The sequence below is a fragment of the Halichoerus grypus genome, chromosome 2 (genome assembly GCF_964656455.1).
Source record: "Halichoerus grypus chromosome 2, mHalGry1.hap1.1, whole genome shotgun sequence".
Lineage (NCBI taxonomy): Eukaryota > Metazoa > Chordata > Mammalia > Carnivora > Phocidae > Halichoerus > Halichoerus grypus.
The window spans coordinates 37802626-38379341 of NC_135713.1; the positions used below are offsets into that span (position 1 = coordinate 37802626).

At 37.9% G+C, this 576716-nt stretch overlaps 4 protein-coding genes, 2 long non-coding RNA genes and 2 pseudogenes across 11 annotated transcripts; 4 read left to right on the plus strand and 4 right to left on the minus strand.

Moving 5' to 3' along the window:
- Positions 1-107477: 107477 nt before the first annotated feature.
- On the minus strand, positions 107478-108290 carry LOC118541959 (small ribosomal subunit protein uS3 pseudogene; annotated as a pseudogene).
- A 21669-nt stretch (positions 108291-129959) lies between these two features.
- On the plus strand, positions 129960-313161 carry ITGA1 (integrin subunit alpha 1). 2 transcript variants are annotated; one of them, XM_078066707.1, is made up of 29 exons: positions 129960-130679; positions 193714-193834; positions 206242-206354; positions 208774-208862; positions 208969-209080; positions 209701-209828; positions 225634-225782; positions 229342-229492; positions 241934-242099; positions 247623-247696; positions 248359-248503; positions 253676-253818; positions 257455-257598; positions 259008-259265; positions 261470-261600; positions 265176-265342; positions 267184-267320; positions 269331-269441; positions 271252-271461; positions 273438-273518; positions 286553-286629; positions 288231-288320; positions 289677-289779; positions 295362-295475; positions 297700-297804; positions 297967-298071; positions 299610-299702; positions 301816-301932; positions 307135-313161. In XM_078066707.1, exons 1-29 carry the CDS (start codon positions 130619-130621, stop codon positions 307177-307179), a joined length of 3540 nt encoding a protein of 1179 aa, XP_077922833.1. In that variant the 5' UTR covers positions 129960-130618; the 3' UTR covers positions 307180-313161. The 2 variants fall into 2 exon arrangements, with proteins under 2 accessions (XP_077922833.1, XP_077922834.1); XM_078066708.1 differs by lacking the exon at positions 297967-298071.
- LOC144381074 (uncharacterized) lies at positions 135876-141430 on the minus strand. The gene is made up of 2 exons (XR_013445542.1): positions 141322-141430; positions 135876-136228 (listed from the first exon to the last, which is right to left on the minus strand). It is a non-coding gene; the product is annotated as an uncharacterized LOC144381074 (long non-coding RNA).
- Positions 141609-143550, plus strand: PELO (pelota mRNA surveillance and ribosome rescue factor). Its single transcript, XM_036101836.2, has 2 exons — positions 141609-142643; positions 142937-143550. The coding sequence occupies exons 1-2, from the start codon at positions 141918-141920 to the stop codon at positions 143366-143368; spliced, it is 1158 nt and encodes a 385-aa protein (XP_035957729.1). The 5' UTR covers positions 141609-141917; the 3' UTR covers positions 143369-143550.
- Positions 170217-181925, minus strand: LOC118549852 (uncharacterized). 2 transcript variants are annotated; one of them, XR_004924267.2, is made up of 2 exons: positions 181809-181925; positions 170217-170507 (listed from the first exon to the last, which is right to left on the minus strand). It is a non-coding gene; the product is annotated as an uncharacterized LOC118549852 (long non-coding RNA). The 2 variants fall into 2 exon arrangements; XR_013445541.1 differs by lacking the exon at positions 170217-170507 and adding an exon at positions 174983-176748.
- Positions 313162-325378: 12217 nt separating the features above from the next.
- Positions 325379-332370, plus strand: LOC118549861 (MICOS complex subunit MIC13 pseudogene; annotated as a pseudogene).
- Positions 332371-334560: 2190 nt separating this feature from the next.
- ITGA2 (integrin subunit alpha 2) lies at positions 334561-443404 on the plus strand. Its single transcript, XM_036114461.2, has 30 exons — positions 334561-334713; positions 361505-361625; positions 376656-376765; positions 377720-377811; positions 380830-380944; positions 381117-381244; positions 384072-384220; positions 388883-389033; positions 389316-389481; positions 391489-391565; positions 393488-393626; positions 395078-395223; positions 396776-396919; positions 412543-412746; positions 413671-413807; positions 416293-416432; positions 419440-419591; positions 421337-421447; positions 422022-422104; positions 422532-422673; positions 423820-423912; positions 424516-424592; positions 424680-424763; positions 428204-428306; positions 430222-430332; positions 431286-431390; positions 433464-433577; positions 436562-436651; positions 439103-439219; positions 439756-443404. The coding sequence occupies exons 1-30, from the start codon at positions 334656-334658 to the stop codon at positions 439834-439836; spliced, it is 3540 nt and encodes a 1179-aa protein (XP_035970354.2). The 5' UTR covers positions 334561-334655; the 3' UTR covers positions 439837-443404.
- MOCS2 (molybdenum cofactor synthesis 2) lies at positions 438164-455442 on the minus strand. 4 transcript variants are annotated; one of them, XR_004924268.2, is made up of 8 exons: positions 455321-455442; positions 453606-453750; positions 450880-451007; positions 449920-450070; positions 448920-449043; positions 445874-445979; positions 443971-444196; positions 438164-438424 (listed from the first exon to the last, which is right to left on the minus strand). XR_004924268.2 is itself a non-coding variant. In XM_036114462.2 (6 exons), the coding sequence occupies exons 2-6, from the start codon at positions 453701-453703 to the stop codon at positions 445911-445913; spliced, it is 570 nt and encodes a 189-aa protein (XP_035970355.1). In that variant the 5' UTR covers positions 453704-453750; positions 455321-455442; the 3' UTR covers positions 445856-445910. The 4 variants fall into 4 exon arrangements, 1 of the variants encoding a protein (XP_035970355.1); XR_013445544.1 differs by having other exon boundaries at positions 438164-438860; XR_013445543.1 differs by having other exon boundaries at positions 438164-438863.
- Between the last annotated feature and the right edge of the window lie 121274 nt (positions 455443-576716).

The window sequence follows — 576716 nt, forward strand, 5'->3', positions numbered from 1 at the left end:
TCAGTAGACAAAAGAACATGGTGGATCTCCTCATTAATCTGTAATTCCTCATTGATAGTGGTTCTTCTGGCCTCATAAATAACACAGAACAGAAAGAACTTGAGTTCTTTACATTTTAGCATATATTTTATGACTCATTTGGAAATATATATTGTCAGAATACTAAAATGCTTCATGTCAGGTTATGTTTTTAATGGAATTGCTGCATTTTTAGTTATGATCTGATTATCTCTCACAGAACTTTAATTGAATGTTGCAAGAAAAATTAAAGAAAATGAACTGACAAAATTATAATTCAAATCCCAGAATTCTATCTGTAGAAAGTATTTCAATAATGAGTGTAACTAGTATGTTAAATAAGTATGCTGTGGAACTGCCATCAAAATGCCTCTAATTCTTTCTCTAATCATTTCTTTAAACTTTCCTCTGTCCCTGTAAGAAAACTTGTCAAGATCTGTAAATTTTCTATTCACTCTTAGGTAATAGACAATCCTATAATTGATTTAGGTTGCAAATAAACTCAAGTCAGAAATTAGATTTTTCATCTCTCTGCAAAAATAAAAAAACCTAACCTCAACTTGAACCTTCTCTTCTCCTGAAGGTTGAAACTTGAAGTGTGAAGGGGATTCCTGGTTGCCTTCTTCTCTCATCTCCCTGCTTGCTATCTTACCCTTGCTTCCCACTACTTTTGTACTCCTTCGAGGATGAAAAGTGGAAAATTTTGGAGAGATAAGGATAGCACAGGTCATACTGGGCTTGATAAATTCTTTCTTTCCAGTTTGGAAGATATTTAGAGTTAAGCAAATGTAATGGAGCTTTCAAGTCTTCTTGGAGGTTCCCTGTTAAAACTCTCTTCCATTCCCTTTGACTAAGATCCTTAGATCCTGGGCATCCAGGAAATCCAGCCTCCTTATGCTGAGACTTCCATGCCTCTTGCAGACTTTATGGAAGAGAGTCCAAGTTGATTTCTTTATGGTTGTCTATGTAGTATGGCCCATATCTGCGTGGGGAACACCCATGCATTCTTTTACCCAACAAACTCTTAGACTATTCTCAATACTACACCAAGTGACTGTCCTGGTTCTTTCCAACAAAGCAGCTAAGTCAACCCTTCCCTTGCTTTTGAATTTCCCCAGGAAGACATCATCCTCTGTGTTTCCCAGTTTTCAGGAGGCCCCTCAAAGCCCTTCTCTCTAAGGTCAGAGTTAGTATAACTACACCCTACCCATTTCCAAAGATGGGTCAGGAGTCTCACAATACCAGAACTGCTCTCACCAAATATATATATATATATATATATATATATATATATATATATATATATATACATACATACATATATACTTACTAGTATCCCTTTTCACAAAATCCTCTGTCTGGCCTCCCTTTGAAAAACGTTTGATCTTGCTAAGAGTCTAAGAGTTATGGAACAGAATCTCTCTTCATTCCCTTTGTAAACTCTGCATATGTGGGTGGTGGGTAGAAGGGGTTCTTGTCTCACAACACTTTGGTATCTTGATGTCTGTTACATAGTAACCTAAAATGAAACTGAAGTTACTCCATATTGTGAGTTATGGTAGTAGCTTAGTTACGCCATACATGGGCAAATGGAAGAAAATAAACACGAAAATAATAAACTCTCCTGTGTTTATTAAACAACTGGAGCTGAGTGCAGTTGCCCAGTTTAGACAGGGCATGGATTTTCAGTTTGCCGCAGTTGCCACCACTCCCTCTTCTCTCCCGGAGGCTGTGGCTGAAAATCATTTCTATACTTGTGCTATTTTTCCCACACTAAACCTGTTTCAGGCTCTTAAGCACAAACCTGTCCTCTAAAAATTTGAAATTTGCAACCTGTGGTATAAAATATCCCCAGATGAAGATACATCTGTATCGGTTGTCAGGCATTTTTCTGTGGAAGGATTCTTTAGAACCTAGACTTCTAGTGTGAGCAGGGACTTTGATTATGAGCCTTTGCTCACTGCTTTAGCTACTAGATTGTGCAATTTTAGTCAGCAAATACCAGGCCCATGTATGAATTAATTCCTATGTGCCAGGAATTATGTGACTCTAGAATATCTGTGTCAACAAAATTCTATCCATGAAGACTTTGATAGTGCTCTAGAAATGGCAGTTTGGGGCTGGGTAACAATAAGAATTTAGCCTTTCCTTCCTCATACAGTTTGCTTATCAACCTGAGCCTCTTCCCATCTTTTGTTGAAGATTGCCACAAGAGTAGAAAGGTCTCTAAAACGCTTCGGAAAATACACCTTGCAGTATATACTTACCTTTATCTTAATTTGAGATTGGATCACTTCTATATTGTAAAAGACAAAATCCATGTCCTTTGGGCAGACTCTATACAAAAGCCCTTTTAAGCCTTTGCAGACTTTGAAAGATCAGGCTGGACTGATCGGTTTGCAATGCAAAACCTCAAGCTTACCAGGGATAAAATTTCATAGATGAAAACCAAATCAAATCAATTTTTACCTGTTCCTTGCTAATCTTGCTAATAGCAAGTTTTTCAAACTCTTTCAACTCCCTCAGTTACTTTTGAGATTTTGCATACCAAAGGAGAAGAAAAGTAAAAACAATTCCATAATCAATAATAATCAAATAATTCAAAATGAAGGCCATTTCCTCCGCAACATGAGAAAAGAGGTTGGGGGAGATGGAAGGAGAGCAGTGAAAATGCAACATGTTGGGATAACTGGATGCAATATAATTAGTTTTTCAAGAACTTACCAAGTTATCATCAAAGGAACAATGTTTCCCCTCCTTTTGTGTGAACATTGGATAATACTTAAAATGGTGTACACATTATATAAGTTACAAAGTTTTCCAGATGGTAGCAATAGTTAGAACCAAAAGACTTAGCACAAAGTTTATGATGAAGTAAGACAGTTGTCTAAATGTACTATTTTAATGATTTGTATATCTTGTTCTTCAACTGGTGGAGAAAATATTAGTCTCATAACTTGATAGCATAGGTAAAAAAAACTGAGAGTTTTAAAACCACTGAAAGCGTTTCTGACTTCATCAATATTCCTTTAACCTTTGCTGGGAAAGCTACATGATTCATCACAATCTAGAGAGTTTCCATTACAATCAGCCTTTATCTTGAGACTTCAGACTCCTGGAATGTACCAGACTTTCTCTCCTATTAATTTGAAATAAACTTTGCTGATAAGAAAGATAATAAAGAGAATCTGTATTTGCTGTTGTAATCAAAAATTCATCTTGGCCTATAAATTCCTGACTCAAATATCAACTGTTCACAGTATCCTTCCATTGGTCAAGCTATCACTGTGTTAATTTTAATTACTCTGTATGTCTACAAATACAAAATATATGTTCAGCCCCCATCTTAAAAAAAAAAAAAAACAGTAAATAGATATTAATCTGTAGTTAATGGTGTATGTGCAGAAGTACTTAAGGGTGAAGTCTGAAACTTACTTTTAAGAACATCAAAAAATAAGGTGAATTGATGGATGGCTGGAGGGATAATGGATATATGTGTGATAAAGCAAATACAGCAGTAACTGCAGAATCTAGTTAGTGGGTGTATAGATGTACAATGTATTATTCTTTAAACATTCTGTATATTTAAAATTATCATAATAAAAAAGATTATATTGACATGATATTAAAATATTTAACAACTGGAGCAGTATGGGGATTGACCAATCTGAACGAATGCTGGCATTTTAAACTGGCAGGGACAGGCCAGTTATCTGCATCAAATCACTATTTGCTCTGAAAAACAAGAACAGTGAAGGATACAATGGATAGAAGATGCTGGGCCCTGACCTCTGAGAGCTGACATTTTTATGGAGTCTGAAGGTTTATACAGTAGCATGGTCAAAAATAAAATTAGCACAACATGAATATATTAGTCAGGGTTCTCCAGAGAGACAGAACCAATAGGATTTATATAGAGATATATTTATATGAGGAGATTTATTATAGAAATTAGCTCATGAGATAATGGAGCCCAAGAAGTCCCATAATCTGTCGTCTGCAAGCTAAAGAACTAGGAAAGCCAGCGGTGTAATTCAGTCCAACTCCAAAGGCCTAAGAATCAAGGGGCTAATGGTGTTAAGTCTGACTTGAATCCAAAAGCTGAGAACCAGGGGCACTGATGTCCAAAAACAGGAAGGGTTGGATGCCCCACCTCCCTTCCTCCGCCTTTTTTTTTTTTTTTTAAAGATTTTATGTAATCACTTGACAGAGAGAGAGAGACGTGAAAGAGGGAACACAAACAGGGGGAGTGGGAGAGGGAGAAGCAGGCTTCCCGCTGAGCGGGGAGCCCAACATTGGGCTCGATCCCAGGACTCTGGGATCATGACCTGAGCCGAAGGCAGATGCTTAACGACTGAGCCACCCAGGTACCCCTCCACCTTTTTGTTCTACTCAGGTTCTCAACAATTGGATAATGCCCACCTGCATTGTTGAAGGTGATCTTCTTTCCTCAGTCTATTGATTCAAATGCTAATCTCTTCCAGAGACATCTTCATGGACATACCCATAAACAATATTTTACCAGATATTGGGCATCCTTTAAATCAATCAAGTTAACACATAAAATTAACCCATCATAATGAGAAAATAAAATTATTTTGTTTTTAATTAATTTGTCTTTCCTCCTGAGCCCTGAGTTATTGGTAGCAGAATAGAAACAACTTCTGTCAGGTTTTTAACTTTATTGTGATCTGATTATTTAAATGGTTCCTTTAGAATGGTAAAGACTTTTCTTCAAAAAAACAATGTTTTGTCTCAGATTTCTCAGTCTTCTCTCCATCTCTCTGGCTCCTCTACAAAATTACATCTGAATGTATATGCCAAAGAGAAGGAAGTGTGTGTTTCCTACCACCTCACAGCAGAGAGAATAAGGAAGGTAGTCTGCTCTGAGCACTGCCCTCTGGCACTCTGTCCCTCTAGCCTCCAAAGCAATGCTGCCTGCTTTATTTGCATTTACATCTGAATTCCACAACTATGACAGCTCATAATCTCTGCCTTGTTTGTTTAGGGCTCCAAAAAGTTTCCTGTGACAATGAGCCCCATGTTGGCTTTCAGCTGCCCCTCAAACCCTGCAGTAGAGCTTGAAATCCTTGGTTTCACCTATGCACATAGGAACCAACCACTGCCCAGCAAAATTCAACTTCAGGGCCTCCTCTTTCCTAAGCAAATGACACTGCTAAGTTGCCTTTACCAAGAGATAATGCACTGCCAACCCAGTTGGTAGAATACACTGTGCAGAGACCTCCTTCCAGGGGTCCTCCCTTTTCCAGCACATGTCCCCTTCTAAAGTCTTCAGCCTCTGAGGACTTGGGAGGGTGAGGAAGATGGGTATAGGAGCTGTATGCTTTATTACTTCCTTCAATTTTGTTTTCTTCCAGCAATCGAATTATACAAATTTCCTATCACTACTGTAACAGATTATCCCAAACCTAGTGGCTTAAACCAATACCCATTAATTATTTCACAGTTACATAGATCAAAAGTCTGGGCACAGTGTGGCTCAGTGGGGCGTTCTGCTTAGAGTCTTACAAGTGCTAGATCAAGGTTTCTTTCTGGAGACCTAGAGAAAAATTTACTTCTAAGCTCTTTCAGGTCATTGAACAAATTCAGCTCCTTGTTGTTGTTAAGACTGAGGTCCTCATTTCCTTGCTGGCTGTCAGCAGGGACAGGTCTTTGCTTCTACAGGCTGCCTATGTTCCTACTCATGTGTTCCATGTGACCTCCCTTCAGCAACAACAGTGTGAGTTTCTCTCTCGCTTCACATCTCTTCCCCTTCTGCTGCATTTTTCCACCTTCCTCTTTTTCTAGTCAGGGAAAGTTCTCTGCCTTTAAAGGTTCATGTGATGAAATTGAACCCACTTGGATAATCCAGGATAATCTCCTTATTTTCAGGTCTGCACATATTCACTTTTCCAGAGATTAGTGTTTTTATGTCTTTGTCAGGGGAGAGTATTCCGCCTACTACAGAGGGTTATTAGTGAGTCTCCTCTTCCTGTATGAACCTATCCTAGGTAAAACACTTTGATCTAATTAAGTAAGCCTACAATTGATATATTACATGAAAGCCAAACAAATTGGTATAACAGGTTTGACCTATTGTACAGAGAAGAAAGTTGAGGCTCACAGAATTTGATTGCCCTGCTTTCACACTCTGAATATTTACAGTGTACAGTCCGTGATGAGTCACATAAACAATATACAGGCTTCCCCCCCACCGACATTCTCCCTTCTTTTTTTTTTTTTTTTTTTTTTTTAGTTCTGATGACATTCCAGAGAGAGTCCCTAGGAACCAGTGATATCTATTTTTAACACCAAGATCAATTTAATTAAACAACATGGGCTTATGGCAGGCACTGACTTTTCAGGCTCCCCCTTCACCTGTGGCCTTAAGATATTTAGGGACCCAGAAGATTTCTGTCTATGATAGGCATAAAGATCAAAAAGTAAAGAGAAGTAAAAAGAGTCTTTATAATGAAGGCAGGAACGTTTGTCACAAATCCAACTAACTGCTTCCTGAGTTTCCTCTTTCTTTTAGAGAGAGGTGTACTATCAAGCAAGAGGCTGAATTCTGGAGCATTCATCTCCTAACCTATTTTACAATATTAGAGGAGTCAGGCAATATGTAGAAAAATGTGACCAATTTAGACAGTATAGCAAAACATGCCATTTAGTCTCATTTATCATAATAGGGATTTAAAAGATACTCATGAGCCATTTAGAACCTATGAGTTAGTTGAGCTGAAAAAGTGGTTTTGCATAAAATCTACCCTTAAATCATTTAGTGCCTTGAGGCATCATTAAAAGCATTTTTTAACTGCAAGAGTCATAACAATTAACTTCTCAGAAAAACAATTTCACCACTTCTTAAACAGCTTGCAAGGGTCAAGAGGACCACCTTTATTCTAAGTCCCAATCCCTTTGAAACACCTCAGTGCAATTTTCTCCTGTCTATGTAACAGGAAAATGGAATCTGCTTGGCCACCTCCCACTTCCTTTGTAACAGTCTCCAGCTATAGTGTATTAACGGACTCTAGTACTCTGTCCAGCAGAAGAGAAGAGCCTGCAACCAATTCTGAGAAAAGAACACTGAAGACAGAGCAAGAACAGAAGACAGAGCAAGAACAAAAGAGAGCAGTGGGCTGGTCCACACACTTGGACATACTGGAACCAGATCTGGCCTCCAGCTCACAAACACTGTGCCCTTTCTTGGAAGTATACAATGGAAAGGGATTCACATCTCCCACATACTGCCCAGTTGACATCAGACTGAGATCTCTTAGTGGGTCATGAAACAGTGTTCTGTGAGCATGGGAGACTGACACCCAGAGTGAACAGACTGTTCTGAACACCAAGCACAGTCTGCCAGACTGCTCCTAAAAGGCAGAGACCAGAGACCCTACCAATGGAACTTCTCAAACCAATAAAGACAGTGCCAACATCCTACTTCAGGATCCATGTGCTCATATTATGAACCAGGGGTACAGAAGATACTGATGGTACTTGAGAATTTTCACTGGAGTACATCATCACAGCTATCAAAACATCATTTTTGCTGACTGCTATTGCTTGTCACAATATCTTAAAGGGGTGCCTGGGTGGCTCAGTTGGTTAAGTGACTGCCTTCAGCTCAGGTCATGATCCTGGAGTCCTGGGATCGAGTCCCGCATCAGGCTCCCTGCTCAGCAGGGAGTCTGCTTCTCCCTCTGACCCTCCCCCCTTCATGCTCTCTCTCTCTCATTCTCTCTCTCTCAAATAAATAAATAAAATCTTTTAAAAAAAACAATATATTAAAATTATCTACTTTGGGGTGGCTGGGTGGCTCAGTTGTTAAGCATCTGCCTTCGGCTCAGGTCATGATCCTGGGGTTCTGGGATCGAGCCCTGCATCCAGCTCCCTGCTCCACAGGAAGCCTACTTCTCCCTCTCCCACTCCCCCTGCTTGTGTTCTCTCTCTCACTGTCTCTCTCTCTGTCAAATAAATAAAATCTTTTAAAAAAATAAAATTATCTACTTAAATATAACTGTAATAAGTTAAGCTTTGTATGTGTTATCTCAGTTGGTCCATATAGTAGCCTGAAGAAGGAGATGCCGTGATTGTCCTATGTTATAGATGAAGAAACTGAGCGGAGGTGAGATTAGGTCATTCCCCCTAGATCACACAGCAGCTGCTAACCCAGTCTGACTCCAGAGCCTCGCCCTTGAATCCTATGCCAATACTCCATGCAATGGCCTGCCTTACCTGCTCAACAACAAGCTCCCTGAGGGCATAGGCTGCTTATTATGCATCCCTGTATTTCCTGATGACTAAAATACATCAGCTGCTTAGAAAATGATAAATAAATGCCACATTTAGTCCACATCTTGTCCAATACACTCTACTGATACTTCTGGCTAAAACATATTTTATTTAGGGTCATGGACAAAGACTCATTCACAGAAAAACAGATTAAGGATAGGTAGGTGGAATCTGTTCAAGTGGTGTGTAACACTCCTTGAATTGGCTATAGTACTGGTTACTTGTCCTTATTAAGTTATTGGAGACCATGCTGACAAACTCATTTGTCAAGTTTCTTTGACTCAATATTATTCTATTATATATATCATAAAAGTTATTAAACTATAATTTATTCACTTTTATACTAAAACAGATAAGACCTACATAATCATTGTCTAACAAGTATTACTGTTTTCTTTATTACCCAACCAGGAGATGAATTTTGAAAAAAAAAATCAAATTTAGAAGTATATACAGGAAATGATCAAATCCCCCATACAGTCTCTCAACTGGGTTTTCCTCCCAGAGGTAATTACTGTAAACAATTGAATATGTATCTTGCTTTGCATTTGTATACAACTTTTCTCCCAAATTAATGATACTGGGTAAACTGTTCTTGATCTGGTACACTAAAACTAGATTAAGCCCTGTAACAAAATAAGAAAAATGATGGAGGCCAGCAAAAGATGCCTGTAGAGTAAGTGGGTGGGTCTTTGGGTCTTATCCTCCCACCTACCATCTTCATCATTTATTTCCTATCCTATGAGATTCCCCATTTCCCATAAATTTTGGGGATCTCCAGGGTTTGTGTAAGCTTCTATTAGGAAATTAAGAGCAGATTCACTGATATGCTCAATCTCTGGTGCATCCTCCATAGTGCTCAGTTGTTGCTTGGGTAGTAAAAGTGAGAATAATTTTGAGTAAATCCACAAATTCAGAACTCAGACCAATCCTTGTGGACTGCCTTACCTCGGGAATCACATGGTACTTGTTTTTTAAACCAAGTAAATCTTGGACATCTTTTTCTACTTTTTTTTAAGTTTTTAATTTTAATTCCATTAGTTAACATACAGTGTTATATTAGTTTTGGGTGTACAATATAGTGATTCAACACTTCCATACATGGTCTTGGACACCTTTCCATTCTTCTTAACAATAGACTAGTATTTTCTGATAAGACTGTTCCATACTACAGTTAGCTATTTCCCTTTTGATGAAGGAGATTTAGGCTCGTCCTGTTCTTTTTTTTTTTTTTAATTTTATTATGTTATGTTAGTCACCATACAATACATCATTAGTTTTTGATGTGGTGATCCACGATCCATTGTTTTCATATAACACCCAGTGCTCCATGCAGTACATGCCCTGCTTAATACCCATCACCAGACTAACCCATCCCCCCAAACCCCTCCCCTCTAAAACCCTGTTTTTTTATCAGAGTCCATAGTCTCTCATGGTTCATCTCTCCCTCCGATTTCCCCCCCTTCATTTTTCCCTTCCTTCTCCTAATGTCCTCCAAGCTATTCCTTATGTTCCACAAGTAAGTAAAACCATATGATAATTGACTTTCTCTGCTTGACTTATTTCACTTAGCATAATCTCCTCCAGTCCCATCCATGTTGATGTAGAAGTTAGGTATTCATCCTTTCTGATGGCTTAGTAATATTCCATTGTATATATGACCACATCTTCTTTATCCATTCATCTGTTCTTTTGCTATTAGAAACACTACTGCAATACATTTTCTATACAGGTAGCTGGACTTAATACAGAAAAAAGGTGTAAAGTGTGTATAAAAATATCCCCAAAATGTAACTGTGATGGGTTGCGTAGTTGCCTTCCCCAAAAAAATCGTATGTTGAAACCAGATGAGATGGTGTTAGGAGATGAGGCCTTTGGGAGCTAAATAAGTTAAGATGAGGTCATGAAGGTAGAGCCCCCCATGATGGTATTGGTGTCCTTATAAGAAAGAAATAAACTAGAGCTCTCTCTCTCTCCAATATATGAGGATACAACAAGAAAGCATTCTTCTGCAAACCAGGAAGAGAGCTTTTGCCAGGAACCAAATGGACGGGCACCTTGATCTTGGCCTTTCCAGAACTGTGAGGAAAAATTTCTGTTGTTTAAGTCACTCAGTGTATGGTATTTTAGTTTTAGCAGTCTGAACTAAGAAATGAATCCCTCCTTAAAAAGATAATCTCTGATACTATTTTGAAATGTTTACTTATTTTGAATAATTTTCCCAAGTGTATAAAATATTATATATGTTTGGCTAATGCCATATATTTCATTGTGTTTCCTGCTTTGTATTACACTTAATCTTATATCATAATATTATCTCAATCCATTACTTTTTAAAAAATGATTTTAAAGGTTGTCTACTGCATCACATGTATATACCAAAATTTGTTTACATATTCCTCTATTTTGGCCATTTACATGGTTTCAAATTTTCAGTTATAAATGATCAAATGAATATTATAAAAAATACATTAATGAAGTACGTAATGTTATAATGAAGATTTTACAGTTAGAGACCTTGAGCCACAGGAAGGCTAAGAAGCTTGCTAAACAGAAGTATACAGAATAAAGAAAAAAAGGAAAGAACAGTAATTGTTGTTTCACACATTATTTACCCTCTCTGCTTCAATTATCTTACTTCCTTACCTTAACACCTTAACACTATAACAGTTATTAGGATCAAATAAAAAAAAATGTTGAAATTACTTTGAAAAAATATTATCATGCAAATAAAAGGGGTACTTATAATATCCAGATATTAAGTCCAAAATGCAGGTGAAACTCTACTCTGGGATAAGAGTCAATTATAATGTAACTGTTACTTAACCAATTTCTATTTTGTGGGAGTTTGCCACACAAAAACTTATATTGGATAGTCAGAAAATTGTTCTTACTCTAATTTTATACTCCTTGGTAATTCTTTTTTTTTGCATTTGAGTTGATGGAAAAATTGTGTTCTAGAGCTCTTATTAATTGTTTACTTTTAAAAGTAAAATTCATATTTATATCAGTGTCAATGAGCTCTGTAATTTTATAGCTATTTGAATCATTTATGAAAGATAAGTCTAAGGCTGTGTTCATATCGAACTTAGATATGAGAACACGAACCACCAAAAACATGCTTCTTGTAAATAAAAAAGAAATTAATATACAATGAAATTTCTTGCCCCATACTAATAGTAATACTAGGTAATACCTGTGGCTGCCATCCATGGGCACTATTGTTTGGTAAATTAAAGTAAACAGAATAAAAAGAAAAAGGAAGGAGAAAAACATAAGTATAAGAAAATGAACACTCAGTGAGGAGGATTAAGGAGGTAAATACATGAAAGATATTGCAAAAAAAAAAAAAAATTGCCACAAGTAACATTCAATGTAACAAGGATTATATGTTACCTATGTTTTTCAGTAAAGATTTTAAGAAATACGTCATTTTGGGTTCAAAATTATAAAGCGTCATAATAAACTGTATCATATCTCTATAAGAAGTAAGCCATGATCCATAGTAGATCTTACAGACATTTTATAATCAATATCTCAACCCCACCTACCATAGCCATGATAGATCTTTCCTCGATTCTAAGGGTCTTTAGTAGGAAAAGGAGTCGGCTTAAAAGTGGTTAACTCCTACCCATTCCTCAAAATGGTGGTGTAGTCAGTTCTCCCTCTGAGACCAAACATTCTAACTCCCTATCCCAATTTCCACCCCATCTCAACCATCATTTTCCAAATCAGAAAATTATAAGAAATCAAAGCATTTCTGATGCCTTCAGAAATCTTTACCTATAAGATTTTTTTTTTAGTTCCAAGGTGTAGAAATTCCCAAACTAGCTTAGAACTGTAATAGGTAATAATTGGCTCATGTAACTGAAAATCCAAAGGTAGTTCTCAATCCACAAGAGTCTTGATCCAGCAGTTCCAAGAAGATCACGAAAACTCAGTTCTTCTCTTTTTCTTTGCTCTGCTCTCCATGGTATTCACTTCATCCTCAGACTCTCCAAAGAGTCGTCGCAGTAGTTTGGGGCTCTGCTCTGGTGATAACAGGTGACATACCAGTTCCAAACCATGCATCCTCGCACCATATCAACCGTGGGAAGAGGGAAAACATCTGTGTTCCAGAACATCAGTAAATATTTCCTTTTATCTCATGAACTCTGATTGGGTTGTTGCCAGCCTTTGAACTGGCCAGAAGAATGGGATTTGTCGACTGAGTTCCGTCACTTAGACCCAAATCTGTAACTTGGAGCAGAGTGGGCACTACTCAAAACAGGTGGCTGTTCCTAGGAGACATTCAGTATCCCAAGCCAAAATTGGGCTATTATTACATAAGAGGGGGGTTGGAAACCAGGCAATAATAGTAGCAACGATACCACGAATGCCTGTTATATCTATTGTGCATGATGTTTTAGAAGAGGGAAGATGGGCAGGAGATGAAAGGTAATAACAGGATGGCACATAAGATCCAGAAATTGTAAGGTCTGTAAAACAGAACAGGATCCAGAAAGAGTTCATTCATACTACCTCAAACATCAACAAATATAACCTCAGGAGAAGTATCCTAACTTTTATTTTCTGGGTTGCATATACATATGAGAAATGTATAATGCCATTTTCCTCATCATTACTGAAGTTAATTGTGGAAGAACACTTATTAAAAGTTACAAAAATTGGAAGAAAGATACTATCTTCAGAAAACATTTCAAACATTAATATAGCAACAAATCTCGTAAAAAGCAGATAGTAATACATAATGTAGACATTCTTAGTCTTTGAAGCATGAAGGGAAAAAACATTCAGACCCACTCTAAATGGAATATGAATTTATTGTAGGAGGCAGGCTTTAACACTACTTTGAGTGAGCTGTTAGAGTCTATTATGTCAGCTCTCACACCCCCCATAGCGCAGCTTTGTCACTGCACAGCCATTCAAAATATGAAAAATAACAGACCTCAAAATGTTTAGAGATCTATGGTTTGTTGGCAGTGCATTAGAAGAAAACATATTTAATAAGATCAGAAAATCCAACAAAAGTCAGTAATTCTCTGAATCAGGAAACTGCAGTGCTTTCCCTGCAGGTAGTGAGAGAGAGGTTGGCATCTCACCAATCAACCCTTAGGCTTAGGTGCCCCCAGGAATTGACTTACAACCGTTTCTATCTATTACACTGCTCAGTTTTTTTCCTATCTTACAAACTGGCAATCTAACCCAAGGGCCTAAACGGTTCATGACACAAGTGTATAGGACTCAGCCTGCTGCCTCAGGGCATGTTGACACAAGAGATTATGGGCTAAAAAATATGTGACATTGACTGAAAAAGATATTTCAACTTATTCAATTATCTAATAGACAATTACTAAATATATTTTTGTGCCACAAATTGTGATACGAATGTAAACCATAGGTAATAAAGTTTAGGGAATAAGGTGACAAACCCACTCTACGATGCAGTTAAGGTTTGCAATTGAGAATTGAGATGTGGGCTCAGTCTACTGGATCACAGAAAAAGAAGCCAGTCGAGAATGGCCAGGTCTAGGATCAAAGAGAGAAAGAAGTGCAAAGAATGAGGGAGACTGGAAAATACATCATTATGAGCACAAACTCAAGTTGAATACTTAAAGCATGTGTATTCAAGACTCTTTGTAACTAGTTAATGTAAATAGGTATTTCCTAAAAGTGCATTTTCAAATCTTTATTCAAATAATCAAAAACTATTAGGGATCTTATCTGGGGCAATCATTTGTCCTAGTTGGCCTGAAACAGTACTGATATACACCTGCTATTATATAGCATATTATGAATGGCACCCCTTTCCATCCTCAAAATGGTAACTTGTATAGCAACTTATTCTAACAAAATATCAGTGGGATCTTTTGTTACTCAATGATTTCAGTTAATTTGACTAGAAGTCTCTGCCTTCCCTCACAGTCCTGGACTTTGGAAGTCCAAATTGCTCCCTGAAATTTTGACAAATTCCAGGGTCTTACATTAACCCAAATTTCTGGGCTCCCATCATCCGGCATTCTCTCTCTGGGCTATCCTCATGGCCCTGGGCAAAAAGCTCATCCCTTCAAATTCCAGAAGAAATATACTTCCACAATTAACATTGATATTCTTTCTTAGGCACTACAAGTGGACAACAGAATAGAGATGTGCAATACTCATTGCCCAGAAAACTAATTTGATCTGTGAAGTGTCTCTCTGTCTTCTAATGGAAATGTTTCAGGAGTTTCCTTCTTACCTCTTCCCCCAGGTAATGTCCAATCTCACATTTTTTCCAAATCATCTCCTTCCCATTTCCCCCTTTCCTGTTTTTTACCTTTTCCCTTCTTCCAAGGAGTCAATTTAACCATTTTTCCCTTTATCTTATATACCTTCAACATGATGTCTTGAAATCTGCTAATACCTATTCTTCCCTACCACAAGAGGACAAAGGCATTTCTCTCTAATTATAGTTCTAGTGCTGGTGGAAATAGAGGCATAAGAATGGGGGAAATGAAAAGAAAATTAGAGATAATATGTCTTGGCAATGACTGGGACAAGAGATAGCACAGAGACCCAGAGAAACATGCAGGTCCTATTCTTTTAGGCTCTTTTAAAAATAATTATCATAAATATCCACCTAAAATTCTTCTGCTCTTGGTTTTTCTTTCCAAATATGTTTCCTTATTGGAAAATTTTCTATTTTCTTCCCATTGCTGATTATTAAATTGTGTTTTTTTTACATAAAATATCATTGTATAAGCTTGAGTAGCAGGATACAGTCTTTCTTAAGATCTGATTATTTTATGTGTATTTACTTACATGAATCTATTATTTTGAAAAAAAAATCCATGACAACTTCTCAAAAAACAAACAACGAGATAAAATATGCAGAAGGGAACTACAGAGGAAGGAAAAAGGTTTGATTAGTATGTTTTTTTAAAAAAAATGCATTTAATGAACATATCTATATGTACTAGTTGGGCTGCAAATTTGATTCAGTGCTTCCTAGAAATAAAAGCAAAGCAAACAATGAAATAAAACAGTGAAAAAAATTCATAATATCCATAGGAATTAAGACAACAACAACAACAACAACAAACCGTCAGAAACAGATGACTTTCTTGTCACTAAGTCATAAAAAGAACTCTCATGAATTTTCATTAGAAGGATACTCTAAGATGTAATGAACCACTTCCTCTGCAATGTCCCTTTGAGAACTTTATGTAAGTTTCCTTTATTCCCTGCAAGTTAATGGCATATGCCCAATGTCATTGATTGAAAACATTTTTAGAAGAGGCTAACACTGCATGGTAAAAATATGTAACATTCTGATGGCTTGATACAAATTTTTTTAAACCATCTACAGCATTTGATGGTTTGCATAGCTTTCAGTCAATTCTCCTTGATTATAATTTCTCAAAACCAAGATTTTGATATGGATTGAACAGCAAAGAGTTCGAAATTATATTCCTTAGATAGAACTTAGAGTGTAGATATTGTGTCCTGCTGATTAAAGGCAAATCTATGTTCTTTGACACTCTGCTGAGCAGGTTTCTATGGCAATTAAATAGCCTAATCAAGACTTGTTACTGAATAGATGGCTTCCCTATCTACAAATACAGGTGGGTCAAGAAAGCCCTATTGACAGAGCAAAGAATTCCTCAAAACACAGTTCTGGGTCTGCTCCAGCAATCTGAAAATATACAATCAAGACCCAAGAATTCCGTGCCATAGAGCATGGAATAATATAGCACCAATAGAAGTCTTTTTTAATCTTTTTTAAATTAATTTATTTTTTTTATTATGTTATGTTATGATAGTCACATCATTTGTTTTTGATGTAGTGTTCCATGATTCATTGTTTGCATATAACACCCAGTGCTCCATGCAGTACGTGCCCTCCTTAATGCCCATCACCAGGCTAACCTATCCCCCCACCCCCCTCCCCACTAAAACCCTCAGTTTGTTTTTCGGAGTCCATAGTCTCTCATGGTTCGTCTCCCCCTCCGATTGAAGTCTTACTTGAGCAATGTATCTCCCCACTATATTCTAGTTCTAGTTTGCAAAATGTTCTGTATGGTATTTGATCTGCTGAATAGAATTTGGTGGTCGCAAGCTATTAAATATTAGGTGACATTTGCTGAAAACAGTAATTTGGGTTTTGAAACAGATTATCTTGAACCATTCTCTCTAACAATGTAACAACAACTAGTTAACAGAACCTTCTTGAAGCTATGCATTACTCAGTACAGAAGATTTAGTTTCTATTTTCTCATAATGCCACGAGAGAAAAAAAGATATTTTTTGATAGGCTGAACAATACCTTAAAGAAGTGGGAGATCCATTCTTGAAATGCAGGGAGGTATCAGTTCTATTCCACTGGAGTCATGCACAGTAGGAGAGGAACAGAGCCACAACCTAGAGGCAAGGATCTGGGTTTTGGTTGGAGTTCTGGTTGGCGTTCTATTGTTTACATGGTGTGATTTCAGTCCATCTCTTAACCTCTTTGAATCTTTGTTCTTCTTCTATAAAATGAAGAGGAGGGAAGACCCAGGTAAGTGGTTCTCAAGTATTTTAAGGTATAGAATTTCTTCAAATAAAAACTTATCACTCCATTATGAAATATAGGTGTTTGCATCAGTTTACCTATATCAGAATTTTGTAGCAGTTTTTCTTCTCCAAAATTATTCTGTCTTCACCAATTTAGAGTAATTAATATGCATAGTATACCTTCATCAAAAGAGAGCAGTGAGGAACTGTAGAGAAAATGTATAATATTCTCACTCATATGCACAATACACCAACAAAATATATTTTTTTCATTCATTAGTTGTATATACAGTCTGTGGAATTTTATGGATATGAGGAAAGCTACCAAAATGGAGTTTCTAGGTTCTCAATAGGGGAAAATGTCAATCCAGAGTTCCTTCATTTATACATCTTTATTTTAATGAGAATCATTTTCTTCAGTGTTGTCTATGAATGGAACACTACATCAAAAACTAATGATGTAATGTATGGTGATTAACATAACATAATAAAAGAAAAGAAAAAACTTAATTGTAAAACACCTGCATTATTTTAGTGCCACACAGATCAATTTGTACATAAAACCTTTCACAGGAAACAAAAGTTGAGCTTACTTTTCATTAACATTGATATATGCTAGCCAGTAATGCTATGTATTCATGTGACTCCCACATATTTCGTTGGCAAATGTTTCCCTCTGAACCAAAGTGGATCCTTCAAATGCAATGGAATCTGCCATAGGCAAAGAGTCTATTTAAATAATTCAGCAATTCTAATTCTTTTTAGTAATAGCTGACATTCCCATGTTAATCCTATTTGAATCAAGTATTTCTGTTATGCACAGTCATAAGAAAGCACACTTTCCCCATTCAATGCACATTTATAGATTTCAAAAGGCTTTGAAGTAGATTTCCCCTTTCACAACTCTTTAAGATTATATTTTCTAGCTAGTTAGCCTTCATTTCATAAAAAATAAAATTCTTATTTAAAAAATCAACCCAAGTTTTAGACTGCAATATTCTATTCAATTTATGCCCAGTATTTCACTATCTGAAGTGCAAATTTTAAAATTTTATTTCTCACTTTTATTCTCATAAATATGAAGGCCGAAGGCAAATCTATTACCTAGAGAAGCGTCTTGTCCACATAGAAAAGAATCAAAACAGATTCAGAAATTTTCAGAAAAAAAAAAAAAAACATACTGTTAGGTGATAAATTTACCAAGATATGTGACCTTTACCAGCATTAAAATTGGTTTATGTTAAACAGATATGTGGCAAAACTGCTCATTTTAGGTGAAAAAAGATCATTTATTCTGCAAGGAAGTAGCAAAAGCAAAACAATTCCTTCAGCAGGAATTAAGAAAGGAAAAAGAAAAAAACTTAACTATAAAGGTAAATACTCCCATCTTGTGGCTGCTGTTGAAATAACATGTTTTAAATGAACATTGGTTACTGTAGGGCATTTCATTTAAGAAATCAAAATCATCACTGCTATTTATTGATCCTTCCTAAGTACCAGGCACGTATTAGGTACTCTATGTAAACTATTTTATTTTATTTTATTTTTTATTTTATTATGTTATGTTAGTCACCATACAATACATCATTAGTTTTTGATGTGGTGATCCACGATCCATTGTTTTCGTGTAATACCCAGTGCTCCATGCAGTACATGCCCTCCTTAATACCCATCACCAGGCTAACCAATCCCCCCTCCCCTCTCCCCTCTAAAGCCCTGTTTGTTTCTCAGGTCCATAGTCTCTCATGGTTCATCCCTCCTTCCAATATCCACCCCCCTTCATTTTTCCCTTCCTTCTCCTAATGTCCTCCATGCTATTCCTTATGTTCCACAAATAAGTGAAACCATATGATAATTGACTTTCTCTGCTTGACTTATTTCACTTAGCATAATCTCCTCCAGTCCCATCCATGTTGATGTAAAAGTTGGGTATTCATCCTTTCTGATGGCTGAGTAATATTCCATTGTATATATGGACCACATCTTCTTTATCCATTCATCTGTTGAAGGGCATCTCAGCTCTTTGCACAGTTTGGCTATTGCGGACATTGCTGATATGAACATTGGGGTGCATATGGCCCTTCTTTTCACTACATCTGTGTCTTTGGGGGTAAATACCCAGGAGTGCAATTGCTTGGTCATAGGGTAGCTCTATTTTTAATTTTTTGAGGAACCTCCACACTGTTTTCCAAAGTGGCTGTACCAACTTGCATTCCCACCAACAGTGTAAGAGGGTTCCCCTTTCTCCACAACCTCTCCAACATTTGTTGTTTCTTTCCCTGTCCATTTTTGCCATTCTAACTGGTGTAAGGTGATATCTCAATGTGGTTTTGATTTGAATTTCCCTGATGGCTAATGATGATGAACATTTTTTCATGTGTCTGTTAGCCATTTGTATGTCTTCTTCAGAGAAGTGTCTGTTCATGTCTTCTGCCCATTTTTTGACTTGATTATTTGTTTTTTGGGTGTTGAGTTTGAGAAGTTCTTTATAGATCTTGGATACCAGCCCTTTATCTGTAGTGTCATTTGCAAATATCTTCTCCCATTCTGTGGATTGCCTCTTTGTTTTGTTGACTGTTTCCTTTGTTGTGCAGAAGCTTCCTCTTTGACATTGGCCACAGCAACTTCTTTCAAGATACATCTCCAAAAGATAGTGAAACAAAAGCAAAAATGAACTTTTGGGACTCTATGTAAACTATCTTAATTAATATTCACAACAACATAAAATTGAATGTTCCGTTTACATTTTGCAATAAATCATGTAACTTTGTAATATGAAAGTTATTTAGTGCTCCTACAATTTTACTTTTTTATTTCACTGATAAGAACAATTCATAGCCATTGATTAGTCATTTATCCTAACAAAGCTTAGACCTCTGGGTTCAAAGTGGTGTACTAAAATACCCCATTCCCTCTTGCATTATGTTATTCTCAGTCAAATGTGAATGGAAAACACAGACAGACCTCAAACTTAAAACCATAGTCATCATAATCTTCAAGTTCTTTTTTTATCAAAATAAAGAATATGAATCTCTTTTTTTCTCATAGTTAGATATAGAGTTAAAATTGATCTCTTATGGGGGAAAAGGGTGTTACTTTTAATGACCTAATCCTGGATCAGGTCAAAATACTTCTTGTGATTGGTCAAAGGCCACTGAAGAACTTCCAGAAGAAAAAACAAGTACAGTTGGTCGGTCTTCAGACAAATGACAGAAGTAAGAACATTATGTGAAATTCTATGACTAAAAATGTAGCTTATTAACAAACTAATTTTATAAATGGGATTATCAAATCTCCATGACATGGAGCCCACTTTACTGTATCATCTAATTCTAGCAAAACCAATGAGAGACAGGGAAAGACAGAGACAGAGAGAGACAGAGAGACAAAGAAAAATGGAGAGAGACAGAGATACTCATTATATCCACGTCTTTGAAAAAGAAAGTAACATTTTCTTGAACTGTTCCTTAATGAATATTTGTTAGATTTAATCTACAGGCTTCCCAGTTGATGTAGGGGACTGAAAACAAAGTTAGAAGTTATCCATTTTGGAGAATCTACTTTTTGGTTACTGGTTTGGAGACCTCTGCCTTAGACAGTGGCAGTGAGCAAGCTTGAATAAGGATTTTCATTTTTAAGAGCTTTCTTAAGCTTGGAAAAGATAAGATTGGTCAGATAAAGCCATGTATTACAATCACTATTGTTTGGTTATTTTCAGCCAGTTAACAATGTGCAGATTTTATTTTGTGTAAGCAGTGGGGAACAGTTGCTCTCCCCCACCTTGTGCCCCATCCCCACAGTCTTCTGATACAAATTTTCAGATCTATGGAAACTGAAGAGAACTTTATTCTGTAAGCTGACACAGGCAGGAAGGATGGAGCTCTCTGATCTATTTTTATATTAGTGGAAATACATATCTTTTCTTATTTTAACTAATTTGAATAAGGTAAAATAAACATTTAAGTTGATTAGGAAACTGATAGGACCTCATGTTCTTACTAAAAAAAGAGCAAGAATTATATTAATGTCACATACTAAGTCTTATGTGGTAAGATTTGGTTTTTAAGTTAATTTAGTGTTAAAAATTATACCTTAAATGTTTTTAATTCTAAAAAAAATTTATCTAAATATAGCTTAATCTTTTTATATTAAAAACACTTTCAGAGTGGTGGAGTGGGAATAAAAAACACTTTAAACATCAGGGCAGAGTTTTTCAGCAAAATATGGTCTTGTTCTTTAAATGTAATGCAATATTATATCCCATACCAAAATAAATAATCCATCTTCATATTTTTAAAATAAGTCCAATGTTTAAAGTGATCTTTTATTCTTCCATATTTTAAATGTGTAACAAAATCAATAACTATTCAGACTATATACACTATATACATGTTACATATATAGACTATAATATAGTCTTCTGTGTTACAGCCCCCCAAAATTACCATTTATGACTTCTGAAACAAGTTATATCTAGAGACTAGCATTGCAAGTTGAAAGCTTGCCTTAGGAATTGTGTGTATTCTGCCCCTCTTAGCCAATAAGCAGAAGATCATGTGTTCTGTATAAATTAGCTGCTCACTGGAGGGAGGAGCGTCTCAGTAACAAAGTACACTAGGTATAATAGCCTTCACAGCCTGAAGGAGCCCCTGAGGTCATATCTTCAACATCTGTATGCATGATTTAGCACTTGAGCTACTGTTAAAATTGAGATACAAGCTGGGATATGTACAATGACCAAATTAGCGCACCACTGCTTCTTGCTACTGTCAAATTCCACAAGGCTTTCTTTCTCCTGAATTATGTCATTAACTCCTTCCACCTAAGAATAGCAATCGAATAAAATGGAAACATAAGCAGATGGTATCAAATCAGCAAGTACCGTCTAAATAAAGTTCTCTAAAATAATAGGATACTTATAGAATAGTTTGAAATAGTATGTGGAGAGTGGTCAAGATTAGCTTTATAGAGGATGTATCCATTAGTAAAACCTGTGGATTCTTGCCCACCCTCAGAAGAGAAAGAGAATGCCCCTTAATTCCCAATTTTTCCTACACTTTGGAAGAAGAATGAGAGGAAGAAAAGATGTAATAACTCTCTTAAGGCATCCCTCAGGGACCTTCCTCTAAAGAACACTACTCTTTCCAGTTTAATATAAACTCTACACACCCAGCCCCTATAATCCTGACAGTGCTTGGTGCAGGCTGCAAGCAAAGGAGGAGAGATATCACAGCACATATAGGACAAGAATAGCCACGATGGAATATGTGGCTGCACATACAGTCTGATTTGCAGAACACCAAAGTGTCCTCAGAAGTATGATGCTTTCTCTTTGAAGGCACTGAATTGTCAGCATTCTAGATTCATTCCTTTAATTGAAAAGCCAGTACTTCTTGACTTCCAGGAGTCCTTATTAAAAGGCAGATATCCTCGTGCAAGGTAAAACCCCTCCACAGTTAACACTTAAGTAAGAATTAGTTGACCCTTTGCTGAAAAAAAGTTGAAGGAGAAGATAGATAGTTGATGGTTACTTAGCAGGAAAGAGATAGCAAGTGAGAAAGCTTGAGTTTCATAAAAACACAACTGGTCTAGAATTTAATTTTTCCTAGGGTTGATAGACACCCTGCTCTAACCCAAAATATCTGCTTTTGATGGCTTATTCGGGAGTAAATAGCTAGGATTTGTCCCTCTCAAAATAAACACGAAGGCTGGGAAATATCTCACATCCTTCCTAATTCACAGGCACAGGATCTGTTTTGCATTTGGAAAAACCTATATTCTGATCTCTATCACTGAGATTTCTACTAACCTGGTTCTCAGGAATAGCACGTAACACAGATGTTTTATTACAAAAGGGAAGTGCATCAAAAAGCAAGGGAGAAGTTACTGACAGATGTGGATCTCTTGATTCCTACTATACAACTCTTTGCCTCCATTTTATTAAGAAATATTTCTTAAATATTTATATTTTCATTCATTGGTAAACCTTTGTTCTCTACGATTAATATGTCACAAGACGTAGTCTAGTTGTCTGCATTCTGGTCAACTTATCTGTCTTCTATAAATGTGGGAAGAGATCATTTGAAGTAATAGAAAAATACCAATCTGGTAAAGTTGCACTTGAAAGAAGCTAAGACGTCACTATAGATTCTCTGTCTCCAAGGCTCAGCTTCTAGGTTTGCCTTAGCTCCCAGTGACAGCATAGTTTCACTGTCCTTAAAGTTGTACCCTCTAGGAAAAACCTGACATTCAGCCACTTTCAAGGAGATAATCTACCAGTCCTAATCAGGGCCCATAATCCTCTCTTTGAGCCTCAAAGTGAGAACAACCATTGGTGAAGTCAATACTTTTAATATGAGGAAGAAAAGTGCTTTCGTTGATTGGAGTATAAACTTCTTTAGCTATTAGCACCTTTGCTATCTTACTGTTGGAAGTCACATTTCTCTCTTCTCATAAAACTACAAAATTGATTTTAACATATCAACTTCCTTCATCTGATGCAAGTAATAAATATATATATATATATGTATATATACATATATATATATATATACACTCGTAAAGTATTTCTTTCTTTTCCACTTCAGATTAAAATAGTTCTACTCTGTTTTCAACAGACTGAACCAGTTTTTTACTGTCCCTTTTGGTTGCAATAAATCCTGGACTATATTCTTTAAGTTAAGAATGAAGGCCATAGATATACATAGTGCACAATAAGGCCATAGATGTACATTGTATACAGTGTGTTAAATTTCTGAAACATTTTTAATAAGAGGCTGTTCAGATTACAGAAAAAATGCTATACACTTCAAAGTCCAGTGTTTTGTAGATTCTTTCTGAAAAATAAACCAGAAAATAAGAAACAGATATTGAACATTAGAGTGAATTGATAAATATTTCTTCAATTAGTATAAAAAGTATTTATCAAATTCTTTTCACCCTAGCTGTGTGATGCTAAACTTGCTACATTTGAAGTTGTGGGTTCCTCCTTACAAAAGCAACCCTCCAGGCTTTGGTGCTCATTTTTGTTTACATTTGGCAAATGGTGTCTTCCTGCTTTTAGGAAAAGAAGGCTTAAGGAGGCTTATGACCACCTACACATCAAATAGTTGCTACAGACATCTTCCTTCTTAAATACAAGTTAGATATGTATGTAATAATTAGAAAGTTGAACTAAAATGGTCAGAACAAAATACAGGAGACCAGTCCAATCGACTTACCTATTTGAAAGCTCTCTTGAAGTGTTCATGAAATCAAAACTATGGCTGAATTACCACTTCCTTCCCATAAAGCCATGTTGGCTATAAAAACTTGGCTTATCTCCAAAAGAGGTTGTTTAGTGGACCAGTCCCAGAAAAACATAGTGAGCAAGCACTGAACTTCATTCTCAAAGATTCCTGAAAGCCAGAGAGCAATCAAATGAGACTTCTTAAAGATTAAAATGATTTTAATGGTTAAAAATGTATATAGATTCATAATAAACATTTAAATTACAATTATATATACATATAAGCATTATATGGAAGTAATTCCTTATAAAGTTTGGTAACAACTCTATGCTTAAAATATGTTAAAACATTTAATCCTTTGATCTTCTGCTCTTTAGTTCAATTCACTCTTTAAATATCTCATAGCTAATAGGTGGTTTCTAAGAGAAAATCCAAGACCTAACACTTATCTACCTAGATCTATTGGGTCTCCATGGATAAGTGTTCTATAAAAAGGAAAACAAATGAAATAAGACACTGTTATGGACCAATAAGCCATCTAGGTCTAAGGAAGAAGGCTGCCACCAGACTTTTACCTTTCTTTTAAATGATAAGATTGCAATCATTCAAATCCTGCACCAAGATCCTTTTTAAAACGAAACCAGAAAATTATGCCTGTGGGAATTTCAGACATTTCCATCAATCCTGACAGAAAAAACAGGTCTAAGAAAATCTGAATAAATGAAAAAAAAACTCAATCAAGCATGAGTCTAAGAAGCTCTGCGCATAGTGGCAGAATTCCAGAAAGGTCAGTACCAACATCTAAAATCTCTATTCTCAATCAAAGAATTCATCCTATACCAATTTAATGAATTCCAAAACCTACAGTTATTTGGACTCAGCCTTAAGATGAAAAACTATCATGCAAAAAAAAAAGGTGTTTTTCTCATTAATCTCACAGCAGAACATCAAACACAGCAATCTAAAATGGACTAATTCCAATCCATCTGGAGTGATCAGACCATAGGAAGGGTTTCAATAATACAGTGAAGACCAGAAATGAAAGCTGTATCAAAAAATGTAGTCGTATCGTGAGAGGAAGGAAGCCTCCTTCCTCCATACCCCTCCCTTCCACCCACTATCTTACCCCATGACCTCAAATAATCCCCAAATCTGGGAAACATTAGTAGAGCTTCTCCAGCTGACCCCCCAACCCCCACTGTCCCCAGTAAGTAAAGATAGTGTCTGAGGTAGCAAATGTCAAGGTTTAGTGAGAAGAGTAATATTTATTTTTAATCACAGAGATATTCCATATGAAATAAAGAGACCATTGATGGAGTCCTGTATAAATGTCTTAAAAGCAAAGAACAATATCCTGGGTGAGGAAGTGATAAATAATAAGGCATTCTGACCACACCTGCTACTCGTTAAGAGACAGAAGCCTCTTGGACACCATTAATACTTTCAGCATCTGCCAGAGGAAATAGAGGGCTTTGTAAAGGACAAGATGTTTTTTAAAGGTGGCAGTAGGACTGAGCAGATGTGTATCTAGTCACTGATTATACTACAGTGAAATTTAGTGAATAAAGGTTTAATAATTAAAACTCAGGCATAAACAACATACATCAATCACAATTTATCTAAGAAACTGAAGAGATTCAATTCAACTCAGAGAGACTTTGTTCCAGTACCCACTCTTCAATTAACACTGTAATTAAAAGTTATTTCTTAACCATTGGGACAGCCTTCAGAGTTTCTATAAAATGAGACTTCTTATAGTTTTCAGAATTTTGGATTAAGGGGAAAAATGAACACTATAAATAGTCATTCCTTCCTTCACAAGATGGGAAGTAAGCTTCCTGAAGGATTTATAGTAGTGACATAGAATGACCTTTGGCACTTTTGCAAGGCTCCGTGTCTCAGGGGACAAGAGCAGCAGCATGGGGACAAGTCCCTGAACTTCCTCAGACCTAATAAGTTGCCCCAGGAATGGTCTCACAGTGCTTATAAATGGGGGGTAAGGGAATCAGCAAAACTGTGAACCTCTGGAAACACTAAAAATTGTATTTTTTCTATTCTTACCTCTCTCTTCCTATCAGAAATGACTGCTAGACCCAAAATAAAGCATTGCACTGGAAAACATGCACAAAACTGGGGTTCTTCCATCGTCGTAAGCCAGCACCTACAGAGTCCAACTCTAACCCTGGTTTGAGTATGAAAAGGAAAAGAAAATCTAGTATACCTGCAGTGAATTAATTTCTTCATTAGAAAATCATTTGGTTTGAGTCCTCAGAGTCCAAGTTTCTGGGAGAAAATTAGTAGGAGCTTTAATTCTTTAGGACTACTAAGGGATAATTTAAACCATTACTGCTCAGATGCTGTCTTGCTCTGGATCCATCCCTAGTGACTTTGTAGTATGACGGACTTCTTTCCAGAATCTGGCTGGACACTGAGGGAAGGTGATTTGATAACTACTGAAATTTTTTGATTAAGATCAAGTGTTCTTTCAGGGTACTTAGCCCTCTCTCAGTGATCTAATTTTTGTTTTTCCTATCTCAAAAGCTAAGCTTGAAGTATAACTCTTGAATATAGCTTTGCTATTTCAATTAGCAACCACAAGATAGCAGAATAACTTAATTTGAGCTCCATCTGGTTAGGTAATAGATTCCTAACTGATTAAAGCAAATCAGGAAACATGTGAGGAAAATGATTATGATGTGGTACAGAACAATATAAAATTAAAATAAACTTAACTGTTTTTAAAATAATTTTAAGAATTGAATGCATAAATATATTATTTCTAATAGTCAATCAAAAAGGAATATTATATAGAACTATATAAATTGCACAAAGCGAATACTTATAAATATAATAATGGTCATTAATATTAGACCCCCACTTTCAAGTCACTAGAGATGAAAATGATACATGTATATATGTAAATCTGTGGGTTTCTAAATGATTCCCAGCCCTTATTATTTTGAATGTCTCTAAAATTTATAGTTTAATTATAGAATGAACAACAACAACAAAAAAAAAAGGAAGAGAATATTGTGTTAGGGTTTTTTTATTAACTACTTCAGCAATAAAATATTTTCTAAGAATATTTAAATAGAATAAAATGTCTCATCTTAATAGTCATGGATGATTCTTCACAGAGCTGCACTATAAACATGTCTCAAGAATCCTAGCCAGTCCCTGGAGATGCACAGAGCTTCCTTCACATCTCTCCAAGAGCAGAGCCTGAGAAAACAGATGGGTCTATCTCTATGGCCCTGAGGCCAGCAGTCCCAGCCTCTGGGAATAGTCAGGGGAAGAGTTTCAGGACCAAGGGCCCTTCTCAAAAATCTCAGAAAATCTCCTGCTGCTTCCTTTTACCCAGAATTCGAAGTGAGGCTATAATTCATGCATCATTGGATATGTTGCCTCTCAATAAATTACAAATTAAATTTAAAAGTAGTTCAGAACTGAGTTAAATTATATAAATGTTTTGATTTTTAAGTCATTGTTCTAGATATTGGGGGTTACAAATACAAATAAACAATGTTCTACACTTAGGATCTAATGGAAGTCTCAAGATATATATGTAAATAAAAATATAGCAAGATAGGAAGCAATAGTGCTGTGAGAAATCAAGGTAAGACAATATATTTTTTTTTTCTAAAAACAGGATAGAAAGATTTCATGGGGAAGAGAAAATGGATGTGGGGAATTAAGAGAGTCATGAGGCCAAAATCCAGACTAAAGTTCACCAGTTTTCATTAGAATGAGTCAGGTTCCTCAAAGTTTTATAAGCATGAAAATGAATGTTCAGAGCAAGGCTTCAAAATGATTAATTTGATAGCAATAAGTAGGAGAAATTGAATCAATGAAAGTTGGATACAGAGAGGCCATTTAGAGAATAACAGTAATATTCCAGACAAACTGTTCTGAGGGACTTGATATTTGAATCCCAGAAATGGAGTTGCAGGTGGAAAAACAAAGAAGTGGGAATAAACTTGGGATGTTTGCAAGACAGGATCAATGAAACTTAGAAAATTATTTCATTCAGGGCCAAATAAAAGAGATACTCACCCAGGAACAATTAGAAGTTTTAAATCTGAAAAAATTGAAAGCACAGTGGTACCATTAATAGAAACAGGGAATACATGAAGAAGAACTTTGAAAAGGAGAATTACTTCTGTTTCTGTCACATACTTGGAGACAGTGGTACACCAAGAAAGGATGTTTAGTAGGCAACTGGAAAGCTGTCTAAAAAGTCAGAGAAAGATTGTGACTGAAAGTACAATTTGTTCTTTCATCTAAGGAAGATATTTAAAGACACAAGAATGGGGGCACCTGGGTGGCTCAGTCGTTAAGCGTCTGCCTTCGGCTCAGGTCATGATCCCGGGGTCCTGGGATCGAGCCCCACATCGGGCTCCCTGCTCCGCGGGAAGCCTCCTTCTACTTTTCCCACTCCCCCTGCTTGTGTTCCCTCTCTCGCTGTGTCTCTTTCTGTCAAATAAATAAATAAATAAATAAATCTTTATAAAGACACAAAAATGAGTACTAATGTGAAGGGATAAAATGTAGGGAAAAAAGAGGTTGAGAAAGAAAGTTGGGGACAACTTACATACAGGAAACTGGAGGAAGAAAAGAACCCAGAAGAGGAGAAAACAAAACAATCATGGCATCATGATCATTGAAATGGAGGAAAAGCAAGGTATAAATAAAAGAAGCTATTGACAAGCTCTAATGATATTGAGTTACTGAAGTTGTGCTATCCAATAAGATAGCCATTAGCTACTTATGCCTATTTACATTTAAATTAAATTAAATTTAAAATGTAGTTTCTCGGTTGCATTGGTCACATTTCAAGTGTTTAACACCCTATGTGGCAAGGGGCTTCCATTAAAAAAAAATAGTGCAAATATAGAACAAACCCATCATGGCAGAAAATTCTTTTAGACAGTGTTGGTTGAAGAATATGAAGACTGAAAGAGGGGTGCCTGGATGGCTCAGTTGGTTAAGCATCTGCCTTCGGCTCAGGTCATGATCCCAGGGTCCTGGGATAGAGTCCCATATCGGGCTCCCTGCTCAGAGAGCCTGCTTCTCCCTCTGCCTGCTGCTCCCCCTGCTTGTGCTGCTCTCTCTCTCTCTCACTCTCACTCTTGCTCTATCTCAAATAAATAAATAAAATCTTAAAAGAGAAAAAAAGACTGAAAGAAAAGTCTACATGAAAGTGGTCTTTGAAGGCATTTAAGGGCATTGGCTTTATAGTTAGATCAGGGTTAATTGCACCCTATTCCATTTACTATCTGTGTGGCCTTACATAAATCACTTAATCTCTTTATACCCAGTTCCCAGCACTTACCCCGAGAGTTCTTTTCTAAGGGACTACATGGTACTATACGTGTATTTTACCACAATTCCTGGACCACAGTTAGTCCTCAATAAAGGAGAAATAGCAACAGCAACAGCAACAGTAGAGATCAGAAGGGACAGAAGAAGCCAGACTGCTGAGGATTATAAAAAATATAGGTGGTCTCATATATGGCTGCAGCAGGCCTAGACCAGACCTTAATAAGACAGAAAGGTAGGAAGGCAGATTATGCAAGTAACATTTTGGGAGGCATTATTTAAAAATAAGTGCCCTAGAGGATGCATGAGCATAAGGGATGACATAGAGAATACATGAAGAGGGAACAGATAGGCAGAAAGCTGGAAGGTTGTGTAAGCACTGAATTATACTTTCTAATTGTTGAAGGAGTTGTTGTATTGTCTATCAGAGATAATCTCACAAAGCAGTGTGGAGATTGACTAGAGGAACTTTTATTGGGGAAAGGCAAGAAGAAATCAAAATAGAAGCTGAAGGTGTGTCCCATTGTCCCTGTTTTGGGAGCAAGGGTTGGTTTTATTTCTAAACTCCGAGTTCATTGATAGTTTCTGCCTGAGGTCCTATTTTGAAAAGATTCTGAAGCTGTATCTGAACTCACTGGGAAAGAGTGCATGAATAAAGAGCACTTCTTTTTTTTTTTTTTTTTTTTAAAGATTTTATTTATTTGAGAGAGAGAGAATGAGAGACAGAGAACATGAGAGGGAGGAGGGTCAGAGGGAGAAGCAGAGTCCCTACTGAGCAGGGAGCCCGATGCGGGACTTGATCCCGGGACTCCAGGATCATGACCTGAGCCGAAGGCAGTCGCTTAACCAACTGAGCCACCCAGGCGCCCAAGAGCACTTCTGCATGGACGCAGAAATGTCACCTGAAAGTCAACTCTACATGTGAACCTGGTACAGTTGGTTTCAGGGAACTAAATGGTCACAGCCAAGAAAAAACTGCCCTTGGCTTTTCTACCCCTGAAGTTCTCCTGCTTCCGGAACACATGGACTAGAAGGGCTTAGATTCTACCCCTGGAGAACTGTGCTCTAGTGTTCCACATCCATGTAACTGACAGGCCATGCCCTATTCCTTCCTTCACTAAATACAGGGTAAGTTCCCCAAGTGCTCACTCCCCACACTTTCAGATGAGATCTTCCCGATGGTCTCAATGCAAAATGAATCCCCATTTGCTCTCTAAGTCCCCCGAGGCACCTCCGGCCCCACCCTGGTGAATGTTGACATTCTTTCCACATACCATTCACAGCCACTTGAACTTTGAAAGGCAGAGAGCAGGTACAGGCCCCACACACTATGCATTTCTGTATGAACTTCGAGTATCTACCAATCATCAGCCAATGTATTTGACACTGGTGATAAAATGATGAACAAAATGTCATTCCTAACTTTAAGGCAGTTAAGGTCTTGCACATAGTAGGCACACAGTGATTTCTTTAGTTTCTAAGTGAATTGAGAAAAATAATGAGGGTTTTGACTATATAAAAGGGATGTTAATTTCATTGTCATTATGCACTCTTTTACATATATTATACCTAAAAACTTCCTAGAACAACAGTGATTATGCTCATTATTAAATATGTCCAAATATCTTAGTTGTGAGATGTATTTTGATTAGATAAAATGTATGAATTTTGCAGATTCCCTTAATACTTTTTTAATCATAGTCCAGTAGCCTCCATACTTGGGAAAAAAAAAAAAGGAGAATTTTGCTCAAGCCTTACTTCTCAGTCAATTAAAATTCCGGTATAGTTGTTCATGTTCTATACCCTTCTTTCCCTCCCCAACAAAAATATTCAATTTTGGAAGAGAAGCAAATTCCTGGATTAGGTCAAGTTTTGCCAAAAATATAGTGGCCAGACGTTACCACATGTTTAGCTGTTCAGCTTTAATATTTTTCTTCCTTAAATTGAATCATTTATGACAGGTTTATGGAGAACTCAGAGAAAAATGGGAAAATCTGTTTGAATGATCCTGTTCAGTAGAAAAAAGAACTGGAATGAGACCTTTTCACCTTTTACCTGAAGTATGACTAATCCTTAAGGTTTTATTCTCCATGATCAAATGACTGAAAAATTAAAGAGTTTGGGAAGTGAAACAAGGAGTGTTTAAGCTAAAACAGAGACCTCTCAGAAGTTCATTGAGCCATTCCAAAAAAATAGGGCAATGCGAAGTTGAAAGAAGCCTTGCTCTTGAAATCTCAGTGTGTACAGGACCTGGGAGGCTATTGGAGTCCAGTGGAGCCTTTCATTTCTTGCTGAAGCAAAATGTTTCTATGTAGATACAAGAGCTCTATAAATCAACCAAGCCTTCCAAATCAGTGCCTCAACCCTCTCTGTTCATATACACTAAGCATATGCTTCCTGTGACCACTTCAAAAGAAATATAACTTTCTTAAATATTATTTAACTGCAGTTGCATGGCTGTGAAAGAGAGAAAGTATAACTAACTTTGAATCTTTTACTACATGGGTGGAGAAAGAAGGAAGGAGTGATTGAAATGTTACTCTGACCAGTCTAGGAAATGGGTAATAACTTGTGATTAAATGCAGATGTTAACCTGAAAAATTCAGTCAATCACAGATATTAAACATGCCTGGAAGCTATAAAAAAAGCCGAGAGTAAGCCAATGAATAACCTTTCATTGAAGTACTGTAGTGACACACAATTCACACTGGAAAAAAAATGGTCTAAATTTAGATTACTTCAACTTTTCCATCTTGTATAAATGTTTATGTACAAATGAACAGACCATTACATGCACTAGTAACCAGGGAACACTGGCAAATTGAATAAATCAAAATCAGAATAGAAAGAGCCATGAATGACAGGTGTATAAGTAGCACTTGGAAAGGAACAAGCTGAAAAATATTCCATTTGACTAAGCATAAACCACACTAGAAACATTATAGATAGGTTTTAAAATCCAGAATGCCTGTTATATCTAAAGGCAATACAATAGTATAGAAAGCAGATTATAATTTGCCGTAAGTGGCATTTCATAGCTAATGAACTAGGCATTTCATAGCTAATACTCCTCAGCCTAGCCCTGGACTTGGCACATAACTGACACTCAATAAATGTTAGTTCTGATTTATTGTTAGTAGTGTTCCTCAAAATAAAAAATCCACATGTTATAATAATAAGAGAACTTCAAATAGAATTCAAATAAGTAAGCATAATTGTAATTATTATATATACATATACACACACATATATATATATATATATATATATATATATATATATATATACATTTTACCAGCAGTCACAACTTTATGCCATGTCCAGTACCAATCTAATATTGTTGAAAAGCACCTATATTTCAAGGAGCTCCAGTGAGTCTCTCATTCGTCATTTTCAACTGCTGATTTATCACTTTTAGCAGCTGGTTCTTCAAAGCCCAGTTGTAAATGCAGTCAGGAGTTAGGTGATAGGATAGAATAACCACAGGTTACAAAGTGGCTTTTTTGAAAACACAACTAAACTATTTCCTACCATATTTGCTTTCTTTCCAAAGCAGCTTACAAGATGCACTCTAGCAAAATGTGGGAATGTCCCATATCCATATGACAACACCAAAAAATGTGTCCTGAGAGTCACAATGATGATCAAATCCCATTAGGAAGACTGGGAGAGAATTGCATAGTTTTAAATAGTAAACAAGCAAAATGAAAAATTTTGGTGTTAAATCACTGAGACTGAAAACTGAATTCCTGGTGCCACTGATCCAATTGTTTATATGTTTTTCTCCACCAGATTAAAGGATTGACACAGTGTTGTTGGTCTATAGGAAGAGTCTTGTTGAAAGACACAGTAAAGTGTTAGGGTTAAGGTCAGGGTTAGGATGGAATTGGTGAAAAAACAAACAAGCAAACAACTGACTGACCATGTAATCCAATATAGAAAACAAAGAAAGTAGGCCTATGGGAGGTTTGTAAATGGAATAAAATGGAGTGAAAGGGGTAAGAGTCTTGAGGTCCAAGAGCAGTGGTTGTGCAAGGTAGAGCTTGTCAGCTCAGATTTTTTTACCATGCGCCATGTTAAGCATGAACCACTAGTCTACAGAGTCTTTCTGTGGTAGAAAGAGAGAGAGAGAATATGGAAGTTGAGAAGTCACATCAAGTCTCATACTTACAATCCTTAATAGTAATCAAAGAGGAAAATTCCAATGAATGAAGCACATAAAGAGTCTATCAAATGCCATTTCTTGACCATATTAGTTTCCACAAAATCCCAAATTTTGATGGGCCAGCGTTTGCAGGGATAGTAATGTTATCACTGTTTTTACAGATCAGTTTTCCTTATCGCAGGGAAAATGCTCTACAAAACAGAGGCCGAAAAACACCTAGAAAACAAATCCCACAGGAAATGCCCTGTGTTGAACTGGGAAAATAAGAATACCAAAGAGCAGAGAGAGCCACATCACAACTGGAGCCATACTACAAATTTTGAAGTTTTATTTTCTCACTCAGTGATATATATCCATAAACACAGAAATATAAGTAAATGTGTTCAATTAGAGAGAGACTGTTTTCATAGTTTTCTTCCTTTTTATTTCCCCTGGAAACTTCAAAATAAAAATAAAATTAAACCTATCTCCTGTAATCCAATTTAAGTTCAAAATATGGTTGAATATATCCAGGGATGAAATAATGAGCCTATTTGAGGCTAAAAACAGTCTGTGTAATCTCTTAAGAATTTAGTGAAATTCCATCTCTTGTCAATTGTGGTTTACCCAAGCATCTTTGCCTGAAGATCTCTATTTGATGAGGTGAGTCATTTTGTTTATCACAAATAGGCCTTTTCAAATGAAACACTTTTCTTGGTTGGTTAATATTCTGTCTCCATCACAAGATAGATTTCCATGTTCCTTCAATTTCTGAAACTTTGTGGGTTTTGATGCTTATTTTTAATCTTGAGAGTTCTTTACCTGAAAAAAATGATTCTGTTTGAAAGAATGCACTTGGATGCATCATAGCATAAATTAAGACAATACCAATGAAGCAGCCTGTGAATATATACAAACTAGACTACAAATTCAACAGATCTTTTTATACCACAAATGCTTTTCATTCAGGAAAATAAACATAATTAAAGCCAGGAAAAAAATCATTGCTTATAATTCTAGGGTGCCTGGTTCATAAAGGTGGTCAGTAAAGATTTATTGACCAACAGAGTGAATAGGTGAATGACTGAAAAATAACTTAGGATTTATAAGTGAATTCAGCTGAAGGATCAAAATGCATATAACATTTAATTTGCTGCACTCAAAAACAGGAGGTGGGTGCAGTGAAGGTGCTAGGTGATGATTTGTAGTCTTTTCCAAGATTACTAACTCAGTAGAAGATACAAAGTAAAACTCAAAACACTCAATTATGTTTATACTTTTATGTCTTTTTAAAAACTTTTCATTTTGAAATAATTTTAGACTCACAAGCAGTTGTAAGATAATACACAGAGATTCTGTGGACCCTTTACACAGTGTCCTCCAGTGCTTACATCTTGCATAGCTATAGTACAAAATTACAACCAAGAAAGTTATACTAATACAACCCATCAGCCTTAAAAATATATGCACCGACAAAACTATGCACTGATTTGTATGTGTATTTAGTTCTATGCAGTTTTATTGCATATGTAGATTTATATGATCTGCTTAGATGTCTTTTATTATTTTTAATTCAGTTTTATTTTATTTCAAAGAAATTTCTGTCAGAGAATAGATGAAGTGGGCCTTAAGTGGAAGGGAAATGACTGAAATCAGGGAATCTACTGCAGGATCTAGATATATGAGTAAACATAAAAGAAAAAACTAGGCTAGACTGTCTACAACAGTATAAGTTGAGGGAAATGCAAACAGGAGGAAATCTCTGTGCCTGGAATTACATACATAAATAAGAAGCTAGTAAGGGTCACATGAAGGAATCAAATAAATTGCAGAATACAAAAGAGAACACAAAAATTTAATATGAAAAAGGTGAGAGAGATAGGAATATATCCAGATGTTAATCAAAATGGGAAGATATACAGGGAAAGATTTTAGGACAATAGAAGAAACATATATACGTTTTTATTTCTATTTTCCAAGGTTATCATCTTCCTTATCCTAATAGTCCCTACTAATTTCACACCACATTCATTATTAAAGACCTGCTCAGCAAAACCAGTGAGCATATTAAAATAACTAAGCATAGCATTTTATAACTATGCAAGGTATGAGTTCTTTTTTAAAGTTATTCTTTGTGTGCGCTAGTGCACACACACACACACACAAATTTGGAATTGACATCTATTCTTACAGGTAGAAAAATAAACATATCATGTTAATGTCCTAAAATTATTGATGTCTTTTTTTAGGTTTTTATTTTAATTCCAGTTAGTTAACATGTTAACCAGTGTTATTAGTTTCAGGTGTACAATATAGTAATTCAACACTCCCATAGATCATTCTGTGCTCATCATGGCAAGTGCACTCCTCAATCCCCATCACCTGTTTAACCCAACAACCAACCCCCTCCCCTCTGGTAACCATCAGTTTGTTTTCTATAATTAATTAATAATTAATTAAGAATCTATTCCTCTGTCTCTCTATTTTCCCTTTGTTTTGTTTCTTAAACTCCACATATGAGTGAATCATATAGTATTTGTCTTTGACTTACTTCACTTAGTATTATAATCTCTAGCTCCATTCCACATCATTGCAAATGGCAAGATTTCATTCTTTTTTTGACTGAATAATATTCCAGTGTGTGTGTATGTGTGTGTATGTGTGTGTGTGTATCACATCTTCTTTATCCATTCATTAATTGGTGGGCATTTGCTGCTTGGCTATTGTAAATATTGCTGCTATAAACATAGGATTGCATGTATCCCTTTGAATTAGTGTTTTTGTAGTTTTTGAGTAAATAACCTATAGTGCAATTGCTGGATCATAAGGTAGTTCTATTTTTAACTTTTTGAGGAACCCTCATACTGTTTTCCACAGTGGCTGCACCAGTTTGCATTCCCAACAGTGCATGAATTTTCCTTTTCTCCACATCCTCACCAACGCTTGTTGTTTCTTGTGTTGTTGATTTTAGCCATTCTGACAGATATCTTATTGTAGTTTTGATTTACTTTTTCTTGCTGATAAGTGATGATGAGCACCTTTTCATGTGTCTGTTGGCCTTCTATAGGTCTTCTTTGGAGAAATGTTTGTTCATGTCTTCTACCCATTTTTAATTAGATTATTTGGTTTTTGGATGTTGAGTTTTATAAATTCTTTATGTATTTTGGAGACTAACCCTTTATCAGATATGTTATTTGCAAATATCTTCTCCCATTCCTTAGTTTGCCTTTTATTTTTGTTGATTGTTTCCTTTGCTCTGAAGAAGCTTTTTATTTTGATGTAGTCCCAATAGTTTATTTTTGCTTTTGTTTCCCTGGCCTCAGGAGACATATCTAGAAAGATGTTACTATGGCCAACAACAAGAAGTTACAGTCTGTGTTCTCTTCTAGGATTTTTGTGGTTTCAGGTCTCACATTTAGGCCTTTAATCCATTTTGAATTTGTTTTTGTGTATGGTGTAATAAAGTGGTCCAGTTTCATTCTTCTGCATGTTGCTGTCTAGTCTTCCCAACACCATTTGCTGAAGTGACTATCTTTTTCCCATTGGATATTCTTTCCCGCTTTGTCAAAGATTAATTGACCATATAATTGTGGCTTTATTTCTAGATTTTTCTATTCTGTCCCATAGATCTATGCATCCATTTTTGTGCCAGTACCATACTGTTTTGATTACTAAGTCTTATTATGTCTCTTTATTTTCACATGCTCAGTAACCCATAAAAAGGCTACAAGAATTGGAAAAGGGGGGGGCGCCTGGGTGGCTCAGTCGTTAAGCGTCTGCCTTCGGCTCAGGTCATGGTCCCAGGGTCCTGGGATCGAGCCCCGCATCAGGCTCTCCACTCTGCGGGAAGCCTGCTTCTCCCTTCCCCACTCCCCCTGCTTGTGTTTCCTCTCTCACTGTGTCTCTCTCTCTCTGTCAAATAAATAAATAAAATCTTTAAAAAAAAAAAAAGAATTGGAAAAGGGGTATGTTTACAGAAAAACTCTCCAAAATATACCTGTTCCCCATACTTACACTGAATGTAAATAGTAGTGATACCTTCTAAATCTTAGCAAAAATAAACATTTGCTCATTTGTTCTATATTTTTCTTCTTTATAAAGCTATAGATTTATCTCTAAAGTTTTACCTATATTTTTGGGCACTTAAAATCTTGAAGCCATGCCATTCCCTAGAGTTTTTGTAATGTTTAGATATCCTGACTTCCTCTTCAATCTTGCATATTTGTTGTATAAGAACTTTGATATCGCTTCCTGGGAAATCTATTCACTTTCTGCCCATACACCATCTTCCATGGCAACTGATACAAAGCATTTATTAACATTTTATCAATTTCTGCATTTTTTCTTTAACTTTCCTTCCTTTTTTTATTTTTATTTTTTTCTTCCTTTTTTTTAAATAGCTCTATAAATTCATACTTCTGATCTTCAACCATATTTATAATTAACTATTCACATTCTTGAGGGATTAGGCATACAGATTCTTTGGAAGCTAGTACATAGTGCTCTCTTTATATTCCTAATTGAGCTATGAATAAAGAATTCTTATAAAAACAAGATTTGGCCCTGAGTTTGGAAGAACCCAAGATAGACAAAATGGCATTCAAAGAGAGAGCTCACTAATTATAGTAATAATAATAATAATAATATATTGATATTCTCTTAATAATTTTGGCTTTCCTGATCGTACACACAAAGGAATTGCACCTATGTATGTATAACATTAAACTTTCAACAAATAAGGAAAAGGGGGGGAAGTTGACACTGAAACAAGACGTCATTCAGATAATACAGGAGAAATCAAAGCAGATTTCTCATATAATCATAAAAATTGATTTAAAAGTATACTGGACTCCTAATGTAAATAAGTGCTTCTATGGTTTAAGACAGGTGAACCCAGAATAAAATGGCTTTGTAGCAGAGTTATCTCAGTACATTAAACATTAAAACACTCTGTTTAAGCATGGAAGAAGGTGAAAAGATCTTACATACTCTTTCCCACTTTCACTGAACCTATGCAGCAAAGATTAAGAAAGGCTTTAAATGCCACTCATTAGCCTAGAAAAGTAATCAAAATGTCTGCTGAAACCCAGAGCAGTAAAGAGGAGAAAGATTTTAATAAAACAATATCAGAACTTCAATCTTATTTTCTACATGGATTTAAAATTTAATTCACATCAGGCAGAAATTTTACTATACAAACTGGTCCATAATCAGAAAAACTCCTGGGGATCTAATGTAGATAAATTTAAATCTACCTTTTAAAAATGTTTGTACAGCCCGGGGTACCAGCACTATGGAATCAGTTGGCGTTAGACCTAAGCCCCACAGAGCAAAAACAGAGGTTCACCATGAATCACATTTGTTAGCATAAACTCTCTGATCAAATTGGTAGTGTGTGGCCAGCACCCCAAGCATACAAAAAAAAATGCTCTTATCAGGAAGAATAGTCCAAGGATTCAGAGCTCAACTTTCAGGAGCTGTCCAAAGGCCAATTCTGAAACAGGACATTCTTGGAAATATGGAGGGTTTGAGCAACTCACACCTGAAGAGTTAACCCTTTCCTGCACACATTTATAAAATTTAAAAATATCAGTGAGTGAGTTGAACACAAGAAGAGACACAAAGAAAATATAAATCAATACATTGAAAAACTAATTCGAGGAAATCACCAGGAATTTAGTACAAAGTGACAAAGATAAATGTAAGTACACGAAAGATAGAATGGGAAGGTCCAGTGGCCCACTAGGAAGAGTTACAGAAGGAAGAAATAGAATTAAAGGCTTTCATTCAAAAATTGTGTTATCTCAGGGTGCCTGTTTGGTTCAGTCGGTAAGCGACTGCCTTTGGCTCAGGTCATGATCCCAGGGCCCTGGGATCAAGCCCCATGTCGGGCTCTCTGCTCTGCAGGTATTCTGTTTCTCCCTCTCCTTCTGCCCCTTTGCCCACTTCTGCTTTCTCTCTCTCTGTCTCAAATAAATAAGTAAAAAAATCTTCAAAACAATGTAGAATCTCAAAGCAGCCCCTCAAGTCACCAGCTGGATAAGAAAATAAAATCTATACCCAGACCTATCTAAATGCACTTGCAGACTATCAAATAAAAATCTTTAAACTTAACCAAAAAGAGAGAGAGAGAGAGATTCATTATCCAAGAGAGCAAACAATTAGACAACATATTTTTCATCAGTGGATGTCAGCTAAGGACATCCTTTTTAGAGAAGCAGTTATTTTACCTTCAAATTATATTTTCCATTGCCTCTGGCATTCACTATTGGTAGCTTTTAAGAATTTCCCAGTCTAAGAAATTTATTTATCCAATCAGTGACTCAGATTACTCATTTACAAAATGAAAGTAAAAAACAATAACACTTACTTTATAAAATAAAATCCAGATACTTTCAAACATACATACATAAAGAGCTTATGTTTGGTAGGCCTTTGTTAAAAGAAATACTGAAACAGGTGATTTAACAAGAAAGAAATTGAAACCAGAAGGAAAGAATGCAGGGAATTAAAACTATTTTTGTTTGTTGGTAAATATGCAAGTATTGGCTATATAATATGTTAATAATGAAATGTGAGGCAATGTTAAAACATGTTAGAATTAAAATACCAGATAAGAATAATATGGGATAATTCAGAGTAAATAGTTTTGAGATCCTTGTATTTTATAGAAATTATATCAAAGTGGGAAGGGGTAAGGATTCAGTTAAATATACAAGGTAAAATTTAAGATAAGCCATTATTTTAAAAGTTAAATGAAATTGATAGCCTATAAACCAGTAGACAACAGGAAAAGAAAGAAATTCTGTCAATCAAAAAGAAAACAAGAAAAGGAGTAAAGTAAGGGGGAAAAATAAAGAGGGGAAGAAGTGTTAAAGAATTATACAATTCAATAAATTATATTGAAAATATCCAAATATAAAAAAAGTGTGGTACGTATATCAATGTACTATTACTCAGCCATCAGAAAGAATAAATACCCACAGTTTGCGTCAACATGGATGAAACTGGAGGGGATTATGCTAAGTGAAATAAGTCAAGCAGAGAAAGACAATTATCATATGGTTTCACGCATATGTGGAACATAAGGAATAGTGTGGAGGACCACGGGGGAAGGGAGGGAAAACTGAATGGGAAGAAATCAGAGAGGAAGACAAACCATGAGAGACTCTGGACTCCAGGAAGTAAACAGAGGGTTACAGAAGGGAGGAGAGTGGGGGATGGGGTAAACCGGTGATGGGTATTAAGGAGGGCACGTGCTATGATGAGCACTGGGTGTTGTACGCAACTAATGAATCGTTGAACACTACATCAAAAACTAATGATGTACTATATGCTGGCTAACTGAACAAAATTTTAAAAATTAAAAAAAAAAACCTTCCAGATGGATTGGAAGTGGAATGTGAGAAAAAGAAAAAAAAAAAAAAGAAAAAGAAAAAAGAAAATATCCAAATAAAGAAATATCCAAATAAATATCCAAAAAGGCAATAATTACAGACTATGAATTAATTACATCCACTCTAAAAATAGAATATCAAATTTGATTACAAATAAAATCCAGTTATATGCTGCTAATGAGTGAGTTTACATGACCCAGTTTGCTTTGAAAAGACTAATAAACCACAAAAACATGTGAAAGACTAATCCAGAAATGGGACACACACATGTATACACACACACACACACACACACACACACATTCTTATGTGTGTTTGTATGGATTAAGTTTCTTTATCCTTTAAAAGGAGAAGGTTCAGGGGCACCTGGGTGGCTCAGTCGTTAAGCGTCTGCCTTCGGCTCAGGTCATGATCCCAGGGTTCTGGGATCAAGCTCCGCATCAGGCTCCCTGCTCGCCGGGAAGCCTGCTTCTCCCTCTCCCACTCCCCCTGCTTGTGTTCCTGCTCTCTCTGTCTCTCTCTCTGTCAAATAAATAAAATCTTTAAAAAAATAAAATAAAAGGAGAAGATTCAATAAATTGTGGTATATTAATAGGATGGAATAATACACAGAAAACTGAGTAAATGGTTTAGATCTGTAAATATCATGAGTAGATCTTCATAACATAATGAAAAGAACAAATTGCACAATGTTATCTATGACATGGTATTAAGTAAATATAAAAAACATAAAACTATTGTTTATCAATCCATATATATGCAATAAAAGTATAACCGCATATATTGACTACACACCTAATTCATAATAATACTTTCCCTGGAGAAAGAAGGAGAGAGAGAGAAGAAAAGAGATTTCAGAGTAGGAAAAAGAGAGCTTCCACTTATTTATAGTGTTCTGTTTCTTTTGTTTTAAAAAATCTGGGACAAATAGGACAATCCTCTTTTTTTGTTGTTGTTATCTTTTACATTATGGGTGGTAGCTCAGTTTGTAAGGTATTAAGTTTCCTGTCTAGAATTCAAATACTTCTTCATCAGCTCTCCTGGTAAGGAAATATTATCAGAAATCTGGGAACCAGATATATTCTGAGATAATATGTTGATATTGGGTATCTCCAATATTCCCTAAACTAACTTTGCAGGTTCTCATCAATCTCCTACAACAGTGGTTCTCATTTCTATTAGACCCAACATTTCACCATCTTTTAAAAAAATAATTGAGTAATAAGCTATCCTAAAATAAAATTGGTAAAAAACATAGCCAGTTTTTTTTAAATCAACGTAAAGCCCAAACTATAAACTGAAGAATAAATAAAAATAATTTAAAATGAAACAATATGTATTTAAATATTTAAATGCTCAGGCACTATTATACGTGAAGAGGTAAGGAAGTATTCAGTTAAGTAAACCAATTAAGCTATAAAATAGACAGACATACATGCACACCAATATAACTGTAGATGTTATATAATACCATCTAATAACATATGTAGTGTGATTTTTTAAAATGATTAACATCTCTTGGTAAAGGCCTGAACAAGGTATTAGACAATCTTCTCTCAATGTATACAGCATTGACATTCTTTGGAAATTGGGTGTATACCATAAACTTTGAGTTCTAAACTTTCAGCAATTCTCAAATGTTAATATGCAATAGAAGTCTTGATAACACACAGATTTCTTTTTCCCACCCCTGAAAGTTTTATCAGTAGTCTAGAGTGGGGCCCAAAAATATGCATTTAAAACAAGTTATCAGATGATACTAGTGCTGTTGGTCTGGAGGCCAAATTTCAAGAACCATGATTTAGAAAATTTTAAATGTGCTTTTTCACATACATGAATGCCTTATAGGACATTTAAAAGACATGTGTAACCATTTTCTGTTTGGCATAACCACGCCATTACTGCAGGAGGTCTAGCATCCCTGGCACCCATTCACTAAATGCCAGGGTAGTTAGCTTTCTCACATGATAGCTCAGGGTTCCAAGCACAAGTGTTTAAAGAGAGAGCACATGGAAGCGATCATTCTCTTTTTGAGACTCAGTAATTCCACATCAGTGCCCTAATCAGTATATTGCAAACCTATCTCAAACCGATGTAGCCTCTCTGTGATTCTGATTTAGGGAATTGAGACACAAGGCAATAACCTAAAGTATGAATATTCTGTGTCCTTTTGTGGCAAAGCTTCTTTTTTTTTTTTACATCTAGAAGAATTCAGCTGAATCACACTTGTGGTCCACAAACACAAACATAGGAAAAATAATTGGTGATTTTAAATCAGTTAGATGTGTAGAGAACTGTCTGTCTGTTCTTTGAACAAAGAAAATCCTTTGGTTTTCTGCTGTATACCTTTAATCATGTTCTAAGCAATCCCAAGTATGAGTTTGTCACTCATGAACACAAAACTATGATGGCAGATCTTAGATTTTGGGGGGTCTTGTGAACTAACCAATAGATTAATAACTGCTTGAAAAATGGAATGTTAAAACATCTCTACTTTTTTTGGTAAAACAGCAGATTAATTTTTAAGCCAAACCCAAATGAGGCATCTTCCAGAATGTCACAAACTGTAATTATAATTTTATAATGGAATTTTATCTGTGCCAATTGGAGCTTGGAAGGAAATGGTGTAGAGTTACTTGTCTCTTTGTGCAGATCATGTTACAATGCTTCTCAAAGACTAATCCAATATTCAGTATGTGTTGTACAATAACATCTATAGTGAGAAAGGGGGAAGAAAAGCTGAGCTGGTCAAATGTAATGTCCTCTTTCATGAGGTCAGCCAATCGGAATTATAACAGTTAATATACTAGACAGTGGGAATGCAGTAAAGGGTTTTTTCTCTTCTTTCCCAGGAGAAAAAATAAATATAAAGGCAGTCGTTTTGAAATCTAGAAATATCACAGCTGGAAACCCAAAATAAACCATCCTTAGTCCTCAGATTCTGTCAGTTGATCCATGATCTCCTTGAGACTACAGCTAAAGTAGGACATTAACTTCACAGGGGGTGGCATTCTGATTTGCACCAGGGAATCCCAATTAGAGGTAACTTGCTGTTTGGATTAAGATTATTGTACACCTTTAAAGTTTAGTATCACTTTGAACTATTTAATATAAATGATTCCTATCCATATACATCCTCTTTCAACAACCTGAGTTTTATCATCTTCTTTATCTTATCAAATAAATCTTTGTGAAGTATAACCTGGGTGCTTTCCCGAATTATAGATTTCACTCCTTTACACACCCAGCATGTATGTGTCAGTTCACTTTTTTTTCCCCTACTTAAGAAGGCTCCACTCCAACTCTCATCCTCTTGCCTGATGAAGTGGGAATGAGATGTATGTAGGCTTCTTCAAAATCATTGCACAATCAACCAACTTGATTGATTGATTACTCTTCACAAGCTGTGTCAACTGCCCTTGTTGCCTTATTCCTATTTGGAAGCAAAAGGACAACAAAGAAAACGAGGGACCAAAAGATGCGTATGTCCAGGCTTTCATATTACTACCAGCCTCATAATAACTGATTATGCATTTTATTCATACGAATGTTGGCCATATATTGTGTCCAGTGATCTTCTACTCTACTGTAATTATCTTGCTAATTAGAATAAATTCTGACCCTTGTTGAGGCCTTCTTGGCTAGGTTCTTCTTCCAACTGCCGTGCTGTGTGATGAAGCCCAGGGGCCATGCTCCCTCCCCCATTCAGACAAAAATCTTTGAAGCTCTCTCTCCATTTCCTTTAGCAGCAGTTTCCCACACTGGCCCGCTGAAGTCACATCTTGGCTCCATACTAACAGTTTTCAATTCTTCAGATTCTTTTGTCTTTTTTTTTTTTTCTCATATCCTCAGACTTCCACTTTAAAAGTGATCTTTGCTCTCAGGATCTTTCCATATACTTCCTTCCTGTTAGTTTTCTCTTCCCTGTGCTGAATCTCACTTTATCCTCTCACCATGCTTTCAAATACATAAAATGGACACTAAAACTCTCTTTATTCCAGCTTTTTACTTCAGCTTTTACTTTTAAGATTAAGGCTATAAACCCAATGAATATTTCATGTAGAACACTTCTCATCCTTTATTTGCTGAGGTAGATGTAATAACCAGCAAAAAAGCTGTAATAAAATAAACTCAATAAAGATAACTAGACAGAACATATTAAGAGATCCAAATTTATGACTGCTTGGTGAGTCAGAATGTTCTAGAAGATTTGCAAGTTCCCTTTTTATCTCACTTTCCTTAATCTCTTTTCTCAGTGCTGGTTAGTATCATTCTTTGCAACTAACCTATGCTGGCTTCCTTTTATAAAATAAATGAGCATTTCTTTTTTTTTTTTTAGGCATTTTATTTTTATTTATTTATTTTTTAATGTTTTATTTATTTATTCATGAAAGTCAGAGAGAGAGAGAGGCAGAGGCAGAGGGAGAAGCAGGCTCCCTGTCTAGCGGGGAGCCCGATGTGGGACTCGATCCCAGGACCCTGGGATCATGACCTGAACTGAAGGCAGACGCTTAACCATCTGAGCCACCCAGGCACCCAAATGAGCATTTCTTATGCTCTATTCTAAAGACTTTCCTTTCACTTTTATTGATTGTAGAATAGACTGAAAGTGGTGATTCACTGTGTCCCTTTTAGAGGTTTCTAAATATCACAACCTTGGCCCCATTTTATGCACCAGATCTGCTTCTTTTCATTTCTTATTTTGCCTACCATTCTAGCCTAAGAATAGCTGGAAAATCCCTATAACACATGGCCTCCTTTCAATGCATAGACCAGAGTTCTGTTTGGCAAGTTTGACTTAATCCTGTTGCCTTCTTCTTTTCGTCAACCCAACCATTCACTAAGGAGATGCCAAATGTGGATTTGTGAGGTGTCATGGGTGACAGATAGCAATGAGCTCGTATTCACTCCTTTGAAAAAAGCCACATCAGCCTACCTAATGCTATCTGGCTCATCTGTCTTCTCATTTCTAATTTAACCATCTTTTTCTATTTTCTCAATGTTTTAATGTAGTTTCCAACCTTTCTCTGTTTGTATCTGTGCCTCTTATCTATTGATGTTTCTGCTAAATTAGCTCCTCATCATAGGCTGTGAGTTAGCATCTTGTAGATGATTATTTTTAAGGAATTTTTCCATGCTATGACTTAAAAATTCAAAATCTTCTGAATTTCACTCCATGCTTTTTGTTCTTTTTCTCTTTCATTGGAGGACTGAAACATGTACATCTTTATCTATCTATCATCTATCATCAATCTATCTATCTGCCTATCTCCCTATAATACACAGACACAAATATATATGAGGGGGCAAGGACTGAGGGAACCTAAAAGCAGACTATCTTCAAGATAATGCCTGTTGTCATTGGTAGCTGTGAGCCTTTCCAATAGGTAGTAGTTCTGTCAATGTTCTTTAAACTCTTAAATGTATTTCTTCACTAGTAGGCGATTTAAATTACTTAGAAAAGTCTGGATAATATTGGTAAAGTAAATTTCTAAGATCCAGAGATTAGGGGTGCCTAGGTAGCTCAGTCATTAAGCGTCTGCCTTCAGCTCAGGTCATGATCCCAGGGTCCTGGGATCGAGCCCCACATCGGGCTCTCTGTGTGCAGCGGGAAGCCTGCTTCTCCCTCTCCCACTCCCCCTGCTTATGTTCCCTCTCTTGCTGTGTTTCTCTCTGTCAAATAAATAAATAAAATCTTTAAAAAAAAAAAGATCCAGAGATTAATTTCCCAAGTTTACTAGTCTTCCTCAGAGGTTTTATAAAAGGCACTACTCCTAAGACACAGCTATTGTTAAATATATTCCTTCTATCTATGTGGCACCGAAATTGTGGGCAATAGAGAAGAGCAATAAAACAGGAAATCCCAAGGTGTTCCAGGAAAAAATTCCAGGTAGGAAATCATAGCATTTACATAGCTGAATGTAGGAAAAATGCCATTTTTTTATTTCCCAAATACTATGTTATCTAGCACAGAGCTGGATACACAAGAGAATATGCAAAAATAAGCAATAACTTGTTAAATGTCAACAATGATATTTCAAGCAAAATGGGTATTTATGACAAGGTCAGTGTCTAATCAGTTAAGTTGTGATCTTAATATAGAATCATAGAATTACTTACAAGTTAAAAAGAAGTACATTTGAGGTCATTACTCAGTCACTGAAAACTTTAATCAACAAAACAGGAGAGCCCTTGCTTTTAAAGAAATCTTAGAAGATAAAAACAAAGTTTCCAGGCTGAAGAATGGGTGAGAGGGTGAGAGACTCACTCTCTAAGTCACCCCATCCTACCCATCCCTGTGGAGACTTGTTTGAAAATTTCTGATCTAGTTCAATATGTTTATTTTTAAGCGAGGACACTAAGCGTAAACAGGACACTAAGCGTAAACAGGCTAAATATCTTACCCAAGGATGCAGAACTCACTAGTAATACAGCATATATAAGAACTATAGTCTCCCAACTTCTGACCTAAAGGGCTCTACAGCATGTCATGATGTCTCCTCCTTAAAAGAGGTCCATTTTAAAAGTCATACTTTGACTACAAAAGTGGCAGTAGTGGAACATCTTGAGATGATGCTCAAAATTGTGAAGTGTACATTCCAAGAAAAGTAGACAGGGCTCATCATTGTATCTGCATGTGTCCTGTGAGTTCTGTACTCTTGCACTTACATCTTTGTATCATTAACAAATAGGCTGTACAGCACCTTTTAGCTGAGAACTTTGTGGTTTCATATATATGGAAACCTATGACTATAGGTATGATGGCAAGGATAGGATTATATAAACACTTGTTATGGAACCATTCAGCTGTATTAAAATTTAGGAAAGCTTCAATAAGTTTGAGTGATATTTTCAGATATATTCTATAATGACTGCTACCATATAGCTATAAGTCAGCCAGTGATGGGAGTCAGCAACAAATAAACAAATTTCTATGAACTGGATCTTTCTTGGGAGTGAAATATCACAAAGCTTCAGGAATACATCAATGGGACAAAATACATTTTAAAAGGCTATGAAAACTCGTGTATCATTCATAATGATTAAAAGAGTAATCTAATTAATCTGAACCCCATTGAATTCAGAACTCATGATACTTCTAATCAATATACATTTTCTTAGCTCAGGCCGCTAAGAAATCAATACCATTGACTGGGTGGTTTAAACAACAAAAATGTATTTTCTCACAGTTCTGGAGGCTGGAAGTCGAAGGTCAGTATGCCAGCATGATAAGGCTTATTTAGGTGAAATCTCTCTTCTTGGCTTTGCAGACACTGCCTCTTGTTGTATCCTCACATGGCAGAGAGAAAGAGAGAGAGAGCAAGAGGGAGCACTCTTTGGTGTCTCTTCTTACAGGGACAGTAATCCTATTGGATAAGGGCCCCATCTTTATAAAAGCCTATAACAAAATGTGGTCACATTGGACATTAGGACTTCAACATAACAACTTGGGAGAAACAAATTCAGACCATAGTATGCATGATTCTCATTTAATATAAAACTTAGAATGAATGCCATAACATGGGCCTTTGATATTTATAGCATATATTATAAAATATTTTATTTATAACATAATTATACTGACATCCATATTACATCCATATTTAAAATTGTGCAATACAGGAGGAAAGTCATTTTTCAAACATCATGTGGGAATAAATTATTTAATACATATGAATTTTCCAGACCTTCCAGAGTATGTTCACAAATCTCCCTCTTATAAACAGCATATTTTTAAAATAATTCAAAAATATTTTCTTTCCAATGCAAGGACATCATTTGGAAGATCAAGTTTTATACTCTATTAGTGAAGAATATAAAGTGTGCAAAACTGTTTCCTGTGCTATTAAGGGACCCCAGATTTAACACTTCATACTAAAAGGAAAACAAACCCAGAAACACACAATTCCAGATATTCCAGATAACAGATCTTCTATTGTACTGCTTTACTCTGTTCTTTATTGGATAATCTAGTATATCAGATTGCAAAGTTTCTTCTTAACATTCAATTCTGAACCAGTCGAACGTGGCCTAAGCACTTGAAGTTTCATCCCTGGGAAGAGTGTGAACTTTGTAACTTTTAAGTTTGTCCCTACATGTCCCTTAATAATTTATGTGTGTTTGTGTGGGCGTGTGCATGTGTGTTTATCTCAAGGATCAAAGTTACTAAAAGTCCAGTGATGTGTAGATTCACTATTTTAAAGTAATAAAACTGCATTTAATTTAAATATTCTACAATTCAGGCTTTTCACCAAATGTACTGTATTTGTAAGTATACATTTGGATTAACTTAGCATTAAAGAAATGAATAGGAAACATTATATGACTGTGATGATTACTACTGGAATATAATCATATAAATATTCCTCCATTCCATTGGGATTAGCCTAAGTACTATTTTTAATGTATGTACTTCCTTTTCTCATAGACTCTACATATTTAAATAATTTAAACTAAATAAAAACAAATGTTTTTTGTACAGTCACAAAAATTTGACTAAGCTTTCTCATTACAACAATGCCATTTTATACATTTTCAATCTTTATTCCATTTCTACTAAGCTGACTTATGATTTTACTAACAATTTTTAAAGTTATTTTGATAGATTTTTATTACTATTGGTGAAACTAAGCCCTAAATTGTATTTTGCATATACAATATTTATTTCTTAAGTAACATTCAAGTATATATTAAAATATATTATGCCTATGCACCTTGGGAGTTGGAGACCATTTGTTCTTTTTCAAAATTCAATATGTACAATTCCAAGAGGACACAAATTAAAATAAAAACTATTGGTCATTAATATTAATGAAAAGATAAGTTCTAGATAAGTAAGGATTTTTTTTTTAAAGAGATTTGGCTAATAGTCTATATTGAGATTTGACTACAACTTCAGATTTCTATTAAGAATTATACTAGTGCTTCACTAAAATGTTACTCTTGTTGAACAGACTTTGGCCTTATTTTTCACTCTGCAAACCCAAACCTGGTAGGTAAGGTACCTACATTCCAGGAAGATGACAAAGTACGCTGTTACATAAATTTCATGGACCGTGATTTAATAATAAAATAGTTCTTTTAGATTCTTTCATCATCACAATCATTGGCAGAAGCAATGTGGTATAGAAAGTTTTAAACTTAGAGTCAGATGTTTTATTTCAAAGAAATTTGGGAGTATCAAGTAACTAAACTATTCATATCCTTTGACTTTGTATTTTTCTCTTAGGACCCTATTTTTAAATATTAAAATACTAAGTAATATTAAAACTAAACTCTTTGCACAAAGATAGCCATTGGCATATTATTTACATTATAAGCATCTGCAAAAATTGAAGTGATATGGCAAAATATTATGTTGTCCTAAAATGTGATGTAAGGCCTAAAATTAAGGTCCAGTATTATGTACTCTCTTGACATTTGGTGAAACCAGGAGGATCTCAAATGGCCTAACAACAAGTTCCCCTTCCCACTCTGCTCCCACCGATAAGGTGTCCTAGCCAAACAACCCTCTTCATCAAGGGAACAAGGCCAGTTCCTGCTTAGCCCCAAGTAGTGGGTTTCAGTTCCCTGCCCTCCCAAAGAATTATTCAAACAAGCCAGCCACATCCTTCCTTCTGCAAAAATAAGAAGGCACCTGCCCTCTTAATACTACAAAGCCTGGGACGCCTGGGTGGCTCGGTTGTTAAGCATCTGCCTTCGGCTCAGGTCATGATCCCAGGGTCCTGGGATCAAGCCCTGCATCAGGCTCCCTGCTCCGCGGGAAGCCTGCTTCTCCCTCTCCCACTCCCCCTGCTTGTGTTCCCTCTCTCACTGTGTCTCTCCCTGTCAAATAAATAAATAAAATCTTAAAAAAAATAAAAAATAAAAAATAAAGGCTCCTGGGTGGCTCAGATGGTTAAGTGTCTGCCTTTAGCTCAGGTCACAATCCCAGGGTCCTGGGATTGAGCCCCGTGCTGGGCTCCCTGCTCCGCGGGAAGCCTGCTTGTCCCTCTCCCACTCCCCCTGCTTGTGTTCCCTCTCTCACTGTGTCTCTCTCTGTCAAATAAATAAATAAAATCTTAAAAAAAAAAAAAATACTACAAAGCCTGTCTCTCATAGCTCCTGGTTGTTCATTCCTGTTCTTGATTGAAACCCTCAGATGGCCTTGTGTGATGCAGTATCCCCTTCCATCAGGCTGTGAGTTTAAGTGACTAAGAAACATCATCAATCTCATCTCTCCAATGTTGAGGATCATGTGTTCAACCATCCCTATAACCCTAGGGTGGGACTCTCTCCTTTACCAGGGATGAATAAGAAGGGATCAAAACAAAAATATTACATACACAAAGAATTTGTAGTTACATGGGGAAAAGAACATGTAATAATAATACATGGGAATGCAACACCAAAAATGTATACAAAATATAAACCTAACTTCATTATAAAAAAAATTTTTAAAGGACCAGAAGGAAATAACTAACATATTAATAGTAGTTTCCTTTCCATAGTGAAATTCTGTATTTTTTTCTTCTTTTCTACTAGTTTTATTTATCATTATCTAGCATTTAATATATAAAACATTTTAAATTAAGAAGTCCTATTTTTCCTTAGCTATAAAAACTTGAACAAATGGTTAAACTTTCTTTATTCCCCATTTTGTTCCACAATGAGGAGTATAATAGCACCTTCTAGAGTCATTGCTAGACTCAATTCAGAATATTTTGAGACTACCTTATAAATTCTAATTTATAATAAATATAGGGGCTCAGTCGGTTGAGTGACTGCCTGCAGCTCGGGTCGTGATCCCCGAGTCCTGGGATTAAGTCCCAAGTCGGGCTCCCTGCCAAGCAGGGAGCCTGCTTCTCCCTCTCCTTCTGCCTCTGCCACTCTGCCTGCTTGTGCTCTCTGGCCCTCTCTCTCTGTCAAATAAATTAATTAATTAATTAATTAACTAATTAAATATCTTTAAAAAATATGATCTCACTGATATGAGGAATTCTTAATCTTAGGAAACAAACTGAGGGTTTCTGGAGTGGTGGGGGGTGAGAGGGATGGGGTGACTGGCTGATAGACATTGGGGAGGGTATGTGCTATGGTGAGCACTGTGAATTGTATAAGACTGATGAATCACAGACCTGTACCTCTGAAACAAATAATACTTTATATGTTAAAAAAAAAAAAAAGATCGTAGGAAGGGAAAAATAAAGGGAGGGAAATTGGAGGGGGAGACGAACCATGAGAGACTATGGACTCTGAGAAACAAACTGAGGGTTCTAGAGGGGAGGGGGTGGGGGAATGGGTTAGCCTGGTGATGGGTATTAAAGAGGGCACGTATTGAATGGAGCACTGGGTGTTATATGCAAACAATGAATCATGGAACATTACATCAAAAACTGATGATGTGATGTATGGTGATTAATGTAACATAATAAAATTTTTTTAAAAAGTATGATCCAAAAATAAATAAATAAATAAATAAAATTCAATGGTCATGTTATTAAGTACAAAAAAATAGTAGATACAGATTTCTATCTAGATTATGTTAGATAACAGAAGGCCTTTTTGTTGATAATTATCATAGTAATAAACCAAGTTCTTTCCTTTAACACAGCTAGAGTTGCTAACTACACAGAGACAACTTCCTGTCTTTAGGCTCTGCTAGCTCTACAAAAAATCCCATAGTTAGGTAAGCTGAATTCAGCATTCCTCTCTCTCCCAACTCTTCAGTTTTATGAGGTCCTCCAGATCTCTCTCAGACAAACCACAAAGAGCCTCTCTCAATGATGTGGTTATTTTTTTCTCTCTTTTCCTATCCCTTGACAAAATGTGAATTTTTTTCAAGTCTCAGTACATACTCCTTTCTGTTTTTCAGGATAACAATTGGAAAACTGTCTAAACCATCTTCATAGTGGGTTAAAATCTGTCAATGGTTTGTCTATCTCTGGCAAGGTATGTGTATTTCAACAACGCCTTCTTATAACTTTAACCCAAAGAAGAGGGTCAAATGGGAGTAATTTATTTTATTCATTTATTTGTCATTCTATATGTTCCTGATTACCTAATGTGAGGGATATATGGCGCCAAAGTGATCAATACGGCAAATAATTAAAGGTAGCAGGAAACTCCTATCTTGTTCCTGGCCAATGTATTAACAAAGCTTCTCCAGGAGAAAATCCGGATGAAAGTCTGAAAGGGTGTGTCCAGGGTTGGCCCACAACAGGCCTGGCTGTGAAGTAAGGAGCTAAAGTGGTCAGACTTTTGCGCAAACAATGAATCACGGAACACAACATCAAAAACTAATGATGTAATGTATGGTGATTAACATAACATAATAAAATAAAATTTAAAAAAATAAAAATTTAAAAATAAATAAATAAAGTGGTCAGACTTTTAAAATTAATAGGTTATGTTTGCCAAGTAAATTTAGGAAAACATACTAGGGACGAGAGTTAAAAACAAAAACAAAAACCTTCTATGTGAATTTAGTCATATACAAAAATGTACCCTTATAAATAAATGTAATTTCTATTCTCATTTTCATTCTTGTTATGCCTTCATCTTGATGGCTGTTTGAAAGCCACATTTTTCAGGGAAGTTGCAATTGCTTCAGAACCCAAGCATACGCTGTGATTACACACTACAAGGTCGACAGCTAAAGCACTGAAAGCCCTTTTGAATGTTATCAGCAATACTATTTCTCCCTTTTGTGACCAGAATTCTGGTGCTTGTATTCTGCCATAATTATTACTTGACATTTGGAACGGGCTGGGGTTTATTTTTTTTAACTACTGATCATCAAAAGACTGCATCAATGATAATTTTGAACATCTTAGGAGGCCTGTTTCCATCTAAACTGTTTGATCTTATGTAATTATAGGTTAATACTCTATTTCTAAAGGCCTTGGCAACTATCATTCAAGGCATTCACAGATGTACGTGATGCATCATACAGGATAGCTTAGTTCTGGAAAAGCAAGGTTAATGATAAATAGTAGACCAGAATATAGTTTGAGCAATAATAAGGTACAGAGTGAAATTAAGTGAGTCAGGTGAAACAAACAAACAAACAACTTCTGGAAACTATTCTGAAGTAAGCTACCACTAAACTGTTTTCTTCACTTAAAAAAAAAAAAACTTAAAAAATAAAAAGACATCTCAGAACTGAGGGCCATACTTGCTATCCGATATAAATTCTTTTCTGATTTTCTCTCTTGAGTGGGTGTTTGCTTTCATCCAGAGCTTAGAAATTAGCTCCTTTCTGTCATTATAGCTGTGGGCTGGGAATAGAGTCTCTCTTTGCCACATGAACACCACCTACTATCCCATACATAGGCAAAGAATCCAGTGATATTTTTAAGAATATTTTGGCTGATTTTCTTTTGTAAAATATTAGGGGGAAATATCAAAATCCACAGAAGCAATTTTGGAAGGCATGCAAATATTTAACTCTGACTTAAAAACAGCTCCCAGGAATACAGCCAATCTCAAGAGGACCTATGTAATCTGATTAATAGGGTACCAGGCAGTTCTCCTGCCTCTTCATTTTCTGGTTCAAAACACCAAACTCACCACTTTGCTCTCCACGAAAAGGCTTTCTACAGTTGTGTCCCAAATATTAGTGACATAAAGTTTTATCAACAGATGCTTTGGGCAGAATTATAAGAGGTAATGAGTTGAGTGGGACTTTCAACTTAAAATAGAAGTTTAGGAGGAAGGAGAGAGGCCGGATAAGGAAAAGGATTGGGGTCCTATGGGTGAAAGAAATTTACTTTATCATTTACTTTGCAAAGATATCGATGTCTTTTGTACAAGTTCAGAAATACACATTAAACCACACACACCCAAACACAGGCAAACATTTTTGACATTAATTAAAGAGATACTTCTTCACTAAGATCATCTCTCTTGAATCAGATCAGCCTCTAATTATGGACTCACATTAGAATCCAGCTCTAGGCACAACACTTACTAAGGCACAAACACCTGTTACTCTTTCTCAGTCTCAGAAACTGAGACTAATGTTAAAATTTTATCAGAGCCAGAAATCAGTCAACTTAGACTCATGCATTAAACAAACCAACCAATAAAATTGAACATTTTTTCCTTTTTTTTTCCCCTTCATTTTCTTAGACCTGCAATAGTATTGGGATTTGTTTTTGCTTCATTAGGCGTATACAGATGCATCTAGCTGAGTATTTCTTGAGGAAACTATGGTAACATCCTTTTGCTACAACATCACTTCTTAAATATTCTTATAAAAATTATCAGTAGTGCCATATATTTTTGAGGTGGACAAGCCCTAGAGAAACCTTAAATCTCTGCACACATGAACTTATTAGTTTCTATTAAATTATTTAAATTCCCATTTATTCAGATGACAGAGCAACTAACTAAATCTAGAGGAGAAGCCGTCAATGGAACCACATGTAAAATTTGAGTATTAATGGCAAAGTCCAAACTTTACACAAATCTCAAATAATAACTCTAGCTCGTGCTCATTATGGAAATCCTACATTTTTCTCACACCTCTGCACTTTGAGTTATCTTTAAGACTGAACATAGAAATGCTCAAATACCAAAGGCATGACGCTTTCATGTTATTTATGACCTGACCAGGGCAGGAAGTATCAGAAACCTCATGAGGATTCCCTCTCTGGTGTTATTTTCAGCATCATGTTTCATGTTTTTAGAGGTCAACATAGTTTGGAGGTCTTTCTCAAAAGCAAATGAACCTGAATCTTTTTCAAAAGCAAGTCCTAACAGTCTCCATAGTTGTATTCTCTAAATTTTGTAGGAGCTAGAAGGAATGTATCCCAGAAAGCTATTCCCTGACCTGTAAATTAAAGTCAATAAAAAGCAAGAGGTTCCCATATATTTGAAAGGTTTAATCTAAATCTTACTCAAAATAATCACACAATTATCTTATCTGTGAATAAGCCCAAGGATCCAAGTTGGATACAGAGCATACCAATTCAGTATTCTAATCCCTATTCCTATCTGGCTAATTGCAGGTTTCTTTGATTTCATTAAAAATAGCAAATCATAAACTTTCTAGTAAACGGAGTCTATGGAAGAGTAGTACCAAGTTTTACCATCCAAAATCATAAAGGAACAACAGTAACTTAGCAAAAGGATAATAAAATACAGTAATTCTAACCAAGACCACCTCTAGCATATGTCTCCCCCTCTGGAGGGATGTAATGGAAAAGGCATCTCTACCAGGAAAGATACATTGGGGAAAGGATGCCCTGCCTATAGGAAAAGGTATTTACATCTAGGGCACATGATATGGTGGATGTAATACAGGCTGCAGAATTCTACCCCACCTCCCTCTCTGACACTGCCTTCATACCCAACTGTATAACCATAAAGCAGTCTTTGCATTTTATACACAGCCCTGACTACTGTCATGGTTCACATGCCCAGAGCCTAAAACAAGTCAGCAGGAGCTGGATTTAAATATTACTATCATTTTAAATCTTCCATTTTATGTTTACTGGGAGGTCAGAAACTCTAAAAGTGTTTTCTACTGGTCTGAGCAGTATACTCTTATTCTTCTAAAGTAGGAAGCAATAGAAAGGAGAAAAGTAGGAAAGAAATAGAATAACTCTTGTGTATGTAGTATTAGTGGAGACTGCATGAATTTTATGTGCCGAATACACTTTTCCAGGCATATTAAATTTCATAAACTATATACAAGTCTGATAAACAAAAATAATCTCTCACAAAATGACCTGGTATTTGTCAGAACTTAGGATGCATGGCTTTCTTAAAAAATGGAGACAAATATTTTTGCCATGTACATTATTGATAACAGAATCCCACTGAATTATGTAAGAATTCCATACAGTTGTAGTCCAGCAAGAGTTACCATTCTCTTTGTTCTGTTCTCTGTTCTAATGGAGGTCACTGGCTGGTAGTTAGACAACTATTGAATGTCGAAAGGTGTGTAAGAAATCATGTCAAATCTCTCCAATAACAGGTTGACAGATGCAGTGGTTCGCTAAATTAGAGAATACATTATTTTATGACCAGAATGCACCTGGAAAAGATTTAAAGCAACTCCTAGCATACTATGCTCTTAGCTTGCCTTTGGGTTGGGCTATTGTTGTTTATGTTTAGAGGGAAAATAATGCCTAACACAACAATGCTACAGAAAAATTTGGAGACACATTTTTTCATATACTTCATCTCTAATATCAGTATACCTTAAGAGGAATAAACCTCAATTCTAGACCTAGGTTTAGCAAATGATAGCCCGCAGTCAAAATTAAGCCCATAGCCTATTTATGTTAATAAAACTTTATTAGCCACATTCATGTACATAATCTATATGCCTGTTTTCCCACTGCAACAATCAAACTGGGTTCAGAGACAATATGGGCCACAAATGCCAAAATATTTACTGGCTCTTTACCAAAAGATCCCTGTTTTAGATGCAGTATGTTATTTATTATATCTGTGTGATTTTTAGCAAGCCAACTGACCTACCTAATTTCTCCAGAAAATTAAAGCTACTGACTCCATTCAGCTTTTGTGTGGGTTATATGAGACAAAGCCAATGAAGCACTTATCCCAAGACTGGATGTGTAGTGAACTAGTATTACAAAGGTGATGAAGAATCAATCTTGACTCTTTCAACATGTTGTTGAACTCCATCTGAGAAGCTTTAGACATTTTGCATAGCAGCTACTGGCAATTAAATAAGAGAGATGAAGAAGAATTTTTAAAATCTTTGATGTGTTTAGTCAGGAGGCAAAAGGCAGGAGCAGATGGGACGTATGGGAACAGAGGTGTGTGTGGTGCTAGACTGACATTTTTTTTTGTTCTTCTTGAGTCTACAGACTGATCCCTGTGACTTTTATTGTTACAAGGCATCCTGAACAACAGAGTACCAAGAGAGTTCCCCAAACCACCCATTTAAGAGTGTTTGTGAAGCTTTACTGGTACAGATCATGTGTTCATTACTGATGCCACTATTAAGTAGGAGACAGTGGACAAATACTAGAAAGACACAGTTGTTTTATGATGGAAAGGATATATAGAGATTTTTTTTTTATCTTAAAACAAAAACTACCACCCTAAACCAAAAACCACCTTTTGATACAAATAGGAATTGCTCAACAAACCCTCCTACACAAACAAATAGCTCTCTGTGGTTCTCAGATAGATTTTTCCCCACCCCTACCCCCAGCCACCAGGGGACATTTGGCAAAGTCTGGAGAAAATTTTGGTTGTCACAACTGGGTGGGTGGGAGATGTTACTGGTGTCTAGTTGGTAGAAGCTAGGGATGCTGCTAAACATCCTACAACACCCCCCACCCCTCCCCATACACACACACACATACACAACAAAGAATTATCCAGTCACAAATGTCATTAGTGCCAAGGTTGAGAAAAACTACTCTAACTAAAGTCGTATAAAAAATCAGAAACAGAAGCAGAAAGCTCATAGCAAAATAACCAGTCTGTAACACCTGGGCAATCCTCTTAGAATGGACTCAAGGTGGCTTGATTAAATTTAAAATAACTATTCTTACTCCTGATCTTAAAGCACTGATATAAGTATGGTCAATTCACTCATTACATCTCTCTTTAGTGACTGGTTTCTATGTGTTAGGCAATGTGATAAATAACAAGGATAAAATAGACATGGTTCCTGCACTCATAAAGCCTACACTATATAGCAGGGGACATTATTTATAAACTCAGTGACTAGAGTTATAGTTACACTTCTGGTTTTCATTCTTTACTGTGTGTCTTTGTTTTGGACTCACCATATCCTAGATAGTGGACTGAATGCTGCTAAGGAAAATGTAGAAGGTACATTCTCTATGGAGCTTATTAATAACTTATATGACATGATAAGTGTTACAAGATGCTTTAGTGACACAAGAAATTAATCTTAGTCTCGGAGAATTGAGGGAGGTTTCCCAGAAGATGTGATATCTAAGTAAGAACTGAAGAATGCATACAAATTGGACAGGCAAGAAAAGTGGAGAATCAGGCAAGGTGGGAGTGTCTTGGGTAACACAGTGTGCTTGAAGCATTAAGAGGTGAGCCTGGCAAGTAAGGAGGGTCATGTCATAACAAAATTTATATCACATGTTTATATTTGAACTTTATTCCAAGGACATTTAGAGCTATTGACAGGTGTTGAAGAAAGAGAGATGATTTGGTGTGCACTCTGGCAAAGTCACTCTGAAAAAGAATAAAAGGGAAAAAAAAAAAAAGAAACAATGGACACTATAGATAAAGGTAAAATGTGTAATCCTAAATACAAGCAGTTGCATTAAAGCGGTTGAACAAAGATTGTGACCTAGAGTAAGGTGATGAGAGAGGAGGGTGGAGATCACTAGTTTTGGGGGGTGTTTATGTAGTAAAATGGATAAGAATTGATGATTGCCTTAGATATAGTGAGTGAGGGCAGAATTCAAGGATAATGTCTTTTTTTTTTTTTTTTTTTTTGCGTAAGGAAGCGAGTAAATGGTTGCACAAGATCATGAGTATAATGGTGGGCATATTTTGAAGTCACTGTAAGACAGCTGTTTGACAGGAGGTTGATTGAATATATGTGTCCTGTCCCCCTGCTCTTCTCTCCCATCAGTTCAAGTCCAAATCTATCCCTCTCCATTAGTATTTAACTATTTGGCATAGATGAGAAGTGGAAAAAGAGAGCGAGCTAATTTACACACTACAAATGCATCCTATTCAATCTTTGCCTCATGCCTAGCCCAGAAGTAGGATCAAGCTACATAGAACCAGGAAAAATGAGAAGGAGCTATGAAACTGGCTCAAGAAAAACATCTGTTGTAACAGGAGCTCTTTTATTATTCAGGGAGAAAAAATTATGCAAATAGGTGTTTATTGTTTACATTTATATATGATATTTAATTATACATAGCATGCCATATGGCATTCCATTGGCTGGTTGCAGAATACCATTTCAGCTCATATAATTTAGAAAGTTCCCAGGATTATGTTCCAGGACATTTTGCCCAAGGTAGAGGTAAATTCTGAGACTTATAGTTCACTACTTCAGAACTTCCTCTAGACAGATTAATATTGATCCACTAATGCCTTTTTTAAAGAAAAGTGAATGAGGTGCCTGGGTGGCTCAGTCAGTTAAACGTCGGACTCTTGATTTCGACTCAGGTTGTGATCTCAGGGGTCGTGAGATGGAGCCCTGTGGGCTCTGCGCTTAGCATGGAGTCTGCCTAAGATTCTCTCTCCCTCTCCCTCTGCAACCCCCCCCCCACACACACACACACGCATCTGCTCTTTCTCTCGAAGGAAGGAAGGAAGGAAGGAAAGGAAAGAAAAAAAGGTGACTAACCAATTACAAATGCCCTAAAAATAACAACAGCTCATAGTTAGGGACAAGGATAGCATGACACATTCTTAATATCCTTCCTCCAAAACAAGAGGTACAATGGCAGTGCCATCCTCTTAATATCCAGTAATAGTGCTCTATCAAATAAAGGAAGTGAGGTTTATTTAGCATGATTTAGTTTCTGCTGAAACTATGGGCTTTATGATAATTAACGTTTTGCTTTTGGAGTGTGTCCAAAGCCTTAGTTTATCGGTCTGTCTAGGATTTTGTCTTGGACTGTCTTGTTATTTTCTCACATCTAGCAAAGTGATTTTTTCCCAGTGGCTGATTATCTGCTAGTAACTCAGCATCATTTTCTCCCTTGTATATTTTCAACTTTTTTTTTTTGAAGTTTAAATTCAATTAATTAACATACTGTGTATTATTAGTTTCAGAGGTAGTGTTTAGTGATTCATCAGTTGCATATAATACCCAGTGCTCATTACATCAAGTGCTCTCCTTAATGTCCATCACCCAATTAACCTATCCCCCCACCCCCTTCTCTCCAGCAACCCTCAGTTTGTTTCCTATTGTAAGAGTCTCTTTTGGTTGGTCTCCCTCTCTGATTTTGTCTTATTTTATTTTTCCCTCCCTTCCCCTATAAGCCTTTGTTTTGTTTCTTAAATTCCACATATGAGTGAAATCATATGATAATTGTCTTTCTCTGGTTGACTTATTTTGCTTAGCATAATACCTTAATCAGAAGACCCAGAAACCTAGGAACTGTATTTCCCACAATCCCTGCCAAGAGTTTCCACCTTAGACAAGAGGCACTCATGTGGAATTTAGGAGGGAAAAAAAGGGAAGCAGAAGCCATATTTTTGGTCCTCAGGAGGCTGGAGTATAAAACCCAGGGACTTCAACAGACATGAGATTATAGCAGTCTCTACTTATTTCCCTGAAAACCACCCTTTTTGGTGATAGAGACAGCTGTGATCATTGTCAGCAAGTGCCTGCAATTTCTTCAATTTCCTGACATCCTAAAAGCATCAAACCTGAAGTAACCTCTCCTCCTGCCCTTATAAGCACTTGATTTCTATTTTGAATTCTTTAATGCTTGAAATTCGCAGAGCGATTTCTGTTTTCCTGACTAATAAATTTCCTATTTAAAACAATGGGAGAGACAGTATAGCATGGTGATTAACAGCCTGGGCTGGCTTGCTTGCTTTGCTTGCTTTCTCTCTCTCTCTCTCTCTCTTTCTTTCAGAGTTTTTCCATCAGAAACTTTGTTTTGTAGTGAATCAAAAGACATTTAGGACTGGTCAAGAGTAGGTGAGAGTGGCTATTTATATAAGGAGGAAATGTCACAAACTAATTTTATTAGCAGTCATGGTGAAGATATTCAGTCTTTCACAGGCAAACAGAAACATGACATTTAAGAAAAGTCACTTTTTCTTACAACATGGACATTTTTGACGCAGATATAGGTGAATTACTGCCAGATTCTACTTAAAATGCCAAGAACACCCAGAGAATTGTTAGCTGGGTATTTCAGTGTCACTCCTATGCAAGTAACATTCTTCTCTGGTGTGTTAGACTTAAGTCTTCATTCAGTGCTTGGAAAAACAAAAATTACAGGAAGTTTCAGAGGAATTGGGACAGACAACATGATGATTCTCTGTCATTTAATTTTACTTTCCATTCTCAAATTCCCATTCTAAAAAGCAAAACATAAGTGAGACTTTGTGTCCCCCTCCAACATTTATCATCTTTGCACATTAAGAAAAGAAAAACTGCAAAATGTGAAGGCAAATGGCTTACAAAGAGAACTGAACAAAATAACTTATTTAAAAAGACCATGGTGCATTTGGTGGTTTGGGTTTGCTAGTGTTCATTTCCTCCCTAAACATCATTTTCTACTAATCTTCTTGCATATTCTATAAAGGAATTTTCTTTTCAAAAAAGAAAATGAATATTAAGAATCAAAACACCAAGAAGTAAACTTTTTTTTAATTGAAGTATAATTGACATACAATATCCTGTTAGTTTCAGGTGTATACCATAATGATTTGATATATTTATACATTATAAAATAATCCCCACAATAAGTCTAGTTACCATCTGTCACCATACAAAGTTATTACAATATTATTGCCTATATTTCCTGTGCTATACAGTATATCACCATGACTTAGTCTTCTTATAACTGGAAGTTTGTGCCTCTTAATCTCCTTTACCTCTTTCACTCACCCACCCCACACACCCCTCTCCACTCTGGTAACAGTTTACTTCCTGTATCTATGAGCTTTTTTCTGAAGCAGCAAACTATATTTCTTGCTATTTGGTTATTTATTTTTATTCTTCTCTCAAATTAAATGAAAGATAACCTAGCATATTAGATTTGCCTGCCTTTTTTTTTCTTTTCCTTTTTCTTTTTTTTTTTTTTTTTTTTTAAGTAGGCTCCATGCCCAGCGTGGGGCTTGAACTCACAACCCTGAGATCAAGAGTCACACACTCTACTGCCTGAGCCAGCCAGGCTCCCCTGCCTGATTATTTTTAAATAAAAATTGTAGTTGTTGAATTTTATACTTGTTTGGACTAAGAGGCATGATATATGTTTTGTGTCCATTGTTCCTAAAATAGCCTTGTAGAAGAATCACACTTACTTAACTTGTAACAGATATTTATTACCTACCTACAAGATTCAAGAAATGGTTATGGTTACAGCTTCTGGGTTGGATACAAATATGAATAAGCCATAATTCTAGAGCTCCAGAAGCTCAGAATTTGTCAATCTAGGCATGTCCCATGTTTCCTGTGACTTTTCTTCAGCAGTCTGGAGCAAAAGATTATACCTAAGGATGAGAAATAAATCTTTGGCCTAAAGTTGCATATATGTAAAGAAAGAGAACAAAAAAGCATTGGGCCCTTCAAAACATTAGAAGTTTCCCACAAAATTTGTTCTGTTTGATGCAGCAGCAAGAATGACTTAATAGATGTAGTTAGCAAAACACTGGACATCCTGTCAGATCTTTCTTATTGGCGGAGTTCACTACAAACCTCACAAGAATGCATACTATTTATTCAAGAGATGTCTGGTATTTTCCTGGGAGTCACTGATTGGTCTGAAATGTTCATTTCCTCCTGCTACATGAGCCAGAAGCAGATGCCCTATTCTTCCCACATAGTTCACCTGGGAGGATGCAGCAGCCAAGGACTTTGGCCTTCAAGACTGATGAACAATTCCAGGACTGAACACTGCCCTTCTCATTTTTATTTTCACGTTTTACTTAATCCATTACCTTCAGGCCCATTAAAGTACATACTATGGGTTAAAATAGCAACTTGTACTGCTCTCGGGGGTTTCTCCAAGGTTCCTCAAGCATTTCCATGCAAAGCATGGAAAGCAAAAAATTCTAATTTACCTGGATCAAAGGGAGGCCTGCCACCTTTCAAATACTGCCTTTCGATGGGACTTTTCCTGCATCCCAACTTAAAGCTGCTCCCCCAGCATCTCCCATCTCCCTTTTTGCTCTAGTTTATTTTCCTTTATAATATTTATTGCTTTCTAACAGGTTATATGTCCTTTTTGTTATTGACTGTTTCTCTCCACTAGAAGTAAGTGGGACACGGATGTCTGTGTCTGTTCTATTTCTTTCTGTATCCTCAGCACCGGGACCAGTGCCTGCCTGTAAGAGTGCTCAGTGAGTATTTGTTCAAGGACTCTTATAAATAATCTTATACTGAAAACCACTGTGCATGTATAACATATGTTCATAAACCTGAAAGAGTAAATAACACTGTGCACCTCTTTCAAGAACACATTTGTTGGAGCAGTGGTGTGGTGTAATTGTTAACCACATGGCCTATGACTCAGACTGTTGAGTTCAAGTTCCAGTTGTATGACTACTCGCTATGTTACCTTATCTAAACTTCTGTTTTCTTTCTGTGAAATGATGATGAGGATGGTATGAGGGCTTCCCCTGTCGGGTTGTTGGAAAGATTAAATGAAATACAGTTGACTCCTGAACAACATGGGTGTTTAGGGTGCAAACCCCCATGCAGTCAAAAATCCACATAAAATTTTGACTCCCCTGAAATTTAATTACTAATAGCCTACTATTGGCTAGAAGCCTTATGCATAACATAGTCAGTCGATTAACACCTATTTTGTTTGATATATGTATTATATACTGTATTCTTACAGTAAAGGAAGTTAGAGAAAAGATCACGTTATTAAGAAAATCATAAGAAAAAGAAAATACATTTACTGTACTATACTGTACTTACTGAAAAAAATCCGCTTATAGGCAGGCCAGGCCTGGCCCCAGGATGGTGATGTTCTGTAGCCAGTTGGCCTTGGCTTCCCAGACGCAGCCGCTGGACAGGCCCACAGGTGGGAACAATGGATTGGAGGCACAATGCAGCTGGAGGTGTACCACCAAACAATGGTGATTGGCAGCTGCAGCTCCACATGAGTGCAGCCTAGGGGCCAGGGCATGGCCACAGGGAGGGGTCTGACCCGGTGCAGCCCCAAGGCCCACAGATGCCTGAGGCTGGGGCATGCTGTTGGCGTGCAGGGGGCCACAGAGCCCCTTGCACAGCACCATCCTTGCCCTTTCCACTTCAGCCCAGTCTCCTGCACACCAGTCCTGGGTGCTGGACCCAAGGGCACAAGCCTAACCTGCAGCTCTGACCTATTCCAGGGCCCCCAGGTGAACCACCCCAAGTACTCAGATGGCAGCAGCATGACCCCTGTGCCAATCACCTTCAGTTAAGTCCAGTGGAGACTGGGGTGAGCAGTTGTAAATGAATGCTTTGTGGCTTTTGCTGTCAACTCTTAAAACATACAAAAATTGTGTATAATTGGACCCACACAGTTCAAACAGATGTTGGTCAAGGGTTAACTGTACACATTGTGTGTATGACGGGGTGTTGCTACCATTTCTACTTATTTCTACTTAATGCAGTCTCAGTATGTGGCCAGGATGTATTTACAATAGCTTCTTTCATTCTGTAGGGCAAGTATTTTACTAGGTAATCTGCGAATCGTCACAGTGAGTGACAGCCTCCTATTCCTCATGTTTACCTCAACTGCCATACTAACCTGTACATTCTGGGATCAATGATCAAACAGGAGGCCTCTTTCATGGTGTCCTTTATAGATTCAGAAAAGACTATACTTTCTTTCTAGTAATGACCTATCCCAAACCACCCCATCCCCCAAAGAAAAACAAAACAAAATCTAGAGTTATAGAATCTCACAGACAAAAGAAAGTCCTTTTAGGAATGAAACCTTTTAGGTTTCATTGAGAGCTTCTCTCTCATCAACTACTGCTCTTCCCACTCCCACCCCCAAACTGGATCCCTTCCAAAATCTCTCTGGAAAGGTGGTCATGCAACTTCTGTTTCATCTCTTGCAGCTGCCCTCCAGCTCTTTACAAAAGAGTGCATCTTATATATGCCCAGATTGTGTTGTTAGAAGGCTCTTGCTCACACTGAATTAAATCTAGCCACTGTCTTAGTTCTGACCTCCAGAATTACCCAGAGTAAGATAGCTCCACTTAATATTCATGCTCATATTTGAGGACAGCCTAGATTTCTCTTCCCTGATGAAACATCCCTGGTCTTTGTGGCCATTCCTCATATGGCCAAGTTTCCAGGTCCCTCTTCCTCTTGTCCACTTCCTTTAATTTTTTTCATTCCAATTATGATCCCCATGACATCCCCCCCAAACTGTAAATATGGCATGACCTGTACTGTGCCCTGGAATTCTACCATCCAGGATATGAAAAATCAACATCTCTAAAGGGTATATGGGCTTACACAGACAGTTTTAGAAACTACATCACACTCTTGTCTCAGAACAAGGTTGTCGTCAAGTAAAATCCGCAAGTCTGTTTTGTGTGAGCTGCTATTAAGTCAGGTTTCTGGCTTCTTTATAAACAGGTCAGTACTCTGTTTCCTTCTGGTGGTCCAGAGATGTGCTGGACTCACGTTTGATTTTCTTCTGACAAACTGTGTACTAAGCTCCAACCACAAGATTGTTTATTAGAAGCCCAAGCCATAGGTTTGGTGTCAGGAAGAGACAAACCTGAGATAAATCTGAAGGAACTAAAAGGAAAGGTCTAAGTTAGCACAAAGAACTTATTAAGAATTGTTCATGATCCTACAGTAATTTTACAAATTCTTTCATTTAGAAATATAAAGTTCAAAACCTGTTATGTCTGGTCGTTCTTACCCTCAAGCGCATGAATGTACTTCAGGAAGCCAATGACCTTTTTCAAAGCCATACAAAATTTAGTGCAAATATGTGTTATTGATGTTTTCTGGGGAGAGTATCCATAGATTTCATCACACTCATAAAAAGGGGCCCAAAACCAAAAAGAGATTAAGAACCACTATCAACCCCCTTTATTTTAGAAAGGGCATATTTGAGCCCTGGAGGTGTTAAGAAAATTGTCCAAGGTCACATAACTAATAGGTAGTAGAGTCTGAACTACAGTCAAGGTCCTTCGAATCCCTTCTCAAGCTCCTTTCATTTGTCACATGCAATTGCAGAAAAGCATTACTAAATAGAAGAAAAAAATATGTATGTGTATTTGTATATATATGTATGTATGTATGTAAATGAATATGTGTATTTAATACATAGTGTTTTACATGTCTTAAAACATACTGCTCTATTATATTACTTTATATGTATATTCAAATATCATTGAAAAGATCTTAAGCATTGCTAATTGACCACAGACACAGCTGAAAACATGGCAACTGACACAGGGTAGGAAATAATGTCTTCTCATAGATGTCATGTAATAGCCTTCTTTGTGCTTTGCAACTGATGGCTTGGACATTGCAAACTTCAAAGTAAAATCTGTACTTCAGAAGATCAAAGGAATTCATACCAAAAGAGTATAAAAATAATCAGCTCTGTTTCACTTATGTATATGGCAGACAGGGCTGGGAACTATGAAAATAGATGTCACATTGTTCTAAGTCAAGGGCGGGTGCCTTTTCTACTGGGGAGGAATGAATAACAATCCACTTGTATTTGCAATTTGCTAATTTAACAAGTGCTATTCAACAAGAGGGTAAATTTTATATTTTTTAGTTTTATTTTCATGCTGGTTTCAGTTTTTAAATAATGTATCAGGTTCCATTGTAAACCTCATGTTTCTGTTACCCATTTTGAAAAGCGTAAGCACCAGTAATAGTCTCTCATGGTAACTCAAGACATGTTGGACTTCAAAATACTAAGTTATAATATCACCCAATTTACAAAGGTTACAATGAAAATTAATATCAACAAAAATATGGAAAACCTGATTGAAGCCCAGAAATATAATTCTAACAATGGTAGCCTTTGTCTTTCAGGGTATACCTGAAACAATGTATAGATAGAAATAATAATATCGTTGGCATTTATCTTATCTTAGTCTATTTTTATTTCAGTGAGGTCAGAATTATCCAAGTCCTCAAAATGGGTTTCATTTTCAAAGGGATATTTACCACAAATAGTTATTTTTTTAGTCCTTTTGATGCTGACTTGCACATATGTTCTAAGTTTCGGAAATATGAATGATCTTAGATCATATGGAGAATCACAGATTATCAGCAATGGAAAGAATGTTAGAGATTGATCATCCAAACCAAGGGCTTCCATTTTTACAGATGTGGCAGTTGAAATGCCAAGCAATTGCAGTTACAGTAGAAGTGACTTAAAGTCACAATAGGAGTGCCTCTCTCACTTAACTATCACTTCCAGTAATTTGTTTGGAGAATCTGTGCTTCTTGTCCCTTTAACCTAGTCTCTATAGAAAAAGCTTCATCAAAATTTAAACTACAGCTGCCCCCGGTCACTCGTACTCCAGGTTTCAGGACACAGCAGGCAAGGAAATAAGTCATCATCCTGCAGGGGTATTTTATCCTAATCAGCAAGAGCTGCTGTTACACAATGAGGGCAGGAAAGAATGTGTTTGTCACCCAGCCATCCTGGTCATCTCTTAATATTCTTTAGTGCAATTGTGATGATAACTGGGCAAGTGTATCAGCAATAGCCTGCAAGAAGCATGGTGACCTGGGGTTCAGACCTTTCAGGGAGGAGAGTCTGGGTCACCCTACCAGTTAATCCACCGAGACCAGCAGAGAGGCAAGCCAAGGATAAGAGGAATCTAGAATGAATAGTAGAAAGGGAAAAGATAGCAGTTGGATCCACTGCAATGGCAGAGACATCAATCAGAATCTCAAAGGAGGTAGTCTCAAAATTCGTATGAACCAGGTGTATCTGAATAGTTCAAGGGATGGACTATGATGAAATACCTAGATCATTCTTCAGGACTGAAGCACCTGTTTCTCCAATTTCTGCCACTGCAAGCCAGGTCTTCTCCAGAGATTGCCCTTAAGGGAGGACACCCAACTTGCTCAATGTAAGCCCTCCTTCTCAAAAGCAGCACACATTCAACAAGTGGTTTGCAGAGCAGTATAAAGACCCGGTCGCCCCTTACTCAAGTCAGAACTGCTCTGCAGAATCATCCCAGGTTACGTGCCCCAGTGGATTGGCTGAGGCCTTTGTTGAAACTTCACTGCAGTCCAATTTCTTCCTCTTCCCTGCACTACGTCATTTATTTCTGCTGATTCTGACTCCACTCCTCACTAAATCTCCTTTCTGAGGAAACTAACTTTCAAAAGTCACCAACCTGGTTAGTACTAGAAAAGCACTAAATACAGGTTTTCTGATGCCCAGGCAAGTCAATATAAAGCCCCTTTCCCTTTATAATGTCTCCAAATTGAATTTGAAATCTGGAGTTTTGTGCTCATGCATACAAAATTATACATTGTATAATTTTATCGGAAGTCTAAGTAACCTGAATATCTCAGACATATGTATGCTTAATACACAGTTGACCACTCCTAATGGAAAAAAAAAGAGTGCAGTAGAGGATCCTATGCACTGAAGATGAGATGCTGTTGGGAGAGAAGCGAGGAGTTAAGGAATCTGCATGGAGCCAAATGACCATAACTAGATTTAAATAATCTCCACTTGAATGATGGAAATTTGATTGAAGTTGACAAAGTCAAAGGATCTAGTTTTGAGTAAATTTATCTGAAAACTTTCAGGTAGAGTGCTTAATTTCCTAATGAATGTGTTTATGCCTATGTTCAGTTAAAATACATATATGCATGCACACACAAGCACACACTACACAGCTAAATGTCTCAAGTATTTGTTTCATTTATTCTAAACAACAAAAATTTGTCTTAATCTAACACAGGAATCAAGGTATCTGAGATGTTAGAGGTTCATCTTTTTTAAGCATTTCCTGTCATAAATTTCCTCTACCTAGTATTTTAAAGCATTTATATTCGATACTTAGTCAAGCAGGGTTCTTCAAGAGTTTTGATAGTATGGTGACCACTTCCAATAAATGATTGATCTTGTCTTATTTCTTTTAATGATATATAAGGAAAAAGTGGGATTTTTTTAATAAACAATAATAATTTCAACCCCTCTGGTTAAAAACGTTCCACTTCTTCATCCTATATTTTTTACACTTAATGGTAAGACCCTGGTCACACTGGACAATTAATAAGTGAGAACTTATTTAGAAATGATTGATGTTTCTTTTTTTCCCACATTTTCTCTTGCAAATAGATCCATCAAGTTTAAGCAGATGAACTGGGTGAAATTTAGAGATGAATGTAGAGAAAAATTAAGCTATTAGTTCTTTTTAAGATGGGAAATTAAAACAGAATTTAAATATTTTCTCCTTCATTCACAGAACAAGTCAGGATTATGAGGGTCCCAAACACAGTAGCACACAGATGGAGACAAGATACAGAAGACTGAAAAAGCCAAACATTTTAATCCTGTACATCAGTCCATACAGACACATGCTGCTTCTCCTGCATGGGTAGGTCTCTTGCCCCTGACCAAAATCACTATAAATTGAGGAGTTAAACTAGGAGAGAGGCTGGTAATATGCAGGAGTGAGAGGAAAAGGGATAGAATGAAGTCTATGTTACAATATAAATATGCAGCCTGAAATACTTTTAAGTTTTAATGTAAGTCAATGGAGCTCATCATCAACTGCATAATATGAATACCTGAATAAGAATATTACAGAAAGATAAATAGAACTTTTCAACTTAGTGCTTCTTCAGGATAGAAATGTGAGCAAAGTATCTGTCTTATATGCATGTATGTTTGGGACAGAGGGGTAGTTTATCAGCAGGAAATGGAATGGGAAGGCTGAAGAAAAAAGTACAAGTATAAACAACAAAGCCACTTAAAGAATTGACTGAGTGCAATGGTTAATTTTATTTGTCAGTTTGGTCCACACTGTACCAGATATTTGGTTAAACATTATTCTAGGTGTGTCTGTGAGGGTATTTACAGATGAGATTAACACTTGAATTGGTGGACTGAGTAGAGCAGATTTCCCTTACCAAAGTGGGTGGGCATCATACAATCTGTTGGGAGACCTGAATAGAGCAAAAGGAGTAAGGGAGCATTTACTCTCTGTCTCACTGTTTTTGAGCTGAGAATTTGGCCTTCTGCCCTTGGACTCAGACTCAGACCAGAAATTACGCCATTGGCTTTTTTGCTTCTCAGGGCTTTGAACTGAGACTGGAACTATACCATTAGCTCTCCTGTGTCTCATCTGGACTTTTCAGCCTCCATAATTACATGAACCACAAATTCCTTACAATAAATCTATGTATCTCTCTATATATCCATATACACATACATAAATATGTAGAGCTAGAACTGCTCATGAATGTATATATACATATCTAATTGTTATATATGTGTATGTAAATTATACAGATAATTTACATATATATAAAATGTATTAAATGTCTAATTATATTTACCCTATTGGCTCTGTCTCTATGGAGAACCTGACTAAGACACTGAAGGAACAGGAAGGAGAAAAGAGGTGATCCAGGATAGAGGGTCTGAAATACAAGAGGTAGGGAACCTGTTAGAATAAAGGCCAAGTACCCAAGAGTCAGATCACAGGCACTTCAGCAAACTGGTGAGCAGGTGCAGCTGAGCTTATAAGAATATAACCCTACCAAAACCCAAATCCATGTGGTCCAGGCCAAGAGAGGTGTTGTCTTCAAATAAGTATGAGTGAAATGGGAGTTCCATTTACTTACATCTTTACTTGCATCTCTCAAAAGCACTTAAAGAATTCTAGAGCATTGTATACTCACAGCTGTTTCTATTAAAGTCTGGTCCTCAAATTTGTTTAGTCCTCAGAAACTCTCAGCTACTTTACATTCTTCCTTCCCAGGCAAATTCTTACTACCCAATTACCAATCACTTCTGACCAGAATCTTCCTCCATAAAATATTCATCCACACCAGGAGTTATTTTTCTTGAGAGAAGCTACTGACTTTTTATGTGTGTGTCCTTTCTCTCCTCAAATCTAGTTATGTAAGGGGGATAGAGAGTGTTGTTAATCTTCTAATCATTAGTAATGTGGTCTACTACTAGTTTTGACCAAGTTGTAGTAGGGACTCAGAAGATAAGACCTTATTCCTTTTGAGAAATCCTCATCAACCAAGGTCAGTTAAGCTCTAATGGCCTAAGGCATCCATTGTATATGATGAATTAAGTTATCTCCTATGCATTAGGAATGGTACCAACAACTTCCATCCTTGGAAGAATTACAAAAATCATCACTCAAATCATTGTCTGTACAGCTTAATTCTCTTATGGAACTGGTTGAGAAAGACTGCTTTATAGAGCAGATTAAGGTTAAAAGCAATAACTTCTCTATAAGTTCCATATCATCAGGAGTTATGACTATCAAGTTCTCCCAATCCTGAGTACCGGACACAGTGCACAGCATTCTGTAAAAACTTGTTGCACAGATGAATGAATGATTCAGAAATGGTGGTCCTATCCAGATAAACCTAAGCCCTAAGAGTCAGGGTCTTAAAGTAAATGAACAGCAGAGAGCACCTGACAAAAATTCATTTGTACTTTAACCTGTGCCTAGCAATTTATTAGTAACACCTTGCTTGTATTAAACCATGACTACATTGTACTCCATTATTCCTTCTAAGAGAGGTTTAGTTGTGTACCTGAATAGTATGAGCTGAAAAAGGTTTGCTTTCGATATATACATGTCCTGTTTTTATCCTGGAACCTATAACACTGTGGTGGAAACAAGGTCAATGCTTAGCATTGTAACATTTCTAGACCACTCACTGCTTGCTGTTTAACCCCAGCTATCAACAGCTTCCAGCAAAACTTCCTGTTGTTTAATTTGTCAGATGCAGTCTGATAAGAGCAAGGTGAAAATCAGGGTGGGCCATGCTCTGCTTCTCATTTCTCATAAATAGTGATCCATCTGCATACAGCATGCAGTGGTATGTAAAACAAACTGTCAAGGAGTTGTGGCAATCTTTTAACCTTCTGTATTTTGCAAAGTTCTCTCACCATATTTTGGAGTCAAGACAATATTCTTTCCTTCTTCCTCTACTCCTATGTTCCAACTAGCCTGTAGATCTTGGACCTTTAAGATAACATGGGCCTGCAAAGGTAGCACACCTGGGTTCTTGATTAGATTCAACAACATCTGTAATTGTAGAAATAGAACATTAAATAAAAGGAAGGTCATAAACAATGGGATCCTGGAAGGCAGCCAGGCCCTCAGTCTTGAAAAAAGTACTTACCACAGCATAATGCTGGACACAGGTGGAGGACAAAAGGCCCAAGTTACCCAGCCATCCTGAAAGTTCAAGTAGGGGGATGTATTCAGACTTTCCAGAAAGTTCTGCATCTGTGTGGAAAAAAACCACTTATTCTTTTCAAAAAGCACAATAGACTACAGCTTAACAAATGAGTTCCAGCTGTTTAAAATTAGACTACTAAAATAATTCCAGGGGCGCCTGGGTGGCTCAGATGGTTAAGCATCTGCCTTCGGCTCAGATCATGATCCCAGAGTCCTGGGATCGAGTACCACATTGGGCTCCCTGACGGGGAGCCTGTTTCTCCCTCTCCCTCTACTGCTCCCCCTGCTTGTGCTCTCTTGCTCTCTCTGTCAAATAAATAAATAAAATATTTTTAAAAAATAAAAATAAATAAAAAATAAAATAATTCCATATAAGAATATTCTCTAGGAATATATCATTTTCATTAAGTTGGGACCTGAATGATTCATTCATTTAAGGTACCAGTCTCCAAATTGAAGCCTAAGATAATTAATAAGTGTTAATAAGTATACTGTTTGTAACAATCCTATCTCCATTACTTAAATTGCCCCTAACACTTAAAGTTGTATATTTTTTAAAAAACAAAATGCTTGAACCACTACCCAGAAGACACTAATCACACTAAAACTATTTAACTTATGGGAAAGCAACAGAGTATAAACTGGAAGAATTCTGCACAAGGATGCAGGAAACCTGTGTGATGATCTCTGTTTTACCACTTGTCAGTCACATGAACTTGGGCAACTCTTTACCTCAGTTGTCCAACTATGATATGGAGATGATGTATATGATGATAAAACATCATGGTTGCTAAAAAACAAGCAAACAAAAATATCATGTTGCTTGAAGTCCATTCTAGCTAAGTAATTCCATGACTTTTCTGCTATAAATTGTATTTTTAATATATGTCTAAAAATTTTATTTTTAATATATTCCTAAAAATCAAACATAGGCACATGTAACTTGGTCCCTTAAATTGGTGGGGGTTTTCTCCATCATGTGCCTTATACTTCTTCCTAGGCCTTCTTAATCCTGCTTAATGTGATGAAGTAACAAGGTCTTTTCTGGTTTTTCTTTTCCTGATCTTAGGGTCTGTTCTTATGGAGATATTGGTCCCTTTTAATTACTAAACCCACCACTCTTGTTTCTTTCTTTCATGTATCAGTTCATATTATGATAATTCATGTGAATTTAGAGGGGTATTCAAACAAAGGAATATTTTGTAAGTTCTAATTATTTGTCAGATAGTTTAAAAATGATGCAAATATATGTTAAGTACTAGTAGTTAGACATTCATTACATAAAAACACCATAAAATATGTACAATGCACATAGCCCCTCCTGAGCAGAGTGACTAAAAGCAATTTCTTCTTTAAAAAAAAATGTCATTGTCAAATAACTTAGGACGCTACAACCTAGAGACCCTAAACTCTAGAACAACTCCATACATAGGTCCTCTGTGGTTCTTTTTTGGTTTGTTTTGTTTTGTTTTGGTTTGGTTTTTTTTGTCCCTGTTTATCCTAGAAAGCAAACAAACAAATTAAAAAAACCATCCACCATGTAAGACCATGTTTCTTAAATAGTAATAAACAGAAAAGCACCATAGGTACATGTTAAGAAATAAAGGGTGATCCAAGCCAAATAATAAGCCTGATGCATTTTCCTGGAACATCTGTTTGAAGATTGAAATAAAAGTTTGTATGATTTTCTAAAATAACAGAACACAGAATCATTCTCAAATTTCCTATATGCTGCTTGAGAATATACTCCCAAAGCCAGCTCCCCTATAGACTGAAGATATTCATTCTTACTCCTCTCCCATTTAGGAACACTTCAGTGGAAACATTTGAGGTGAATAGACCTAAGGAAATCTAAAAATATCTCTTCTTTGAAAACAAAATGACCAATGTAGTAGAAAATACACATACCATTTTCTTCAACAATATAGATAACTTGCATTCTAAGTTGGTGTCTAAGCATATATTCTGAAATCCTTGGAGGTCTTTTCACCATCAAGCATGTCACTTCTGCAGGTAGAGATAGTTTCCAGAGGGAAGAGAATAAGAAAAATATCACAAGGAATTTGGCCCTCTTCCTCACTATCTGTCTTCTCATACAAGGACTAGCTTTCTCTAAAAAATATTTTGTTCACAAATGCCATAGAAGGTCTGGTTTCCCTTTCACTTTTCTCTTCCATATCAATAAAGCTTAGGTCACAGACTTTACATGTCCTGTTCTTTGTTTGGAAAACAATTCTGGAACACTAGGTGTAGAAAGCAAAGAGGATTCCAGAGACCAGAGCCAGCTTCACTTTGGGTCAGAGACTGAGGAAAAGACTGGGAAAAAGAGCTGGCCTCCAGGACCTTCCTGATCTGACTGCTCTTCCAAGCCACTCCTTTATCCCTGCAGGAAGGAGCGGGCTGAGCCCTGTTGCCACCAGAGAAGATCAACCACAAGCCCTTTGGGCCAGGACAGCCACATACCCTACCTTGCCAAGACAAAGGATGGATTTCAAAGGGACAGATACGGCAAGTCACCAACAAATGAATCTACATGTTGTTTTTTACAGGGAAAATAGCTTAATTTTTTTTAATTAAAAAACTACCACATGCTTATTATACAAAATTCAGACATCTAAAAGCAAAAAGAAGAAAGGATAAGAAAACCATGTGAAATAAGTATATAATTTTTTGAGAATCTGTTTGCCTAGCATTGTATAATATGCCGATAGTACTAACAAAGACACATAGGTTGCTCTCAGGGAATTTATAACCTTGTACAAACATGGCATTTGAGGCAGTCTCAAATGGGATGGCAGAAGAGATCACTGGATGTACGTATTTTAGCACCCAGGGTGTTTGTTGGGTCCATAGAGGGTTGGCTGAATGCCAGTGAAGAGGGGACACTCCGGGCAGTTTCTCTTATTTGTCTCCAGGAGGCCAAAGATTTGTAGAAGACCATGCTGAGAAGAGAGGGCACACTAGGCCCTCCCAATCTACCTTTTTTTTTTTTTAATGACAATGAGGAAGCACTGACTCTGAATTCAAATAATAGCTCTGCCACACATAGCAATGCAACTCTAGTCAACCCTCTTAAAATGTTTTAGCTGATTTTTTAAAACAAGCATAATAATCTCCACCTCAACATTGTGACAACACGTTAAGCCATTTAATCCTCATAACAGTTCTATGAAGTAGCTACTTGATTGACACCATTCTGTGTAGGAGGAAACTGAGGACACAGAAAATCTGTGTAACTGGCCCAAGATCACATACACAGTAAGTGGTAGAGCCAGGATTTGAACTCAGGCAGCCAAGCTCCAGAGTGCATGCTCTAGACTCTGTAGTAGTTAGTCACTTCTGCATTTTTCATCTCCCCTGAGTTAAGTGAAAGCCCAATAGCTGCCATTTAAATAATAGTCTGGTGAAGAGAGAGGGAATGATTTTTTAGAGCCTGGGGAACTGGCACCAAAGCCCACACTTTGTAAAATCTTAAACAGAATAATAATAATAATAATAATAATAGCTGATGGGTTTATCAGCTGAAAAGCATTATAGCAAGTAATGAGAGACAGAGAGGGTATGTGGGTGTATAAATGATCTCATTTAATCCTCACCAATAATCTGTCAGTTATGACTTGTTCTCATCATTCTACAGATGTGGCAGCTGGGGCTCTGAGGGCTTAAGCAACTTTTGAAATCACAAAGCTAGTATATTGTAATGCTGAAATTAGGATTGAGATCTGTCTGACCAGACACTCAACTCTTGAAATGAATTTGTTGAGTCAAAATGGTATGTAGGTACTATGAAAAAGAGAACAAATACAGAAAATAAATGAAAAATCATAGATCTTCTCCCCTACAGTGTGAAGTAGTGTGACTGAGTGACACCAGCATGCCTGGGTGCTGAGCCTAAGTCAGCCACTAATGCATGAACTTCATAGCATATCACTCAGTGCCTGCGCCTGGCTTCTCCCATCAATCAAATGAGCAGGGTGTAATAGGTTACTGGTTCTTAATCTCTTAATATGATCATAAACTGCTTTCATGCATTCAGTGAGCTCTCCCTCCAGAAAAAAATGTATGTATGAACATAAGGCAGAAAGCTCTGCATTCAGTTCGGTAGTGACATCATATTATGTTTAAGTATCAGACTTTCCCACTGAAATGTAATATCCATGAGGGCAAGGGACTAGTCTTTTTCATGTCTATATCCCCAGTTACTATAACAGTACTTGGCACATCATAAGCTCTCCCAAACTATCAATTGAATATATAAATAGATGAGGGTTCCTGGTCTCCTTGAAGTCAACCCATATTAACCACAGACTAAGAACCTTGGATTGAATTATTTACCACACGATGAAACCCAGGCAAGTAGATAAATGTGTAGTATTTCCTGCTTCTTGTAAACTGACTGTGAATGCAAACAGAGCCCATATCTGTTTTAGGTACAATAATTTTATTCCTTAATTTGTAGTTTCTCCTTAAATTACATTATTTGAAATTTATCAGCACTGATACAGTTCCAAATGCTTCCTTAATGAGGTAGCAACTAAACAGGTTAAAACTGGACTTATTATAAATAAGTCAGACTTCTCAAATAATTGTTAAAACAAGAAAACAGTGTGTTCAACCAGAAACAAAGCTTTTAAAAATGCTTGCCAAGTGAGCGAAATAAGTCAATCAGAGAAAGACATGTATCATATGATCTCACTGATATGAGGAATTCTTAATCTCAGGAAACAAACTGAGGGTTGCTGGAGTGGTGGGGGGTGGGAGGGATGGGGTGGCTGAGTGATAGACATTGGGGAGGGTATGTGCTATGGTGAGCGCTGTGAATTGTGTAAGACTGATGAATCACAGACCTGTACCTCTGAAACAAATAATATATGTTAAAAAAAAAAGAAGATAGTAGGAAGGGAAAAATGAAGGGGGGGAAATCGGAGGGGGAGACGAACCATGAGAGACTATGGACTCTGAGAAACAAACTGAGGGTTCTAGAGAGGATGGGGGTGGAGGATGGGTTAGCCTGGTGATGGGTATTAAAGAGGGCACGTACTGAATGGAGCACTGGGTGTTATACGCAAACAATGAATCGTGGAACACTACGTCAAAAACTAATGATGTAATAATGTATGGTGATTAACATAATAAAATAAAATAAAAAATGCTTGCCAAGTATAATCTTTGGGTTGGTTAAAGTGAAAAATAGCTATTTCATTGTGCGACTTCTGTATTTGATCATAAAACATCCCGGCTAGCATTTATTCAGCATTAACAGGTATCCTTTAACATCTAGTGTCCACTATTCAAGCATTGTGCTTATGAATTTTTAAAAGCCTCTAGAAATACCCTACTGTTGAAGACTCTTAGTATTAAAATTTTTTTAAAAAATCACTGGAACAAATAGAATACACTTTTATGAGTTAACTTGATGCAGCTTAACTACTGTGCCAATATTTCTAAAATATGCTATGCATATGTTGCTTAATTCAGTCTTAACTATTACATACAATGGCAATGGTAATTTATTTAGATTTGTGAGAAAAATGAAATGACCGTATATGGAGGTTCTGTTGTGTGCTAAGACCACTCCTGCCTCTTCTTAACCATAAAGATTTAATGAGTGATATTTCAATGAGACTTCTACCCGTCTTCAGCTAAGCTGCCTCTTTTTCTTCTCTAAAAGAATGTTTCCATTAAGATGGGTTGGGGCACCTGAGTGGCTCAATCAGTTAAGCATCTGCCTTGGGCTCAGGTAATGATCCCAGAGGATCAAGCCCTGCATTGGGCTCTCTGCTCAGCAGGGAGGCTGCTTCTCCCTCTACCCCTCACCCCACTCATGCTCTCTCTCTTTCTCTCTCTCTTTAAAGAAAAAAAAAAAGATGGGTTGAGGTCAGGTCAGGTAGAATTAAGATTAAAAAAATGAACCAGAAAAACTTCCTGTGGAAAGGGTGAAAACTCAGAGAAGTCCAGTACATGGCAATGTGTGTCAAATACAAAGGGAACAGAAATAATGTGATATAATTATTATGACGTTCAGTATGTATTTCCCTAAGCCATTCCTGCTGTCAGCTGTACTTGTTAGGAAGTCCAAAGTGGGGGAAAAAAATAAGTAAAAGTTTTTTTTTGTCTTACTTTACTAGTTGCATTTTTTAAATATTTGGCTTGCTCGTTGCTAGTTGGAGGTGTCAAAAAAATGATAGAACTGGATGAAAGAAATGAATATCTGAATCCTAAAGCAACTCAAATTCCTGAATGGGGTGGGTGTGTGTGTGTGGAAGAGAGGAGATATAAAGCAAAAGCAAAAAAGTAGGCAAAAAATTAAAATTAAATACATTGATTCCTCAGTTGAACTAGTAATAATGAAATTAACACTTTAGAAAAGGTGTTTAATAAAAAGGAAAAGAAAACCAAAGAGATTGACTCATCTAACCAAGAATTGCCAAACTTTGCAGTCCTTTAATTCTCTAGAGATGCTCTCCTTTCATTGAGTCATGGGGAAGCAAACCTGAATCTATGTTCTAGAAAATGGATTTTGCCAACAGTCCACATAACTCTTCAAGGTAACTCTTATTGAAAATAATATCACCATATAGACTCAAGCATCCATACTCAGGGAACTTTTAGAGAGAATAAGATGATCAGGGGGAAAAAAAGATGAAAATCAAATCTACTTGTGAACTATACTCGTAGGAAAAACAGTAAGGAGAAACTTGAAACTATTGACTATGATAAAAATTTGAGAATTCTTTGTTAATTTTAATTATTCTATGTTTATTCCCTTTTTTCATTGATGAAATAGTTGTCTATAGTAAAGGTAAATCCAAGTATTATGTTCAGAATTTATTGCTGTATTTCCCCAAGGAAATGTCTTTCGTAGTAAAAAGTAGAGTTTAGATTATCAAATTATTTACTTCTTCTATGGGGTTTGTGTTACTCGGTGTTTAGAAAACAAGTGGCACAGGATTCCTTTCTAACTTCTACTGCTTCTCTCTGATCTCCTTTGAAAATTCTGGAGAAACATAACAAAATTAATTATTTTCTTTTTGAGCATAGTAACTTTGAAAAAATAAAAAAGAGAAGAAGGAAGAGAAGAGCAGGAGATAGATTTCTTTTCTCCTCTTGGAGAAAACCACAAAAACCATGGAGTTCTGCTTTTCTGAGGTTTTGTGTGAGAAGGGAAAGAATGTGCAAAAATCCAACAATTGCAGAATCAAAAGCCAGAGCCAGAACCCATCTGAGTGATGTCCCTCCTCATTATCTTATCTCCAGTGTGAAAAGAAGCAGAAATGAAGGCCAGAGTCCTTTCCTAATCAGTAGCCAGAAAACCAGATATAAAGGAAAAAAGACACAATTACCCGGAAGGAAGATTTTTTAAAAGATACTACATTGAGAGAAAGGTTACTGATCAGTACTCTTACTTACAGTTTACATTAAAAAAGAAAAGTCGCAAAAGTAGCAAAGAAAGCAAGAAGGAAGAGAAAGGGGTACTAAAACATAAGCAGCAACCACATGGGCAAAATATGTTCATTCAGTTGAACTAATAAAATGTGAAATTACAAAAAGGTACTAAATAAAAGGGAAAAGAAAACACAGAAATACAAAAATAAAAACAGAAAGAACCATTAAGTCTTTGCTTCACAGCCAGATAGGGAAAAAACTATAAAAAGGAAAACTATAAGGTCTCAAAACAATGAAACAGCAACATAATCTTCAACTTGAAACTGCAAAACTCCATCAAAGAGAGCATCTCAGATCATACTAGAAGGGCATCTTCACTGGTTGGCTGCAGTTGTTCCAGGCTCAGCTTTCCTTAAGGACTTAGAGGAAAATTTTGCTTCTTTCCCCCAGATCCATGATAATCAAGGAAAGCAAAGTATTTGTCAAGAGTGAGCAAAAGAGCCACTAACAGAAGCTTTCCAATTTAGAGTGCATTAGAGTCACCTGGGGAGCTGGTTGGGAATTTTGATTCCCATGATCCTCCACTAGGGACACTATTTCATTATCTGAGAATGAGGCCCAGGGATCCACATTTTTAATTAGCATGTAGGGTGACTCCAAAACACGTGGCCCTAAATCTCACCTTGAGAAGCACTGCATTAAAAATTGCTATAGAAATTCCTCTGTTCATATGCTGTCTGTGTAGTTTGTCATGGTGAATGTGAAACATCTTGGTTGCCTCTCCCCACGAAAAAAGGGACAAGCACAAGTCTTGTTGCTTGTGCTTAGAAAAAGGATAAAATTCGAGGTGTTTCCAGCAACTGGTGCAACTACCAGCAAGCCTTCTCCTTGTTAAAGCCAGAAATTTTGCTAAATTCATCAGACTATTGCCTTCAAAGATCCAAAGAAATGCTGTACTTTGAAAACCATTTTCAGATTATTTCTTAAGATTCTAGAAAAAAAAAAAAAAAACAATCTATGTAAGAATACATTTTTAGTAAGTACATGTTTTAGAGAGGAAATATATGCTACTTGTTCAAATTACCAGATTGGATTTTAAATACATTTATTGACTTAATTTGAATGGAAATTTTTAGAAATAGGATTTTTAAAGTTATCTTCAAATAATTAAGATCACACACACACAAAAAAATTGAAAATCCTGTATCTCATTTCTGATAGCTCTCATCTTTCTAAATTTTCTTACTGCTCTACAACCTCAGAGTTGGCTAGTAAAATTCCCCTGAAATACAATGGGCTGCTTACATGCAGTTATATTTGTGAGAATCTAAGTACATTATTGACTATAAATCAATGCCCCCCCCCCCAGAAAACCATCTTGCTTTACTGCTTAGAATAGATTGTCCCTTTCAAAATGGGCCTCATGATTTACTTTGTTCCTCCAGCAGAGTTACAATGTATTAATTTGCCTCAAGCAAATCTACATTTTTAGGGATCAGAAGTGACTTTATTATAATCACTCTTCCATATATGTTTAATTGTGAATCTTACTGGGTTTTTTTTTTTTTATTTTACTGTTGAGTACTCAGAGATAGATATTCTCTATAAAATAAAATATAAAGTATTACTAGACTGGGGCACCTGGGTGGCTCAGTCGGTTAAGAGTCTGCCTTCAGCTCAGGTCATGGTCCCAGGGTCCTGGGATCGAGTCCCACATCGGGCTCCCTGCTCAGTGGAGAGTCTGCTTCTCCCCCTCCCTCTGCCCCTCCTCCCTGCTCGTGTTCTCTCTCTCTCTCAAATAAAAAAAAAAAAAAAAAAAACTTTTTAAAAAAAAAAGTATTACTAGGCTAATAAAGTCTATTTTTTTATGTCCACAATGGCCTACCCAAGATTTCAGTCTTGGTATAATATAAGATTTGTAACATTTTTTTATGTTGTTGTTGGAGCCTGAATCACATTAATCACTTTTGTGGGAAACTGAAGCTTATATTTATAATTCTTTATGCTATGTAAAATCACTCTTTCTCTCTCTCTCTCTTTTTCCAATTCAGAGTAACTATAGCAACTGTTTGGCCTGAATATTCTGAGATAGTCCTAATATTAAATATTGCTGTTGTCAGAATCTATATCATAATGCTAACCCACCAAAGACCAATTTTTCTTTGGAAAATATAATTACAAAGTTAATATGTGCTTTAAAAATGACTGATTTAATTTGAGCATCTCAAAGGGACCTTCTGCCCCACCTACCCCCTCTCCCACTCTTGGGATCTATTAGGATGGTGACTTGTTGAGGATGGCATTGGTGTTAGCCCTAAAGGCCTTGGGATGTTCTTACTCTGTAAATTATACCATCTGTTTCCTGCTTCAGCAAGAAAAGAGATTTCCTGCTGAATAAACTATCCCTTTGTTTCAAAGCTTTCTTATCTCTTGGGTATGTGTCTGCTGTTGTTCTCCCAGTAATTTTTCTAACTGTGACCTAGTGTTGACCTCTGGTTTTCACCTATTCTCTTGTTCCTCTTCTCAGCTACAATCTCCTGGTTTTGATCATCAGTTGTGTCTAACCCCATTATTCTGTCTCTGCTAGTCCAAGCTTTCAGTCTTAAATCCCTATAGCATCCTTACCTATAACACAGCCCCACCACCTGCTTTCAAATTCTCCTCTACCCTGACCCCCATCCAGACTTTTTCATGCCTCTCTTTTCAGCTTACAATATCCATTCCTCTCTTTACAGGTCCAACTCTAAACTTGGGTTTTTTTCTCCCCTGTCACATTCCCAATATTGCCCTGATAAATTGACCCCCTGACCATTGAAACTACTAGTAACAGAAGCAGAGATCCACTAAGATATGAGTCTTTTAAGAGAAATATATGTAAACCTGGCAGGAATGTTGACAGTGAACTTTGAGAAAAATTAGAGTTTAGCTTCAAAAACCGGGGGTTACACACATGAATAAATTGAGGGTTTTTTTCTTTACATAAACCAGTTTAACTGTTTGATTTATTCTTTAGGAAAAAGAAATATCAAGTTAGTAAAAAGACAGTAAAGTTAATTATTTAATTGACTTGTGGGGTTCTTTTTAATCAATTTCTTGCAGGCAATTTGATTAAAATAGTCATAAACATGGGTGGAGTTAGGAGTAAGCATTTATTAACATCCCTGTGGTGATCGGATATTTTGAAATTTTTGGACAACATAAAGAACTAAAAATAAATATTCTTGAATTTTATGGATCTTTTTATATGCTCTGCGGATACCACCTCCCACACACACAACACTGTACTGTGTTCTTAGCTGTACGTAGATGTTTAATGGTCTTAGCCCTTAGTAAAATTATAATATGGTTAAAACATATCCCTGGCACTTTAGAAATATGGAACTGAAACTACTTGGAAGCCATTTCATCTAAAATATTAATTTTATAGATGAGGAAACTAAGTATCGACAATATGAAACAATATCTCAAATCTCACACTGACCATTCCTTCCTCAATCCCTGTGACATTTTCTTGTTGATGACAAGAAGCAGCTGTCTTTTGGGATTTTCCCCAAGGTAAAGGCTACATCTGCATGTGATTTGTATATGTTCCTCTAAGCTGAAGTGCTGGCCTATTTTAAAGTACAGATTTGGTTTTCATAATGGCAAATGCCAAAGGTTTACATTTTCCTCCTGAATGTAGCAGCATTTGCCATTTATTGGCATTAAATGTACGAGGCATTGGGCTAGGTACTTGATTCATATCATCTCATTTCATCCTTACCACAATCTTGTATATTGGGTATTGTTTTACAAGAAAATGAAGCTGAGAATGCCCCTGATAATACACTGAGTAGATAATAAAATCAAGATTTAAACCCAGGTCCATCTGATTACCAAGCTTTTTCTGTGCTTCTTCCATCACTGGATTCTATTACCAGGGTACAGGAATAATAGAGAGGAAGCAGAAAGCCAAAGAAAGTCAGAGTCATTACACAGAGTGCTCAAGGAGGAAACACTATAGGAGCCAACCTGGCACTGCTGCATGGTGGGTTTTCACTGTTAGGAGAATGATAGGTAATGCTATACCAGCACTAGTAAACAAGTCCTTGATGGGAAAGAATGGAAAAACACTACAGTAATCTCTCATGATATAATCACCAGATTCAATTTTACCAGAGAAGAGTTCAGTGGCCTACTTACTTCATCAGTGTGATGAGTTGAACAGAATATCCTGCCACAAAATTCCTCTGGTGATCCTGAAAAAGAATAAATATCAATTTGGGATATTGCCTTATTGAAATTATATATCCTAATTTAGGTATTAAATCCAGCATGGATTTTTGTAACAAATTTCAAACCCCACAAGATTAGGAAATGTTATCCATAAGTTGTTGGGGACAGCTGGAAATAAATGACATTTTGGACTTGAACAACTTCTTTGATATGACCTGACTGCCAGGAGTCTTGAGAAATGGATTCCACCTTAATAAATACCAGTTGTCAATTTTACACAGAATCTGGAAAGTAATTAAAAATAGCCAGGATCAGATCCAAGGAGTTATTTTAGTTTTGGTAGGAGTTATGAATTTCAGTTTGCCAATATTCAAAAATATACCTTAGAATATGACCAAGTGAAAGGAATAATATATGCCCCTCTGCCTTAACACTGAATTCAAGAATCCAAATCTCTGTGAGAACATCATGCCAGCTGATGTGCTAAGTTCTGTCACTCTCTCACTTAGAACCCTTCAATAGTTGCCCATGGCATTTAGAATAAAACTCAAACTCTTAAATGCAAATTTTATGCCTCTTTCTTATTGCCTCCTCTTCTTTATTTTTAGTCACTCCACTCATTCTACTGTCTAGTCATTGTCAATTTCTTTCCAAATTCTGGCTCTTCTCCAAGCCTTGGCTCATGCTATTCCCTCTTGCTGGAACAGTCCCTGCTTCAATGTTCCCCTTCCCCCATATTCTCTCTATTACCCACACAGCCACCACTGGCTGGCTACATTCCACTTCTCAGTTCTCACTCTGACATCACTTTCTTTAGAGCTCCTCACTGACTCCCCAAATCTGGTTTAAGTGCTGCCCATAAAGCCCCCATTTTCCTCTGTACTTAAAATATTTGATTATAATTTCTTGTTATATGCTTTCTTTTCCCAACTGGACTGTAAATTCTATGATGGCAAAGACACATTGCCAATTATCAGATACTTGTTGAGTGTCCATTCTATGTTAGACATTTGGGATACTGTGGCAAACTATATGTGTAAGTTTGTATGTCTGCCTTGCCCAACATTGCATGCCAGTGTAAGAACATGCTTTTTCTCTCAGAAAAGATGTATTTACAACAGAAATTACTTGTGGAAATGTCATGGATCTTTTCATTCCCTGCATATATATGAGGCAGGGCAACTTCTAAATGATGAAATCTTGCTCTTTTAGAAGGTAGAATCAGAGTGGTCCAGAAGGCAACTATTAGAGACTGCCTCCTGCCTGGGCTATGTCAGCCAATAGTGGAATACTTCGGGGAATCTTTGGAATACTCTCAAACCCTGTGTTAAAAATAAGAAAGATATTGTCCTTGTCCTCCTAAAGCCAACATGTATCAAAATACTCAGAGCATGAATTCTAGTGGTCTTGATGGCATTTCTTTTTCCATGAATAATGAAATTATTAACCAACACTATTTTATCACTAGATTATTTTCCTGTATGTTAGCTAATATACTTAACAGAACACTGGTATGGGATATACATGCCAAGCAATCAATTACATTACAAATGAAGCAGTCTAGGAATATCAAGTACAGAAGTCTGCCATTTCTACCAATAAGCTTAAATTTTGCTGAAGATTCCTAATTTAGGCTCCATCTAGTCTTATAGCACCTGGACTAAAGTAGGCATCTCATTTAATTATTCAAATATATTGATATGTAATTCAGGCCATTAGTGAGAATGAAGTGAGATGATAAATTAATTCCTCAACATTCTGAACTTTGAAAAGCCCTTTCTCTCCCTGGTATAATTTCTGCTGCTTTATCAATTCAGAAAATATTTCATTTGTCATAGATGTATTGAGGTGAGGAAAGTTATTACCACATAGATGATTGACTCTCTAATTTTTCATTGAAGTAAGTGCAATTCATACATGTAAGAATATTTACCCATTGAACACATTATACCATTTGACATTTTCCCCTTAATCAAAAGGCCACTGGTAAAATGGAAGAGATTAGGAGAGAAGGAGAGTTACAGAGAAGGTGAAGAAAGAAAATAGTGGACTATTATATCAGATGCTTGAGATGAGAATGAATGAGCCTACCTTGGGGGTAACTTGGGGAAAGATGCCTGTTAGTCTTGAGTCCACAAGAGAGAAATATGTAATTTATTAAGAGAGGAATTTTGGACTTCTAAATATAGATTGTTAAGTTTCTTTTCTTTCCCAAGTCTTTTAAAAATTATAAGGTAGGGGGCACCTGGGTGGCTCAGTCCATTAAGCATCAGACTCTTGGTTTTGGCTCAGGTCCTGATCTCCTAGGTTGTTGAGATCAAGCCAGGGTGTTGGCCTCCACACTCAGCGGGGGTCCACTTGGATATCTTCTGCCTCTGCCCCTCCCCCCACTCGCTCTCCGTCTTTCTCTCTAAAATGATTAAATAAATCTTTAAAAAAATTATAATGTAGAAGTATTGATGCTACCAGGTAGATAGGTATAATCCTGGTTACTGACTGAATAGAGCAGAGGACATGACAAACTAAGTATCTGCAAGAGGGAAGGCTCAAAGAAAGTGAGTCAGGTCACTCTTCAGAACCTTTGAGGGTTCAGGGGTAGGGCCAGTGGGCATCAGGGAATGCAAGGCCCTTGGAAAGACACCAGGCTGAAAACAAGGGGATTATTCAAAGTTTATACACTAAACAGAGGGATCTTTCAAATAAGCAATTATTAATTATAGGAAAAGCCAAAAGTTGTCTGAGAAAGGAACTTAGAATAGCAATGGTTATTATTTACATAATCACAGCAATGTTAACATGCCTGTTTACTAAAGTGTGTGGTAAAACTGTATTAGGAGGCTGAACAGGAAGTCAATAAACCATACATAAAACTGATATGTCAGTTAGATATAGAAGAAATAGTGGGAGAAAAAAGTATTCCAGAAGTAAATCTTATTCTATGAAGTACTGAGGTATCCCAGAAATGTCTCAGCACTTGATTTTCTTTAAATTTAATTAATTTGAACTTGGAATACCTACCTGTATGGGCTGATGTGAAAGTTAATATTAGTTTTTATTGGAGATTTCTTCTCATACCATTCCCTACTGCCTATCACAATCAAATGTGAACTTAGAAATCCTATATGCAATCCTATTTGTAGTTGAAAGTTGTTGCTTCTGGAGCATGGGGTAGAGTGAGTAGGGTAAGAGAAAGGATTACAGCTTTTCAACAAGAAACTTTTAACTTTATATGATTTCTTAAACTATGTGCACTTATTACTTGGGTTGCCAGGATATCAGAGATATTCACCTGGAGGAAACCTTGATTCCACATTTTTGTATACCCAGGATGCCAGGATCCCCTTGGTATGCATATAGGAGATATGTAATTATGTAATCATGTCTGGGTCAGGGCATCATTAAAGTAGCCATGGTAACTTTACAGCGAAAGAAGATAGTACAAAAATTCAGGACACAAAGTATTATACTTTAATTCTTGCCAACCTCCACACAATGCCAAAGGGTTCTTTACAAGTACTGTTCCTGTCTTGTTGGCTGTTCTATATCCAGTGCCTAGCGTGGTGCCTGGTTAACATGGGTTCCTTATGAGTAGTTGAAAATATACAGGAAAATGTACTGAGACTGCAGAAATGGTAGTTAATAAGCTATAGCTGAATTAATTGGAGGGAATGGGGAGGAGAAAGGAAGGAAGTTATAAGAAAGACTCAGCTTGCAAAAAGCAAAATATAACTGGCATCCATGCCAAATTTTCTCCCTTTTAAGGAATCCAAACCAGGGTAAAGTCAAGGTCAAACCACTAATAAAGGGAAATGAAAATAAAGTTAGTTCAAGGTGATATTTCCGTGAATTTAATTTGTTTGGCAAATACTTTGTGTATGGTGGGGGTGGAGCTTATGAACTGTGAGGGCAATTCCATGTATATGTCATTCTCGTTGCTCTTTCAAAAGACGGAAAAGTAGTAAAGTTTTCATCATCCAAATTGGATATTTGAAAAAATGTATAAAAATCTCTGTCACATAAGACACAGCCAATCAAGTTCAAAATATAATTCTGAAAAAGAGCAGTGGTCTTTTAAGTAAGAATACAGATTTCACATTTAAGAACATATATTAGTTTGCTGGGGCTGCCATTACAAACCTCCACAAAATGGGGGGTTTAAACAACAGAAATTTATTGCTCCACACCCCAGAAGATGGTGTGGGGCCTTAGGTACCAAAACTAGTAGAGCAAGTATCTTTTATCTTGAAAGCATTAAAACCTAGGAAAAACGTGAAATTTTGAATCAAGTGAATTGAGAAAAGAAAAGAGTCCAATAGCAGAGGATTCAGCTCACACAGTCAAATATCACAAAAATCAAAGAGGAGGGCCAAAAACTGATACATGGGACAAAATTAAAAAGCTAAAGCATTGAAGATCCGGTGAGAAGAGAACAGAACACAATAGGATGAGCAAGCAAGTCAGAGATGCTAGGAAGAAACACCTTAGTGTTAGTCCATTACCTGCTGTTGTCCTTTATGTGCTGTGGCGTGAGGTATGGACAGATAACATTGATTTACAAGGCTAAGATTAAGGGGCATAACAATAATAATTTTTCTATTCAACTATGAGATTTATTCATATCAGTGTAATATTTGAAGAGTTTACTATAAAACTGTATCTGAAGTTAACTTATGCCTTGAGTGATAAAAAGAAGGAAGAAAGAATCACAATTTACATGTTCTGGGTCCCAGAAAAACTTTGTATGGTTCCAGGTAGGAGGAAAGCCAGACCTAAAGGCATCATGACCCTTATTCATCAGCATCTCTCAAATTGCACCACACACTAAACTACATGTAATCCTGTCCCCACATGAACACAGATTTATGATGCACTGATGAAAAGTTATATCCAAATGAAGGTTGCACTTCAAAGCCATCCTCTGAAGGAGCTGTTTTATTTCACAGTAGTTCAGTATAGTTGAGGAGATCCTACTTTGTTACTTATATCAAAAGTAGTATTCCAGGGGTAAATCTTATTCTATGAAGTACTCAGGTATCCCAGAAATGTCTCAGCACTTGATTTTCTATAAATTTAATTAATTTGAACTTGGAATACCTACCTGTATGGGCTGATGTGAAAATTAATATTAGTTTTTATTGAGGGTTTACTCTCATACCATTCCTACTGCCTTCCACAATCATATGTGAACTTAGAAATCCTACATGCAACCCTATTTGTAGGCTTTCTCAGTTCTTTGGTACACCCTGATAACCATAATACTATCCTTGTTGAAACACTCAAGGTCTCTTAATACTCAAGTCAACTCACTGAATGGGAGAAAATAATTATAAATCATATATATGATATGGGACTAGTATCCAAATATATAAAGAATCTTACAACTCAACGGCAAAAAAGATAACTCAATTTTAAAATGGGCCAAAGAATTAAGTAGACATTTCTCCAAAAAAGATATACAAAGGACCAATAAGCACATGATAATGTGTTCACCATTATTCGTCATTAAGAAATCATAAATCAAAACCATAATGAGGGGCGCCTGAGTGGCTCAGTCATTAAGCATCTGCCTTTGGCTCAGGTCATTGTCCCAGGGTCCTGGGATCGAGCCCCACATCGGGCTCCCTGCTCAGCGGGAAGCCTGCTTCTCCCTCTCCACTCCCCCTGCTTGTGTTCCCACTCTCGCAGTGTCTCTCTCTGTCAAATAAATAAATAAAAATCTTTAAAAAAAAAAACATAATGAGATACTACTTTATGCCCAGTAGGATGGCTATAATCAAAACAGATAATAGTAAAAATTAATATTTTGGGGAGTTTATCAAGACTTTTAGGTGTCCAGATAAAAACAGATTCAGAAGATAATAAATAAAGAAACAAAGGATCTCTGCATCATCATTAGTCTTACAAAGAACCCTTAGAACATTCCAAGACCAGGACTTTGTAACTAGACATAAAAGTGTGAACCATGCATTCTGTTAGCCTGTTTGTGGCTGCTATAGTTCCCAGCTTTGGGTTGTGCAGCCAGTGAAGCAGCTGCCTAGAGAAGCACTTGACAGATGATCACTAGGAAAGGATCATGAGGCAAAATCCAAAGTACAACTTCTATCTTTAACCTCATTTTAGAAAAGGAAGAGGGTGAAGTTGCAATGTATGGAAAGAATCTTGCCTCTGTATGGATTGCACTCAATGTACTTAATTTCAATGTAAAGAAACGAACTATTATCTATGTAGAGTCCATTCTCTGATCATTTTTATGTTATAATATTTTAAAATGTACAAGATCAGGAAATCATAGAAGACATTTAACATTGCCTTATCATTCTCTTATTTATTCCAAAATGTTTGCTATAGTTGTTTGGCTATTTTTGCTCTCCTCATTACAATATTTATTTCATCAAATAGATGTTCATCACTTTCCATTCTCTGAAAGGCACTAGTGTAGTTTGTGCTCTTATGCTGTGACCTTTGAAATAATTCATAATTGAACTAGTGAATGCTGTTTCCTCATTTTCCAACCTCAAAGCTAGCAAGTAAGCGCTAGAATAGTCCATGACCTATAAGAAAGAATGCTAAAAAGCTTATAATTATTAGAGAATGGTACTGTTTTCTGCAAAGCAACTAGACACTGAGCATCTTGTTTTAGAGAAAATAAAAAATGATCCTTTATAAATTTTCCTATAATCCATGACTAAATTTACACTTTAACTCAATCAGAAAATAGTTCATCATTTTTCATATTTAATACATTCCTACTATTTGCTAGTTAATCTGCACAATACAGAAATTCAGAAATTAGTAAGCACCTCACAGCTTAGTGGTGAAGAGAGATATATAAACAAATACATTTAAATTCATTTTAATCACTGTAACAATGAAACCATGCACACAATATGGGGAAGGGAGTGTTTAATTCTGTAGAAAAGTCAAGGAAATCTCTACAATGTCAAATTTCTCAATGACAGGCTCACATGGTACCACAAGTCTACCTTTCATAGCAAGTATAGCACAATGCAAATTTCCATTTATTCAGTGATCATTTGATTAATGCCTATCTCCTCCATTAATATGTAAGTTCCGTTTGGGCACAGAGCATATTCGTTCTTACCCACTCTTAAATTCTCAACATCCAGGATACTATGTACAAAAGGCTATCAATTAGTATCTCTTAAATGTTGAGTATACACAGAAAAAGTATTCCTAAAGGAATACATTAGGATACCTGACTTGGCCATCAGAAGCAGATTAGGAGTTTTACAGGAGAACTAGGCAGAGAGAAGACATTGGAGGCAAAGGTACAGCAGCATGTGCAAAGAGATGAAAGCATGCGTGCTTGGTGCTGAGGTGTAAAATGTGAGATGGGGTTTGGAGGAACATGTCAGAGAGGGCAAAAGAAGGAAGAGTGTACATAACATGACAAATATCATGCTAAGCAATTGCAGCTTTTATCTCAGAGATAAGAGATAGGGAGTCTCTAAAGCATTTTAGGTAAATAAGAAACACGACTGGACTATCCTTCAAATGTTAGAAAGACCAGTTTTGTACAGTTTCATGTTCATTAGGATTTTTAGGATGCAAAGAACAGAAGTTTATTAGGATTACATAGGAGAGTGTATTACAAGAATAAGCATGAAAGTAAAAGAACTTTCTGTCACCAATTAAACATAATATAGAGAAATACTGGATGTCTTCCATGACTTTGGTAAGAGCAATTCCACTGATGTCGTGGAAACAGACACCTGATTATGAGTAGAGGACTTAAGTGGTGAGGAAGAAGTGGAGAAACTGAAAATGGACTACTTTTCTAAGTAGCTCGAAAAAAGAAGGAGGCTTCCAAGCCAACATGATTCTGAGAATTTATGCTTCAAAAAACACCTTCTTCCTAACGTGTAGCAAAGAGGGGTAAAATATTACACATACATACACACACACAGAGAGACACATATACTTACACATACATATATACACATACCACAACTGTACTCAAATTTGAGATAGACATTTATGTGGATGAAAAACAGAACAGAAACAAGAAATGGTGAATGGAGGCCGAGCTCACAGTTTTCTGGGTTTTATAATTGTGGCAAATAATTCAGCACTGCTGGACCAAAGGTCGTTAAAAATAGTCCTCTGATTGTAAGGGAGGACTTAAGTTTTACTTACTGCTTAGAGGCATGGATTTGGTGAACCGCCCCAAGTGCAAAAAGAAATAGGGGGAATGTAAGATCTAGTGACTTGCTGAATAGAGCTAAAGGTATATAGAAATTGTGGGTTTCCGGGGGCATGGAGAGGAACAGTTTCATTCTCTAAAACTGAGTCAAGCTGCCTTCAGTCTAGATTCCTCCTACTCCCAACCAGCCCATAGAGGCATTAACTTTAAACTGTGATTGTAAAATCTAGCCCTAAAATGGAGATTCAAAGTGTGCAGAGGCAACTACAAAGCTCATAGACCAAGAGAGATGAGCAATGTGTGTGTGCAGGTGGGAGGTGGGGGTGCATGTATGTGAATGAGGTGTGTGTGTATATGTGTGTGTGTGTGTAAGACAGAGACAGAGAGATGGAGACAAGGAGAGGGAGAAATAAACCAGCATACAAAAATTTCAAAAGATATGAAAAAAATCTAATGCCAACATGATCAACAAAATCAATAACAGCTTAGTGGAACTTTTCTATATATTTATTTTGTAAAAAGTCTGACAAAAACTATTAAAAATGGTGAGATCTGAGATAACTAAAATAATTTTCATTTAAATAGCATAGAAAAAATTGTATTGGTACAGCCCACTGTGGAAAACAGATGGAGGTTCCTCAAAAAATTAAAAATAGAATTATCATATGACCCAATAATTCCACTACTAGGTATTTACCTAAATAAAATGAAAACACTAATTTGAAAAGATAAGTATACCCTTATGTTTATTGCAGCAGTATTTACAATAACCAAGATATGGAAGCAACCCAAGTGTCCATTAATAGGTAAATGGATAAAGAAGTGGTATATATACACAATGGAATATTACTCAACCATAAAAAGAATGAAATCTTGCTATTTGTTCTTCTTTTTTTTTAAAGATTTTATTTATTTGACAGAGAGAGACATAGTAAGAGAGGGAACACAAGCAGGGGGAGTGAGAGAGGGAGAAGCAGGCTTCCCGCGGAGCAGGGAGCCCGATGCGGGGCTCGATCCCAGGACCCTGGGATCATGACCTGAGCCGAAGGCAGACGCTTAACGACTGAGCCACCCAGGTGCCCCGAAATCTTGCTATTTGTAACAAATGGATGGAGCTAGATGTTATAATGCTAAGTGAAATGAGTCAGTCAGAGAAAGATAAATACCATATGACTTCACTCATATGTGGAATTTAAGAAACAAAGCAAAGGAAAAAAAAAAGAGAAATAAACAAAAAACAGACTCTTAAATATAAAGAACAAACAGTTGCCAGAGGGGAGGTTATGGAGAGATAGGTGAGATAAAGGGGATTAAGAGTACATTTATTGTGGGGTGCCTGGTTGGCTCAGTCGGTTAAGCATCTGACTCTTGATTTCAACTCAGGTCATGATCTCAGGGTTGTGAGATCAAGCCCTGCATTGGGCTCTGTGCTGAGCATGGAGTCTGCTTAAGATTCTCTCCCTCCCTCTTCCTCTGCCCCTCCCCCACCTCTCTTTGTCTCTCTCTCTCTTTCTCTCTCTCTCTCTTCCCTCCCTCCCTCTCTAAAAAAAAAACAAAAACCAAAAAAACACTAACACAACAAAATCAGAGATGATAGATGATAGATGATAGATAGATAGACAGACAGACATGCCAATTATAAATCTTGGAAATCAAAAATATAGTAATGAATTTTAAAATGCAATTATGGGATAATTTCTAGACAAAACAACCTAATAAATGAAATAAGACATAGATCTGAAGAATTCTAGCATGAAGAGACAAAGATAAATAGGAAAACAGTTAAGAAGCTAGACTGAGAGGCATTTACAAAATAAGAATTCTTGAAGAAAGAAGAGAATAGTGGAGATGCAATATTTAAAGAAATAATTATTGAGAAGTTCCAGAATTGCAGAAGGACTAGGTTCTCAGGTTTAAGAGACTCTAAGAAGCAAGGGGACTAAATAAAAATAAATCTATACTTGAACACATTGAAATAAGCCAGCAAGAGTTTATCTTAATAGCTAGTAGAGTAAAAAGAGTAATTACTTACGGGTAAGGAAAGTAAATGTAGCAGTATTTATCAACATAAAAAAGACCAGAAGAAATTAGGTAACATTTTCAAGTAGGCAAGGGAAAATAAATGCTAATCCATAATTTTAAACCCAGCCTAAAAGTCATGCAAGACTGAGAGCAAAATAAAGATATTTTCACATACTCTACCCACATACTCACACACATACCCACTAAACTTACATAACCCAGTCACACATAGTCACACTCATATATACCCTCACATGCACTTATAAACATACTTACATAACATAGTTTTTATTCAAGATGTGTTTTAGCTAACAATGAGTGAATCTAGAAGAAAGGCAAAAAATAGGAAAAACTGATCATATATGTAAGTCAAATTAGTTAGCTATTGACTATCAAAACAATTTAAAAACTTTTTTTAAAAGCACAAAATTAAAATTCCAAATAACAATAATGAGGTGATAGAGGTGGAGGGATATTTAATGAATAATTAAGGACCCCTTATGATAGAGAGGATAGAAATACTGCAGAGTAACAAACTTTTTTAGATTGTTTTATAATTAAATATGCATAAATATCCTCAAATTATAAGTGTAAAGTAATTTGATATAAATTCAATCATGAACCAGAAGAGATTTGGCTGAGATGGACCATTATCGCTGACCAAGTTTTTTCTAGGTGGTTATGAGCTTTCTCAAGGACAAAGTAGTGGTTGGAGCATCGTTAATGAAATACTGGACTACCGCTAGAGTGACAGTTGTTTTTGTCAGAAGATAACAAGCTTCAGGGGAGTGAATTTCTGTCTTCACCAGTGAATATATCCTTGGAAGTTGGCCCTTGAGTGCTGTAATTGACACTGGATTCTTTGCAAGAGCTGCCACTGCAGATGCTAGTGTGGAATCTTTTATACAGGTTTCTTCAGGAAATTGGAATTCTCCTCTAGGCCCAAAGTTCACAGCTCTTGAGTCCTCTTTCAAAGCCATCTATCAGGGCACAGGTCAGCCCTTAGAATCCTAGATCAGGACTGGACCACCTGCCACTGCACTAAGGTTCCCTCCCATTATCCTGAAATTTCTTCAGTGAAGTCAGACCAAAATGGGTCTATCTACAGCTCTCTCACCCCCGGACTCTCATATCAACTGACCTAATATTTCTCTTATTGAAACCTCTCTTCAGTGATGCCAGGGTGACATTCTATCCCTGCCTATGCTGTGCTACAGAGGGAAGAAAAGCACAAGCTAATCTTTATCCAGACTCAGGGAGACCCTCCTGATGGCACTGCTGGCTTCATCTCATCCCAGACAATGGAGGGAAACTTTGAGCATTTTGAAGGAAGCATTCTAAAGCATGGGTTCTCTGAGGCCCAGGGCTCCCTCTTTCCCAAGTCTAAAGGCAGTACTCTGCAATGGAGACTGTGCAACAAGAATAATATTTAGGAATGAATTCAATCCAAGTTCCCAATTCTGGTTGGGCTGAATGCCCCCAAGGCTCAGATTTCAGGTTGGCAGGGACTGTAGTCAATATGTTCCTCCTTATACCACCTCACACCAGTCAGAAAGGCTAAAATTAACAAGTCAGGAAATGACAGATGTTGGCGGGGATGCGGAGAAAGGGGAACCCTCCTACACTGTTGGTGGGAATGCAAGCTGGTGCAGCCACTCTGGAAAACAGTATGGAGGTTCCTCAAAAAGTTGAAAATAGAGCTACCATATGATCCAGCAATTGCACCACTGGGTATTTACCCCAAAGATACAAAAGTAGGGATCCGAAAGGGTACGTGCACCCCGATGTTTATAGCAGCAATGTCCACAATAGCCAAACTGTGGAAAGAGCCAAGATGTCCATCGACAGATGAATGGATAAAGAAGATGTGGTATATATATACAATGGAATATTATGCAGCCATCAAAAGGAATGAGATCTTGCCATTTGCAACGACATGGATGGAACTGGAGGGTATTATGCTGAGCGAAATAAGTCAAACAGAGAAACACATGTATCATATGACCTCACTGATATGAGGAATTCTTAATCTCAGGAAACAAACTGAGGGTTGCTGGAGTGGGGGGTGGGGTGGGAGGGATGGGGTGACTGGGTGATAGACACTGGGGAGGGTATGTGCTCTGGTAAGCGCTGTGAATTGTGCAAGACTGTTGAATCTCAGATCTGTACCTCTGAAACAAATAATGCAATATATGTTAAGAAAAAAAAAAAAGAAGAAGGTAGCAGGAGGGGAAGAATGAAGGGGGGGAAATCGGAGGGGTAGACGAACCATGAGAGACGATGGACCCTGAAAAACAAACTGAGGGTTCTAGAGGGGAGGGGGGTGGGAGGATGGGTTAGCCTGGTGATGGGTATTGAGGAGGGCACGTTCTGTATGGAGCACTGGGTGTTATGCACAAACAATGAATCATGGAACACTACATCTAAAACTAATGATGTAATGTATGGGGATTAACATAACAATAAAAAAATTAAAAAAAAAAAATATGTTCCTCCTTGACTCCCAGTGATATGAAATGGCATACAAGGCTGAGGGTTGGTTATAAAAAGAAAAAGAAGAAACTTCTCCATCAAATTCATTGTTCCTATTTTGCATTATCACAGGATGTTGATTATTTCAGTATTCATGTCCAAGACTCAACTGAATATAAAATAATTATTACCACATTAATAGCTACTTTTTACTTTGCCATCAAAAAATTTACAGGAAGATTTAATTAAGTAAGAAGACTTGACAAGGCAATATATTTCTAAGAAGCTGTAGCATGCTACAAATGGCAACAGGAGGTCAAATGTCAATGATTTTATCCTCAAATGAACTATAATAACTTCCCTGAAGTGCATTCCTTGGAATTTGCAATTGTTACGAAATGGAATTTATCATTAGGGAAAGAAACTAACACTGTTTGTTGGACTAGGATAAAAATCAAAAAACTCCAACTTATTTTTAAGTGCAAATAAATAAATACAAAGAAGGTAATAGAAGAGAGCTAACATCCTAAACTCTGTTTAGACCTTACTACAGATCAGACAGTGTTTTATACAATTTTACTTTGAGCATTTAAGTTAGAACTCACAATGGTACAATGAAGGATGATCATTAAACAGGTAGGAGATTTCAGTTTTAAAGGCCCAGCAGCAATATTCCCCAGGGAATGGATTTATCAAAAGGGGATGCAGAGATAAACAACAACAAATACTTTCAATGGTGCTATGGCCAGACATACTGGAGGACATATCCAAGATACTGCTATGTATCTACAACCAGGCCTTACGATGACTAAAACTCTTCCAGCTACCCTATTAGCTTTTCCACCCCCACGTGATGACTCAGATATACCTCATCTCTCTCTCCTTTGCTATTATCCAAATAACACTTTCTATAGGTTTTAAATTCAAACTCAAAGAAAAAGGAGAGAACAGTATAATCTATTAAAAAGAGATCTGGCATTGGAGTCAGAAAATTCTGTGATCCTGCTTCTAAGCATTATTTCCAGTAAACTGAGCTTCAGTTTACTCAACTAAAAATGGGTATATTAATCTTTATCATGAAGAGTTGTTATACACATTAAGTATAACCTTGTTAAACTTTTGCCATAGTACTTGGTGTGAGTCAAGATCACAATGTATAGTGCCACTTATTTTTATTACTGTTTTTTGGATCTGGTATTCTTGGCCCAATATCATCTAGTACAAGGGGTGAGTGCTATATGCCTGGATATCTCACAGATTATTAGCCAACTTTTGGCCTGATGTAGGCCTATCAACTGTGGCCAGAGTCTTCGGGTAATGAGATGCACTGTGCTAGCCATGACTATCTAACTGGGCTACTTAACAAAGTTCTGGAAGGTTTCAGATGTTATCCTAAAGTGGGTTGGCACTGGTTTGCAGTTTCATCAGTTCAGTACAGCATCTCCAAAAAGACAACTGGCAGCAGGTTTGCCCAGTTCCACTTACTCCTTTGTAAAGGGTCTCAACAGTGTGTATGGTTTTCAGTTTGCTTTATAATTCACAATTAAATGTTTTTAATGTAAATCATCCAAACCTGCCCTTTATCTTTTGAAAATAATTCATTAATAGACTAAGTCCCATGAATGAAAGAACATCTCTTGCCAAGTTTGACACCCACTCTGAATCAATAAATCTGAGCTTTGAAGGCAAACTAAAACATTTGAGATTTTGTGATCATTTACCCATGACCAAATCTAACTTCCTATTTTGGAGGGAAAAATTAATACTAATCCTCATTTGAAAATCCCCAAAGATTTTTCAGACACAAGTCCTCTCCAAACCAGAAGCTGGAAAAACAAACATAAACAAACGAAAACATGTGGGATTCCATTTCCTTTAAAATGTACATTAACTTTTTAAGTTCAAGCAAAGGTCATTTGAAAAATTCTAAGAATTGCCCAGGCCAAAAACTTGTACTTCACGTACAAATACCTCAAAGGTTTGTGGTAAGAGGTTCTTGATTTCCAGGGTAAACATATGCATACAATATTGTAACTGTACTCATTGCCTCTAAAAGATGTATCAAGGAACAAAAGTAATCTGAAAACCCTTAGAGCCCTAGGGTATAGTCATTAGTATAAACAATCCCCAAATATTTCCAAGTAGGTTAGCAAGGACAATTCACCTATGGTGTAACTCATCTGGATGGTATAGTGACGTCCTACCCACTTCCTCTCCTCTGTAATCAGTAGTAAGATAGGAAGCATTCTCTAAAACTGTACTCACCAATAGAACTGTCTACAGTAATGTAAATTTCCCCATTCTGCAGTGTCCAATACAATAGTAACTAGCCACACAAAGAGTAATTTAAATATGGCTGGGACTGAGGAACTGGATTTTTAATTTTATTTAATTTTAATTAACTTTAATTTAAATTTACAGAGCTACATGTAAATGAACAGTGGCTACCACAATGAACAGTGCAGGCATACAGAACAGGAATATACTACTCTTTGAATAAATATCTATAATAATAATAGCAATTAGTAACAATAATAATAAATACCTAACATTGTTAAGCACTTAGCACCTGTTCATTTCTCACAGAGCCAATTCCCACCATCACCCGTGCCCTGGGTGTTGGTAGACTTGCTCTCGATAAGATGCTGTCCTAATAACTAAAAGCAATGACTCAGTGACAAATAGAATGACAAGCATTGGACCCAGGAGCATAAAGCATACCAGTTGGTAGAAGTACTGATGGATGAGCTCAGTGGACCATATGGAAAATCCTATGCAAGGACAGTACAAAGCAGAGAGAATATTATGGACCAAATGAGGGTAGTGGGCTTATAAGATACAGTAGCCCCCTTGCAAGACAACAGGTTATAGATGATCTTGATGTGGGTCCCAGTCCTGGCTTTAATGATCTTGTCATCCTCTGAAAGGAGGGAAGAAAATTAACAGTTGACAATAAACTTTAAGGAATGTACTGTATTTTAATCACAAGCTGTTGGGTTTTAGATAGGAATATTTGCAAGTAAGGAAGAACTTGTCTTTGATGACTTTGGAGTCATACTAGACTCCTCTCTTTGTCTCACAGTACACATCTGATGCTATTGGCCCTATCTTTAAAACATACCCAGAATCTCACCATCTCTCATCACCTCCGTATTAGTCAGAGCCACCATTCTCTCAGCCAGATTATTGCAGTTGCCTGGTTACCACTCATTTCCCTTTCACTCTTGCCCTGTTTTACTCTTATCTCAGAAAAGCGTATATTTAAAAAATAAGTCAGATGATGCCACCGTACTCAAAATCCTCTACTGGCTTTCCATCTCTGAATAAAAGCCAAATTTTCTAAATGGCCTGTAAGTCCTTACATTACTTGATCTCATCTTTTACTGCCCTGTCTCGGTCAGTCCACTCCAAACAGACTGGATTTCTGAACATGACAGGGATGCTCCTTGCTCAGGGCCCTGTACACTAACTTTCTTACCATGGATTCTCGCACATACCTTCTTCCCATCTTTGCTCAAAAGTCATCTGCACAGTGAAGCCTTTTCTGATTACCTTAACTTAAATTTGCTCCACCCACTACAGCTCCTACTATGCACTTTTTTCTCTATTTATGCTTCCTTTTTCTCCATAAAACTTATCACTGACTAATATACTATTTTTAGCATTTATTTATTTCATATTTCTTTCCATTAATGTAGCTTCCTTAAGACAGGAATTTTCTTCAGTTTTGTTCATTGCTATATCCCCAGCATGTAGAAAATGTCCTAGTAGGCAGTAGCCACTGAAATAAATTAATAAAATGAATTAATGGAGCTTTCTGGATGGAGATTTGATTAAAGACAAATTTGACAAACCCCTAAAAGTTTATTGTTGGAACACAGTTTGCATGCATTTAAACTATTTCACTTGTCCTCAAATGTCTGTTTTCTCAGTTTCAATTAGCAGAAAGTAGCCCACAGCTATATTTCATTTTTAAAAAAATTTCTCTCCAACTAAGATCTTACTTGGCCACATTTGAAAAATGTAAATGCATGGAATGTTACAGCTGGAAGGGGCCTTAGGGAACCTACTCTAGTGTCCTAAAGTATGTTCCCACAATGGCTAGAACAAGATTTCCCACCATAAAATTGAATAATGCAGTATTTTTTCCCAATTTGCAGAAACAGAAAGTTGATAGAGATAATATTCTTAATTAAATTTTTTCTTATGATTTCTCTTAAGATATTGGCCCCACAGTCACTTATCAACTAACAAGTACCAGCAGATGTCAAAAGTCAATAAGCAAGAAGCAAATAGATAAAAATATAAAAACCCAGAAATCGTCATTGCAACAGCTTGATTTATCATGCCACATGCAAATGGTTGTGATTATATTTTGCTTCTATCTAATGATATTTTCCACTAGTACAATCTCTCCTAGTTTGATAAATTAAAAATCAACCGGAATTTTAATTGCAAATTCTCTAATGTCAAACAAGTTTGAGAACTTGTGATCCAGTCTAGCACTTTAATTCCACAGATTCAATAATTTACGCACAAGAGAAATGACTTGCCCAAAGGCACATAGTTAGTGACAAAAATAGATATTGGATAAATCTTTTCTGCTTATCTCTTTCTTCTTTATTCCGGCTCTCAAGGATTCAAACCACTTTTTTTTTAAAGTTCTCAAAATTTACTTTATTATGTGGGGAATATCTACCCAAAAATCTGTTTGTTGAGTAGGGCGGAGGTCCCCTGGCACCCAGCTCCCTTTCTATCTCCAAACAAGCCCATTTTTCTAATCATTATTTTTTTTAAAAAAAGAGAGAAAGTTACTAAACTACTTGAAAATAGAAAGAAAAGGAAATTTTTACCTCATCTTCTTCCAGACATGGTAATAAGCTGGAGACTGTGGATGTTTTCCAGCTCCCAAATAGGTTTTCCATGAAAAATTCCACTGAAGAATTGGAAGGGGGAGAGGGGGAAGCCAACATATAAAAATTAAATGATTTCTGATATTTAAATATTCTGAATTTCTGACTTCTTTTAAAACACTGGAAGATATTGCTACACTAAGCCCATATTCTTGAATAACAATAATGAAATCTACATAGCATGAATCCCTTTATACACACTAGAGTTTCCTGTTCACCCCAAATCTCTGCACCCTTTCACCAACACATGTCAGTTTTCATTTATCATCTAATTCGATCTGCATTTTTATTTTATCATAGCTAAATATTTCTGTCCCCATGTCACCATCAAAAATGAGAACAATAATGAGATGTAATGAATTCAAGGAAAAAAATCAGAAGAATCACATTTATTTTGAGGAAATGAAGAATATTCCTATATGTTTTAAAATGCACATGATGTGTATCTGTGGGAAAACAACTGAAGATGGATTTCTTTCATACTCCAGTCCATGGCCTTCTTTGAGTTTGTGACTTCTGTTTTATAGTCATGACTACTAACTCACTTCATAGATAGTAACTGAAACCCACTAGCTTCCTGTTTGTTTTTTCTTCTGAAGAATATTTATTACTAAGACTGCTAACCCATAGTAGACATATGTGTCATGCCTAATGTCTCAGAAATTTCCTTGGTCACCACTAACCCACCTCATAAACACACACAAACATCCATAAACTGCATGTTCAATAAAATAGCTCTAAGCTGTCCTTTGCAGAGAAGTAGTCATTCTTGGGGACATTCCTGGGTACTTAGCCCAAGAGCACTGCAATGTGGATTAGCTTCTGAGCCATGAAGTAGTCTGGCTTTTCACTAAAACAACCAGACGTGCTCTCTTTCAGATGTTTGGTTTTTAAAAGATTTTTAATTTTATATTTGTAAAATTCAATTTCTAACTTTTTATGAGTTTGGCCAGATAATAATGAGAATAGAAGAGACAGCCAGAGAGAAACAGAGAGGTAAGATGAGACCATGTGGGCCCTTAAGAAAAGGTATTAGTATTCCCTAAGTCTGCCTCTCTGGTTAGGTGATTGTTTTCTTTCTGAATATAAGCATTAGCCCAAATTAGATTATGTTGTTATAATCAAAAGAGCCTCATTTACTTTTTTTACATCTTAGGGAACTGTCTTATGCCAAGCAACTCCTCCTACTCAGTGGCCCCTTGTTCCAGTTTTCTATAGCAGGTCCTATGACCAGAAATCCACAGGAGTGGGCTTCATGAGTCCTTTAATGATAACAGTGTTAAAATATAACCCAATAAATGAGCAAAACAAGCCAAAGTAACCAGAAATGGTTTAATAAATTTCTTAAATACAAAAGGTTTTTTCTTAATTGACCCAGTGCTACTAGTCAATTTTAACCAAGTAGTGAGAACACAGTGTTGGCATTTAAAGAATGGTTAAAGAACTTTTTTGGGGGGACTCATCCCAATTCTAAATCTAGGTTAACATCATCCCTGGTGATTTTCAGATGTATTTTGATAGTTTATGCTGTGTTTGCCCAGTTTGGTCACAGAGCTAAATATTTTACTAGTTTTATTTTATTTTTTTAATTTTACTAGTTTTAAGATTTATGTACACATCTCCAGAATTCTAGGATTTGTGTGTCAACTTGTTGAGAGAAAGTCACTTACAGTTTCATCAGTTACTTTGGATATTGAGGCATGTAAGTACACCAGATTTGTGATTATCTAGAAAGACCTTGAGGTTTATCTTCCAAGGATTTCTCCCAAAACTTAAAGTGTGTTTCATATTATTGTAAATACTTAAGAACTTCCTCTGGAATTGGACCTTCATTTACACCAACGTATCTGTAACTCTGGGCAATCTATGACTCTAGGAAACTTAGGGCAGGTTAAAAAAAAAAGAAATTAATCTCCATTTACTCAACTCACAAGTCTGGTTTGAGTCTGAATATTTTACTTCCTTAAAGAAAGATTTGTCTTTATCTTGTTTGGTGTTTCCTTATGATTAAGTTCAATTTATGTTGTTATCTTCTAATATCAGTTAAGAAACTACTGGTAATACCGTGATCCCTGAAGGGTCTGACAAGTTGGTTCTTACAAATCTCCTTAACTCCAAAAATTCCATGATATCAATATAGTTTAAATTCTCTTCAACACATTTTCACCTCCTATCCAGCTGACTGCACAAAAAATAAGCAAATTGTCTATATTTTGCTTGTAATTCCTGCATACACTCTAAAGGTATGGTCAGGAGTATAAAAACTATAACATTGGTTATTTCCTTTGTCATGTTATGACATGAACCCAACTTGGAAAACTCACAGCAATACTTGCCTGATGAATGTGGACACTAGGCATACTAACGTGCTTTTGAAACATGAATAAACCTATGAAAGCTTCTTTGGTCTCTTTCATCACATCTTTTCATCATCTCTTTTCATCCCCATCATCTCTTTGATCAAGGCTGTCAGCTTTTTACTAGCAAATATTTATTTCATTATCCTCTTCTTAAAATATTGCTAAAATTTTCATTCTACACAGGGAGTCAGGTGGCCACAGTTGATCTGCCTTAGAATATTTCTTTGCAGCATCTAGCTCCTCTTACTTCCCACAAGCTTTTGTGGACCAGTTTCTTGCATCCTGAAATTCTTATTTGCCACAGTATAATGTCACCACCTAACCTCACCCAAAATGGAAGCAACAGACAAAAGCGATACCTCATATGCTGGCAATTTCCTATAACCTATACAAAGCCGGATGATAAAATCCTAAGCAACCAAAAATAAACAAATAATACAATTTTGCCCACAAACCCAACTTGATTCATGACTAAAGTGACAGCAGAAACACTATTTTAAAACTAGCTCAACTGGTATGTTGCTATGTGTGATCTAGGAATTCTGATTTCTCTGTATTTTCTCTGGCTCATGACATGGCTGTCTCCACAACTGTGTAATAATGTAGAAATTTATCTTCTATGTTGGATCCTTACTTAATCTTTACTATTTTTCCTGTCTTTAGCTTAAATCATAATGTTTAGTTTTCATCTTGTGAGTTTCTTTACTATTTTATCTTTTGTCTTTACTATTCCTTGGGTTCTCCTAACCACTGGGCCCAGCTCAAGGGGCATAGTTTTTAATTCCTATAATCCACAGTCATTTCTTGAGGCTCTGTGGAGAAGACTTGGGAATGGACTTTAAGATTCTAAAGAGCAAAGATGAGGTAAATGTCAATTGACTTTTCTGTTTTTAAGGTACCCCAAATCTGCAGGGTTCCTGGGCTGATAAAAAGTGATCTCATTTATCACCTCTAAGGCTAATTTTGTCAGCCATGGAACAGATATCTGACCAGTTTCCTGGTAGGGCTTTATAGGCATTGATTCCACAAATGAAGTATAATCCTTATTCATTAATGATGAACTTGTTATGCCTTAGTAAATGAGACTATTCTCATATATGGGACTCCAGAAAATGCAAGAAATTTGGTTGTATAATCGGTTTGTTCAGTTATATCCTAAGAAAAGGAAGACCATTTATATTGTACCTATACAAATAACTACATTGTTATTAATATGGCTTAGAGAGAGAGAGAAAAAAAGAGAGAAAAGAGTAAAATAACTTATTGCTGAATTCTGAAGGACAGGGAGAACAAGAAAGCATTTAAAGAATGTTCTACTAATTTAATGATTAAAGAATATTAAGAATAAAGCGAAAGCATATTCAACCTAGGTTGTATCTTTCTTCATCACTTACAGATGATTTTCTCAGGTTTCAGCGTTTATATGTCAGCTTAGAGGTTTAAGCTTCTGAGAAGTTTTCACTGACCTTCTAGACTGGGTTGAGCCTCCATCATGTGTACTTTTATTGCACTGCTTACCCCTGATTAGGTCCATTAGAACATTATTTTTAATAACAAAAATTGAAAATAACTTAAGTGACTAATGGAAGAGGATGTGTATTTCATTTCAGGCAATAAAATGTAGTAATTTTTAAAGATTTTATTTATTTATTTTAGAGAGCAAGAGAGAGCAGGGGGAGGAGCAGAGGGAGAGGGAGAGAATTAAGCAGACTCTGCGCTGAGCGAGGAACCTGACACTGGACTCGATCTCACGACCCTGAGATCATGACCTGAGCAAAAATCAAAAGTTGGACACTTATCCCACTGAACCACCCAGGCGCCCCTAAAATATAGTAATTAAAAGTGATGATTTCAGTATATTCAATGGTGTGAAAATATGTTCATAAAAAATAGATTACATAGAGAAATTACATAAGGAAAAATAGATTATAAGAATATGGTATGCATAACATGGTCACAGTTTTATAAATATCCATGTGTATACATAGGCATCAAAATCTGTTTTAAAGGCTCTAAACATTACTAACAGGTTATCACTTAATGACAAGACTATTGTTTTTATTTTTATTTACTGTCTAATTTGTATAACTTACTTGTCTAATTTTTATGAGATTTATTTATTGTCTAATTTGCATAGATTTATTTTTTCAAAAAGGGGCACAATAAAGATTATTAAAGTAAATATTTCCTGAAAACAGATTGGTAACTTCAACAACAAAACATGATGACATTCAATAAAAACACACCAAGATGCTCTGCTACCTATCACTCTCAGTGTAGCACAGTCTTGAAATCTTGTATCACAAGATTTGTTTTTTCTGTTCAAGATAATGCAGTATCTTTCGCTTCCCCCTTTCTTCTAGGAAAGGCTAGATTAAAGGTAATCCTCATAAACAGACATTTTAAATTGAACCCACACATTCTCAAAATATTAATGAATTCCACACTCCCATTTCTAAAGACCAGACATATTTTTGTGTGTGAACACTTCACATTAGTGTTTTGAATTCTCTCTGGTGTGATGCTGAACTCTGAGCACAACCCAACTTTACCTGGTTAATTTTTCTGCAACTTCAGTTTATGTACCACAAACAAGAAATTGGAAACAAGTTGGTTCATAGATTTTAATTGAGTCTTAGGCATTCCATGTAATAATCAAATTTGTTCACACAATTTTATCTTGTCCAATTATAAAGAGCCATTTAGATACAAATCTGAGATAAAAAATGCATCCTTACAAGGCTTGGGACTCCACATTTAGACTCATACAAAAGATAGAGAAGCCACAGTTTGAAAAAGAAACTGGTATTTTCATATAAGTACTAATACTCCCCCCCCAAAAACAATAATCTATTATGAAGGGAGTCAGGATATATATAACTAGATTGTTGCTATTCTTGTGGTTTAAAGATTGTTTAACTCTTAGATACACGTAATTATTTTGATCTTTTAAAGTTACTTTTTTTTTCTTTCTTTCTCAAAGATTTTATTAAAGGTCTTTACAGATTAAAATCCAGTCTCCGGATCCAGCTGCCAAAGAGACCCTGTTACGCTGTGGGTACCGGCTGCCACACAGCAGGCGGCTCTGGCTTCCCACCTCTCTGTTCGAGATGGGGGTGGTGGGCAGTATCCCGTCTTCGGGTTCCACGATGCTCCCATGATCCGGCAGGGGGCCTCTTAGGGCCAGTCTTACCACTTGGGTCCCAGGGAAGCATGACCTTCACTCTGATGCCCAGCACACCCTGTCTGAGCAGAACATGGCGCACAGCAGTGTCAACGTGGTAGTTAACAGGGTCCCCACTGAATCATCAGGCCATCCACAGACTCCACGGATTTAGCCCCCGTCCTCGGAGTTTCCCGGACACCACGACCTCACAGCCTTCGGCCCCACTCTCCGTGATGAGCCGCAGCGCACCAGAGCGGGCGCTCCGCGCAGCAAGGCGGCCTAGGAGTCTGTAGCGCAGGGATTCTGCCCGGGCAACAGCACACACACCTCCTGTGGCCACCTTTTCGGCACAAAGCGCTACACCGCCTCAGGGAAACCAAACCTCTTCTGGACCACGGCAGTCAATTCTCGGATCCGCCGGCCCTTCTCACCAAGAACATTCTGCGTCCTGGTGGCCAAGATGATGATTTCTGTCCTGGTTGGTGTAACTCCGACCTCAGCCCCGGAGTAGCCACCTTCAGCCAGCTCCCGAGTGAAGAACTCATTCAGTTCAGCTCTGAAGACGCCATCAGCGACAAACTTCTTCTTGGAAATTTGCACCGCCATTTTGCCGCCACGCGCCCCGGAAAGAAAAAAAGGCTAAAGTTACTTTTTTATAATGTAAAATGTAGTCTTAGATTCTAAGTGATGCTACTAATCATGGATGCAAATGACTTGAATCTCTCAGCAGTCCCCTCCTCTCCCTACACAGATAGCCCATGGTACTCAGGGCATCCTTTTGCTGATCCTTTATATCTCTAGGCCCAATAGGTAGAGAGGTGGAAAATAAAAGGAAATTGCTGTTTAATTTTCTTGTTGTTCCCATGTTCTCCTTTCTACAACCTCCATGTTTTCATGCCGTGGCTCATTCTTTATATCCACCTCTGCAAATAACTCACCTGTAATGCAACTTACTTCTGGGTGTATTTTTTCCAATATCATTTTTGTTCCTTATCTGCACACATTCACCAGAGGTGTGTATATTGACCAAAGGTGTGTATATTCATGCAGGAATGGAAAAGGAAAAATTTGTGGCTCAAAAAGATTTTATTTGATTTAAGTTTACTTTTTGACTTTGCGTTTCATATAAAGTTAGATGATACCTATGTGAACTTCGCAAGGCTGCCTTCATTCAAAAAACACATTAAATGCGTTTTCTCAGACAGGTCTTTTCTGACTATCCAAATGAAAAGTAGCCACTCTATCATAATTATCTGTGTAATATTTATTACTATATGACATGTTTTCTTATTTATCCATTTATTGTTTCTTGCTTATCTCCTCCCAACAAATGATAAGCTTCATGGTGACAGAGACTGTATCTATCTTATTTACTACCTAAAAATGAGTTGGGATATAGTAGGTGCTCAATAAATTCTGAAGGTTAAATGAATGAATGAATGGATGGATATGTGTACAAACCTTCCTACCTGAGAATAGCAGTCACTTAGCTAATAGAATAGTGTTCAATGAATATAGCACATAAAGTTAAATAATCCTAAATCTGTACCCAAACCTGCCCTACAATTGTGGACTCAGTCAAAACAGGAGAATAGATATGATTAAATATTTTTGATAACTTATGGTCCAAAAAACAAAAGTCCATCATAACACATAATACAGTAGATATGTTCACCAACAGCATGTAAAATCTTGGTTCCAAATACAAAATTCTGTAAAATAACAACCAAATGTGACTTGAGTAAGCTATTAGGTTAAAATGTATTGTTGCACTCCCACTAAGTCATCAACAAACCTGAAGAAGGTCCACTGTTAAATGACAGCTCATAGCAGAACTTATGTTAAGAGGCAATGATTAAATAAAACAGAATCATGGGTCTTAATTCTGATTCATAGAAAGTGATTAACTATGCACCTAGACTATGAATACAGAATTTTTTAAAAATAAAGCCATCCTTGACATGCATGAAATATTAGTCTCCATGCCTAAATAGTTTAATAACAAAAACTTAATTGTATTTATTATTTGATAGCAATACAGCATATCTATTAAAAGCTATTGGATTTCCTGTAAATGTAGCTCTATAGAGTGATCCAAGTAATAAGCAACACAGTCAGTAACTGCCAGTTATTTAGTGTCACACTGCATTTCAACAAAAGCCATTATATCCTGTGTGACAGGAAAATGGGTGGAGGACCTTATAAATCAAACTTCCAGAAATCCTTGTTTACGAGGCTGACTTTTTGTGTTACTGTGTGGCTGTCCAAAAATTTTTCAGCAAGTCATGGCTTTTTTCTAGAAAATTTATCTTTATAAAACACATTGATAAGTCTTTCCATTTTTATAAACAAAACATCTAAAACATACACACACACACACACACACAGCATGAGAGACTCTTATCCAATTAAATGTTCTGGAATACAGAAAAAATATATTAAGTGACAAATATTTTATAGTGGTTTATAATGCTTTGCATGTAGTAGGTGCTTTGTAAGTATTTATTAAACCACTGAATCAAGAAATTAAAGCAAATCTTCTCATATACTCTCTGCTAATTTCTGAAGACTTCTTGTAAGTTTCTGAATAATAAATATCTTTTTTAACAGATGTGACAGGTCCTACTGATAAACAGATTATTGAGATGTATAATCAGGTTAAATTGTAGTTGCAAACTAAATTTAAATAAAGAAAGCCTCTCTCTGTCACCAGATTTCTGCCCCGACCCTCTGACCTGCTGTGTTCTTCTATTGGTAATTTAGCTTTTTATCAACATCCTCAAAATAAAACAAAAGCACAGATTTTTATTCTCTTTGTCCACCCCCAGATTTTTCACAATTGAAACAGTAGCCCCAGATTCCTATTCCTGCATGTGAACATTTCATGACTGCGCTTGTTCAGCTGCTTAGAAAACATACTCATTTTTTTCTCCAGTATTTTGTGCTATGAGAGAGCAGGTTGTGGGGCCGTTAGGTAGCACCGATCGCTCTCACTTCCCTTGATTTGTCTGCTAACCAACCAGATCTCCCCCTAACATGTCCCCTCCCTTACTCTCTATGTCCCCAACCCTTTCCCTACTCCAGCACTTAAAAGAAGGCCTCTCAGTTTGTGTTGAGAAATGAGCCGAAAATAAAAATCTGAATTTAAAAACAAGAGGGTTTCAGCTGAGATTCTGTGATCCTTCCCTATGTGAATCTTGATAGACCAGATCACTTTTGAGCAGCAGAATCTCAAGGGTGGCTTATTCAATAGCAGAACAATCTAATATCCTTATTCCCTTTATTTGTAAGTTTCAAATTTTCTTTTAAAGCATTCTCCTCTTGTATTTTCCTCTTCAACTTTATCACTGTATTTTTGACATAAGGGAAAGACTACAGAAGGACATTTTTGCAGTAATAGCAATCATAGTATTGGTCATAATTGTCTTCATATTTTGAAACTATTTAATTCTTCTAGAGTCTCTTTGGATTAATGGTGTCATTCAGTGGAATGTATCAGTTAATTCCATGTGTTGGCCACAATTTTCTCCCTGACCTCCTAGAGAAGTGACTTTAAACAACCTTTAAAACATGGGGAAATAAGGGGCGCCTGGGTGGCTCAGTTGGTTAAGCGACTGCCTTCGGCTCAGGTCATGATCCTGGAGTCCCTGGATCGAGTCCCGCATTGGGCTCCCTGCTCGGCAGGGAGTCTGCTTCTCCCTCTGACCCTCCCCCCTCTCATTTGCTGTCTCTCTCATTCTCTCTCTCTCAAATAAATAAATAAAATCTTTAAAAAAAAAAAAATGGGGAAATAAGATTCATTAATAATTTTTAGTTATCTTCATACTAGTTCATGTTTACGTGATATCAAACAGATGCATTTTTAAGGGTGATTCCAGTGCCTTTTTGCAAGAAGTTTTCTTTCCTAAAATTAGAACCAGAGCTGCACACAAACGTAACACAGGAAAGTTTATTTCAAATATATTATTTTCACAAGATTGAGGAGTGTATATGGTCTGAACCTCCAGTGTTAAACAAGACTGAATATTGAGTTTGGTTTCAAAACATTTTTATTTTATAGAAACAATATTTCAGAGTTTTGGACAAGGGTCCTTCTAGTCTCTATATTTTTATCTAACTGGAATATGCCTTCTGGTGCTTTGAGCACAACCAAAGTCCCTGGGAACTTCTGAGGAACTGCTATCAGTCTCGAGGTACGGGCCAATGTGATAAATCAAAGTCCTAATCTACTTGAAATTACCTGAGAGGGCTATAGCTCATCAGAGAAAATCAAACTCTGTATAAGAGCCCCCTGCTTCAAGGTTATGGCCCTGACTTTGATCCGTCCTCATAAATTAACTCTGAGGCATGGAAAGCCTAAAATTAGAGGGACCTATTAGAAAATTCATTACCCCAAAGCACCACCACCAATAATTTGGAGCCTAGGGCTTGAGAGCAGGGGCAAAGGGAGGCCTTGCCTCCTACAGTCAGGTGGCCCCACAGATAATTCATTGCACCAGCCTTTGTGGAAGAAATGCTTACTTAAGTAAGAGCACAAAGTTGTGAGAGGTCAGTTCACCTAGCAAGTTAGGCAGCCAGACTAATAAAATGAAACACTGGAGATGGTGGTTGGTTATTCTCCATTTGCTACCCATCCCCAGATCCATTCTTTGCCCTTTTCCACTTTTCTGTGTGTCCCAGGGGAGACTGACGCCTATGGATGGCACTACCTATGTCCCCTTGCCCTCTAGAGGGTTAGGCCAATAGGAGCCTCAGGCAGGATGTTGGAGAAAGCACAAGAAAGGAGAAGGTAGATGTCTCCTGCTGCCCTTCCTGGCTATCTCTCATCCTAGGCTCTCTCCTCACCCCCACTCCACCCTACTGGCTGCCTCCTTCTACAAAAACAGCTTCTATTGGACACCCACTCCCCTCCAAGACTCTTGAAAATGTCATCTCCTGGTAATGCCATCTCCTTCCTTTGTACCTGGAGGCCTAAGAGTGGGAATAGTCCATGGTTCCACATTCCTTGCTGGTTCCCCCAGCCATAACTGCATCTCTGTAAACAGCCCCTCTAATGAATTGTATTTGAACTCCAGCTGGCTCTAACTTCTATTATCTGCTGACAGAGTTGGAGATAAATACATGCATACACATACATACATACATACATACATACATATATTTATATATGTGACCAGAGAGGCCTCATTCCTAGTGAGAGACCCTTGATTTCTACAGAAAATAACCAGACTACAGAAACTTCCCTTGAACGAAGTAAGAAATTGAAGTAAGGGAGAGGAAAGGAGAAAGAGGCAATTTCTTCTTTGCCTTAGTACAATTTTTTTTTTTAGTTCTTGATGTCTGATGTATGTTTAAATAATAGATTTTACTTCAAATAAGGCAAAGTTAGATACTTTTTCTCATCAAAGAAATTCTAATTCTCAAATCACTTATATTTTTAAGGTCTAAACTAAGATTCATTAATATAGCAAATTAAGAACCAAGGCAAACTATAATAAATTCTTTTCCACATCAAAAGTTAGTAACCTGCCCAAAATATGACTATTTAAAAGCTTTCTAACTATTTAGGTAAAAATATGTTCTGGTGCTTCAACCACCTGTGTTACCTAAAAGATAGAATAATATGTATTATACATAGGTATCAACTTGTGACAACATCATAGAATTAACAAAAGCATTTAAGAAATGTTAGCATGTTTAAAAATCACTGAGTTCTTTCTTGAAACTCTTTATCGCTCTTGGTTTCAAGATTTATCATTTCAAGGTTTATTTTCTAACTGAATATGTTCTAAAGTTTGCTTTATTTTATAAAAAGCTTTTGAGATAAATAATCAGTTCCCACATTATCAGTAAGAGCCGAAAAACATCATCATTGCTGCTATTGTCATTTCTTGAGGTTTTTAAATACCACTTTTCATTCCAAAAGCTTATAACATGATGTGCACAATGAGCAGGAAACAGATGTGTCCCAGAGATTTATTTGAATATTTTGTGTGTATTTACTACAAACAGACAAGAATTAAAATACCAGCTTAACATAAATTCTCTAAAAATTCTTTTAAAAGTGTTCCCAGATTGTGGATACACAGAATTAAAAAAAAAACAAAAAAACCCTCCAGGGTTAGGTATCACTTTTGTCAATTCCATTCATTGTATGGCTCTGAATTTCTGAAAAATAAAGTAAAATAGAGACACCTACCCAGCCTTCCTAATGGGGAAATCATGAAAATCAAATATAATAAATAAATGGAACAATTCTCAATAATTATAAAATGTCATATAAATGACACTTGAGATCTTTTTTTGTGAATGTTTATGACAGGTCATAACTCCTTAAATTTATTTTTTTTTTTGAGATTTATTTATTTGAGAGACACCTGGGTGGCTCAGTTGGTTAAGCATCTGCCTTCAGCTCAGGTCATGATCCCAGAGTCCTGGGATCGAGTTCAGCGTCGGGCTCCCTGCTCAGCGGAGAGCCTGCTTCTCCCTCTGCCGGCCGCTCTCCCTGCTTGGGCTCTCTCTCTCTTCCTCTCTCTCTGACAAATAAATAAAAATCTTCAAAAAAAATTTATTTATTTGAGAGAGAGAGAGACAGTGTGGGGGAGAGGGGCAGAGGGAGAGAGAGAGAGTGAGAGAGAATCTCAGGCAGACTCCCTGTTGAACATGGAGCCTGTGATCATGACCCTGTGATCATGACCTGAGACTAAAACTTTGCAAACAATGGTGAAAGATAATATTTCTTAGATGCCTATGAATCTACAATGTAAAGTCAATAAAAGAAGCAAAAAGATAAAATAATGCAAAGAGTCACATATAATGAAGTAGGTGAGCATTCTTAACCTTAGTTTGTCTGTCTGCATAGACCGGTGTCATATTGTGAATGATTTGCTAGAATGTGTGTGTGTCTACATGTGTGTGCTTACATGTACATTCATAATTATACATGTGTTTTAAACATTAGGATACAACTAGACTTGCTTCATTTACTGACTTGATTAGTTTTTGAATGAAGAACAGTCAAGACTTCCTTTTTTTTTTTAACCATTGTAAGAAAATCCCTTAAAACTCTTATAGAATACAGAGTCAGTTCAAGTCTATTTCATTTTGTCAACTTTGAATTCCATCTAATGTTTTATAAATAAGAGTTGGAATAAATCTTAAAATAAGCAACAGGAGTTAATTAGAGATCACTAGAAGTTGCTTACTTGTTGGGATTTTATTGCTAGTATTTCTTCCTGTTTTCAATTTTAGAACATCTAACTTTATTAAGATAGTTAACGAGCACAGATTCAATGACAGGGCTGAGAGCAAATGGAGAGAACATTTCTCTGTAATGCTCAACTTGCCCACGGTCTTGTGTTCATATCTAGAGATCTTTCTCACTGAATATACTCTGTACTGTTTGTTTTCTTGTCTACTTCATACAAGTGCCTTAAAATTTTGTGATCAACAGATAATCTGGGTCAATTTTATATTGCTTAATACATTGTTCTAATTAATAGATATTATTGAATCAGCACCTCAACCAAATAAAGCAACTACTAACATTTAAACGAACAGTATTTATTTTGAAGAAGGCTGGTAGTTTGTTTTTTCTGTTTGTAATCATTGTCAACATAGTAATTCATGTAGCTCTCTAGAACTTTTATATGCAACAAGTTGAGAATTAAGAAAGAACGTATTATTTTTCATGTCTTGCATCTACATGCATTGCAGCCAAATTGCTGCAGAATATTTTAGACTACAGTTTACAATCAAGATATTCTGCTCTAAAATCTCTACACATTACTGGAAAGCATAACAAGCAGTGATTGTGAATCACTGATTATTCTTCATACTCCAATATAGATACATAGCCTAATTCGTTTTACCAAAAGTTAAAGAAAAAACTACTCTTCATTAATTCTACTACTGTGCATGTAGACTAGGCTTCTTGATCTCAACCCATCTGTTGTTTATTTGCACAGTATTATTTTTTTAATAATACCTTTATTATGAAAACATACAATTCACCCTTTTAAAGTATACAATTCATGTGGTTTCTAATATATTCACAGAGTTGTGCACCCACCACCACTATCTAATTTTAGAACATTTTCATCATCCTAAAAAAAAAAAAAAATCCCCTTACATATTAGCAATCATTTTTGATTCTTCTATCCCTCCAGGCCCTGGCAACTACTCATCTACTTTTCCTTTTTTATATATTTGCCTATTTTAGACATCTCAATATAAATGGAATCACACAATATGTGGCCTTTTGTGTCTAAATTCTTTCAGTTAGAGTGTTCTCAAGATTTACTCATGTTGAATCATGTGTTAGTAGTTTATTCCTTTTTATGGCTAAATAATATCCCCATATATGGATATAGCACATTTTATTTATCCATTTATCAATTGGTGGACATTTGAGTTGTTTGTATTGTTTGATTATTCTGAATAGTGCTACTATGAACATTTGTGTACAAGTTTTTGTGTGGTTATATGTTTTCAGTTCTCTTGAGTACACCACATACACACACATACACACACACACACACACACCCCAAGAAGTGGGCATTGCTGAGTCACATGGTAACTCTATGTTTAACTTTTTTGAAGAAATACCTATTTTCTAAACTGGCTTCACCATTTTACAATCTATGAGAGTATTAATTTTTCCATATCCTTGCTAAAACTTGTGACTGTCGTAATCATCCTAATCTGAAGCAATCTTTTTTTCAATTATGTAACATGTCACTTTATTGACATTGATTAATTCCAACAGATTTTATTTTATTTAAATTCAATTAGCCAAGGTATAGTACATCATTAGTTTTTGATATAATGTTCAGTGACTCATCAGTTCAGTATAACACCCAGTGCTCATCACATCACGTGCCTTCCTTAATGCCCATCACCCAGTTATCCCATCCCCTCACCCACCTCCCTTTCCACAACCCTCAGTTTGTTTCCTGGAGTCAAGAGTCTCATATGGTTTGTCTCCCCCTCTGATTTCTTCCCATTCAGTTTCCCCCCCACCCCTATTGTCCTCTGCACTATTCCTTATGTTCCACATATGAGTGAAACCATATGATAATTGTGTTTCTCTGCTTGACTTATTTCACTTAGCATAATACCCTCCAGTTCCATCCATGTTGGTGTAAATGGTAGATATTCACCCTTTCTGATGGCTGAGTAATATTCCATTGTATATATGAACCACATCTTTATCCATTCATCCGTTGAAGGACATCTCAGCTCCTTCCACAGTTTGACTATCGTGGACGTTGCTGCTATGAACATTGGGGTGCATGTGCTCCTTCTTTTCACTACATCTGTATCTTCGGGGTAAATACCCAGTAGCGCAATTGCTGAGTCATAGGATAGTTCTATTTTAATGTCCTGAGGAAACTCCATACTGTTTTCCAGAGTGGATACACCAGCTTTCATTCCCACCCACAATGTAAGAGGGTTCTCCTTTCTCCACATCCTTAAAATGCCCAACATTGGCAGTATATCTTTAATGTTTACGTATCTACTCTATGGTGTCCAGTTGGAGTATCTGAAAGTTCTTTGGGCATCATGATAGTGGTTTCATTTTCATCTTCTTCAAATTTCAAAAGAATCACCAAAGATTATTCTTCTAGATTATTTGTACTCTTTGGTCAGAAATAAATGTCCAATCTTCCACCTTTATTTTACTAGTGCATATAATTATATTTATTGATAATAAATAATAATAAATTTCCTTAAAGTAAGCATTGCATAAAAATTCAGGGAATAGAAGATTCACACTATGCCTCATGGCTTTAATATATTTCATTTCCTCTACTACAAAAATTAGAGTAAATCACACCACTTCAGGAAACATATGAGAGGAAAAAACTAATACAGAGTAAAAAACATGTTTGCATATGTAATTCAGAACTATGAAAATATTCTATTCCTTTTTTTAATTTAATTTTATTATGTTATGTTAATCACCATACATTACATGATTAGTTTTTGATGTAGAGTTCCATGATTCATTGTTTGCGTATAACACCCAGTGCTCCATTCAATATGTGCCCTCTTTAATACCCATCACCAGGCTAACCCATCCCCCAACCCCCTCCCCTCTAGAACCCTCAGTTTGTTTCTCAGAGTCCATAGTCTCTCATGGTTTGTCTCCACCTCCAAATGCACCCCCCCGGCTTCATTTTTCCCCTCCTACTATCTTCTTTTTATTTTTTTAAACATATAATGTATTATTTGTTTCAGAGGTGCAGGTCTGTGATTCAACAGTCTTACACAATTCACAGCACTCACCATAGCACATACCCTCCCCAAAGTCTATCACCCAGCCACCCCAACCCTCCCACCCCCCACCACTCCAGCAACCCTCAGTTTGTTTCCTAATATTAATTCCTCATATCGGTGAGATCATATGATACTTGTCTTTCTCTGATTGACTTATTTCGCTTAGCATAATAACCTCTAGTTCCAACCACATCATTACAAATGGCAAGATTTTGGGGTTTTTTTGATGGCTGCATAATATTCCATTGTATATATATATACCACATCTTCTTTATCCATTCATCTGTTGATGGACATCTTGGCTCTTTCCATACTTTGGCTATTGTGGACATTGCTGCTATAAACATTGGGGTGCACGTACCCCTTTGGATCACTACATTTGTATCTTTGGAGTAAATACCCAGTAGTGCAATTGCTGGATCATATGGTAGCTCTATTTTCAACTTTTTGAGGAACCTCCATACTGTTTTCCAGAGTGGCTGCACCAGCTTGCATTCCCACCAACAGTGTAGGAGGGTTCCCTTTCTCCTCATCCTCGCCAACATCTGTCACATCCTGACTTGTTAATTTTAGCCATTCTGACTGGTGTGAGGTGGTATCTCATTGAGGTTTTGATTTGGATTTCCCTGATGCTGAGCGATGTTGAGCACTTTTTCATGTGTCTGTTGGCCATTTGGATGTCTTCTTTGCAGAAATGTCTGTTCATGTCTTCTGCCCATTTCTTAATTGGATTATTTGTTCCTTGGGTGTTGAGTTTGATAAGTTCTTTAAAGATTTTGGATACTAGCCCTTTATCTGATATGTCATTTGCAAATATCTTCTCCCATTCTGTCAGTTGTCTTTTGGTTTTGTTGACTGTTTCCTTTGCTGTGCAAAAGCTTTTTATCTTGATGAAGTCCCAATAGTTCATTTTTGCCCTTGCTTCCTTTGCCTTTGGCAATGTTTCTAGGAAGAAGTTGCTGCGGCTGAGGTTGAAGAGGTTGCTGCCTGTGTTCTCCTCTAGATTTTGATGGACTCCTGTCTCACATTTAGGTCTTTCAACCATTTTGAGACTGTTTTTGTGTGTGGTGTAAGGAAATGGTCCAGTTTCATTCTTCTACATGTGGCTGTCCAATTTTCCCAACACCATTTGTTGAAGAGGACTGTCTTTTTTCCATTGGACATTCTTTCCTGCTTTGTCGAAGATGAGTTGACCATAGAGTTGAGGGTCCATTTCTGGGGTCTCTATTCCATTCCATTGATCTATGTGTCTGTTTTTGTGCCAGTACCATACTGTCTTGATGATACGGCTTTGTAATTAGAGCTTGAAGTCCAGAATTGTGATGCCACCAGCTTTGCTTTTCTTTTTCAACATCCCTCTGGCTATTTGGGGTCTTTTCTGGTTCCATGTAAATTTTAGGATTATTTGTTCCATTTCTTTGAAAAAAGTGGATGGTATTTTGATAGGGATTGCATTAAATGTGTAGATTGCTCTAGGTAGCATTGACATCTTCACAATATTTGTTCTTCCAATCCATGAGCATGGAACGTTTTTCCATTTCTTTGTGTCTTCCTCAATTTCTTTCATGAGTATTTTATAGTTTTCTGAGTACAGATCCTTTGCCTCTTTGGTTAGATTTATTCCTAGATATCTTATGGTTTGGGGTGCAATTGTAAATGGGATCAACTCCTTAATTTCTCTTTCTTCTATCTTGTTGTTGGTGTATAGAAATGCCACTAATTTCTGTGCATTGATTTTATATCCTGCCACTTTACTGAATTCCTGTATGAGTTCTAGCAGTTTTGGGGTAGAGTCTTTTGGGTTTTCCACATAAAGTATCATATCATCTGCAAAGAGTGAGAGTTTGACTTGTCTTTGCAGATTTGGATGCCTTTTATTTCTTTTTGCTGTCTGATTGCTGTGGCTAGGACTTCTAGTACTATGTTGAATAGCAGTGGTGATAGTGGACATCCTTGCCTTGTTCCTGACCTTAGGGGGAAAGCTCTCCGTTTTTTCCCATTGAGAATGATGTTCGCTGTGGGTTTTTCATAGATGGCTTTTAAGGTATTGAGGTACGTACCCTCTATCCCTATACTCTGAAGAGTTTTGATCAAGAAAGGATGCTGTACTTTGTCAAATGCTTTTTCTGCATCTATTGAGAGGATCATATGGTTCTTGTTCTTTCTTTTATTAATGTATTGTATCACACTGATTGATTTGCGGATGTTGAACCAACCTTGCAGCCCAGGAATAAATCCCACTTGGTCGTGGTGAATAATCCTTTTAATGTACTGTTGGATCCTATTGGCTAGTATTTTGGTGAGAATTTTTGCATCCATGTTCATCAGGGATATTGGTCTGTAATTCTCCTTTTTGATGGGGTCTTTGTCTGGTTTGGGGATCAAGGTAATGCTGGCCTCATCAAATGAGTTTGGAAGTTTTCCTTCAATTTCTTTTTTTTTGGAACAGTTTTAGAAGAATAGGTATTAATTCTTCTTTAAATGTTTGGTACAATTCCCCTGGGAAGCCATCTGGCCCTGGGCTCTTGTTTTTTGGGAGACTTTTGATTACTGCTTCAATTTCCTTAGTGGTTATAGGTCTGTTCAGGTTTTCTATTTCTTCCTGGTTCAGTTTTGGTAGTTGATACATCTCTAGGAATGCATCCATTTCTTCCAGATTGTCTAATTTGCTGGCATAGAGTTGCTCGTAATATGTTCTTATAATTGTATTTCTCTGGTGTTGGTTGTGATCTCTCCTCTTTCATTCGTGATTTTATTTATTTGGGTCCTTTCTCTTTTCTTTTTGATAAGTCTGGCCAAGGGTTCATTAATAATCTTATTAATCCTTTCAAAGAACCAGCTCCTAGTTTCTTTGATCTGTTCTACTGTTCTTTTGGTTTCTATTTCATTGATTTCTGCTCTGATCTTTATTATTTCTCTTCTCCTGCTGGGTTTAGGCTTTAGTTGCTGTTCTTTCTCCAGCTCCCCTAAGTGTAGGGTTAGGTTGTGTATTTGAGACCTTTCTTGTTTCTTGAGAAAGGCTTGTATTGCTATGTGCTTTCCTCTTAGGACGGCCTTTGCTGCACCCCAAAGGTTTTGAACAGTTGTGTTTTCATTTTCATTTGTTTCCATGAATTTTTTTTTAAATCTTCTTTAATTTCCTGGTTGACCCATTCATTCTTCAGTAGGATGCTCTCTAGCCTCCATGTATTTGAGTTCTTTCTGACTTTCCTCTTGTGATTGAGTTCTAGTTTCAAAGCATTGTGGTCAGAAAATATGCAGGGAATGATCTCAATCTTTTGGTACCAGCTGAGACCTGATTTGTGACCTAGGATGTGATCTATTCTGGAGAATGTTCCATGAACACTAAAGAAGAATGTGTATTCTGATGCTTTGGGATAGAATGTTCTGAATATATCTGTGAAGTCCATTTGGTCCAGTGTGTCATTTAAAGTCTTTATTTCTTTGCTGATCTTTTGCTTAGATGATCTGTCCATTTCAGTGAGGGGGGTGTTAAAGTCCCCTACTATTATTGTATTGTTGTCCATGTGTTTCTTTGATTTTGTTATTAATTGGCTTATATAATTGGCTGTTCCCATGCTAGGGCCATAGATATTTCAAATGTTAGATCTTCTTGTTAGATCCTTTAAGTATGATATGGTGTCCTTCTTCATCTCTTATTATAGTCTTTGGTTTAAAATCTAATTTGGCTGATATAGGATTGCCACCCTAGCTTTCTTTTGGTGTCCTTTAGCATGGTAAATGGTTTTCTACCCCCTCACTTTCAATCTGGAGGTGTCTTTGGGTCTAAAATGAGTCTCTTGCAAGCAGCATATCAATGGGTCTTGTTTTTTTATCCAATCTGATACCCTGTGTCTTTTGATTGGGGCATTTAGCCCATTTACATTCAGGGTAACTATTGAAAGATATGAATTTAGTGCCATTGTTTTGCCTGTAAGGTGACTGCTACTGTATATTGTCTCTGTTCCTTTCTGGTCTATGTTACTTTTAGGCTCTCTCTTTGCTTCGAGGACCCCTTTCAATATTTCTTGTAGGGCTGGTTTTGTGTTTGTAAATTCCTTTAGTTTTGTTTGTCCTGGAAGCATTTTATCTCTCCTTCTATTTTCAATGACAGCCTAGCTGGATCTAGTATTCTTGGCTGCATATTTTTCTCATTTAGTGCTCTGAATATATCATGCCAGTCCTTTCTGGCCTGCCAGGTCTCTGGGGATAGGTCTGTTGCCCATCTAATGTTTCTACTATTGTAGGTTACAGACCCCTTGTCCCCAGATGCTTTCAGGATTTTCTCTTTGTCTCTGAGACTCGTAAGTTTTACTATTAGATGCCAGGGTGTTGACCTATTTTTATTGATTTTGAGAGGGGTTCTCTGTGCCTCCTGGATTTTGATGCCTTTTTCCTTCCCCAAATTAGGTTAGTTCTCTGCTATAATTTGCTCCAGTATACCTTCTGCCCCTCTCTCTCTCTTTCTTCTTCTTCTGGGATCCCAATTATTCTAATATTGTTTCATCTTATGGTATTGCTTATCTCTCGAATTCTGCCCTCGTGATCCAGTAGTTGTTTCTCTCTCTTTTTCTCGGCTTCTTTATTTTCCATCATTTGGTCTTCTATAGCACTAATTCTCTCTTCTGCCTCATTTATCCTAGCAGTTAGAGGCTCCATTTTTGATTGCACCTCATTAATAGCCTTTTTGATTTTGACTTGGGTTAGATTTTAGTTCTCTTATTTCTCCAGAAAGGGTTTCTCTAGTATTTTCCTTGTCATTTTGTCCAGAGGAGAATAGATGAATGAGAGAACAAAATGCTAACAGGGTAACACTGACCCGAGAAAAATATACACTAAACAAATCAGAAAAGACCTGAAACCAGGGGAAAAGAAAGGGAAAGAAAGAAAAAAGAAAAACAAAGAAAAAGATAAAAAAAAAGAATATGATCAAATATGATCAGGCTCGTGAATAGATCAGTGCCACACACTAAATTTGGGGCATATTTTGGTCTATTAGAAGAAACTGCCTCCTAAAATTTTAAAGAAAGAAAAACTTATATATGTACAAAAATAAGGGTAAATACAATGAAGGGATGAAACATGACTGTAAGGATGAAAATTATAAAAGATTTTATAAAAGGAATTGATAAGATAAGAAGTTGGTTGAAAAAAGAAAGAAGAGAAATTAAAAAAAAAAAAGGGAGAGAATGTGATTAGGCAGGAGACTAGAACAAAACCATACACTAGAGATTTAGGGTATATTTTGGTCTGTTAGAAGCAACTGTATCCCAGGGCGCCTGGGTGGCTCAGATGGTTAAGCGTCTGCTTTCGGCTCAGGTCATGATCCCAGGGTCCTGGGATCGAGTCCCACATCGGGCTCCCTGCTCAGCGGGGAGCCTGCTTCTCCCTCTGCCTCTCTCTCTCTCTCTCTCTCTCTCCCTGTCTCTCATGAATAAATAAATAAAATCTTTAAAAAAAAAAAAAAAAGAAGCAACTGTATCCCAAAATTTTAAAGAGAGAACAACTTATATATATATATATATATACCAAAAATAAGGTTAACTACTATGAAGGGATAGAATATGACTCTATAAATGAAAAATAAAAAAGATTTTTAAAAAAGGGATTGATAAGATGCTGGTTGAAAAAGGGAAAAAGAAAAATTCAAAAAAAATAGAAAAAGAAAAAAAGAAAATTACTAAAGAATCATGGGGAAAAAGCCATGAATTCTATGTGCAGTATTCCCCTAGTGCTGGAGTTCTGCCGTTCTCATTGATCGGTAAACTTGGTCTTGGCTGGCTGTTCTTGCTGATCTTCTGGGGGAGGGGCCTGTTGCCGTGGTTCCCAAATGTCTTTGCCAGAGGCGGAATTGCCCCGCCCTTGCCTGGTCCCGGCTAAGTAACCTGCTCGGGTTTGCTCTCGGGAGCTTTTGTTCCCTGCAAGCTTTCCGTGCAGCCCTGGAGGACGAGATGAAAATGGCGGCTTCCCAATCTCCACCCCAGAGGAGCTGAGAACTCGGGGCCCTGCTCCTCAGTGAGCCCCCAGAGAAAAGCAGTCAATCACTCCTGTCTCCCAGGTCTCCGGCCACAGTCCGTGCTCACCCGGCCTGTGAGCAAGCATTTCTATCTCTGGCACCCGGCCCCATGTGGAGTCTCCAAACCCAGCAGATCCCTGAGGTGAGCTCCTGCGCCACTCCTCCCTGGGGAGGAAGGGGAGTCTCCCCGGATCTGCCACTTGTTGGGTCCCTGCTGGAGGAACAGTGGCCCGACTGTGCCACGGATCACGGTTTTTGGCAACCCCAAGCTGAGAGCCCACTCCTCGGCTCTGTCTCTGCAGCCGGCTTCCCCGCTCTGATACCTGGGAGCTCTGCCGCACTCAGGCACCCCCGGTCTTTCTGTGACCCCGAGGGTCCTGAGACCACACTGTCCCAGCGAGGGTTCCACCCCCCACTTAACCAGTGGAGCGACGTCCCTCAGCGGAGCAGACTTCTAAAAGTTCCGATTTTGTGCTCCGCGGCTCTATCACTTGCCAGAAGCGGCCAAGGGAGGCCCCCTCCCCTGCCGTCTCTCCGCCCGAATATCGCCCCGGATTCACTTCTCCGCACATCCTACCTTCCAGAAAGTGGTCGGTTTCTGTTCAGAGAGTTGCTGCTATTCTTTTCTTTGATCTCCTGTTGAGTTCATAGGTGTTCAGAATGTTTTGATCTGATCCCTATCCAGCTGAATTCCTGGGACCAGATGAAATTTAGGTCTCCTACTCCTCTGCCATCTTGCTCCTCCTCTGAAAATATTCTATTCTTATAAGAAGTCCAAATTCCTTGGCATCCTTTTAAGATCCTTTCAAATCTGGTCAGAAGTTCACTTGCCTTTCCTAACTTTTATTCCATTGTATTCATCCATTTCATGCTGTCTTTGCCTAGAATGCCCATTATCCTTTTCCTCCACCCCTGAAACCCTCTCCTCATTTACTGCAAGACCACATTTCAGTGCCATCATCTCTATGAAACCCTGTCTTTTTCTTCCTGTTGACTTTATACTCTGTTCTAGGGCTCATCAGACACAATTAGGAAGATCATTTTGTGCATATCTCTAGGTATCTTGTGAGTGTTCTTGAGAATAGTGCCAAGCATTTCAACATCTCTGAATCCTGGGGGCCAGAAGACTTCCTCCTGCACAGAGGTAACACCATAAATGTTTGAATGTTTGAGTGAATGAATTACATAGGGGCAGATGCTGCAGGCAATAAAAATGAATAATTGACTGTCTTGGTATAGATTATGGTCTAGTAGAGCAGATGAAAAATAGCCACATAATTTGTAAAACAAGCAATTTAAGTATTATTATTTCAGAGCCAAATAATAGACTCCCTTTCTCTTGATGTATTTATTTTTTATTAACTACAAGAGTATTTCTCCCACATATATAGTGACCCACTCCTATTACAAGAAATATCAGTCTTCTTGGTTTAATACTAACAATTTATTTGTTTCAGTCCTGAAATTTTAGAGCCCACCTACCTGCTTTAACTCTTTATAAACTGGTGAAAGGAAAATAAATTAATTAAATCAACCTGCTCAAATAGTCCAAGAATTACCTAATAGCTTAAAAAATAATTAACTCACATTGCAAATTAAGGAATCCAGCATTGCAGCAAAAATGTTACTGCTCATCAGTGATGGTTATTGTGATTCAAGTGTGCCATGACTTAAATATTCTTGCCAGGGCACCACCCTGGTACTCCCTCCCCCAGTACAGCCCTAGTGTGTCACTCAGGTTGAAGTCTGCTAATAAGTTTTAGGAGTTTTTTACAGTGTTTAGAACTGTCCTTCAGCAGGATTCTAAATTCAAATTTTTTTCCTAAGTACCAGTTGCCCAAATTTCTTTGGACCAAGTTTCTGGCATAGACTTGTTCAGGAAATAGGGTGGGAGGAACACCTATTTTATATTTTAAGTGAAACAACATTCACACAAGAACATTATGCAATAACAAAAAAAAAAGTTTAGTTGGTGGTGAAGTTTAAGCTCTACATCATTGTGACTTTGTTTTGATCATAGAAGAAGCAATCATGGGTTCTCAAGTTGAAGTAACAACACTAATATGGTAATTCCACTAGACTGCTTAATTTAACAGGCTTAAAATGAAACATGTCAATGTTATAATTGAGAACAAAACTGCTTGTTTTTTTGTCCCTAGTTCCAAGTGAAAAAAATTAATGGACAGCAGATTTTCAGTAGAAAAACAAGTGTTCTACCCATTTTTGCCTCTGCAGAACATGGCCCTGGAGTCCAGTACACAGCAGGAACTTAAAAATTATTCAGCTCTGGCGTTTGGGTGGCTCAGTTGGTTAAGCCTCCGACTCTTGACTTTGGCTCAGGTCATGATCTCAGGGTCATGAGGTGGAGGCCCATGTTGGGCTCCATGCTCAGCAGGGAGTCTGCTTGAGGTTTTCCCTCTTCCTCTGCCCCTCCCCCACCCACACTCTCTCACTCTCTCTCAAATGAATAAAATCTTTAAAATAAATAAATAAAAATAATAAATAAATAAATAAATAAAAATTATTCAACTAAACTAAGTTGGCCATATGAGTTAGCTCTGTGAGTTAGCATCACTGTCTTGGAGAGCAACTCGCTGAATATACACATAGTAAAATTTAAAAATCTGAATCTTTATGAAATCTTAATAGAAGCAGCTCTAGACAATACTACCTACCCTTAACACCTCAGAGTTGAGGAGGGGGGAAGAAAGCACAATTTGATGCTATACTAAAATGTATTTTAAACCTCATATTTAACTTTTTTTAAACATCATTTTACATTTTTCTTATAAAAATCTGTTACTTTAACATAAAAAAAATTAAAAAGTATTTATTTACTATTGAATAAAACTGATACCACCCTTCTACCCAGGTTGGAGTGCCTCATTTATCCTGTGGCTTTGAGAACCCATGATCTAACTACCAAAGAACCCTGGCCTTCACCAGCAGCAGAACTCTAGACCCTCTCCTATTCCCAACCCCTTAGTGAAATGTTCTTTTCTTGTTAAAAAAAAAAAATCCCCTTGACATCTAGCTAATTTGAAAAGTAAGTCCTTGTTAATGTCATAATGGGTTCTGATGTCTTAATGTATACCCATTTTATTGGGATATTTTCAAGATAATTCCCTAATACAAAGTAAGGATTCCAGGTGAGGATTCCAGAAATAATAACAAGAGTTGATAGAGATGATTTTGGCCAAACACTAACATTCTCTTTTGATGCCCATCAAATGACATCACTTCCTATGGCCTACCACACACAGACCCTGCCCTATATTCCCACTGTCTAATTCTAATTCTCCTAAAACTGGGAAGAAGAAGAATTCATTTCTATTTACTTTAATCCAAGCATTTTGCTAAATGCTTCATTGGTTTGTCTCATTTAATCCTCACAATAATCTTCAGAGAGAGGCAGTATTTTTATCCCCATTTTATGTTTGAGAAAACTGAGACTCACAGAAGCTATATAACGTTTCCTAGATCACACAGCTACCACATGGTGGTTCCTGGGCATGAATCCAAGAAATTTAACTCAAGAACCTACTTACTCCAGTAATTATACTCACAATATATTAGATTACCTCTATGGAGAATACTTGAGTATGAAATGTATGTTTTTATTTTTGAGATATTAACCAGTAATCCCAAATACTTTTGCCTCATTTTATAGACTCCATATTCTAAATCCTTAATCAGTTCAGTCTCTAACCTCTCAAGGTACTTCTGATTTTCACCCATATTTCCAAACTGTCAGAGAAGTCTGATCAGATTAGATCTCATTTAAAATAGAAGAGTACATCATACAAAGTCTAGAGTTTAACATTTGCTGTCAAGTGACCCCATGTAATTAATGACTAGTTTGTGACCCTAGTTTTTACCTTTCTAAGCCTCAGTTTACTCAATAACATGTCTTCCTGTCAGGATAAAATTGGTTAAGAGAATATCTTGGCTGACATTGGTTTATGTTTAGATTTATTGAAGTTCAGAAAATGAGCACTGATTCTAAATTTAATTCTCCAGCAATAGCTATTTTCTTAGTCTCTATATTTGCATTGAAGTAAAATGAGGAAGATTAATAAATATAGCCATAAGATTCATAACACATATAGAAGTTAACTTTAACCACTACTGCTAGTGCTGGTTATCACCATTAGTTTGCAAGTCCTAGAGAAGATTTTCAAAAATTTAAATTCAAAGTATTTATTAACCCCCAAAAAGAAAGCTAAAGTTCCCAATAATTATAACCTTGGTCATATAATAAGTATGTTTTAACCATACTTTATTTCACTAAGATATAATTTTATAATTTCTCTCTTCATTTCTTTCTAATTCAGTAATACTGTAATTTTCTAGAACCCCATTTATGCATATGTATATATGTATGTACACATATATATACACATATACACATATGTTTACATATATACACACACTATTATATGTTTATGAAAACACTGGGCAATTTGAAGAGATATTTTGAAGAAAGTATTTATCATGATTTTTAAATGTCTAAGCATTAATCAATTTATCAGTATTTGATTATTGTTCAAAGCCCCATGGGCCGTACTGAGAGACGTAAGACATAACTGAGACTATAGACAGGGAGATGAAATGTACAGATTACTTATCAAGGCTTTCCCAGGAAAGGAACAGCAGGAGGCAGGGTGATAATACAGATTAATTAAGATGGGTTGGAAAGCGAAACTGGGATATGAGACCACTGAATGCAGGCATAGGAGCATAAGTAATGTCTGATGGGTTTGAACTGTGATCCAACATGAGATTTTTCTAGAAATTTATTTGTGCAATTTTGAAAATAGGACTAAGAAATGAAAATATGAAAGCTGGAAACAGGGGAAAAAGTGTTTTAAATATATTTATTAGGTAGTTAATCATTTCACACATAAATTAGAAGAGGAATTCCTTAGCTCTGATGGGTCATGTTACTGAGATTTGATGGCCTTGAACCTCTCAGGGCTGCCCACCCTATTTTTGATCTTCATTACATTTCTTTACCTTTTATCTTTTCCAAACTTTGGCTCCTGCAATCTTCTATTTGGTGGCAATCTATTCAGTCATCCCTGTGGGCTTCTCCCTTCCCTTCTCTTGGGTTACCTATACTATGTCACCTGTATTGTGTTCTAGGCAGAGTCCTCCTTTGGGTGGCAGTCTTGTCCTGCCTAGCCCTAGTCCTGCTAGATAGAGATAATTAGTTGTTACTTTTGAATTGAACTGAATTGAATAGATTTGATTTCCTCCACCACCTGTAAACACAAATCCACTCATCCACTCCTCTTTCTTTGAAGTTCTCAAAACCATTAAGACACAGCTGCTTTAAACAAAAAACAGCAAGTGAAGCTAACATGTGAATGTGGCTCTTGACTCAGGGAGGTTGTACAACTCATTCAACAAGGAAGGGAAGCACTGCAAATTCTTAAGCGCCTTTTCTGGCCTGGGTCTCCCCGGGTGGGGTAACAATCTCCAACATTTTGACCTATCAACTTAACTTCCCAATCTTCAGTTCCCTAGAGAGTGGGAGTGGGAGAGGAAGGAGTAACATGAACATGATTTAATGCACTCTTACTTATAAAAGTCTATAACAAGAAGAAATAAAACAGTGCCCTGAGTTCTTTATTAGATTCAATTCCCAGTGTACAAACATCTTAATTCAACTTAAACAAAATAGTCCACACACATAACCATTTCTAAGGAGACTGTTTTCCTCCCTTCATTAACCTCCCTCTTCCCTCTTGCATTTATCATTCTTCCTTTCTTTTTTTTCTTTTCTCCCCCTCTTGTTTTTCTTCTTCTCTCCCACTTACAGTCTCCCCAAAGAAAAGTTTAAGGGCAACCACCGTTCAACCACAAATCACCATAAATGAAGCAAACTCGCCATAAGCGAAAGCAAAACCCTCTGTGGGGGCGTGTCTGAGTGGACGCCCCCTCTTCTCTCTCTCTCTCTCTCTCTCAGGGCCAGACAACAGCACAGCGAAGTTCAAGTGTCCGCAGGAGAGGGAGGTGGTGCTCACTTTCAGAGACAGTCTAATTCCTTCTGCGCAATTTGACCCCAGGAAAGCAGCCTCCCCTTAAGGGCCAAGGAGCCAGGGCACTTTGAAAGTGCCCTCCCTGCCCCGACCCAGGGAGAGGTAAGGGGTGTGAAGGCGGGGCCACTGGGCTGGCGACACTCTCCCGAAGGTCCAGCCCTAGCCCGCCTTCCTACCACCTTAGGGAGCTGGCACAGAGAGCGGGATCACCCTCTCAATGAAAGGCAGATGTCCCTTTAAGGTTTGCTTTGCAGCCCGTGGACTTTAGCCTAAACACGAACCCGCGAAGCTGGCTTTATTTGTCCATGTCTCGGACAGAGCCTGGGAGGCTGCCAGTGGGATTTCAGAGACCGAGCGCGCGAAGGGGCGGGCGATGGGGCAGTAAGTCTGGGATATGAAAAGCGTGGAGAGGACCTAGAGGCATTCGTCGAAAACACAGGAAATTCACTCTTCGGCTTCTCGGCGCCGCGACTGACCGGGGCCGGAGACTGAGACCTGCGTCGTCAGAGTGGCCCAGAGCGCGCGGCTCCCGTGCCCAGTCCTGCCGCGTCTTGCCCTCCCATCCAGCGCGTCCCCCGGGCTCTGCGGGCTCCCCGGCCATGGCCCCCCGACGCCAGGCCAGCCCAGGGGTCGCTGTCGCCTGCTGCTGGCTCCTCACCGGTGAGCGACCTTGTTTTTTTCTGAGCATCTGCGTGCGGGGCTCCGGGCTACTTGTGGGTAGGGAGATAGAGAGAGCTCTGTCTGGCCCAGAGAGGTGGAGGGAGCGCTGGTTCACTTTGGGACGCTCTCCAGGTAGTCTAGGCAGGTCCGAGTACAGAAAGGAGTGTCTGCGTTTTGTTTTTGATACTAGTTTTGATGTGTTTCAAAACCTTCCCCCGCAATGGTAGGAGGGAGACAGTGCTGAAAACTTTACAAGCTAGAAATGACTTTACAATTAAAGTTGTTTTGACAGTTTACATTGTATTTTAGGACTTTGCTGAATGTCGTTCCCCGCCTTTATTTATTTATTTACTTTTTTTTTTTTTTTTTTTTTTGGAGGAAGGAAACGAGAGGGCACCGGATTTATATGCAAAGTTCCTACCTTCAGGTTACTCAAGAGTGAGCATTATTGCATTTTCTTGCTGTCAAGTATTCAAGATCTTTTCTACTACAGAAGGAGGAAAGAAAGGAAAGCAAGGCAAAATTGTTTCTTGTCCTGAAATGATGTTTCTATATAAGGAGGAGGAACACTTTGAAATTGAGAAAGGGATAGTCTCAGAGCAGACTATTTTTTTAAATGCAAAATATAGTATTGTTACTTGTGTATAAAAGGTATTTTTAAGGAAGGACTTTAAAAAAAACACTGGAAATGCAAAGTTATATCCAGTTTAGAAAAAGGTTGAATCATAGCATTTTCTAAGATTTTCCAAATCACTAACCCATGGTCAGATTTTACCATATACTGAGGGGGGATAGTTGCAATGGTGAAAGAAAAAGGCAGACTGGTGAAGCTTTGTGTGAAAGAAAGTGACCTGATTAATGGTTAGGTTAATGGTTGGGTTTAGCATATCATCAGTATTCAATGTTCAGTGTCTTTACTGCTGGCATGCTTATTGGTATTAGTTAATTTAACATTTTTCCATTAAAAAGAGGGGTGATCAGGCCCGTTACTCTGATTTAGATGCCCAAGCATTATTAAGTCTTATGAAGATCACTGAGAAATGGATTATTCGCAAACAAAACATTTTTTCATGGTGAGGTGGTATTAAGAGAGTTAATTATGAGCTATTGACTTTTCATCCAAATATTTTCCACTACTCAGGACGTGTCCAGTAATCCAAACAGTAGTAACTTCTGAACAGCTTTACAGCCAGTGAATGGTTTAACTTACTAGCTACTGTCACTGCCCTTTGCACTTATTTGACCTATGATGCCTCTTCAGCTCAAACTTTTTGGAGGTTGTTTGCATTTTGTTGTCGTTGTACAAAATCTGAAGTTTTCTAGCTACTCAAGTTGTACCTTTTTCATTTTACCAAATAAGCGGTCACTAGTGCAGAAACGATCAAATGCAGTTTGCACATCTCCTCTAAAAAGACAAGAATGAAACTTAAAAAAATAGAGGTTAATAAGTTACAATTTCACATATGTATATATGAAATATATGTATATATATACAATTTTATATATTATATAATTGAAGATTTTTTAGGTTTAACTATTTACTCATGCCTAAAACAGTCACAGTTGCATACTGTGGGTTTTCTGCAATTGTTGGGATAATATGCCTTGCTAAATGCAGAAAAGGACTTAAAGAATAATGCATAGATATTTCTAAATTATAATATTTAATTTCCTTTTGTGTGTGTATGTGTGTGTGTATTACTCATACTAAAATTTAAAATTTATTGCATCAGAATCAGTATGTTCCTCATATATGCTATATTTATGCCCATTTCACAACACAAGGATCTGAAATTTGACTTCTTCCTCTCCTTTGCTGGTTTTCCAATCAGTCATCATATTGTCAGCTTTCCTGGAAACTTCTCAATTCATAGAATCCACAACCAACCTGTGGTCTCATCACCATACTTCCCCATGCACACTACTGTAGAGAGCTCTTTTTGTTGCAAATCTGTACCCAACCTCTAATCTATCTTCTTAATAAGTAATTTTCATTATATCTTAGTCTTTTTAGTAAAACAAACAAACAAAAACACTTTCGTGGTTCTTTATTGTCTTCAGATGAAATCCAGAATTCTCCACTGACCACTCGGGGTTTGCCCTAATCTAGCACCCTCTCTCTCTTACTATACCTGTATCGGTTTCCTATTTCTGTTGTATCAAACTACTATAGATTTATTGGCTTAAAAGAAAACAAATATGTTACAGTTCTGTAAGTTAGAAGTATCACTGGGCTAAAATCAAGGTGTGGGCCGAGCTGTGTGTCTTCTGAAGGCTATATCAGGGAGAATCCAGTTCCTTGCCTTTTCCAGCTCCTAGAGGCCACCTGCATTCCTTAGCTTGTGGCTCCACCCTCCATCTTCAAAGCCAGCAGAATAGCATTTTCACATCTTTCCTCTGACTCTGCTTCATCGTCCATTTCCTTCTCTGACTCTGACCCTATTGCCTCTTTCTAATAAGGATCCTTCTAATTACAATGGACCCACTTGGATAATCCAGAATAATCTCCTCATCTTGAGATCCTTAATTTAATCACATGTGCTGAGTCCCTTTTGCCATATAAGGTAACATATTAACAGGTTCTAGGGATTAGGACATGAACATCTTTGGGACACCATTATCCTGCCTACCAAAACCCTGAAATGTAAACTTCCCATGAAAGCCAGTCACATTTCCTTACTTTCTACACAGTCCTCATGCTCATTTTGCTACTGTGGCTATGATCTTGTTGTTTTATATATCTAGAAAAGAACTCCACCCTTCCTTCCCACCACCCCCTGCCATCTAAACAAACTCTCTCCAGCCTTCAAAGCTGCCATCTAAAGGAACCCTCTCTAGCCTTCAAAGCTGGGTTTATATCACGACAACAAACCACCATCCCAATAAACTTCCCATTGGATTAAGAATTGTCTTGTATTAGCTTTTAACAGTATTTTAAAATGACTTGTCAACAAAGATTATTATTTTATGTAAGTCAAAGTCCCAGCAAAAAACTAGTGACACTAACTATATTTAGTTAAATATAATATATTTAGTTAATTAACTAAAGAAAGTTTAATAAAGGACTGTTTACAGAGGCATTTAAAGAACTGACAAAAGATGGCGGAGCACCTAAGGACAAACAATAGTGAGAAGAAAGCCTCTGAAGCCACAGTGGGAAGAGAAGCCATTACCACTCTTAGGCCTGAGGAGGTAGCAGGGTCAGGCTGACTGTGAACTCTAGCTATGGGAGAAGGGCTGTTGGACAGGAGCTGGGGCATAGGAAGAGGAGTGCAGCTAGAGCCACAGCTGAAGCCCAGCCAGGAGGGAGCAGGAGAAATAAATACCCCCTTCTTTTCCTCCCACCCTCTAATGTCTTGCCCAACCCTCTCATTGGCCAAGTCCAAATGGCAGAATTAAACCTCCTGGGGAATAGGGTCAGGACATACAATAACAGAGAACAACTAACACAATGCTGAAAGGCACATATTTATTGGGAACATATTATGTGTGAGGCCTTGTGCCAAAAACTTTACATGTATTATTTCACTTTAATCTCAAAAAAAGGAAAATTTTAGAATATTATCCATATATTAGAGATGAAGAAACCAAAATGGTAAGAGATTAATTTGTCCAAAGTCCCATGACTAGTAAATGGCAAAGCCTGTGCTCAGCTTACTCTCTGATCTCAAATCTCATGCTGTGAAATAATATGCCATATAGACTATCAAAATTCAAGTCCATTTCCTTCTTGCTCAACCCTCTGAATGTTAAAGCCAAGCATAACTGTCTAAAAGACTTTGAAAAGGACCTAATTAATGATGTGTATCTGATATTTTCTTGACTTTTAGGTATATCATGAAATTAGATGATGTCCCACCCTATATTAATTATAACTCAAATAAGACTATCCCTGGATATTCAGAATATAGAGAATGACCCCTATTTGAGTTATATGTCTCTCCTCACTAGAAACATTTTAGTTAGCCTAAGAGCAAGGAGTCTGCCTTTGTGACTTTTTTCAGTTAAGATTTTCTATTCAAAATGAAGTCCAGTGAGGTGATGGCTGAATATGGAAATCAAATACTTACCCATAACAAAGAAATGACCTCCAGCGGCACACAATGGACTGTCAGGAATTATTGAAGATGGTGAAACTCTTTAGTCATTATGATGTCTGTAAAGGTAGCAGTAAATTCATAGGATGTTTGTTTAATAAATAGGCATTGAGAGTAGCAATGAAATATATATGTTTAACTAGTTTGCCTATTTTTCGTCCCTGCTGTTGTGATGCTGTTTTGATGCATAAACTCTTGGGCCACAGCTTATAACTGTTGATTTTACTTCCTTAGATGGATGCTCTTCTGCCTATGTTTTTCCACCTCCAACCCAAGAAACTTCCCATTAGGTTTAGAACTTGCTGGATTTTCATATGCCTCTTAAAATATTTTGTAGAGTAGCTAGCTCGTGTTTAAAACATATTCAGAAAATTAGGGATCAAAATGCTATTCTTTACCTACACAATCCTTCTGTTGTATGAAACACAAAATAGTGTATTTGAATTCATGTTAAAAATTGAGATGAAAGATATTTGGAATTGTTGCCACAATGCTAAAATCAAAATACATTGCCTATCCGGAGTGGTCTGTGACTGGAGAATTGTATTCACTCTCAAAGCAAGTACAGAAGAATATCAAGAGATGTAAATGAGCTGAATATATTCCTGTCAAGATTACTTAGTTTCTTTTAGCTCTTCTGTTGTGCCAGCTCCTCTGAGGTCTCCAGGCCTTTGCATAAGCAGTTGCTCACACTGCTTGCTTACCCTCAAGTCCCCACATGAACGTCATTTCCAAGAAACCCACTGGGGTAAATTGGTCCTCCTTCCCCAGAAACATGTAAGCCTCTAGCGTCTTTGCTTCTATACTGTACCACATGATATGGTTAGTTAAATATCTGTCTGTCTTCCCAGCTTGCTATATGCTCTGTGAGGGTAGAGTTTATTATCCTTAGCATCTAAGAATAATAGGCACTTGAAAATTTGTTATTGAATGAATCTCAAAAGATAGACAAAAGACAAACTCATAAATACTTAAGAGATCAGATTGTCTCTTCTAACTGTATTCTCACCTGGAATATATATATATATGTGTGTATATACACATATATATATACACACACACCCATATTTATATCTGATTGAATGAAAGACACCATCAATTGAATAATGCATCATTATTTTATTCACTATGAAGAAAAAAAAGTGCTGCCAATCCAATTATAATTATTAGACTGTTAGAGATGTTGAAAGATGGGAAAAGGTGCATCTGAAAATTACAAACATAACATACAGTAAATCTACATAGGAATTTTCTATCACATTTCTTTGTATTTTTAAAAACTGCATCATAAAATTGCAAACATACTCCTGGATATAAATGACATTCTTTCTTGATACAATGATATGAACTTTGTCCCTCTTCTTAGTTTTTTTCTATATGATACAGGGGATAATTGTTCCTCTGTCATCAGCAGCCTCACCAAATCCCAAGAATGAGCTTCGTCTGAATATTCTGCTTCAGGAGAAATGTGACAATAAAGTAATCAAAAATGTTCCAGTTGCACAAGATCAATGACTAGTTTTGGCAAACCCTAAATTTCTGTCATAAATGGACTAGTGCTAGGGCTATACGCATATGAAGGGACCTAATTTTTATCTAAAGTCTTCTATAATTTAAAAGGAAGATTAAAAAGTCAACTAAGTCTTAAAAGGAGGTTAGAATATATGCACTGGTTGGTATTAAGAATTCACTTTATGTGCAAAAACATTAATATTGTTTTATCCAAACAGTAGATCTCTGTAAAAAAAACAAAAACTTTCCCTTTTCCCCTTTTGCCTGAATTAGCTGAATACTTCTCCCAGCTGTCCACTTAGCTTTGCTTGTGGAGGGCACATGGGCATCTTTGAACAACCTGAGGTTAGCACATTCTCTTTACATAACTGATTGCATTTATTATTAGATATTCATAATCAGAGCTCTGGCTTATTCTGCAAAGACCATTTTCTAAACAGGCATAATAAAATTGTCATTATACATTATTTGCAACATTTTAAGATCCTTTCCTCAGTAAGATGTGTTTAAGATAATCATTTTCTTATCTAAGCACGGGTATCTCAAAAATTGAAATAGGTTTTTAGAAACTTACCTTAAGAGTAATCTTCTCTTTAAAATTTTAGTAACATTATAAAACAGAATGTTTTCCTAATTTTAAGATGCCAGGGGTAGACAAGTTAAAAATTCTGCATTAAAGGAGAACTCACAATTATGCATCCTTTCATATAATGACTACGTTCATATGACAATTGCTGTGCTGGGTTTCAGGAACACAAACAAATAAAAGGTAGGCTCACAGTCTGAAAAAGGCAATAGACAAGCAAGGAAGCAATGATGGGAGGAGCCTCTAAGGTGCTCTAAGCAAAGGAAGGAAAAGATAAGTATGTGTTGCAAGAAAGTTAAGTCTTGCAAAAAAATATACTAGAAACAGGAACATTTATACAGCCTTACCGTGCTAAGCCCAGGGTATTCAAACAAGATTTCCATTCTTCAGGAGCTCAGAATCCCTGATGCTGTCATACAAACCATTTCTAACATACCATTATAATAGGAAGGAGAATTGTAATCCAATTCACCAATGAGGTACATGAACTCATGCACTAGGGCTGACCTAAGGTTTCCCTGGAGAAGAGATACTAGTATAAATTAATGGTACCCAACAGATTATCCAGCAGTCAACTTTACTGAACCAGTTATTTTTCTAAGGCTGAATAATTATGATCATGTTTAAGTGAGCCCTTGCCCCTTGCTTTGTCTGATCCAGATTTCTAGCTTCAGGTCAGGCATTCTTAGAGATATACCACAGTATCTCACGTGTTTGTAGAACTCTACAAAGTATCATAATCTCAATAGAACCTTATAAGGGTTATCAAGAGAGAGAGGCAGGACAAATAATCTGATTTACAATTTAGAATGAAAAGTTCAGGCTTGTAGATGTTAGGGGACTTAATCTAAAGTTGCTATAATCTAGCTAGAAAGATCATGACTCATGTCTGCTGACTCTTGCTGTGCAAGTATTAAACTTGGTATTGATCTTTTGCTACTGCAATGGACCTTAGGAAGAATAAAATTCAAAAGGTACTATGCAAAATTGAAAATAAATATGATAGGGTGAGATTATGAGTAGTGTTTTTCTTTTTTTAAAGATTTTTGCAGCATAATCTTTATAATTAAGACAATTTTAATTATTGATTTCAATGCCCTCAATTCTTAAGTAAAAGAAATGGAGTTTCTAAGAGACTAAGGTCTGCCAACAGAGTAAAAACAATTGACAGGGTAAAAATTACAATCCAGGACATTTGACTTCTAGTCCAGTTCTCTTTTTGAGACTGGAATTATATCAAAAACAACAAATTGAAAACTTTTAATTCTAGAGAGATTAATATAAATAAAATAGAAAAAATAGATATAAAGTTACTGATATAAAGGTTTCTATTTTCAAAAAGCCAGTAAGTAAATATAAAATTATAATTTAAAGTAACAAAGCTAAATCATGTTTTTTTCTCATGATTTTGTGTATTTTGGTAAAGAATGAAAATGTCATATACTGCTATCTATTACATAACTGCTATAACTACAGCAGTTTTACAATAAGAGGAATTACTTTTTATATACCATTATTAAGTGAACTATAGCTGGTAACAATATCATGCCTTAAGAACTGTCTGTGATAATACTCATATAGCTGCCACACTTTACATCTGATCTACTCAGCTTATCGTCAATATATAAGTGCCTACTATGTGCAAGGGACTTTTCAAGGGTCAGTGGGGGAATAAAAGGACGAATCCACTCAGAGTTCGATAAGAAAGAAAAGTATTCCAATTAATATAATGAATGGTTTCAAATGTGAGATAACATTTAAGCAGGTGCTTAAAAAGAAGTGGGATTTATGGAGACAGGAGTGAGAGGCAGCGACATTTTAAAGAAAGAGAACGGCATGAGTTAAGGGCAGCAAGTAGACAGTTCCCAGGATGTATGGGGAACAAAGATTATTCCTTTAGAATATAGGGTGCTAGAGGGCGGCAAGTAGAAAATAAAGCTGTAAGGCCAAATCATGAAGGCCTTGAATGCTAGGGAATTGGATTTTAATTAGTAGGGAATGAGAACTCTAAATAACTCAAAATAGAAATGCAATTAGTCTGGAAATATTAAGTTACCACACAAAATCTGGGAGAAACATCAGATCACTCAACAGTAAGCTCCAGTTTCTAAAAAATAGTTCCATTTCAGATCAAATAGTAATTCTATGAAAAATTTTGTAGTATGTTCAATCACCAAAGCACATCTACGTTTAAAAAGACAGCCAATGGGGCACCTGGGTGGCTCAGTTGGTTAAGCATCTGCCTTCAGCTCAGGTCATGATCCCAGGGTCCTGGGATCGAGCCCCACATGGGGCTCTCTGCTCAGCAGAGAGTTTGCTTCTCCCTCTCCCTCTGCCGCCCTCTGCCTCCCACTGCCTGCCACTCTGCCTGCTTGTGCTCTCTCTCTCTCTGTCAAATAAATAACATCTTAAACAATAAAATAAAATAAAATAAAAAATAAAAAGACAGCCCAAAGTAGTTAGGCCCATAATTTAAATAAACTTTTTAAAAGAACCACAGAATTAACAGTCAGTGTGGATTTCCCACAGGTTTTAAGTGTAGAAATATATGCATATTTTTCTAAAGTATAATATTAGATTTTTCTAAAGGATTATAATGGTGTGACCTAGGCTGGGCAGAAGGAAAACTATGTTGAATGGATGAATATAAAGATTTTTAAAACTAATAAAATCAAGGAAGGGACTGGTGCCTTTCAGATGCTCTCAGTTAGTTCCTAAGCTGTGGGTCTTGAATTCGTAAAGGTGACAATAAAGGGGAAGTGGCAGTGGATGACAGCACATAATTTGTGGTTGCAGAGATGATTTCGAGCATCTATAATATAGCCTGCACCACTGAACAGAGGAGAGGGTGTCAAGTTAAGCAGGTCTGAATTTAAAAGCTGGTTTTGTGATCTTGAATACATTTATTTTTCTGTAATTCATTTTCTTAATCTACAAAATGAGGATAACAAATATTTACAGAAGAGGATTAGAAGAGTATAGGAAAGTACCTGATGAATATTCAATAAATGATAGCTCTTAAAGAAAAATTTAACACTTACTAAGATCCTACTGTATGCCTGCCACTGTGATTCTGTGGTTTTTAATCTTTGTCAGACTTTGGAGAGAAGTAAATTCTACTTAGAAAGGTGATCAAGGAGCAACTCAAAGTATTTCTCTCTCCCAGTTAGGAAATGTCCTTTGGAGAGGCAAGCCATCTTCACAGTTTAGTGCAATCAGTTCCTTACTCAAAGTTGCTGGGTTTTCTTGGAAGTGGAAGAAGGCAGTCTGAGTTAAAAACTTTATAAGGGCACTCAGTATGACAGGAAGGTGTGGAAGGAAGAGGAAAAGGAGGGAGAGAAACCACAAAACAAACAATGCCTCTAATTTGTACTAGAGCTTTAGAAGGGATTTTTGTGTCCCCTGAGAATCTCTGAGGAAGATAATTGAGGCATCAGTATCAAGACTTGTGCCAAAATCAGATTCCTCCCTTTCATCCTGGTCTCACCAGTTCCCAGTGGTAAGATTCCCTTTCAGTGCCATATACAAGATAAGAAAGAGAATGAGAAGATATGTAGGTAGGACTACTCTGTTCACCTCCTCTATTCTCTTTTCTCTTTTTTTTTTTTTTTTAAGATTTTATTTATTTGAAAAAGAGCAAGAGATCGAGCGCATGAGTATGAGCGGAGGGGGAGGGGAAAAGGGAGAGATAGACGCACGCAGAGCGTGGAGCATGTGGGGGCTCAATCCCAGGACGCTAGAGATTATGACTTGAGCTGAAGTCAGATGCTTAACCCCTGAGCCACCCAGGCACCCCTCTCCATCTCATCTTAACTCTCAGGGAAACTCTGGTGAGCTTTTTATATTTACTGATCTTGTTAAGAGGCAATCCTCACTTCTCAACCCCCCACCACCATAAAAATGCTAAGTGACTTAAGGATTTTCTTTAAAATCAATTTTGTAGCCATTCAGTCGGGTTGGTCCTAGTAAATCAGATTTTCTCTACTTCCAATATCCTCAGCTCAATTTAGGCAGTGAAGATCCGGCCCTAAATTTTGGCGACCCAACCCCCAACCTTAACATTTCACAGGCTACAGAGCTGCGTAAAGCGGAGACTGCCAATTTTGGATTCTGGGATTTCCAGGACATCAGGGAAAACAACTGAGAGGTCCACCCAGGGGTGAATTCCACAGATAGTTTCTTCTCTCTCTGGGGTCAGTGCTTTAACATCTGGGTAGTCAGATCGTGCAGACACGGTAACTAAGCACAGAAAACAGCTGGGCACGTTGCTCTGAGCCCAGACCGACCGTGACCAGTAGTTCTTTGAAACCGTTTCTGGAAATACCAACTCCAACAGGCACGCAGCGTTTGAGTGCTGATAAGGCAAGCTGAATTTAGAACTTTGGGGCCAAGTCTCACTTTTGCGAATTCCTTTTACTTTTGGTTAAGTTTTTAACATTGGATTTACCCGGGGTAGAGAAGGTATACGGTGGCAACGTCACGCAGCTGGAAAAATAATTGCACTCACATACTCCCCAGATTCTGCACAAACAGGTTTGGAAGAGAAAACTTAGGAAGTCCAAGTTCAGCATTAAAATAAATGACTCGCCACCAAAGATTAACGAGCACTTCCCTCTCGGTTTACTCTTCGGACGCACCTCGCGCTTAGCGCGCCTGCGCCCGCCAAACTACAACCCCGCCTCCTCTGTGGGGACGTAAAACGTGCGCCGAGAGGCGGGACGCGGGCTGAGCATGCGCCCTCATTGCATCAGCCGCTGGGTCTGTGCTGGCGGCTGGTACGTCGGAGAAGATTGTGTTTGCTGCAGTGTCCCTCGCGGGGGTCTGGCGCGGTGTGCCGGGAGACTAAGAAAAGAAGCGCTAGAGTAAGTGTTCCCCTTGGCCGCTTGAGTCAGAGCTTGAGTATTTCCTTCCTGCCAGGCAAGTGCCCGTAGGAACCGCACCCCGCCCCCTTCCCGGCCTAGACTCTCTTTCCCCTCCCTGTCCCTTTCCCACTGGGGATCTTTTCGTTTCCTCTTGTTCTGCCTGCGAACCCCCGCCGAGGTCATGAAGCTCGTGAGAAAGGACATTGAGAAAGACAATGCGGGCCAGGTGACTCTAGTCCCCGAAGAACCTGAGGATATGTGGCACACCTACAATCTAGTGCAGGTGGGCGACAGCTTGCGTGCCTCCACCATCCGCAAGGTACAGACCGAGTCCTCCACGGGCAGCGTAGGAAGCAACCGGGTCCGCACTACTCTCACTCTCTGCGTGGAGGCCATCGATTTTGACTCTCAAGCCTGCCAGCTGCGGGTTAAGGGGACCAACATCCAAGAGAATGAGTATGTCAAGATGGGGGCTTACCACACCATTGAGCTGGAGCCCAACCGCCAGTTCACTTTGGCCAAGAAACAGTGGGACAGTGTGGTTCTGGAGCGCATCGAGCAGGCCTGTGACCCAGCCTGGAGTGCAGATGTGGCGGCTGTGGTGATGCAGGAAGGCCTCGCCCATATCTGCTTAGTCACTCCCAGCATGACCCTCACTCGGGCCAAGGTGGAGGTGAACATCCCTAGAAAACGGAGAGGCAACTGTTCCCAACATGATCGGGCTTTGGAGCGGTTCTACGAACAGGTGGTCCAGGCTATCCAGCGCCACATAAACTTTGATGTTGTGAAGTGCGTCCTGGTGGCCAGCCCAGGATTTGTGAGGGAGCAGTTCTGCGACTACATGTTTCAACAAGCAGTGAAGACCGACAACAAAGTGCTCCTGGAAAACCGGTCCAAGTTTCTTCAGGTAAAAGTCTTCTCCAAGGATAATTAAGATTGGGCAGAGGGATTTGTATAAACTACTCTTAAATTTTGGAACCGGGAAAAGTACGAGGGGAGAAAGTGTTCACTGGACTGTGATTGTAAGTGAGATAATGAAATGAAAAGAGAGTTGTTAAATAGACTGTTTACATAGTAAACTTTGCTTAAGTCCTCAAACATATAAAGCCTTATTTGTGCTTTTGGCTTTAGGTCACTGCAGGCTGATTAATGGGTACTCTAAGAGATTCTTTTGTCTAACTTTCATAATTATGATTCTAGGTACATGCCTCCTCTGGACACAAGTACTCCCTGAAAGAGGCCCTTTGTGACCCTTCTGTAGCTAGCCGCCTTTCAGACACTAAAGCTGCTGGGGAAGTAAAAGCCTTGGATGACTTCTATAAAATGTTACAACATGAACCTGACCGAGCGTTCTATGGACTCAAGCAGGTGGAGAAGGCCAATGAGGCTATGGCAATTGACACACTGCTTATCAGCGATGAGCTTTTCAGGCACCAGGATGTCGCTACACGAAGCCGGTATGTGAAGCTGGTGGACAGTGTGAAAGAGAATGCAGGCACGGTTAGGATATTCTCTAGTCTTCATGTATCAGGGGAACAGCTCAGTCAGTTGACTGGAGTAGCTGCCATTCTCCGCTTCCCTGTCCCTGAACTCTCTGACCAAGAGGATGATTCCAGTTCTGAAGAAGATTAATGATTGGACCTTATAACTGATAAAAGCTGTGTCTCCATTGTTACATTTGCTTAGCATCCTGACAGAAAGCTGCAAGGCACCTTGTGATTCTTACAGGGATTTCTCATGTATTTGGCCACACTAGGTATTTTGTGATTGGCAGGACATGTGTTCAAACTAAGCAATAAATTAAAAGGAAAGAATCGCCATGTACTACCATTTTTATTAATTAGAATAATTTATGTAGAAATTATGAGTTACTTGCAGTACTTAAAAACACTTTGTATATATAAGAATGCCTATATATTCTTTGGGATAGATCATAAAATCCCAGTGTCATACTTTGAAATAAGTTTTCCTTAGGAAAAGCTATTTAATATTTCATTATCCTCAGTTTACATTGTTTATTTTAATTATGCGTAGTGTTCTTGTACGGGATTTAATGATCCCTTTCCTCCATTTCCTCTACACTTTTTTTTTTAATTTGCTATTTTAAGTGATGGCCAAATAATTTGTAGACTTTTCTAGAAGACAAATTTAGAATGGTATTTTTCTTAAGAGACTTGTTAAGTCAATCATGTTACAAGTAAACTCTTGGTGGGTTTTTGCTTGTTTCGCCTTGTTTTACAGTTAATCATACTTGCTTTGGAGGACCACTTCATCGGTTATTTTTAGATCATAAGAGTTTTCATCTGCTAGGGATTCTCAAGATAAGTTATTTGAGGTATCTTTATTTTTTTTTAATGTGATTTGCTTGTTATGTGGCTAATTAGTGCTAAAGCTGAAAAGTAGTCCCTGCTCTGGGCTCCATTTCTTTGCACTGCCACACTATTTATGTATTTATTTGGCTTATCCTAGATATATGTAGTGCTGTCTTATATTTCTATGTGGCATTAGTCTGTGCTTGCACATTCTTATTGGACTCTCTCTACATCCTATTTTAGGGGGTGAGAAGGCCTGTTCAGAAACTTTGATTAAGTCACATCATTAGTAGTATGTGGTAGTTGACTTGTACTCCAGTACTCTACTGTAATGAGGGAGTTTCTGCTAATACCTGAGAGTTTAAAATATTTTCATTAAGTATTTTGGATGTGCATTTTAAGAGTTTGGGAGGGATCCTTGGAATGGAATTGCATCCTGACCTTTTACAAACCTCAATTTAGCAAAATAATTAGGAAAGGCATTATGAAGAAAGAGTGGTAATTAAGTTTGTAACACATTGGTACCTACTTCAAATACAGATACTAAGTAAACTTTTGCTGTCCTTTCTGTGTCTGGGCTTTTCTCCTGGGACAAGTGCCAGGTCTGGGGATTATTTTTTTATAAACTTCTAACTAAGCTGAGTTTATTTTAATCTATAATTAGGAATAGACACTTCCTGCGCGCCTGGGTGGCTCAGTTGTTAAGCATCTGCCTTCAGCTCGAGTCATGGTCCCAGGGTCCTGGGATCGAGCCCCGCATCGGGCTCCCTGCTTGGCGGGAAGCCTGCTTCTCCCTCTCCCACTCCCCCTGCTTGTGTTCCCTCTCTTGCTGTGTCTCTTTCTGTCAAATAAATAAATAAAATCTTTAAAAAAAAAAAAAGGAATAGACACTTGCATATACTTTAAAATCCCATTTCTACATATCTACCTCCTAATCTAAAAATAATTTAGATTGTCATTTTATTGTAAGTCCATAGATATTTAAAATACTATGAAAAGCATGTTATTAAATCATTTGGTAGGAGGATAGAAATGAAACTGCTAAGATTCTTAACGTTAGAACCTGATTGATAATGACTCATATTATCAGTAAGAATTTGGAGACTTGGGGCATATAGTACTCTCATAATCTCTGCAGTACCGGTCAATCCTAGTCTGTTACCTACTGTATTAGAAACAAGGAGAAATGAAACCTACCCATAAATCTGACCAATACATTTTAGGTCATAGGTTCTCAAATTTAGCTGCTTATTAGCCTGAACTTGGGAGCTTTTAAACTCGTTACCATGACTGGATCCCAGACTCAATAACCTTTCATCCCTGGAAATGGTTTTTTATAGCTCTCCAGGTGATTCCATTAGGTATCAAGACTTAGAACCACTGATTCAGGCCTTGCTGTTCAGAAGTGTGGTCCATGGATAACCAGCAGACTATGGACCAAGACCCTGAGAGCTTGTTAGAAACGAGAATCCTGGACCTTCTGAGTTTCAGTCTGTATTTTAACAACATCTCCAGTTGATTACTATGCATAATAAAAACTGATAAACATAGGCAATAGTTTATTCTCCCTGTACCAGTAAAAATCTCTGGCTGGGGTTGCCAGCCATAGAGAAGAACATTTGAGTCTCAAGGTTGATTTCAAGAGCGTTAATTGGCCAGTATTCAGCTTAACTATCTATAAAACTTCTCGAAATAAAAGCGTATTTTTTTTTGGTCTATAAAGTACTTAAAATATCTTCAAGAATTCCTATTTTTAAAAAGTTATATTCTGGGGTGCCTGGGTGGCTCAGCTCAGGTTTTGAGATGGAGCCCTGCACTGGGCATGGAGCCTGCTTAAGATTTTAAAGTTTAAAGTTTAAAAGTTTTAAAAGATTTAAAGTTACATTCTGTACCATTGTCAAGAGCATTAATCTTCATATATGTATAGGGTGAAATACCAAAATAGTGATAGCATATAAAATTTAAAAATTAATTTTTTTTTACTATTCTCTAAAAATCAAAATGAACCATAAGTCTTTGGAAATCATATTCAGTAATCTAATTCATTAATATGAATGTCTAATTCAACTTCTATTCATTAATAAGGAACAGTTTGGTTACAAATGGAAACACCTCTCAAGGCAATGTTGTACTGTAAATGTCCATTTACCATGAGATACTTGTAAACAAAGATTTGCTACCCTCCCCCGCCCCTGCAGTATAATAAATGAGAAGCTGACAGATTGTTTCATTTTACTCTAGGTATGAAATATATCAAGTTTATTTTGCTAATAGGTCCCCCATTTATATGTTAAGTATTTTGCTAGCTTTATGTCTGGATTGTTGATTCTGGATTTCATTTTCATTTCACTCTTCTATACAAATTGGATCTTTTTCCACCCAGGTGCCACTATAGTAGCTTTGTAAAACTAATTTTCCTTTATCTCTATCTATTTTCTGTCATTAACTTTATTTTCCTTTTTTAATCCCTGTGACCAGTTCTCCTAACCTCAAAATATCTTTAACAGAAGTGATTCATATTTTTTGCAATTCATGTATTCTGGAACTGAAATTTCCTTCATTGCTAAAAATAAAAGTACACAGATGAATGGTGTATATGTGAGTTCCCCAAAGTAAAAGCTGTTACTGGGGAAAGGAGTATTGTGCTTTTAAATCAGATAGTTTTCCAAGCAAATAAGATTGGATATTTGTGTTCAGTATCAGAATATGTTGAATTGCATGTTGAATAGGTGTTTCTAAGGTGATTCTGAGTGTTTGAGTAGAAAGAAATCCTTTGCCTGTGTCCAGATCCTAGAAATGGGGCATCTATATTTATATTATACCCATTATTAAAGGTGATACATTTAGTTTTATCCATTTGGTTTTTAGTGCCTACTTTGATCCAAGCACTGAGCTGGGTTTAGGAAAGACAAACATGTAAACAAATCACTGTTAAAAAAGCAACTTGTAGAAAGTGTAAGAGAGCACAGTGTTGGAAGGGGTCACTTTTAGGAGGAACTTGATAGAGCTGGAGCCAGTAAATTTACCTAAAATGGTGAGAAGAACCCCAGAGAGGTTTTTGGGAAAAGGAGAGGGGCAGGGTAAGTATGCTAATCATTAGACCCTCCATGCCACAATAAAGAGTGGTTTGACAGTAATGAGAAACTACTCAAAGTTTAAGCAGGAGAATGGCATGTTTGCATTTCACAAATATAACTGTTCAGCAGTATCAAGGATGAATTGGAGGAGGCAAGAAGACTGGTTAAGAGAATGCATATTAGAAAAACCCTGGGGAAAAGCAATGTTGGCTTGAACAAGGGTAATAACAATAATCCTTGCAACGAGAATAAAAAGAAGTCAATAAGCAATATGAAGAGATAGGATCAAAAGAACATAGGCTGCAGATTGTTGTTCAGTTAAAGAGTAGACCATAGGGGTAAGTCTCAGATTTTTTTTTTTAATGTGGGAGAGATGATGGCACAATTCAAAAAGCAAAACAAAATAAATCCAGGAAATATAGGATGAGAAGCTGGCTTGCAAGGAAAAACAGTAAGTTCAGTTTTGAATCTTTAAGGGCATCTGGGTGGCTCAGTCAGTTAAGCATCCGACTCTTGATTTTGGCTCAGTCATGATCTCAGGTTGTGAGATTGAACTCCAAGTCCAACTCCATACTAGGCATGGAGCCTGCTTAAGATTCTTTCTCCCCCTCTGCCCTTCCCTGCCCCCCTCCGAACACTCTCTCTCAAAAAAACTGAGGATGCCTGTAGGACATCTGAAATGCTCTTCCACCAGATTTCTATATGCTCACTTACTCTCTTAAGGTTTTTGCTAAAAGTTCACCTCAGTAAGTTCTAAGCCAGTCTTAAAAAAAGATAACTTCTCCAAGATTTCTTTCCAAGCCCTTCTTTGTCTTAGTTTTCTCTATAATGCTTATTTCATTTAGTTGTTTTGCTTATCATCTGTCTAGAATGTAAACTCCATGAGGGCAGACTATTGTATGTTAGGTTCATTGCTATATCCTTAATGCTAAGAACACTGGCACACAGTAGATGCTCAAAATATTGGGGGGGGGAGGGTAATGAATGAATGAGTGAATTCATTCAGTCCCTTAGTTAAGAAGGTCCCTTAGTTAATTGAGCACACAGGCCTGACGTTCAAGAAAAAGCAGTTGGCTGAGGTTAATGATACAAGAATTGTCAGCATATAAGTAAACCTGAAATCGGAGAGAGAAAGAAAGGGAAAAAAAAATGGCCTAGCAAGAATTAGTAAAGCTAGGGAAAAAGGCCAGGCACAGAAGCATAGGGAAACAGATAATCTCTTTAAATGTTCCTTGACTCCATTACCAAAGTCCTTTAAAGTAGAGATATTTCTATATTTCAATAATTAATATGGTCAGATAATTACTTTTTCCCCTACAGAGCTCTTTAATGTTCTAGAGATATACAAGTAGAAGAGCCAAAGTGCCAAAGTGTTGATTACATAGAAGTTGAGTTTTAAAAGTTCCTAAGATAAAAAATTTCTAAATTTGAGGGCAAAAGCCAAATTACTTTTGTATGTGGGTTTTTTTTTATTTTTTTATTGTTATGTTAATCCCCATACATTACATCATTAGTTTTAGATATAGTGTTCCATGATTCATTGTTTGTGCATAACACCCAGTGCTCCATGCAGAACGTGCCCTCCTCAATACCCATCACCAGGCTAACCCATCCTCCCACCCCCTCCCCTCTAGAACCCTCAGTTTGTTTTTCAGAGTCCATCATCTCTCATGGTTCATCTACCCCTCCGATTTCCCCCCCTTCATTCTTCCCCTCCTGCTACATTCTTCTTTTTTTTTCTTTCTTAACATATATTGCATTATTTGTTTCAGAGGTACAGATCTGAGATTCAACAGTCTTGCACAATTCACAGCACTTACCAGAGCACATACCCTCCCCAGTGTCCATCACCCAGTCACCCCATCCCTCCCACCCCACCCCCCACTCCAGCAACCCTCAGTTTGTTTCCTGAGATTAAGAATTCCTCATATCAGTGAGGTCATATGATACATGTCTTTCTCTGTTTGACTTATTTCGCTCAGCATAATACCCTCCAGTTCCATCCACCTCGTTGCAAATGGCAAGATCTCATTCCTTTTGATGGCTGCATAATATTCCATCATATATATGTACCACATCTTCTTTATCCATTCATCTGTTGATGGACATCTTGGCTCTTTCCACAGTTTGGCTATTGTGGACATTGCTGCTATAAACATCGGGGTGCACGTACCCTTTCGGATCCACACTTTTGTATCTTTGGGGTAAATACCCAGTAGTGCAATTGCTGGGTCATACGGTAGCTCTATTGTCAACTTTTTGAGGAACCTCCATACTGTTTTCCAGAGTGGCTGCACCAGCTTGCATTCCCACCAACAGTGTAGGAGGGTTCCCCTTTCTCCGCATCCCCGCCAACATCTGACATTTTCTGACTTGTTAATTTTAGCCATTCTGACTGGTGTGAGGTGGTATCTCATTGAGGTTTTGATTTGGATTTCCCTAATGCCGAGCGATGTTGAGCACTTTTTCATGTGTCTGTTGGCCATTTGGATGTCTTCTTTGGAAAAATGTCTGTTCATGTCTTCTGCCCATTTCTTGATTGGATCATTTGTTCTTTGGGTGTTGAGTTTGATGAGTTCTTTATAGATTTTGGATACTAGCCCTTTATCTGATATGTCATTTGCAAATATCTTCTCGCATTCTGTCGGTTGTCTTTTGGTTTTGTTGACTGTTTCCTTTGCTGTGCAAAAGCTTTTTATCTTGATGAAGTCCCAATAGTTCATTTTTGCCCTTGCTTCCCTTGCCTTTGGTGATGTTTCTAGGAAGAAGTTGCTGCGGCTGAGGTCAAATAGGTTGCTGCCTGTGTTCTCCTTTAGGATTTTGATGGACTCCTGTCTCACATTGAGGTCTTTCAACCATTTGGAGTCTATTTTTGTGTGTGGTGTAAGGAAATGGTCCAGTTTCATTCTTCTGCATGTGGCTGTCCAGTTTTCCCAACACCATTTGTTGAAGAGACTGTCTTTTTTCCATTGGACATTCTTTCCTGCTTTGTCAAAGATTAGTTGACCATATAGTTGAGGGTCCATTTCTGGGCTCTCTATTCTGTTCCATTGATCTATGTGCCTGTTTTTGTGCCAGTACCATACTGTCTTGATGATGACAGCTTTGTAATAGAGCTGGAAGTCCGGAATTATGATGCCGCCAGCTTTGCTTTTCTTTTTCAACATTCCTCTGGCTATGCGGGGTCTTTTCTGGTTCCATACAAATTTTAGGATTATTTGTTCCATTTCTTTGAAAAAGTGGACGGTATTTTGATAGGGATTGCATTGAATGTGTAGATTGCTCTAGGTAGCATTGACATCTTCACAATATTTGTTCTTCCGATCCATGAGCATGGAACGTTTTTCCATTTCTTTGTGTCTTCCTCAATTTCTTTCATGAGTATTTTATAGTTTTCTGAGTACAGATCCTTTGCCTCTTTGGTTAGATTTATTCCTAGGTATCTTATGGTTTTGGGTGCAATTGTAAATGGGATCGACTCCTTAATTTCTCTTTCTTCTGTCTTGTTGTTGGTGTATAGGAATGCCACTGACTTCTGTGCATTGATTTTATATCCTGCCACTTTACTGAATTCCTGTATGAGTTCTAGCAGTTTTGGAGCGGAGTCTTTGGGATTTTCCACATAAAGTATCATATCATCTGCAAAGAGTGAGAGTTTGACTTCCTCTTTGCCGATTTGGATGCCTTTTATTTTTTTTTGTTGTCTGATTGCTGTGGCTAGGACTTCCAATACTATGTTGAATAGCAGTGGTGATAGTGGACATCCCTGCCGCGTTCCTGACCTTAGGGGGAAAGCTCTCAGTTTTTCCCCATTGAGAATGATATTCGCTGTAGGTTTTTCATAGATGGCTTTTAAGGTATTGAGGTATGTACCCTCTATGCCTATACTCTGAAGAGTTTTGATCAAGAAAGGATGCTGTACTTTGTCAAATGCTTTTTCTGCATCTATTGAGAGGATCATATGATTCTTGTTCTTTCTTTTGTTAATGTATTGTATCATGCTGATTGATTTGCGGATGTTGAACCAACCTTGCAGCCCAGGGATAAATCCCACTTGATCGTGGTGAATAATCCTTTTAATGTACTGTTGGATCCTATTGGCTAGTATTTTGGTGAGAATTTTTGCATCCATGTTCATCAGGGATATTGGTCTGTAATTCTCCTTTTTGATGGGGTCTTTGTCTGGTTTTGGGATCAAGGTAATGCTGGCCTCATAAAATGAGTTTGGAAGTTTTCCTTCCATTTCTATTTTTTGGAACAGTTTCAGAAGAATAGGTATTAATTCTTCTTTAAATGTTTGGTAGAATTCCCCTGGGAAGCCATCTGGCCCTGGGCTTTTGTGTTTTGGGAGATTTTTGATGACTGCTTCTATTTCCTTAGTGGTTATAGGTCTGTTCAGGTTTTCTATTTCTTCCTAGTTCAGTTTTGGTAGTTTGTACATCTCTAGGAATGCATCCATTTCTTCCAGATTATCTAATTTGCTGGCATAGAGTTGCTCATAATATGTTCTTATAATTGTTTGTATTTCTTTGGTGTTGGTTGTGATCTCTCCTCTTTCATTCATGATTTTGTTGATTTGGGTCATTTCTCTTTTCTTTTTGATAAGTCTGGCCAGGGGTTTATCAATCTTGTTAATTCTTTCAAAGAACCAGCTCCTTGTTTTGTTGATCCATTCTACTGTTCTTTTAGTTTCTATTTCATTGATTTCTGCTCTGATCTTTATTATTTCTCTTCTCCTGCTGGGTTTAGGCTTTAGTTGCTGTTCTTTCTCCAGCTCTTTTAGGTGTAGGGTTAGGTTGTGTACTTGAGACCTTTCTTGTTTCTTGAGAAAGGCTTGTATTGCTATATACTTTCCTCTTAGGACTGCCTTTGTTGCATCCCAAAGATTTTGAATAGTTGTGTTTTCATTTTCATTGGTTTCCATGAATTTTTTTAATTCTTCTTTAATTTCCTGGTTGACCCATTCATTCTTCAGTAGGATGCTCTTTAGCCTCCATGTATTTGAGTTCTTTCCAACTTTCCTCTTGTGATTGAGTTCTAGTTTCAAAGCATTGTGGTCTGAAAATAGGCAGGGAATGATCCCAATCTTCTGGTACCAGTTGCGACCTGATTTGTGACCTAGGATGTGATCTATTCTGGAGAATGTTCCATGGGCACTAGAGAAGAATGTGTATTCTGTTGCTTTGGGATGGAATGTTCTGAATATGTCTGTGAAGTCCATTTGGTCCAGTGTGTCATTTAAAGTCTTTATTTCCTTGTTGATCTTTTGCTTAGACGATCTGTCTATTTCAGTGAGGGGGGTGTTAAAGTCCCCCACTATTATTGTATTGTCTCGATGTGTTTCTTTGCTTTTGTTATTAATTGCCTTATATAATTGGCTGCTCCCATGTTAGGGGCATAGATATTTACAATTGTTAGATCTTCTTGTTGGATAGACCCTTTAAGTAGGATATAGTGTCCTTCCTCATCTCTTATTACAGTCTTTGGTTTAAAATCTAATTTGTCTGATATAAGGATTGCCACCCCAGCTTTCTTTTGGTGTCCATTAGCATGGTAAATAGTTTTCCACCCCCTCACTTTAAATCTGGGGGTGTCTTTGGATCTAAAATGAGTCTCTTGCAAGCAGCATATCGATGGGTCTTGTTTTTTAATCCAATCTGATAGCCTGTGTCTTTTGATTGGGGCATTTAGCCCATTTACATTCAGGGTAACTATTGAAAGATATGAATTTAGTGCCATTGTATTGCCTGTAAGGTGACTGTTACTATATATTGTCTGTGTTCCTTTCTGGTCTGTGTTGCTTTTAGGCTCTCTCTTTGCTTAGAGGACCCCTTTCAAGATTTCTTGTAGGGCTGGTTTTGTGTTTGCAAATTCCTTTAGTTTTTGTTTGTCCTGGAAGCTTTTTATCTCTCCTTCAATTTTCAATGACAGCCTAGCTGGATATAGTATTCTTGGCTGCGTATTTTTCTCATTTAGTGCTCTCAATATGTCCTGCCAGTCCTTTCTGGCCTGCCAGGTCTCTGCGGATAGATCTGTTGCCAATCTAATGTTTCTACCATTGTAGGTTACATATCTCTTCTCCCGAGCTGCTTTCAGGATTTTCTCTTTGTCTCTGAGACTCGTAAGTTTTACTATTAGATGTCGGGGTGTTGATCTATTATTATTGATTTTGAGAGGGGTTCTCTGTGCTTCCTGGATTTTGATGCCTGTTTCCTTCCCCACATTAGAAGTTCTCTGCTATAATTTGCTCCATTATACCTTCTGCCCCTCTCTCTCTTTCTTCTTCTTCTGGGATCCCAATTATTCTAATGTTGTTTCATCTTATGGTATCGTTTATCTCTCGAATTCTGCCCTCGTGATCCAGTAGTTGTTTATCTCTCTTTTTCTCAGCTTCTTTATTTTCCATCATTTGGTCTTCTCTCTCACTGATTCTTTCTTCTGCCTCATTTATCCTAGCAGTTAGCGCCCCCATATTTGATTGCACCTCATTAATAGCCTTTTTGATTTCTACTTGGTTAGATTTTAGTTCTTTTACTTCTCCAGAAAGGGTTTCTCTAATAACTTCCATGCTTTTTTCAAGCCCAGCTAGTATCTTTAAAGTGATGATTCTGAACTCTAGATCTGACATCGTACTAATGTCCGTATCGAGTAGGTCCCTGGCAGTCGGTACTACCTCTTCTTCTTTTTGTTGAGGTGATTTTTTCCGTCTTGTCATTTTGTGCAGAGGAGAATAGATTAATGAGAGAACAAAATGTTAGCAGGGTAACAACGTCCCCAGAAAATATACTCTAAACAAATCAGAAAAGACCTGAAGCAGTGGGAAAAGAAAGGGAAAGAGAGAAAAAAAGAAAAAGAAAAAAAAAAAAAGAAAAAGATAAAGATAAAAACAAACAAAAACAGAACAAAACAAAACAAAACAAAAACAGAATGTGATCAAATATGATCAGGCTGGTTTATAGATCAGTGCCACACACTAGATTTTGGGTGTATTTTGGTCTGTTAAAAGAAAGTGCCTCCCAAAATTTTAAAGAAAGAAAAACTTATATATGTACAAAAATAAGGGTTGATATGATGAAGGGATGGAATATGACTGTAAAGATGGAAATTATAAAAAAATTTTGTAAAAGGAATTGATAAGTTGTTTGAAAAAAGAAAGAAGAGGATTTAAAAAAAAAAGGGAGAGAATGTGATCAGGCAGGGGAGTAGAAAAAAACCATACACTAGAGATTTAGAGTATATTTGATCTGTTAGAAGAAAGTATCTCAAAATTTTAAAGAGAGAACAACTTATATATATATGCCAAAAATACGGTAACTACTATGAAGGGATAGAATATGACTCTAAAAATGAAAAATAAAAATGTTTTTTAAAAAAGGGATTGATAAGATGTTGGTTGAAAAAGGGAAAAAGAAACATTCAAAAAAAAAAAAAAGAAAAAAGAAAAAAAGACAGTTAAAAAAAATAATTAACTTTGAAAGACTAAAGAATCATGGTAAAAAAGCCATGGATTCTATGTGCAGTATTCCCCTAGCGCTGGAGTTCTGCCGTTCTCATTGATCGGTAAACTTGGTCTTGGCTGGCTGTTCTCGCTGATCTTCTGGGGGAGGGGCCTGTTGCCGTGGTTCCCAAATGTCTTTGCCGGAGGCGGAATTGCCCCGCCCTTGCCGGTCCGGGCTAAGTAATCTGCTCGGGTTTGCTCTCGGGAGCTTTTGTTCCCTGCAAGCTTTCCGTACAGCTTTGGAGGCGGAGAGTGAAAATGGCAGCCTCCCAATCTCCGACCCGGAGGAGCCGAGAACTCGGGCGCTGCTCCTCAGCGAGCCCCCAGAGAAAAGCAGTCAGTCACTCCCGTCTCCCCCGTCTCCGGCCGCACTCTGTGCTCACCCGGCCTGTGACAGCGCGTTTCTATCTCTGGCACCTGACCCCGGGGGGAGTCTCCAAACCCAGCAGATCCCTGCGGTGCGCTCCTGCGCCGCTCCTCGGGGGGAGGAAGGTGAGTCTCCCCGGATCTGCCGCTCGTTGGGTCCCTGCTGGAGGAGCAGTGGCCTGACTGTGCCGTGGATCACGGTTTATGACAACCCCGAGCTGAGAGCCCGCGCCTGGGCTCCGTCTCTGCAGCCAGCTTCCCTGTTCCGATACCTGGGAGCTCTGCCGCACTCAGGCACCCCCGGTCTTTCTGTGACCCCGAGGGTCCTGAGACCACACTGTCCCGCGAGGGTTCCACCCCCCACTTAGCCACCAGAGTGACGTCCCTCAGCGGAGCAGACTTCTAAAAGTTCCGATTTTGTGCTCCGTGGCTCTATCACTTGCCAGAAGCGGCCGATGGAGGCCCCTCCCCCGCCGTCTATCCTCCCGAATATCGCCTCGGATTCACTTCTCCGCATGTCCTACCTTCCAGAAAGTGGTCGCTTTTCTGTTCAGAGAGTTGTTGCTATTCTTTTCTTCGATCTCCTGTTGAGTTTGTAGGTGTTCAGAATGGTTTGATCCCTATCCAGCTGAATTCCTGAGAGGAGATGAAATCCAGGTCTCCTACTCCTCCGCCATCTTGCCAAACCTGTATATGGGTTTTAAGTGAGTCTTAATATGCATATATATTTGCAAATTTAGTATATGAAAGTTCCAATTAAAAAAAGGATATAGTAGGGGGTGATAATTGAACTTATTAAGAGACTTTTTCAGGATTTCCATAGCACAGGAATTATTAGCAAGTTCTGTGTCATTCAGGCCAGGTTTATAGCAGTATTACTGCAATTGGACCCTTAACTCTTGGGCTCCCTGTCCGTGGCATCTTTGATTTCCCTCAGCACACTTCTACTCCCTGCAGAACCACAAGTGTCACAACTGTGGCATGGATTTTGCAATGTTTTATTTATATTTATTTAAAAAATTGATTTTGGTCAGCCCATAATTTTGTTTATACACATTTTTTGGTAAATGAATTTCCAAGTAGCAATTTTAGTGAGGACTTAAAAAGAATCACAACTTCAGATAAAGTTTTCAAAACCTCTAAATAGTTGTCTTCATACTGATGTGTCAGCATCTTTAAGGTTTATGCAGAGGTTCAGTTTATGTATTCTAGGAGATGTAGTATTTTAGACAAGCGCTAGTCAAGATTTTCTTAATGCATTATGTGCACTGCTGATCAACTGGCAGTTTAGTAGAAGTTTAGCACAGAAATGTTACTGAAAAGTCCTAGTGATTTCTAAGGGAGTTTGAGATGGGAATATAATACTTGTGTGTATTAATGATGCCTTATTTAGAAAAGATTCAAAAGTCAACAATGCAGTTGGTTAAGATATTGGGCAGTAAGATCCATAATAATGGTCTTGGAATTTAGCAAGAACAATCGGAGTAGTTACTTAATGTAGTCATCAAGTAACAGGTAAATTTCACTAAAAATGAAAAATAAATTGGCCAAATTCAATAAGGAGCTAGTTAGATTAGGAAAACTATAAAAAGCATTGACAAAAGATACTTGTTAAGCTGAAGTAGAGATGATAAAATCTCATTTGTCCTTTTTCTTTATATAGCAAGAATTCTTCCTTTCTAGGGAGTGTTTGATTTAGTATCACCATCTGTATTCTCATCCCTATTTTAGAGTGTTCTTTATAGATTTCTGAGTGTAATAATTTGTAAGATAACCCATTTACATTGCAGTATTTAATTTCTATATTTTAAGAAACATGTCAGTATATTCTATTGTGATAACTCTGGGAAAGAAACTGGGATATTGTGAATTTGTTCATTTAAATTGAGGTGAAACTAATGCATTTACTCAAGGAAAATCCACTCTTGTGGGCAATACTTTAGCTGCAAAAAAAATTGAGGCTATCATTTTTGCTCTTGACAGTGAATATTTTAATTCTGTAATAAGCAGCATCAATATGGGAAAGGTCTTACTTCCAGGTGCCAGTCACTAAAGTTTGTGACATTTATGATAAATTGTGGGGACTCGGAGTACTGCCTTCTTTTAAGTTCCTTTCTTCAGCCCTTAACATTCCCCACCTTAAAATCCCATTATTTAGAATACTAGTATAATGGAACTGTGCCTGTTTTCCATATTGAAAGAGAGTTAAAGGACTTAGAGCTTATTTCAGTGTAGGGTGCCACATTTGGTTCAGAACTATCTGGCAAGCTATAAGCACAAGAGAAAAATGTCTTTGCAGACAACAGTGCCTGGCCATTCACAGGGTTGGCTCCACTGTCCCAAATCCGGGAATGGACAACATATCACAGTATAGGTAACTACATACTTATTGAGGGCCAGGTCTATGGTAAAGTACTTTAGAATGAATTTTTTAATTCTTTGAAGAGTCCTGCGAGAAAGATTTTGTCATTACTATCTTCAGATCAGAAAACAAATTAGAAGAGGTTAAATCATTTGCCCCAAATCACATAGCTAGTGGGTGTGATGATGTGCCTACTCAAGCTATAATCTAAAAAATGTAGGAATGCCAGTTCATTCCTTAGTTTTCTGTTTGGAGTAGGTCACATGTGCCTAGAAATAGAAGAATTATTCAATAACACTAAATTTTATATAATCAGCCAAAGTTTAAGCAATCATTTTATAAGTTTTTTATTTACCTACTGCTATTATTTTTCATCTCTATATGAGTCTCAGGAGCTCAAACCTATGGCATTCTATCTAGCATATGAGAATTAGAAAGTGTATGGAAACTGTTGCAAGACTATGTATTAAACCAATCCCCTCAAGCCTTTAGTTAGCCTCTATTATTATTTCACACCCAGTTTTAGCAAGCTTGTTTAAAAAAAAAAAAATTTAAACCTACTATGTTAATTCATGCATTATTTCACCAAACACATATTTACTAAAGTGTCCAAAGTAGCAGGAACTATGCTGCTCTTGGGTATGCAAAAATGAATTAAGAATTTTTTCCCTACCTTTCATCAGCAAATTAAATATTGGGAGAGGTGATCACAAGTGGCCAAGCTGACGGAGGTTCAAAAGAAGAAAGTCTAGGGCTGAGACTATTTCACTGGGGTCTGAGGACATTACTGTATTATAGTAACTGATGTTCATATTGAGGAAAAGATTGAATTACATTCAGTGTATTCTGTTAAAAAATCAAGGAAATATAATGTCTTTCAAAAGTATTTTCTTCCAAAATTATTAAAAGATAGTGGTACTTAAATCTTTAGCTATCTGTCATACCTAGAATGACAGTTCCATATAGCCAGAGTTTTACTAAACCATAAGATCTCAATAATAAAACAGAAATAATTGTTGAAAGATAAATTCTCATTAAGGAAAAAACTCCAGTAGATTTTAGTTATAAATTTATCAGACAGAGATGGGAGGTCCTGTGAGTTCAAGTCTATGTTCCAGAAGTTTTATGTCTGGAATTTTTCATCAAGTCCTAGTGTAAACATTGACAAGTACTTTTTGTTTGACACTGTTATGAAAAATTGCTCTGTGAATATAAAACATATTTTAATCTTTTATTTCACCTCATTGATCCTGGGACCATAATTTGTAGTTTTTTCTTCCTCTGCAAGTGTACTGTTGATAATGGTAGGAGTCAGTTTTTTCTAGGGGGAGGGGTTTGAGGTGGAGGAGAGGGAGATTGAAAATACATTGCCGTACATGCCTGTGAATCATTTGGAATCATGAAAGGTTAATGCTGTAAGGAACCTTATATGTCATCTGGCCTACTCACTTCATGATATAGATGTAAACTTGAGGCCCAGAGAGAGTTGGTAACTTGTTCAAAGTCACATGAATAGGAGTTTTTCATAGGGTTCACATTCCTGTTTGATCCATCCTGTTCGAATTTCTTACCCATTTTCTTGTCACCAGTGCATATTGGGAGATGGTTAGGTTTGAGAAACAAGGAAATTAGGATCTTAGAATGCTTTAAACCCTCATTTACCAAATAATTTATCTTGTGGCAAAGCAGTTTCTCTTTCAGCAGCATCACTGAGACCCAAACTTAGCTTTGAATTTCAGTTGTTCATTCCTTGGAGGAGTATTTATCTTCTGCTAGAAAAAGATCCTGCCTCCTACCTTTCTTTTTCTGAGAAGCATTTCATTCTTCTGACAACCATTTACTAAGTGCCTACTATGTGCCAGGCACTTTGCCAGCCCCCAGCAATATAAGGTGAGTAGAAAAGATTGCAGTCCCTTCCTTACAGGGAAAGCCAGTCTAGGATGGGGAACAGACAGTAAGCAAGCTATCATGGCACTGCAATTGGTACAGGAATAAGAAATGTGGTAGAAGACACATCACCAAAGGCCAGGGAAGCAAGGGCAAAAATGAACTATTGGGACTTCATCAAGATAAAAAGTTTTTGCACAGCAAAGGAAACAGTCGACAAAACCAAAAGACAACCGACAGAATGGGAGAAGATTTTTGCAAATGACATATCAGATAAAGGGCTAGTATCCAAAATCTACAAAGAACTTATCAAATTCAACACCCAAGGAGCAAATAATCCAATTAAGAAATGGGCAGAAGACATGAACAGACATTGCTGCAAAGAAGACATCCAAATGGCCAACAGACACATGAAAAAGTGCTCAACATCGCTTGGCATCAGGGAAATAACAAATCAAAACCACAATGAGGTACCACCTCACACTAGTCAGAATGGCTAAAATTAACAAGTCAGGAAACGACAGATGTTGGCGAGGATGTGGAGAAAGGGGAACCCTCCTACACTGTTGGTGGGAATGCAAGCTGGTGCAGCCACTCTGGAAAACAGTATGGAGGTTCCTCAAAAAGTTGAAAATAGAGCTACCCTACGAACCAGCAGTTGCACTCCTGGGTATTTACCCCAAAAATATAAATGTAGTGATCTGAAGGGACACCGGCAACCCAGTGTTTATAGCAGCAATGTCCACAATAGCCAAACTATAGAAAGAGACCAGATGTCCATCAACAGATGAATGGATAAAGAAGATGTGGTGTATATATATATACATATATATATGTACACACACACACACACACACACACACACACACACACACACACACACACTGGAATATTATGCAGCCATCAAAAATGAAATCTTACCATTTGCAATGACGTGGATGGAACTAGAAGGTATTATGCTCAGCAAAATAAGTCATTCAGAGAAAGACAATTATCATATGATCTCACTGATATGTGGAATTTGAGAAACAAGGCAGAGGATTATAGGGGAAGAGAGGAAAAAATGAAACAAGAAGAAACCAGGGAGGGAGACAAACCATAAGAGACTCTTAATCTCAGGAAACAAACTGAGGATTGCTGGAGTGGAGCGGGGTGGGAGGGATGGGGTAACTGGGTGATGGACATTGGGGAGGGTATGTGTTTTGGTGAGCGCTGTATATTCGGTAAGACTGATGAATCACAGACCTGTACCCCTGAAACAAATAATACATTCTATGTTAATAAAATAATAATTAAAAAAAAGAAATGTAGTAGAATGTAGGAGCTCAGATGGTGCTCTTAATTCAGACTGGCTTCACTGAAGAGGTGCTATCAGAGCTAAACTGATCAATTCCAGAAGCCCACATTGATCTTCCATTGTTTTCCAGAGAGATAAGGCAAAGAGAACTGAGGACATTTACCTTTTAAAGCCCCTCAAGTTTATTTGGTACCTTTTTCTTCTATGTAGGGTCACTGTAATCCCTAAGCTCTCTAGATGTTAAATATTTACAGTAAAGAGTCAACAAACCTAAGAAGAAGAAACATCATGGAGGAAGGAGATTACATCACCTCCTGCCCTCAAAACTGAGTGGAAAAGGTACAAGTGGAATGAGAAGTACGGATCAGGGACCATGACTGAAATGACTTTGAGATTCTGGAACCTTTATATTTTCCACGTTTTTGTTTTCTCCTGTTCCTCTGTCATGACTAACAGCAAAACAGTTAATCCAGAAAGGACAGCAAAGAAGGAGATGGTGAGAGGGAGAGCATGGGACATTATGTCCTACTCCATAGCCATTCTTGGAAGAGAGGAAGTCCAAAAGAGAGGGGCTGATGGCAGCTACCTCAGGGCAAGGAAAGCAGACTGCTGGCCAGCTGTCAAGAAAGAAGTGACAGGGTACTCGCTTAGGTCCGGGGAGGGGGCCACGGGGGGAAGGCCCAGAGGCTGGACAGTAGAAGGACCTGTTAGAGTCTTTCCTCTTTCTTTATTCAGCATTTTATCTTCAGTGTGAAATTCAGGGAAACACCCTTAATAAAAAGGAATGACTTCTCTCTTAAGTAGTATGTTTCACTAACTGGCCCACATGGATGGGGTATGGTGGAAGGAAAGGAAATTTTCTGCAGAAGAGAGAAAAGAACAATATAAAAGAAGGAATGACTCTGGGAACAGCTCTCTGACCCTTTGTGTCTCTTGGTATTCTTAACTGAGTGAAAAGACATGGAATACATGTGGAATGGTGGGGAAGTAGGAAGAGCTGAAGTAAAATTATCTGCCTCATTAAATGTAGTCATATATTTTTTGTAAAAAAATTAATCTGTTATCACTAAAACTCAGATACTAAATTTCTCACTCTGGGCCTAACTCCTTGCCTAGAACTTAAGAGAGCTTAATCTTATCTTTCTGGAAATCATCTTCACCCTATCTGACTCCTCTACTTGCCCTAAGTCACAGTAAAATATAGTGGGAAATGGGGTGAGTAGACAGGAAATACAGAGAAAGACAAGACCTTTTGATAATGGTTTGTTATGGATTTACTCTTAGATTTGCATTTGATGCATGTGTTCACATATATTCTTCTGGATGACATAGAAACTCTAATTGTCAGAATCAAGAGTATAGTACTTGAGACTGTGGAAAGGATGTTACATACCAAAAATTACAATGTAATTTGAATGCTATTTGCCACAGTTACCAAAGATCATATATAAGCATTTGCAAAAACATTGCGTTTGTGAACAACCAAAATGAATCACAGCAGAAGAAATCATTTGGCCATTTTCAGAGGACTCTGTGGCTGTGGCAGGGCAAACATGAAAACTGGCCTGTGAGTCAGGAGATCAGGATGTACCCAGGCCCTACCATTAGGTTGTGTGACTTGAGGAAATCACTTCATTCTTTTGAGCCTCTGTTTTTTCATCAATAGAATGAGGAAAAGACCGGTGGCCCTTGATTTCATAGTTGCTCTTGCAGATCTCTGATTCTACTTGGTACAGTAGCAATAACTGCTTGTTATTTTTAAAAGTTGTATCTTTCCAGCAAAATAAATCTTCAGTGATTCTCAGGTTTAAAAAGAATCTATTTTTCACCATATTCCAAAAGCTGCCAAATTTTGGGCTTGGCTGACTGCTAAAGAGAGCAGCCTGCTAGGAGCAAATTCCAGAGCTGAGGGTCATTTATTTGGAATGCTTTGCCAAATACTCCCATATTTTCAAAGTTGTTGGGGCCTTTAAACTTGAACATTAGAGGAGAAACAGTTGTTTAAGACACTTTTTCAATAGGTGCACAAAAATTTTGAAGTTTACAGATATTTTTTAATCATTTGCGACATCCCAATGGCATGCCAAGTTGCATAGTCCTGCCACTTTCCTCCTTGTTATTTTCCTTCCCTATCAACTGATTGCTGTCCCAAAGAACCGGACATGAGAAAAACACAGGTCTTTATTTATTCTGGAATGTTCTTTCAGTTTGACCAGTGGTTCTCAAACCAGGCTGCACATTAAAATCAACGAGGGAGTTTTAATATCACACTGCTGACTGGGTTCCACCCCAAGACAATTAAGTCAGAATACTTGGAAGAAGAGCCCAGGCATGTGTACATTTAAAAAAGTTCCCCAGGTGTTTCTTATCTGCAGCCCCATTAAACCATGGCAGGTCATCACTAGGTAAGCTGGTTGGCTTTAATATGTTCTGCGGCCACAATGCCAGTCAGCTGCCTAGCTAAGAAAAGGAGATGGAGCATAGAAAAAAAATGTGGAATTGTAGATTAATTATCTCCACTAGTGAAAAGGCAACTTCAAAAATTGATGAGGGGAATTTATTTCTTTAGCTTTAGTGCCTCAGTATGGGATTTGTCTGTATCTTTGTGTATTGACTTGCTATAATAAATTCACAATTAGGACTAATGTTGACCAATTTGTGAATATTTATTGATGCCTCTTACATGTGCATATGTTACTAGGTACAGTGGGGAAGGATACAAAAAAGTAGAGAAACTGATTCCCACTTCTTGAAGGATGGAGCATATAAATCTTGGGCTGCAAGAATTATGTAAGACAGAACCAAGACAGCAAAATCATATATTGTACAGAGAGTAAAAGCTAAAATTGTTGATAAGAGGATAATATCAAATTGGCTAGACTCTCTTGGGTAGATGGTATTTTAAGTATGAGCCGCCTTTTTTTTTTTTAATTTTAAGATTTATTTATTTATCTGAGAGAGAGAGAGAGAGTGAGCAGTGGGAGGGGTAGAGGGAGGGGGAGACAAGCAGAGTCCCCGCTGAGTGGGGAGCCCAACACAGGTCTCGATCCTAGGACCCTGAGATCATGACCTGAGATGAAATCAAATCAGTTGTTTAACTGAGCCAGAGTATAGGCCACCTTCTAAATGTCTTCTTTCACTCAGGTGGCAGGCAGCAGTGATAAAAACATTGACCCTGAACTAGAAAATCTTAACTCTACCACAGATGAGCTCCATGACCGTGGGCAAGTCATGTTATCTTTATGATCCTCAAATTTAGATTTATGAGCTTCAACCTGCAAAATGGGAAAAATGATTAAACTTGCCCTATAGAGTTGCAAGGCATAAATGATATGATTTAAACAAAATACCTGAAAATTATTAAGAGATGTATTTAACTTAGTTTAATTCCTCCTTCCTTTTGTATCTTTTTTTACCATATGTACCACCTGGGCACCAGATCAACTGTGGAGGTATGATGCAAAAGAAATACTTCATGTCCTTTCCTATCATAAATTCCTACCATCTGCCAAAGAGGTGTTAAAAACAGAAAAAGTGGACCCACTCCCTCCAGAGTTACCTTCAGTGAGAGATGGGTTAGCCAGACCATGCTTGGCATTTATAACATTTTCATTTCTTCATATTCAGATACATATTCATATCCTACCTCATTGCATAAATAATGGAGGTGAAAAACTCACTCTTATAACTGTTATAAGCCAATAAAGAGGAACACAGAAGAGCACATTACACTTTTGAAGTTCATGCCAGGAATAGTAACTCCTCAAGGTGACCACTGTGCACACACAGAGAACACTAACCACCCAACTAAGTAGTCCTGGCTCAATCTGCAGGAACCATAGAAACTCACACAGCCCCATGATGCTGAGGCTGGTTCTATATCAGCCATGACCCATCATTAAACTCCCAATCAAGTTAAATTTATGTTAATTCTTAGGTTAAACAATAAACTTTTCCTCCTTAATTTTCACCTTAATTCCTATGGTACCTATTAATTATTTGAATATCATTCCTCAACTGCTCAGCTTTCTTTATCTGGGGATTCCAGCCATGCATAAGTTATAAACAAATCACAGTTCTCTTACTATTTCTAAGTCAGTTGCAAACAACAGAAAGTAGCTTTGATAATGTAAGTAATAATGGAATATTTTGGATGATGAGGAGGCTCAGGGAGAGAGGAAGCCACTGTGCTACAGAAATTATCTGTGTATGACAATGCAGCTGATAAAATTGCCACCCCAGACAGTTACTGGACTTAAAACTCAACCAGAGCTTCTGAGAACAATCTCTAGTGGACAGGAATAACAGATGGGTTGTCCAGAGGTCCCATGTCCACAATCCGTGGACCAGAAGGCAGGATAAAGGGCTATTGTTTATTTCCATCCCCATCTCCTATGTACTCTGGAATTCCACCCCATTCCCCAACTAGGAAGACTGTGTGGAGAGCCAAAACAACAACAAAATAGCCACTAACCATTGCAGAACAGTGGAAATAAGAGAACAAACATTTACTAAGTCCTTTACCAAGGCAGCCACTATACTGGTGGTAGGGATCCAGGCCCTGCAGCCAGACTGGCATTGTTCAAATCCTAGCTCAACCACTTGCTGGAAGAAGCAGCCACTTGCTGGTGCTGAGCCCATGCTGGAACCCATGTCAGTCTGACTTCAGGGCCTGAGGCCCCATCACTAGGTCACTCAGTTTAGTCAGACAGTTTTTAACCCTTATGTTCCTCATCAGAGCAAAGATGCCAATTTTTTTGGAAAATCTTAGCATCCTTTTCAGGCTTCATATCTGCTTGGAAAAAAATCACCTAATCATATAAATTAGTTGTATAATTGACACATTTTCTTTCCCTTTACCTATCTTTTTTTCTTAAAAAAAAAAAATTACCTTAAATCTTGACTTCAGTTTTCTCCTGAGCTCCTGAATGGATATCTGATTCACCAACAAACACTTAAAAACCAGCCTTATTGATAGATTTAAAATGGTGAATCATTTAAATACTCAAAATCAATGTCTCTAAATTTTCAGCCTGGGAAATTCTCAACAAGAGATTCAGTATTAATCCTGAGGCATGATAGAAGTGCAAGAGATTCAGAGGATGCTTGGCTTCTACATTCTCAGGTCTTCTTGGGGTTGCCTCAGGCCACTTACACCTCTTTGTTTTTCCCTGGCTAATATTCAGTTCTGGAAGGAAATGAAAGTCAGGAAAGAGAAAGGTGATGTTTTACCTCCCCGCTCCCTACACACACTTGGCCTTAGCCTAAACATTGTTTTTCAACTCAGCTATCAAAATTCAAGCATGGAAGAAGAGGAGTTAGCAAATACATCCAGATTTCATGTTGGGTACCAAATGCTAAGGAGATTAGGCCACAAAAATTTAAAAGAACATGGTCCATCAGGTTTTTTACTCACCTACAGTTAAATCTAAATTTGGAGGTGAGCCAAAATTAAAAATATAAAGCATGCAGCAAGTGCTTATCTTCCACTTTCTAAGGTTTCCAGATTTCAGGGATAGGCAGAACAGTGAATGGTACATACTTAACCTAAAAAGTTATTCATTCTTTGTCCGAAATTCAAACTTAACTGGGTGTCCAACAACCCTATACTCTCTTTAGCACTGCTGACCATGATTGGCTTGGGTAGGAGAGTTCTTTGTTTGGGTGGATGTTGGGAGAAGCACTGGTGAGTGTATTCCTATCCAGGACTGGTTTTGGCTCTAATTTTAGAGCCTTTGTTGGAAGAATGGAGAAGGACTGATCTCTTCTGTGTTTGGAAAACACTGATCGAAGGCTTTCAACAATAGCTTTGAATGTAAATAAATGTCTACTTAGCAGTCATCTTTTCCAGATGATTCTTATATTCTAAAATAACAAGATCATCACTTTTCTCAATTCAGTCACCTGAGACCGTTACTCCAAGGAGATACCTCAATGCAAGGCATCTTTACAGTAGTAATGTTAATGATGCAATCTGATAATGTGAGGTTCTCCTACAAAATAAAACTACTAATTACAAATGGGCTTATACTCTTGACAAATTAAGGAGGATTAACTTAAAATTTATCACTAAACAGATACTAACTCACAAAAACTTTGTAAAAGCAGGAACAACATATAATAGGGAGACAGTATTAGGCAGTGGTTAAGGATAAAAGCTCCAAAGTTTAACATCTCTAATACTGACTACTTCAGTGACTGACTTCAGTTTCCACACCTGCAAACTAAGTGCCAACCTAATAGGGTTTTTTGGAAATTAAGTGAGATTATTGACACTTTTTATAATGCTTGGTCCAGAGCAAATGTTTAAGATATTTTACCTGTTTTATATGGTATATCTAAAATTTATCTCCTTGGGATTCAATAAATATCCGTGAACACTGAGCACAATCTCAGTTCCAAAAAGAAATCAATCTGCCAGCAGAAACAAGAATAGATATGCTTGTTTTCAAGCAGAGACAATTTCTTTATAGGAAAATTGAAAATTAATGACGTCTTACAGACAGTTAAACAAATCAGCCACTCTTAGGTGGGAGCTTAAACCATGAAGTTAGTGTTTGTTTCTATTAATCTAAAAGAATTTTTCTTGAACCATGGCATAAAGTTTTTATGTTGCCTCCCACCCCACATAAACAGATTAGAAACTGTCATTTAGGGGCACCTGGGTGGCTCAGTCGTTAAGCGTCTGCCTTCGGCTCAGGTCATGATCCCAGGGTCCTGGGATCGAGCCCCGAGTTGGGCTCCCTGCCCAGTGGGAAGCCTGCTTCTCCCTCTACTGGTCCCTCTGCTTGTGTTCCCTCTCTTGCTATGTCTCTCTCTGTCAAATAAATAAATAAAATCTTAAAAAAAAAAAAAAACTGTCGTTCATAGGGAGAGATAGAGAATGGGGGCAGGAGAGGGGGAGCTACTGAATGAACTGTTCCATGAATTAGGTAAGCAATTAAGAGCTGAAGAGAGTTCATCATCATCAGCCACCCTGCCATTCTTCTCTTAGGGACCAGGGTCCTGGTTATGGAGCAAGAAAGGACCATGTGGCCATGCTCAGAGTGGAGGAGCAGGTCTCAGAACCTATTGCCTTGTATATATATGACCAACTAGTCTTAAAGGTATAACACTCCAGGAGAGATAGCAAAGCTCTTTTCTAATACTCCATATTTCTGAAAAATGTTTACTTGCTCACAGGTCTTCTCACATTTATTCTGAATCACAGGAAAAAATAATAGTAGTAAATATCTGTATTATCACTGGCTACAGCAGATGGGGGTTTTCTTCAAAGTAATGTTTTCTTTTTTTTTAATTTTATTCTATTATGTTATGTTAATCACCATACATTACATCATTAGTTTTTGATGTCGTGTTCCATGATTTCATGCTTTTGCACAGCAAAGTAATGTTTTCAAGTAATGTCACCTAGCAGCTAGATTCCTTTCTCTAGACGGAATTGGCACCCTAAAAGCATAAAGAAATTAGAAGTACTTGAGGTGAGGGGCACCTGGGTGGCTCAGTGGGTTAAATGTCCAACTCTTGATTTTGGCTCAGGTCGTGATCTCAGGGTCATGCCCCTGCGTGGGGCTCCGTGCTCAATGCAGTCTGCTTGAGTTTCTCTTCCTCCCTCTCCCTCTGCCCCTACACCCAGCTCACGAGCTCTTTCTCTCTCTAAATAAATAAAATCTTTAAAAAAAAAAAAGTGCTTGGGTGATAAACTTGTGTCAGTTTGGAATCAGTTTAGAACAGTTTATAATCTCTCTCAAAGCTAACACATTCTAAAGCTTTAAATACTACCCACTAACAAATCATGTCTGTGGAATTTTTTCCATTAAACATTTAGTCTGATTCAAACCTAATAAGATACTAATCTTTGCAAAACTTGTTTTCCCTTATTTGGCTTTCTTACTTTTTGTAAAAGTCAATCAGAGTTTAATACACCAGAATTGCTGAATAGGGGTGGGGAGGTTAAAATTGCTGCGGGCTTGGTTTCAGGAGAACTAGGTCCAAACCTGGATTCCGCAACCAAGTGATTTTGTGCTCTTGGGCATCACTAAGCTATTGTGAGCCTCACCTATAAAGTGAGGATAATACCACCTGGAAATGTGGGGACAATTAAATTATGGAAACTTTATGTAAGCACTCAGCTCACATAGAAGGTGTTCGATAAATGTTAAATCTGTGGCCTATTATAAGGGGATTGAGTCACAAGCTTTGTTAGAGCTTCTTCTTTAATTAAATACAAAATGAGTGTTAAAGTTTTTATGTCCTGACCAAATAGAGGTTATCTTCCTCTCAAAGAAACTAAACTTTTCTTAAGTTTCTGGTTTGAGAAAGCAGATATCATTCTAGGTTAATAATAGAAATCTGCAGAAATACGCAATTGTGCTTTAATGCACTAAAGATTAATAGTAATGCAAAGACAGAAAAACATTTATTTCATTTGCCAGAATTTTATCCTGTTTCTTGCCTTTGATTTGTTTAACTATAGGAGATTAAATTGGTACAAACATGAATATCTAAAATATTTGTAAATATGTATTTTTGCATATGCAAATTATAATATATGTATTATAAAATGTTGTTTCAGCTTTATTTGTAGCAGAGGTCAGCAGCCTTTTTTTCTGTAAGGGATCAAGATAGTAAATTTTTTCAGCTTTGCAGGAAACACAGTCTCTTTAGTGATTACTTAACTCTGCCATTGTAGTACAAAAGCAGCCGTAAATAATAGTAAACTAAAGGGCATGGCTGTATTCCAATAAAACTTTATTTACAAATATGACGTGTGGCATTTGGCTCATAGGACAGTTTGCTGACCCCTAGCCTGGAGCATGATATAGAGTATATTTTCTAATTAGGCATAATTAAGATAACTGGATGGGAAAAATTTATGAATATATATCCATAAGTTATTAATCAGCAATTGTATAAAAATAACCTTAGTATATGCACTTATTCCTTTAGCATCATAATTTGCTAAGTTTAAAAAAAATAGTGTGGTTTTCCAAGTATATTCAATTGAGATGCTAGTAGGTAAATCACATTGTAATCATCGTGCATTTCACTGGTACTTTTTGAAGTTCTAACCCGGAGCCATGTGTATATGCATAATAGGCTTTATTGTTTTTCTATGTTAGGCAAGTTTCAATATTGGACTCAAATCCATTATTACGTGAATGTCCAGGACAGGATTTCCTTCTGCTGCACAAGAATATTTTGTGAATTTCCTGGGAAGTGTATTCAAGGGTGGCTTACCTGACTGCATCTGAGCCATTGTGTTCTAAGGAATTTCCTGCAGGGATTAAACCTGTTTGGTTTAGACCTTGGTGTTTTATAACTGTTTCCCACAATCACCTTAAACAATGTCTTTTAAGAATGTTTTTGTGTGATTCCTTCCTCCAGGAAGAAATTGAAAGTAATGAAATGCCTAGAGCATTAGAGAATTTTGAGAATTAGAGAAGGCCACTGCATCTCTTTTTGCCATAATAATATAAGAACCCAACTCAATCCTCAGTGCCTTAACAAAGCATCGAGCATTTACATGTACATTAGAAGGGCATCTAATCTCTCACCATTTAGAGATTCTAATTTTATAAATTCTAATTCTATTGTATTTTGAGAATATCTGGAAATCAGAAGCTTCATGCAAGAGTAATAACAGGGTAAACACAATTAATCGTCAAAAGACCCCAAATATCGTTAGCTTAGCACTGACTTTATTTCTTCCATATATCTCAGTCCAGTGTGGGTTGGATGGTCCTACTCCATCTTGTACTCTGCCATCAGGAACACATACCTCTAAGATCACAGCAGAAGGGAAGAGAGAGGTGTAGGTAGGAAACAGCACTGCCTTGGCTGGAGGGGACACATTATCACTTCTGCTCAGCATTCGTTGACCAGAAATGGCCCACATGGCTCCCACCTAAGTGCAAGGGAGGCTGGCAAATATGGAGGAGCACATGGATGTCTGGTGATAATTGGTGAGCCCTGCCAGAGAAAAACATTCAAAGCATTGGGTTTTAAGCTGAGTCCAAAAATCAATCAGATAAGAACTAATAAGAAACCTATAGTATTATCTCAGTTTTCATTCGCTTGGTTGTGACAAGAACATATGTTGATAGAATACTCGCTGCATTCTTCTTGTTTCCCTTGTTTAAGGTGGCTGTGTTTAAAATTGTCTGCCCTTTAACTTAATGGACCGATGAAACTCTTGTCTAACTATATAATCCTTAATATCTATATCATGAAATACACCTTTGGATTGATAGCCTACTTACTAAGTGTGTGCGTGTCTTGTTTCTCCAATTACAGTCACTACAGGAAAATAATTATATCTCAATGTGTACTGAATAAGTGTTGGATGATAAACTCTATACACACTGGTATACACTGGTGAATTTGAAGACTCGTGTTCAGTAAACTTTGATAGCATTCAGTAGCATGAAGACTACAAGTGACTGCCTTTACTTTGCATTTCTAGACTGCTTAGGGATTTTGGTTTGGATCAGTGTTCTTCAAAGTATGTCCAATGGACTAAACTGGAAAGTCTGTTGTGGGGTCCAGGAGCCTATATTCAAAAAGTTCTGTGTTTAGGTTGCTCTTCCCCCACTCCCATTCTGAGTGAAAATGGCCTTTTTGAAACTCTTAAAAGAAGAATAAGGTTATTCTGTTCAGGTATGTACGTGTTGCTATAATCAAATTAGCTCATACATAGTTGGCAAATAGGGCAATGATGTCACTATAACACATGTCACTATAATGCAGTTTCCCCACCAAGTACCAGCACCTGAATGGTTTTTTTTTTATTATTATTATGTTATGTTAGTCACCATACATTACATCATTAGTTTTTGATGTAGTGTTCCATGATTCATTGTTTGCGTATAACACCCAGTGCTCCATTCAATACGTGTCCTCCTTAATACCCATCACTGGGCTAACCCATCCCCCGCCCCCCTCCCCTCTAAAACCTTCAGTTTGTTTCTCAGAGTCCATAGTCTCTCATGGTTCGTCTCCCCCTCCAATTTCACCCCCTTCATTTTTCCCTTCCTACTATCTTCTTTTTTTTTTTTTTTTTAACGTATAATGTATTATTTGTTTCAAGGGTACAGATCTGTGATCCATCAGTCTTACACAATTCACAGTGCTCACCATAGCACATACCCTCCCCAATGCCCATCACTCAGCCACCCCATCCCTCCTACCCCCCACCACTCCAGCAACCCTGTTAGTTTCCTGAGATTAAGAATTCCTCATATCAGTGAGATCATATGATACTTGTCTTTCTCTGATTGACTTATTTCGCTTAGCATAATACCCTCTAGTTCCATCCACGTCATTGCAAATGGCAAGATTTCAGGTTTTTTGATGGCTGCATAATATTCCATTGTATGTATATACCACATCTTCTTTATCCATTCATCTGTTAATGGACATCTAGGCTCTTTCCATAGTTTGGCTATTGTGGAAATGCATTGCACCAGCACCTGAATGTTAATTCCACCAAGTACCAGCACCTGAATGCCAAGTACACTAAGAGTTGGACACAGCAAGTATGGACTAATACAGTCTGTGTACAATGTCCATTCTCCTCCATTCTTTTTCTTGGCTTACTTTTGCCATATGTGTGATTTCTTGGAAGGGCTTATTAATGGTCAACCCCACACTCAGTTCATTTTCCCCTTGTCCCCATAACTCTACAACCTCAACATTTTCTTACTCCCCTCCACTGAAGCCCTTGTATTTAGCATAGCATTTATTTGTGAGGAATTTAACATGCCTTTAAAATCATGCTAGTATTTTTATTTGGGTTGTTAGTGGTTTTGTTTGTATTTTGGCTAAAATGTTGTGTAGGTTTTGAGTAGGCTACTCCAAATCTATTTTTACCACAATCTGTATTATTTTGACATGAGACTGTAGAAAACATGAGGCTGCTTTTAGGAATGGTTATATCACATTGTAATAGACATGCCTGTATTCTTACAACTTCGATTGCATACGTTTTGTGGAATAGAAAAATGTCAATAACAAAATTTGCTCTGGGTCTATTTGAGAAGTTTCCATATGGAGGCAGTTTTCCTTTTTTTTATCCTTTATATTTCAAAGTGCTTTAGAGTTCCCAAATGGTGTTCACATACAGAATCTTATTTCAATCCCAGAACAATACCACAAGGATCATTATTGGCATTTCTACTTGACAAACTTGGAAATTGAGGCTCAGAGAAAGAGAAATGTTTTGCCTAAGGTAGACTGGTCACAAAATTCTGGCTCTAATTAGTCATTCTATTCAAATAAACATATTTTGAGCACCTATTTTATGCAAGGCACTGGAGATACAGAGATAAATAAGATGAAATCTAACCCTCCTCCAGCTGCTTTCTCTCCTCTTCCTCCCATTGATGTAGGGACTCTTTTCAGCTTGGGCTGGGTGGGACCAGGTAATTTACTCCATCCCAGAAAGGCAACAGCCTTCTAGTTTCCTAGAATAGCTGGCACTCAGGACCCTGGTTGCTCTAGACAGGCTGAGGGATACTCAAGACAGGCTCCTGACCAATAGGCCTCAGCCTGTTGCCGACTGGAAGTCTGTCCCTTGATTGTGCTCCCTCTCCAGACCCTCCCCTATTCTAGCCTCTAACCACGACATTGTTTTACCCAGTGGAAACACAGTTGCAGACTGAAGAAGGCCTGCTTCCTCTAATCTTTCTGCCTTGTGTGAGCTGTAATTATATCCCAGGGTTGCATAGTGAAGATGGCTTATCATTGCTTCATGTGCTCCATAGTGTGGGATATAGAGCTGTGAACTCAATGAAGAGCAAGAAATTGTCATCTCTGGGTTCCCTCAGTAAACTAGCCATGGTGTCTTATGCAAGATATTTCAACTGCTTGGGCCTCAGTGTTCCCTCATCATTTAAGGACACTGGCTGATTAGGTGATCTAAATAAGGCTTTTTTCCAGCTCTGGCCTTCTGAGATTCCTCAAGGGCATACTTGGGTTTATTCAATGTGTGCTCAAAGGAGGGCTCCAAGGATCCAGGTCCAAAGAGCTTTATTACGGTAAGGGAGGTCTCTCAGTGGTGCTTTCCTGAGATCCTTCTGAATCTTAGATACACCTTAGAGCTAAATACAGACCAAATGATCAAAATGAAAGCACCTGATTTGCATGGAGTGTTTAAGCATTTTATTTTATTATTTTTTATTAAGGTATAATTGGCATACAACGTTATATTAGTTTCAGATGTACAACATAATATTTTGATATTTTTAAGCATTTTAAATAATCACAAATTTTAAAAAACATTAAAAAAAACTATTACAGAAAGTACAGAGTTATTTAAAATACACAGACATTGGGCCCCTCGGTGGCTCAGTAAGTTAAGCATCTGCTTTAAGCTCAGATCATGATTCCAGGGTCCTGGGATCAACACAGGTCAGGCTCCCTGCTCAGCAGGAAGTCTGCTTCTTCCTCTCCATCTGCCTCCTCCCCCAGCTTCTGCTCTCTCCCTCACTCTCTCTCTCAAATAAATAAATAAAATCTTAAAAAAAAAGAAGGCAGTACCTTTAAAAAAATAGAAAAATAAAATACAGAGATATTAATAAAGAAGATACATATTTTTGAGACTAGTTCAAATTATTTTTGATCAATAAAATATTAGAGAAGACAATCATTTTCAAAATTAATGAAAGGCCTATATGTAATATTCAAAATACTATCAATTTCATTACTGGATTAAAAATATCTAATCACAAAATTTTAAATGTATGCCTTAATAGTGAGTGACACTGAAAGCTATTTTATTCTCTCTGACACCCGTCTTTTCCTGCTGTAGGAAAACAGAGCTCACGTATCTCTAGAGATCTCTTCTACTTGTAGTTTTGATCCCATGATCCTGCTTAGGCAGAACCCACAACCGGTTAAATGTTTATTTATTTGGTCAATGTTTAGCCTGTGGTTGGGCATTTATATCCCAATGGGGACTGAGAAAGCAATACAGAGTGGTGAAATAAGGCAAAGGAAGAAAAATAATTGGAAACCAGGAGAAAACATGAGAAAAGGAAGGGGAAAGGACGAATAGTGCTTTTACCATTTCTTTTTCATGTCTCTTGAATGCTTAGAAAATAGAATACATTTTCATATGCCTGTAGTGGCTTTACAAAAAAATTAGACATATCAGCACTTACTGATTTATTTCACAAGTATACAAAATATCATTAACATGTTCTATACTTCCCAGATAGATGGTATGTCAGATGTTCGCAGAGTTATAGCTTGAAGAAAATGTACCCAACCTTAAGTGCTGTATTTGTTTTATATTTTCATACTCAATGGTCTGTGACCTAATTTCTTTCAGCCCTGACCATGCCTTGTTTTATGGGTTAAAAAAATACATGCACACACAACTATAAATCACATATCAAAATACATTTGAATATGTACCTGAAGCATCAAAATTTTAATATCTACCCTTATTTGTGTTTCCTTTTGTCTGCTATTAAAGATAAAATAGCTGGGAAGGTTGTTCTCTCTTAATGGGCTGATTAGTAACCAAGTAAAACATAATGTACTTTTACCTAATGCAATGGCAGGAAGCCCAATTTGCAGAATGTCCAATTATATAATCCTGTATTAGCCACCAAAGAAAGGTATTTATATCTTATTGTTTTAAATAGGAAAAATAAGGATGGAAGATTCTTTAAAAAGCAAACTGAGTAAAAGGTACACAGGAACTCTACGTATTGTTACAATGGCATGTGAATCTCCAAGTACTTCAAAATAAAAAGTTTAATTTAAAAAGCATATTGTTTCATTCTTCTGTATATAGCTGTCCAATTTTCCCAGCACCATTTATTGAAGAGACTGTCTTTTTTCCATTGCATATTTTTTCCTGCTTTGTGGAAGATTATTTGACCATAGAGTTAAGGGTCCATATCTGGGCTCTCTATTCTGTTCCATTGGTCTGTATGTCTGTTTTTGTGCCAGTACCATGCTGTCTTGGTAATCACTGCTTTGTAATATAGCTTGAAATCGGGCAACATGATGCCCCCAGCTTTGTTTTTCTTTTTCAACATTTCCTTGGTGATTCGGGGTCTTTTCTGATTCCATACAAATTTTAGGATTGTTTGTTCCAGCACTTTGAAAAATGTCATTGGAATTTTGATCGGGATGGCATTGAAGGTATAGATTGCTCTGGAAAGCATAGACATTTAAACAATGTTTTTTCTTCCGATCCATGTGCATGGAATATTTTTCCATCTTTTTGTGTCTTCTTCAATTTCTTTCATGAGTGTTCTGTAGTTCCTAGAGTATAGATCCTTTACCTCTTTGGTTAGGTTTATTCCAAGGTATCTTATGGTTTTTGATGCTATTGTAAATGGAATCATTTCTCTAATTTCTCTTTCTACAGTTGCATTGTTAGTGTATAAGAAAGCAATTGATTTCTGTGCATTGATTTTGTATCCTGCCACATTACTGAATTGCTGTATGAGTTCTAGTAATTTGGGGATGGAGTCTTTTGGATTTTCCACTTAAAGTATCATATCTGCGAAGAGAGAGAGTTTGACTTCTTCTTTGCCAATTTGAATACTTTTATTTCTTTTTGTTGTCTGTTTGCTGTGCCTAGGACTTCTAGTAGTATGTTGAATAATAGTGGCAAGAGTGGGTATCCTTGATGTGTTCCTGATCTTAAGGGAAAGGCTCTCAGCTTTTCCCCATTGAGGATGATATTTGCTGTGGGTTTTTCATAGATGGATTTTATGAACTTGAGGAATGTTCCCTCTATCCCCATACTCTGAAGAGTTTTAATCAGGAAAGGATGCTATATTTTGTCAAATGCTTTTTCTGCATCAATTGAGACGACCATATGGTTCTTCTCTCTCCTCTTATTAATGTGTTCTATCACATTGATTGATTTGCGAATGTTGAACCACCCTTGCATCCCGGGGATAAATCCCACTTAGTCGTGGTGCATGATCCTTTTAATGTATTGTTGGATCCTATTAGCTAGGATTTTGTTGAGGATTTTGGAATCCATATTCATCAGGCATATCAGTCTGAAATTCTCCTTTTTGATGGGTTCTTTGCCATTCTCTAACACCATACACAAAGATAAACTCAAAATGGATGAAAGATCTCAATGTGAGACAGGAATCCATCAAAATCCTAGAGGAGAACATAGGCAGTAACCTCTTTGACATTGGCCACAGCAACATCTTTCAAGATTCATCTCCAAAGGCTAGTGAAACAAGAGCAAAAATGAACTTTTGGGACTTCATCAAGATAAAAAACTTCTGCACAGCAAAGGAGTCAACAAAACAAAGAGGCAACCCACAGAATGGGAGAAGATATTTGCAAATGACACTACAGACAAAGCGCTGATTTCTAAGATCTATAAAGAACTTCTCAAACTCAATACCCAAAAAACAAATAATCAAGTCAAAAAATGGGCAGAAGACATAAACAGACACTTCTCCAAAGACAACATACAAATAAATGGCTAACAGACACATGAAAAAATGTTCATCATCATTAGCCATCAGGGAAATTCAAATCAAAACCACATTGAGATACCACCTTACACCAGTTAGAATGGCAAAAATTGACAAGGCAAGAAACAACAAATGTTGGAGAGGTTGTGGAGAAAGGGGAACCCTCTTACACTGTTGGTGGGAGTGCAAGTTGGTACAGCCACTTTGGAAAACAGTGTGGAGGTTCCTCAGAAAATTAAAAATAGAGCTACCGTATGACCCAGCAATTGCACTACTGGGTATTTACCCCAAAGACACAGATGTAGTGAAAAGAAGAGCCATATGCACCCCAATGTTCATAGCAGCAATGTCCGCCAATAGCCAAACTGTGGAAAGAGCCAAGATGCCCTTCAACAGATGAATGGATAAAGAAGATGGGGTTCATATAGACAATGGAATATTACTCAGCCATCAGAAAGGATGAATACCCACCTTTTACATCAACATGGCTGGGACTGGAGGAGATTATGCTAAGTGAAATAAGTCAAGCAGAGAAAGTCAATTATCATATGGTTTCACTTATTTGTGGAACATAAGGAATAGCATGGAGGACATTAGGAGAAGGAAGGGAAAAATGAAGTGGGGGAAATCGGAGGGAGAGATGAACCATGAGAGACTATGGACTCTAAGAAACAAATTGAGGGTTTTAGAGGGGAGGGAGGTGGGGGATTGGTTAGCCCGTGATGGGTATTAAGGAGGGCATGTACTGCATGGAGCACTGGGTATTATACGAAAACAATGAATCGTGGAACACTACATCAAAAACCAATGATGTATTGTATGGTGACTAACCTAACATAATAAAATAAAATAAAATAAAAAACTAAAAACCATATTGTTGTATGTTTAGGGTGAGTAATTGAGATGCTTTGTATTTTGTTTCTTGTGGTAAAGTATATATAAAATAAAATTTACCACTTAACCATTTTATTTTTTTTAAGAATTTATTTGAGAGACAACACGAGCGGGCATAGAGGGGCAGAGGGAGAGGGAGAGCAAACTCCCCCTTGAGTGCAGAACCTGATCCAGGCTCCATCCCAGGACCCTGAGATAATGACCTGAGCCAAAGTTAGACGCTTAACTGACTGAGCCACCAAGGTGCCCCTGCTATTTAAGCATTTTAAAGTTATAATTCAGTGGCATTAAGTGCATTTGCAATGTTGTGCAACTGTTACCACTATCTATCCAGTTCCAGAGCTTTCTCACCACTCCAAATAGAAACCCCATATCCATGAAGCAATCACTCCCATTTCTCCCTCCTCTGAGGCCCTGAAAACCACAAATCTGGTTGATTCATGTTGTAGTGTGTATCAGTACTTCATTCCTTTTTATAGCTGAATAATATTCTATTAAATGGATATATCACATTTTGCTTATCCATTCATCAGTTGATAGACATTTGGGTTGTTTCCACTTTTTGGCTGTATGAATAATACTGCTATGAACAATCGTGTACAAGTTTTTATGTGAACCTATCTTTGGTGTATTAAACTTGGAGGTGGAATTGTTGGGTCACATGGTAACTCAATGTTTAATTTTTCAAGGAATCACCAAACTATCTTCCACAGGAGCTACATGATGTTATATTTCCATCAGCAATATATGAGGGTTCTAATACTACAAATAATTACTAGTAATTACTTTTGCCCATTTTTTAATTGGGTTGTTTGCCTCTTTGTTGTTGAGTTGCTTCGTAGTTTTAAAGGAAATGGACCCCAAAAGGGCTTCAGTTGTGCCGAAAATGTTCCTTTTCCAGATTTGGGTGGCAGTTACATGAGTGTGTTACTTTGTGCCCTTATGTACATTTGTAAAAAATGAGGATATGTGCCCTTTTCTGAAGGTATTTGTTTCCTAGGGCTGCTGTAACAAATTACCACAAGCACAGTGGCTTAAAGAAACAGAAATCTGGGCTAGTATCAAAAAGACAAGAGATAATAAATGCTGGTGAGAGATGGAGAAAAGGGAACCCTTGTGCACTATTGGTGGGAATGTAAATTGGTATAGTCAGTATGGAAAACAGTATGGAGATTCCTTAAGAAATTAAAAACAGAACTACCATATGATCCAGTAATTCTACATCTGGGACTATAGCCTGAGAAAGTGAAAACACTATGTCAGAGATATCTGCACCTCCATGCTCATAGCAGCATTATCTATAATAGCCAAGACATGGAAACAAATTAAGTGTCCATTGACAGAGGAATGGATAAAGATGTGATACACACACACACACACACACACACACACACACAGGAATATTATTTAGCTATTAAAAAAGAAGAAAATTCTGCCATTTTTGACAACATGTATGAACCCTGAAGGCATTCGGAAATAAGTGAAATAAGTGAAATAAGTCAGACTGAGGAAGACAAACGCTGTAGGCACTCACTTACATATGGAGTATTAAAAAAAAAAACTAAACAAAACCTAACTCATAGAAAAAGAGATCAGATTTGTGGTTACTAGAGGTAGGGAGTAGGGAGAGAGAGGATTGGATGAATATGGTCAAAAAGTACAAACTTCCACTTATAAGATGAATAAGTACTGGGGATGTAATGTACAACATGATGTCTACAGCTAACACTTCTGTATGGTATATATGAAAGTTGTTAAGAGAGTAAATCAAAAACTAATGATGTATTTTATGGTGACATAACATAATAAAATAAAATTTAAAAAAAAGAGAGTAAATCAAATCCTATGAGTTCTCATCACAACAAAAACATTTTTGTCTCTTTCTGTGTGTGTGTATGTATATATACATATATATATATAATGAATGTTAACTAAACTTGTACTCATTTCATGACATATATAAGTCAAATCATTATGCTATGCAGCTTAAACTTACATAGTGCTGTATGTCAGTCATATGTCAATAAAACTGGAAAGGAAAAAAAAACAAAAACCCAGAAATTTATTCTCTCACAGGTCTGGAGGCTGGCAGTCCAAAATCAAGCTATGTTCCCTCTGAAGGATTTAGGGAAGAATCTTTCCTTGTCTTCTCTAGTTTCTGGTAGTTCCTAGAATTTCTTGGCATTTCATGGCTTGCAAACACATTTCTTTAGTCTCTACCTGTCTTCACATGTCTTCTCCTCTGTGTTTTTAGTTCTAATCCCAAATCTCCCTCTCCCTTTTTATGAGGCTAGCAATGAGTGAATTTTGGGCCCACTCTAAATGCAAGATGATCTCATCCCAAGACCCTTAACTTAATTACATCTGCAAAGATCCTCCTTCCAAATAAGGTCACATTCACAGACACCAGAGGTTGGGACTTTGGACATATTTTTGAGGGGACACAATTTATCACCCTATACTGAATATATGTTATGCTTTAATATTTTTTTTAAAAAAAGTCTTTAAGAAAAGAAATGGTAAATTTTTTTTTTTAATGTGGTAATCAGAGTTTTTGTGACAAAAGATCTATAGGTTAGGGAGAGAAAGAAAATTGTGTAAACTTGCCACCCTATAAAGGAGAAATTCTTAATCAGTTTTTGAAAAATGTCTTCAATAATTATGATTGTGAAAAGAACTTTTCAAATAAGGCTTTCAAAGGCCATTTATGTGGGGTTTCTTTTTCTTTTTTTGAGAGGAAACTAATGAGAACAGTACCATATTCACATACATAGAAAATACCTTTTAGGATACTAAAGGATTTGGCGGTTTTTTGGTATTGCCAAAAGCAGGACTCCATTAAAATGTCCAGAAAGCATATTTGTGTGTGTGTGTTCACACTGTTACACATGATACACTCTTGTTTTTTGTTGTTGTTGTTGTTTGTTTTTGTTTTTGTCAATTATGAATAATTAAATCATTGTTATTGTTAAGACTTGGGCCTTTGACCACTGTGATCCTCAACTTTGGTATGGTTTGCAATTGGCTGAGGATTCAGGTCATAAAGGCATACTATCCTAACACTTAAGCCACAGCACCTTTGTATTTTAGTGTGACATGTAGCTTATGACCAATTTTGTTGGGGTCTCATTTCATGCATCAGTTAAATAAATATGTAAATGAAGTAATCCTTTCTTCTTAAGAATGACATTTGACCTAATATATTGAAAGTTATTTGAGTTCCCAAATATAAAAAAAAGCTAATAAGTGTTAGTAGTTCTGTGAAAAGTTGTTTTAGTATGAGAACATACAAAGTTAAGAATTTGGACAATAGCCTTATTCAGAAAACTAAAAGCTTCTTAGAAGCCAATTTTCTGGACCCTAATGCAATTCTGCAATGTTTCTTTTTTTTCTTTTTTTCTCAGTGCAATCTCTTAAGAAATAGATGACAAAGCTTTGATTCATCACCTTCTCAAATTGTCCCCATTATATGTCTTCAAAGATAAATTTTGGAAGCTCTTATGTGCCCAATTGTTTTGAGTAAGTCCTAAGTATTCACCAGGGAGTATATCTTTAAAAAAACAAAAACAAATTTTTTTTCTGTGCTTTCTTTGACAGGCATTAAAAAAAAATAACAGTCATTTTTAAGTTGAGTGGAGTTCATCCAGAAAATCATCACTTGCTGGTAAAAAGTTAAAAATTAAGGAAATCCAATTTTTGAAATTTTTCAAAAAGTTCTTTTTATACTTTTAAAGTAATAGAAGGCCAAGTATTTTATAAAGTGTCCACACAAATTATATTACTGATCTTTCATCATAGTACGGAATAGTAGTTGCACTCAAGACATGAAGGAAAAATATACTTCAAAAAAAAAAAGAAAAGTATGCTTCAGGGTTTAGCTGGGAAATAACTGACATACAACAGAATCACTCACCCTCGTTTTTCACTGTAGTTTTTCGCTGTAGGCGCCAGGCAGGGTGTCAGTCTGTGGAGGGGCAAGCTGGTGCCTCATTCAGCTCTGCCCTCCTAATAAGATCAGCCTGCCACAAAGCAGCAATTATTCTGTAGTGACATCACCACCATCCTGCCCTTTTGCCTGTATTTAAATGAATTATTCTTATGTTGCATAATGGAAGATTTCAACTTTAAATCTGACCGGGCAATGAAAGTCAGTGTGAGTTCTGTGTCATGTTTTCATCTGGCTTTATTTTTAACTCATGGTGATGCCTCGAGTACAGACCTAAAGTACTGAAAGCATTTTCTAATGTGAAATGTAGAGTCTTCCCAGGGAAATTTTGCATATTTAATCACCTGCCTAGTCAACTAAAAAGGTGTCACACTTTTTCATAGTACATAAAGGACTACCCAAATTAAGTCCCAAGATATCTATTTCCTATTCTCTTTTAGATAGCACAGACCTGGGGTGCCTGGGTGGCTCAGTCAGTTAAGCGTCCGACTCTTGATTTTGGTTCAGGTCATGATCTCACGGTCATGAGATCGAGCCCTGCATTGGGCTCTGCATTCAGCACAGAGTCTGCTTGTCCTTCTCCCTCTGCTCCTCCATCCGCCACCCTCACATAAATAAATAAATAAAATCTTAGATAGCACAGACCTTTTCAATGACTAAATAGGAAAGAAAGAAAAACAAAACTAGGATTAAGATTTATAAAATTGGCATCCAAATTACAGGAGTCACATTACAGCAATCACTTATGGCCCCTGGGATTTTTTTTTCTTTTTTAACCTCATATGGTTAATTATTTGATTATGCCTTATGTCTCACAAATAACTAAAGCTCTTTGAGGGCATGGCTAATGTTTATTTTGCCTTTTAATCACTCATAGCTCTTCCACACTACCTTGCACATGATAGGTGTTTATTAGTGTGTGCTGAATGAATATAACACATGCAGAATGTTGTTACATACAGACATTTATTTACATACTTGTAATCTATATACAGAGCAGGCCAGTCTCTTTTTCTCTCTTACTCTGTCTTTTTAAAGTTTTTAATGGCCTTTGGGGGAAGTAAGAAGGAAGCACTGAGTCAGGTCATGGTAGCCATCTGTTTTTCTTAGCTACCCTGCCTCGTTCTTCTTTCCCATCCTTCCCCCAGCCACAGTGGAGCAATGAAACTGAAGGGGGACCACTAACTGGACTAGACAATATCTCACTTCCCTTCTGTATCTTAGAATTCTCTCTTTCCCTCATCTGGCTTTTACTCTCACACCATTAAATACCTTCTTGGCAAGAATGAAGCCTGTGTCTATTCCTGAGTGTCCTGTTCCATGATCTTCACCACCAGACAAGAGTCTACACAAGTTGCCAACCTGATATAAGAGAGTTGAATACTTGGATTGGCTGCCTTAGAGTTAATCAACTGTGGCCAGGAGGGTGAGATACCAGATGGTTCATTTTAAATCTGATGCTCATTCTTGAGCCAGTCAGCTATAGTCTGGATCCCCCAGTGTCACTTAAAAACATGGCAGCACCCTCTGAAACCCTTGGTTGGAATAAGGTGGTTGCCATAAGACGGTAGTTGCTGACTTCTGGTGAAATGGAATGGCCAACTTAAGTAATAGGTAAGGTGTCTCATATCTACCAACTATAATATTTTATGATTTATCACTATAGAAGTCATATATTAGGAAGTCATAATTAATTCTTTGCAGTTTCCCCTAAACTCAACAGTTTGATCAAGGATCAAACAGATTTTTCTTGCAGGATATAAAACATATAACCACTTACTACCTACACTATGTTAGAATAGAGAACGAACACTATCACTAGAAACCTGAAAGCATATTTAAATACTGACAACAAATATTCTAGGTATTGAGAAGACCCTTTTTATCCTAACAGAAATATCTAAATCCATATATATTTTTTCATCCCTGATTCCCCCCGATCCCATTGCTCAAAGAGTTTAATTTTGTTTGGTTGTTTTTAGTTGTTTTTCTCAAACTTTTTGTTTTGGTAAGCCATCAAAAACTTTAAAATTGGAGTGTTAACCTTGGTGTAGTATCACTAGATGGAAAAGATGTCCTTTCAAAATCTTTGAAAAGATAGTAAAATGGCCTTTCATGAAGATAAGCTACTATATAGAACCCTCAGGATCCTGACTACTCCCTCATAAAAAAAGTATATCCAGTCTAATGCCACTTAATTATCTTTACATTTTTATAAGATACAAATTTTCTTTAACTCTAAGGTCTTAAAAATTCTCATGTAACATTCTGTAATATATCATGGGCTCCCTTCTGGGAGGAAATGTGGTACTAGATTCCATTGATGTCAATGGAATGTAGTCTTTGTGGTTGCTATTGATTTGGTTGTGCTAATTTCTGCCTCTTTAAAGATCCAAATAATAATTTAAGATTAGAGAGTTGCAAGAATACATGGAATGATTAGAAACAATGAAGTCAGCAAGCTTTCTAAAGTTGCAATACTTAAGGAAAATTGTCAAATACGCATGCTCATTCATCTGCCATAATCCTGCTCTATCCTGTTTAACCTTGCTGGTAAGTGTACAACTCCTTGGCATTTTTCCTTCCATCTTTATATGTTTATATTCTCAGAAGTAATGTTCAGTACACCTCTGGCATGCTGGACAGTTCTAAATTGAGTGATGACCTGTTTCTTTTACATCTTCCCTGAGTGCCTAGTGTTTGTGAAATAAAGATGGCCAGTGGAAAATCAGTAAGTGTTACTTGACTTACTTCCATATTTTTTAAACTTCTCCCAGAGTAAGGAATTATGAGTTCCTGGAGCATCACATTTGTCTCTTTCTTAATATAACTCTCAGTTCCATGATTTGGATCGTCTTCAGTTCTCTGAAGAGGCAGACACAGCCATATAAATAGCACAGTCCAAGAAACTAGACTGTGGACAAGGACTGGAAAAGAAATAGTGAAAATTCTAGCAGTCAGTTCCTTTTCAGACCAGTGTATTTGTTAAGCAAATTGGAAACTTTGGCTAATCATAGTATTAATCTCATTCCTAAAATCTTGATTTTTTTGGCCCCCAGCAATATCCACCAGAGTGTGAGTATAAGATGCAGCTGCCATAGCAAACCATCCTTGGTCAGATCTCCACATGCCCTTGTTCACCTTGCCTGCCTCTGAAATATCGTATCTCCCCCTTATCCTAATCATGCCTCCTTATATCTTCTTCTACGGACCCCCCACCCCTTACTCTCAATGTCATTGATAGTGAAGGGATTGTAGAAAATAAGAAATGGGTAAAGATAATTAAGATGATACATTCAAATTATTTTATTTTGTGTCTCCTTGCAGCTCCTAGAAACAAGAATAGCATTGTGTTTGTTCTAATTCTGTGTTGAGATACAAAATTTTAAAAATTAATAAAATTAAAAAGAATTAGAGAAGATATATCATGTCAACATATCTTTAAACATAATAATAATCATACAAAAAATATTTAGAAGTTTTTTTTCTCATGAAATTCTTTAGACTAATAAGAAAATTAAAGGCTTAGAGGAGAGGGGGGTGGGGGGATAGGTTACCCCGAAAAAAAAACCAAAAAGTCATTGTAATTATAAAGCAGGCTTCATTTCATATTCCAGTAAATAGAGAAACCAATAACCTCTTTTAAATATATGAAAGAAATATTTCTGAAAATAACACAAAGTATTATTTTTTCAGAGGAGAATCTTATATGGTTGATTTGGTATAATGGCATTAAACTTTTCTCAAAATGAAAAAAAAAAAAAGAAAGAAAATTAAAGGAATAACAATAAACATAAATGTGCCCAGTGCCCAGATTTGCAAAATCTAAACATTGTCCCATAATTATTTATTTTTCATGAGAAATAAAACACTATTAGGATTTTTTAGAAAGCCCAATAATGAGCAAATCTCTTTGACATTGAAGCTAAAACTGATTGGGAAATGACCAAGAATCAGAATGGAGCATGGCTGATGAATGAAATTTCCACTATTAACCCTTAGACAAAGCTGACTTACCCTCCACCCCCAACTCAGAGTCTGATACAGGGGAAATAGAACAAAGCATTATTTTGTTTTTGTTTTTGTTTTTTCTGTAGGCAGGCTCACTTCTAAGAGAAAACAAGTAAGAAAAGACTGAGCTACCCGTACAGCTTCTCTTTCCAAACTCACCAATCATTTAAGTGTGAAAGGAGACAGGCATAGATACAGACAAGGAGGGTTACAGCTCACAGAGCTCCCTTCCATGAAGAAAGGGAAGTAAGCATTTTCCTCTAAAAATATATAAAGTTAAAACCACATTTTTATTTCCTTTTGGATCCTATTCTCTTCCTTCTCTTGCCCCCAGTCCACAGATAACCTCTACTCGAATTTCAAGATCCTTGTATATAACAAGTACTTGGTCACCAGGATTGTGATTCTAAGTACCAGTATGCTTCCATTTAAGGAAAATATTGGCTGCCAGTTCTTGGGGATTTTGATTATAACATCTGTATTTACTTCAATTACCAGATACTCTAGGAGACGAATGGAAAGAATGTAAAAGATGATGCTGCTAGATAGGAAGAGAGTTTGAATCCAAGGATATTACTGCTCAACTAATGTTCTATGCTGAAAGATCATCATAGTCTTAGCAACAACAATTATAGCTAAGAAAACAAAATTGGAGCTATCTCAAAACAGAAAAGAAAGCATCATTAAGTTATCTATTTCCTCTGAAAAGAAAACAAGCATTCTACTGACCCTTGCCTTCTGAAATATTTCAACATTCCAGGCTACTGAGATTTTTCTTCATCTTTTATAAACAAACCCATGTCCTTTAAAATACTTTCTGATTTATTTTCCTTTTTTTTTCAGACGAACCACAAGTTATATGCATTTGACTTCCATTATTTTCTCTTGATAAACTGAACAAGTTTTAAATCGAACAGAGGTACCAAAAGACTATTGAATGAAGAGAAGGTTTGGTAATGAATGATAAAATGAAAACTAGCTATAATAATTAGCTAGGAAGGGAGGGAAATATTATAAAGAACCATTTTAGTCTAAGTGCTAGTATATTAGGGACATCTAGAAAAATTAGCCATTACATGGTATATGAGAATCAATAAGGCATCTCTTAATCTATGCAATTTGAAATTGCCAATTAAAACTACTGGGTAACTCTAGGATGAGCAATTGTTTTCTTATAGACTTTGTTTTTGATTTGGGATATACTGGGGATTGCACAGTATTTTATTTTGTTACTTAGCTTCATGAAGCTCTTAATTTATTAATGTTAATGATTGACCACTTTTGTGTTAAACCAGAAAGTATTTAGATAACCTTATTTCATCAAAAGAGGAATGTTATAAATCTGTATACTTTGCCTCCTGCTTCTGAGCATTATGGAAAATAAAAAAATATGAAAGGTTAAGGCAAGTTAAAGCTAATACCCCTTTGTGGTCATGGCAAAATAAAATATAGGTAGATCATTTTATATGTTGATTGTGTTCCTAAAACCTTGCATAAAAATCAAGACATTTAAAAAAGTCCAGGCATACTCAATCCTTGAAAAAATATTATAGTTGATTCAAAATGCCAGTAATTACTTTCCAGTCTAAATAATCACAACTTAATTTAACTGATTTTTTCACATGTTGGAATTTTTCCATTCATTTCTATTTTGTGTTACACATAAGTGTGTTTTCACTTAAACAATTTTAGTTCCTAACTACAAATTGTACAATTAAGAGAGAATGGCTTTTGGCTCTTTTTTTTTTTTAAGATTTATGTATTTATTTTAGGTGGAGGAGGAGCAGAGGGAGAGGGAGAAAAAGTTTTAAGCAGACTCCACACGAAACCCCATGTGGGGCTCCATCTTAAGACCCTGAGATCATGATCTGAGCCAAAACCAAGAGTCAGATGCTTAACTGACTGCACCACCCAGGTGCCCCACTTTTGGCTCTTTTTATACCATTTGTACATTAGATAACTGAATAATCTTTTGCATGTTTTTGAGATGCTTTTGTTTCAATCTCAGAGTCACATCTTACCCAGGTACCATATGCATTGTGCCCGTAAATGCCTGAGAAGAAAAATCTGATTAAAAAATTCTGCCTTTATTTACAGATTTTTTCAATGAATTATGTTACTTTACATATAATTTCTTCTCCATGATATATATGAGCCAGTAACACATTGCCAATCCTGTTATTTTTGCTAATGTGCACAAGAGGTGGTTTCATGGATCAGGAAAGCAAAGAGGGAGTATACACAGTGATATGAATTATTTTAAATTTCCTAATTTCTATTGGAGTTATTAAACACACAAACAAAAAAGAAGTAGAATTCACTCTCCCCAGTGAAGCAATAGAAGTATCTGAAGTAGTAAACATGTGTCACACACTCCGACATGTGTATGGACTTCAAAAGCCAGTACCCAAGCCATCCAGAAAAATTGTCCTATTGAATCTGTAGGAGAATCAATAATACAACCTGTTAGTGCCTGGAACCATTTATTTTACAGTTCATACTACCTCTTTGCTTTCCTGGGCCTCAAAAGTACCTGTTATATGCATGCTAAGAAAAATAAACTTACTGACAATGTCTTACTGTCTCACTGAGAAGATATTATATGTAAATTAATAAAATCTACTGAAAATTTTTCATTAACAAAAGTACAAATTTCATTCATACTTTTACACATCCAAAGACTTTGTATCTCACATTTCAGTGTAAATTCTTGAATAGGATGCAACCCTGCTCTGTTCTAAAGTGTAATACGCCTTTCCCCATGCAGTGCTCCATGCTGTGTAGTCACAGAAATTAATGAGTTCAGCTCCCAGGATGCCAGGGCAGCTGGAGAACAGAGTTCTGTGCTCACATTGCTTGCACAAACACGCAAGTCATGTTTCCCACAATGGGGTCCAGGGACTCCTGAGGTTCTGCAGCTTTTTTATCCTGTAAAAAACAGAGCCAGAAGATGATGGTGATAGGGTGGAGGTGTTGGGAAACTGAGACTGTTTAAGAATTTCAAGAGAAGGGACAGTCTGAGAAGAGCTGGCAGAGTAGGCAATTATTTGTGGTGGAAGGATATGGGAAAAGAGCAGATGTCTGTAGATACTACAAAGGAAAATAAACACTGTGAAAGAACAAACTTATGTAGAAAAATTTAAAAGGGGGATTTTTAACAAAGGATGTTTGGGAAACACTCCATTGGAGTTTAATATTCTGGGCAGCATTTACAAAAGGGTACAAGTTCTTACAGCCAGAATGACCTTTATATGAGAAGTGTTCATTTCTGTGTTTATTCCATCCTGTTTCATTTAACAAACTTGTATTAAACACCTACTATGTGCCAAGAATTAGGCCTCCTTGCCTCCTTTCCACCAGCCAGATACAGATACACACATAAACACACACTCACTTTGAAGTTCAAATACCATATGTATTAATTGGAGGCCCACAGGACGTTAACACTAAAGTCAAAACAATTCACCCACTACAGCAAGCTGAAGTTAAAAAGCAACCTCCCAGGATGAAACTTGGAAAATGCTTGAACATCGAGGTGTTTATTTGGATTGGCTTTTCTGGACTTGCTGATAGAGGTAGATATCATGCTGACATATTACATCATTTCTGATGAAAGAACTCTGAATGGTGGGATTGATTGAGCCAGACTTTCTTCTTACATAATTGTATAGGGAAGTTTCAATTGCTTGGAGACAGTGAGTTGGGTACGGTATTTTTTCCAGAAAATATGTATTCCTGTATTTGAAACTATGATACCATTTCCAAATACTTGTGTTGATTCTACATCAAGGCTCAAGGCTCTAATGTTTTTTTATTCTATTTTTATTTTCTGTTGTCTTCACCACGGATTTCTTTGTCTCATCCTTCTCAAGATTGCAATGCTGTAAAAATAATCACTTCAGATATCAGATCAACTAGAATTATGTAGTACTATATTTTTGGATAGATCCAGTTACACTATCAAACTTTGTCTTGTTTAAAAAGATTTTTCTTTATTTATTTTAGAGAGAGAGAAAGAGAGAGCACACACAAGCAGGGGGAGGGGCAGAGGGAGAGGAAGAGGGAGAGAAGCAGGCTCCCCGCTGAGCACAGCGGGGTTCAATCCCACGATCCAGAGATCATGACCTGAGCCGAAACCAAGAGTTGGATGCTCAACCGAGCCACCCAGGTATCTCTCAAATTTTATCTTTTAAGGTAATCATGTACACCAAAATTAAGATCCAACTCACTTAGCCATCAAGAGTAATTGAACTAATTAAAATTTCAGATTTATAGCACTGATATTATAAAGATGTTTCATTATACATTGCAAGTGAGGAAAAGGGCTTTCAATACCAACAATCTCATCTTCCTCTCAGTTTTTAGCCCTTAAATATATAACACATATAATCATATTTGAAAGAGAGCAAGCCTTTCCATTTCTTTTCTACCTGAACATGAATGTTTTGGCTGAAATATCTCATGATGCTTTATCTAGAGCTCTGCAGGCATGACTTCTCTCCTTACTCCAGTCATCCCCCTCATCCCCATTTTCTTAGCCATGGCCACTGTAGAAGGCCTCTTTCCCAATTTTGCTTCTCAGAAGATGTAATTACATGGACTAATAGTAACGTTGCCTTCTACTAGCCCTTTTCAGTTTTAGCGATAAGATGTAGAAATCAAATTAATGTGAATTTTAGGAATCCTGGGGAAATGTGGGCAAATTTCTCTGCTATCCTGAGCCTCCTTCTCTTCATTTGCATAGCAGTGATAATAACACTAACTGTAAGGTTGTGGGAAAATTATATGAGAAGGAGCATGTGAAGAATAACACATAGTAATTATGTTGTTATTATTAAGGGAAAAAAAATTCCTCTTTTGCTGGTACATGTGAAATCAGAACTTAATTTTGACATCTGACTATTGTCTATGTCTTATTTCCCATCATTTTCACCCTATATGGCTCCTTAAGCCCCCTCAGCTTTGTTTTTGTTTTTTGACTTTGACGAAGAATAAGTATGATTTTTACTTTACCTCTGGTACATAAAGTTCCAAGACAACTTAGTATAACAAAATGAGCATCAAACTCAAAAATACAAGAAGCTGCTTTCACTGTTTGTGCACTTCTTTAAATCAAAAGAACAAGATGTAAACTATTTTTTTTGTCATCTCCTGTGCTTCAGTCTCTTTGGTGCCTTAGCAAACATGAAAGAGACTGATTTACAATCACTTTGGGCAAATTGCCTGTAGAATTCTGAAGACAGGAAATGAAAAAAAAAAAAAAGTGCAGCACACCCCCCTCCCCCCGGACATGCCACACAACATGTGGAATAAACAGGCCTAAAAAGGAAACCAAAAGCTCTTGGTCTTATATTGAGGAGTATCATGAATGGCCTTTGGGAGAACATATATTAAAGACAATAAAGTGCTGGAAAAATATTTCAAGAGCAGGTGAACTTGAATCTGACTAATGATAATCCTTTCCCCGTTTGGTCTAAAAGATGGTGAGTACTTTTCATTTAGGTAAATTATGTTACCTGCATCAACATTATGAAAGAGGGTTACCATATTACAGGCTTACACCTCTCAAAGCTTAACAGGAATTGAACTTCCTGGGGATCTTGTTGGGATGGAGATACTGGTTCAGGAAATCCGAGTGGAACCTGAGATTCTGGATCCCTCACAAGCTCCGGGTGATGCAGATGCGGCTGGTCTGCAGGCCAGTTGTTTTTCCATCATCTTCAACAAAATCATTGGTGGTGGTGTTCTGGTCCTTATCTATAGAATGGTCATTTTCAACTTGGGCAATTTTGGTCCCCGGAGAATTTGTCAGTGTCTGGAGACATTTTTGATCTCCATAACTCAGGGAGTACTACTGGCATCATGTGGACAGGGACCACAGATGCTGCTACAACATACAGTATAGAATTTCATAATAAATCATTTTCTGACTCAAAATGTCAATAACACTAAAGTTGAGAAATCCTGTTGTAGACGTACTACTTTGTGTCTCTCTCATATCAAAGATAATCTGTTGCAAGTTTTCAAAAAAATAAACCTGTGAGAGAAGGGTAGGAGCATGTACTATTTAGTTTGGAGTAGAGCAAACCGTGTTTAAAACTGTCTTCAAATATGTGAAAGGCAATTATGCAGAAGATGGTAACCAGCTGTTCTCCATCACACTTGAAGTAGGAGCAGGAAATGTACATAAATGGACCTATGCTAGCCTTCCATTCTTTTTCTGCATCTTCCACGCGAGCCAGGCAAATCTCTCTATGATTTTGCAACCATATTTGTCCCCTTCTATGTCTTATTACTTGTAGAGACCCTCCCAAATCCTTGGGGCATATTTTCTTCTCACTGCCAAGTTGAATCTCTCCCTCCCTTTAAAAATCTAACTTGAAAATTTCCATCTCCATTAAGTCTTTCTTAGCTAAAATGAAATAGTTGTCAGTTCACCTCTAACTTCAACCGGTACACTTTCTCCTTCAATGTGTTTATTCTACAAATATGTTATTGCCCATCTGTGTACAAGGAGTTAGGCTAGATTTTGAGAAGGGATAAGAAAGATAAGGAAGAGAGTCCCTGCTTTTAAGAATTTTCCAAACTAGGGGGGGAGAAATCACACAGAGATAATTACAATGTAAATAAAATAGTATTTAATAATTATTTCTATGAGAGATATTCAAAAAACGAAAGAGGAGGATTTAGTAATTAAAAAGATCAAGGAAGACTTTATAAATAGGTATACATAAATATCTTTTTTTAAGAACAAAATTTTCTCTAAATTAGTACAATCCTGTGCAACAAAGAAACAATAATGTTAAAATTGAAGATTATGAATTAGAGCATAGAACGAATTCGAGTTTGGATTTAGGGTTTATAATGAATAAGGAAAGAGAATTTTCCAAGATGTGTGTAGCTGTATCATGGTTTTAATAAAGAACAGTGAATTTAATTACCTCTGAATGTGCCTTATGGTGCTTGTAATTTTATAAGGGAGTGCTCTTTGGGAAGAATTCTCAGTTGCATCTAGGAGAGGAATGTTTTGTAACTTCACAAGTATACTTTAAAAAGCAGTACCAAACATGGAATTTGGCACCATCCATTTGACAGAATTTGGCACCATCCAGAACCCTTTCAGGAGAGAGTCTCACTTGTAAAGGGTTTTCGTTACCTGAACTTTAAGGAAATTGAAGAGAATTTTACTCTCATTGATTATCTAGTGTGTGTCAAGCACTGAGTAAGCTCTTTAGATATGTCATGTGATTTAGATATATCATGGACAGCAACCTGTGAGGTTATCACCACCAACACTATACAGAGGTTCTAGTGTATTAGGATAAGCTTTCTGTCCACTGCTTGATTGAGAGGGAAGCAGAGCAAATCTCAGGCCTGCTTAGGAAGCCATTTCTGGGTGGAGGCAATCAGCTTGCATTGCCTTCGGAAGCAGCAAGGAGAAAGCTTCCTCTCCTGAGGATTTAAAGGGTGATTCTTGCATCCTTCATAATGAAAACAGGAAAATGAAGGTGTTTACATTTCATTGGTGACCATGATTCACTGTAGGGCTCACTACCGGAAAGGTATCTGTAACCACATTAGGCATATACAAACATGAGTTTTTGCCAGCTCGCTCATATTCTGAAGTCATTAGCTCTGGGAATGGTACAGCTACTAAATTTCTATAGGATTTTGTTTGAATATTAGTACTTGTATTCTTTAGTTGTTATTTTCAGTCAGTAATACAATTAATGCTGTAGACCTTTCTTGCAGTTCTCATTTTTTGAGCATCATTGCTCTTTTTAACATGCCTTTCATAATTCAAAACATTATGGAATCTTAGTTAACTCTGTGTAACTGGACTTTGTTTTCTCTCTTAAAGTTGTTCTAGGCTTCTGCGTATCATTCAACGTTGATGTGAAAAATTCAATGACCTTCAGTGGCCCCGTGGAGGACATGTTTGGATATACTGTTCAACAATATGAAAATGAAGAAGGAAAATGGTAAGCCGGTCAATTTTGTTGTGTTGTTGTTTAGTTTTTTTTACAAGGTAATGGAAAATATTGTTTGGTTTCAGTTTGTTTTATGAATGATACTTCAACAGAATGAATCATGCATGATAGAAATTGCAGTCTAATCATTTGGTAATGGAAACTGACACAGTAAAAAAAAAGGAAAATTCCTTGGCAGTACTAAAGGAAGTGGTTAGTGATTTCTGTTGAAACCGTGTTGACCTCAAGGAAGGTCCTTGTGCAAAATAGTCATTGTTCTGTAATTGTTATTCTGGCAAGGGTTCTTTAATTGTTCTCATTCTAGAGAACAATTCAGCTGGAAGGATTGAGAGGTAGATGAGAAGCTATCTTGAAAGGGTTAATATCACTTCCATAAGATATTATTGAGCTTATATTTTTGGTGATGTACTAACCTACTGAGTTTGGTTTACTGTTTACAATGAACCTTACTGAATTTCTTTTATATGCTTTTAAGCCCATTAGTAATGATTCAGTTCACTTCAGGTATGATTTTTAAAGTATATTTAACCTGTTGAAAATTACACAAAATTAATATTAAAGCTCTTTTACTTTATATTTAACATAATTTTTAGTGCCTCTTGTTTTTTTGGGAAAAAAAAGAACAAGAATTTGTTAAACTTTGCTTCAGTTTAATAAGTTAAACTATTCTAGTAACAAAAAGAATAATCAAAAAGAGATCTATGCCTCTTAGGAAACAGTAATCTATCACTCTACTATATTTCACAAATGAAAAAATATGGATTTTTTGACATTTCACTTTATCTTTTAGACTTCATTTGATCATAAGCCCCCCAAAATGATCAATAGTAAGAATCTGAGTTCTCACATTTTCTGCATACAAATATTATATCCTAGGTACAAACTAGAATTTGTGGAGGTGTTTCACTCTCTACTCTCCTTACAAATATCTTAGATGAGACATCTAATAATAGAGTATGAGTTTTGTATTCTTTGTCCTTCCAACCTATACTCTCACTTACCACCACACCCCCACCCCATTTAAGGTTAGACAGGTAAAATCATGTCTCTAGACACCAGTTTTATTCTTTTAGGCATTATGCCTGCAATTCAGGGAGCTCTGCCTCTCAGAGAATAATGTGAGTGGGCCAAGTATAAGCTACAATAAACTGAAACTCAGTTGGGCACCTGGGTAGCTCAGTCAGTTAAGCATCCAACTATTGATTTCGTCTCAGGTCATGATCTCAGGGTTGTGGGATCAAGCCCCGTGTGGAGCCCTGAATCGGGCTCCGCAATGGGCCTGGAGGCTGCTAGGGATTCTCTCTCCCTCTGCTTCTCCCCACCTATCTCCCTATGCTCCTCCCCATATGTCCATCGACTGATGAATGGATAAAGAAGATGTCGGGGTGTGTATATGTACACACACACATAATGAAGTATTACTCAGCCATCAAAAGAATGAAAAAGAATGAAATCTTGCCATTTGCAACAACGTGAATAGAACTAGAGTATATTATGCTAAGCGAAATAAGTCAGTCAGAGAAAGGCAAATACCATATGATTTCACTTATATGTGGAATTTAAGAAACAAAACAGATGAACATAAGTGAAAAAAAAAAAGAGATAGAGAGGGGCAAACCATAAGAGCCTCTTAACTATAGCAAACAAACTGAGAGTTGCTGGAAAGGAAGTGGACAGGGAATGGGCTAAATGAGTGATGGGCATTAAGGAGGGCACTTGTGATAAGCCCTGGTTGTTATATGTAAGTGATGAATCACTAAATTCTACTCCTGAAACTAATGTTATGCTATATGTTAACTAACTAAAATTTAAATAAAAACTTGAAATATTAAAAAAAAACAATTGTGCTAATCAGTATAATATACACTATAAATTCAATAGGATTTAAGAGAAGGAGGAATTGATTCTTGACTCTTGAGCTGAGTCTTGAAAGATGATTTAATTTTTAATAAGAAAAGAAGCAATGCCACTCCAGTCTGGGAAGCGACATAAGCAAGGGCATAGATTTGAGAAATGGGTGTGTTGGTAAGCAAAAGGGACTGACACAGGGATGATAGAGGAGAAAGGGTAGTGGCAGACCTTAGAAGCCAGACAAAGGAACTTGGACCTAAGCAATGGGCACTGAGAACCATTGTAGGTGGTTTTTATGAACCTTAGTTTAGGAAATTATGTAAAGATTGGATTGGAGAAAAAAGTGCCTAAAAGCTGGGGAATCTATAGGTAAGCAAAAATAGCAATCTGGTGCTTAAGAGATGAGGTCCAAGGCTAGATTAGGGAGAACTGGAATGAAAGAAAAGTGTATCCAAGATAAATTTAGATGAATCATTGGTCGAAGTTTGGAAATGTCAAATGGAGATGTAGGAGGAGTCAAACATATTCCAGAATTTCTACACTGGATCATTGGAAATAGGTAGCCATTTAGAGACAAATATACAGGAAAGAAAAATAAGTTTTATCAGGAAGTTGGTAAGTATGGTTTTAAACAGCTTGAGTATGTCTGGATAGTTGGAAACCTGAAATGGAATACAGATAAGAGGGAGAAGTTAATATATTAGAGGAAATATTTAGAGAACAAAGACTGGTTTTGGTTCCCACTTGCAATCCTGTGCATTGCCCAGCATTTAGCACCAGACCTTAAACATAATATACATTCAATGATTATTTGTTGGCTGAAAAAATGAATTTAGTTTCACTCCCTGTTATCATTAATGAAAAAACAAGCACACACACACAAGTAATGTTAAAAATGGCTCTCCTGTGACTATTATCAAAAACACAAAAGATAAGTGTTGGCAAGGATGTGGAAAAAAGGAAACGTTTGTGCACTGTTGGTGGGAATGAAAATTGGTGCAATCACTATGGAAAATAGTATAGAGGTTCCTCAAAAAATTAAAACTAGAACCACCATATGATCTAGCATCCCACATCTGGGTAAATATTCAAAATAATTGGAATCAGGATCTTGAAGAGGTATCTGCATTCCCATGTTCATTGCAACATTATTCGCAACAACCAAGATTTGAAAGCAATCTAATGTCCATTGATGGATGAATAGATTTTAAAAATGTGTCATATACATACAATTGAATATTATTCAGCCTGAAAAAAAGAAGGAAATCGTGCCTTTTGAGACATGGAGGAACCTGGAGTACATTTTGCTAAGTGAGATAAGCCAGACACAGGACAAATACTACATGATCTCACTTATATAAGGAGTCTAAAAGAGTCAAAGTCATAGAAGCAGCATGTAGAATGGTGGCTACCAGGAGCTGGGAGGAGGGAAAACAAGGAAGTATTAGTCAAAGGACATAAAGTTGTAGTTATGCAAGATGAATGAGTACTACAGATCTACTGTATAGCATATTGCCTATAGTTAACAATACTGTATTGTATACTTAAAAATGTATTAAGAGGGGCGCCTGGGTGGCTCAGTCTGTTAAGCGGCTGCCTTCGGCTCAGGTCACGATCCCAGGGTCCTGGGATCGAGCCCCACGTCGGGCTCCTTGCTCAGTGGAGAGCCTGCTTCTCCCTCTCCCTCTGCCTGCTGCTCCCCCTCCCTCTGCCTGCTGCTCCCCCTGCTTGTGCTATCTCTCCCTCTGTGTCAAATAGATAAAATCTAAAAAAAAAAAAAAAAATGTATTAAGAAGGTAGATCTTATTCAAGTAATTATGCCTATATAATAAAGCCCTAATAAAAACTCAGGACACTGAAGCTTGAGTGAGCTTCCTGTGCACTGATGGGCTGCAAGGGAAAAGGCAGGAAGCCAACGTATTTCTGAGGACACAGAAACTTCACATTGGGGACCCTCCCAGACCTTGTACTATGGTCTCTTTTGGAGGACTCGTCTTAATTTGTATCCAATTATAATAAACTATAATCAGAAGTATTAAAAAAAAGAAGGTAGATCTTATGTTAAGTGTTCTTATCATGAAATAATAATAATAGTAACTAAAGAGCATTGGAGGAAACTTGTAGAAGCGATAGATATGTTTATGGCATAGACTGTGGTGATGGTTTTACAGGTGTATACTTGTCTCCAAACTCATCAAGTTGTATACATTAGCATGTACAACTTTTAATATGTCAATCATATTTCAATAAAGTATTTGTTTTTTTGTTTTTTGTAAGTGACTTCTGTCACTACTTAGCGCCAGAGCTGAAAATAGAACTCACGTCTCTCCACTCCCAGTCTGGTGCTTTTTTCTTTATTAGAACTATATTAAAAAGTAAATGCTGATAATAACTATCTTCACAGTTTCAGACTTTACATGTTAACATACATGTGAGAATTTGTGAGCATTTGAATGTATAAGGATGTCATATTTAATTCCATTTTGTCATTCCATATTTACAATGGTTTTATATAAGAGGTGTGAAAAATCAGAATAACAAAAGCAGTGTGGCCAACTGAATTTAAAAGTGAGCAAACTACAAAAATCTAAATGTCCAAACCTTTAAGGATTGCATGATAGCAGCATATTGTTCTAAAGAGATCCAGGCACTGGTACCGTAAAATAAATTTTAGAAACATGTCTGGATATTCTGTGTTTATAAAATCAGATAGGATGCAGACTTACTTTAAGAAATGGCCTATGGAATAATTGACATACTTGGGAGAACGTGGATTTTGTTACTCAGTTTTTCTCCAGAGGTGGGTACCTTTATAAATCATATTTACTACTCAGGTTTTGGAAGCTCATCAACCTCAGATTTTTAAAAAATCGCCCTGACCCATATTGCATCTTGGCTGAAGTTTGCCTGAAGAAGTGGGGGTGGGAGGGATGGGGTGGCTGGGTGATAGACATTGGGGAGGGTATGTACTATGGTGAGCACTTTGAATTGTGTAAGACTGTTGAATCATAGACCTGTACCTCTGAAACAAATAATACATTATATGTTAAAAAAAAAAAAAAAAAAAGGAGATAGCAGGAAGGGAAAAATGAAGGGGGGGGGGAATCGGAGCGGGAGACAAACCATGAGAGACTATGGACTCTGAGAAACAAACTGAGGGTTCTAGAGGGCACGTACTGAATGGAGCACTGGGTGTTATACACAAACAATGAATCATGGAACACTACATCAAAAACTAATGATGTAATGTATGGTGATTAATATAACATAATAAAATAAAATAAAAAGAAGTAGTACTTGTTGGTCCATTACAAGTGCAGTCTGTGCATTTGAAAAGCATTACTTTAATTCTTTGGAAAGAATTAAAAGTTAACAAAAAAGGGCAGCCTTATGCCCCCTTTACCTTTCAAAAGTTTACTGTGAAGTGTAATTTACTTTATATATTTGGCTCAGAAACCACATGTTTTCTCAGTAGCAGAACACATTATACCTCTGATTAAGATCAGCCATTGTTCATTATGGCTAGCATGAGTTGAAACATCCAAGTAATTGCAATGTGGTTCAGAAAAATTCACAAACACAATTAGTTTAATAATTTTGCTTTGAAGAGAAGAAACTAAAATGTGCTCAGCATTGCACAAACTTTCCAGATTTAGTGGTAATCACCAGTATGGCAAAGTTTCCACCAAATGGGGAAATATGAGGTATTGTCTCAGGGCTTTCCACTCTGTGGCTCCTTTGCTTCATTCCTTTTAATATGTGCATCAACCCTTTTAACTGCTGATCAAGCAACCATTCTTGGGGTTCAGTGACTTCAGTGGGCCTGCCTCTCAAAGTAGGTTTCATGATGCAGATACCTCCCTAGTCAATCCTCCACCCAATATATATCAAAATACGTTGGCTTCCTGCCTTTTCCCTAGAGGACCCTGCTTTATGCCAAGTAAGGTTTACCAGTGAACTCATGTGATTGATGCTCTATTTCCAATGTATGTATGTTTTAAGTAAGGCCTATTCAAGCTTGGGGTAAAAAGATTTTTCAAAGGTTCTATCACATTTTCTCTTACAATTTTAATATAGTATTTATTTTCCATTGTTTATAATATCTTTTGAAGTTTAAATTTCCTCCTTGCTAAACTTGTCATTTCTTTGGCTCACCTCATTTCCACCCCTATACCTTTCATTACTGAAAGTACTGCAGCTAATGGGACTACTATGTAACTTCATTTTCCAAGATGACCAAACACTCGATTCATTAAAAAAAAGGGGGGGCTGGCTGGTGGGGGTACTTGGCACTCTGATGGTGACTTTGGCTTGGACATCAAAAAAGAGGTGAAAAGAGTGTTCATGAGATAATGTAAATATGAGACAAAAATCTCTAGAAAAGTATCTTTTACAGAGGAAAAAACATAAATATGAAGAAGAGGAGTCACAGAATAGCTACTCTTCAAATAAGTAAAATAATGGTCACAATGACAAGAATGACTATTATGAATAGCAAACATTTCTCAGGTTACTAAATTTTATTATGACTGGAGCTTTTTCATAGAGGAGAACAGAGTATAAGATGAACTTTTAGAATGAGTGAATGAGAATCAGAATTAGTTATTTTAGAATGAGTATAGAGAGAGTTAGAATTAGTCATTATAGAATGGGTGTAGAAAAAATTGTTTCTCTCATTTTGATGATCTTTGAGTTCATCAGGTGTTTCTCTAGAGATCAATAATGAGATCCAGAACATTCTTTAATCCTCTTAATCTGCACACACATCATTGCAATAGTGCCATAGAAAAAGCAAAAATCTAATAGAAATAAAATGTAATGAGTTAAAGCAAACTTGCATTAAAATTTGAAATAACAATATCCATAGTTCATGACACAATGTGTCTTGGGTCTTCACACAGTGACCCTATGGGTTTGAGCAGTTATCATTGTTACCATCCTCATTTTCTAGACAGGAAACTGGGACTCAGAGAATGACCTGCCAAGGGTTTAATATAGTGAGTATGTATCAGGGCCAGGACATGGAACACCAGCCTTCTGACTTTCAGCCAATTCTGTCCTGTGACCACAAGGATTCTCTGGAACCTGGACCTGTGGAAATGCCTCCTGTGTCATGCCAAAGTCATATATGGCATTCTGCTTAAACAAAAATGCCTCTAAAATGGAAAAGAAGACTTCACAATTAGGACCTCTTAGCTGGTCACATGAGTCACAAATTCCCAGGTCTGTCTTATTCAGATTCTTAGAGCATTTGATACAACCATTAATTCATTCACTTAGTAAATACTTACTGAATGCCTAGTTTGTTTCTGGCACTGTTATAAGCCTTAAGGGTATATGAGTGAACAAAATAGATGAAAATTCCTGCTATTGTGAAGGTTGTATTCTACTGGGGAAGGAGGGAACAAAAAATAAATAATAAATGTAATAAACAGGTAGGTTATATCATGTCAGAATGTAGTAAGTATTTGAGAAAAAAGAGCAAGATAATGGGGATTGAGAATACTGGAGATCCCTGAAATTCCATAAAGACTATGCTGATACTTTTCTAGGATCTTGTTATTTTTATGCAGCTTGGAAAAAGTGAGACTTACTTCAGATTAAGTAGTCCTGGCCTACTATACTACTACTTTCTGAGCTCTCAGACCTCAGGGCTTACTTCTCCAGAATCCAGAATCGGCCATGGCTCCAATTGCTATTTCGGGTCATTTCCAGTGATCACCATACTGTAGGGGCTTTCTATTGCCCTAGAAATCAAATGTAAACTACAGAGCCTTTCCTTTAAAGTCGGAGGCATGCCACTCTCAACCTCCCTGCTCCAGTGTATACGGAAGCTCTCCACTGTGTTCCCACCACCTGGACCTCCTCATCACCCTCATTTTCAGCCCTTGCTCTCTTGTTTTCAACTTTTGCCTGGGCTGCAAATCTCTCTTCTCTCCTGTTTTAAAATTCACAATAACTTTACTATTAACATGCCATTCAGCACTCACTTTTCATCAATTATCCCAGATTTTCCCCAGCTAATGGTACGTTTCCTAAACTAATCACTACTCTTCTACACACATAATTTGTCTATTTGGATCATGGAATCTTAGCATTGGAAGGGTCTTTGGAGGCCTATCTTACATCTACAGTAGAAACAACTTCCAAAACATCCCTGACCTCATTTTGGCCTGAGGGCTGCCTAACTGGTCTACATAGGCCCTGTCAGTTTAAATCTAAATTAAATCTCTGCAAGCCCCCCACCCAATTACCTCTCTCTCTAAATCTCATGAAATGGCAATTGCTACTGTTTTCAAAGAAAGAAGGAAGGAAGTTAAGGAAAGAAAGAAGGAAAGAAGGGAGGGAGGGGCTCTAGATTAAAACTTTATCCTCCCTTCCTGTTTCAGTTATCTCTTGGTATATAACAAATCATCTCAAAACTTTGTGAGCTCAAACAATATTTTTTATTATTTCTCAAGATTTTGAGGATTGCATAGGTGTTCCCCTGCTACCTGGGAACTGCATGAATGCTCATCTGGTACCTCACTTGGGGCTGGAGGGTCTAAGATGATTTAACTCACATGCCTGGCAGTTCATGCTGTTGGCTCAAGCACATGTGACCTCTCATCCTCCATTAGGCTAGACTGGGCTTCTTCACAGCATGTGATCTCAGATTTCCAAAAGAGTGAAGTAGAATCTGTAATGCATTTTTTTTTAATTATTGAAATATAGTTGACATACAGTGTTACATTAGCTTCAGGTGTACAATGTATTGATTTGACAATTCTATACACTACTCAAGCCTCAGGAGTCACAGTGCCGTTTTTGCTGCCTTCTATTTATCAAGTAATCCCAGTTTGACAGGAGGAAAAAACAGATTCTGCCTTAGTGAAGGACAGTGAAGGACAATGTCACATTAAAAGAATCCAAAAAATTTCCAAGCCATCTACTACAGTTTCAAACCTCTGGATACTGGGGCAACCAAATCCCTGCCTAGGGAATCAGTGGCCTTTCCTCATGTCTAAGACAAATTTGTCCTTCTGGATCCACCCCTTCTACCAGCTCAGGGGCTCTCTCTTCTGTAATATTAGCCTTTCTCTTGTTACTAGCTCTTTCTCAACATCATTTATCAATATATGGATGCCTTCCATAATAAAATTAATCTCACCTCAAACCCTTGATGGTTTGCCTGGGAAAAAAAAGCCCACACATATTGACATGGCCCATCTCCCTCATTTTTAGCCAAACATCTTGAAATGAGGTCTGCTCTTTACTCATGGCTCCCATTTTTTACATTCTTTCCTCTTTGTCTTTTGAGATACCACTGTTTCCTGATTCTCTCTCTCCTTCTCTGGACACTCCTACCAGTTTTCTTCCTTTGCTCATTAAAATCTTAGGTGTTATTTTTTCCTTCAGCTCTCTTCTTACTTTGTACTCTCATAAGGCAGTAGTATTTACTCTTAGGGCCTCAACCATGCTCAGAACATGCTCATATATGTTCCACGTGGTTTCTGAGATGCTCACCAGCAAGACTGAGCCCAGAGGCCTGCAGAAGTAAACCATTATCAATGCACTCTATTGGCCTTTCTTCCCTCTATCATTTTCCCACCTCCACATTTGTGTGTGCTTGGAGTTGCCTCCCCAAAATATACTGGCAAAGTCCTTGTCTAGGGTCTGCTTTTGGGGAAACCTAGAGTAAGATAACTTATATTCTATTTGTAGAAATTGTTCTCCCTTCCTCTCCACTTCCTAAATTCAGATCCTTCTTTCTTGTCTGGGTCTAGAAACTCTTACCTTCACTCTCTGAGTCTAATTTTCCCCTTTCCCAATTTATTCATGACACTGCAAGCAAATAAGCTCTGTAAAGCATTTGATCATGTCACATCCCTCTTTAAAAGCATTGGTGGTTCCCAACTCTCCCCTCCATATAATAAATCCAAATTCCTTAAACTGGACTATAGGAATGTTCGTGATCTGGACACTCTTTAGCTTGACAGGCTCAACTTCTACTCCAGCTACGATGAGCTACTTGAACTTACCAAAAGAGCTGTTTCTTCTTGCTTCTAAGACCTTGCTGAAATTGCACCAAGTTCTGACCTATTCAGTATTATAATAGTTCATTTATAGTTCTGCTTCCCCCCCTAAGTTTTAAGCAACCTAAAAAAAATGTGTTTTATTAATTTCATATCCCCAGGGCCTAGTGTACATGCTGGGCTTGTAGACTGTTCTTAATAAACATTATTCAATCCATCTAGCCTCAACTTAAATATTTTCCATAATAGTAGGCTCACTACTTTCCTCTAAACTGTCTTAACTGTAAAACTAATCAATCACATTAAAAAAAAGCTTTGAAAATATTGGGGAAAGAACACTAACCATAACTTCCTTAATATAATTTGTTTTTTGAGGAACTCCCTTTTAATCTATGTTTTACATAGATGTAGTAGTTCCATTTTACAGATGAAGAAACTAAGGCACATAGCCTAAGTGACTTGTCCTAAATCATGCAACTAACTAAGTGACAAAGCTATGATTTGAATGCATGAAGTCTGGCACCAAAGTTCATGCTGTATTTAATGGAGAGGATTAAATTACTTAGTATATGGAAAGCACTTAGAACAGTATATGGCACAAGGTATAGATTTAGTAAGTGCCAGCTATTATTGTCATTGCTATTATGATGAGTACACTTAATATGACATTTGTCATCCACTTTGAATTGTCATAGGTTTTCACTAAATGAGGTAGATTTTTACTTGAATTAGATCATAAATGATTTTAATACCACCATACAATCTTATTAACTATTATTTTTTATGACTGCAATATTCTATAGAATGACCCTACAATAATTAATTAGTTCTTGCTATTGACTATATTTTTTTCATCTTGTATATTGTATATAACACTATGAGCATTATTTTTTATGCATTAAGCTTTTTCCCTTAATTTAGGCCATTTTTTTAGGATAGATTGTCAGAAGTAAGAATTACACATTAAAAGGTTTAAACATTTTTATGGTTATTTATGCATATAAAAAATGGCTTTACAAAGGCATTATATCATAGGTATGTTTTAGGGAGTCTGTTCAACAATTCAATATTTGCATGTTATAAAACATTTTCATTAATACTAGCTTTATCCAAAGAATTTACACAAAATAAATCCCATTTCTTTTCAATATGAAAGACTTTCAAATATTTAGATTTTTTTTTTTAATATATGCCTTCAGCACCTACACTCCTATGGAACCTCTCAACTCTCCTTCAGATATTTTTTTTTTTTTATGCTAAATATCCCCAACTTTCCCTCAAGCATCTCTGGTCTGACAAAATTACCAGGTGCTTAACCATCTGAGTCATAACTCCCAAATACATTCCATTGTGCCTATGTCCCTTTTAATTTGGAGATTACAGACATGGTCTGACAGTCCAGAGCACAGAGGGGTGATCACTTTCCTTGACCAGGGCATCTATTTCCAGCAATGCAGCCTAAGGTCACATTAGCATTTTTGATACTAAGATACACTGTTGGCTCATGTTTACTTGCTATCAACAAACCCCCCTGTCGTTTTTACATGAACTCCTATTAAGTCAAGTTGCCCACATCCTGTATTGATGTAGATAAAAGTATGCAGCTAAGTGGAGTTATTTACATAGGTTCATATTAAATTTTAACTAGTTTATTAAGTTTCTAGTTCCAGAATTTTGAGACACTTCTGATTGCCCAAATAGATATACTGATTTACTTGATACATAACTTTATGCTTTCTGTATCTTCTCAAAAGTCATAAACAAAGATACAGGCTAAGACAACCCAAGTACATTCTTATGGCACATAATTAAAGTCCTTTGGTTGATAGTAATCAGCATCTTAGTATATAGCTTTTCAGCCAGCAATGAATCAGCAGCTGTGAATCCACCCAAGTGCCTTAACACTCAACCACATTCATCCACCCTATTCCTGAAGATATCACAGGAAAACTTGTTAAATGGCTTCCTAGGACTAAAATAAATCATGATTATATTTTTTCATTAATTATTATTAAAGTGATTCTGTAATTCTGTCTAAAAAGACAGTAAGTGATTTTAACCTGGGTCTCATAACTATCCTTATTTTCTAAATGCTTACAAACTAGTATATACTAATACTAAATCTTATGATAATCAAATGTTTATATTTGCTAACTTCTCTATGAAATTATCAACTCCTCATAGGAAAAAGTCATTTATACTTCCATGTATGCTTTGTAAACTAACACAGCAGCAGGCTTAACCACTATTTATTATTTCAGCCCCCAAATAAAATATATAATAAAGAAATATATAATACAATAAATAAAATATACTGAAATCTCTCCTCTATATATTTTATAGTTTTTTAATACAAGTCAACCTGCAATTTGAAGACACTCAGCTTATTTTGAATAACATTACATTACTAACAGAGGGTAACTATCTGATTATGTCTATGAGACTGTCATTGTCTTAGAACTAGTCATAAAATAACTAAAATAAAATGTTTCCTTTTATTCAAAAATGCTAATTGAGTTATTTAACTTCCAGGGTGCTTATTGGTTCTCCTCTAGTTGGTCAACCCAAGAACAGAACTGGAGATGTCTATAAGTGTCCAGTTGGGAGAGGCAAACCATTACCTTGCATAAAGTTGGATCTACCAGGTATGTAAAGTCAAAACATTAAAGCCTGATCCTAAATTATACCCAGTATTCTCATTAAAAATAAATTTTAACTCAAGAAAAGATTACAAGAATCTATAAATATTCTTCAGTTCTTATCACTCAGATTCACATAAAATGACATTTTGATTCTGTCTGCCCTTCATTTGCTTTAGAATTCATGATAGAATATCCATAGATTTAGAAATAAAAGACCTTTCCAAGTAACCCCACCCATTACATTGCCTCCACAAAATTTAACTGTTTCTTTTTTAAAAGAAAATAGCACAGGACTTGTAATACATAAATTCTTTTAAAGAGAATAGTACAAGGTAAATTTATATAGAAATGGGTATGTTTGATAGAAATATCACTGTAATTAGAACATGACTAGGAACTTCCTACTGGAACTATCCAAGAATTAGAATCCTATCAGTGTTCTATACAGTATTAAATACCATTAAATTAGTATATATTTTGTAGGTTTAACTTCAAATATTTTATTTTTCAGTTCTCTTTTTTCAATTTTGTTTGTTTATTATGAACATTTTTCCTTTACATTTATGAGCATAGTTATAATAGCTGCTTTAAAAATCTTGTCTGATAATTAGAACATCTGGAATATCTCAACATCACTTTCTATTTATTACCTGTCTCTTGAGCTTGAGTCACATTTTCCTGTTTTATCTTGTGTTTAGTAATTTTGGATTATATCCTGGATTATACTTTTGAGTTATAAGTGTGGAGCTTCTAGATCTTTTATGTGTTTTTGAATAGTCTTAACTTTTTGTTTTAGCAGACAGTTTACTTGGCTGAACTCAGTTTCCAAACTGCAGTGGGAAGCAGTTAAAATCTCTATTCAGTTCTCCTAATTGTAGCTGAGCTGTTTGAACTTTGCCCTGCACATATACAGTTCAAGTCCTTCAGATATTTGGACAGAATATACATGTATATGTTGGAACTCTCTTTTTGTGGTTCTATTTTCCAAGATATACCCCTTCACTTTGCAGTTGCTGTCATTACCCCAATTTCTGTCCTCTGTTTCTTCAAAACAGTAAGACTTTGAGCTTTATTTGAGGTTTAGCCACTGACAAGAGCCTTCCCTTAGGGGAAAACAAACACATAAACAGGAAACTCACCCAGTGCTAATCTTTTCTTACAAGTACATACTTGCCTCCAGTTTCTGTCTGCTTTTGGTTGCTTTCCAGTGCCTTCAGATGGTTTTTTCTTTTTTTTTTTTTCTCCTTTTCCTAGAGTTATAGTTGTTATTTGCAAAGGACTTGTTCTGATAGGAGCTATTCTTTCATTACTGGAAACTGTAATAGAGTTTTAACATTAGCATGGAGATTTTAACTACATCAACAACAGTGGACAAGTTCCTGCTATAGTCCCTAATGTCCCAAGAATGTTCATCCAGTGTCAACCCTAGTGTAAAAAACTCTAATCCAGATTATTTAAGACCCATGTAGATAATAGCCCAGTTCCAAGTACTTTCAAGGCAAACCAGACTAAACTCTGGGACAAAGACCACTATCAGATTAGGAAGACAGTGTGACCATTCAGGAATCTCTGCTTCCATTCCCTCACTTTAAACTGTATATGGTCTTAAGGTAGGAAAAACTTCTGGGCATTAACAGTGAGATAAATCTTTCTTGAACCTGAGTTTTGCCACTTTCAAATATTTCAGCACTCTGCTAAGCAGGGTTTAGAAGATTTTTATTTTCCTGTCCAATCTTTTTTTTTTCTTTTTTTCAATATGAGTAACTGGAACTTCTTGCCAATTTTGCTAGGTTGGCATGCTTCAAGACCCAACATTCCTATCTCGAATGTCAAATGGCATTCTTTCATTGTGTTTCTTTTCTCCAAATGTCCTGAACACTGCTCAGTCTTGCTCCAGTTTTGTTTGTTACCTTCATGATGTCCCCATGATGGTGAAATTAATGGTCATAAACTTATATTTGATATTTGAGGGTTTTTTTTTTTTCTGCTCTACTACTCATTTTCCCTCTTGTCAGAAATCATGTTTTATCATTGGTTATTTATAACATATAGATATAACATGCAAGGTAGGTGTGTAAGTTTACATTATGTCTATAATATTATGAGGTTAAATATTTTATTTGTTTTAATTAGCAAAAATGTGTGAAAGGCTATCCCACATTCTCTCATTGCCCCAATAGTTCTGCATTCTTTTATAGTTCAGCAAAACTATTTGAGACAGCTATCCAGACAAAGTTTCTGGGACATAAGCCAGGTTTTTGGCCTTAGCTTGTTCATTATATTCCTTAATAATACTTTGAAGACTAGTTGAATCAGACAAAGAAAGTGCTATGATATGAGCAAAGCAAATAGAATGTCTTAATGAGAAGACACTTAATTATACTTTGTTTTCCACCCTCATAAAATTTTGTTTTATTTTTAGTTAATACATCAATTCCCAATGTCACAGAAGTAAAGGAGAACATGACTTTTGGATCAACTTTAGTCACCAACCCAAACGGAGGGTTTCTGGTAAGATAGCAAAGAGTTGGTTAATGAACCAGGAATGCTGTTATTCTAAGACTTTATCAAATCTGTTACATAATTTTTAATCTTATGGTTTTTAATTTTTTAAAAGGCATGTGGCCCCTTATATGCCTATAGATGTGGACATTTGCATTACACAACTGGAATCTGTTCTGATGTCAGCCCCACATTTCAAGTCATGAACTCCATTGCTCCTGTACGAGGTACACATTTTATGCAATGTTCTTACATGTTTGAAAAGTGTAAGCAATGAATGAGACATATGTATACACAGGAGCATACCAAAAAGCTTGAAGTATTTTCTCAGCTACCAGCATTACCAATTTAGGTAAATGTTTGCTTTGCCAATTTATAACCAAACCTCACTGCTATTTTTGGAGCTGATTATTAGTGTAAATAACCTTTAACAGAGTCTTGTTTAAAACATCATAACTAAAGCTGTCACATTGTTTTTATTTAAAGAGTGAGTCTCTTTGAAGAAAGTAATCTCATTTGAAATACACAGAAAGAGAACAGTTATATAAAAAATTCATATTGAGAAAATTTCCAAAGATAACTCATACAATGTTGATTAAAATTAAGTAGAGATGAGTTTTACTGGATAAGAATCCCAAACCAATTGCTATTGAATGCAGTAGTATTTATCACCTTTACTTTTCCTAAAACTATTTTTTCTGATTTTAAAACCCAATGTATCCACTATGTAAACTATCAGCTTATCTTTTAAAATGAGCTTATTTCAGCTATGAAAACACTCCATACACCTTCATACTATCTAAAAAGACAAACTCCAAATTTGCACGGTTGACTCTTTTTATTACAGAATGCAGCACCCAACTGGACATAGTCATAGTGCTGGATGGCTCCAATAGTATTTACCCCTGGGAGAGTGTTACAGCTTTTTTAAATGACCTTCTTGAAAGAATGGATATTGGTCCTAAACAGACACAGGTATGTGACTACGCATTTTGACTTCTGTTGTTCTAAAGATAAAAATGTATAGATTTTTAATAATACAAAATACTCCGAAAATAAATAAATCAATAAAGCTAATATTCAGGATGAATTTTATATTCTATATGTCTGACCCTGTTATTTTCTAAACAAAATATTATGAAAACTGCCATTTCTAATGCTCTTAGAAAATATCCCCTATAAATCTCTGTAAAATCATGATTGTATTCTTACTTATAAGGCAAGTGCAGCCACCTTTGGTAATATCAAAGCAGGGTTTCAGAATTTGTGGAAACTAATCTAACATCCTAAAGATGTTAAAAAAAAAATGTTAAAAAAAAAGATGTTAAAAAAAAAAACACATCACATTACAATCTCCTTTCTCATATCATACAAGTAAATTCATAAGTGACCACAGGATCGCTTAAGGTCCATTTTTTCTCATATTTAATAATTTCTTAAGCAAAAAGCACAGGCTCCATGTTTTAGCTACAGTTAAGTTTAATAGTTTTTTTTTTTTTAATTTCTCCCCATGGGTATCTGTTTCTAAACACATCCCCTTTATTGTCATTAAATGAAGTGAAACCTATCATGTGGCTCTCCCACTTCAGACACTGAGTTTGGGTTTAACTAATCTAATGTTTATTAAACTGAGGGTTCTAGAGGGGAGGGGGGTGGGGGGATGGGTTAGCCTGGTGATGGGTATTAAGGAGGGCACGTACTGAATGGAGCACTGGGTGTTATACGCAAACAATGAATCATGGAACACTACATCAAAAACTAATGATGTAATGTATGGTGATTAACATAACATAATAAAATTAAAAAAAACTTATATGGCTGTATGGCTTAAAATATGGAGATGACAGTGAATAAAAGGCAAATTAAATGTCAGGGTGAAGTCAGTGCCTTGAGAGCAGAAATTAGTACGGGAGTCAGAGTCAAAATGGTTGTTGCATGGTTTGGGGACTGCAGGAGAGCACAGGACACTTTAGGACTGCACAAGCAGACCAATGTCTTTCCTTTTCTTTCTGAGAGCTCGACTTTTGGAGAAATTTCTGAGGCACTGAAAAAGTGGTCTGACTGCATTAATATTTGGCACACCCACACATAGTGTGGGGCATAAATACACACGGATGTGTGTATGTGTGTGTGTGTGTGTGTGTATGATATGCTTGTATATATTTCTGTATATGTATACCTATAAATATAAATTTGTATACACATATATATAAAATGAATTTTCCCAAAAGGATAGTAGTTGAAGATTGCAAAGTAGATGCAAACCTCAAAGTGAAATGTCATATGGCCACGTTCCAAGGCTGAAGAGGTGAGAGCTAGGTAAGGGGCAAGGCTGTGTATATCCTACTGTACAATAAAGAACATCTTGAAATCAGTGTAAAATATTTAAAGAAAATGAACTTTTTATGCATCATAAAATGTAAATTTTCCTGGATGCAAGTTTCTCATTTGCAGTTAATCTTCCCAGGTGAATTACCAGAGGTTTGGAGGGGATATTATATCTCTTCTTGCTACAGGGCATTAGGCAGCCTGCATCCTTTAAAAGACCACTCCAGAATGTGACTTGCTCCTCCATTTTTTTTCCCTTCTAAGGACCTCTCTCTTCCTTCTTCCTCTCTTTTCCTATCCTTTCTCTCTTTGGTCAATAAAATTTCATGGAGCTATAAAATTAAAGCTGGGCAGAATTGTGGGGGTCATTTAGCCCCAAATCTCAATTTATGGAGGGGATGGAAGAGTCTAAGTAACTTGTTCAAGGTTACTTCCTTATTGATGACAGATCAGAAACCATAGCTTTTCCAACTGCAGTCGGGCTCTCTGTCCTTGCGGAGACCTCTACTTCTGGAGAAGTTTCAGAGCTGGTCCTAAATGTTAGGTCTCTAGTCCTTTTCATTTCATCATGACTGTCTCTGTCCTTCTGTGGCCAGCCCCGTGGCACTCTCTTCCCTGACCCCTGACACACCTGCCATGAAATGGCTGGACCGCAGCTCTGTCCTCTCTCACTGCCTTCCCCAGGATGTGCTTTCTTCACTTCCACCTGTTTTGCCCACCCCATTTGCTTCCTTATCCAGTCCTTTCTTTCCAAAGTCAAGAATAGTCTTGGAATATTTTTTTTAATTTCAAGTATTTTTTATTCATCTGGAAATTTTATTTTATTTTTAAATTCATTTATCTGTTTCACTGTAAAAAATGTATTTATCTGTAGCTATTTGCAGACAATAGTGCAGCAGTGACATGTTTGAAGTTGCTCCACAACTTCAAGAAGGAAATCTACAAGGCTCTCTTAGAAAAATAATCACCGCCTCAGTGGGAATCTGTGCCAGTGACTCTGTTTTGTAAAGAAATAGATAATAATCCGTTGCTTATATGCTCAACCCACCCTGCTGCAATTTTAATGTTTCTATCCACTAGAACCGTAATTAATTTTATATTTCTATAGTGAAAGTCCTAATAAAGGAGCTATTCTGCCAGCCACCAGTGGAATTCCAGCCTGCCAGTGTGGGCTCTATGGAATCCTATGTCTTTCCTTGGGGGGAACAATCACTCTATTCAGAGGAATAGGGGCCAGGCCTTAAGGGTTCAGATGCTACCAGTGAATGGGAGGGAAATGAACATACTCTGGGGCAGAAGAGTCAGGTCACATTTACTCAGTTCTAGAACCCCATTCCACAGAGGGGAAAATTTCAAAATGCAACCCTGTGCACCGAGTCAGTTGTGATATCTGCTGATTTCACCCAAGGAAACCTTCTTCCTAAGGAGAGAGGAGCTTCTTAAATGGCTAAATTTTTATGTCACATTTTGCTTGTATAATTCATTGTGGAGTTTAGCCATACTCCTTCATTCATTTACTCAAATGTTTTTCCTGAGGGTTTACAGTGTACTGGGCTCTGGGCTAGGGCTTGGATAATTGTGGAGAATAAGAGAGACACAGCAACTGCCCTCATAGGGCTTCTGTATAATGCAGTGTTTCTCCAAAAGTGGCTCATAGAATTTCTTTTTCCAAATCCGTGAGGTCCTTGGGCTGTACCCCAGATTTTCAGAATTGGAGTCTCTCAGGGTGGGGCTCTAGAGCCTGCATTTTAAGTAAGCAAGCGACATGATCCTTAAACATGGTAAAGTTTGAGAAACACAGGACTAACGCATTATTATATATTATGTACATGTGTCTGCTGCATCTCTAGATACAGACTTTATATCACCTTTTAATCCTTTTCAGTGGCAGCCGGTGCTTTGCTGTGATATAGTGGGCCCTTAATGAGACTCTGTTGAATACATGTGTATATCATAATTAATGCTTTTAAAAATTTTTCTCTGATAGGTGGACATTTAATGAGACACTTTTTCTATAACTGGCATTTTAATATTCTTTTAAGTATATTACTTTATACTTTGGGCTTTAGCGTTTATACTTTAGTATTTTCTAATCTTTTTCTATTTTGGCTTAAGTTGTATTGATGACTAGTTTCATAAGCAATTCTCTAAATGAAATGGATTGAAAAGGACATATTTACTAAGCCATCAATTTTGCTAAACTGTATTTAATAAGGTTTTAAGTGTAACACATTTAAGCTCCCTTTAAAATTTGACCTTCCTTCAGTGGATTCAGAAAAGAAATTTGTTCATAGAAATTTTGGAAAAATACTTGCTCTTCAAAGAAATGCGTACTGAAAAGTATGGTTATCTTTCATGTGGTCTTATAGTAATTCTCTCCAAAAACATAATTTATTTTAACAACCATTTTTTTCCCTGACTGATGGTAACATAATTTAAATAAGTTTGGATTGTTTTGTCTTTTGTTTTTGTTTTTGTTTGTTTTCAATTAAAGCACCCAATTCTGCCCGAAGATTGACAGAATTTGCTTCTGGAATTTTTCCTCCCAAGTACTTACCCTCCGCCGGGCGCGGTGGCACGTGCCTGTAGCCCCAGCTACTCGGGAGGATGAGGCAGGAGGATCGCTTGAGCCCAGGAGTTCTGGGCTGTAGTGCGCTATGCTGATGGGGTGCGCGCACCAAGTTGGGCATCAATATGGCGACCTCCTCCCGGGAGCCGGGGACCAGCAGGTTGCCTAAGGAGGGGTGAACCAGCCCAGCTCAGAAACGGAGCAGGTCAATTACTTATCCTCCCGCCTTCATTCCTGAAAGGGGAAGATATAAAAATAAATTGTGAGAGAGACTACAGATAGAAAGCTAAGAGCTGGATGGTGAATTCTTAGACTCCTCACCCACCTCAAAGGTATAAAGGAATTAAGAATGGAGTTGAGGGGATTTGTGAAGAGCCTAGTGAGAAAGGCTTCAGTGGGATCGTACAGTGAGCTTGGTGTGTCCACTAAAGTTGGGACACAACTTGACTAGTGCCTGACCTTTGCCTGAAATACCTAACGGGCGACAGAGCAGCTGACCAGCTCCTGACAGGCAATCAGATGAGAGGTAGCCGCGGTGGAATTGGCCTGCAGGCCCCGCGTCTGTCGGTACAAAGAATGTGTGTATTTATGAATCATTGTGGAATCGTGCTAGGTCCTGTCCATAGACTCTCCTGGAGGTGAGCACAGAAAAGCAGAAGACATCCCTGATGTCTAGGACTGCAGTAGGGAAATATATTCACTCAGACAAGGATGTAAGTAAAGGGAAATCTGGAGAGAACCCACAAGAAGGCTGTTATCACCTGGTAGCACCTGATCTATCTCAGGATAGCACCAGTCAAGTAAGAATTCCTGTATCCTTTATACATCTCCCCTACCCCTGTCCCTGGAGAGGTCAGAAACTATAGTTAACGACCTAAGGGAAGATGAGTAAAGAAACAAAGAAACAGCCAGTCGTGCCCCTTTCTCAACTACATGCTTCTCACTCCCTGTAAGCCTTAGTAAGGGGAGGAGAGAAAATTTAACTATAAATCAACTTTGATATTTTGTCTTCTTGAGTTTGTTTTAATTTAGGTTGAACCATATGAAATTGTTGCTATTTGATCATTTTCTACCTACAAATACAGCAATTTCATGTGGTACAACTAAATTAAAATACAGTTGACCCTAGAACAATGTGAAGGTTAGGGGCACTGACTCCCTGCATAGTTAAAAGTCTGCATGTAACTTTTGACTCCCTGAGAACTTAACTGCTAATAGCCCACTGTTGACTGGAAGCCCTACCAATAACACAAGGAATGGATGAACACATATTGTATATGTTATACATATTATATACTGTATTCTTACAATAAAATAAGCTAGAGAAAAGAAAATGTGATTAAGAAAATCATAAGGCAGAGAAAACACATTTACAGTACTACACTGTATTTACCAAAAAAAAAAAGTCATGTATCAGTGGACCCACACAGTTCAAACCTGTGTTGCTTACTGGTCAGATTGTATAGGTCTTTTTTTTTTTAACAGCTATTTTAAAACAAAGAATAAGACATTTATCTTTCTATCCAGGGATAATGGAAGAACTTCACCCTAGATAAGTTTTAAAGGGATAATGAGCCAAAAAAATTTACATTCTGACTCTACATCATAGTTCTTGTTTATTATATTGGTTACAGTCATACATTTAGTACAACAGGTAAAGATGAAATATGATAGCCTATTCTCTACAGTCATAGATTTGTCATTTAGTAATTACATGTATTGAAAGATAGTTGCAAAGATGTGCAAGTAATTATCAACACAACAAAGAAAAAAGCAAAGATAGGAAGGAAGGGAGGAAGGAAGGAAAACAAATAAAAAAGCTTGCATTAAGGAGTGCACTTGTGATGAGCACAGAATGATGTATGGAAATGTTGAATCACACCATATTGTACACCTGAAACTAATATAACATAACTTGTATGTTAACTAAGTGGAATTAAAATAAAAAACTTAAAAAAATAAAGTTTCTATATGACAATTAGTATACATTAGTAGAATGCAGCATAATGACAAAAAGATCAACTCCAAATAGTTACTCAAAATTTCTTCCATGTTTCTGTGTGGTCCCATTAAGACTTTTGCAAACACAGTGAAGGAAATTTTGTAAACCAATTTTTTATCCAAGACAGAGTAAAGGCTATAAAATTGCCTTTTAAAAAACCACCTATAAAAACAAACCTGAAACACTCTGAGCTTGCCATAAAAGATATGATGGTATAAACATTATGGAGGTCTTACTGATCCTCAATACCTAAACATAACATTGCTTTTAATAATAAATGAGAATGATATAAATATGCCAAATGCGAGTGCATTACCCTAAATAAAACCAGTAAATTGTGAGGCTTGATATAAAAGTGAAATATACTAATGGAACAATGTCTAGATTGTTGCTATCAAGAGTATAGCATAGCATTAAACCAGGCAAAATGAAAGAGAGAAATTAATTAAATTTTAGGAATATTATTTATCTTTCTTTTTACTGCGCATTTTATGGCCATTTCCCTAGAAGCCTTAAATATGAGGCCTGATTCATTGTTTTGAAGTCTGAAAAGAAGCCTGACTGCGCCTTGCATCCATGTCCTTGTCAATCAGCTATACTTTCTGACAGTGGTGCTGTGAATGAGGTGAATCTTCTCTATCACTAACCACCCAGTCTCCATTTTCTCCTACCTCCATCCATAACTCACCTGAGTTATCTTTCCAGATCTTTTCAGATTATAGCATTTCCCTGGATAAAAAATCGCCTATCTTCACCTGCTAAATAATATCCAAGCTCTCCAGTGGATTATATGGCATCTGTCACCTGGCACCAGTCATTCCTGCTGCCCCCTGCCTCCCTGGTGTCTTTTTGCCTCCCTTCTTGCTCTGCAGCCACGTCCACCCCCCGGCCATCCCTGAACACATCATCAGTGTCCCCCAGAGTGCCCTTCTCCACCCCAGGCCCTAGGTGCTAGGTAAACTTCATAGACTCAGTTCCAATGTCACTTGCTCTGTCACTTTCCATGATCTTTCCGCCCCTGCTTCCCATGAACAATTCTTTCTCCTCCCATGTTCCCGTACCTTGTGCTCACCCTTCACTTATTGCTCTCATCAGTTGGTAGCACTACTTTTCCTTCATGTGTCTGTCTCTCCTGGCAGACTGTGAATTCCACTTTGACAGCATCGTGCCTTAAACCTTTTATTTATGGACTACAATTTGGAGTTTTATGTGTTGCCAAGCACATAGGAGATAAATCATTTGGGTTGGAAAAATGTCATTGCTGGAATTTCTCTCCTTGTGTTAAAAACCATTGCTGTAATGACCTCTTTCTCTCACTTCACGTCATGAAGTCATCGAGCTAGAAGTACTTGTTTGTGGGGACTCCCCCAGACATCCCTTTACATTAGATTTCAGGCTTTTCTTTGCAGGTGTTCCCTCCCCAGCCCCATTCACCTCTCATCCTGATTTCTGCCACAGTCTTCTCTCTCCTCGGAACTTTACTTTTACTCTCCTATCTTTGCATTTTTGAACTTGGATGAGTTTCATTGCAACAGCATTCAAGAGGGCAGCTAAAGACACCCTTTTCCTAGAACTTATATCTATCATCTATCAATTTTATGCTTCTGAGAACTCATTTCATCTCCTTAGGAACCAGTCTCATTTATGTCCCTCTCCATAGTGACAAGAGGTTAAGCCTAGTTTCAGCTAAAATAGCCTCAGAATGGTCCATGATGATGGTTCACTCGGACTACAATCTGTATTATTACCACATCATACTCTGACTTGATTACATTAGAAGCATATTATAGGGCAGGGCTTTTGTACCATAGTTTGGTAAAAGGAAATATAAAATTGGCCAGACACAAAGCCTGAGGTCTTTTCATGTTAAGCAATTGTGCATCTTACACTGAAAACTCCATTGTTTTACCCTATCATTATTCCCCTAAAGAAGCCATTGAGTTGATAATGTTAATTGTTGAATGAAAGCCCAGAAACTTAGTTTGTGCTAGAAATTAAAATTTAGGTACTGCTGATAGAACATTGACTTAACAATACAAAGTAATAATACAACTCTAAATGAGAAAATAATTCCATTCCTTCATAGCTCTTTGACTTAATACACTTAATAGCTATTTTACACACTTCTCTTTCTTAAACTTCTTTGTCATTCTGTTGTGACTTGAAGTTTCATGAAAGAAAAATCAGAAGGCCTTCCTTACAGTGATTTCTTTTATATTTCTCACATTCATTTTCCTCCTCTTTCTTCTCTACCCCCCAAAAGAAATGAAGCCACTTAGATAATTAATTCATTGTAATTTGGCAGATATATATGAAGTATCTTATTGATCAAATATTATGCTAGCTGTCATGGGCAGTTTAAAAAATTTAAAAAAAAAAACAAAAAACTAAAACTTTGTCCCTGAACCCAAAAGACTTCCAACTTAGAAATGAGATAAAATCTTCTATTTGCGTAACTGCACTACATGATATTGTATCATGAATATAACAGAGGTGAATGAGGCAGAACAATTAATTGATCTTTACAAGTAGGTAACTCAGTATTGTAAAGAAATGTTTTCCAAACTATGTTGCTTGACATGAGGTATTGAATATGTTTCTCCCAAAAATATTCCCTTAAATAAGAATAAAATATACCAGGTCTTCCAATTCATGATTCACAATTCATGTTTTCATATTAGAGATTCTGAGAGCACTTTCATTTTTTTTAAAGAATTATTTATTTATTATTTTAGAGAGGAGGGCAGGGGTGGAGGGAGAGAGATAATCTCAAGCAGACTCCCAGCTAAGCATGGAGCCCAATGCGGGGCTCAGTCTCACAACCGTGAGATCAAGACCCCAACTGAAACCAAGAGTCAGTCACCCAACTGACTGAGCCACCCAGGCCCCTCTCTGAGAGCACTTTCTTTTTTTTATTTTTTTATTTTTTTTATTTTTAAAGATTTTTATTTATTTATTTGAGAGAGAGAGCATGAGACAGAGCACATGAGAGGGGTTAGGGTCAGAGAGAGAAGCAGACTCCCCGCTGAGCAGGGAGCCCGATGCGGGACTCGATCCAGGGACTCCAGGATCATGACCTGAGCCAAAGGCAGCCGCCCAACCAACTGAGCCACCCAGACACCCTCTGAGAGCACTTTCAAAAGAATTTGCTTATGAGTCAGAGTAGAGCAACTGGGGACAGGAGTAAGAGAAAGTCTTGGTCTTTTGCATTCGAAATTTGTGGATTTTTGTTTTTTTTAGTTAATATAAATAGCAAAGGGAGAAAGAGAGGCAGACAAAAGAGATAAAAACAGAGAGACAGAGAGGATGTAGAAGGGGGTCCTGCTGTAAAGATACATGTTAACTTTGTGTTACCCTTGGTTTTCCAAGTTTACTTGACCATGGAACTCTTTAAATATCATACCTAGTAACATACAAAAGGATGCTAGCACTCCCTAGGAAAGGGGTAAGGGAATATTAGTTCATGGCTTAGCTGAAGAAGGATTATAAATCTCATGTTTAAGTGGAGGGTTTGAATCAGTGTTACAAACCTCTGGTTCATGTAACAGAATCCTCAGCCATTGTGTGCCTGATTTATTCTCTAGCCTGAATCTTAGTTCTCTTTGCCCTTAGATTATAATTACATACCTATATCTTTTGTTCTACTTAATCAGGAAGTTCAAACTGTATCTCCCTAGGAAGTAAAGGCTTCCTTTCCAGGTGTCTCTGAAAGCAATCGTTCTACTTGGGATTCATCCACTCCTTATGAGTGTTGTTACTATTTTCCTGTACTCTTACTGAGGTCATAAGCTACTTTTTTCTCCATTTTCTCTTAAAGTTCACATCGAACCTATTGCTTCTTTTAGCTGCTATCCCTGCTTACTTATTTCCATTTAGCAAACATGCCTAGAATCTTTTCATCCCCATTACTCTTCAACAGTGTTCTACTTAACTTCTACCCTCTGATTCTTGTATCATTCCAACAACTGAAGCAACTGACTGCTTCAAGTCAAATATGATGATTATTGGCTGTTTTACTTTTCTCCATTTCTAGAATGATTTCAGTTCTTCATCATTTCTGACATATTTTCCAAGCTCCAGACAGCTTTGCTTTCTCCCATTCTACATTCATAACCCATTGTCTGTTCTTCACCTGGGGTTCTCACTTAGGAGGCTACATCTTCTTCCCTCCATGAGGCCTTTCAATGCAAGACAGTAAATGTGCTTGTGCTTCTCTCCTCCAGCCTCCTTCAGGGTGTGTTCATCACTTGGCTCACTTTTTATCTTGCTATTTAATCATGACCTTTATTTGATTCTGTTGCATATGCATATATACACAGGGTGCTAGTATGAATCTGTTTTACCTGCCTTCAATTATACGCTAAGCTGGGACTGAAACTGTTTTTATTCACTGAGTCTCATCAATACTCAGCAAAGCATTAGTTATGTTAGTTTTGTGATTTGACCATTTTCCTGTGATCAAAATCAATAAATGGAACTCTTTTTATGGGGAAGGCACAGCAGGTCTTACTCTGCCTGGTTCCTAAGGAAATACACAGCCCAGTATCAGCCAGGGACCTACACTGGGTCATTTCCCTGAGATTTGAGTTTCTACTGCCCAGTCTTCTCATTCCCACACTTCTTTTTGCTCTCTTCTTCTGCTTATCATTATTTCCCTGCTATCTCAATTTTCTACTTGCTTATGTGAAATGTTACAGTCATCTAGTAAGAATGTATGCGGGTCAACTGTAAGCAAAGCAAAGCAGTGGCATGGGATAAGAGAATACCAAAAGCTGTGACATAGTCCATGCTCTTTACCCCTCCTTGCCCCTCTCGAACATATAATGTAGTTGGGGAGATAAAGCACACATACAAAGCAGTTGAGAAGAATGCTGTACTCACACAAGCAAAACAGACAAGTTTGCCTCAGGGCTCAGAGAAGAGGAAGATCAGTATTATCTAGATTGGTGATTAGGTGGGGAAAGTTTTGCAGAGAAAGTGAAACTTGAATTGAATCTTCCAGAATGGGTAGTAAAAATTTAGGTTTATGGGAGGGATGAGAAAGGGTAGGGACAGCACTCGGACTGGGGAATCCTAGAGTTGAGGGGGAACAAAGAAGGTGCAGTCAGGCTGTTGAGTGACTGCGGGTCAGGGAAAGAAAACTGAATTTTACCCTACAGGTCTAGTATTTCAAGGAGCACCTTGAAGTTTTATCTGTTTTCCATCTTAAGTAGAATAAAAATTCTCTTTTAAAGTATATTTCAAAGTCATTGATGTAGTAGGCAATGGAGAGTTATTAGAGATTTTTGAAGAAGGAAGTTATGTGATAAAAGCAGAATTTCAAGACAGTTAATCTTCCATGAATATGTATATGGAGCTGAGGAGAATGGAAATCTGAGGGAGAGCAAGAGCAGAGAGACCAACAATTGCCACAGTCCAGGTTCAAGGCAGTGAGGTCTGATCTGGGCCAATGAAGAAATTCAGAAACAGGGATAATAGCTCACAGGAAAAGAGGTAGAATTTATGCCAATTAAACAAGGCTGCTTTGTGCCATAATATTTGACATTTGCAACATACTTTGCATATCTTATAAAACTTTCTGTGAACTATTGGATTATCTGGACACCAGGAATAGCAGAAAAATTTTAGCCCCTTGGTAAGTCAGAAATCAGTGCTTTATATCCTCTCTCCCTCCCTTAGGTCTGGTTTCCCAGACACAAACCCTGAGAAAATGAGCCAAGTGACAGTGATTTACTAAGGGAGTGCTTTTAAAAGAAAATAGTAAGAGATTTGGGGGAGCGAAACAGTAGCAACTGAGGACAACCAAGGGTGTGATTTCAGGTGAAATCAAGACCTCAGGCTGATCTGGAAGGGGAGCTCCAAGTTGAGTCAAGGGACTGATCTTTCCCTGCCTGGACTCAGACATCGTCTATGGAGCAGGGCGAGGGGTGAGGAGGGAGAAAATTTCCAGGCACTTCTGGCTCTTTGAGCCTCTGGGGCAAAGCAGCTCTAGCAGTCCAAGGGCAGTCAGCCATTTGAAGAGACCCTCAGGTGGAGTTGTTAGAAGCAAAGTATAAAGAAAAGGTGAGGCAACTGGCAGTTATAAGTTCTCTAAAGAATAAACTTATGGAATTGAGATATATGTTAAGTCGGTAGAGAAAGAGAGAGAGGGAAAAGATATAAAGCACTGATTTCTGACTTAACAAGGGGCTAAAATTTTTCTTCTATTCCTGGTGTCCAGATAATCCAATAGTTCATAGAAGGTTTTATAAGATATGTAAAGTATGTTGCAAATGTCAAATATTATGGCACAAAGCAGCCTTGTTTAATTGGCATAAATTATATCTCTTTTCATGTGACCTCCTCCCCATGTATCAGTGTGATACTCTCTTTTTCCTGAGCAGTTAATAGCTTATGACTAGAATTCGATTGAACTCAATAAATGGGAGCAAAGTGCACTCATTAGTACAAAGGAGTAGGACTGTTGGGCAGTGTTATGTGCAACCACATTAGAGATTCATGGCCATAACTTTAAAGTGAGACCAGTCTATAAATTGTGTGATTTCTGTCTAGAAACATTTAGTGTCACAGAAGCTCGCAAAGAAAAGAAGATATTTGGACTTAACCAGAGTTGGAAGTTAGCCAAGTGAGTTAATGGAGGGGAAAAAAGGTTAAAGGAGTTAAAGTTTGCAAGTAAATGATTGTGGTGATGGACCATGAAATCTATGCTAAGTTAAAAAAAAAAAAAAAGTACGATCTCTGAATTAATTGAAAGTCTTGATGTGGTGAAGGAATTGATGAATTAGATATACTAGGTAAATGAGCTGAAATTAATGGTCAGACAGACGAACACTTGAAATTGAGATGGAGGTACTGCAGTTTTTCCTGTTGAGAAGGTCAAGGATAAGACCTTGAGAGTGGACAACATAGGTGACCTAGAGGAAAAAATTACTGAAGATGAGGAAGTCAAAGAAATAAGAGACTAGGCTATTCAATAGATTATCCAAATGAGAGATTAGGGTGTTCAGTAGATTCACCCAAGTAGTAAAATATCCAAGAATAATGACAGGAATGACGGTTTTCAGAGTTCTTTGGTCTCCTGCTTAATCAAATAAAAACAAAGGGAAAGAAAAACAAAGCAACTCTGTAAGATGTCCTGAATGGGTGAGCAATTAACTTCCACAGTAGCATTTATTCATTTTGATACCCAAAAACAGGCATAATGATTATCTAAGTAGCAAAATCATTTTACCTTTATTTACATTGAATATTTATATATGCAAAGACAATGTCAAGCCTTCATGGTTTCCCTTAATAATTATTCAGTTTCTCCCTGAATTATTAATTAAAAGCTATAAAGGTTATTGGGATAATATTTTTAAATCTTTGTGGAGAGTAATAGAGAACTATCCATAACATTTAATTCAGAGAAATAACCTGAATTGGAGTTATGGGTGTGTCCTCATTCATTTTATTATTTTTTGCATAATTAGTTGGTTGTAGCCTACTTTATTTCCAAAGGGACTTCTCGTCATCTTTATTCCAATTATAATAGCACATAATCTTGGAATAGATAGTGAAAGATATGTTCATAGAAGAGCAGGGTTATCCTGGACATGAATTGAGCAGATTGCATGTTCACTCCGCCTATTATGTACTTTATCTTACACTTGAATATGCTTTCTCGTTATTTCTTATTTATCCTATACCCAACTAAGCAACTCTAAGGAAGGATTAATATGTTCTATTTTTAAAATATGATCTGTTTGTTTGTTTGCTTTGCTTTATTATATTCTCCAGTGCATCTCAATTAGGTAGCTAGCTCGTTAAATTCATCAAGTATCAATGATATGATAGCAGCATTTAGTAGAAACTGGCAGGATGATGTGACAGAGAATGCAGGCACTTTAGGGAGGTGTATTTTTGTAGAGAGGAAGTAGAGTGATGGAAAAAGCCCTGGGAGAAGGGACTCACATCTTAGACTAGACCCTTCTCTGCCCCTTCACCATGAGGAATATTTTAAACTTAAATTCCTCATTTATAAAATGTGGTACTAATTTCTGTTACTATAATCTGAATAAATTGGGGAAAATTTTTTTAAAAAGCATTAAAAATATACGATACTACTCTTATTTAAGTATAGTGGCCTTAATTGGTCCACAATGTCTAAAGTACTCTAGAAGGTAGCTCAAAGATGATAAAGATTATTTTAAATTGGAAGGTTCTCCTATTGGTTTCTGAAAATGCCAGAGTATACTTCTGGTTTCCAAGAAGAAAGACACAACTGTGGAAATGTATCTTTAAATCAGACACATAATTAAGCCTGAAGATTTCTGAAAACAGTGACATCTGCAAGGGAGGCTGGAAGGTAGATGCCAATCCCCTCTGCCACTTAGAAATAGGATCAGGGTGCCTGGGTGGCTCAGTTGGTTAAGCGACTGCCTTCAGCTCAGGTCATGATCCTGGAGTCCCGGGATCGAGTCCCGCATCAGGCTCCCTGCTCGGCGGGGAGTCTGCTTCTCCCTCTGACCCTCCCCCCTCTCATGCTCTCTCTCTGTCTCATTCTTTCTCTCTCAAATAAATAAAATCTTTAAAAAATAAAAAAATAAAAAAATAATAAAAAAAAAGAAATAGGATCAGACTTGGAAATAGGATGGGTCTGAAGCAAACATGAGGCAACTTTATCAATGGACAAACTACACAATTGCCTGGGAAAGAAGGCAACCTTGTCTCAAATCGCTTCCCCAACCCAAGAAATGTAGTGCCCAGATTTCTACATTAAAAAGACATTCCTTTGGGTATAGAATTCTCTGAATCTCGAATTTTGAGTAGAGAAAATTAAACAAAAAGTTATCTCCAGTCACAATTCTTGATATAGATTAGTCTATTGGTTCACATCAACATTTAAGGAAAGGTATAGAAAAAGGATAAGAAAAATGGGCATCTCTAGGGGAGAGGGGAGGTATATGGAGCAAGGGAAATCAAATCTGGGGACACTTTACCCTCTATATCATTTTACTCTATGGTGGCTTTGCAGTTAGCTGCCCAAATTATCCAGTCTGTGCAAAGGACAGAGTGAAAGGGAAAGTCAGAAAGAAAGGGAAGACAGATAACATGAAAAGGGATGGTGGGGAGAAGGGCTGGCGTGAGAGAAATGAAGCTACGCCTGAACTAGATAAAGCCTGAAGTGCATATGTGCCCTCCCCAGATACATGCCCCGCTTATTACTCACCCAGCCTCATCTTGTTTCACTTACCCTCACAGCCTGGTCCAGGCTCACTGACTTCCTTTCGGTTCTCAGGACGTCCCTTGCTTTTTGCTCATCTCATCTTCTTTACATACAGATTCCCCTCGTGTGGACCCCATCCTCCCACTCAGCCTCCATTCAGGACAGGTCTCCACCCTCCTTGCACCTTCCAGTCTTAACTTGATTATCACTTCTAAGAGGCTTTCCCTGAGCCTCTTCTGAAGTAGGGCCTTAGGTTCTACTTGCTAAACAGCATTATAGCCCTCTCCACAGTTGAACATGCACTGGAATGATCATGTGTTGAATCTCTCTCTCTCTCTCTCTAGTTTAGAAACTCTGTGAAGGCAGAGAGCATGTCAGTGTGTAGCACCTTCTACCCACCAAGGCCTGCCAGAGTCATCCAGTAGAAACTATTGAAGATATAAACCAATTGTTTGGGAAGTTTAATAGTAGCACTATCATTCTTGTTCTTTGGGCTGTGAATATCCACAAGTGGCAATGGTTATTGCTGTCAAAATAGAAGGATTTGTGTACTGATGAATTTTTAAACTCATCTGAAAGACAAAAAAGTATATCTGATCTACATGTTTAAACTAAAGAAAATTGAAAACGGAACATTGCTAGATGGATAACTCACAGTGGCTTGGTATTTCAGGTTGGAATTGTACAGTATGGAGAAAATGTAACCCATGAGTTCAACCTCAATAAGTATTCATCAACAGAAGAGGTACTTGTTGCAGCAAATAAAATAATCCAGAGAGGTGGCCGCCAGACTATGACAGCCCTTGGAATAGACACAGCCAGGTATGTGGATTAAAAAATAAACCAAAGTAAAAGACTGTGCAAAAATAACTGCTCACAATCAAGCCCTGGAGTGTCGACTGAACATTTACCTTGGCAATATTTAAAGCCATCTTTTTTTTTAAAACTAGATCCCACTGATTAACTAATAGTTATAGGATCAAGTTTTTCTACAATATAGTCTCCCCACCCTTCATATCTTTCCTCTTATTCCAAAGGTTGAAATGATGGAAAAATCAGAAAATTACTGTAGTCTGCTGCATCATGTTCTTGGGTACTAAGACATAATATTAGTGAATATCTTTTCCCTTTGTTCTTTGTCTACAGCTTCTAGGAATCTCATTTAAAAAAAAGGATTAATATTCATTCACTTCTACTCAATATATATTTATATCCTAGTATGTCCATAATTTTACAGTACCTGATTTAGGGTTATTGAAGCTCTCACGTAAGAGTCTTTAAGAGGTCAAATTCAATATTGCTGTATTTGAAATCATTTTCAGTGAAAAGATTAAAAGAAGTTGCAAGAACTTCATCATTTGTGCATTCTTTCTTTCTTCCTTTCTCCAAATTCCCTCTAATTTACATCCCTTCCTTTCTCCTATACCTCCATGGAGAACACATAATCTACTCTGTTTGAACTTCATTCTATGAGAAGCTACAGAACTGTCCTTTGATTACAATGTGAAACAGTTTTTCTATATTTTTCCCAACTACATTCAACTCTTATCTCTTGCTATTTTCTTCCTAAGTTACCTTTAAAGCTAGTAAGGTTCTGAACAAAAACTAAACAATACCAAAATCACAGGAAATCTAATAAATAGTTTGACTAATATTAAGGATCCTTCTGTTAAGTGTCTTCAACTTCTGGACTCTCATCTGATTTTAAAGAGCTAATTAGCCATGCTCTCATTTCACCTGCCTGCTAAGATCAGTATTTTAAGGGGGTTAAAATAGTTAACATGGATATTCCAAAAAATGGGTTGGACATTCAAAAATTTAAAATTTCATGTGCAGCCTTAGACTTGTAAGTGTTAGAGAAGCATGTGGTTCTAGTTATATGGGGCTCAAGAGAAAATAATCACAAACAGATGGGGTAATTTTACATTTACCTGCCTATAGGATCACCAATTTGCATGCACAAAGAGTGCACATGTTGAGGTGTACTGAATGCACCCTCTTAAATAATTGACTAAATGTGACTGCACATTCAAAGTAAATCAAAGTGTTCTTTGAAAGCTCTGAGCCTGTAGGGAGCTGTGTTTTCCAAAGGCAACCACTTAAGAATGAATATTCATCTTTGAAAACTAACTGAAGAAGTATTCTGGCTGCTTTGCTCCTGCATAAATACACTCTAAATTCCATGACCCTATATGGTTTTTGCCTACATGTTTCACAAAGGGTCTAGCTGTCAGACACATAGTTTATTGAGTTTTGTATATAAATAAAACTCAATAATGGTATTACTAAGTATCCTTCTTGTACATTAGTTTTTCACACTGAAGCATATTTTTAATTGTTCTTTATTCCTTTTAAGCAGGGCCAGTTGCAAAAAAATATTTTTCATTTTTTAGAATCCTTTACTTCTATTTTCATTGGATGGTAGTATTTGGGAGTAAAGGGCAATTTGCTGAAGATATTTGAAACAGAAAGAGTGTACTCAAGAGTTCTGCCAGTGGCTACTCTTACATTATATAAAACCAACCCCTGTTTAGATTTACCAGATTTTCTTTAAGAAATGTCTTTTAATCATCTCCATTGGTTGAGGTTCATTCAGTAATGGCCTGGATCTTCAAGAGAATTGGGAAGTCTTGGTGATCCTCTAAGGAGTTAGGACTGCAAAAAGGATAGAATCTTATATGATATCCATGTCTGAACTTCATTTAAAGACTAGCCTTTGGGGCACCTCGGTGGCTCAGTCAGTTGGGCATCTGCCTTTGGCTCAGGTCATGATCCCAGGGTCCTGGGATCGAGTCCCACATTGGGCGCCCTGCTTGGACAGGGAGCCTGCTTCTCCCTCTCCCTCTGTTGCTCCTCCTGCTTGTTCTCTCTCTCTCTCTCAAATAAATAAATAAAATCTTTAAAAAATATATATAATAAAAAAATAAAGACTAGCCTTTAACATCTGTTTTCACCTTTGTTTGTGCATATAAAGTCAGAAAATCTATCTGTGTAGTGTAGAGGGCAGAGATACACAGTTCCCTAGTGGCCAACTTTTTTAAATAGTTTCTTTATTTTGCAAATTGTAAGAAAAATTAAAAATGTAAAAAATAGTACAACAAAATCCTATGTACTCACCAAACAAATCAACAATTGTTAACATCTTGTCGTATTGACATTTAGCACTTTTAAAGGAAAATAAACAGAGATAAAATCCCTTTGCCCACATCACCAGGATCTTTTAGCCTGCTCACAAGATACCCACCATTGTGTATATTTATTGTGTATCTACAGTCAAACTAATGTGTATTGTGCAAACCCTTTGGGAGGTTAGTTTAAGAGAAATGTTTTTTTGGCATATCCCAAACTGCAGCTGTTTGTCCTCATGACCAAAGAAAAATATTGAAATAGACCATTCAGTATAATTATTGCTGCATTTTATACCAAGATCTAAAAAATATTATATGAAATCCTTTCATTGTTTCATTCCTAAGTAAAATGTACTTGACTCCAGAAAGGAAAGTGAGCAAGGGAAAGAACATAATAGAGGGAAAATATGCCTCTGTGTGTGTGTGTGTGTGTGTAGAAGCACAAAACAACAAAAATTGTTAATTTCCCCTCTCTTACATTGCTTTCCATAAATGTTTTTTGAATTAAATAAAAAATTCCTTTCTTTGCAGTTAGGTTATAGCATTTTCCCTTTCTCTCTGTGCCGCTTTCTTCCATCCTACCCCCAGCAGCCTGTGTCCTAAAACCTAGTTCAGACCAAATCTTTCATAGCTACTCCATCCGCTCTTGCCCCCCATAGCCCTGCTCTATCACTGACTCAGACCACAGCCATCAGCAGTCTTTTATTACTATGTCCAATTTTTCCCCCATATCCAAGAGCACTCTCAAGCATTCCAGCCATACAAAATTCTGTTTTCTCCCAGCTCCCCTCCTCAGCTCAGAGGATTTCCATACTGTTCTATAAATGTCAGAATAGATGTGGTGGAAGTGAGGACAAAGCAAAAGCCTCTGCCAAAAGCAGAAGAAAAGAGGAGTGTTTATAGAGAAAGGAGTGGCTGAGCAAGTATTTAAGATCTGACCTTCTCCAGATCTGATGTGTGCTCCAGTCACACCTTCCCTGAGAAGTTTCCAAAGAATGAAATAGTGCTGCCCTTTGTATATGGGATATGTGATGATTAGTAAAATGGTGACCTCTTCATCATCTGGGAGAAATCTAAGACTATTACAAATAATGATCTTCATGCCTCCCAGCTTGAACAGTGGTTGTGAATGTTGACCGTGGAAGGACAGCACTGTTCTAACTAGAGTTGTCAGTGTTTTTCTTTTGTTTATCACTTTGCCTAACCTTGAGGTGGTATTTTATTTGCTTCTCTTTCTTCTGTGATCACTTCAGGAAGGAGGCTTTCACTGAAGCCCGGGGTGCCCGAAGGGGAGTTAAAAAAGTCATGGTAATTGTGACTGATGGGGAATCTCATGACAACCATCGACTGAATAAGGTCATCCAAGACTGTGAGGATGAAAACATTCAGCGGTTTTCCATAGCTGTAAGTACATGGCTAGAGATAGCTTTCAAACTCTGGTGTGAAGACAAGAGGTGTATACATATGATTATTTTATGCAAGTTACACAAATAAGGTTGTAAAGGAGAAATGTCTCCATTTGAAGGTAAACTCTGTGAGGGCAGAATTGGGTCTTGCTCCCTTTGTGTCCTAGGGAAGGAAGGACAAGAGAAAGAAAGAGACAGAAATAAGAAAGAAAAAAGAAGAGCAGAAAAAGAGGAGAAGAGCACCCCCCAGCAGGGGGAAGAATGCTGGAAGGATGGAGGGAGGAATGGAGGAAGGGCAGAAGAGAGGGAGGGAAGGAAGGAGAAAGGAGAAGGTAAGAAGAAAAAAGGAAGGGAGGAAAGAAAGGAAATTGAGGATGTGCTAGTAATAAATTCATTGCCTGGAGAATAGTCCAAGATGGTGGAAGAGTAGGAGACCTTATTTTCATCTGGTCCCAGGAATTCAGCTAGATAGCTATCAAATCATTCTGAACACCGACGAACTCAACCAAATATCTAAGAAAAGAATAGCTGCAACTCTACAAATAGAAAAGTGACCACTTTCTGCAAGAATGACAAGATAGAAAAACTCACCTCAAAAAAGAGAACAAGAGGCAGTGCTGACTGCCAGGGACCTAATCAGTATGGATATAAGTAAGATGTCAGAACTAGAGTTCAGAATAATGATTATAAAGATATCAGATATTAGCTGGGCTTGAAAAAAGTATAGAAGACACTAGAGAATCCCTTTCTGGAGAAATAAAAGAACTAAAATCTAATCAAGTCGAAATCAAAAAGGCTATAATGAGATGCAATAAAAAATGGAGGCTCTAACTGCTAGGATAAATGAGCAAAAGAAAGACTTAGTGATATAGGAGACAAAGTGATGGAGAATAAAGAAGCTGAGAAAAAGAAACAACTACTGGATCACAAGGGGAGAATCTGAGAGATAAGTGATACCATAAAATGAAACAATATTAGAATAATTGGGATCCCAGAAGAAGAGGAAAGAGAGTTGGGGTTTGGGGGGCAGAAGGTATATTGAAGCAAATTATAGCAGAGAACTTCCCTAATCTGGGGAAGGAAACAGGCATTCAAGTCCAGGAGGTACAGAGAACCCCCCTCAAAATGAATAAAAATAGGTCAACACCTCAACATATAATAATGAAACTTGCAAATCTCAGAGACAAGCAGCTCAGGGACAAGAGGTCCATAATCTACAAGGGTAGAAACATCAGACTGGTAGCAGACCTAACCACAAAGGCCTGGGGGCTAGAAGGGACTGGCATGATATATTCAAGTTGCTAAATGAGAAAAATATGCAGCCAAGAATACTGTATCCAGCTAAGCTGTCAATCAAAATAGGAGAGATAAAAAGCTTTCAGGAGAAACAGAAACTAAAAGGATTTGTGATCACTAAACCAGCCCTGCAGGAAATATTAAAGGGGATCCTTTAAGCAAAGAGAGTAACACAGACCAGAAAGGAACAGAGACAGTCTACAGAAACAGGGACTTTACAGGTAATACAATGGCACTAAATTCATATCTTTCAATAGTTACTCTGAATGTAAATGAGCTAAATGTCCCAATCAAAAGACACAGGGTATCAGATTGGATAAAAAAAAATAAGACCCATCAATATGCTGTCTGCAAGAGACTCATTTTATTTTTTATTTTTTTAAAGATTTTATTTATTCATTTGACAGAGAGAGATAGCAAAAGCAGGAACACAAGCAGGGGGAGTGGGAGGGGGAGAAGCAGGCCTCCCGCCGAGCAGGGAGCCTGATGTGGGGCTCGATCCCAGGACCCTGGGATCATGACCTGAGCTGAAGGCAGATGCTTAATGACTGAGCCACACAGGCGGCCCTGCAAGAGACTCATTTTAGACCCAAAGACACCTCCAGACTGAAAGTGAAGGAGTGGAAAACCATTTATCATGCTAATGGACATCAAAAGAAAGCTGGGGTGGCAATCCTTATAGCAGACAAATTAGATTTTAAACTAAAGACTGTAATAAAAGTTGAGGAAGGACACTATATCATAATTAAAGCATCTATCCAACAAGATCTAACAATTGTAAATATTTATGTCCCTAACATGCAAGCAGCCAATTATATAAACCAATTAATAACAAAATTAAAGAAACACATCGATAATAATACAATAATAGTAGGGGACTTTAACACCCCACTCACTGCAATGGACAGATCATCTAAGCAGATCAACAAGGAAACAAGGGCTTTGAATGACACACTGGACTGGATGGACTTCACAGATATATTCACAGCATTCCATCCTAAAGCAACAGAATAGACATTCTTTTTGAGTGCACATGGAACATTCTCCAGAATAGATCACATACTGGGTCACAAATCAGTTCTCAACCAGTACCAAAAGATTGGGATAATTTCCTGCATACTCTCAGACCACAATGCTTTGAAACTAGAACTCAATCACAAGAGGAAAGAACTCAAATACAAGGAGGCTAAGGAGCATCCTTCTAAAGAATGAATGGGTCAACCAGGAAATTAAAGAAGAATTTTAAAAACTCATGGAAACAAATGAAAATGAAAACACAACTGTTCAAAACTTTTGGGATGCAGCAAAGAAGGTCCTAAGAGGGAAGTATATAGTAATACAAGCCTTTCTCTAGAAACAAGAAAGGTCTCAAATACACAACCTAGCCTTACACCTAAAGGAGCTAGAGAAAGAAGAGCAAATAAAGCTTAAATCCAGCAGGAGAAGAGAATTAATAAAGATTAGACCAGAAATCAATGAAATAGTAACCAAAAGAACAGTAGAACAGATCAGATCAACAAAACTAGGAGCTGGTTCTTTGAAAGAATTAATAAGATTGATAAATCCCTGGCCAGACTTATCAAAAAGAAAAGAGAAAGGACCCAAATAAATAAAATCATGAATGAAAGAGAAGATATCACAACCAACACTGAAGAAATATGAACAATTATAAGAACATATTATGAGCAACTATATGCCAACAAATTAGGCAATCTGGAAGAAATAGATGCATTCCTAGAGATATATAAACTACCAAAACTGAAACAGGAAAAAGAGAAAACCTGAACAAACCCATAACCAGCAAGGAAATTGAAGTAGTAATCAAAAATCTCCCAACAAACAAGAGCCCAGGGCCAGATGGCTTCCCAGGGGAATTCTACGAAACATTTAAAGAATTAATACCTATTCTTCTGAAGCAGTTCCAAAAAATAGAAATGGAAGGAAAACTTCCAAACTCTCTCAATGAGGCCAGCATTACCTTTATTCCAAAACCAGACAAGGACCCCACCAAAAAGGAGAATTACAGACCAATATCCCTGATAGACATTGATGCCAAAATCCTCACCTAGATACTAGCCAATAGGATCCAACAGTACATTAAAAGGATTATTCACCATGACCGAGTGGGATTTATTCCTGGGCTGCAAGGTTGGATCAACATCTGCAAATCAATCAACATGATACACTACATGAATAAAAGAAAGGACAAGAGCCATATGATCTTCTCAATAGATGCAGAAAGAGCATTTGACAAAGTACAGTATCCTTTCTTGATTAAAACTCTTCACAGTGTAGGGATAGAGGGAACATGCCTCAATATCATAAAAGCCATATACAAAAAGCCCACAGCAAATATCATTCTCAATGGGGAAAAACTGAGAGCTTTTCCCCTAAGGTCAGGAACATGGCAGGGATGCCCACTCTCCAACATAGTACTAGAAGTCCTAGCCCAAGCAATCAGACAACAAAAAGAAATAAAAGGCATCTAAATCGGCAAAGAAGAAGTCAAACTCTCTTCACAGATGACATGATATTCTATGTGGAAAACCCAAAAGATTCCACCCCCAAATTGCTAGAACTCATGCAGGAATTCAGCAAAGTGGCAGGATATAAAATCAATGCCCAATAATCAGTTGCATTTCTATACACCAACAATGAGACAGAAGAAAGAGAAATTAAGGAGTCGATCCCATTTACAATTGCATCAAAAACCATAAGATACCTAGAAATAAACCTAACCAAAGAGGCAAAGGATCTGTACTGAGAAAACTATAAAATACTCATGAAAGAAATTGAGGAAGACACAAAGAAATGGAAAAACATTCCATGCTCGTGGGTTGGAAGAATAAATATTGTTAAAATATCTATGCTACCTAGAGCAATCTACACATTCAATGCAATCCCTATCAAAATGCCATCAACTTTTTTCACAGAGCTGGAACAAATAATCCTAAAACTTGTATGGAACGAGAAAAGACCCGAATAGCCAGAGGAATGTAGAAAAAGAAAACCAAAGCTGGTGGCATCACAAAGCCGGACTTTCCATTTCCTCCCTACTTCATAGCCCCTAACTGTGCAGCCAGCAGCTCTAAAATGTTTTCTGTAATTGTATTTAAGCTGGACAAGAAGGGAAAAAGGATCAGAGAAGAAATTTCATTTAGTTCCAAGGAAAAGCCTAGCCTGCTATTGATGATATAGAAGATATTACATATAAAGTACTTCAGCTCTTTGTGCGCAAATCTGTATCAATATAAAAGCAATCCATTATTAATAACATTTGTCTCTCAAGATGCAAAAAAAAAAAAAAAATAGAGACAGAGTGCTTTTTACCTCTTAATAGTGATTTGTCTTTTCTAAATCAACTTCTAATAGTTCCATGAACTGAGGTGACTCAATTTCATGGTGCCACCCCATGAAGAGGGACATTTAGAAAAGGAGAAGTAAAAATTCCACCTTTCAAATGGAAATATGGAAAATAATTTAAATTATCATGCATATAGCACTCTGTAACCTACCATAGTCTTTTTTTTTTTTTTCTGTGTCCTAGATACCTTTCTTTGTCCTTTGTGGCACCCCAAAGAGAGCAGGACAACTTTCCTTTTCCCATTTTATGAATGAGGAAGCCAAGGGACACCAGGTTTCATGGCTGTAGGCCACATGACCAAGTCTCCAGATACCCCTTTACTGACCATCTGTACCACTGCCCTGGGCTGTTTTTCCCCAGTTCCCAGTCTCTCTTGCTGCAGCAGATCTCTGGAAGGTGCTGCAGGACTGTCCTAACCTGTTTTCACTCACTTCCCCAGACTTCCAAAGAGCACCACAGTCCTCTCCAGCCCTTGTACCAGAGCAAAAAGACCCAGCACAGAGACACTAAGCGTGTCCCATAATGTCATAATCTTAAACAACAACAAACCCATGGACATTTTCCAAAAGTGAGAAGAAGGGGGAGAGGGTAGAGAAGAGTATATTTTGGAGCTAGAAAGACCTTTGTTCAATTTCTGCCTTTGTGACAGTGGATAAGTCACTTAGTACTCCAAGCTTCAGCTTCTTTATCTGTAAAGATAAAGGGTAAATATTGTTTCTTTCTCTTTCTCTCAGATAAAGAATCAGTGAGATAATGACTGAAAACATCTAGCACCTATTTATTGGTAGACGAGGCAACCAATAAATACTATTTTTCTTAAGGATATTTAACTAGAGGAGTTTACAACCATGAAATAATAAGATCATGGTGCTTTAGAGCTAGAAGGAATCTTAGAGATAAACTGTGTTGCCCCCTTGCACAGAAACCTTCAGAGATTCCCCCATGGACTATCAAACTTTATTTCAGCCTCACTAACAACTGTGTACAGCCTTCATTTCACTCTCAATTCCATAGCATGTGCCCTCTGCCTAGGAGGAGGGTGTCTTCTTAATATAAATTGATTTTTTAAACAAGTCAGGAAGCAAAACTTTCAGAACTGTAAGAGTTTAGCCTAAATTGTTTTTCGACAAAACCTCTTTTATTTACTGTAAGTAAGAATCAGATATTACACATAATGGTTTTTCAGTATTTCATCAGTGAGATTTCCTCCTTTCCTTTCAAAAGTATGATCAGTGAAAGACATCCCACCCCGTTGTAGGAAGGAAAGAAGAGTGATTCATCCCTGATAAACTCCCAGAACACAAAATCGATTCACTGCCTCCCAGGGGCAAGGTGACTGTACTTATTTTATAACCAAGATGACTTGCTTATAAACAAGGCAACTTCTGATTGCAACAATATCCTTTTTTTTCTTCCTTTTCAAATTTTTATTTAAATTCTAGTTAGTTAACATACAGTGCAATGTTGGTTTTAGGAGTAGAATTCAGTGATTCATCACTTACATATAACACCCAGTGCTCATCACAAAGTGCCCTCCTTAATCCCCATCACCCATCTAGCCCATCCCCCACCTACCTCCCTCCATAACCCCTCAATTTGTTCTCTATCTTTAAAAGTCCCTTATGGTTTGTTTCCCTCTCTCTCCCCACCCCATATGTTCATCTGTTTTGTTTCTTAAATTTCACATATGAGTGAAATCATGTAGTATTTGTCTTTCTCGACCTGACCTATTTCACTTAACATAATACACTCTAGCTCCATCCACATTGTTGCAGATGGCAAGATTTCATTCTTTTTGATGGCTGAGTAATATTCCTTTGTGTGTGTGTGTGCCTCATCTTCTTTATCCATTCTGATAAAGTCTTATATCCAAAATCTATAAAGAACTTATCAAACTCAGCACCCAAAACACAAATAATCCCGTTAAGAAATGGCAAAAGACATGAATAGACACTTTTCCAAAGAAGACATCCAGATGGCTAACAGACACATGAAAAGATGTTCAATATCACTCATCATCAGGGAAATACAAATCAAAACCATGATGAGATATCACCACACCACAGAATGGCTAAAATTAACAACACAAGAAACAACAGCTGTTGGTGAGGATGCAGAGAAAGGGGAACCCCTTTGCACTATTGGTGGGAATGCAAACTGATACAGCCACTCTGGAGAACAGTATGGAGGTTCCTCAAAAAGTTAAAAATAGAACTACCCTATAATCCCACAATTGCACTACTAGGTATTTACCCAAAGGATACAAAAATATAGGTTCAAAGTGGTACATACACCCTGATGTTTATAGCAGCATTATCAACAATAGCCAAACTATGGAGAGAGCCCAATGTCCCACAATGTTCTTTTTTATTTGGGATACAGATGTGAAAAATTAAAACACCTCTTATTTCTCTTTTCCCTTGTTGTTACTTCTATAAGTTACCTTTTGCCAATTACTATCAATCCATTATTACCTCTCATTATAATAGTTACTGTAACTATTTTGATCTCTTCTGTGGTTGAGAATAATTCCATAGATCCAGCCTTTACTCGGTGATACTGGCCACAGTTAGAGTCTATGGCTGGTCTTTTCAGTATGCAAAGCCAATATATGCCCAGTTTGTCCCAGACAACTGGATATCAGAAGTGCTATCATTCGTTCAGCTTCCCCACAGAGAATATAGCCTGGCTTTCCAGGTATCACTGTAGCAGGCAATGATCTGAGTAAACCATCAGCAGCATTAACAACGTTAAAAAAACTTCACTGGAAAGCAGATACTGTACTATCAATGAATGACTTCTTAATTTTAAGTGAAGCTTACATCACTTTTACAGGGTATCTGGCTACATATACAGTATTTCTTGTCCTTAAGTCACTATGTTTCCCTTGGTTGGATCCCTAGTTGGTAATTCATACTTTGCCTCCCAACTGGTCAAAAAGGGTTCTCATAATTCCATTAATTTTCCTAGAGAATCATAAAATTATGAGTTCTTTTCCTGTTTTAATCAATGAATTATTGTCAAATTGCTCTTCACATTTTTATAAATAATGTATAGGAAAATTTTACTTCAGCAAGAATTATTTTCCCAATTCATATTTCTTTTCCCCAGTGAAACTTGTATTTTTTAGTTTGCACCGAACTAGGAAATAAGACAGTTATTTTATTTCCTCTCCTTGTGCATTCACACAGAAAGGTTTTAGGCATTTCTGAAGCTCCATTCATGCTTCACATGGATCAAATATACCTGGGGGTCTGCCCCTATTGCCACCTGGGCTGTTCCTCCTACTCAATTTTTTTTTTTACTCACCATTTGATCCTGAACACCACAAAGATGTGTTTTGGGGGAGACAATACCCCAAACTAACTGAGTATTGAAAATTTAAGCACTCTATGATAAAACTGCAAACATGACCCATTAAACTCTCAGACTTGGTGAGGGTCCTAAACTGGTATGTATTCTACATGGTCTGTATTCTGTCACTTGAGGATACTAGACATTGCCAGCAGGAGCCTGTTTTACATTCATATTCTAATCTTAGATGATAATGGCTGGGATTATAATGACTGTGAAATGTGTATCATTTACAGCATTCAAATGAAAATAAGAGAAATTAGAAAGTATCTTAGCATTTCATTCATTTGCACACAAAAGGCACTATAGTACATGTAAATGAATTGTACACTTTACATTTGACACATCTGCCTCAAGGGAACTTCAATTCTGGATGTCTACTTGAGGTAAATATTAACAGAATACCAAATGCCTGGGCTTGACATATTTATATAAAGTGAAACAGAAGTAATTTACAAATGTTATTTTGTATTTCTTCTCACTCATAGAAAATGATGTTTCTGCAAGCACCAGATCCTTGGGTGAAGGATCAGAATACATTTCTGTTTTCATTTTTTATTCTTTAATACAAAATAGTTCAAACTGGATACAAGTCACAGTACTTCCTGGGAATTTTTTCCTTCTTATATTTTCTTCTAAATATATACTCTCATGTTCCATTTATGTTTTATTTTTATTATTTATGTAGTCACTTGGACATTTTCCCCATTGAACTTTATCCAATTGTCTCTGTCTGTCACATAGAGCACTAAATACCTGATAACGTTTACATCACAACTAAGAACCTCAACCGTGCATGGTCCAAACATCTTTACAATTTTTATGTGTATTTTCAAATTCATCACTTTATAAGTGAAATGGAAGTTAACATGTCAATGCAATAGTGAATCTAGAATATGTTCAATAGGGACTAAGGGGGAAAGATGGTGACTTTCCATCCAAAGATATCATATAACTTATAGGATAAATTAGGTAAAATAGTGGGGACTCAGAGGGCTTCACATGATGTAGAATTTGTATGAATCTAAAAGAAATCCATACGTAGCAAAACTGCTGACCAAAAGGAACCTAACAGTGTGTGAGAAGAATACCAGGTATAGAGTGAGGTGTGGAGCAAGACCCCAGTGATCCCGAAACGGACACACAGGTGTGATGGAGGCTCTGGAGGCTGGAGACTCTCTCCCACCTTTTCCATGCTTTCTTTGGGGCATGTCCATCTAGATGTGGGGAAATACTCAACTATAAGAAGATCATCTTAATTGTTTTTAAGTACAAGAGAGAATTTGTTCAAGGCAATAAAAGCAAGTGGCCCTTGGATTTTCCCTCCCTTATCTGGACAATTCTCTACATTCATTTCCATTAATTCTCTTCCACCATCAAGTAGCTAAAGTGGGAAAAGCACCAGTGGTCTCTGTTCAAATATAAACCATTTCTGATGGTTGACATTTGCTTTTCAGCCAAGTAGACAGGATCTGAGTTTTTGTGTTCTCGTGCAATTCTGCAAACTCCTGGTATTGACCTTCTTACCGGTATCTGGACAAGTAGTAGAGAGTTAGTTTCAAAAATCAAAAAGCTACCGAAATAGTGTACCGATTTCCTAAATTGTTCACTTTTTCAAAGTAACACAAAGTTCTTCATAAACATTAGGGCATGTGCCTCATGAACACATTTTATAGGTAGACACAGAGCTAAACGAGAGACAAGGGCCTCGATGAAGACCTGTGTGTGCAGATAGGTGGTATTGCTCGGGACTCCTCCCAGGTATTCTGTGGGAATGGGGTGGGTGTGAGTGAAGCAAGGGGAAGGAACAGGAGTCAATCCCCCAGCACCTTGACACTAGGAAGGAAAACTCCAAGGCTGCCATCTGCACTGCCTGCCTGACTAGCTGGCATACAACTCCTATGCTCACATTAACGTTTAGTGTACGTTTTAATGACTCAGTTACTAATCTAAACCCTCATACATTTTATAATACAAATGAACAAGTATATGGTAGATCCTAAATAGCAATACCTAAAACAGTAATTGCAGCTTTTTTCTAACTATAAGTAAAAATTGTACCCTTCTTAATAAAAATATCAGTTTTAAAATCTACCATTTTGAATCTGACATTTAAAAAATGCATGCAGATGCCTAGAACAGGCAGCTGAAGGAGAGTGGGCCCGAGATGGGTGCTCAGAGAAGGAGAGGCAGGGGTGCGTGGCCAGAAGACCCAGTGAGGATGAGGACCAGGACTGCCTGGCACCTCCACCTGTGCCGGCCCACCCATGTGTCCAGGATCCACCCAGTCCACAATGCTGAACTGCATCTGGGGACTATGGCAGGTCTATGTTGCAATGGGACTTTGAAGGCACCCTAGAGTCTCAGTTTAACGATGCTAGACAAATCTATGTCTATGATTTAGAAATGGAAAGGGAAGCTAGAAATTTCTGGTATCTTCATGGTCACTGGAGGTCATGATTTTTCTTGTCCCCAAGGAGTAGGATATTCTAAAAATCAAGCAATAGCACAGAGCTCAAAATCTTACCTTTGTTTTTTTGGATTCCAGGAGCATAGAATTGAATTAATCGTGATCCTTGGTTTAGGAGACTTCATCATTTGTGAAAGCATGGCCCACTTTATAGGTTTCTATGTTTATTATTGTACCTCTATACATATTTTAAGTATCCAGTATAAGCATCTATGGGCCTGACCACATTCACCACCTGGAGTCCTCTACCTGATAACCATCAGCCCAAATCCTATACTCATCTCTTGCTCTCTTTTTCTAATCTCTTGGTAGCTATACGTATCTTTAAAAAATTCTAAAAGTCTTCCTTTTATTTAACTTTATAAAAAGGGTGTCGTGCTGTATATAGTATTTTGAAACTTTTAAAATTAATATTGCTAAGATTCATCCATATTATTACAAGCCATCATAGTTCATTTTTTTAATTAAAGTAACACATACAGTGAAATGCAAAATTTCAGTGTGAAAATTGTGTACAAAGTGAACAAACTGATGAGTTTAGATAATTGCATACACCCATGTAACTGATACGTCAATCAAGATATAGAACATTTCCATCACCCCCAGAAAGTTCCCTATACTTTCATTTTTTTAATACTCACTTCTGTAGTAACTGCTGGTGTGACTTACACCACCACAGCTTAAGTTGCCTATTCTATTTTATGTAAATGAAATCATATAATATATACTCTTTTGTGTCTAACTTTTCACTCAACATAATGATTGGCCATGATATATTGTGCATCAGTCATTCATTCTCTTATTATACATTGTATGCATCTACCACAATTTGTTCCATACTTTACATGGACATTTGGATTGTTTCCAGTTTGGGTGCATCTATCCAATGGAATCCTACTAGCAATAAAAAAAGACTGAACTTCTGATACATGGGGCAACATGAATGACTCTCAGAAGCATTATGCAAATGAAAGGAGTCAGACACAAAAGGCTACATGCTATATGAATTCATAAATATGGGCGCCTGGGTGGCTCAGTTGGTTAAGCGACTGCCTTCGGCTCAGGTCATGATCCTGGAGTTCCGGGATTGAGTCCCGCATCGGGCTCCCTGCTCAGCGGGGAGTCTGCTTCTCCCTCTGACCCTCCTCCCTCTCATGCTCTCTGTCTCTCATTCTCTGTCTCTCAAATAAATAAATAAAATCTTTAAAAAAAAAAAAAAAGAATTGTATACCTAGAAAGGGTGAGTTTTACTGTATATAAATTAAATCTCAATAAACCTTACCTTAAAATATAAAATAGATGTTTGAGAAAACCTGCTAATACATCTAAATAATTATGGTGAACTATAACAGATAATTCCTGCCTCTCTCTCTACTCTATAAAAAAGGGTGGGTAGGGGGTGTCCCTGTCTTGAGCATTTGGTTTCAAACAGGAAGGTCCCAATTGTTTATTTTCTAGATTGCCAAGTTAGATTACCATTTAGTTTAATATCTGTTTAAAAAATATATATGTGGGACTGGCTCTTGGTAAGATTATCAGGAAGAACTGCCTATTCAAGATCAAGTAACTCACTTGCTAATTGTTTTTGCCAGCAAATGGGGGTGGCATGGGCTGGAATAATAGCAGAGACATTCAGAAACTATAACTTACTTTTGAACTGTCAGACTTTAAAGATAGAGCTGTTCATAAACAGGGACACAGGAATGCAAGAGAAGAAACTTTCACAAACATACAAGATTGCCCTTTATATTTTCCTACACCAATTACAGTATATAACAGTTAATATTAGGGAATCTACATATACTGAAGATTGTTCTTCCAAGAATGTGGAAGTACATAAAAATTGCATTGAATTAATATACTATATACCTCTCTTGTTTATTGACAAAATGCTTGGGATCCTTATTTAACACATAGAATTTAAAATATATTCTTGCCATTTTGTCGTGTCTTAGATTCTTGGGAGCTATAACAGAGGAAATTTAAGCACTGAAAAATTTGTGGAAGAAATAAAATCAATTGCAAGTGAACCCACTGAAAAGCATTTCTTCAACGTCTCTGATGAATTGGCTCTAGTCACTATTGTTGAAGCTCTGGGAGAAAGAATATTTGCCTTGGAAGGTATGACTAGTTCTTGTAATCCTGTATGTTCTGTCTACAATGCAAAGTCAATGTAATGGGTTTTTGGTATTTATTCCTACTACTACATGGGTCGTGCACTTTTACTGTGTACAATAGCCAGCATGGAACAGTGCCCTTTTATGTAAATCTTTCCCTGAGATGGCTATCTCACATAGCACCGCGTCTGTCGGCAGCTCTCTTTGTAAGGATGTGGGGGTTGAAGGAAGGCAATGGTCAGTGTACACTCACCAGAACAAAAATGTGCCTCCGTGTGTTAGTCCTTTTCTGTGACACGGGTTTAGAAAATGGAGACACTAGCTCAACTTTTCCTTTTTAATTTGTTTATGTTATTTTGGGCTTCTATGGAACTGTTCTTGTTTGCAATAACTTCGTTGTTCATTTATTTTCTCCTATTTTGCTTCTTGCCCACTTTAAAGGTTTTTATGGAACTCTGTCTCAACTCCCATGACAGTAAAACATTGGTTCACTATATTTGTCTAAGTCATAATTCTTTTTTGTAGATTTTTTTTCTTTGATTTTGCAATGACGATTGGCTACTGAGGATAATGAGTCATGGCATTCCTTCCTCTGCCTTTGGTAGATGTCAAGTAACAAATTACTTTGAAACTAGCCTTTGCCTGACAAAAAAAAATAAGTCTTTGGAATTGTTATGCCAGGAAAACTGAAAAAAAGCCTCTTTCTTCATGTTCTCTGATAACTGGAGCCTAAGAGAGCATGCCTCTTTCCCTTTTTCCAGAGAGTTCTACTCTTATGCCTCATCCGAACCCAATGGACCCTGTCCTTGTGAGGACACACGGAAGGACTGTTGTTTTGCGTCTTAAACACAGAAATTTAAAAGCACATTCTCAGTCACCCTGATATGACCTGATAATGGGAAACAGAAAGATAAAATGAGAAAGAGACATAAATAAAGCAAAGTAGACCACTTTGAGCATCAAATGACCAGGAAAATGCAAAAAAGTGACTAATGACAGAATATTAAAATGTATAGAAAGGAAAGAGTCACGAGGCATAGCATATTTATTATCATGGGTCACTAAAGGGGAATAAAATAGGCCACCCCAAAATATGTCACTTTGGCATGTAGATTATTTTGAGCTGAAGGCAATCAAGACCCAGCAGACTCAGGAAAAACTTTAACTTCTTCCTTAACTACCTAAAAGAATTTATACAGGGGGCCTGGCCGAGAAAAAGAGCTATAACCAAGGATAACTTTTTAATCTGAAAGACCTGTCTGCATGGCAGGGCAAACTTCTAATTACCAAACATCTGTTCTTCTTATGTCCATTGAACTGCCCTCCTCCCTTTGCAGCCCCTGGCTCCTCTCCCAATCCTTAGGTCAGGATGGCATATAAGCTTCAATTGCCCTCACTTGACCTTCAGTCTCATATTTTGGGGGGTCCCATATGAAATTAAATTTGTTTTTCTCCTGATAATCTGTTTTAGGTCAAGTTAATTATTAAACCAGCCAAGGAACCTGGAAGGGAGGAAGGGAAAATTTTTCCACTCCTGCATGACCCAGTGCACATGCTAATATGTAGAAAAATCAAACAGAATTTCACAAAATTACTCTTATTATGTATAAAGCATTCTGATAGTTTCTCATTTTCGTTCTCTCTTCTTTTTCAATTAAAAAAATGCTGGTGGTGACTCACCCTGATGATTTCATGACCCATAAGTGACAGATCTGGTTTAGATTTGATGAGCAGCTACAGCCCATGCAGACTTCATTTCTCTGCTTCCCTTTTGCCGTAGCCGCCCTGTGCCTTTAGAAACAGAACACTTGAATTACTTATCCATCTGAAGTCGCAGCTGCTTCTAGAGAACTTGGCTATCCTGCATTCTGTACGCAAGTCACTTTTAAGTGGCTTTGGTCTCACAGTAGCTATCCCAGTGTCATTTACTAATAGGCCAGACCATAAGCTTCACTGGCCTCAAGGAAATATACAAAGTTTTCCAAGTCATTGTGTACTTTTAATTTTTAATAATGTGATAAGTCAATAATGTGATCTATGATATGATAAAACAATCTGTAAAGACCATTTAAATGAAAATGACTTAGTTACATTAGATAAGCACAATACAGTTTCAATTTTAAACCTCATCTTAAGCAAGCAAATAAATATAACCTTACAAAACTTGTAGAATGAAGCCTGTATCAGTGGTTGTGGGAAGAGGAGCCCAGTTTGCCTTAAATGACATTTTTGTGTTGCTTCTAAACTATCTACACCATTAGTTAAAGATTACACGTTGGAATGCCCCGAAACTATAAGAAGTCTGTATATTTAAAAGCAAAATTATTTTTTAAATGTCCTCAGATTAAAATGTCTCCCGCATCTTTATTGCTACACTTTGAGGCCTAACCAAACGCAGTGTTTTGACTAGCCTATTTAGGATTTTCTTCATAATGACAGCAGAAAGGCCTTCATTTCCTTGTTACTTGAGAAGTTTCCACTTCCTATCAACATTTATCTTTAGATGGTAAATAGCAGCGATTATGAAATTCCTGTTTGCCACGGACTGCGCCACCTAGTGATGAGAACACGCCACCAACTTGCCCAATCAAAGATCAGAAAACCGTCTGTCTCCCTTTCCCAGCATGTTGGGGAAAATGCTGAAATTCCTAACCAGACGCCAAGCAGTGGGGAGAGTGGTTATCTCAGTACTCATGAAGAGTCCTGGGAGAAGTTGACAGCAAGAAGTTCAGAGATGTGCAAAGGGCTATTACCATGAGGACAGTTCAGCAGGTGGAATGTCACATAACTCCCTTCCCTCTGTTCTCCGCTGTAAGCAGAACAGCAGGAAGAGAAAGTACTGGAAATATGCAGGGTTTTGCTGCTGCGCTCTTACAGTTGGCCTTGAAAAGATAAATAAAAAGACACCATAAAGCATTGTGGACTTAAAAACTTAAAGTGTACTTCAGTCATTTAAATTAGAGGATAATTCATACGTGAAATTAAAATGATACATTTGAATTCTTGATTGATATCCCCATTTAACCTAGTCCTAAAAAAAGGCAATCACTGATGTATTTGTTAACAAATTTATGACAGCAAATAGCTAGTAAATAAGTGTGATTTCACAAGTTTAATTATTCTCATGCCTCAATGAGAGGGCAGACTGACTCTTAAAATTATGCACTATTTTTAACTTATTTGCAAAACCAGATAAATCAGTAACTCCCTACTTAAAGTAAATGAATCAACATTCCCGCAATCCCCTTAGGAGGTTGTGGCTTTGGGTTGGTGAATATTTTGAGAGTAGCACATTTTCCATGGAATGCTCTGGATTATCTCTGTATTTCAGTAAAGAGCCTAAAAATGGGTATAGAATCTTGCCCATAGAAATCCTCGTTAAAAAATTTTCAGATTCAGGGAGCTCTTAGAAAGATAAAAAGACCTGATGCTTGCTACTGAACCTCATTACAGACCATTGACTTAAAAAAATGGGTACAGATTCTTTTTTTTATTTAATTTTATTATGTTATGTTAATCACCATACATTACATCATTAGTTTTTGATGTAGTGTTCCATGATTCATTGTTTGCGTATAACACCTAGTGCTCCATTCAGTACGTGCCCTCTTTAATACCCATCACAGGGCTATCACCACCAATCCCCCCACCCCCCTCCCCTCTAGAACCCTCAGTTTGTTTCTCAGAGTCCGTAGTCTCTCATGGTTCGTCTCCCCCTCCGATTTCCCCCCCTTCATTTTTCCCTTCCTACTATCTTCTTTTTTTTTTTTTAACATATAATGTATTATTTGTCTCAGAGGTACAGGTCTATGATTCAACAGTCTTACACAATTCACAGCGCTCACCATAGCACATACCCTCTCCAATGTCTATCACCCAGCCACCCCATCCCTCCCACCCCCCACCACTCCAGCAACCCTCACTTTGTTTCCTGAGATTAAGAATTCCTCATATCAGTGAGATCATATGATACATGTCTTTCTCTGATTGACTTATTTCGCTTAGCATAATACCCTCTGGTTCCATCCATGTCATTGAAAATGGCAAGATTTGGGTTTTTTTTAATGGCTGCATAATATTCCATTGTATATATATACCACATCTTCTTTATCCATTCATCTGTTGATGGACATCTTGGCTCTTTCCATAGTTTGGCTATTGTGGACATTGCTGCTATAAACATTGGGGTGCACATACGCCTTTGGATCACTACATTTGTATCTTTGGGGTAAATACCTAGTAGGGCAATTGCTGGGTTGCACGGTAGCTCTATTGTCAACTTTTTGAGGAACCTCCATACTGTTTTCCAGAGTGGCTGCACCAGCTTGCATTCCCACCAACAGTGTAGGAGGGTTCCCTTTTCTCCGCATCCTCGCCAACATCTGTTGTTTCCTGACTTGTTAATTTTAGCCATTCTGACTGGTGTGAGGTGGTATCTCATTGAGGTTTTGATTTGGATTTCCCTGATGCCAAGCGATGTTGAGCACTTTTTCATGTGTCTGTTGGCCATTTGGATGTCTTCTTTGGAAAAATGTCTGTTCATGTCTTCTGCCCATTTCTTGATTGGATTATTTGTTCTTTGGGTGTTGAGTTTGATAAGTTCTTTATAAATTTTGGATTATAGCCCCTTATCTGATATGTCATTTACAAATATCTTCTCCCTTTCTGTCGGTTGTCTTTTGGTTTTGTTGACTGTTTCCTTTGCTGTGCAAAAGCTTTTTATCTTGATTAAATCCCAATAGTTCATTTTTGCCCTTGCTTCCCTTGTCTTTGGCGATGTTTCTAGGAAGAAGTTGCTGTGGCTGAGGTTGAAGAGGTTGCTGCCTGTGTTCTCCTCTAGGATTTTGATGGACTCCTGTCTCACATTTAGGTCTTTCAAAAAATGGGTACAGATTCTTAAAAAAATATGTGATTTTATGGCATGTGACCTAGAGCCCGTCAAAAAGTTCCTCCCAATTTGTGAGTGATACCTACCACCAGAAATTAGAGCAAATACAAACCCAGAACCCCTCACCCTTTATCAAATAATGGAATTCTGAGAGGATCTATAGCTGGAAATACAGGTGGGGCTGGTAGAGTCAAGAAACCTCTTTAGATATGTGAATAAAATTATTTCAGCCCTCTAACATAGCAGGTAAGTTTAGCCTAATGTCTGAGCAGGATTCCCATGGTGTGAGGGGAAGACAGAGATTTTCAACCTCAGTACTTTCAACTTTAACCCCCTGGATCCAAAGTGCCATATCATCCACAGGCATCCACAGTGTAAGAACAGAAGCATGAATGGAGATTTCTCAACTTCTCCAGCAAGGGTGGGGAAGCCATCAGTCAAGAATTTAGACATGGCCCTTCTGCTAACCTTCTCTGTCCTCCACCCAGCCCTACCTAGGAATTTTGGGTTGAGAAATGTGTGGCTGAACATACTCAAAAGATGTTGGAAATTCTGGTTGGTAAAGAGCCCAGACTGTAATTGGCCTCTGTCTTCTCCAAATCAACAGTGTGCTAACAGGCATTTATGTTTCTGTTATAGCTACAGCTGACCAGTCAGCAGCTTCATTTGAAATGGAAATGTCTCAGACTGGCTTCAGTGCTCATTATTCACAGGTACATTGACCACTTGGTAGAAAATGAAGTATCTTTTTTTTTTTAAGGTTTCCACTCCCAAAAGCAATGCCCAGGCATCGGCATTATAAGTGCAACTAGCAGTTCATGGCTTGAGCAGTTATTCCAACCGTGATGATGTTCCTAATCCAAATAGGAAAATGACATTTCACAAACTTGCTAGGAAAATAATTTCTTCCACACAGTTCACTACACTGTACTAATAATTGTGAATCAAACATTTTGAGGTCTGCCTTATGTAATTATACATCTGGCTAAATGAAATACTTAACTTAAAATGGTTTCTAATGATATGGAATGTATCTTTTTCTCAGTTTCAGTGTATTCAATCAAAGATCTTACTAGAATTCCATGTTCAAGACCTAGGATTTTTGAATTAACGGAATTAAACAGAAAGGCAAGATTAGGAAATGTATCATTTGTAGTTGAGGAAAGTCCATGCAAAGGAATATTAACATTGCAATGGGCAATTGTACTATACAACTTAGGGCAAGTTACTTACTCTGCCAAGTTACTATCATGTTATTGTGAAAATTATATGAGTTAATATATGTAAAGCACTTTGACCGGAACCTATCACATTGTTAATGCTGTGTTCTTATTATTTTGTTAAATATCATTTGTTTTCTCTATTTGGATATAAGGACTGGGTCATGCTTGGAGCAGTAGGAGCCTATGATTGGAATGGAACAGTCGTCATGCAGAAGGCTAATCAAATCATAATCCCCCAAAACACGACCTTTAACGTTGAGTCTACCAAAAAGAATGAACCTCTTGCTTCTTACTTAGGTAAAGTTTGGATGTAATTGAGAGAAAATTATTATGTTTTATTTTTGGTTTTGTTTTTATTTTTAGCATTATTTGCTTATATTTATATAGGCTTACTTATAACCATGTAAGACAAATCACTTCCAAGAGTTAGACCTTTTATAGGACCCATGAAAATTCCAAAGCAGCCTTAGTTTCTGAGCAGTAGTCAGAATAAAAGAACATGGAGGTCACGCTCTCTCGAAAGTGCAGGAATGATTTAGGCTGTTATGTGCACTTTTTGAGGTCTCCCTGTGTTTGGTATTCTCATTAAATTCAAGAGCTTTGCACCTGGTGGACAGGAAATTACAATAAAAAAGAGAAACCTTGATTCAGCTAATATCCTGAAGATCAGACTCCCATTTTCTCTAAAATATCCTATATCATTGGTTTCTTTCTATGGGTCCAAATTTTGGAAAAGAAAATGTTAATTTGTCTTGATATATAGCTTCTTCTTTAATAACTCTATTAAATAAGACAAATATTGAGATGTAATATCATCTTATTTTTCAAAGACTTTTCTGGAATGAGGAGGTATATGTCAGGAATCACCTTATTCTAGATCTGTACCAAGCTGCCTAGGAGATACCAGGGAACTATTCTAGCACTAAATGATCTCAGTAAACAATTAGGAGGGCCTAGGATGAAAAAAAATACTCAGGGTATGGTTTCCCAACTCTTTACTCACTCAACAAATATTTGACCGGTACCTATTTTGCCCCAGGCATTGCTCTTGGTGCTGGGGGTCCAGTGGTAAAGAAAACAAATATCTTTCACTGTTCAGTTTTACTATGTTAGCATTCCTCTCTGGGATCTTTCTGTCCTGGAAGCAAGTCTTTTTCTCTCTCTATTCCAGTTTATTTCTATTTTACAAGGAAGGTAGGAGGAGGTCTTTACTGGTAGATCCATACATCTCCTTATTCAAGGACACATCTTAAAACTGTAGAGGCAACAAGACTTAAGAAAAATGAAAGGCCTGAGGATTTAAGATAATTAAAAATATGGCAGTAAGCAGCAAATATAATGTGAGTCCTCAAACCCCTTAACACATGTTGAACTGCATTCATGAAAGTCTAGTTTATTTCTCATAAAAATCCTATTACATTCTGCCCTGGTCAGACATTACACATAACAAAAGAAAATGCCAAACTAGGTTGTGCTGATTAAAAGATTATCTAAAGGATACTGATCTGGAAACAATTCCTTTCTCTCCTTCCCCACCCTCGACAAAATTTGAAGAAATTGATGGTTAGGAAACAAAATGTACACTGCATATCTTTTAAGTATTTGGAGGATTGTGCTATAACATAAAGAGGTTGGGCTCAAAATTCATATACATTAAAAGAGATCTTAGAGAGCATATGGTAAACATCCAACTTTCCAAATTAAGTTATTAAGGAATAGAAAAATGATGTCACAGCTACCTATGACAGATCTGAACTAGAATCTAGGTCTCTTGATTCTATTCCAGTGTTCATTTCAAAATTAAAGACATTTACAAAATTAAAGATATGGCATGAAATCCACAAAGATGTGTGTGACATCTTAAGAAGTTCACACATTTTGGGGCACCTGGGTGGCTCAGTTGTTTAAGCATCTGACTCTTGGTATTAGCTCAGGTCATGATCTCACATTCCTGGGATTGAGCCCTGAGTTGGGCTCCATGCTCAGTGCAGAGTCTGCTTCAGATTCTCTCTCTCTCCCTCCCTTTCTCTCCCTCCCTCCCTTGCATGCACATGTGCACTCTCTCTCTAAAATAAATAAATAAAATCTTTAAAAAAAAAAGCTCACACATTTTAATAACACTAGTTTTTTTTTATATTCTGAGTTATTATTATGTGATAAAATTCCTTAAAACCGAATAGTCTTAAGAATCCTAAATCTATTATTCCCAGAAAGCTTAGATTCAACGTTGCTTAAAGCAGGCTTAGAGAATTCAAGACTTAAGGATATCACTGTGAGCAAGAGAAAAGCTAAGAGAACCTTCATTCGTAACCACAGTATTTGTAACATATGATTTCTTTCTGCCCAGAAAAGGAAATTTGGGAATATGTTGTCCACAATGTGCTTAGATGATTTTATATCTTAGAAATCATTTCATTAGCTTAATCACAAGTTAGCACATAAGATATTTTGCCAACATAAAGTTTAAGATATATAAGATTTCTTTTAAAATAGAAAAACACCCAGAAAGGGGACAGGGAAGAAAAATACCTTTGTACCCACAAACATTATTCTAAATCTAAAATGGAACTTTCAAAATGTCTGCTTGTGTGGGTTACAAATTAAGAAGAGTTTGAATGTGTTGGTCTGAAATCTGTGTGGATTGCAAGTTGTTAGGCTGTGGAAAATCTCATGGAGGAAACAAAGTGAGAGGTAGATGCTCTATAAAAAAAAAAAAATCTCATAGTAATCAATAATAACCAGAAAAAAGTAGGAACAGAAACCGTTGAACCTCTCTCAGGGTATAGTCACTCACTCATCTTTCCACAACCCAGGAATTGCCTTAGGCCAATATGCACTTAGCAAGTGGTTTTGATGGTGAGAATACAGTGGAAATCTCATTCCCTGCCTCCTCTATCCACGGTCTGCCGCTTTCTAATCATGCCAGACAAATTCAAGAAAAAAAGTAAAAATGTGAGGCAAATGCATGAAACCAAAGCAGAACATACCTGTTTCCCATTATCTCACCAGATCCTAGCACTTTTCCCAAGGAGTGAATTATGAGAGCTGACAGGATCTATTTCTTGTAAATCCATGCAGCAGGCTATGCAATGAATTTTCCTTTCTCTTCAATTTTCTGCTTTTTTTCTCTTCAGAAAGCAACATTAAGCTTAGATGTTTATAATTATTTTCCTTTCAAGAAAATTAGACTTTACCTGGCTTTCTTTCTCTCTCCCTCCTTATTGTCTTTAAACACTTGAGCTTCAACCAGTAACGACCTAACCAGTAGAATACTGTCGTTGTGAAGACTTCAGTTAATAGATGTAGCTATCAAGAGCAAATTATCAAAATTAATTAACCAAATAATCACACAACTCCAAGCCTCAAACATAATTTTTTAACTTTTTTTTAAATGTTCTTTTATCAGTTGGCCTTCATAGCTCTGTAAGTTAAAAAAAAAAAAAATCAAAGTGTACTAACACTCTTAGGCCAATCCCTTCTTAATATTTCTTAGTAGAGTGATATGAAATAAAACAGTCTTTGTTTTGCACATTCTTCTTTTTTATTTTATTTGTGTATAAACATGACCTTAAAGTTTTTATTTTTTAAGCAATACTGTGGTTAGTAACATAAGTACTTGTTTAGTAACATTACTTGTTTGAAAAAGAATAGTTTACAAGTTATTATGCATAGTTTTTTTAGAAGCTCAAAGAAAGATGAAGAAATAAGAATGTGAGAAAAATATTCATGAAGGAAAAATGCCTGAGGAATTGTGTTCCTTTAGCACTTGTGAGATTAAACATGTTTTAGTACAAAAAAACCTCTGTTCCTTTACAGAAATGTTGTAAGAAAGTGAAACTATTACCTTATAGTAAAACACTTGGAAAATAAATTTTCCATATAATCTTTCTCTTAGTAAGAAATACTATTCTGTGGCATTTGGAAAAATAATCTGCCCTCTTCTCCTCTGCTGATGGGCAGATCTGGTTATAAGAATATTTCTTCCTTCTGTAGAGTTGAAATGTGCACATAGTAATTTTTATTCATTGATTTAGCTCTGTACTCTAACGACACAAAGAATAAATTTAATTCTTCACTCAAAAATTGAATTGTCTGCCTCAAAGACACACAAAAACTGAAAGCCCAATTAAAAAGAGGAATGTCAAAGCTCACTTTTTAAATTTAAATTCCAGTTAGTTAACACAGTGTAATATTAGTTTCAGGTGTACAATATTGTGATTCAGCACGTCCATGCAACAGCTGGTGCTCATCACAACAAGTGCACTCCTTCATCCCCATCCCCTATTTCACCCATCCCCCCCACCCACCTCCTTTTAATCAAACAAATGCAAATTAAAATCACAGCAAAGTATTATTGTTAGATTATGTTTAACATCTATTAGAACATTCACAAATTTAAATAATAGTAATGATACCCAATGTTTGTGAGAGTTTGATAAATCTAGTTTGTGCTTTGGCTGTTCATGGAATAAATTAGTAAAAATGTTCTGGAAACAATTTGCCAGACACTGAAAGAATTGAAAATTTGATCCAGTAATCTATTCCTTAAAATTTGTCACCAAAAACCCAAAAGAAGAAAAAAATTTAAATGTTCAAGGATGTCTTTGCAGCCTTAAGTATAATATCAAAAAATTAAAAACCACCTAAAAATTCTACCGTTCTAGTGGGAATGATCCTGTGGTAGAAATGTAATCCCTTTATGCCTTAACTCAGAGAAATAAACATCAACTACTTAAAATTACTACTTAAAAATCTACAGCAGCGAGGGCACCTGGGTGGCTCAGTCGGTTAAGCATCTGACTCTCGATTTCAGCTCAGATCATGATCTCAGGGTCCTGAGATTGAGCCCTGCGTGGGGCTCCGTGATGGCCATGGCGCCTGCTTAAGATTCTCTCCCTCTACCTCTGCTCCTCCCCCCACCTCCTATGCACACACGCACCCTCTCTCTCTAAAAAACAAATAAATAAACATAAATAAAAATCTACAACAGCGACACAGAAAAGGCTTGCATTTACTATGATTCCAGCTGTGTAAAATTATTAATTTTATAAAATAATAAAAAATAAAATAATAAAATAAAAGTAATAATTATTAAAATTATTAGGTTCTATAAAATATGTCCAGATGAAGTACAACTGATTTATTACAAAGTCGTGAATTGGGATTATGAGGGATTTTTTATGGGTTTTGTTTTTCTTCTTCTGTCATCATTGTTATATCATTTGTGCCTTTAAACAATGAAAAACCGAGGTGGGGGTGGACAAAGCAGTCACAGTAATCAGAGAGCATGCTAAAAGTTTCTACAGACACAAACTTCCCTGCATTAAAAAATATTTTCAAAAAAAGAGAAATCTATATAAACATATAAAAATGATTCTCCCAACCATTTAAAATGGATCTTAATTTATTCTGTGCAGACTTTAAGGGGTCAGATAGTATATTAGACATCTGGCGTCGCTCTTTTGTTAGGTTACACAGTGAATTCCGCCACTGTTTCTGGAGATGTGCTGTACATTGCTGGACAGCCACGGTACAATCATACGGGCCAAGTTGTCATCTACAGGATGGAAGATGGAGACATCAAGATTCTCCAGACACTCAGTGGAGAACAGGTAAGCTTAAAAATTATTGTTTTAGGGGCGCCTGGGTGGCTCAGTTGGTTAAGCGACTGCCTTCGGCTCAGGTCATGATCCTGGAGTCCCTGGATCGAGTCCCACATCGGGCTCCCTGCTCGGCAGGGAGTCTGCTTCTCCCTCTGACCCTCCCCCCTCTCATGTGCTCTCTCTCTCTCATTCTCTCTGTCTCAAATAAATAAATAAAATCTTTAAAAAAAAAAAAAAATTATTGTTTTAATTTAATCCATGTATACTCTATGTAAATCTAAATTAACCATCAATTGTCCTAAACTCTAAAAAGAAAAAGTACTGGGGCACCTGGGTGGCTCAGTCAGTTGAGTGTCTGCCTTCGGCTCAGGTCATGATCCCAGGGTCCTGGGATCGAGCCCCACATCGAGCCCCACATCGGGCTCCCTGCTCAGCAAGGAACCTGCTTCTCCCTCTCCCTCTGCCCTCCCCCTACTTGTGCTCTCTCTCTGTCAAATGAATAAATAAAATCTTTAAAAAATAATAATAAAAAAAGAAAAAGAAAAAGTACTGTCATAGTCAACATCAACCTTAAACAAGGCTCCATGTTAGCTTCCTTGTAGAGATGTAAAATGCCTGCATCTTTGGCCTCAGGAATATTTCAGTTGCATGGAAATGGAGGTAAGATGGATAGATGATGTAGATACACATGTACAAATATATACATATAAGAAAAAAATTCTAAAACATTAAGCCTGAAAATGCCAATGGCACAGACAGTAAATGCAGAAGATGGAAAGATTGTTTTAAGCTAGGATTGGTGCCAAAGGTCTTACTACGGAATAAGATTTGTGCTAGTTTAGAAGGAAAGATAGACCGTAAATAGGTAGAAAGAGCAGAAGAGCCAGTTAAAAAGATAACGCGGACCCCAACTGTGTGAGGCTTTTGAATGGCAAACTAAAGAATTTGGATTTTCTCCTGGAAGTATTGGGAAGTTATGTAAAATCAAAAAATTCTCATTAGATGATATTGAATATTAAAAGTAGTTTAAGAAATTATACATGGAATATGCAAACATAAATATACGTAAATATTTTTTAACCAAAACATCTATGTTATTGGTTAGTATTGCATTGCAATCATTTGGGCTTCACTAAATATCCCAACTCACCAGACTGCCCCTCGACCTTCCTCTCATCACCAGCTACTCCACAAGGCTAGGCAGCATCAGCCTTCCTCCCCTGCAGGTGTACTCACAAATGCCCAGCACAGCAGAACAGCTTAGGTCAGAGGACACAGACACGTCAGGCAAGGACAGAGCTGCCCTCTCCTTAACACCCCACAGGAGCCAATATCTTTTAGAATGACACCATAAACATAGCTTTCAGGGCTCTAGCTAAGGGCGTGCAGTTGTCAGAGTCATCTTGGGAAGCCCAAACTATGTTAGCTCCCATCAGGTATTTATAGATCCCCACAGCCTAAATGTAATGTCCCAACCAGAGATTATTTTGACCAATCTCAATATTGCTTAGTAGTATAACTGAACTCCTTTCCCCCACAGATGTCCAGGGGAACAGAGTTAGAGTGAACCAAAAGTAAGAGTCTCATGTATAAAGATTCTCATATATATAAAATAATAAAACCTGGTGAAAGGGTTTTATTAGCCCTTTGCCCACATTTGTAATCAGAAAATGCTTCAACAATCTAAAAACAGGCTAAGGTGAAGAGAGCCTAAAATGATGTATCACCAATAAAAATGGAAAAGGAAGGAATGTAGTAGACATAAATAAGGAGGAACTGACAGGATTGTAAAACGAAGCATTTTCTATGACATCTTAGGTCTGATATCACTCTATTAATTGTCTACAAGACAGGAAGTGAAAATTTTGTGAAAAATTACTCATGAAAGTTACAAATGATTTAAATTATGAATGATTTAAGTTTCAAGCCTGGGAATCTGAGAGAAAGGTAGCACCATTATTAGAATGTCAGTAACTCAAGCATTTTTTTTAAAATGGTATTTGGTTTTACATATTTCCTGTAACAGTGAGTACAAATTCAAATGGTTGTGGGTGTCAGGAAGGTAAAGTAAATAAATAAAGCTACTACACAGAAGACAGCAGGAAATGGTGGAAACCATGGACTGGACAGCTCATGAGCCTTCTAAACATTAAGCTCCCACTCAACTCCAGATGGCTATTGTCATGGGGGAATGAAGACCCGAGGTTGCTAGATCTTACAGCATTTTATTTATGTTTGTAATTAATTCAACTTAAAAAAAAAACAAAAAACCTTTTCAACCCTTCATAACCTATGAGGAAAGGACATTTGAAAGCCAATGTCTAGCAGTTGTCTGAGTGTCTAGCAATGTCTAGGAATGCAGAACTGGAGCCTTGAGCGGAAGATAGAATGAAATTTGCAATTTTCAGTAATAGAAATGTTTGGAAGGATTGGTCACCTAGGAGAAGAGAATGGTGGAAAAATGCAGGTCTTAGCTTAGGGGAGGCCAAAATCTATGGCATGGGAGGAGGAAAAGGAACCAGCAAAGATGAAAACAAAGGGTGGCCTGTGATATCGTGGCAGAATCAAGAGAGCAAAATTAAAATCATGGAAGCCAAGACAGGAAGTTTCAATAAGACAGCTATCAAGAGCATCAAATATTAAACACAGGTCAATATTTGGGAAGGTTATTGCATTTAGATAATGAAGTGTAAATCTCCTGCATTTCCCTAAAATACATCCATATCTTTAAAAGAAAAAACATTGCTGCAAGGGGATGGTCCCCCTGCAATCCTTTTATATTTTTCTATCTTCCGCAAGTGCTAGGACAAGACTTAGCCATTTTGTTGAGTAAACAGTCTTCTTTTTTTAAGATTTTATTTATTTATTTATTTATTTATTTATTTGAGAGAAAGAGAGAGCATGAGTGGGGAAGGGGAGAGGGAGAGAGAGAAGCAGGCTCCCCACTGTGCAGGGAGCCCAACGCGGGGTTCCATCCCAGGACCCTGAGATCATGACCTGAGCTGAAGGCAGACGCTTAACCGACCAAGCCACCCAGGAGCCCCAGTCTTCTTTTTTTTTTTAATTTAATTTCAATTAGCCAATTTATAGTACATCATTAGTTTCAGATGCAGTGTTCAATAATTTATCAGATGCGTGAGCGAACAATCTTCTAAGTCTACAAGGTGAAATTCCCTGCACCGGTATTCCAAGACATTCAGTTCTTCCTATTGTATTTTATTTCATATTTTTATATTAACTGTGTATAAAGATATATTGAAGCCATCCCAGAATGCCTTTTATTGTTTAATCTCATTTTATTTCCTTAAAGAAAATCATGGTGGCATTACTTACCTTTTCTGCTTTTTGGAGAAGAAAGAGACATTAGGATGAAATCTAAAGGAAGCCGTTTCTCTTACTCTCAGGCTGCAAAATCTATGACAGGGGCTCATCCTCAAGGGTGGGTCTGCCTATTTATTAGCCCCCGACAAGAGCCAGTAAAGAGCTCTCAGGTAGAATCCATTTCTATACTTTATTTCTATCTCCGTATCTATCTGAATCTCAAATACTCTTCTAGATGAGGATAAGTAAAAGAAATTCAGGCTTTTAGCTATCTTGAGAATTTTTGATGTTCATCAGACTGTTTTGTTTTGTTTTGTACCCTAGATTGGTTCCTACTTTGGCAGTGTTTTAACAACAATTGACATTGATAAAGATTCTAATACCGACATTCTTCTGGTTGGGGCTCCCACGTACATGGGAACAGAGAAAGAAGAACAAGGGAAAGTATATGTGTATGCTCTGAATCAGGTAATGCTACCTCTGAGTTTGGCAGAATTTCAGGAATATCTCTTCCTTTCTTTCAATTTCAAATAAGTAATGCAGTTCCAATTTTGTACTCACTTTAGAAGAAGGAGCGAAGAATCTTTCAGGGCCTCTTTACCCCCACCAACTCCTCAGTTTCTAAATGAACATTTTAGAATTCTAATAAGGTAGTTCAAACCATTAGATGTTTTCTGCTCGGAAATGTGAACTATTCTTTTTTAGCAGAAAATATAGAATAAAGATAAATATAAATCTTATTAAACTGCTAAATAAACTCACAGGGCAGCCATTCATGGCTCTGGCCTCGAGGTGTTGGAAACATTAGCAGTTAAAACTGCATTCGCTGTCAAAACAGTTAAAGCTAGAGAAGCAGAGAGACTGTGGAGTAGTGAATTTTAAGGCAGTGACCGGTTTCAGCAAACTACTATGGTCTTTGGAATACCTCACTGGGCTGGACTGAGATTTTGTTGGCCACTCCTGACTTTAGACACCATTTGTTAGGTGAAATAATTCTCGATTTCTTCATTAGAAGAATTTTTTGTTTTGTTTTGTTTTGTTTTGTTTTGCTGTTTACAGAAAAGTCCAGTATTCATCCATTTAGCTTTTTAAATTCTTAGAGTCTCTCCAATTAATTTTTTAATTCATAAATTGTATATCTTTCTTCCTATCGTTTTGTTTGCTTCCTCCATCAATTTTTTTTTTTTTTTTTTTTTTTGGTCCTGTGCTGTTTTTTCCCTTTTTTCCTAGAACGTGTGTTCCTGTCCATCATTACTAGTACTTTCTTTACTGAATTTTTCAGGGGTTTTTGTTTTGTTTTGTTTTGTTTTGTTTTGTTTTGCTTTAGATAGCTTTGGGAAAAGTTTGCTTTTTGAACAGAGTAATTTCCTCTTTGCCCTACAGAGGAGACTCTACAGAGACTTTTCGAAGAAGCAAATTTTGGATGAAGGAGGGATAAAGGCCTGAATTGAGGATTTAAAAATTCAGTTCTTTGGCTTTAAAAACACTCTGTGAGTTATATACTCACTATGTTGCATTAAAAAGAGAATCCATTAAAATCCTCAATATGCCTTCTTCCCTACACTTCTACAATCTGTTCTTTAAAATCTTTACATGGCTCTCAGATAAGCACCCTTTTTTTTTTTTTAATGTTTTATTTATTTATTCATGAGAGTGAGAGACAGAGAGAGAGGCAGAGGGAGAAGCAGGCTTCCCGCCTAGCAGGGAACCGCATGCAGGACTCGATCCAGATAAGCACCCTTTTTAAGAAATTTTACAAACTTTACCGTTGATGTACAAATGGTTTTTAACAGCGCTGATTTAGCATGTACTTAAAAACTTCACTATGCTGTAGTAATGATAGAAATCCATAAGTATCCTGTTTATCGTTCTTCCAGACAAGGTTTGAATATCAAATGAGCCTGGAGCCCATTAAGCAGACTTGCTGCTCATCTCTGAAGCACAATTCATGCACAAAAGAAAACAAAAATGAGCCATGCGGGGCTCGTTTTGGAACAGCTATCGCTGCTGTGAGAGACCTCAATCTTGATGGATTTGATGACATTGTGATAGGAGCTCCCCTGGAAGATGATCATGGGGGAGCCGTGTATATTTATCATGGGAGTGGCAAGACTATAAGGAAAGAGTACGCACAAGTAAGAAGTTAAACGTACACATTCCCACCCTTAAACGATAAGTGGGTTCAATGCTAGGCTTGCTTCTTGTCTTGCTTCATGAGTTACTTGATTTTTTTTTTTCTTCTGACTCTATTGGGAAACTAGATTTACTTCTCTTTTCTTTACAGAAGCATTATTTTGTATTTTATCCGTTTATCTAGGTTTGTTTTTTTTTTTTTCTGTTGTTATTTGTCATGTCTCCATGATCTGAGCTCTCGGAATAGTAAAACACAAACAAACAAACAAAAAAAAGTGAACACTTTTTAACGATGCGATTTAACAGTTGCAGTGTGCCTGATCCTAAACAGAGGAAACCACTTTCTGAGTAAGAGAACAATAATGATATAATTTAGCCAATAAAGATGAGATTATTGTTTTTATATTCAATATCTGTGTTGTTATAATGAAATTGCATTACATTTATATTTATGACTTAAATTGGTATATTTTTGTCAAATGAATTTGGGTTCCTGAAGGTTTACAATTTCCTCACAAGTAATCCCTCTTGGAAAAAAATATGAATAATTAAGCTTAACCTGCAGGGGATTTCTGTTGTTCTTGTTTTAAGTTTATTGTCAGTTAATGGTTCTAATCCATAAATGTAATTTTTTCTACATAAGAAAAATATCAATTTGCAGAAGTATTTAATGCACTATAAAAGTAGGAGAGTTTAAAGGACTTCTTCTAATGTAATTGTCTGTTTTAAGTAACCATAAGTAGTTAGGCATTGAACTACTTATATAACATGAAAAGAAGATCAGAACATCAATTATTTCTTTTTATAGTTGTTCTTTTTGTACTATAGTCAACAGAATTCTCAAAATCCATTCATGTGAAGTTGTGCTTAATTTTTCGTAAAGTGATAATGACATTAGTGAAACAATAAAGTAAAGGGCATATTTCAGTAACAACACTTCCATCCACTTAGTAAATTATTTGTTTTCAAATAATTCAAAATTCTTCATGGTATTACTTAACTGAAAACAGGCAGTATTAACCATGGGAGCATGATGGAATGAGGAGCTGCAGGAAGGCATTTCTTTCTTGTGTTCTACCACTTTATTCCTTCACTATTAATCCTGAAAACTTAGTGAAATGACATTTGCAGTAGAAAAAAAGAGGATATTTAAATCATTAATAATACGATAGATTGTCATAAGAAATCTATTTTGTAAAATGGCGGTAACTCAAGATGCAGCTTTAAATAACAAGAAAAAAGAATAGTAGAGTTGAGTTTGCTTAATTATTGGCAAAATGCTTTCCCAGGGATAGGTGAGGATGTGTTCACTTGTTTCCATGGTAACCAGAGGTGCTGTTTCTGTATGTGATAATCCAGAATCAAACTGAATGAACTCCTCCAGAACCAATGAGGCAGATGTCTCTGGTTTGTTTGCTGAAAAAATAAGGAAATACTTCCCAATGAACCACAAACATTTCAGCATGAAAAGTGTTTCCATTTGGTTTGCCTTATTTGCCTTCTTAATTTATGGTTTTTAAGAAGACCTCAAGTTTAGGGAGGGTCTGTCAGTCCTGTCTCCTTGCCATCGGGTTCTATTAAAATGTTATCAGCTTGAACCAAAGCTAAATCAGGAAGTATGAATATTAAACACATTGTGTGTGGGTATGTGCACAAATCGGTCCTCGAGAACTCCACATTCATTTGTACCTATTGAGTTTATAGTGCCCTTGACTTTTAGCAAAGAAAATCATACACTGGAAAATGTATTTGATGGAATGTGCTATTTATATCCATCCCCCAAATTTCGTGAACCCCAAACTGACCCCTAGGACAAACTTCTACTTCCTCTCTTGCTTGTATGATGTGTTTTCAAGGTTCCAGTATCTTTAAATATCTCTGTGGTATGGGATTGAGTGGGAACTAGAAAGGAGAGCCAATTACTCACAATGTTTTCCTTGAGAATTAGACAAGATGACGTTATAAAATTTTTTTCCCTCTCTCTGGTGTCAGTAACCCTGGATTATTTTGTCTGTGCTATAAAAAGAATAACCTTTGGTAACATCTGAGTAATTCAACTTGTCTCCACATGAGGGGCTTCTTAGGCAGGTTTCCAAAAGATCTGCAATTTTTATTTTTTGTTAACCAATCCAAGTTCTCAGATTTATTTAAAACTGCTTTTGAAGAGACACTCTGGCATAAAAACTCTCTGTTGGTACTTTCACAGCGTATTCCATCAGGTGGAGATGGCAAGACACTAAAATTTTTTGGCCAGTCTATCCACGGAGAAATGGATTTAAATGGCGACGGTCTGACTGATGTGACTATTGGGGGCCTTGGTGGTGCTGCCCTCTTCTGGTATGTATTTTAATAACATCCAATTCATCCGATGATACTGCACAAATAGTTCCAGAGCTCAGAGTATGATTGGAGCTCCTGTCATACCAAATATCTGTTTTCTTTTGTACCCCATTATTTAGATAAACGCTATTTAGTTAAAGAAGCTGGGGGAGTCAATAAATCTTAAAAATAGAGAAACCATATTAAAGGAACAAGTAGAACCAATTCTTAATTTAGGGTATTTATTATGTGCTTGCCACTAAGGTAGGTATTCTGTTTTAGGGGGCAGCACAGGGAAGAAGAGGGCCTCGTAGGGAATTATATAAACAATATGCTTAATTTTGAGTTGTTCCCAAACTTTTCGGGGTAATTGACTCTTCATTCATTACCTAATATGTATAATTAGACAATTGTGCATCATGGTCTGTGTTTATATTATATTTCTATTACATATATTTTATATTTATATATTATATTTATACCATACCATACATAGATGGTAACTGCAAATATTGTGGTGAGCATAGCATAATGAATACAATTATTGAATCACTGTGTTACACACCTGAAACTAATATAATATTATATGTCAACTATACTTCAACTTAAAAATTTGAAGAAAAAATTTAAAAATTAAAAATAGAGATAATGTCTAAGAACTTATGGTCAAATAAAAATTGTACACTAAACTGTACACGGATAATAACCATTATGTTAAAAAATGTTTTAACTGTACAGTAGGGGGAAAAGAAATTGTAAGGTGGTGCCTAGGAAAGGAGAAGGCTGGGTAGCAAGTAGCGGTGACTTTGGGGAGGGCTCACCCGGAAGCAGGACTCCAAACCAGAAGTCACCAGTATCAGCAACAAAGGGTACAGTTAGTCTCTGTTTAAATGGTTAATCCTGGATTAAATTATTTTGGTAACCTTAACTCAAAAAATATTTAGTGTATTCACTCTTATCAAAAATACATACATTATAAGGGCAATTTTTACTCTCCAGTTTTGTTTCAAAGGTTTCTTACAAAGCTCTGAAGACTTACTTTTATGGCCTCTTTTACTCCCAGTCAGTGCTTTATCATTGATGGGCCAAAATGACAGAGTTGGACCCCTATCATTGCCCAGACAAACAGACTGGGACAGGAAGACCAAGATTTACAATGCTGAAGGAGGGATTTAGAGTGGATATAGGTGGCAGGCAATAAACAGAAGTCCATCCCAATCAGGGACTTCCAGGAGCAGATATTGAACGCCCCATCATGTGGAATAAATTGTGCTATAACCCTTTTAAAGACCTTGTTGGGGCAGATGGGTATGCGGTGGGAAGTGGTCAAGGCAGCCTCATTCCTGAAGGATCCAAACTACTAAGCAGGGAACTAGACATACTTGTTCATTGCTGGTGAAAGAGTAAACTGGTTAAAACACATTAGAAGGTATTTGCCAATAACTGTTAAAAAGCCTTAAAATATTCATACTTTTTAACAAGGAATTTGCTTCCTAAAAATTTTTAAAGATTTAGTCTACATCTAAGATATATAATCTTTAGAGTGATCACAGCACTGGGCTAGTCACTATTTTTTAAAAAACAAATTAAGGGGCACCTGGGTGGCTCAGTCGTTAAGCGTCTGCCTTCGGCTCAGGTCATGATTCCAGGTCCTGGGATCAAGGCCCGCATCGGGCTCCCTGCTCAGTGGGAAGCCTGCTTCTCCCTCTCCCACTCCCCCCTGCTTGTGTTCCCTCTCTCGCTGTGTCTCTTTCTGTCAAATAAATAAATAAAATCTTTAAAAAAAAAAATTAAGACAAATGTCCAATAAGAAAGGACTGAGTAAACAGATTACAATACATACATATGTTGGAATAGTATATTGTCATTAAAAATAATGTTCCCAGAAAAATACAAATATTGGAAATCTGTTCATTATATTATGATGTTTTAAAAGTATGTATGGATGTATATGCATGTGTGTATATGTCTCTCTCTATATACACACACACATATCTATATGTATAGATACATGTTCTTCAAAGAAAAAGAAGCATATCCAATATTAATGGTGATTATTGCTGAGTGGTAGAATTACAAGTGATTTCTGTGTTCTTTGTTTCCTTTTTTATGTTTTCATGTTTTCTATGGGTAAGATGTTTTAAAAGAAAAATACAGTTTTTTAATACAAAAGCAAATCAAAGACCTGTGTATTCACAAGATAACTAGCTATAGTACTTGTACTTGTCTGTACAAGTATTATAGTGCACACAAGTTGTCCATGGGCCTTTGGACTCTTTCCAGATTGGGAACAAATTCAAAGATTCCCAAAATCTGGTTTTGGTTCTGAGGTTGCATCTGAGCACTTGATTCCATCTTCCTTCCATCACAGGCAAAACAGATTTTTGTCTTGTGAACTGTAAGGAATGAAAAATAATCTTCCTTCTAGCCTTCTGAGTTCTTGGCTGGTACCCTTGTAATAAAAGATTAACAAGAGAAAAACAAAGAGAAATTTATTAACATGTATACCCCATGTATACGTGGGAGATACCCAGAGAAAAATGAGTAATTCTTTGAGGTGGCTTAGAATTCAGACTGAAATACCATCTTAATAGAGAAAAGGAAGAAGGTATGTAGGCCTCTATAAGGAGAGTAAATACTTTTTAAGGAAGTTAAATGGACCTAGGAAAGACCAGATGGGTGATATGATAGTTTGTGACAAAGCTCATCTCCTGTGGTGTCTCCTGTCCTATGATAGGAGCCAATCCTTCCTGGTCGATGAACTCCAGTGAAGTTCCTTTCGGAGTGTCTGTCTTTGGGTACAAGGAAAGTTCGCAGAAGCCTCTTCCTGCATTTGCTGTTTGTCAAGTGCCTACAGCTCAAAATAATCAATATACCAAAGTGATATGTTTTGGAATGACATGGCCTGAACTCCTGTAGTCACATTTTGAGGTAGTATACTCCGCTACCACTCAGAACCAAAGCCTAAGATAGTCCCAAAATAACCTGGGTGTCCCAGAACATCAGATACCATCTCTTCTGTATCAAAAATTCACCAAAGAGGGACGCCTGGGTGGCTCAGTTGGTTAAGCACCCGACTTTTGGTTTCGGCTCAGGTCATGGCCTCAGGATCCTGGGATCAAGCTCAGCGCAGAGTAGCCTTGAGGTTCTCCCTCTCTCCCTATCCCCTGCTCACACATGCTCTCTCTCTCTCCCTCAAGTAAATAAATAGGGGCGCCTGGGTGGCTCAGTAGGTTAAGCATCTGCCTTTGGCTCAGGTCATGATCTCAGGGTCCTGGGATCAAGCCCTGAGGCGGGCTCCCTGCTCAGTGGGGAATCTGCTTCTCCCTCTCCCTCTGCCTCTCCCCTCTGCTCATGCACAAGCTCTCTTGCTCTCTCTCTCTATCTCTTAGATAAATAAAATCTTTAAAAATAATAAAAAATAAAATACAATAAATAAGTATTTTTTAAAAATCACCAAAGAAATGGAATCCTGAGAGCCCAACTATACACAAAAAAGTATCCCCATCAGTGCATTCATATTGCATTCCCATAATGATGGCATTCATTAAATGTGAAAATGTGTGAATAATCATCATTGTTTATGTTTGTAGGTCCCGAGATGTGGCTGTTGTTAAAGTGACCATGAATTTTGAACCCAATAAAGTGAATATCCAAAAGAAAAACTGCCATATGGAAGGAAAGGAAACAGTATGCATAAATGCCACAGTGTGTTTTGATGTGAAATTAAAGTCCAAAGAAGACACAATTTTTGTAGCTGGTAAGTGTCATATGTATACCAAGTACTTTGGGGCAGGAGGACAATACATTTGGTCCCGCATGATGAAATCCAGTAAGATATTGTATTTTACCCCATGAGAGGGATCTGCTTATCACGTTTGCCCCTGTGAATATGTTGAACCTTGAAAAAAAAATCTACTGAAGAAAGACTATGTTATGGAACCCAATAAAATCTGGAGCAGAAACTATATGCTTACGTGCAATGGTCTCCACAGTCCATAGTTCCCCTCTGGCTCTCCCATGTACCACAAACAACCAGGTGCTAAAAACAACAATAATAATACCATTTCAGAAGTAGAGTTTGGAGATTGGGCCAAGGAGCCCAGTTTTCCTTCTTGTGGGTTTTCACAAACCCTCTCTTCCTTCTCCTGCCCTCTCTTTGGTAAGACTGGTATTACAAAGCACTTGAATACTTTGCCACCCCCACTTCCTGAGATCTCTTTGCTCCACTTAGAAGGTGACCCTGGTTTTTGAGAATCAGACATGTTCCATGTGTGTGTTCTCAGGCACAGTCTAGGTATGTCCTCCTCCCTACATGTACACTTCCTAAGGTGGCTTTTTAATGATATTGAAATATGTTGGAGTCAAAATTGTGGAGGCCATAGGCTGCAAAAGAGTAGTTTACTCTATAAACCAAATGTAAGTAGAATATGAAAAATCATTAATCCTTAAAATCTATTTTTCATAATTATACTCTGCAATAGCCCTCTGACTAGAAGATAAATGAGGTAAAACTGCAAAATATGATTTACATTTTCATATACAACATTATTTGAGTCTCATTTAATTTTTATAGAGTAACTAAGCAATCAAATAAGTAGGATTGTTGCCTTTTTAGAAAGCATAAGTTTAACTTGTTTTTTATTTTGGCATGACTATTTTATTAAACTTATTTATTAAGCTTCTTTTATTATGTTCTTTGAACAGTCTGAAGTGACTTTTTCATAAAATAGATAAGAATTCATTAGTGTATATATTTTTTATCTATTGAAATAAAATCAGGGGCGCCTGGGTGGCTCAGTTGTTAAGCATCTGCCTTTGGCTCAGGTCATGATCCTGGGGTCCTGGGATCGAGCCCCGCATGGGGCTCCTTGCTCGGCAGGAAGCCTGCTTCTCCCTCTCCCACTCCCCCTCCTTGTGTTCCCTCTCTCGCTGTGTCTCTTTGGGTCAAATAGATGGATAAAATCTTTAAAAAAATAATAATAATAAAATCAATATTCTAAACAGGGCTTCAACATTGCTAAACTAAAAAAAAATAATTTAAATGAAAACCCAATAAACACATGCATGGTCAGAAAATTAGTTCATGGGTGCCTGGGTGGCTCAGTCGTTAAGCGTCTGCCTTCGGCTCAGGTCATGATCCCGGGATCCTGGGATCGAGTCCCGCATCAGGCTCCCTGCTCAGCAGGAAGCCTGCTTCTCCCTCTCCCATTCTCCCTGCTTGTGTTCCTTCTCTGTCCGTGTCTCTCTCTGTCAAATAAATAAAATCTCCAAAAAAAATTAAAAAAAAAAAAAAGAAAATTAGTTTATATGTTGGTGTACATGTGTATGAGTGTGTGGGTGTGCATATGTACATATATGTTATAAAATAAGTGTGATTAAACATCAAAGGCATAGTGAACTCAGAGAGTGGTTCTGTAGAGTTCTTGAAGGTTATCTTCATGACTGGGACCACCATTGTACTACAGTAGTGTGGATAAGCTGAGTAATAGAAATTTTTTGTTGACTGATTGTTCAGGAGATTTTTCTATAATGTTAATTTAATGAACTAGGCCATATAAAAATTACCCCAAGAAAATATTTCTGTCATTTTGTTTCCAGATATGCAGTACCGTGTCACACTAGATTCACTAAGACAGATATCACGAAGTTTTTTCTCTGGAACTCAAGAAAGAAAGATTCAAAGAAACATCACAGTTGAAGAATCAGAATGCACTAAGCTTTCCTTCTACATGTTGGCAAGTAAATCATATGTTATAACTGCTTTATTCCAAATCAAGAATAAAGCATAGATGTCTTATTTCAAGTCAATCTTATGGATTTCATTTCAAAGTGCACATGATGAAGTAAACTTCATTTTATTTGGTCACTTTTATCAGAAAATCACAGGTCTGATTTTCAGATTCCAAGTGCATTTCATAAAACTATCTTTCCTCTTCCCTGTGTGTGTTATCAGTCATCCTTATATTATGGAATAGTAGAAGGCACGGTGCACTAGTTGATAAGAAACCTTCTGCCTTCATTCATTCATTCATTCATTTTTTTATATTCATTCATTTATTCTTTCAAACTGAAATCATCATTTAACTTTTGTGGGCCTCATCTGTCACATGTGGATAAGTGATTACATGCCCTGAGGAGAAATGTTGGGCCATAGGCTTTCTGGGGTCCCTTCTTGTCCACAGAACTACGTATTTCACTCTTTGACTTTAAATTAAAGGGAAAAAATCTGGCATTTTCTATTATCCATAGGCTTTGTGCTACCTAAGTTTCTTTCTGTTACAGTAATAAGGGAGCCTTGGAAAGCAAATTATTAATCTCCGTCGATGGCTAGGAAGCCAGTTTGAACCATTTAAAATGCATTTTATTTAGTCACTATGTAAATGTGAAATGTTCCCAATAAGGGCAGGAGTTTCTTAACATTTTCTTATAACGTACATGATACTTAAAGAAAAAAAAAGAGGGAAGAATGGGTGTAATGAGAAAACACTGATTTTAGTGACTGAGACAGACTTGGGACTTATACATGATCCTGGAATTTTAAAGGAAAACAGGCCAAATTCCCCCCACCTCTGATTTATTTCTGTATTCTTGATGTATTCATACTCTATATTTTTAAAATATTATAGTCAGGGTAAGGAAGTGACAGAAAACATGCCTGTTGGTGTACTGTATTTTTTTTCAGTAATTTTCAAGTCAATATTCCCCATAGAATATATATCAAAATTAACTTATCTGTCAACACTAAGATCAATCTATAATCAGAAAAAAAAACTGGAGTTACCCCATATTTACTGAATCAGAACTGAACATTTAGGAGTTAGAACTTGTATAAATTTGAAAGGGTGTGAAACCAGATGTGCCCCGGCCTTCAACCTGCTGGAAATCACTGTCGTGTATATTCGTCCAAACTGTAGAATCTAGCTATGTGTAGGCACTTGGTATTAAAAGGAACGGACTAGTTTCAAAATTTCTAAAATTCTTTTGGGTTTTAATAGACACATTAACATTTGTTCTGGAGTCAGCCAGGATGGAATTTGTCTCAAAGCTTCTCTACATTCCAAGTGATTTTGACCAAGTTGTTTAGTCTCTTAGAGGCCCAGTTTTTCATTTGTAAAATAATGACTATAATAGTTATTCATCTTGGAGGACTGTTGAAATACTTCTCAATAAACTGTGTAAAGCTCATAATTCCGGACATGCCATAAATGATGGGTGTTACTCATGATAGTATAAAACGATATTGATTGCATTCCTATTACTTACATATCATTTTACATTATAAAATTCTTGCAACTTGAGGCATATGTTATACTAATGAAATTCAATTCAATTTAAAGAAAGTTTGCTCATTTGAACTTGGGAGACTTTCCTAGAAGTATTACATGACAGTTTTTAGCTCAAGATCTCAAGAGAAAAGATATTCTTATACAAGCAGCCCAGAGTAGTATATCTTGACATGGCAAAGTATGGCACATCCTATTACTCCAGCAGGGCCCCCGAGAAGCTGGCGGTGAATCAACTGGTCATATTCTGAAGCCTCTGCATTCAGCAGTGTCCCTTATCAAGGCAGAAGGCAGTCTCTCTCCAATGAAACAAAAGCCTGATGAGATCATATGTCAGATCAGGTGCACAAGAATGTTCCAGCAAGCATGACCCACAGGGGCAGAAGAAGGAAGCCATAAGAAGGTCAGAACATTCAGCAAATATGATACCAATGATAAAATATGTTATGCTTCAACCTGTAGGACAAGCATGACTTTCGGGACTCTGTAAGGATAACTTTGGATTTTAATCTTACCGATCCAGAAAATGGGCCTGTTCTTGATGATTCCCTACCAAATTCAGTACATGAATATGTAAGTCATATTTTTTTTTAAATTCAGAATGCCTATATGTGAACATATTGGGGGAAAAAAAACTGAAACACATAGACACACATACACAACCCTACATCAATTTTTTAAAAAAAGAATGAGACTTTTCTAGACTTTTCTCAACTCTTCTATTTCCTATTGTTGGAGGGAACTTACAAACAGCACCTCTTTTAATCTCTGCTAAATTTAGGACCAGTTGAAAGAACGACATGGTTTAGCCTCCTGGAACTCCCTTTATTACTAATGAACACTGGGTTGCATACATGGTTTAGGCATATTGGGTGTCCTCCTACTGAACAAGGTTTAGACCACAAATAACCAAGTACGTCATCAGAGTGCTCATTAATCTCAGGCCTCTTTCAAGGGGGCCCACCTCATAAAACTTGCAGAATGGAAATATAGAGCAAGAATGTATGCTTCCCATGGGCACACCACTGCCCCAAGAGCAGAAGAGGTAGAAAGGGACTGAGCTGTGTTCACCCTGCTCCTGCTTCCAAATTCACAAAGTCCAATGTCTCACACCTGAGAAAGAGTGAGTGAGCAAGAAGAAAGATGGGGTGGCACCAATGGAGGAAACATTAGGGATGGGGAATTAGTTTTCCCCATACCCATATCTTTCACTTTCCCTTTCCCTTTTTTCCTTTCTAATATATTTATTGGGTATCTTATCCATAACAGGCTTCAGAGTTTAGTATAACCTAAGAAACAGGTATTAGGTAGGAATTAAAGCATGTGCTCTGGAGAACGTAATTGTTTTATGGGAACTTCTGCCTACATAGAAAGTCAGGGTGCACACTCCTGAAGTTTTGACATTTAAATTGAGACCTGAAGCATAGGAAGATTTTCCATCCTATTCACAGGAGTGGAGGGAGCTATGTTTCATGCACAGAGATATGTGTAAAATTTCTGAGGCATAAAGGAACTACACTAAACTCTCTAATGTGGCTGAAGCTGAAGAGCAAGGGGGGAAGGTGATAGGGATGAGGAGGGAGGCATAGGCAGGAACCAGATCATTCTGGACTTTGTGCTACTGCACAGATATCTTGAAGAGCAAATGGAATGCTATTGACTGGTTTTAGTTGGTTCAGTGATAGTACTGGATTTATATATTTTTAAGGATTACTCCAACTGCAATGTAGAGAATGATTGGAGGAACAGTGACTGGAACAAGAATGGGTGCAGGAGACCACTTAGGAAGCTGTTGCATTAGTTCAGGGAGGAAATAAGGATGGCTAGACTAGAGGTGATGGTGGAAATGGAGAGTTTGGAGATACTTAGAATGAGAGGTAGAATGGACAGATCTTAGCAAAGGTTTAGATAAGAGGGTGGGGCTTAATGGGAAGACGAGTCAAGGAAAGCTCCTAGTTATGTGGCTTGACCATTTTCTACCTCTGAGCTCTATTACATTCCTAAGTATTTGATTCTTTTCAATAGAAAATCTCGTAATTGGGGTTGCGTGTTAAAGTGTTCTCTCATAGATTTAGATCTTAGAGTACTTGACTTGATTTTTTTGAAACTCTTCTACTCTGGCAGACTAAAAGTGAAAAGCATCTGTGAAAAACTGTGCATTCTTTAAAGGACTGGAAGAATTTATATCCAGGAGTTTATTATTTTTCCCTGTAAATTATAGGAATAAATCTAAAATTCCTTATGATTTCTGCAGTGGAATCTGTTCTTTTTATGAGTTGCTTAACTTAGTTTGGCAATATGTCATTTCACTAAGCAGGTTAATAAGCAATTTTCAGTCATGCTTAACTAAATGTTGAAAAACACTTTCCTGTGACCATTTCAGATTCCCTTTGCTAAAGATTGTGGAAACAAGGAAAAATGTATCTCGGACCTCGCCCTGAAAGTATCCACCACAGAAAAGGGCCTGCTTATTGTCAGGTCCCACAACGATAAGTTCAATGTTAGTCTCACAGTCAAAAATAAGAAGGACAGTGCCTATAACACCAGAACCATAGTGCACTATTCTCCAAATCTAATTTTTTCAGGAATTGAGGTAAACTTTTAGTTTTATATTTGTTTATTCTTGTAATAATCATTTATTGAGCCTACTTTTTCTGCTACTGAACTAATTGTTTTTATTGGGTTTAGAAGAATAGAGAACATTTTGTACAAATTATTAGTACTCACTAATGGTGAAAGTACCAAACTTTTTTTTAAAAGTTTTGTTTTGATGAATGTCTTTAGAGATTTATGACTTTTCTTAGATTCAGTATGAGGAAAGTATCACTGATGTATCAAAATCATACCTTTCATAGAGGCATTACATAGCTGAAATTGAGACAAAGTCAAAGAAAAATATAAACATAACAAAGTCAAGAAAGTTAAACAGAGGTGCAGTAATGCATGTATGGAACAAAAAAAATGCTTACATAAAGAAAAATCAAGATACCGTTTCTCATTTTCTATGTAAAATCCTTACATTGGCAAGAGAGGTGTTAAATTACAATGTCTCATTGTCGTAACAGAATTTTTTTTTATCTTGGCAATAACATAGCTGCATAAGATGCTGTGTCAGGAATAATTAGTACTTCCACATTTGAACTTTGCTTTTAATTCTGATCTCTGAATGAATCCCCCTTATTTACAATTCTATCTATATAGATATGAATTAGTAATATGTATGATTCATATTAAAAACAATACCCTTATTAATTATAGTATTAAAACTCTATTGTCTAGTTTCTGTAAATTCAGACTTTCACTGATATTTCTCTCTATTTATTAGGATATCACTTAAAAACATGATGACTAACAGAGGCTTAAAAAAATGTCCTCCGGGCTCCTGGGTGGCTCAGTTGGTTGGGCGACTGCCTTCGGCTCGGGTCATGGTCCTGGAGTCCCGGGATCAAGTCCTGCATCGGGCTCCCTCCTCAGCGGGGAGTCTGCTTCTCCCTCTGACCCTCCCCCCTCTCATGCTCTCTCTATCTCATTCTCTCTCTCAAATAAATAAATAAAATCTTTAAAGAAAAATGTCCTCCATTACTACCACATATTTTAGATTCAGTAAAGAATGTTAATTATAAATCCAAATGCGCAAAGTGATGCTGGAAAAATATTACCACTGAATTTTTCTCTGGAAAGGGGACTATATTAAAAATCATTGCCAGTATCCTCTTCAACTAACTTCATAGCCTTGGTAGAGAGGGAGAACTATAAAAATCAATAATGCATCTCCTCTACTTCTATTAATGGTAAAAACAGTAATAATAATGACAGTCTTTTCCTCAGTCACATTATGTTCCAGGCACTGTTCTAAGCATTCCACTTATTCAATTCTCATTAAGTAAATAGGTATTATTGTACTACAGAGATTCTAAGATAAACCCTTTCTGTCACATTTTAACTTTGCTGTAACTGCATTTTACAGTTGATATGTTTACTTAACTGGCAGTATTTTCCCCCTCTTATTGGTATGCAAAATAATGGTGAGTCTCCTATTCAGTGGCATTTTCAATTTGATGAAATAGAGTATGACTAACCTCACTTGACAGAAAATCAGGCTCAGAGAAGTGAGGAATCTTGACTAGGAGAAAGCTAATAATGATGGAGTCAGAATTTAACTCCTGGTGGTCTCAGGTCAGAACCGGTGCTCTTAGCACTGAGTGAAGCTCTTCTCATGACAACCACTCACTGTGGGCTTCCATGTGGCAGTCTAGTATGTGTGGATTATTTCGTCCAGCCACCTAATCACCCTATGCGGCACATGCTGTTAGTACGTCTATTGTGCAGTGGGACACCTAGACAAGATATGTGATGTGCTCTGTCCTTCAGTCTCCCATATATAATGTTTTCAGATTTTCCATGGATGGTGAGACAGGTGATCTCAGAATGCTGTGACTCTCCCAACTAAATTGAGAGACAAATCTTAGCAAGGCAGAGTCCAAGGCACAACTGGGAAAATTCTGGAAAACCAAGCTCAAGTATTTCACCTATGTGTCTGCTCTAATTCTGTTTACTTTTTCTTCCAAGGCTATCCAAAAAGACAGTTGTGAATCCAATCATAATCTCACATGTAAAGTTGGATATCCTTTCCTGAGAAGAGGAGAAGAGGTAAGCAGATTATAAAACATACATGTGGCAATTGGATATGAAAAATATTATGCTCAAAGTTAAATATATAAGTCCCTCTAATGGTATTTTAGGGTGATGTAGATGAAGAAGGTTGAGTTCAAAATTTTGAGATATTGGAATCAAAAGCCAATTATTGCATGAGTCAAACTCAAATGTTAAGACAAAATTAAAAATTTATACTTGATAATTTATCTGATAGTAGTAGGCTTTTCTGGCCCGTACACCAAAACAAGTTTTTCAAGCAGATTCGCTTAGAACTTTGTATAGAAACTCTTTTTTCATTCTCTGTCTCTTTTTAATAATATCCTCATTGAGCTATAATCTACATACCATAAAATTCACTTATTTAAACTGTACGATTCAATGGGTTTTTGTATATTCACCAAATAGTGAATTGTGCAGCCATCACCTCAATCAATCTTAGAACATTTTCACATCCCCTAAAGAAACTCTGTACACATTACCAGTTACTTCTCTTTTTTCTCCTCCAGTCCCTCCCCCAACCTCAGGCAATCTACTTTCTTTCTTTATGGATCTATCTATTCTGGGCATTTCATATAAATGAAATCATACAATCTGTGGACTTTTATAACTGGTTTTTTTCACTTAGCATAATGTTTTCAAGGTTCATCCATGTATCAGTAGTTCCTTTTTATTTCCAAATAAATTCCATTTTGTGGATGTATCATATTTTATTTATTCATCTATCAGGCGATGAGCTTTTGTGTTGTTTCCACTTTTTGGTTACTATGAATAATACCATGAATATCTGTGTACAGGTTTTGGTGTGGGCATGTTTTCCATTTTCTTAGGGTGGAATTCCTGGGTTATATGATAACTATGTGTAACATGTTGGGAAGCTGAAAAACTGTTTTCCAAATTGACTGCACCATTTTTCATTCCTACCATAAGCAATGTACATCTTTCTTCACATTGTTACTGCCCTTTTTTTTATTATAACCATCCTAGTGGGTGTGAAATAGTATCTCATTGTGATTTTGATTTGCATTTCCTTAATGGCTAATGATGTTGAGCATCTTTCCATGTGCTTACTGACCATGTGTATATCTTTGGAGAAATGTCTATTCAGATCCTTTACCTATTTTTTAATTGGGATGTCTTTTTTTATTATTGAGTTGTGAGAGCTCTTCATATATTCTGCTTTCAAGTCACTTATCAGATATATGATTTGCAAATATTTCCCCCATTCTGTCTTTTCACTTTCTTGATGGTGCCCTTTGAAACATAAAAGTGTTTACTTTGATGAAGTCTAATTAATCTATTTATTATTTTGTCATTCATGCTTTGCTAACCCAAGATCACAAAGATTCACTCCTATGTTTTCTTCCAAGAACTGTATAATTTTAGCTGTTACCTTTAGGTCTGTGATCCATTTTGATGAACTTTTGTGTATTGTGTAAGAAGGAGAGGGTCCAGTCTTTGTCTATGGATATCAAATTGCCCCACACCATCTGTTGAAAAGGTTATTCATTCCTCCATTGAATTGTCTTGGCACTTTTATTGAAAGTCAGTTGACCATAAACATATGGGTTTATTTCTTGATTCTTAATTGTACTCCATTGATCTATATGTCTGTCTTTATGTTGGTACACTGTTTTGATTACTGAACTTTTTTGTAAGTTTTGCAATCTGAAAATGTAAGTCTTTCAGCTATGTTTTCTTTTTCAAAATTGTTTAGCTCTTCCAGGTCCCCTGTATTTTCACTTGTACCTTAGGATCAGCTTGTCATTTTCTACTAAAAAAGCCAGCTGGGAGTTTGATAGGGATTATATTGAATCTGCAGATCAATTTGGGGAGTATTACCATCTTAAAGATATTAAGTCTTTGATCTGTGACCATGGGATGTCTTTCTATTTATTTAGATCTTCTTTAATTATTTTCAAAAATGTTTTGTATTCTACAGAATACAAGTTTTACACTTCCTTTGTTAAATGTATTCCTAATCATTTATTCTTTTTTAATGCTATTTTTTTTAAAGTTGGGGGGGCAGATGGAGAGGGAGAGAGAAAATCTTAGGTAGGCTTCACACTCAGAGCAGAGCCCAATGTGGGGCTCGATCTCTGGCACTGAGATCATGACCTGAACTGAAATCAAGAGTCAGATGCTTAACCAACTGAGCCACCCAGGTGCCCCTTTTAATGCTAATTTAGATGAAATTCTTTTCTTAAATTTATCTTCAGATTGTTTATTGCTAATATATAGAAATACAAATGATTTTTGAATATTGATCTTTTATCCTGAAACCTTGCTGAAATTATTTATTAGTTCTAATAGTTCCTTAAAGGATTCCTTAGGATATTCCATATACAAGATCATGTCATCTGCACGTAGAGGCATCCTTCCCAAGCCAGTGCCTTTTATTTCTTTTTCTTGCCTAAATGCCCTAGCTAAAACCTACAGTAGTACTTGAATAGAAGTGAGGAGAGTGCTTTCATGTCTTTTTAAAAACAATATTTGTTTCCATGAAAAACAGAGAATAGTTATCTCACTTAATGATAAACAACATATTTGCATATGTTTTCACTGAAGGTTGCTTTTCAGTATGAATATTTGCTCCTCTATTCATATTGAGTTAATGAGGGAAATACTTAATCAGAGTGATGAGATAAGAAGATACTTTACTTACTTGACTTAGTCTTTAAGAGAAAGATAGAAATACTATCCCAAATATTTATTTCAATTTCTTTATATTATAATATTTTGTAATATAAGACTTCAAAATAGATCTTTGTCATCTTTATCACATATCCTAAAAAGTTGACAAACACTGAGTTGGACATCTGGAAATGGCAGAGTCACATACCTATAATGAAGTCTTTTAGCTTCTCTTTTTGCAAATGAGAATTCAGAAAGACCTTTTCCCTTAACATATATGGCATGGCTACTAGTGATTGAAGAAACTACAAATGATAGTAATTATCATTGAATTCAATAAACCATTTTATCTATGAAACTAACTAGATGTACCAATTTACTTTTGGAACCTCATTATCAAGCCCATTTCTTGACTATCTCAAATGAAATTTATTGTGAAATTGCATTTCTTCCCTAAAAATCTATAAAACATATCATATTTGAAAAATACATCCATAATTCCTCTATTTTGATATGGAAATAGTGAATTTCAACTCATGTCTACACCTTCCTCTGAACACTTTAATTAACCATGGAATTATATCCATTTCTTAAAGAATAATGATATAGTCTGTGTTACATTTCAGCCATTTAAAGATACTAATTGCAATCTTAATTATTTTTCAACCACTTTTTTCTTTCTTTAGCATTTCCTTGCTACTTAGGGTAAAAGCTTATATCAAAGCATCTCATGCCATCAATAGAGAGATGGGAAGATAATTTGCGAGGGATTTTTGCATGGGCTCTACACTTAGAATATACTCTGACTTCAAGATCTAGATTTATAGTTTAAGAATTTCAGGATCAGGTCAGTATGGAATAAGCATCGTCTTCAACCCCACTTCTCTGCTAGTATCTTCCCGAGGTCTGAAGACTCATCAGAAATGCCAAGACTTATATGTCCAGGCCAGTCAGGGGACTAAGGAAAGGCAGGAAAAAATGAGCACACTGAGAGACTGGCAATTTGACCCTCTGTAAAGTATTGTAGCTCAAACCCACCCAATAAATCTCCTATTAGAATTATGATTACTATTTCAAAGCAAGAAGCACACTGCAGACCTGTAGATTCTTAAGAAAAAAAAATTTTTAATGTAACTCAAAATATATGTGGGAAAAGAAAATACAAAAGAAAACTTCACACATAATATGGTTCAACCATGAAATCTTGTGACACCTGAATTTTAATCATCCCTTCTGTGAATGGTCCTAAATTGATTAAAAGAGCTTTAAATATCAAACTCTGTCCTGTCTGGCACTTAATCACAAAGGTAAAATTTTAGGTAGTTTCTATCAACTGTGCATTTTGAGCCATCTATTTAGCTGGCCAAATTCCAAAACACCCTAGTTAGCACAAACCAAGATTAGTTTTCAGGATAGGAAATACAGCTTTATAAAGATTATCATGAGGAGTCTTGCACTAGAACTTTGCTGAGGACCTATTTCTTCAAATAAGTAATCCAGTTTCTGGCCTGCCTGTCAGTGTTTATGAAGAGTCTTGAATTATATAGTTTATATGTTCAGGCATAGTTTTTAAAAATAAGTTACCTGTATCAGAGTGTTAGTGTAACAAAAACATTTTCCAGTTTTTCTTAGGTATTATTTTAACTATGCAATTTGTAAATAAAACTTACTGCATTACTATTATTATTATTATAGTTTACTTTATTATAAATAAGCCTTTTATTTTTCATTTTGTTTTTATTCCTTAAAAGTCCAAAACTTTTTTATACTATCAGATTAATGGAACCAAGTAGGTTTTCCCCTATTTTATAATGAACATGTGTAGATGGTTACTGATGCTTGAAGTTTACATATTAAGGAGGCTTTTAGGGACGCCTGGGTGGCTCAGTCGTTAAGCGTCTGCCTTCGGCTCAGGTCATGATTCCAGGTCCTGGGATCAAGCCCCGCATCGGGCTCCCTGCTCCGCGGGAAGCCTGCTTCTCCCTCTCCCACTCCCCCTGCTTGTGTTCCCTCTCTCGCTGTGTCTCTCTCTCTGTCAAATAAATAAATAAAATCTTAAAAAAAAAAAAAAGGAGGCTTTTATTATGACCATTTCATAATTATATTGTTTATGATTGTGATCTGATAAACTATGCTAATATAATACATAGAATGTACCTTCATGGTAATAGTTGATGTAGTATAAATTATTTCTATTAATATAATTTGAATAAAATATTTAAATTCAATATTAATATACAAAGCATATTACATATTTACATTTATTTTTTTAAGTTTGTATTTTTTTTATTTTTTATTATTATGTTATGTTAATCACCATACATTACATCATTAGTTTTGATGTAGTGTTCCATGATTCATTGTTTGCATATAACACCCAGTGCTCCATGCAGAACGTGCCCTCTTTAATACCCATCACCAGGCTAACCCATCCTCCCACCCCCCTCCCCTCTAGAACCCTCAGTTTGTTTTTCAGAGTCCATCATCTCTCATGGTTCGTCTCCCCCTCCGATTCCCCCCCTTCATTCTTCCCCTGCTGCTATCTTCTTTTTCTACTTTTTTTTTTTAACATATAATGTATTATTTGTTTCAGAGGTACAAGTCTGTGATTCAACAGTCTTACACAATTCACAGCGCTCACCATAGCACATACCCTCCCCAATGTCTATCACCCAGCCACCCCATCCCTCCCACCCCCCACCACTCCAGCAACCCTCAGTTTGTTTCCTGAGATTAAGAATTCCTCATATCAGTGAGGTCATATGATACATGTCTTTCTCTGATTGACTTATTTCGCTCAGCATAACACCCTCCAGTTCCATCCACATCGTTGCAAATGGCAAGATTATCGGGGGGTTTTCTTGATGGCTGCATAATATTCCATTGTATATACATACACACCACATCTTCTTTATCCATTCATCTGTTGATGGACATCTTGGCTCTTTCCATAGTTTGGCTATTGTAGACATTGCTGCTATAAACATTAGGGTGCACGTACCCCTTTGGATCACTACATTTGTATCTTTGGGGTAAATACCCAGTAGTGCAATTCCTGGGTCATACGGTAGCTCTATTGTCAACTTTTTGAGGAACCTCCATTCTGTTTTCCGGAGTGGCTGCACCAGCTTGCATTCCCACCAACAGTGTAGGAGGGTTCCCCTTTCTCCTCATCCCTGCCAACATCTATCGTTTCCTGACTTGTTAATTTTAGCCATTCTGACTGGTGTGAGGTGACATCTCATTGAGGTTTTGATTTGGATTTCCCTGATGCCAAGCGATGTTGAGCACTTTTTCATGTGTCTGTTGGCCATTTGGATGTCTTCTTTGGAAAAATCTCTGTTCATGTCTTCTGCCCATTTCTTAATTGGATCATTTGTTCTTTGGGTGTTGAGTTTGGTAAGTTCACTATATATTTTGGATACTAGCCCTTTATCTGATATGTCATTTGCAAATATCTTCTCCCTTTCTGTCGGTTGTCTTTTGGTTTTGTTGACTGTTTCCTTTGCTGTGCAAAAGCTTTTTATCTTGATGAAGTCCCAATAGTTCATTTTTGCCCTTGCTTCCCTTGCCTTTGGCAATGTTTCTAAGAAGAAGTTGCTGCGGCTGAGGTCGAAGAGTTTGCTGCCTGTGTTCTCCTTTAGGATTTTGATGGACTCCTGTCTCACATTTAGGTCTTTCAACCATTTTGAGTCTATTTTTGTGTGTGGTGTAAGGAAATGGTCCAGTTTCATTCTTCTGCATGTGGCTGTCCAATTTTCCCAACATCATTTGTTGAAGAGACTGTCTTTTTTCCATTGGACATTCTTTCCTGCTTTGTTGAAGATGAGTTGACCATAGAGTTGAGGGTCCATTTCTGGGCTCTCTATTCTGTTCCATTGATCTATGTGTCTGTTTTTGTGCCAATACCATACTGTCTTGATGATGAGAGCTTTGTAATAGAGCTTGAAGTCCAGAATTGTGATGCCGCCAGCTTTGCTTTTCTTTTTCAACATTCCTCTGGCTATTCGAGGTCTTTTCTGGTTCCATACAAATTTTAGGATTATTTGTTCCATTTCTTTGAAAAGAGTTGATGGTATTTTGATGGGGATTGCACTGAATGTGTAGATTGCTCTAGGTAGCATTGACATCTTCACAATATTTGTTTTTCCAATCCATGAGCATGGAACGTTTTTCCATTTCTTTGTGTCTTCCTCAATTTCTTTCATGAGTATTTTATAGTTTTCTGAGTACAGATACTTTGCCTCTTTGGTTAGATTTATTCCTAGGTATCTTATGGTTTTGGTGCAATTGTAAATGGAATAGACTCCTTAATTTCTCTTTCTTCTGTCTTGTTGGTGTATAGGAATGCCACTCATTTCTGTGTATTGATTTTATATCCTGCCACTTTACTGAATTCCTGTATGAGTTCTAGCTGTTTTGGGGTGGAGTCTTTTGGGTTTTCCACATAAAGTATCATATCATCTTCACAGAGTGAGAGTTTGACTTCTTCTTTGCCGATTTGGATGCCTTTTATTTCTCTTTGTAGTCTGATTGCTGTGGCTAGGACTTCTAATACTATGTTGAATAGCAGTGGTGATAGTGGACATCCCTGCCGTGTTCCTGACCTTAGGGGGAAAGCTCTCAGTTTTTCCCCATTGAGAATGATATTGCTGTGGGTTTTTCATAGATGGCTTTTATGATATTGAGGTATGTACCCTCTATCCCTATACTCTGAAGAGTTTTGATCAAGAAAGGATGCTGTACTTTGTCAAATGCTTTTTCTGCATCTATTGAGAGGATCATATGGTTCTTGTTCTTTCTTTTATTAATGTATTATATCACATTGATTGATTTGTGGATGTTGAACCAACCTTGCAGCCCAGGGATAAATCCCACTTGGTCGTGGTGAATAATCCTTTTAATGTTGGATCCTATTGGCTAATATTTTGGTGAGCATTTTTACATCCATGTTCATCAGGGATATTGGTCTGTAATTCTCCTTTTTGATGGGGTCTTTGTCTGGTTTAGGGATCAAGGTAATGCTGGCCTAATAAAATGAGTTTGGAAGTTTTCCTTCAATTTCTTTTTTTTTGAACAGTTTCAGAAGAATAGGTATTAATTCTTCTTTAAATGTTTGGTACAATTCCCCTGGGAAGCCATCTGGCCCTGGGCTTTTTTTGGGGGGGGAGATTTTTGATGACTGCTTCAATTTCCTTAGTGGTTATAGGTCTGTTCAGGTTTTCTATTTCTTCCTGGTTCAGTTTTGGTAGTTGATACATCTCTAGGAATGCATCCATTTCTTCCAGATTATCTAATTTGCTGGCATAGAGTTGCTCATAATATGTTCTTATAATTGTTTGTATTTCTTTGGTGTTGGCTGTGATCTCTCCTCTTTCATTCATGATTTTATTTATTTGGGTCCTTTCTCTTTTCTTTTTGATAAGTCTGGCCAGGGGTTTATCCATCTTGTTAATTCTTTCAAAGAACCAGCTCCTAGTTTCGTTGATCTGTTCTACTCTTCTTTGGTTTCTATTTCATTGATTTCTGCTCTGATCTTTATTATTTCTCTTCTCCTGCTGGGTTTAGGCTTTAGTTGCTGTTCTTTCTCCAGCTCCTTTAGGTGTAGGGTTAGGTTGTGTATTTGAGACCTTTCTTGTTTCTTGAGAAAGGCTTGTATTGTTATATACTTTCCTCTTAGGACTGCCTTTGCTCTATCCCAAAGATTTTGAACAGTTGTGTTTTCATTTTCATTTGTTTCCATGAATTTTTTTAATTCTTCTTTAATTTCCTGGTTGACCCATTCATTCTTTAGTAAGATGCTCTTTAGCCTCCACGTATTTGAGTTCATTCCGACTTTCCTCTTGTGATTGAGTTGTAGTTTCAAAGCACTGTGGTCTGAAAATATGCAGGGAACGATCCCAGTCTTTTGGTACCAGTTGAGACCTGATTTGTGACCTAGGATGTGATCTATTCTGGAGAATGTTCCATGGGCACTAGAGAAGAATGTGTTCTGTTGCTTTGGGATGGAATGTTCTGAATATATCTGTGAAGTCCATTTGGTTCAGTGTGTCATTTAAAGTCTTTATGTCCTTGTTGATCTTTTGCTTAGATGATCTGTCCATTTCAGTGAAGGGTGTGTTAAAGTCCCCCACTATTATTGTATTGTTGTCGATGTGTTTCTTTGCTTTTGTTATTAATTGGCTTATATAATTGGCTGCTCCCATGTTAGGGGCATAGATATTTACAATTGTTAGATCTTCTTGTTAGATAGACCCTTTAAGTATGATATAGTGTCCTTCCTCATCTCTTATTACAGTCTTTGGTTTAAAATCTAATTTGGGGCTCCTGGGTGGCTCAGTCATTAAGCGTCTGCCTTCGGCTCAGGTCATGATCCCAGGGTCCTGGGATCGAGCCCTGCATCGGGCTCCCTGCTCTGCAGGAAGCCTGCTTCTCTCTCTCTCACTCCCCCTGCTTGTGTTCCCTCTCTCGCTGTGTCTCTCTCTGTCAAATAAATAAAATCTTTAAAAATAAATAAATAAATAAATAAAAAATAAAATCTAATTTGTCTGATATAAGGATTGCCACCCTAGCTTTCTTTTGGTGTCCATTAGCATGGTAAATGGTTTTCCACCCCTTCACTTTCAATCTGGGGGTGTCTTTGGATCTAAAATGAATCTCTTATAAACAGTATATCAATGGGTCTTGTTTTTGTATCCAATCTGATATTTTGTGTCTTTTGATTGGGGCATTTAGCCCATTTACATTCAGGGTAACTACTGAAAGATATGAATTTAGTGCCATTGTATTGCCTGTAAGGTGACTGTTACTGTATATTGTCTGTGTTCCCTTCTGGTCTATGTTGCTTTTAGGCTCTCTCTTTGCTTAGAGGACCCCTTTCAAGATTTCTTGTAGGGCTGGTTTTGTGTTTGCAAATTCCTTTAGTTTTTGTTTGTCCTGGAAGCTTTTTCTCTCTCCTCCTATTTTCAGTGACAGCCTAGCTAGATCTAGTATTCTTGGCTGCATATTTTTCTCATTTAGTGCTCTGAATATATCATGTCAGTCCTTTCTGGCCTGCCAGGTCTCTGTGGATAGGTCTGTTGCCAATCTAATGTTTCTACCATTGTAGGTTACATATCTCTTGTCCCGAGCTGCTTTCAGGATTTTCTTTGTCTCTGAGACTTGTGAGTTTTACTATTAGATGTCGGGATGTTGACCTATTTTTATTGATTTTGAGGGGGCTTCTCTGTGCCTCCTGGATTTTGATGCCTGTTTCCTTCCCCAAATTAGGGAAGTTCTCTGCTATAATTTGCTCCAATATACCTTCTGCCCCTCTCTCTCTTTCTTCTTCTTCTGGGATCCCAATTATTCTAATGTTGTTTCGTCTTATGGTATCGCTTATCTCTCAAATTCTGTCCTCGTGATCCAGTAGTTGTTTATCTCTCTTTTTCTCAGCTTCTTTATTTTCCATCATTTGGTCTTCTATAGCACTAATTCTCTCTTCTGCCTCATTTATCCTAGCAGTTAGAGCCTCCATTTTTTTTTTTTTTACGGCTTATCAGGCAAGATTACTTTGTGATTCTTTTTTTTTTTTATTTTATTATGTTATGTTAGTCACCATACAATACATCATTAGTTTTTGATGTAGTGATCCACGATCCATTGTTTTCGTATAACACCTAGTGCTCCATGCAGTACGTGCCCTCCTTAATACCCATCACTGGGCTAACCAATCCCCCCACCCCCCTCCCCTCTAAAACCCTGTTTGTTTCTCAGGTCCATAGTCTCTCATGATTCATCTCTCCCTCCAATTCCCCCCACCCATTTTTCCCTTCCTTCTCCTAATGTCCTCCATGTTATTCCTTATGTTCCACAAATAAGTGAAACCATATGATAATTGACTTTCTCTGCTTGACTTATTTCACTTCACATAATCTCCTCCAGTCCCATCCATGTTGATGTAAAAGTTGGGTATTCATTTTTTCTGATGGCTGAGTAATATTCCATTGTATATACGGACCACATCTTCTTTATCCATTCATCTGGTGAAGGGCATCTCTAGAGCCTCCAATTTTTATTGCACCTCATTAATAGCCTTTTTGATTTTGACTTGGTTAGATTTTAGTTCTTTTATTTCTCCAGAAAAGGTTTCTCTAATAACTTTCATACTTTTTTCAATCCCAGCTAGCATCTTTAAAATCATCATTCTGAACTCTAGTTCCAACATCTTACTAAGGTCCATATTGATTAGGTCCCTGGCAGTTGGTCCTGCCTCTTGTTCTTTTTGTTGAGGTGATTTTTTCCATCTTGTCATTTTGTCTAGAGGAGAATAGATGAATGAGAGAACAAAATGCTAACAGGGTAACAATGACCCGAGAAAAATATACACTAAACAAATCAGAAAAGACCTGAAACCAGGAGAAAAGAAAGGGAAAGAAAGAAAAAGAAAAGGAAAAAAAAAAAGATAAAAAAAAAACCAGAATATGATCAAATATGATCAGGCTGGTGCATAGATCAGTGCCACACATTTGATTTTTGGGCATATTTTGGTCTGTTAGAAGAAAGTGCCTCCCAAAATTTTAAAGAAAGAAAAACTTATATATGTACAAAAATAAGGGTTAATACAATGAAGGGATGGAATATGACTGTAAAGATGAAAATTTTAAAAGAATTTATAAAAGGAATTGGTAAGATAAGAAGTTGGTTGAAAAAAGAAAGAAGAGGATTTAAAAAAAAGGGGGAGAGAATGTGATCAGGCAGGAGACTAGAACAAAGCCATATACTAGAGATTTAGGGTATATTTTGATCTGTTAGAAGAAACTGTATCTCAAAATTTTAAAGAGAGAACAACTTATATATATATATATATATATATATATATATACCAAAAATAAGGGTAACTACTATGAAGGGATAGAATATGACTCTAAAAATGAAAAACAAAAAAATATTTTTTAAAAAAGGGATTGATAAGATGTTGGTTGAAAAAGGGAAAAAGAAAAATTAAAAAAAAAAAGTTAAAAAAAATTAACTTGGAAAGACTGAAGAATCATGGTAAAAAAAGCCATGGATTCTATATGCAGTATTCCCCTAGTGCTGGAGTTCTGCCGTTCTCATTGATCCGTAAACTTAGTCTTGGCTGGCTGTTCTTGCTGATCTTGTGGGGGAGGGACCTGTTGCCATGGTTCCCAAATGTCTTTGCCAGAGGCGGAATTGCCCCGCCCTTGCCTGGTCTGGGCTAAGTAATCTGCTCGGGTTTGCTCTCGGGAGCTTTTGTTCTCTGCAAGCTTTCCGTACAGCTTTGGAGGACAAGAGTGAAAATGGCAGCCTCCCAATCTCCGCCCCGGAGGAGCCAAGAACTCGGGGCCCTGCTCCTCAGTGAGCCCCCAGAGAAAAGCAGTCAGTCACTCCCGTCTCCCCAGTCTCCGGCTGCACTCCGTGCCCACCCGGCCTGTGACCGAGCATTTCTCTCTGGCACACGACCCCGTCTGGAGTCTCCAAACCCAGCAGTTCCCTGCGGTAGGCTCCTGCACCGCTCCCCCCGGGGGAGGAAGGGGAGTCTCCCCGATCTGCTGCTTTTTGTGTCCCTGCTGGAAGAGCAGTGGCCCGACTGTGCCGCGGATCACAGTTTATGGCAACCCTGAGCTGAGAGCCCGCTCCTTGGCTCCGTCTCTGCAGCTGGCTTTCCTGCTCTGATACCTGGGGGAGCTCTGCCACACTCAGGCACCCCCGTCTTTCTGTGACCCCGAGGGTCCTGAGACCACACTGTCCCAAGGAGGGTTCCACCCCCCGCATAACCACTGGAGCGAGGTCCCTCAGCGGAGCCGACTTCTAAAAGTTCCAATTTTGTGCTCCGCAGCTCTATCACTTGCCAGAAGAGGCCTATGGAGGCCCCCTCCCCCGCCATCTAGCCTCCCGAATATCGCCTCGGATTCACTTCTCTGCACGTCCTACCTTCCAGGAAGTGGTCGCTTTTCTGTTCAGAGAGTTGTTGCTATTTCTTTCTTTGATCTCCTGTTGAGTTCGTAGGTGTTCAGAATGGTTTGATCCCTATCCAGCTGAAGTCCTGGGACCAGATAAAATCCAGGTCTCCTACTCCTCCACAGTCTTGCTCCGCCCCCAAGATTTATATTTTTCTGAAAAGTTAAAAACATATTTAATTTTTTTTTTTTTTAGTTTTTGATGTAATGTTCCATGATTCATTGTTTGCATAACATATTTACATTTAAAAGTACGTTTATGTTATATCTTGTTCTATTTTTGAGATGTGATTAGGTTTTATTGTCTAAGGTCATACTTCTTAAATAACTTTGCAATTTCAGTATAGGTAATATCATTAATGTAATTAAACATTTTGATCAAAGTAAACATTTTACTTCTTTATCTGTTACTAAACTAAAAATATTTTTATTTCATAGGTTACTTTCAAAATATTATTTCAGTTTAACACATCTTATCTCATGGAAAATGTGATCATTCATTTAAGTGCAACAAGGTTGGTTGATATGTATGCATAAGTGTATGTGTATGTAAGTGTGTAAGTATATAATTTTATGTATTTAGAATATTTTGCTCTATAGACTCACTGGAACTTCTTACAGTTTTTATGAGATCAGTAAAAGCAGAAGGCAGTGAACCCCTGTACTTCACAAAAACATCCTTATTATTAACTAAAAATAAATTTTTATTTAATAGAATTAATGCACCTACCAAGATTAAACCATTGGTTCTATGAGCTGTAAAACATGTTGTAATCACACATCACTTATATCTGCCAAATTGCATTTAAATTTATTTAAAATTTTATGGGAATGCTAATTTAACTTTTACTGCCATCAAGGTCAACTGAATCATCAGATGGACTTAAAGTTTTATGATGCCCTTTTGTAGTTTAATACATTTCATCCAAATCAGTTAGAGCTTCTGAAAGATATCATAGAATACCCAGACTAAAAATAACAAAAGGCTAATAAGGAAATTGAAATAATGTCTTAACTTTCTTCTAAGTGTAATCATCCACTGGACCATAAACTCCTTGAGATAAGGTTCTATCTCTGGTTGCTTTATTCCCCAGTAGCTAGTGTGGTGCCTCACATCTAATAATCACTGAATAAATGTAGAATGAATGAATAAATGAGAAAATAAATTAATGGGTAAATGAATTCTGTATGTTCAATTTAATCCAGCTCAACAAATATTTATTTGATATCTACTACAGACAAGATATTGAATTAGTCACTATAGGGAATATAAAAATTAATAAGGACATGAACTTCATGGAGTAAACATTATAGTTGGAGGCTAAGAAGACTAATATATAAATTATTATAATATAGGGTACAACAAGGAAAATTCGTTAAAGAAATATAAACTGTGTATCAGAGACTTAATAGAGGTTGAAATTATATCTACTTGGCAATGAGACGCCAAGAAAACTTTATCAAGGAGATTATAATTGAGAAGGACCTTAAAGGGTGAGTAGCAATTCATAGAAAGGTTGGTAAATAGAATTAGGTGGAGCATTTTAGGAAAAATATACAGCTTGAGCAAAAACTCAATGGTGGACCACTAGGTCTACTGAGGGAATATCAGGTAATCCATTTTAGCTCAAATATAGGGAATACATAAAGGAGTAATGAAGATAAACAGGGGGTGTGCATCCTACCATATTATGGTGAGTACTGAATGTCAGAATGAGACATGTTTTCTTAACTGAGCAAACCATAAAGAGCCAGAAAAGTTTTTGAGGGGTGAAGTGTACATACAGAGCTAGCTGTTTCTTAGGAAGATGCAAGGTTACTTTATCCATAATCCTCATAGAAGTTTGAGAAACCTTGGACTATATCAGTGTGGTTTTCACCCTAGCTACAATTCAGAATCAACTTGGGAAATTTAATAATACCCATTTCTGACCTCCCTCCCCACCCTGATTGAAAAACAACCACAATAACAAAACAAACAAAAAACACAAAAACAAGAATTCTACTCTTTTATGCTTTTATTTAGTTGCCAAGATAAGCTTCCCTTTCAAATGCTCAGAAATGTTCTCTAGTCAATAGTTTCATGATTTGTCTGAACATGCTATGTATTCTCTAGTGACAGTGAAGAACCTCCTGAAGCCCTTTCTGATAATGAAGTAAACATTTCTATCCCAGTAAAATATGAAGTTGGACTTCAGTTTTACAGGTAGGAGGAAAATGCATTTTATGTTGATGCCTTTCTACAAACCCAGTGGTTTTCAAAGTGTGGTCCCTGGCCAAGGACATCAGAAGCACCTGGGAACTTAGGCAAATTCTTGGCCTCACCCCAATATACTGAATCAGAAACTCTGGGGCCCAGAAATCGGTGTTAAACAGGCCCTCTGGGTAATTTTCATGCACTCTAAAGTCTGAGACCCAGCATGCTAAATAATCTTAGATGTGAGGTGCTAATGATGCTGGATTGCATTAGCAGTCCAGTCTAAACTCATTAGCAATCCAGTCTAAACTCTGAAGACCTAGAAGTACTTTACAAATGGCAGTGTTCTTAGAGGTCACCAGCATATTTCTTAGCTATCATTTCTCATTGTGAGGGATCTGATCAGCCTGCCCATTCTGGACACACAAGATTAAATCATTTCTTATTAACGAGGCTGTTTATTTCTTGCATTATTCATAAATTGCTCTTTCCCCTAAGAACTTTCAACCTATCCAAACACAAATCATATTGGCAACGTTTCTCACTATAAATTCCCTTGCTTAAGCAAGACTCCAAGCTTTTGCTAAAAAAATATGTGCAATGTATATAAAAAATACAAGAATCAGAGACAAGCTTAGTCTAAAAGTCTTATCATTTTATTAATTTATTTTCTATGGAACTTTGCTTTTTCTGATAACAAACTTGAGAGGATAATAGGATATACACATAGATTTGTATATATTACTTAGCCTCCAAATTCTATTTGCTGTTTTCTATCTTGCTGTTATCCACTTCTCTTGGTACAATGACTTTTTTCCAAGAATTTTTCATTTTATTAAAATCAAATTTTGGCAAACACCTATATATTTTTATTATACTTCATTCCACCAAGTTCATTCAAAGAACATGGAGAACTTGTACAGGAAAGATTGAATTTTTAAGTTTAGCAGTAAATATAGGCCTTTAATGTGAAAAGGTTAACAATTTTTTTAAATCTATTTAAAATTCAGCACTACTAAAAATACTAAATTTTAACCTCATTATTTACAAAATGTAAATGATATTAGTGAATTAATGGAAACTTTTCACTCGGTAACAATGAAACTTTTATTTTAAAAATTGTACATATTTTGGCATTTTAAGGCCAAATAAGCATCAGTAACTTATTGAGCTAAATTATATCATCTTTCTCACCCTCCTCAAAGATTTAATTGTAGGTTTCAGGGTAAAAGAATTTGCCTCTGATTTGAAATTTCTACAAGTACTTTTTGTGGGATTACCTGGTATAAAGAAAGAAAAAGAGTAAGGTCAAATAAAAGTTAAACTTTGTTGTGTTTTGTTTTTCTTCTTCCAATTAATTCTAAGCTCTGCAAGCGAATACCATATTTCAATTGCAGCCAATGAGACTGTCCCTGAAGTTATTAATTCTACTGAGGACATTGGAGATGAAATTAATATCTTCTATTTGGTAAGAAACTACCTCTAAATTATTATTGTCAAGGAGTAATTTATAAGTTTATAAATTAAACGAAAGTATTAACAGACACGTAGAAACATGTTGATTCAACAGTTAATCTTTATATTCCAGAATATTTTTTTATAATTTCACTATTTTGAAGTAATTTTATTTAAAGAATTATTGATAATTATACTTTGAAGCAATTTTAAAAACCTAAGTCTCTAATTTCCTCCTAACACATGCTTAGAATGACTTCCTAGAAAAAACAAACTTATAAAACCAAAGAGACACTACCTATAAGCCTATAGACTTTATTTACATTATGTTTTCAGTATGAGTGAGCAAAGCACTTTTAAAAAAATAATTATGACTATTTCAGAAGTTGACTACTTCAAATGTCTTCGTAATATTTTACTTTACTCAACAAATAAATATGTATCTCATTCTGCTCATTGCAACATTCCATAGGTATCATACTATAACTTATGTTCCTCCTACCACATCCTTAAGTGATGTTTTCTACTATAAATTTATTTTTCTCTTTGAATTCCTCATAATGAACTTTTCCTAACCATTATAGCAAACAATTATGAAGTTAAACCAGACTTTCATTTTAGGTAATGCCTACTTACAGACACAGACTCAAGTTAATATTACTCAAGTAAAAGAGGGTCCAATTCAAATGATGGATTTAAATATGTGTTCAGAAGTATGAAATAATGCAACAGTATTATAGGTGAAAATGGTCTCAATCTCTTTGCGAATTGCCAATAGTGGAAAGGGAAGTTCTCTTACAAAGTGAAATAAATGTATGCTCTCAAGATTCATTCCATTGTTTTCTTTCTGTGCTCTTTGCTAAAATTTCTATGACAAGCTATATCCTGGAAATTAGCATGAATGCAGATCACCTTATTATTGAGATTAATTTTTGAAATTTTGGCTGCCAAGTTCTTCTAGCCCCATTTGCTTTTCCCAGATTAAAGAATTCAACAAAAAGGAAGGAAGGAAGGAAGGAAGGAAGGAAGGAAGGAAGGAAGGAAGGAAGGAATTTTGAATATTATAGCTATTCATATGTTGTTACTAGGATCCAAACTTGAAATAGGTACTCTCAAACTATTATAAATAATGTTGATATAAATAACGTTGTTAAGAATATCCCTGACCGATGTCCACTATCACCACTGCTATTCAGCATTGTACTAGAAGTCCTAGCCACAACAATCAGACAACAAAAAGAAGTAAAAGACATCCGAATCGGCAAAGAAGAAGTCAAACTCTCACTCTTTGCAGATGATATGATACTTTATGTGGGAAGCCCAAAAGACTCCACCCCAAAACAGCTAGAACTCATACAGGAATTCAGTAAAGTGGCAGGATATAAAATCAATGCACAGAAGTCAGTGGCATTCCTATACACCAACAACAAGATAGAAGAAAGAGAAATTAAGGAGTCTATTCCATTTACAATTGCACCAAAACCATAAGATACCTAGGAATAAATCTAATCAAAGAGGCAAAGAATCTGTACTCAGAAAACTATAAAATACTCATGAAAGAAATTGAGGAAGACACAAAGAAATGGAAAAATGTTCCATGCTCATGGATTGGAAAAACAAATATTGTGAAGATGTCAATGCTACCTAGAGCAATCTACACATTCAGTGCAATCCCCATCAAAATACCATCAACTCTTTTCAAAGAAATGGAACAAATAATCCTAAAATTTGTATGGAACCAGAAAAGACCCTGAATAACCAGAGGAATGTTGAAAAAGAAAAGCAAAGCCAGTGGCATCACAATTCCAGACTTCCAGCTCTACTACAAAGCTGTCATCATCAAGACAGTGTGGTACTGGCACAAAAACAGACACATACATCAATGGAACAGAATAGAGAGCCCAGAAATGGACCCTCAACTCTATGGTCAACTCATCTTCGACAAAGCAGGAAAGAATGTCCTATGGAAAAAAGACAGTCTCTTCAACAAATGATGTTGGGAAAATTGGACAGCCACATGCAGAAGAATGAAACTGGGCCATTTCCTTACACCACACACAAAAATAGACTCAAAATGGTTGAAAGACCTAAATGTGAGACAGGAGTCCATCAAAATCCTAAAGGAGAACACAGGCAGCAAACTCTTCGACCTCAGCCGCAGCAACTTCTTCTTAGAAACATTGCCAAAGGCAAGGGAAGCAAGGGCAAAAATGAACTATTGGGACTTCATCAAGATAAAAAGCTTTTGCACAGCAAAGGAAACAGTCAACAAAACCAAAAGACAACCAACAGAATGGGAGAAGATATTTGCAAATGACATATCAGATAAAGGGCTAGTATCCAAAATCTATAAAGAACTTATCAAACTCAACACCCAAAGAACAACTAATCCAATCAAGAAATGGACAGAAAACCTGAACAGACATTTCTGCAAAGAAGACATCTAAATGGCCAACAGACACATGAAAACTTGCTTGACATCACTCGGCATCAGGGAAATCCATATCAAAACCTCAATGAGATACCAACTCACACCAGTCAGAATGGCTAAAATTAACAAGTCAGGAAACAACAGATGTTGGCAAGGAAGCAGAGAAAGGGGAACCCTCCTACACTGTTGGTGGGAATGCAAGCTGGTGCAGCCACTCCGGAAAACAGTACAGAGGTTCCTCAAAAAGTTGAAAATAGAGCTACTGTACGACCCAGCAATTGCACTACTGGGTATTTACCCCAAAGATACAAATGTAGTGATCCGAAGGGGTACGGGCACCCCAGTGTTTATAGCAGCAATGTCCACAATAGCCAAACTATAGAAAGAGCCAAGATGTCCTTCAACAGATGAATGGATAAAGAAGATGTGGTGTATATATATGCAATGGAATATTATGCAGCCATCAAAAAAATGAAATCTTGCCATTTGCAACAACATGGGTGGAACCAGAGGGTATTATGCTAAGCGAAATAAGTCAATCAGAGAAAGACAAGTATCATATGATCTCACTGATATGAGCAATTCTTAATCTCAGGAAACAAAGTGAGGGTTGCCGGAGTGGTGGGGGGTGGGAGGGATGGGGTGGCTGGGTGATAGACATTGGGGAGGGTATGTGCTATGGTGAACGCTGTGAATTGTGTAAGACTGAGGAATCACAGACCTGTACCTCTGAAACAAATAATACATTATATGTTAAAAAAAAAAAAGAAGAAGAAGAAGAAGAGAGTAGGAAGGGAAAAATGAAGGGGGGAAATCAGAAGGGGGGATGAACCATGAGAGACTATGGACTCTGAGAAACAAACTGAAGGTTCTAGAGGGGAGGGGGTTAGGGGATGGGTTAGCCTGGTGATGGGTATTAAAGAGGGCACATATTGAATGGAGCACTGGGTGTTATACGCAAATAATGAATCATGGAACACTACATCAAAAGCTAATGACGTAATGCATGGTGATTAACATAACATAATAAAATTAAATTAAAAAAGAAAAAGAATACCCCTGACCATAATCCTTTGTACCTTATTATTTTGCTGAGATAAAATAAAAAATTGGAGTAATAGAATTGAAAAATAATATGAACATTTTCTTAGGTGAGACCCAGTGAATGAATTTATTGCTTAAAATGTACCATAGAAAATTACTGGTGATACAAAGATTTATTCTCAGAGATACTCTTTTATTTATTTTTGTACTTACTTATTTATTTATTTATTTTTAAGTAATCTCTACACCCAGCATGGGGCTCAAAATCATGACCCCAAGATCAAGAGTCACATGCTCTTCTGACTGAGCCAGCCAGGCACCCCTGGGAGATACTGTTATTAGTGTCATTTATAGTTTAAAAATTGAAACCTGGACACAATCTAAAAGTTTAACCACATATAATTGCTTAAATAAATTATCAGATAGTTATTCAATGGAAAGACAGCTAAAGAGGACACATTTTAGATTTTTAAAAAAAGTTAATTCTGCTATTTACTAGCTCTGTGATTTTGGAAGTTCTTCATTCTCATTCTAACCTTGTTTCCTTATAGGTAAAATAGGGATATTAAGAGAATCTACCTCATAAGGCTGTTAACAGGGTTAAAGGCAATAATGCAAGTAAGAAAATTAGCACAGTGTCTAGAATATAAATAAATGTTGAACATAAATAAATATTGATATTGTGGTTATTATTAAGCAGCTAATGAAAGTCATATTCTCAAAGAATCTCTAAGTTTATGGGAAAACACCATGACAATACATTTTATAAGTGGGGTGCCAAATCTTGTATTTTATATGATACATATTTTATAATATATATGTATATAATATATACATATATGATAGACAGGTAAGTTGTACACTAAAGTGTTACCAATGTAGTAGAATTATAGAAAACTTACTTCCTGTTTATTTTCAATATTTTCCAATGTTTCTGTAAATAACATTGTTTTTAATCAGAAAAAAATAAATGTTAATTACAGATTACATGATTTTTTATTCTTTAGCAGAAAACAGATGGAATTAGAGTGGGAGACCATGGCAGGCAATTTTAAGACATATTACAATAAGAAGGGGCAAGAGTCAAGGAGCATGATTAAGAGGCCAGGCACAGCTGGTCAGAAATTCGTAGAATTCCAAGATTAAGGGGTGCATTTAGTTTTAGGCAAACACAGGGAATTGCTTACTGTGTAACTCCCAGTCCAGAAGGCTCAATTAGATAGATCAGTTGGATTTTCTGGCATCTGTCAATTAAGGAGCTCCCTACTCACCTAAGAATTCAGCCTAGGGAGGGTGTGAAGAAGGTGTAGGTCCTGGAAATTATGCTTGAGTGGGAAGAAGGGAGGGCCATAGCACCTGGTTGCTCCAATTCCATTGCACCTCTTCTACTTGTGAGGACTTTTGAATAGCAAATTCAGCTTTCTGCTGAATTTCATCCTGCCTGGCTTTCCTTCCCTATGAGCTACACTCACCATTGGCAGCATGATGTGATATTAAGCAGGAATTGTAGTTTAGTGGATAAAAACAGATGGGCATTGAAAGCAGAATCAATGTGACTCTCATCCAACTGGATTAACAATCATTATTGACACAGTAGCCTTAGCTGGAGGTAAAATAGTGACGGGAAGCGTATGGGTATCTGGTTTGCCTGTGCAGTGGTGGCAGATCCCATGTGGCTGGGCTAAGAAATGATTTGTAGGTTTAAGGAGTTACGGCAAGCTGGTTGAGGCATCCAAAATATGCTCACCTGTTCTGAGTGGATCAAGTAAATGTTCTCCCTCCTTCCCACCTCCAAAAAGACCAGTATGTCCAAAAAGATGATGAGCATAAAGAAATTTAATTCTGATTTTCCTTAATCCCAGTCCTACTTTGGGAGTGGGAGGATGAAGGAACAATATACATTATAGCTGATGCATACGGCCACTATTAAACATCCCTATTTTTTGCTTGTTTAATTATGCCAGTTCTCTATCCAGTGACGTAAATTGCCTGCATTCACTTTCAGATTCAAAATATTACACAACTTAATTCATCAATTAAGAACAGATGTTCTACCTAATACAGAAAGGATGCTGTTGGAAGAGGAAGAGAGGTTACATTTTTATTTTTCTTTCTTGTAGATTAGAAAGAGTGGACATTTTCCAATGCCAGAACTTAAACTGTCAATTTCGTTTCCCAACTTGACATCAGATGGTTATCCTGTGCTATACCCAAGTGGATGGTCGTCTTCTAATGTAAGTAATGTGTGCCTTGGAATTACATCATAATTATTATCTTTTTCAATTTGTATTTAAACCCTTTTGTTCTGCATGCCAGTTGTGATAAAGAGCTTTACAAAAGCGACATGGAGAAGCATTTAGAAAATTTTAAATAATAATAACAATTTCCACTGGCTACTTAGTAGATGTATTAGTTTCCTACAACTGCTGTGGTAATAAATTACCCAACTGGGTGGCTAGAAACAACAGAAATTTATTCTTTCACAGTCCTGGAGGCCAGAGTCTACAATCAAGGTGTCAACAATGTTCGTTCCCTGTGGAGGCTCACAGGGAGAATCTGTTCCATGCCTCTCTCTTAGCTTCTGGGGGCTGCTGTCAACCCTTGGCATGCCTTAGCTTGTGGCAGCAGAACTGCATGCAGTCTCTGCCTCTGTCTTCGCATGCCTGTCTTCCTTGAGTTTCTGGGTCTTTGCCTCTTCTGTCTCATATAGCACACTCATCAGTGAATTTAGAGCCCATCCTAAATAGAAGGACCTCATCTGGAGATCCTTAATTACATCTGCAATGACACTGTTTCCTTTTTCCTTTTTTTTTTTTTTTAAGATTTTGTTTATTTATCTGAGAGGGAGGGAGAGAGAGAGAGAGCACTAGCAGGGGGAGCGGCGGAGGGAGGAGCAGACTCCCCACTGAACAGGGAGCCCCACACTGGGCTGGATCCCAGGACCTGGAGATCATGACCTGAGCTGAAGGCAGACACTTAGCCAACTGAGCCACCCAGGTGCCCCAAAATCACCCTTTTTCCACATAAGGTCACATTCACAGGTTCCAGGTGCTAGGACTTGGGCATGTCTTTTTGAAATACTATCCAATCCACTGGAGTAGATTTTAGATAACTACTTGTTGACTTGTGCCTTAAAATGTTTGTTACAGCTTTAATTTGTTTGAGATGATCAAACAGCTCTATAAAGAGACTTTTTAATTGCTCCTAAGCGAACACACAGCTGCACATAAAACAGTACAGTACTCTTTACTCACTTATCCCAAACAATAGCAATATCACTTTGTACCTATAGCTTTGAATGAGTCAATGTGGTAAATTGTTATGGTTCAGTCTCTAAGACATAGAAAATCACAATAAATGTTGAAGTAATGCATGCATATTATCAGCATTTGACAATCTGTCTTCTCTTCAGAGATTTTTTTTAAGTTAAAATACTCTCAAAAATCAAGAAGTAGAAAGAGTGATAGTTGGATTATAATCTTTAAATGTTTCCCTAAAGGCAAGGAAAAATTAAACCTCTACCATTTCTCTCTAATCCAAAAAAGCAGGTTTGTGAAGATGTAGGAAGACTAAAATTGTACTTTTCTTATTACTTATGAACTTTATCCTTATTACCTTTTATCAAGGATGTAGAGAGTCTTGATGAACGAAAGGTTTATTAGAGTAAGTCTAGTAAAACAATCCAAGAACGAGCTGTCTTACAAACATGGCATCTTAACATTTATAGGGCTGCTTACTTACATCTTCTTTCCACATAGACCAATTATCTTACCCTTGGTGTTTAGAGACTCCTAAAATATTATTGGATGAATACACAAATACAGATGAAAGCCCCTCTCTTTTTTTTATTTGTTTCACAAACCATCGTATGAGCCAACATAATGAATAACAAATGCTAACCTTTTTTTTTAGTATAGTTTTAATTTCTTTTCTCTCTCTGTATTATGGGAATTAACAACTAATGTTTGATGAAAACAATAAATTAATGAGTTATGTTATGCAATAGTAAGTTCCACTAGCATCCTTCCTTTTTGTTTTGTTTTTTTAAAGATTTTATTTATTTATTTGACAGAGAGACACAGCGAGAGAGGGAACACAAGCAGGGGAAGTGGGAGAGGGAGAAGCAGGCTTCCTGCGGAGCATGGAGCCGGATGCGGGGCTCGATCCCAGGACCCTGGGATCATGACCTGAGCCGAAGGCAGACGCTCAACGCCTGAGCCACCCAGGCGCCCCACATCCTTCCTTTTTGATAACAACCTCCCTGATATCTATTACAATTCAAAAGTAGCATTCTAACAGTATGGATGCTCCAGAACAGCTTCTTCCATATTGCACACTCCTGAAGATGGATCTTTCCTCTGTGACAATGGCTGTCGGATTCTTCACCTTATTGTACCGAGTCATTTTTCCCTCTGACACCTGGCATTGTCTGATAAAAGAAATATTTTCACTTTTTAGAATGCAAACTGCAGACCCAGTAGCCTTCAGGACCCTCTTGGTGTCAACTCTGGGAAGAAAACGATTATATCCAAACCTGAAGATCTCAAACGAGGCACAATTCCGGTAAATTCAGATAACCAAGACAAGTGCTAGTTTTATCTCATGCTTTTTAAGTGAATAAATTCAATATCAACCTAAAAATAGCTATCTTATAGAATACTTTAATATGGTATCTTTTTGTCAAATGGCAAAGATACTAATATATACCTCTGAACATTTAAACAGGACTGCAGTACGTGTAAATTTGCTACCATTACGTGTACTTTGATTCCTTCTGACATAAGCCAAGTGAATGTTTCACTTATCTTATGGAAACCAACTTTTATAAAAGTAAGTGACTGCATTGTTCTCTGTAATTATTGAATTATGTTAACAAATATTTGCTCATTACTTAGTATATGCAAAGCAGAGTGCTTCTGTAGGAAGAACTGGAAGCGTAAAAAAATGTGGTCCAAGCCCCAGCTCTACTTAACCAACTATTCGGGTCTCATTTTCCTTGTTTATTAGTAACGAAGTTATCTCCAAGGTCTCCTTCCAGATGATACTTTTTTTTCAGGCTCTCTTATTCTTTTTTTTTTTTTTTTTGTACCTCTAGAAATAAACACCTATACAGTATCAAAGTTTGCATTTATCTTAATGCTGTAGAACTCAGTTAAGGGACAAAGAATTATAGAGAGACAGTGCTTGACTCCTTGACACCATTAACAATAGAGCTAACATGTATTATGGACTCACTGTATTAGATCAGATTTTACATATATATATATATGTATATGACACACATTTATGTATACTATGTATATAAACACATTTATATATACTATATATATATGCACACATATATATGTATATATATAAAATAGGAGGACATTTTTTAGCTCCTAATAGTCAAATCTGTCTGACAACAAGCTACTTTAAAACTTAATCCATTGTAACAAACTGAGGGTTGCTGGAGTGGGGGTTGGGGTGGGAGGGATGGGGTGGCTGGGTGATAGACACTGGGGAGGGTATGTGCTGTGATGAGCGCTGTGAATTGTGCAAGACTGTTGAATCACAGATCTGTACCTCTGAAACAAATAATACATTATATGTTAAGAAAAAAAAAAAGAAGAAGATAGCAGGAGGGGAAGAATGAAAGGGGGGAAATTGGAGGGGGAGATGAACCATGAGAGATGATGGACTCTGAAAAACAAACTGAGGGTTCTAGAGGGGAGGGGGGTGGGAGGATGGGTTAGCCTGGTGATGGGTATTAAAGAGGGCATGTTCTGCATGGAGCACTGGGTGTTATGCACAAACAATGAATCATGGAACACTACTTCAAAAACTAATGATGTAATGTATGGTGATTAACATAACAATAAAAAATTTTAAAAAAACTTAATCCATTGTATTTTGTATGATTTCTTTCTCTCTTAGAAGTGTTTAGTTAATTATATGAAATTTCCAATTTTTAGGTTCGATCATATTAAGTTACAATTTTTATAAATCACAAACTGTTGGATGTTGGCAATTTCATGTTTAATCCTGCACGAACTCCTATATAAACTTCATTACCAGAGTGTAGCTATTTCATACCTAGCTATATGAAAGGGGGGCAGGGTTTGAGATTTGTTTTTGCTAAGGATAAATCTGGAGAAAATGATATAGAATTGTTTCATTCTATAACAAGGACCTAAGTGACAATTTGAGTGGAGAGAAGAGGGATGGGTCATCATTTGAAACCACCAGTTCCATTTGGATGTTAACAAAACCAGTGTTTTTAAATCTCTCGGGAAAATCTATATTTTAAAAATTGCACTACTCAAACATGACTAGCTCTCACTGTGATTAGCATAATATATTGAAAATAAATCCTGTTTGCTTTTCAGGCACGTTTTTCCAGCTTAAATCTTACTGTAAGGGCAGACCTTCAGAGTGAAAATACATCACTGATTTTAAGTACTGGCAATCAAAAAAGAGAGGTAAGAGCAACTCTAAGTTTTGAAAACATTATACATTTCACTCTGAATTTTGTGACATAATGTTTTATAATTGCTTATAGAACCTAAAGCAGTGACTAGCTAGTCACTAAGTAACAGACACTTTTTGCTTCAAATTATACTTAATTAGCTTCAAGTATGATTTCAGTCTTCTTTGTAAGAAACTGGGAAAAACCATGATATTTACAATTAACATGCCATGTTTGACTTTACCGCTTGTAACTATCACAATAAATTGGTGTTTTTACTTTCACCTTGAAAACGAATGATGCATTTGTGATTTTCCTCCTTAAAAACTTACATTATAAAATGCAGTTGACATCTGAAGAGCAGACTTGAAAAACACTTTACAAAGTGTACACTGTACAGAAATAAATGTAAATTTTGAAAGGTTTTCTTCATTTAGTCATTGGGAAATCTGAAGCAAAAATGAAATATTATTCCCTCATACAAATTCACACTTCAGTCCTTGGTAAAAATAAAATGGTTTGATGTTTTTCCTCCTGTTTTATTATAAAATAAGGCCAGAATACTTATTACAGAAGTGGATATGTAAGCATTTCTCCTCTTATCATGGGAGAGTTTAAATGTCCCATGTGGATAGTATGAGTCATATAATTTTATTTGGAAGCTATGTAACATTCAGATGTTGTTTAAAAATTTCTTATTTCAAATTAATACTTATCTCAAATAATTCCAGTGTCAATGACCCCTGGTAAGTATTCACCTTTAAAGAACATATGCATATAATGTTTACTTACATTATAAAGAACACTGATAAATGCAAAGTTGTTCCACATGCAGAGAAGCCAAAATTTTACCAGTAGCACCGCCCCCCCCAAAACTGAGTATAAATTATATTGGAAAAGAGTACTTTTGATTCCTGGATATGTTTTGTTGAAATTTTATAACTAGCTTTATTTCCCCTAAATGTTAGCTTAAAATTCCCCACGGAACTATTATTCAACATCTTATCCTAAAAGAAAATTATACCTACATCGTTAAAATTACTAGAAGTGATCATTTTGTAATTGTGTGATCTTAGAGAAGTCACTGATCCCATCCAGAGTTCAGCTTCTGTATCTATCAGTTCAGGCAATTGTTTTAGATGTATTTGAAATCTGTCTTCTAAGATCTTATTCTGTACATATGTACATTCGTGCCGGCTCTGTGTCCCCAAAGCATCAGCAGTGACCCACCCGTCGCCATCTGAGGAGTTTGTCCAGCAGCCAATATATATAAATATCTCCCCTGTTCTCTTTTTTACCTCCAGTCTTCCCTCTAGCTTTAGGAATTGAGATGTTCCCTCCAACAAGCAAACACAGAAACTTGAGCTATCATTAGTCATTGAGATCTACACTGAATTAGTTTTTTTCTCAGAAACCTTGGGATGAGACCCAGCGCAGACAAGTCTCGCTGCGGTTTGGGTGCCGCATTGAGTAGCTGCAACACTAATAGCTGTTTACCTCAAAGTTTTCCTTCAGTTTAAGACCTAATATATAGACTGAAGAGAAGTCGACTGGCAGAGACAGTGCAGTCTAATAAAAATACATAGGGGTGAATATATGTGCAAAAATTCATGTTATCTGTCTACTTGAGATTTGTGCATTTTATCATATGAAAATTATATGTAAATTTGTAGACAAAAAATAAAACACATGAAAATTAGAATTAGAAGACGACCTACTCAGGTTGATTATGTCGACAACCTGTGGTAACGCTCCAGCCTAGACTTTTACCATCATGATAATGCACTAAAGTCAATCAATAAATCCTTAAAATATGTAATACTTTTGGTTCTCACTGAGTTAAATTTACCTCTGCTCCCTCACATTCTGATTCATGGACAGTTTACTCTTTATGTGTACATTTCTAAAGCATAAGATTATAAATATTTTGGGTAATAATAAATTTGACATGCTTAGAGATTTTTAATAGATGGACATTTTTAAATGTAAACTCAAGGTTTTCTCTGTATGTAGTAATCAGATTAAGTACATTGTTTGGTAGAAAATTATAGCCTGCAAGAACTCAATGTACCAAGAGTTATAACAGGTGTTTATCAATGTTAACAGTCTTGTTTAATAAATTTCAGTTTGCTATTCAAATATCCAAAGATGGACTGCCAGGCAGAGTGCCATTATGGGTCATCCTATTGAGTGCTTTTGCTGGATTATTGCTATTAATGCTGCTCATATTAGCACTGTGGAAGGTAAGCACCAAAGTTCCTTTGACTTTCTATTTCAACTATCAACAGCAAATTGGTGAAATAAATTATTATTTATCCATGCTGTGTAATATGGTATTATACGACCATTAAAAATATTGAGGTGATGACCAAGACAAAAGAAAAAAATGTATATCCCAAACACTGCGCACAACTCGATCCCAGTTTTGTAAAAGAAAAAAATAAATAAACAAATCCAAAAATCATGATGGATCTCTCTGGAGATTGGGATTGTAAAAGACCTTTATATGTCTATAACATTGAGAATTGTAAATTAAGTATGCATTACTTTTATAAATAAAGAAGAATGAAAACTCTCTTTTATAAAAAAAGAACAAAATGAATTCTTATATCAGTTTAAGAATATATAAACAATAGAATGGTTAAGATGAGCCTTGTCCAAATACATATCTCTATGTATCTTAAAAACTAAGATTTCTTTAATATATGAAGAAATATGCCACATTTTATGCAATAGCTGTGTGCCTGAGTGAGAGAGGATAAATTTATTACTTAGTTGATGAAAGAGAAATCTTACTGTTTTACTGACTCCTATTTCAAATCCTCTTGTAAAACTATTACTATTGGATAAATCCATATATTTACATAGATATTTTGCTTATACTGAGGTGTGTGAGATTTTTCAAACTCTTAGCTGTATCACTTTCAAATTAAGCAGAACTGAGATGACAGAATTTACACTAAATTTAATAGAGAACAAAATCCTATCAAAAAGTTGAATTTAATGTTTTTTTCCAATGAAACATCAAATTGGTATTAATTCTAACATAATACCACCCTATATTTTACCAAATTGCTTTATTAAATAACTAAACTCTGTTAAAAATACAGGTTGTGGTTACATATTCGTTTTTTTCTAATACCTGAGCAGCAGAATTCTCTTTAATCAAGTAGTTTAAATAATAAATTTCTGTCCCACCAAATTGCCAACAGTTCTACCCTTTTGACTCGCTTACAATGCCTAACTTCCTCTTTTGGGGGGATTGCACTCAGAGAGGATGATAAACAAAGCCATGTTAAAGGTGTAGGTCAGTAACATTTAGTTCAGTAAATAGAAACCATAGCTTTTCTCTCGCGAAGTCTCTAAGAATTCCTGGCTCTCTCAAACCTGCAGCTCCTTCTACGCTGCAGGGTCGTCAGTGCTCTGTCTGTAATACCCAGCTTTGCCACACCGTGGTCCCCAAGACCTGTCTTAGTGGTGTCGAGGTTGTGTTTGAAACAAAGAATGTGGTTTCTTCACTTAGATGCACCTCTATTCCAGAGAGCATTTTACGGATTTCTTTCAGTGTGCTTTTCTATTCTGAGCACTGCACTTGCCCATGTAGTTTTAGGAGACAGCTGACAAGAGAAAAGGAAAGCCAGAGCTGATATTTGGATAGATTTTCTCTGGTGGCGTATCTCTGCTTAAAACAATTAAGTTTTATTCATCTAGTTTTTTTGGTCACCGGTCTGAAGAAGCGTAAAGGTAAAAATAAACACATTCTTCCATCCAGTAAATGTTTTGTTAATACGTTCTGCTGGCTTCTTGGATCCCTTTAGGCCCAGGAAGGAAGATCATTTAGCAACCTTTGGACTGTTCTGACCAGTAGGTGCAGTTAGTTCAACCACTTCAGTGGGAGATCCAGTGATCAGATCCGTGACTCCACAGGGAGGGGGAAGAGAAGAGAATTTGGGAGGGAAGAGAATTAGGACATACCGAATGCTTTCTACATGCCAGGAACTGTTTTAAACTTTTCCGCTTTAATGTTAACATCAGCCCTCTGAGAAAGACACGACTATGAACCTCATTTTATTAATGAGATGCTGGGACGTACAAGAGTTAAATATGTTCCCCAAGGCCACATGGTTTATCAGATTCAGAGTAAGGACCTAAATCCGGACCATTTTACTTCCTTGCCAACACTGTTAACCCCTTGCTTTGTGTTCCCTCTTGCTTTTATTCACTCTGTTGTGCTTACAACCTTTTCAACAAAGTATATTAACTACATGTTATATTTGAGGACATTAAAGCAAAGAGAAGTTAAGTAACTCTCCCAAGATTACCAGCTAGTAAAGGACTGGATGCAAGCAAAGATCTATCAGCAAAGCCCATCCCTTTCCAGTATCTCTCACTGCTAGAAACCTCTAGGCAGGGCTCTTTATTCTGGAGCTCCAGGAATTGGGTTTTGTTCAAGAGGGTCATGAACTCTCTGAAATGTATAAAAACATTTTGTTTTGGAATGAGAGTCCCTAGTTGGATTCAGACTTTCGGCAGCTCCATTATACTAAAAAGATTAATTGCCCCTCCACCTGCTTAAAGCCATATGGAACTTCCCTGAAGCATGTATTTGGTCTGCAGAAGACTCAGAAGAGCTACCCAGGGACTTTTTTTATACTTACTAGACCTGGAGCAGAAACCTCAGGACTATCCCTTCTTCCTCCTTCTTCCAAATCTGACCACTCTGGGGCACCTGGGTGGCTCAGTCGGTTAAGCGTCTGCTTTCGGCTCAGGTCATGATCCCAGAGTCCTGGGATCAAGCCCTGCATGAGGGATCAAGCCCCACATCAGGCCCCCTACTGGACGGGGAGCCTGCTTCTCCCTCCTCCCCTGCTCGTGCTCTCTCTCTCTCTCGCTATCTTTCTCTCAAATAAATAAATAAAACTTAAAAATTAAAATAACAACAACAACAACAAAATCTGACCGCTCTGGAAATTCATTGGAACTCCCAGGGTCCATACAGGGAACAGGCCAAAGATTCTTCCTGGAGCTGTGACTCTATTTCAAAAAGCACTGTCTTTATATAATTTATCCTTGCAGTACACATGGTAGAAATTAAAGTTTTTCAAAATGTTAGTAGTAGCTTGTTATACTTAATATTGAAGAGAGAAGGCTTTTAGGGGGCACAGGTTTAAATAGATTGAGAAACACGTTCCGGAATATAGTACCACACATTGAGGGAGAAGCCCAGTCAGGCCAATATAACCAATAGATTGAAATGAGACTCAGCCCACAGAGAAGCCCTAAGAAAGCAGAACGTTTTTCTCTCTTAACTTGATTTCATACTAATGCCTGAAGTTCCATCACTGACGATTTATTTACTAATCCGAAAGCTTTATTCCTCATCCAATATACATATCCTTGGTGGATGTGGACGGGGAATAGCGCCACCATTTTTTAGTCTTTTATATATTAGTTAAATTTATTCATTCAACATTTATTCCATATTATAGTCAGTAAGCCCGTAATTTCTACCAGGTACTGTTGAATCTGACCCTTTGCCATAGGGTTTTGAACTAGGGATAAGCATAAATAAGATCTAGCACTTACTGATAAGTAAATATGGAAAGGCAAAGAAGGAAAGTGAAAGTTGTAAGTCTGGGCACTGAAAACAAACTTAACTCATTTTTAATTTTAACTAGTATTGGCCCCAGCCAGTTTGAAGCTATGTACTGCATTCACCTAGTCTCCATTCTTATGACCCAACTTCCGCTAACAACCCATGTTAATAGAATTAGTTGAGTGGAAAAGTTCAGATAACACAATTTAGTTTTAAAATAGAGCACTTAGGGGTGCCTGAGTGGCTCAGTCGGTTGAGCGTCCAACTCTTGATTTCAGCTTAGGTCATGATCTCAGGGTTGTGAGATGGAGCCATGCATGGGACTCCATGCTCAGCAGGGAATCTGCTTGGGATTCTCTCTCTCCCCCTCCCTCTGCCCCTCTCCCCCACCCCTACTACTCGCTCGCTCTCTCTCTCTCAAATAAATAAGTCTTAAAAATAAAAAATAAAATAAAATAGAACATTTAGTATGTGAAAGCAAAGGAAGTTTGAAAAGATGCAAAAAGACTTGAGAGGGAAAGGACAAGAGAGAGAGCAGGACAGGACAGGAGAGAGAAAAGTCTTACATTCACCACCTGTTCCTGTGAAAGCCTTGTTGGATTTATTTTCAACTCAGGACCTGCAGGCACAAGGTAAGGAGACTGATAGTTTGTGAATCCAGAACTTTTATTGTTGGCTCAAAGAAAAAATCCTGAGACATAGAATTGCCACTCGAAGCAGGACAAATTTATTGTTTTTTCACATTTATTTCTCTGTTGTCACCTTTTCCTCATCTACCACCAACTAGATTCTGACATAATGGAAGACATAAAGCTCTGTCATGGTGAAAGACATAAAGAAGTTACCTTCTGTAGCTTAAAACTGCATTTTGATCATTTATCCCATCTAAGCTCTCAATTATTCAATAATGATTTTTTAAAAATATACCATTCTCTTGCATAATTCACCATAACTTCATTATTAAAATGATATGGAGGTACTATACTTTCAAAGAATTAACTCATTGTCTGCTTGAACTATTATAATCCACTCTCAAATAAAAAAAAAAATACACAGACTTAAAAAAACACTTCTCTAGGATGCTTAATTTCCTTTTATTTAAAATACCCACATTTTAGATGAGATTATTACAAAGATCCCTTCCAGCCCCTATACTTATTTTTATTATAATGTACAATAGGAAATAAATAAAGCACTTATAATTTTTATAATGACCCAAATTACAAAGTATAATGAAAAGTAACCCACATTCACCCCTTCATGAAATTTCTTCTATGTTCAGTGAGTTCCTTTTCATATCCAAATGATACAGCATGTTTTCAAGAGGCACTTCCTGTCAAGCCTATAAAGGCAGATGTTCTAACACATTTAAAGTTAATCCAGACAACTCAAATCTCCCCCACCCTCAGCCATGGTGCATGTGCCAGTTTCCCTCCCCCAGCTCTAATGACCTCAATTTATGACCATCAGTTATTTGATGGAATTTCTCTGCCACATCCCTGAGAAAAAAGATGATGGCAAAGTGCCATTTAATGCCAGCTAACTGTAGTTTATATGTCTTTCCAAATATTTTCCCTAGTACTAGTAAAAACCACATGTACTAGTTTTTACTAGGAGACATGATATATTTAACCAACAAAAAAGTTTTTAAAATGAAATAGCAATTTGATAAATGTCATTTCTTGACAGTCAATATTACTTAATAGGTCAATGAAAAAAAATCTCAATTATATTAATTATTTGAGTGCCCAGAATCACTAACATAGTATTAAATTTTATCCAAGGAAATTAGTACTTATTATCTAAATTCAAATAATTAATTGTGTTATGTTTGGTATTTTCTCAACAGATTGGATTCTTCAAAAGACCACTAAAGAAGAAAATGGAGAAATGACATATTTTACAGGAGGAAGGAAAAAAATAACAATTATTCGATGATCTATCCTCAGGTTTGCCTCAAATATGTGACAAGAAATTTATTATTACAGTTAAAGATATAGTCACATAACTATATGTAATCCATCAGGGATTAATCATTTGGAAAATGACAGATCAAGGAAGATCCAAAAACAATACCATAAAGATATATTTTGTAAAATGATGAAAAATATTTTTAAATAATTACTCATTTGTGTTATTTAAGTAAAATTACAAAGTGTTTTGAAGATGAAGAATAACTTGTACAAATATGTTTATATATTAAATCAGCATCCAGAGTATTTAAGGAATGCATAAAAAGATTTTTATGATCATTGATAAATTAAACTTTTTCCATTGGTTCCTGATGGATATCCACATTCAGCATGATAGTCAACATTTGTAAATGACAAGAAAGGAATTAACTGAAAAAGATCACTTCTCCCTATTTAAATGAGAAAATTTCCTGGATAGAGTATATATAAAATATGGACTGAAAATAGAATTAAGTCACAGAGAATGCATTCAGCATCTTTGTGTTCGGTTCTGTACTTGGAGTTTTTTGGTTTTTGGTTTTTGTTTTCAAAGTGTTTAGAAACAATTGAGCTGATGGAAAACGAAGATAGACTTGTTTAAAGGCAACTCACTGGAAGGATTAATTTAAGCTTTCACAGAACATGCTTAATTTTGACATAAGCCCTAAAACTCAAAACTTTTATGCTGAAAACAACACTTCACAGCAGTTTTGTGGGGCATACCAGTGATTTGTCATGAAAAGCCGTGTTGTGCGTGGGATATGCTAAGATGGCTTCTGAATGGAACATGCAGATGCCGCGGAAATGCCCAGCTGGGCAGCTTTTGAACGTTAGCGGTCCCAGGATGTAACCCAAAGTAGGAGCTTTCTCAGCTCCTTGGCACATGGTTCATTTAAACCCTCAAGCTGTGAGAGTATGTTTGTTTTTAATTTTTTAAAAGGTATTTAAATTTCCAAACACATTTCTTATTTTTATGAAAGTCAGTATTCCATTTCAGTATTGCGCTTTACCAAGAAGCCACTGCTTTTTTAGTGTGGCATATCCATATTTAAATAGAACTCTGGAAATGTATTTTAAAGAATCTGAGGTTTGAACTTGCACCAACAGAAAGATATCACACCTCTGTATGAGCTTCTTTGCTCCTGAAGTGATCATTGTGGTGCATCGGACTCTACTGTAGATAAGCTCGTAGGTTGCTCCGTTTCTTAGGAAAATAACAGGGGATGAATGTATTATAGCCGCATGTGTGAACTACTGCTGTAAAATTTGCTGATACTTCTGTAACAGCTCCATCTCTCCACCGGGCTGACCATCACAAGACCAGCACCTGTCCAGCAACTTATCCAGGAAGTCCTGGACTCTACTATTCTCAAAAAGCATCAAATCAAGGGAGAAATTAAATGACATAGGTTTAATTTTTAAAACTAATTTCCAAGGAATTTCCAAGGCCGACTCAGAGTCGGCCTCCCTCGTAGCTCTCCACATCTATGTCTAAGATCCCGACGATCAAAGTCATGCACCTGGGAAGTGCTGAGGTCATCAATACTAGAAGAAAAGCTCAATCTTTCCAGAGATTTGATATCCTCCTGCTGGTCATTGTTCAGAAATATCCACTTCGGGAGTTTCCTTCACTCCCACTACCTATCTCCAGGTTCAGAAGTCATTCTTCCCACCTGTTCTTTCTTTGCCCAATAGAACTCAGGTCTCTCTTATTCAGAGTCGCCACATTGCACAGCCTGCTCAGCAGCTCAGCTCCAATCTCAGCACATTCTTAGAAGTAAATTGAACAGGTAAACTTAAATTCACACTTGGCCTCTATGACTGCTAGGCAAAGCATTCACTGAAGCAGGAATGTGCACATTTCAACCAAATACGATATTAACCCAGAGGGGAAAGATGGAAACAATGGCATTTTGAAGTTGTTAGGAAAGACAGGAAGAACCATTTGGACAGATCAAATAGCTACTTATAAGCCTGGCACAGTTCTTAACATAAGTTGTTCCCAGTTTTCAAATAGAATGTTTAATGAACCAATATCCCTTTTCCCTAATACTATTATTTGTTGAGCTTTATGTGTGTATATGTGTGAGCATCTGTATGTGTGTGTAAACACACATGTACACACACACGAATGGACAAACACAAATCAAATACGAAATACCTCAATAATACCAAATGACGGGGTTTGACAAAAACGACAAAAAAATAAACACAAAAGCTACACCAACAAGAAAAGTTTGATTCATCCATTTTCATTAATTCATTCATTCATTTTCATTAATATTTAACTTTAGTGCACAGTTCTGCAACTATCTAAAAGATGTAAATGTGGAAGCTTTGATTAAAATAATAAGTCAACAGTACAAATGTTCTAAAACATAATCAATGATTAAGAAATATACTAAACTATCATTTTATTCTAAAACACTTAATAAGAAAAGTGAGTGCTATTTAAGAATATGAGTTTATGCCAAAAACTTTTTTTTAACTTTGGTATTTTACAAAATTGATTATTTCTTCCATTGTGAACTAAAATATGTATGAAGTCCCTTTCCAGACCAAACTTAGAATGGTATATTGGTAAATTATTCAACAACTGGCTCTTCAGAAGGAAAAAAAATCCCTGATTTGTATAACTTGCCAATTTCCATGATTTAAATAGGCTTGCCATGGCCATTTTCAAGCTACCAATATAACCCTAACCAGCTTGCAAAACTCCTGAAAATTGATCTGTCAACTCTCATGAACCAGTATAAGCTGGCTTCAGCACACCATTGAAATAGATTAGATGACAATAATAGACAATAGATAGATGATAGATAGATAGTTAGATAATAGATACAGAGATATAACATGTTAAATATATATACATACATAAATACACACCATATAATCATATTTCAAATTATGCTTTAAATGCTCATCTCAAGCCCAGCAGACAATGCTATCCCTCATTCTTCAATTTCAATTTCTAGAATTATAGCTTTCCTTTAATATTAATAAAATGATACAAACTTTCAGGCGAAGCAAGGAGTTGAAAGCAAGAAAATACAAAGGGTGACACAATGAAAATCAGACCTTCATAGGCACAAAGAAGCTGTCTTACTTTCTCGAGGAATCCAGAACCCTGAAACGATACTGTGAAAGTTCATCCTTTGCAAATATTTGTAATTTCTATGATCCAATTTGAAATTCAGTGGTCCAATTTATTCAGTTATTTTCTTTGAGCCTTAAAGTCATGGGCAATTTAATCTCTGAATATTTCCATGTCATCAGTATGCTTAAAATGAGGCTTATAGAGGGAGATATTTTTGTAAAATTTGATGCTTACTCAACCATAATAAATGTACCTACACTTGCAAATACCTATTAATACCTATAAATATATATATTCTCTTTTCCTTTTACAAAACCAATATCTAGACTCAATTGGAAAACAAATATCTGTACCAAAAGCAAAAGGTGGTTGCACGTGTTTGACTCAAGCTGGGTTGTAGCGGCCGTGAAAAGCTGTGCCCACGTTCTCCCCAGGCATCCCCTGCAAGGGCCACAGCTTGTAGGGTGAATGGCCGCGCCTCCAGCTCCAGGCAGTGTGCTTTCATAGAGGATAATGCCTTTGTCAAACGTGGTAATATGCTCTGTGCGAATTAACTGTCTTGCTTGGCACAACACTGAGAAAACTAGGGAAGACCCAGGTTTAGAGCATGATTCATGTGCTTAGTGCAGTCACGTTATTGTTAAAGTAAGGAGGCTTCTGGCAAATCCTTTTTTAGAAAATAATACCCTCTGCATCCTTCGTTTATTTTCAACACCTCTCAAGTCCTCTGCATTAGTGATCACCCCTCCCCCCACCACCACCAAGGGAGATTTTCAAGAAGACTACTGGAGGAAAATCTGTTTATATGTGCTCTCTGTTTGCTGTGAATACCAGCTTCAGTGAACTGATCATTTATACAGGATTTCAGGCCTCAGTTCTTCTGTGACACTCTAAAGGCATAACATGATATAGGCATAGTGTAATAGGGACAAAATGCCCTGTATTTCAGAGAAGTAATATCTTTAACAGATTTACCAACCTTTGTGGGACGCTGTCAGCAACTATGCCAAGGGTAGGATGTAGCCACCAGCACCCTACAATCTCCATCCTCACCCATGGACATAATAATCCAAAAAATTAAAAGAGGGCTCTAAAATCTTCAGACTGATACTATTTTTTAACGTAATTTAATTGTAAACAGCAGAAATTTTTTAATGCAAACACAGCTTCAAGATGAGTCCACTCGGCAACCCCTTAATATCAAACTGCTGTCCCTAAACCTCTCCTACACAGAACTTCTGAAATCACTCCTAGATGTTAACTCTGTAGTACATTACAAAAGGCTCAATTCTGCTGTTACCCAAATGGAAGCACTATTGTGCAACATCTTATCTAAAACAATAAAAATAGAGCTAACATCTAACATTGTAATCTGGTGAACAAGTCAGTATCTTTGATCATCATATTAAAATTTAACCTTGAATTTAAAAATTCCAAGTAACAGCCTTTAACCATCTACCTTGAGGAAACCTGAAGGAGCTCCTAAGCCCCATCGTTCCCTGCGACATCTGGCACCAGGAGGTCCAGGTCTTAAGCAATGGGGATGGATACCTCTGCCTCTAGAAAAGGCCTGACCTTAACTCCTGAATTCACTGCACCCCAGATCAGCCTGGCCCCACTCCATATCAGATATACACATAAGCACTTCTTGCTGAAAATTTACCATACTGAAAAATATGCAAGGGTGAGTTATCACTTCAAATGTACTCTGCTTTGAGGTCAGCTTTTTTTTTTTTTTTTTTTTTTTTTTGCCTTTTTAAATATATCAGAACCTTTCCCCCATAACTAATGAGTGCTGAACTTTACCTAAGACTTCCTTGCATTTGCCTCCTGCTGCGGGCTGGAGAATTTCCGTGCCATGAGGACCGGACAGCAGGAGCTAGAGCCCATCTGCAGGATCTTTCTGCCTTCTGCCTTCTGCCTTTCAGTTGGTCTCTTCTCTTCTCAAGTGCACACTAGGGATGGTTTGTTTTGATTTGGAATTTCCTTGGCAAGGCCATTATAAACTTCGTGCCCCTTGCAGGACCTTGCATGGTTGCATGTTTTTTCTGGTGAGTTGAGACTTGGAAATCCTTTAATTATCTGACACACCACAGAAACCCTGGCCGTAAACTAGGGACCAGTGACACTCCGAACTATGATGATATTTGATTTTACTGTATTTCAAGTCACATCGTTAGGGGGAAAAAAAAGACTAAGTGGAATTTTAGAAACTCTTCTGCAAAAGACTGAGACTGGCAGTCTTCCTGTCATGCCCCCAAGGCTTCTTGCATCTTGAGAGACAGAAAAAAAAAATGGAGGGGGGTTGGGGAGAGGAAATAAAGCTATTTATCTTTTATATATACACCCTTCTTTCTCAAAATACCGCAAGCTTCCTTAGACCACATCGTACCCACATGCTATACTAACACATGTACTTTGCACAAGTAAATTGTTGATCAAATAAAAATATATTCTTCCTTGCTTATTAGCTGGGACTAATTTCCTGGAGTTTAGTACACTTTGTCTCAAGTAAAAACAATCATTTGAAGCAGCAACATATCAGATCTTCTTCATACTGGAATCATTTCATACAGGACATCCTGATACTTCGCATTTAATTCTGACATCTCTTGGCCTTATTGCAGGATGCAACAGCTGTCTTCATTAGGAAACATTGGCCTGTGAAGAGAATGGTGTACTGTGTATTACTACTGTGAGGGTGTAAAATTGTTAACAGTGTGAAGAATTGTATCCATTTGATTAAAAAGAAAAATATTGTATATAATAACTACTGCCCTGAAACGTGTATCATATCCAATAAAGTTTTCAACATGGTCTGACATAAGGTGTATTGCATTGTGTATTTTTTTATTTACCTCAGAATAAACTTATTAAAATGAATAACTTAAGGGTATGTGCATTTCTGTAAGACTTTTATTGGACAAACTCATTAGAAGAAAATGTTTTCATCTCCTCAAGAACAAAGAAGCACAACCTTTGTTGACTCTAGTAATTTATTAGATGCCTAACTTAAAACCATTTTTAAAAATCAGTTATCAGGTAACAGTCATTAAAGTGACAGAGTTAGAAATAGCTGAGAGAGTAAAAGAGTATTTTGAATATCCAATATATGGTGTATCCCGTACAGTGATTTGAGGTCAGAGGTTTGGTATTTTTGGAATAATTCTTTCTTATCTTGTGCATCAGCTGTGCATCTTACGTCAAGGTAAAGGAGCATCCTGTCTTATCTAGGAATTTTTTTTAAATGATTCAAAGAAGAATGTGATTGCTGTGATTTTAAGTACATAAATTTTATCCAAGATTAGTATTTCTTCCAAAGCTCCAGCTTTTTTTTTTTTAAGCTCCTTAGTAGGTTTTCACTTTGATGGTCTAAAAGGAAAAAACAAAAGCAAATTAAGTGTGTCTGTGCTGTTTCCTGTACACAATATAGCAATGTGATTAGTCTTTTGCAAACTTGACACAAAAGCCACAGAATCCGTATTACTACATATCTTCTTCTAATGGGATGTTTTAATAATAAATTATCTGTTGTATAACAATAGATTGGACCACATGGTGAGAAACAAAAAAAAAACTAAGAAATGAAAAAAAGTTATTTTCTTTATTTAATCTATAATTCAAAGAAATATAATTATTTAATATATAAGGACTGGAAGAAAATATAGGAAGGAGTTTTAGCAGTAATTACACAGGTTCATCTTGTCACTGTTTTCATCCTCAACCCAGGCTGAAGGATGACTGAGGTACTTTCACAGAAGAAATGGGCTGACTTAGGAAGTTATTTACAAAGTCTTGTACTAATTTGTGTTAGCACATGTCTCCAATGCCCTGTCTTTTCTCTCCACTGTGAGATAAGTAGTTTTTCTGCCATATCACCCTTCGCCCAGGATGAGAATACACAGTGGAGGTACTAGGAAAAAATCTAGATATATCCACTATAAAATAAATGGCATACATCAGAACTTATTATTTGTAAGGCCTAGGGCATAGGCACAACATTTGCTTTCCTGTCCTTTGTGGTGTCTTTTTCACTTTTATAAAATTAATGTAATAATCCACAGGCTGATGTCAGGAAGAATTTTCACCGAAGAGAAGTGATCAATGAGGACTAGGGGTGACTTCTATTTTCTTCTTTAGAATAGTTATATTATTTGACTTGTTTTTAAATAAATGAGTATCCATTTTTAAATCAGGAAAGAATTAGGGTAAAAGGGAATATATACACATTGTAGGATATCTGAAAAACAGAAAAATAATTTAAAAAGAGTCATAACACCAGAAATTGCTAACATCCTATTGTCCTTCTTCTGGGCATACATGCTTATTTTTTACATATTTCTACTTTGATATGCTTGATATCACAGAGAACATGGTACCCTGTACCTTCTAAAAATCTTACATTCTCGGGGCGCCTGGGTGGCTCAGTTGTTAAGCATCTGCCTTCGGCTCAGGTCATGATCCCAGGGTCCTGGGATCGAGTCCCACATCGGGCTCCCTGCTCCGCGGGAAGCCCACTTCTCCCTCTCCCACTCCCCCTGCTTGTGTTCCTGCTCTCACTATGTCTCTCTCTGTCAAATAAATAAATAAAATCTTTAAAAAAAAAATAAATAAAAATCTTACATTCTCTTTTTAATTTTTTTTTCGTATTAAAATGGTGATAGCCATCAAATTCTTTCCCTCACTCTGGAGCTGACAACAAGAAGAAAAACTACCCCTCTCACATTCTCTCTAAGTTAATAATTATTATACACACATATATATGCTATACTAGAATTCTCCATAGTCCAGATGTCAAATAATTACTTTTTTTACCTACTTCTTCAAACAGGGGTGGGATGGGCCAGACACCAAGGAGTGGATATGGAAAGATGGGAAAGGTGGTCTCACTAAGTATAATAGCAAGTGTGGCCCCACTGATTATGCAAAATCAACTGGGTTATTTTATTAACAATCCTTGAAAAAGAAAGAATTTTTGCCAGAAACAAGAGCTGTCATCATTACATTACAAGCATTACAAACAAATGAAGACAGTGAAGGGGAAACAGAGGAACAAACAAAACACGAGGCATATAGAAAACACAGCAACATAGCTAATGTTACTCCAACCATATCAATAATTATGTTAAAGGTAAATGGTCTAAACACTCAAATCAAAAAGCAGAGATGGTCAGTCTGATAAAAGAATAAGGTCCATTTATATGCCCTCTAGAAGAGACAGACTTTAGATTCAAAGGCACAAATCAGTTGAAAGGAAAATGATGGGGGGAAAAAAATATGTCATGCCAAGAGGTACCATAAGAAAGCCAGAGGTGGCTGTATGAATATCAGACAAAATGAACTATAAGATGTGTACAATTCCAGACTTGGGAAGAGTCTAATTTTGTGAGAGAGAAGGAGATCCCTGGAATTCCTCAGTACACAGAAATCCAAGTTTATACTTGAGCTGAATTTGATGTCTTGCGGATTTTCAAGGACTCATTGGTGGCTGAAATGAAAATTTCTGTGTGGATTAGAGCAGAATCATGGAGTCATTCCACTCTGAGAGTTGAGTCTTAAATTAGTGTGTAGAGTCCCTGACCTGCACAAATTCCAGTTACAATGGTCCAATTCCTCCCTTATGGCAGGAATAATAGAAGGAGCACCATTGTGTGTAGGCACCCAGGCTGCCAGCCCCTTCACAGATGAATGCAGTTTGGTCATGGGCCGGTGTCCCAGTTAGTACTTGACTGGCAAGAACTGGCTTGAATTAATAAAAGCAGCATTGAAACATCTGCAGGTTTGGTCTTTAGCTTCCACTTTGCTCAGCTATTTTTTTTATTTTTGTAGTATCTTTCAACCGAGCATGTGTGGCAGGAATTCATTTAGATACTACAATCCCAAATGACATTCCAAAAGCAAGAGTGGAAATGCCTCAACCTGGTAAATAAAGGATAGTATCCAGAATTGGTCATCAGACTATAATTAGTGGAGCTGGAAATTAGCCATGCTGGAGACTCTAACCGTCCTCGATGAAATGCCCAGGGCTCTTTAGTTTCACATGCTGAGTCTCTCATTTTGTATTTTCTTCCTTCCTTTACTCTCAGACTTTTATATTCTATTAGCACCCAAGTACCATCTGCTATTCCTTTTCATTCACTTTTCAAACCCTTCTTTCATTCCTACCCATTCTGCATGCCTCATCATTATAAGGTGGGTAATTCGGCAAAGATTCCAATTAGTGTATTATTTGACAGCACAGCAGTTTTTCACCTTTTAAGATGGACCATATCTTCATGAATGAAGATTGTATGTTTAAATGAAAAGTCATTTGTATTCTGTAAGAGCTATAAGAATTGGCACATGTGAAGCAGGTAGTTTTGAATGGAACTGATGGGGCTGGGTGAAGTCTCCCATTTTTCTACAAGCAGAGGAAAAAAGGGAAGAAAATCAACATTTATTGCCTACATCTCACATGCCAGGCAATTTTCTAACATGTTATTTCATCTTATCACTAACACTGTGGTGATATTATTATTATTTTTGTTTTACAGGTGATGTAACTGAGACTCACAGGAGTTAAAGGGCTACTTCTAGGTTATAAAGCTAGTAAGTGGTAATGTTGAAATAAAAACCAAGTTCTATCTGGTTCCAAAATCATTTCCCCCAACAGCAAGGATTTCAGAGGTCATGGGAAGAGAAATGAAAACACAGAGAGATGCAAAAGAACACACATCTATCTTTGTAATTACTGGCGCATAGTAGGTACTCAGAAAATATTTGTTTATTATTGAATGAATGCCAGAATTGATAATCTGAGTAAAGTTTTATTTATCTGTATCTCTTTGGGAGGAAAACTGTGAACATATAATATGGTCATTAGTCATAGACTCGTAGATTTGAAGGCAATTTAAAAGTCATCCAGTACTGGAAATTTCTCTACAACATCCTGATAGTATGACCCAGCCTATTTCAGGCTCTTCCAAGAGTGAGGTTTTCACCACTCCAGCTGGAAATCCTGCTCTGCTTTTGAGAAACACTAATTGTTTGAAAGCATGCTCTTGTATCTCAAATTCTAATATTAACTCTGTATTAACCAAAGTGTTAGTCCGTTTATCTAAATCTTATTTAACCTATTAATTGTATCTTAGAGTATTACATCCCATAAACTTACTACTTCTTGTGCAAAGTAACACTTAGTTTAATTTTTCTGTCTCCATATTATTTTAATATCTAAAATTGCCGCTCAAGTTAATGTCTGTCAATTTATTTTCCTTCTACCAACTGTCAAGACTCTCAGACGAGTGTTTTAACTTACCCAAAAAAAAAAAAATTCAATGTCTGTCAATTTATTTTCCTTCTACCAACTGTCAAGACTCTCAGATGAATGTTGTAACTTATCCAAAAAAAAAAAAAAACAACAAAATTGGAGATTAAGATATTAAGATCATTACAATATGATAAACTATTTTAAAAATCAAGACAACATATGACAGTGCAAACATAAAATACAACACAGCTATGATGCATTTTGCATCTAACAATCTTTTTTCATAGTGACAAGATAGAATTATGAGAGTTTATAAAATGAAAGAACGCATTTTACAAAGAATATATTAGCTCATGTATGGCACTTCCATAGGTGGAGAAATTAGTACCACTTATTTAAGATCTTAGATACAATGGTCAGCTCTTAGAAATCCTGATTCTCTTGGCCTTTTTGCTGGCCTTTGTCACAAGCCAGTTTGTTGCCCCTTCCAGAATGATATCTGTGTCCCAAGCTTGAAGAAGTTAGGTAGAAAGCCAATCCTTCTTTCTAAAAAATCAGAATTGTAAAACATTTCCGAGAAGTCCTTCCTCCCAGCAGACTTCCACTTATACCTTGCATAATAGTGTTACATGACCATTCCACATTGCAAGGGAAATAGAATATTTCACTTCCAGTGTCTATAACAGAAGTAGGAGATGAGTTGGGTGAGTGCTCGCTTCAGCAGCACATATACTAGAGATGAGTTGGGTGGGATTTGGTATTAAGTGATTAAACTCATAATGTCCACTTAAATGGTATTTCAGATATAATCAACATGATTACTATCAAGTTTATTCTTATATGAATGGAACTTCAGACGAGGAAGGATCTCTGAAAGCCTTTTCAACTCCAAAACTCTATGGAAGTACAAAGGAAAAATTAAAAATATTTTTCACAATGATTTAACACATGTTCCTCATATCATGAATCTATATAGCATCTTTGTAAGGCTCATCTAACATTTAAAATTCTAGAACCATAATATTATTTTAAAATATTTAAGACTTTATTCATTTATAAAAATATTAATTTAACAGACATTTATTAAGTATCTACTGTATGCAAGTAATTTTATACCTGAAAACTGAGGAGCAGTCACCATTCCCCTAAAGAGATATCAAAAGATGGTTTTTATCTGAGGGTAATCTTTTCTGACAATTCTTTGGAAAATGCTTTTGGCAGAGTTTTGAGTTAAATGTGTTGACTCTCAAGCTCCAGTCTCTCTTTCTCAAGGAAGTCCTACCGAATGGCACACTATGATTTCTCTCTTCTCTAAATTCCTATGGTCTGTCCCAGTCCATATGGCACTAAATGACATTTTAGTTTTATACATACACATTTACGCATCTATACCTATTCCAGTCCCTTCTGAAGATAAAACTGGGCTCACATTAACAGTTACAAATATCCTTGGATGTATCCAACCCTTTGTTCTTTGACCTGCAGTCTACCTATTCCTGGTCCTTAAAAATATACCCCCTCCAATTCTTTCTGGAATTCCCAAAGGGCTGTCTTATGTTCATGAGCACAACTTCTTGGTTATCAAGTGGTGTCTGCCATTTTCTTCCTCTAGTTCTTGCCAGTGGCATCTTTTGCTGATGGCATCCTCAATACAAAGGTACTGTACTGTCTTCTCTTCTAAAATGGGGATGAGAATACCTTCCTTCTGCCTATATTTCTCTCTGATACACTTGTGGTCCCAATCCTTAAAAAAAGAAAGAAAGAAAGAAAAGACACACTTTCTATCTTAACCAACCAACAGAAGCCAAGACAGACACTTTTCTGTAATCAAAGTTGTCCTCTTTTCAGATGCCAGACCTTGTTTTATCTAGCTCCTCCATTAGGGTAACTCCAATTATAAAGCTCCTCAAACTGAAAGCAGACTGACTCCCAGTGAATTCTCCCTTCGGTCCTCCAGACCTACACAGGCAAAGTCCAGGCAGGGGCCCTTGTTGCCTGAGCACGCCCTACCCTACAAGTCTCCTGTCAGCTTCCTGAGGGCAGGATGCTTTGTACTTCTGTTTTGCTCTGCGTCTGCTTTCTGTGCAGTACTTAGCCACAATAGGTACTCTGTAAACATGTGCTGGATTGAATGTGACCAGACCTATTTAGCATGAAGAGAGTAACTTTTCTTGCTGCACAGAATTCAGAAGTTAGCTGAGGCAAAAATGAAAATGAATACAAGATTTTCCCAGAAATGTTGATGGAATTGCATTTGATGGCATTGTCAGGAAGACATCCCGAACTGATAGAAATAAGAGAGGAAGAGGGGACTGCTCAGACATCCTAGGGCTACCTACTTCTCCAATGAGGCATTTGCATTATGTTTAAGTATTACTCCCACTGACTATAAAAGGAAACAACCATTCTCTTTAATCAATTTTTAAGGTCAAGTCAGGCAAATGTGCTTACATTGAAAGTGCCTTTTAAAGATGTAATTAAATATGAAGAATTAGTCTCTCTTCTTTCCTTTCCTAGACATTGTGGCATAAACATTGGCATTTTGTTTCCTTAACTCACTTCCTAAGTTCACTTCCCTCCGAGCTCTTTCCCCAGATGGCGTTTCTGTAGCCCAGACTTTACCCCACCTATCTCTCTTTCTATAAACATATTCTCTTTTTACTTTGGATTTTAGAAGTTTTTAAATCATGATGATTCAGATATTTACATACAGTAGTTTATCCTTTTCAAATCAGCAGTTCTACAGGTTGTGAAAAATGCACAAAAGCATGTAACCACCACCACAATCAAGATATAAAATGTTTCTATTGCCCTAAAAGTTTCCACATGCTCATTTTAGTCACTTTTCTCTCCTCGTCCCAGCCTTCTCAATGGGTCTGATTCCTGTCCATTTAGTTTTGCTTTTTCCAGAAGGTCGTATCAGAGGGTTCATAAAGTATCTGCCTTTTGTATCTGCCTTTTCTCATTCAACATAACGTGTTTGTGATTTATCCACGTTCCTTATATATGTGTTTTCCCTTTTTACTGCTGAAAAGTATTCCATTGTATGGATGTATTTTGTGATTATGATATATTTATTAGTTAGTTTTTATTGTCTTTGAAACTTACAGGGTGGTGGCAGGAGGGGATTGTGATTATATTATAATTGGCTATTTTTGTTTTGTATTTCCTGTGAGACAATATGGCTTTGAAAGACCATCATGCCTAGTACTCAACATAGTTATATGCCTTGTATTGCCTGAGTTGAAATGTACTCAGATTTTATAAGCTGCATGAACAACCTGATAAATGTATTTGATGCTTTCCTTATAAAGCAGTTTTGAAATATTGTATCTCAAAGTGTAATTTGGCCACCTAATAAAGAGAATGAACTTTGGAATAGGGGAGACTTGGGTCCACATGCCCACTCTGGCACTGAGAGCTGCACTTGCTTGGACAAGTGTCCTGACCTTGGCTTTCTAAGAATGAGCTTCACTCACACAGTAGAGAACATAATACCAGCCCATAAGTTGTGATGAAAAGCCAAAATCAAATAAATTTGGAATAATAATACATGTGGCATTCTTAGCACTTGGTATACAGTAAATAGTTATCTTACTCCCCTCTTCTCGGCTCCCTATCCTGAGTAGTCTCTTTGGTATATATGGATTTTTAATTTCTGTAATAATTTAGGGCAACAATTTAGGGCTTTTCCTTTAAATTTCAAATGACTTATTTAAACTATTTTAAATGGCTTGTTGTAATTCTCACTGTGGATGGCAATAACAAATGATTATTTTTTAGTCAAAAATATGCACATTTTCTTTTTTTTTTTAAGATTTTATTTATTTATTTGACAGAGACAGAGATAGCAAGAGCAGGAACACAAGCAGCGGGAGTGGGAGAGGGAGAAGCAGGCTTCCCCTCAAGGAGGGAGCCCGATGTGCGACTCGATACCAGGACCCTGGGATCATGACCTGAGCCGAAGGCAGACGCTTAACGACTGAGCCACCCAGGTGCCCTGCACATTTTCTTTTTGCCCCAGTTTATAGAACATACATTTATATTCTAACCATGTAAAAGAGCAACAGCTGGTGTTTGTTTTGGTTCAAATTAAGTTATATATTAATGTACAGAAACTGACTATGGAACTGGTTGATCTAATCTTTTCTGATCAGCCTTGATGTTTGTCACTTATCTTCTTCATCCACATATTCACTCTGCAACCTACAACCCAAAGATGATAAATACAGGAAGTTCTGCTGCTTTGCTGCAAATATGGAAAGCCAGTAAGAGGAGCATATAAAGTAACCCTAATTTGGGAGGTGGGATGGAAACAGACTATAATCAAAAATGAAAGGCAACTTATACACAGTAATGTATAATGTACCAAGCAGATGTGTATGTATCTTAGATTCTCAGCCTGAGGCATTCAGTAGTTAGCTTATAGTATTACAATAACATTTCTTTGACTCAAGTCCTACTTAGAGATGTGTAGGAACCTCAGGCCTAAATCTTTCCTTCTGATCTTCTGTGGGTTACTAGACTGTATATCTCGCACATACCAATTAGCAGCAAAAGTGTCCTCTTGTCATCCTTTTCCTTGGCTCCTCTAACTACCATAATGGTCCCAACTTTCAACCTGGACTGCATGGCATGGTGTCCCGGTCATTGTGGTCTTCTCCTGCTCTTAGTGTTGATCACTTGTACATGCTTAGTGGTTTGAGGAAGGAAAAAACTTTTCCCTCTACTCTCCTAGGTGTTCTGGCTAGGGCCCTATGACTTATATGGACAAAGAACAGATTAACGAGAAAAACAAAACAAGTTTATTAACATGTCCATCAAGCATACATATGGGAAAATCAGTGATGGTAACTCAAAGGGGTGGTTAGAATGTGGGGATTATATAGCATCTTAACAAAGAACAACAATTTTGTAGACAGATTACAAGACAAAGGAAAAGTTAGGCTTTTGGGGCAGCAAATAATGGAAAGATAAATATATGGAGAAACTCATGAAAGTTAAGAGCTAGTGGATAAGGTTTGTTATGTAGATTTCTCTGGTGCCCTCTCCAGGCCAGTAAGAGTCTAGAGTTGTCCCTGGTGATGAAGAATTGTCCTGACCTTCCTGGTAGAAAGGAAAAGGCAGAGAGATTTTCTTGTGCCTGTTTATTCTCTATTGCCTTTACTCAAAATAATCCTTATGTCAAAGTGGCATATTTTGGGGGGTGTACTCTGAACCCTTTCAGGGGCTTCTAACTTATAATCATTTCCTCCTCTGGTCCATGGTCCAGTAATGTTTCTATTGAAATGAGAATATTTACCACTCCATTCATGTTATAACTTAGCCAAAAATGTCTCACTATCTTTTACTCTATCACTGGAATGTTAGTACCATTTTTACCATTTTGCTTTGTAATCCTTTTAATATCTACCCCCCACTCCAGGATTTAGAATGGACACCTTGTTTGACTCAAATTAATCTTGCCCCTTAAAAACCTCTTGTTTCTTGGATCAATGTTTTACACCTTACCCTCCCCTAGGGGTAGTTCTTTTCCTGGAAGTCTCATAGCTCAAATGGATATATGGGTCTGCCAGACTAACCCTCAGTCTCTGTCTGGGTCCTCAAGTTAGCTTGCCTTCTCTGAGTACCTCCCCTGGGCCCTCTAGTTGAAGGACACACAGATATGCATGCATACATGAGTACACATACACACACCCCTACACAACTGCATGTATTTTTAAAAACCTTTTAATATTATTTAAAAGTGTACTAAGACATAAATATGTAATGCCAAGACATCAAATTGAACAACTTAAACATGTACAATTTATTGTATATCAGTTATACCTCAATGCAGCTGTTAAAATACAAATATAATCACTTAAAATCTTATACTTAAAAAAATATATATAAACATATGGAAGGAGTTTGTGCTAGGGCTGGAGCTGAGTTTTAGTCATATATGTCATGTGGAATTAGGTAGTTGGGGAAGGAGAAAGCAGAGAATGGAAAAGAACAGAAGCCAAATTGCAAGGAAATATGGTGGAAAAAATTTCTGAGCCAGACTCAAAAACAGAGCCAAAGGTCAAGAGGAAATAGTGTTTCTGGATAAATGTGGTAACTTGTTTGAACACTTTGTGACCCAGCTATTCTGGACCCAGCTATGCATCCTGGGGGGATTGGGGAGGAAAGAATGGCCACAGGTAAATCTGACTGGATCTTGTAATGCACTGGGGCATAAGAAAGCCTTCTGGGGATTCCATCTAAGAGAATGTCAGTCCAAGGGGAGGTAGCAGCCGCCTCATTTTAAGGCAGAGTCCCAAGCAAACCTGGCAACATGAAGCCTGAAGTCATCATAAGTTGCTGAAATGGAAAAGGATCTATGCCCATTTAGTGGTGAGGGAGAGCACGGGCCTCAAACAGCGGGGGCCAACAGCAACTAGCACTGATCTCCCAGTGCAGGTGTGGAAGTCATAACCCACGGACATAAGAAATAGTTTATGAGTTGAGAGCCCTAGTTATAAAAGTGGGAACAGTGAAAGGAGGACACTTGGGGGCATTTGCCTGAATGGGATCTCATCTGCACCCAGAGACTTGCAAGGCTGATGAGTTTCCGTTTTTCACTGTGTGAAAGCCACTACCTCTATGTCTATGTCATGGGCCACAACTCTAAGAAGAAAATGAACTACATTACCATACTATACCATGTGAAAATGTATGGTTTTATAGACTTGAAAAATGTTAGTGCTCCATGAATTTAAGCCTTGAAACATCTTCATTTACCTTTAGATCTAGAGGTTTTTGATAGAAGAAACTACTTTCCACATAACTGTACTTTTATAAAGGTTCATACGGAGAATCTAAAGAAAATGTGCCTAAATATTCTTTCATTACATTAAATGGCATAAACCGGACCAAACTTCCGTATTCTCTGCTTATATATCTCATATGATTTCATCTATAGCAAGACTCTGGAGATAATATTAAATAATGAGATTTCAAGCTCATAGAGGATAGCCAGGTAACATATTGGTTCCTACCACAGTGCTTAGACTATTATTTTGCACATGGTAGGTATGTGTTAAGTAAATGAATAAATGACAAAAGTGATGTTTTTGCAAGATTCTCAACTTAATCCAAGTGAAGGATCATGTTAGAAATTATAAAAATGTAAGAGGGAAAGAGAGGTAAGAAGTCTGGAGGAGAATTATGCAAAAAACTTAAAAACAAATACTAGAAGACCATAAGATGGACGAAAGTTTGTGAGCCAGGAATAAAAGTTTTGCTTTCTTATATAGCATAATAGAAGACGTAGAAGCAGAAAAGATTTAATGATTAAGACTAAGATGCCTGGCAAAACTTAAATTCCTAATCTTCTGAGGCTCTCCCATCTTCACTGATTTCATTCTTTTGATGTGTAAACAAAGCTCATTAACCTGACAGTCAAATAAATCCTAATGGCAAAATTGGCTCTGTTTGACTTTTTGATGTTAAACATTTGAAATGTGTTTCCATCTAAAAGGACAGACTCCAATCTAACTGGCACAATCAAAATTACTTCAACTAAAACAAGAGTTACCGTGATTCATAGGAGGCACTCAATGTTAAATTGCAAAATGGTTGAGAAAGGAGGGGTCTCGGCTTCAGAAAAGAGTAAAAGCTACCTGCAGAATCAAAGATTGTGTATTCTTGGCAGAGGACTTAAGAAAAAAAAAAATTGTCATTGTGAGTGGTCTTATAAATGTGTCAAACTGAAGAAGACCATGTACTGAGTTAAAATTAGGTCTCATAGAATCAAGGCTACAGACATGCCATGGAAACTAAAGGCACTCGCAGTTTGAAGACAGAGGGCCATGGAAGTGATGAAGAGTTAAAGAGGAAGTAAGTCCACAGTGAGGAGAATGGAGCAGGTACAGGCAGGGAGGCAAAGCCAACAACTCACACCATTGCTCAAAGTTGTATAAAATGATCTGTACTCTTGCCTTTTCCAGTCTCCATTTTAGGTCCCTGAGGCCAGGCTGTAATTAATTCACATCTTTGGGTTCTTTGAAATTTCCTCATATCCTTTCAATTCTTTGACTTAGGCTAGTTTAAGTAAGATTGCATTTTCCTCCTTGAAAAATACAGTCATTTCTGGGGCGCCTGGGTGGCTCAGTCGTTAAGCGTCTGCCTTCGGCTCAGGTCATGATCCCAGCGTCCTGGGATCGAGCCCCACATCGGGCTCTCTGCTCCGCGGGAAGCCTGCTTCTCCTTCTCCCACTCCCCCTGCTTGTGTTCCCTCTCTCGCTGTGTCTCTCTCTGTCAAATAAATAAATAAAATCTTTAAAAAAAAAAAAAAAGAAAAATACAGTCATTTCTTTCTATATCTCTAACTGAAACATCCAAGTTTTCCACAGACAGCAGAGTAACAAATAACCATACAGCTGGCTTGATCCATCATATGACACATTTCTTAAAAAAAAAAAAAAAGCAACAACAATAAAAAACAAAATAAAAAAATCCTGAAGTTCATGTGAACGTGTTCCCTTCATTGAGCTTTTCCATGTTCTAAGAGATAAACTTCCTAACTTCTCCTTTTCTCTGGTTCATCTTAATAATTAGGTGTTAGTTGAATAAATGTGTTTATTCATTAATGGAAGAAATATTTACTGACCACCAACTAGGTGTCAGGCCCTGTTTTGGGGACTGTGAGTAAAGTTAATGAGACATGGTCACTGTCCTCAAGGATGTTCAATAGGAAAAATAAAAAGAAAATATTAAGAAGACACCAGGGAATTTCATGGAATGAGCAGTCAGATCTCTCAAATCACTAGAAACAGAAAACAGAAAGAGAAAATGAACTAAAGCAATCTCTCTCACTCTTTCCTTCTCTCTCTCTCTCTAATTTATTCATGCCTCAGTGTCTTGGTCTCTCCTTTCTGTTTTCTATGAAAAGTTACTAATTGGCTTTTTCTATGCTCATTTAAAAAATGGCTGCCCCAAGTGAACCTGAATTCCTAGTCCATGTGGCCAGCAAAGACCCTCTAGAATCTCTGTACCCTGAATACAACTCCCTAGGGTCAGGTGTCTCTCCGTATCCCTAGGAGGCAGGGTGACTCCCAGAGGGAAATCATGGCAAACTCAGAGAGCAACCTGTGGGCAGAGCTGGCTGATTGTGTTGCATGTCTGCCACACACATGAAAACAAATAAGGACAGTTAATCCTAGTAGTGCTAGAATGGAAGTATGAATAAAATGCATAGATGAATTGATGGCTCCAGGGACCTGAGGAACATAGAACTATTTTAGTTTTGTTTACTTGTTTTGTTTTTAAGTTGGAAGTGTCTGGACATCATGCAACTCAACAGGTGCCGGGAGACCTGTGGGTGAGTCAAACGCAATGGATTCTGAACTTTACTCAGTCTTGTCATGGATTTACTGGGTAACATTTGAGGAGTCATTGGTTATTTCATTGCAAATTTTCCAGGAGTAACATAGAATTTCACATTCCTTACCCTTTTTAGGTCTAGGGAGAAGAATGTAGAACTCTTCAGAAATTCAATGTAGTAATTATTTTTAGGAACTATTTGCCAGGTACAGGACTAGACACTTGTGATGTAAACATGTAAGATTTCAGAGATCCAACATTTAAGTGAGAAGGTGGAGTATATACACGTTACTAAATTCAAGTCATATCATAATACATACAAAAGAAAGAGTTTTGGTAAGAGAGATAGCAGAGGCAGGTTGAGGTTCAACTGGGACCTTAAACACTAAGGTGCTTGAACTTCATCCTGTAGACTTCCAAAGATTTTCAGCAAATCAATCCTGCATTTTGGGAAGAGAACTTTGATGGTATAGAGTGGATCAGAGACAGGAGAGGAGAAAGCACAGAGAGATTGCATAGGAGACTGACATTGTGAGGAAAGACCAAAAGGGCTTGAACTAAAGAGAGTAGCAATACACACAAAAAGTAGAAGATGGAAATGTTAGGGATAAGGACAAATTTTTTTTTAAATTTTATTTTATTGTGTTACGTTAGTCACCATAAAGTATATCATTAGTTTTTGATGTAGTGTTCCATGATTCATTGTTTGCGTATAACACCGAGTGCTCCATTCAATACGTGCCCTCTTTAATACCCATCACCGGGCTAATCAGTCCCCCCACCCCCCTCCCTTCTAAAACCCTCAGTTTGTTTCTCAGAGTCCATAGTCTCTCATGGTTCATCTCCCCCTCCGATTTCCCCCCTTCATTTTTCCCTTCCTACTATCTTCTTTCTTCTTCTTTTTTTAACATATAATGTATTATTTGTTTCAGAGGTACAGGTCTGTGATTCCTCAGTCTTACACAATTCACAGCGTTCACCATAGCACATACCCTCCCCAATGTCTATCACCCAGCCACCCCATCCCTCCCACCCCCCACCACTCCAGCAACCCTCACTTTGTTTCCTGAGATTAAGAATTCCTCATATCAGTGAGATCATATGATACTTGTCTTTCTCTGATTGACTTATTTCGCTTAGCATAATACCCTCTGGTTCCATCCATGTCATTGCAAATGGCAAGATTTTGGGTTTTTTGATGGCTGCATAATATTCCATTGTATATATATACCACATCTTCTTTATCCATTCATCTGTTGATGGACATCTTGGCTCTTTCTATAGTTTGGCTATTGTGGACATTGCTGCTATAAACATTGGGGTGCACGTGCCCCTTCGGATCATTACATTTGTATCTTTGGGATAAATACCCAGTAGTGCAATTGCTGGATCATAGGGTAGCTCTATTTTCAACTTTTTGAGGAACCTCCATACTGTTTTCCAGAGTGGCTGCACCAGATTGCATTCCCACCAACAGTGGGAGGGTTCCCCTTTCTCTGCTTCCTTACCAACATCTGTTGTTTCCTGACTTGTTAATTTTAGCCATTCTGACTGGTATGAGGCAGTATCTCATGAGGTTTTGATTTGGATTTCCCTGCTGCCAAGCGATGTTGAGCACTTTTTCATGTGTCTGTTGGCCATTTGGATGTCTTCTTTGTAGAAATGTCTGTTCATGTCTTCTGCCCATTTCTTGATTAGATTAGTTATTCTTTGGGTGTTGAGTTTGTTAAGTTCTTTATAGATTTTGGATACTAGCCCCTTATCTGATATGTCATTTGCAAATATCTTCTCCCATTCTGTTGGTTGTCTTTTGGTTTTGTTGACTGTTTCCTTTGCTGTGCAAAAGCTTTTTATCTTGATGAGGTCCCAATAGTTCATTTTGCCCTTGCTTCCCTTGCCTTTGGCGATGTTTCTAGGAAGAAGTTGCTGCGGCTGAGGTCAAAGAGGTTGCTGCTTGTGTTCTGCTCTGGGATTTTGATGGATTCCTGTCTCACATTTAGGTCTTTCACCCATCTTGAGTCTATTTTTGTGTGTGGTGTAAGGAAATGGTCCAGTTTCATTCTTCTGCATGTGGCTGTCCAATTTTCCCAGCACCATTTGTTGAAGAGACTGTCTTTTTTCCATTGGACATTCTTTCCTGCTTTGTCGAAGATTAGTTGACCATAGAGTTGAGGGTCCATTTCTGGGCTCTCTATTCTGTTGGGATAAGGACAAAATTGATATGGTGTGGTGGCGGGGGGGGCCTGGTGGTAGCCCTGAGGATGGAAAGCAGAGGATCCTAGTTTAGGTGATTGTACATGGGGGAATGAGATAAACAAAGAGCTGGATTTAAAGATACAAAGAGGTCAGAGAGAACGCTGGGGAAAATTCATCTGAGCCTCCTACCTAAAAAACTCCAGCCTAGAGTTAGAAAGAGAAGAATGGAGAGGCCTCACTCCATCCCATAGTAATTCTCAGAATGTGGCCCCTGGGTGTTTCAAGATCCTTTTGGTGGTTGGTAGATCAAAAATATTTTCATACTAATGTTGAGACATTATTTGCATTTTTCACTGTGTTTGCATTTGCTCTATGGTGCAAGAACAATGATCAGTAAGAGTAATCACTGCATTCGTCACCACTGGGCACTCATAGAGAAAAAATGAGAAGGAGAGGGCAAGGGGAGCAGTGGAGAGAAAGGAAGGAGGAAGTATGGGAGAAGAGGACAGAGGAGGGGAGGGGAGGAGGGAGGGAGAGAAGAAACCAGGAAGGAGGAAAGAAGGAGGGAGGAAGGGAGGGAGGGAGGAGAAAGATAGTTTTACTTAAGAATGTCCTTGACAGGGCACCTGGGAGGCTCAGTCAGTTAAGCGTCCAACTCTTGAGTTTGGCTCAGGTCATGATCTCAGGGTCATGAGATCACACCCCACATTGGGCTCCATGCTGAGCTTGGAGCCTGCTTGGGATTCTCTCTCTCCTTCTCCCTCTGCCCTGAACCACACTCCCCCCAATTTGTGCTCTCACGCACTCTCTCTCTGTCAAATCTCTTAAAAAGAGAGAGAGAGAGAATGTCCTTGACAAAGCAGGAAAAATTAACTACCTTTATTAAATCTCAACTCTTCAGTACATGTCTTTTAAATATTTTTCATGAGTAAACCTGGTAATACACATAAAGCATTTGTGTTGCACACTGAAATAGGATGGTTGTCTCAAGGATCTGTAAACTGAACTAGCCACATTTTTCATGGAACACCAGTTTTACTTGAAAGAACAATTGATAGACAAACTATGATTATTCAGTCTTGGGTATTGTATAGACATTTCTCAAAAATGAATGAAGTGGGCCTTTCATTTCACATAGAACAACTGATAGTATGTGCTGCCAATGATAAAATTCAAGTTTTCAAATTAAAATTGAAATTTTGGAAAATGTGTATATGCCAGCATGAGCTTGACAGCTTCTCAATATATAAAGACTTTTCTGATGAGATAGGTGATGATATGATTTTTTTGATATTGTGTACTGAAATGTGTCAACAATTAGAAAATCTGCATAACTCAGTGAACCAATATTTTCCAAATGATCAATATATGATGCGACAAAACTTTGTGTGGGTGAAAGATCTACTCAAAGTGCTCGATAGACCAATGAATTTTAATGCACAACATGTTGGAGGAGGTTATCAGGAGGATGTGACAGCTGGTTGACCTTCAATTTGGACCTGGGTAATTGGAAGCTCCTTATCTCCTCCCTTGTCCTTGAAATGTAGGTTCTGCCTACTGTTCCCACACTAGTAGCCACTTCAGGGACACAGCTTTGAGAAAGTAATGTGTTATTGAGACTATCTGAACTGTATATATGACTGAACCCTGCCTGTTAAGGGCTCTACATAAATTTGAGATTCTGGCAGCAGTGTATTCACTCATCTTGTGGCCACTCCAGACAAACCTAGAATATAAATTCCCTTGCTTATTAAAACTGCAACCCCCCAAAAGGAAGAGGTCTGCCTCTTTCTCCTCTCTCTCCTTGCCCTCCATGTGTGAAGGCCAGTTTCAGATTTCAACCCCAGGAACTCCCAAGGTTGCAAATCAACACTAGGATAAGAAAAGTTTATTGATGTAGTTTCAGATTCCCCATTGGAACTAGTCTTTAAGAAACTACCACTTTTTGAGTTTGGGGGCAGTATCAGGAATATCCACAATTATGTCCTGTTTTTTCTAACTACCAGATTAATTCCAAATTAATATAATTTCACTGAAACTACCTATCCCAAGAGATTGGATGCAGGAGCAGATATGAGAAATCAAGTGTTTATTTTTTAAGCCAGACATTAAAAAGATTGGCAAAATTTAAGACAATGCCATTCTTCTCATGATTTTCTTTATTTGGGGAAATCCAGCTATTTTTTGTACACTTTTTGTATTTACGTTAACACATAAGAGCCTTATTGTTGAATTAATATATAAATATTAGAAAATGTATCTGTTTCAATTTCTTACATGATAAACACGGGTAGAAATAATCCACATAAACAAAAGTTCTTTGGGATCCTCCATATTTTTTCCAGCTTTAATAAGGTATAATTGACAATTACAATTTGTATATATATATATAAGGTGTACATCATTAGGTTTTGATACATATATATATATAGTGATCTGATTATCACAATCAAGATAATTAACATATCCATCACTTCATACAGTTACCATTTTTTGTTTTTGTTGTGAGAGCAGTTAAGACCTCTCTTAGCAAATGTCAAATATACAATATTATTAACCGTAGTCACCATGCTGTACACTAAACACCCAGGATTTATTCATCTTATAACTAAAAGTTTGTACCCTTTGACCAACATCTCCCCATTTTCCTCACCTCTAGCCTCTGGTAACCACCATTCTAGTCTCTGTACAATGAGTTGGCTTTTTTAGATTCCACATGTAAGTGAGATCATACAGTATTTGTCTTTCTCTGGCTTATTTCACTTAACATAATGTCCTCCAGGTTCATCCATGTCATTGCAAATGGTAAGATTTCCTTCTTTTTTATGACTGAATAATATTCCATCATCTTGTTCCTTGCACACAGAGCTGAGCGACCACAGTGCCCCAAGCATGGTTGCTGAGGAGGTTCCTCATCAAGGGCAGTATGGCTGGGGGCACCATCTACCTGGTGTATGACCAGGAGCTGCTGGGGCCTAGTGGCAAGAGCCAGACTGCCCTTCAGAAGTCTGAGGAGGTAGCCCCCCCCACCCCTCAGCCATGGATCAGTTCAGCCAGTACATGTGTGAGCAGACCAGTCTGAAGATACCCCAGCTCCCAGTACCTCCAAAGTTTAACTCTCACATCTGCAAGTCCTGGAATTCAGGCATCATTATGCTGATGTTGGCTCTCTCGGTGGCCCCGTCCAAGGTCCAGGGGTACTCCAAGGAGGTCTGGGGTTACCTGACAGAGCAAACCAAGTAGCCTGTCAGAGGAGGCCACCTGCCCCAGTTAGGAACAGAGGCAGAGGCACCATAGACCTGGAAAATCCAGCCTGGGACTGGGACCCCACTCCAAGAGCAGCTCCCAGCCTTGTTGGCCCAATAAAGGACTTTGGAAGTGTTAGAAAATATATACAATATTTCACCATCTTTTTATCCATTCATCTGAGAGATTCTCAATAATTTTAAGTGTAAAGGCCTCCTTGAGACCAAAGATTTAAAAAGCCCTGCCTTAATCTTATTTCCTCAGGATGTGGTGTCCAGCACAGTTACACCTAAGCAGAACAGTTCCCAGGAAGATTAAGGCATGAGTTCTCAAACTGTTTGGTCTCAAGAACCCTTTCTACTTTTAAAATTAATGTGGGGCAGGAGTCGATTCTTTGTTTCTTGAACTTTGAAATTTTTGCCTGCTCTGGAAAAATATAGCTCCTGATTTATTCTGTACCTCATGCCAGCATAATGTTAATTTGTCCAGTTCTGAGCACAAAAGCAAAGAAGGGTGCATTTTCCTCTCCAGCACCCAGAGACAAAGCACAGATTCCTGTCTCACATGAAGGGAGCTACACTGCCTCCCAAACAAGGGTCGGTTCCAAACACTTACTCACATTTCAGTGAGTCAGAAGGAAACAGACAGATATTCATCTCCCTGAAACCTGGCTGACTTCCTGCAAGAAGGCTGTGAGGAGAGGCTAAGTTGGTGTCAGCGTTAGTGAATGGCCACCTAAGAGCTCGCAGGTGATATCTGTAGTCTTAGTAAGCAGGTGAGTACCATAGACAGGTCAAAAAAAAAAAAAAATTCCTTCAAGTGTTTGTCAGGATTAGTAAGTAGAATTAGTAAGGGACAGATTAAGAAAACAGGAAAGAACCAGGGGCTATACATTTTGAATTCAAAGGTATTGAGTTTATAGTCATGGTGCAAAGCAGTAACATCTGGTAAATACCAATTTAGTGCTTTAAGACTCCAGCCTCCGCTATGGTAAAGGAGAGCATTTGATTTTTACCAATTAATTAAGTCCTTCCACCATGAACCACTTTACTTGAGTGGCAGTATCCCAAATATTCCATAGTGCTCATACTAGCTGCTCCATAAATATTTGGAATGGTGATAATAATAATGATTAGTCTAATAGTTCCTTAAGTTTAATTTATTAAAACATTGGATTATTTCATAAAAGTGGTCACTGGAAGAATTCTGGTTTCAGCAATGTGCTGGGAATTTGTGGGTGAACTTTTGGAGGAAAAATCAGATTTAAAGAAAAGAGAATATCCTATTTCTTAGGTTGGTAAGTAAAAATCTCAGATATGGTTACAGAATGTCCTTTTTTCCAGATCTGAAACTCAAATAATGGAATAAAATGGTCATGCTGTAATACAAAAAGGAAGAGTCACAAGTTCATATATGGGTTCTCACTAGTCTCTGTGTCTTGAAGTAAATCGCTTAAACTTAGTAATCAAATCAGCTGCTTATTATCTTGGAGGAGAGGAATGAATGAGGATTTATCACACACACACACACACACACACACACACACACGGTGCTTTTGCAACAGGTCTTGCTTAAATATACCTCGGATAATCATAACTTGTGAGCAGATCTTCTTTCCTGTCGAGTTAGTTTCTAACCTGGTCATTCTGCACTTATTTTTGTCCGTTTCTCCACCCACTTGAGAAAAGCAGAGAGAGCCACGCACGGCGCCACCCGTAAAAGCGTGGCTTTGGGCTCGCGGCGCCCCCCCCCCTCCCCCCCCCCGCCTTCCACCTCTGTTTGGAGCCTGGAGCCACGAAGGGCTGCAGAAGGGCCAAGGTTCTCCGGGGGACCCGGGTTTCCTGCGGGCGGGCGGCAGGCCGGCCGTGAGGGGCGGGGTAGTGACAGGCCGGCTCCCGCCCGTCGGAGGTGCCCGGCCAGTCTGGTGCAGGGCAGGAAAAAGGCCAGGCTCGCGGACCCCAGCCCCGCGGCCTCCGGGTTCCCCCAGGCCTGGGCCGGAACCGCGCGGGGGAGTTAAGGTGTGGTTTCCAGGGGTGTGGTTGAGCGCAGGTGCCCGCGGGGCCGCAGGGAGTGGGCTCGGTGGGGCGGGGCCGGGGCAGATCCGGTGTTTGCCGTGGCCGAGGGGCGGGCCGGGGCGGGCCTTGGCGTCCCAGGAGCTGCCAGGCAACTTTTCCCTGCCCTCACCCCGCGGGCGAGAGAAGCTCTCGGGACAGCTTCTGGAGTCCGCGTTCTGGAATCCCTCCGCAAACCGAGAGCAGCTACCGTCCCCCCGCAGGCTCAGGATGCGGCCAGGACGGACAGGGGGCGCGCCGTTGCGGCTGGTGTTAGTGCTCAGTCAAGGTAAGCGAGGAGTTCGCTCTCCATCAGCTGCCGGAGGGACCTGCGCGGGTCCCTGGGGCAGGAGGGAGGAGTTTTGCGGGATGAGGGGGCAGGCAGCGCGCCGTTCTGCTCGGATTCCACGTGGACCTAGGCTCCCAGCCATCCAGAGCCGGATAGAGAGAGACTCCCCATTCCCTCTCTCCCCCGCCTGGTGTCCCCATAAGGCGTGTCTCACTCTGTCTGTGAAGCACCCTTCAAAGTCAGCTCCTGCGCGCTTTGGTTTTAGACACACGCGCACGCACACACATGCACAGAGGGAGTGGAGACTAAGGGGTGTCCTGAAGATGGAGAGTCCTGCAGCCCGGCTTAGACAGCAGGTGCCGCCCGGGACCCACACCAGAGGGTTCTTCGGGTCCCGGTTCTGGGAAGCAGCATGCACCACCTCAGTGCCATACCCGGTGGCTTTGCAGGAGCCTGGGAGCCCGAAATGCTTGTTTTTCAACCCGAGGGTGTGAATTATGCTTCCATTTCTTCAGGCTGCAGCACGGATGTTTCTAACCTTAGAGGACATAGAAAAACCTAGTGCCTCTTAAATACTCGGCAGAAGGGAATTCTTCCTTCCCTTCTGCCTTCCTCTAATTGTTGTAACGTTTCTGTTCAACTTAATATAAACTTAGGCCAGGAAAAGTTCTTTTTACTTTCTTGATCATAGCTGCTGCCAACAAGAGAATTAACTAAAGCGGTAGCTCCAACTGCAGGGCGGTGAGAGTGAGGCCCACCCATCGCCTTCTGCACTAAGTTGTGCGACCCTCATCCATCAAGTGTACCTTCTCCAGACGTTTTCCAGAGCCTAGTGTGTGCTTACTGTAAGAACTTTAGTTTACTGGGAGGAAGGGGGCCACATTTGTATTTTGTAGTCTGAACAGCTATCAAAACAAAAAAATGGTCTCTGATTTTCAAGTGTTTTTACAAAGAATATAAATATTTCCTAATACATATAAATATTTCTTATCCTCCTTTGAGGCATTTAGCCAGGTTATTCTTTATTATGGAAGAAACCTAATCCAGATAACCCTGTAGCATTTTCTCCCAGTCTGAGATAATAGAGAAATAGCACCACTATCCCCAACCCCAGCAGAAACTAGGCATCATTAGGTTTTCTGTCCAACCCTTTGTGTGGTGCTTCGTGGATATTCTGTGCTGGTACCCAAAGAGTGTTTTGAGGGACCATCAACCTAATCTAGGGGTTTCAAATAAAGTTGGATTCACGTTGAAAATCAGTCCCTGGAACACCACGACCTTCCCAAGAACTAATAGACATTTAAATCCAAGGTTTACATCTCTCTTTAATTACCCATTATTAACAGAAGCTATGGAAACATAACATCATTTTCTTATCTTTGAAGTGTTGAGGCTTGTTTTTTAAAGAGCAGTGAGAAATACTTTAGTGGAATGTGTTGCTGCAAGGCATGAAGTCAGGTATAGAGGTTTTTAACCTGGAGGTAGTTAATAAGGACAAATCAGTGCAAGCAAGCAGAGGTGATTTAAAATGACATCTGTAAAAATGATTTTTTAATATTTATTCCTTCCTTCTGTTCCAGTTATTTGCATACTCAAAAACAAATTTTCTCTAAATTCAGGATGATCATAATCAAGCTTGGTCATTTATGATATCAGTCCAGGTTCCCAGAGAAGCAACATCACTTTCTAATACCATGAATATCCCAAATTAACAAAGAATAATTAAATCTCTAGGTCAGTGATAGCTGAAGTTTTTTGGCATTACCCTACGTATGTAAAATTTTTGAGTATTCATCATTACTATACACATACATATATAAGTGTTTATAAATTATGTACAAGTACAACTGTGTAATATAAATATTACAAATATAAATACCAAAAATGAGAATGTAAAAAGCATATGTGTATGTATGTGTGTTTATACATCTCACATCCTGTCCAGCCTACATGCCAACCACTGTGGAAACTTAAAACCCTCAAATCTCATTTTAACATTTAGAGTCAAATTTACTTTCTGTAAACCTTCTCATAGGTGTTTAAGAGAAAGCAGTGCTCAAAGTTCAGTTTCCTATTTATCACCTTGCATTGATCAGTCCTTGGTTCAAGTGCTTACAGTCATTGAAACGGTAACTGGCAGATGCAGGATGGAAGAGAAAGGCCATAAGGGGCCTAGATCATTCATAATCTAAATGATAGGTCCATAGCGGAAAGGAAAATGTAATTTTAAAGTGCACAGTGACACTTATATTCTCCAGTGTGCTGCCAGACCACAGATCATCCTCATCTTCTCTCCCTGCCCCAGAGTCCCCCCTCTTTACCGAATACTTTCAAATCCTCTCCCTCAGTCTCTTTCACAAGCTCATCTGTTTAGCCCAGTCCTTGGTGTTTTGACTTCCATCTGGGATCATTGTCTTCATTCTCCCAGTACTCTCTGGGCCAGTTCCCCACTCAAGTCAGAATCCCCAGCCAGACTCCTCTTCTGGTTCCGGATCAGTATTTCCATCCGCTGCCATCTCCACCCAGATGTCAAATAAGCGTGAGCTCAGTGCATCCTCAACTGAAGTCAAAACACCTGCCCTCCAGAATTCTCTCCTGTCTTGTCTGCTGTTGGTTACAGGGCAGCAGCATTCGCATGCAAACACGAAAACCCGAAATCTTCTCCCTTGTTTCAACTTGACAGCCTATCTCCAAGTTCTGGCCATCTTCCCCACCTTATGCAACTTCTGCCACCACCCAGTTCAGGCCCTTTCTTTGTATTTGGACAACTGTAAACTGGTTTTCCTGTTTTTATCTCTTATCCCTCTGCTCCATTCTTCTCGTGGTCACCAGCGTTATCTTTCTAAACACTTATTTGTATCCAATCAACCCCTTGCTTCAAAAATTTGGTGGCTCCCCATCTCCTGTCGGAGTGAAGTCCAGATTTCTTGGCCTGGCCTAAAAAGTCCTTCGCCATCTGGCTGCAGTCTGTCCTGCCTATTCTGGCTTTTTCTCTGCTACACTCCTCATGCACACATATCAACGCAAGTACACATACTGCACATAGGCACGGGCATGATGCACATGCCCCAAAGCCGTAGAGATACACCTATACACACCCTTCTGTGTTCTGACTGCACTTGATCAGACCATATTTAGTGTTATTTTCCAGACTATTCCCTTTGCCTTCACTGCCTTGATGCTTTTTCCCTTTTCCTCTTATCCCTTTGCAACTCACCATTGCCCCAAGACAACCCCAAGCAAAATTATAAAGTAGGGAAGTTTTTCTTTTATGACTCAAAGGGAAGTCTGAGGTCATCTCTCATTTCTGGGACTGACCCTAAACTGCTTCAGCACCTCCATGGCCATAAACCACCATCTTATAAAGTAACTCCCCACCTCATGGCTCTCCAGCTGCACCTGCCCAGCCATGACTATGCTTTGCTCCCTTAAGTCCTGGTTCATGAGCCTCTGTTTGATTTAAATTCAGGCACTGGGGCTCAGGATCAGTATTTAAAAACAATTATTCAAATATTTCTGATGTACAGCCAGATTTGAAAGTAATTGCTTAAATATTAGGGCTGTATCTCGTCTTTCCTAACAAATTAAAATTCCAGTATTGCCTGTACCACCTTGTTATGAGATGACCTCCAAGACAGGTAGGTTTCAACACCAAGAGTCAGGGAATGCGTCAGTTCAAATGAATTCCCTCTATAGTGGGTGATGACTATTCCTGTCTAAATGTGCTAATGGCCATGGGCCTATTAAAAGGGATAAGCCTGTGAATGTAAAGAGATGAGCTTCCAATGATGGAATTTTAGACATTTAGCAAAATAAAGGCACAAATTCAAGTCAGTATATCAAAAATAAAGTATTTCAGGAAGAATGGGGAAAATATCAGGGACCAAAGTTATCATCCTGATGTCGTGTGAATGTTCCCACTTAAGTTAAAAGCTTTGGTTTGGACTATCAGCCTTGCTTAGCTTGGGATGTTACTGAAAGATTCAGCGCAGCATAAAAGAGAAGGAACCACAGAAGGCTGTCATTCTAATTGGCAAGTCAAAGATAGGAGGGGTTTTGTGGGTTTTTTGTTTTTTGTTTTTTTTTCATTTGTTATGGTGACTAATGATTTACCTGAACACACAGAAGAATATCTCTCTAAAAAGAAGACTCTTAATACTGTAAATCCTGAAACAAGAGATTCTGTATGTGAAAGTGATTCCTATGATGGCCCTTCAGATGATCCATAGGTGCTTTGTTCATCTGGCTGTAGTGAATTCCATAAAACTAGCATTTGAACATATTTTTATGCAGTAACTGTTTCATGGAAGGCAATGTGCTAGGCTCAGCCATAGGAAACTTGAAACATGGTCCAGAGAGTTTACAGTCTATTTGGAAACAAGTCCAAACATGAGGGAAGGACACTGTCTCAGCCCCTGGAAGGTACCTAGCCAATTTCAGCCCTGCCCTCCTCCTTTCTGACAGAAGTGTGGTGACTGCCTCCTAGTCGGAGCAGCTAAGGGAGAGGGGGCCTCAAGGGGCTTGCACTGGGCCATTCCTAGTTGTCCCATGCTTCTCTCCAGTGTCTGATTTAGACGTGGGCATGTGATGGCAATGAGATATGGAGGGAGATATGCTTGGAGACTTTTGGGAAAGAATTTTTCATTCTTAAGAGAGATACTGGATAAGAAACATACTGCCAGGTCTAAAGGTGAAGCTTGGGATAGCTGTAGCCATCTTACAGCCATGATACCAGCTAGCTTGAGGGTAAAGCCAGTACACTGGCCCAGGGGAAAGATAGAAAGCAGGCCCTTGATATGGTCTTTGAGTTTCTGAATTATTGAAATTTAGAGCCCTCTCTTTGTGCCTAAAAAAATGTCTGTATAATTTAAAACTTGGTTATGTTGTTTTCATCATATTGTGTTGTTGTCTATGCTTATAACAGAGATATCTAACATATATTTCTGTGATGTAATAGATATCATTTATTGATAATTATAATTATATTGATATATAATTAATTGCTAAATCGGTAGTACAGAATTTAGTGTTGAGTTCAGAGGATGGAGAAATGTCACTGTGATGCATTTAAGTATCAAGCCTCCTGGTATGTGTTCATGGGCACAGGAAAGAATCTTTACAATTCAAATCTACTGTGAAGGACCTCAGAGGTCAGAGTCCAGTTCTCCCCCTTTAAAATGGCTGCCAGTGATAATAATATAGGACGGAGAGTAACATAGCCAGGAATGGGACCAAAGTCTCCTAGTTCCTGGATCAGATGTTTTAGATGCTTGACTAGGAAAGGAGAAGGTCATTATGTCCAGAACACACTGTTCAAGGTATTCACAGAGGGTGAAAGGGTGAGAGGGTGAGAGTTAGTAGGCACCTGACCCTAAATGGCCTTGTAAACTGTGGTAAGGAGCATGGATTTTTGAGGACAATGGGAAGGTTTGAAGAGCCTTAGCAGGGGAGTGACATGATCAGATTGGCTCCTTGGGTAGATCACTCTGGAGGCAAGGAAGATGGTGGATTGAATGGAGGCCAGACTGAAGGCACCAAAAGCACTTAGGAAAAACTGGTTCTGGTCTTGGTTTTAGCTTAGTACACAATTGGGGGATGATGGTGCAAAATTCAGTAGCAGTAGAGAAAGATCACAGGGGACAAATTTGAAAAGTAGTTAGGGAGAGTGGACAGGATTTGGTGAGGATTTACTATGATGGCAGCAAGTGAGGGAGAAGACAAGACTGAGCCCTAGGTTTTGGCTGTAGACAACTCAGTGAGCTGCTACTGAGACGGGAAGGCAAGGAAAAAAGGCAACTTAGATGAAAAAGATAATCAGTTCACCTTGACGGGTTGTTTGAGACATCCAGGTGCACATGTCTAGTAGGTAGATAGTTATATATACAGCAGTATTAGAAGCAGGAGAGAACAACAGGGGATAGAGATTTAGGAGTCAGAGGCAACTAGAGTCATTGAGGACATGGTGTTGAGGAGTCAGGCAGAGACCAGAAGACAGCTTTGGCCACAACAGGAGGGATTACCTGATGGAGTCAGGTGAGGAGGAGGAGAAGCCAGGGAGAGAGGAGCAGTGAGAGTAGTAAGCAGAAAGAAGACTGCAGGAAGTAGGGCGCCACACAAATATCTTGAGAGGGAAGAGTTGGTTGGTAGGATCAGCTTGTTCACAGAAGTCAAACATGTCGAACAGCCTTGACGAGGGCAGTCTCCATGGGGCGAAAAGCTGAAGCCAGAGGGGAGTGGGCTGAGGAGTCAGTTCACTGTGAGGAAATGCAGGCAGCATCCGGAAGTTAGGCACTAAAAGAGGAGAGGGAGTGGCAGAGGGACAGGACGGGAGAGACTTGCATAAACAAACCAACAAACATGGGAGAGACTTGCATAAAAATGATTATAATGAGATTTTTTTTTTTTTTTTTTTGCTTCTGTTACTTAGGTTATTGCATGGTCTACTTGTGAATTTTGAGAACTGCATTGAGGCATCTGTATATGTGGCAGGAGTCCCTAGAGGGGGAGAGACTGGGGGAAAGGACGAGCGCTGACATCCAATGCAAAGGGGTCATCAGAGAGAAAGGGGGGGCAGAATTGTAGGGCCGCAACAGCAGCAGCTCTGGCAACAGCTTCAAAGCCACAGATGCCTGTATGAAGGAAGGCAGAGTGGGTTTTGGGGTCTGACATGGAGAAGACATGAACTGATGAGACAGGTGAAGTTGATGACTTTGAGGGGTGCAGAGGGAGACAGCCCAGCCGTGGGAATTGGCACCCCCCACCCTCCAGGGTGGCTGCTTGGACCGATGAGGGAGCCCTTGTATATATTTATGTTTCAGAGCAGACTTACCATGCTAAAATAGCTGTAATTAATAAGCTTTGCATGGTTTTTAGGGTGCATAATATATAACAGTGTTCAAATTCTGGTCGCAGAATTAATATCTGTGCTTTAGTCAGATTTCTGAAGAAACAAAGAAGTTCTTTTAGAGTTATAGATAGGTTCCTCCAGTTAAGCTTTTAGTTCTTTATTTCTATCCAGTATAATAAATATCCTCAAAGTCATCTTTTCAGAAATCATAGTCCCATAGAACACAGAGAATTAGAGTTGGCTTTGAAAGGTTCTGTTAGTAAAATATTAAAGCCTTTTATTCTGTGTAACTCAGCGGTGTTTTCAAAGTGTTTTAAAACATTTTCATTTAATCATACAAATTAGAAAAGAAATTAATGCCGACTCTTAATTTTGTTAAAGTTATCATTAGTTCAAAGTACTTATAGTCAAATATTTTTTCCAGTCTGTACCTGCTGACTCTTGTACATATAAATTACATTAACTAACCAGTACAAACTTGAACTGCATATTTTGCTAATGTTTTCAGGGCCACAGAATATGGGGACTGTTAATAGTTTTCAAATATATTGTTCTTCCTTTGAAAGAGTTGTCTGCTTTGTTGTCCGAACAGTTCACCGCAACTGTGCAATTTTGTTGGTGAAAATTCCCACATTATTATTCTGTGTTCTGAAAGAGTAACTGCAGTTCTTCCTTTTAGGAGTTTAAAGTGACTAGAGACAGTTTTTACCACAGAAGCCATACATAACTCCTGATCATTGAAAAGCTTTCTGTATAAAAATGAGGTTAATGTTTAAACAGAGCCATGGAAATAAAGGAGTGATAGACACTGTATTGTCAGCATAAGAGATTATTTCATTGTGTTTTGAAAAGCATGAGCAAAGCTCTTGCGCCCATGGATGCCTTGAACATTGACAGTTGTCATTCCCTCTCATTCATTTGAAGGTGGCCTTTGTTTGTCTTTGTGCACGCCTGATCTCATTCCCATGGATACAGTGTAGAAATGCAGACTGGCTTCTGGTCAGCTCAGTCAGACAACTCTATTCCAAATTGTTGACCAGTTACCTTCAGGTCCTTACCAAATAGCTTCATGGACGCTTGTTAGAATATGGACACTGAATCTTTGGGCTTCTATAACCTTTCCAAAGCCATATTCCAAACGCTAGTGTATAAACAGATCTCTCAGAACAATTGACTTAGTTTTTCTCTGTACTTATTAACATTGTTGAGGGGAAAAAAAAGAATAACTTAGCCTTGGAAATTGGGATACTTCTATGTGATCTTTATTTACTTTTCAGCATAAAAACGTAATAGCTTGAATAAAAAAGCCTTAATAAAAAATTGAAAGATGATTAAATAAATAATTTATGTAAATGTCATAGTGTCTTAGTCCATTTGGATTTCTATAACAAAATACCACAGACTGGGTGGCTTTCATGATTCTAGAGGCTGGAAGTCCAAGCCTCTAGATCGGTTGGTCATGTTTCTGGCAAGAGGCCTCCCCTTTTTCGAAGCTGGTGGAAGGGGCTGGAGTCTCTCTGGAGCCTCTTTTATAAGGCACCAATCCCATTCATGAGGGTGAAGCCTAAGCACCTCTCAAAGGCCCCACTTCCTAACACCATCATCTTTGGGGGTTAGGATTTCAACATATGAAGTTAGGGTGGGGAAGGGGGACACAAGCATTCAGACCATAGCACATAGTAATTAAGAAACCCCTTTATCATCACAGTATTTAATTTTTGCCCCGAAATTATCAGACATCATTTTATCATTACTTTTTTGTTATGGTCTAAGTGAGATATGGCCTTAACCCTTTTTAAGAGTGCAGTCCTCACGGTCTCTTACCTTCGTCCGTGTTCTCTTTTTGTGAAATACTCTCTATCCCTCAACCCATCTTCTGCACATCATTTATGTGTCAATAGCATTGAGGCTCATGCACCCCAGGAAACCTTCCCAACCCCAATTCAGTTTGGGTGTTCCCCGCATGTTCATAACACTTGTCACTTTCTATTTCAAAAATCCATTTACTCAGCTCTCACCCCCATCAATTGCAAATTCTGAGAAGACAGGGCCCATGTCCTTTTCACTTGGGCCCAGCTGAATTTTGTTGAGTGAGTGATGACAGTCTGAGACATGTATGGCAATTCCTGTCATACACGGAGGAAAGGCACACTTTCTGAATGAAGGCCAAGTGGAAAACTTCCTAGTTCTTTCCAGTTAGAATATGCAAAAAAGCCTCTATGTGCAGATTTATCTGAATTGGTTAAAATATTTCTTTCATCGATCTTTTTCTTTCTTCACTTCTTTGGCAGAGTTTGTTTGCTTTTAAAATGTCTCTTCTTTGCCTTGAAATGTGCAACTAGGCTAGCTCTATTGACAAGTAACAAGATGAATCAAAGCATGAGCACGGTGTAAACATCCTTTTGTCCCCAAAGCGCTGTCTCATTTCCCTACTCTCTTCTCATAAAGCAGCACCCATAATTTAGCTTCAGCGGACTCTCTCTTCCACTGAATACCTTCTTTAAAATCACCTTCAATCCTATTTATCACAGTATTCCCAAGACCTGGCATATAGTAAGTGCTCAAAAAAATGATTGGTAAAAAAAAAATTTTTTTAAAGATTTTATTTATTTATTTGACAGAGAGACACACAGCGAGAGAGGAAACACAAGCAGGGGGAATGGGAGAGGGAGAAGCAGGCTTCCCACAGAGCAGGGAGCCCGATGCCGGGCTCGATCCCAGGACCCTGGGATCATGACCTGAGCTGAAGGCAGACACTTAACGACTGAGCCACCCAGGCATCCCAATTGGTAAAAAAAAATTTTTTAAATAAACCTAAAACTAGGGACATCTGGGTGGCTCAGTCAGTTAAGTGTCTGCCTTTGGCTCAGGTCATGATCCCAGGGTCTTGGGATCGAGTCCCGTGTCAGGCTCCTTGCTCAGCGGGGAGCCTGCTTCTCCCTCTGCCTGCCACTCCCCCTGCTTGTGCTCTCTCTCTCTCTCTGACAAATAAATAAATAAAATTTTTTAAAAATATAAAAATAAACATAAAACTAGAATTCAGATAACTGTGAGGTACATAAGTCCATTGAAATACTAAACTTGATTAATAGTTTCAGAATATTAAAGCTGAATGTTTTAATATCCTTATAGAAAAATGACACATACTAAAATAGTCATCTTAACAGAAAAAGTATTTGTATTTCTCTCTTTTGACATTTATAAGTGTGAAAGTAACTTTTTATAGATACACTTACCATGTGTATGGAAATGATTGGTAAAAAATACACTTTTTTTCACTTGATATCTTTTGTACAATTCTATATGGGCTTCGTATTTACAGCTTTGCATTAATGCATCCTGCCATATCATGGCTAGCTATTGTTTCATTGTTGGATATTTAGGTTGTTTCCTGTGGGCTTTTTCCCCTACTGTAAATAATGTGGCTATAAATATCATTGTGCAAGAAGCTTTTTCTTTCCTTTTTCCTTTTGGACAGTTTCCAGAGGGGGCATTACTGGGTCAAAGATTATTTGTATTTTTTAGCTCTTGTTGTGGAGTGAACAGTGTAGGCCTCAATAATGTGTGAATTTACAAATTTCACCAACATTAGGTTTTAATTCACCTTTTGTAGTTTTTTTTAACTTTTTTTAGTTTGGTGGATGTAAAATGATGCTTCATTCTTTATATTCATTAGGGTGTACTTTTTAAGTTACAATGTAAAAATGCCTGTCTTTTGAAAAATATGTGTAGATTAGGATATTCTAGAACTTAGGCCTAGAAGAACATCAAGAGATCATCTAGTAAATGCCTCAGTTTAATAATAATCAGTTTTTGAAATGACTGAAGCCCAAGACTCCAGCCTGCAGTGTGCTGTCCAACATTCAAAATGCTCTTCAGAATTTCTTCCGAAAATCTCTTTGACAACCCCCTCCCCCCTTTGGTGACCTATTTCCCATAGGCTGATTATAATCCATTTCACTTGGGAAGTGGCAGACCTCTAGTTAAGATTTCCATGCTTCCATGGGTCAGACCGGTTTAGGGGGAGAGAGAGGACATTCTGTTTGCCAGAGCACTTGACTTCAAGCAACCAAATTTGGAGATTGTTCTGGTGAGGTTTTACCATGTAAGCCCTCACCCTAAAACTTAGTGGCTTAAAATGACAACCATCATTTGTTATCTCTTATGGTTTCTTGAGTAGGACTTTGGGAATAGCTTGGCTGGGCCGTTCTGGCCTGAGGTTTCTCATGTGGTTACTGTCAGAGGGCGGGCAGCTCTCTTTTTGTGTGGCCCCATCAGGGGGCCTTGCCCTCATGGCACCCTCTGATAGCCTGACTTCCTGCAGGATGACTCAGGGATCCAAAGGCTTGTGTTCCCTCCCTCCCCCCAAACTGGCAGAAACTGCATGGCCTTTTCTAACGTAGACTCAGAAATCATGCAACTTCCTCTATTCATCAAAGCAATCATAGAGTCTCGTCTAGATTCTGAGGAAGGACACTTATTCTCTTGATGGGAAGAGTGTCAAGTAATTCCCAGACAGATTTTAAAACCACCACAGTAACTTAATCAACTTAATGGTGCTTACAAGACAGTTCATTGTTTACATCAGAGTTGCTCAACATGGGCCTTATTGACATTGGGGCCAGATAATTCCTGCCGGGCAGGTGGGGGTGGGTGGAGGGGCTGTCCTGTGCACTGTAGGATGTTGAGCAGCATCACTGGCCTTCACCCACTAGATGCTAGTAGCCACCACCCCCCAAGTGTGACAACCAAAAATAGGTCCAGACATTACAAAATGCCCCCGAGGAACAAAATTCTCCCAGCTGAGAACAACTACAATAAACAAACGTGTACAGATGTACCTCAGAGATAATGGGGCTTCAGTTCTAGACCCCCACAATAAAGCAAATATTGCAATAAAGTGAGTTAAATAATTTTTTTGTTTTCCAGTGTATACAAAAGTTATGTTTAGACTATACTGTCATCTCTTAAGTGTGTGATAACATTATGTCCCCAAAAAGTACATGCCTTAATTTTAAAATACTTTATTGCTAAAAAGTGCTCATCATCTGAGCTTTCAGCAAGTCATAATCACTGATCACAGATCACCATAACAAATATAATAATAGTGGAAAAGTTTGAAATATTGCAAGAATTACCAAAATATGACACAGAGACATGAAGTGAGCAAATGCTGTTGGAAAAAATGTGACCAATAGACTTGCTAGACCCAGGGTTGCCACAGTCCTTCAATTGGTAAAAACTGCAACCTAAAGCTCAATAAAGTGAAGTGCAATACAACAAAGTGTGCCCATGTTAGGCACATTTAATGTTCGTGGCCTTGTGGAAAGAACTCCAGCACTGAAGAGCAAACTAAATGCCATTTTTCCTGGTGACTTTGCATATCACAAGTGAACTATTCCCTACATTTCTGGGTCAATGGGAGGATCAAAGGGGATTATGAACGGCAAAGTATTTTGCAAACTGGAAAAGCATATATGATGCTATTTTTTAAAAGTCCATATACTTGGTATTCATCTATTTTTATCATCATTCGTTTATTGAAGAGATCTGTTTAAGGAACTTTATGTAGTCCTATCCGATAGCAGCTGTGTCAGACCCTGGGGGAATTGGGGAGGATTCAAGGCAGCCCCTCAGGAGCTCTGCTTTTCAATTCTAACATCACCTGTGGAGGTAAAGGGTAGCACCTAGATCCTTACTGAATTTGAATTTAACACTGAAAACAGTCTTTTAAACAAAAATTGCATTTTTCTTAATGAAAGAGGGAAAATATTATGCTGCTGTAGTCCAGAGCAGTTGTAAAGGTCATCTTATGCTTTTGGATTTTGCACAACCCTTTTTTTTTTTTTAAGCACTGTAGCTATAAGCCAGCCATCACAGAGCTTAAATCTGTATACGGTATATGGTCATTTCTAGAGAGTTTACTTGCTTTGCGTTTTTTTAGGGGCAGGAGAGCGCTTTCTACATTATTTCTGCATTTTTGGCCTTTTAGTATGAAGACAATGCTATTGAAAACAAGTTCCTGTGCTTGTGTATGTGTTCAAATGATCTAATGTGACCTATGACCATTTGTCATTGTCATAAATATTCTAAGTAATGATTAGCTACACTTTAGAGTTTGAAGTCTGTTTCCAAAGTTTAAAGTCAGGATCTGAGTAACCCCACTTCCTGATTGTGCGACTTCCTGAAGGATCCACCAACTGATGGCTTTTGTGGTACACTTTGGGTATGCCTCAGCAAAATGCAGTAATGTGTCATCCTCCTATCTATTACACACCAGTTCTCAAAAACTTAAATGGAAATTCATTTAGAATATGCTTTTTGTCATAGAGGTGAAGGTGGGATCACAAATTGGTATGTCTTTGTAAACTTCACAAAAATCATGCTATCCTTGGTAACATATAATGATATTAATAGTGAAAAAAACAAACAAAATCAGCTGTCTTTACTAAGTGCTCATCATTTGCTAGGCACTGGGTTGAGAGTTTTAAATGCATTTGTCTGATCACGATGAGGTAGATTTGTGTGTTATATCTATTTCACAGGTGAAAAAGTGGTGGCTTATTTAGGATGAGGAACTTGCCCAAGATCACAGAGCTATTCAAACCCTAAGCTCTTAGGCACTATGAGATACTGGTGGTCTTGCCCAGTATGTGGATTTTTCAGTTTAAAAAAAAAATCCTTATACTTCTAGCACTGGCATACTTCTGCTACCCCATCACCCCCCAAATAGTCCATCTTCTTTTCAGGGTTCACCTATAGCTAGATAAATAAAACAAAGTTAAATGTTCTCTAAAATTCTAAATAGAAAATAAAATGTCTGTATATTTACTAATCTACCTTTTCATCCATCTATCTGTGTATCTTCTCAGTAGCCTGCATTCAAGCATCTTCCTTTGAACCAGTCCAGAACTCATATTTATTAATTAAGCTGGTCTTTATTGATCTCCCATTATATGTTATTGTTAGATATTGATCTCCCATTATATGTTATTGTTAGATAGAAAGTGAAACAATCAGCAGTTTGTCAATCCAGTTGATTATTATTGATCCATAACCATGGACTGGGCACTCTTCTGAATACTGGGGAATACAGCAGTAAACAACATAGGCAGATTCCCTACTGCTACGGACAAAAACAGATTTACCATAAAACAAGAGAAGCTTAAGTTTCAGGGACCCTCACTCTGCAGGCCCCTTCCCAAGTGTTCACACAGCCTGACATGGGAAAGTTGAGGTCACTGTCTCTTTTGTGCCCTAACATATTTCAACAAAGATGTCAACAACAAAGTGGTTGAGAAATGTCACCAATTCGAAGATTTTCTGGATTAATCCCTGTAAAGAAAACTTGAGGGAACTTAAAATATTATAGCTCCTGTACGATATTGGAAAACAGTCCTAAACATTCACATGACATTACAAATAGGAATTATAAAAATGAAAGGAACTTCTCTTAACTATAAATAATAAACGTTTTTTAAGATTCAACTTACCATGTCTGAGCACCTGGGTGGTGCAGTTGGTTAAGCATCCTGCTCTTGGTTTGGGCTCAGGTCATGATCTTGGGGTTATGGGATCAAGCCCTGAGTTAGGCTCTGTGCTCAGTGCAGAGTCTGCTTAAGGCTCTCTCTCCCTCTGCCCCTTCCCACCCACCCTTCTAAAAAATAAATAAATAAATAAATCTTTTTTTTAAAAAGATTCAACTTACCATGCCAAAACATATTGAATACTTTTTAGAAAACATGATTTCATAAATTGTCAAGTGGAGAGGTGATTAAAAGATATAGAGGCCAAAAACTGTAGGAAAAGAGTATTACAGAAGTATGTTAGGCAATCAGTAAAATATATATTGTTTTTTCAGATTTTTCAGCTTTTAAAAATATGTAATTTGCTAGGATTGCTTTTCTCATCCTAATTAAGTATTTAATGCCTGAATTTTATTTCATAATTTTGTAATTTTTTTTCCTTAAAGAGTCACTCTGCCCCAAATTGTAGAAGTTTCAATTCCAACAAAACTTAGATCTCCCTGTACAGATTTAAATGAGGGAGGCAGACAAATAAAAGAGATAGATGTATAACATGTGAGGTAGTGATGCATTATTCAAAACACAGCAGAATAAGGGGAATGAGAATGCCAGGCAGGGGGTGGGAAACGGGCAGGTATCATTTTTAAATGGGCTTATGTATTAGTTATCTATGACAACATAACAAATTACCACACAGGCAATGACTTAAAATAATATACATTTATTATCTTATAATTTCTGTGGGTCAGGAATTTGGGCCTGGCTTCACTAGAGTCCTCTGAGTCAGGGTATCTCTTAAAGCTGCACTCAAGATGTGGGCCAGGGCTGGGGCCTTGTCTGAATGCTCCCCTGAGGAAGGATCCACTTCTGCTCACTTTGATTGTTGGCAGAATTGATTTTCTCCAGGGCTGTTGGACTGAGGGCCTCAGTTCCTGTCTGGCTCCCACTGGAGGCTGCCCTGAGTTCCTTGCCCTGTGCATCTCTTTGCTTCATCAAAGACAAAGAGAGAGAGCATCTGCTAGCAAGACAGAAGTTACAGTCTTATGTAACATAATCACAGAAGTGATCTATCCTAGACTTCAATTCTGTTTTGAATCTTCAATTCTATTGGTTTGACGTCACAGGGGAGATGGTCACACAAAGGCATGTACAGCGGCAGATGTGGATCACTGGGAGCCCCCGCCCGCCACAGGTAGAGAGGAAAGACAGCTCTGATAGATGGGTGTTTGATGCGAACAGAAGGGCGGCGAGAGTGAAGGTGACACTTTCTGGGAAAAGAATATTCCATGCCGAGGGACTGAATGCAAAAGGCCGGAGGTCAGAGTGTATTTAAGGAAGGGCCAGAGTCCAGCTGAGTGGGCTGAGGGGATAGGGCAGGAGGTGAGATCAGACGGGAGGGAATGATGACACAGCTCTCCAGGAAGAACTCACACACGAGAACAGTGGAGTAACATTTAAGGCAGCACACACAACAGGAGATGCAAATGGCAAGTATCAAGGGAGTTAGAAGTAGGGTGTCTGCAGGCTTGAATGGTAGGGGAAGACCAGAACCAAAGTTCATAGAGAAGTGGCCTGTGAACAGAGATTTAATAGAGGAAATATTCACTTCAGTTATGCCTGTTGTTTCCATACGTTGCCTCAGGATATGAGAGGCATATCTTGTCACTGAGCAGGTTATTCAGCAGGCATTGACTTGCTAAATGCACAAAAATGCTCTTCTGTGAGAGAGAGAATGAGAGAGAGAGAGAGAGAAGGAGAATTTCTCCTTTTACACAGAAGGAATTTAGGAATAAACTGTGAAAATAGGAAGTGGATTGATGAGTGGGTATTCCCAGTCCTCTTGGCCACTAGGAGACAGTGAGTCTGCCAGATGACATCTTTATGAAAAAAAGAGAATCTATTGAGTTATCAGGAGGCACTAAGTCATAATAAATAAATTTAAGGAGAATTTTGAAGATGTTCATTGCCTGCAAGATCAAAAAATGTGAAAGGACCTCAAAATCATCCAACTACATGCCACAGTAGTCCAAGACTTGACGCAGTTACTTTGTCAGGAAAAGAACTTGGATTTTTTTTTCCACACAAAATATGAACTTTAAAGTGGAATTAGTATATATCTGTCCTGTATTTATATATGCACATATATGGATTGACAGAATTATCTTTGAAACTCAGAATAATAAATTGAAAATTTCTGATATAAGCTGATTTCTCCCTGTCTTAGTCTACTGGGGCTACCATTAACAGAGTATCACAGACTGGGTGGCTTTAACAACAGAAATTTATTTTCTCACAGTTCTGGAGACTGGTCATCTAAGACCAAGGGGCCATCAGGGTTGGTTTGTGGTGAGACCTCTCTTTCTGGCTTGTGGACTGCTGCCTTCTTGTTGTGTCCTCACATGGCCTTACCTCAGTGATCACATGGGGAGAGAACTCTCTGGTACTTTTCCTCTTCTTATATGGACACTAGTCCTATCAGATTAGGGTCCTACCCTTATGACCTCTTTTAACCTTAATTACCTCCTTAAAGGCCCTAGCTTTAAATATAGTCACATTAGGACTTGGGGTTTCAACAGAGGAATTTGGGGGGATGCAATTCATCCATAACACCCCTGTAGCCTCAATAATATATTAATAGATTTACCTCTGGCCATGGAAGTGATGCACGTATTTCTTTAATATGAACACAGAGTAATTGTTAAATAAATGATACATGCATACACTGTTTTTTGTTTTTTTTTTTTAAGGTAGACATGGGTGCCTTGGTGGCTCAGTCAGTTAAGCATCTGCCTTTGGCTCAGGTCATGATCTCAGGGTCCTGAGATTGAGACTCCCGCTCAGCAAGGAGTCTGCTTCTCTCTCTCCCTCTGCAGCTCCCCCTGCTTGTGCTCTCTTGCTCTCTCTCTCTCTCTGTCAAATAAATAAATAAAATCTTTTTAAAGATTTTTTAAAAAATAAAGGTAGACACAAACCATGAGGCAGGGAATTATTACCCAGATGTAGATCGGAGTCTCTCCACTTCTTAAAATTGAGATAAGACTCCTTCAAATTCCTATTCCACCCTTATAGGAAAATACAATGTTATTCCAAGAGTTCTCTGACCTCCCAGGAGGTATCCATTTTCATTGTCATTCAACCTCCAACTTCCTGACTGTGGAGTTTTTGTTCTCCACTCTGTCAGGTCTAGTATTTGATTGCGTCCTAGGTACAAGTTAATACATTAGCCTGTTACCGTTTCATTGATGCTGACAGATGACATGATATTTCTGAGTCAGAGACAAACGACTTTCTTATCGCACAACAAGCAGCATGCACACGAGCATGTTTACATCAGGAACACTTCTGCTTCTCCATGAAGTCTCATGGTAACTAGGTAAAGGGGTCCAAATGGATGCCTGCATCCACACTAGGCTGCATTACAAGACAAGAACCTGCTATTTTACAGCAAGAAGTCATCAAGCCTATTCTTTGTCCCAGAGGGAGCTCTTACCTCATCCATCAAGGCTGCTCACTGTAAACACGACCCTGAGAAATGGCCGACGTAAACAGCAGTCAGGATCTTAACGTTCTTGGCATACTCATTGTATGAAGTTGAATGGTACCCCCCAAAAGATATGTCTACATCCTTGCCCCCAAAATCTGTGTATATTACCTTATTTGGATAGAGGGTCTTGGAAGATTGCCTTATGGAGACCGTTGGTAGAAACAGGAATGTTGAAGCTGCTTCTGGTGAAGTTCTCAAGAAGGAAATGAGGAACATGCTATTGGAAACTGGAGGGAAGGTAATCCTTGTTATATCATGGCAGAAAATTTGGGCTAATTGTGTCCTGCAGTTGTGTGGAAAACAGAGCTTTCAAGCCATGAATGTAGATGTTTGGCTGAGGAGATTTCCCAGCAAAATGTTGAAGGTGCAGCCCTGCTTTTTCCTCACTGAATGTAGTAAGATGCAAGATGAAGGGGATAAATTGAGGAAGAAACTGTTCAACAAAACAGAACAGTATTTAATGATATGAGAGACTTTCAGCCCACCCAGATTACAAAAATAAAAGCTAATATTAGGAGACTCATTGTTAAGAAAGTGTTGCTCTGAAGAAAAGGCCAAAGCTGTGATTGGAAAATTTTGCAGAACAGATTAGGCATGTGATCCATGGATCCTCTCAACCATCTCGGCAGAGGCCAGGGATAGAGATGGAGTTATCCAAGGAAGGTCTGTGGAGAGCTGTCTTGTGTAATGGCCTAGATCCCCATGGTGTACACAGGAGACCTACAAGCTTTTAGGAATGTTGTTTCAGCAGGAATGCTGCCCCCTGGTACTGAAGCAGAGGCCAGTAGAGCTGTTGTGGACCTCGGGCCTTGAAACCTAATGGAATTTGACCTGCTAGGTTAAACTTTCTTGGTACCTGTGACCCATCATTCCTTCTAATTTCTCCCTTTTGAAATGGAAATGTCTGTCACATCCTTGTCCTACCACTATATTTTAGAAGCAGACAACTCTGTTTTTCAAGGTTCATAGAACCACAGATGGAGAGAAATTTTGCTCCAGGACAGACCACACCTGGAGTCTCCCCTGTCCCTGATTTAGATGAGAGTGTTTCTCCTGGACTCTTAAGCCCAGTTTTCCTGGGAACTGTTGCTGTCCCCTACGAGTGTTCCCCTGTGTCTTGGTGACTTCTACACCTTCCGGCTGCCCCCGCAATGCCTGACTCACTGCTCTGTGCCCCTGCACCTGCCAACCCTCTGCAGCTTCTGAGGAGGACCAGTTTATAGATCTACATCTATATCTATCTATATAATGATTAATTTAGATTTTATTTTTTTATTGAGATGTAATTGACATATAACATTATATTACTTTTAGGTGTACAACATAATGATTCTATATAAGTATGTATTGTGAAATTATCTCCACAATAAGTCTAGTTCATATCCATCACCACACATAATTACAAAGTTTTTTCTTACGATGGGAACTTTCAAGATTTACTTTCTTAACAACTGTCAAATATACAATACAGTGTTTTTAACTGTACTCACCATGCTGTACATTACATCTCCATGACTTAGTTATTTTATCACTGGAAGAGTTCTTATGTTTTTGTTTACTGGTTAACAGAGATATTTCCCCTGTGAAATGCCAGCATACATCTGCAGGAATGGGCCAAAGTGCAATCTGAGTGTCCTAGTTAAAAAGACCACACTCTTCCCAAATCTGCCTCTTGCTTTTGGCCTTGACTCTCTTCTCTTAACATAAATTTCTTCCCTTATATTTCCTTGGACCTTTTTGCAAGTGAAGCCTTTCCACGCAAAGCCTGCCCCACCAGCCCGTCAACATATGTAGACATGTTTAAATTTTGCATTGACCACACAAATTAGACCCTCCTTCTGCCATCTTTTACTACAAATATGTATCATTAATCTCTTACAATGATATTTTGGAAGTCAATAAACTTCTGCTGCCAAATTTTGTTGTTGAATATAGAATGACCTGTTCTGTTTTATATTTATTTCTGCTCTGGTTTTCGAAATATTTTTTTTCCTATCTGAGCTTCACTACATTATGAGAACAAAACTGGGTTAACTAATCTGATCACCAAACATATATTTCTCTTTTGAATTATCTTATAACTTAAAATTGGGTTCCAGAATAAAGTGGGAGAACTAATTTCATATTTGCTGAAGCTAATTCTTAAATTTTAAGGCTCCCCACTTATTTCAGAGATGAGCAGGAATTCTCAGGGCAGGCGGTTCTCAAAAAAATTTTAAATGAATGGAAGATAAACGAATTCTGCATTAATCAAGGTGATTTATCTATCTGGTTTGCCTATGGATATGAAAATGGCAACAAGCCAGGTTATAATCAACAAGGATTGTGGACATAGAGGAAATGAGTTAGACTTCCAGGGGATACAGTGCTTATATTTGCAGTAAATTTTACTGAGATTCACTGGAGTACTTGGACTTCATTACGGTCAACAAATGCACAACAAAGTACCTTTGTTAAATATGTTGAGTTTGCGGCACTATTATTGCACTCACAGGCATTCACTTAAGGACAAGGAAGGACGATTTACACTTTGGGTAATGATATGTCCCTGGCAGGGCAAAGCTCAAGTCACCTTGAAACTCACTGCATCTAACATAGAACTGGAAATGTATAAATTAATGAAACAATCTATGACTTTCTGTGCCAGTTTTTTATCCCATACTCTTTTCTTTCACATCTCTTTTTTTTAATTAAAAACATTTTTATTTAAATTCAATTAATTAACATATAATGTATTATTGGTTTCAGAGGTACAGGCGTGTGATTCATCAGTCTTATATGATACCCCAATGCTCATTACATCACGTGTCCTCCTTAATTTCCATCACCCAGTTACCCCATCCCCCTAACCACCTCCCCTCCAGCAACCCTCAGTTTGGAGTCTCTTATGGTTTGTCTCCCTCTCTGGTTTCATCTTATTTTATTTTTCCTCTCTTCCCTTATGATCTTCTGGTTTTTTTTTCTTATATTCCACATATCTGAGATCATATAATTGTCTTTCTCTGATTGACTTATTTCACTTAGCATAATACCCTCTAGTTCCATCCACATCATTGCAAATGGCAAGATTTCATTTTTGATGGCTGCATAATATTCCTGTGTGTGTGTGTGTGTGTGTGTGTGTGTGTGTGTGTGTGTGCATGTGTGTGTGTGTGTACTGCATCTTCTTTATCCATTCATCTGTCAATGGACATCTGGGCTCTTTCCATAGTTTGGCTATTGCGGACATTGCTGCTATAAACATTAGGGTGCAGGCGTCCCTTCGGATCACTACATTTGTATCTTTGGGGTAAATACCCAGTAGTGCAATTGCTGGGTCGTAGGGTAACTGTTGGTGGGAATGCAAGCTGGTGCAGCCACTCTGGAAAACAGAATGGAGGTTCCTCAAAAAGTCGAAAATAGAGCTGCTCTTTCACATCTCTATATGGCTGAGCAGGATGTTCCTTGTGCCTGGAATGACCTTTGCCTTCCCCTTTATGTCGTGAATTTCAGCTCATCCTCCAAGGTCCAGATTAATTGCCACCTCTTCCATGAAACCTTCAAACTTAAATTTACCCTTCTCTCAACTTTTGGTTTAGGGTTCTTTGTAGTTCTCTGAAATTTAATACTCATCCCATTATGATATAATTATTTGTTTTTTATTCAAATTACCAGAAGGAAACTCAAAGACAACAGGGATCTTGTCTGTTTTGTTCATTGCTATATCCCCAGGGACTAGAAAATGCCTGGCACAAAGGAGCTAGATAAATATGTATTGAATGATCCATTTATCAGTGGGTTCAGACATATGGGCATGGTTGTGGGGGAAGGGAACACGATGAACCAAATATGGTTGTTATTTTCCATACCATCCAGTTAAGTTATAAGAACAGATATAGAAACATATTTCTATACACAATTGGACTGTAAAGAAGGAATAGACATTGAATTAGACAGAATACATACATTCAATTTACATAAGCTAGGGGAGCCTGAGTGGCTCAGATGGTTAAGCATCTGCCTTCGGCTCAGGTCATGATCTCCAGGTCCTGGGATCAAGTCCCGCATCGGGCTCCCTGCTCAGTAAGGAGCCTGCTTCTCCCTCTCCCACTTCCCCTGCTTGTGGTCTCTCTGTCTCTCTCCCTCTCAAATGAATAAATAAAATCTTTAAATAAATAAATAAATAAATTTACATAAGCTAATTAGCTATCACAGGCTAAGTGTGAAATGATGACATAGTGAGTTGTAGATATATATCTGAAGAGAAATAAGTATAGTGAACTGAGATTGTCCAGGTTTATCAAAAGAGGCATGGTCTTGAGGGGAGGATTGAATTAGCAGGAAAGAAGAGATTTAGGATCAATGGAATAAGGACTGGCAATGGAAAATGATATATTTAGTGAGGAAATGAGCAGACCATTTATGAAGGAAGTTCTGGACAGTAAGGTTGAGAAAATGAGCCAGACCCAGACTCAGAGCTCAGCCACCAATTGTGTGACACTGAGCAAGAATGGTATCTAACCTCCTTATTTATACATTGGTAATAATAGCTACATTTTGCTTCTTCACAAGGTTTCATGGGGGATCAAATGAGTCAAAATGATTCTGAATAGGTATGCAGACATAAGCATTAAGAAATAGTATGATACAAGTTTATAGTTTAAATGAGGAAAAAATGTTGGAAGGAAATATATACAAATTCACTGCACTTGCATTAAAATGATATGGCTATGAGTGATCTTTCTTCCTCTAAATTTCTCTATATTCCAAATTATCATTGAAGAGCATATATTAATTAAAAATTCATTTCATTCAACAAGTGAACTATACTAGGTGTTGAGAAAATAAGAGTGAATAAATGAAATAAAATCTGAGCTTACAAGGAGTTTAGGTCTTACTAGGCAGAGACAGACACAAAATAATGCAGATACATAAGATAATTTCAGGTAATTGGTGCTGTGATAATGGTATATTGATGGAGTAGAATGTTGCTGCTAGATAGAGGAGTCAGGGGAAGTCTCTACGAGGAGAGCAGAGACCTAAATAATAGATGCCAAGACATAGATGCTGAGCTGGGAAGAAAATGTTGTAAGCAGTGGGTCAAGCAGCTGCAAAGGGCATAAGCAGAATGAGCTGCTTGTGCTCAAAGAGCAGAAGGAAAGCCAGTGTGGCTGAGACATAGTGAGGAAGGAGGGTAGCGAAAGTGAAGTCACCAGATACACAAGGTCACATCATGAATGACCTTTGAAACCATGGTAAGAAAATTGGATTTTATTCTCAGTGTACTGATAAGACATTGGGATATTTCTATGACAAAGGAGGCAAGAACATAAAATAGGAAAAAGACAGCCTCTTCAACAAATAGTGTTGGAAAAACTGAACAGCTACTTGCACAAGAAGGAAACTGGACCATTTTCTTACACCATACACAAAAATAAACTCAAAATGGTTGAAAGACCTAAATGTGAGACCTGAAAAAATAAAATTCCTAGAAGAAAACATAGGCAGCAATTTGTTTGACATCACTGTAGAAACGTTTTTCCAGATATGTCTCCCCTGGGAAAGGAAATAAAAGCAAAATTAAACTATTGAGACTATACCAAAATAAAATGCTTCTGCACAGTGAAAGAAACCATCAAGAAAACAAAAAGACAATCCACTGAATACGAGAAGATATTTGCAAGTGATATACCCAATAAGGGTGTGTGTGTGTGTGTGTGTGTGTGTGTGTGTGTAAAGAACTTCTAAAACTCCACACCAAAAAAAAAAAAAAAAAAAAAAATCCAATTAAAAATGGGCAGAAGACATGAGCAGACATTTCTCCAAAGATGACATACAGATGGCCAACAAACACATGAAAAGATGCTCAACATCACTCATCATCAGGGAAATGCAAATCAAAACTACAATGAGGTACTAGCTCACACCTGTCAGAATGACTAAAATCAAAAACACAAGAAACAACAAGGGTTGGCAAAGATGTGGAGAGAAAGGAACCCTCATGCACTGTTGTGGGAATGTAATTTTGTGCAGCCACTGTGGAAAACAGTATGGAGCTTCCTCAAAAAATTAAAAATAGAGTTACCATTGATCCAGTAATTCCACTACTGGTATTTACCCAAAGAATACAAAAACACAAATTAGAAAAGATACATGTATCCCAATGTTTATTGCAGCATTATTTACAATAGCCAAGATATGGAAGCAACCCAAGTGTCCATCAATAGATGAATGGATAAAGAAGATGTGGTATGTGTGTATGTATATTTATATATACATATATACATGTACATGTATATATATACACACATTTTTATACACACACATATATATAAATACTACTATGGAATATTAGTTGGACATAAAAAAAAGAATGAAATCTTGCCATTTGCAACAACATGGATGGACCTAGAGTATATAATGCTAAGTGAAATAAATCAGTCTAAGAAAGACAAATATCGTATGATTTTGTTCATATGTGGAATTTAAGTAACAAAACAAATGAACAAAGAAAAAAAAGAGACAAACAGAAAAGTGGACTCTTAAACACAGAGAACAAACTGGTAGTTGCCAAAGGGGAGGTAGGCAAAGTGGACTAGGGGATGGGTGAAATAGATACAAAGGACTAAGAGCACACTTACGGAGATCAGCACTGAATAATGTATAGAACTGTTGAATTATGTTGTATGCCTGAAACTATTATAATACTGTATGTTAATTATACTTAAGAAAAAAAATAATAAATAAAAGATACTGGGATATTTTTAGCAGAGAAATGAAATGATCTGATTTATATTTTTGAATAATATTTTATATATGTATATATATATACATACATGTGTATATGTGTATATACACATACATATATGTATATATTTATATATTAATATATAAAGTATATATTTATATATAACACATATAAATTGAAATTTAACTGCTAGATGATAAAATGAATTTCAATGTGATTTTGTGTCATTACATGATCTGCTGAGGTCTAATTAATGGTTCTAATTAATTAAAATGATGCCATTACATCATATATGGCCTTTCCAGCATTAGATATTAGAAAAGGAGGAGCATTTGACATCATCTCCCCAAGCTTTTACTAGTATGTTAGATAATTGGTAACATAATTAAATAGCATTTATTGAGTTCTGCACAATGGGGTGAAGTTAAACTGTTGTTTGAAAACACCAGTATTCTGAATGTCAATTCTCATTCCATGATTAATTTGCTACGTTATTTTCTTCTGCATTTTATTTCCTGAAAAATAAGAAGGAAGAATGGTACATGTGAAAAATAGATGTTAAGGAGAAAATTTGCAAATGTAGAGCTATGCAGATTTTATCACAGAGTATTTCAAAATTACTCTTTGTCCTTTTCTTCCTGGGTGACATTTCTAATAAATAATGAGCTGAGCTCTCTTGAATGAAGAGATCTGTGGTAGAATGACTTTGGCACATAGAGAAGCACGTTAACTACCTTAAGTCCCCAAAGCTTTATCACTGACTTCATAATTCCTTTGGTGCACTGTGCAGAATCAGCTCCCAGAAGTACCCAGGCCCCATGGAGGAGCAGGCCCTCTTCCTCCAGCCTTTCCATGCCTGAAACAATAGATTTATGAAATACTCTGTACTTTCATTCCTGCCCAGAAAGTGGGATATTCTCTCATGGAAACACATATTAATAGAACTTGGATGTCAGTTTCAAAGAACCCACTTCTGCCTTCAGTGTCTGCAAAAATAAACACTGATGGCAGACAGCATGAAGTGTACCCCCATCTCCACAGATGGCATTTATATCCACACGGCTTGCTTTCTCCAGAGTGAAGGTCTGACAGCCATCAACCTTACTCGTTCCCCTATTCCCTTTCCATCACAAATAAGGTTTTTCAAAAAGTCTATCAGGGCCTTATCCTATCAAAGTCTTTGTTGTTTTTGAAAATGATTATCGTTTCTTGAGCACTGAGAAAGAAGCATCAAAAACCAAAACCACTTTGACAGTTCTCAGTGGAATAAAAGTGATAGGACACCATCCCCTACATTTTCATCCTCAAAAATGATCTCTTCTGAAAGAAAATGATATAATTTTCAAGGAGCTGTGATTTTTCTTCCTCCTTTGAAGAAGCCATGCATTTCCAACAGATATTTCATATAGAATCCATATCAAAATCTTCAGGGGAATTTAGGAGAAAAAGTAAATAGCCTTCAGCTTCTGCCCTTGGGCAGATTGGAGCCTTATTGTGTTAGGAAGGACAAACAGAATTGAAGTTACTTAAGAGTCTCTAGAGGTGGGGCGCCTGGGTGGCTCAGTTGGTTAAGCAACTGCCTTCAGCTCAGGTCATGATCCTGGAGTCCCTGGATCGAGTCCCACATCAAGCTCCCTGCTCGGCGGGGAGTCTGCTTCTCCCTCTGACCCTCCCCCCTCTCATGTGCTTTCTCTCTCTCATTCTCTCTCTCTCAAATAAATAAATAAAATCTTTAAAAAAAAAAAAAAAGAGTCTCTAGAGGTAATATGTGGTTTTAGAATTCAAGCTATTGAATCCTACAGCCCTGTGTTCAAATCCTGCCCTTACCCTTATTCCTTTCCACCTGTGAGACATACTTATCTCCAGGAACCTTAGAAATCTCTGCAAAACAAATATAATATTAATAATCATCTCCTAAGGATGCTATGAGGTTGAATGAGATAATGAATCATGCATATAAAGTATTCAGCATGGTACCAGAGCCACAAATAAGTACTTAAAAAGCAGTAGCTATTATTTCTTGGTAAACACTAGTAAGAAGAATAATTATTATATAAAACAAGTTTTTAAGTGGCCTTTGGGAATTATATTACAAACTTATATTCACAAATTGTAAATATGGACTATGTTTTCATCTTTCTTAATAGGCATTTTAAATTGTTGTATGGCATACAATGTTGGTCTCCTAGAAGCCAAGATATTTTCCGGTCCTTCAAGTGAACAGTTCGGCTATGCAGTGCAGCAGTTTATAAATCCAAAAGGCAACTGGTAAGAATATTCTTTTTATGATTTAAATAAAAATACTAAATAAATTTAATATTTAACTCTAATAGCTTGTTCAAATTGGTACATGAATGTATTATTAATAGATAGCCCTCAAATATCCTTAAATGAAGAATTTGTCCTTGAGAGTTGATAACTTTCAGATTGATAATTAATGAGATGGTGTAATGGTACTTTTTAAAAACCTAGATAGAGGGGCGCCTGGGTGGCTCAGTCGTTAAGCGTCTGCCTTGGGCTCAGGTCATGATCCCAGGGTCCTGGGATCAAGGCCCGCATCGGGCTGCCTGCTCAGCAGGGAGCCTGCTTCTCCCTCTCCCACCCCCCCTGCTTGCGTTCCTGCTCTTGCTATCTCTCTCTCTCTCTGTCAAATAAATAAATAAAATCTTTAAAAAAAAAACCTAGATAGAAAACTTTTCCTATATATTCCATAGTAAATTCATAGTAGCAGTTTTGACCATTTAATTAACAGATGGAAGGAGGGAAGGAGGAAGAAAGGAATAGATAGGTGGGTGGATGGATAGATAGGTAGATAAGTAGATGATAGATAGATGATAGATAGATAGATAGATAGATAGATAGATAGATAGATAGATACAGTTGTCTTCATTTCTTATTCTGTAAACTGGTATCCACCATTGAGCTTTGTAAATGGTCAGCTAGCTGATGCTGCCTCTTGGCCATTTCTAGATTTCTAGAATTTTTCCCTAAATTTTTTCCTTCATCAAGGCTTTATCTACTGGCTTCATTCTAAGTCAACCTTCCCTCCACTGTGTGGCACAGGACCCTCACGAGCCTTTGTGCAAAATTATAAAGTTGCCTTTCTCTAGTGCATCTGCATCATTTGTTTCTGCATGAAAGTGCCCCCAGTTTTTTGATGCTGTGTAATGGTTACATTTAAACACATTACCTTCATGGATATGGAAATATATACTCCCATTGCTGGCTTAAATTTCCCATAAAAATATTGAAAATCAATGCAGGGGTATTCAGATAATTCTGAAAGTTGTCTTTAGGTAGAACTGTAGCTCCTCTCTTGCCAGTCTTGATGTTCACTGGTCACAGGAGTCCTATCACTGGAACCTTAACTCCCTGTTCCAGCAGAAGGTTCCAGACTTACCCCTGGAGCTTCCAATCTGGATCCTTTAGAGTTCTTTCCAACGATTGAATAGGCTATTGTTGACTTATCAAGTAAGAGCTATAATTAATAATCTTTTTTTCTGTGAGAACTTATGTTTGACGCTCAAAAAATTAAATTCAAAGACACATTTAAAATCCAAATTATTCACATTTTGGAGCATCCCCATCTGTGTGATAAAGAAACAAAATGAAATTATCACTCAAGAGGGTATTGTGTTTCAGACGGCATCTTGAAGGAGGTGAATCATGAGGTGGGTCTTAAGGGGAGGAGATGAATAGTCAGGAGAAAAGCATTAACTAATATGAGGAGAATTGGAAAGTAAGATACGCTGCAGTTTGTCAGTCATCCAGAAGGATAAGAATGATCTGGTTGAAGACCCAAAGTGTAGCAATTATTGACATCATTTGGGATATGAGAGGGCATCTCTAACAATTATATTATTATGCTTTGATAACAATAAACTGTAGTCAAAAGGCTAGAAAGATGTTATGGTTGGTATAGTTTGACCTTGGAATCTAGAAGATGAAGTTGCTGATGACCCACAATTTTTTATGTCCAGCCCCGATTCTTTCCTGAACTGTAGACACCCATAAGAACCATCACTACATGAATGCCTACTAGACATACCAAGCTTAACATAGCAAACTTAAACAAATATCTGATTTTTTGCACCAGCTGATGAGACCAAAAATCCTCGACTCCTCTTTTTCTGTCATGCCCCCCCATATCTCATCCATTAGCCAGTCCTGTTGACGCCACCACCAAAATACATGTGATAGCAGACCATTGGTTTCCCCCGTCTTCCCTGCAGCCCCTGCTCAAAGCCAATGAGCCCTTGTGGGTACTGTGGCAACCACTTCTCACCCCACCCCCTGCTTCCCTTCTTACCCCTCAGGGCAGCCTTGTGGACTCTTAAATACGTGATTCAAATAATGTTACTGCCTAGACTAAAACCCTCTGTGGCTTCCTACTGCAATTAGAATACATTAAAATTCCTTAAATGATCTTCCATGATCTGGTCTCAGTCTGCCTGTCCCATCTCATAATTCATCCCCTCACCCTTGTGCTCCATGAATTGTGTCTTCTGTCTGTCCCTTGAACATACTAAGCTCATTACTACGTCAAAGCTTCTGCACATGCCTTTCTCCTGGAAGGAGCAGCCTTCCCAGGATCTTCACTTGACTGCTCAGTTCCCATTTTTCAGTCTCAGCTCAAATGTCTCCTCCTCATAGAAACCTTTCAGAGCGTGTCTTCCTAAACAAGGACTGCAGCACACCTCCCAGCCACTCTCCTGCCTTCCATGCTGATTTATTTTCTGGGTAGTAGTTATTAGTATCTGAAATCACCTTTATTTGTTTATATGCTCGTTGTCTGTCTTCTGCCCTGTCTCTGAAGAGAGGCACATTGTTTGTTTCAATGGCACGTACTCAGAACCCAGAATGTTATGAGTTGATTGACTGAATGAAAGTCCTATTTCCAAATGATTCACCTGAGGTACTCTACAAAGTGAACTATAGTCGTTTGACTTAAGGGTGAGCTGAACAAGACCTTTGGAGGGACTCTGATGGTCTGCTTCGTAAGTGTGGCCTTGCTGAGGACGATCTGCCATCAAGCTTGCCGTTGTTCTTTTTATTTATTTATTTATTTAAATTTATTTTATTATGTTATATTAATCACCATACATCATTAGTTTTTGATGTAGTGTTCCATGATTCATTGTTTGTGTATAACACCCAGTGCTCCAATCAATACGTGCCCTCTTTAATACCCATCACCGGGCTAACCCATCCCCCGACCCCCCTCCCCTCTAGAACCCTCAGTTTGTTTCTCAGAGTCCATAGTCTCTCATGGTTCGTCTCCCCCTCCAATTCCCCCCCCTTCATTTTTCCCTTCCTACTATCTTCTTTTTTTTTTTTTTTAACATATAATGTATTATTTGTTTCAGAGGTACAGGTCTGTGATTCAACAGTCTTACACAATTGTTCTTTTTAAGTGACAAGGTAAAGGTTGCTCTTTCTGGGACAAGGTCAGCCTGGGAGAAAGAGCCACCATCAGTAGGAGATGCTATTAGAGATGATAAGCCTACCAAGGATCGGAAGGTAACTCAACTACTGGCCACATTGCAGGTTGGAAGTTGAGCAAGACCAACAGGGACACAATGTTGACAGGAATCTAGGAGGCAGAGTCCCAGGAAAGTGAGAGATAGCCATACATCCTTTCTCTCTCCATGATTCTCTCTGAGCATGCAAAACATTGTTAAAAGATGAGTGTATTAGCAACTTATGATGAGATTCTGGTGCTGATCAGGTTATGTCCAGACCAAGGACAGTAGACATTCCTAAGTCCTTCTGTGGCCTTCTCATGACATTCCTGAAAGATGTATAAACACAAGACAATGACTACTGGGGAACAAGGCATCGCTCTATTGTTGGTTGGACTAGTGCTTTTAACTCCAGTGTAGAGCTTTCTGGTAAGGTGTAATGTTAGTCTTACTACCCTCAAGCCTATCTATAACACCAGCTGGTAAGAGCATACCCCAGCACACAAGAAGAGGAGAAGGGAGAGTACCTGTCTTACCTGAGAGGCTAAATCCTGTGGCAGTGAAAAGCTGGAAGGAAAGAGACCCAAAGCTGGCCTGGCATGCCAGTCTGCCCTTTCACTGTGCTGGCCTTGTTACAGCAAAGAAGCAGAAGAGGCCACGTCATGGACAGCATCTGCTAATCCACCACACGCTGGACCCTGTGTGAGGTGCAAAGTAGAAAACATCAACCTTACCTTTGAAGGAGTGTGGAGTAGAGTCAAAGCGGAAGACTGATATGCAGAGCTGGCAGAGATGTAATAAAGGCCAGCCCCGTGTGGTTAATAGTACGGGTGACCTTTCAGTGTCGTAACTGTATTATCTTACTATTAAGAGCTCATTCTCTCCTCCCAAAGCGTGGGACACTTGAGGGACAAGATTTGCTCCTGGTCCTTCTCTCATTAGCCTGGCCCTGCCCAGGTGCCTTGCCATGGAGGACAGGGCTGTGGCAGGATCCAGCGGATGGTGTGTCCCCCTGCAGGGCTGGAGTGAGGATCCAGCGGATGGCGTGTCCCCCTGTGAGGACAGGCAGCCCTCACAACTCTCAGGCTCAAGGAAAATAATATGAAACTTGGAATCCAGAATTGCCTATTTGTTTTGACGATTGGCACTGTGCCCTTCTCCACTCCTAATTTATGACAACTGCACAGACATTATGGAAGTAGCAGATGTGGGAAGGACTGTTTAAACATTAACTTTCCTCCTGATACTAATCAAGTTAACTTTGGGCAAAGAAAGTGGGATTACTGTGAATTCCTTTATAACTGTGAGTCTTTTCCTCTTGGACTTATATAACACACACTCTCTCTCTCTCTCTCTCTCTCACATACACACACACACACACCACACACACACACACACACACACACACACACCCTTTTATTTCCTTTACTCTCTTACTGCTTGTTCTGAAACTGCTGTTTGGATAGTTTTTCCTCTGTTCTCCTTGACTTTCTTTACAGTCTGTATTGTTGAGCCCCAACTCTATCTCTCAGCCCTTTCCTTCCTTCTGACATCTCGCTTATGGCTCTGAGTTTTCTTAAACCACACTCCTTATTTTTCAAGTACAACATCAGCTGTCACATATGTCCCATGTTTCTAAGAATTTATAGGCATAGTTTACATTGGGATGCACAAGATTTTAACAAAATGATCTTGATGCTTTTGCTCATTTTATTTATTATACTTTTATTACACTGTGGACTTTTATTCTAGAAATAGTGATGATGTGGCTTTGAGAATTCTAGAGCTTTTTTAACAGTCTCAAACAAGCTGCATAATTTTAAATGCAAGATTACTCCCAAGCAGAGCAGCAGAGCACCCCTCTGTCTGTAAGTAAAGCTGTGGTCTGTTCCCCCTTCTGTGTCACTTTGAGGCCCCCATTGTACACACAGGATGTTCAAATGTAGATGATGCAATTCTTATCAGAAGCAATTATACAAAGGATTGAGATATGTTTAAAGTCATTTCCTGGAAGCTTGTGGTGATATGTACTGTCTCTGTTTGTCTAATCCAAAGGCCTGCTGCATGAACAGTCTGAGCTCATTATATGACTCAAAAACCTTAGAACAGTCACTTGTGTAACAAAAACTGTCTGGCAACAAGGGGTATTTCCAGTGGGAGAGATGTAATTTCTTGTGTCAGCAAGGACTAGTGCATACTTGTTCCTTAAGTAAAGAAGAGAAATATAATGAACATGTGTTATGGCCAATAAAAAATTCCATTTATATATGAGCTTATATTATAGTTCAACTTTTTAACTAAGAAAAATATGAATAAAGCTCTATGTGTGTTATAAATATAACAGCTTGTCTATAGGAGATATGGAAGAGAATTTTAGATGAATAAGAAACATTCAATTCTATAACACATATCAAAGATTATGCCATATGTAGGTTGGAAATGACAGTACTTGGTATTTACTGATATTTGCAATATTTAAAAGTACTGAGTACTCTTTCTTTGCTGAACACATAATACTCACAATAGCTCTATTATTACTCCTTTTACAAATGAGGGGACTGGGACTTGGAAATGTTAAGTAGTTTGCCTAAGATTACAGAGCTAAGAAGTAATGTGCATATGGTAGATTAATGCAAAACAGAGATAAGATGTTCCAAGTGTACATATTTTTTTTAAGTATCCTAGGAGGAGAGCGGCAGAAGGTAATTGGCATTTATGAAAAATATTTAATTCTATTGTCATATAAACTTTATAAAGTAAGATCAACTTCATTCAGTACTTTGAATTAAAATTTCTGCATGGACAGAGATGACAGTTAACATCTGCCTTTTCATTGTCTCATAGGGATTTGTCATGTAAGTTGGGAGCCAGAGCACAAGGGTTTTACCCTGTTTCCACACCACTAGCTGGGTGACTTTGATAAAGTCACACAACCTCTCTGGAGCACAAAGAGAGGGCCATTCCTACCAAACTGGAATGTTTTGAGCACCTTGTGAGAGAATAAAAGTAAAGCACTTCACTGGTGAAATCCAAATAAAATCTGTAGTTTAGTTAAAAAAAAAAAAATTAAAGCACTTCAAACACTAAACCACTCTAGGAATAAGTCTAACCAAAGAGTGCAGTTTTCTGTACTAGAAAAACTGTAAAACACTAATGAAAGAAATTGAAGATAACTCAAAGAAATGGAAAGATAGTCCGTGCTCACGGATTGGAAGAATAAATATTGTTAATATGTCTATACTACCCAAAGCAATCTACACATTTAGTGCAATCCCTATCAAAATACCAACAGCATTCTTCAAGCTGGAACATACAATCCTAAAATTTGTATAGAACCCCAAAAGGCCCTGAATTGCCAAAGCAATCTTGTAAAAGAAAAGAAAAGCTGAAGACATCACAATTCTAGACTTCTAGTTATATTACAATGCTGTAGTGATCAAAACAGTATGGTACTGGTACAAAAATAGACACATAGATCAATGGAACAGAATAGAAAACCAGCAATAAGCCCACAACTATATAGTCAGTTAATCTTCAGTAAAGCAGGAAAAAGACAGTTTCTTCAACAAATGATGTTGGGAAAACTGGACAGCTACATGCAAAAGAAACTTTCTTACACCATACACAAAAATAAATTCAAAATGGATTAAAGACCTAATGTGAGACAAGAAACCATCAAAATCCTAGAAGAGAACACTGGCAGTAACCTCTTTGACATCAGCCATAGCATTTTTTTCTTGATATGTCTCCTGAGGCAAGGGAAACAAAAGTAAAAATAAACTATTAGGACTACATCAAAATAAAAAGCCTCTGCATAGTGAAGGAAACAAATAAACTAAAAGGCAACCTACTGAATGGGAAAAGATATTTGCAAATGACATATCTGATAAAGGGTTAGTATGCAAAATATATAAAGAACTTATGAGACTCGGGGCACCTGGTGGCTCAGTTGGTTAAGCATCTGACTCTTGATTTCAGCTCAGGTCTTGATCTCAGGGTCATGAGTTTGGGCCCCACACTGGGCTCCATGCTGGGCATGGAGCCTACAAAAAAAAAAAAAAAAAAGAACTTATGGCACTCAACATGCAAAAAACAATCCAATTTAAAAATGGGCAAAAGACATGAACAGACATTTCTCCAAAGAAGGCATCCATATGGCCAACAGACACATGAAAAGATGTTCATCATCACTTATCATCAGGGAAATGCAAATCAAAACTGTTTTGTGATATCACCTCACACCTGTCCACATAGCTAAAATGAACAACACAAGAAACAACAGATACTGTCAAGGATGCGGAGAAAGGGGAACCCTCTTGCACTGTTGGTGGGAATGCAAACTGGTGCAGCCACTCTGGAAAACAGTATAGAGGTTCCTCAAAAAGTTAAAAATAATTACTTATAAAAGTATTAAGTTTTTAGCTTAAAAGTGTAAGATACTTAGTAATACATTGTAATTACACTACTGGGTATTTACCCAAAAAATACAAAAACACTAATTCAAAGGGATACATGCACCCCTGTGTTTATAGCAGCATAATCTACAATAGCCAAGATATGGAAGCAGCCCAAGTGTCCATCTATTGATGAATGGATAAAGAAGATGTGGAATATTATTCAGCCATAAAAAAGAATGAAATCTTACCATTTGCAAAGACATGGATGGATGTAGAGAGTATAATGCTAGGTGAAATAACTCAGAGAAAGACAAACACTATATGATTTTATGATTATGTGGAATGTAAGAAACCAAAAAAATAAGCAAAGGGAAAAAAGAGAAAGAGAAACAAATCAAGAAACAGACTCTTAATTATAGAGAATAAACTGATGGTTACCAGAGGGGACGTGGGGGTGGGGGGGATGGATGAAATAGGTGATGGGATTAAGGAGGGCACTTGTGATGAGCACAGGGTGACGTATGGAAGGGTTGAATCACTATATTGTACACCTGAAACTAATATTACACTGTATGTTAACTAACTGGAATTGAAATAAAAACTTAAAAAAACAGAAATAGACGATATCCACTGTTTTAAAAAAAAGAAATAAATCATAGCCACTGTTAAAAAAAAAAACACTAAATCATTATGCATATGTGAAGTACTCTCCTTAGCACTGTGTAAAAATACATAGGAAGAAAATCAGGATTTTTAATAACAAGTTCCTCCCTACTTCTCTCCACTGCCTGTTTCTCAACCATTTCTCATCTGTCATCGATTAGCTTCCATGCATATTAGATTAGCTTCAGTCCATTTCTTCTTCTTGGCCAAGAATGCTATTCTGATCCCTTTTCCAAAATAATCATGTCTTTGTCTTTCATTATGGCCTTTAAATATTAGCCAATATCATCCTTTATGTCTTTTTCCAAAGATAAAATTCTCTTGCCATTAGGTTATCCTGGCAGTGCCATTTAACATGCTTACTTTGTCTATTCTCAGAGTTTGCTTTTTTTTTTTTTTTTTTTTTTAAAGATTTTATTTATTTATTTGACAGAGAGACACAGTGAGAGAGGGAACAGAAGCAGCGGGAGTGGGAGAGGGAGAAGCAGGCTTCCCGCGGAGCAGGGAGCCCGATGCGGGGCTCGATCCCAGGACTCCGGGATCATGACCTGAGCCGAAGGCAGACGCTTAACGACTGAGCCACCCAGGCGCCCCAGTTTGCTTTTATTTTAAACCCATGACATATATATTCCTTTTTGTTCTTTCATTACATTTTATTTTCACTAACTTGTAACTTAGTCCAATTTTTGATTCTGGAAAGGCATTAGAAGTCTGACTCTAATAATCTTACACTTTTAAGCTAAAAACTTAATACTTTTATAAGTAATTATTATGTTATTGCCATATAATTAAACCATCACTCAACACTATTAATATAGATGTGCAAAATATCATGTCTCCTACCAACAAAGACCTTCTCTAAGCAGCCAGTAGGGGCAGAATAGTGAACCGAGTATCTTTTAGAACCCCATGAACCACCCTGGTGTTGATCCACCTACATTTGTTACACCATAGTTGTCCTTTTCGTTTCCACTAAGTTTAAATAATCTTTATGGCTAAATTTTTTCCATGGTTTCTGTTATTTATCATAAGTAAAAGTCTATAGTAGAAAGGGCACTTTAAATATCCCCAGCTCAGACTTCTTTCTCCCTTCCCCCACTCTGGACACAAATTTGTGTGTATACCTACAAACACACACACACACACACACACACACCCATCTTTTGTGACTTGCATAGGGGATAGATCTGCTACTCCCAAATGTCTGGAGACCTTCAGTGATCTGTGAAAATTCTCCATGCCTCACTAGCTTGTCTTATAATTTAAAGCTTTCCACTGTGTTGATGCCTGAATGTCTGTTCCTGGAACAAAGTTCATTTACAAAAGTGAATGGGGCTTACATATGCACACCTTCCTGGTGGCCAGTTGTCTGAAACTTTTCCATCAGTCTAGCTCCATCTGAAGAGGGATTTGGGGAATACAAAGTGGCATGGGTGGAAACTGTTAATTTGTTTATGGCTAATAGGATGGGCAAACAATGAATACCTGTCCTCTAGAAGAGTTCCAAGCAGAACTTACTCTGATAGAAAGAATCAGGGGTTTGGAATGAAAGGACACAGGTGCAGATCTAGACTTTGTTGCCAATTAGACGCTTAGACTTGTTTTTTTATAGGAAAACAGGAATAGTTGTAACACTTGACCTCTATTTATAAGGATCAAAGAAGACAGTGTACATAAAAAGTACTTTATAAACTATTAAACAGTTTATAAATGTTATTTTTCCAAATTTTATCATTGATAAAACAACCATCTGCCTAAGCACCTTGTTGAAATGTACTATCTCATGGGCTTTGATTTAGAAAAATGTGGTGGTCTTAAAAATCATTCCTTCCCTTCGAAGAATGTAGAATTTATATCATCACAAGGCTTTAAATTGAATATATCAACTTTTGATTTTAACTTTAGCAAAACTGCATGTTGGATGAGTCAACATAACAGAATCAGCTTTTATTTGATTCATCTGTTTACAGTACAAAAGCTAATTTCCAGGCTTTTTATGAAACAGAACAATAGGCTTAAGATGTTTTAGCAATAATGAGGTTGGTGGACTCGACATCAGGGAACTGAAAGACCTTGAGGGTTTAGCCATCCCCTATTTAAGGAAGCAATCTGGCAACCAAAGGAGTCTGAGGTAGCATAATGAAGCTTAGAAACTAAAATTTCCTTTCAACACATGCCAAAGGGTTTAACTATTAAATTTATAGCAACAATATTTCCCAACCAGGAGCTAAAAATGAACTCTCTTTACCTGTCTTCCTCCTTCCTGGAGACTTGAAGTCTTCCCGGGTGATTTCTTTGCATCATAAACTCCTTTTACATTTCAAGCAGGAAGCAAGTAGCTATAGAGAACTCACCAGAACCCTTGTGTCGTGAGTGGCTTGGAACTAAACAATGTAAGGAACAATATTTATATTTATATACTATAGACTTTGAAATTTCTTACATTAATGTGTTATATACAATAGGCTTCTAATCCTAAGTAAAATATCCCCTTGGATGTCTGATAGATATCTCAAACTTAAAATACCTCACACTGAGCTCTTGAGCTCATCCTATCTCAAAATCTTGCTCTACTGAGAGTATCCCCCTTATCTGATCATGACCACTTGGTTCCTTTTAGTTTCTTTTCTTTTTTTTTAAGATTTTATTTATTTATTTGACAGAGAAAGACATAGTGAGAGAGGGAACACAAGCAGGGGGTAGTGGGAGAGGGAGAAGCAGGATTCCCGCTGAGCAGGGAGCCCGACGTGGGACTCGATCCCAGGACCCTGGGACCATGACCTGAGCCGAAGGCAGACGCTTAACAACTGAGCCACCCAGGCCTCCTTGAGTCTATGTGTGTGTGTGTGTTTGCACGAGTATGGGTGTGGGTGTGTGTATTTAAAAACTAACCTCTCAAGAAATCCTGATGGCCCTACCTTCAAAATATATCTAAAATAGGATCACTTCTCACAGCCCTGTAGGAACCCCTCATCACCTCTTGCCTGGATTTTGCATTTGCCTCTGAAGTGCTTCACCTGCTTCACCTTGGCCCAATGCAATAATTCTCAACAAAGCAGTCTTCCAAATCCTTCTAAAATATGTCAGATCACATCACTACTGTGTTAAAAAATCCTCCAATGGCTTTCTCATGTCACTCACGGGCAAAGCCATGTTCTTAGAATTTCATATCAATCTTATGGGATCTGGCCCCATTACCAATCTGACCACATCTCCTCCCACATTCTTCCTCTTACAGTGTGGTCCAACCACAGGGCTTTTGCACTTACTGTTCCCACAGCCTAGTATTCTTCCACCAGAGTCTTATGGTTTACTCCTTCACCTCCTTCGAGTCTTTGCTTAAATTGCACCTTTTCAAAATAACACCCTCCACACCACATTCTTATCCTCCTCCTTTTTCCTGTAAAGCACTGATCATCATCACGATATGTTTTATTTACTTATTAAATTTATTGTCTATCTTTTCCCCACTAGAATGTCAGCTTCATGAGACCAGAAATGTTTGACTGACTTATTCATTGACGTATCCCCAGTGCCTAGAATCAAGTCTGGTGCATAGTAGGTCTAGCCACCATGTACAGCCTCACAGGCTGCATACTTAACAAGGCCAGAGCACACTATTTATATGGAAATGGTATCCCCTGGAGTTGTGCAAAATTTCAGCCCCACAGGATTTCAATAAACGTTTGTTGAATAAAGGAAACATGTTTTGCCCTACTATCTTAAGTACATTCTGTCAATAATCTCTAGAAAAATCGCTAGTATTAAAGGAACACTTGCAGAGTTTATAGACTCACAGACCAAAGGAAGATATTTATAACAGCCCCTGGATTGTGGGTTTAAACTACCTACACCACCATAAATACTGTTTACTAACTAAACAAAGTATTTTGAATTCCACTGGAGGTGGGCAAATTGGCTGTGTTTTGGAACTCTACATAATCACTATTTCCCCACAAGATAATTGAACAGTAAGTGTTATTTTAAGTCATCTTGGAAGAATTCCCAGTTTCACTGTAGGAAAGAGAGTTTATATCTTGGGATTTTGTTTTGTTTTGAGAATCAGCACACACGACTGTTCATGCAGCTCTTTTGTCTGTTGTGATTACGTTAAATCCATTCCTTCAAAGATGTTTTACCATACTGCAGCTGGGTTTACTCACTCACCTATCCTATTCTCCACCTTTGTAACATTTTCTCCTGGCATGTTTCTTCCTGTTACAGCTGATTACATAAGATTTTATAGCTAAATATACCAGCCTCCCTCACCTTCCTGTCTGATTAATATAAGAATGTCACAATTCCCTTGGAGTAGCCACTGGTGACGTCGTAGCCTTTCCTTATGAGGATGAATTGTCAGGAACCAGGATTTCACCGAGGCCTCGGGTAGAAGCGAGGAGAGTCTACTGGAAATGTTGCCAATAAGGGAGTTAACAATGGTCTTTGAAACATTCTCTGTAGTCACTAGCATGACCTGGAGGCTACTAACTAATGTGGTTCACCATATTGAAAGAATGAGTCATATATGATGAGGACACCCTGGTTCTTTACCAGTCACCAAGATGATCTGGTTTTCCACTGTTACCTGTTGTCTTGTGTTAGAGTTTAATATGGCATCATACTGCCAGAGATTTACATGTTTTCTTTGAGAGATTTACAAGTACTTTCACATCCTTTTTGTTAAGAGGCACACAGTTGTGCAGATGTTTCTTTTTCTCTCTTCTTCCCATTTGATTCGTGTAGGAGGCCACAGCTCTCACAGCAGTAGTGGAGATGTCATACCCCCTCCTGAATGTGAGATTATCAAATCCCGAATCCTTTGGTGAGGTTGGAGGAAGTGAGGTGGGGAGGTGTGTCCAGGGAGCACTTAGTCAAGAGGAGACAGCAAGTAGCCTTTTGAGCTTTCTCATTGAGAAGTAGGTAACTCCATGATGGTGCTTTACTGCTGAAGACTTTGGAGAACAAGATGGTTAAATTTTAGATGAGAAACACTTAATTTTTACTCTTCAGTGTGTTTTTTGCCCTTGGGCTGGTGAGGATGGATGGAAAATGTGCATAATGAAAGTCACCCAAATTACCACATTTAGTATTATTTGAACGTGATCTGCTCTTACCTACATTATGAATAGTACAGCCTGGGCCCACAGTGTGGATGTGCTCTTACAAGTTGACCTTGGCTGGTGTCCTTCCAGTCCATAGCCTCCTTACACACCACACAGCCACACCCTCATCACGGTAGACATGGCCTGACCATCAGTTTCCAGATCCACTCCTTGATTATCCTGGAACGCAGCCCATTTGTCCAGATAGTTTTCCCAATCTGGGCACTATGCCAGGCCTTTGTGCAGCTAAGAGGAAGGAGAATAAGCTAAGGGTTAAGAGCTTGGGCATCAGAATCAGTTACACTTAGCTCTCACTTACTGTGTGAATCATTAACTGTCTTTCAAAATAATTGGTATTTTCTTCTTTCCATGATTATTCACACTCTTCCCTCTGCTGAGAATGATGACTGCCACCTTCATCTTTCAATATCCATTTTTGCATCCTCTGACCATTTTAACCTTTGTTCCAGAGAGGAACTTATTTATATCTTTCTGTTCATTTGTATTGTTATTGTTTTACTTGTCATGTATCTTAAATAGTTTTACTAGATTTAGTAGATTGCACCTTAGTCTTTTTGTATCCATTGTGGCACTTAGTGTGAGGCACATGTTGTTTAATCAACAATGATAAAATATTTTTGCAGAAGGCTCATGAAAGAATTTAAGTTTCATCTAATCTGCCAACCTTGACAGGGAAAAAAAACATTGAATCAAATATGCTTCCTTAGTAACTGAATGCTGCTGAGTAATTAACCTACTATAGATTCTGAAGATCAGACTGTTTACATGGACTCTTTCTGTCCATTCTTCTGTAACCAGAAATGTTAGGTGAGTGTCTCCACAGGGAAACATTTAGTCTCTAGTTGGTCAAGCTGGGTAGGAAATGAAACTAACCAAAAGGAGGATGGGAGCACCAGTCTCCAAACTCTGCATCCTGTGTTCTGGCTACAAACAGGGTACACATAAAGAAAGCTCCACAGTATATTTGCTCTGTGTTTTTGCTAAGGATCCTCTTATATAGACAATAAACAGTAAAACCACTTAGATAACTCATCTGTTCCCTAAGTAAATTAACATATGAAAATACTTAGGACAAGAAAAGCACTCAACAAATGTTAGTTTTTGTTTTGGTTTTAATATTGTTTCATTCTTTAAAGTTGTGCTGACCAATATGGCAGCCGCTAGCCTCATGCGGCTACTGAGCCCTTGAAATGTTACTTCTCCGTACTGATTTGTGCTCTGAGTATAAAACACACTGAATTTCAAAGACTTAGTATGGAAAAAAGAATGTCATATAGCTCATTAATAATTTTTATTTATAATGATTGCATACTAGTTTGGTATATCAAGTTAGATAAAATATATTATTTAAGTGAATTTCACCTTTGCTTTTTATTGTATTAATGTGACTACTAGAAAATTTTAAATTACATATGCAGATCACATTTGTGACCTGCATTATATTTCTATACTGTATGCAAATATTCATTAAGAATCTTGATCAGCTAAGAGAAAAGGAAAAAGAACAAATTATAACTGAACAAATAGGAACTATTTTCTTATTAAGATTGAAATTAAATGTGGGGGATTTTTTCATTGTTTTGTGGTCAGTTTTAAACTTTAAGAAACTATACTAACATTTTATATCTAATGAAAAATAATTCCTATTTCTAGGTTACTAGTTGGTTCACCTTGGAGTGGCTTTCCTGAGAACCGAATGGGAGATGTGTATAAATGTCCTGTTGATCTGTCCAATGCTACATGTGAAAAACTAAATTTGGAAGGTAAGTAGTAATTAGCAATATGACTTTTTACAAGTAACAAGATCTCATTTGATGTAACTCTAATTAAAAAAAATAACAAAATCAATCATAGTCTGTCTTGAAGAAACATAGACAACTTTTTTGCCTTTATTATCTTTAGTCATATGGGGTCCAATTGTATCCAAATTTCCAACACAGCTTAAAGACCTGATTTAATAAGATACATGAGAAATGTGCTGCCTCTTGGACCATCTACTCCCAGACTGTGGACCAGTTTCCATCAATGTTCAGGATTATTTTGCTGATTATTTATAGATATCTAAGTCTAACCATACCTCTTTCCCTCCTCAAAACAAACCATTAGGTATAGACCTGTCAATACTAGTGTTGCTTTCAGAGATGCTAAGAAACACTCTGTTGCATTCTAATAAAAAAATTGTCACTATTTAGAATACTTTGTAATTATTTGTATTTATTATTTTACATGGCTAGTCTCATGATTTCCTTTTAAAATTCAGTCATTAATGTTTTGGGCCAGATTCTACTGTATGCATTTTTTGATAACACTTTAAGGATTTTTTTTTTCGGATCCATAATAAAACATTAGATGGAGCTGTTGTGACCTTGAAAAGAGTAGGTTGGCAAATTGTAGACCGAATAGTGTCCTCAGGTGTGTATTGTTTGGCCAGCATTTTGTTTTTAAAAAATTTAAATTTAAATGCCTATAAGTCATGCCCTTTACAGTCACTACCCCCTAATATCTGACATTCTGTAACCTCACTCATTTAAGTGTACAAGCTACCAGATCACTGAAGGCCTCCTTTCTTTACATGTGATTATGTAATGTGAGTACCTGGATATATGACACTAAATTCAATGCTACACATAAACATCAGTGTGTGGGTCTTTTTTTAAACAAGTTTAAATAAATGGTGAAGATTTATTCACTTTTTAAAATATTTTTCCCTTTGAAAGCTGCCACAAGCATTCCCAATGTTACTGAAATGAAAACCAACATGAGCCTTGGCTTGACTCTCACAAGGAACATGGGCACTGGAGGATTTCTCGTGAGTGTTTACCTTTCAAATTCCCATCTATTTCAAGAAAGTATGAAATTAGTGTCTTCTCACCATCCCACCTATCAAATCAAATCTTGACACTTAAATATTAGAGTTTGCTTTTGGATAAATCATCCATTGTGGATATCCAACATGAAATGCCCATCTGTTGATGTATAGACTTCTTAAGATATTCAGCAAAAGCATTGCCACAGAATGTCTTAGAAAAAAGCAACACAAGGAACACCGATTCTTTGCCCTTGGAAAGTACTCTTAGCATTTGTTGATAGTAGCAGAATTCCAGGTCTCATTTCTCCTTCCCGTAGGAACATTCAAGATAGGTACTGCTAATTCAGAGAGTGGATTTCAAAGCTGAAGAGTATTTCTGTCTTTAATCCTTTGCTGTAACTGTTGGTAAATCTGATACCATCTAAGTCATGGCTTGGTCTCTTCTTATTTCATATTAGTGTTTACTCTCATTTAGTTTCTAGAATGCTGAGGAAAGAATCACAAATCAGTGAGAAAAAAATACCTTCTTTAACAAGCGGTCTGGGGACAATTAATTGGTTAATAACTTGTATATTCAAATATGCTTTCAAGTGAATTAAAGAGTTAATATTAAAAACTGGAAGAAAATGGAAATTTTCTGAAAGAGGGAAAATTTTCTGAGCTTAGAACTAACAGGAGAAATAATATAGGAAATTGTTGAAAATATCTGACTATATTAAAAAATGAAAACCATCACATATTAAAAAAAATTTTAAGGCAAATAAAAACCCAATTTTATTAGACATTTCCACCAGCTCATAGATGATCCTAGTTATATCGCCCTGTTAAAATAGCCATAGAATGCTTAATTTAACTTCACATTAGTTATGGCTATATGATTGACATGCTAACTTAAAAGCCTATGTGTATAATAACTAAATTATTCTAAAAATGTAATCAATTTTTAACAATATCATTCTACTTTTACTAATAGATACTAGTATTCAGACATTGGTATTCAGATATCAGGTATTGCTTATAATATGTGTAATTCAAAGCAAAATGAATATTGCAATGAATCTTCACAGTTTATGATATCCTAAAGTCTTTATAATAGCGTTGCTTTCCTCTTTTTTTTTTTTTTTTTTTGTTTGCTTGTTTGTTTTTAAGGTTGAATAAATTCAGGAAGAGGAACATATTGAGATATAGGGATTACAGGTTGTGCTTCAAAATTTTAATGTGTGACTTCAGGTAAAGTAATTTAAAATTGCTAGAGAATTTAAGAGATTAATTTAACAATCAATGTAGCAAGCAGAGAAGGCGCAAAGGTGGAGGGAGGGAGAGAGAGAGAGGAAAAAAAGAAAGAAAAAAAAGCCAAAGCTTCCTTTACATACCTAAAAGGTCAAAATCTTAAGATACTCTTAAGAATTATGTGGAAAAGACTGACAATCATCACATTTTTTTTTAAAACTTCTTAAGTTCTGGGCTTAAAGCAGGAATGTAGTTCTGGCATTAACAATTGGCATATTCTAATTTCAACTTCTAAATGCTGTTTTCCATTGCTTTTAAAACAACAAAAAAAAAGATCTTGAATATTTCATGAGTTACTGTTTTTCAAGGTGATTTAAAAAAGAACGATTGGGGATGGGGTTATAGGAATCAATAATTGGTATCTGTTATTTGGTAAACTAACCAAAGCCGTCAATTGTGATTGTCCCCTAACTAACTGGCAAAATGAACCAGTTTTATAGGAGGAAGAACTATGGCTTATTCATTGAGCATGAAACATGACCACAGCTGCTTTTCCTTCGAGCAACCAACAATTAAACTGGATCAAATAAATTCCCTTTTATTCTTCCAATTGCTTTTTGCAAGTTCACACTTTTTTGTTAAGCTTTAATAATTGATCCACAGCTTTACCTAATGTTAAACTTTGTAGGTGCTCTTTAAGATCTTGTCTAGACTTCTCTTTCCCATTTTTGTCCTTTTACATCTAGCAATTTTAATATTATTTAATGTGACGTTTTCTGTGTGATTTAATCACAACTGAAGCAGGAGTTCTTGGCATTCAAGGGCTGCTGAAAAAGAGAGATTTGAGGCTGGGTTGACGGGACTATGGAGAATTGTAGTATGTCTGGTGCGGGCAGGGAGACAAGTGGTAGCTTGGATGACCTAAGGTTTTATGTAGTAGAAAAAGGGGGATCAGAAGTCCTCAAATAAATACTTTAGAACAAAGTCAGAAACTGGCAGTTCATGAACATCATTGTGTTTGTTGAGCCCATAGAGTTTTTTGTTTTTTTTTTAATTGAATTTTCACAAAGAATTTGTCCTCTCAGGCTCTCCTTGAAAATTGGAAAGATCTGGCAAGGCTGGCAATGGGCAAGAGCCATGGTGGCTGCCCCTGGGTTCTTCATTCATCATGGCGTCTATACCAGCCCAGAACACTCCTAGGTTCCTGCCTGGCCCTGGGGCTTGTGGGCCTATGGTTTCCGCTGAATAGAATAAGAGGTAGTAGACAGAGAGCATAGTAGTATAGGTGAATGGTATAATCTTTGTTCAAGAATAATAATAGCAATGAAGTTGGCTCACAATTATGTAGCATTTTGCTATTTACCCTGCACTGTTCTAAATGTTTTATATCTATAGACCCACTTAATCTTTACAACAACCTTAAAAGGTAATAGGTATGATTATCCTCATTTACAGATTCAGCCCCTGAGGCCCAGGTAACTGAGAGACCAAAGAGGAAAGAAAGCACCCGCTTTCTCTAGCTTGGGGGGTGACCAGAGGGGCTTCTCCCTGCACCATCAAGACCTGCCTCCCAGCCCAGGGGCCACCTTCTTTCTCCCTTACTTCGGGTTGTTCTTTCTTTCTGAGACACTTTCTCTCAGAGGCTTTTTTTTGATCTGTTAGTTAGTTACAAGAGTTGACAATTCCTAGTATCTGGTAAAATCATAGAAATGATCTCTGAGTTTTACCAATGGAGACGTAGAGGACTCATGTTTTCCATGTTTTGTCATTGCTCTCATTTCTCTGAAGACGTGTGGGCCCCTGTGGGCACAGCAGTGTGGAAGTCAATATTACACAACTGGGGTTTGTTCTGACGTCAGTCCCGATTTTCAGCTCTTGACCAGCTTTGCACCTGCAGTTCAGAGTAAGTGATGAATGTGCAGAGGGTCTGAGCAATGCCTTACATGAAGGGGGAAGGTGGGATTTATCAAGTGCCACCCAACTCCTCAAGTCCATTTTACTTTGTTCCATTTGCATATGAGTGTGAAGACTGAATTACCTATGGAAATCTGTTTCTTTCATCTTTTCCTGTGTAGCCTGCCCTTCCCTCATAGATGTTGTGGTTGTGTGTGATGAATCAAACAGTATTTATCCCTGGGATGCAGTAAAGAATTTTTTGGAAAAATTTGTCCAAGGCCTGGATATAGGCCCCAAAAAAACACAGGTATGGATTTGAATAATGCATACACTAACCCACAGCTTTCTTTCTGAGAAAATATTGTTAGCTATGACGTCTTAATTTTTGCATTTGTCAGATCCCCATATTAAATGCATTTAATGGTAATCTTGACAGTTAATTGAAACTTGTACTACATTGACTTGTTCTGTCTATGCCTTTGCCCAATGCTGGTTTTTGAGATTTGAGACTTCTGTTTCTGACACAAGCATCGGATGTGGGATAGAGCATTTTTTGTGTGTGTGAGAAAGAGAGAGAGAGTGGAAGTGGGGGGAGGGGCATAGGGAGAGGGAGAGAGAGAGAGAGAGAATCTCAAGCAGGCTCCACGCCCAGCACAGAGCCTGACTCGGGGCTCGATCTCACGACCCTGAGATCATGACCTGAGCTAAAATCAACAGTCGGATGCTTAACTGACTGAGCCACCCAGGAGTCCCTGGGATATAGCATTTAATCCTCTTTAGTTGCTTATTTTTCCTTCCTATAACTCATGAATTTATTAATACATTTTAAAATCCTGTATGTATTTTTTCTTGACAGCCACTTGGACTAATAATTTCTTTTTATTGTTTGCTGGTAAAACAATTGTCCTTGAATTCTGGGATTTTTTATAAAGAAGTCCATAGACAGTATAATCCTATCTTTTACTATTTTTTAGTCTTTTATCATATTTTAGTCTTTCCTTCCTTTTTTACACAGGACATGTCTTTTAAATAATTTTGTGTAGCTGCCTGTGTTTTAATGAGTCTTTAATTTGCTTTTCTGTCTTCTTGAGATAGGCATCCAAAACTCAGGAACAGAAGCTTCTCACTTTCCAAAAACCAAATAGCATTTATTGTTAAAGTTTTGGGTCTTTTTTCTTTCTTTTTTATTGGATTTGCCATTTCATGGCTCATTCTGGTTGTAGAACCAACATCAACAGGAACCAGTTCACAGTTACCAGTGTATGTTTTTGGGTTGTTCCTGTCATCTGAGGCCTTAGTGTCCAACATCTAGTAACAATTGTTGGAACATTTCCCCTAAATGCTTTGCAGTTAGCTATATTGAAATTTGATTTTCTGCTTTCCTGTATAGTATTACAAAATATTATTATATGTTTTCCCCATTGACATTGCTTTTCAATACCTAAAGGACACTAATGTCCCCTGAAACTTTGGAGGTTTCGCTGTGTGAAACTTCTGTGAATAAGACTATGTGTAGGGGCACGTGGGTGGCTCAGTCAGTTAAGTGTCTGACTTGAGCTCAGGTCATGATCTCAGGGTCCTGGGATCAAGCCCCACATCAAGCCCCATGGCAGGCTCCATGCTCAGCAGAGAGTCTCCTTATCCCTCTCCCTCTGCCTCTCCCCCAGCTCGTGCTCTCTCTCTCTCAAATAAATAAAATCTTTTTTAAAAAGACTAGGTATGGCACTGATTTCTGTATAGCACCATCTTAAGGCCCATCATAAGAGAAGTTTTCCTAAGTATCTGCTTATTTTATCTGTCTCTAAATGGATTACCCCCATTACAAGATTTACTCTATTTCATAGTCTCTCGCAAGGAATTTATGGCCTTCCTCTTCTTGTCTTCCTACCCTAATACATCTTCTTCATCTCTAGAGGTGCTTTACAAAGTCTCTTTTTCTTCCAATCTAAATTTGACCTTTCTGTAAGTCCTAATATACTACATTTCTTTGAGTCTTCTATGCATCACTCCCCTTTCTCACACCGAAGTTCTGGGGCTGTCATGGGAGTTACTAACATCTTCCTCTCATTTTAGACTTTCAAATCCTTAGAGTTATTTTTGATCCATCCTCTCTCTCAAGTCTTACATCCTATCCTAAGGAGAAGGCTCCAGCAATATCATATTTTTCACTTCTTCCTAATGCCTACTTGATTGCTTCCTAGCAAAAGTAGCTGATTGAACTCAGAAATCCAGGCCTTGCACCTTCCACCTTCCTTACAGACTGACCTCTATTTTAGAGACCTTTTTACCACTAATCTCCTATTGCCACTTCCTGTTCTGAAAGCCCCCAACTCCTAGGCATAGAGGATGATTTCAGTGCTGAGAACCAGGATGTTAATAGAAGTGTTTGGCCTTCTTGATCTAAAGGATTAGGATATGTGCCCCAGAATCTTGTTCAGAAGTTGTTCTCTCTGTCAGGTCTTTCAAATAAGACTCTCCCTAATGGCATCTTCTCTGAAGGCCAGAAACTTCTTGCCCACATGCTCATATAGCAGGTTTCTTCCAAAAATGCTGAAGTCTGTGATTAGAGGAAATCCAGAACAATAAATTGACTGTGTTGATTAGCTCACTGTTATGTTTTGGGTTTTTGTATTCAAATCTAATTCTTTGTTTAATATGCAAATATTCTCAATTGATGAGCTGTTATCTTCCATCTATGACTGCTTATAATTGTTTGCTAGCTCATATCCATTGTTAATTAGAAAATTTATATCATTTAATCTTCTTGTTAATGAACTTTATTCTAATATTTATCCATATTAAAATATTACAAGACAGTGCTTTAAAATCTATTACTAGATAATCTATAACTATTATAGTTGAAAATATGTAACTATTACTCTTGAGAACCAAATTATACCAGATAGGACCTCATCTTGCTTATCAACAAGTACTGCTGCTTTTTCCTGACAGCCTCTAACAAAGAAGTCATTCTATTGGAAGAAAAATAACTATTCTTAAGAACAAAATTGGAAATGATTCCCTTATACTATCAGCCCACATCCAGATGCACTTTTGATTTTGATTATATTGGTTAATTAGAAATTATTTATAACTTAATGACAAACCTTTAATGAACTTCTGCTTTCTTGAAGGTGGGGTTAATTCAGTATGCCAACAATCCAAGAGTTGTATTTAACCTGAACACTTTCAAAACCAAAGCTGAAATGATTGAAGCAACATCCCAGACATACCAGTATGGTGGAGACCTCACAAATACATTCAAAGCAATTCAATATGCAAAGTAAGTTATGATGCTAATAGCCCAATATTTTGATAAAATAGAAGTGCTTGTAAATAAGAAAGACCAAAAAAAAAAAAAAAGACAAAAATAACATACCTGGTACTTAACACTTAAATCAGAATAAAGAAGAAAAGTTCAAACGTTCTGTCACTTGAACACTTTGAAAAGGCAATAGGAAATGAAATTTTAAAATCTTTGATTTCTAGGACTTTTAAAAGATATTCCATGATTTTTTTAAAGATTGTATATGCGGGACGCCTGGATGGCTCAGTCGTTAAGCATCTGCCTTCCGCTCGGGTCATGATCCCAGGATCCTGGGATCAAGCCCCACATCGGGCTCCCTGCTCCGCGGGAAGCCTGCTTCTCCCTCTCCCACTCCCCCTGCTTGTGTTCCCTCTCTCGCTGTCTCTCTCTCTGTCAAAATAAATAAATAAAATCTTTAAAAAAAATAAAATAAAGATTGTATATGAAGTAGATGAAACGACATTAAAAGACCTTAGATTAAGTAGGAAATGGAGCAATCTGCAATTATTTGTTAATATTTATCAAGGCCACAAACGACTTGAGCTAATGGAGCACTTCATGCATATTAAGAAGGGTCATAGAATCTTAAATGTTAATGACCTAGGAGTCTGAATTAAATGGAATGGGTTCACTATGCTTATTACAACCCAGGGCAATGTGAATGTTACAACTATGCAACACTCTTAATTTTTAGCTCAGTTTCTCTATTTTCTCAGCACTCCTGCGTTCATCTTCACTCTGTTTTAATCACGTACCTTTACAAAAATGCTAAAGATTCTCCTATTCTTAAAAAGTAAATGAGAAAAATAACTTCACCTTCCCTTAAACCCACTTCCTGCCTTTGTCATTGTGTTGTGCATTTCTTCCTTCCACTACCATACTCCTTGAAAAATTGTCTTTACTCCCTCCCTCCACTTCCTTGAAACATATGGCTTGCCACCAGGTAAACGTGGGCCTCTTTATCAGCCAGCAACCCAGTGGTCCTGCCTCAAACTTCATCCTCTTCAGCTTCCCTCACTATCTGCTGCTGATGAGCACACACTGCTATTCCAGCCCCGGTTGCTATGACATCACAAACTTTTAGAATCCCTGCCAACTTTCTGCAACAATTTTGCCTCTTCATTGGCTCCTTTTCCTATTTTTTCTTCACTAAACAGAGACCTCTTTTTTTGTCTCCCTTTCCTCTTAGGCATTGTCTCCACTCTCATGGCATCTCCATTAGCCCTGTGTAGGTCACCACATTGCTATGTGGTCAGTTCTGAGCTCTCTCCCAGAATTCACACAGGCATCCAGCTGATGCTGGAGATGTTTAATTTGGAGTGTTGGCTCACTTATCAAATTCAGTACATCCTAAACCAGCCTTATTCTTTTCCCTACCCATGCTCACGACTTTTCCATTTTGATTCATGCTACTGCCTTTCCCCTCAGTCATTCAAAGTAAGCACTTGCAGGTTTTCTTTATTCTTTTTGTTCTTCCTTGGTAGCACATGTCTGGCCAGTCACCATGTATCCTGTCTTTCCTATTTCTGCATTTCCTATTGTATCTACCCCTCCTTTTTTCTGGGTGTATATGCTAGTTGCTGTTTCTATCAACTGGTGACTTTCCCTATATGTCTCAAAAGTGGATTTCCTACAAGTGGATTGATTTGGTTAATCTCTATTGTCCCTATTGAGATGTTCTTTTGGGCCACACCATTTCACAGGCTGTGGCCAGTCAATAGGTCAGTTGCTAACTGGCAAAGTGCCCTTTATGGCCTAGTAACCTAGACTCAGAGGAACAGTAGGTTGACATGGAGAATGGCCTAGAAGGAGCTACAAACTGCAGAGGGCCTGTGTTTTCAGCAGGAAGTGTGGATGTGGTATTTTTCCCTGGAAGGAGCTCAGGGACCTGGTAAGATCTCCTCACAAAAAGAATGGCCACTGTCTGTTAAGATGTGACTTTTTGGCTTTTATCATCTTTTCAGAACTTTGGTTTTCTCTCCTGTACCATCATCTTGCTCTTACCACTATTTCCCAAGCTAATCAAAGCCTTTCCATTGTTAGGAGAATCACCTAACTTCTTACTCACACCTTCCAGAAGTTAATTACCTTTTCTTCTCTTTTCTTTTCTTCATTTCTTTCTTTCTTTCTTTCTTTTTCTTTCTTTCTTTCTTTCTTTTTTTTTTTTTTGGTCTGTTTCTTTACAACATCAAATAGAATTCTGACACTCTTTTAGTAAATATTGCCATTTTCCGTTTATCTTATTTCATTGACTGTCTATGGTTATGATTTATTATTCCAAGACCTGAAGTTAATCAAAACAAATGAGGCACAGTTTCTGCCCTCAGAAATCTTATAATCATACGTGAATTCTACCATGTGTCATAAAGAGTATAATTCACTCAACAAGTATTTCATGTGAGTACTGTATTCAGATTTGTCTGGGTGACAAATATGAAATATTTTTCTACACTTCAACATTCTGTTGTGTAGGAAGGTTTTAGGGAGTAAAATGATATTCTCAGTTTTAAACATGTTGAAATTAAAGTGTCCCTTGCACACTCAGGTGAAAATATTCAGCAGGCATTGAATGTATAAATATGAAATAGGATGAATGGAAATAGATGTAGACTTTAAGGTGTCATCATACAGGTGGTAGGTCGTCCAAAGGAGTGGGTGGCGTTCCCCAGAAAGAATGTGCAACAGGAGTATCCAATAGACAGGAACAAAGTTCTTAGACAACTGGATACCGATCTAGAAACAAAATAAAGCTGAATTCCTGACTCACTCCTTGAATCAAAATAAATTTCAGCTGCACCAAAATTTAAATCTAAGAAAATGTAATTATTAAGGGACTATGAGAAACTTGGGAAATTAAAGAAACAAGTCTAGAGATAAGAGGTCCTTTTAAAATACCATGTCAAATATAAAAGAATACACATAAAAAACTAATAAAATTGATGTCAAAATATGCAATTTATATACAGAGGTAATACCACTAAAATTTAAAAGATTAATGAACTGAGGAAAATATTTGTGATATATATGAAAAAAGATTATTTTCTTAATTAACAAAGAGCTCTTACTAATTAGAAAATAATGAACAATACAAAGAAAAATGGTCAAAGAAAAAAAATCAAGAGTTTATAGAGAAAAAATACAAATGGCTAATAAACACAAAATACTCATTATCTCTTCATAATGAAAAAAACACATATTAAGACAATTATATATTCTCACTTATCAGAATGTCCCCAATTTAAAAGTTTAATAATCCTCATTGTTAAGGAAAGGAGATGGAAATACTTGCATTCTTTTACATTATGGAAATACAAATTGGTAGAAATTTTTAGAGTCCAATTTTGCAATATCTTTCAAAGTTTGAAATGTGTAAATCTTTTGTCCCAGTAATTTCACTACTAAGATTTTATCCTACTGATACATTTGGAAAAGTATGCCAAGATATATACACAAGGACATTTATTACAGCATTACTTGTAAAACTCAAAATGGCCTAAATGCACAATAATGGAGAATTGGTTAAACTACGGTTACCCCCAAATAATGAAATATTATGCAGCCATTAAAAAGGAGAGCTTTGGAGGCACCTAGGTGGCTCAGTCAGTTAGGCATCTGCCTTTGACTCAGGTCATGATCTCAAGGTCCTGGATCGAGCCCAACATCAGACTCCCTGCTTAGCAGGAGTCTGCTTCTCCCTTTCCCTCTGCCCCTTCCCACCTCACTACTTGTGCACTCTCTCTTGCTCTTTCTCTCAAATAAATAAATCAAAATCTTAAAAAAGAGAGAGAGCTTTGTATGTGCCTATGTGGAAAGATCTCCATCAAAATGAAAAATTACTGTATTGGGGCACCTTGGGTGGCTCAGTTGGTTAAGTGTCTGCCCCTAGCTCAGGTCATGATTCCAGGGTCTTGGGATGGAGTCCTGCATCAGGCTCCCTGCTAGGCAGGGACCCTGCTTCTCCCTGTCCCTCTGCTGCTCCCCCTGCTTGTGCTCTCTCTCTCTCCCTCTCTCTCTCTGTCAGATAAATGAATAAAGTCTTTTAAAAAAACGAAAAATAATTGGCTAGACTATGTCCCCATTTGCATGAACATTTGAGGAGTAGATTACGCATATACATCTAAATAAAATGTTTTCTATAAGGAAACAAACAGATAAAGGTGGTTACCTTTGGAACAGTGGCTTGGTGTCAGATTTTTATTTTATACCTTTCCAAATGCTTTGACATTCTTTCACCAAGTGTATTTATTACTTTTTAAAAAGCAATTTCATATTGAGAAAGTAAATGCAGATCCAGTGAGTAATACTGGTGATAGGACTGAATATCTTTGCTCTGTTGATTAATATTAATGAATTGAATTTTGTTATCAGAAGATAATTCTAAGGATTCTTGATGTAAATACACACACACATGCCATAGAAACTATGGAAATTATTGTTAATGCCAAGTAAGATTTATATATATTTCCCTATAAGCTGCAAATAGAATGTAGGTAAATATGTCACCAGATCTATAGAGAGAAATTCTAAGTCACAGTAGGTCATGCTCAAAGAAGTTAGTTTCACATTTATATTTCTAACCAGAGGTCCACATATTAGCTTCATCTTTTGATAGTGAGTCTTTAATCTTATCTGCCACAGAGATTCTGCTTATGCAGCAGCGGCTGGAGGACGACCGGGTGCCACCAAAGTAATGGTGGTTGTAACTGACGGTGAATCACATGATGGTTCAATGTTGAAAGCCGTGATTGATCAATGCAACAATGACAATATACTGAGGTTTGGCATAGCAGTAAGTAGATTTTCTTTTTAGTTGTCTTTCAGTGGATGGGTAAGTGCTCCTTTATAACATCACTTTGCAAGACTGCACTTTCTCATTTGGTGCTCACAGCTTTATAGAAAAGATTTTCACTCTGTCTCGCTTCTTGTTGATTTTCAGTCCTGTTGACGAAGGGGGTGTGGATTTACTTCTCCAGAGGTCCTATTGTGTTCAGAAATAAATACTAGAAAGTGCTAGTAGGGATATTGGAGTACAGCTATAATGACTTTTTTCCCCTCTTCCTCTATTTTTAAGGTTCTTGGGTACTTAAACAGAAATGCCCTTGATACTAAAAATTTAATAAAAGAAATTAAAGCAATTGCCAGTATTCCAACAGAAAGATATTTTTTCAACGTGTCTGATGAAGCAGCTCTACTAGAAAAGGCTGGGACACTAGGAGAACAAATTTTTAGCATTGAAGGTAAAAGAACATCTTTCAAAAACTTTTTTCAAGAATTCTTGATTTTATTACTGTATTCTTGCTCTGTTAATGTTAACTTATATACCTTATATGAAAAGAACTCCTATGAATCAGTAAGAAAAATAGACAACATGAGTGAGTTGTTCATAAAAGATAAGATACAAATGGCTGATAAACATAAGAAAATATTCCCAATTTCAGTAATTATTTTAAATTGTAAATTAAATCAATGTTACTTTGTGCCTAAAAGATAGTAATATATAATCTTGGAGATATTATGGGGAAGCAAAGAAGCTCATACACTATTGATAAGATTATAAATTGTATAGCTTTGGGGGGAAGACAATTTAGTAATATCTACTATAACTGTGAACAGTTTTACCTTTTTACCCTGCATAGTTTTTATAATCTAAAAGTTTTACCTTTTTATACTGTTACATAATTTCTGAAATTCTTGAATTCATTTACAACAAACATGTATACTTTTAAAATTAGAAAAACATAGTGAAGATTTTTAATAGTTCAGATTTCAAGGAAACTTGTTATTTCCCAGATCTACAATAATTTACTTAAATGGCCTTGGAAGGTCTAGTCAGTGTAGAAATACCACATATTCAAGAACTCACTGTATGGAACACACTTCCCAGTTGGTAAAAAGTCCCCAAATTCTGGTTCCTGGTGGCTAACCCAAATAACTCTCAGCAATAAAGAGCTTATTTTATTGAGCACCTATTATAGGTCAGGTTCTCTTTCAGAAACTTGGTCCAAGGCACTGCTTAAATTAAGTATTCATTCCTTAGTCTTATCTTCACCTCCTGATTATCCACCGGAGACTTCTACCCAAAAAATATTATTGCTTCTTTAAACATCCAATGGTACTTCTGAGTTGTTGAAATAATTGTCAAAATCTAATGTGCCTTGAGATAATATAAAATAATATAAAATTATTTGGCTACCTATGGTATGACTTATGCTTGTTTGTGGTTGCCTGAACATGAATAATCACAATGCAACCTAAATGCTAATTAGAAATGATTTTGTGCCTTATCTGCTATTTTGGATTTTGGGGAAGCACTGCTCTACTTTATTAAAAATTATCTTGGGGCACCTGGCTGGCTTGGTCAGTGTAGCATGCAACTCTTGATCTTAGAGTTGTGAGTTCGAGCCCCATGTTGGGTGTAGAGATTACTTAAAAATAAAACCTTTAAAAAAATTATCTCTACTCAACCTGTGTGCATTATTACATCTTCTAAACAAGTGACTGTGTCATATGGTATACATTATATATATCACTCCTCTATATCCAAGTGGTAGTCCAGGAATTTATTCCTTTTTGTGAAGATTAATGAAGTGTAATCATTTGACCACACTGTATGGAAAATTAATACTAATTGAGTCCTGTGGTTTGAGTGTCAGAGGCAAGCACATATGTAGAAAGAGGACAAACTTCCTAACTGGTAAAATTCCTACTCAGTCTTGAACCCTGGATCCTGAAGCCTAACCCAAATATCTGTTTGGTCTTCATTACACATCAACTGCCTGGCTCTTCCAACTGCATCTAAGATGTGTGTACACTTACTAGTACCAATATTTAAAAGCTAAAAATTCAGTTAGTTTTTTAGCTACTAATAATAATTTTAAAAAAAGGCCATCACTTCAGGTTTTATTTTACCTCATCCCGTATGTTGAGTGTTTTTGACATCAGGAACATCATAAGCATACCAATAAGTGCATTAATGCATAATCAAGATTAACATCAATTTCAAACACTACCTTGGAAGTCTTGTGGGTTGTTGTTAGAACACTTCCTTAGTGATTTCTCCCTCCCAGAATTTTCCAGCTCTATATTTTTGAGCGAACATCAGAACACTGTGGGGGTATGTGTGTGTGTGTGTCCATATATGTGCATGTGCACATGTGTTCGTGTGTGTATGCACATGCATGTGTGTTTGAAAATTTGATTTAAAAACTGACAGTGATATAATTCTTGAAATTACCATCTCCCAGGTACTGTTCAAGGAGGAGACAACTTCCAGATGGAAATGTCACAAGTGGGAATCAGCGCAGATTACTCTCCTCAGAACGTGTGTATATCAGATAACTTCCGGCCATGCTGTCATTTGGCTGAACACTTTGGGGCACAGTAGCCTTATATATAGAATGGAAAAAACAGCCATCTAGTGATTAACAGTTCTGATTCCCAGTCATAGTCATTCAGTTTCTTTGTGCTGCTGATTTGTCATCTAAAAGATGAAGGATAATAACGCCTTCCCTTCCCTGTTTCACGGGGATTTTTTATGGAAAAAATGGTAATATGCAAGAAAGTATATGAGTACTCCAAGGACAGGCACTATATTAACTCAAGGGATTATCGTTGCAGGAATTTCCTTTAAATCAATTAACTACTGGAAAAGTTTATTTAAAAACACAAACTCTTGGGGCACCTGGGTGGCTCAGTTCGTTAAGTGACTCCTGATTTTAGCTCAGGTCATGATCCCAGGGTCTTAGGAGTGAGCCCACCCCATGCTCAGTGGCATGTCTGCTTGAGATTCTCTCTCTCTCTCTCTCCCCCTCCCCCAGCTCATGCATACACACTCCCTCACTCAAATAAATAAATAAATCTTTAAAAAAACGAAACACAAAACACAAACTCTTGTCATCACTGCCACTCTTGAATTCTGAGGTGCCAAGTATCTCTTTTCAACAAGCAGAGACAGAAGATAGTTGAAAAAAGTGAGAAGTTAGGAAACATGTGAGATGGAAAGCTTTCTTAGCTCAGAAAATGTGTTCTTCCTTCTCATAAACATCCACTTCCACAGGTTCTGGTTCCAACTCTGCTCAGGGTCCCAGTGGAGCAGCAGGGGGACACAGAATGGGCAACACTGGAAAAGCTTAGGGAACAGTATGAACTCAGAGGACTTGATTGCCAGAAGGACGGACCAGGAATGGCTTGGTTTTTTGCTCTAGAAGTAAAGGTGCTGACTTTGTCTGGATCACCAATCGTTAGGAATGCTCGTAAAAGTTATGGGTTTTTCCCTCAGAAATATCGCACACAACTTCCTGAGGTTTTTGTACATGTCCTGAAGTCCCTTCCTGCACCCTGATGTGGAGTCCCAAATTTATGACAGGCATTCACGCAATTTCATGGTCTCTTGTCCTCAAAATGGGACACATTTTCCTTTTTGCTCTATTTTTAATGGCTTATATTTTTCAATCCAAAATCCATATCTTTGATGTTTTCTGAGATCTAAGATCAAAAACTTAAAAATAATAAATCCCATCCTGACAAACCTTGCCCTCTACGATGACTTTCAGCTTTGACGATCCTGGTTGGATTTTGAGTCAGTCCAGAGCATCCTGTCCTGGTTTGTGTACCAGCCTCTCCTGGTGCTGTGCTGACCCATGGCTGTTCTCCAAGTAGATAGAATGTCACCCTATGGTAACCTTTTGTAGCTCTGCTATCTTCCAATAGATGGACTAGGATATAGATGATGGAGGAACATTTGAGAAGGAGTCAAGAGGAAAGAGGAAGAACATTGGAAAATAGAATAGGTCAGAAGAGAGCCTCCCAAGAGGATGTGGCTGGATAGCAGCAGGGCCCCACCTCTCCTCCTCTGCCAGCCGCACTTCCTACTTCTCAGGCATGCCTCACATCCCACCCTGAGCTTTACTCATGAGTATGTGGGACAGGAGGCTCACAACTGTTTGGCATTTGTCCATGTACACCTTTGAATGGAAATTGGAAGCTGGCTATGTGCTCCTCCTGTAGGGTGGTAGAGATTTATCTACAGAATGTATCACGGTAACATGGCCTGGGGGAAGGCTGGTTTTCCAGCACAAAATATAGTAAAACAATGTGGACATATATCAGCATACATTCATATACGTTTTACTTCATCATTTTCTCCTTAAATCTAGGCCATTTATTTCAATGTTTTGCATACGCTGCATTCTTGTGCTTTAAAGGTAGTTTGTGCTCATGATCTTCATTTTTCAATTATTTCAGGATATTCTGATGCTGGGTGCAGTAGGAGCTTATGCCTGGAGCGGGACTGTTGTCCAGCAGACATCTCATGGACATTTGATCTTTCCTAACCAAGCCTTTGACCAAATTCTGCAAGATAAAAATCACAGTTCGTATTTAGGTAAGGCATAGCAGCATTTGACTCAGCAAATTTAAGTTCCCTTTTTTAAAACGAGCCCCTTGCCGAATCTCGGGATCTGTTCAGCAAAGCCCTTGAAGTGTCATCTAATTATTATATTTATTGCACATGTTTATGTTGCCTCTTTGCAAATCGGGCCTTATCCTAAAACTTTAATGACACACCGTATTACACTTGCTGATCTCTTCTGGCTGTTCAAGCAGCTGTGATTGTGCTTCTCTAAAATGGAAATAGTTCCTAAAAGCCAATATAGTAAGTGGTAGTCTTATATTACTTTAGAGTTCTTAGTCTTTTTATTCCTATAATAAGCAGCCACGGATTTTGAGCACCTACTATGGGACAGTTCCTGAGCTGGCAAATCTATCTACATAAACATTTTAATCTTTCCAGGGACGCCTAGATGCCTCAGTTGGTTGAGTGTCTGACTCTTGATCTCAGTTCAGGTCTTGATCTCAGGGTCATGAGTTCAAGCCCTGCATTGGGCCCCAAGCTGGGTGTGGAACCTACTTAAGAAAAAAAAAATCCTTCCAACAACCCTTTGAAGAAAGTATTATTATCCCCATTTTACTTTGAGAGCCCAAGAGGTTAATACCTTTCCCAAAGGTAAATAACTTAGTAAGTGGCAAATCCAGAATTCGAACCTGGGACGGTCTGATTCCAAAGCCTATGTTCTTTACACTGCGTGACATTACCTTTTAAATTCATGTAATTATCCATTCAAGAAATACTTGTTCAGTGCCAAGCTCATGAGCGGCTGATGGGACAACCCCGAATCTAGGGCCTGGTTTATAGGTAGGTGTCCTGCCTCTGCAGGGCAGTGCTTCCGTCACAGGGCAGGAGCAGTTCATCTTAGGAAAAGGAAGATGAGCCCGCAGTGATGCGCCCGGGGACACTGGGAACTGTGCCTCCCCCGGGAAGGAGTGCTGACCACAGCGACTCCCTCCTTGGCCTTCTGCGTTGAGCTCCTCTCCAGCACACAGATTCTACCACTTCAGCTAACGAAGAGCGAGCCCTTTGGTGCGGGTGCCCCCACTTTAGCTAACGACCCTGTGACCTCACCACCATGTCTGTTGCTCCATAAAAGCTGGAGATGAAGCTCTGAGTAGGGGTGGAGAGGAGTTGCATAGTGTCTTGGATTGTCCGTCTGTCTGTGCCTGCCTGCCTGCCTGCTGGATTGCCCTTGTCAGTAAGTTACACCGAAAAAAAAAAAAAAAAAAACCTGTAAACAATACGGAGCGGCTTGCTTTGTGTTTCAGCATTAAAATACCTTCTCAGTCTGGAGGATACACTACTGACCATTCTCCACCTTCTAACACACTCCCCCACCCCCCACCGTGCAACGAAAAAGGACCTCTGGTCATCTCTACTAACTTTTCGAGCCTATCTGGCTGAGCATTTCAATAGTCCCTACTCTGCAACCTCTTCTCTCCTAGGTTACTCTGTGGCTGCGATTTCTACTGAAAAAGACCTCCATTTTGTTGCTGGTGCTCCTCGGGCAAATTATACCGGCCAGATCGTGCTCTACAGTGTTAATGAGAATGGCAATGTCACAGTTATTCAGGCTCACCGAGGTGACCAGGTAAATGCCATGGTGTAGCAGGTGAAATTGTAGGGACGACTGGGGCAGAGGAGGAGTGGGAGTTGATAGAAATGGGAACTAGCATTTATTGAGTACCGACCTGTAGCTGGTTCTGTAATCTGTATTTACTTGAATATTCCTTAAATCAATAACTGGGTGATGGGCATAAAGGAGGGCACGTGATGTCATGAGCACTGGGTGTTATATGCAACTGGATGAATCACTGACCTCCACCTCTGAAACTAATAACACTATGTTAATTGAACTTAAATAAAATTTAAAAAATATATATATTCCTTAAATCCTCACAACACTGAGATCTACCATCCTCTTCTAACAGGTTACTGAGAGTTTACTTTCCTAAGGTCAAATAGCTTTCATGGGGTTGAGTTGTCATTAAAACCCTGTCCTGTGCGGCCTCAAAGCCTATGCTGTTTGGTTATATCCAACTGCAAGGTTTTGACTCCCCCAGATTGATAACACCCGGGTCTTATTTGATCCTAATGACAGGCACCGAACATGGCTCTGTTGGCAAGCTCCTACTAAGAGCCAATGATCTAGAGGAAAAATGACGAGAGCAGTACAGCATTGTCAGGACTGAGCTACTACGTCTGGGCCTGTCTAGGTGTCCTGTGGCTTTGAGGTTTCTAAAATTAAAGCAACTCTCTTTTCTACCGCTTTCTCCTCAGCATGACCGTTTGGTAGTCAGAACCGCTGATGACTCCCAGTCGTGGCCTGCTGGAGCAGAGGCCAGCTGACAGATTCCTATTTCCTTACTAAGCAGTTTTGGCCCATGGGCTTGGCACATATTTGAAACGGGCAACCCTGATCTCTGACAACCAACAGAAATTTTCCTTCCTTGAGTCAGAAACCAACCATTTATATTTCCCTTCTCCAGGATTAAGTGTGATGCTCCTGTCTCTATGGATTTTCCAGGAGTAAGAAGACATGAGTCTTTGACTTCCCTGACCACAAACCAGCTATGGTCACATATTTTTCTCTCCTCTTTACTACTTTAAAGAAGGGTGCTTTTATTTTGAGAAAAACGATGACCGTGTTCTAGAACGAATGCTTTCTTTTTTTTTTTTTTTAAGATTTTATTTATTTATTTGACAGAGAGAGAGATAGCAAGGGCAGGAACACAAGCAGGGGGAGTGGGAGAGGGAGAAGCAGGCTTCCCGCTGAGCAGGGAGCCTGATGCGGGGCTCGATCCCAGGACACCGGGATCTTGACCTGAGCCAAAGGCAGACGCTTAACGACTGAGCCACCCAGGTGCCCCTAGAACAAATGCTTTCTTATCCGTTTCTGAATCCTGCAGAGGTAGTCACGTAGGCATGCACTGAACATTCAGATGGCCAACCTCTCTTCCTTCACTGGATCTCCACCTGGTCCTCGGTCCCACTCCATCTGAGAACTTCCCTCCCATCCAATATCATGCCACGGACAGTTCCACTCGACTTTTGTTTGTTGAATGAGTAAATGAAAGTTCAGTGTAACATTAGGAGTATAGGAGTCCTAGGACTCCTAAGGTTAATATGCTTTCTCATTCCAGATCGGCTCCTATTTTGGGAGTGTGCTGTGTTCCGTCGATGTGAATAAAGACACCATTACAGATGTGCTCTTGGTGGGTGCACCAATGTACATGAACGACTTAAAGAAAGAGGAAGGAAGAGTCTACCTGTTTACCATCACAAGGGTAAGAAAAATTATTAAACTGACTTAGTTTAATTTACTTCGGTATTGGTAAATAAAAGTCAATCTGCATTTTTGCAGAATAAAGAATTATTGAATGATTTTCATATGTAGTATGGTTTATATTTCATCATTTTGAGGATATAACCATTATTTATAATTTTTAAAATCACATTAAAAAGCATAACCTTCAGAGAAAGAGTTTATTGCACTGCCGTTTTCTATGAAAGGTCTTTGAATATATAAGATACATATATCCAAAGTATTGTCATTTTTGAAATGCATGCACATACAAACATCTGTGTATTTCCCAAGTACCTCCTTCAATTATTCTTCTTCACTGTAAAGAGATCATAATAACAGAACAAACTATCTTATTAACATTTTACAGTGAAAAGGACAAATTGTACCAGGCACTTTGCACATTTTTGTTTAATCCTGGATGTTTTTTACATTAGTTTGTCAGGAAATTCTGTTGTTTAATATAACAGTTATATGCAGCTCTTGGAAATTTTAGTCCTTGCACCTAAAACTTAGCAGCCTCTAACTAGACTGAGCTCTTTAAATCCACATCCATAGTATAATGAACTCGGAGCTGAAAAGAAAACCAAAATTAAAGACACAAGTTGACCTAGAAAACTGGAGAAAGGGTGGGAAAAAAAGGGTAGCTGATTAATATAGTAAATATTATGTTTTGCTGTTGTGATAGTTTGTCCTACCTTATTTATTTAAATGAATGCAAAAATTAGCTCTCAAACAGGAGCAATTAGAACAATTCTAAAGCAGGGGTGCTTGGGTGACTCAGTTTGTTGGGCATCCAACTCTTGATTTTGGCTCAAGTCATGATCTCAGGGTCATGAGATAGAGCCTTGAGTCTGGCTCCTCACTGAGCATGGAGCCTACTTAAGAGTCTCCGTCTCCCTCTCCCACCCCCTACTCAGTGTGTTCTCTCTCTCTCTCTCTCTCTCTCTCTCTCTCTCTCTCTCTTCCCCCCAACTTAAAAAAATTCTAAAGCATATAAAGAATGTATAATTGAGTATTCAGTAAGGAAGGGGCATAAATACTTGTTTAAAAATTTAACAAATCCCTAGTTTCTTAAATGTTTGTTACTTCTCAAATATTCTGAATTATCATTAGTTGTTGAAGATGAGAAGATCTCCTAATAATTTGTCAATCTCAGTTACAAAGTGATTTCCGTAAAATTATTATAGAGAAGAATCAACACTGACCTAGTTTCATGGTTGAGAAGCATCGCTTTCTTGTGAAGTCATAAAATATTTCCATTCCTGATTTCAAAATCTAGAAGAAAAAAAAAAAAACAAAAAGTCTTTGGGCAGAATTATTTTTTATAATGTGACATTAACAGTCTCTATTTTTTTTTTTTTTAGTATAGTTGACACACAATGTTACATTAGTTTCAGGTATACAACAAGGTGATTTGACAAGTTTATACATCATGCTATGTTCATTCACAATTATAGCTACCATCTGTCCCTTTACATCATCAATTCATTCACAGTATTTCTTATGCTGTAATTTTTTTTTTTTTATTCCTGTGACTTACTCATGACACAACTGGAAGCCTGTATCTCCCTCTCCCCTTCACCTATTTTGCCTGACACTCTAGCCCCCCTCCCCCCACTGGCTCTGGCAACCACCAGTTTGTTCTCTGTATTTATAGGTCTGCTTCTGCTTTTTGTTTATTCATTTGCTTCGGTTTTTTTTTTTTTTTTTTTTTTAGATTCCACTTATGAGTGGAATCATGCAATATTTCTTTCTCTGACTGACCTATTTCATTTTGCATAATACCCTCTAGTTCTATGTTATCTCAAATGGCACAATCTCCTCCTTTTTTATAGTTGTGTAATATTTGTGTGTGTGTGTACAAATTTTCCTTATCCATTTGTCTATTGATGGACACTCAGGTTGTCCCCATATCTTGGCTATTGTAAATAATGCTGCAATAAACACAGGGGTGCATATATCTTTTCAAATTAGTGTTTTTGCTTTCTTTGCGTAAATACCCAATAGTGAAATTATTGGATCATATGGTATTTCTATATTTAATTTTTTGAGGAACCTGCATTGTTTTCCACAGTGGCTATACCAATTTACATTCCTACCAACAGTGCACAAGGATTCCTTTTTCTCCACATCCTTGCCAACACTTGCTATTTCTTGTCATTTTGATTTTAACCATTCTAATTGTTGTCAGGTGATATCTCATTGTGGTTTTGATTTGTATTTCTCTGATGAGTGATGTTGAGCATCTTTCCATGTGTCGGCCATCTGTATGTTTTCTTTGGAAAAATGTCTATTCAGGTCCTCTGTCCATTTTTTTAATTGGATTGTTTGGTTTTTTGGTGTGGTATAAGTTCTTCATATATTTTGAATATTAACCCCTTATTGGCTCTATCATTTGTAAGTATCTTCTCCCATTCAGTAGGTTGTCTTTTTGTTTTGTCAGTGGTTTCAAACCTTTGCTGTGCAGAAGCCTTTTACTTTTATTTTTTTAAGATTTTATTTGAGAGCGAGCACAAGTAGGGGAAAGGGGCAGAGGGAGAAGCAGGCTCCCCACTTAGCAGGGAGCCCGAAGCAAGTCTTGATCCTAGAACCCTGGGATCATGACCTAAGCCAAAGGCAGATACTTAACCACTGAGCCACCCAGGTGCCCTGTGCAGAAGCCTTTTACTTTGGTGTAGTCTCAATAGTTTATTTTTGCTTTTGTTTTCCTTGCCTCAGGAGACCTAGCTAGAAAAATGTTGCTATTGCTGATGTCAGAGAAATTACTGCCTGTGTCCTCTTATAGGATTTTTATGGTTTCAGGTCTCATATATATGTCTTTAGTCCATTTTGAGTTTATTTTTGTGTTTCATGTTAGAAAGTGGTCTAGTTTCATTCTATAGCATGTAGCTGTCCAGTAATCCCAGCACTATTAATTTAAAAGACTGTCTTCTCCCCATTGTATATTCTTGCCTCCTTTATCATAGATCAACTGACCATATAATCATGGGTTTATTTCTGGAGTCTCTATTCCTTTGATCTATGTGTCTGTTTTTGTGCCAGTACCACAGTGTTTTGATTACTACAGCTTTGTAGTATAGCTTAAAACCTGGAGCTGTGATATATCCAGCTTCATTCTTAAGATTGCTTTGGCTATTAAGGGTCTTCTGTAGTTTTGTGCAAGTTTTAGTATTTGTTCTGGTTTTGTGAAAAACACTGTTGGTATTTTGACAGAGATTGCATTGAATCTGTAAATTGCTTTGGGCAATATGGACATTTTAACAATATTCTAGTCCATCTTCAATTGTGTCATCTTCAGTTTCTTTCATCGGTGTTTTATACTGTTCGGAGTACAGGTCTTTCACCTATTTGGTTAAGTTTATTCCTAGATATTTTATTTTTGGCACAGTGGTAAATGGTGTTGGGTTTTTTTGTTGTTCTTGTTGTTCTGTTTTTTACATTTCTCTTGCAACGTCATTGTTAGAGTATAGAAATGCTACTGGTTTCTGGGTATTAATTTTGTATCCTGCCACCTTACTAAATTTGTTTATTACTCCCAGTAAGTTTTTGGTGTAGTCTTCAGGATTTTTCTATATATAGTATATATACAGTATCATGTTGTCTGTAAATCATGACAGTTTAATTTCTTCTTTACCAACATGGATGCCTCTTATTTCCTCTTTGTGTCTGATTGCTGTGGCTAGGACTTGCAGTATTATGTAGAATAAAAATGATGAGTGAACATCCTTATCCTATTCCTGAGCTCAGAGGGAAAGCTCTGTTTTTCACCATTGAGTATGATGTCAGCTGTGGGTTTTTCATATATGGCCTTTATCATGTTGAGGTATATTCCATCTACCCCCACTTTGTTGAGAGTTTTTATCATAAATTGAGGTTGAATCTTGTCACATGCTTTTTCTGCATCTATTAAGATGATCATGATTTTTACCCTTCATTTTGTTGGTGTGGTGTAGGACATTGATTGATTTGCAAATATTGAAGCATTCTTCGGTCCCTGGAATAAATCCTACCTGATTATGAGGAATGATTGTTTTAACATATTATTGTATGCAATTTGCTAATATTTTTTGTGGAGGATTTTTGTATCTATGTTCATCAGGGATATGGGCCTATAGTTTTGTTTTTGTTTTTGTTTTCTTAGTTTTAATTGGCATTGGCTGTGTTTTATTTTTTATATTTTATTTATTTTTGTATTATTATGTTAATCACCACACATTACATCCTTAGTTTTTGATGTAGTGTTCCATGATTCATTGTTTATGTATAACACCCAGTGCTCCATGCAGAACGTGCCGTCTTTAATACCCATCACCAGGTTAACCCATCCTCCCAACCCCCTCCCCTCTAGAACCCTCAGTTTGTTTCTCAGAGTCCATCGTCTCTCATGGTTCATCTCCTCCTCTGATTTCCCCCCCTTCATTCTTCCCCTCTTGCTATCTTCATCTTTTTTTTTTTTAATATATACTGTATTATTTGTTTCAGAGATACAGATCTGTGATTCAACGATCTTGCATAATTCACAGTGCTCACCATAGCACATACCCTCCCCAATGTCTATCACCCAGCCACCCCATCCCTCCCACCCCCCACCACTCCAGCAACCCTCACTTTGTTTCCTGAGATTAAGAATTCCTCATATCAGTGAGATCATATGATACATGTTTTTCTGATTGACTCATTTCGCTCAGCATAACACTCTCCAGTTCCATCCACGTCGTTGCAAATGGCAAGATTTCATTCCTTTTGATGGCTGCATAATATTCCATTGTATATATATACCACCTCTTCTTTATCCGTTCATCTGTCGATGGACATCTTGGCTCTTTCCAGTTTGACTATTGTGGACATTGCTGCTATAAACATCGGGGTGCATGTACCCCTTCGAATCCCTACATTTGTATCTTCGGGATAAATACCAAGTAGTGCAATTGCTGGATCATATGGTAGCTCTATTTTCAACTTTTTGAAGAACCTCTATACTGTTTTCCAGAGTGGCTGCACCAGCTTGCATTCCCACCAACAGTGTAGGAGGGTTCCCCTTTCTCTGCATCCTTGCCAACATCTGTCATTTCCTGACTTGTTAATTTTAGCCATTCTGACTGGTGTGAGGTGACGTCTCATTAAGGTTTTGATATGGATTTCCCTGATGCCGAGCGATGTTGAGCACTTTTTCATGTGTCTGTTGGCCATTTGGATATCTTCTTTGGAAAAATGTCTGTTCATGTCTTCTGCCCATTTCTTAATTGGATCATTTGTTCTTTGGGTGTTGAGTTTGATAAGTTCTTTATAGGTTTTGCATACTAGCCCTTTCTCTGATATGTCATTTGCAAATATCTTCTCCCATTCTGTTAGTTGTCTTTTGGTTCTGTTGACTGTTTCTTTTGCTGTGCAAAAGCTTTTTATCTTGATGAGGTCCCAATAGTTCATTTTTGCCCTTGTTTCCCTTGCCTTTGGTGATGTTTCTAGGAAGAAGTTGCTGTGGCTGAGGTTGAAGAGGTTGCTGCCTGTGTTCTCCTTTAGGATTTTAATGGACTCCTGTCTCACATTTAGGTCTTTCAACCAGTTTGAGTCTATTTTTGTGTGTGGTGTAAGGAAGTGGTCCAGTTTCATTCTTCTGCATGTGGCTGTCCAATTTCCCCAACACCATTTGTTGAAGAGACTGTCTTTTTTCCATTGGACATTCTTTCCTGCTTTGTCGAAGATGAGTTGACCATAGAGTTGAGGGTCCATTTCTGGGCTCTCTATTCTGTTCCATTGATCTATGTGTCTGTTTTTGTGCCAGTACCATACTGTCTTGATGATTACAGCTTTGTAATGGAGCTTGAAGTCCAGAATTGTGATGCCACCGGCTTTGCTTTTCTTTTTCAACATTCCTCTGGCTATTCGAGGTCTTTTCTGTTTCCATACAAATTTTAGGATTGTTTGTTCCATTTCTTTGAAAAAAGTGGAGGGTATTTTGATGGAGATTGCATTGAATGAGTAGATTGCTCTAGGTAGCATTGACATCTTCACAATATTTGTTCTTCCAATCCATGAGCATGGAACTTTTTTCCATTTCTTTGTGTCTTCCCCAATTTCTTTCATGAGTATTTTATAGTTTTCTGAGTACAGATTCTTTGCCTCTTTGGTTAGATTTATTCCGAGGTACCTTATGCTTTTGGGTGCAATTGTAAATGGAATAGACTCCTTAATTTCTCTTTCTTCTGTCTTGTTGTTGGTGTATAGGAATGCCACTGATTTCTGTGCATTGATTTTATATCCTGCCATTTTACAGAATTCCTGTATGAGTTCTAGCAGTTTTGGGGTGGAGTCTTTTGGGTTTTCCACATAAAGTATCATATCATCTTCAAAGAGTGAGAGTTTGACTTCTTCTTTGCTGATTTGGATGCCTTTTATTTCTTTTTGTTGTCTGATTGCTGTGGCTAGGACTTCTAATACTATGTTGAATAGCAGTGGTGATAGTGGACATCCCTGCCATGTTCCTGACCTTAGGGGGAAAGCTCTCAGTTTTTCCCCATTGAGAATGATATTCGCTGTGGGTTTTTCATAGATGGCTTTTATGATACTGAGGTATGTACCCTCTATCCCTATACTCTGAAGAGTTTTGATCAAGAAAGGATGCTGTGCTTTGTCAAATGCTTTTTCTGCATCTATTGAGAGGATCATATGGTTCTTGTTCTTTCTTTTATTAATGTATTGTATCACATTGATTGATTTGTGGATGTTGAACCAACCTTGCAGCCAGGAATAAATCCCACTTGGTCGTGGTGAATAATCCTTTTAATGTACTGTTGGATCCTATTGGCTAATATTTTGGTGAGCATTTTTGCATCCATGTTCATCAAGGATATTGGTCTGTAATTCTCCTTTTTGATGGGGTCTTTGGTTTGGGGATCAAGATAATGGTGGCCTCATAAAATGAGTTTGGAAGTTTTCCTTCAATTTCTATTTTTTGGAACAGTTTCAGAAGAATAGGTATTAATTCTTCTCTAAATGTTTGGTAGAATTCCCCTGGGAAACCATCTGGCCCTGGGCTTTTGTTTGTTGGGAGATTTTTGATGACTGCTTCAATTTCCTTAGTGGTTATAGGTCTGTTCAGGTTTTCTTTTTCTTCCTGGTTCAGTTTTGGTAGTTGATACATCTCTAGGAATGCATCCATTTCTTCCAGATTATCTAATTTGCTGGCATAGAGTTGCTCATAATATGTTCTTATAATTGTTTGTATTTCTTTGGTGTTGGCTGTGATCTCTCCTCTTTCATTCATGATTTTATTTATTTGGGTCCTTTTCTTTTCTTTTTGATAAGTCTGCCAGGGCTTTATCCATCTTGTTAATTCTTTCAAAGAACCAGCTCCTAGTTTCGTTGATCTATTCTACTCTTCTTTGGTTTCTATTTCATTGATTTCTGCTCTGATCTTTATTATTTCTCTTCTCCTGCTGGGTTTAGGCTTTAGTTGCTGTTCTTTCTCCAGCTCCTTTAGGTGTAGGGTTAGGTTGTGTATTTGAGACCTTTCTTGTTTCTTGAGAAAGGCTTGTATTGCTATATACTTTCCTCTTAGGACTGCCTTTGCTCTATCCCAAAGATTTTGAACAGTTGTGTTTTCATTTTCATTATTTTCATGAATTTTTTTAATTCTTCTTTAATTTCCTGGTTGACCCATTCATTCTTTAGTAGGATGCTCGTTAGCCTCCATGTATTTGAGTTCTTTCCGACTTTCCTCTTGTGATTGAGTTCTAGTTTCAAGGCATTGTGGTCTGAAAATATGCAGGGAACGATCCCAGTCTTTGGGTACTGGTGGAGACCTGATTTGTGACCCAGGATGTGATCTATTCTGGAGAATGTTCCATGGGCATTAGAGAAGAATGTGTATTCTGTTGCTTTGGGATGGAATGTTCTGAATATATCTGTGAAGTCCATTTGGTCCAGTGTGTCATTTAAAGTCTTTATGTCCTTGTTGATCTTTTGCTTAGATGATGTGTCTATTTCAGTGAGGGGGTTGTTAAAGTCCCCCACTATTATTGTATTGTTCTCGATGTGTTTCTTTGCTTTTGTTATTAATTGGCTTATATAATTGGCTGCTCCCATGTTAGGGGCATAGATATTTACAATTGTTAGACCTTCTTGTTGGATAGATCCTTTAAGTATGATATAGTGTCCTTCCTCATCTCTTATTACAGTCTTTGGTTTAAAATCTAATTTGTCTGATATAAGGATTGCCACCCTAGCTTTCTTTTGGTGTCCATTAGCATGGTAAATGGGTTTTCCACCCCTTCACTTTCACTCCGGGGGTGTCTTTGGTTCTAAAATGAGTCTCTTGCAGACAGCATATGAATGGGTCTTGTTTTTTTATCCAATATGATAGCCTGTGTCTTTTGATTGGGGCATTTAGCCCATTTACATTCACGGTAACTACTGAAAGATATGAATTTAGTGCCATTGTATTGCCTGTAAGGTGACTGTTACTGTATATTGTCTGTGTTCCTTTTGGTCTATGTTGCTTTTAGGCTCTCTCTTTGCTTAGAGGACCCCTTTCAATATTTCTTGTAGGGCTGGTTTCGTGTTTGCAAATTCCTTTAGTTTTTGTTTGTCCTGGAAGCTTTTTTACCTTTCCTCCTATTTTCAGTGACAGCCTAGCTGGATCTAGTATTCTTGGCTGCATATTTTTCTCATTTAGTGCTCTGAATATATCATGCCAGTCCTTTCTGGCCTGCCAGGTCTCTGTGGATAGGTCTGTTGCCAATCTAATGTTTCCACCATTGTAGGTTACATATCTCTTGTCCCGAGCTGCTTTCAGGATTTTCTTTGTCTCTGAGACTTGTGAATTTTACTATTAGATGTCGGGGTGTTGACCTATTTTTATTGATTTTTGAGAGGGGTTCTCTGTGCCTCCTGGATTTTGATGCCTGTGTCCTTCCCCAAATTAGGGAAGTTCTCTGCTATAATTTGCTCCAATATACCTTCTGCCCCTCTCTCTCTTTCTTCTTCTTCTGGGATCCCAATTATTCTAATGTTGTTTCATCTTATGGTATTGCTTATCTCTCGAATTCTGCCCTCGTGATCCAGTAGTTGTTTATCTCTCTTTTTCTCAGCTTCTTTATTTTCTATCATATGGTCTTCTATATCACTAATTCTCTCTTCTGCCTCATTTATCCTAGCAGTTAGAGCCTCCATTTTTTTTATTGCACCTCATTAATAGCCTTTTTGATTTCAACTTGGTTAGATTTTAGCTCTTTTATTTCTCCAGAAAGGGTTTCTCTAATAACTTCCATGCTTTTTTCAAGCCCAGCTAGTATCTTTAAAATCATCATTCTGAACTCTAGTTCTGACATCTTACTAATGTCCGTATTGATTAGGTCCCTGGCAGTCAGTACTGCCTCTTGTTCTTTTTGTTGAGGTGATTTTTTCTGTCTTGTCATTTTGTCCAGAGGAGAATAGATGAATGAGAGAACAAAATGCTAACAGGGTAACAACGCCCCAGAAAATATACACTAAACAAATCAGAAAAGACCTGAAACCGGGGGGAAAGAAAGGGAAAGAAAGAAAAAAGAAAAAGGAAGAAAGAAAAGAAAAGATAATAACAAACAAAAACAAAACAAAAAAAAACAGAATATGATCAAATATGATCAGGCTGGTGCATAGATCAGTACCACACACTAGATTCTGGGCATATTTTGGTCTATTAGAAGAAAATGCCTCCCAAAATTTTAAAGAAAGAAAAACTTATATATGTACAAAAATAAAGGTTAATACAATGAAGGAATGGAATATGACTGTGAAGATGAAACTTATAGGAGATTTTATAAAAGGAATTGATTAGATAAGAAGTTGGTTGAAAAAAGAAAGAAGAAGGTTAAAAAAAAAGGGGGGGAGAGAATGTGATCAGGCAGGAGACTAGAACAAAGCCACACACTAGAGATTTAGGGTACATTTTGATCTGTTAGAAGAAACTGTATCTCAAAATTTTAAAGAGAGAACAACTCATATATATATATATATATATATATATATATATATATATATATATATATACACATACCAAAAATTAGGGTAACTACTATGAAGGGAGAGAATATGACTCTAAAAATGAAAAATAAAAAATATTTTTTTAAAAAAGGGATTGATAAGATGTTGGTTGAAAAAGGGAGAAAGAAAAATTTTTTAAAAAGACAATTAAAAAAAATTAACTTTGAAAGACTAAAGAATCATGGTAAAAAGGCATGAATTCTATGTGCTGTATTCCCCTAGCGCTGGAGTTCTGCCATTCTCGCTGATCGGTAAACTTGGTCTTGGCTGGCTGTTCTTCTGGGGGAGGGGCCTGTTGTCGCAGTTCCCAAATGTCTTTGCTGGAGGCGGAATTGCCCTGCCCTTACTGAGTCGGGCTAAGTAATCTGCTTAGGTTTACTCTCGGGAGCTTTTGTTCCCTGCAAGCTTTCCGTACAGCTTTGGAAGACGAGAATGAAAATGGCAGCCTCCCAATCTCCGACCCGGAGGAGCCGAGAACTCAGGGCCCCACTCCTCAGTGAGCCCCCAGAGAAAAGCAGTCAATCACTCCCGTCTCCCCGGTCTCCGGCCATACTCCGTGCTCACCCGGCCTGTGACCAAACGTTTCTATCTCTGGCACCCGGCCCGTATGGAGTCTCCAAACCCAGCAGATCCCTGTAGTGCGCTCCCATGCTGCTCCTCCCTGGGGAGGAAGGGGAGTCTCCCCGGATCTGCTGCTTGTTGGGTCCCTGCGGGAGGAGCAGTGGCCCAACTGTGCTGCGGATCACGGTTTATGGCAACCCCGAGCTGGAGAGCCCACTCCTCTGCTCCGTCTTTGCAGCCGGCTTCCCTGCTCTGATACCTGGGGGAGCTCTGCTGCACTCAGGCACCCCCTGTCTTTCTGTGACCCCAAGGGTCCTGAGACCACACTTTCCCAGCGAAGTTTCCACCCCCCGCTTAGCCGCTGGAGTGACTTCCCTCAGCGGAGCAGACTTCTAAAAGTTTTGATTTTGTGCCCCGCTGCTCTATCACTTGCCGGTAGTGGCTGATGGAGGCCCCCTCCCCCGCCGTCTATCCTCCCGAATATCCCCTCAGATTCACTTCTCTGCACGTCCTACCTTCCAGAAAGTGGTCACTTTTCTGTTCAGAGAGTTGTTGCTATTCTTTTCTTCGATCTCCTGTTGAGTTCATTGGTGTTCAGAATGGTTTGATCCCTATCCAAGCTGAATTCCTGGGACCAGATGAAAGCCAGGTCTCCTACTCCTCTGCCATCTTGCTCTGCCTCCCCGGGCCTATAGTTTTATTTTTGTGGTGTCTTTGCCTGCTTTTGGTATCAGGGTAATACTGGCCTCATAGAATGTATTTGGAAGCTTCCCTTCCTCTTCTGTTGTTTGAAATAGTTTGAGGAGAATAGGTATTACTCCTTAAGTATCTGGTAGAATTCCCCTGTGAATCCATCTGGTCCTGGACTTTTTCTTTTCTTTTCTTTTTGGATATTTTTTTGATTGCCATTCAGTTTTGTCACTTGTAATTGGTCTATTCAGATGTTCTATTTCTCCCTGGTTCAGTTTTGGAAGAGTGTATGTTTCTAGGAATTTAACCATTTCATCTAAGTTGTCCCATTTGTTGGTATATAATTTTTTATAGTATTCACTTACAATCCTTTGTATTTCTGTGGTATCAGCTCTTCTCATTTCTGATTTCTTTTTTTTTTTAATTTGGGTCCTTTTTTTTCCTTGATGAATGTGGCTAAGGGTTTGTCAATTTTGTTTACCTTTTCAAAGAACCAACTCCGTTTCACTGATTTTTTTTTCTTTTTTTTTCTTTTTTGTTGTTGTTTCTAGGTCTTTTATTTCTGCTCTGATCTTTATTGTTTGCTTTGGTTTTGTTTGTTCTTCTTTCTCTAGTTCCTTTAGGTGTAAGTTTTGATTGTTTGAGCTTTTTCTTATTTCTTGAGGTAGGCCTGTATCACTGTATACTGTATACTTCTCTCTTAGAACCGCTTTTGCTGCAACCCAAAGATTTCGGACCGTGTGTTTTCATTTGCATTCATCTCCATGTATTTTATTTCTTCTTTGATTGCTTCATTAACCTATTGGTTGTTCAGTATCATGGTGTGTAGTCTCCATATGTTTGTGTTTTTCCTTTTTTCTTGTGACTTATTTTTAGTTTCGTACTGTTGTGATCAGAAAAGATGCATGGTATGATTTCAATCTTCTTAAATTTATTGAGGCTTGTTTTATGGCCTGGTAGTGATCTATTCTGGAGAATGTTCCATGTGTGCTTGAAAAGAATGAGTATTCTGTTTTGGGATAGAATGTTCCATATATATCTGTTATGTCCATCTGGTCCAAAGATGGTCAAAAACATTGTTTCCTTATTGATTTTTCTGTCTGGATGGTCCAGACAGAAGTGGGGTGTTAAAGTCCCCTACTATTATTGTATTACCATGAATTTCTCTCTTTATGTCCATTTATGTTTGCTTTATGTATTTAGGTGCTCCAGTGTTGAGTGTATAGATATTTATAATGGTTATATCCTCTTGTTGGATTGATCCTTTTGTCATTATGTAATAATTGTTGTTACAGTCTTTGTTTTAAAGTCTATTTTGTCTGATATAAGTATTGCTACCCCAGCTTTTTTTCACTTCCATTTGCATGGTATATCTTTCTCCATCCCTTCACTTTCAGTCTGTATATGTCTTTAGGTCTGAGGTGTGAGTTTCTTGTAGGCAGCATATAGATGGGTCTTGTTTTTTTATCTACTGTCACCCTATGTCTTTTGGTTGGAGCATTTAGGCCATTTACATGTAAAGTGATTATTGATACTTTTTGCCATTTTAAAAATTTGTTTTCTGGTTGTTTTATTCCTTTTCCTTCTTCTTTGTGACTGATGAGTTTCTATAGTGTTATATTTAGCTTTCTTTCTCTTTCTTTTTTGTGTGTCTATCATAGGTTTTGTGCTTGTGGTTACCATGAAGTTCACATAGAACATTCCAAGTAAAGAGCAGTCTATATTAATTTGATGGTCATTTAAGTTCAAAGGCATTCCAAAGGTGGGGGGGGGGGCTTTTTCTTTTTCCCCTTTTCTTCCCTTTTTACTCCCTTCTCTACATTTTATGTGTATGTTGTCATATTTTACATCTTTTATTCATAATTTTCTTATCTCTAATTATGGCCATTTCTTTTCCACTTAAAGAAGTCCCTTTATTTTTTCTTGTAAGGCTGCTTTAGTGGTGATGAACTCCTTTATCTTTCATTTGTCCAGGAAACTCTTCATCTCTCCTTCAAATCTGGATGATAATCTTGTCTGGTAGAGTATTCTTGGCTGTATGTTTTGTTTTGTTTTGTTTTGTTTTGTTTTCCTTTCAGCACTTTGCAAGCCAGAAGAAAGTAGCAGGATATATACTCAAAGTTTCTGCAGAAAAATCAGCTGATAGCCTTATAGATTTTCCTTTCTAAGTAACTTTTTGTTCCTTTCTTGCTGCTTTTAAGATTCTCTCTTTATCTTTAACCTTTGACATTTTAGTTATGTGCCATTGTGTGGACCTCCTTGGGTTCATCTTGTTTGGAACTCTCTGTGCTTATTGGACTTGGATGTCTATTTCCTTCCCTAGATTAGGGAAGTTTTCAATTATTTCTTCAAATAAGTTTTCTACACCTTCCTCTCTTTTTCTGGGACCCCTAGAATGCAAATATTTGTTCACTTTGTCATCCATGAGATCTCTTAATCTATCTTTTTTTTTTTATTATTCTTTTCTCTTTTTGCTGTTCAGCTTGTGTTGTTCTCCATTACCCTGTCATCCAGGTTGCTGGTATGTTCTTCTGCATCCTCTAATCTACTGTTAATTCCCTGTTATTTCAGTTATTGTGTTCTTCAACTCTGATTGGTTCTTTTTAATATTTTCTATATCTTTATTGAAAGTCTCACTAAGATCTTCCACTTTTTTCTCCAGCCCAGTTATCTTCACAATTATTAAATTCTTTACCAGGCATGTTGCTTATCTCTGTTTCATTTAGTTGTTTTTCTGAGGGTTTTTTTTTCCCCCTTTCTTTTGGAGCAAATTCCTCTGTCTCCACATTTTGCTTGACTTTCTGTGTTTGTTTCTGTGGATTAGGCAGAACAGCTACTGCTCCTAAACTTGAAGGTTGGTGTCCCTTTGCAGACTGTGTGTGCTTGGTGACTTTTCTGGTGGCTGGAGCTGTGGCTGTATATGCTAGTTATTTAAACTGTGGCTTTTTGCAGAAAAAAGAAAATAATAAAATTTGAAAGAAAAGGAGGAAATAAAAGTTTTTAATTTAAAAATAAAAACTTGTTTTAATTAAAAAATTAAAAAAAAAGAACTAAAATTCCACAGCTTATTTTCTGTGCCCTGGCACCACAGAGGCTGGTATGGGCTTATGGACCCTGGGCTTGCTGATGTTGCAAGCCCCCTCTGATGACTGAACCCTACCATTTATAGGGTTGGGACCTGTATGTTATGGCATCTAAATCCACTGGTGATTGTGTTTGGACCCTTGCTCCAGTCTGGGCCTTAAAGGTGGAGGGGGAGAGAGTGTTCCCACCGCTCCTTGGCCCTTTTAAACTGTGGCTTTTTTTCTGTGTCCCAGCACCACACCACTGAGACTGGTGTGGGCTTGAGGACCGTGGGCTTGTTGAGGTCAGTGAGGTTGAGAGCTCACAGAGACAACCAGACCTGCCCATCTGCTGATCAGACCCTGTTCTGCCCGAGGTTTTAAGGTGGAATGGTAATAATGTAAACCATCATTTTCCAGTCCCTCTGACTTGGAGAGCTTAGCGTGCAGCTCCTCCACAATGTGGCAGAGTTCTAGTGTTGTCTCTTTCAGATGCTAATTGCTCTTTTAAACTATGGCTTATTTTCTGTGCCCAAGGACAGAGGAATTTGTGCCTGCCCTCACCATACTCTGCATCCCCACGGCATCAGTTTCCCTTTGTTACTGTGTCTCTGCCTCTCTTTGTGTTCTTTTGCCATTTTCTCTATCTTTGGTTGTTCAGTAGCTGTTCAGTCAGCCCTCGGTTGTTTTTTGTCTTTTTGTTTTGTGTTGTTTTTCAGGAGGAATTGTTCTATTAATAGGTGTAATTTGATGGGTTCCAGGGAAGGGGGGTGAGTTCAGGGTTACCATCTTGAACTGGAACCTAATGGTCTCATTTTCTACTTCCTGTCCCATTATAATTATGCCACTGTTCAGTAATTTTTAAGAAAAGGTCTAAAATAAGATACTGTGTTTTTTGTTGTGTCTCCATCTTAATTTTATGCAAGATACTAGATTTTCATCAGCAAATTTTAAAAGTTTCAGAAACAGGTAAAGATTCTAATATTAAGGGGGGAAAAGAGGCAAAGATATGGGCAGTGTTATGTAGGTTGTGCAGCCACAGTAGGGAATTTGGTCCTTTCACTTTGGTTTATGAGCACACATCCTATGAGCTTACTTGCTAGAATTCTCATTTATAATTCTCATCATAGAGAATTTTGAAATCTAGGTTTGAAATCCTGCCTGCTTTTTAACAATTTAAAAATTGGTTTGGGCATCATTTGCTGTGAATTTTAATGGTAAAAGTTGGAAGGTTTGCTTTAATCATCCCTCTCTTCCCCTTTGCAAGGGCGTTTTGAATTGGCACCAATTTCTTGAAGGCCCTGAGGGTGTTGAAAATGCTCGGTTTGGTTCAGCGATTGCAGCTCTTTCAGATATCAACATGGATGGCTTTAACGATGTAATAGTTGGTTCACCTTTGGAAAATCAGAACTCTGGAGCTGTGTACATCTACAACGGTCACGAGAGCACCATTCGCATTAGATATTCTCAGGTAATCCATGGAGTTCCATAGTGATGCATTCACTTGTGAGTATCATCATGTTAGAGTGACAGAGTACCATGCAGACAATCTGATCCATCCCACTTATTTTAGAACTGCATTTGTTCATTAAAATGAACAAATTAAACATTTAGTGAGCCTCCTACTCTGTGTCAAGCACTGTCCTGGGTCTGGAGATACTGTAAAGAACAGGACAGGTGGGGTGCCTGGGTGGGTGACAGCGGTTAAGCGGCTGCCTTCAGCTCAGGTCATAATCCCAGGGTTCTGGGATCGAGCCCTGAGTCAGGCTCCTTCCTCAGCAGGGAGCCTGCTTCTCCCTCTCTCTCTCCCTCTGCCTGCCTCTCTGCCTACTTGTGTTCTCTCTCGATCTTTGTCAAATAAATAAATAAAATCTTAAAAGAACAGGACAGATAAAATTCTGCTCTTTGTGGATCTTACATTTTTTGTGGAGGAGACAGAGGGGAAAATAAGGTAAGTGAGATAAAGTGTTCCAGATCATAATAAATGATAAGGCATTTAAAAAATTTTTTAAATGTTAAGGAATGGGAGTTATTAGGTAGTTTAAAGGGTGACCAAGGGGGCCTCATTGATCAGGCAACTTTCCAGGGAAGTCCTAAAAGACGTGGTCTAGGAGAGCAATCATACCTGAGCTCGCTTTAAATCCTGCTCAGCCCAGTGATCTGCTGCTTTGTGATCTTATGTTTAAAGATTCATGCTGTTTCTTTAATGTGGCTGCAAGCATGATAAACAGATGAGAAAAGCTGTGATTGAAAAATCAATGGGATTTTGTGGAGAATAAAACAACTTGAAGTGGCTATATAGAAAATCTAACAGTGCAGTATAGAAGTTCCTTTTTTTTCCCCCCCTATTTCAGTTGTTACACATTATACTTTCATGTCAAACTTGCTCTTTCAGAAAATCTTGGGATCCGATGGAGCCTTTAGGAGCCAGCTCCAGTACTTTGGGAGATCTTTGGATGGTTATGGTGACTTAAATGGGGATTCTATCACCGATGTGTCTGTTGGTGCCTTTGGGCAAGTCGTTCAGCTCTGGTGAGTCAGCTGAGAGCCAGACACAAACTAGCTAACTAAAAAAATGACCTGTTAAGTAGAGCAGATAGCTGTGCTGAAATTGTGGAAATGCCACATGCATTCTAGAAGACTCCAGGACAATTATGTGTCATAGTTTATGTGTCAAAGGAAGAAATGTGTTTTTCCTTGTGGGGGAAGAAAAATATTTATTTAACATTGCTGTCAAGTTCCTCTTCTCTATATGGTGAGCAGATAAAGGACATAGAAAAGACAGAGCCTTTGAAATGGTATCCAAGATATTTCTGAATATTATCTTCCAAATAACCTTACCTCAGCTCACAGAAAGGAAGCCTCATGAGAATGCTCTAAAAATACTGAACACTCAGACCACACAAGTGAAGTATAACTTCTCATGTGGTTATGAAGTAACTTTTGAAATTATTAGTCATAAACAAGAAGCCATTATTTAGGTTTAGCTGACCTCTCACTGACCTCAGTAGGAGTTGAGGAGCAGGGAGGAGCAATAGGGGATTCAAGAGCTGTGTGATTCAAGGACAAATATAAATATATTGGGTTGGCCAGGGACTGGAATCAGAAAGAAATTGAGCATTCGATCAAGAGTCCCCCCCAAATATATTTCATTTGTCTCTGTTGAAAACTGTGTTTTAAATGTCCAAATACTTCAAGAACCGAACAACATTACATAGACTACAATATTTCACATGTGCTTTTAAAAAATGAAGTGCATTGTTTTGAGTGCATCATTTTAATGAAAACTTCACCTGGGAGGAAAACAATGCACAGATCATACTTAAGACTGACACATTAAAAAAATATATTTACTGAATAAAGTCAGTTAAGAGTAGCATGCCATTAGAAAAATACAAGGTGTGATAACATAGTCACAGGACTTATGATTTCTTATAAATTTTTTAAAAAATACCTTCCAGGGAACATCACCCTCTAGCCATCTTGGTAGGCTTCATCCTTCATAGCCTATGTAATTATTATACTATGACACTCTCTTTTTTAAAAAAGATTTTAAATAATTTCTATACCCATCAAGGGTTTCGAACCCACAACCCCAAGGTCAAGAGTCACATGCTCCACTGACTGAGCCAGCCAGATGCCCCGATACTCCCTGTTAATGTTGCCAGTGATGGCCAAACTTTTTTATTTAAAGGTGGATTTGATTCTTCAAAAAGTCAAGACACATGGAGTCAGGTCAATTTATTGAGGTGATCAGTCAAGCTAGATTCTTGCCATTTTGTGGTCCCATTCCTATAAGGTGCTGAGACTAGATTTTCTGGGTAACTTCCTGAGAATAAAAAAAAAAAAAACAAGTTTACAAAATCATTTCAATCAATGCCACCATCTCCACTGGGATAAAAGATTGTCTTAAAGAGATTGACTTACAGAAAACATTCACTTAGACATTTTAGATCTTGTAGGTTTGAGGACGTGGTGTACTTGTTGTTAGATGTTTTATGGCTGCTTATTAGGGGGCCTTACAGGTACATGATTAACTGATGAAACAATTTTTCAGTTGACTCAAGTCCTTCAGATGGTACCTGAGATGAAAGAGAAAATGTCTTCTGCATCTTCTTGCGGTACTTCTCAGAACAGTGAAATTACTAATTACATTACTGGCTGCTCTGTAAATAACGGAGCGTGTGCACACAGGGTCATTATGCTGAAGTACAAAATTTTACTGGCAGAGGAACTAGGAGATCATGAGCTCTAACTCCTCACATGCTAGCTATTACTCAGTAAATTGATAAGTTACTAAATGTTTTTTGTTTGTTTCAGACTTTTTCATTAATAAAAGGGAGACAATATTCTATTTCACAGGAGTGTTATAGGGGCAAATGAGGCCATGTGTATGTGAGAGATTTTTAGATATCTCAAGGGCTGTGCCAGAGTCTGAAGTCTTTAGCGCCCTGCCTGAGAGACTCCCCAGCCATTTTCTGATATCAGACTAGTTGTCACCATCATGGTCCTATGTCACACATCAAAGAATTGCTGCCAGCCATTAAGGGAGGCAACAGGGAGACAGCCACAGCCATGCTCCTCGGCCACGGCCATGCTCCTCGGCCACGGCCATGCTCGCTCCTTGGTCATCAGCCACGCCACTCCCACCTTGCCACCTGCTCTCTTCCCTTCCTTTGTGGAAGAGCAAACATCACCGTTTGTGGTTGGGAATAGGCAACAGGGACCGTGACTTTGACTTTATTTGCAAAGAGGTTGCAGACTCACATCCTGCACTTATGCATGCATCAAACAAACAAACAAAAAATATTAAATGTGGATTGGGCTGGCAGTGCGGTCACAACCACAGAAGACCTTATTCTTACCTGCCATTTTAGAGCTTTCAAATATGAAATACTGCCCAAGTGCTTAGATCATGCAGAGAATAATTTGATAATGCTGGCCCTGGGTCCTCTAAGTAAAGGTTATAACATGTGCACTTGGCAGTAACCTATCTGTTTCCATTTATGTCTTTCAGGTCACAGAGTATTGCTGATGTATCTGTGGAAGCTTTGTTCACACCAGAAAAAATTACTTTGTTCAACAAGAATGCTGACATAAAACTCCAACTCTGTTTCAGTGCCAAGTTTAGACCTACTAAGCAAAATGATCAAGTGGGTGGGTTGACCTGAAATAATCTGTGTGGAGATAGGTTTGCTTGTGGAGTTTTAGTCCTGAATATAACCTATACTTTGGGCTTATAGACCAGAAGGAATAAGGGTCTTGCAGATATTTAAGTTGCCACACATTTGAGGTGCCTGAGAATGGTTAATTAGGTATGGAAGATGTGGTTAGATCTTCCTCTATTTTTTCTAGAAAGTAAATTTCTGCAGCAGAATGTTACCATCTCTGGACCTAGTCCCAGGCTCTCCCAACTCTATCTAAGTGTCTTTTACCCATGGGTTCCTTACCTCAAACCTTGGGCACGCACAGATGACACTGACGTTACACCCATATTTTATGCCATATGTCCACTATGACATGATCTAGATACAGTGTGTATAGCACAAGTACCAAATATTCCTATTCTTGAGGAATTAATAGGCATGAGATAATAGAAAATATAAACAATATGTAGTTTGTGCCCAGTGTTTTAAATGTTCTAAATAATCTGGAGAAGTGGGTAAAAATCTGAAATGTGTCCTGCCAGCAAGGAAGAGTGAGGAAAATTGGACAAATGTCACCAGGAATTGTCATCTCTCTCTTGGACCAGCGAGCCCTCTTTCAGGGTGTGACCGAGTCCTTCCACACCACTGCCCCTCACTCTCATCTCTCCTGCTCCAGCACCCGCAGAGCATGGCAATGGACTTAGCACTTGATTAAACACTGCCTTCTTCCTCTCGCTGCTTTTTCATGGGTTCTCATCCCCCTTCCATCAGATTTGGGCTCTAACCTTCAGACACCTGTAGTTCCTACAAGTGTTTCATTAAGTGGTTAACAAACCAACTTAACCTGCCTCTCTATTTTCAGTCTTTGTCATGATTCATACCAAGAAATACATAGGTTAAAAACAGAAAGCAGAAGTTAGATTCGCATTTTTGCACGCTTTCCATATTTTCCTACTTCTTATAGCGCTCTGGCATTTTTCCGTTCAGGCGTTCAAATGCTGACCCAACTCTGAGTAGCACATCTCACAGATCTGTCTTGTACCAGGGCCGTTTGAGTAGCCAGGAGAGTTGAGTCAAAAACCATTCCTGTATAAACACTAAGTGGCTAGATGCAAGGTCCAGCATGGGGACTACAGCTAACAACACTGGGTTGTCTATCTGAAGGTTGCTAAGAGAGATTTTCAAAGTTCTCACCACACACACACACACACACACACACACACACACAGAATTGCAACTGTGTGAGGTGATGATCTGTTAACCTTATTGTAATCATTTCCCAATATTTACATATATAAGGTAACTACACTGTATAGCTGAAATTGATACAATATTATATCTCCATCACATCTCAACAAAGCTTGGGGTGGGGGGGAACATTAAGTGGCTAGTCTGCCTAAAACATTAATTCGGGAAATATATTAGTTGGCAGAAATGGCTGGCTGGTTCACTCTCCTGGCCTGAAAGCATGGATTTGTCTCCTAAATCTTCCTCTTTTTGATGGGGCTTTGTTGCTGTAACTGGAAAGCAGCTTTTCGCCTTCAGAGAAGGTCCTTACTTGGGCTTTCTTCCCACAGGGGACCTTTTCCTTGATGTCTCCAGGTCCACACAGACAAGCCAGTCATGATCATTTGTCACTTAATTGTCTGGCAATAATAGTATGTGAGACCAGAATCCCATCTTCACAACTTTGAGAAGTAAATTTCTAAAGCATATGGTCTTTATTATTTATTGTATCAGGTACTCGCTCCAGTTTAAAGTTAATAACCTAAAAAATTGATATATTGCCTATGAGGCTATCCTTTTCACCAGGCTACTTGAGGAAAATGAGCTAGTATTACCATGTGTACTAACTCTATCCTGGCTATGTTCGCCTCCCTGGCATTTTTCCTTTATATCATTTTCACCACTTTTTAGTTCATTTGATTCACTTATATTTTATCTATCTTTGTTAACTTCATTAAGTCATTGGAGCAAGAAAAATTATCCAACATCTCTAATAGATATTTTAAAGGTAACCTGTAGAATTAATGTATGTTGGAAGTCCATTCAACCTTTAAAATATTGAAAATAGTAAAATAAGTTGGAGTAACCCCAGATAAGGCAGCTGATGCTTTGAATATCATCAGGTCTTCTTTCTCAGTTTTGGACAGCAGACTCTACTTGAAGGCTCTGATACTTTGTATATTGGCTACTAACATCAGTTTTTATTGCATTTTTTTTTCATTTTCATTTCCCTGGGTTAGTAGTATTATCTCTGTTTTATAGATGAGGAAATGGAGGTTCAAAGAGGTTACACAAATGGCCTAAAGTCATAGAGCTCATAAATCGTGGATTAGAATTCAAACCAAGTCTGTCTGACTCCAAACTTATTACTGTGGAGTTGCATGCCTTCCCCCCCACCCCGCAAATAAAGCATCTAGGGTGTTCCCTCAGAGTTGATCTCAAATAACAGTTAATCCTCACAACTGCATGGAAGCCGAAAGAACATGAGCCCTGATTTCAAAATTACCCTAGCTTTATTTCTGACGGTGACCTAGCTGTGTGAATGGAGCTGGTTTATTTTACCTCTTTTATTCTGTTTAGTATCTGAAATATGAGATCATATCCACTTTCCAGTATAAGGGAACATCTGAGAATGTGTTCGATTGTAGGCACTCAGTAACTCCTCCTTTATCATATCACCATGTTAGGGGTGATAAAACCGATGCTTGAGGATGTGAATAATTTGACCAAATTCCCTCTGTAGATTTCCTGGTGGCAAGTCCACTTTGTTCCCTACTCTTCAAGCCATGCTTCTTTGAATCCCCTCTCTCTGTAACCACAGTCCCCTATATCGTACCAGAGTCTGAATTACAAATGCCGTGGCCATCCACTGCTCACAATCCATTCATGGAAAGACTGTTTTTATATTTTCTTGAAGTCCTTGACTTCACCCAGTAAGACACAATAAGGCAGGGATGGTTTTTCTATAAATGTTTATTTGCAATAAAATTTCTTTGTGATTTTTATCATAGCCATTATCTACAACATCACAATAGATGCAGACCTGTATTCATCCAGAGTAACCTCCAGAGGTTTATTTAAAGAAAATAATGAAAGGTGCCTGCAGAAGAATATGCTCATAAGCCAAGCACAGAGCTGCGCTGAGCACACCATCCACATACAGGTGAGGCCTCAGTCCTCTCTCTCATCTTTTCCTCTGAATGACTCATGAATGGTCAAAGTCTAAAAAGGAAGCTTGGGAGTTAGAAAATGCTTGCCCTTTTAATTAATGCTTTTCTTGTCTAATTTTATAAGTAGGAAATCCTATATTCTTTATGCTAGCATATGGTCGCCTTCTATTAATATGTTACTAGCGTGAAATTTTATTTGGGCTTACAACTGAAAGGCTAAAAGTAGGATTCTTAAAGAGATCAAACACAGTGCTTTCTTAAACATTTAACAGGAAGAGCTTTTAGTAGACAGTAAGTTTTATTCTAGCATTTTCCTATCAGGGAAAATTTTTAAGCTGCTGAAAAGGACAATTCCATTTGTGATTTCCACTATTGGATTTAAATTAATATAGGTGAAGGATGAGGTAAAAATTATTTGCTCCAGTCTTATGCCATAGTTACTATAGTTGACATGAATTTTGAAAGTCTTGCAAGTAAGAAAAATGCTTCTCAGGGGAAAATTTCCAACAGAAAATTGATTTTATAAATTATATGACTGTTTCCCCCCAGAACCATGTAATGGTGTTTGAAAGTGTGATTTCCTCAGGAAACCATTTTTAAAAGAGCTGCTTAAGAACTTTCCTAGAACATGGTTCTCAGAGTTCAAGATGCATAAGAATTGCCAAGAGAACTTTTATAAAGTGCATATTCTGGGTTCCCACCACCAGAAATTTGGGTTTAAAGGCCGAAGGTAAAAGCAGATTTAAGGAGTACTCCCAGATATTTTTGATATAGATGAATGATACAGAGATCACATATCAAAAACTACTAAATATGAGTTGGAAAAACAGAGTTAATAGAAGAATTAAAATCAATTGCATTGTTTAATTTCTTGCTCATGTTAAAGGAGTCTTGTTTAGGAAGGCCTGGACCTTTTTTGTTGTGAAGATGCCAATTATACACATCCTTTAAAGGGCTAAAAGCCGGCTCTCATTCTCTGCTATTTTTGTGCTAAGTCATAGATCAAATGAAACCTGGGGGGGAATGAAGTCAGCCAAGCTGTTGTTCGCATATATATCCTGTTCATGCTGATGTGTACTTGTGAAGTTTTTAAGAAAATGTGTGTGATTTGGGTCAGAGAAGAGATCTTGTTTCAGTTAACACACCGTATTGGGTATCAATCCCAAGCCCATCCTGTGTGCCAGCCTTGCAGCCAGTTGAGGAACCCCCCTTTACCTGGTTCTATAGAGCAGAGTTAGGCTCTGACTAAGGAAGGGAGTTCTCTTGTCATTTCCTGATAGCCAGCCCTGAGCACCTTCCCATCTAGGTCATAATAGGCCCTCCCGGAGACTTGGTCAGGATACCTAAGGACTCCTAAGTCTTGGCAGTAGGAACTGGGAAGACTGTAGCCAACAACCTGAGAGCCGTGTACTGATAGGACTTTCAAGTATTAAAACTGGGCATATCCTCTAAATATTTATAAATTGTGTATGAATAACAAGATTACTGGTGAGCTTAACTAAGAATTGCTGCTTCAGATTTTTACTTGAACCCAAGTCTCTAAGTTTCTTGGTAGTGGAGAGGCTAAGGGCAGAATTAAGACAGAAAAGAAGCAAGAGTCTGGAAAATTCAAAACAAGGATATTCTCCATAATGGAGAGGGGACTGTGTTCTTAATTATGAACACATTGGTGGTCATTTTCTTGTTTTGAAGCTGCCGTGCCCTAGTAAACTGCCTCGCTCTGTCTGTGTGTGTTTAGAAGCCCTCTGACGTTGTCAGCTCTTTGGATCTGTGTGTGAACATCAGTCTGGAAAACCCTGGCACCAGCCCCGCCCTTGAAGTCTACTCTGAGAAGGCCAAGGTCTTCAGTGTGAGTGCAGTTTGCCCTTCCTGGAATTCAGACTGGCTAAGAAAGCTTCATAGTTGCTGCGGTCGTGTTTGAAAGCTACCTAGGACATAACTTTTCAACTGTTCGTCTTCTACGTGAAAATACCTATATGTGCAAAATTCACCAGCGTGCAAGTTCCATGAAGGACAGGGATTTTTATCTTCTTCACTGCTCTGTTCCCAGCCCCCTGAGCAGTGCCTGGCCCACCATAGGTGTTCAATAAATATTTTTTGAAGAAATAAATAACCATAAAGTCAAACACCTTGTGCTCACCACCCACTTAAAAAATGTTACCAAAACCTATGTTCTCGGCATCCCTCCCTACCCCCATTGCATCCACGTTCATCTTGCTCCCCCAGGCAAATCATCACCTTGCATTTTGCCTTTATTGATGCCTTTCTTCCTATGTTGCTAACCATGTATATATTCCTAAAATGTTGTTTAGCTTTGCATGGTTTTGAGCTTTATATAAATGGAATAATTCTACATGTATTCTTCCACAGTCTGGTTTTTAACTCAAGAGCAAATGTGTGGGATTGTTTTTCCTTTTTTGTAGATCCCTTTCTACAAGGACTGTGGGGATGATGGAGTTTGTATCTCGGATCTAGTTCTAGATGTCCAACAACTGTCAGCCACTCAGTAAGTCTGCTCTTGAGCTCAGTGTAAAATGTAGAAATAAGACACGTTAGATCACTTTATTCAAGTGAATGTTTATGGAGATTTTTTCTACAAAAGAAACATCCATAACTAATAAAGACCCTTAAAATCTGAATTTCAGTTTCTACCATCCATAAAGGAGTAAAACAGTAAGAAATCTCAAACCATTTGTATTTGGGCTCGTTCCTCTCCCTGCAATGTAATTAAAATCAATGAAGAAGAAGATCTAATAGCATTGACTTATTTGTTGTCTGCATCATTTTACTATGAAGATGGTTTATTAAACAACTTTCTCAGTCCTCCAAATCTAAAGAGTTTTGTCTTATTTTTAAAATGAGTGAAGTATTTGAACACTGGCCTTTTTAACCTTAATTTTTTTTTCTCTTTTTTACCTTTTTCCTTTTAACAGAGATCAACTCTTTATTGTCAGCAACCAAAACAGAAGGTTAACATTTTCAATAACACTGAAAAACAAAAGAGAAAGTGCATACAACACTAGAATTGTTGTTGATTTTTCAGAAAACTTGTTTTTTGCTTCCTGGTCCATGCCGGTAGGTGACGACACTCCAGGCTCACCGCTCTTGTGTTTCCTGCCTGACATTAGTGACCACCTTGCTCACACCCACACCCCCGTGTCCTGTATGCTATCTGAAGAAGCACCTTACGCCTAAGTGCGATCAATCCTAACTTTGGGGCTCCCAACTAGTTAAACCACATGAGAGCGTAGCCTGGCTCTGTATCTAGACCAATTCTGCTTCACAGCTTGGTCAGTTTTTCCTCTGCCCTGAGACTTGGCCAGACACAACCATAACTCTTCTCAAGCCATCTGTGGGATGAGGCTGCCGTGGTGCCGCACAGAGGCTCCGAGCTGCACTTGCTCCGAGAAGTTAGAGTCCCCTAGCGCCCGGGCCAAGCTCTGTAACCACAAGTCTTGCTACTGCCAGGATGCTGCATTCCAGCGAGGTCAGTTAATCACGTTGACTTGATCACTATACCAGGAACACACTTGGCCATGAATGCCCCTCTGGCCCCTCCGTTGCCACCAAGCAATGAAAGGGAGAGGAGAGAAAAGCTGAGATTTCCCAAATTCACTACTTGATAAAAGGATTAAAAATGGCTTCATCCCAGTTAAAGTCGAACTTAACAGATTTCGTGTTCTAAATCTATTCTGACTTCGGTGTTCAATTTCCTATGCCAAATGGGAACTTCTTATTTTAAAGAGGAAAAAAAAAAACAAAAACAAGGAGAACTAAAAAAGATTCTTTAAATTATTTAAAATACAAACACCAACATATGATTTGCTTTCTTCTCTTGAAAGTACAAATTTCAAATATATTGAGAGAAAGGTATGTATTAAAGACAGCCTTTCTAAATATTGGATTAAAGTTTTTTGTGCTTCTGAAATATAAGAACTATGATTTATAGTTCTGGGGGAAAATTCCAGTATTTGACCTCACTTTTGGCTTATTGGGTGTCCTGCTTAGCAATAAAAATAGAATAGCTACCCGGACAATGTAAGTTTTTTGAGTCTTGGGGGACAATAAATTCATTGTGAACCAGCTTTACTGCTAAAATGCCCATGTGGTTTATACATCCTTCAGCATGTATGTGCACACGCATGCATGCCCACACACGTGTGCACGCACACACACACATGCACTCTACATATTGATCATTGTTTCCTTGGTCTCTTTCAGGTTGATGGGACAGAAGTAACATGCCAGATTGCTTCATCTCAGAAGACTGTTACCTGTGATGTTGGCTACCCTGCTTTGAAGAGGGAGCAACAGGTACAACTTGCATTTCATCCTCAAATCCACACTAGCCCGTCTCAGTACTAGTGTTCATTCGCCACCATCCCATCTTCATTGTTAGGTAACATCATTTGACAGGTGTCACAAACTGCATATTTACAGGAAGTTTTTAAAATATCTGAGTGGTTTAAGTTATTAATAAAAGTGGGATTTTCCCCCATGCAATTCATTTCAAAAGCACATACAAGAGGGAGAGTTCTTTTTTTTTTTTTTTTTTTTTTTTTTTACTGAGTATATTGACCAACACTGGTCCACGTGCTGTACAGTCACGGCTATCCTGTTAACCCCTGGTAAGCAAATTTCACTTCGGCACAGAACGCTCACATTCTGACAAGTAGCCATGCCTGTGATGTGAAGATCTGTACACGCGACTTGAAAGGTGTAGGCCCTCTAATTCTAAAGGTGAGGCGTGCTAAGTACAGCAAGGTGGATGAACAGATATTCTACAAGTTCGAAAGCTTAAGGCATATACAATTCAGAATCAAATTGGGGTGAGTTTGCTTTTCTGGGGAACTTTTTCTTTAATTGGTCCCTGTGTATGAACCATCCCAGATTAATGAACTTTAATTTTGTGTATAGGTGACTTTCACTATTAACTTTGACTTCAATCTTCAAAACCTTCAGAATCAGGCATCTGTCCATTTCCAAGCCTTAAGGTAAAACATGATGAAGCCATGAATTGATAATAGATGGGCTTTAATAATATTTCTCTCTAAGTAGTTTCCTAATGTCTGTTTCAATAGCGAAAGCCATGAAGAAAACAAGGCAGATAATTTGGTCAACCTCAAAATTCCTCTGCGGTATGATGCCGATATTCACATAACGAGGTAGGTGAAGCACTGAGTAGCCTCTGGCCACTGATATCACTCCGTTTGTAACACGTTTGGTTCGTGACTAAAGAAGTCCTCTATATGTTCATTCTTAACTGGAAAATTTGAATTAAATATTTCCCCCTTGCCAACTAAAAGAGAAGTCCAGGGACAAGTGCGTCCTTAAGAGAACCTTGAGTGACTTTGTCGTTTATGGACTGAGAGCAAGACCAGAAGAGCCAGAGGAGCAGCCCCTCTGCCACCTGCTACAGGGAAAGACCTCTGCAGGCCTTCAGACGAGGTGCCCACTTTCCCTAAGGGCCACAGCAGAACGCTTTGGGCCCTGAGGAGTTGCCACCACTTCCTTCTCCACGCCTGCTTCCTGCCATCCCCATGAGCTCGCAAGCAATGCCCCATCCCTAAACACTGAAGCCCCAAGCACAATGCTTTGCACATAGCAGGTCCACCACAAATAGAAAATCTCATCACAGAAAATCAGCTTCTGGGTGGAACATTCCTGACATAACCGATTAGGGGTTTCTTCCAACCGAGAGGAAACGAGGCATTTCCCAAAGGAAGTCATCTACGAAGAAATACTGTATTTATTCCCTTTTCTTGCCTGACCAGAGCAAGCGTAGCTGAAAGCAGTGGCAAAATGATCCTGGTTGGTAGCAGCTATCTTGAATTGTTCAGAGGGGCAGGTGTCCTGAGAAGTGGCTAACACGTGGAACACCATAGGCACGAATAGGGTGACACATCACCTTAACTCCCCCTAAGAAGGGAAGCAGGTTCATGGGCGCAGACATACGAGCACAGCTATGCGGGTACACAGGCTGAAGGTGATGCCCCGCTCCCAGCCTGGGAACCAGAGTTCTCCACCTGGTGAGGCACGGAGGCAGCTTCCTAGCACACATCGGTCATGCCTGGAAAATGCGCTGCAGTGTATTGCCAAGAAGCCAGGCCTCAAACAGTGTTTAGGGACAGCGGATTTCTCCAACTTGCCACATCGCCGCACCCCTTAAAAGCATGGAACACAGATCATGCAGTAGGTCACTGAGCAAAAACAAAAAGGAAAATGTGTCATTATGTCGAGAGCATGAGACACATGAGCAAAGATTAAAGAATGCTTCTGCAAACAGCAAAAGCAGAACAAAATACAGCCCAAGTCATCCATCCCTGAAAAATTAATCAGTAACTGCAGATTCCAAAAGGACCCGCAGTGCTCAAAGAACTGAAGACCAATGCATCCAGAGAGATTGTTATTACCACAGTACCTGATTTTTTTTTTCTTCCTACCTACATTGATTCTTACCCTAAATGCTTTTTCTTAACACAGCCTTTATAGGATTCTAGTCTCACACCACAGCCAGTTTTTCCAGATAGTTTAACATGAAATAAATATAAGATTGAAGTGGGACTTCACTTTCAGTAACATCTTAGCTCTGTATTTTTGTGATAGTAAACTGGATTTTAAGACCATCTGATGTTCTTTAAAATATACCAAAAAGTTTTTTTTACAAATTAATATGGAGAATTATGATATGTAAACATTAAAATGGCTCCTAATCCCACCACCCAAATAATTCCTCTTCATGTTTTTTTAAAGAAACCAAAAATCCAAACACTACAGAAAGACAATGAAAAGTGAAGTCATCCCTCCCACCTCCTCTGGAAATTCCATAGATGACTCAGCTATTTTTCAGAATACCTTCCAGATGCAAGATTTGTCTGTCTACCGGGATATACACGTCATGTGCGCACACACACACCCGAATGGAATGATAAAATCCTTCTCTAACCTTGCTTTTTATGTAATCTTAGAGAAGTTTTTATATCAGGACGTACAGATCTAACTTATCCTATTCCTGGCTGGATCATAATTTATGTAACCAGTTCACAATTAATAAGATTTGTTTTGCAGATTTATTTTGTTTAACCATCACAAGTACTGTAAAAATATTTTTTTAAAACTTTTTGAAAAATTCCTACCCAATCATTAAGCAGTGTAGCAACTACTTTGATAAATCTGCAATTATACTGTGCAAATATTATGGGTGGAAATCATGATAGAATTATTTTAAAAACAGGGGCGCCCTGAGCATAGCTAACTGCTTATAAATACATTGATCATCCACACTTACGTAACTTAAGGAAAACTTAAGTAACTTAAGGAAAACTTAAGTAACAAATGGAAAAATGTCAGATCACTTTAAAATGCAAAAGCGGAATATACTAACTTAGAAACTAACTCTTCTTAGGGGCTCACACAAAGGTCTTCTGGAAGGTAAAGGGAATAATTCACGCAAATACAGCCAGGCTTTCTGTTTCAAAGTCTAGTAAGTATTCCCATTTTCCATGTAAGGCTGACAAATCATTGTTTCCTCTCATCTACATAACCTTGACAAATGCCACATCTATTTGAGTCTCCTTGGACATATTTTCCTTTAGAGAATTTGGAAAAGTTTTAGGCATTAAAAAAAAAAGACAGGAGTTCCACAAAGAAGCCCAAAAACTATCTCAGAAAATGTCTAGTTCAAATTTCTTTTTGAAATAGAATCATCATCCTAGAATTATGATACACTGCCCAGGGGGAAGAAATACTGCTTTTTGGACCCCTATGCCTGCTACCGAGGCCCCCACAGTCCCAATGAGGTTAGCTTGGTTGGAATCCAGCCTTAGCCCCGGAAATGAGTGAAGAGGAGTGGGAAGGGTATCCAGTTATGTTCCAGTCTGAGCGGTCCTGTCGGGGTTCCTCTGACCTGGTCCTCCCTTCACTTGCAAACCTTAGTTGGCAACCCCAAGCAAAGAGATCAAATCATCTGATACCTCTAAGTTTAGTCTAATGAAACCTCTAGGTCAGCCTTCATAAACGCGGTCTCTACGCTAGTCATGGCAACAGACTGACCAACCTCAATTCAGACCAAAAGCATTAGAGTTGGTTTGGAACCAGAGAAGGATAGGGAGAAGGAATAACAAAGAAAATGTATGCCCTATTTTACAGGCATCCAGTACAAAATACTGCAGGAGCTAAAACTCCATACCCTATCATTGCATTTCAGCCACCCAAGTGGAAAATCCTCTGGCTTATCAATCCATTCATCCGATCAACAAGGACTAAGTGTGCACTGCATTAGCACACCAGTCAGTGTAATAGCAATCTTGAGTTCTACTAGTTCTAAAGTAACACATTTGTACTTATTTTAGAAACCTTACAACTGGTAAACATAGAACACAAAGAATCTTGCATAAAGATCATGAAGGGATATATTTTTAAAGGAATTTGTTTTAGTCTTGGAAACATTAGCCTGTAAGTAGCTTTTGTTTTCATTAGGTTTTTAGACCTAAATATAAACGTTTACTTGTAATATAAGCTAGAAGATATTTAAATAAAGGAAGTATTAAGCTTCGAGAACAACAGCAAAACTAAAATATTTGGCTTTACAAACATCATCCAACAGATCCACCAACATAAATTTTTATGAAGTCTCCTCAGATGGGAATGTTCCTTCTGTCATGCACAGTTTTGAAGATATTGGTCCAAAATTCATCTTCTCCATTAAGGTTGGTAAGCCTGTCATAAGAATACTAAATCAGGAGGAGGGGGAAGGGGGAAAAAAATGAGACCAGGAAGAGAAGAAGTAAAAAGTTGAAATATACCAGTAGTTCTCAAACTTGAGCATGCAATAGAATCCCCTGGGGGGAACGTTAAGACACATGTCATGGGCTCCATCCTCTGAGTTTCTGATTCAGTAATCTATGGTGAGCCTAAAACTGTGCATTTCTGGGGCGCCTGGGTGGCTCAGTTGTTGAGCGTCTGCCTTCGGCTCAGGTCATGATCCCAGGGTCCTGGGATCGAGCCCACCGGGCTCCCTGCTCAGCAGGAGGCATGCTTCTCCCTCTCCCACTCCCCCCTGCTTGTGTTCCCTCTCTCGCTGTCTCTGTCAAATAAATAAAATCTTTAAAAAATAAAAAAAATTAAAGTGTGCATTTCTAACAAGTTTCCGGGTGTTGCTGATGCTGCTGGTCCCAGTGCTATACTTTGAGAACCCCTAGGACTTCCAAAAAGTAAACAGCTGAGCTTTGTGCATAGCTATGTATTCTGGGTAAAAAATTGATGTATTTTGAAGGCAAATGTTTAACATTAATCAACGAAGTGTTAATATAATGGTATTACTGTGGGCAAAAGTCTCTGGAATATAATTAAAATGCCAGTTTATCCTTGGAGACCACTTCTTCTTGAGAAGCTAACCATTTATACACAAATACCTTCAGTCAGTTTACATTAGCATTCATAAGCAATTATAATCTAAAGATTGTTATCAATTATAAGAGAAATTTGTGAAAAATTGCTATTTTATAACAAATCATAGAAAATTTGAAAAGTAAAAAGAATTTAATTCCCAGGTTAGTTATAAGATTGGTAGGATTATTATTCCTATTGTTATTTTCTTTTTAAGATTTTATTTTTGAGTAGTTTCTATACCCAGTGTGGGACTCAAACTCACAACCCCAAGATCTGGAGTTGTATGCTGTAATGACTGAGCCAGCCAGGTGCGCCCCATGGTTGTTATTTAAAATGTTTAATAGGGACGCCTGGGTGGCTCGTTGTTAAGTGTCTGCCTTCAGCTCCGATCATGATCCCAGGGTCCTGGGATTGAGTCCTGCATCTGGCTCCTTGCTCATCGGAGAGCCTACTTCTCCCTCTGCCTGCCGCTCCCCCTGCTCGTGCTTGCGATTGCGCGCGCATGTGCTCTCTCTCTCTATATATATATATCTGACAAATAAATCTTTAAAAAATTATTTAACAACCAGTAGGACATGAGCACTGGCCTATTAGAACAGATTCCCCACCAATGAGAACAAATGCTGTACCTGCACATACCCCCTAAGTTGCTATTTTTATTTTACAAACGAGGAAAACAAGCATACAGAGGTCAAGTATCTTGCCCAAGCCACACTGCTTGTCAGGGGCAAAGTGGGACTTCAGCCCTGGTAGCCCAACTCAACACTAAGTGTTTTTAACCAACTTCTAAGTCACAAATTACTTACCAGTTCACATTATAGATGTTGAGATTCTCCACGAACAGGTGAGACACAGAGACCCACCTGAGTTTGACTCTAACAAGACTTACTTTCTTTTTTTTTTTTAAAGATTTTATTTATTTACTTGAGAGAGAATGAGAGAGAGAGAGAGAGAGAGCACATGAAAGGAGCGAGGGTCAGAGGGAGAAGCAGACTCCTGCTGAGCAGGGAGCCCGATGTGGGACTCGATCCAGGGACTCCAGGATCATGACCTGAGCCGAAGGCAGTCGCCCAACCAACTGAGCCACCCAGGCGCCCCAAGACTTACTTTCAAATGGACTCAATCTCACCACTTAATAGTTGCCCTCCATCAACATAGAGCTTATTGATCATTTTCTTTGCAACATGTGCATATTGCAGCAATAACCAGAATGTTTTCTTCCATATTATGCAGGTAACAACAGGGAGTGTTCCAGTAAGCATGGCATCTGTAATCATCCACATCCCTCAGTACACCAAAGAAAAGAACCCACTGATGTACCTGACTGAGGTGCACACAGATCAGGTAAGGGCAACTGAATTGCCTATAAAAGTGTGCACTTTCATTATGGAAATACCCCCATGAGGTTAGGGTGATCATGTCTTGATATCGTACAGATGGAAAACTGAGAAGAGAAATGCTCTGCATCCTAAGTGCCAATTAACTAGCAGTCAGCTTCATATCAGAAGCAGGTTATTGCTATATGGAAACAGTTACAGATGGCAGAAATTATTGCTAAAGCTCGGCTTTGGCCAGGGAAGATCTTCGTCAGCGTCCTGTTTATGGAGATGTTAGCTGACTGCCACTGTGGGAGACTAATTGGTCTACACAGCTGCAATTAGTAGCTGGTCTTTAAGATGCCCGCCTGGACTTTGACCTGGTAGTGACCAACCCTGGCTCCTCGTTTTTATCAGCTGGGTTTCCTGCCCAGGCTCAGGCCCACCCCCAGTCAATTAAATCAGAATCTTCAGGGCGATGGCTCTAGCACCAAAGATTCCTTAGGAGCCCCCACCCCCAGGTAGCTCTAACGTGCAGCCCGGGTGGAGAAGCACTGTCGAGCCAAACCCCTTGACATGGGCTCCGCCTTTGTCTGGCACGTAGAGCTGGCTCTCCGGTAGTTACTCCTGTGGTGTGCATGGGTGACGTTAGGAAATCAAAGTCTTAAAATGGTCCACAGAGAGCCCTGAATTCCGTCAGTTACAGTCTATTATTATTGCAAATGGTCTTGTTACGTATCGGGCTGTAAGAACCAGTGCCACCCACACACACACCCCCCCCCCCCCAGTCGCATCAGGAGGATCTGAATACTTCCAGGTTTACGTGAATGGCTACAGGAGGGGTGGCAGGGTCGGGGAGGTGAAAGAAGCCTAAAATCCCTCCCCTGCCCCGACATGTGACCTCAGGATTTCCTAACATGTTAAAAGGAACATCAGAAATAATTTTGCTTCCTGAGACTGATTGGATGTCCTTCCTTACAGGCTGGTGACATCAGCTGTAATGCCGAAATAAATCCACTGAAAATAGGACACATGTCTCCTTCTGTGTCTTTCAAGAATGAAAATTTCCGGCACATAAAAGAATTGGTGAGGACAGGTTAATGGGGTGACTATTTCTTTGGGTGATTCACTGTTTGTTTTACCTGGAAATCAAAGCACTTCTTTTCTATCACCTCATGTTACAGAATTTTCTCATTTTGGCTTTGATGGCCCGTATGAATCAAGATTTAGAAAATACACTCTCAAATCTAGGTTATTGGGATTATTACTTATGCCGGTAATATAAAATCCATGTATCAGATTTCACAAAATCAAAAGGATTCCATGTGAAACTACTGTTTTGTATCAGGCACTTTGTAAGCATTGCGAAGACCTGTGAGAGATCTGTGCATGTGCTTTGAAGGTGAAGCTCCTTACATCCCCCTTCCACATCATCACTGAGGTCTTATTTAGCTGCTAAAATGCCTCTCTGGCCACCCTTCTCGGTTTTCCAATATTTTATTATCTCCTGCTCCAGAGTGATGCGCCTTTCCTTGAGAAAGAGGCTAGTCTAGCATCTGGTATGGTGCTTGGCACATACTAAGAACTCAAATAGTAAACATTTAGCAAACAGTAACCCTAAACAGACCGTAGTTCTCCTCTAAGAACAACACTGAAATTCTGGTTTTCATTTATTGAAATTGTTTTATTTTGTGATGGGTAGGGGTGGGGGTACAGGAAAATAGAATGAAATAGTTTCTTTTTTATAGTGTAATTACAGTGTAAGTATGGCTTATATCTAAACAGTAGTATGTAAAAATGCCCAGGAGAAACTCATGTCAGGGTATGCCAAAATATACCTCTGAGCATTGTCCTTATTTTTGTGAAAATGTTTTGATTTTGAAAAATGGCAACTGCTCACTATGAACAACATAAAACACAAACAACAAAGAAACTAAAGTCCTCTAGAAGTCAAATTGCCAACCACTCAGTATTTAATGAACATCCATCTCTATACCTTTAAGTATTAATCCACATCTAGATAAATGTATCCTGTTACATAAATGGACCATGCTACCTTTATTTTTTTTAATTTTTTATTATGTTAATCACCATTACATCATTAGTTTTTGATGTAGTGTTCCATGATTCATAGTTTGTGTATAACACCCAGTGCTCCATGCAGAGTGTGCCCTCTTTAATACCCATCACCAGGCTAACCCATCCTCCCACCCCCCTCCCCTCTAGAACCCTCAGTTTGTTTTTCAGAGTCCATCGTCTCTCATGGTTCGTCTCCCCCTCTGATTTCCCCCTTCATTCTTCCCCTCCTGCTATCTTCTTTTTTTTTATACCTTTCTTTTAATAGGTTAATATATCATTGACTTTTTTTAATAGACTTCATTTTTTAGAGCAGTTTTAGGTTCACAGCAAAACTGAGTGGAAGGTACAGAAATTTCCCAACTGCCTTTTGCGCCCCCACATGTGGACAGCCTCCCCCCACTCTCAAAATCCCCTTCCACATCAGACTGGTACAGCTGACGAACCTACACTGACACATCATAATCACCCTAAGTCCATAGTTTACATTAGCATTCACTCTGAGATGTCGGACATTCTATGGATTTTCACAAATGTATAATGACCTGTATCCACAATTAGAGTATCATACAGAATCATTCCACTGCCTTAAAACTCCTCTGTTCATCCTTCTCTCCTCCCTAACCCTTGGCAACCATAATTTTTACTGTCAACTTTTTTTTTCATCTAAGGAATGCATCTTTATCAATTATGTTTAATGACTAAATTGCACTGCATTTTGTGCATGTATGTCCAATAATCTACCTAACTAGTACATTATGGATAAACACAAATTATTTCGTTTGGTGGTTGTTTTTAGTCTCAGAAATAGTAATGCAACAAACAGGTTTGACGTACTCTTCTCCGCACCACATTTCTGATTATCATCCATACAGATGGGAAATGGCTGGGCCAAAGGGCATGCATTTTCTACCTTTCGAGCCTAGTGCCACAACCTCCTGAAAGAAGGGTTAGAAGGTTCAGGAGACTGCCTGTTTTCCTAGATCCTTCCCAGCACTGGGTTTTATCTATCTTTGTAAAATTTTAGCATTTACTTTTTTAAGCCCATGCTCTTTCCTTTTACCATTGACTCCAACCTGAAAGAACTGCAGAGCTGCTTCATGTGGTAACGTTACCTGCTGGATGAAAGACCTTCAGGTCAAAGGAGAGTACTTCCTTAATGTATCAACCAGAATTTGGAACGGGACTTTTGCAGCCGTAAGTATAAGCTTTATTTGTTGGGCTTATCGATAGCAAGGATGCATAGGTTTCATTGTCAATAAATTCATACCCTTCAACAAAAGTAGCATTCTGACTAATATCAGCAATGCCCAGATGACTCACAGCAATTTTACCCTGGAAGGCAATTGGCTTCTGATCCCTTTCCAAAGTTTGCCCAACCTGGTTATGCCTCAGAATCACCTGCGGTGCTTATAAATCATCAGCTTCATAGATTCCATGCCACCCTACTACATCAGAACTCTCTGGAATGTCAAGATCCTCTGTGCTGTCCTGGGAACAATGGGCCACCTGGTTTGTCTTTGTCCTCGTGCCCTTGATTTTTCTGCCTTCCTAGTCACTTTAACATGCCCAAATCAAAGTGCACATCTCTGTCTCCTTCCTTGAGCTCCCAGCTAATTGACTGATCTCAGCCCACCATGTAGATGAATCCTGCCAGGGAGCCACTCTGCTCTCGTTTTACCCTTTCTCTGGTGAAAGCCCAGTATACATACACCATTTTTCTTTAAAGTCCTTCCCAGCTCATGAAAAGTTTGGAGAATATGTCAAAACAGTGTCAGTGATTTTTCCATTTGGCAGGTGTGACTCTGCCGTAGTCATATCTGCTTTTAGCTGAGATTTCGGTAGCCAGAATCTCAGTCTGGCATGAAAAATAGGATAGACAGGGCTCCTTAAAACTGACTACGTAAGTAGCTAGCTATTCATTTTATCGACACTGGCTCTGATTGAGGCAGCAAAATAAAAATTAGTCTGAAACCTCCAGGGGTCCTTGTGGCTCTTGTGGTTTTTTTTTTTTAAACGAATAATGAATCCTCAAGGTGCTTACCAACCACACTCCATTCCCTATTTTCTAACCATTTCATGATCTCTCCAACAACCCCATTTTCCCTGCTATGGAGTTTTAAGATTAGAAGACTAAGTTCCCTCCGAACTTGTCCCTGGAACCAAAATATGAGCAATATTCTTGGATAAAGACATAATAGAGGAACAGTGAGAGGGAGGGGAACAGAGAAGTGGGAGAATGTAGGAGTGAGGAACTGGGTTTTCCTCTTGCTTATTTTGTTGTTGGTTACATTTGCTTTCAAGCCTTTCAGACCCCTCTAAATCCTAGAAGATGGGAAGCACGCGGTGAGTTAGACCACCGTCCCAGCTGATGCAGTTTGGTGCCAGATTTCACCAATTGGTTCTTGTCTCCTTGGATTTGAGGAACAAATGTTTTCCTTAGCAACCTTTGCCAGCTGGGAAGGAAAACTGTTGCAAATCAAAATGCAATCATGCTGGCTCTGTAAAAAGCCATTTGGGTTTTCTTGAGTTTCTTTAAAACTACATTATTTTAACTGTAAGACTTTTAAAAGTACCTTCCCAAACGTTGTCAGGAGCAGCAGTCTCATTTCTGGGAGCAAATTTCTGAAGAAGTGTATTTATGCTTTTTCAGTGGTTATGGATGAGCTGAAAAACCCCTATGAGAGTTAGTGTCTGTCGAGTCCCACACATCTTCCTCCTCCATGAAAAGGTCAAATGTTTATTCCCACCTTGTTTTCAGCTATTTCAACAGTCAAATGGATGTTCTCAGGCCACCTAGGAGATCCAGTCTGAAATACAAATCTCATTTCCTGTACTAGAGTCCATTAGCATAGTGCCTTTCACCCTTTTCCTGATGCACTGCAAGTAAACATTTCCCTAATTTCGTCACAAAGTGACTGCTCAGGCCTCTGCATCAGTGGCATGGTCGGCTGCGGTTTGGAAGGCAGAGCCTTGTGAGTGCTAGCAGGTGTGTTATTCACGCTCCCAGGTACACGTGGTGTAACGACCCCGGTTAACAGGATGTCGTGTGCACGGCTGTGCCAAGGGGCAGGCTTGGGAGGGCAGATAGATCAGTGTTGTGAAGAAATTCTTTTCAGTCTACAGGGACTATGAAACCAGCATCATTTAATTGCTATTTTTCTTTTTAAAAGAGACCATTATCAATACTGTGAGTGTTTCCCCAATAATGTGTGCTTAAGACATGAGGGATCAGGCTTAACTTCTGATGCAATCTTCCATCTTGAGAAAATTAAAACTAATCAGACTGAGCCGGGGGAAAGGAAATAAATTGCTCACTTTTTGGATATGCATTCTTTTTCTGGCTCCCAGATATAATTTAGCAAATCACCTCATGATGTATGTTGAAACATGTGCCTTGGTAACCAGAAAAACTGAATCCTAGTAGCCAGAGCATAGGAAGGCACTTCTAAATCTGGGCACTGTATGCTATTTCAAAGTAAGCATCAGTCCCAACATTTGCATTACAGAAAAAACAAAATACACATCAATAATATATCCACTGAAAAATCATTTTTCTCTAAGTAGGTCCAGGAATATGTGTAAAGTTATTTCATATTACATGGTTACTAGTAACAGCATAAAATGTGTCCTTCCTATATGCCTGCCCCAAATCCAGTATTTTATATAAATACTTAGAAATTAGAAACCTGAAATTATTACTCATTATGTAGCTTGACAAAAGGTTCAGGGTGTCTGCTGCTGACATGCATGGTCAAGTTTAAGTGTACTTTTACTGTTTTTATTCGATTTTCCATTCCATTATTTGACTTATTCAGGTAAATATATAAAACCTCAAGCTTGCAATTTTCCCTCATGATGAAAACTTTACATAAAGTTTTTAAAAATCTGAACCATGATCCTTCCCAATTAAAAACTGCTGATGCCTGAACTTCGCCCCCACTCCCAAGATTTGGTTTAATTTTGCTATTATGGCCCAGGTATCCACACATTTTCAGTTCCCCAGCTGCTTCCCGTGTGCGGTCCTACACGTATCACCGATTTAGGAACACAAAGATTCTTGGGGCTTCATAGGAGCCCTTTGCTCTTGTCATTTTCCACAAGGAAATAAATAATAAACATGCCAAAGCTGTGTGTGTGAACTTCTGCTGGGTTAAAACCTATTTATTCTTATGTTCCAGTCAACTTTCCAGACCGTACAGCTGACCGCATCTGCAGAAATCGACACCTATAACCCCCAGATATATGTGATCGAAGAAAACACAGTCACGGTGAGCACATCCCGTCACCCCAGCGGGCGCCAGTCTCTGATAGGCCTTCCTTTCTGAAAACTTGAGAACAGTGGTTCTTCTCACCTACACATCTGTACAAGTTTCTTAGTGAAACTCTAAAAACCTGAGGTTTATTACGTTAGGCTTATTGGCAAAGTTGTTTGCTACTTTACTCTAAAAAGTTCAGTGACATACCTGCCCTCCACACTCCCCCACGGCCCCCAACCCGTGTTGGCGAAGCTGGATCAGAAGGGACAGTCCACTTCGAGGCACAACAAAAGGGGCTCCTGCTGTTTGTGGCTCCCTAATCCAGGCCTCAAGCAGCTCTTCCTTTCTCCTTGCTTTCACAGCACAGTCAACATCTTAGGCTATGACATTCAAGTCAGGCTTATTTGAATCATATATTTTATTTTATTGTTTAAAGAGAAGTGCTTAAGTAGGCTTAAGGCATTTATTAGAGGGTTTTGGGTTGTTTTTTTTTTTTTTAGTATTCCTTATAGCTAGATACCGGCACTGTGTGAAGTGTCCATTCATTAGTTCTTATACTCTAGAAAACTATGAATGTTCCCCTTGATTTGGAAAAAAAAAAAAAAAAAAGTCTTGCAAAGAAATGTACTTTCAGAGAAAACAAAGGCTCACTGTTCCAAGGGCTGGCACAGGACAACTTTCCTTTGCAGTGAACCTCTGGTTCGAATAGGCCATATTTAGATATAGCGGGACTTCCAAGCTCAGCTAATCTGCTGGCTGAGCATTTTCCTCCCAATGCTTTTGTTAACAATTGGAAGCCCCAGTTTAAGACTCTGTCCCAAGACCAGCCTGGCAGCTGGCCTCAGTCCACTGTTGTAGCCATTAAAAAGCCAATGGCCCTGTGAACTCTGGACCTCTGTCAATCCTTGAGAGTAGGGCTCACAGCACTGGTGGCCCACTCTGGTCCCAGGAGAAAGGATTCCAAGAAAGGATGCTGTTCGGCCCTGGGCTTATGACCCTCAGCAAAGGCCCACACCCTCTCTTCAGAGGCTGGGATGTGGAAAATCAGAAATGGAGCCAAAGGAAATGTGGACTTCAAATTCAAAGTATTACGAACTTAGCAGTACTATAGATATTTTAGAAGTTCATTTTTTAAAAATGTAGTGTTCAGACTCTCTGAACATCTGCCGAGGTCTTTATTTTTTTCAGAAAGCAATATTTCAATTGTCAATACATTTATCTAACAATTTTAATGAATGCTTTAGATTTTTTCTTGATTTTCTCTTGTCAATACTGATAAATAACAAAGGCCAACTGTTCCTTGTCCATGAAAATACATTTTTAATCCAAATAATCTGGATAATTTTTTGAATAATATTTGGAATCCAGATAATAAACTGGCATATCCCTTTAGGTAGATGAGCGATTCTTAAATTTATTTGAATCCCAGTCCATTTAAAAATTTGATACAAAAATTTTTATACTCATGGATCCCTTTGGATCCATGGACCCCAGACTGGGAAATTCTGGAATGGAGAGTAAAGGTTTGACTGCCATTAAGTCAGTTACTTTATTCCTAAATTGTAAAACCTTATTTTAGCTCTTGAAAATATAAATGAAAAGAAATATAATTACCAAAAGGCAAGACAAAGTTCAGCCCAACTCATAAATTCTGTGACAGCTCATCTGCCACTGTAATGTAGTGTTAAATCAATCAATAAATTGGGTTTTGTCGACTTGTTTTCCCCAAAATGCAGCTCTTAATATTCTTAATACACTTTGTGGAGGAAATGGCAGTGATTCTTTCTGCAATTAAAAAAATATACATAAAAAATATATATACACACATATATGTATGTATGATACTGTTTTATCATTACAACTCTTAGGGCAACCATTCTATTACAAAGTCACAAAGATTCCCAGGAAGTAGACATAAAGAATCACAAATAGCCTCAAGGACAGTTTATCACTGAAAAGGTCAACCTGAGCCGTTACTTCCACTTTTTAACAATCCACATCAAATAACTTGAGTGAGTTAAGTGAAAGCAATTATCTAGGATCCTAGTACAAAGCTGCTGTTACTTAATCACAAGGGATCTGGGGTTGTTAATTTGTTTGGTTTTCGACTCCCCTCTCCAAGTCTGGACTCCAAATGCTGTCACTTGACGATGAGACTGTGCCAGAAACCGAAGTTCCTATTTCATAAATAAAGCATCTGAGGTTGTCCAAGGTGACGTATCTACTAAATACAGACACAATTAAGAAGAGAGGAAACTAGAAAACTTGTATTCCTTGCCTGTACTTTGCAGGAGCATTTTCTTTAGAAATTATACTGCACAACATTTAGCTGAGGAATGAGATCATGAGTGAGTCACGTCACCTTTCTGGACCACCATTTATAAAATTAGAGAATTTGATGAGACCATCTCACTTTCTCTGGGTGCTACAATTAACTCAATTGTTGCATATGTACATTTACAGATTCCCATCACGATAATGAAACCCCATGAGAAAGCTGAAGTTCCAACTGGAGTTATAGTAGGAAGTGTAATTGCTGGAATCCTTTTGCTATTAGTTCTGGTTGCAGTTTTATGGAAGGTAAGAAAATTTTTCATATTTAAAAACATGGGGCTCCTAAAGGGGTGCCTGGGTGGCTCAGATGGTTAAAAACATGGGGCTCCTAAAGACATCTGTCTTGAATTTCCTTATCAAACGGTAGCCTTAAGTTTTATATAGTGCCTCCTCCATCATAAGAGAAAAGGAAATGCAAATTTATTTGCAAATTCTCACTTATGTCCTTGAAAACAATCAGTAAGGATTTTAGATCCTTGGTCTTGGTCCCTATATTTTTTTTTTCAGGCTGCCTTCCATCCAGACCCCTGAATGTTTTGTTCAGCTGCAAATAAGCAGACCATGGAAAATTTAAATTTAACTTGATGCAATTGAGAATTGAGTTCAACTCCCTGGGTACTATTTCCTCACTGAAAAGCTGACACCAGGTCACAGTGTGCACACCATCCCCTCGAGAGCCCTGAGAGTCCCAGAGGTGCTCTAGTGGGCGGCCAGGGTGGGGGCAAAGACGCCATGACAAAATAGCCCATGGGTGGTCAACTGTTTACACCCGCATCTTACAGCTCGGCTTCTTCAAAAGAAAATATGAAAAAATGTCCAAAAATGCAGATGAGATTGACGAGACCATGGAACTCAGCAGCTGAGCCCCCCCCAGTCTCCTGGCAGCATGCAGCCTGGGTTTGCAATTTGCATGAATGGATTTTTTTTTTTTTAATCTGTGTTTTATGTGTAATAGGTAAACTAGCCTGATATTTTACAAAAACTGCAGGTCAGTTTGGAAAGAAGAAATTGGGGCGGGGGGGTGGCTAGGAGTATAAAGGGTAAAAGACTTATTTTATATGGGAGGAAAAGTGGTATCTTTCCATTGGCTGGTCCAGAGTTTACATTATAATGTGCGTTATGTCAGAAAAATGAAATGCTTACAAACATGAGAAGTCTTAAAGAAAAATACAACCTTTCTCAGATTGGAGGGGGAACCCCAATCATTGAAAATGATTGTTTTTAAACAGTAACAACAAAAGTGGAACGACTTGGCATAGATACAGAATTAGCTTGGCTATTGATGTTGATGGGGAGAAAACAACACAGGTTTTCAACTTATGCTGCTCATCCAAAGCTGCCACAGAAGTTAAAGTGATAATTTTCCTAATAAAGTAGGGTAAAATTTGCTGTTGTCAGCCTGCGGCTGCCTTCTCAGTCCCTTGTTTGCTAGGATGTACTTATCAAAACATGCCTGGATACCTGGTAGGAGCCCAGAGTATGCTTTCTGGAGAAAAAACTTCCATTTAAGGGTGGAGAGGGGGTAGTAGTTTAGAGGCCAAAGCACAAAACTTTGTTTAAAATCCTATCTGCTAGAGGCCCAGCCTATGCTACAGGAAGTAGGAAGTTGACTTTCTCCTTCAGGATGCCCAACTTGCTAACTTGACTGGGTGGCAGGGACCTAGTTTGAATTTTCAGAAGATGAGTAATTTCTTTGGCATCCTTCCTCCTTCCGGACCAAGCCACTCTCCCACCTCCTGGTGCCCCCATCTTCTAGAAGCTCCCTGAGGCACGCCTTCCTATCCAGTCATCCAGAGTTAACCACCTTCCCTTGGCCCAATCTCCCATTCCTTGGGGGCAGCTGCTCCACACCAGGTATGAGGACGAAAAATCATCTCACATACTTAATGTGAATAATCTCCTTAACTCCAGGGAGCTATTTTCATTTATTGGTAAACAAGAAAAATAAGCCAGAGTGAATTTCTAATTAATTGTTGGAATTTCAGGCAGTAAAAAAAAAAAGAAAAAAAAAAACCCAGGAATTTGCAAGAAACTACAAGGAGATATTGGAAACCACCAAATTAGCAGTTATACCCTCTGTGTTTGTGTGTTGCTGGAGGACTTAAGCTTCCAGATGAATGACTCCCACCTGGGCAAGTTTAATCCCTAGGTAGCCTGTTGGTCCCAACTCCTGAGACATTTATTTGGTCAGACAGGAATGAAACCCATTAGTCTGTTTTCTAACGAGCATCCCAGTCACTGATGTAAATGAACTGTCTTGGGGATACACCACCCATTTCTCCTTCTGCACTTTGTTTCTGAGCCCACACATTCTCCAGGAGGGGCTGGGAGAAAGGCAGAGGGACTATACACTGCAGTGTCTGCATTAGAAAATGGGAAGACTGGGTTGGAGTTCAGCAGCAATGCTTTTAGCTTTAAAGGTCTATGATCTGCATTTCTTGTAATTACAATCCTCCAAAAACCTGACTTTGAAAACAGGCATATGCCTGTGTGCATCTGGTCCCTACTGCCCTCCTGGCCCAACTCCTGTGAGCTATCTCAAGCTATCTACACTGTTTAGTGATTTATTTTGTATTTGACAAAGCAAAACTGGGGGGGGGGCGGGGGTTAGCCATAAAATGTCAGGGGTTTATAGCAAAACCATGGTATTCTCTAGATGTGCTAGAGCCCAATTCTTAGAACAGCGGTGTGGACTCTGAGTCCAAAACTTCTTTGAGAGTAGAGGAAAAACATCACTAAGTTGATAGAGTATTTAATAAACCATCTAACTACTGTACACATATACATACTAGTTCTTCAGGGTGCTACACAAGGAATTCTAGCAGGCCATTCCTTTCTTCCAGAAGCACTAAAACCCACGGTGAGTTTGGGCGCTTCGGCCAAGCCGTGGCTTAGGTAATCTACCTTGGCAGCACTGTCCCCATGAAGTAGCTGGGTTACTACAAACTAAGAACTTAGCCACTTGTCTCTGTACCATTTATTACCCTAGGGCAGGGTTTCTCAGCCTGGGCACTACTGACGTGAGGGGCCAGGTAATGCATTCTTGCAGGGGACTGTCCTGTGCCTTGTAGGATGTTTAGCATCCCTGGCATGGAGCATCCTCTGCCCCAAGATGTGACAATCAAAAAATATCTCCAGACATTGTATCATGCCTCCTGGGAGGCAAAATCACCCCAATTGAGAACCCCAATACACTAAGAGCAAGTGGCCTAAATATAAATACACAACTTCCATCATCAGATCAAAATGTGAGGCAGGGCTCTAGTATTTCTCAAGCACTTTTAAGCAAAGGTGAGGATTTATCCAAGAAATTAAAACAAAACCCACTGCTTGAAATAAACAGTTACGTATTCCTATTCAGCCATACTTTTGTTTTAAAAGTAAGTATAATATGGGGCTTAAAAGATAACATCTTAAAGTTTCCATTTCATAAATGGTATATAGACAAGATCTGTACAATGTGATTAAAAACAGTTGCTTTGTGCATGGCTGCCACATAAGCCATTTAGAAAATAGTAAAATAGTTTGTGAGGAAGCTGCCTTAAGACTTGAAATGGTGCATCATTCATTTTAGCAGCAAAAGAACTCCCCAACTAGAAAGAAATTTTTTCTAGCTGGCAGTGTTCTTTTTATAAAATAGAAGTTATCTATTAACTGTGAAATGAAAACTAAAACCAATTTATCATAATCACACAAGTGATTATACTAAAAGCTATTATAAAGGTATAATTTTATAATGTATTTATCTATTCTGATATACAGCTATAAGTTAATATATTAAAAATCTCAAGACATTAAACAGAAAGCAGGATCCCTCAAACTGAGCACCCTGGCCCATCTTTGCTATTTCAGTTTGCACACAGAAAATACCTGCACCCATGACTTTTCGGGATTATGCCCCTCATGTACATTAAGCATACCCATTTTAAACAATTTGAAAGGCTAAACATCTAAAGGTAAAAGATAAACATGAGGGCAAAATTTGAAATAAAAATGTTAACTACGTCTTTGAACCTTAATGAAAATGTAGCCATATGTAAATACAAAAAGATGGTTTCATCTGTACTGGATTTTGGCAAAGTCAAAAATGTATATATTGCACAACTATGTTAGAATTGTATATTTTTTAAAGAGAAACTGTCTTGGATATTTTCCTTCATGTAAAGTATAAATCTTTAAGATGTAATTAACTGGTTTTTGCCTTTTTTCTCTCCACAAAAAATATAAAAATGTATGCATGTTCATCCAATTGTACAATTCATTTCTGAGAAACAAATCGAATTGGAAAAATAATCCACATTCATATGAGAAAAACTCAACTATGAGAATCAAGCAAAAGTGTTATTTAACTGTAAACACTCTTCATACCACATTATTGAATTATAATTAAAATAGCTTTGAAAATAAAGTTATATTACTTTGGACTTTTAATTTTATGGCTTGTATATTTATTTCACTGTATTTATCTTATACACTCCGATGGAGTCTTGAACGTGTTCTGAAGCAAAGTAAGAATTGGAAGGATGTATCTAATCTCTTAAATTACTAGCAGTGACCACAGGATGTTCTGTAAGAACCTTAAACTACCTTCATGGTTTAAGGACTAGGTGTAAAACCTTGCCTCGAAATGTGTGTCCACAGATAGGCAGCATTGCATCACCTGGAGCCTATTACAAAATGCGTATCTCAGGTGCCATCCAGAACTACTGAACGCCAGTGGGAAGTTTAACAAGATCCCCATATGATGCATATTACATTACATAGTAAAGTCTGAGAAGCACTGCTCTAAAGCACAACTTCTCATGTGAAATAAAATGTGTGCTTGGAAGAGAGAGGAAAAAACGTTGGCCAACTGTTGCAACTTGCCTAAGCAGTCATCTGAAGTTTTTTTTTTTTTTTTTTTTTAAGTTTTAGTAGTAAGCAGGAGGGTTTAAATATTTTAAGAATTAAATATGCTGAAGTTATTATGTGTTAGGAAAGATACAGAGCAAGCTTACCGACTGGCCCTCACTGTAGAGACGGCACATTAATGCAAAGGTTGGGTGGCACATGCTTCCATCTACATCGATGCACAAACGTCTCCCATTCCCAGATCAGGTGACCTCTCAAACGCTTTCCTCAACCTCGCCCATCTCAGTTCTGGTGAACCAAGCTGTCAGGGCGGCTTACCACGGAACTACCACCAGTGAGTGTGTCTGGTATGCATCGTACACTAAAATACAACTATGAAGAAAAAGAACATTAGTTTTGTCACAGAACAGATCTATATATTAAGGCTACCACTTTGTCCCAAATTGGAAAATTTTATATTTACTCATTTTTTAAAATTCCTCTTACTTATTCTACATCACTTTCTAAAAACTATAAACAGCATTTTTAAAAATTCCATCCTCATCCTATAATAACCCCTCAATATTTTAAATTCAGGTACCAGTTAGGCCCTGGAAATAATCTTCCTCAAAGCCAGACACTACTTTTCATCTAAGAACCACTCCAACCCTAACTTAAAGAAAAAGGCTAACTAAACTGAAAGTTTGGTTCTATGCAAAAGAAAAGGAACAGACTAAACAGCTGACTCAAGCTGCTCTTACTGTAGCCCTGGCTCTGCTGCCCTCTGCCGGCTCAGCTACTAACTACATCACAGATCACTCCCGCCTCAAGAGACCTCTCGACGTCCGCGCGCTGCAGATGGCATAGTACGGGAGCGGAGGAGGAGCAGAGCGGAAACCCACCCACTCATGCATTCAGCCAGATACCTTCACACAACAGCTACACATGTGCCAGGTGTGTTTAATCTGGGGCACAATACTTAACACCAACAGCACTTCCCAGTCCATGGTAGTGGTGGGGACATTTGACAGAGACCCCCTGACCTCAGGAAGTCTAGAGTCCAGTGATGGAGAAAACTAACAGATACAGTCCATCAGGTAGCATTAAGGGCCACAACAAGATAGAAAGCAGAGTAAGGGACCAGGACTCCAGTTTGAAATAGGATAGCCAGAGAAGGCTCTGAGGAGATAACATGTAACCGGGGATTGAAATAAAGTGAGGAAGCAGACTGTGGGAATACCTGGAGGAAGAACGTTCTAGACAAAGGAACAAGTAAGGGCCCTACGACAAACTAAGCTTGTTGCAGACCAGCCACAGCAAAGCAGGGGCACCCGGAGCAAGTGAGGAGCAGGCGGGAGCCCAATCACAGACTGTGGGCCACGGAGAGGACAGTGGGGGTTCTAGGGTGGGACTGGCTCTCAGAAGGTTCCAAGGAGGATGCAGTGACTCAGCAGGAGGCAGAACAGCAGCAGGGGACTGTCAGCAGGCCACAGCAGCAGTCCAAGAGACATGGGAGTGCTGGCTTGGATGAGAGATGTGGCAGTGGAAAATGGAAAGACATCCAGGAATCCGTTTGCAAATTCTCCAATAGGTTCGCTCAGGGATTGGAGATCAAGACTCAAAGTACTGGCTTCTTGACCACTATTTCTCACAACAAACTGAAATATATTGTGACTCTAATATCATATTCAAAGGACAAAACCATCCATAAAATCATAAAGTACTTCATTCATTGACCATCTACTATTACCTTCAAAGAAAATAAAATCCTTTTCATTTTGCTTCTCATTGAAAAACACTTAAAACATTATGTAATCTGAAATTCCTACTTCATGGAAGAGTATGTCTACCACCGACATCTTCCCTCACATTTCAATTACTCTCCCGCTTTTTCCCTAAAGCCTCTCCTCTCTCTCTGGTTCCCGCATAAGCCCTCATCCTAAACACCCACTTGCTTTTTGTCTCCCTTCTGTCACATTGTACTGATGTAACATAAGAGACTGTACTTCATTAAACCATCCTAACTTCTGGGAAAGAAAAATCAAAATATGGTTAAAGACAGAGGTTTACCAAATTTAATTTTAGTATTCTTTAAAAAATGTGTGACTTAATCACTGGTTGTCCAAAAGCATTCTTTGTTTCTTTTCCAAGATGATGACGATTCTTCATACATTTCCTGAAAAACAGAACCATAACAGGTATTCAAAACAGAGTGGCTTAAAAATTCAACTACCTCTGAATAATTCAGGCAAATGAATATCACATCTGTTTAAATCTGCTACTCTTCTAACAATCCAGCAAACATTTGTATGAGGCACTAAGCGTAGAAAAATGAATAAACATGTTCCCTAAACTTAAGGACTCCCAATCCAGTGGGAGAAACAATAAACAAGAAGACCTAACAAGACAAGGTACAACCACAGAATGGAATAAACAATTCCATTCGGGACCATGTCGGGAGACAGCCTGAGCAAGGTCATGCCGGGAAAATGGAAGATCATTAGTTGTAAACATTTTTTTTCTTTCCAAACACGTCTACTACTTCAACATTTCTAAATATGTTTTTCCGTAGGCAGAAGGGGTATTTCCACTAGGTGTGAAATTAAGTGACCACCCACAGAAGGTCCTAAGTAGGTTTGGGCTGCACCCTACTGACAACTGTGAGTGTGTGCCCCACCTATCTGCCTACACCCTGCCTAGATCACTAATGATCTCAAAGCACAGGTGGGACTAGAACCCCACCAGAATTTAGATACTTCTTGGAAGGGAGGGGAACAAGAATGTATCACTCTTTCTTCTCACTCTCCTGTCAGATCTATTCCTGAGGGACAGAAATCCAAATTCGACTTTCCTCTGAACACCCTCCACACACAGAAAAGTAAATAGAAAGCTCAGCTAGTCCTCTAAGTATAAAAATGAGATGATGCCCTAACTCCTGCCCACTTTCTTATTCTGGAGGTCTACCCTCTCATCTACTTTCTATCAGCTGGCTGTCCCTTCTTCCTCCCTGGTAAAGAAAACTACCTCTGCCGCCCGGGCTCACAACTCAATGTACAATGCTCTTCCTACCGCACTCTATTCAGGGAACGGCCTCATGTAGTCCATCAAAATTGTGGTAGCTTTGTTCATAGCAAAGCCACCATCTATCTGAGCTTCACTAAGCACCAGGACAGTTTTCTCTCACATATCCTATCTTCAAATCCCAAAGTATCCCCTTATAAGAACGGGTTTCAGTTTTTATTCAGAAAATAGGGTCACTGAATTTCACAGGCCTTGCGTCAGAGTCCCACATTTGCTCGTCTCCGCCACTGACTGAGGTGGTAGCCTCCTAGGAAAGACTCACCCTCTGGTCCTCTGCTCTGGCCTTCTGATCTGAGCGGCTAATTCATTCCTCAGCTTTGCCACCAGCCAAAATGTTGTGGGCAATTCTACGCTCTTAAGTGCAATCAGAAGTTTGAGAATTCAGAATAATCCCACTGTTTTTACTACACCAGGGAAGAAATTAGGGAGTTGGGTCTTTTCATCCCTTCAGAATGTCCTCTTTAACCAGAAATTTGCTCTTCTTGATTGGTTTGATGTGTTGACAGAAAATGAGCTAGAATTTCCTATTTACATTTTCAAAATCCACTCACTATGCAATTTCTCTGGAGGCAATACCCCACCCTTTTCTTTTCCTAAAAAGAATCTAGAGTTCTTTGCTCTTTTGCCTTCAGAAATCTCTGTTTTAGCTATTGCCTAAATAGCCATGAATTATTCCCACTCTCCAAAAGAAATTCAAGGGAATTCTAATCCAAAGAAAATGAATTCATATATGAACCAATGGGACCAGTCCCGACTAGGAATTCTAGTTGTTACTATCTATTGAGACCTAATCTGTGCCATGCATTCTTTGGGGCATGTACTTTTCATGTTTAACAAACCCTGGAAAGGAAACACTACATAAACACCCTATTCCACAAATAAACATGATTCTATAGAGTTAGGGAAGACCCATGAATACAAGATCTGTATGTAATCTTATTCCTTATCTTTTAAAAATTTGTGAGAAACGGCATCAGGGAAATCCAAATCAAAACCTCAAAGAGATATCACCTTATGCCACTCAGAATGGCTAAAATTAACAAGTCAGGAAACGACAGATGTTGGCGAGGATGCAGAGAAAGGGGAACCTTCTTCCTACACTGTTGGTGGGAATGCAAGCTGGTGTAGCCACTCTAAAAAACAGTATGGAGGTTCCTCAAAAAGTTGAAAATAGAGACACCCTATGACCCAGCAATTGCACTACTGGGTATTTACCCCAAAGATACAAATGTAGTGATCCAAAGGGGTACATGCACCCTAATGTTTATAGCAGCAATGTCTACAATAGCCAAACTATGGAAAGAGCCAAGATGTCCATCAACAGATGAATGGATAAAGAAGATGTGGTGTGTGTATATATACAATGGAATATTATGCAGCCATCAAAAAAAAAACAAAAAAACAAAAACTATAATCTTGCCATTTGCAATGACGTGGATGGAACTAGAGGGTATTATGCTAAGCGAAATAAGTCAATCAGAGAAAGACATGTATCATATGACCTCACTGATATGAGGAATTCTTAATCTCAGGAAACAAACTGAAGGTTGCTGAAGTGGTGGGGGGTGGGAGGGATGGGGGGGCTGGGTGATGGACACTGGGGAGGGTATGTGCTATGGTGAGCACTGTGAATTGTGTAAGACTGATGAATCACAGACCTGTACCTCTGAAACAAATAATACATTATATGTTAAAAAAAAAAAAAGAAGAAGAAGATAGTAGGAAGGGAAAAATGAAGGGGGGGAAATCGGAGGGGGAGACGAACCATGAAAGACTATGGACGCTGAGAAACAAACTGAGGGTTCTAGAGGGGAGGGGGTGGGGGGATTGGTTAGCCTGGTGATGGGTATTAAGGAGGGCACATATTGCATGGAGCACTGGGTGTTATATGCAAACAATGAATCATGGAACACTACATCAAAAACTAATGATGTATGGTGATTAACATAATAAAATAAAACTTAAAAAATAAATTTAAAAATAAAAATTTGTGAGAAAAATCATGTCCAAATGGCAAAAATAGACATTTTCTTACCTTTTTCCATATGGGCACCTTGGCTTTTAAAGTATCAATGGCATAGCTCACAGCTTGGAGGGATGCAGCCCTATGGGCTGAGGACACAGCGATGATAATGCTTGCTTCTGACACTGGAACTAAGCTTTAACAAAAATGAAGAAAAAATAATGCCATTTCTTCTGAATGTAGTTAAAGAATCTACTAAACAGATGAAAAAAAAAAATTCCAGTAAAGCATTCTTACAACTAAACATCCAGTTCTGTTTTACATAAACTTCCAGGTTAGTTAAAAAACAGTAATCGATCCAAATTGCATTCAGCAGAGGGGATGCTGAGGTGGTGGCTAATTTGTTAGCATCGATCCATTAAACCTGTCTGATGGGCACTGAGAAAAAGGCCTTTCAGTGATTCTATCTGATTCAAACAAGGCACAGTGCCAGGTAATGCCTAGAGACACAAACTTACTGCATGGTGAGTACAATGTAGAATTTAAAATATTAAACAGAAATAAATAATCATAGAATTGGTAAAATTAATAAAATTAAAATTATTAATAATAAAATAGCAACTAATGGAAAATAACAGAATGGAGTCTCTATTCCTGGGTTCTTTTTAAAGCGTGGAACTCCACTCTTCTTAGTGGTACAAAAAGACTAATTTAATGACCTTCAAAGGCATTTACATAAAAAAAAAAAATCTATTAACAGACTTGTCATACAAACTGAGTCCAGACTATGAAACAATTCTTTAAAAGGCCTTAAGGACTTTAGCACACATTAGCACAGGCCATCTGTGCGGGGGGCCTTGGAGTTTTGGCACATTTGGACTTTGTTACAGCATCAGCCACTCTCCAAATGTTACAATGTAACACCCAGAGTGTCTCCACCGTCTGCCAGAATCACTCACAAACCTTCCTCTCATGGTAATACAGGATTCCTATGGAAGATTCCAGAATCAGAATCGGTACAAAGATGGAAAACAACTGCAATTAACATTTAAATTGCTAAAGGAAATCATACCCAAGTCTATGAAACACTGCTATGTGTTTGACTGGCCATTTCTGCCGAATGTCACTACAGATCTTTCTGATTTCATTTTCTGCCATTGGGAGATATGCTTCATATTCTAAGCTAATGACTTTTTTCCCTTCAAAGTTATTTCTTGTAGTCCCTAAAAAAAAAAAAAAAAGAAAGAAAAAGAAAAATATTAAAATAAGGTTTTTCCTTACAATAGAAACAACACATTAATAGAAAAGAGGATTATTTTTTAAAAGACAAGCAGCATACCGATTTGTCTAAAAAATGCTTTCAAATTTTCTAAAAACAAAAACCTGGTTAGAAAAATTAAAAATAGGGGCGCCTGGGTAGCTGAGTCAGTTAAGCGTCTGCCTTCAGTTAAGCGTCTGCCTTCAGCTCAATCATGATCCCAGGGTCCTGGTATCGAGTCCCACATAGGGCTCTCTGCTCAGTTGGGGAGCCTGCTTCTCCCTCCCACTCTGCCTGCCCCCTCTGCCTGCCACTCCCCCTGCTTGTGCTCTCTCTCTCACTCTGTCAAATAAATAAAATCTTTTAAAAAAAAAGAAAAAATAATTATCACAAAGATATAGAAATAAAATGACACTGATTAGGCAAGCATACCAAAAATACTCATAGGACAAACCAATATGGGAAACATTATGCTCCCAGGATTATCATTAAGTTAGTATCACTATCATTTTTCCCCCTCAATATTTGGAAAATACAGAATTCTCCCTGCTCATAATGACTTTTATCCTACTCTTTTAATGCCTTTAATATAGGTTAATCTGAAGATTACTAAAACAAAATAAGAACCAAAAAAATTTCTACCCACCATCATGGGTAATCTTGGCTTACTGTTCTCAGTATCTTAAAATCTTCTATTAACACTGAGCGTGGGAAACACTTGCTAATTTCTCTTGTCTTATGCAGTCAACAGACGCTGTGAACATGACAACTCACCTACAAACAGGGATACTGCACCACAGAGTGGAGAAATCACCAACTGTGAGGCTTCATCTATGGACAGTTTCTCAGTGGTGAATTTTATTATCTCTTTAGCTGACTCTTCAACTTCCTTCAGATCTTCCCTAGAAGATATTAATAAACCTTAACATTGGTACTAGAGGCAAAACACCCAACTTACAGACTATTTTTCAATTTATATTTTTTGTACATTAGATGTGATAGAATGATAAAAATAAGCAGGTGTAAAATTTTAGCAAAATCCAGCATGTTTATAAATATTCCTAGTGAATCAAGGAGAATATAAAAAGGAATTTACCATTAACAGGATCAACTTAAAATGTAATCCATCTCATGTGCCACTTTATTCCAAATTCTGGAATTGCGGCTCTTCTCTCCCATCATGGGGTCGGTCAGACATCGACACTCCATCCACACGCATGTCACCTCTAACCACTCTATTTCCATGCACCACACCCAAACTGCCTTTTTCTTTATCCAAAAAGAAGACAAGGAGAACAGAAGCAATGCTGACTCCACAGGAACTGGACTCATTTTATAACCGGACATAATCCAGTTAAGTAACTGAAGAAATAAGGAAATGAACTGCGTGCCTATCACCAGATGTCGTACAAAGCCCTTTGCCATGCATTTCTCATTTCATTCATCAAGCATCTATTACATACTCACTAAGAGACCAACCCCATGCACTAGACAAGGACCAGGGAACAAACAACCTGGCTCCTGCCCTCAGGGCACCTACACAGGAACGGAGAAACAAAGCAAGAGAGAAAAATTATATATAGGGGTAACATAAAAATAAACAGGGTTCTGAGACAGAGCATGGGTGCTGGGGAAGAAGGGCTGTGTAAGAGCATCAGGGAAAGCCTTTCTCAAGAGATAGTATTTAGAAGTGAGACCTGAAAGATAAGCAAGCAGTCCTGTAAAGAAACAGGGGAAAATGCCCCCAGGCAGAGACAGACAGAATGGCAAATGCAAAGCCTCTAGGACAAGAAAGACCAAGGTGTGCTCCAGAATCTAAGGGGACGCTGGAACCCAGGGTTCAAAGGAGGGAACAGATGGGCTGAGAATGGGCACGCAGGTCGGGCTTTGCAGGATGAGGAGTCTGGATATAATCATAAATCCTGAGGGATTTTATTCACATTGAGAAAGAAGGCTCAGAGGAGTTGAGGACTCATTCAAGGTGATTCCAGTCAGGGACTCTCACTAAATCCAATGTTCTTTTCCCTATACTTCCAGCTACTGAAAAGAAAAGCACAAACATTCACATTCCACTGGATTCTAAGATGTTTCAACCTTCTGTACATGCCACCTGAGCTTCTTACAAGAACTTATAGGTAACCCAAACATGGTCTATGCTCTATGAACTTGGAACCATACCAAATGCCTACAACTTGATTCTATAGGGACATGGATTCTAAAACCCCATGATACAAATTCTGTCAAACACCTTCAAACAATACATAATGCTGTTTGAGTAATCTTCCTAAACTTTCCAAAGAACACCTTTAATCCTCTCTTTCTCTCTCTCTCTCTCTCTCTCACACACACACCCCTTTAACGGCAGCATACTATTTTCTGAATAAATTCCAAACTCAAGAAAATGGCATTTTTCTAAAATCATGGTGGTGATATGGTGACCAGTTTCCCAGTAAAACTGAGAAAAACATCTGACAAGAAATTCTATTATTTCCAAATAGTGGGACTAAGAAAGATCCAGTCTTTATCAGTATGATGGGTAACTTGCTTTGCAATATATATTCTTCACTTTTGGGGGCACTGCCCTCCAGCAAAGTGGAGGAAAAAAATAGGTGAAAAAAATAAACTGGCATCCTTGGTATGTTCCTTTCTTTACTGAAACCAAGGTTTTGCCATTGAGTATGGTATTTACTCTTGATTTTGGAGAAAAGCCCTATCACATTAAGAAAGGGGTTTTCTTCATTCCTAACTTACCAAAAACTTTTAATTAGGGATAATCATTAATTTCTACATTATTTGCTCTTCAGCTGTCAATAAATTAAGCCTCATTCTGTCTCTCCAGACTACACTAAGAGATATTCTTATGCATCATCCTACTTAGATAAAGACTATGCTGTTTGGGAAGATGCATTGGGTCCTAGAGCTACCTGCAACACAGCTATAATAATAAAGCTGCTTCTTTACACCTGGAAAATGGTAAGCTTTCTTGTTAGGCACAGCGATCTTTTTACTTCCTGACTATGCAATCTTTCTACATTTCTCTGTACCCAGGAGAGCTATTATCCTGTATTGATAAACGTATTTGTGAAAAAGTACAGAGAATCCAATAATCTGAATTCAAATATTGGCTCTGCCATTTATTAGCTATGTGATCATAGACAAGTCTTTTAACTTCTCTGAATTTCAGTTTTCCTTCCCGCAAAATAGGAATATTAATACTCCAGCATCCAGCACTGTACCTGACACAAAATTTCAATAAACGATTTCAAGTGGAGAGAATGAACATGTCAAACTGCCATAAAATTAAACTGCTTACAAGAGAACAGACGTTGAGATGATACACAGATATGTATAAGTCTGTCTACATCAACTATTATAGCAGCAACTCTTTACTGGCACAGACAGACTTACGAAAAGTATATACTTAAAGCAAATCATATACAAGTTATCATCTATGCGATCCTTTTCCACAAAATTGGTTAAAAAAAACATATCTCACACACCCAAGTGGCTCATGAGCACTACCCTCCACTAATGGGGGGGATAATGGCAATTTCGTCTCCCGACCGAAGCTGGAGGAGTTGATCTCCAAGCTCGACATATTCTTGACGGACAGCAAATATCACCTGATTTCTGACATCAGCCAATCTGAAGGGAAAAAAGTATAATTAGAAGTATCAATGTTGTGTTAGACCTCAAATCTCTTCAGCTGCAACTAAAAATATCACATTAAATATTACTTCATGAAGCACCACCTGCAGAGTTACTAATTAAACCAATTCATATTCTGCAGAGAAAGTACATATCCCCTGAAGAACATACTTATTCACCACAAAGAACACAGTAAACTGCTAACAACTCTTTAATGAGTGTTGTGTCTCAGGGATTTAAACAACCACCCAACCCCAGCCTCAAAAAAAAAAGACTAGATCACACAACATTCAGACCAGGTCAAGAAAAAAAAAGAGAGATTTCCTAATCAGTACATGCCCTCCCCAGGAGATCTCAGTACACAAGTATACTAAGTGTATCTCAGAATTTTCCCACAAAACCAGTGTCTCCCAACAGGTAAAAGGTTAAAGATAAAGCAGGACCAAGGCCCCATCCCATTTCATCGATTATCAGGTCACTTTAAGAGCAACTCAAAGGGGCACCTGGGTGGCTCAGTCAGTTAAGCGCCCAACTCTTGATTTCCACTCAAGTCATGATCTCGGGGTCGTGAAATCGAGCTTCGAGTTGGGCTCCACGTTGGGTGCAGAGCCTGCCTAAGATTCTCTTTCCTTCCCCCTCTGCCCCTTCCCCATGTTCTTGGGGGAAAAAAAAAAAAGAAAAGAAAAAAAGCAACTTAAAAGATGAAATCAAGAAACAGTTTTCCCATTAAACCTACATTGTGGAATGTCTTTTACAATGCACTAGGACTTCCCAGTTTAAAAATCTATACAGGGGCGCCTGGGTGGCTCAGTCAAGCATCTGCCTTCGGCTCAGGTCATGATCCCCGGGGTCCTGGGACTGAGCCCCATGTCAGGCTCCCTGTTCAGTGGGGAGCCTGCTTCTCCCTCTCCTCCCCACCTGTGCTCTCTCTCGCTATCTCTGTCTCTCTCTCAAATAAAATCTTTAAAAAAAAAATCTATACAGACTTAAGTGACACAATTAAAATTCCTGGAACTCCTTAAAATAAGCCATAATTATACTTCATTGCGAAAAAGGACTTGAGGTAGGAACAAAAGCAGTAAATTACAGATTTTTAAGAACCAGAAAAAAATCAAATACTATGAAAACTCGATTCGGCAGTAGCTACAGTTTGTGAGCTTTCACTTTTCTTTTAATCTTAGAAATTTCTACTTTGAGTTCTCTAAAGAAGGGGCAGGACATAAAACTAAAGCATAAGTTTTCAACCTAATTTGTAACAATCCCATGTAATGTTATAAAAATGCAGAACCCACATTTTTAGTATTTTATAAATTATAAAAGCAAATATATTCATGTCCCTTTGGCAGTATTCCAGCTCACTGTGGTTTTTATCAGTAAAATATCTTTAGCTTTAAGAAATTGTGCATTTTTAGATACCAGAATTTATTAGTAGTTCCAGAAAAACACGTCTACTGACCCTTTTTGACATTAAGCATGGAAATAAAAATTAGCTTTTTTTCTCTAATCATTTACACATTTTTCAATGTTAAAATTGCTAATCATATGCATTCTACAAATTTTTAACTACCCAGGATGTCGTGCTTCTATCTCATTCCACAGCTGCAACGCTTTTATTTCCTGTGGCACAGAAATGGTCTCCGAGCGAATTCCTGCTATCTCAGCACTTTTTGCAAAATACAACACTTCAACCTGAAAAGGAGAGGAAATGCCTTTAACAGTAACAGTAATAGACCTTTTCTGTCTCGGTGAGCTTTTCTTTCCAATTACTTTAATCAAAGACAAATTTTATAAATTAGAAATAATTAAATCACCAAAAAAAATGTTAGTATAATTACAAGTTCAAATTTTGAAAACTCTTTAAGCACAATTCAGATTAATTTCCAAATGCTTTTCGGTTTTATGAATGTAAGCCTGCCACAACAAAACCCTAACGGTATCTTCTTAAAAACCATTAAGTTGTCCTTTATTTGACATAAAATTATAGCATCTTTTATAAACACTTAAGCAGTGAACTGATGTCTGAGTCAAGAGAGAAATTACATATAACCAAAAAAAGAGACACGTCTTTCACGATTGTCATATGACCCTTGATTTTAGTCCACATTACATCGAACCCAGCTGCCAAGGATTAAGTTATGCAACAAAGAAACCCTGACTTTGTAAAGGCAGGTGGGTTTGATATACAGGTTAAACTGGTATTTCCTAGGACAAACCTATGCCGTCAGCCTGGTATCTAAGAAATCCGACCCACCTGTCCCAGTGTGCAAATTAGAGGTTTGGAAATAATCAAGGGTTTGCAAATGCATATATGAAGCACCTTTGAACTTGAAAACTGTCTTTGCCAAAACGTGTAATTATAGAAGCAGGGGGGCGAAGTCGAGGGTGCCTTTAGAAACCTGTGACGCCGTCACCTCGGAGACCAAGAGTTCGCGGAGAGAACTTGACCTTCTTTCGGGCAGCCGAAGTAAAGCCTCCGCAGCCCGGAGGGGCAACACTGGTGGTCGTGGGCGCGGCACCGGACGAAAGACTCGGCTAAGGTGGCTTCGATGAGGATCCGGCTGAGCAGGCCGGGTCTGTGGAGGGAGGAAGGAAAGGGGGCAGATGCACCTGTGAGGGCGCCCCACCCTTACCTGACATCGCAACACCATCCCGCCCGGATCCCTAGTCTGGTATTCCGACCGCGGAAACGGAGCAAGGTCGACGAGAGCGCAGGCGCAATCTGACGGCCCTTTCCGCCCACACAGAGCCTGCGCAAAACTAGCTCCGCCCCGCTGCTCTCCCAGCACGGTTCCAGCTGCAGACGGCTCCGCAGAAAGCTCAATTTCCACTTGCTGCTGGGTAGCGGTGGCGAGCTTCAGCTGTAGGTATCACGAAATGCGGGACGGGCTGGCCGTTCATGCCCGTCTTCTTAGATGAGAGGCCGAGGTGCGGGAGAGCAGACACCGGTCTCTACTGGACACTTGTCACCTGCGTCATGGAAGTTCGGCTTTCCCGCTCGTTCACCTGTAGGCTTGTCTTTGACATTTCTTATCTACCCCGACATCCGGTATATGATTAATGTCCCTTAAAGGCAAAGCATTCAATTTATCAGAGTATTCGAACTGTGTCAGATTTACACTTTCCCAGTTTACTAGCTGCTCAGTAATTTGTCCAATTGCTATCTATCCATCCAACATTTCCAACTTTTTATCAGCAAGAACTCTGTTTTAAATTGCTTACATAGTTTTGTGGATAACGCTAGGCGCCCCTCTCCTTGGAATTCACAGTGCTGGATGTGAGACAGTCATAAACCATTAATGGTAGTCAGTGTACCAAAGGCAATACTAGAGGTACATGTTACATTTCATGGGGGCAGTAAGGGGAAAGTGCCTGGTCACCTGAGGAGTATAGTCTAGGAAGTCTTCACAGAGGCATGCCTGAGCTAAATCTGCTAGAATGAATAGCAGCAATGTCAGAGTGAGGGTAGGGATGAGGGAATTTCATTAAGGTGTGCCAAGCGAGAGGGATATAAAGCAGCATTATGAGGTCACAGAAGGGCAAATAGTTGGCAAGGTGGACATGCCCCCTGCAAGAAGTACTGGAAATAAGGCTAGATACCAGGTAGTTGTAGCCCGTGGGAGGAAAAATTGACAAGAACTAACACCAACATATATTCCTATAAAATTGCTAAACATCAAGGATAAAGAATTATATTCACAAACATAGGAAAACAGGGGAATGATGACAACAGCCTTAGACTTCTCCATAAGCCCTAATGCCAGAAGATGGTGCAACATCTAAAAGAGGCTAAGAACAAAAGCATGACCCAAAATGTTATGTACAGCCAAATGGGTGTTGTAAAAGGCCATAGCCTAATACTCCTAAATCTGCAAAACCTCAAAAAATAAAATATCCAAGAGTCCTTCTTATAAAATCTCCTCAGGCAAAAATCCAGTCAATCAAGAGAGTAATCGAACTAAAAACTTGGTAATAAAGAAGTTAATGGTAAAAACAAAGCAACTAAAGATGAGATTTTAATCCATTTAAATTTTTATAAAACAAAGACATCAGGGCGCCTGGGTGGCTCAGTTGGTTAAGCCTCTGCCTTTGACTCAGGTCATGATCCCAGGGTCCTGGGATTGAGTCCTGCGTTAGGCTCCCTGCTCAGTGGGGAGTCTGCCTCTCTCTCTCCTCTCTGCTCGTGCTCTCTCTCACTCTCTCTCAAATAAATAAATAAAATCTTAAAAAAAAAAACAAAGACATCAATTGTGGGATTAGGGTTATGGAATAAAATGTAAATAACATTGAAATAATAAAAAAAGTTATAGAAACTGCCCCAAATTGGAACATGTCATTACAAAATTTTACAATTCAAGCCTCTTAATATTTTTCATAATCTTGTTTCTTAATTTTAGAAGGATCCTTTAGGGGCAGCTATGTCTTGTGAATAAATAATAATCTGATGATTTTTAATTCCCTACTTTGTTGTTAAATTCAAGTAAAAAGAAAAATCTAAAAAAGAAAAATAGCACAAAGTATAATTGCATTTAAAAATTATATCTATGTAACTTTAATGCCCGGAGAAAAGGGATGGACTAACATTCACCAAATGATAATAATTACGGTATCTGGGTAGTGGAATTATGGATGATTTAAAAAATACTTTTGCTTTCTTCTTTGAAAGTTTCTGTGTTGCTTGATTTTAGAAGTAATTTGTTTATTCTATAAATATTGAGTGCTCATTGTTATTTAAGCACCAGGGACACATCTGTGAACTATAAAAGTAAGGTCCTTGCCTCATAGAGCTTACATTCTAGTTAGGAAGACACTATGTGTAAAAAATAAATAAATAAATAAAATAAGGACAGTTTGTGATGAACGCTCAGAAGGAAATGAGTAGGGAAGGAGCAGGGTGCAGGTTTGTTAGGATGGTGGCAGGGGTGATGAACATTGCCGGACGTGAGATGACATCTGAAGGATGAGAGGAGCCAGCCTTGTGCAGTGCTGGGGGAAGAGGCAACCTGGCTTTGGGTAGGAAAGACTCTGCATGTTTGAAGGATAAAAGAGAGGCCAGTGTGGCTGAAATGTTTAAAAAAAAAAAAAAAAAACGAGCAAGCAAGCAAGGCTGGTGAGATGATTTTGAAGAGAATAAAGGAAACCTGGACATAGAGATTCTGGGAGGTCCTGAAAGCCAGTGTTGCTTTTTACTTTCAGTGGAAAGCCACATACAAAGACACACACACACACTTAAAGATATGATTCTGCATCTGCTCTGAGCCATTTTGAGGAGCCTGAGCACAAATAAGTCTAAAAAGAAGGCCAATGAAGACTTCTCCATGAATTTTTTAATAATGTGAGATAATAAGTTCCTTATTTTTCCTAAATATTTTCTGCCATAATTTTCAGCTATTAAATAGTAGGTATCTGGTCATGTATTTTACCCCATTATCAGGAATTCTTCATGAAATGCTACTTACTTCAGTGACTTTAGGCAAATTGAAGACTATACTGATATACTATGTTAAAAAATAGAAGGAATAGGGGTCCCTGAGTGGTTCAGTGGGTTGAGCGTCTGCCTTCAGGTCTGGTCCTGATCTCGGGGTCCTGGGATTGAGCCCTGTATGGAGCTCCCTGCTCAGCGGGGAGTCTGCTTCTCCCTCTGCCCCTCCCCCTGCTCATGTTCTCTCTCACTCTCTCTCAAATGGGTGAAATCTTTAAAATAAAATAAAATGCTATGATTCTGAATGGTTTTAAAAAAAATAGAAAAATAGATTTTCAAGTCTCAGTCCATATGCAGGTCCTTATTATTAAGTGTAGCTGGACTTGTGAAAAGTGAAAATATCTCTGAGGAAGAAGAAATTTCAACTGTGTGGTGTGATATCTGTAGACACTTGACTAATATCTTTAATATATTTTGGGTGGTATTTGAACTCCTCATTAAAAAAGTGTATGATGCATTAGTTATTTTTTAAAAGACTAGTTCAACATAAACTCATCCAGAATTACTTGTTTTAACAGGTTACCCAGCTAATAAACAGCCTACCAGAGTGCCTTGTACCTTGTAGGTATACAAAATATTGTTGATGCAGTTTTGCAACTGAATGAAATTATTTACAAAATAACACATTCTTCTTGTATAATTTTATTCATGGGTCGTTTTCAATGAAAACATAAAAACAAGTATACACTATATACGTTAGTTTATTCAAAGAAATAAAGTCAAAAGAAACACGCCCCCTTGTGGTTAGCTATTCCCACTTGCAAACCCTTCACCTTCTAAGTGGAAAGTAAATACAAAAGAGCTTTTTGCAAATGGTCAGCTTTTCACTGACAGCATTCTAAAGCCAATATACAATCTTCCAGTTTTAGATGGCAGAGGAAAACCAGATCTCAAAATTTCATTTCTGCATAATCTAAGATATGCACAACAAATAGGTTAAAGAAAAAGAACCAGAAAAATACACCACACAGTGGTTGTTAGCTAATGAAAAATACAAAGGTTCTTTTAAGGAGCATGGTGTGGGCTCTAGATAGCTCCTATTACTGACTTTCTTAATACTCTTTAAGAGGGAGAACTGAGGAAAACAAAAACCTGAAAAATCTTACCAAAGGAGAGTTGGTGACACAGAAATCTTTATAAAAATAGGAAGCCCATCCCTTCAGACATAAAAAATTGATTTGAGGCAGTTGCAGGAGCAGGGAGAGGCTGAGCCCAGAATCCTTAGGGACAGCCCAGGAAAAGTCCTCCTTGTCTTAAAGGTGCTCAAGAAGTGAGTCAACTTCACCTATCACATACGTGTCAGCAATTTTAAAGTAGAAACAACTGATGCCTGAACACAAGGTAAGACCTCTTGTATTACTGCCTCTCCTTAGAAGTGGCAAAAGTTCCAGATGCCCAAATCCAAGTAGAAATTGAGGAGGAATCTGAAGCCCAAGTTTATCCCTGGATGTAAAGGGATATCCCAGACATTATGAAGTTAACCCAGATGAAGACCTTTAATAGTTAACCCAGATGAAGTTAACCTAGATGAAGACCTTTAATAAAAGTGCAAGAGAGAACAGAGCCTAGTTTGGCCAATAGAGGCTGCACACAGGCCTAGCTGAGAAAAATTTCTTCCAATCCTTTACTCAGCCCACCCCATGCCCTCAGGCTATAGATGCTTCCTCCTCTGTGCCTCAGGGGTCAGCAAACCTTTTCTATAAAGCGCCAGATAGTAAATATTTAGACATCCCAAGCCATGTGATCTCTGTCACAGCTACCCAGCTCTGCTATTGCCCCAGGAAAGCAGCCACTGACACTACGTAATGAAGAAATGTGGCTTGGTTTCAATAAAATTATTTACAAAAATAGGAGATGGGCCAATTTGTAGTACACGCCATATTTGCTGACCTTTGCAGTGTCACTCATAAAATGACGGGAAAGGATGGAGGTAGAGGAAAGGGGAATTTAGCCACATTGTAATCGCATAAATACGTTTAGACAAATCTTTACATGTTAAGTATCAGTAAATTAAGAAACAGGAAAAAAAAAGTATAAAAAACAAGGGAAAATATACGTCAGCAAAAAAATGATTAAAACTAATAGGGAAAAAAATGTAGTATGCAAATGGCAGATGAAAAAGTATCTTATAGTAGAAAGCAAACCCCTTGTACCTTCCCCCAGAGTGCTTTATAAGAGAATTTATAAGGACACAAATTTGTATAAGACTTCAAGGTAAGTTAAAAATACAAAATAAAAAATAAAGCTTATATGGAAATATAACTATGAACTAACATATGACTAACATATGACCAGTACAGAACAAAGAATAAATATATAAGAAGATAAATACAACAGCAGCAGAGACTCAATTATTAGTTTAGAGTAGCATTGTCCAGTAGAATTTCCTGCAGTGATTGGAATGATCTATAACTGTGCTAACCAAGAGTAGCCACAGTGACTACTGAACACTTGAAATGTAGTTAGTGCACTCAAGGAACTAAATTTTACAATAAAAAGTTTTTAATTAATTTAGATTTAAATAGCCACATATGGCCAGTAACTATTTATGGACGTATAGGTCTAGAGGAAACTCTGGAGAATATTACAACGAACACAGAGAAAAAAAGAGGTTAAACAATTACAGCGAACATAATAAATATAAAATAGGTATAGAGACCACAGAACATAAAGACAAGCTGTGTCATTGAATGAGAAGTCTAAACAAATGGAATATGACATGAATTTTAAATCATAATAGAATATAATTTTCCCAAATGCAGGAGAAATTTATGCCACAGATTCAAAGGGCACAGCGTATTTTAATAAAATTCTGAAACATCACAATGGACAATAAGATATTTCCTGGTCTTTACTGAATTTTCAGAATAAAATTTCTTCAGGTATTCAAGAGGAATTTTTTTTTAAGTTACTTAGAAGTGGAAGAAAACTGAGCTACCTTTTGATTTCTTCACAATAACATTTAGCATCAGAAGACATGGACCACTGCTGAAGGAAAGAAACCAAGCCCAAAATGTTTCACATTCAGACATACTGTCATTCAACCACGAAGACAACAGGTAAAAATGAAAGAATTTGAGAAATATATTACACATTGTACCATATTATAAAATCTTCCTCAAAATCTGACAAAGAAGAAATAAAATGAAAGCCATTGTGAAAAAAGATTGCTGGCAAACTTTAAATCCATGTAACTATTTAACCAAACTTGAATAGTCATGGAAACTATGGTCAGAAAATATAAATACATTTTAAGAGGTAAATACTACCATATAATAAAATACCTTAGGCCTGGTTCCCCAGAAGCACAAGCTGAAATGAGGATTTAAATACACATTTATTGAGGAAATGATCCTAGGAAATGATCCTAGAAAACTGTTGGTTAGGAAGTGGGGGAAAATAAGGATGGGGAAGCAAGCAAGCAAGTGTGAAAGAACCAATTTCAGGCAAAACTTCAGCATAACAGAGATGAGAGTGTCTTATTAAACCTGGCAGTTTGAACATGTATATTTACCTCTTCTCCCTCTGAAAAAGTATGGTGAAAGGAGAGGGGAAAAAAAGGCATAAACCCACAAGGATGAGGAGAATAGGAAAGACAACAAAAGAAAAGTGTTGGAAGCTAGATAGTAGATGGGACATTTCCAGTTCTGGTCATGATTGAGTAGCTGGATTGAGGCTTACCTTCTCACAAAAAATTAAAATCTGGAAAGATATATTAAACAACTGTCTGCACACACTGGATTGCAAGAGCTAAGGTCACTGAAGGAAGGAAAGCACATGTGGTAAGCCTCACCTTAATTCCAGCTTTCTCCTTAATGGTATTTTCCAAACCTTGGCACAGGAAAATAGACGCCAAGAAGAGAGAAGGCAGATCGGAAAGAAAAGAATGAAGACAAGATATACTGTGCAAACACTAACCAAAAGAAAGCTGGTGTGACTATACTCACAAAGAACAAAATAGATTTTAAAGTAAGAAGTGTAAGAGATAAAAAAGGATATCACATCATAATTAAAAGGTCAATTCAAGGGGCACCTGGGTGGCTCAGTTGGTTAAGTGTCTGACTCTTGATTTCAGCTCAGGTCATGATCTCAGGGTCGTGAGATTAAGCCCCGATTTAGGGTCCACTCTGGGCAAGGAGTCTGCTTAAGATTCTCTCTCTCCCTCTCCCTCTGCCCCCCCCAAAAAACAAGGTCAATTCAAGAGGAAGGTATAACATTCCTAAATTAGTATATACCGTATAATATTGCTTTAAAATACATAAAGCTAATATTGACAGAACTAAAGGCAAAGGTAGATAAATCCACAATCACAGTTGGGGATTTTAACACATGTCTATCAATACATGTCTATCAACTGATAGACAAACAAGCAGACAACAGTAGGAATAGAGAATATTTGGATACAACAATTAATCAATTTGATTTCATTGACATAGAGAACACTATGTCCAACAACTGCATAATTCTAGGTTGAGTTGTTTTTCTTTTGGTACTTTGAAACTGTTTCTCCATGGCATTCTAGTTTTTATTTTCTCTTCTGTTACCTTACCTTTGTTTCTCTACACCTACTGTGGTTTCCGCCCCACCCCACCCCCCGTCGTTTTTTTAAAGTTTTCTCAATATCCTATTTGTTTAATGTATTTTGTCCATTTTTTAGCTGTTTCAATTGGATGGGTAAATATTGTCCATATTACTCATCTTAAAGAAGAGGCTTTTTCCATAGCATTTTGGAATAGAAGCCAGAAAGATATATTCCAATTTGTTTCTGGGGGCGTAAGTGTCTGACTGCCTGGAGTTCTGTGCATACGGAGAGGGTGGTGACTGAGAATTTAGGGGTCACCTTTTCTAAATATAGATTTTAATTTAAAAATCTTGTTTTTGCTGTGTGTTCTCATTTCCACACACCATTGGGCTTTTTCTCCAGTTCCAGGTTTCTGAAGCCTAATCTAAACTTTCTCAGTTGTATCCTTCTCCTTAGACATTCTAAACTATGTTACAGTTCCCTCTATTCTCATTAGTTACAAGTCCTCCAACTGCACTTTTTCTTCCAGGTATTCACTGATGCCTCATTCATTCTCTGTCTCTGTCTCTGTCTCTCTTTCTCATTGAGGATATATCCTGTTGAAATTTCATCAATTTTATGCAGTCAGCCTACCATACTGACCACAAAACCTGGCCTTTATATTTTTAATGCTGGTCAATTCTCTTAGTACTCTATATATTTATTTTTGGTAAGGGAATCAATCAAACTAGTGGAGTTTTAAGCAAAGCAAAGCAATCAAATATTTATTTAACATTATTCAAGTCCAGACTTCATGCTTCACTTAGCTTCAGGATTCAAATTTATCATTTGTTGTCTACATTAGGTTCAGATCACAGAAATTAAATTAAAAGGCTTTTACCATTTGTGCATATTTGAATTGTGTGTATTTAAAGTCATCCAAATAAAAAACAATAATAAAGTTTCATTTTGTATAGTATTTGAAATACATTATCTTATTTTATTTTTTTTAAGATTTTATTTATTTGACAGAGAGACAGCGAGAGAGGGAACACAAGCAGGGGGAGTGGGAAAGGGAGAAGCAGGCTTCCCACTGAGCAGGGACCCCAGTGCGGGGCTCGATCCCAGGACCCTGGGATCATGACCTGGGATCATGACCTGGGATCATGACCCAAAGGCAGATGCTTAACGACTGAGCCACCCAGGCACCCCTCTTATTTTATTTTTTAAAGATTTACTTATTTATTTGTGAAAGAGAGAGAGAGAGAAATAGCATGAGCAGGGGGAGGGGCAGAGAGAAAGGGAGAGAAGCCGACTCCCCGCTGAGCATGGATCTGGTTGCAGGGCTTGATCTCTCCACCCTGAGATCATGACCTGAGACAAAACCAAGAGTCAGACACTCAACCTACTAAGTCACCCAGGTGCCCCAGAAATAAATTATTTTAAATTGAAATTAATTAATTAAAATCAATTAATCCAATTATCAATTAATTATCAATTAATTAAAAATCAATCAAGAATTGCTACTTTCAGAATTGGCTGAGTGCATGCTATTTTTGCTTTTGCCACACGATGGCACCATTTTAGCTAATAATTACAAATATCGTCCTCTAATAGAATTTTTCTCCAGTTCTGCATCCTTTGAATGTTACTAAGTGTCCAGAAATTATCCTCTACTGAATAAACTGTAATCACCTACTTATAGACCTGACCAATCTTATAGTTTGGATTTTGAACTAAAGAATTATCAGGACTCATCCATCAAGGTTCTCCATAGATCTCTCACTGTGGGGACCTAAAGCTGTAGTTTCCTGAAAGGTTTTGCTGTCAGGTTTCAGAGATGCCCTAATGAAAAGCCAAGTGAGGTACAAATTACAGTGTTCTGCTTGTACAGATGTATGGTTCTGAATCAGCTAAGAGTGCTTACACTGTGTGAATCCAAATGCTGAGAGATTAAAATGTGCCCCAGTCAATAATCAGAGATAAAATATTTGGGAAGATGGAGAGATAGCCCACTGATTCACAAGATAAGCCTATTAGAGATCTTCAGTGAACATAATTTAATTATACACAAGAAACATTTATTTAGTGTTTTTTCCCCATGCCTATTAAGGCCTTAAACATCAAGGACCCTTTCTGGCCATGACTTCACCTTTTATATTATTTCTTCCCCTTAATTAGAAGAGCTAGCATTTTCAAAAGACTTCTATGTGCTAAATACCATGCTCTGTGCTTTGCATTTTTTATGTCATGTAATTCTTAACACAAGCCTTCAAGGTAAGTGTACTCATTATTTTACAGATGAAGGAAGCTCAGACATGTACCTAGTATCATTCATCTAGTAAGTAACAGAGCTAGGGTTTGTATCTGGGTCCTTGTGCCCAAAGCCCACACATCAACCTTCACCCATTTGAATATGTACACCTACACTTTCTATGTTGCCTGTTTTCCTATATGGATCAGCATCCCACCTAGAATTACGCCTGACAATTGCCTGCTAGAGATAATTTATATATTCCCTGATTATGTATAACTGTTTAAAAATAATTGTGAAAGGGCTTCATATCTCTATTATGATCCACTGCATTGATTAATGTATACTCTGATTGGCCCTTTGAAGGTCCTGAGGGTTTACCTGATAGAACAATTCTACAGGAATGTACAGACCAATGCTATGAGGAGTAGGTTCAAGTCTACATAGCCATCTTGGGACTGAAGAGGAACCACTGAAGTGGTTAGTTTATTCGGTGGGGTTGGCCTTCAGATTAAAAAGAAGAAGAGCTTTAGAATCTCAGAGTTGAAAGAGACTGTGAAGTTCACTGAGTCCAAATAACCAAGCTTGAATGCATTCTGCCATATGCCTACTCAGCAGCTAGCCAGCTACTCCTTGAATACCAGAGAATTCTATAGCTCAGGAATCACTTTCAGTCTTGGGCCAGTCTAACTGTTCTTCGTATGACACATACAGCAAGGATGACCAACCACTGAGGAGATGGTGGCGGCCATGACCATGAAGTTGGTAGAGGCTTTCCCACTTGATCAAAACTTGTTCAGGAGCTGGGTCAGCTATTCCAGCTATCCCTGGAGGAAAACCATCAAGAGAAGCTTTGGCAGGGCAGATGCTTGAGGAAAAAATTCTGATGGAAGCACAACAGGGTTAAAGCCTGTGAAAAGTATATTTATTTGTATTTTAATATACTTATTTGGTTCAACTTTTTGAGGTAAAATGTAAATGTACATAAATGAGCTCTGATTAAAATTCTTAGAACAATTGAATCAGATGACAGATCAAGATCTACTCAAGAAAAAACAGTCTTGTAGTGTAAATCTGGGAAGACCATAATTATGCTACACGCTAAAATCTTCTCCTGGACTTCACATGTAAACAAAACTACATGTTAATTTGAAGTCATCAGAAGTGCCTGGAAAAACACATCGAGGACAGGTATAACACAATATTCTATAGATTTTCCCTTTCCAACACCTAACATAATCACTTCCACAAGAGGGCACCAATTGATATCTTATTCCCAATAAATGGAAGGCCAGTTTGAAATAATGGGTTGTTACAGTTTATACACCAAATTTTCAACATAATTCACACAGTATACTTGAGAAGATCACCTTCATTGTTACTGTCTCTCAAGAAAATAACATTTTAGGTTTCAGGAAGGTGCATTTCTAGTCCATAGAAAAAAGAAACCTTTCATGTTAAAGTCGAGTACTGTTTAATTTTTCCAAAAATAAATACTAAATGCATTTTAGAAAAATGAATTCATGCTCTCAATATTTTTACAGTTTATTTCAAATGTGAAATTTGGCAAGTTTGCTTTGCTTTAAGTGAAAAAACAAAAATGCCTCAATTTTCCCCTTTTTATGGAGATAAATCTAAGAGTAGAAGGCCTCAGCAGTGTCGTGGGAGTGTTGCTAAATTCATAGGTAGATTAAGTTTGGCAGATGCTCCAATGTATCCTGTGTTGCTCTTTGGAAATTAGCAGTAAATCTCTGATAGTTTAATCCTAGCATGAGTTTCCTAGTATGTACACACACACACACACACACACACACACACATACTCTCTCAATACTTAAGACATTTTACTTACTTAGGTCTCCTCTAACCTTCGTCTTTCACACTGAGTCCTCCACTTGCTGTGTGCAAAGAATAATAGGAGAATTGGCAGAAAAATCTGTTTACCCCCTGGGATAAGAGTGCCAAATTGGTCTTTTCTAGGAACTGTAGAAGACTTTCATAATTCAGCATGTTTTTCCATAGTGTTGGTTTCTATGCACAAAGGAAGTGTTTAGCAATAAAAATTGTATTTATTGAGCACCTAATTGTCCCAGGCATTATACAATAATAATTGTACCATGCACATTTTATTTTACCCTCTTAACAATGCAATAACTTAGGTATTACCAATACTCACATTTTATAGCTGAGAAAACTGAGTTGCAGAGAAGTTAAGTACTTCCCCAAGGTTTCTTGCCCTAGGAGGGCCAGGATTTGGATGCTGGTCTATCTTATTCCCAGGCCCCAAACTTTTAACTATTCTTCACGACTCTCTGAAACCCAGCAATAACTCCGTGATATTAGCAGGCTTACACCTTGGAATCAGGTCCTAGAATGTATCTAGTACCCTCAGGCTATGTTTGGACAAGGGTGGATCTGGGAAATCCATGGTCTCCTTTGATGGATATCATAGGAAGTGGGAGAGATAAAGGAAAGTTATTTCCAAATTTTCACTGGCTCTCAAAGTGTCATCTCTGCCATCTCAGCCATCTCTGAACACTGTGATTAGGTCAAGGATAGGCACATAATCCAAGGCACATTTCAGGATTTTTATTTGAGCAACTGGGAAAGCAGACTATCCTCTGCTGATGTTGATGGCATAAGCCTTGAGTGGGCCTCCACAAAAACCCTAATAATCTTCTGCCTACCATTTATTACCCAGAAAAAACAGAGTGGAGATAGGACTCTGGGGATACCACTGGGGCCAGGAATCAACAGGGCCTAAAGCCAGGTCTTTCTACTTGACATTTTTAGTTATGTGAGACAATATACTTCCTACTGGCAGAACCATTTTGTGTCAAGTGCTTGGTCACTCTTAACTGAAGGTACCCTAGCTGATTCAGCCAGCTCAAATACAACAGTGTAGGAGGATATTGAGCAGGCTTTCCCTAACTTGGCAGCAAGTCTCAGAACAGAGAACAACACATGTGAAATCATGAAGTCCCTGCATTCTGAAGAGAGCAGCCAGACACCTCCCTAGGGACTTACAAAGAGTCTGCAGAACTGACCCACCCACATGTGACTGCCTCCCTCCTCCAGTCTGATGGGAACAGGATAGGGTGAGAGTCAATGGATTCCTTTCACTCAGGGAAACTATAGGGTTTAGATGAGAGATGGTTCACTCCTCCTTCACCAGGGAGAAGAGAAGGGTGTTCCCGTTACCAAGACAAGTCACTGGGAGGCTCCAAGAAAATAGCTCAGAGCATGGGGCCAAATGAATGGATGCCCTGGTGACATGTCTGCTTAGGCAGTGAACTAGCTAATTTGTCCTTGTGCCTATCTGGCTGGGAAGAAAGCATCTAAAGAGAAAAAGCAGAAGGGAGAGAGGAGTCAGTTTCCTCTACTATTGTTTGGTGGCAAAGATATGCGAGTTGACTGTGGGTCAAATGGATACTACAGAAAGTAGTAGGTGTAGGCATCTGGCCATGCCCATAGTGGTGTTCTCCTGGCAAAGGGACTTCAGCAACAAAAAGCTGTAGGGTGATGGTACAAGCAAATGGGAGGTAGAAGAGGTGCAGTTCAAGCTGGCTCTCCTGGTCAGGGAACTGCAGAGTGGATGGGTCCTACAGGGCCCTCTGAAGGACTCATACAGGGACCACACAAGAAAGATCACAAAGGAAGGAAGGGATTTAAATCAAATTTGAGATTGGTGCTTTAAAATAACTGAGTTTTAATGGCTCAAAGTGACTGGAAATTTATGGGATCTATCCCAGATGGTATTAAGTGACAAGAAATGGAAAATGAATGAGGCATGGCTGAAGGCAGTGAATGGAAGAAATAAAACCTTTATATATTTATACCCCCACTGAGTTGAGACTGCTCAGTAACTCTAGTGGGATATTGGAGAATTCCTCCTTCACCATACAGACACCTGAAAATGGATTAAGGGGCAATAAAAACTTTGGCATTAGGTCAGAAGTAGCAATAGCAAATCCAGCACCAGTATCTCTGTCTACAGTTGCATTGCACTGTTGGTCTTTCTATAAATCCTATTTCAGGAGACTTTGCTAGAATGGGGCAGGGAAGGGCTGGGCCAAGGGGAAGGTCAAGGTGTATGTCCAATGGTTATACAGGTTGCATTAAACTGGACAACTAGCCAGTTATCAATTTAGAGTCTTATTTTGAGAAGATATAAGAAACTAGTCACTTTCTTATGTGAAATTATATCTCTTGTTCTTTCTATACGAGGGGAGGTGTTGTTAATTTTATTTCAAGGTATAATTTTATTTTTCATTTTCTTTCTTTTTTTTTTTGGAAGATAGAGGGATAGAGGGAGAGGGAGAGAGAGAGAATCTTAAGCAGGCTCCATGCCTAGCATGGAGCCCAAAGTGGGACTCGATCTCACAACCCTGAGATCATGACCTGAGCCAAAATCAAGAGCTTAACAGACTAAGCCACCCAGGTGCCCCTTAAGGTATAATTTTAAATGATTATGCTCATCCTTAAAAATTCTTCAAGGGCACTGGAGACCTCTAGAATAATTTTGGAAAGGCTAGTGGGGTATGGGAGAATGAGAGGCTTTGCACTCAAATATCTAGAGGGACCAGCAGGCAGGGAATGTAACCAGTGAAATGGGCTGGGTGGGGTGGGGGAGAACTGCAGAGTATATGACTCGTCAAATGACGCAGCTGCTATTCAACCCCAGTTTACTGTTGCTATGTGCGTGTGCATACCTAGTTTACCCAAGTCTTTCAATTTTCAAGAAAAATGAAAAATTCAAGTTTTTATATAAATCTCATAATTTCTAAGTGTTGGCAATTATTCAAAATTTTTAAACAGCACTGTATAGGCCAAATGAAACACATCTGTGAGCCGATATGGCTGGTGGGTTGCCAGCAACCTCTGGCATAGGTAATGGGAGAAGGTGGTCAGAACTGAAAAATGGAATGAAGGCTCAGGGCCTGTCAATCACTACTACTCCTAAAATGAGCTCTGGACCAAAGGCATCTCTCAGACATGAAACAGGAACTTTGTAGGAAGTCTGAGGGATAAAGGAAGCAGGACAAATTCTGCTAATGCTAAAGAATGAGGCATTGGTGCCCCTAGGATGATGTTACTTGCCACAGGACACACATCAGCTCAGAAAGATTCATTTCAGGCACCACTGAGAACAGGTAAAGAGACTGAAATCCAACTAAAGCCATAACCTGTTTTAGGAACATATAGCTGAATGTGCTATGGGTAAGAGGATTTTAAAAAAATGGACCAAAGGATGGAAGAGGTATCAAAACTGGAGGTATCAGAGATACCTGGGAAGAGGAGAAAGATACAAATGCAAGGTTCCTTCAAAAACATTTAAGGCCCAGAGGAAAAGACTTTGAGCCAAAAAGCTGAATGTCTTCCTTCCCTAGGATAGTATCACAGGGCTGACTTGAATGTAGGTAAATTAGAGAGATGTTGGTCCATGTACAGCAGTGAGACCAAAGCAGGTTATGAATGGTTCTGAGGAAATGCTACAACCAGAAGCTGGCTATGAGGTGAGCCTCTTGGTTAAACATCTAATGCAGACATGGCTGAATATAGAAATTTCTAAGACAAGAACTCATCTAGCATTTGAATTATTGTAGTAGTCTCCTAACTGGTCTCCTTGCTTCTGAACTTGACCCCTACAGTCCATTCTCAACAAAGTGATCCTTTTAAGACTTAAACCTGATCATATCACTCCTCTCTTAAAAATTCTTCCATGGCTTCCTATCTCACTTGGAGTAGATGCCAAAACCCTTAAAATGGAAGACAAGGCCTTGATTTGGCCTCAGCTATGTCATATCTAATGTCATTTCCTCCAACCCCACACATCTTGCCCATTCTGCTCCAGCCATGCTGGCCTCCAGCCATTCCCTGAACACATCAACATATTCAGGATCTTTGCACTTCCTGTTTGCTCTGCCAGAAAGGTTCTTCTCCCAGATATCTGCATATTGTACCCCTCAGTTCCTGCTTGTTGCACATTGTCAGAGCATCCTTTACGGACCACACAATGCAAATAGCAGTCCTCCCACCAGCTTTCTCTTTTTCCATAACTCTGCTTGTTTTTCTCATATTACTTATCACTACGTGGTATATTGGTTTTGTTTATTTGCTTATAATCATCTCTTCCCATTAGAATGCAAACTCCATTAGGATTTTGTCCCCTGATGTATTCCCAGAGTCCAGAACAGTGCCCACTATATAGGAGGTGCTTGATAAATATTTGGTGAATAAAGAAGTGAATGAATGAATGAAAAGTAAAAAACACTTCTAATAACCTCTGAAAAAATCGACAGTCACAAACTAAGCAGCTACTTAGATCATTTTGCAAGAAATTTGGAACCTTTGGGCTGTTTCCAAAATTAAAAATATATATATGATTACCCTTGTCTATTCCTCCTCTGTGATGAGTAATGTTAGTGACATGAAGTTGAAAGAATGGGTGGTTGCTTTCTGGAAAGAAGGGAGGCTGACTCCTTGAAAACTGTTGAAAGATCTGAAAAGAGTAGATAAAGTTCCAGGTTTGCATGAAGAAATTGGCTCTGAAAATGGCCAGTAAAGGACCCATATGTGGGTTTACAACTGAGAGGACACTATGTCTAAAAACTGTTACTGAGCTCGTGCCAGAATCTGTAATCAGGACCTACGACTTTTCGGGATTTCTTAACTTAAAAAGAAAAAGTCCATGATTTAGATATATTTCTTCAGAATGCTGGTTGTCATCAAGATCTAGTAGTGACAGCAGTCCTTAGGGACTGCTAATGGGCTTTCCTTATTTGCTAAGCATTTTTGTTTCGTCTGTAACACATATTTATGAAACACGATGGGGAGAGAGAGGCAAATATTTGAAAGTTTTTTTCCCCAAAGCTTTTCTCTTTCTCTCTCTCTTTCTTTCTTCAAGGCCATGGATATGTCTGTCTGAACATATGTGTAAGTATATTTATTTCCACTCACATATTGTTTATCCTCAGCCACCCTTTGCTGCTATAAATGGGTGGGAAGGGGCTAGACACAAGATGAGTAACTTAATTCATTACCTAATATTAGACATTTAACATCACATTAATCAGCCTCGACTGGAAAGACCAAGGAACAAAATGACTCCCATGTTACTGTAATAAATGTCTATATTTGAGATGGGCAAGGCCTTAGCATTTTTAAGACTTATATTTGCTTAGTGTTTTGAATTTTAACTTTATTTAGTTTCAAAACTTTTTCAAGTTCCAGTGTAGAAAACAGAACTTTGTTTTTAGAATAATTTTAATTCAAGTTTAATAAACTCAAGATGGAGAAATGACTCAAAAACAATGAAATGTGTTTTTCTAAGCAAGCATATTAGGTTATAATACAAAGAAAACATGTGAATAAAACCACAAAGAATACAATTTTTAATTAGAATATTTTATGGGCCCAGTTTCCCTTGTAGAATATATAGAATTATGTGCCAAATTCTCATTAAATGTAACAAAAACGATGCAGAAAAGAACAACCACTAACAGTCAAAATATGACTAGAAACCAGAGGGTTGCTTCATTTCTTGCAATTGACCAAAACCTCACTTAGGTTGTCCCATAATTGATGGAACTTTTTGTGGCCTCTACAGTGAGAGAATACTCTGCTCTTTAGCTTTATCTAGGGAGTCCTCTCTATATCACCACTTCTGAATTCTGTTGCTCCGCACTACTTTATATTTTAGAGACTCAGAATCCATTTCCTTTATTCATTCATCGACTCATTTAGAAAAAAAAAACTGAACACCAAAGTTCAATGCCCCCCACCTGAGGGGAAATAATGACATATGGGTCAAATTTTAGTCAAAGATTACAATTTCGAAGATGAGATGTACGTATGTCATTATATTCTGGGGTTTGGTATGATCTTTGTTATACACAACTTCCATAGGAATTAAAAGAAAGGAGTTATCTCCAGAAAGATCAGGAAGGTTTTCATGGAGAAGGTGATACATAAGCTGGACATCTAAGACTAGACTATATAGCAAGACTAGAGACAAAGAAGGGAGGAGGGTATTGGTGGAAGAATACAAAAAAAAAAAAAGAATTCCAAGTGGAAGAAATAACATGAGCTAAGTCACTGAAGCAGGAAAAGCCAGGAAGTGTTCTGGAAATGGATACTAGTAAAGATTTTTTGAAACACAATGATCAAGTAGAAAAGGTGGTTGTATATGGAAGGACAGCTTTAAATCAGATAGTGTAGGTGTTTGAATGCCAAGCTGTATTAGTTAGGAATGATGAAACAGAAAACCTGACTAAAACATATGGACATTTATTGTTTTCTTAGCAAGAAATCTAGAAACAGGAAGTCTCAGGGTTGTGTTAGCAGTTCAACAGAGTTCTCATGGACCAGAATCTTTCTACTTGGGCTCTGCCATCCGTAGGGATTTTTTATCTTTATATCTACCTCCTCATGGTCACAAGATGGATGCAGAAGTTCCAGACATTATATTTACATTGAAGACACAAAACAGAGAGACAGAATAGTAACCACCACATATGTGCTTTTAATCAGAAAAGTAAAGTCTTTCTCAGGATCCCTGCTAGTCTTATATCTCTATCTAAAAATGAGTCAACAGCCACTTGCAGTTGAAAGAGAGGCAGAGAAAGAGGTTTCTGCTTTTCAGCCTTTATAGTGGGAATGGCAAAGAAGAAAAGTGTTGGAGATGGCTGGTGCCTTCGTTAGCCATCTGCCCAAGCTAGGGAGGACTGTATGGGTCTTATAGGCAATAGATAGTTGTTAAAGATTTTAAGGATAGAAACAACACAGAGTGAGACTTTAATATGACTGATCTGGACGTGGTGAAAAGAATGAATTTGAGAGCAGAGACTCAAGGCAACAAGAAAGATTAAGAACATGTCTCGTTCTAAACATGTATTCACTTCCAAGTGGGGCAGAGTTTGATGACAGGAAGTGAGTTGGTGTCAGTTTTTTCTCCTGTCTTCAAATGGGTTTAAAAATCACACTTTGTTCGGGCGCCTGGGTGGCTCAGTCGTTAAGCGTCTGCCTTCGGCTCAGGTCATGATCCCAGAGTCCTGGGATCGAGCCCCGCATCGGGCTCCCTGCTCGCCGGGAAGCCTGCTTCTCCCTCTCCCGCTCCCCCTTCTTGTGTTACCTCTCTCGCTCTCTCTCTCTCTCTGTTGAAAAATAAATTTAAAAAATCTCAAAAAAAAAAAAAAATCACACTTTGTTCACCACACTGTGCTATAGGTGGGCAACACTGAACCAAAGTTATGGATGCTAACCTAACTGCCTATAGACATCTCTACTTAGATACCCCCCATTATCTCTGCTTCATCTCTTCCAACAGTGGATTTAAATGGCCACTATGACAAAAATAATTTATGGCCAAAGGCTTATTTTTGTACTGTGTCAAAGCATTTTATCTTAATAGAAATGTTATTATTTTTTTAGAGGTACATGAAATAGATGGAAGTGATTCTAAGGCCAAATTTGAATGGGAAAAAAATTATTCATTCTTTTTATTATTCACAATTATAATGTGCTTATAATTCAAAGATAATATTTTGATTATATAAAGTACAAAAAGTTCAACATGCTGCTTATACTTAATGATATAGGACATTTACCACTCATTCTATGAAAAACATGGACAATTATGAAAGAGTTTATCAAAATTTACATATTACCTTCTTAATCTGGTTGGCAAGCAAATTTTGAGGCAATAAAAATTATCATTTCCCTACCAGAAGTATGTCAGGTATTAGAATGACCTATGGAAGCAAGGTATCTGCCCCAGCCCATCACTTATTCTTTAGTTATGCTGGATAATTTGTACAAACTGCTTCAAATTGCTTTTAGGTTGAAGTGCAGATAATTAAGTAAATAAATAAGAACAAGATATGCTAGAAGAATGGTTACAGGACCAGAAGCCTGGCTTTCGTAATAAATGATGATCGAATCTGATGCCTAAAATGTAATGTGTTGTAACCCCAGCATTAAGGAGACCACTGCTCCTACTTCCTGAGTGTCAGTATAGCAGAGTGGTGAGGGGAAAGGCTCTGGAATCATAATGTCTGCATGTGACGTCGAGTCATCACATACTGGTTGTGTGACTCGGGAGGAGTTAGTTTCCTTTCTGTGACTCAGTCTCCTCACCCATAAAGAAAAGGATTACTGTGAAGATTCAGTAATAACCCACATGAAGCACATAGAACAGTAACTGGCGCATGCCGCTGTTGCTGCTGTGGCTATTACTACAACTACTCCACTCCACTCCACTCCACTACTACTACTGCTGCTGCTACACTATTATACTACTACACCACCACCACCACCAGCACCACCACTACTACACCACCAGCACCACCAGCACCACCACTACTACACCACCAGCACCACCAGCTCCACCACTACTACACCACCACCACCACCAGCTCCACCACTACTACACCACCACCACCACCAGCACCACCACTACTACACCACCACCACCACCAGCTCCACCACTACTACACCACCAGCACCACCAGCTCCACCACTACTACACCACCACCACCACCAGCTCCACCACTACTACACCACCAGCACCACCAGCACCACCACTACTATACCACCACCACCACCACCACCACCGCCACTACTACCACCACCACCACCAGCACCACCACTACTACACCACCACCACCACCAGCTCCACCACTACTACACCACCACCACCACCAGCTCCACCACTACTACACCACCAGCACCACCAGCACCACCACTACTACACCACCACCACCACCACCACCACTACTACCACCACCACCACCAGCACCACCACTACTACACCACCACGACCACTACTACACCACCACCACCAGCACCACCACTACTACACCACCACCACCACCACTACTACACCACCACCACCACCACCACCACTACTACACCACCACCACCAGCACCACCACTACTACACCACCACCACCACCAGCACCACCACTACTACACCACCACCACCACCAGCTCCACCACTACTACACCACCACCACCACCACCACCACTACTACACCACCACCACCAGCACCACCACTACTACCACCACCACCACCAGCACCACCACTACTACACCACCACGACCACTACTACACCACCACCACCAGCACCACCACTACTACACCACCAGCACCACCACTACTACACCACCACCACCAGCACCACCACTACTACACCACCACCACCACCAGCTCCACCACTACTACACCACCACCACCAGCACCACCACTACTACACCACCACCACCACCAGCTCCACCACTACTACACCACCACCACCAGCACCACCACTACTACACCACCACCACTACCACTACCACCACTACTACACCACCACCACCACCACCACCACTACTACACCACCAGCACCAGCACCACCACTACTACACCACCACCACCACCAGCTCCACCACTACTACACCACCACCACCAGCTCCACCACTACTACACCACCACCACCAGCACCACCACTACTACACCACCACCACCACCAGCTCCACCACTACTACACCACCACCACCACCACTACTACTACTGCCACCACCACTACCACTACCACCACTACTACACCACCACCACCACTACACTACCACCACCACCACCAGCACCACCACTACTACACCACCACCACCACCACCACCACTACCACTACTACACTACTACCACCATCACCACCACCACTATTACTACCACCACCACCACTACTACCACCACCACCACCACCACTATACTACCACCACCAGCACCACCACCAATATTACCACCACCACCACCACCACCACCACTACTACACCACCACCACCACCAGCACCACCACTACCACCAGCTCCACCACTACTACATCACCACCACCACCACCACTACTACTACTGCCACCACCACCACCACCACTATACTACCACCACCACCACCACCACCACCACCACCAATATTACCACCACCACCACCACCACCACCAGCACCACCACTACTACACCACCACCACCACCAGCTCCACCACTACTACACTACCACCACCACCACCACTACTACTACTGCCACCACCACTACCACTACCACCACCACCACCACCACCACTACACTACCACCACCACCACCAGCACCACCACTACTACACCACCACCACCACCAGCACCACCACTACTACACCACCACCACCACCACTACTACACCACCACCAGCACCACCACTACTACACCACCATCACCACCACCACTACTACTACTGCCACCACCACTACCACTACCACCACCACCACCACCACCACTACACTACCACCACCACCACCAGCACCACCACTACTACACCACCACCACCACCAGCACCACCACTACTACACCACCACCACCACCACTACACCACCACCACCAGCACCACCACTACTACACCACCACCACCACCAGCTCCACCACTACTACACCACCACCACCACCACCACCACCACTACTACCACCACCACTACCACCACTACCACCACCATTACTACTACTTGTACTACTGCTACCATACTACAACTATTGCCCTGCTGTTGCCGCTATTACTACTCTACTACTACTGTTGTTACTACTACCACCACTACTACTACCACAACTACTACATTACTAGTACTACTGGTATTAATACCACTGTCACTCCTGTGATAGCCAATGTGGAAATATTTTTTTGAGAGAAAATATAACAGAAAAGTCCCAAAGCTTGTTCTTGCAAAGATCCTCAAATGATCTGGCTGGCAATGATCTCAGGTGATCTGTCTGCAGCATTTGGCACGATCATTGTAAACTCCTCAATTCACTGTCTTCTCTTGATTTCTCTTTTAGAGAAATTCCAGTCATTTAGGCTGAAAACTTCAGATTCACCCTTGACCCTTCTCCTTTCCTCTTCTCTACCATCCATCAGGAAATCATGTTGCCTCAATGTTGAAAACAGATATGGGCTCTGACCAGTTCACACCACTTCTACTGCTACCATTCTAGTCTAAGCAACCATCATCTTTCACCTGGACATCCAAAATAGCCTCCATGGTAGATTGTTTGCAAAAATAGCAGCAATTATTCCCCTTGCTATAGCATACCCCTTTGTAATTTGGCTTTGGAGCTTCTCCTGTCAAGATTGGAATTAATTCCTCTAATTCTTCAATTTGTGTAAACCTCATGACTTGCTTCAACTAATATAATATACCCCCCAAGTGATGGTGTGCCAGTTTTGAGCCTAGGCTTCAAGAGATCTTGCACACTTCTGCTTGTTCTCTTGAAACCCTGCTGCCATCATGTGAATAAGCATGTGGCCCAGTCATCCCTTTTCTCCAAGCCAACAGCAAGGCAGCTCCCTGAGGCAGAGCCATCCAGCAGATCTGTAGCCTACTGTAGGCCAGACCGGTAGAACTGCCCACTTCAGCCCAGCCTAATTTGCCAATCCACATAATTGTGAGCTAAATAATGGTTCTTATTTTCAGCCACTAAAATAGGGGGTGGTTTTCACTGAGCAATAGCTGATGGATACAGCTTCCTAACACATGCCCCTACTGCTACTCTTGGCCTCTGTCTATTCTCAGGACAGCAGACAAGAATAACTTTTTTAAAAACATAAATCAGAATCATATCACTCTTTTGCTCAACACTCTACAATGGCTCACTTTACAGGGGGCTGTAAGGCTCTAGCTCATATGGCTTTCTGTTACCGCTCTGCCTACATCTCCTACTACTCAACCCTTTGTGCTTTCCATTTCAGCCATACTGACTTCCTTGCTATTTCTTGAATATACCGGACACACTTCTGCCTTAGGAATTTGCTTCAGGTGGTCACTCTGCCTGAAACGCTCTTTCTCTAGAGAGCCTATTGGCTAACTCTCTCCGTATCTTCAGATATTTTCTCAAATCTCATATTCACAATAAGGCCTCCTCTATTTAATAAAACAGCCTGATTCCCATCCCCAACATTCCCAGTCCTCCTTATCCTGCTCTACTTTTTATCATGTTTTTCTTTCACTTTTATCATCTTCTAATATACTATGTAATTTACTTAATTATTTGTTGTATGTATCGCTGTATTATTCAAGGTCCTCCAGAGAAGCAAAACCAATTGAGTGTGTGTGTGTGTGTGTGTGTGTGTGTGTGTGTATGCATGTGTGGAGAGAGAGAGACACTTATTTTAAAGAATTGGCTTACCTGATTGTGGGGACCGGCAAGTTCGAATTTTGCAAGGCAGGCCAACAGGCTAGAGACCCAAGGAAGAGTTGATGTTGCAGCTGACATCCAAAGGCAGTCTGGAGACAGACTTCCTTCTTCAGGAGACCTCGGTGTTTTTCTCTTAAGGCCTACAAATATTGGATGGGTCCCACCTAAATAGGGAAGGTAATTTGCTTTATTCAAAGTTTGAATAATCTCATTATAAAAATACCTTCACAGTAACATCTAGACTGGGTTTGACCAAATATCTGGGTGCCGTGGCCTACCCAAAGTAACATATAAAATTAACCACCACACTCTCTTTAGGTGAAATACAAGTTTCTAGAGGAATGAAATTTTTTTTTGTCCACTAATATATCTCAAGTGCCTAGAACTATGCCTAGCATAGAGTTGGTGCATATGTTACATGAATCAATGAATGAATGATTGAGTCTTTAAAAATAAAAGTAAAACTCAACAGGAATATTATGAGAGTGACTGGAACTTGGTGGGGTTAGTCCAGAAAGCTCTCTGAAGGATGTGTGTTTTACAAATAGTTTTGAAAGGAGACTGGGATGTAATTTGGCAGAAGGAGGAGTGAAGAAACCCCAGGAAATCAGAGTGATGTGTATATTGGCTCAAAGTAGAGAGAAAACAAACAATGTGTGCCCTCTAAGATAACCACATCTTATGTAAATAAAGGGACGTTTTTCAGTTATCCCTGAAAAACTAAACACTTCCTTATTATCTCTTGAAGTTCCAGAGCCTCATTTGTCTGTCTATAATACTAAAAAATTGTGGTCACTCAAAAATTTGAACTTTTTCCAAGTGAAATAAAGCATTTATACAAAGCAGATGCATGCAACATAACCTTCAATCATGATTTTCCTGTAGTCACAAGGATCACTACAAATAGAAGAAGCCATGCCTTGGACCAAACTAGCACTTAAAAGTCAAGTATAATTTGATGACCATTCTACAGGTACCAACCAAACCAGGGCAGTTTTCTTTAGAGTCAAGAATTCCTGGCACGGATCTCCTACCAGATTTACTCAGGTACAAGATTTTCCTAACATCTGACATTCATTAGGGCATAGGAAAGTCCCAGGCACCTATTATTTCTACCCAAAACCAGGAACTACAGATTGGTTGGAGAAGATATTTTTAAAAATAATTATTTCTCATTGTGGTGAATTAAATCAATGTTAACAAAAATCATCTCTGGCTATCTCTGTCCATCTATATGTCTCTTTACCTATCTACCAATCTTTCTCCATTTACTCTACCAAGTTCCAATGTTTTGAACACTAAAATGATCCGTTGGCATCCAAATTACATCGTAAATGTCGGTCACCCTTCTACTCTTTGAGTCAAGCTCAGTATGGGCTAATTTGCTAAATTCAGAGTAGGTAGAGTCTGCTAATCAATGGCACATCAATTCAAACTGCCCTCCAGACTCAAGTGGTTGCAAATCTTTCTGTGACCACAGTTTAGAAAGTGGTCTTTATTTTATTTGTTTTTGAGAGGCTGCAAAAGCCATAACCTTCTCATGGGATAAACTACCAGAATTGTATATAACCTTCAAGAACAAAAAATCTCCAAAAGTCAGGCTGTCTGAGGAAGGCAATGACATTTCTGAATATTCACTGTTCTCTTTCAACAGTAGCACACAATAGTGGAGCAGATTATAAGACTATGGCACAACTTTTTTTTTTTAAAGATTTTATTTATTTGACAGAGAGAGACACAGCGAGAGAGGGAACACAAGCAGGGGGAGTGGGAGAGGGAGAAGCAGGCTTCCCGCAGAGCAGGGAGCCCGCTGTGGGGCTCGATCCCAGAACCCTGGGATCATGACCTGAGCTGAAGGCAGATGCTTAACGACTGAGCCACCCAGGCGCCCCGGCACAACTTTTAAAATAAGATATAAACAGGGGTGCCTGGGTGGCTCAGTTGGTTAAGCGTCTGCCTTCGGCCCAGGTCATGATCCTAGGGTCCTGGGATGGAGCCCTGCATTGGGCTCCCTGCTCAGCAGGGAGCCTCCTTCTCCCTCTCCCTCTGCCTGCCGCTCCCCCTGCTTGTGTGCTCTCTCTCTGTGTCAGATAAATAAATAAAATCTTAAAAAATAAAATAAAAAAAGATACAAACAGAAATTCATTCAACCATTCATGAGACATTTTTATTTAAACTATTTGTAAATTTTTCTTTAAAAAAATCTAAATATTAATACCTAAGTATATACTTAAACATCAATTTCAAAGTTGGGTATTTACATTTTGGATGGAAGGGACATAACTCAGAACATAGTGATTTCCATATAAAATTCAAATGAATTCAGAACATATTTACAGAATTGATTAGTGTCATCTGCCAATGATTAGCAACTCTATTGCTAATTGAAGAAAGCAACAATGAATGTTCTGGAGCAAGGAGATATGAGGGGCTGTTTAGAGATTTTTTTTGTATCTCAATAAAAATATAGTGTATATTAGTAGTGTACACAAAGTATTAGTTACCCACTGCTAGCAGCATAATCCAAATTTATTCCAGAATCCCTAGAAACCTAAGATATATTTTCTAATCCTCTGGGTAGTCTAAAGTATTAAAATAAATTCCCTGGCTGGCTTTTGCAATTCATCTCCATCTTTGAGCACATTACATTTTTTGATCACACATCGCTAGCATCAGAAAAGTGAAGCCCATAAAAGAAAAAAGTAAAAGAAATCACATTTAAAGAAGGGGAAATGGTGAGTATTTTATTGGCACTTGTAATAAGTTTCCTGTTCTTTTTTTTTTTTTTTTTAACTGGCTTGGATATCAGATATCTACCCTGGTAATTTTCTTTCTGGAAATTTGTTCTGCATAACAAAAGAATATCACCAATAATCTTTTAGAAATAATTTATGGACTCACGAGCTATTATAGTATAATTTGTAACTAGGTAGCCTCCCCACCCAATACCCTTATGAAAAATAGCAACTACTTTCACAGACTTTGTCTCGAAGTTCATTGTGAAGACATTTAATTTCTTCCAAGTTAACTTGTATTTGGATTAGTTTATGATTCCATCTAAAGTTAAATTGATTCTGGCTATTTCTTCTCCTTACTGGGCAGTTTTAGGAGGCTGAAAAAAATTTTAATAGAGTAGCTTGAATATCAGTGAGAGTAGTAATATTTCTGAAAGCTTTTACCCAATTAGTGGAATGACATGGCAAAAAGAATCTCTTTCTAGGCCTACCCTAAGCGGTTGAAGGAAGAGTATCTATGATACTACAAAAAATACCTTAATATAATTTGCCCTGAAGTTGGTCTCTGGTTAAGAAAAGCAGAAATGGTAAAGCTGTATTCTAAACTCATCTACCCCATGAAACTACAAGTAACTTGACTCTCCTAGTGGAAAAACAGAGGTAATGAACTAATCTATACTGTGCATTCATAGGATGCTAAGGTTTCAGTGTTCCTTGTACATTATTTGCTTTGATCTCTTCATTTTTCAGATGCTAAAATTGAAATCTGGAGGGTGATATAACTTGTCCAAAGTTAATAGCAAGTGAACTCTTAATCCATCATTACTTATTAATTTTTCACTATGTCACAGGTAATATAGTGTTAAATATATATAATGTAGTATTGAATTTTAATTGCCATTTTAATTACAGCACTCATATTGTGCAAGTAAAAAACAATGTAAGAATAAAGTAAAACCAAAGTCTGTCAGATACTCTTTTCATTTTCTCAAAATATAAACAAGAACTGCCAACAAATAAAAAGTCAAAATACAAGTAGAAGGCAGCCAATAACATCCATAAAGTTGTTGATAGATAAAAGCAGAGCCCAGAGATAAATACAGCCTATGTACTTGCTCCTCAGTGCACCTGTCTCTTTTGTTCCCTTATAAAAGAGCAGAAATAACAATATCTATTACAAGATAAGTGTAGAATGATTGTTGCTGGCCTGGGAAAATAGTCATAAAATGATATATTTAAATATAGAAATGCTCTTCATTCAAGGTGAATTATTGATATTTGAAGACTCAAAAGGGTCATCTACTAATCTGTAAAGAGTATCAAATTTGAATCATTCCATCTAGATATGATTCTAAAATATTCTATTTCTTTTGAGAGACAATCAGTACAGTTCTTTTCTATAGAAGCCCTTCTCTGTATACACTCCATTGTCAAGCCATCTCAGCAAGAATAAATTCAACAAATGTTGGTCACTTACCATATCAGGAATTACTAGGTACTGCTGGAGAAATAAAGATGGCTAGGATTCTCTCTGGCCCCAAAGACTGGAACTACCTAGTTAGGAGAGATGAAGGAATAAAGAAATACTTGCTAACTATTCAAGTCAACTGAAATCCTTTCTAGAACAAGATGGGTTACAAATTATTTTGACCTTTGTAAGTCAATAAGCATTTCATATTTTTAACCCTATAAGCTAAAATAAAATAAAAGCACAAATTATGTACCATGAAATTGTCCAAACAATGCTAAATGGATTTTCTGGCCCTTTGTCTGCCTTCTACAACATTTTGTTGTTATCCAAGTCCAAAATGAATCTACAAAATAATATTCTATGGAATAGAACCCACATTAAGAAGAAGATGACATTTTGGGGGGCACCTGGGTGGCTCAGTTGGTTGAGCATCCGACTCTTGATCTCAGCTCAGGTCTTGATCTCAGGGTCGTAAGTTCGAGTCCTGCATTGGTCTCTCACACTAGGTGTGGAGCCTACTTAAAAAAAAAAAAAAAAGATGACATTTTCATATAATGAAATATTAAATCTTACTTAAAGAAAGATAATCTGCTTGAACAATTAAATACCTAATGCAGAGATTTTAATTTGCAGTCAGGGAAGTTGGCATTTGGAGGGAGCACTATAAGTTATTCAGACTTTGAAGCCAGATCCAGGTTCAATCAAGCCCAACTCTCCTTCCATTATATTTTTGACTTGAGCAAATCTCTTAATGTATTAACTTCTTGGAGGTTTAGTTTCCTTATAAACCCAGATAAATCCAGATAAGACTCCTTATGATGTTGTAAGAGGACATACATAGTGGGTACTCAATGAATGGAACTTATTCCATTCAATGTACTTCCACAAAGCTCTCAAAACAATACGAAGTGACAAAAAGATTCTTATGTAGAAAGGAAAAAAATGCATTTTAAATGTCTTTCCATCTTCATGCCCCCCACCCCAACCAGATGAAATAAATGATAATAGTCAGCCTAATAGGTATGAAGTGATATCTCATTGTGGTTTTTATTGGCATTTCCCTGATGCTTAGTGAAATTGAGCACCTTTTCATACATCTGTTGGCCATTCATATGTCTTCTTTGGAAAAATGTCTATTCAGGTATTTTGCTCATTTTAAAATCAGATTATGTATTTTTTTGCTATTGAGTGGAATGTGTTCTTTATATATTTTGGATATTAACCCCTTATTAGATACATGGTTTGCAAATATTTTTTCCCATTCTATAGGTTGCCTCTTCATAGGTTAATGGCTTCCTTCCATCATTATTAAATGACTCCCATCTCCTCCTCTTCCATTATCCTACCACCTGGATTTATCTTCTCTCTCTCCCTCTCCCTTCTTCCTGCAGGCCTTCCAATAACACATATTGGTACCTATGGATATCTTCCCAGTTAGCCACCTGAGATTAAAAAGTTTGCTAATCTTGGCAGAAGTCTCAAATACCCTGGAACATTAAGTTGCCAATTATTGGAATAGGACTGTCATTTGTCCTGATGCATTTCTGATTGCCCTTCAGCCTTAGGTTACTTGTCCTGGGTCAGAAGAGACCAACCCATCCCTTAGCCAGCTGGCAGTTTTGGTGAGGGTGCTCCTAATAAGATAAGAAGGCACTATGATAATCTTACAAACTGCATCTTTCAGCTTTCTCCAGGAATAATTTCCTTTTTTTTTTTTTTAAGAGAAGTAAATTAAAATAGGGGAAAAATCTGAAACAAGGTCCTGTTGAATATAACTTTCCAGGATCCACAAGATATTCAGAGATGATTTGTACACCAGCCTTCATATTTCAGAACTGCAAAGGGATGAGCTCAGATCCTGTTCTCTCACATAGAATGTGCTGTAATACTTTGGCACAGATGCCCAAGATCCACTTGAAGCAAGGAGCATTAGTCTTTAATTTGTCTCTTAACTGGCCTTTCAGGACACTTAAATGTCATCCTTGTGTTTTTATTTGTATTAAAATTTACAAATACAAAGAAAGGTTCATTTATGAGGCCCTTTGTTTTCCTATCAGCTGGAAGAGAGGATCTGAGTAATTTAGGAAGGCGAGGTTTGTTTAACTGGAATAAAAAGGGAAATGGTCAAAGCTGAAATTGTTTAATTCTTTCTCACCGAGTAACTGCAGAATTACAGATGTCTCTTGAATGCAATAAATTAATTTCAGTCATGCTTGTTTATTTGTACACATGCTGCCAAAGTAAAGGCCTAATCCAAAAATTAATGATTTGAGAGTCCGTTGGGTATTCTTCTGGACCACTTCCATTATTATTCACGTGAGCACACAGACAAACTCTCCTACAGTACAATGTGTAGCCAGCTGAGTGATTGATTAGGCAGCTAATGCATATCAAGGCACAGTTGAACTCACAGCTTCAAGCTAAAGCAAAGTTCAGCTACTTAAGTCATCTTTAAATGTGATTAAATCTATTGGGCTCCAGTTACATGGAACCAGAAACTAGAAAAGTTGGGTTAGTCAATGGAAATAACAACTGGTTATAAGTCCACGGTCAAAAGTAATGAAAGTATTCAAGAAAAGAAACTTTTTGTTAACAAGAATCAGATGTTGTGTTATTGACTTTTTTAAAAGTATAACAAACTGTTTCATAATTTGCCAAACAGCATCCACCTACATAAGTTAATAAAAGTACCACTGATTAGTTTGGGGGGAATCTAATTAGGGCAAGAGTTGACAGCAATACGCACTTGGCTAATAGGTGGATTTTCTCTTCATCACAGCATCCTTTAGTTGCTTCTCTATCCTGATACCTAGGAGGGAATACCACCCCTCTCTAAGCACATGTGCACTCTGCAAATAGTATCAAGTATGGCTACAAGGGTAGTCCCTAAGAAGATTGTTCTTATTATAAAACTAGAAGAATCATTTGCCCCCTACTAGTTCCTCTAAGATTTGTAGCTATAATTACTTTATGTAGTGAAGTTCTCTTGCACCATAGCAAATTTTTATTATGCCAACACATAGCATCTTCAGTCTGCCCCTCTCCTGTTTATTAGACAGGAGAATAGTCTGGCCTATAAACCCCCATTAGTAACAAAATGATATATATCTATGCCTTCAAGCAATAGGTACAAAATTTCTACTTATAGACAAGGAAGTTACCAAGTGATTAAAGAAAACATTGATAAAGTTGGATATCATCATGATCATGATGAAGTCTCAGAGTTTAGAGTTTAGAAACATGAAATTTTAGGGTTGACAAGCAAATATTGAGATGAGTCTCTTGAGATGGCATTCTATGTGCTATCTCTTGGTTTTCCACCCATTACATGCTGTAAATTATAAGTTTTGACTCAGAAAGAATAGTTAATTTGAGAAATTTCTTTGTAGTTGTCTTACGAGCAAAAACTGCAGAAAAGACTGAATTTCACTTTGGGGTCAAAATGGTGTAGGTGAGTGAGAAATCTAAGAGTTAGGGAAGGCTAAGGAAACAGAAACCACCTGCAGAATCAGAAGACACTCTTGGGAAGTCTTTGAATTCCCACAGACCATGGAATTTGGTTTAAGCAGCAGAGAGGCTCTTAAAGACGTCTTAACCACATGATCGGCATCCTATCTGCACATCCCTACTATTATCTTTTGGGGACTTAAAGAAAACAGCAATTTTACACTTTGACTAATTAGAAAAGAAGATAGAGCATTTCTAGTGGCTGGACGTGGTAGGAGTAGTAGTGGTACTCTCCCAGCCTGTTACAGAACTCAGGTGCTGCTCCTGGAGCAATGTCGTACTTCATTTGAGTCATATTTAAAGTTATTCACCAAATACATTCTTTCTAGAATTTAGCATCTCTTCAGACCAATATGATATTTTCTTTAAGAAGATAAGAACTAAATAAGATAATGGGTCTCCATTGTGCCTTAGCTGCTGGGATGTTCAAAGTTAATTACTATAATTATTCTGGGTGTCCTCAGCATCTATGTTGAAGACATATTCAACTTCTGTTGACTCCCTTACTTCTAACAGTTTTCAAATTCATTGCACTTTAGCCATTGGCTACCCAGGCTGGTGGTCCATCAAAGGCTCTATTTCATGGTATACTGTTGTCTCAAGGTAGACACTACCATCAGCTGGAACTGAATGACCTATGAAAGCATAAACCCCAGTGTATCACATCTGCCCATAACTTCTCATGCCTCTATCTCTTTCACTCCCTAGCTTCCAGAATTCTTGGTCTTAGACATCTGGACTCTTCCTAGACCATCACCTCCTCATGGTTTCCCTTCTTTTTTTTTTTTCCCCAATGTGATGAATCATACTATAATCTTATTTGCCAGGATCCTAAACATTGTGGCCCATTTTTTCCCCACTATACCCACTGTAAAAACTTTTATACCAATTCCTAGATCAATCCAACCATGTACTTTCTAGACCCCACCTCTAGAAGCCAAGCACCAGTGAAAAAGCACATAAATCAAATTGATTGGTGCCAATGCAGATTTGTGGACTCCAACTTTGGCTTGGCTTTAGCACTGCTCGGCTATCTTTATTTGTGTACATGGTTGGCCAACTTATTTTTCTACAGCAGCTATTTCAAACCTTCACTACTTTCCTCTTTATATACCACCTGTCTATTCTCCCACAGTAGTACCTTGCTTTAAAAACTCAACTAACAGTCATTGTATTCCTTTCTTCAATTCCCAATCACATTTCAAGTCCCCTATTCTCTAGTTTCCTTTGAAATTGCTCCAGCCAGAATTTTCTTCTTTGTTGCTAAAACCAATGGATATTTTCTAATTCACATCTTAGTTAATCTGTTCATACTTCTTTTTATAGGAAGCTCTACTCCCTTGGCTCTTGATTTATTTTTCTTCTATCTTAACAGCTCCTTCTCAGCCTCCCCTTAAAATTTTTCTTCCTTTGCCTGACCTATAACTATAAATAACTATTGTTATTTCCTAAGTTTTACCATCTTCCCCTTGATCAGAGCCTATAACATACTAATCCTATACCAGTAAAGTACCAAATGTGTACCACCATCCTACCTTTTTTTCCTAGGTTCCAGACACGTATATCTATCTAACAATCCGTTGGCAATTCAGCACTGGTCTTTGTTATTAGCAATAGTTAGTTCAGCCTCAAAAGCTCATGCTGTTGGGTCCACACATACCCTTCATCCTTGCCAACATTGCTACTTCATTCACTTATGACAGCATCGGGGAGCCAATGGCACAGTCTGGCTGATATTTACTGTCAAGTCATTTTGATTAACTGATATTTAGTGCCTCTTCTGTTCTTTTTGGTGGATAACATAAGATATAAAGATATTCACACTTTATGTTCACTCCCATAGGTCCACTTACTACAGCTTGAAACTTTCTCATTTCCAGGTTCCTGAAGATGGAGCCAAACCATTTGGCACCGCCAGTTAAGTTAAGTCTGTGTATACTATGTATATTCTAACCTCAGGCTTCTTCTCTTTCTAGATAAGGTAAATAACCAGGTCTGCCGCCTAAAGCTCTGTCCATTATGAAGACTTTCCTTTACCATTGACTTTCAAAGCCACACTTGAGTGAGGATGTAGCACAGCCACCATCCATTTTTGACTTGCTTTCACATTCCTAACCTGATCTATCTGCAAACCAAGTTTGGACTTTTTTTTCCTCCTTCCTTCTGGGGTCATAAAGGATTCCCCCATAGATGTCAGCTGAGGAAGGCACAGGTGCAACAGTGGTAGATGACATGGAGGTCTGGGTTACCAGCTCATAGCCCTGCATTGCCTCTACTGGTCCTACTTGTGCTTTTTCTTGGAGGTACCACTTCCATTTTAAGATTTATTGACACTGGGCCCACTTGACTTTTGGGTTTTATAGGTTTGACAGTACTTGTGAGAGTAGTTCTGGCAACATGGTCATTTGATGTCCCATGTTGAGGTGCTCTGTCTCCACCAGGGCCCAATAGCACACCTGAAGCTATTTTTTGAAGGGTATATAATTTCATACTACAGATGGCATGGCTGAACAGAAGAGATCTGCACTATGATTTCCCCATTGAAGCTTGCCATAAACTCCATACAGTGTCTTTTCCCACCAGCTATTCTTCTAATAACACAGTGTCTTACAGATCATATGGTCAGTGCAGTAGATCCGTTTGCATTACAACTTGGAACTAAGGCCAAGTCTTTTCCGGCTCTGGATCCCTTCCAAACCTGGCAGTCTTTGTGTCACACACCATATTTATTAGTTGGAGTGATATTAGTAGGAGTGGAATTGCTACTGGTGTGGGAAGTACAATAAGCAATAAATGCAGCTTTGACTTTGAAGGGGATATTCCAGCATGCCCTAGACAACCAGGTACCTAAAATGGTGGTGGGACCCTGAATTTCTATAAGTTTTATCTCCCATCCTCTGAAGTGCTTGTATCTTACCAGACCTTGAAAGGTACTTCCACTTTGTACTCACGTGGTCTGATTAATATGTCATTGATGTGATATTCTGCAGGATGTCTAGTAAGCTCAGATCTTTTTAGACTATCTGATGACAAAAGCCAGGAGAGTTGATATAGCCCTGAGGCAAGATTGAAGACGTGTATTGTGGCTTATTCCAAATAACACAAACTGATCTTGAACCTCTTTTCTGATAAGGATAAAAAAGGATTCATTCGGCAAATGAATGGCAAATTACCACATTCTCAGATTTGTGTTAATCTGATCCAGCAAAAGGTACTACATCTGATATAGTAGCTTGGATAGGGGCTACTATCTGGTAGATTTCACAGTAATCTATTGTTATCCTCGATCTCTCTGAGTTTTGCAGGAAACAGATTCCTGAATTAATCAGAGATAAGATGGGTACCACTACCCCTGTACCTTTTAGGTCTTTAAAGATAGCTTTGGTCTAACCCCCAGATTGTTTTTTATTTACTCTCTTGACTTAAGTAGAGATAGTTTCAGAGGCTCCACTTGACCTTTCCCACTATGACTGCTCTTACTCCAGAGGCCCAGGACCAATACAGGTTGTCACAAGTACCAGTTAGTTTAGTCCAGTTATGCATTTGAGACCAGGGAAATGGCAAGAGGATAGTCTATGGATCCAGTAGACCCACTGGGAGCCAGATGAAGACTCCATTTATCACCTAACCCTTACATTCTCCCACTTTAACTTGGGCCCATGAAGACACTTCAGGTTACTAGATATCAATGTCAACTCAGACCCTGTGTCCAAAAGTCCTCAAAATATATGTGTATTCCTCTTACCCCAGAGTACATTTACTTGAGTAGATAGCTGTGAGTCCCTTTGGGAAGGAGTAGATTCTAGCTCTAAGAAATGCCTCAGATCTGAAAACTGGTAAATTGCCCAGTTTCTTGATTACCTGTCCTTGATTTCTTTTGCCATTAGGGACACCATGTTCTTTTAACCCTATCCATAACTCTCTGTGGGTTAGCCACCCCTCTGCCTCCTTGCCACTCATTATAGTCATTGCATGCACTTGGGAGTGTCTTGGTAAAGTGGTGCCACCTGTTATTTCGTAGTCTTGTCTCTATTATTTCAGAGTCTTGTTATCCACATTACTGTTTTGAGCTTAGTTCTGTAACAGCATCTCTTACCATCCCCCTGCCATCAATGGAGCTTCTGAGTGATGTTAGTACCCTGTTCACCAGCAGATGCTTTATTGCTTAAGTAAGTGGTATATCCTCCAAACTCTCCTGTACAACACAGTCTTAGTGGGTTTTCTGCCTTATGGTATAATCACTCCAGCATGCCCACTTCTCTGAGACTTCCAAACTCTTCTTTCCCAGCAGCCATAGCATTTTGGCACTTCCACCTCACTTAGAGTGGGCCATTATTTTCCCATGCTTTTAGGGGTCCTCCTAGTAACTAGTGTATACCATCTCTAGGGTGTTGAATGCTGTATCCTAGGAATGTGATCTCAAATTTATAACTTCTCCATTTTTCAAAGTATGCTCCTTCTCTCTTGATCAGTACCCTCAGAATACAGTCCAATGCATACTCTCCCAGCTCAGGACAATGGTGGGTGACCCAGCCCCAAAATCACAACCCAGCATCTGCTTTCTCAGAGCAGTCCTGGCACCAACTACTGAAGTTTGTATTCCCTGGGAAGCAGACTCCGAGACAAAGATTGGCATGTAGGATGTTAGTAGGTAGTGCTCTTGGGATCAAGACCTGTGGAAAGGAAGGGAAGAAGCAAGATCAGTCAAAGGGAAAAGCCAATTTGGGATACAGCCTCAATAGAAGCCTCAGCTAATCCTCTGGGTTCTTCTGAAGATGGGATAATCCTTTAGAGGTCCCAAGTTGGGGAGAAGGGACAAAGTCTTTATAGCTCCCTCACATTGAATATTAGCCACCCCAGAAAGGGGTTATGACACTGAGTAAGGCTGTTCTCTTCACTGAGGCAAACCCTGAACAAGGCTGACAGCCAAAACTATTTTTGATAGCACATCCAGCAGCTAGGATAATAAATCCTTCATTCCTGAGGGGGAATCTGGGTGGGTCATTGCAGCCTCCACTACACACAGTGTTAGAGTATACTCATACTAGACAAGGCATGTCTGCAAGACCTTCCATTTATCACCTTTCCAAAATTAGATGAGGTTGAAAAATCTCCAGAGGGCATCTGACAATCTGATCCAAGGGCTTAGGAATCAGGGAAATTGATACCAGTTAAAAGAGTATGACCATGTTTAAGCCATAATCTATTTCTAGAAAAGAGCTTCACAAACTTTTTCTTCACAGAAAATACTATGTCTCTCACAACTGTAGTTGGGAGCCCCATAAATTCTGTCTTAAATTTGTGTCAATGAAATTGCAAAAGCTTAAAAGAGGTTGATTAAAAGAGGTTGTGTTATCTTCTTGCCTTGAAGATGGACCCTAGGTTAATCATAAAGTTTTACTCATATGAAAATAGGGGCCAGGAGACCATAACTGGGAGATGTGCTTCCTTATAAGTTTATTTCCTTCCTTCCTTCCTTATAAGTTTACTTACATGTTTACTCAGAACCTATGGCACAGGGATTACATGAGGGCTTTTTAGGAGAACCTAGACAATGCTAACTGGAGAATTCTGAAGAAAAGCAGAAGGTATAGCTCATTTACAAGAAGAGCAAGTTAGGGACTTCTAGCCAAAAGATGAAGACTGAAGTATGATGTGGGGAGCACATGATCAATGGTCCTAGTATCTCAGGATTTTCCCTACATCTCTCTCAGTGAATGTGGTCTCCTAGGTCACTAACCTAACAAGTAGTGAAGATATTCTTGTACATCTCAAATGCTAGAGCCTTGGGGTAGACAGTAAGCCTGGTCTACTAATCAAGGTTCAGCCCATGCCAATGAATCTATTATTGTCACAACCTGGAGCAAATACCCATCTTCAGGAAATCCACTAGAAATCTAACTCCCGCTGCAGGTATCTGAGCCTTAACATGCAGCAGAATTTGTTCCAGCTGTAGGATTTGGGGAGCAATGAGAGAGAGGGTGGGCCAGAATCGCCAGCATCAGGACATACTCTTCCTTTTGGTAGGAATGGGAGAGATGATGAGTGAAATGTGATCCTTCTGCCAGTCTCATATCTGACATCAAGGCAAAGTCCACCAACCTGTAGAAGTGGTGTTTTCAACTTTTATCATGCATTCATTGCATGGAACAATCCTAAGACTTTCTGAGAGCAGCAATCACAGAACTAGGCTTGGGCAAAGAGGCTGAATTATGCAGTGTAACTGGGAATTGACCTCCACAAGACCCCTACATGGTATTGATATCCAACTCACAGAGCTGTTGGTATGTGACTTAGTGTGGCTTCAGACACACTGATCACTTTGTTACCCTTCCTGAGCACAAAATCAAGGGTGCTATGAGGTGCTGAGCACAAAACTAAGGTTACTATGAGTGCAGAATTTGGTTCATCCTGAAATAAGTGCATCTTTAAGAGAAGGGACAGAAGGTTCTTTGGGTTATCATGATCCCTCCGAGATTGACAGTAGCCAGGATCAGGGTTTTGATGAGGTTGGCTAAAGTAATGTTGAAATGAGTGGTGACTTCCTCCTACATTTGGTCTATGCCCCTAATAGTCAAGCCCAAGTCTCAATCCAGTGACTTTCAAAGTGGAAGCTTGAAAAGATCTCTTATGCCAACAGTACACAGGGGTGGGAAGGAGGTAATAAGGGGACTTTTGTGTGTTTCCCACTTCTGAACTCTTGGGGAAAGAAAAAAAAGTTAAAGGCTCTGAATAGATTTATATAAACCTTGGTCTTAAAATTCTTCACAAGGACCCCATCTTCTAGAGCAATAGATCTTAATCCTCCCATTTTTATAACAAATTTTTTCCATGTCCTTTTTATTATCCTCATATTTAATTTATATAAAATCTTCCTTACATGTTTAAAACAAAATGAAGCAAAAAACTAGAATTTTTTCTATCTGTATTATGGAGAAATTTTTTAAAAAGTAACATAATAAAATATCTTTCAATAGTAAATGCCTAGACACAAAACCACTAAAAGACCTAATAAAGTAGGCATATATTTACAGCTATATGTTGAGACACCACACACATGACAATTACAAATGCTGACTGCTATAAGTATACAAACTGGAAAGTCAAATACCAAGAATGGTTTTATTGTGGCAACACGTTTTTCTGCAATTGTGCATAATGTTTGCACATTTTAAAAATACATTTTTCTCAATTTACAGGGTAGCGATCTTCCTGAAAAGTTCAGTGTATATTAAATTACATAAAAACACTTGATACTTTCATGTAAAATGGAGATTGGTTCTGGACCCAATAATGATAAATAGGTTTTTCATCTACATAAATGTTTCTTGGATGTGGGACATTTCCTCATTGCATGGAAATGCTCCATGAAGTAGAAGACATCTAGCACCACTGGCCCCTACCCAGTAAATGCCAATAGCACCTGGCAATCATTGTGACAACCAAAAAATAACACCCTCTCTCAAATTTCCAAAATGCCCCTGGCAGCCGTACTTCTCTGTAAAGAATCCCTGGTCTGCAAGATGAAGTCCAAACTCCCTAGCTGTCTTATCTCAGGCTGCTATAACAAAATACCAGAGAGTGGGAGACTTAAGCAACAGGAATTTATTTTCTCACAGTTCAGCAAGGTGGAAGTTTGAGATCAGGGTGCCAGCATAATCACGTTCTAGTGAGTATATTCTTCTGGCTTACAAATGGCTACCCTCTCACTGTGTCCTCACATGGTACAAAGAAAGAGAGAGCAATCTTGCTGGTGTTTCTCCTCATAAGGGCACAAATCCTATTAGATCAGGGCCCTACCCTTACAACTTCATCTAACCTAAAATTATTTCCATGAAGGCCCTATTTTCAAATACAGTCACACTGGGAGTTAGGGCTTCAATTTATGAATTTTAGGGAAACACAATTCAGTCCATAGCACTAGCACATCACACAAGGCCCTCCACTGTCTGTGGGCTTCCCTGCCTTGAAGTCTCGTCAACACCAGGCTGCTTATAACTCAGCAAGCACATTGTGCTATCTTACGTCTTTGTTTCTTTGCTTGAACTTCATTCTATTTTTAAAATGACTGACCATTTCTTTAAGGAAGGCTTTCCTCTCATTCTAGGCTGAGTTAAGTACTCCTTCCTTGGATTTCCCTGTCTGACTCTACCTTTAAAATTAGCAAGCTGCACAATCTAATATTCTCCCCATTTTTGTGAGTTCCTTGAAGATACTGTGTCTTATCTGTGATGGACTCTTCATCACATAGCACAATGTTTGGAATCTAGTGGCTATCAATTTCCATGTGGTAGAATCCTGAGAAGTTATAATCATCAAAGCTGATGGGCTCACCAAAGATGTGAGTGGAGGGGAGGGGGGGAGCGGCAGAATATGGCTACAGTTCAGTGATAGCACAGAGAAGGAATGTTCACATTGGATGAAGGAGGAGGAGGAGAAAATTTCAGTGTCATTAAAAATTATGGGAAGAAATATTCAAGGAATATATATAGCCAGCTGGTTCCTAGACTACAGAAAATTCAGGGAATTAAGATACATAAAATAACATCAGGTCTTTTAAAAGGGAAAATCATTGGTAACATTTAAAAAAGAGTTTCATTAGAGTTGGGTTGGAGAGGAACAAACAATGGAGGTTTAAGAAGAGATTGAATGGATAGGAAATGGAAGTACCCATCATGAATCACAAGGTAAAAATTCTGTAGGTACCTGAAAGCTAGCCCTATATTAAAATTTCTCAAAGATATAAGTTTTGTCTTTTTAGAGTAAAAAAATAATTTTTACTTATGCCCTTTAAACGATACATGCAAAGTTTAAAGAGAAAGTAAAAATTATTCAAAACTCTAAATATCTGAGGAAAACATTTATATTTTGGTGAGCATTCTCCCAGTAACCTTCCTATGCAATTATACATTTTTTATAAAAGTGGGTGATTATTTCTCTTTTTTTTTTAGTTAGTATATTCGATAGTTTATGAAACTGTTTTTAAGATCCAGTGATTGCAAAGTATTTGTATAATTTTTGAACATTCAGAATCTCATTACTTCATGTGTTGCAGATGACTTAATTAAAGAATACAGAAATTTCACTGGTAATAGAAATGGACATAATTTACTCTGGGAAACTTGGCTTTCAAAATAATATGCATTTGATTAAATAAAGTACAGGCTCTCCTTTGGTTTTAGTGCTTTTATGAATAAATAACCTTGTAACTCTCTTGCGCTTTGGTTGGGGATGGAGGGTGAGCATGCCCCCTCAATGTTTGCTTCACCTTTGTTTTCACTGAACTATAAACTCTGAGAGAAATACAAGGGTGAGAAGTCATGGCCACTTGTCTTGTCTTTAAATTGTGAATTAAGCCTTCATGAAAATCCAAGGACAAAGCCCTTTGCTCTGGTTTTGTGTGTGTGTGTCGGCGGGGGTGGGGGGTGTTTGACCCTGTCATTCTTCCCCACTCCCTCTCAGAGAGTGTCTGAGGCATCTCCTTGTGCCTCTTGCTTACCCAGCTGCAGGTGGCAGGTCCCCAGCTCCTGCTCCAAGTGAAACTTGAAGGTAGGACAGAGCCCTACACTGGGAGTTGTAAGAAGTTAGGTCTCCTAAAATGAGGGCCTGTATAGTTGACTTACAAATATGCTCCCAGATCTAAAATTCTGTGAGTTTGTAAGGCAGAGCTCTACAGAGGCAAGGAAGTGTCCATTTTATTTTCAGGAACCCTTAGGAGCAAACTTAAAAGTGAATCTTCCAGCCTAGGGTTTGTAATGCAGCTCATCTGTTCTACCAATAATGGTACTGGCAACTCTCCCCCCACTTCTTCACACTGTATGATTTAGTTCCAGAATCAAATATTTTCTGCCAATATGCCAAGAAAGCCTGAGTCCCCTAATCTAATGCTGGTCAGGGCAGGGGGGCGGGGGAGACACAGACTCAGCTGTGACACATCAGTTTGCCCAGGCTACCTCAAAGGACTGTTGTTTGCCCTGATACTAAAATTGAAGATGAAAAGAAAAAGGATACACAATACATTTAGATGCCACATTGGACATGAGAAATAATTATGCCCCACCTAGACATTTCACATATGAAGAAAGTGAGACTTCGTAAGATCATTGTCTTAAATTGGGTCAAATAACTATATAGCGTCAGAACTTAAAGTAGAAGAAATATCTCTTGACAACCTGGTTAATATTTTCCCTCTTTCATAGTTCTGTTTCATACACCACCATATGCCCTCTCAGAGAACATATACGAATATACATATATAAATTCATATATGTGAATATATACATAAATACATATATATTTATAGTCAGCAGCCACTTCTGGCATTTATGTACACATAATGTGGTGCCTGGGAATATTTTACTTTTCTCATCAAAAGTACCCATAGCTGCTTATTCTGAACATCTGGAATAACGGAACTCTAAACAAAATGCAGTGTGCATAATGCCAGGCACACTTAATCCCTCTTTTGAATGAATTACCAAGATCAGTGTGAAGGAAAGAGTTCAGTAGACCTAATAGAACTGATTTGCAGTGTCACAGCTAATATATTGCAACACAAAAATCTCCCTTGAAGTAGATATATTCTACTGTCAGATGGGCTGAAAATAAGCCAGAGTACCACATCCAAAAACAGTGATAAATGGCCATCCCTGAACAGGGGAAGGCGTCCAGTAAGGTCTCTATAGTATTGGAGTGGAACCAAGTTTTTTTAATATCTTTATTCATGGTCTGGTAAAGGGCAGGGAGTAAACCATATCTCCTGCTAGTTTGATAAATGTGTTAAGTTGGCAGCTGTTTAAAACTGTAACGATAGACGATACAATGCACCATGAAAAAGAGGCGCTAGAAATATGGCAAAAAATTGTGAAATGAAATTCAACTTGGAAATATGAATGTCGATACAATTGGGAATTATAATATGAAACAGGAAAAGGGTCCAAAATCTGGCCTGAAGGGAGAAAAAAAGAGCAAGTAACAAAACTCACAGTACTTTTCATTCCCAAATAAGATCTGCCAAGAGTGGAGATTAGAACTTTACATATTTGCAAATATCATAAAGCCAGAGTATGTAGCTGAGAGGGTAGTAACAAAACCACAGAGGGGCATATCAGGTCAATAATCATGTGAGGCCACTCTAATAACACCACGGAATGAGCTAGTGGCACTTCCAGAAAAGCCAGAAGAATTGCATTAACAGATCTATTAAACAGCCTCAGGTGACTAGACACCACTCACAGTAGAAAAGTTTTTGGACTCTAGGAAGATGAAGTGGGTGGAAGGTGACACGCATTTTAATGGCCTGCCTGTGACAGTCAACCTGTGTGCAATTAAGACTCAAAGCATTAAAATGAATAATATAATCCCTCAAGTAGAAGGTAAAAATAAAATGCTAATGCCATGACTGTTTACCGATCACCAATAGGCAGAAATCATTCCAATAAATATTTTCTTATGATCCAAACACTACATCTTCCAAAGAGTACTGCTCATGAGCAGAAGCTATGTGAAGACCTCAAGTGAAGCCCAAGATGAATGTACTTGCCAGAGGAAGAAGGAGGTCTTTTTGGAATCTCGTCTTCAGGAATTTTTAAAGTTATTTTGGGGGATTGATTGATTGATTGATTACTTTTTAATGAAGTATAATTAGGATACAATATCTATTAGTTTCAGGTGTACATCACAGTGATTCAATATTTTTTATACATTACAAAATGATCCCCACAATAAATCTACCACCAGTCAGCATACAAAGTTATCACAATGTTATTAACTATTTTCCCTGTGCTGTACATTACATCCTCATGACTTATTTATTTTATGATTGGGAGTTTGTGCATTTTAATTCCCTTCACCTCTTTCACCCACCCCCTAACCTCTCTCCTCTCTGGTAACCAATAGTTTGTTTCTTGTATCTATGAGCCTGTTTCTGCTTAGTTTTGTTTGTTTGGTAGGTTTTGTTTTGTTTTGTAGATTCTATATTTGTCTTTGTCTGACTTATTTCACTTAGTATAATGCCCTCTAATTCTATCCATTCTATTGCCAGTGGCAGTATTTTATGCTTTTTTATGGCTGAGAAATATTCCATCATATTATATACCATATCTTTGTTATTCATTTATCTTTTGATGGACACTTAGGTAGCTTCCATATCTTGGCTATTGTAAATAATGCTACAATGAACATAAGGGTACATTTATCTCCTCAAATTTATGTTTTTGTTTTCTTCAGATACATACTCATAAGTGGAATTGCTGGATCATATGGTAGTTGTATTTTTAATTTTTTGAGCAACCTCCATACTGTTTTCCACAGTCCCTACACCAATTTACATTCCCACTAACAGTGCACAAGGATTCTCTTTTCTCCACATCCTCACCAACATTTGTTATTTTTTGTCTTTTTCCCCCCTTGTAAACAACAGATTTCATTTGTTATAACACTGCTTATATGTGTTGGGAGACAATTATTCATGTGTCTCTAATGTTTCTTCCTGTCTTGCAAGGGAGACACCACCTTTTCAAGGCTGTGTCAATAGCCAATCTGACAGGAGTGAGGTGATAGCTCATTGTGGTTTTAATTTGCATTTCCCTGATGATTAGCGATGTTGAGCATCTTTCATGTTCCTGTTAGCCATCTGTATGTCTTCTTTGGAAAAATTTCTATTGAAGCCCTCTACCCATGTTTTAATTGAGTTGTTGAGGTTTTCTTTAAATATTAAATTGTATAAGGCCCTTTTATATTTTGGATATTAATCCCTACTGGATATGATTTGCAAATACCTTTTCCCATTCAATAGGTTGCCTTTCATTGTCTTGATAAGTTTCCTTTGCTATGCAAAAGCTTTTTAGTCTGTTGTAATCCCATTTGTTTATCTTTTGTTGCCCTTGCCTGAAGAAACTGGTTCAATATATATATATATATATATATATATATATATATATATATATATATATATATTGCCAAGACTGATGTCAAAGAGTTTATTGCCTATGTTTTCTTCTGGAAGTTTTATGGTTTCAAGACTTACATTCAAGTCTTTAATCCATTTTGAAATCATTTTTGTATATGATGTAACACAGTAGTCCAGTTTTATTCTTTTGCATGTAGCTGTCCAGTTTTCCCATCACCATTTATTAAAGAGACTTTCCCCCCATTGTATATTTTCACCTCCATTGTCTTAGATTAATTGGCCATATATGTGTGGGTTTATTTCCGAGTTCTCTACTCTGTTTCATTGATGTACATGTCTGTTTTCATGCCAGTACCATACTGTTTTTTATTTACTACATCTTTGTAGTATAGTTTGAAATCCGGGAGAGTGATAATTCCGGCTTTGTTCTTTATCAAGAGTCCTTTGGCAATTCAGGGTCTTTTGTGATTCCATACAAATTTTAGGATTCTTTGTTCTAACTCTGTGAAGAATGCTGTTGGTATTTTGATGGAGATTGCACTGAATTTGTACATTACTTTGGGGAGTATGGACATTTTGACAATATTAATTCTTCCATTCCATGATCACAAATATGTTTCCGTTTCTTTGTGTTGTCTTCAATTTCTTCCATCAATATCTTATAGTTTTCAGCAATACAGGTATTTCACCTCCTTGGTTAAATTTATTCTTAGGTGTTTTATTCTTTTTGATGCAATTATAAGTGGGATTGTTTTCTTAATTTCTTTTTCTGATAGCTTATTATTATATAAAAATGCAACCAATTTTTGTATGTTAATTTTGTATCCTGAGACTTTACTGAATTCATGTCTTAGTTCTAATAATTTTTTTAGTGGAGTCTTCAGGGTTTTCTATATCATGTCATCTCCAAATAGTGACAATTTTACTTCTTCCTTTCCAATTTAGATCCCTTTTATTTCTTTTTCTTGCCTAATTGCTATGGCAAGGACTTCCAAAATTATGTTAAATAAAAGTGGTGAGAGTGGGCAACCCTGTGTTGTTCCTAATCTTAGAGAAAAAGCTTTCAGCTTTTCACCATTGAGTATAATATTAGCTATAGTTTTGTCACATATGGCCTTTATTATGTCGAGGTACATCCCTTTTGTATGCATTTTGTTGAGAGTTTTTGTCATAAATAGACGTTGAATTTTCTCAAATGCTCTTTCTGCTTCTATTGAGGTGATCACATAATTTTTATCCTTCATTTTGTTATGTGATGTATCCCATTGATTGATTGGCAGATGTTGAACCATACCTGCATCCCTAGAATAAGTCCCACTTGATTATGGTGTATGATCCTTTTAATGTATTGTTGAATTCAGTTTGCTGATATTTTGTTAAGGATTTTTGCATCCATGTTCATCAGCGGTATTGGCCTATACTTTTCTTATTTTGCAGTGTCTGTCTGGTTTTGGTATCAGGGTAATGCTTGTCTCATAAAATGCATTTGGAAGCCTTCCTTTCTCTACAATTTTTGGAATAATTTGAGAAGGATAGGTATTAATTCTTGAATTTGGGTAGAATTCACCTGGGAAGCTGTCTGATCTTGGACTTTTATTTGGGGGAGTTTTAAATTACTGATTCAATTTCATTCTTGTAATTGGTCTATTCAGATTTTTTATTTCTTCATGATTCAGTCTTTCTAGGTTGTATGTTTCTAGGAATTTATCCATTTCTTCTAGGTTTTCCAATTTGTTAGCATATAATTGTTAGTAGTAGTCTATTCTGATCTTCTCTGTATTTCTGTGGTGTCAGTTGTAACTTCTCTTTCATTTCTGATTTTATTTGGGGGGGCTTTCTCTTTTTTTATCCATGAGTCTGGCTAGAGGTTTACTGATTTTGTTTATCTTCTCAAAGAACCAGATTTTAGTTTTATTAATCTTTTCTAGTGCTTTTTCCCCCTCTATTTTATTTATTTCTGCTCTGGTCTTTACTAATGCCTTCCTTCTACTCACTTTGGGCTTTGTTTACTCTTCTTTTTTCTAATTCTTTTAGATGTAAAGTTAGATTGAGATTAAATAAATTATTTGGAATTTTTGTTTCTTGAGGTAGGCCTGTATTGCTATGAACTTCCCCCTTAGAACGGCTTTTGCTGTGTCCCAAAGATTTGGGACTGTTGTGTTTTCATTTTTATTTGTCCAAAGTTATTTTTTTATTTCCTCTTTAATTCCTTCCTTGACCCATTGGTTGTTTAGTAGCATGTTGTTTAGTCTCCATGTGTTTGTGGTTTTTTAGTTTCTTCTAGTAATTGATTTCTACTTTCATACTATGGTCAAAAAGATGCTTAATATGTTTTCAATCTTCTTGAATTTATTGAGATTTGTTTTGTGGCCTAACATGTAACCTATCCTGAAGAATGTTCCATGCGCACTTAAAAAGAATGTGTATTCTGTAATTTTTGGATAAAATCTTCTGTATATATCTATTAAGTCCATCTGGTCTAATGTGCCATTGAGGCCAATATTCCCTTATTGATTTTCTGACTGGATGATCTATTCATTGACATAAGTGGTATATTAAAGTCCCCTCCTATTATGGAATTACTGGCAATTTCCCCCTTTATGTCTGTTAATATTTACTTTATATATTTGGGTGCTCATATTGGGTGCATAATTTTTTAGGAATCTTATATCCCTTTCTTGGATTTTCTTTATCATTATGTAATGCCCTTTATTGGCCTTTGTTACAGTATTTGTTTTAAAGTCTATTTTGTTTGATATGAGTATTGCTACTTTAACTTTTGTTTCATTTCCATTTGCATGGAATACCTTTTTCCATCCCTTCACTTTCAGCCTGTGTATGTCTTTAGATCTGAAGTTAGTCTCCTATAGGCAGCATATAGATGGGTCTTGTTTTTTTTAATCCATTGAGCCACTCTTTGTCTTTTTATTGGAGCATTTAGTCCATTTACATTAAAAGAAATTATTGTTGGTATGTCTTTAGTGCCATTTAGTTAATTGTTTTCTGGTTGTGTTTGTAGTTCTTTTATCCTTTCTTCTCTTCTCTTCCCTTGTGATTTGACGGTTTCTTTTAGTTTTACATTTGAGTTCCTTTCTCCTTATTTTTTGTTTATCTATTGTAGATTTTTAGTTTGTGGTTACAATGAGGTCTCTATCATCTATCTATCTATCTATCTATCTACCTATCTATCATCTATCTCAGTCTATTTTGAACTGATAGTCATTTAATTGTGACACATTCCAAAAGTACTACATATTTATATATATATTTTTTTAAAGATTTTATTTATTTATTTGACAGAGAGAGAGCTAGTGAGAGCAGGAACACAAGCAGGGGGAGTGGGAGAGAGAGAAGCAGGCTTCCCGCCAAACAGTGAGCCCAATGTGGGGCTTGATCCCAGGACCCTGGGATCATGACCTGAGCCGAAGGCAGACACTTAATGACTGAGCCACCCAAGCGCCCCTCAAAAGCACTACATTTTCATTCCACCACTCCACATTTTATGTTTTTGATGTCATATTTTACATCTTTTTATTTTGTATGTCCCTTAACTGCTTATTGTAGTTATAGTTGATTTTACTATTTTTGTTTTTTAACCTTCATACTAGCTTTTAAGTGGCCAATCTATTGCCTTTACTGTATAGTTGCCTTTACCAGTAAGATTTTTTTCATGTATTTTCTTACTTCTTTTTATGGCCTTTTCTTTTGTACTTAAAGAAAATCCTTTAACATTTCTTGTAAGACTGGTTTAGTGGTGATGAACCAGCTTGTCTGGGAAATTCTTTATGTCTCCTTCAATTCTGAATGATAATCTTGCCAGATAGAGTATTCTTGGTTGTGAGTTTTTCCCTTTTACATTTTATATCCTGTCACTTTCTTCTGACCTGCAAACTTTCTGCTGAAAAATCAGTGATAGTTTTAGGGGTTTCCCTTGCATGTGACTATTTGTTTTTTTCTTGCTAACTTTAAGATTCTCTCTTTGTCTTTAACTTTTGCTATTTTTAATTATCATAGATAATTGGTGTGGATCTCTTGCGTTTATCTTCTTTGGGACTCTCTGTGTTCCTGGACCTGGATTCTGTTTCCTCCCCAGGTTAGGAAAACTTTTAGCCATTATCTCTTCAAATAAGTTTTCTGCCCCTTTGTCTCTGTCTTCTCCTTTTGGGACCCCTATAATGTGAATATTGGTATATTTGATGTTGTCCCTGAGGTCCCTTAAACTATTCTTTTTAAAAATGTTTTCTCTTTTTGTTATTCTGTTTGGGTGATTTCCATATTCTATCTTCCAGATCACTGATCCATTTTTCTGTATTATCTAATCTGCCATTGACTCCCTCTAGTGTATTTTTCATTACAGTTATTGTATTCTTCAACTCTAATTGTTTCTTTCATATATTTTCTAATTCTTTGTTGAAGTCCTCACTGTGTCTTTCAACTCCTCTCCTGAGTTTGATGAGCATCTCTATTACTATTACTTTGAACTTTTTATCAAGTAAATTACTTACCTCCATTTCAGTGGGGTATTTTTCTGTGGTTTTATCTTGTTCTTTCATCCAAAACATATTCCTGTTTCCTCATTTTATTTGACATTCTATGTTTCTATGAATTAGGTGAAACAGCTACCTCTCCCGTCTTGAAGGAGTGGCCTTATGTAGGGTTGTCACTTGTGTAAACTGTATGTGCCTGGTAGCTTGGCAGGCTGCCTGGAGCTGAAGCTGGTGTGGGCCACGGGCTCCTGGAGCATGCCATGCCAGGGCTGCCTTGACAGGACAGCAGGAGCTGAAGCAGGTACAAGCCAGGGGGTCTCTGGGCATGCTGCACTGGGACCGGGGCCACCCTGGCAGGATGGCTGAAGTTAGAGTGGGCATGGGCCAAGGGGTCCCAGGGTGCACTGTCCTGGGGCCACCTTGGCAAAATGGCTGGAGCTGTTGTGAGCCAATGGTCCAAGGCATGCCAGGGTGGCCTAGCAGACCAGTTAGAGCACCTGTATGCTGCTCCTGCTGGCACTATCAGGGTAGAAGAAGAGCATAAAAAGTGACCATCACCAGCACCCTTGACCCCAGAGAGAGTTCTAGCACTTCCCCACCCATTTGGCTGATATGCTAGGGTTAGTAAATGGATTTCCTTCACTTATAGTCTAGTTGTTTTCCATACTACTGTTTTTCCATTGTGCCCCAAGGTGAGTGGGTCTGTGCATGGGCGCCTCAGTGATATCCCTCCCTACCGCAGAGTGCCATGTCAAAGGTGGGATTCCCACTGTTACCATGTCTCCATCTCTCCTACCCTTCTCTACATGATCCCTCTATTTTTATTGTGCACAAGCTGTTTAATCAACCCTCAGTTCTTCTTCAGGAGGAATTGCTTTATATATAGGCATAGATTTGATGTGTCCATGGGAAGAGGTGAGTTCAGGGTCTGCCTGTGCCACCATTTTGGACTGTCCTCATATTTCAGATTATTTCCCATAGGCACCAATTTTGAATCAATCAAATCTAGATTCAAATCCTAGTTGTATTATTTCCTATTATTGCATCACTAGAAGTCTCTTATCCTTGTTTTCTTTAGCTATAAAAGGTAGATAATAGTACTACCTCTCTAGGTTTATATGAGGACTCAAAGCATAATACATAAGCAACATTTTGCACAATATCTACTCATAGGAGGCATTAATAATAGAAGCCATAAAATTCTATCTGAAGTGGTAAAGTACAGTGGGTAAGAAATACCTAGTTCAACTCTCAGTTCTTCCCAGCTCTCCAATTTGGGGCAAATTATTTAAGCATACCGTGCCTCTGTTTTCAATTTTTTTCAGTGGAAAAAATAATAGTACCTGCCTTTCTACATGATGGTTATGAGACTTAAATGAAGAAAATATATGTAAAATACCTTGCCTAGAACACAATTAACTACACAAAAATATGAGTTACTATATATTCATACATTAAATTCAAGAGGCTCTAAGCTCCAAATATATTAAACAAAATATAATTGATTAGGTCATCTGTATTGCATTTCACTTGCTTAGCTGGTAAAACTGAAAGTCAGAGATGCTGTTTATACATCTGGATGTCTAGAATGCAGTGACACATAGTGATCAAGAGCATGATTTCTGGAGTCAGGTGCAACTGGGTTCAAATCCTGGCTCTCCTACTAGCTGTGCCATTGTAAGTGTGAGATTTAACCTCCTGAAATCTCATTTTCTTTATGCAAAAAAGAATTATCCGGGGCGCCTGGGTGGCTCAGTTGGTTAAGCGGCTGCCTTCAGCTCAGGTCATGATCCCAGGGTCCTGGGATCGAGCCCCACATCAGGCTCTCTGTTCAGCGGGGAGCCTGCTTCTCCCTCTCCCTCTGCCCCTGCTTGTGTTCCTGCTCTCGCTGTCTCTCTCTCTGTCGAATAAATAAATAAAATCTTTAAAAAAAAAAAAAGAATTATCCACTTCATGGAATTGTTGTGAAGATTCAAGGGACCCATAATGAGAGTGGAAGGGCATTGCTACATCTTGACTTGCTCCTACTACCTACTATGACAGCTCCCAGGTCCAAAGAATTGGAGAGAGCTAAGGAAATCTCTCTTCTATTTCTCTCATCTTGTGGGTCAGCTTCTCTTGGCTAGTTCCTAAATCTGGGAATAGTTCCAGGGACAAGATGCAGCTGAGGACACAGAGAACAGACTGAGAGCAGAAATCAGGGACAGTTGGAAGACATAAGCTATGGGCAAACCCAGATCCTTGTGGATGGAAGTTGGCTGGACCTGGTGTCATTGGGCAATGACCATGGGAAGGAATAGACAAACAAGAAACATTACATGGCCTTAAAGATACAGAAAAAATCTCAGAATCAAAAAAAGGATAAGGTGATTTTTATGAGTGCATCTGTGGGGAGTGGAAGTAAGTGTGGCTCTGGAGAAAGATACTCTAAATGTTTTCATTTTGTTACTAAAAGTAAATATGAAATATGACACAATTTTTTAAATACCCGCTATTTCTTCATTAACTAGTTGTGTTCTTTTGCCCAATCATAAAGGACTGATTTATTAAAAGAATCCAAATGTTCTTTTTTATCCTCCCAAATAATCAATTTTATTATATACTGTCCAAATTAGAAAGTCCAGATGGGGTCACAGAATAGAAATCTTTTCACATTAAATATTTCTCCCCCATAGAACACTTTGTTTTCTCAGTCCACTAGAAGGGAGAAGAACAGATATAAATTTTGTCAAAAGAAAACAAAATATCTCCCTTAAAAGGGGTTAGAAATCTAGAAGGAAGACAGAGGGTTCTACAAACAGTGAATGTATAATTGATGTTATTAATGATGGAGTCAAAGAGATAATAGAAAAAAATAGGCAAATTGAATTAACTCTAATCCTGTAAACATGAATAGTCCATGAAAATCTAAAATATGAACAGCCTGTGAAGATATTTATTAGTCCACTCACTTTCTGATCTACAGAGTAGGCCCCACACAGATCAAAACCAGTAACTTTCTGTTCATAAATTACTCTCTGGGAGTCAGTTGGGCAATTTAGAAAGTTTTCAACTCCAAGGTCATTTGAGAGCTATTAATGTAAAAGTGAATTTTTTAACTGGTACCCTGAGGAGCTCATAAGAATTAAAATGGAAGTAACTTCTGTACTTGGAGAATCTGGCCAAGAATAAGATAAATAGGGGGCAGGACAGATCCTTTTGTGACTTGAGCAAGTCAAAAGCATGGTCAAGATTTAATGCACATCTCCAGTGATTCTCAATCCCAGTGAATTGCAAGTGAGGCACCAGAGCCCTTATCTTGGACATCTAGATTCCCCTGTAGTTCTTTAACAACTTCCTTTGATACAAATTTATTAATGAGGATCCAGCAGAGCAACTGCATTTCCATGTGTTTAATTTGTCATTAGAGTACCACTGTGTATCTTACATACATACAACATTTCTAATTTTTTTAGTAGAGTAACTTATCATTATTAAAGTAATCTGATTTGATCATGGAAACTTTAGTCTGGCTAAAAGATGTTATCCTTGGCATAATTTTTGTAAAAAATGTAATAGTTATTTTTTAATGGAACAGTAATTTCCAATTACAGCAACAATGTACCAATTCACTTGATGATCATTTGATGTAATGCTCCATCAGTTTTGCCTCCATGTTTGTCACTTTCTGACACTTCAATAAACAGAAAAACTCTGCAAAGCCTACACAAAGCATAGCTTCAATCACTTGTTCAGGAAATTTATACAAGAATTTACCATAACATTTTTCATTTAACCAATTTAATCTTTCTTATCACATTTCATACTGTAACTTAAATAGTCACATAATATGCATTATTAGGTAATTATTCTCTTTGGCAGCTAGGGTGTTAAGGGTAATCAAATGAAAATTCAGTAATGCAGTTGTTGCCTTAGAGAATGTTGCAGCATCCCCAAAATGATACTACTAAGCTCAGACCTTTTTAACAGCTAAAGTTAAAAAAAGAAGTTCTGGTTCCTATGTGCCAGGGTCCCAGCCAATACCCCAACCCCTCTGTTTCTTTGACCTATATGAAAAATGGAAGTGGCATTTTGAACATAAAGAGCCTCCACAGCAATATTATCATTTTACTGAATGATAGATTTCCTAAACAAAGCAAGGCTCTGCATCAGCGCACTTTTTTATTTAAAAACTTGCCATGGGACAATATGCTGTTATCTAAAGTTCTGGGTCAATAAAAATGTGAAAATGCCTATTCAACATCTTTTAAAAAGCACCTAACATAAGTCATTCTAAGAACTTATGGAGGTGAATTACATTTTTTCCCTTTTTAAATACTTTTTGTCAGTGGCTTGAACAATAGCATTAAAAATGTCATCATGAAGGTGGAAGGGACCCTGAGGGACATTCTAATCCATTCCTCCTCTAGAGACCTGCAGCCTAGAAGACCTGTGGTTTATTCCAATGTTTTTTTTCCCAGCCTCAATTCTTCATGATACAACTTCTACATAACAAGAAAAGGTTATTATTATCATGTTGGTAATGTTTCTATGAGATAGTCACTGTTACTTGATATCACTGAAGATATTTATAGGCAATTTCACTATTTCACTAAAGTCACCTCAGATCAGATTTTGGATAAGGTTTTTCCCCCCTAGGGTTTACAGAAGAAAATATTTTCATCTAAAGTTTGCCATCCCTCCCTCCCCAAGGGCAATCTAGTGCATTCCAAACCAAAAAAACCTACCACACTGAATGATTTGCACATTGTATTATTTCCACAAAAGGATGTATGGGCTCCAAACCTACACACTGGTGCCATTGGGGCACATCCCCATTGGGTGGCAGTACATGTTCAGAACAACCTAATACTGCTAGTTTAGCACATAATTTTGAAATGGAATTTTTATTTCATTTTCTTAAATTCCAGTAACAGTCTTTTCATAAAGGCAATTCATTGCCCATTTAATTGATAAAAAATCAGGAATGAAACTATCTTTCAGATGTTTATATATTTTAATTAATGATTGTAGGCAATCTATATTTTACTCACTGATATATATTATCAGTGATAATATATGTAAAATATATATATCATATGATATATGTAATATACATTAATATAATATGTCATATGTATTTTGTTCCCTGATATCTAGTTCAGTGTCTCATAAGTAGTAGTCACTCATTTTTTTTAAATGGCTTCATGCTGATATAAAAATCTAAAGATAAAATTATGAGTGTAGAAAAATTAATTTTTCTGCCTATTCAACCAACTGTCCAAGGTTTTAGCCAAAACTACTCCATAGTTGGTAATCTAGACTGTATTAAACTCAGTGATCAGTTTTATCTGGTGTTTAGAGAGATGTGCAAAATTCTGTTTTTAACACAGAACAGGTGGCAGCCCTTCAAGTTACCATGTCCCATTAAATCATGTAGTGACACAATTGATTTTCTATTTCTTACCCATTTGTATTCTAGATTAATTTTTTAAAAACTAGGATTAGTGAGGAGAAAAGAGCCAGTTATAATGCTCTTAGGGGTTTTGATTCTTGTTAATCTGTTTTGACTGGTTGTTTTCATTAAAGATGCTTTTTAAACTAGTCTACTGAGCTAGGGTGCATCTTGGAAAGTATTTTTGGCTATAGACAAATACCATCTGTAATAAAGCAAACTTCGAATTATTTGTAAGAAAAAAAGATTATTAGTACAAACCAAAGACAGAAAAAGATCCCAAAACTGGTCCTTGGAGAAAACAAGAAGAATATACAGGTTTTGTTGAAAACATACACGGAATGTGGATTTTTCAAATAAATAAGTGTCATCTAAAATTGACCAATCCACAGTATTAGTTTTAAGGTAATCCGTATCACTAAATAATTGCTTAAATGATTCTTAATGATTTTAATAGACATAGAAAAATTGCATTCACTAAAAAGAAGCTGAATTGAAATAAACATATATATTATTTTAACATACACATTCAAACTTTAAATGTTCAGGCTCATGTGTAACTAGATATTTTTACATATCACTGAATCTTAAATGTAAGATTCTGTTTGATTGTAATAGTTATAACCAAATCATTTTCAGAGGTTTCTTTTTTCTCATTATTCTCATTATTCTCATTATTTCTCATTATTTTTATTTTTAAATTTTTTATTTAAATTCAATTTAGTTAACATACAGTGTATTACTAATTTCAGAAGTAGAATTTAGTGATTCATCAGTTGCATATAACACCCAGTGTTCACTATATCAAGTGCCCTCCTTAATATATATATTACTCTGCCATCAAAAAGAATATATATAGGCATATATGAATATATATATAAGAATATATATATATTGGAATATATATCTTCTTTATCCATTCCCTTCTTTATCCATCCATCTGTTGATGGACATCTGGCCTCTTTCCATAATTTGGCTATTGTGGACATTGCTGCTATAAACATTGGGGTGCATGCACCCCTTCAGATCACTATTTTTGTATCCTTTGGATAAATAGCCAGTAGTGCAATTGCTGGATTATAGGGTAGTTCTATCTTTAACTTTTTTTTTTAAAGATTTTATTTATTTATTCATGAGAGACAGAGAGAGAGAGAGGGAGAGGGAGAAGCAGGCTCCCAAGGAGCAGAGAGCCCAATGCGGGACTCAATCCCAGGACCCTGGGATCATGACCTGAGCTGAAGGCAGATGCTTAACCATCTGAGCCACCCAGATGCCCTATCTTTAACTTTTTGAGGAACCTCCATACCGTCTTCCAGAGTGGCTGCACCAGTTTACATTCCCACCAACAGTGTAAGAGAGTTCCCCTTTCGCTGCATCCTTACCACATCTGTTGTTTCCTGAGTTGTTAATCTTAGCCATTCTGATCGGTGTGAAGTGGTATCTCATTGTGGTTTTGATTTGTATTTCCCTGATGCCGAGTGATACTGAGCATTTTTTCATGTGTCTGTTAGCGATTTGTATGTCTTCTTTGGAGAAATGTCTGTTCATGTCTTCTGCCCATTTCCTGACTGGATTTTTTGTTTGTTTGGTTTTGGGTTTTTGGTTTTGGGTGTTGAGTTTGATAAGTTCTTTATAGATTTTGGATAGTAACCATTTATCTGATAAAAAAGCCTCTTCCAATTTTGTCCAGTTAAGTACAAATTAAGCCACAGAAAACTAGATAAGCAACATAGTCCTATTTATCATTTATATAAGTAGAGTCAGCACAGAATGCAATGTAAAGAAAAATAAATTTTAATTTTTCTTGGCCATTACTTTAGAAAACCAACCAATGATACTATATACCAAAGTAGTATGACATAGAATCTACCAAAGAATACAACTTATCCATTGGCAATGGGACATATAGTGTGCATTATTTTTGTATATTTTTTTCACAAACAACAGAATCTATGCACTATAATAATATTTAAGATAATTTTTTAAAATATGATTTTTGGTCAGATGACTGCTAAAAAGTAACACTAAGACAACATATGGAGAGTCTGAGTGAGTTAAGACTTCAATCCCTTAAAGACCTGCCAGGAAAGCAAACCTTCCTCGGGTGTGAACTCAGCAAAATGCCCATTTGTATCACTGGGATTTTATTGATGATCACACTGAGTGGGGAAAGAGTGAATCAAGCACAAATCATGCTTACTGTGGTATTTAGTAGTTCTCTCTGTTCACCTCCCTATGCGGAGATAATGAAAATGGGGTGTGGTTGAATAAATGTGGAAAAATTTCAGTGTTTCACATTCCCCATTCCTGCCTTGGAGCACATTTCAACCATAGTCCGCTGGGTGCTGCTGCTTGAATAAACAGTGGAGTGCCGCAGGCGGCACCCATAAGAAGTTTTTGCTGACATGTGATATCAAATATTTTTCAGTTGACTTAGTCTGAGATTAAGAATTTCCACATACATCAGCCAATGAGAACTTTAGAACTAAGGAAACTTCCTTCATGGTAATGCTTTTAAATCACCATCAATGGAAAAGACATATACCCATTGAATACTTAATGAAATGTCCCAAGAAGTCATCCTTCATTGAGATGGCTTTTAAGTGAACCAGTCTCAGGGAGAGAGGTGTTAGTTCTGGATTGGAAATAAATCTGCAATTCCCACCTGCCTGTAATTGGTTTCTTCTTGTATTCTTTCTGTCCTTGTCCAAATGCCAATTTCAAATGCTGGTAGAGTGACTTTTGAATAGAAATATGAAGATGTCAGGCTGATTGTAAAGTCTCACCTCTGGAGGGAAAAGATGGCAGAGGAGTAGGGGACACTATTCCAACTGGTCCCCAGAATTGAGCTGGATATCTACCAGGCCACTATGAACAGCCACAAAATCAGTCTGAGATGTAAGAAGATAGATCTGGATATCTACAAACAGAATATCGCAGGCGTTTGGTTTTGAGGTATGAAGCGGGGAGCCGTGATTCTGCAGGCAGATATCAGAGGATACATGGAAAGGGGAGGGAGTCGAGCCATGGGGATCCTACACCACCAGTGAGTGATAGCCTCCTGCAGTGGGGACGGGGCACAGACTCACAAACGGTAGCGACAGGAAAGGACTTTAGGGCAGCCCCCTGGACGGAAACCGGGAGTGGTGGGGCCACATGTGTGAACTGGGGGCAGCTGGCAGTTTTAGAAGCACAAAGGGCAGAGACGTTCCCCGACCTGGAGGCAAGGACTGGGAGCACAGCTGAGGGGCGCACAACCCAGGACACTGCAGTTTATAGCAGCACAGACAGAAACAGAGATAGTGTGGCCTGGAGAGCTCACTGAAGAACAGATTGCGATCTCTCTGCTCTGAGGCAGAGGGTTGGAAATGGTCTCTTCTGCTCTGACTCTCGAAAGAGGCATGCAAAGCCACCAGGGAAAGCCATCAGGGAACAAAAGCCCCAAAAACCAGTTTCCACTGAGACCATGCCCCACCACAAGGGGCAGGGCAACTCTGCCCAAACAGGGTTGCCTGAGTAATAGCATGGCAGGCCCCTCCCCCCAGAAGACAGGCTGGGAGAACAAGAGGCCAGCAACCCTAAGGTCCCTATAAAACAGGTGCATCTTGCTTGGATTGTGGTCAATAATTTGGACTCTATACATTCCCTCAACCACCCCTCAACAGAATGACTAGGTGGCGGAACCACCAAAATAGGAAAGACTCAGAGACTATGACTTAGGCCACAGATTTACAAATGGATACAGATATAACCAAGATGTCAGAGATGGGATTCAGGGCAGCAATTGTAAAGATGATAGCTAGAATGGAGAAATCGATTAATGGCAACATAGAGTCTCTAAGGGCAAAAATGAAAGCTGAATTGGCAGAACTTAAAAATGCTATCAATGAGAACGAATCTAATCTAGATAATCTAACAGCTAGGGTAAATGAGGCAGAAGAGCGAATTAGTGATTTATAAGACCAATTAATAGACAAGAAGGGAAAAGAGGAGGCCAGGAAAAAACAACTCAGAATCCATGAAAATAGAATCAGAGAAATAAGTGGCACAATGAAACGTTCCAATGTCAGAACTATTGGGATCCCTGAGGGGGTGGAGAGAGAGAGAGGAGTAGAAGATATATTTGAGCAAATCGTAGCTGAGAACTTCCCTAATCTGGGGAATGAAACAAACATTCGTGTCCTAGAGGCAGAGAGGACCCCTCCCAAGATCAAGGAAAACAGGCCAACACCCCGGCATGTAATAGTAAAATTCACAAATCTTAACACCAAGGAAACCATCTTAAGGGCAGTTAGGGAGAAGAGATTCCTTACATACAGAGGGAGGAACATCAGAATAACGTCAGACCTATCCACAGAGACCTGGCAAGCCAGAAAGGCCTGGCAAGACATATTCAGGGTACTAAATGAGAAGAACATGCAGCCAAGAATACTTTATCTGGCAAGGCTTTCATTTAGAATGGATGGAGAGATGCAGAGCTTCCACAACTGGCAGAAACTGAAAGAATATGTGACCACTAAGCCGGCCCTGCAAGAAATATTAAGGGGGGTTCTATAAAAGGAGAAAGACCCCAAGAAGGATATACAACAGAAATTTACAGGGACAATCTATAAAAACAACGTCTTCACAGGCAACATGATGACAATTCATATCTTTCAATAATCACTCTCAACGTGAATGGCCTAAACGCTCCCATAAAATGGCACAGGGTTGCAGATTGGATAAAAATACAGGACCCATCCATATGCTGCCTACAAGACTCATTTTGAACCTAAAGATACATCCAGACTGAAAGTGAAGGGATGGAGATCCATCTTCCATGCCAGCGGACCTCAAAAGAAAGCTGGGGTAGCAATTCTTATACCAGACAAATTAGATTTTAAACTAAAGTCTGTAATTAGAGACACAGAAGGATGCTATATCATTCTTAAAGGGTCTATCCAACAAGAACATCTAACAATTGTAAATATCTATGCCCCCAACATGGGAGCAGCCATCTACATAAGCCAGCTGTTAACCAAAATAAAGAGCCATATTGATAACAATATGTTAATTGTAGGAGACCTCAATACTCCACTCTCAGCAATGGACAGATCATCTAAGCAGAAAATCAACAAGGAAACAAGAGCTTTGAATGATACACTGGACCAGATGGACCATTCTGCTCAAGAATGTTTGGGTCAACCAGGAAATCAAAGAAGAACTTAAACAATTCATGGAAACCAATGAGAACAAAAACACAGTGGTCCAAAACCTATGGGATACTGCAAAGGCGGTCCTAAGGGGGAAATACATAGCCATCCAAGCCTCACTCAAAAAAATAGAAAAATCCCGAATTCACCAACTAACTTTACATCTTAAAGAACTAGAGAAAAAGCAACAAACGATGCCTAAGCTATGCATTATAAGAGAAATAATTAAGATTAGAGCAGAGATCAATGAATTAAAAACCAGAAACACAGTAGATCAGATCAACAAACTAGAAGCTGGTTCTTTGAAAAATTAATAAGATCAATAAACCACTGGCCAGACTTATCCAAAAGAAAAGAGAAAGGACCCAAATTAATAAAATTATGAATGAAAGGGGAGAGATCACAACTAACACCAAGGAAATAGAAACAATTATTAGAAATTATTATCAACAACTATATGCCAATAAATTGAGCAACGTGGATGAAAAGGATGCCTTCCTGGAAACCTATAAGCTGCCAAGACTGAAACAGGAAGAAATCGACAACCTGAATAGGCTAATAACCAGTAATGAAATTGAAGCAGTGATCAAAAACCTCCCAAAAAACAAGAGTTCAGGGGCTGATGGATTCCCTGCAGAATTCTACCAAACATTCAAAGAAGAAATAATACCTATTCTCCTGAAGCTGTTTCAAAAAATAGAAACAAAAGGAAAGCTTCCAGACTCATTCTATGAAGCCAGCATTACCTTAATCCCTAAACCAGGCAAAGAACCCATCAGAAAGGAGAATTTCAAACTGATATGCCTGATGAATATGGATTCCAAAATCCTCAAAAAAATCCTAGCTAACAGGATTCAACAATACATTAAAAGGATCATCCACCACGACCAAGTGGGATTTATCCCCGGGATGCAAGGGTGGTTCAACATTTGCAAATCAATCAATGTGATAGAACACATTAATAAGAGGAGAGAGAAGAACCATATGGTCCTCTCAATTGATGCAGAAAAAGCATTTGACAAAATACAGCATCCTTTCCTGATTAAAACTCTTCTGAGTATAGGGATAGAGGGAACATTCCTCAAGTTCATAAAATCCTTCTATGAAAAACCCACAGCAAATATCATCCTCAATAGGGAAAAGCTGAGAGCCTTTCCCTTAAGATCAGGAACATGACGAGGATGCCCACTCTCGCCACTATTGTTCAACATAGTACTAGAAGTCCTAGCAACAGCAATCAGACAACAAAAAGAAATAAAAGGTATTCAAATTGGCAAAGAAGTCAAATTCTCTCTTCACAGATGACATGATAATTTATGTGGAAAATCCAAAAGACTCTACCTCCAAATTACTACGACCATACAGCAATTCAGTAATGTGGCAGGATACAAAATCAATGCACAGAAATCAGCTGCTTTCTTACACACTAACAATGCAACTGTAGAAAGAGAAATTAGAGATATGATTCCATTTACAATAACACCTGTTTGGGAGGTATGAACCAACACAACTTGTAGATGGGTATGATCTTGGAGGAAGGGGTGAGGAAAAGGGAAAAATCAAAGAAAACACCTAAGTTGGAGACTTGAGGACCTAGTAAATGGTAAAATAATTTTAAGAGATGTGAAGCAATAAGAGATCATTTCTATTGTAGATTAACACCATTCATTCTTCTTATTCTAGCTTAATGCTTCTCAAAATTGAATGTACATATGAATTACCTGTGAATCTTATTAAGATGCAGATTCTGACTTAGTAAATCTGGATTCTCTAACATGTTCATTTGATCTATATGTCTGTTCTTTCTCTAATATCATACTGTTTTTATTACCGTAGCTTTATATTAAATCTTAAAATCAGGCAGCATAGTTCCATCAACTTTGTTCTTTTGCAAAATTGTGTGCTGACCATGCTAATGTCACTTATTAGTTCTAATTTTTTTCATAAATTCCTTATATTTTCCACATAGATAATAAGGTCATTTTTATATAAAGACTGTTTTTCTTTCTTTCCTACTTGTGTGTCTTTATGGAAATCCTTGCCTTGTTTCCTATCTTAGAGGGAAAGCATTCATTCTTTCACGATTTAATATGATGTTATCTGCAGGTGTTTTATAGATGCCATTTATCAGGTTGTGGAAGTTTTCTTATATTCCAGTGATTCTATCCGTGATGGTTGTTCAACTTAGTCAAATGTTTTCCTGCATCTATGGAGATGAACATATGGTTTTTCTTATTAGTATATGGAGATGGTAAATTACATTGATTGGTCATTTAATTAGAACCAACTTTACATACCTGGGATAAACCCATCTCATCATGATATATACAGTGTGATTGGTTTACTAATATTTTGACGATTTTTGTTTCTTTGTGCATGAAGAATATTGATCTGGGTTTTGGTGTCAGAGTAATGCTGACCTCATAAAATGTGATGGGAAGTGTTTCCTCTTCTTTTTCCAAAAGATTTATTACAAAGGTGGTATTTCTTCCTTAAATGTTTAGCAAAATACACCAAAAAGAAAATTTTTAAAATATGAATTCAATGTATTTAAGAGGTACAGCGTTATTCAAATTATCTATTTTTTTTCTTGCAAGGGCTTGGGAATTTGTGCTTTTAGTGAATTTTTCCTTTTCATCTAAGGTGTCAAATCTATGTACATGAAGTAGAAATGGAGAAGACAGAAAATAGTCTGTTATTATCCTTTTATGTCTGTAGTATCTATACCAATCAATGACTTCTCTTTCATTCTTCATCTTCATAATTTATAATTTGTGTCTTCTCTAGCTTGAGAGTCCTCCCCTTCAGTATTTAAAAGACAATGCTCTATTGTCTTCTGGTATGCATAGTTACTGACAAGAAGTTTACTATTATTCTTATCTTGTTTGTCTATTTGCAGTGAATTCTTTCATTCTGCCTAACTTTAAGATGTTCTCTTTATTTTTGGTTTACAGCAGTTTGACTAAGATGTGCCTGGTTGTGTTTTTCTTTGTATGTATCCTCTGTGGGTTTTTCTGAGTTTCATGGATATGTGGTTTGTTGTTTTCTTTAGTCTGGGGAAATTCTTGCCATTAACTCTTCTAATATTTTTTCCACCTCACTCTCTCTCAAATCTCCTTCTGGGATTCCATTTACACAAGTTAGCCCAACTGATGGTGGGCAAGAGCTCTTTAATGAACTGTTCTACTTTTTTGTTGTTGTTGTTTTTTTTTCTCTTTATGTTTCAATTTGGATAATTTCTATTGACTATTCCTGATTTTTTTTTCCCTGCTGTGTCTGGTCTGCTAATTAACCTGCCAAAGGACTTATTCAACTCTAATATTTGAATTATTCATAGGATTTCCATTTAATTTTTTTAAAGTTTTCATCTCTTTGCTGCAACTTCTTATGTGTTTATTCATTTTATTCATCTTTTCCATAAGGCTTTTAACATGTTGATTATAATTACTTTAAAGTTTTTGATAGTTCTGGCATGTAAGTCATCTCTTCATCTGCTTCTATTGACTACTTTTTCTCTTGACAATAGGTCAAGTTTTCTTCTCCTTGCTATTTAAATGTCTCATAATTTTCTGTAGTTCTTTGAATATTTTGTGAAAAAACAAACAAAAATAAAAACCAGGAGAGACGAAGGTAAGTGGTACTTATAGTTGGAACAGGACATATCTCTTCTGAACCACTATTAGTGTAGGGAGTTAAGTCAATTTACTCAATTCTTGAACTGAGTTTGGGTTTGCCATTGAATGAGTTACTTTCAATGTGCTACAGACTTCAAATTCCTCCAGTGGTGGTCAGCTGTTATCTTATACCTAATTCATGACCTGTAGTGTTGGAGGATTTTTCTTTTTCCATGTTCCTAATCAACCAATGCCTTTCAGCAAGTCCTATACACCTACATCACACAGAGTGCTTCTTTGTAGGTAGTTGTCTCTCCTCAACTAGTAGATTGCTACTGCTGGTTATTTAGTACAAGGCTCATGATGGGTAGGCATAGTTCTCTATTGTTCCAGTCCAGCCTCAGACTAGGCAGACTCTGTGCATCTGGATCTCAGAAGAGGGACTTTCTCAGCATTTCTGTCCCTTCCCCCTATTGTAGCTGAACAGTTCTTGTATAGCTGAGAGGTATTATTCAAGAGGAATTTATTAGTCTTCACCCAGTGGTAGTAGATCTCTATTTTGTTTAAATACAGAATCCAGGACATGAGAGTGTTTCCTTACTCTCCAACAGTAATATATGCCTTTTGTTTCTACCTCTTCCTCAGTGAGGACCAGAGACTGGGGGAGTATAAGAGTTTCCCACAACTCCCCTAAGTGTCAGGAGCTTTTACTTCTACCCTCCCCTCATAGGTACTGACTCTTTTCCTCACCTAGAGAGTGGAAGGGTTTCCTGGCATCTGCAGCTTTTGCCTCATGAGAAAAAGTTCCAAGGAAGAGGAAGTAGTTTTATGTCTGTGTATCACCAAGGGACTTTTCTGTTCTACTGCCCTGCCCCAATCTTTCTCATAAGAACATGGTGGACACCTGGCATGGAAAAGACCTGGCAAATAACTGCAACTTCTATGTGTCCTGGGCTCACAGGGCTCTAAATCAGGGGTCAAAAAACGTTGAGGTCCTGATAGTAAATATTTTAGGCTTTGCAGAACATACAGTCAGTTGCAACTAATGAACTCTGCCATTGTAGTACAAAGAGCAGACATAGACAATAAGTAAACAATGAGGTGGCTGTGTTCCAAAAAATTATTTATAAACACTAAAATTTGAATTTCATATAATTTTCATATGTCACAAAATATTACTCTTTTGAGTTTATCCAAAAGATTTAAAAATATAGGGGGGCACCTGGGTGGCTCAGATGGTTAAGCATCTGCCTTCGGCTCAGGTCATGATCCCAGGGTCCTGGGATTGAGTCCCACATCGGGCTCCCTGCTCCTTGGGAGCCTGCTTCTCCCTCTGCCTCTCTCTCTCTCTGTCTCTCATGAATAAATAAATAAAATCTTTAAAAAAAAAAAAGATTTAAAAATATAAAAAGTAAGCAGAAAGTTGGATTTGGCTCATGGGCTAAGGTTTGTTGACCCCTGCTCTAAATTATCAAGTTAACTTGGACTCTGCCATTGAGAATTTGTTGAATTTTCAGCTGTTTTCTTCTGACCCTATTTTATGGTGGCTGTCTCTTCCTCCAATTCTCTATCAAAGGTGAAATATTTCCTATGTCTATCTTTCATATAATATTTCCTATGTCTATCTTCTTGTCACCCTTTGGAATTCAATCCACCTAGTTGCCTTGCAATCTCACTCTCTGATAGGCTCAAGAAAAGTTGTGAGTTTGTAAATTGTACAGATTTTTCTCATTGTTAGGGTGGGGTCAATGTTCTCGCATCTTGCTACATCCTGAGTGGAAACAGAACGTGAGTCATACACTTTTGCAAAACTTTCAGAATTAAGATATTTTCATCAAAATCAATTAAGATCATGGGCCCTGTCCACTTAACTTCCCCCTGTCCACTTAACTTTCCCCTTAACTTTCCCCTGTCCACTTAACTTTCGGATCATGACCTGAGCCGAAGGCAGACGCTTAACCATCTGAGCCACCCAGGTGCCCTATATTTTTAAAGCTGTCTTAGTCAGCTAGGGCTGCTATAACAAAATGTCACTGACTGGGTGGCTTAAACAATAGGAATTTATTTTCTCACAATTCTGGAGGCTGGAAATCCAAGATCAAGCTGTTGGCAGGTTTGGTTCCTCCTAACTCCTCTCTCCCTGGCTTGTTGATGACCACTTTCTCATTATGTCCTACAGGGCCTTTCTTCTATGTATACACAATTATCCCTGGTGTCTCTTCCTCTTCTTATAAGGACATCAGTCCTAATGGATTGGGACCCTACCCTTATGGCCTTATTTAATCTTAATTACCTCTTCATAAACCTTATCTTCAAGTACAGTCATCATGTTGGGGGTTAAGGTTTCAATATACAAATTTTGAAGAGACACAATTCAGTCCATGACACCCTTTGTCACATTTATCCTTGTGTTGCATGGAGCTGGAGTCGTCCTGGGCATACTTGAAATCTAGCTAAGGGGAATCCAACTTGAAGATATACTTAGTTTGGTTTTAGTGGTATATATTTACGTAGTTAATAATTACTTTTATGAGAGGATCATAGGGGAAGGTAGGAAAAAATAAAACAAGACAAAATCAGAGAGGAAGACAAACCATAAGAGACTCTTAATCATAGGAAACAAACTAGGGTTTGTTGCTTATGAGGGTTGCTGGAGTGGAGGCGGGTGGTTGCGGTAATAACTGGGTGATGGACATTAAGGAGGGCACATGATATAATGAGCACTGGGTATTATATAAGACTGACGAATCACTGAACTCTACCTCTGAAACTAATAATTCATTATATGCTAATTAATTGAATTTAAATTTTAAAAAAGACAAACTACATAAGAGGATTTTGTAAAAAATAAAAATAAAAAAATAATTACTTGTATGTAGTTAAATCATTTCTACATGTCTTAGTATAGGAATGGTTTCCAGGAATATTCCAACCCCTTGACATCATAGTAGGAAGGTCTAGGCCAAAGATTATCATAATATGAGTTTTTCATGTGAGTATCCTTTTAGGGTAAAAATATTTACATTGAAATAATAAATGTAAGCTTCTCATATTACATATTTATCCTCCTCTAGTTACAGGTAGATCAATTTCACATACTTCCAAAAGCAGTTGAAAGTATATGGACAATGGAGGAGGACCAAGAAGATAGCTTGTGGAAAATTTTTGTAATCATTGTATATATAAACTGAAAAAAGAGCTTTTGGTTCTTATCAGGGCCTTATCAAAAGGGAAGTTCTTTCCTTCAGGAATATAATAAATAATATAGTGAATACAGTGATAAATGTGTCATACTTAAAAATTTTTTTGAGAGAAATCATGCAAAATAAAATTTCCCAGAATTCCTATGTTTATAGGGCACAACTTGTAGCAATGCAACAAAAAGCAAGTATATATGGAACAGTTCATATGTAAAAGAAACTTTCTGTGACAGGTATTTTCCCAAATTTGACCATAGTCCGAAGTACTTGCACTGTACAACCAATAACAAGTTTTAAAGCTAAAAATTTTCTAAACTCTCAATAATAAAAAAAAATAATTTTAGTCAATTACATTTTAAAACAATTTTTACTATAAATAATCATAGAATCACAGAATATGTGTGCAGGCATGGAATTTAGAAATCACTTCCTAGTCTTATTTTCAGATAAAGAAACTCAGAAGTTAAGCAATTTGACATAAGTCATCCTGCTGTTTAGTGGCAAAGATATGTCTATCTTGGTACTTTAAGGAGTCAATATTACTACCCTTCTCTTATCCACTCAAATTTAGAACGAAGTGAGACAGAGATAGTCTTAGAAGTCAGGAAGAAAAAGTGTTAACTTTTTGAATGATGAGAATATTTGGGAGAAAAATATCTTGGGCATAATACCAAACAGGCATGCTGAATCTTCATTTCAATCAGGAATCTTACTCATCTAGTAATTAGGTGGGAAACTTCAGGCCTCCATCTCTAGGTAAAGGCCTCTATTAGCTGATGGAGAAAGGTTGATCATAAAACATGCTCTCTGCCAGGAAGATGACTCCAAATAGAAAAAAGCGTTCAGTTGGCTACGCCTGATTCTTTCTTCCAAATTTACAAAACAGATTACAACCTCATTGCCTAGGGTAGGCATCTCCTCTTCTTCATCCTTCTCATTCACTGCCCTATACCCATCACTTAACATTGTGTCTAGAACATAATAGATTCTCAATAAATATACACTGAATGAATGCATGGGTTGTAATCTCTTAAATAGTAATCTGCACACCAGATGATGAATCGACATTTTAAGGCACCTAGCCTTAAGAGTCCACATTTTCTTTGAGAAACCAGTATATAATCAAAGAAAAGTAAAATTGCTCAATCATCTAACAAAATTCCTGAGTTCACTCTTTAATTTATTTACCAGTCATGTAGCACATCATTTCTAGCTTAAAAATACTATGTTGAAAATAGATACTTCTATCTATTTTATTTCCCATATAAATAAATGTGTTTGCAAAGACTGGTGTGTGACTAGTGTCCTGGGCACAATCACAAGCTGTCATTTGATTTCTACTTACATTTGCTCCCCCTGAGTCTGTGGTAATTTGCATGCCCCTCTCTTCCTCATAAGTAGAAAGAAAGAATTTGGCTCAAACTAGGTCACCATAATGTTAATTATTATGTATCCACTCTGTTCTATAGCAGTATGCTTTAGGTAAAAGTAAAGTTACATAGTTACATGTTGATATTCTTTTTTAAAACTAGAAAAAGTTATCAAAGCAGATAAAATCTATGCCAGTCTTAAAAGGAAAAGGCATAATCTTACTCTTAGCTATCATACAGAAAAGCACATTAAATAAAACTATTTATTTGAAAATAAGGGTAGGATTCTGTATCTATCATCAAACACTCTATATTCTTTCTCTATAAAAAATGCTGAAATTATCTGAGGTAATATCTCACACTTATTTTTTTTAAATCCAGAAGCTCCTCTTTAAAAAAAAATTAACTCAGGGGGAGGAGCAAGATGAAGGAGCAGGAGACCTAAATTTCCTCTGGTTCCAGGAAGATAGATGGCGGGGGAAGGGAGCCTCCGTCAGCCGCTACCGGCAAGTGATAGAGCAGCAGAACACAAGATCAGAACTTTCAGAAGTCTGTTCCACTGAGGGACGTTGCTCCAGTGGCTAAGCGAGTGGTGGAACCCTTACTGGGACAGTGTGGTCTCAGGACCCTTGGGGTCACAGAAAGACTGGGGGTGCCTGAGTGCAACAGAGCTCCCAGGTATCAGAGCAGGGAAGCCAGCTGCAGAGATGGAGCCGAGGAGTGGGCTCTCAGCTCAGGGTTGCCATAGACCATGATCTGCGGCACAGTTGGGCCAAGCTCTTCCAACAGGAACCCAACAAGTGGCAGATCCGGGGAGACTGCCCTTCCTCCCCTGGGAGGAGTGGTGCAGGAGTGCACTGCAGGAATCTGCTGGGTTTGGAGACTCCACACGGGGTGTGTGCCAGAGATAGAAACGCTCGGTCACAGGCCGGGTGAGCACAGAGTGTTGCCAGAGACTGGGGAGAGGGGAGTGATTGACTGCTTTTATCTGGGGGCACACTGAGGAGTGGGGCCCCGAGTTCTCAGCTCCTCTGGGGGAGAGATTGGGTGGCCACCATTTTCACTCTCATCCTCCAAAGCTGGACAGAAAGCTTGCAGGGAACAAAAGCTCCCGAGAGCAAACCTGAGCAGATTAGCCTGGCCCTGGCAAGGGCGGGGCAATTCCAACTCCAGCAAAGACATTTGGGAACCACGGCAACAGGCCTCTCCCCCAGAAGATCAGCAAGAACAGCCAGCCAAGACCAAGTTTACCGATCAATGAGAATGGCAGAACTCCAGCACTAGGGGAATACAGCACATAGAATTCATGGCTTTTTTTCCCATGATGCTTTAGTCTTTCAAATTTTTTAAATTTTCTTTATTTTTTTTTCTATTTTTTTATTTTTATTTTTCCCTTTTTCAACCAACATCTTATCAATCCCTTTTTAAAAAATCTTTTTTATTTTTCATTTTTAGAGTCCTATTGTATCCCTCCATTGTAGTTAACCTTATTTTTGGTATATATATAAGTTATTTTCTATTTAAAATTTTGGGATACAGTTTCTTATAACAGACCAAAATATACCTTAAATCTCTAGTGTATGGCTTTGTTCTAGTCTCCTGCCTGATCACATTCTCTTTCTTTTTTTTGTTTTGTTTTTTTAAATTTCTCTTCTGTCTTTTTTCAACCAACTTCTTATCTTATCAATTCCTTTTATAAAATCTTTTATAATTTTCATCTTTACATTCATATTCCATCCCTTCATCGTATTTACCCTTATTTTTGTACGTATAGGTTTTTCTTTCTTTAAAATTTTGGGAGGCAGTTTCTTCTAACAGACAAAATACGCCCAAAATCAAGTGTGTGGCACTGATCTGTTCACCAGCCTGATCATATTTGATCATATTCTTTTTTTTCTTTTTCTTTTTTTTTCTTCTTTTTCTTTTTTCTTTCTTTCCCTTTCTTTTCCCCCGGTTTCAGATCTCTTCTGATTTGTTTAGTGTATATTTTTCTGGGGTAGTTGTTACCCTGTTAGCATTTTGTTCTCTCATTCATCTATTCTCTGGACAAAATGACAAAACAGAAAAAATCACCTCAAAAAAAAGAACAAGAGGCAGTACAGACTGCCAGGGACCTAATCAATATGGACATTAGTAAGATGTCAGAACTAGAGTTCAGAATGACGATTATAAAGATACTAGCTGGGATTGAAAAAGGCATGGAAGTTATTAGAGAAACCCTTTCTGGAGAAATAAAAGAGCTAAAGTCTAACCAAGTCGAAATCAAAAAGGCTATTAATGAGGTGCAATCAAAACTGGAGGCTCTAACTGCTAGGATAAATGAGGCAGAAGAGAAATTAGTGATATAGAAGACCAAATGATGGAGAATAAAGAAGTTGAGAAAAAGAGAGATAAACAACTACTGGATCACAAGGGCAGAATTCGAGACATAAGTAATACCATTAGACAAAACAACAGTAGAATAATTGGGATCCCAGAAGTAGAAGAAAGAGAGAGAGGGGCAGAAGGTATATTGGAGCAAATTATAGCAGAGAACTTCCCTAATTTGGGGAAGGAAACAGGCATCAAAATCCAGGAGGCACAGAGAACCCCCCTTAAAATCAATAAAACTAGGTCAACACCCTGACATCTAATAGTAAAACTCACAAGTCTCAGAGACAAAGAGAAAATACTGAAAGCAGCTTGGGACAAGAGTCTGTAACCTACAATGGTAGAAAGATTAGATGGGCAACAGACCTATCCACAGAGACCTGGCAGGCCAGAAAGGACTGGCATGATATATTCAGAGCACTAAACAAGAAAAATATGCAGCCAAGAATACTAGATCCAGCTAGGCTATCACTGAAAATAGAAGGAGAGATAAAAAGCTTTCAGGACAAACGAAAAATAAAAGAATTTGCAAACACGAAACCAGTCCTACAAGAAATATTGAAAGGGGTCTTCCAAGCAAGGAGAGAGCCTAAAAGTAACATAGACCAGAAAGTAACAGAGGCAATATACAATAACAGCCACCTTACAAGCAATACAATGGCACTAAATTCATCTTTCAATAGTTACCTTGAATGTAAATGGGCTAAATGCCCCAATCAAAAGACACGGGGTTTCAGATTGGATAAAAAAACAAGACCCATCAATATGCTGTCTGCAAGGGACTCATTTTAGACCCAAAGACACCTCCAGATTGAAAGTGAGGGGGTGGAAAACCATTTACCATGCTAAGGGACATCAAAAAAAATCTGGGGTGGCAATCCTTATATCAGACAAATTAGATTTTTAACCAAAGACTATAATAAGAGATGAGGAAGGACACTACATCCTACTTAAAGGGTCTATCCAACAAGAAGATCTAAGAATTGTAAATATCTATGCGCCTAACATGGGAGCACCCAATTATATAAGCCAATTAATAACAAAAGCAAAGAAATACATCAACAATAATACGATAATAGTAAGGGACTTTAACAGCCCCCTCACTGAAATGGACAGATCATCTAAGCAAAAGCTCAACAAGGAAATAAAAACTTTAAATGACACACTGGACCAGATGGACTTCACAGATATTTTCAGAACATTCCATCCCAAAGCAACAGAATACACATTCTTCTCTAGTGCCCATGGATCATTCTCCAGAATAGATCACATCACAAATCAGGTCTCAACCGGTACCTAAAGATTGGGATCATTCCCTGCATATTTTCAGATCACAGTGCTTTGAAACTAGAACTCAGTCACAAGAGGAAAGTCAGAAAGAACTCAAATACATGGAGGCTAAAGAGCATCCTACTAAAGAATGAATGGGTTAACCAGGAAATTAAAGAAGAATTTAAAAAATGCATGGAAACAAATGAAAATGAAAACAAAACTGTTAAAAATCTTTGGGATGCAGCAAAGGCAGTCCTAAGAGGAAAGTATATAGCAATACAAGCCTTTCTCAAGAAACAAGAAAGGTCTCAAATACACAACCTAACCCTACACCTAAAGGAGCTGGAGAAAGAACAGCAACTAAAGCCTAAACCAAGCAGGAGAAGAGAAATAATAAAGATCAGAGCAGAAATCAATGAAATAGAAACCAAAAGAACAGTAGAACAGATCAACGAAACTAGGAGCTGGTTCTTTGAAAGAATTAATAAGATTGATAAACCCCTGGCCAGACTTATCAAAAAGAAAAGAGAAATGACCCAAATAAATAAAATCATGAATGAAAGAGGAGAGATCAGAGCCAACACAAAAGAAATACAAACATTATAAGAACATACTATGAGTAACTCTATGCCAGCAAATTAGATAATCTGGAAGAAATGGATGCATTCCTAGAGATGTATCAACTACCAAAACTGAACCAGGAAGAAATAGAAAACCTGAACAGACCCATAACCACTAAGGAAATTGAAGCAGTAATCAAAAATCTCCCAACAAACAAGAGCCCAGGGCCAGAAGGCTTCCCAGGGGAATTCTACCAAACATTTAAAGAGAATTAATACCTATTCTTCTGAAACTGTTCCAAAAAATAGAAATGGAAGGAAAACTTCCAAACTCATTTTATGAGGCCAGCATTATCTTAATCCCAAAATCAGACAAAGACCCCATCAAAAAGAGAATTACAGACCAATAACCCTGATGAACATGGATGCAAAAACTCTCACCAAAATACTAGCCAATAGGATCCAACAGTACATTAAAAGGATTATTCACCACGACCAAGTGGGATTTATCCCTGGGCTGCAAGGTTGGCTCAACATCTGCAAATCAATCAATGTGATACAATACATTAATAAAAGAAAGAACAAGAACCATATTATCCTCTCAATAGATGCAGAAAAAGCATTTGACAAAGTACAGCATCCTTTCTTGATTAAAACTCTTCACAGTGTAGGGATAGAGGGTACATACCTCAATATTATAAAAGCCATCTATGAAAAACCCATAGTGAATATCATTCTCAATGGGGAAAAACTGAGAGCTTTTCCCCTAAGGTCAGGAACACGGCAGCGATGTCCACTATCACCACTGCTGTTCAACATAGTACTAGAAGTACTAGCCACAGCAATCAGACAACAAAAAGAAATAAAAGGCATCCGAATTAGCAAAGAAGTCAAACTCTCACTCTTTGCAGATGATATGATACTTTATGTGGAAAACCCAAAAGACTCCACCCCAAAACTGCTAGAATTCATCCAGGAATTCAGTAAAATGGCAGGATATAAAATCAATGCACTGGAATCAGTTGCATTTCTATACACCAACAACAAGACAGAAGAAAGAGAAATTAAGGAGTTGATCCCATTTACAACTGCACCCAAAACCATAAGCTACCTAGGAATAAATCTAACCAAAGGGGCAAAGAATCTGTACTCAGAAAACTATAAAATACTCATGAAAGAAATTGGGGAAGACACAAAGAAATGGAAAAATGTTCCATGCTCATGGATTGGAAGAACAAATATTGTGAAGATGTCAATGCTACCCAGAGCAATCTACACATTTAATGCAATGCCTATCAAAATACCATCAACTTTTTTCAAAGAAATCGAACAAATAATCCTAAAATTTGTAAGGAACCAGAAAAGACCCCGAATAGCCAGAGGAATGTTGAAAAAGAAAAGCAAAGCTGGTGGCATCACAATTTCGGACTTCAAGCTCTATTACAAAGCTGTCATCATCAAGACAGTATGGTACTGGCACAAAAACAGACACATAGATCAATGGAACAGAATAGAGAGCCCAGAAATGGACCCTCAACTCTATGGTCAACTAATCTTTGATAAAGCAGGAAAGAATGTCCAATGGAAAAAAGACAATCTCTTCAACAAATGGTGTTGGGAAATTAGACAGCCACATGCAGAAGAATGAAACTGGACCATTTCCTTACACCACATACAAAAATAGACTCAAAATGGTTGAAAGACCTAAATGTGAGACAGGAGTCCATTAAAATCCTAGAGGAGAACACGGGCAGCAACCTCTTTGACCTCAGCCACAGCAACTTCTTCCTAGAAACATTGCCAAAGGCAAGGGAAGCAAAGGCAAAAATGAACTATTGGGACTTCATCAAGATAAAAAGCTTTTGCACAGCAAAGGAAACAGTCAACAAAGCCAAAAGACAACCGACAGAATGGGAGAAGATATTTGCAAATGACATATCAGATAAAGGGCTAGTATCCAAAATCTATAAAGAACTCATCAAACTCAACACCCAAAGAACAAATAATCCAATCAAGAAATGGGCAGACGACATGAACAGACACTTTTCCAAAGAAGACATCCAAATGACCAACAGACACATGAAAATGTGCTCAACATTGCTCAGCATCAGGGAAATACAAATCAAAACTTCAATGAGATACCACCTCACACCAGTCAGAATGGCTAAAATTAACAAGTCAGGAAATGACAGATGTTGGCGAGGATGTGGAGAAAGGGGAACCCTCCTACACTGTTGGTGGGAATGCAAGCTGGTGCAGCCACTCTGGAAAACAGTATGGAGGTTCCTCAAAAAGTTGAAAATAGAGCTACCGTTATGACCCAGCAATTGCACTACTGGGTATTTACCCCAAAGATACAAATGTAGGGATCTGAAGGGCTACATGCACCCCAATGTTTATAGCAGCAATGTCTACAATAGCCAAACTATGGAAAGAGCCAAGATGTCCATCAACAGATGAATGGATAAAGAAGATTTGGTATATATATACAATGGAATATTATGCAGCCATCAAAAAAACACACGAAATCTTGCCATTTGCAACAATGTGGATGGAACTAGATGGTATATGCTAAGCAAAATAAGTTAATCAGAGAAAGACATGTATACATGATCTCACTGACATGAGGAATTCTTAATCTCAGGAAACAAACTGAGGGTTGCTGGAGTGGTGGGGGGTGGCTGGGTGATGGACATTGGGGAGGGTATGTGCTATGGTGAGAGCTGTGAATTGTGTAAGACTGATGAATCACAGACCTGTATCTCTGAAACAAATAATACATTATATGTTAAAAAAAAAAAAAAAGATAGTAGGAAGGGAAAAATGAAGAGGGGGGGAAATCGGAGGGAGAGACGAACCATGAGAGACTACGACTCTGAGAAACAAACTGAGGGTTCTAGAGGGGAGGGTGGTGGGGGGGTGGGTTAGCCTGGTGATGGGTATTAAAGAGGGCATATATTGAATGGAGCATTGGGTGTTATAGGCAAACAATGAATGATGGAACACTACATCAAAAACTAATGATGTAATGTATGGTGATTAACATAACATAATAAAATAAAATTTAAAAAAAATTAACTGTATTTGTGGGTCTCAAGGGTTGGTAGGGGGAAAAAAGTGTGGAGAAATGTACCTTTATACTAAAACTCTGATAAAGAAAGACTTAATTTTACCCACTAAATTTTAACTTCTCTACCAAAGCAGCTTACTTTGCTAGAAATACAAACCTTACTATTTCAGTGAGCTTAAAATAGCCCTATTTGAGATCTGAAAATCAAATTGTAATGCAGTATTTGGTTTTTCTTCTACCACCATGAAGGTAAAGCTGCAAGGGTAAGAACTTGGATGGGAGTTATTTTGATGTACAGAGTTGAATAACTAAAATCCAGGTTGCTTTTGTATGGACTTCAAGGCTAACAGCAGTAAAACTTGTGTTTGGGGCCAACATGTATTATCAGAACATACACGCAACCCTCATTGATGTTCCGTGTGAGTAAATGAGGACATTGGTTGGACCTCTGTCAATAAGCAGATGTGATCCAGAGACACATGGGGAGCTGCAGATATGGTTCAGTAGGAAGGTGACAGCTTTTACAGAGTTGCTTTTCTAACTCTAATCATGCTCTCAGGTTAATGTGGCCAAACATGGGACTCAGGAGTTTAACAAAATCAAGCTTGTCTCAGATTAGTGAAATGTCCCACCAGAAGAGATTCAAGTTATTCAGGGAGCAGTTTTAAATACCCAAATCATCTTCAAAATGATTCCCTATGTTAATATGGTATTTCTGAGAACCCAAACCAAGCCAAAATAAATATTTTTAACAAAGCCACCTCCTCTTAGTTCAAAGCAATGATTCTTTGTTCTATTAGAGGGAGGCATGTTATTTGATTTCATGAACTTCTTCAATTTTTATGCCAAATATTGCATAGCATTCCTTTTTAAAAAATAAAATTTTACTCTGTTTCAGAAATCATTTCTTGCTAATATTGGTATGACTGGAGATATATTAGATGACTGTATATGAGGTTTGAGGATTAAAGACATTATCTCTAAAATAGCTTCTTTTCCATCTAATTTTAAAACATAACAGAAATTAAATGTTAAGTGTGTTACTCAAGCCTTGGACACAATATAAAATTCTGATGGTGAAAGAAGATTCACATTTTATATCATTAATTTAGTTCAGATACATGTATTGAGTTCTAAGTGTGTGCAAAGACCTAACATGGGTTTTTTTTTAAAAAAAAAAAAAAAAAAGATGGATAGAGATTGATTCGGACAGTGGAGATCTTCAATCCAGACTTTTTCCAAGGTTGTGGATCCAAGATAATAGCTTCAATCTTCTAATTTAACTTTTACTCTATAGATATATAAATGTAATAGTCCTGCTTCTAATACAACTTCCGGCAAGAATAATGACCATCCAGTATGGGGTTTCCAGAAGATAGAAGCTTTAAATGTGTTCAGCACAAATGGCTGCTCATGTGATTTCAATCATTCCTAACATATTAAGAGTAAAGTCTGTTATAGAGGACAAAGGCCAAGACTGTGTAGACTGGTCATGGTTTACTAGCTGTTTAGACAATCTGGATGAAAAAATAATGTATGAATACAAAGTGAGCTTGATGAGGCTCCCTTCCACCGAGCATCCTAAATCAGCATGGCCATGGCCAATTTCCTTCCTAGGTCTTGTACTTGGCTTTATTTGAAATGCTATTTGCATCTCAAGCTTACTCTTTATGTTTACTATAGACTGAGCTACAATGTCAGACAAGACCATTCAATGTTTTAGATTTTTGATGCACAACTGTGCTAGAAGCTAGTACGTGATGGGAAAAATCCAATAAAGGTAATAAGTAAGTAACATCTCATTGTCTAGAGATTTTCCTGGCATTAGGATAATTTTTTTTTTTCTGCAAATTCATCTTCACTTTACTTGTGTCCTGCTTGGAACTGTAGGTCGTTCAGAAATAATCTGGTTTAGACTCTTGATTGATATTGCAATGTTCACAATTTTCATATAAAGCCAACAACAAATTTATAGGGTCAGTGCAGGCATACGGAGAAAGATACTATAATTTTGTGTACTTTTCTTCCACATGATAGAACTACAAGGTATCTTATAAATAAGACATGCACACAATCTGTCTGCCACATTATATAATCAAACTTCCAAGTCGCACCTTACCTGTCTCTACCCTATTTTGATTTTTTGTGTTTTGAAAATAATCATTCTCCTCTCTTTTTTAATTCTCAAGTGAAAAGGTTGAGGAAGAAAACACTGGAATCATTATAATTAAAGTTTAAAAAATTTAATAAATTATAGAGAAGACAGAAGTGCCTAAAAGTTACCTGAGTTATAAGATTTGTTGCTGCTTTTGTTGTTGGAGGCAACTGAAAATCCATCTAAACCTGACTTAAACATAAAAGGGAAATTATTGGTTCATAGATTTGAAAAACCCAGAGGAACTTCTGGCTTCAAGTAGTACTTGAGGCAGGGACTCAAACATCATCTCTGGGTGTTAGTTTTTCTTTCTCTGATTCTCAACTCCACCTCCTCAGGCAGCCTCACCCTCAAAGGAACAGGTTAATTATAGCAAGTCTACACCTTGCATCATCTTGGCTTTAAATCCAGCAAATAAGAGCAAATCTCTTGCCCAGAAATTTTAGGAAAAGTCTCATTTCAGTGTAACTGCTCTCATATTGAATCCCAGTGGCCAGGGAGCACCATGCTCTGATTTGCATAGGTTCCTGTCTTTTCTACCCATGGGCTGGAGGAAACCAAGGCACGTGGACTAAGGGAAAAGGAGAGTCTCTCTTTAAAGAGAATTTTATTTGGTTACCAAAAGGACAAGTGGACGCTGAGTGGAAAACACAACTGATGTGCCCTATGTTATTCCTCCTTCAAGTCCTAGATTGAAACCCACTTTTTTCAATTAAACTTCTTTGAACATCCAGTCCTGGAAAAGCTTTACAATAAACCCCCAAATATACTTTTTGTCTCTATACTCCTTTGGCAATGACTTCTGCATAGCCTGTGATATTGTGTACTTAGCTATCACAAACTACTGTTTATACTTTGCGCTCGTAGCTTTCTATGTAGGTACTGGGCAAAATGCCCTGCCTCCCACATTTTCATGGCCTATCTTTTCAGTTCAGACACTGGTGCAGCCACCACCTATGGCCAGTGTAACTTGGAGGCACCTCATCCATCTTAGCTAAAACCTCTCATTTTCTGCCCCAGTGCCCTTCCACCATCACTTGGGATCCCTGCTGCAGGGAGCCACTCAGGCATTCTGAAGCATGAACAAACATGGAAGTACAAGGAACCCTTGACCAATGGGGGACAGGAACCAATCAATAAATATTCCCCTTTACTGTCTCCTGAGCCAAAATTTCCAAGGCACATTTTACATGAGTTCTCAGTGAGTCCCAAGGAAGATTCAGCCTCAATTGCCCACACCAATAACTAGCTTAATCACAATTCTTGGACTGGCTTTTCCTCAGTTCCTATTTTAACTTCTCAATACAATACTTCTGTTCCTTAGGATCAACTGTTCAAATAAACCACTTGTCCTCAAGTCCTTACCCTAGCTTCTGCTTTTTGGGGGAAACTCAGGTTAAGACTAAAAGTTCCTTGGAGGCAAGCTTAATGCCTCTAGCACATGAAGTTACCCGAGATATATTTATTGATATAATCTGAGTAAAAGGAGAAAAAAGGAGTGATGAAGATGACTACCAATATGGAACAAATATACTGGCAGCAAATGTGTTAAGGGGCATAGTTTTGAGTAAAGAGATGACTTTTAAAGTGCTAATGTGGAAAGTTAGGCCCAGTGGTCAAAGAAGAAGAATTTCAAGTCAGCCAAACTTTGGAACCTGGAGTGGGTCACATCCTTGAATTATATATCCTTTTAGTCATTATTTGTTTCAGATACCCAATTGCTTCATTATTCCATTACCAGTAATTTTATAAGTGAATTCAAATTTTTACTTTTTCAGGACAACAAATATTTTATTCAAATCCTTGTGGTTTGCCCTCTTGACTTAGGGCTGGTGAGTTATGAAAATATTTGTCTCATTGTCAAAATAAATGTAAGAGTTGATGAGTCTGTGTAAAGTTGAGCATTATCCCAAAGCTCATAGCCTAGTGCTTTGACTCTTAACTTGTTCCTAAGTGCTACTTGACCTCTGCAGTGATTATTCTTCCCATACACTGATGGGCAAAGAAGAATGAGTAATGCCTGGAGGAAAAAAAGATCAATATATATCTACTCTAATCATATACAAAGCCCACTGCCATGCCTGGCAAAATGAAACATGGAAGAAAAGCCCTCTCTGAAATGTACCACTGGGTCCTCAACATAATAATCTTAATAGTTTGGACTGCATTAGCAAAATAAGTAAGAATTATTTCCTGCATTAACACAAAGCTATTAATCTTTGTGTTCCTTTCATCTTTATAGTGACAGGCTTGTCTGGGATACCAAAGTTGTCTAACCATCACTTAGAAATAGAAAGGCCAGCAGGTACAAGAGACTAGGACCCATCAATGACCCAGCTAAAGCATAATATAGGGATGGTAGGAATTAGCATGCATTGAGGGCCTCTGATGTGCCAGTATCTTTTACATATTGTAGTAGGCTGAATAATGACTGTCTAAAGATATCAGATCCTGACACCTGAAACCTGTAAATGTTACCTTATATGGAAAAGGAGTCTTTGCAGATGAAATTAAACTAATGATCTTGAGATGGGGAAATTATTCTGGATTATCCAGAAGAGCCTTAAATGTAATCATAATGTCCTCATGAGAGGCAAAGGGAAATGATACAGAAGATGAGAAAAAATGTGGCCATGGAAGTAGAAATTGACGTGATGTAGCCAAAAGCCAAGGAATGTCAGCAGCTCCAAGAGCTGGAAGAGACCAGGAATGGATTCTCCTCTAGAGCCTCTGGAAGGAGTGCAGCCCTGATGACACCTAGATTTCAGTCCAGTGATACTGATTTCAAACTACTGGCCTCCAGAACCATGAAGGAATAAATCTCTGTTGTTCTAAGCCATCAAATTTGTGGTAACTTTTTACAGCAGCCATAGGAAACAAGTATGCATGTTATCTCATTTAATCCTCATGACTTTTTGAGATAGCTATTACCCCTATTTTATAGATAAGGAAATTGAGGGTCAGAATAAGTGTCCTAAGACACCTGTCAAATAAGTATTAGAGAGTTAAGTTCAGTTGAATTCCAAAGCTTAAGGTCTTTTCTCATGCTCTATACTCCAGCCACACAGATCTACTCAAATGCCTGTTCCCATCTCCATGCTGTCTGCAGTCTGCTCCTTGGATCAGATGTCCTCCCATACTTGATCTCAAGGATGTAGGTCACTCTACTTTCTTCCCTGACACCCCCCCCCCTCAGCTTGAGGGTCCCATTACACTTTCACTCTGGTCTCACTCATGCAGTCGTCCTTTAGCTTGTCTTTCTTCTCACTGGACTATGAGCTCTTCTATGGCAGGGTCTGTGCCAATATCTTTGCTCTCCAGGTCTATCTGGCGTCTGGCTCACAGTCTGTGCTTAAAAATATTTGTAGGTGTGCCTGGTGGCTCAGTCGTTGGGCGTCTGCCTTCGGCTCAGGTCATGATCCCAGGGTCCTGGGATCGAGCCCCACATTGGGCTCCCTGCTCTGCGGGAAGCCTGCTTCTCCCTCTCCCACTCCCCCTGCTTGTATTCCCTCTCTCGCTGTGTCTCTCTCTGTCAAATAAATAAATAAAATCTTAAAAAATATATTTGTAGAATGAATGAATGGCATCACAACTCCTAAGTAAACACAGGAATAAATACGTGTAGTGAGTAAGTCTGAGGGTCTTTGGAGTTTCATCTTGGAACAAGATGAGATGGAAGATAGGAAGTCATTTTTCATTTCTTTATGCTGCTTCAGTTTCCTCATAAGTAATTGGGTACAATAATGGTATCTACTTTATATAGTTGGTGTGACTATTAAATGAGTTAACATGTGTAAAGGGCTTAGAACAATGACTGGCACAGAGTTAGAGCTATGTAAGTATTCTCTTTTAAAGGGGAGGCTTTTTTGAAAGTAAATGAATAAATGGTCTAAGTTTTAAAGCTATAACTAATTTTTATAATTTTGTGATTTGGTAGAAAACAAAACCAATCTCAAGATTATGAATTTAACTTTGAGATGAATTCTTAGCTCAATAGCCTCAGTAATATAAAATTGGAAAGGTCAGTGCCTTCCTTCAGTATAATCTTTCACTTGAACAGAAAGTAGAAGAAACAGCATTTCAGAAATACTAAGACGCACCACTGTGAAAGGTCTCAAATGAATTCCCAGGAAAAGAAACTTACCAACTCTGAGTCTTAATGTTGTATTCTGAGTCTTAATGTTATATTAATCTTTCAATACTTTCATATTTCTAGATTAGCCTCTGCCAGGAACTCAGTCTACTGTTTTATTTCTCACTGATGAACAAATTGAACTAATTTGAAACACGTGGGGAAGAAAGAGCAACTCTTCTGTTTGCATGTGAGACTTGATGTTGTTTTTAACTGATTCACAAGTTTTTATATAAAAGTGAAAAACGAGGGTTTTTAGGAGACATACAGATGAAGAATAAACACAATAAAAAGTTTTGAGGCTAGTTTTTGTTTTATCTTCATCTGTTTCTGGTCTCACAAAGTAAACACAAGATTTGTTTTTGCCATGAATACATATTTCAGGGTACAAAGATGCACAGCTTGAGACATAAGATGTAGAGACCATTGCCTGAACTTAAGTAACCAAAAATCCCATTGTAATTCATGGACATTATAACTTGGAAATAAGTGACACCAGTAGAGTTCTGTTGCTTTGCTGCTATCCTGTAATTGTTGTCCTTGTTTGCAGGTAAGATTTTGGTTGCACTAAGGGAATGTACCAGCCCATTTCTTCTCTCGGGAGATTCACCATGCACCAAATCCCCTGGACCAGGGCATCAAGGATGCCTCTGTATATTATTTAAGGGAATATATTTCAGTTGGCTGAAATATATATCATGACTGCACACTCTGAGGCACTTAGTGACATCAGGAAAGAACTGAAACATCAGGTCTATCTTATATTGCACAGATGGTGTCCACAGGCACTGCCAAAAGGAAGCACTGGTCCTCTCCCATAACAAGGTATAATTGGTCTAGAGCTAATATACTGTTGATAGAACAAAGAATGAAGAAAGATCAGAATCTGAATAGGGCAAAAGACTGGCAGCAGTATGAAGGAAATGATGGGTGTATTCAAGAGGCATTTTAGAGGAAGAATCCACAAGATATATAAACTGATTGGAGAAGCAAGTACAAAGGTTCACTAGAGAGATGGGTTAGAGATGTCCTCCAGGCTCCCAGTTGAGAAAAATGGAAAGATGGTGATGCCTGAACTAATAGAGGAAATTCAGGAGGCAGAGGACAAGGGGAAGGGAAATCCCATGGGAAAAAATCAAAAAATTTACTTCTGAAAATGTTGAATTTGAGGTGCCTGGAAGACAACCATGTGGAGATAAATGTCCAGCAAATAGATGCAAATTCAGAATGTTGCTAAGGAAAGTAGTCAGGGTTATAGTTTTACATTTGTTTTCCTTGGTAATATTTAGAGTGATGTTTTTAATAGTTCTGTACATTAAACAAAGTACTTTCTCACCATTTTTGTGTTTTACCTGCACTACAGCTCTGCAAAAGTAAGCATAGCAAATTTTATTTCCATATTACATAAAAGAAAATAACTTGGAGATGGTAAATAATTTGTCCCAAGTCCATGTTGGGAGATCATTACAAGGCCAGAACCAGACTTATGCCTTCTGAAGTTTATGCTGATATCTGTTAAACACTGAGCATTAGGAAACTGGATTCTTCACTTATCGCTTGTAAATATAGACTGGATCTGTTGCAGAAAGGTAACACATAAAACCATGTAAGTTGATAAACTTCCTTTGGGGACTTTATTAAATGGGAAGTTGAAGGAAAAGGAGCCAGGAAAGGGAAGAGGAAAAGTGGGGCACCTGGGTGGCTCAGTCAGTAAAGCATCTGACTTCGGCTCAGGTCATGGTCCCAGGGTCCTGGGATCAAGCCCCATGTCGGGCTCCCTGCTCAGCGGGGAGTCTGCTTCTCCCTCTCCCCTCCTTGTGCTCTCTCTCGTTTGCTCTCTCTCTCTCAAGTAAATAAAATCTTTAAAAAAAGTGGGGGGGAGGAAAAGTGGTTAGAGAGGTAAGAGGAGAAGCAGGAAAGAGAGTCACAGAAGAAAAAAGGAATAAATTCAAAGACCAAGGGGTTAAGAGCTGTCAACAGTATCAAAGATTGTTTCTTCCCTAATTCCCTTCCATTTCCTGTATCAGTCCCATACAGAGTGGGCATAGATGAAGTCCTCCGATGCTCCAAAAGTCTTGCACCCTACATGTAATACCTCTGCCCATGTGTATAGAACAAATATGTGTTTCTATAGCTGGTTCTTTGCACACAATCTCAAAAATTCAGCTTGAGAGTTACTTGAATGAATTTTATGTTCTACCTCCCAGTGATAAAGCCATCAGTAAATTTCACAAGATTCCACGTGTGACCTTTAGTCAGAGATCAATATGTAATAACATACTTTTAAATGTAGATCACATCGGGGAGGCCATGTCTACACAATAGCGAACAGATGTTTTGGCAAAGAGAAGAGCCTCCATATGCTTATGAGTGGCAGTGTCTCATGGTGAGAACCAGTTCCCACCCTTTCCTCATCTTTTTTTTCAGTTTTATTTTAAAACATTTGTTTCTGATATACAGAGGTAAGTTTTCCAGACATAAACTTCACTTTCAAAAATGTAGATTTCTTCTTAAAATAGGCAAACAATATACAAAAGGAAAGCAAAATGGGTCAAGTCAAACCACTCAACAAAGTCAATATGCTAAACATTTACTGGGTGTTTTCTACACAGAGAGTACTATGCTTGGCACTATAGGGATATAAATATATAAAAATACAGCCCTCAAGGATCTTTTCTTTGACAGAGGTAATGATGCCCATGAAACATTTGATCTGCTTTCCTGCATTTCTCAGCTCTCTTGGAATCAGACAAGACCATGTGGCTTGTTCTACCAATGATCTGTGAGTAAAAGAAAGGCCAAAGCATAGAAAGAGCTGGCTCATTACTTTCCTTGTTGCTCTTCCCCTTCCCTGACAATCAAGAAAGCTGTTTTAGATGGTACAGTGCCAAAACGATAGAGCCTCTACCAGCTGGAATTCTCAGTAACTGTATGGACTAGTTCTTCCCACTGCTTCATGCTGGACATAAAGTGTGATCATTTTTTTTAATTAAGCCACTGAAATTTTGCAGTTGTTTGTTACTGAAGTTTAAACTTGACCAATCCTGACCAATATACTTGCCTTTTGGAGCTCACATTTCTAGTGAGAGCAGATAGGCACACATCTAAAAATCTCCAATTGGTTGATGAGACATCTCACTTGTTTCATGCCTATTATACATCAATTAACACCTGTTAATTATTTCCAGTACATCTTTTCACTTTCAAAAGTATCCTGATTTGGATAATAAATTACATGGTTACCCATAGACTAGAGAGAAAATAGTCTGTGATAAATAGTATAGGAGAACACAGAAACATGGCATTGGAGATGGAGAAGATAATCCTACTAGAAGAATTTGATCATTTGAACTGGAATTTATAGCGTTCTGCTAGGCAGGTATTAGGGCAGATGAGGTTTGGAGTAAAGGGCATTTCAGTACCTCTCAGTTTAATCAAAGGTCCAATGCAGAAGTGAGTAGGATACTAGTAGGCAGATTAAGGTAAGTGTGGTAAAGGCATAGTTGAAACTACATTGATAATGGTTTATTGCATAGATTTATTTATAAATTTTCCAAATACTTGTCTTATTCTGGTAGATACATGGTTTGCAGCCATCAGAACCAGTAACAGAGAATGTAGTGATATGCACTGCTCAGAGTCTGGTTACAGCCTTCGTTCACCATGTAAAATGCTCTGCTTCACCTCACAGTAGATAATACAAACTTCTGATGGCACTTTTTCAGTGTTTGCTGCTTTCATCAACCCCATAAGTATTATTATAGAAAACTATTCCAAAGACCTTACTGTGTGAAGCTCATTTATAATGTTCTTCACACTTTTCTTTTTGACTATTGCTAATGATTTTCATTTAATTCTGAGCACTGACAGAATGTGCTTAGCATGGTGGTAGAGATGGTGCCAGTGTTGCCACAAAGTTCAGGGTCTCAGACAAAATTTTAGAGAAATATTCTAATTTGGTTCTGTAAAAGTCATTGTATTCAGTGATTTCAGGATGATACAGTAAAATGTTAATTCAAATAAATCACTTTAAATTAAAAATAAGCCTGTGGTAAAGGCAGGGGCAGAGGAGTCGAGAGAACAGAGAAGCAGGAGGAATACTGGCTAGATGGATACATTATCAAGGACTTTGAAGAACCAGCTGAGTAGTGTGCATTTAAGGAGTTCATTTGGGAGAGCTTTATATTATACTTGACTTCACTGATTAGCTTTTCCTTTCACTTTTAACTTTCTGACCCAGATTTTGGATAACTCAATTTATAAAATAGACTAACACACATATTGCTGAGGTTGAGGGACTCTTGATAAACTTCAAATAGAAATATTTTTTAAAGGATGACCCAGCAAGAAGGAGACGGCTGTTCAAATGAGCCTATAGTAGCTGATGCTCAGGGAATTATTTTTATAAATTATACAAATGTATATAGTGAAATAGGTATTATATTCTATATATGGCTATGGATATGCTACCAAATTCTAAAATACTGCACAAAGATAAACAACTATGGATATGGCAGATGTGAATTGCACTCCTAATTTGCTTGGGACACACAGAGTTCATGCCTATAGTAACAGAATGCCCTTTTCTCTTCAAAAGGATCTCAGCTTGGATTATAAATTCTGTGGTCTCCCTTCCTATGATATTCAGGATGGAGGTAATTTCACATTCTTTAATTTTCCTTCTCTGACTTAATTGAAACCAACTTGAAACTAACTCTATCAGAAATGGGTATGTAGTCCAATACCAGTCATTTGAAAAGCCTCCTTCTCCTGCCTGTACATTTCAAGAACTCCATGGGTTCATGCCTCAGAGCTCCCACCTCAGGCCCTCTACCCACACCAGTAAGATCCTTCAACCAGACTTGAGTATTGCCTCCTTTTGGCTCTTGTGCAGGTTGCCTAGGCTTCAAACTTAATACCAATTCTTACCCAGACCCCTACACCCAATGCCTTCTTCCTGCTTAGAGAAGAAGGAAGGCATGGATAGCAGGCAGGAATGGCAAGTACATGTGAAAAAGGCATAAAATACATGATAACTCAAAAGATCACCAATTAACAAATAGGATCAGGAAAGCCCTAAAGGGCTTTGAAGAACATTTGAGCTGTTTTTATAGACGTGTTAATGATATGCTACACATCTGCCATATATGCATAACTTATCTTGCATTGTATACCATAAATAAATCCAGTTCAGTGTCTGTCCACCTCAAGAAATAACAAGGACATGATTGATATTGACATATTACTATTTATTGACATATTGCTGTTCATAATACCAATATTTTAATGTAAGTCGTTCTGATTTGTGCTAGAACTGCTGGGTCATGGAGTTGCCTGCCAAGCCTGTATGCCTACTGTAAACTCTAAGACTTGTGGAATCAGACCTGATAAAGCCAGGCAGTGTGGACAGGTGGTGATACCTGTGATCACTGCCTCAGTTTAAATTCAGGCTCTACCATTTACCAGCTGGTGACCTTTGGTTAATTACTGAATTCCTTTAATTTCAGTTTCCCCATCTGTAAAATAAGGATGACATGAAAAGCAATTTCTTCACAGGGTGTTTTGAGGATCGTTTGAGCAAGTTCATATTAAATTCTTAGCATAATGTCTGGCATTTCTTGATTTTCTCAGATTTAATTAGAACTGGCTTGAACCTCCATCTGCCAACATGTGGTGGAAAGTCTGATAACAGTCATTTGGAAAGTCCCCTTCTTCTCTCTTGGAGAGTAGATGAAACTCAGGAGCTCATAGACTTTAGAAAGAAGCCTCTGCTTCTCAACAAATGGTAGCCAGGGTTATCTTGAGCCATGCTTAGCAAGACCCAAGTGGACTTACATGTTTTGAAATAAAATCAGAAGTTTTTACTTAGAGTAGAAACTCAGTCTTCCTCTCCACCGTGTTTTTTATCTTCTCTGGGTTTCTACCCCAAGTTCATATCACATTATCCCACATTTACTAAATGTAAATACTAACATAGTATTTTACCTGTTGCCTGTCTATCACTCTCCCCAACTTCAGTGGACACTTCTGAAAGGAAGGTAGAAACAAGGCCCTGTATATTGCTGGTCATGCCAAACAGGTGCCCAGCCGAAGGCGGAGCAGGGGCTGAAATCTGGCCTGTTCTGCCCTCCAGGCTTGGGCCCTGGTGCAGGGCTGTGGCTGCGAAGGGAAGGGGCACCTTTTTCAAATTTGCACAAAGAATCTTTATAGGCTACAGGCAGCCCCAACAGGAAACATATGTTTTAATTCTATTATATTTTCTCAGTGTCTAACAGATTTGCAAACACAAACTAAAGGGGAAGGGGATCTACAGAGAGTGCCTCAAAAAATAACAATCTTAATTTATTGTTTGAAATATTTTCTGGTAAAGAGTGAAAAAAAAGTGGATATAATAAAGGAAACTGCCATTGACTAAATGTTTGTGTTCCCTCAAATTCACATGTTGAAACCTAATCCCCAACGTGATGTTATTTAGAGATAAGGCCGTTGGGAGGTGATTTAGGTTGGAGCTCTCATTAGTGGGATTAGTGACCTTATAAAAGAGACCCCAGAAAACTCCCTTGTGAGAACACAGCAAGAAGAGAACCACCAGGAATCTGCCTGCACCCTGATCCCAGACTTCCTAGCCTCCAGAACTATGAGAAATAAATGTTTGTTGGTTAAGCCCCTCTGGTCTATGGTATTTTTGTTATAGCAGCCCAAGCAGACTAAGACAGGGATTGAAGACAGAGTATTAGAGAAGTAGTAGATGTTTTTACTCAACTCCAATGCACAGAAGACAGAGAAAAGCATTCAGGTTTTATGGAAAAAGCAAACCAAAATGTTGTGCGTAATATGAAATGTGTTTTTAATGTATCTCACATCTGCAACATATAAGCTGACCACTGGAATTGTAAATTATTAAGAGTAATTAAGTTATTTGCCACCTAACATGACATTACCATATGATTCATTATTAGAAAAAGCCTTTGTAGTCTTTCTTGCCAACATTGAAACATCAGCAATATATGAGTTTGCTCTCTTTTTATGTTAGTGTTCTTGGAAATGAAATATTTTCTTAGTGATTTGGTAGTGAAATTATGCTCATCAGTAAATCTTTCCTTTCCTCTTCCCCTCACAGATACTGATTATGGAGGGTAGGAGGCTCACTTCTCCCAACTTATCTGGCATTTCCCTGCATGCAAAAAAAAAAGGTGGGGGAGAGGGGGAATGACACAGATATGGTACTGCAACATCCGGTAAAGAAATAGTTATTCTCACTTAGTAGATGTAAAAAAGTTATATATTTTTAAATGTTGCCTTTGCACTGATAAAACTTAATAGACAAGTGATTTCTATTTGTCATTCACTTTCTCCATTCTGAAACTATTCTCTAACAATGTTTCCCTGTCCCTAGAGTCCTATTACAATTCGAACTAATGACAAATACTTAAGTCAAGTACTTAATGCTTATAATGACAAAGAGAATGAAAAGGTTATATCGATTAAATACAGACCAAAACTACAGATTAAATGCCAAATCAAAAATCTAAAGCTCAGGATGTCTGGGTGGCTCAGTTGAGTTAAGCGTCTACCTTCAGCTCGGGTCATGGTCCCAGGGTCCTGGGCTTAAGTATTAAGTCAAATACTTAAATAAAAGTCATCTCGCAATGTCCTATGGCATGCAAGCTTTTGATTTTTTTAAAAAAAGATTTTATTTATTTATTTTTCAGAGAGAGAGAGCACAAATAGGGGGAGCGGCGGGCAGAGGGAGAATCAGGCTCCCTGCTGAGCAAGGAGCCTGATGTGGGACTTGATCCCAGGACTCTGGGACCATGACCCAAACCAATGGCAGATGCTTAACCAACTGAGCCACTCAGGCATCCCAAGCTTTTGATTTTTGATTTGGTATTTAATCTGTAGTTTTGGTCTGTATTTAATCGATATAACCTTTTCATTCTCTTTGTCTTGTAAGGATTAATGACTATAACAACTATATGTATTGTAACTAGATGAAGAGAACTAAGTTTATAGTGGACAAACTATCCTTAAGCATACTTTGTAAATCCAAGCACAGAGAGGAATGTACACTCCAAACTGATTCATTATTTCTAACTTTTTGAATATTTTAACTAAGACCACTGGTTGATTGCAGTTTATAAGAAGCCTGGATTGCAGAGGTAATAGAGATACAAAGGAATCAGTTCATGCAAACTATAAATTGGAGGAAATACAATAGTTTTTTCTGTCAAGAATGAGTTCTTCTTAAATATCAGAAGCATTCGAACTAAAAATAAAGATACATAAATTCTACATCTAAAGAAATAAAGTAGAAAAAGGGATTCAGAGCAAACCTGCTGTAGGGAAGCTTCCCTACTATAAAAAGCAGATTATCTGCCTTAAATTTATATCCAAGTTTATACTGTGGTCTGGGAAGTCTTGAATTTGACTATGACCCTGGTTTAGAAGTTATTTTAAATAACTACATATATATCGGGCCTACTAACATCGAGAATATGTTTAAAATAAATTTTAGAAAGCTTAAGAACTTCAAAGTGTAATGTAAAGTTTTTATTCATGCATAAATATTTAGTGTTTAATAAAATAAAGAAAAGCCTTATGTAAGAGATTTGACACTTGTGAAGACATTAAGTATAGTTCTGAAGACAAAGATTGTGAAACTATTTCAAAACCAAAACAAATATTTCAGTCTTTGAAACATAAAGATTACTATTGAAGGAGGTTCTGCATAAATCATTTCAAATGAAGCACAGAGGGGGAAAAAATTTATTTGGTTTGGCATTGCCCAAGGATTTTTTTTTTAGAGATATTCTGGAGATGACACAAATCAGAACTTGTGAGTTATCGCTTTAGTTTTTCAAATACAACACACTGTTGGGAGGGTTGCAGAAAATGAGAAGAGGGACAAAAAGAGCAAAAAAGTAAGTGGTCCTCTCCCAGCCAGCTCACCAAGCCTTTTGTGTATCAGTGAGTCTAGGCCAGATCCAGAAGAGCTGTTGCCTGTCACAGTTTTCACTCAAACTCAGAAGGGCTCAGTTACTGAACACCTAAAGCAGATGTATCATGACGGAGACACAACCTGAAGAGGGCATACTTCCTGAGATCAAGAATGTTCCCAGAACAGCTTTTATTGGCTTCATTTTACTTTTCTTCCTAGTCCTAAAAAGTATTGGTATTTAGGAGAGGGGATTCCTGGACTAGCTAATTATGATTTTCAAAGAGTTGAAGTTTATGTTGTTGGGATTTCAGTCCACACTGATTTCCCAGCTTAAAAATGAAAAGAAGAGAGAGAAAAGGACTTAAAATTCAATCATCAAGTGACTAAAAAAAAATGAAGTTCATTTCCTTAAATATCTACTATGTATATAAACCAGCTATTGATTGATTCATTAATTGCTTGACACTGATAGCAATGTTATCTACATGTGATTTGTGGTGGTGACTGTAATGTACCATCCAGATACCCTTTCAATGAAGGACCTATTGCTCCAGCTGCTGGGAGTTCCATCAGCAGATGCCCATAGCTGTCAGTCTCTTCAGGGACTGTCTCAGCTACAGAAATCTCCTTACTGAAGGTTAACTGAGACAACTGACATCTAATAATTTATTGATGAGGGACTATAAAGGATTGCCCATCTTGGTCTAGTGGGAAACAACTCTGAAGGACCATTCTAGTTGCAGAGCTCCTGTGCGGTCAGCCATGGCTGTCCTTGGGCCTGTATCACAGCTTGATTTCCACAGGTGTTCATCCTTCAGGGCATTCCTCAATAAATATGCCACACACTAAACTCAGGCTCAGAGTCTCCTTCCAGAAAAACCAAATGTGTGACCATGTTAGATTCACATTTAAGTGCCCTTTGTCTAACTCAACCAGAGGATGTGAAAAATGTACCTCTTAAAGTAAAGGACAGACCATCTTACCTATGAAAATTATGTAATTTTCTTAAACTCATCAGCCACTCCAAGCTCCCTTTGTTTTTGTGCTTCTTCTTGAGTAATGTAACAGACAAAGTCATTACTGTAATTGACTTAAAGTGGACGAGGAAATGGAGATACCTTTGTCGATACCATCATAATAAGAGTTGTATCTTAATATAATACAGAAAGGAATGAATCTCCCTGATCTGTATGGAAAGCTATACTGGGTGTTTCTGTATGTATGAACTTACCCAACTTGGGCTATGCTGACCCAAAAATAAAGGGATTAATGAGCCTAAATCCAATCTCTGAATTTGAGCTAATTATGTGACAGACACAAGTTTGCAAGCACAAAGAAAATGAAAGGAAAGAAAAAGGGAAGAATGGAAAGGAGGGAGGGAATAAAGGAACAAGAGAGATGGAAGGGGAAAAAAGACGATACCAATAATTCTGATAAACTCAAATTTTCAAAAGAAGTCATAAACTCAAATGCCTATAGAACAAGGAGTTGAGGTGAATATATGACATCTTTGCAGACCAGATGATCTGGAGCTGCCAGTTTGCAACCCCTTTCAGAAGACTGATTATAATACAGTGATGACCTTTTTGTCATATATCTCTTAAGGTATATCCAAATCAATTTTTGCAAATATCATCATATTTAAATTACAAGAATCACTATTTAATGGAAACCCTGTGAAAAATGAATGAAAATAATTAATCTTAAAGGTTTACCTATTTTATAATCTTTTTTTTAAGAAAAAGTATTCATGTTATAATGGGATTACTTGGACAGACCAATCTGAAAAGAATTACATTACAGGTAGTGGAAGTAAAATACAAAATCTGTATAGGTGTGTGGAGGGGAGAAAGAGGAGGGTGAAGGGATATTTAGCAAATGAAGTTTGCCTTATACAGAACATTTCTCTCACTCTCTAGTTCTAGGTTTAACGTCATCTCTAAAAACTCATTAACAATAACTCATCAGTCTTGAACTAAAACCAAATTATCCAATGACTCAAAGCAACATAATATATTTTTAAAATTGAGATGTAATTCACATATCATAAAAATTCACCCTGTAAAAGTGTACAATTCAGTGTTTTTTGTATATTCACAAAGTTGTGCAACCATCACCACTATCTAATTCCAAAAAATTTCATCACTTCCCAAAAATATCATGCTTATTAGCAGTCACTCCCCCATTTCCTCTCCTCCCAGCCCCTGGAAATAACTAAATTACTTTCTGTCCCTATATATTTGCTTATTCCAGACATTTCACATAAATGAAATCACAGCAGTATTTGCCCATTCATGTCTGGCTTCTTTCACTTAGCACAATGTTTTCAAGGTTCATCCATGTTGTAGCATATATCAGGTCTTCATTCTTATTTATGGCTGAATAATATTCCATTAGATAGATATTCTACATTTTATTTATCCACTCATAAGTTTATGGCTATTTGGATTGTTTCTACATTTTGGCTATTACTAATAATCTTCTATGAACATTTGTATACATGTTTTTGTATGGGAATAAATTTTTATTTTTCTTGGGTATTTCTGGGCCATATGGTAATTCTGAGTTCAACTTGAGAAACTATCATTTTCTCTACACCATTTTACAATCCCACCAGCAATGTATAACGGTTCCAATTTCCTCACATCCTTACAAAACTTGTCTAGGTTATTTCTATTATTATTATTATTATTATTATTATTGCCATCCTAATGGGTATGAGTAGTATCTTGCTGTGGTTTTAATTTGTATGTCCATAATGACTAATGATGTTGAGCATCTTTTCATAATGCTTATTGGCCATTCATACATCTTTGGAGAAATGTTTATTCAAATCCTTTGCCAATTTTTAATTGGGTTATTTATCTTTTCATTATTAAGTAGTGTATTATTTTAAATGAAAAAAGCTGATCCTTTATTGTCCTATGAGGGGTCACATGAGTGGATGACCCTCTTGCTTATTGTTCTTGAGAACAAGACATTCATTGCTCTAGGATTAGCTCTTACAAAATCTTTTGGGGCTTTGTCAAACCAGTTACATCATGTGAGAGAGCTGGTGTGAGAAGTTAACCACAGGAGTTGTGATCGATCCATTTCCATGGTGAGTCCAGGGTTTTTAGGGTACAGACTCCAAACCTGGTTTTAAAGCTAGGGAGACCAACTGGGGTAGATCGAGACCTTGGAGCTTGTAGAGGAGCAAGGAGATCTCTGAAATAGTATTATGCTTAGGAAAGGAGTCTAAGCTTGTGATTCAGGCTCAAGCAAATGTCTAAGGTTCAAAGGTAAAGATTAATGTAGTTGATGCTGGCAGCTCTCTGGAAAGAATAACTCTAGGTAAGTGAGTATAATTTGAGGGGAAATAGGGGAAGTGGAAACAGATAGTACACTAACCTTAAAACTAAGGAGGCCATATAATTCCTTTTTAAACCATGATGCTTTTAAATAGAAAAGGAGTACTACTAACAATCCACCAGGACAGTAGAAAAAAACTTGTCATCTTGCAGTGATGCTCCTGGTAGGCTGAGACACTTCTAGTTATAAGGTGCTTCATGCCTAAGACATCATTGTAAGATAACAAGCCTCTGGCAACCTTTGAAGAAACAGTGGCAACACGTGGAGTTAAGCAGCAATGGCAAACATGAACTTATTCACCTGGCATTTGGAAGCAGAAAAGACTGGGCTTCCTGCTCAAAGGACAAATAACTATTTGTTCACCTAATGGTACCTGAGTTTGTGAATCAGATCACGTCGGTTATAAACGCATATGCCAAATTCATGCCATTACAGTAGCTCCTAATGTCTATAAAATGTCTGCATTTTATCTATCACTTTCTACTTTGCTAACTTTTGAGCATTTCAAAGTAATTGAGTCAATTAATCCGAAAGCATGCATCTTAATTTCCTTTTTTTTAATATATATTTCTCAATGTAAAAACTTTATATGTGATTTATCAAGTTTTGCCTCTTTTGGATATAATTCTCTCCATTTTAATGATTACTTTCTTATTAACTATCTAAAATACAATATTTATTATTGTTTCTCTAGCTTTATTAAGATATAGTTGACATACAACAGTGTGTAAGTTTAGGTGTATAATGTGATGTTTGATACAAGTATATATCATAAAATAACTACCACAACAAGGTTAATTAACACCTCCATCACCTCACATAATTACCTTTCTTTTTTTGTGGTAAGAACATTTAAGGTCTATTCTTTTAGTAACTTTCAACTATATAATACAGTATTGTTAACCACAGTTACCATGCTATACATTAGATCCCCAGAACCTATTCATCTTATAACTAGAAGTTTATACATTTTGACCAACATTTCCCCATTCCCCCACCCACCCCAGCCCCTGATAACCACCATTCTACTGTCTATTTCTATGAGTTTGGCTTTTTTTAGATTCCACATATAAGTGAGATGTTACAGTATTTGTCTTTCTCTGATTTATTTCAATTAGCATAAGGTCTCCACATTGTCACAGAAGGCAGTATTTTATTCTTTTAATGACTGAATATTTCATTGTCTATATATATAATACATTTCTTGTCCATTCATCTATGGACACAGATTGTTATTCTTGTGATGTATTATCTAAAAGTAAATATTTCCTGTATCCAATTGCAATACTCTTTATAGCAAATACTTCATTTATATCTCTGAAATTCAAAAGTGACTGAATTATAGCAGAATTCTTAAGTTTAATTATTTTTTTAAATTTCAAGTTGATACTTCAGTTTCCCTGATCTTGTGACTAATCATTTTACCAAATTCTCCTTGCATAATGCAATTTACCAATGAAATTTGTTCTCAACCACTCTGCTTTTCTTGTGAAAAGAAGGGCCACATGCACCCCAATGTTCATAGCAGCAATGTTCGCAATAGCCAAGCTGTGGAAAGAGCCTAGATGCCCTTCAACAGATGAATGGATAAAGAAGATGTGGTCCATATAGACAATGGAATATTACTCAGCCATCAGAAAGGATGAATACCCACCTTTTACATCAACATGGATGGGACTGGAGGAGATTATGCTAACTGGAATAAGTCAAGCAGAGAAAGTCAATTATCATATGGTTTCACTTATTTGTGGAACATAAGGAATAGCATGGAGGACATTAGTAGAAGGAAGGGAAAAATGAAGGGGGGGGATCGGAGGGGGAGACGAACCATGACAGACTATGGACTCTGAGAAACAAACTGAGGGTTTTAGAGGGGAGGGGTTGGGGGATGGGTTAGCCTGGTGATGGGTAATAAAGGGAGCACGTACTGAATGGAGCACTGGGTGTTATACGCAAACAATGAATCATGGAACACTACATGAAAAACTAATGATGTGGGCGCCTGGGTGCCTCAGTCATTTAGCGTCTGCCTTCGGCTCAGGTCATGATCCCAGGGTCCTGGGATCGAGCCCCACGTCAGGCTCCTTGCTCAGCGGGGAAGTCTGCTTCTTCCTCTCCCACTCCCCCTGCTTGTGTTCCTTCTCTTGCTGTCTCTCTCTCTGTCAAAAAATAAATAAAAATCTTAAAAAAAAAAAAAACTAATGATGTACTGTATGGTGACTAACATAACATAATTAAAAAAAAATACTCTGAATTCATTAAAAAAAACTAATGATGTATGGTGACTAACATAACATAATAAAATTAAATTAAATTTAAAAAAATTAAAAATAAATAAAAATACACTTAAGTGAATAACTAAATGTATTCATGAGCCCTATATCCTGAGAAGAAAACGCCACTATTCATATTCCTTTATCTTTTGATTATAATATCTGCTATAGGAAAAGTACTACCATAGCCAAAACACTAATCATCACAATTTTATCAAGCATGACACATAGATTACAATGGTCCCTCTATGTAAGAACACTGCACTTTGTCTACAGCCTTTCACACTTCACTAGTAACTATCTCAGGTGTATAGATAAAGGAAATAGAAAGCAAGATGCAACAGTGCCAGCGCAAGATTTCCAAGGCTGATTTGCACTTAGCTAGAACAGAACACCCCTGCAGTATTAATATATGCACACCAGCTTTGAGATGATCTTATTTAACAGTTACTTTAATTTGTGTGGTTTTCAGTAACTAAGTGGGATAATAATTGCTTTCTATTAGTCCCTTCAGTTTATCTTCCTTGCTGAAGTTGGTTTTGGACCTCCATTTGTTGCTGACACTGATGGGTTCATTGGACATAATCCAGGTCACATGTTCCTGGAAAAATGGGCCTGAGTATATCCAACACCCAAAGATTTCAGGAAAAAGATATGACCCTCCAACTTGGTAAATTCAGGGAACTTGCCACTTGTCTAACAGACTCCAGAATGATAATAATTTTCTGAAGGTTTGGTTGAACATTTTGAACCTTCCCAAATTATCAACAATAGCCAGTATATCAAGATATTTTACAGTTTTGCCAGAGTTCCCATATATTTGGTATTCTAGTAAGCCAAGTGAAACTTTTCAGGATATTTCTAGGTAAGCACAGAAGAACCCAATGCAAGCAAAACCAAAGTTGTCAAACTCAGTAAGTGGTTCTCCAGCGAACACCAACTGCCTTCGGAATCATCAAACTCTGCATTGACACAGCAACCATTGCTGTGATCTTCCAAACAATAGTTTGGGCATACAACAAATACTGAAGTTCAGGGAAAGGTCAGGCTTGGCTCTTCGGGTTTCAAGAACAATAGAAGATTGTCACTCTCCAATGGTGACGTAGAGAGTAACACTCTATGTCACCACTGGAGAGTTGCATGCTCATGCTTTGAGCTGTCTGGCACAGGACCTAATCTCACAGGTGGTTAGGTACAGGAAGTAGCACATAGCTCAAATCAGCTCTGCTCAATTTCCCTCAGGATGCACCCAAATTTTCTTCTTTTTTTGTTTTATTTGGAGGGTGTTGGGATAGTAGGAATTAGCCTTTCCTCACCTTTGTGCATCTCAGTGATATATTACACAAATCAGCATGTACCATTGTCTTGATAATAAACTTAGCTCCTGTGAACTTTATTTTTCACATCTAAACTGTAAAATAACAAGGACTTTGAAACAGAACTCAGTGTAACTTTAGTCCCAACGCTGTGGACTGACTCTTCATGCAGTTCCAGTTGTTTGTATTTGTGCTCCATTCACAAACAACTTTTTTTACTTGCACATTGCTTTTGCAACAAAGCCAACTCTCCCATTTCACTGGTGCTTTTCTCATTCTGTATATGCTGTTTTTGAAGGCAAACATGAACTCTGGATACTTGGAAGCCACTACCTACTAAAATCCATGGTGTTGCTTTCTGATGTTGCTGTTTAGCAGTGGTCCTTAATACACCATATTCAGAAGGTTTAGTCTTGAGATTGAGCATATATATGTCCCAATCATGTCTTCTTGAGGTTGTCTATTACTCCCATTTGCCCACATGACACGGATACCACAAAGGATGTTAATATTTGTCTACTACATCCAGAGCTGAATAAAGCAATATTCCAGAAACAAAGATTCAAGGTAGTGTCCTCAGTATGCAGTGGCTAGAACCTCAGATGCAATGACTTACAGGGTTGCTGCTTTAGTGTCTATCATAATAAAATGAGAACTTCTGGTGAATCCTCACAGTTATAATGCTACATCCTTCCTCTGTAAGGGATTATTAATGTTTTAGTTTGTCTTCTTCATTTTACTTGGGACATTCATATACCATTGCTCATGGTGTGACAAAATGTATGGTTTGCATTGGAAGAAAAGAATATGAGTATTTTGGGTGTTTTAGACTAGGCCTGAAGCTTTGGAAGGGAATGTTCCTCTAGCACTTGGCTTGTGCACACCGAAGGGTGGTGTGTCACAATGGAAGCCAGAAAATGCAGCCCAGCTTGAGTTGTTCTTGTTGTTGTTGTTGTCTTAATACAAAATCTTCTCTTGGCTCTCTTTCTTCTTTAAAGAACTTTCATTTTTAATTTCAAAAATATTATATACATATCGAACAATTGATAGGAAATTTAAATGAGAAAAAAAATAAAAGAATACTCACAATTTCACATGGCAAGAGAACTACTATGAACACTCTAAAGCATGTTCTAGATCCTTTCCTAACATCATACTTAACGGCTGAATAGAATTCCACTTTATGAATATATCAGAAGTAAGCATACTGGTTAAGAAGTGGTATTTTGGGCGCCTGGGTGGCTCAGTTGGTTAAGCGACTGCCTTCGGCTCAGGTCATGATCCTGGAGTCCCGGGATCGAGTCCCACATCAGGCTCCCTGCTCAGCAGGGAGTCTGCTTCTCCCTCTGACCCTCCTCCCTCTCATGCTCTCTGTCTCTCATTGTCTCTCTCACAAATAAATAAAATCTTAAAAAAAAAAAAAAAGAAGTGGTATTTTGAAGACAGGCTGTCTGGAATCAAATCCTGGTCCTACCCTTTACTTAAATCTTTGGGCGAATCACTTCACTTCCTGATGCTACAGCTTCCTAAAATAAGGGTGACAATAGTTCTTATCACCACATAGAATTGCTGCAAGTGTTAACTGCATTAATATATTTAAAGTACTTAAAACATTATTAACACAGTAAGTATGATATAACTCTCATTATCACTATCCTTACTATTATTGTTAGACATTCACATTTATAGTTTTCCTCTCTTATAAACCATGCTATAATAAACTTCCAAGAAATGAAGTCTTGAGCACAATTTTTTTTTCCCCAAAGATTCCAGGAAGAAATAAACACAATTGACTTTGGTCTCAGAGACAATTTAATCCCCAATTTGCAATCTCAAAAGCCTACAAGGGACTAGGCAAGTACATCAATTTGTGATTCAGACTTGTTTAAGACAATAAGGAGCCATTGGGCCAGTGTCTAAACTGGCCACCTTAAAGAAATTCAAATTTAATACAACCCACTGCCCCAAAAAACTAAACCAAAACAAAACATACAGCCTAAACAAAACACATCTGTGGGCTTCAGGTAACCGTTAGGCCACCAATATGCAATTCTTGATCTGGTCCACAGACTCATTTTTTAAATTTTATTGAGATATAATTGTATTCATTTCAGGTGTACAACATAACAATTTGATATATACACATATAGTGAAATGATCAACACAATAAATTAGTTAATAAACCACAGTTACTGATTTTTTTCTTGTGATAAAAACTTTTTTTATTTTTTTTTAATTTTTATTTTTTATTAACATATAATGTATTATTTGTTTCAGGGGTACAGGTCTGTGATTCATCAGTCTTACAAAAACTTTTAAAATCTATTTTCCTAAACAACTTTCAAATATACAGTATTTGGGTACATCCTTATGTACTTAAGACGGATTCCTAGAAATTGAACTGCTGGTTCTAAAGCAATCATTTTGAATGCTTTAGAGATATATTACCAAAATTTTTTCTAAAAAATTGGTACCACTTTATGTTTTCATGAATCGTATATGGGTGTTTATTATGATTTTGTAAATTATATTGGGATGCCTGGGTGGCTCAGTTGATTAAACATCTGCCTTCGGCTCAGGTCATGATCCAGGGTCCTGGGATCGAGTCCTGCATTGGGCTCCCTGCTCAGTGGGGAGCCTGCTTCTCCCTCTGCCTGCCACTCCCCCTGCCTGTGCTCTCACTCTCTCTCTCTCTCTCTGACAAATAAATAAATAAATAAATCTTTGAAAATATTATAATCTGAAATTTCTTTTGCTAATCAGAAACAAAAAAATTGTATCCTATTATGAATTTAATATGTATTTTATTGTTGTTATTATTTTTATTATTATTATATTACTGTTTAGTGCTGTACTCCTCGCACCCAGAACAATGTCTGGCACAAAATAGATGATTGATAAGGTACAAAAATGTATGTATGGGTTTATTGAATATATGTGTGTATATATATGTATATATACACATGTGTATACACACACACACAGAGTACATGAATTGTCTGCTCCTAGTTTCATGCTTCTTTTTAACAATGGGCATGCTAGAACTTTTGAGTACCAGCTGAGCAGTTCTAGCTTCTGGAGAGGAAACAACTCACTCAAGAGGATTCATAAATAGCTGCCATTAACCTCTTTTTATATATGTAGCTTTGTCTAAGTGGTCATGTCCTGCCCACAGGACGTAATACTTGTGTCCACTACCACGGAAGTCCCACACTGAAAAATATGTTACCTTATTTAACTCACAGTACACCATTTATTCTTGCATAATCTTAGGCAAATCAAATATTCCCTTGGAATTTCAGTTTTCCTATCTGTAAAATTTAAAAAATAACATGTGACCCATCTATGTCTCACTTATTGTGAAATGAGAGTCTTGGAAAAGTATGAACTGCTTTGGAAATGTACAACATCCCATTTTGCCTTGTAAGGGTCACTAATTATCTCCAGTGTCTTGCTTTATTCAAGGGCAATGACAGAGTGGGATACCTTGTCTTCTCTTCCAGATCACTGGCCAGGCATTAAGTGTTTAAAAAAATGAAAATAATGTTAAATTGAGTTAACTGATGCCAAGCATTGGGCATTTTATTTTAAACCTCCAGTACTTTGACCCAAACTATTTCTAGGACTTAATTTTTGTCACGGGCTAATCAATAAACCGTAGCCAGATGTTCATATTTCAGTCTTTTCCTTCAACCTGCGTGCTTTATTTCCTGTATGACTATTTTCATGTCCTAATATTTCAAAACTGAATTGATACAGGGGAACCAAAATGGCCTCAAAAAAGTAGTGCAACTCTGGGGGATGGGAAAAAATTGCAGATGAAATAATATATTGCTCAAGTTTTTACTATGAACTTTTAAAAATCATGCTGGCATTTGTCATATCACCACACAATACTGGGAATTAATCTTATTTTCATCCTATTTATATGGTTTTTAAATATTCTGCTCTAAACTTTAAGAAATACTCAAATCTGAGACCATGAAAGAATAAGATGAAAACCTGAGCCAATTCCAAACTGCCTAGCTTGCCCACTCCTTATGTAATTGTATTTTGACCTTTTAGTTATTGAATTTTAGCCCTTTTAGCTATTGAATTTTAGCCAGCTTCACAGTGAATTGCAATTAAAGTTAATAAATAGTCTTAAAACTAGAAAACACGGTAGTTTTGAAAGGCACATGCCAAGTAAATGAGGTTTCCAGATACCCAAAGCCCCCCTGTGTGGGAATCTTTTCTATCATGTCTGTATTCTGTGGCAGGTCTTAGGTAGGAAAAGGATTTTTGTTCATGAAAGAAAAGAATAAGCAAGAATTTTCTAAAAGTGAGTAACTCTGTTGTATTCACATGCAGGCTCCACACTCAGGCATGCAAACACAGAATCTTATCATTCGTTCATCAGAAAAGATTGCTGTAATATCATTGAGCAGGGCAGCAGGGACAAAGCTACTGACAGCCATCATATGACTACTAATATAATGGCAACATCGTAACACGGGATTATGGAAAATGCCTTTTACTCTCCTTTCTCTTGCCTCTTCCTCCCCATTCAACTTTCCCATCCCTAGGTTCTTCTTGAAAACTTATCTAAAGAGAAAAAAAAAGCAATACACAGTGTTCTAGGATTATATTTCTTTCAGTTTGGCTGACATCCTAACACCTCAAGCCATGGGCTATTCAGAATGGATAGTTAGATGAAAGGTCAGTTCTGGCCAATACTGAAATGGGACTTATCCAACAACAATAGAAATGTGATCAAGTACTCAAGTACTGTCTGGAGGAATTGAATACTTCTCAGGATCTATTCCATAGAGCAGTGTTTGGGGACATTGTATCATGAAAGGTGCTGTCTTTCCAATGAGAATAAAAGGCAAAGTCATGTTTTAGTTGCTCACTTTCCTTCCCACCCTTGTGCACAATGACTGTTGATTAGCTTGTGAAATTATCTGAGAAACAGGTTTGATCTTGAGGGGCAGGAAGAGTCTAGGAAAAGAAATTAGAGAAAAGGTGGCTGACTCAGACAAGCCTTGGAAGCCAGAGATGGGACAAATTGTCAGGGTAAAAAATAACCAACTCTTCTCAACTGGCCAATAGTACACACTGTCTTTATTCTGAGGGTGTTCAGGACTTCGTGTCCAACTGAGAAGATTCACTCTGAACTGGTCTAAATTATCTGTGGGAAGAAACACATGTCCAAAGTCTTCAACTAGTTTTAAGTTGTTTCTGATAGAAGAATATACGTATGCATTTTGTTTGCATATCCAAGTTCCTTTTCAGAAAATCAAATATAAGTTTGAGCTTTAAGAACAGGTAATTAGTAATGTTCTTGCATCTTAGCTAAATTCTAAAATTATTTTGGGCAACTGATGGCAAGCTGTATTTATATAAAAATGTGTCCAGTGGAATCTGGGAAATCTCAGAATACAGATAGCAACCTAAAGCACAAGTTGGCAAACTTTTCCTGTAAAGGGCCAGATAGGAAATATTTCAGACCTTAGGGGTTATATGGTCTCTGCTGCTAGTACTTAACTCTTCTCTGTGGCACAAAAGCAAAAGTGGCATGTAAGCAAATAAGCATGACTATATTCCAATAAAACTTAATTTGTGGTCACTGAAAAAAAAAGGCAAAGTCATGGTCAGTGGAGGGCCTTAAAAATTGCAAACATCTTTTCTCAAATAGAGATGAGCCCTGAATAGTTATGAATGATGTAATTCTTTTTTTGTACCAGGTAAGTGGTCTTAATCAATCTTTCCTAAATTGCTCACTAGTTTTTTTTGTTTGTTTGTTATCATTTCGGGAGATGGGGGGCCACCTTATATTATTTCTAAAAGCATGATATTAAAACTTTGAGGTTTCATTAGGAATGACTGATTGCAGGGCAACCCAAGAAAAAAAATAGAAAATAATCAACCTATTAACGGGGCGGAAATGCTATGTTTTTCTGTGATTTTCAGCCTTTCAGATTACCAGGAATTCTTCAAAACTTCAAATAAAATCGAGGTTCTCCCATACCAGATCTAGTTTATGAGCTTGCCCATATTTGCTTGGCTCACCCCAGCCCTCTGGACCTCGATGGCTTGCTGAATGTAGTGCCTCAGCTGTTGCTGCCCCGGCCTTATAGTCTACTGCTGGCTCAGGGTTCCCCCAAGTGAAAACTAGGTGTCAGCACCACCTTCAGTCAACCTACTGTGTCAGAACCAAAAGCAGATATAGGGCTGTCAGACCAAACCCATGATGGGTGCAGGCTTTTCCCATGATTTCCAGACTCATGATGAGAGAGAGAGAGATCTGCCCAAACAGACCAGATAACTTAACCTGGAAAGGTTGAACTTTGAATTTGGGTACCTCAGCTAGAGTTGGGAAACAGAAAGTGACCAGCAGATGAACTCCTTTGTATTCATGTCCCTCACAAACTGTTCTGGGTACAGTGTGCACAAAAAGAGTCCCCATGTGCCTGAGTAACTAGCTCTGTGTACATGTGTGTCTGTGTATGTGGTAAGCTGTGGCCAGCTCAGAAATTTACAATCTAGTATTTGCTTTTCATTCTTCCCTGCTTCACTTCTCTTTTTCCCTTACTCTTGTTATTCCAAGATGTTACCTTCCAATTAAACCAAAGACATGACATTAATGTTCATAAGACATTAGCTGTATTTTCAGTTTCTGCATTATGGGAAAATATATGTTGCTAAACTACATTAGATTCAATTATGTTTCCAAATGAGTGAGTGCTTTACATAAGCTAATAGAAAATAATAATGTTGAGGGGCGCCTGGGTGGCTCAGTTGGTTAAGCATCTGCCTTCGGCTCAGGTCATGATCCCAGGGTCGTGGGATCGAGTCCTGTATCAGGCTCCCTGCTCAGCGGGGAGCCTGCTTCTCCCTCTGCCTGCCATTCCCCCTGCTTGTGCTCTCCCTCTCTCTCTGACAAATAAATAAATAAAATCTTTTTAAAATAATAAAAGATATTCTTTCCTGGTCCAATCATCTTTGTCCAGCGGGCTGGGGCCAGATACTGTAAACATGGCTGCCATGGCCCACCTGTGGGCAATGGGCAATTTCAGAGCAACTGGTTTGTAGTAAGTTAGGCAGATAATCCCAAAATGTATCCATTATATCTGAGGCAAGTATAAGTGTACTAGCTTTTTCAAAATTTAATTTTTATTTTATAGTGCTAGGAACACTTAACCATTAGATCTATTCTCTTAACAGATTTTTAAGTGTACAATACAGTATTGTTATCTACGGGCACTATCTTGTACGACAGATCTCTAGAACTTATTCATTGTGCATAAGTGAAACTTTATACCTGTTTTTAGCAACCCCCATTTCATCCTCTCTCAGCCTCTGGCAACTATCACTCCACTCTCTAGGAGTTTGAATATTTTAGGTACCTCACATAAGTGGAACTATTTGGTATTTGGTATTTGTCCTGTTACGGGTTTATTTCACCTAATATAATGCCCTCCAGGCTCATCCATGTTGTGACATATTGCAGGATTTTCTTCATGTTTCTATTTTATTTTAGTTTTTAGATGAAAAACTAAAGTTCTGGAAGGTTCACTGCCTAGGGTGAAGTAGAAAAATCAGAATTTGACCCAAATATTTTCACTATAAATTCTATATTCCTTTCAGTTCTACTACATAAGCAGTCTGGAAGCTGATATAGAAAGGACCATCATTAAAATTTTGCGAAGAGCTTAAATGGAAACGGTAATGTACCAATATACTAGTGTTGATTAACGTGGGTAATCAGCTTAAGTTCTTTATTTTTTCCCCAAGTTTTTATTTAAATTCCAGTTAGTTAACATACAGTGTAATATTAGTTTCAGGTGTAGAATTGAGTGACCCATCACTTACATACAACACCCAGTGCACATCACAAGGGCCCTCCTTAATACCCATCACCCATTTAACCCATTCCTCCACCAACCCCTCCAGCAACCTTCAGTTTGTTCTCGATAATTAAGAGTCTGTTTTATGGTTTGCCTCTCTTTTTTTCCCCATGTTCATCTGTTACATTTCTGAAATTCTACATATGAGTAAAATCAAGGGTATCTGTCTTTCTCTGACTGACTTATTTCACTTAGCATAATACTCTGTAGTTCCATCCACGTCATTGCAAATGGCAAGATTTCATTCTTTTTGATGGCTGAGTAATATTCCATTGTAGATTTTATATATATCCATTTTCTTCTTTATCGATTCATCAATCAATGGACATTTAGGCTCTTTCCATAATTTGGCTATTCTTGATAATACTGCTATAAACATTGGGATGCATGTAACCCTCTGAATCAGTATTTTTGTATCCTTTGGGTAAGTAGCAGTACAATTGCTGCATCATAGGGTAGCTCTATTTTTGACTTTTTGAGGAATCTCCATACTGTTTTCCAGAGTGGCTGCACCAGTTTGCTTTCCCACCAACAGTGTAAGAGGGTTCCCCTTTCTCTGCACCCTCGTCACCACCTATTTTTTCCTGTTGTTCATTTTAGCTATTTTGACTGGTGTGAGATGATATCTCATTGTAGTTTTAATTTGTATATCCCTGATGATGAGTGATGTTGAGCATCTTTTCATGTGTCTGTTAGCCATCTATATGTATCAGCTTAGGTTCTTTAAGAGGCTAGATTTGGGGGGTGCCTGGGTGGCTCAGGCATTAAGCATCTGCCTTCAGCTCAGGTCATGATCCCAGTGTCCTGGGATCGAGTCCCACATTGGGCTCCCTCCTCGAGGGGAAGCCTGCCTCTCCCTCTCCCACTCCCGCTGCTTGTGTTCCCTCTCTTGCTGTGTCTCTGTCAAATAAATAAATAAAATCTTAAAAAAAAAAGAGCCTAGATTTGGGACATGAGGAAATAAACCATGATTGGTTCTTTAAGTCTGGATGATAGAACAGAGCAGATATATCCAATGAAACTTGATGAAGGGGAGATACAAAGGGAGGAAGGCAGGTGTAATAAAAAGAGACAGTTGTTAAAAAAAAAAAAAGTAGGACAAGTCATCATATATTTACCATTTAATGGAACTTAGTCCAAGAAAATAGTAGTATCTATGGGTAACAATAGCAGTTTGTGTCTCTTTCAAATATAAAATCCCATGTTCAGGTAATGAAAAGAGTCTACTTTATGTGTTTAAGGCATAACACCTGATTTCCATTAAATGCAGTGCCTAATTCCTTTAAGCATATGCTGGGCAAAGTTCTGGGCAAAGTCAAGGCCATTTGTGGACGAATGCTTATTTTCATAGTTGACATAGATTACACCTACCTGACTTCAAACATTAAGATAAGAGTTCTCTACAAAAATATCAAGGTGTTTTAATATATAATGCCAAAAATATGGGTATTTGGATATATTCAGCTGATTATTTTAAATTTTTCGTTTTCAAATTTTAGAAAATCTTATTAATACAGTCTCTAAGGAAGTGCCCTAATACATTTTTTTAAAATATGGATATTGTTTGAAACATGTGAACAACAGCCTAAGACTTGATAAACAGGATTTTGGCTGTCAGCGTTTTGCATGCCAAAACAGTACTGAACTAACTTGTACCTCAGAAATTTGTATACTCATGGAGAATAAGTTCATTACTACCTAAAGATTAATTGGTCCTTTAAAATCAGTGTGTTATGTAAATATATATTGCTCTTCTAAAGGAACAAATATATACATATGATATGTATGCATACAAACACCCACATACACACCTGAGTTGGCCAAACTCCCTTGAATCCAGTGCTAGAACAAGACATCAGTCCTACATCCTTGGTACATCCTTCGTAGATCTCTTTGTAATCATGAGTTTGGGCTGCCCTCAAGCAATGAGGAAAGGTCACTGTTACCCAAAAGTGGCGAAAGAATGCTGAGTGAGCCTTCTGTTTTCATTTAGGAAGGCCTGAGGGTGATTCACACAAGAGATAGTGACTGGAAGACTCTCCAAGCTGCTGGATTGAAATATCGCAGAGGCACAATTATGAGAGCAAATTGCTTTTTAAAGGCTTGTACCCTAAGACTTGCTAAAAGAATGCAACTGAGCAAAAATAAATGCTTCCCGGTACTATTGAGCATGTCTGAATTCAACACATAAGAATTAGTGATGAAATTAGAAAGGAGAGTGTTATTTTGAGAATCAAAAAAAAAAAAAAACCTTCTTTTAGATAAAAAAGAAGACTTGGTTTTAAAAAAATGGAGCTTTCAATGTATGATGTATTATGGCACATTTATTGTTGTTTAATTTATAAATTGAAGAGTTGATCATCTAATGCTTGCCCACCCAGCACAGAGTTGTTTTTATAATTAACAGCTTATTTCTAATATAATAAGGTAAGCAGAGGTCTAATGTTATACACCCGATTTTACTAGCAATTCTATATAGAAACTGCTTTTAGAATTTTCTCCTAATTATAAAAACAGATAGGACTATACACACAGACAACAACACAATGTGAGTTATGAGTAAAAAACTGCAATATAAAAGAATGTTTTCATTTAAATTGTTTTGCTTTTTAGATACTCAAGAGCAATAGAAGACCCTTGACTTCATTTCTATTTCAAAGCACAATCACCACTTAACATCTGTTTTTCTGGGCAGCTGAAACTGTCTTGCTGACTGCATGACTTTGGATGAATGTTTAAAAGACCATCCAGTGATATGTAATTTCATTTGAGACAGGTACTATCATGTCAGTTTTAGGCAATTGTGAATAGTCCTTCCTAAATATTTCTAATGCCATTTGATAAGTGTCATTGAATTTTATGAAAACTACTGAGACACTTCCTTTTTGACTGTGTTTGGAATTACTATACAGATCTCTTTCCTGGCCTCTGGCAGAGGCTTGTGATGTAAATAAATTCATATGGCTGGCTGGAAAGGAAGAAGGTGTATATTACTAGACCCAGTACATCAAAGAGGTGTTCATGGTTTCAACAAAAATTAAGAACAGGAGTGCCTTAGAGAGATACGTCTGAGATATTTCTGCAGATCATGGCCTGCCTTGAAGAATGCTTTCTCTCAGTTAATGCTCCTCCTTCCTGTCTTCATCTCCACCCCCCATCCCAAGAATGTAGTAAAACCAGTGTTAACCATGAAAATAGTTATGAGAGAGTTTGAATAACCAGGAAAGATTTGAGTAAAGGGCATAATGATATGTACACATCACAAACAAAATCCTATCTATCTATCTATCTATCTATCTATCTATCTATCTATCTATCTAGAAGCCTTTACTTGCCACTTCTAAATTCTCTCAAGTGGACAACTTTATGCCTTAAAATTCCACCTTTGACAGTTTCCTTAACTATGAGATATAACAGGTTTTTAGAACACTTTGCTCAATATCTTGCAGAACTGACAGTGTGTAGTCTGATTCAAGTCTCCATGCCTAAATTAAGGTTTGTTGTTTATAGAAGCAGTTATTAATTCTCAAAATTCTATTATTACAGAAATACTTAACACAGAGGATGAAAACTTCCTAATCCTCCCTCAGGAGAACCACTCTCAACATACACTGCATGTCACTATTTTCCACTCAAAATATTTTTTCTATACTTCCACTAGCATCTATCATTACATTCTCTTCCCACAAAAATATTCTTTGACCAAGATTTTTACCCAAAACTCAGAAGCACAAAACTATTTTCACACTTCCCTATTCAATTTTCAAACAGAGAGACAACTTCCACGTTCTTTCTCTTATGTTTTCGTTCTTGATCTGATTCCTTTGTTTGATGGAACAGAATCGGTGGTGATGGAGTTCACAGAAATCTCTTGGCAGTCTCCAAAAGTGCCATTCAATTTTAAACTATAGCATTCATAAATGGCATTTTTTTCATTTAGAAGATTTTCTTTACTTATTCTTTTTTTTTTTAATTTTATTATGTTATGTTAGTCACCATACAATACATCATTAGTTTTTGATGTAGTGATCCATGATCCATTGTTTTCGTATAACATCCATTGCTCCATGCAGTACGTGCCCTCCTTAATACCCATCACCGGGCTAACCAATCCCCCCTCCCCCCTCCCCTCTAAAACCCTGTTTGTTTCTCAGGTCCATAGTCTCTCATGGTTCATCTCTCCCTCCAATTCCCCCCGCCCATTTTTCCCTTCCTTCTCCTAATGTCCTCCATGTTATTCCTTATGTTCCACAAATAAGTGAAACCATATGATAATTGACTTTCTCTGCTTGACTTATTTCACTTAGCATAATCTCCAGTCCCATCCATGTTGATGTAAAAGTTGGGTATTCATCTTTTCTGATGGCTGAGTAATATTCCATTGTCTATATGGACCACATCTTCTTTATCCATTCATCTGTCGAAGGGCATCTCAGCTCTTTCCACAGTTTGGCTATTGCGGACATTGCTGCTATGAACATTGGGGTGCATATGGCCCTTCTTTTCACTACATCTGTGTCTTTGGGGTAAATACCCAGGAGTGCAATTGCTGGGTCATAGGGTAGCTCTATTTTTAAATTTTTGAGGAACCTCCACACTGTTTTCCAAAGTGGCTGTACCAACTTGCATTCCCACCAACAGTGTAAGAGGGTTCCCCTTTCTCCACAACCTCTCCAACATTTGTTGTTTCTTTCCCTGTCCATTTTTGCCATTCTAACTGGTGTAAGGTGGTATCTCAGTGTGGTTTTGATTTGGATTTCCCTGATGGCTAATGATGATGAACATTTTTTCATGTGTCTGTTAGCCATTTGTATGTCTTCTTCAGAGAAGTGTCTTTTCATATCTTCTGCCCACTTTTTGACTTGATTATTTGTTTTTTGGGTGTTGAGTTTGAGAAGTTCTTTATAGATCTTGGATACCAGCCCTTTATCTGTAGTGTCATTTGCAAATATCTTCTCCCATTCTGTGGGTTGCCTCTTTGTTTTGTTGACTGTTTCCTTTGCTGTGCAGAAGCTTTTTATCTTGATGAAGTCCCAAAAGTTCATTTTTGCTTTTGTTTCACTAGCTTTTGGAGATGTATCTTGAAAGAAGTTGCTGTGGGCGATGTCAAAGAGGTTACTGCCTATGTTGTCCTCTAGGATTTTGATGGATTCCTGTCTCACATTGAGGTCTTTCATCCACTTTGAGTTTATCTTTGTGAATGGTGTTAGAGAATGGTCGAGTTTCATTCTTCTGCATGTGGCTGTTCAATTTTCCCAGCACCATTTATTGAAGAGACTGTCTTTTTTCCATTGCATGCTTTTTCCTGCTTTGTCAAAGGTTATTTGACCATAGAGTTGAGGGTCCATATCTGGGTTCTCTATTCTGTTCCATTGGTCTGTATGTCTGTTTTTGTGCCAGTACCATGCTGTCTTGGTGATCACCGCTTTGTAATATAGCTTGGAATCGGGCAACGTGATGCCCCCAGCTCAGTTTTTCTTTTTCAACATCTCCTTGGTGATTTGGGGTCTTTTCTGATTCCATACAAATTTTAGGATTGTTTGTTCCAGCACTTTGAAAAATGTCATTGGAATTTTGATCGGGATGGCATTGAAGGTATAGATTGCTCTGGGTAGCATAGACATTTTAACAATGTTTATTCTTCCGATCCATGAGCATGGAATATTTTTCCATCTTTTTGTGTCTTCTTCAATTTCTTTCATGAGTGTTTTGTAGTTCCTAGAGTATAGACCCTTTACCTCTTTGGTTAGGTTTATTCCGAGGTATCTTATGGTTTTTGGTGCTATTGTAAATGGAATCGTTTCTTTAATTTCTCTTTCTACAGTTGCGTTATTAGTGTATAAGAAAGCAACTGATTTCTGTGCATTGATTTTGTATCCTGCCACATTACTGAATTGCTGTACGAGTTCTAGTAATTTGGGGGTGGAGTCTTTTGGGTTTTCCACATAAAGTATCATGTCGTTTGTGAAAAGAGAGAGTTTGACTTCTTCTTTGCCAATTTGAATACCTTTTATTTCTTTTTGTTGTCTGATTGCTGTTGCTAGGACTTCTAGTACTATGTTGAACAACAGTGGTGAGAGTGGGCACCCTTGATGTGTTCCTGATCTTAAGGGAAAGGCTCTCAACTTTTCCCCATTGAGGATGATATTCGCTGTGGGTTTTTCATAGATGGATTTTATGAGCTTGAGGAATGTTCCCTCTATCCCTATACTCTGGAGAGTTTTATTCAGGAAAGGATGTTGTATTTTGTCAAATGCTTTTTCTGCATCAATTGAGAGGACCATATGGTTCTTCTCCCTCCTCTTATTAATGTGTTCTATCACATTGATTGATTTGCGAATGTTGAACCACCCTTGCATCCCGGGGATAAATCCCACTTGGTCGTGGTGGATGATCCTTTTAATGTATTGTTGGATCCTGTTAGCTAGGATTTTGTTGAGGATTTTGGAATCCATATTCATCAGGGATATCGGTCTGAAATTCTCCTTTTTGATGGGGTCTTTCCCTGATTTGGGGATTAAGGTAATGCTGGCCTCATAGAATGAGTTTGGAAGTTTTCCTTCTGTTTCTATTTTTTGAAACAGCTTCAGTAGAATAGGTATTATTTCTTCTTTGAATGTTTGGTAGAATTCCCCAGGGAATCCATCAGTCCCTGGACTCTTGTTTTTTGGGAGGTTTTTGATCACTGCTTCAATCTCGTTACTGGTTATTGGCCTATTCAGGTGGTTGATTTCTTCCTGTTTCAGTCTTGGCAGCTTATAGGTTTCCAGGAAGGCCTCCATTTCATCCAGATTGCTCAGTTTATTGGCATATAGTTGTTGATAATAATTTCTAATAATTGTTTCTATTTCCTTGGTGTTGGTCGTGATCTCTCCCCTTTCATTCATAATTTTATTAATTTGGGTCCTTTCTCTTTTCTTTTGGATAAGTCTGGCCAGTGGTTTATCGATCTTATTAATTCTTTCAAAGAACCAACTTCTAGTTTCGTTGATCTGATCTACTGTGTTTCTGGTTTCTAATTCATTGATCTCTGCTCTAATTTTAATTATTTCTCTTCTAATGCGTGGCTTAGGCGTCGTTTGTTGCTTTTTCTCTAGTTCTTTAAGGTGCAGAGTTAGTTGGTGAATTCGGGATTTTTCTATTTTTTTGAGTGAGGCTTGGATGGCTATGTATTTCCCCCTTAGGACTGCCTTTGTAGTATCCCATAGGTTTTGGACCGATGTGTTTTCGTTCTCATTGATTTCCATGAATTGTTTAAGTTCTTCTTTGATTTCTTGGTTGACCCAAACATTCTTGAGCAGAGTGGTCTTTAGCTTCCAAGTGTTTGAATTTCTGCCAAATTTTTTCTTGTGACTGAGCTCCAGTTTTAGAGCATTGTGGTCTGAGAATATGCAGGGAATAATCTCAATCTTTTGGTATCAGTTGAGACCTGATTTGTGACCCAGTATGTGGTCTATTCTGGAGAAAGTTCCATGTGCACTCGAGAAGAATGAGTATTCTTTTGTTTTGTGGTGGAATGTTCTGTATATGTCAATGAGGTCCATCTGGTCCAATGTATCATTCAAAGCTCTTGTTTCCTTGTTGATTTTCTGCTTAGATGATCTGTCCATTGCTGAGAGTGGAGTATTGAGGTCTCCTACAATTAACGTATTGTTATCAATATGGCTCCTTATTTTGGTTAACAGCTGGCTTATGTAGATGGCTGCTCCCATGTTGGGGGCATAGATATTTACAATTGTTAGATCTTCTTGTTGGATAGACCCTTTAAGAATGATATAGTGTCCTTCTGTGTCTCTTATTACAGACTTTAGTTTAAAATCTAATTTGTCTGATATAAGAATTGCTACCCCAGCTTTCTTTTGAGGTCCGCTGGCATGGAAGATAGATCTCCATCCCTTCACTTTCAGTCTGGATGTATCTTTAGGTTCAAAATTAGTCTCTTGTAGACAGCATATGGATGGGTCCTGTCTTTTTATCCAATCTGCAACCCTGTGCCATTTTATGGGAGCGTTTAGGCCATTCACGTTGAAAGTGATTATTGAAAGATATGAATTAATTGTCATCATGTTGCCTGTGAAGACATTGTTTTTATAGATTGTCCCTGTAAATTTCTGTTGTAGATCACTCTTGAGGTCTTTCTCCTTTTATAGAACCCTCCTTAATATTTCTTGAAGGGCCAGCTTAGTGGTCACATATTCTTTCAACTTCTGCCGGTCGTGGAAGCTCTGCATCTCTCCATCCATTCTAAATGAAAGCCTTGCCGGATAAAGTATTCTTGGCTGCATGTTCTTCTCATTTAGTACCCTGAATATGTCTTGCCAGGCCTTTCTGTCTTGCCAGGTCTCTGTGGATAGGTCTGACGTTATTCTGATGTTCCTCCCTCTGTCCTTAAGGAATCTCTTCCCCCTAACTGCCCTTAAGATGGTTTCCTTGGTTCTAAGATTTGCAAGTTTTACTATTACATGCCGGGGTGTTGGCCTGTTTTCCTTGATCTTAGGAGGGGTCCTCTCTGCCTCTAGGACACGAATGTTTGTTTCATTCCCCAGATTAGGGAAGTTCTCAGCTACGATTTGCTAAAATACATCTTCTAGCCCTCTCTCTCTCTCCACTCCCTCCGGGATTCCAATTACTCTAACATTGGAATGCTTCATGGTGTCACTTATTTCTCTGACTCTATTTTCATGGATTCTGAGTTGTTTTTCCCTGGCCTCCTCTTTTCCCTTATTATCTATTATACTGTCTTCCAGATCGCTTATTCTCTCTTCTGTCTCAGTTACCCTAGCTGTTAGATTATCTAGATTGGATTGGATCTTATTGATAGCATTTTAAGTTCTGCCAATTCACATTTCATTTCTGCCCTTAGAGACTCTATGTTGCCATTAATTGATTTCTCCATTCTAGCCATTGTCTTCACAATTGCTAGCCTGAATTCCATCTCCGACATCTTGGTTATATCTGCATCCATTTGTAAATCTGCAGCATAAGTCATAATCTCTGAGTCTTTTCTATTTTGGGGGCTCCTCCTCCTAGTCATTCTGTTGATGGGTGTTTGAGGGAATGTATAGAGTCCAAATTATTGACCAGAACCCAAGCAAGATGCACCTGTTTTCTTGGGACCTTAGGGTTGCTGGCCTCTTGTTTTCCCAGCCTGTCTTCTGCGGGAGGGGCCTACTGCGCTGTTGCTCAGGCAACCCTGTTTGGGCAGAGTTGCCCTGCGCCCCGGTGGCGGGGGATGGGCTCAGTGGGAATCAGTCTTTGGGACTTTTGTTCTCTGGCGCCCTTCCCTGGCGGCTTTCCGCGTCTCTTCCGCGAGTCAGAGCAGAAGAGACCATTTCCAACCCTCTGCCTCAGAGCAGAGAGACCTCAGTCTGTTCTTCAGTGAGCTCTCCAGGCCACACTGTCTCCGTTTCTGTCCGTGCTGCTATAAACTGCAGTGTCCTGGGTTGTGCGCCCCTCTGCAGTGCTCCCAGTCCTGCCTCCAGGTCGGGGCACGTCTGTGCCCTTTGTGCTTCTAAAACCACCAGCCGCTCCCAGTTCGCGCGCACGCGCACACGTGATTCTGCCGCTTGGGGTCCTATCCCGGGGACTGCAGTTCGCGTGCACGCGACTCCGCCGCTCAGGGTTTCCACCCCGGAGGTTGCAGTTCACCGGCGGGACCCCGGCGCACCGGGTTTCTGTCTCGGAGGCTGCAGTTCACGTGCGCGCGACCCCGCCAGTCTGGTCCTCCACCCTGGGGGTGCCCTAAAGTCCTTTCCCGACGCTACCGGTCTGCGAGTCTGTGCCCGTCCCCAGCACGCGAGGCTGTCACTCACCGGCGGTGTAGGATCCCCACATCCAGGAACCCTCCCGCTGCCCTTTATCCTCCGATATCTGCCCGCAGAATCACGGCTCTCCGCTTCGTACCTCAAAACCAACCGCCTGCGATATTCTGTTTGTAGAGATCCAGATCTTCTTAAATCTCAGGCTGGTTTCGTGGGTGCTCAGAGTAGTCTGGTAGATATCCAGCTCAATTCCAGGGACCAGTTGAAATAGGGTCCCCTACTCCTCCACCATCCTTCCCCCCTCCCTTCATTTAGAAGATTTTAATGAACATTCTAACAAATTTGCTGTAAAGAAAATTGTTCACAAGTGAATCAAGTTCTCTCCTGATTTTCATTTAAAATTAAACATAAATAGCAAAAGATTAAAATTTTATTAAACGTTTAAAATTATGTTTAAAGGAAAAAGACTGATTTTATGATTAACAAAATTGAATAATACTCAATATAACATGAAAAAATACATATTGACTAGCTTAGTGCCATTCTGATTTTTAAGTAAGAAATGCTATTGCAGTTCTCTACTGAATAATGCTTCCAAAAGCATGCCATAGATAAATATTTACTAAGTTTAGAATTTATCACCAAAAAGTAGAAAGTGAGCTGGACTAGAAGACTGGAGCTCTAAGTATCTGTCTCTGGTTCTGCTAGCAGTGACTTACATTTATATGAAAGAGTAATTTAAGTACCAAGACTTTATTTCCTCATCTGTAAAATCAAAGTGTAGATTGAATTTTTTTTTTTAAAGTTAGTCTATTACAGATTTTGGTGAAAGCTATTAGAGTAGGCTAGTTATATAATAACAAAATCTCCCAAATTTAGAATCTTCACACAAGAGAAGTTTATTTACTGATCATTACATGACCAAGTTCAATAAGCGCATTCCAGGTAGCTTTCTTCCATGTGTCAATTATGGAACTGAGGTTCCCTCCAACTTGTGACTCTACTGTTCCCTAACCCTTGGATCTCTCTGCATCTGACCCACAAAAGAGTAAAGAAGAAGTAAGGAAAGTATGCTCATTTCTTAAACTCCTTTGCCTAGAAATGACACCCCTATTTTCATTTATTTGTTTTCTACTGGCCAGAACTAATCACATGATCCTATTTGGATGCAAGAGGAACTGGAAAATGTAGTCCCTGGCTGGGTTGCCACTTTGCAGTGACAACTCTACTTATGGAAGGTGGAACAGAAGTTTTGGTAGATAACCTCACAAACACCATCCTAATTATATGAAGATCTCAGGAAAATTCAGTAAGTGTCAATATATTCAAATGGCCCCTATATTCAAGCAACACCCCATGCTGCAATGGATGGAATGATTCATTTCCCAAAAAATGAAAGTTCCATAAATACATTGTAGAAGTCATGATTTGAAATGCCATACCATAGAATCCTAGTGGAATCCTGTGTTCTGCAGCACTTTATCCACTCAAAGTAATTCCAACATTTCCACTGGTAAAGCACCTTGGCTGCATCTCCATCTCAAGCCTGAATCAGTTTCTGCCAGCCGTCTCCCTTCTTCTAGCAATGATGTCTTACAAATTTCCCTCATGGAAGCTGGCTACATAATTTGGGAGTCCCAGTGCAAAAAAAAAAACAAAACAAAACAATGCAAAAAAAAACAAAACAAAAACAAAAACAAAGCCCTTTGTTCAAAAACTGAGGGGGGGGGGAATGCCATTAAATTAACTAAAATATAAAGTTTTGTCTTTTTCCCAATGATTTCTCTCTACTTATCATATTATTTTATATTTGCTACTTAATGTCATCCTAAGTAAAGAAAAATTAAAATTTTAATTACTAGCTTGAATGTCACCATCCATATTTATACTATGCAGTGCCAGTTCTAAATGGAAATATTACAGTATTTAATTGATGTGAGGAATCACCAGAATTACTCAATTTGTATTTAGTGGGTCATCCCCATAGGCCCTCTGAACTGACCAGAAGAGACAAACACAAGTCAAACAGAGGAGGTAGGAATTAGGAAGAACATGCCCACAAATGAAAAGTCGGTCAAAGGAGCACTCCAGGCCACAAGAATACTTGCGGGGGGAGAGAGAAGACTTTCCCAGACCACTCCCACCCCAAAGCCCAGGCCCTAAGATCTGGCCTTGGGGAATGGACCATGTGCAGGCACTGCATCAGGTCCCAAGCAAGGGTTCCTCCTCCCACCAGCCACCCTAGAGAGAGTCAGTCAAGCATTTCCCCATTCCCACTGGCCCAACTCTGAGCAGATGAATGACCCCAGGGATCTTAAAACCTCTACACCGGGAATTGCTTAGTTCATGAATCAGAGTGGGCAGGAAGCTGTACTCTGCTGTGCCATTTAATGCTCCATATCATTGGCATTGGGATAGCTGCCACTATGCCCCACCATGCCAGACATGGCCTGACTCCAACTAGCCTGCCTTTACGCCCATGCTCCATTGTCCCATCAGACCTCACTTACAAAACACAAATTCTGAGATAGAATTATCAAGAATTTCAAACTACAGTTGGCAAACATGGGGTCCTATGAGTACAGGGGCCTGTGCCACTGCTCTGGCCGCATACCCATGAAGCCAGCCCCAACCCTACTTCAAATAAATGAATTTCAGGTACAATGCGTCTTTCCTCCAACTGTGATCCAAATAAATCCCAGGGCTTCAAGTGACCTAGCCTTGCCAAGATGTCTCACTCAAAGAAACACAAGCCAGTAAAGTAGCCAAGTGTAATTAAGAATAATTCTACTCAGAGAGGAAAGATGGCAGATGAGTAGGAGACCCTATTTCAACTGGTCCCCGGAATTGAGCTGGATATCTACCAGACCACTCTGAGCACCCACGAAACCAGCCTGAGATTTAAGATCTGGATCTCTACAAACAGAATATTGCAGGCAGTTGGTTTTGAGGTATGAAGCGGGGACCCATGATTCTGCAGGCAGATATCGGAGAATAAATGGCAGCGGGAGGGTGCCTGGCCATGGGGATCCTACACCACCAGTGAGTGACAGCCTCGCGTGCTGGGGACGGGCACAGACTCGCAGACCGGTAGCGGTGGGGAAAGGACTTTAGGGCAGCCCCCCCGGGGCGGAAACCCAGAGCGGCGGGGTAGCGCGCGCAAACTGGGAGCGGCTGGCAGTTTTAGAAGCACAAAGGGCAGAGACCAACTCCGACCTGGAGGCAGGACTGTGTGGAGGTGCACACAACCCAGGCCGCTGCAGTTTATAGCAGCATGGACAGAAACGGAGACAATGTGGCCTGGAGAGCTCATGAAGAACAGACTGCGATCTCTCTGCTCTGAGGCAGAGGGTTGGAAACAGTCTCTTCTCCTCTGACTAGCAGAAGAGATGCGGAAAGCCGCCAGGGAAAGCCACCAGAGAACAAAAGCCCAAAAACTGATTCCCGCTGAGCCCATCCCCCGCCACCGGGGCGCAGGGCAACTCTGCCCAAACAGGGTTGCCTGAGTAACAGCATGGCAGGCCCCTCCCGCAGAAGACAGGCTGGGAAAACAAGAGGCCAGCAACCCTAAGGTCCCAAGAAAACAGGTGCATCTTGCTTGGGTTCTGGTCAATAATTTGGACTCTATACATTCCCTCAAACACCCATCAACAGAACGACTAGGAGGAGGAGCCCCCAAAATAGAAAAGACTCAGAGATTATGATTTATGCTGCAGATTTACAAATGGATGCAGATATAACCAAGATGTCGGAGATGGAATTCAGGCTAGTAATTGTGAAGACAGTGGCTAGAATGGAGAAATCAATTAATGGCAACATAGAGTCTCTAAGGGCAGAAATGAAATGTGAATTGGCAGAACTTAAAAATGCTATCAATGAGATCCAATCCAATCTAGATAATCTAACAGCTAGGGTAACTGAGGCAGAAGAACGAATAAGCAACCTGGAAGACAATAATAGTATTAGTAATAGTAAAACTTGCAAATCTTAGAACCAAGGAAACCATCTTAAGGGCAGTTAGGGGGAAGAGATTCCTTACATACAGAGGGAGGAACATCAGAATAACGTCAGACCTATCCACAGACACTTAGCAAGCCAGACAGGCCTGGCAAGACATATTCAGGGTACCAAATGAGAAGAACATGCAGCCAAGAATACTTTATCCAGCAAGGCTGTCACTTAGAATGGATGGAGAGATGCAGAGCTTCCACGACCGGCAGAAACTGAAAGAATATGTGACCACTAAGCCGGCCCTGCAAGAAGTATTAAGGGGGGTTCTATAAAAGGAGAAAGACCCCAAGAGTGATCTACAACAGAAATTTACAGGGACAATCTATAAAAACAATGTCTTCACAGGCAACATGATGACAATTAATTCATATCTTTCAATAATCACTCTCAACGTGAATGGCTTAAATGCTCCCATAAAACGGCACAGGGTTTCAGACTGGATAAAAAGACAGGACCCATCCATATGCTGCCTATAAGAGACTAATTTTGAACCTAAAGATACATCCAGACTGAAAGTGAAGGGATGGAGATCCATCTTCCATGCCAGCGGACCTCAAAAGAAAGCTGGGGTAGCAATTCTTATATCAGACAATTTAGATTTTAAACTTAAGTCTGTAGTTAGAGACACAGAAGGACACTTTATCATTCTTAAAGGGTCTATCCAACAAGATCTAACAACTGTAAATATCTATGCCCCCAACATGGGAGCAGCCATCTACATAAGCCAACTGTTAACCAAAATAAAGAGTCATATTGGTAACAAAACGTTAATTGTAGGAGACCTCAATACTCCACTCTCAGCAATGGACAGATCATCTAAGCAGAAAATCAACAAGGAAACAAGAGCTTTGAATGATACATTGGACCAGATGGACCTCATAGATATTTACAGAACATTCCACCCTAAAACAACAGAATACTCATTCTTCTCGAGCGCACATAGAACTTTCTCCAGAATAGACCACATACTGGGTCACAAATCAGGTCTCAACTGATACCAAAAGATTGAGATTATTCCCTGCATATTCTCAGACCACAATGCTCTAAAACTGGAGCTCAGTCACAAGAAAAAATTTGGCAGAAATTCAAACACTTGGAAGCTAAAGACCACTCTGCTCAAGAATGTTTGGGTCAACCAGGAAATCAAAGAAGAACTTAAACAACTCATGGAAATCAATGAGAACGAAAACACATCGGTCCAAAACCTATGGGATACTGCAAAGGCGGTCCTAAGGGGGAAATACATAGCCATCCAAGCCTCACTCAAAAAAATAGAAAATTCCAAATTCACCAACTAACTCTACACCTTAAAGAACTAGAGAAAAAGCAACAAACGACGCCTAAGCCATGCATTAGAAGAAAAATAATTAAAATTAGAGCAGAGATCAATGAATTAGAAACCAGAAACACAGTAGATCAGATCAACGAAACTAGAAGTTGGTTCTTTGAAAGAATTAATAAGATCGATAAACCACTGGCCAGACTTATCCAAAAGAAAAGAGAAAGGACCCAAATTAATAA

What these genes read in the sequence shown, in the direction of transcription:
- ITGA1 (XM_078066707.1), top strand. Translation starts at nt 130,619, where the DNA reads ATGGCCCCCCGACGCCAGGCCAGCCCAGGGGTCGCTGTCGCCTGCTGC. An exon ending in GAAAATGAAGAAGGAAAATG is followed by an intron (nt 193,835 to 206,241) that starts GTAAGCCGGTCA and finishes TTTAACTTCCAG; the next exon opens with GGTGCTTATTGGTTCTCCTC. An exon ending in ATTCATTTAAGTGCAACAAG is followed by an intron (nt 286,630 to 288,230) that starts GTTGGTTGATAT and finishes TGTATTCTCTAG; the next exon opens with TGACAGTGAAGAACCTCCTG.
- PELO (XM_036101836.2), top strand. Translation starts at nt 141,918, where the DNA reads ATGAAGCTCGTGAGAAAGGACATTGAGAAAGACAATGCGGGCCAGGTG. An exon ending in ACCGGTCCAAGTTTCTTCAG is followed by an intron (nt 142,644 to 142,936) that starts GTAAAAGTCTTC and finishes TTATGATTCTAG; the next exon opens with GTACATGCCTCCTCTGGACA.
- ITGA2 (XM_036114461.2), top strand. Translation starts at nt 334,656, where the DNA reads ATGCGGCCAGGACGGACAGGGGGCGCGCCGTTGCGGCTGGTGTTAGTG. An exon ending in TGAAAAACTAAATTTGGAAG is followed by an intron (nt 376,766 to 377,719) that starts GTAAGTAGTAAT and finishes TCCCTTTGAAAG; the next exon opens with CTGCCACAAGCATTCCCAAT. An exon ending in AGCACACCATCCACATACAG is followed by an intron (nt 419,592 to 421,336) that starts GTGAGGCCTCAG and finishes GTGTGTGTTTAG; the next exon opens with AAGCCCTCTGACGTTGTCAG.
- MOCS2 (XM_036114462.2), bottom strand. Translation starts at nt 453,703, where the DNA reads ATGTCGAGCTTGGAGATCAACTCCTCCAGCTTCGGTCGGGAGACGAAA. An exon ending in TGCAGTATCCCTGTTTGTAG is followed by an intron (nt 450,071 to 450,879) that starts GTGAGTTGTCAT and finishes TTTTTTTTTTAG; the next exon opens with GGACTACAAGAAATAACTTT. An exon ending in AGGTGCCCATATGGAAAAAG is followed by an intron (nt 445,980 to 448,919) that starts GTAAGAAAATGT and finishes TCTGTTTTTCAG; the next exon opens with GAAATGTATGAAGAATCGTC.